Source organism: Heptranchias perlo, chromosome 3 (genome assembly GCF_035084215.1).
Source record: "Heptranchias perlo isolate sHepPer1 chromosome 3, sHepPer1.hap1, whole genome shotgun sequence".
Classification (NCBI taxonomy): Eukaryota; Metazoa; Chordata; class Chondrichthyes; order Hexanchiformes; family Hexanchidae; genus Heptranchias; species Heptranchias perlo.
In genome coordinates this window covers 53,965,546-54,378,872 of record NC_090327.1, presented here as the reverse complement: position 1 = coordinate 54,378,872, position 413,327 = coordinate 53,965,546, and the positions used below count along the sequence as shown (strand labels likewise).

General features: G+C 43.8%; 3 protein-coding genes and 1 long non-coding RNA gene across 6 annotated transcripts; all 4 read right to left on the bottom strand.

The window, feature by feature from the left end:
* Positions 1-16,067: 16,067 nt before the first annotated feature.
* LOC137314074 (N-acetyltransferase ESCO1-like) lies at positions 16,068-70,910 on the bottom strand. Its single transcript, XM_067979741.1, has 10 exons — positions 70,655-70,910; positions 65,573-68,129; positions 36,518-36,626; positions 35,634-35,703; positions 30,279-30,402; positions 29,331-29,462; positions 28,202-28,291; positions 26,830-26,973; positions 26,292-26,476; positions 16,068-19,429 (listed from the first exon to the last, which is right to left on the bottom strand). The coding sequence occupies exons 1-10, from the start codon at positions 70,705-70,707 to the stop codon at positions 19,297-19,299; spliced, it is 3,597 nt and encodes a 1,198-aa protein (XP_067835842.1). The 5' UTR covers positions 70,708-70,910; the 3' UTR covers positions 16,068-19,296.
* Positions 70,911-87,307: 16,397 nt separating this feature from the next.
* Positions 87,308-173,858, bottom strand: abhd3 (abhydrolase domain containing 3, phospholipase). The gene is made up of 9 exons (XM_067975463.1): positions 173,673-173,858; positions 138,970-139,133; positions 135,513-135,695; positions 132,912-132,957; positions 124,359-124,471; positions 110,919-111,092; positions 107,752-107,800; positions 107,471-107,636; positions 87,308-88,610 (listed from the first exon to the last, which is right to left on the bottom strand). Exons 1-9 carry the CDS (start codon positions 173,832-173,834, stop codon positions 88,432-88,434), a joined length of 1,236 nt encoding a protein of 411 aa, XP_067831564.1. The 5' UTR covers positions 173,835-173,858; the 3' UTR covers positions 87,308-88,431.
* A 9,432-nt stretch (positions 173,859-183,290) lies between these two features.
* On the bottom strand, positions 183,291-388,037 carry colec12 (collectin sub-family member 12). Of its 3 annotated transcripts, none has more exons than XM_067979738.1 (10): positions 387,374-388,037; positions 361,066-361,119; positions 230,954-231,076; positions 217,538-217,636; positions 203,399-204,445; positions 201,055-201,510; positions 196,684-196,820; positions 191,800-191,909; positions 188,167-188,309; positions 183,291-186,511 (listed from the first exon to the last, which is right to left on the bottom strand). In XM_067979738.1, the coding sequence occupies exons 1-10, from the start codon at positions 387,402-387,404 to the stop codon at positions 186,495-186,497; spliced, it is 2,217 nt and encodes a 738-aa protein (XP_067835839.1). In that variant the 5' UTR covers positions 387,405-388,037; the 3' UTR covers positions 183,291-186,494. The 3 variants fall into 3 exon arrangements, with proteins under 3 accessions (XP_067835839.1, XP_067835840.1, XP_067835841.1); XM_067979739.1 differs by having other exon boundaries at positions 361,066-361,116; positions 387,374-388,036; XM_067979740.1 differs by lacking the exons at positions 361,066-361,119; positions 387,374-388,037 and adding an exon at positions 245,271-245,332.
* Positions 388,038-390,355: 2,318 nt separating this feature from the next.
* Positions 390,356-392,875, bottom strand: LOC137314063 (uncharacterized). The gene is made up of 2 exons (XR_010961178.1): positions 392,790-392,875; positions 390,356-392,572 (listed from the first exon to the last, which is right to left on the bottom strand). It is a non-coding gene; the product is annotated as an uncharacterized lncRNA (long non-coding RNA).
* Positions 392,876-413,327: the final 20,452 nt, after the last annotated feature.

The window sequence follows — 413,327 nt, the reverse complement described above, 5'->3', positions numbered from 1 at the left end:
CCTGGTTCAACTGGTCCGTGGGTACTGAGTTTTTGTAGGAAGTCTGTAGTGTCGCGACAGAAGCTGGGGGTTCCCTGTATGATGGGTTTCAGGATGCCCTCGACGTGTCCAGAGAGGTTCTCACTCAGGGTTCCGTTGCCTGATACGATAGGATGTCCGGGTGTGTTGGCTTTGTGTATCTTTGGGAGGCAGTAGAAGTCTCCCACGTGGGGAGTACGTGGGATGAGAGTGCGTAGGATGCTTTGAAGGTCTGGATCGAAGGTCTTGATCAATTTGTTGAGCTGGTGGGTGTGTTCTTTGGTCGGATCTGCGGGTAACCGTCTGTAGTGTTCCTGGTTGTCCAGTTGTCGGTATGCTACTTTGCAATAGTCCGTTTTGTTCTGTATGACGAAGGCTCCTCCTTTGTCCGCTGGTTTGATGACGATGTTGCGGTTGGTCTTGAGAGTGTCGATGGCGTTGCGTTGTGCTCGGGTGACATTCTGGACTGTCTTGTGAGTGCGGCTGATGAATCTAGCGTTGACGCATCTCCTGACAGCTTGAGCATACATGTCAAGCTTAGGGCAGCGACCCTCCGGAGGAGTCCAATTTGACTCTTTCTTCTTCGGTTGCTGTACCGCAGATCCCACTGTCTGCTGTTCCGGATCGTTGATTGTCTCATCGGGTTTGCTGCTGAAATCTTGGGATTTGTGGAAGAATTCCCGGAGCCTCATTCTCCTGATGAATTCCTCTGTGTCCGCCGTGAGACCGGTGGGGTCCATTTTGGTGGTGGGGCAGAAATTGAGCCCTTGGCTGAGAACTTCGATTCCGTCTGGTTGAAGGGTGTGGTTGGACAAATTGACGATGGACTTCCCTGTGGTTGCAACCGTGGTACCAGGGGAGGCTTGGTTGATGCTGGTGGTGATGCCGAGTTTCTCAAGCTTCCTGCTCTTGGTTTTCATGTAGGCAGCGTAGTTCCGTTGCCTCGTCTGTTTGGTGGTGTCTCGTAGCTAGTCTGCTGTGTCCTGAGTACAGGTTGAGAGTATGGACTCTATCTTGGTTTCGAGGTTGCGGCGTCTGCTGTAGAGTTGGTGTACAAGATGGTTGCAGAGTGTGCGAGAGGTACGATGGCAGAGTCTCTCAGCGTAGTCTGAGTTGTATGTCGATTTGAGTGGGTTTGTGATCTGTAGTCCTTTCGGGATCTTGTTTGCTTTCTTGCAGCTCTGTAGAAACTTGATGTCTGTGTCAATATGCGCGATCTTCTTGGAGATCCTCTCCACTGTGAGCCGGCAGTTTGTGGTGTCGATAGTAGCCATGATGTAGAGATGCCGGCGATGGACTGGGGTGAACAAATGTACGGAGTCGTACAACACCAGCTTATAGTCCAACAGCTTTATTTGAAATCACAAGCTTTCGGAGCTTAGCTCCTTCGTCAGGAGGAGCTTTGCTCCTTCTCCAAGGCGGCCTTCGCGACACATGACAACGCAAAATCGTCGAGCAGAAAATGATAGCCAAGTTCTGCACCCATGAGGATGGCCTCAACCGGGATCTTGGGTTCATGTCACGCTACATGTAACCCCACCAGCGAAAAAAAGTTATCTGTTTTTAATACAACTGGTCATTCTCTCTCTGCCTTCCGGGTCTCTCTCTCTCTCTGTCTTTGTGATCTGACCGCTTGTGTATTCAGTATTCTTGGATGTAATGTTTCCCTGTCTGAACACCATCCACTCCTTTGATTGCTGTGATTATCTCTCTGCCAAGGTGTGGTAACGGGCAGTTGGAAAGATTATCTGTAATCAGGCATTGTTCTCTGACTATATATGCTGTGCCGTTATGGAACCATTCACTCACCTGACGAAGGAGCAAAACTCCGAAAGCTTGTGATTTCAAATAAAGCTGTTGGACTATAACCTGGTGTTGTACGACTCCTTACATTTGTAACAAGGTAGTTCACTATCATGTTTCAAGCACTGCCACTAGACACGTGAGGGATTGAATTCATGCATTCACAGCAGAAATTAGTTGACAGGAGCCTCCACCCCGGGCAAAGGCAGTAGCTGGGATAATTGGTAGATCTACTGGCTAACCTCTGACTAGGGAAGGAGTTGGAGGTCAAGCCCTCAACTTTCTGCACACACAGTCAATTACAGAAGAGAGAAAAACATGTTCTTGCTCAATTATGATGGCTGCGACGAGAGGCAGACCATGGCCTAAGCCGGCAATTGAGAGAGAAATAATCAGATTTCAGCTGCGGCTGACCAGAAGGATAAAGAAAAGTATTTAGCAACTAATGGAAGGGGTCATTTTATTGTATGCCCAATTATTGGCTAGCCAAAGTAAACTCCTGATTATGAAGCATACGGGAGCACTTGTGAAAGTGACAGACTAACCCAAGAAAATAGCTAGTAATGATGCAAAATTTGTACAGGACATAAAGGTAGACGAGCTATAGTACCAAATTTGGTTAGCTGTGACATCATTGGTTACAGAGGCATAAATATGATCTCCATACAGTGTTCCTAACATACATGTTTACGAAGGGATCCATGCTTAAATGAGACAAAACTCTACATTTGGTTCATCGTTTGATCATTTTTCTCTTTTACATATAAAAAAACTACTCTTCAGTATTACCATTACCACAACCTGAATTCCAGATTGTAGAAGTTATGTATGCCTATTAGTACAGAAGACACCATTAAATTAGCATTTTGTTTTACCTTTGCCATGTTTTGTAGTTTATGCTATTTCTTGAACAGAACTTTTTTATTCGTTCATGGGATGTGGGCGTCGCTGGCGAGGCCGGCATTTATTGCCCATCCCTAATTGCCCTTGAGAAGGTGGTGGTGAGCTGCCTTCTTGAACCGCTGCAGTCCGTGTGGTGAAGGTTCTCCCACAGTGCTGTTAGGAAGGGAGTTCCAGGATTTTGACCCAGCGACGATGAAGGAACGGCGATATATTTCCAAGTCCGGATGGTGTGTGACTTGGAGGGGAACGTGGAGGTGGTGTTGTTCCCATGTGCCTGCTGCTCTTGTCCTTCTAGGTGGTAGAGGTCGCGGGTTTGGGAGGTGCTGTCGAAGAAGCCTTGGCGAGTTGCTGCAGTGCATCCTGTGAATGGTACACACTGCAGCCACAGTGCGCCGGCAGTGAAGGGAGTGAATGTTTAGGGTGGTGGATGGGGTGCCAATCAAGCGGACTGCTTTGTCCTGGATGGTGTCGAGCTTCTTGAGTGTTGTTGGAGCTGCACTCATCCAGGCAAGTGGAGAGGATTCCATCACACTCCTGACTTGTGCCTTGTGGATGGTGGAAAGGCTTTGGGAAGTCAGGAGGTGAGTCACTTGCCGCAGAATACCCAGCCTCTGACCTGCTCTTGTCGCCACAGTATTTATATGGCTGGTCCAGTTAAGTTTCTGGTCAATGGTGACCCCCAGAATGTTGATGGTGGGGGATTCGGCAATGGTAATGCCATTGACTGTCAAGGGAGGTGGTTGGACTCTCTCTTGTTGGAGATGGTCATTGCCTGGCACTAGAACTGCACTATGGGGTCTGTAGTTTAAGTGAAATCAATGCGATTTCTCCAATATAATGTTCATTTAAAGAAAATGTAGTCAAATTGATTGTCAGTACCAAATTGATTATTTATAAGTAGCAAATATTGTAATAACCAGCTGCAAAAGAAAGGTGACAAGAATTGCTCTTTATTAGTTGTATTACTTAGTGGCCTAATTCTGGAAAAATACAACAAACTATGCTTTTACCTAACTGTGAATAAAATTGGAACAGGAATTGAAAAGAAAAGTATTCTTTTCCAACAATGTTTACGTTAACTTTTGTTTGTTTGAATGAAGGCTGTCAATGTCTGGGAATGGGAGATCTTCCTGGAACCAATGTCAGGTTCAGCATCAGCATTCCTAGGTTAAATAGAGCACCGCAAATTTAGCCTCAATTAGTGTCAAATTAGAGGATGTTTATGCTGTGGGCTATTAGCTCCTGGGGAACTAGGTTAAGAGAGCCCAAACTCAGGTCGAATCATAGAATCATAGAAAATAGGAGCAAGAGTAGGCCATTCGGCCCCTCGGGCCTGCTCCGCCATTCAAAATTATCATGGCTGATCGTCTAACTCAGTACCCTGTTCCCGCTTTTTCCCTATATCCCTTTAACTATTAGCATTAAGAAATATATCTATCTCCTTCTTGAATATATTTAATGACTTGGCCTCCACTGCCACTGCCAACAGGTTCACCACCCTCTGAGTGAAGAAATTTCTCCTCATCTCGATTCTAAATGGCATACCCCGTATCCTGAGACTGTGACCCATTGTTATGGATGCCCCATCCATCGGGAACATCCTCCCTGCATCTAGTCTGTCTAGTCCTGTTAGAATTTTATATGTTTCGATAAGATCACCTCTCATTCTTCTAAACTCTAGTGAATATACGCCTAGTCGACCCAATCTCTCCTCATACGTCAGTCCTGCCATCCCAGGAATCAGTCTGGTAAACCTTTGTTGCACTCCGTCCATGGCAAGGACATCCTTCCTCAGATAAGGAGACCAAAACTGGACACAATACTCCAGATGTGGTCTCACCAAAGCCCTGTATAACTGCAGTAAGACATCCCTGCTCCTGTACTCAAATCCTCTTGCAATGAATGCCAACATACCATTCGCTTTCCTAACTGCTTGCTGCACCTGAATGCTCACTTTCAGTAACTGGTGTACAAGGACACCCAGGTCTCGTTGCACCTCCCCTTTTCCCAATCTATCACCATTCAGATAATAATCCGTCTTTCTGTTTTTACAACCAAAGTGGATAACCTCATATTTATCCACGTTATACTGCATCTGCCATGTTCTTGCCCACTCATCGAACTTGTCTAAATCACATTGGAGCCTCTTTGCATCCTCCACACAGCTCACATTCCACCCCAGTTTTGTGTCGTCTGCAAACTTGGAAATGTTACATTCAGTTCCCTCATCCAAATCATTGATATATATTGAGAATAGCTGGGGCCCAAGCACTGATCCCTGCGGTACCCCACTAGTCACTGCCTGCCACCCGGAAAAAGACCCGTTTATTCCTACTCTCTGTTTCCTGTCTGTCAACCAATTCTCAATCCATGCCAGTATATTCCCCCCAATCCCATGTGCTTTAATTTTGCACACTAACCTCTTGTGTGGGACCTTATCAAAAGCCTTCTGAAAATACAAGTACACCACATCCACTGGTTCTCCCCTATCTATTCTACTAGTTACCTCCTCAAAAAACTCCAGTAGATTTGTTAAGCATGATTTCCCTTTCATAAACCCATGCTGACTTTGTCCAATCCTGTTAATGCCTTCCAAGTGTTCTGTTATCACACCCTTTATAATAGACTTGAGCATTTTCCCCACTACTGATGTTAGGCTAACTGGTCTGTAATTCCCTGTTTTTTCTCTCCCTCCTTTTTTAAATAGTGGAGTTACATTTGCCACCTTCCAATCTGTAGGAACTGTTCCAGAGTCTATAGAATTTTGGAAGATGACCACCAATGCATCCACTATTTCCGATGTGGAGATGCCGGTGATGGACTGGGGTTGACAATTGTAAACAATTTTACAACACCAAGTTATAGTCCAGCAATTTTATTTTAAATTCACAAGCTTTCGGAGATTTTCTCCTTCCTCATTTGCCTGAGGAAGGAGAAAATCTCCGAAAGCTTGTGAATTTAAAATAAAATTGCTGGACTATAACTTGGTGTTGTAAAATTGTTTACAATTGTCCACTATTTCCAGCAGCCGTACAGCCAGCAGAGACGTTTCATTTTCATCCCATCAGTCTAAAGCCAGGTTCTATGGGTATGGGTTAAATATAGAAATAAAGAAGCTTGAGAAATGACATCTGAGACAAATTGCTTCATTTCTGTCAAAGATCTGGTTTGTAATTGGTTCCTTTAATTGTCACAGTACATAAAGGGTTTAAAGACCACCTTCTCTCACAGAAACATACCCTAGTATGTTGTGATGGAAATGTTAGATTTTAATAATTTTGTCTCAGACAGGTGTTTGAGGAAGGGCACCATGCCGTTTGAATGTGTTTGGTATTTGGGAATAAGCAAATTATATTCAAGAAAAGGTGCCAGTCATTTTCTGTCAAGCTGTCAGCGAGATAGTTAGGCCATATTGCTTCCATGGATGGTGAGAAAATAGCCACAATCAGCACAGCAGTTGTATCTAATTATTATTTTCTATTTAAGGAGTTAGTTATTAATTTGATCATAATAAAAGTTGTTGTATCATCACTACTACTTATTGGTTTAACTGTTTAATATATTAAACAGTTAAAGCCCAAGTCACAATCTAGTACATTATTCTACCACCTACCAAAACCAAGGAACATCACATAAAGGCACATAATAGAACCAGTAGGCCAAGATAAAGTGCAGAGTGGGCAAGGGAAAGCGCTCTCTGAGATAGCTCACAGGCTCACCCGAGTGGTCTAAGATGCGGAACCCAAAAAAGACAAACTGCAGCTAAAAAAAACTGCAAAACATAAACTGTATAGGACTAGCTGTTACTCAGATCCTCTTGATTGGGATAAGTATATCTTAAACCTTTAAAAATATCTGAATTAAGAAAATAAATCTATATAACACCTGAAACAGGAATTAGGCCTCTTATTTACATGTGCAAAGGGTCTAACGCCTGTTTGAGGCCGAATAACGTGTCACTGCCAGCCACCACTCACCCGATCGCCATCACCATCTCTCACTGCCCCCACTTCCTTCCCAACCCAGTCACTCCTCTTCCATCATTTACCTCAGAGCCGCTGCTGGTGTCACAGCGGCCGAATCTTGAATGTTGCTTCATCGGCGAGCTGCCTGCTACTGTCTGCAGCTCACCAGCTCGATGGAAATGAGCCCGAAGGCTCAATATCGGGTGCACTTCAGCCATCAATATTCAGGCGCCGAGATTGATCCCTGCGTGCCCTCTGCGCAACGATAAATGAGGGCGCCCGAATTTCTATTCCACAGATTCAAGTTAATTTGCTTAATACAGAACCATTTTTTTTAGAAACTTTCATACTGGGAAAATTAATTTTGCAGGTAGCATTATGGGGCATCGTTTTAGCACCCGCTATCAGGTGCATTCCTGGCGGGGGGCTCCGAAAATCGGAGAATCCCGGAGCGGGACCAGAGCCCGGCTCCAACCCGCCTACTTCCGGGTTCCCCACTGACGCGCTGGCGTGCGCGCGCAGCCCCCGCTGGTGGGAATCCCGCAGGCAATTAAAGCCAGCAGGATGCCACTTGGAAGTATTTATTTTGCTTGTTCAGGTCATTAACTGACCTGATTAAGGGATTATGTGAGGAGAGGTGGGATTTTATAGAAAACTGGGACTGTTTCCCATACTGGGGGAAACACTCTCAGTTCAAATGGACGTGTTGCAGCCATCAGCCTGTGGCAGCTGCAAAGGTCCATTTGACGGGGGGGGGGGGGGGGGGGGGGGTGGAAAGAGACCCTCACTCATTGCAGGAGGCCACTCTGTCACTTGGGACAAAGTTTGGCCTCCACCACCCTCCTCCTGACAATCAAAGTCACCAACTTGCACACTTACCCCGGTGTCCAGGCAAATGTACCTACCTTGCGGACCCCCTCAGATGTACATCATCTGGATGGGGGCCGCCGTAGCTGCAGTCATGACCTCCTCGGAGGGCGAACAGCATCACCAGCCTCGCCGTCCACCTCTGACACGTGGAGCTCCACAACAGAGTGCTGTGACGCATCCACCTGTACAGCAGGAGGGAGGGCTACCGCAGAGAGAGATGCGTCGCAGAGGGCACTACCCTCGCCACAGGGTCCACAGACCGAGGCTCAGCTTCCTGGACCTCTCTGAGCAGCAGTGCACACGGAGGCTCAGAGTCACTCGACATGTAGTCGTGGACATCTGCAGCCTCCTTCATGCCGAGCTGCTCCCGGCTGGCCCGAGCACCATCTTCTTACCTGTCGCTGTCAAAGTCACCACTGCCCTCAGCATCCTTCCAGGGTGCCACCGGGGACATCGCCGACGTCTCTCAGCCATCTGCACAAAAGAGCCCTGCAAATACACCTGCACCCACTCTGCAGTGACACAATGGGTGGCATCAGTTGTGGGTCTTCTTCGTGATCCTCAGGAAAGGGCATTATTGCACAAACCAGACAAGATTCGCAAAGACATGGCAGTAGTGGTGCCAATATAATATGTAATGTGAGTTGGTCAGAAATTCAATATCAGTAACAACCACGACAAACCCTCAAACACCCTTGTGCATCCCCTTCATGCTCACGACACGTTTGCCTTACGCTGCCTACTGCACATATGTGATGCATGCCCTGTGGCTGCAGCACAGGTAGTGGCAGGTTGAGTGAGGCTGACCGTGAAAGAGATGCACGAGAGGGTGAGTATGAGATAGAGCCATGAGACTGTATGAGGATTGGGTTGAGTGGTCGTGGCGGGATGAGTACTGGCGAGGTGAGTAAGTGCAGGTAAGATGAGGATGAGGTTTGAGTGGGTATGAGGGGTGATGTGACAGAGTAATGTTGGCAGTGCAGAGTAATGTGGGGTGGGGGCGGTGATGTGGCAGATGGAGTGTAGGGGAATGAGTAAGTGTACTCACTTTGGCTGACCTACTGAGGTCATTGGAGCGCCTCCTGCACTGTATGCAGGTGCGTGATATGTTGGTGGTGCAGGTGACCTCCTCTGCCACCTCGAGCCAGGCCTTCCTGATGGCAGAGGCAGGCCGCTTCCTCCCGCCCGCCGGGGGGGGAAGATCTGTGTCCTCCCCCTCCTCCTCACCCCATCTATTGATACCTGGAGTGAGGCATCATTAAACTGGGAGCAGCCTTCCCCCTGGGCTGCTCCATGCTGTATTTTTTTCTATTTGTTGCAGCATCTGTCAGTGGAGGACTGCCCCTTTGAATAGAGCTCCTCCAGCTGACAGATCTTACTGCGCGTGCGCAGCCCGCCCGACGCGCAGATCAGCAATGGGGAACCCGGAAGACAAGGTAAGTGGATCCAATTGGGCTGCGATCGCGCGGGTGGCTGACTAATCTCACCAATAGCCCCCCCCCCCCCGCCGCGAACCCGCAACCCTGGTAACATCGAGCCCATGGTCTGTGTTTATTCTTAATTCTTCCACCTGTTGTGCTTAATTTCTGTACTTTGGCTCAAAGACAAAACCATTTAGTCCATAGGTGCACTCTCAACTGACACTGCACAGGGCAGACGGTGGGGGAGCCTTTTCTCAGTACAAATTATATTTCATCAAAATCTCAACTGGGAAGAGAGGGTGCATGAAGAATGTACCATCAAGCAGATTCAAGATTTAGGCTGTAACAATCACATTATTAACCCAAAATCACTGTTACTCATACTATTGCAGCAGTAAGTAATTTGGTATTCTGCAAAATTCCACAATAAATTTCTCACATTTTAACCCTATGTAGCATAATTTGCTCTCAGTGCTGCAATCTTGCCTAAAAAGCCCTCGGATGCAGCAAAAAAAATGCCAGTTGCTGAGAAATGATATAGCTCTCAATTTACAGTTATATTAGCAATGAGTCAGAGGTTAGAAGAATATTTTTCATGCAATGTTTAGGATATTAAATGTATTACAACTGACTACTGAAGTTGTCAATCACATTTATGCAGGAAATAGTCACAAAGAAATATTGAACAGTATGGGAAGAGAGCAGGGAAATAGGATTCAATAGGTCCAGTGAGAGCACTAGTATAGGCACGATGGGTTGAATGGCCTTAGAGTCATAGAGTTATACGGCACAGATAGAGGCCCTTCGGCCCATCGTGTCCGCGCCGGCCATCAAGCCCTGTCTACTCTAATCCCATATTCCAGCATTTGGTCCGTAGCCTTGTATGCTATGGCATTTCAAGTGCTCATCCAAATGCTTCTTGAATGTTGTGAGGGTTCCTGCCTCCACAACCCTTTCAGGCAGTGAGTTCCAGACTCCAACCACCCTCTGGGTGAAAAAGTTCTTTCTCAAATCCCCTCTAAACCTCCCGCCTTTTAACTTGAATCTATGTCCCCTTGTTATAGAACCCTCAACGAAGGGAAAAAGCTCCTTAGTATCCATCCTATCTGTGCCCCTCATAATTTTGTACACCTCAATCATGTCCCCCCTCAGCCTCCTCTGCTCCAAGGAAAACAAACCCAATCTTCCCAGTCTCTCTTCATAGCTGAAGCGCTCCAGCCCTAGTAACATCCTGGTGAATCTCCTCTGCACCCTCTCCAAAGCGATCACATCCTTCCTGTAGTGTGGCGACCAGAACTGCACACAGTACTCCAGCTGATTTTGGCCTTCTTCTTTACCAAGCTTCTGATTCAATTTAGCCTGCTTTTAACTAATATATTTTTATTATTTTGTTTCTTCCTAATTTTGTCTTTTCATTCTTTTGCTCCTGAAGGCCTTGAAAGATATAGCTTCTAGTACCTTAGCCAAGTGGTCATTCTTCTTGCATAAACTCTGTGCTGGAAGTCAATTTATCAGTTAAATGGATCAGAGTGCACATCAATCCTGTCTTCATCTGGTGTCCACAGATGCAAAGTTTCCAGCAAGGATTACTGCAAAAAGATCAGAAGCAGGAACGCTAGTTGATTTTTTTTCCCTACCACCCAGTCCAGCAGTACTGAAGTACCTTCATTGCTACTCCTGTTAAGAGCAGCCCCACCATACCACAGTGGGTAACAAAGCATCATATATTCATAAGACTATAATACGTACAGCATAGGAGTAGGCCATTCGGGCCAGTGTGCCTGTGCCAGCTCTTCGAAAGAGCTAATTAGTCCCATTCCCCTGCTCTTTCCCCGTAGCCCTGTAATTTTTTTCCCTGCAAGTATTTATCCAATTCCCTTTTGAAAGTTACTATTGAATCTGATTCCGTCACCTTTTCAGGCACTGCATTCCAGATCATTAGAACCTGCTGCTATATCTGTACAAAAAAAACTACCAAGAGTTTATTTTCCTTAAAACATAATCCTCATTGATATTCACCCGTAACTGTGAATCTAAAAACTCAATTAAAATCTTCTATTTCACTATGAATCTATCACAAACTCAGATATTCAAGATAGGATGTTGAAGCTGAATTCTTTCACCATTACAAATAGGATCACTGAATAGAAAATTGCATCATCCAATTACTTCTTTTCTCTGGAATTTGGCATTTCTTCGTATAAAATATGCTGTCTAATACAAAAATTCGTACAAATTAAAAATTGATTTACTTTCTAGATGAGCTGAAATTTCCTCCAATTAAGACAGTCTACTTCCACCTCCATAACATCACCTATTTCCTGCCCTGCCTCATCTATGTTTTGGCTACCTCCAGACTTGACTATTCCGATGCTCTCCTGGCTGGCCTCCCATCTTCAACCTTCCTAAACTTGAGCTCACCAAAAACTCTGCTGCCCATGTCCTGACTCACACCAAGTCCCGTTCACCCATCATCCCGTGCTCGATGGGTGAACGGGACTTTGCTCCTGGTCCCCCAATGCCACAAATTTAAGACTCTTATCCTCCTGCTCCAATCCCTCCATGGCTTTGCCCCCTCCCTATCTCTGTAAACTTCTCCCGCCGTACAACCCTCCGAGAACTCTGCGTTCCTCGAATTCTGACCTCCTGTGCATCCCTCATTTACTTTGCTCCACCTTTGGCGGCCGTGTCTTCAGCCATCTAGGCCCTAAGCTTTGAAATTGCCTCCCTAAACCTCTCTACCTCTCCTTCCTCTTTTAAGACGCTCCTTGAAACCTAGCTCTTTGTCCAAGCTTTTAGACACCTGTCCTAATATCTCCTTCTTTGGCTCGATGTCAATTTTTGTCTGATTACGTTCCTGTGAAGCACCTTGGGAGGTTTTACTAGATTAAAGACACTATATAAATGCAAGTTGTTGTTACTATGGACAATCCCATCTTTGTGACTGTGGGAAACACTCTTAGTTGACAAAGAAGCAGCTGCATCTAACACTAAAGCCTTTTTGATAAAAGGGTTTCCTGCTGATCCTGAGAAAGTTACTCTGAACAGTTAGTTCACTCAAGTGATGAGGAATCACCAGTGAGCCCTGCTGGAACTGCCTGTGAGTAGGTCAGTGTTAGCTGTGGTTAATCTATTGCTAACATCATTCCCTGCCCAGAGCATCTGGGCAAGCTAATGGGCTGGCACCACCACCTGTAGAAATATACATCAAAAGACACTTTCAGGAGATGATGGATAAAGGCCTTTGGGAAGTGTGGGGGGGCGGTCTTATTGACCTACAACCAGCTTTGGTTGTAGGTCAATAAGATTAAGCCAGAGTCCTTCGACTTCAGACCAAACCACCACTCCAATCAATTGCTGTTCCTTGCGTAACAACCTATACTGGTTATCTCCAAACGCATCTTATTAACTTCTTAATGGATGAACTTGACCCAATAGATTTAATAAGCTGCCATTCTTCATTTTAGAGGGACCTTGGGTATACCTCCTTTCTTGTGGTTGTCGTCTTCTGGATTCTGGGAAGGCTTTTGCCTTAGTCAGATGACTCTCCATAACTCTATGTGGAATATCATTGAGAATTCTTCTGTGGGAATACGAAAATATTTGATCGTGTCGGAATACGAACGAACTCTAGTTTGTTAGCATTGCACAGCCAAAGAAAACTTTTTACTCGTACCATTTTAATAAAATTAGAGGGGGCAGGGTAAATAATGGGAAATCCAAGGATGAAAATCAGTGCATCAAGTCAAGTCCAGAATTGAGTTCAAATCTATCGAGTTTCCTCAGTATTGGAAGACAATTTTCTTATGCCTGCTTTACAACTACGCATTCAGCCAAATAAGGGATTCATGAGACATTGCCCCTTTAAGAAATTTATTTCCCATAGTGATAATGGGGGACTTCAATTATCCTAATATAGACTGGGATAGTAATAGTGTAAAGGACAGAGAGGGAGAAGAACTTTTGAGGTGTGTTCAGGAGAGAGCTTTCTTGATCAGTATGTTTCCGGCCCAAAGAAGTAGGCATTGCTGGATCTGGTTCTGGGGAATGAGGCGGGTCAAGTGGAGCAAGTGTCAGTGGGGGAACATTTAGGGAACAGTGATCATAGTATCATAAGGTTTAGATTAGCTGTGGAAAAGGACAAGGTGCAATCTATTGTAAAAATACTTAATTGGAGGAGGACCAATTTCAGTGGGTTAAGAACAGATCCGGCCCAGGTAAGTTGGAACCAAAAATTGGCAGGCAAAACTGTAATGGAACAACGGGCGGTCTTTAAAGAGGAGATGGTTCGGGTACAGTCTAGGTACATTCCCACAAGGGAGAAAGGTAGGGCAGCCACAGTCAGAGCTCCCTGGATGATGAAAGAGAAAGAGATAGAGATAGAGATAGAGAGTAAGATGAAGCAGAAAAAAGGTGCATATGACAGATGTCAGGTTGATAACACAGAGGAGAACAGGCTGAATATAGAAAGTTCAGAGGGGAAGTGAAAACAGAAATAAGAGGGGCAGAGAGAGAGTATGAGAATAGAAAGCCAACGAACATAAAAGGGAACCCAAAAGTCTTCTATGGGCATATAAATAGTAAACGGGTAGTAAGAGGAGGGGTGGAGCTGATTAGAGACCAAAACGGAGACCTACTCATGGAGGCTGAGGTACTAAATGAGTACTTTGCATCTGTCTTTACTAAGGAAGAAGATGCTGCCAAAGTCACAGTAAAAGAGGAGATAGTTGAGATACTGGATGGGCTAAAAATTGATAGAGGAGGTACTAGAAAGGCTGGCTGTACTTAAAGTAGATAGGTCACCAGGTCCGGATGGGATGCATCCTAGGTTGCTGAAGGAAGTAAGGGTGGAAATTGCGGAGTACTGGCCATAATGTTCCAATCATCCTTAGATAGAGGAGTGGTGCCAGAGGACTAGAGAATTGCAAATGTTCAAAAAAAAGTGTAAGGATAAACCCAGCAACTACAGGCCAGTCAGTTTTACCTCGGTGGTGGGGAAGCTTTTAGAAACAATAATCCGGTACAAAATTAAGTCACTTGGACAAGTGTGGATTAATTAAGGAAAGCCAGCACGGATTTGCTAAAGGCAAATCATGTTTAACTAACTTGATTGAGTTTTTTGATGAGGTAGCAGAGAGGGTTGATGAGGGCAATGCAGTTGATGTGTATATATAGACTTCCAAAAGGCATTTGATAAAGTGCCACATAATAAGCTTGTCAGCAAGTTGAAGCCCATGGAATAAAAGGGGCAGTGGCAGCATGGATACAAAATTGGCTAAGTGACAGGAAACAGAAAGTCGTGGTGAACAGTTGTTTTTTGGACTGGAGGGAGCTATATAGTGGTGTTCCACAGGGGTCAGTACTAGGGCCATTGCTTTTCTTGATATACATTAATGACTTGGATTTGGGTGCAATTTCAAAATTTGCAGATGACACAAAACTTGGAAGTGTAGTGAACAGTGAGGAACGATAGTGATAGACTTCAAGAGTACATAGACAGGCTGGTGGAATGGGCGGATATGTGGCAGTTAAAATTGAATGCAGAGAAGTTACGAAGTGATACATTTTGGTGGGAAGAATGAGGAGAGGCAATATAAACTAAAAAGGTACATTCTAAAGGGGTGCAGGAATAGATACCTGGGGGTACATGTGCACAGGTCGTTGAAGGTGGCAGGGCAGGTTGAGAAAGCGGTTAAAAAAGCATACGGGATCCTGGGCTTTATAAATAGAGGCACAGAGTACAAAAGTTAGGCGGGTATGATGAACCTTTATAAAACACTGATTCGGCCACAACTGGAGTATCGTGTCCAATTCTAGGCACCGCACTTTAGGAAGGATATGAAGGCCTTGGAGAGGGTGCAGAAAAGATTTACTAGACTGGTTTCAGGGTTGAAGGACTTCAGTTACGTGGATAGATTGGAGAAACTGGGGTTGTTCTCCTTAGAGCAGAGAAGTTTGAGAGGAGATTTGATAGAGGTGTTCAAAATCATAAGCGGTCTTGACAGAGTAGATAGAAATTGTTCCCATTGGCGGAAGTTTCAGAATCAGAGGACACAGATTTTAAAGGTGATTGGCAAAAGAACCAAAGGCGACATGAGGAAAAACTTTTTTTTACGCAGCGAGTGGTTACGATCTGGAATGCACTGCCTGAAAGAGTGGTGGAGGCAGATTCAATCATGGCTTTCAAAAGGGAATTGGATAAGTACTTGAAAGAAAAAAATTTGCAGGGCTACGGGGATAGGGCGAAGTAGTGGGACTAGCTGGATTGTTCTTGCAGAGAGCCGGCATGGATTTGACGGACCGAAAGGCCTCCTTCTGTGCTGTAACCATTCTATGATTCTAGTAGTCACATGACCTTTCCCAGGTCCACCCTGAATAAAAGGCCTCATTGTAAATGTCTTTTCCCAACAGCAGTCCAATTGGGTAACTTCTTCCAAAATTAAACCCCCCGTTAATCAGTTATTTCCACATGATCCATCATGTTAACTGTTTAGCAATTTAATGGTCTTTCACAAAATTCTTGTGATCCAATTGTACTTTGAAAGATAAAAGTCCATTCAAATTAAAAGTTGCCCAAGTCAGATGTCCCAACATGAGAGTATGTATACACACACATAATGCACTGGTTTCACTGAAACACAGACAGGCACGATGGGCTGAACGACCTCCTTCTGTGCTGTATCATCCTATGATTCTATTATTATGATACCTTCCTATTACATAAAATGTGTGCTTAGGATATCCATGGAACAGATTTAAATTACATACTTAGATACAAGAGATTCATTCAAATTACAAATTGGCATTTTAGGTCAGCACAATGTAATCAGAACCCAACATTACTGGTGCACACTAACAATCACCACAGAATGAGTTGCTGATATCAGTTCAGCCAAAATGAAGAGATACCCAGATGAGGCTAGGTGCTTTGGGGATGATTTTTTTTTGGGTGGGGGGGAAACGGGATAAGTAAAAGAAGAATCACCCTCAGGCTGTAGCTGGGTTTCCCAGAAGCAATGGTGCAACAGGTCACACACCCAGAGACAACGTATGATGTTGGGGAGACCCAAGAAAAGGGAAGAAAATCTCTTAACAAAATGCATTTTATTTAGTTCTACTCCAGCGGTTTATTAGCCTACAATAATTTTGTTTGCACAATTTACTAGAAATAATTCATCTAACCAGCACTTACCCCTCCAACAAATCAAATTTATTGTATTAACAATGTCATTTATAATTTAAACTCCAGAGCATTTTCCTAGTTACAAAGTATTAGTATTTAAACAGGAGCAAAATACTCATCGTATAGTGTATCTTCTCATGGGATGCATTAGTAATAGTCTTTTCCTTTCAGAAAAATACACAACAGGCATGTGGCCAAATCACAAGATAAAGTTGACCAAAAGATAACAAACACAGAAGAATGGTATCAGTTAAAACTTACAGGAAGGGGGCTGTATTTTTCCACTCAAACAAATTGTTAAAACAATCTGCAGTAACTTGCAAAATTAGTTCCATAAAAGACAGATATAAAATTAATGTCTTCACTAAAAAAGGTAGGTTTACTTTTTCAAACATTTTACGTCAGATAGTACTGAATGGTTTACAGACATTCAGTTGTGTATGGTTTCTTAAAATCATAGGATTTTCAAGTTACCCGTTAAGCAATCCTTTAAATGCAAATATAGGTCTGCTCAGATGATTAATTCTGAAAACTGTTAAAAAGAAAAAGTTAATTTCAACCCATCTGCATTTGGTCCATTTAACATTTAGTGCATATATAATACTAGGTTGAGAGAGTGATGTGTAGCATCACATTTACAATTTTAGCTTCCTCCCAGTCAAAACAAATCGGAACTGGTATATACACAATAATGTATAGATTCATACTATACATGTCTGAGTTGCAGTGGGTTATTTTATAACCTGTAAGCAATGCTGATAACAGCACATGACCTCAGGCCATATGACATTCACCAGCATTTAATTGTTTAAAAAAAACATTTTCTTATTGTACCATTATGGTATAAACAGAATTACCACCTTAGGAGCAGTAAGATACTAGAAAACAATACATGAAGAGATAATGAGATGTATTCTAATCACCCTTTAGCTTTAGGATTACATCTTCTGGACCTCACTAATTTTCTGTATCCCACTGATCCCAACTTGTCAATTCTATACCTATTTACAAATAATTATATTTCACGAGGTAAATGTTAACCATTCTGAACTTAGGCGACTGAAAAGATCACTGGGTATATGATCGATTCTAGAATTTGTTCTACTGTTGTAAATTGCTGATTAGACTTCATTGTATCTCTTGAGGTTTTGGAATACTGTAATTAGGATAAGTAAGTGCTTTTAATAAATAAAATGTAGCTAATATTAAAATGTTTCCTTCAATCCAAAGTTATATATATTCCTAATATCCACTTCAAACCATTCTGTTAAAAAAATAAACTTAACTATACTTAACAAAACACTTTTTAATTTAAAACACTTACTCATCATAACAGGAAACAAGAACCATCTAAACTTCAAGAAACACAAGAATGATTTACTTCTTATCCCCAAGTGACCCAAATTAAGGTACATAAATGCAAACAGTCCAGGAGTCATTCATTCAATACCTTGGGATTCTACAGCACATGGCTTAAACCAGAGACCTCATAAGAATATGCATTACATTGGCTCGATTAAATCATAGCACAATCTTACTGCGGGCAATATCCCCACTATTTCTACAACAGGTCACTATCCTTGATGAAAAGATTTTAAAATGTATTCCAGAAGAAGTAAGCTCACCATGTTTCAAAGTTCAGGAATACAAAACTGGATTTAAAACTAAAATAACTCCTACCTTTTACTCCTAATGGGAGACGTATTCTGAATTTTACTGATCTTTTCTTTAAAACTTCAAGTGATCCCACTACAAGTACAATAAGCAAGATAACTAGACTAACTTCTGTGATATGTTGACATGCTAGATTTTTTTTATACACTTTCTAAAGCAGAAAAACTTCAAACATTTTGTTTAGGACTGTTGGTTCTGGTAAAACCACTAGTCATTAGCACTACTAAAATTCAGAAAGATAATCAGTCTCAGATTCTCACCTTCAGACCTCATTGCTCTCTTTCTCTCCCTCTAATCACTCCCAACAATACAGATCAAAGGGAAACAAAGATTGGAGCTTTTGAAAGTAGTGGCAAGAAATATGAAAGTCTTCAGTAAATTTTGCTTTAGTATTTACCACTGAGGTTGGTAACAGCCTTTCAATCTGTTTATTTTCTTTGAAATGGAGGTTGCTTACAGATCTTCATGTACTGAATTGATCAGTTCTCCCTTAAAAGTTTTAAAATTAAGCCCATCAAAGCTATTTTATATAAGCTATCCAGAGTTACACCAGTTAAAACCATTGCATTCAATCCCAAAGTCTGACCTAAAGTGAAAAAGGCACAGTTATCAGATTTATACAAACTACTTTAAGTAGATTTAACAAATCTTTTCAAAACCAAGAGTCAAGACATTAATACAAGGTGCCAATTATGATCTTGGACACCAAATATTGCAGTGGTTTAACATCAATACTAAATGAGGTATTATATTTTGACAACTGTATATTCCCAGAGCAAAACCAACAGCAAGATTCTTAATAGTTTGACAAAATATGTAACTGATCACATAACCTCATAAGCAGTTTTGCTTTAGTGCAGCAGTCTGATACCCCTGAAAGAAACTAGGAAGGTTCCAGTAACACCTTTCACAATAAACCAGATATCAGACCTCACTTCATCCTCCAAAAAAACGCATTCAAAGCTGCTTGTTTGCTGTACAATATATACAGACCAAGAAGGCCACCGCAGTTTCAGAAGCCCCAATACTAATTTTCTCTTAATTTTATAGCATCATATTTTATGTACATTGTATAACAAGTTTTCAATGTTTTAACAGTTAATGGTTTTCCTGCCTTACAGAAAACATCCTAAAATCTGTAAGCACGACTGAGCTAAATAAAAAGGCATGCTTTTCTGAAAAGTTAAAACTATTTCAGTTTTAAAATATAAATCAAAACACAAATGCCAAAATGTTACTGCATCCTTTCCAGTTTTCTAAAATATAAACAACCATTTGGTTGCCATCGGTCCTGAGTTCGCAGTAATAAAAAGCGGTAGGTACAGCTCTTACAGTTCAGTTCCTGAAATTATGGGTCACATTTGTGAACAGCTCATACACAATTATAGCAGTTGTCTAAGGCTGTATTAAGACATCTTCACCGGTGGTTGAGAAGTCTTTTGCATCAATCTATGTGAGGTTAGCTGACAAAGTTGTACACCAAGAATCTGGGTGTTCCACAATACTGCGTTGCAAAGAGTTTACCATCTGGAGTAGGATCCGAGAATGCAATCTCATCTTTACTCAAATACGAGCCATATACGAAATTGCTCCTGCAAAATAATAAAATGATTTTTATTTACAATTAAATACAGCATAAGTGTTAGTAAACTAATTTTAAAGGACACAAATTGCTTAACTAAATCTTGGACATTTCTGGGGCCAGTTTCACATAGTCTTTTTATACAGATCTCCTCTTTTCCCCCACCCCCCACCGCCATAAAAATTGTTAAAACTTTCCCTTAGATATTCAGTGATCTGCTTTCTGTAACTTTACAGAAGTTAGCACCTTCAAAAGATACATTTCAGAGACAGACTAACCAACTAATTAAAAAGCAGAATATTTATAACAGCTGGATATTAAAGAACCCTTTTAATCAAGTTTCTTTATGGGAATATAACTTGCATTTATATAGCACACCCTGAGTAGACAAACGCTTCACACTGCTTTATAAGAGAAGTGGACACTGAGCAGGAAGTAAGGAATTTGGGTTTGGTTTGGGGGGGTGGGGGGGTGGAGGTAAGTGAGGAGAGGGAAAGAAACCAAAAGGCACTGTCAAAGTTTTTTTTAAAAGCAAGATGAAAAATGACAAGAAAGTGGTTTTGGAATGAATATTCTAGTGCATTTTATGCTAAGTTCAGAATCATAGAATGGTTACAGCACAAAAGGAGGCCATTCCATCCATCGAGCCTGTGCCGGTTCTTTGTAAGATCAATCCAGTTAGTCCTGTTCCCCCTGCTCTTTCCTAGTAGCCCTGCAAACTTTTTCCCTTCAACTATTTCTTTTTGAAAGCCACAACTGAATCGGCTTCCACCACCCTTTCAGGCAGCGCATTCCAGATCATAACTACTCACTGCGTAGAAACGTTTTTCCTCATGTTGCCTTTGATTCTTTTGCCAATCACCTTAAATCTTTGTCCTCTGGTTCTCAAGCCTTGTAGTTTTCAAAACCCAGTTAGGGTCCCTTACTCCAGTAAAAAAAAAATTACAACCATAGAAGTTTAAAGCACAGAAGGAGGCCTTTCGGCCCATTGCGCCTTACACATGTGATCTTTTACCATTTCTGATTAATAGACAATTCTTTCAGCCAACTGGATTGCTCATTTATAATTTACTAATAGTCACTTAATAATTTGTCACCAATGTAGCTCTACACTATCAGTTTTGAATCATCTGTATAGATGGTCAGTGCAGTTTTTAAAAAGATAGTCAGACAAGCTCCTGTGCTTTGGACAACTACATAAGTGTGCAGGTATTTATCTTACTGGAACCAAAGCTCTTTTCCTTCAAGTAATTGAAACTCTTATTGAACTTTAGCAGCTGACTGTCTACACTCAGAGCCACTCATGCCCAACTTTCATTACTTTCTTAACCTATGCCATTTTGACTATCACACAAACATCTGCCGAACATTGGCATAGAGTGTTCCATTGATTTCAGATGTATGTTCGGCAGTGGTGGATCCAACTTATTTTTATTTACTAATTTTTGATACACATACAGTCTACACTACAAAGACATTTTCTTGGAGACTGCTTAGATTAGATTACCTATTATAGGCATGGTCTTTCTCAATTCTTTGAAAGTTGCTAGCCTCCAAATACAAAGAGGAGATAGACGAAAAGTCACATGTAAACTATCCTTGCCCTTGTGCTGCCATTTTACTCAGGTGATGTTTTATGAAGTTTCCTTCTGAACAATATCCCCACTTGTTGACCAAGCTAAGTAGCAAGGACTTCAAGAGTAAGAATTCGAGCAATGTAACGTGCATGCACATCTATCAAAACGTACCACATTCAAAACAGCACCAGGCCAGAAAGAGAATGCTAAGCAAGAGCTTTTTTTAAGGAGGTTTACTTTTCTTCAAAGAATGAGAATAGCCATATCTACAGAAAAGAACCCAACATTCTTCCATATTTGTTGAACCCCCATATACAAATAGAATTATACCAAAAAGAGAGTTAAAAAAATCTTAAGACACCAAGCGAAAACTGGGAGCAGAGTTAGGGGAGGTGACTGAAGGTAAGGTTAAAGAGGTAGATTTTGAGGAGACTTACGGTGGAAACAAATGTAGGACAGTTTAGCAAAGAAATCCCAGAATGCATGGCTGTCACAGCTGAAGACTCTGTCATCAACAGTGGAATGGGAGGAGGGAAGGAATGCACAGGAGTTAGACTCAATAGCATTGTGTGTGCAAGCTGGGAAGCAGAGTTAGAGAAGTTTGCAAAGGTAGTCAGTGAAGGGGTTTGTAAACAAGGGCAGGGATTTTGAAATCAATGTGCTAGGGGCGGAACCGGTGGAGGTCAGAGAGGATAGGGATTACAGATAAGTGGAACTTAAGATAGAATACTTGCAACTGAACTCCAGATAGGAGAATAGGAATAGGAATAGGAGTAGGCCATTCAGCCCCTCGAGCCTGCTCCACCATTCAAATAGTTATGTGTATCTCAACTCCATCTACCCGCCTTGGTTCAGCAACCCTTAATGCCCATACTTATAAAAATCTATCAATCTCAGTTTAGAAATTTCCAATTGACCTAGCCTCAACAGTTTTTTTTCGGTGGGGGGGTAAGAGTTCCATATTTCCACTACCCTCTGTGTGAAGGAGTGCTTCCTGACATCACCTCTGAATGGCTTAGCTCTAATTTTATGGTTACGCCCCCCGTTCTAGACTACCCCACCAGAGAAAATAGTTTCTCTCTATCTACCCTATCAACAACATTAATCATCTTAAAACATCTCAATCAGATCACCCCATAATCTTCTATACTCAGGGGAATACGAACTTCAGGCAAAAAGATAACTCGCCAAATAGGGATGCACATCTGGATAACTATAATAGGCAATTCAAAGGCCTATTGAACATGTACCACATTCTCAGTCATAAGGGCAGAACTCCCGACAATGTTCCAGGGATGATCATCGGATCTTATGTAGACCCAGCCCTTGTAACACTGAATTCTACAAACACCAGATGCGTGAGGTATTTAGCATGAAATCTGAATGCCAGTAGAAAAAAATTGAAATCAGGATTGTCTACAAGAAGAATTTGTCAGCATCTTTCCTGCTAGGCTATGATTACATTATTCAGTATGGAGTCACAACTGACCCAGATGACTGAGTGAAATTCAACAACAGATTCTGGGTGTCCCACAAAATAGATCCACCGAACCTCAGTTGTAGCACATCAGAATCCCTTGGCTGTGTTTGCTCCTCAACTTGCCACATTAGGTAGCCAGACAATTATTCAAAGGCTGCTCCAACTGCCTTATCCTCTCATAAAAAGTCACTGGTAGACCAATATGTCGATAAGGTACTAGCAGACAATATTAATGAGCCAGCCTTGGGCCCATGCTTAATGTAGTCATAATCCCAAAACCATCCGGGGAGGCTAGATTCTGCATCAACTACAGAAGAGTGAATGAGAGATATGTTAAAGATAAATACCCAACATTTTGAGCTGATTATTCTTTAGACTTTGCCAAAAGCCAAATTATATTAGCACAATGCACTTGGCTTCTGGATACTGGCAAGTGCCTTTGTAGCACGACAGCAGATTCAAGATGGCATGTTACTGTAGACAAGGGTTGCTCAAAGTACTACCAATTTAGTCTGTGCAATATCCAGGCTATGTTCCAGCACCATAGAAATAATGAGCTGGCTGATGTAGTTTAGAGTCACCTACTGTACCTGGATGATGTGGTGTCACACATGGGACAAGACCAGCTGAAGGATTCCCTACTTAATAATCCGTTGTTCAGCTGAGTGAGACTGTCCTCGCTTAGTTCCACTCTTACCTATCCAATCATAGCCAGAGAATGTCCTGCAGTGGCTTCTCTTCCCGTCCATTATCTCTGTAGCCCCCCGAGAATCTATTCTTGGTTCCCCCCTCCCATTTCTCATCTACATGCTGCAACTCGGCAACATCATCCTAAGAAATAACTTCAGGTTCCCAATGTACGTTGACGACACCCAGCTCTCTCAACCCCCTCTATATTGGCAGTGTGCTTGCCCGACATCCAGTTCTGGATAAACTGCAATTTCCTCCAACTAAACATTGGGAAGACCAAAGCCAGTCTTTGGCTCCCATCACAAACTCAGTTCCCTCACCACCAATTCCATCCTGCTCTCCAGCCACACTCTCAGGCTGAACCAGACTGTTCGCAACCTCTGCATTCTATTTGACCCACAGCTGAGCTTCTGACCCCATATCCTGTTCCATCACAGAGACCGCCTACTTCCACCTCCGTAACATCGCCCATCTCCACCCCTGCCTTAGCCCATTGGCTGCTGAAACCCTCATCCATTCTTTTATTACCTCCAGACTCGACTATCCCAATGCTCTCCTGGTTGGCCCCTGCTCTTCCTCCCTCCCTAAACTGGAGTTCATCCAGAACTCTGCCTGTATCCGAACTTGCACCAAGTCCCATTCACCCTCGTGTTCAACTCCCTCCATGACCTCATCTCTCCCTATCAGTTTCCTTTTAAAAGGTATCAATGGACCTCGAATCAACCACCTTCTCTGGGTATCTGTTCCACATGCCCATTATCCTTTGGGTCGGGGGAAGAGGGGTAATTTTTTTGTCTAACCTCCAACTTTACTTGAGACTATTCAATTTTGTGCTGGTGTCTTCTAGTCCTTTGCTTATTGCTCAAGTTAAATGGTTTGCTTTACTTCAACCTTTAACGGCCTCGGTCATTTCTTTCCTCCAGTGAAAATAAGTTTAGTCACTTGAACCTTTTATCATAAACTAGTTTCCAAGATCTGGAACCATATCTCAGCAGGTGTCAGCTGTAGTCGGCAGTAGCCCTCGCGCCTTGGAGTCAGAAGGTTGTGGTTTCAAGTCCCACTCCAGAGACTTGAGCACATAATCTAAGCTGACATTCCAGTGCAATACTGAGGGAGTGCTGCACTGTCGGAAGTGGAGTCTTTTGGATAAGGTCTTAAACCAAGGCCCCGTCCCCCCTCGCAGGTGGATGCAACAGATCCATGGGTAGCAACTTGCAAGATTCAAAATAGCAATTGCCCAAATACAGCTGCCAAAGGAACATCCAAACAGTCCTACAGCATCCTTGTATTTTGAACTGAATGGAACAGATCTATGAGCTAAGCCAAACATTTGTAAGTGGCATTTATTCCAATTGTTGATTAGGTCGCTTGGGGTTCTTCCGATGGATGCCAACTTTGGTCCTGAAGAATTGTGCCTTGGCTATTCTGTGAAGGGATGATGGGCATTTTGGCTTTTCTAATCTTTCTTCAAATGATTGGAAAGTTCCAATGCAGGTTAAATTTGTGCAAAAGACATGCGCCCAACCACTTCTCCTTCATGGATCAGAATTCTGACAAGGAATCTAGGAGTATCCTTTGGCCCATGTGCAAGATCCAGGATCAATTAAGTAGATTTGTGGTAAAAAGGGAAACTGCTGTAGGAAAAGGCAGCTCCAGCCTATGTCTGTCACAACACCATGCAGTGTTCCAGGGTACTGTGAATGATTGACCAGCCAGGTCACTGAGGACTGGGATTTTTCAAACTCTGCAACAAATAACCATGCAAGCCAGTGTACTAACATAGGGTGGTCCGAGCTGGGTAAGCAGCAGGAAACTTACTGTTTCTCTGTGCTGGTAAGCTGCAAATCAGTACTAATTAAATTCCAGCAAAACTACTGTGCATACTTGGTAAACTCTAAGCTTTAGCTCTTCTCAACCTGCAATTAAGCTCTCTAGCCTTGGTAACCAGGGTGTGTCCTGATGGGGACAAAGAGTATGCACTCCATACTGGGCAAACAGGAGGAACTTGACCTGTGTTGATTTCGTAGTAGTTTGGTTTGGAGATTCTTAAGCATGGAGATGGACATCCACATGTCAGATATGCAGCTGACAAAAAATAAAATAATTGAAGCTTTGACACTAATTCCAGATTTCCACGGTAGCATGGCGGGACCATCCTCATTCGTCCCGATTTACATACCTCATAACTATGGTATTACGTGGTCCTTTACTGATTTGTTTCAGACATGTTCTTTGAATACTAGGGCTAATGAAACGACACAAATACCATTACATGGCAGAACTGGACGACCCTCCTTCAAGGGCAAGGGATATGAGCACAAATTGTAGCGGCAATCGCATAGCACGCTTGCCTCTATTTGAAATATTGATCACCTCCTAGTTGAGCTAACCTCTGGATAATTGCAAATGTACTGGTGTCAATTATATAAATTGGGTTAGCTACAAGTGGTCTCCTGAAGAGCCCTGTGTGACTCAATATGAATATGGCTGCTGCAATCAATCAGTCGCGTAGCACTAAGCTCAAGTTCTGTTTCTCACGCAGGTGGGAACACATTGACTGAATGGTGTTTAGTGCTTTAGTGCCACTAAGACTAGTCCGTAAACACTCTGGAATCAAGCAAGATAAAAACTGACTAGCACACCACATGTACAAACTGGACACAAAAACTTACACTGGCCATGAACACTTCTGCAACTTAAAATAAAATTGAGATTTCCTTGAAAATTCAAGATGCATTGGATAGATATCCAAGCAGAGTCTTATTAATATTAATTGTATACAAGGAGCAATGTTAGGCCTCCTATCTATAACCATTACGGTATTACAAAAAATTTACATCTAGGTTTCTAGAAAAGTGTGGTATTATCTATAAATGTGCAACAACACTTTGAAGCCGGAAGAACATATGTTTAATTCGTTTACAGAACGCCAAACTCAATGGAAGATTGTGCAAGTGATTTGGAGGTCTGTGATCAGCTAAAAGAATGAAGAATATAAGTATTGTAAATAATTTCTCTGTTTTAGTTAAGCTGGAGAAACATTGTAGGTTGTATGTATAACTCCAACATATTTAGAAAATATAAAAACATACAAAATATATACACATATAAAATTTGTTCTTTACCTAAGGCAGTCAGTCATTCTTGTAGCAATTGCCTTCCGCCGTATCATACTGAAGACCCATACCCTACTTATTCCACAGATTGCAGGCTCTGGATTGGTCGAACAACACCACGCTCGCTGGCGTTCAAGCATAATTGCATCATTTGATGATTGCTGAGTGGCTTTATCTGCTATAACCCTGAAACCCTGTACAATTAAACAGCAAAAGGATTTCATTTCCATTGCATTAAGCAGAACTAATTCCTACCTGAAGAGGATCAATAACTACATTGCAGGTTTAAGTTACTATGCAAGGTGCTAATTAGACAGTTGGAAAAAGAAGGGAAATAAAAAACATGCATGAGACAAACACAATATCACAATTATATTAACATGGCTTATTCTGTTAGTGCTTCCCACGTGGCTATGCACAACAAGGAACATCACTATTTGTAATACATATTTGTTTTTGCACACAGATAGTACATTCAAGAAACGAACTGAATAATACAAGTTTCTATAAGGTTTTTGAACAAAGCAAGTTAAAAAAAAATACAAACCCGCTGTATGTGTTCTGCAATTAAACAGCCAACTACTTTTCGGTCATTAGAGATGAAAAGAAGCGTTTTTGTCCTGGAAGGACACTTCAGTTCTGCCTGCTGAAACCCAAGGTCATTATCAACCACCTCTCGAATCTCTTCAACCTGTGGTAAATATACTGGTCTTAATACATAAATCGCTTACTGAATTTAGCCTTTAAATGATTCCCATGTACACAGAGTACGGTAGCATAGTGGTTATGTTAGTGGACTAGTAATCCAGAGGCATGGAGTAATATTCCAGAATCATGAGTTCAAATCCTGCCACGGCAGCTGGGGAATTTAAAATTCAATTAATTAAATAAAATCTGGAATAAAAAAAACACTAGTATCAGTAATGGTGGCCATGAAACTACCGGATTGTCGTAAAAACCCATCTGGTTCACTAACATCCTTTAGGGAAGGAAGCCTGCCATCCTTACCCGGTCTGGCCTATATGTGACTCCAGACCCACAGCAATGTGGTTGATTCTTAAGAACGCCCTCTGAAATGGCCTAGCAAGCCACTCAGTTGTTCGAGGCAACGGCTCACCACCACCTTCTCAAGGGCAATTAGGGATGGGTAATAAATGCTGGCCTTGCCAGCGATGCCCACATCCCATGAATGCATGAAAACAAAACTTATAAGCAACCCTAAGCAAGCATCGCTCACACAGAATTTCTTTTGATACTCAAATGTTTACCTACATCTTAAAAGCCACATGGTTTTCAGGATCCGTACAAATAAAGGTAAAACATGAAAGCTAGAAACCAGAAATAAAAACAGAAAATGCTGGGAATATACAGCAACTCAATCAGCATTAACTAAGAAAGACAGGTTGGTCTCAAATAGGATCCTTCATCAAAACATTCAGTTTCAAATGCGGATTCACCTGCTGTGTATCTCAGGCATGTTGATTTTACTCTAGTCAAGGGCCATACGTTCAAAGATATGATTAAATCATCTGAGAGGTCACAAATTAAGAAAAATATACCCGAGACAGCATTTAAATAAGCCTACTACTTTCAATAACTGGAATTCAGGATCTAAATTATTAGAGTCAAGAATGCTCACCGCACATTATTCAAAGTTACTGACTCCAATTTTGGAGTTTACAGGACACTATATTTTAACAAAAGTTTAACATACAATGTTAAGATGGAATAAATAATGTTTAACAAGTCACTTGTAATTAAATTAAAATCATTTAATGGATAATGGCATTTTATGGGATTCCTGAAGACTTGCTGAACTTATAAGAAACAGTACTGCAGAAAGTTTACCTTGTAAAGTTTGCCCAAGTATATAATTGAAGCAGAACGTAGTTAAGTGCAATAAAGAAAAAAAGAGCTACCTTTTTCAGGGCATATTTTGGATCATCGGGAAGAACCATTATTATTTTGCCATCAGGATATTCACTTAAAATTCTCTCCTTCTTCCAGCCCTGGTTGAAAAATTAGAGTTTAAAAGGGTACATTTAAAAATGACCTCTTAGCACACATGTTGAAAGAGCATTTGAACAAAACTTGAAATATCTAGTAGTACAGTCAGCTGATGTGCCAGTCCTATACAACAGTGACAGGACACGCACAAAGACGGAGGTCCTAGCTGGCACTGATTTATTCATTCAAATTGGAGCATTAGGGTCAATATCTTGGACTGGAAAAGATGCCAAACCACAAGGGCAGTCTTATTATATGCTTCAATGAAGGGTCTTCCACCCAGGAGAAAATGATTGTCTCCAATTTATAGCATTTTTGGGGCTTAGTAAAACAGGAATTCCTCTTCTCATAGTAGAAATTACAATTTAAAAAGGGCAAGTCCTTCAGATTCAAAGCAGTCCCTGTCTTCAGTATTGTGTCTTTTAAATACAAAAAGATTCAAGAGCAGACCAAAGGCACAATGCGCTATAAGGCACTGTAAAGTGTCTAGATTTGGGTACATGGCTGAAGTCTGCTCCATTCCTCAATTCCCATTCTTGCCTGCTGGAAGGATGTTGCTTTTTTGGAAGGGGGAAGGGAAGAGGAGAAAAAGAAATTCAGACAAATATTCAGCAGGCTGCTCTGGCATGCATCGTAGCAGCTAGCTCAAGAGCAGCATTGATGCTGGTTTGAGGTCACGAGTCACCCTCTCCGCTCGAATGGATACGAGTCCATGAATAATGAGTGCGAGAAAGTAACTCAGTGGTGGGGAGGGGGAGCAAAAGAGAAACAGTACTAAAGGGGAAAAAAAAAAATCACATCTGCTCTTTTTTTAAAAATATATCACACTAATCAGCTACAAATCTTCACACTCCATCTATCCTGTTACAGCAGCAGTGATTATCACTTCACATCTAGACATGTTTCTGAATGGCAATTTAAAAGGTAACTGCAATCCATTGCATTACTAGAGATTAAGTTTATACTGTTAAGACAATCAGACACTATTAGGTACACAAAGATCTTCACACCACAATATCTTTTAATGCACCATTGTCTTACCACATATTTTACAGCACTAATAAAACGTTTGTGAAACTGAAGGTGCTGAGCTTCATCTTCTGGAATAGATGCTGCATACAGCATTCCGCATGTAGTACACGAAATGGCTCCAATCCTTTTCTGTCCAGCGTCCTGTGAAGATATACATAAACCTCTAGAATTTTATGCAGTTATGCTTACTTTCCTGTTCATTTCAAATTGCTTTTCCTTGTATCCTTGCATCTACATTCCCATTTAATTTCTATGCACTAATTCACTGAAAGGAGCATGTTACAAAATGCTACTTCTGTTCCTATACAGGTCTCACTTTGGATTGACACCTGTCCATTTCTTACAAGATTAATATCCCAACTAATCTTGCTCCAAAATAATCTTATTTTTTCCAATCAGTGGAGAAAGAAAGACTAGATTCAAGTAATTCAGTGCAAAGTAGTCCCTATTTGCATAAAGTTATGGAAAATATCTGATCTTTTGCAGGAAACAATTTACTCTTACTCAGTTACTTTGCTTCCATGCAGATCATCCCTCTACATCTGGAGCCAGTCCAATGACATAGGTTACTAATAAGTCCTGGAGTGGTTCTATTCATTTCATGGCAGTTAGTGTTTTAAGCCAGACTGGTTACTGATTTGGAAACAACCAAAAACACAACTTAAGCACCAACTGAGTACTCAATTATGTCCACTTCCAACTGCAGTCCAATTCGAAGTGCCAAATTACAGATAAGTGATTGGAGCCACTTTAAATGGACCGTCCCTGTAACCTACATCAAAATGGTCCGAGATGCAGGTGGAGACCTGCAATAAGACAGAAAGTGGCTGAAAGATACATTTTACATTAAAGTTGTTGCTAGAGTATCATGTAAACAGTTAACATTAGCATGTTTAAAAACAGATCAGCTCAAAAATAGGGTTTCTTGTAATTGATTTGTATTTAAAAGACACTTACAATGGTCGGTTGTTGAACCCCATCTCCGTCTGCATTGCTCATTGGCTTGGTTTCTTTCTGTGCAGAAAGTTCAGGGGGAACAGCAGTGTTCTTCGCTATGGTTAGCTGATTAGTCAAAGGTACACTTTGAAAGAATAAAAGTTAACATCATTTGTTAAAAAAAACAAATTGCTCAAACTGTACAATCTACATTTATATAGCATCTTTACTGTGGGTGGGAGTGCATGTGTTAGGCATGAACAGCAGTAGTATGGTTAGGGAAGGTGACTAAAACCACTAGGAATGCAGTATTAATATTTAAGTGTGCCTCCATTCCATTCCCCAGCTGTTGGCAAGGTATCTGGTCATGAACAGAATAAGCAGAAATGCCCTATTACAGCCACAATCTTACTACATTTAATAATCATTTCAGTCAAGCTATGGGCGTTCAGATAGCTCTGCCTCCTCTCACTAGAGCATGACGGCAAGGAACAGCTATGAATCCCCTGGAAACAGACTCTAGTAGTTAGGAGGCCCAGAAGAATGAGGTCTGACAGAGACAAGGATGAACAGCTTCAGTAATAAATCAGACACACTGAGGGGTAAGGGATGGAGATCATATGGACAGGAGTAGGCCATTCAGTCCCTTGAGCCTGTTCTGCCATTCAATGAGATCATGAGCAATCTGTATCCTAACTCCATCCACCCGCCTTGGCTCCATATCCCTTAATACCCTTGGCTAGCAAAAATCTATCGATCTCAGATTTAAAATTAATTGAGCGAGTATCTACTGCTTTTTTGTGGGAGAGTGTTCCACACTTCTACCACCCTTTTCAAGAAGTGTTTCCTAACTTCTCTCCTGAATGGCCTGGCTCTGCTTATAAGGTTATGTCTCCTTGTCCTAGACTCCCCCACCAGCAGAAAAAGTTTCTCTCTATTTACCCTATCAATTCCTTCCAAAATCCTAAAAACCTCAATCAAATCACCCCTTAACCTTCTGTATTCCAAGGAATTCAAGCCTAGCTAATGTAATCTCTCCTCATAATCTAACCCTTGCAGCCCTGGTAACAGAAGAGGTCCCCTGTTTTTGTACAACTTTTTGCTTGGCACATCTGATTTCCAAACAAATGTATTAGTGTTCTTCCAGATAAATTAATTGGTACTGTATATCCTAGACTGTATGTACCAATGAGAGGGAGACAACAGTGACAATTTTTACTATATAGATTTTATCATTTCACAATTCTAAAATTTCACATGAAATGAAGTAGTGTAACTATGCAATAACTGACAGGACAAGAGTTAAATGTTGCCGAATCCCAAGCCAAATCAGTTGCTTACAGCGGGTACTAATTATCCCATACTACTAAATTTTATGATTTTTGTTTGGGAATCGGGATCTTGTCTGTTGTAAGCATTTGTTAACTATATTCACTTCACTGTATTCCCTTCGGAGGGAAATTTCACACGGAGATCACTTCAAAATATGTGCATTTGTATAGCATCTTATCTCATTAAAACATCTCAAAGCATTTCACAAAATGGATCACTCTGAAATGCAGGTAATGTTATGTAAAAAAACAAGGCAGCCATTCGAGGCTAGCAACATCCCACAAACAGCAATGAGATGAATAATCAGTTAATGCTGTGTAGTGGTATTCATTCAGGGACACTCAACATTCACCTGAGACTGGCACAGTCTCGACTTCTCACCCAAGAGACGGGATCTCTGGCAAGCAGCACTCCCTTCATAAAGATGTGCAGTACAAAAGGTCAGTAGATTGAGAACTGACATTTACATCCCATCAGTTTCCTCTACCGTTAACATTTATGCTATAATTCTTCACATGGATATACTTTGACACTGGCAACCTGTTTAAAAATTTACAAGTAGGCCTCCAGTATCATTGCTCAGTGAGCCAGAGGCTTTACAAAAACAGGGGTTTTATGCCAAATAGTATTACCAGGAACACTCATCAGCATTGGAGCAACCTGGGATCTGAAGGGTGTCTGGGGTGTGGCAATACTGGGATGAAGTGTCAGCCTGGATTATGCTCTCTGGTCTCTGGAGTGCGGCTTGAACCCACGACCTTCTGACTCAAGAGGCGAGAGTGCTACCACTGAACCAAAGCTGATACCTCAAAATGCTAAGAAGTATATTAACACAATTGAATATTTTTTTTTTATTTGTTCATGGGACGTGGGCGTCGCTGACAAGGCCAGCATTTATTGCCCATCCCTAATTGCCCTTGAGAAGTTGGTGGTGAGCCGCCTTCTTGAACCGCTGCAGTCCATCTGGTGAAGGTTCTCCCACAGTGCTGTTAGGTAGGGAGTTCCAGGATTTTGACCCAGCGACGATGAAGGAACGGAGGTATATTTCCAAGTCGGGATGGTGTGTGACTTGGAGGGGAACGTGCAAGTGGTGCTGTTCCCATGTGCCTGTTTCCCTTGTCCTTCTGGGTTGTAGAAGTCGCGGGTCTGGGAGGTGCTGTCGAAGAAGCCTTGGCGAGTTGCTGCAGTGCATCCTGTGGCTGGTACAGGCTGCAGCCACGGTGCGCTGGTGGTGAAGGAAGTGAATGTTCAGGGTGGTGGATGGGGTGCCAATCAAGCGGGTTGCTTTGTCCTGGATGGTGTCGAGCTTCTTGATTGTTGTTGGAGCTGCACTCATCCAGGCAAGTGGAGAGTATTCCATCACACTCCTGATTTGTGCCTTGTAGATGGTGGAAAAGCTTTTGGGAGTAAGGAGGTGCCTCACTTACCACAGAATGCCCAGCCTCTGACCTGCTCTTAAATACTGTGGCTACAAGTGGCTGGTCCAGTTAAGTTTCTGGTCAATGGTGACCCCCAGGATGTTGATGGTGGGGGATTTAGCGATGATAATGCCATTGAATGTCAAGGGGAGGTGGTTAGACTCTTTCGTGTTGGAGATGGTCATTGCCTGGCACTTGTCTGGTGCGAATGTTACTTGCCACTTATTATCCCAAGCCTGGATGTTGCCCAGGTCTTGCTGCATGCGGGCACGGACTGCTTCATTATCTGAGGGGTTGCGAATGGAACTGAACACTGTGCAATCATCAGCAAACATCCCCATTTCTGACCTTATGATGGAGGGGAGGTTATCGATGAAGCAGCTGAAGATGGTTGGGCCTAGGACACTGCCCTGAGGAACTCCTGCAGCAATGTCCTGGGGCTGAGATGATTGGCCTCCAACAACCACTACTATCTTCCTTTGTGCTAGGTATGACTCCAGCCACTGGAGAGTTTTCCCCCCCTGATTCCCATTGACTTCAATTTTACTAGGGCTCCTTGGTGCCACACTCTGTCAAATGCTGCCTTGATGCCAAGGCAGCATTTGACACCTCACTTCTGGAATTCAGCTCTTTTGTCCACGTTTGGACCAAGGCTGTAATGAGGTCTGGAGCCGAGTGGTCCTGGCTGATCCCAAACTGAGCATCAGTGAGCAGGTTATTGGTGAGTAAGTGCCACTTGATAGCACTGTCAACACCTTCCATCACTTTGCTGATGATTGAGAGTAGACTGATGGGGCGGTAATCGGCTGGATTGGGTTTGGCCTGCTTTTTGTGGACAGGACATACCTGGGCAATTTTCCACATTGTTGGGCAGATGCCAGTGTTGTAGCTATACTGGAACAGTTTGGTTAGAGGCGCGGCTGGTTCTGGAGTACAAGTCTTCAGCACTACAGCCGGGATGTCGTCGGGGCCCATTGCCTTTACTGCACTCAGCCGTTTCTTGATATCACGTGGAGTGAATCAAATTGGCTGAAGACTGGCTTCTGTGATGGTGGGGATATCGGGAAGAGGCCGAGGTGCATCATCCACTCGGCACTTCTGGCTAAAGATGGTTGCATACGCTTCAGCCTTGTCTTTTGCACTTACTTGCTGGACTCTGCCATCATTGAGGATGGGGATATTTACAGAGCCTCCTCCTCCAGTTAGTTGTTTAACTGTCCACCACCGTTCACGACTGGATGTGGCAGGACTGCAGAGCTTTGATCTGATCTGTTGGTTGTGGAATCGCTTAGCTGTCTATAGCATGTTGCTTCCGCTGTTTAGCATGCATGTAGTCCTGTGTTGTAGCTTCACCAGGTTGGCACCTCATTTTTAGGTACACCTGGTGCTACTCCTGGCATGCTCTTCTACACTCTTCATTGAACCAGAGTTGATCCCTTGCCTTGTTGGTAATGGTAGAGTGAGGAATATGCTGGTCCACTTTTGAGCTACTAAATCTGTTCTGAATCTATCCCATTTAGCACGGTGGTAGTGCCAAACACAATGGACGGTGTCCTCAGTGCAAAGACGGAACTTCGCATCCACGAGGACTGTGCGGTGGTCACTCATACCAGTACTATCATGGACAGATGCATCTGCGACAGGTAGATTGGTGAGGACGAGGTCTAGTAGGTTTTTCCCTCGTGTTGGTTCGCTCACCACCTGCCGCAGGCCCAGTCTGTCAGTTATGTCCTTGAGGACTCTGCCAGCTTAGTCAGTAGTGGTGCTACCGAGCCACCCTTGGTGATGGAAATTGAAATCCCCCACCCAGAGTACATTCTGTGCCCTTGGTGCCCTCAGGGCTTCCTCCAAGTGGTGCTCAACATGGAGCAGAACTGATTCATCAGCTGAGGGAGGGCGGTAGGTGGTAATCAGCAGGAGGTTTCCTTGCCCATGTTTGACCTGATGCCATGAGATTTCATGGGGTCCAGAGTCAATGATGAGGACCCCCAGGGCCACTCCCTCCTGACTGTATATCACTGTACAGCCACCTCTGGTGTGTTTGTCCTGCCAGTGGGACAGGACATACCCAGGGATGGTGATAGAAGAGTCTGGGACATTGGCTGAGAGTATGATTCTGTGAGTATGACTATGTCAGGCTGTTGCTTGACTAGTCTGTGGGACAGCTCTCCCAATTTTGGCATAAGTCCCCAGATGTTAGCGAGGAGGACTTTTCAGGGTCGACTGGGCTTGATTTGCCATTGTCGTGTCCGGTGCCTAGTGGTCCGTCCGGTTTTATTCTTATTATGACTTTTCGTAGCGAGATTATACAACTGAGTGGCTTGATAGGCCATTTCAGGGGGCGGTTATGAATCAACCACATTGCTGTGGGTCTGGAGTCACATAGGCCAGACCGGGTAAGGACGGCAGGTTTCCTTCCCTAAAGGACATTAGCAAGCCTCAATTGAATAGTTAGCAGCATGCCCTGTGTGTACAATTATTTAATCCTGCAGTACAAGTTTCAATGCTGAATGGTTAATGCAATACAACAGTCTAATATGCAGTTATCCACATTATTCACTAGTCCAAACTGTTCAGGTAAATGGTGCCCTCATGACTATTCTAAAACTATGACAAGTACAACTACCTTTCATTATTGGTCTTTGAAGAATCTGGATTACTGAAGAGAGTCCGCACGGTTTCCTTCAGCAACGACCCTACAATATTATTCAACAAGACAAAAGAAATACTTGAATTGCTCTAAACAGACATTTTAATGAAATGAAAATTAGCCTTGAAGGCAAAATATAATTAAACAATGGGCAAATTGTTTTGGGCATAAAGTTCAAAAGGCACACTTTCTCAAAATGATCCCTAACTTTCAGTTTTTAAATGGTCTGCTCAAATTAAGAATTATGTCAGGGAAATAGAAAATACAGCGGCTTTGATTAAACTATCAGACTTGAAACATCCACGCAGCCTACATAGGATGTGTTTTGGAGGTAGTTGGTGGGTGCGCAAAGAGGGAAGAGAGAAAAATGTTTTAGCATGAACAGGAAAAATCCTATTGGCAGAATATGGTGGCAGTTAGTTAGGATCAGAGTTTGAATCCAGCCCAGACTGACGGGGGAAAAAATTCTTTGCTGCCTGGAATGGTCCTATGTGAAATGAGTTTAGCAAGTTCCAATCCAGTTTCTGAGGAGTTAGGTCCATAATACAAACAGACTAACTTGACATTAACTGACAAACTCATTCAGATATGGCTGATGTAGCAAATGGAAAGGTGATGCTGGTGCAGTAGGGAGGTCCTTTTCTGAGTTGGAGCTTATTAGGCTTTACTCTGCATCTCATTATGCTTTACTCAATTTAGGGTTGAGTAGATACTGGGTGTCTGAATGAGAAAGCTTTTTTAATTTTCTTATGCCAAAAATCCTTACTTTCACACAAAAATTCAACAATTTTTTTTTAAAACCAAGAACGTAGACTCATACACTACATGTTCCACAATGAGCACAATTTGTTCTATGGTACCTTCTGAATCATTTTCCACTTGCTCCTTAACTGGTTTCAGCGGTGATGCTGTGATGCAGCTTTTTTTCGGACTACATTCAGGACTTGACTCCAAATGTAACCTAAAACTCTAAAGAAAACACAATCTTTCAGGTGGACTGATGGCAAATTATGCAAAATAAAAACAATTATGCAAATCTAAATTTGTCATTTTGGCAATGCTTAACTGCAGTACATCTTTTTGGAAATGTAGGATATACAACATAAAATCAAATATTTATAAAATGACATTTAGGGTAGAAGTCTGATGATGCTGATCAAGGAAACATTTAGTTACTAGCTGCTCTCCAGTGGCAATGGACATGGGTGGTCCAGAGTCCAGAGCACACTTATGATGTTTCGCTGCTATGTTGAAGATGTGTTTAAACTATCCTGTTCCTTTAAGGCTGTTGCTCAACTACTCCCTGTGAAGTGATCTAAATAGGCATATTCTAAGGTGAATTAGAAGCTAGTTGTTGTTAGACGAGTATCTCCAAATGAAAGATTGCCTTGTAAATGCTGGCTCCTTCCCTTAGGGAGGGGCCAGCTCACCAGGTAAGAGGAAACCAACAGGGAATAACTAGCAGTCTATAAGATTGTCGATTTAAAAAAAATCAATATATATGATACTGAACCAGATGCAAGTGTGACACAAATTTTGAATGTTGGCACTTTTAAATGCAGCATTTTGAGATGTGACAGACTCATGCAGTGGCCTAGGATCCTTGAACTGTAGTTAATCCAGCCTGGGCTAGATTTGAAAGTCCCTTCACTCTACTAGCTGCAGTAATTTACGGCAGTCTCAATCCAGTTTTTTGTGGATGTGGACTCAACATAGAGCTGCTCTTACTAATTTTCCAACCTAGGAACATAGGACATAGGAACAGGAGTAGGCCATCCAGCCCCTCGTGCCTGCTCCGCCATTTGATAAGATCATGGCTGATCTGTGATCTAGCACCATATACCTGCCTTTGGCCCATATCCCTTAATACCTGTGGTTGCCAAAAAGCTATCTATCTCACATTTAAATTTAGCAATTGAGCTAGTATCAATTGCCGTTTGCGGAAGAGTGTTCCAAACTTCTACCACCCTTTGTGTGTAGAAATGTTTTCTAATCTCGCTCCTGAAAGGTCTGGCTCTAATTTTTAGACTGTGCCCCCTACTCCTAGAATCCCCAACCAGCGGAAAGTTTCTCTCTATCCACCCTATCCGTTCCCCTTAATATCTTATAAACTTCGATCAGATCACCCCTTAACCTTCGAAACTCCAGAGAATACAACCCCAATTGGTGTAATCTCTCCTCGTAACTTAAGCCTTGAAGTCCGGGTATCATTCTAGTAAACCTACGCTGCACTCCCTCCAAGGCCAATATGTCCTTCCGAAGGTGCGGTGCCCAGAACTGCTCACAGTACTCCAGGTGCGGTCTAACCAGGGTTTTGTATAGCTGCAGCATAACTTCTGCCCCCTTGTACTCTAGTCCTCTAGATATAAAAGGCCAGCATTCCATTAGCCTTATTGATTATTTTCTGCACCTGTTCATGACACTTCAATGATCTATGTACCTGAACCCCTAAGTCCCTTTGGACATCCACTGTTTTTAACTTTTTACCATTTAGAAAGTACCCTGTTCTATCCTTTTTTGATCCAAAGTGGATGACCTCACATTTGTCTACATTGAATTCCAGTTGCCACAATTTTGCCCATTCACCTAACCGATCAATATCGCTTTGTAATTTTATGTTTTCATCTACACTGCTTACAATGCCACCAATCTTTGTGTCATCGGCAAACTGAGATATGAGACTTTCTATGCCTTCATCTAAGTCGTTTATAAATATTGTGAATAATTGAGGCCCCAAGACAGATCCCTGCGGGACTCCACTAGTCACATCCTGCCAATGTGAATACTTACCCATTATCCCTACTCTCTGTCACCTTTCGCTGAGCCAATTTCCTAACCAAGTCTGTACTTTTCCCTCGATTCCACGGGCTTCTAACTTAGCTAACAGTCTCTTATGTGGGACCTTATCAAATGCCTTCTGGAAGTCCATATAAATAACATCCATTGACATTCCCCTGTCCACTACATTAGTCACCTCTTCAAAAAATTCAATCAGGTTTATCAGGCACGACCTACCTTTCACAAATCCATGCTGGCTCTCCCTGATTAACTGAAAATTCTCGAGGTGTTCAGTCACCCTATCCTTAACCTCACTCACATAGGCTACAAATAAGTTATCAAGGAATGCCACTGAAGCAAATAATCTAAAGTTCAATTCACAATTAGTCAAGTTTCTTGAGAGCATATGGTGAGAAAGTCAGGTGCAGTTGATCCATGAAAAAGGAAAAAGGAAAACTTCACAGCGTTGGATTTTTTTTATCCCTAAAAGTTCTTATGTTGCAAAGATCACATATGTGGGAAACAAATCTCAAATGATGCAGTAGGGGGCAGTAGTGGACACACTTCTGAGGCTGCAGTGCAAACTGTTGCACTGTTTTGAATCTTCAGTGATTGATGCCAACTGTAGGAGAATCATCTAAAATTTCTGAAGAATTTGTTACAGCAGCTTGAAACAAAACCAATAGTGAATGTCATTCAGCAAACAAATTGATAGTAAGCAAGTCAACAATGGTTCGAGCAAGACAAAAAGTTTTTTTAAAAAAAGTACTGGTATCAGTACAAAAAAAAGGTACTAAAGTAGAAATGTTGGGAATCTTCAAAAACCTAATTCTGCAAATAGCACTGATGCAGCTTGAACAAGTTTGGGATATTCCACCAGGTCACAAGCTGCCTGCAATAATAAAAAACATTTTGGAAGTTGTCAACAGTAATGCAGGAGAAACAGATGCACTAAATATTCTTGTTGATGTTGCAATTAGCTCAGCCATCTCAACATTACAAGATCTAATCAGGCATCTGGCAAACTAATTCTGTTGGAAGTGACTGCAGAAAGCCTAGAGGAGTATAGAAAGTGCGGGGATGAAATTAAAAAGGAAATTAGGAAAGCAAAGAGAGGGCATGAAAAAAATACTGGCAAGTAAAATCAAAATATGTTTTATAAATACATAAAGAGCAAGAGAATAACTAAGGAAAGAGTAGGGCCTATTAGAAACCAAAAAGGTAACCTACGTGTGGAGGCGGAAGATGTGGGTACGGTTCTTAATGAATACTTTGTGTCTGTCTTCACAAGGTGGGGAGACGCAGAGATTATAGTTAAGGATAAGGAGTGTGAAATATTGGATGAGATAAACAGCGAGTGAGGAAATATTAAGGGGTTTAGCATCTTTGAAAGTAGATAAATCGCCAGGCCCGGATGAAATGTATCCAAGCTGTTAAGAGAATCAAGGGAGGAAATAGTGGAGGCTCTGACCATCATTTTCAAATCCTCCCGGGCTACAGGCATGGTGCTGGAGGATTGGAGGTCTGCTTTCATTGTACCGCTGTTTAAAAAGGGATAGACCGGGTAATTATAGGCCAGTCAGTTTAACGTCGGTGGTGCACAAATTACTGGAATCAATTGAGGGACAGCATAGTCATTTAGAAAGGCACGGGTTAATCAAGGACAGTCAGCATGGATTTCTTACGGGAAGGTCATGTCTAACTAGCTTGATTGAATTTTTTGAGCAGGTAACAAGGAGGGTCGATGGGGGTAACGTGTTTGATGTAGTCTACATGGATCTAAGCAAGGCTTTTGACAAGATTTCACATGGCAGATGGTCAAAAAAGTAAAAACCCATGGGATTCAAGGGAACGTGGCTAGTTGGATCCAAAATTGGCTCAGTGGCAGAAAGTAAAGGGTAATGGTTGATGGGTGTTTTTGCGACTGGAAGGCTGTTTCCAGTGGGGTCCCTTGCTTTTTGAGGTATATATTGATGATTTGGACTTGAATGTGGGGGCCTTGATCAAGAAGTTTTCAGATGATTCAAAAATTGGCTGTGTGCTTGATAGTGAGGAGGAAAGCTTTAGACTGCAGGAAGGTATCAATGGACTGGTCAGAAGGGGCAGAAAAGTGGCAAATGGAATGCAATCCAGAGAAGTGAGAGGTAATGCATTTGGGGAGGGCAAACAAGGCAAGAGAATACACAATAAATGGGAGGATACTGAGAGGTGTAGAGAAACAGAGGGACCTTGGAGTGCATGTCCACAGATCCCTGAAGGTAGCAGGACAGGTATATAAGGTGATTAAGAAGGCATATGGAATACTTTCCTTTATTAGCCGAGGCATAGAATATAAGAGCAAGGAGGTTATGCTAGAACTGTATAAAACACTAGTTAGGCCACAGCTTGGAGTATTGTGTACAGTTCTGGTCACCACATTACACAAAATATGTCATTGCACTAGGAGTGGGTACAGAGGAGATTTACAAGGATGTTGCCAGGACTGGAGAATTTTAGCTATGAGAAAAGATTGGATAGGCTGGGGTTGTTTTCTTTGGACCAAAGGAGGCCGAGGGGAGATTTAATTGAGGTATATAAAATTATGACGGGACTAGATAGAGAGGACCTATTTCCCTTAGTAGAGGGGTCAATGACCAGGGGGCATAGATTTGAAGTAATTGGTAGGAGGATTAGAGGAGAGCCGAGGAAATTTTTTTTCACCCAGAGGGTGGTAGGCGTCTGGAACTCACTGCCTAAAAGGGTGGTGGAGGCAAATACCCTCAACTCATTTAAAAAGTACACGGATGTGCCATAACCTTCAGGGCTACAGACCAAGTGCTGGAAAGTGAGATTAAGCTGGGTAGCTCTTTTTCGGCCGGCACGGACACGAAAACCGAATGGCCTCCTTCTGTGCTGTAACTTTCTATGATTCTATTCTACGTCAGATCCTTAAATTTCTCTCATGTTTGATGATCTGTTTGTTAAATGTATCCATTAGACAGAGTACTAACCAGTCACGTACAGGGATTGAATTTGTTTTCATGTTGCACCCTTGAGCGCAAAGCAACCTGGAAAATTTCCCAGACACAGGCACAATGGGCCAAATGGCTTCCCTCTGTGCTGTGTGATTCTATGACTTCAAACATTCAGCGAGGCACAAAGCTACCAGGAAAATTCCAGTGAGGCGAGAATCAAAGTCTTCAAGGGCATGGGTGAGGCAGAGCAGCAATAGCAGGAGCTGTACAAGTGGCCAAGGCAGATTCTTCAACTTATAGTAGGTTGTGTACCTGATTGCGTTCTTTGCAAAAAAGGCTGATCCTCAGACTGACCCATTTTCATGTAGCTGAACTGCAGTGCTGTTAACTGAGATGGGGTGTAACTCTAGGCCTCACTAGACATATCAGCAACAAGAAAGAAATTTAGACACCATATACACACACTGAATGTGGAAAGAGTTTTGCAGTGCCATAGATCTTCCAGAGACACCAGCGAATCAACAGTGGGGTTATTAATATCTGCTTAAATGCCTTGCGTGTTCTTTAATGTTATTATCATTTAAAGTTATCGTGTGTTATAGAAATGTTAGTTTATGATTGTCTGAGTTCGTCTTTGATAATTCTGCAAGAGATCAACTCATTCAGTGCTGTACCCTGCTGTCCTAAAAAGGGGAGTGGTTTATGTAACTGTTAATTTAAGACAGTTCAAACAAACTAAAAACTGTAGTCATCTAATAATCCCCAGATGGTTCTTTGATGAGGGGTGATAGATTCATTTGGTGTCTTTTAATTAATGATCCTCACAAAGTTTATAGATCACACTATTCCTCTTACACAACATTGTTGCATTTCAGGTACTCACTGTTCCATTCCTCAACTCTAACACTCATCTTGATGAGCACAAAAAGTAAATGGTTGAAGTGGCTGGCTCACTTTATATTGATTAGCTTGGGACGATCACAAGCTTAATTATGTGCTTAGAAAAATTATATAATCAGTTGTGTGTGTGCGCAAACCTTCCTATATTTGAGAGAGAGAGAGAGAGAGAGAGAGAGAGAGAGAGAGAGAGAGAGAGAGAGGCGCACTGGTGAGCCACTAATGCCGCTACATCCTTGTTACTGCCAATGCTGACACAGCCACTTCTACTAAACTTCACATCCAGATTATCAAATAAAAACAAACACATTAAGGTTCTAAATTGAGACTTTTGGTAACTAAAATTATGAAAACACTCTCTACCACCATTGGGGTAGAGAACATAAAAATAATTTTTGAAATGTTGGATACTCTGTACAATCAACTAAGTGAAATACAGCCAAAACCCCAGTTTCCGTAATACTGCAAACTTTATATATTTCTGGACAACATTCTTGTAGCAAAATATACCAAATATTTGAAATCTGTTTACACCTCCCCCTTCTATTCTCCTGTGCAATTTCCATCAGTTACATCATTCATTAACCTGAACATTTCCTTGAAATGCAGAATTATATATACATACTTTCAAAGTTTCAGGTAAATTTATTTCTTGTGCGCAGCAAATGAAATATAGCATCCACAGAACTAGAAAATTAATTCCGAAGCTCAAAGATAACAGCACTGATAGCAAGTCCAAGGGAGAGTTATCACTGTGGGAATGCTCTTTTTAAAAAAAAACAGAAGGTAAGACACACAGACAGGATTAATAAGTGTCAATGAAAGTAGTTCAACAGGAATTCACAAGTCCTCACATAAGTTAATGTGCAGCGTTTTAAAAAAAAAGTCAAAAAGATCTTTGAAAATGTAGAAAACGTACTTTTCTTGAACAAAATACACTTGGAAAATACTACTCTTCGCAAGTAGTCTCTTGGGTGCTGTACACATTTGTTGATTTGGAAAAGTACAATATTGCTCTAGTTAAGCAATTACAGTAACACCTGCTGCTAAACTTATTAACTTAATGATTTATTTCTGGCTTCCCATCATAGAACAAATTAACATAAAGTTGCCATAATTTTAAGAATATACTTCAAAGAGAAGTGTAGCATCCAAATTGTCAGCATCCAGTCACAAACCTTAATGTTCTGGAGAATTCTAAGTATAATACTTATATCTCCTTTGCTCATCTTCAATTTTTTAAAAAATTGTTTATGCAGCATGTGGGTGATGCTGGCAAGGTCACATTTTTTGCCCATCCCTAGCTCTAAAAAGATGGCGGTAGGCCTTCTTGAACCGCTGCCGTTCTTATGGATGGTGCACCCACAATGCTGTTTGGGTCAATATTCTGGATATTGCTCCTTGTGACAATGAAGGAACAGCGATATATGTCCAAGTTAGGATGATGTGTGACTTGCAGGAGAACCTTGAGGTGATGGTGTTCCCACAACATCGCTGCACTTCTCCTTCTCAGTGGTAGAGGTTGCAGGAGAAGGAGAAGCCGTCAAAGTAACTGTGGCCAGTTGTTGCACTGCATCCTTTGGCTCATACATACCACAGCCACAGTGCGCTGGTAATAGAGGTGGTTGACACCGAGTCCAGTGGCAGGTGCCCCAGTCAAGGAACCTGATTTATCCTAGATGTGCAGCTTCTTGGGTGTTGTTGCAGCTGCAACCATCCAGGCAAATGGTGGGTATTCCATCAAACTCCTGACTTGAGCCTCAGAGGTGGAGAGGTTTTCAGGGGTCAGGAGGCGAGCCATTCATCAGAGTACCCAGGCTTGACCTGCTCTCTTAGCCAGTGTTAATATCGGTGGTACAGTTCAGCTTTTAATCAATGGTAGCCCCCAAGATGTTGATGATTGTTTGTGGGGGGGGGGGGGGCTCAGAAACAAAGATGCCATTGAAGGTCAAGGGGAGAGGGCTGGGCTTTCTCTTGTTCAAGATGGTCATTACCTAGCACTTGTGTGGTGTGAATGCTACCTGCTACTTGTCAGCCCAAACCTGGATGTTATACAAATCCTGCTGTCGGCTGGGATGAGCTGCTTCGTTATCATAGAAGTTGTGAATGGAGTTAAACACTGGAGTGGGTCAGCAAACAGCTCCTCTCCTCACTTTATGACAAGTGAGAAGATCATTGATGAGGACTGAGTGACTCCTGAAAGCATACCCTGAGATGTGATCATTAGCCTTCAACAACTACAACCATCTTCCTTTGTATCACCCATAACTCCAACCACTGCCTGGATATCAAAGACAGCTATTCTCAGCTCTTACTTTCAAGTCTGGATCAAGGCTGTGATGAGGTCTGGAGCCGAGTGGTTCAGGCAAAACTTGAGTTGAGTGTCACTGAGCAGGTGTTTTGTGATGGCACTATTGATGATTCCTTCCATCACTTTATTGGTGACTGGGAAGACACTGATGGGGTGGTAATTGGCCGGGTAAGATTTAGCCTGTTTTTTGTGAATAAGCCATATTTGGACAACCTTCCACATTGTCAGGTAGGTACCAGTGTCATAGCTGTACTGGAACAGTTTGGCTATGAGAGCAGCTAGCTTTGGTACACAGGGCTTCAGCACTACAGCAGTGATGCCATCGTGGCCTATAGCTTTTGCTGCATCCACTGCACTTAACTGTTTCTTAATGTCACTTGGAGTGAACCAAAGTGGCTACACACTGATAAGCATGATGGTGGGGATCCTGGGAAAAGACATCGTAGATTATACACTCTGCACATTTGGCTGGGAACAGTTGCAATTACTTCAGCTTTGTCTCTTGCGCTCACATGCTGGGTTCCACCATGGTTGAGGATGAAATGTTCATGAGCCTCTTCCTGTTAGTGGCCTTGATTGCCCATTCTCAACTAGCTGTGATAAGGCTACAGAGCTTTGCTCTGATTTGTTATAGGACAGCTTAGCTCTGTCTATAGCCTCCTGCTTTTGCTGTTTGCCATGCAGTTAGCCCTATCCAGTCACTGAGTTTATACATCATCCTAAGATATACCTAGTGCTCCATCTGGCATGCCATTCTACACCTCAATGTATCAGGTTGGTCCTCTAGTTTGATGGTGATCAAGGAGTGAGGAATGCGCCAGGCCAGGAGGTTAGATTGTGATGGTATACAATTCTGCTGCTGCTGATGGCCCATGGCGCCCTATGACTCGAACACAAATAACTTTGCAGCTACTTCCACTTTAAATTAACGAAGGATTATGGAGAATTTCAATGGAATGCATTTCATCTTTAGGCCAATTTGGAACATCAGCAACACTGCCCCCTTAATTACTCATGCAAAAAGAACATGTGCATGATAGACATGTAGTGCAAAAACAAGGGGAATGAATTGGAATTATAATTATCTATCAAAATCATGAATTTAGTATGTAAATGAATGGGTGGTAGAATTCTTTGTGACCTCCAAGATGGACAAACTGCAGAAGAGTATAAACTTAAAACTTAATATAACTGTTAGCTAAGTTTTAGTTAAGAATGACATCCCAGGAAGAGACAGTGATGTGTGGTTCCTGCAGGATGTGGGAGTCTCAAGTAGCAGACTTATCTGCAGGTAGTGCCTTCAACTGAAATTTCTTCAGCTCAAGATCTCAGAACTTGAGGGAAAGTTAGAGACAATCCAACACATCAGGAAGGGAGGTTTCTAGTGTAAGAGTTTCAGAGGGTAGTAGAAGGATAGGAAACTGGCAGTGGTGGAGGAAGTAGTGGTGATTATCCACACAGCTCAGGGAAAGCGAGGAGGAACAGACTAGAACAGGTCCTCTCCAGGTTTGAAGCACTGGTTTCCTGTGGGGAAGATTAGGACTCTGGCCAGGACCAGCACAACAGCACCAAAAACAAAATGGCTCGAGGGGGAAAATTAGCAATTCAGTTAGGAATGCAGTAGCGATACGAGACTCAATAGAGAGGTAGGCACTATCTTCTGCAGTCCAGACCAGGGCTTTCGGATTCTTTATTGCCTTCTGGGTGCTACAGTGAGGGACATTTCAGAAAGAGGAGGGAGAACAACCAGACATTGTGGATCATGTAGGTGCCAATGATATAGAAAATGCCTAAAGTCCTACAAAAGGAGCTTAGGAAGCAGGCTTAGAAGCAGGATGATTCTTCTAGAAGCACCCATTACCGAGGGTGGTAATCTCCAGAATAGGGAAGATTAGCAAACTCAACATATGGCTAAAGGGGTGTTGTCAGGAAAAGAGGTTCCATTTAATGGGGCATTGGCACCGGTTCTCGGAAAGGTAGGAGCTATTCTGCAAGGATGGGCTACATTTGAACAGGCAGGGAGCTAATGTACTAGAAAATCAGATAAAAAGGGAAGTGAAGAGTAATTTAAACTAGGAAGGGGGTAGGGCCCATATTAGCAAAGAGCAAGTAGAGACGGTAGAAATATACAAATTAAAAAGAATTTAGCAAAAAGGATAGCATGCAGAAGGAATAAATGGAGTAAAGCAGGAAAATCAAATTGGCCAGTTACGCGCAAGGAAAAAACAGATGGCAAAAGGTCATCGACCTGACTTGATTAACTTGGTTTCTCCCTCCACTGATGCTGCCTGACCTGCTGAGCATTTCCAGCATTTTCTGTTTTTATTTCAGATTTCCAGCATTCGCAGTATTTTGCTTTTATAAAAATGGATGCTTGGACAAAAAAAGGGGAAAGGAGTAGCTATAAATATGAGCAAAAAAGATAAAGTGCATGTACTGCTAAATACTAGATGAAGAGAAAATAATCATCAGCAGCCAACACTGATTTCAAAAAGGAAGATCATACTCAACAAGCCTGAGAGTTCTTTGAGGTGACAGATATAGTGAATGGGTGAAACATAGTAGATGTGGTATACAAAGACTTTCAGAAAGGCTTTGACAAAGTATCACAGAGAACACTATTGGAGAAGATTAACAGGTATGGAATTAGTGAAAGGTAGAAAATTGGATTAAACACTGGTTGGAAGGGAGGAAACAGAGTGGGAGATAAGGGCAGATTCTTAGAGTGGCTGGAAGTGGGTACCGTTGTCAGGCAAGGTTCTGTTTTGGGACCGCTTCTGTTCACTGTGTACATCAATGATTTGGATATAGGACAAGAGAGAGTGCTGTCCAAATTTGCAGATGATGCTAAAATAGATGACACTGTACATAACTTTGAGCACTAAAGAAAACTGCAAAAGGATATTGGCAAGATGGTTATAAGAATTAACCCAATAACGGATATAATTTAGTATAATTGTAATCAACAGTAGGAGTAGAATGAAATGTACTATGATTCCACGTATCTATAAATGTAAGCTGTACTGTGTATTAATATAGTATGAACTATGTAACGTGTATTCAATAAGAAAGTGCAGGTGGGCTGAGAAGGGTGCATGATGGTTATTATAGTCAAGTTTGCAATTGAAACTCACAGAATGCTGACAGTATTGAAGTGACAATTAACAGACCTTGGGAAAAATCACAGGCTTGAGGGAGGATGGGAGGTGAAATAAATCAAGGAGTAACTCAGGCTAAGGTCCCTCTATCTCGAGCCCCCGCAAGCTAATGAATAGAAGTCTATTTATACAAACTGTGTCCTGTGAAGGCTGGCAACGTAACTCTAAGATAAGGTACCGTTAAGTCTGTAACAACAAGGCACAGATGGTACCAGGAGTGGCTTGGAATGTAACTTCTAAAGGGTGAGCGACATGAGGAAGGCGCACAAGATTCTGGCGAGGAAGAGGAGAACTCTTCAGTCAACAGAACACAGAGAGAGAGAGAGAGAGAGAGCGCGCCGAGGTCACTTGGAGGGATACTTCCAAGGTTTCAAGGAACAGACTATGACTATTTCTCTTTGTTAAGTATCACTTTCTTTGTACTAAATTGTGATGTGCTTAATAAAACTGTTTTACCTTTACCCATAATACCAGCACCGTGGTGGTCTTGTTGTTGTCACGAACCAGTCCTTGGATTGGATTAAATTATAATCCTGAAAGTAGGGGCTTTAAATCCTACAACTGGCGACCACGAAGGGACTATTTTTGACAACAGCCAAAACCTGTTATTACTGGATATAAGGTAACGGACGCGAGAGTTATCACTTGATCACCGGTAGATCCCTGTGGAGGGTTAGTAATAACTAACCGATAGTGGCTCTCTAAAGTACACCAAGATGCCAAACAGGGATCTTTGGACAGAGTATAGTACCTGGATAGAGAAGAAGTGTAGCAGGACCGATGTAGAGGTCTTATTGTTAGAATGCCTAGGGAAAGGCCCAGAAGTTACGTTGAAGGACGCCGTGGTGTTCACTGAACAGCGAGTTACTGATAAAAAATGGAGGCGGGATTAGGCGATCCGCTTGATCACTTATGCAGCCTCATATTGTGCGGAACGAGATCGAGATATCATCCTACAACAGCAGAAAGAACTTGCCGAGAAGGATAGTCAGATTGACAGTTTAAAATACCAAGTTGCATCGGCAGCTGCAATCATGCAACATCAAAGTGTTAATGCTGTACATGCTGGATCAGCATTACATCATTTAGAGGAAACACGATGCCAGCTAGAAACTGTAAGGAAACATAATACTCGCCTCACTAAAAACTTAGAGGATGCAAGAGGTGCTTTGTGAGAAGCCCTTCAGTGCCCCTACAGAGAGGGGCAGACCACCGAGCATGCCGGGACAGAATCCAACAGGTAGAAAGCAGACTAGGAGTAGAATAAGCTGTGGTAGCGGCCGTAATAGCTGGAGACCCCGGGCAGATACCAATGGGATAGTAGGCACAGTCAGTCCCTGTATCCCCCGCTCCCATTAATGGAACCTCCCCCACCGTATGTAAAACCAGTGTCGGTCACTCAGATCGAGGGGAAAATGGGAAGTGAGGCTGCGAAGGCGGAGTGAACGGCCCACCTCCTGATATGCAGGGGAATCCAGTTAATATAGTGACTCGGTCCCAGGTATATCCAGATCCTGTTCCTGCTCCCCCCGCTGGGAATCAGGGACAGGCGGGTCCACCCGAAGCAGATAATAACGGACCACCTCCCACCGGGGCACCATTACTACCACCAGGGGTACCTCTCTGGGCAGGTACAATCGAACGATCCCAGCCCTTGGACTTTGCAGTGTTAAAAGCCTGTGTTCAACAGTTGGGGCCAGTGACCATGCAGACTTGCCCAATCGAATTAAAACAGAGGGTGATTGGTTTCCGGACCTACCACCCTACGTTGGAAAATGCCGATATGAAACAGATCCTGATAACCGCTCTTTCCAGCGAGGTGCGGGCATCCTTACCGTTTGCCGTCTTCAGGGAAGACCACCCCCTAGAAGATACTATAAGCAGTATACAAGCTGCTTTAGGGGTGAACTCTATGGATTTGCCAGTTAAAATGTCCCAGACTAAACAGCATCCCAGCAAGGTGCCCTGTGCTTTTCGGACCGACTATATGCCATATATACCATGGTACAGGGAACCCCAAATGCGAATGACCAAGATGGGAAAAATGAGGTTGTGTTTAAAAAAAATATTCCTGAGTAACATTCGTCCATTGCTTCGATCAGCTCTGGAACTTACTATTACCCACGGGTCACCGTGGGACATCATACTCCAACAAACCACGTCGGCTTGGGAGTTTGCGAAAACCCAGATGCAAGTACTACCCACCAGTATGCTTTCCCCGGACAGGCCTGTTAACACAGTAGAAGGTCCATGTTATACCCCTTCTGCGCCACCGCTCAGACCTATCGGTGTATGCTATAATTGTGGAGTCACCAGACACTTCGCGAGAGACTGTCCAGGTGATAAGCGTTTCAGTGCTGGGAGAGATAAAACAGGACCCCAAAATCAAATCAAATGACCAAGGGAAGCCCAGGAGCCACCTAATTCTAAGGCATGGTCAGACACTGTAGCTGATAGGATAGAAAAACTGACCAGTATTGTGCAGACAGGATGTTGAATAAGGCTACCCCTCGACATAGCCCCATGGTTAGCCAAGCCCCTCCCTGTTAACCTCGGTTCCCAGTAAGGCTAGTTTTCTCAACCCTTGACATCGCGAATGGTTTTTGGAGTATTCCAGTGGCTAAGGAGGACCAATATAAATTCGCTTTCACTTTTGAGGGACATAGCTATGTGTTCACTTGCCTGCCACAGGCCTTCCATAATTCGCCGTCTATATTTCATCAATATATGGCTCGGATAGTGCAGGGGTTCTCAAAACCAGCGGCTCTTTTACAATACGTGGACGACCTCCTCCTGGCCACGGAGGACATCCCAGATCATTTAACGCTGTTGAATGAACTGTTAACTTTGTTACAGAAGGCTGGGTTAAAAATAAACCCGAGGAAGGCGCAGTTCGTGCCGGAGGAAGTTGCCTTCCTCGGCATCAAGATGTCAGCGATGGGACTCCGACCAGATGAACAGAAGGTTGTCATCATCCAGCAATTACCGTTACCTTAGTCTATAACAGCATTACGATCCTTCTTGGGACTGGTAGGGTATCAACTAAATTTATCCCAAATTTTGCAGCAATGGCGAAACCACTGTATGAACTATTGAAGGGAGACGGCCCGGAGGACCTTCGACAGGTATGGGATCACACACACACACACACACACACACACACACACACGGAGCCTTAAAGCAGGCAACCATGCAGGCCGCCGCCCTTATCTCCCCAGCCGTTTCATTTGGAAGTGGTGTCCACTGCCGCTAGCGTGACAGCTGTTCTGAGTCAGCTACAATTAGTGGATGGTAAACTACACCCCATAGCATACGCATCCTGAGAGGCTGGAAGTTCAGTGTACGGCGTGTTAGCGCCACCTTCTGGGCAGTTAATCATTTTACGTATATCACGGGACTTCAGAAATTGATACTACACTCGCCACACACACCCCTCAATTTACTATTGAAACCAAGCGGCACTTGTGTATCCTCGCAGCGGATTAGAAAATGGACGTTAGAATTACTCCAATGGGATCTGGAAATAACCCCTAAACAAACAACCCTCCTACTATTTATGCTAGCATACGAGGGAAGCCTGCACCAGTGCCCATTACCAGCATTGGATCCAGCAGCAAGTCTAATTGAGTCAAAACATGTCCCCGATGCTCGCAGCGTATATGTGGATGGATCATCCCATCACATAAATGGAAAAACTTACATAGGGTGTGCTATGGTAGACATGACTGCCCCCTAGTGGTCAATGGGGTTTAAGGTCCCTCTCCACTCCTCCCAACAGGCCGAGCTGATCGCAGTAATTCTGGACCTTCATTATACAGTGGATGAAGCAACTAACATTTGGTCAGACAGTAGTTATGTGTGCAATGCCACTATGGCTCTGCCCCTCTATATTAAGAATGAATACTGCTCTTCAGATGGTAAGCCCCTATTACATTCAGACATCCTCCATAAGCTTTGGCAGGTGCTCCAGGAGCAGGACGCCCCATGTCATATCGGGAAGATAGCCGCCCATCAGAGAGATTCCTCCCCTCACACCCAGGGTAATAAAGTTGCTGATCAGCTGGCTAAAGAGTCAGCAATTGATGGCCTCACTATCCCCGATTGGGTGCTGGATAAAACCAACGCGCTCGGGGTAGGGGTGGTCACTAAATCAACCGTGATTGATCTTTCAGAGTTACATTTGGCCCATGACCCATATGCCACGGTAATTGCAAGGCATCAACAGGGACAGCCACTACCTAGGCAGACCGCCTGGGCTGAGTTGACGGTGCTTCAACAGCTACCATCAGCCCCTCCCCTCCTGATGTATCAGAAACCAGATGGTGTTCAGATTGCTTGCCTTCCCCTGGACCTTAAGGAGGACATGTTAGCTCTTTTCCACTCCCATCCCACGGCCGGCCACTATTCAGCTGAAACCACTTTGGCAAAACTGAGTAATGTACGTTGGTGGCCAGGGATGGCAGAATACGTTGAGCGATTCGTTAATCGATGTCTACCTGGTTTGCAACTCAACCCCCCCGGGCCTGCTGTAACCGTGCCTATCTGCGTTTACAGCCTTCCCGAAGGGCCGTGGACACACATACAGATTGATTTCATCGATCCCTTTACCAAATCTCAGGGCAATTACGAGTATGCCCTCGTGGAGGTTGATCCATTCACTAAGTGGATAGAAGCCTTTCCCACCAGGAACAATAAGGCACGTACAGCGGCACAGATCTCATTGAGCAAAGTGTTCTGTAGATAGGGAATACCAGGTCAGGTGGATAGTGACCAGGGCCCACACTTTACAGGGGAAATCTTTACTGCTCTGCAGGAGATGCTAAAGATTAGACATAAATTACACATTGCCCACCATCCACAGTCGTCTGGAATTGTGGAAAGAGGCAATAGGATACTAAAAACACTGTTACGCAAAATGTGTACAGAACGCCCCGCTCAATGGGCTAGCATGATGCCCCTGTGCTTGATGGCCATACGTTCTACCCCTGACAAGACAACAGGGATCAGTCCATACAAGGCAACGACAGGGACACAAATGCGCATACCAGGTCATGTAACCTTGGGTAGCAATACCCCTCTGAAACTATAACCGTGTAGTCAGAAGTGGATACAGACTCTGATTGCCATTAACTGGTTTACCTTGTTGGTATGGTCAATCAATATAGGCAAATCACGACAATAGGTTAAAAAAAATACTTTGACAAAAGGGTCAGACCATCTGAGTACGAGATTGGAAATAAAGTTATGGTACAGAAATTCTCCCTGGAACAGCATTCTTTTGATCTTAAATGGACAGGGCTTCACCGTATTATGGTGAAGCTGAACCCAGCCATCTATCTTTTGAATGTTCCGTATGGGGTAAAGGGGGAACCAAAGCTGAAGTGGTTTCACATTAACCAGATGAAAACTGTTAAGGATTAAAAGATATTATGCTTGGTCAGCTTACAGGTGGAAAATGTGGACTCTTACACTGATACTGATACTCCAAGGTGTACATCAAGTAGAGAATCAAGAATCAGATTGTGCAGCCGTTTTAGGCAATAAATGTACCCAACTTCTGTATTTTGAAACAGAACCACGGGTCATTGGTGGGCATCGACATACTAATACATAAGGAGACAAGTATTTGGAATTTTACATTGGGAATTGAAGACAATAGGGATGAAGATGCGGTGACAGATTTCCAGGTGGGATGTGGTATTACATTTGAACAGGTGAAAGAGTGGGAAGTACAGGAGGGGTATGGGCTATGCATGAGGTGCCCATTACGAGAATGACAAGGTTCCAGCCTATGGAACTTCCTGAAAAAGAATGGCAAAGTATGGGAACAGGTGCAAGAAGCTTTAAAGGGCCCTATAATCGTAGATAGTGAGGAATCCATTCAAATATGTTGGCCCAGATGGTGGAAAAAGCACAGGGGACAATATTCACGTGTAGGGACCCACATCGGACCCAGCCTGAGGGAAGACAGACCAGTGGCACGTATCTTTAAAGCTTGGGGCAAATGAGTACCCTAAACCAGATGGAAGTGGGGTCCAGCAGATAGAATTTGAAGATGCAATCCAGGGATGTTTTCACGACAATGGTCAGTTTCAGAGCGTCAAGTTTGTCCTCTATAAGAAAGACGACTCAGATCAGGGACAGGGCTCAGCAGCAGAGCATTGCTCCCACTTACAACCGAGACCTAGAAACGGCCTTGTGGTAATCCCCACGCCGAAAGTTGTGTATCATCAAATCATACCAGAGATAATCCTTGTTATATTAAACTTGACAGACTTAGTCCTGCCTAGTTGGTGCCCTCACAAAATGGCTCAGCTGGCACAGAGAATGATTCAACAAGTCTTTAGCGAATATTGGGAAAAGGCCACCCTCTCCGTTAGCAGTGAAAAGGTCAGCTTTCCAGTGAAATGCATCTTGGACAATGAATGTCAACCCGGAGTTGAGTCAAGAGCCAGAGCCGGTACAAAAGGGGTTTGGTGAATACTGCCACCTCAGTAATTAATTCGATGGACTCAGCAACTTTACAAATCCAGCTGAGAGATGTGAGGGAAAGACTAAAAAAACATGTTGAGCAGGGAAAATACCACAGAAAGGAGTTGAGGGAGGACCAGGTAATGTTGGTACACCCGAGGGATATCGTACATGCCATAGAATCACATGCCCATAGAATCAACGACCTTACATGGGAAGACCGGAACGCCTCAGATAAAGCTGCTGTTAACTACGTCTGTGTCATGTACAGGAGTTGGTTGATAGAACAAACACGGAAAAACCTAGAAAGTATTGATACAGGGCACCTCCCAACATGGGTAACTAACCGACATTTGCCAGGGCTGTCCCGTTATCAGGACAATACAGAACTATACAAAATTAGGAGTTTGATTAAAGTCTATCCGGTTAAACACGAGTGCCACAAGGTAAGGAATCAAAAATTGTTAGTATTAATAGTGCAAATTCCCAATCTCATGAATCAAACTCGAACCAGACCCAATCCCCTGTTCAGAATAGGCAATATAGGCATAGTAAGGAAAAACACCATTAGCCGATTCCTAACAGCACCGCAATGGTTGGTCCAGTTAAAAGAACTAACGTGGGTGGAGCCAAACCTAGAGGGATGCAGTATGGGTGAGGACGCCCTGGTATGCCCCTATGATCTGTACGATCACTCTAAAGAAACATGTGGTTTTGATTGGAATCAGAAAGGCTTAAACTGCATCATGGAAGTGACAGGGTCATCAGATATAAGAACCCGCACTGCTTACGTATGGGGAGGAAAGTACTGTTTTACTACACTCGAGCATCGTTATTACCACGGGCCACAGAGATGCCCAATCAGCCCAGGAACTTACTGTCTAACACCTACAGAGACACTCAGAGTAGGGGGAAAAACACTCCTGGTAATGGCCATACACAAACAGCAAGTACTGCAAGGGAAGGACAGTTTAGATAGAAGGTTGGAAGATTATGTTGAGAAATTTGGATAGGATATCCCCGAGTTACCTGAGACCTTGACGGCTTTATTACAGCGCATTATCAGCTCCCAACGTTATTATTACACATTGGAACAGGGAAATGAGGAAGTGGCTGAGGAGATCCCAGAGGTAGGGGACACTACACATTGATGGGACATAGGGTCAAACATAGTAATTCCTCCCTGGATCAGAACACTTTCACACCTGTTGGTAGTGGCCCAGCTATTAGTCCTGATTTGGCTAGTTTCCTATACATGTTATTTGAAACACTTAGTGCACCAGATGAGAGATCAGTTATGGGGATAGGAACCCAAGACCTAATAGTAAGGAGCAAAAATGGGAATCTAAAATATATTCACGACGTATGAGGGATCGGCATAAACGCCTCACCCTCAAGGTAGGGAATTGTAAGAATTAACCCAATAACGGATATAATTTAGTAAAATTATAATTAACAGTAGAAGTAGAATGAAATGTACTATGAATCCACGTATCTACAAATGTAAACTGTACTGTGTATTAATATAGTATGAACCATGTAACATGTATTCAATAAGAAAGTGCAGGTGGGCTGAGAAGGGTGCATGATGGTTATTATAGTCAAGTTTGCAATTAAAACTAACAGAATGCTGACAGTATTGAAGTGACAATTAACAGACCTTGGGAAAAAAAATCACAGGCTTGAGGGAGGATGGGAGGTGAAATAAATCAAGGAGTAACTCAGGCTAAGATCCCTCTATCTCGAGCCCCCGCAAGCTAGTGAATAGAAGTCTGTTTATACAAACTGTGTCCTGTGAAGGCTGGCAACGTAACTCTAAGATAAGGTACCGTTAAGTCTGTAACAACAAGGCACAGATGGTACCAGGAGTGGCTTGGAATGTAACTTCTAAAGGGTGAGAGACATGAGGAAGGCGCACAAGATTCTGGCGAGGAAGAGGAGAACTCTTCAGTCAACAGAACTTAATAAAACTGTTTTACCTTTACCCATAATACCAGCACCGTGGTGGTCTTGTCGTCACGAACCAGTCCTTGGATTGGATTAAATTATAATCCTGAAAGTAGGGGCTTTAAATCCTACATGGTGGAATAGGTAGAAAAGTGGCAAATGGAATTCTATATACTATGATAAAGAAAAGTAATAATGATATACTTTGAATGGGGATGGATGGATGACGTGGCAACAAGTGAATAAGGCCACATAAAAGCCAATGGAATATTGGGTTTTATGACAAGAGGTATAGAATATAAATGATGAATCTATACAAAACCGCAGAAAGATCACAGTTAGAATACTGAGTGCAGTTTTGGCTTCACACCATCAGGAGGAATATTGAGGCAAAAAAGAGAGTATCTAGAGTTATTAGAATGTCACCTGGTATGAGGGGTCACAGTCTCAGGATATGGGGTAGGACGTTTAGGACTGAGATGAGGAGAAATGTCTTCACTCGAGGGTGGTGAACCTGTGGAATTCTCTATCACAAAAGGCTGTGGAGGCCAAGTCACTGAATATATTTAAGAAGGAGCTAGATAAATTTCTACACACAAAGGCATCAAGGGGTATGGAGAGAGAGCGGGAATATGGTATTGAGATAGAGGATCAGGCGTGATCATATTGAATGACAGAGCAGGCTTGAAGGGCTGAATGGCCTACTCTTGCTCCTATTTTCTATGTTTCATCCTGGTACTCATGGCTCTGCCAAATCAGTTTAAATCCTCCCCCACAGCACCAGTTAACTTCCTGGCGAGAATGTTGGTCCCAACTCTGAGGTGCAACCTGTTCATCTTGAACAGATCTCTCCACTCCCAGACTTGGTCCCAATGCTCCAGGAATCTGAAGCCTTCGTCCCTGCACCATTTCTCCAGCCATGCGTTAAACTGTCTTATCCTACTATTCCTATACTCACTAGAGCATGGCATTGAGTAATCCAGAGATTACTACCTTTTTGAGGTCCTGCTTTTTAACTTCCTCCCTATCTCCTTTAACTCTGACTGCAGGACATCAACCCTTTCCCTTTCTATGCCATTGGTTCCATGGACCATGACTTCTGGTTGTTCCCCTTCCTCCCCTCAAAATGTTCTGCACCCTCTCAGTGATGTCCTTTACCCTGGCACCAGGGAGGCAACACACCATGCGGGACTCACATTGGTGGTTGCAGAAACGTCTGTCTGACCCCTGACTATTGAATCCCGTATAACCACTGCATTCCTACACAGAATCTCCTCCGTTCTAATGTAAAGAGCCCCAATTTTTCAAATCTTCCTTCGCATTTGTATTTCCTCATACCAGGTGACATTCTAATAACTCTAGATACTCTCTCTTTTGCCTCAATATTCCTCCTGGTGGTGTGAAGCCAAAACTGCACTCAGTATTCTAACTGTGATCTTTCTGCGGTTTTGTATAGATTCATCATTTATATTCTATACCTCTTGTCATAACCTACCTGCATCAAGTCTGTCTAGCCCAGTCAGAATTTTATATCTTTCAATGAGATCCCTTCTCATTCTTCTAAACTCGAGTGAATACAGGCCGAGTTGACCCAATCTCTCCTCATAAGACAGTCCTGCCATCCCAGGAATCAGTCTGGTGAACCTTCGTTGCACTCTCTCTATGGCAAGTATATCCTTTCTTAGGTAAGAGACCAAAATTGTACACAATACTCCAGGTGTGGTCTCACCAAGGCCCTGTATATCTGCAGCAAGACATCCTTGCTCCTGTACTCAAATCCTCTTGCAACAAAGGCCAACATACCATTTGCCTTCCTAACTGCTTGCTGCACCTGCATGTTTGCTTTCAGTGACTGGTGTACAATGACACCCAGGTCCCTTTGTACATCAACATTTCCCAATCGATCACCATTTAAATAATACTCTGCCTTTCAGTTTTTCCTTCTGAAGTGGATAACTTCACATTTATCCACATTATACCGCATCTGCCATGTATTTGCCACTCAACTTGTCTAAATCGCCATGAAGCCTCTTTGCATACTCCTCACAACTCACGATACCACATAGTTTTGTGTCATCAGCAAACTTGGAAATATTACATTTGGTTCCCTCATCCAAATCATTGATACATATTATGAATAGCTGGGGCCCAAGCACTGATCCCCGTGGTACCACACTAGTCACCGCCTGCCACCCCGAAAAAGACCCATTTATTCTTACTCTGTTAACCAATTTTCAATCCATGCCAGTATATTACCCCCAATCCTATTTGCTTTAATTTTGCACACTAACCTCTCGTGGGAATTTATCAAAGGCTTCTGAAAATTCAAATAAACCACGTTCACTGGTTCTCCCTTATCTATTCTACCAGTTACATCCTCAAAAAACTCCAGTAAGTTTGTCAAACACGATTTCCCTTTCATAAATCCGTGTTGACTTTATCGAACCCCATTGATATTTTCTAAGTGTCCTGTTATCACATCCTTTATAATAGACTAGCATATTCCCTACTACAGATGTTAGGCTAACTGGTCTGTAGTTCCCTGTTTTCTCTCTCCCTCCTTTTTTAAATAGTGGGGTTACATTTGCAAACATTAGAGAGAAGAAACAAGGTGCACAGAGGAATGGGAGAGACAAATAGCACTACAGTAAAGAAAAGTTCAGAAATAGGAGGGAACCATACAGGGCAAACGCCAGGCAGTCTAAGATGGTTTTGAAGTGCATGTGCATAAAGGCACGCAGCATAGTAAATAAGGTTGTTGAGCTGCAGGCACATGGGACTATGAAATAGTGGCAATAACAGAAACCTGACTCAAAGTTGAGGATTGGGAACTTAATATTCCTGGCTACAAAGGTATTCAGGAAAAATAGGGAAGAACAAGGACGGGGTGGGGGGGGGGGGGGGGGGGGGAGGTGGCAATATTGATCAAAGAAACTATTATAGGGCTGGAAAGGGAAGATGTAGTTGAGGGGTCAAAGACAGAATTTATTTGCTTAGAATTATGGAACAATAGAGGAGCTGTTACGCGACTGGGTGTACATAAGAAATAGGAGCCCCTCGAGCCTGCTTCGCAACAAGATCGTGGCTTATCTTCTACCTCAACACCATTTTCCTGCACCATCCCCATATCCGTTGATGACTTTAATATCTAGAAAACTATCAATCTCTGTTTTAAATGTACTCAATGACTGAGCCTCCACAGCCCTCTGGGGTAGAGCAGTCCAAAGATTCACCACCCTCTGAGTGAAGAAATTTCTCCTCATCTCTAGTCCTAAATGGCCAACCCTTTATTCTGAGACTGAGTCCTGGTTCTAGTTTCACCAGCCAAGGGAATAATCCTCCCTGCATCTACCTTGTCGAGCCCTGTAAGAATTTTGTATGTTTCAATTAGATCACCTCTCATTCTTCTAAACTCTAGAGAATACAGGCCTAGTCTACTCAATCTTTCCTCATAAGACAGTCCTGCCATCCCAGGAATCAGTCTGGTGAACCTTTGTTGCACTCCCTCTATGGCAAGTATATCCTTTCTTAGGTAAGAGACCAAAATTGTACACAATACTCCAAGTGTGGTCTACAAAGGCCCTATATAATTGCAGTAAGACATCTTTACTCCTGTACTCAAATCCTCTTGTAATAAAGGCCAACATACCATTTGCCTTCCTAATTGCTTGCTGCACCTGCATGTTAAGCTTTCAGTGACTCATGTACAAGAATACCCAGGTCCCTTTGAACATCAACATTTTCCAATCTCTTACCATTTAAAAAATACTCTGCATTTCTGTTTTTCCTACTAAAGTGGATAGCTTCACATTTTCCACATTATATTCCATCTGCCATGTTCTTGCCCACTCACTTAGCCTGTCTATATCCCCTTGAAGCCTCTTTGCATCCTCCTCACAACCAGTTTTGTGTCATCAACAAACTTGGAAATATTACATATGGTTCCCTCATCCAAATCACTGATATATATTGTGAATAGCTGGGGCCCAAGCACCGATCCCTGTGGTACCCCACTAGCCAGCCTGCCAACCAGAAAAAGACCAGTTTATTCTTACTCTTGATTTTCTCTCTGTTAACCAATTCTCAATCCATGCCAGTATATTATCCCCAACTCCATGTGCTCTAACTTTGTTTACCAACCTCCTGTGTGGGCCTTCCGAAAATCCAAATAAACCAGATCCACTGGTTCTCCCTTATCTATTCAACTAGTTACATAGAATCCTCAAAGAACTCCAATAGGTTTGTCAAAAATGATTTCCCTTTCATAAATCTATGTTGACTCTGCCAAATCCTATTTTTATTTTCTAAGTGTCCTGTTATCACATCCTTTATAATAGATTCTAGCATTTTCCCTACTACTGATGTCAGACTAATAGGTCTGTAGTTCCCCATTTTCTCTCTCCCTCCTTTCTTAAATAGTGGGGTTACATTTGCTACCCTCCAATCTGCAGGAACTGTTCCAGAATCTATAGAATTTTGGAAGATGACAACCAATGCATCCACTATCTCTATAGCCACCTCTTTCAAAACCCTGGGATGTAGATTATCAGGTCATTGGGATTTATCAACTTTCAGTCCCATTAATTTCTCTAATACTATTTTTTTTTTACTAATACTAATTTCTTACAGTTCCCCATTCTCGCCAGACCCTTGTTTCTCTAGTATTTCTGGGAGGTTTTTTGAGCCTTCTTCCATGAAGACGGACATAAAGTTTTTGTTTAATTTAATACTATAGGCCACCAAAGAGTGGGAAGGAAATAGAGGGGCAAATTTGTTGGCAAATTACAGACAGATGCAAGAACTATAGTGATAATGGGGGACTTCAATTATCCCAATATAGACTGGGATAGTAAGTGTAAAGGGCAAAGAGGGGAAGGAATTCCTGTAATGTTTACAAGAGAATTTTCTGGAACAGTGTGTTTCCAGCCCAACCAGGAAGGATGCAGTGCCGGATCTGGTTTTGGGGAATGAAGTGGGGCAAAGTGGAGCATGTTTCAGTGGGAGCGCATTTGGGGAACAGTGATCATAATATGTCTCCTTTTCACCATGGACGTCCAGTCCCTCTACACCTCTATCCCCACCAGGACGGCCTGTGGCCCTCCGCTTCATCCTTGAACGGAGGCCCAACCAGTCCCCATCCAGCACCACCCTACTTCGCCTGACTGAACTTGTTCTTACATTGAACAACTTCTCCTTTGACTTCACTCACTTCCTCCAAATAAAAGGTGTCGCTATGTGAACCTGTATGGGTCCCAGCTATGCCTGCCTTTTTGTGGGATACATCGAACATTCCTTGTTCCAGTCCTACTCAGATCCCCTCCCTCATCTCTTTTTCCGGTACATCAATGATTGTATCAGTGCCATTTCCTGCTCTCGCCCCGAGCTGAAAAATTTGATCAACTTTGTTTCCAATTTCCACCCTTCCCTCGCCTTCACATGGTCCATCGCCGACTCTTCCCTTCTTCGAGTTCTCTATCTCCATTTGTGGGGATAGGCTGTCAACCAATATCTATTATAATCCCACCGACTCCCACAGTTACCTTGATTACACTTTCTCCTACGCCGCTTCCTGTAAGGACTATTCCCTTCTCCCAGTTTCTCTGTCATCTGTTCTGATGATACCACTTTCTGCACCAGTGCTTCCGATATGTCTTCCTTTTTCCTCAAACGAGGATTCCCCTCCACTGTAGTTGACAGGGCCCTTGACCGTGTCAGTCTTATTTCCAGCACTTCTGCCCTCACCCCTTCCCTTCCCTTCCAGAACCATGATTGGGTCCCCATTGTCCTCAGCTTCCACCCCACCAGCCTCCACATACAACGTATCATCCTCCACCACCTCCAGCGCAATCCCACCATAAAAACACATCTTCCCCTCCCCTTTCAGCATTCCGGAAGGACCGCTCCCTCCGCAACACCCTAGTCCACTCTTCCATCACTCCCAACATCCGCTCTCCTCCCCATGGCACCTTCCCGTGCAAGCGCAGGAGATGCAACACCTGCCCCTTCATCTCCTCCCTTCCTAGTGTCCAGGGCCCCAAACACTCCTTCCAGGTGAAACAGCAGTTTACTTGTACTTTCAATTTAGTATACTGTATTCACTGCTCACAATGCGGTCTTCCTCTACATTGGGCAGACCAAACGCAGACTAGGTGATCGCTTTGCTGAACACCTCCGCTCAGTCTGCAAGCGTGACCCTGACCTGCCGGTCGCTTGGTATTTTAATTCCCCTTCCCACTCTGACCTCTCTACCCTTGGCCTCTTACACTTTTCCAATGAAACTCAACGGAAGCTTGAGGAACAGCACCTCATCTTTCATTTAGGCACTTTACAACCTTCCAGACTCAACACTGATTTCAATAACTCCAGATCAGATCATAACCACTGCTCCCATTTTTTCAGTCAGCTAGTGCTGGTAATGGTTCTGCTGCTGCCATTTACAGCTACTTCTGATCAATCTTTTGTTTCTTAACCTATCCCATTTCCACCTTCCTTGCCTTGCAACATCATCCCTTTTGTCATTTAATCACTCGTGCCCTGTACCCGATCACAGACCTTCCCTTTTGTTCTTTCCTCCCTCCCCTGGCTCTGTACTTGTTCAATAACTTTAACATCTTCCAGTTCTGACGAAGGGTCTTCGACCTGAAACGTTAACTGTTTCTTTCTCCACAGATGCTGCCCGACTTGCTGAGCTCCTCCAGCATTTTCTGTTTTTATTTCAGATTTCCAGCATCCACGGTATTTTTCTTTTGATAATACCATCAGTTTTAGAATAGTTATAGAAAAGGACAAGTAACAATTAAGGGTAAAAATACTTACCTGGAGGAGGGCTAATTTCAGTAAGTTAAAAAGGGATCTGGCCCAAGTGGATTGGAATCAAAAATTGGTAAGCAGAACAGTAATTGAACAGTGGGAGGCCTTCGAAGAGTAGATAATTCAGGTACAGACTAGACACATTATCACGAGGGGAAAAGGAAGGGCATCCAAAGCTGGAGCTCCCTGGATGACTAAAATTATAGAGATTAAAATTAAGCAGAAAAAGCAGGCTTATGATAAATGTCAGGTTAATATTTCAGTAGGGAATCAAGCTGCATACAGAAAGTACAGAGGCAATCTAAAAGAGGAAATAAGAGGGGCAAAAAAGGTTTATGAGAATAGATTAGCAGGTAACATGTAAAAGGAACCCAAAAGTCTTTTATAAATATATAAATAGTAAAAGAGTAGTCAAAGGGTGGGGCTGATTAGGGACCAAAAAGGAGATCATCTTGTGAAGGCATAGGGCATGGCTGAGGTACTAAATCAGTACTTTGCATCCGCCTTCACTAGAGAAGAGGATGCTGCCAATGTAGCAGTAAAAGGAGGAGGTAATAGCAATACTGGATAGAATAAAAATAGATAAAGAGGAGGCACTTAAAAGGTTGGCAGTACTCAAAGTAGAAGAGTTAGCCAGTCCGGATGGGATGCATCTTAGGTTACCGAGGGATAGGTGGAAATTGAGGAGGCTCTGGCCACAATCTTCCAAGCCTCCTTAGATATAGAGGCTGTGCCAGAGGACTAGGAGATTACAAATGTACACCCCTGTACAAAAAAGGGGATCAGGATAAACCCGGCAATTACAGGCCAGTCAGCCCAACGTCGGCGGTGGGGAAACTTTTAGAGACAATAATCCAGGCCAAAATTAATTGGCACTTGGAAAATTACAGGCTAATAAATGAAAGTCAGCACAGATTTGTCAAAGGAAAGTCTCGTTTGACTGATTTGATTGAGTTCTTTGATAAAGTAACAAAGAGGGTTGTTGCGGGTAGTGTGTTTGACGTTGTGTATATGGATTTTCAAAAGGCGTTTGACAAAGTACCACATAATAGACCTGTAAGCAAAATTAAAGCCCATGGGATTAAAGGGACAGTGGCAGCAGGGATACAAAATTAGCTAAGGGGCAAAAAGCAGAGAGCAGTGGTGAACAGTTGTTTTTCAGACTGAGGGAAGTATACAGTGGTGTCCCCCAGAGGTTGGAATTAGGACCACTGCTCTTTTTGATATATATTAATGACATGGACGTGGGCATACAGAGCATAATTTCAAAGTTTACAGATGACATGAAACTCAAATGTAGTAGACAGTGAGGAGGATAGTAATGGACTTCAGGAGGACAGACAGACTGGCAAAATGGGCAGACACATGGCAGATGAAATTTAATGCAAAGAAGTGTAAAATGATTCATTTTGGTAGGAAGAATGAGAAGAGGGAATATAAACTAAAGGGTACAATTTTAAAAGAGTGCAGGAACAGGGAGACCAGGAGGAGCATGTACACAAATCTTTGACGGTGGCAGGACAAGTTGAGACAGTGGTTATAAAAGCATTTGGGATCCTTGGCTTTATTAATAGAGGCACAGAGTACAAAAGTAAGGGAGTTATGCTGAATCTTTATAAAACACTGGTTTGGCCTCATTTGGAGTATTGTGTTCAATTCTGGCCACCACACTTTAGGAAGGATGTCAAGGTCTTAGAGAGGGTGCAGAAGAGATTTACTAGAATGGTACCAGGGATGAGGGACTTCAGTTAAGTGGAGAGACTGGAGAAAGTGGGTTTGTTCTCCTTAGAGCAGAGAAGGTTAAGAGGAGATAAGATAGGAGGTGTTCAAAATCATGAACACTTTTGACAGAGTAAATAAAGAGAAACTGTTTCCAGTGGCAGATGGGTTGGTAACCAGAGGACACAGATTTAAGGTGATTGGCAAAAAAACCAGAGGCAATGAAGACATCTTTTTTTAAAAAACCCAGCGAGTTGTTGTGATCTGGAATGCACTGCCTGAAAGAGTGGTGGAAGCAGATTCAATAGTAACTTTCGAAAGGGAATTGGATAAATACTTGAAGGGAAAAATGTTTACAGGGCTATGGGGAAAGGGCAGGGGAGTGGGACTAATTGGATACCTCTTTCAAAGAACCGGCACAGGCATGATGGGCCGAATGGCCTCCTTCTATGCTGTATCATTCTATGATTAAGATGTTTGAAATGATGACGGGATGGGACAAGGTAGATAGAAACAGACTTTTAGCTAGTGATTCAGGGGTCTACAATGAGGGGACATCAATACAAGGTTAAATAAAAGAAATTTAGGACAGAGAGCAGAAGAAACATTTTTTCTTTAAGAGGGTTGCGAGTCTATGGAATAGACTTTTAGTGTAAGTAATTGAAGCAGAGATCATGTCAACATTTAAGAATAGGTTAGATAGGTGGCTGAAGAAGAGGATAAGGACTACTGCTCCTGTGAAAGATAAATATCTCAGATGTTGGGCTGAGCCATCCGTTTCAGTGTTGTAATTTCTAAGTATTAGTAAGCTCTGACATACCACATTAACAATTAATGAAAAAGTACATATTTCATTGAAATACAAAATACCTCATCTGCTTCAGATTCAGTCTCCATTTTTGGCATCTCTGCCTCATCCTCTTTTCTGTCAAATAATTTTACTAGTTTTTTAATTTCTTCAGGTGTACTACTTTCAGATGTCTTTTGACCACTATTGGTATTTTTTCCAACTTCTATTTGATAAAGAGCTTCAGATTTATGTTGCTCACATGTGGTCCCATTTTCTTCTTTGGTTTGTACAGGCACCCCATTTGGCAGTTTCTCTTTCTCCATCTTGTCAATTGTTCGAACTACTACTTGTGAAACTGCTTGCCTAACCTGTAAATTTCTAAACTTATTATAGGTAGAATTGATGGTAGTTAGTTTTTTTTGATCAGTTTTAATTTGCCTAATTCTAGTCCAACTGTTTCCTCCTTTTTGTAAAGTATATCTTGTGCTTACAGATTTATGATGCTCAATTAATTTACGTTTGACACATTTTTGTCCTAAAAAGTGGAATCTGTTTAGACTGGAATAAATCGGCTTTGTCCGCTTTGTTTTCTCAACATCTTCAGGCGTTATTGGTTCTGGTTCTTTTTGGATATTTTCATCTTCTATCTTTGCAGGCTCTTTTTTCACTGAAAGATCAAGAGTGTCAGAAGCTATCTCTTCTGCAATTTCTTCACACAACTCAAGAATACTTTGACGCTTACACTTAGCATTGTCAGTTTGCAGACATGGGATTTCCATTGCTGTTTTAGGACTAAATATTGCATTTTTATTAGCTTTCCGAATAGTTTCTTGAGATAGTTTTGAAGCTTGTAATTGTTCTTTCACAAAATTATTTAACTTTTTCTTATTTTGTGGAGCATTATTCAGGGTTTTATTTTGTTTTGTTTCAGTAGGTGCTTTTACTCCACTTTTTCCTTTAATAGCTTTGATACTGCAATTTGTTGCTTTTGCCAGTTTCTGAACTTGACCTTCCAATTTTTTCCCATTGCTTTGTAATGTTGCACATGTAGCATTTCTTTTGACTTTTGTTTCAGAATGGTCTTGAGGAACTGGCTTACTGGATTTAGTTTTCTCTTGGGGAGTTTCTGCAGCCTCTGAGATTTTATCAGTAGGAGTATTTTCTGCTTTCTCCAGTTCAGTTTTTCTTTCATGTGCAATACCTGCCTTTGTTTCTGCAGCATTTGAGTCTTTTTCTTTGGGAGTTGTAACTGTCGCTGCTGGAGTTTTTCTCTTAGGTTTACCATCCACTTTTGTTCCTGCAACTTTTGAAGCCTTCTCTTTTGGAGTTTTTTTAACTTTCTCCAGCTTGGTTCTTCCAACCTTACTATCTACTTTCATTATTTTTTTCAAAGGCAAGCTATTCTCAGGACTTTTAGGACATAAATCGCTAACTGTCCTTTTTATCAGTTTCCTTTGAGTGGGAACTGCACCAGATTTGATGTCTGTGGAAAGGAAGGATCCTGTCGAAAACAGAGGGTTCAGATTCAGTCTTTGAGATGATCTGGTTTGTCTTTCGTTCAGTATTTGTTTAGTGACAGATCTCAACTTGGAATTTACTACCCGTTGAACATTCTCTTTTGAACTGCTTTGACCAGATCTGGTTTGAGGTCTTACAGCATCAGCCTCAAGCTTATCCTCACCTGTAAGATGTTGCAGTGATGACTTTGACTTCACTGTCTTTTTTTGTTGAGGATCCTTTGCAGATTTTGTGTTAGACTGTGTCTTTGAAGAAACATTTTTTAACACAGTTTTAATACCTTTATGTGAGGTTAACTGTTTAGTACGACTACTCTTGCATGTCACAGGTTTAACTGTTTTTTTGACATGCTGCTTCTTAGAGGTCCTAGCAGTTACTGACAAAGGCTTTACATCTTTCTTTGTAGGTTGCATCTTGGATATGTTCATGGTAGACTTCGGTTGGATTTTCACGGTTTTCTTACTCTGATTTGATTTGTTTGTTATAGCTCTTAAAGAATTTACCACAGTCTGAAGAGATTTTTTTTTAGATGATGAACTTGTCTTTTGTGGAACTTTTGATGACATTTTTAAAGGAAGTTTTTTAGAGGTCTCTTTGGAAATACGTAGATCTTTTTGGGTCAGTCGTGACCGAGAAGTTCTATTACTCTGTGGTAACTTCTGTGAAACCTTCATTGGGATTTGTTTACCTACAGTTTTAACACTGTTCTGTTTTTTTGTGGCTTTCCTTTCAGGTAGCACTTTGCCAGATCTCCTCTTTGATACTGGAGAAACTACAATTTTCTTTTGATGGGAAGATTTCAGTAATGACCTTTTTTTGAGTAAAGGTTTAATTGATTTCTTCTTCTTCTTCTTCAAAGGAGCCATTCTTTCATTTTTTTTACTGATCATCTTTGCTCCTTTCCCCTTTAGCTTTGCAGTTGTCTTTGCTGATAATCTGTTCGCTTTGACAGTTGTTCTAAGCAATTTTGAAGCTTCTTTTTTAATGGATACCCGACGTGGTTGAGCAGCTGAGTGGTTTGCAAACCTTCTAACTTGAGGGGATGTTGCCTTTTCCTCAAAACATTGCTTTTTGGTTGAAGGTCCACCTCTTGATGAGCCATTTTTTTGCCGGGATGACCTATCAAATAAATAGCGATTTTACTCTATAGCAGTGGTATTTTCAATGATTAATTCATGCCAGTGAAAAATAAAATTGAAGAACACATTTAATTATCATTTGAGAAGTGAAATAGTACTCAATGGTTACTTAAGAATCCAGAGATAATCATCCCCCATAGTATAATCACACTGTTACAGAACATTTATTTTGGAGTTGTGGGGAGGAGTGAAAAAAAGTGGGAGGAAGAGGAAGGAAAGGCAGAAACTTATTTTTATCTCCTCCCTTTCAATTTTCTTCCATCAGAGAAGATGAGTTGGTTACTTGCACCTCTACTTCTCTGAAATTGCAACAGTTTATCATGGAAGCACACTTGTCCACAATAGTGTAATTACGAACAACTTAGCATGTGGAGGATTCGCTGCACAAACATGAGACATCTAGAAGTGGACCACCTTAAAGAACACAAATAACGATCCTTTAATTGTCCTACAAAACAAGTCAGGAGTGAAAGGATTTATTAATTTAAAAAGTTAGAAATCTTCAGTTAGATCACAACAATAAAAATAGCAATACATTTAAAAGAAAACATTAGATGTATACCACACTCAATGATAAAAGACCTTGGTTGTATAATGCACAAATTATACTGCAATTTGGCATTGCTGTTGCACATTTTGGACTATGCCAATGGCAATCAGTCTAATATCACAAAATTCAGAAGTTTGGCCCCAAATCCAAAGACGTGATCTCACACTAGCAATATACAGTATATTATTTTTAAATCTTTATAAATTAATCTCCCCTCCCAAGTTGGCATCCTGCATTATCATTCAAATTTTAATGATTGAAAAGAGCTATTACATCAACTTTTCCACCCCAAATTTCTCCCCTCCTTTCCTGAAGGTTGTAATTCATGGGGCATGATCACACTAGCACTACCAGCCATTTATCTCAACCAAATAGCCATTCTTTGCACACAAGCAGGCTACAAGCATCAGCCAACTATTTTGATGTGTGGGGCATTGCTTGAGCCCCTGTGCTGTTGTTACTTGGTATCCACACATGCATACTTTCCACTACTGAATATTACTCACAAATGGAACCGTGGGCCAATTATTTCCTCCCTAACCCAGGGTTACCAAGGTCAATTGTAGTACACCACTGGCAGAAATCAGCTAACTCAGCACATAAGACAACACTGGCAACACCCTTGTGGTCTGAGTGACTCAGAACCACACTGCCCCTACCGAGCCATGGGAGAGGTGAAATTCCATTAGCCATTTCAAATCATAAGAAAAAGGAGTAAGACTTCAAAATAAAAAATAAGCAGAATGACAAAGTATAAAGTAAAAATATTAAACATTTTTAATTTCCTATCTAGAGTTCCTGTTTTAGTTAGTTAGTGTTTAGTATCCATGGTTTGTTTTGTTCTGTGAAGTACAGTGCAAGGCAATCTTGAAAGGAACATCTCAGCATCTGCCTTACTTCATATCCAAGAACCTGGAAAACAGATTATTTCACTTTCCAAATCCACAATAACTGCCCTGCTGATCGCTTTCTCTCAGCAGTTTGGCATGAAAGAAAGCAGGGTAATCGTGGAAAGGGAGCCCACACTCTCCCACTTCAGAGCTGAATATATTACATCATTGTTGTGCCCTCCTAGTAGGCAGTCACACTTTGGAAAACTCTATTTGAACTGAACGTTATTACAGGTGAATTGCACTCGAGACAATTTCAGATACTGACGGGTTGTTAAAGTGAAAACGGTAATTAATACCACACGACAGATCCCTAAGTGATTTGAGGCTCCTGCATCAAGTTACTGTGAATACACAAGCAACATCCAGCTCTGGATGGAGAACTAGAGACTAGTCTGTCCAGGTGCGCGCACACACAGATACACACATTTTTCTGTAATTAAAGGGGTTAATTTTTCTACAAAATTTCGATACAAGATCACGATTGGGATCCGATTTTAAGTCAGTTGAATTTTTAGTACGAGTCGCCTTCTTAACGTGCAGTCCAAATACCACGAACAGTTTTCCTAAAGTAACGCTCTGCTCAGAAAGTTGTCTATTAAATGTGTGTTGGACATTTTAACAAGACTATTGGATAGAGGTTAGCGATACAAATGGCATCTACTTCTTTCCTCTGTCTCGAATATATTGAGCAATCGAAAGATAAAATCTCTTCTGGGTGACAAATAAGGTTTTTGATCACATCTGTCATTAATTTTAAAAAGGATAAATCAGGAATGCAGTTAACAGAAAAGTGATGTTGTGGGTTAAATAAACAGTGGGGACGGAAGCGGAAATTGAGTACAACATGGTGGTGACCGTTCCCAGCCTCTCATCGGAGAAAAAAAAAATACCCGCCGCCAATTCACGTCAACACCAGTTGCTGCAAGAAGAGGCCCTTTCACCCACCGAGTTAGGAGCGGGCGAATTTCGAGTGCCACAGCAAACTGCCACCCAGGCTCTCGCTTTGTTCCCGGGCCGCCCCCAAAAGATACTCGTGTTGGGCTCTGTCGGTCGGTCACTCACCCTCGCTCCGCGCTCGCCGGGCCCACAGCCGCTTTCCGTTTCTGCGCTGCCATTTCCCGATGATGATGAAAAGCAAAACTGTGCCCACGGTGTCGGTCTATTTTGATGTGTTTCTGTTTAAGTATCAGCCTGTCACAACCTTGCCTGCGGGGGCTGACACGTGACCCCCGACTTTCAGCTCCGGGCCGCACTGATTTTCTACGGGAGACATATCACCGACCACAACCTGCTCACCGGCACCAGTTCCCTGCTGCGCATGCGCATGCGCGAACCCCCCCCCCCCCCGCGGCCCGTCGGTTTTTGCGAACCTGCGCGTGGGCAGCTTTCAAGCACGTGATGGAAGAGGCACGCGGGAGAGATGGACCCTGAGAAGCGACACGTGCCAGGGGGAGCTGGTAACACGGGGCAGGGAAAGGAAGCGTGCGAAAAGCTGAACGGCAAGATGCCCGAATAAGAGGAGTTCAAGAAAAGATTGAAATAAAAACAGAAAATGCTGGAAAGACTCAGCAGATCAAACAGCATCCGTAGAGAAAGAAACAAGAGTCGATACGCCTTTGATTGAAAAAAAATATTGGCCCGGAATTTCCTGCAACGGCCATTTTGGCGACGACCGCTGTAAGTTAGACGGTTGGGCGCCTTGATCTTCCAGTGGCAAATTGACACAGCATATACTGGAAAACTGAGTGAGGATACTGGCAAATCAGAAATGGTGCAGTGAATAAATAATAAAGGTCACAAATCACATACTACCTACAGAATATTTTGCATAATTGGACTATATACCAGCATAACTCAAAAATATCAAGATTAGGGAATTAAAAAAGGAAAAATAACATTCATTTTGATAGCTCTTAATTTTGTTTGAGGTGTTTACAGGACCGACTGTAAAGAAAGAACTTGTATTTATATAGCGCCTCAGGACATCCCAGCGTGCTTTACAGCCAATGAAGTACTTTTTTTTTGGAAGTATGATTACTGTTGTAATGTGGGGAATGTAATGTAACTCCTTTATCTCGCACAAGTATTTTGTAGCCACCGCAATGCAGAGCCAAGCTGCCATTCTATCTGATGTGGAGATGCCGGTGATGGACTGGGGTTGACAAATGTAAGGAATCTTACAACACCAGGTTATAGTCCAACTGTTTTATTTGAAAATCACAAGCTTTCTGAGGCTTTCTCCTTGGTCAGGTGAGTGTGCCACCCATGAGGACGGCCTCAACATCTTGGGTTCATGTCACACTACACGTAACCCCACCAGCGAACAAATGTTTTCTGTTTTTAATATAACGGGTCATTGACTGTCTTCCTTCTCTCTCTTTATTTTTGGGGGTTTGTATATTCGGTGGCCTTTTAGGTGACACCTTTCTGTCTGCTCACTGTGATTGCCTTGGCAACGGGCAGTAATCACCAGGCATTGTTCTGTGATTTTCAAATGCGATGGATTCGAAAATTTCATTTCCACACCATTCACCTGAGGAAGGAGGAAGCCTCCGAAAGTTTGTGGAATTTAAAATAAATTTGTTGGACTATAACTTGGTGTTGTAAAATTGTTTACAAATATTAATGCACACAGAGACATCGCCCCAGCAATGTCATAGCAATGCAGAGCCAAGCAGCCGTTCTCCCTGATTTAGAAGAATATTTCACAGAAAATCCTACAGCAGTCCTCTAACCAAAAAGGGGATTGAGTTGAATGCTTTGCTTAATCCTCTGTTTAAAAAAACGTGACAACAGCAGAAAGCCGCTTCTATTTCCCAATGAGATCAGTCTTGACGACCGATGTGTGTGTGTGCCTTTCTTTATCAGCTTGCCTTTCAGCCACCAGAAAACTATTACGAATCAAGGAAATTCACCATCGTTGCAGTTTTGAATGGAAGCGGAGCTATAATTAACTTTTACCTGTTTTAACGAGGGTCTCAGCAAATGGCCCAGAAAATTTTGGCCTGCCATTATAACTAGCATAACTCACTAATGCCATAATTTCCTGGAACTTGTGTGCTAGAATAATTGCGAACACTGTAGATGCACCATTACTGTGGTGCAAGATTTCAGAAAATTCCAGGCTGCTATGGACAAATTTCCCAATTACACTCACTATTCCATTGCCTTGTTCAGAGCACTGAAGTTGAGAGATGTATCTCAAATATAGAGTGGGAAGCCACAGCAGTCAATCATTCTAGGAGTGGTAAATAACCCAGCCTCTGTAGTGTTTTCTTATTGTCTTTGACTATTCAATAGCAGAAAGCAAGATAAAACACTTTGAGTTTCACACTTATGTGGACTGTTGAAAAAAAGGAAAATAGAGATAAAGAAAATAAAAAGGTGATGAAAGAGAGCATGAGAGGAGAGAAGAAAATATATTTAATACCTTATTACTTCCTCCAATTTTCTCTCCTAAAGACTTTGATTTCTTGCTGTCATATAATCTATTGGTCCCCTCCTGTCAAATGAACTGGCCATTCCACCTACAGGTGCAATGCCTCTGGAATATCGCCATCACTGCATTTTTAATATATAAATACAGAGAAATAATATTTCTCATGCATTGAGAGGATGAACACTGCTTAAAAATGCAGCTTCCTGAGACTAATAAATGGGAGCATACATTGACTATGATTCATCTGATCTTCTTCTATAACAAATTAAAAATGGAGGTGTACAATATTCTCTTAAGTATTTTCTATTCAATTATTACAAACTACGTTATATCATTGATACAAAAATGACTAGGAGATAGAAAACAGAGATTAGTGATGAATGGTTGTTTTTCAGATTGGAGGGAAATATACAGCAGCGTCCCCCAGGGGTTGGTATTAGGACCACTGCTCCTTTTGATGTATATTAATGACCTGGACTTGGGTAAACAGGGCATAATTTCAAAATTTGCAGATGACACGAAACTCGGAAATGTAGTAAACAGTGGGGAGGATAGTAATAGACTTCAGGAGGACAGACTGGTGAAATGGACAGACACATGGCAGATGAAATTTAACGCAGAGAAGTGTGAAGTGATGCATTTTGGTAGGAAGAATGAGGAGAGGCAATTTAAACTAAAAGGTACAATTTTAAAGGGGGTGCAGGAACACAGAGACCTGGACCTCACCCGCAACCTCTCTGCTTCCCCATAAATATTGGGGCCATAGAGTACAAAAGCAAGGAAGATATGCTAAACCTTTATGAATCACTGATTAGGCCCCAATTGGAGTATTGTGTCCAATTCTGGGCACCACACTTTAGGAAGGATGTCAATGCCCATAGAGGGTGCAGAAGAGATTTACGAGAATAGTACTAGGGATGAGGGACTTCAGTTACATGGAGAGATTTAGAGTGCTCTCCTTAGAGCAGAGATTTAATAGAGGTGTTCAAAATCATGAAGAGTTTTGATAGAGTAAATAAGGAGAAACTGTTTCCAGTGGTTGAATGGTCGGTAACCAGAGGACACAGATTTAAGGTACTTGGCAAAAAAAACAGACTAAATGAGGAGATTTTTTTTTAAGCAGCAAGTTGTTATGATCTGGTATGCATTGCCTGAAAGGGTGGTGGAAGCAGATTCAATTGCAACTTTCAAAAGGGAATTGGATAATTACTTGAAGAAAAAAATTGCAAGGCTATGGGGAAAGACCAGGGGAGTGGGACTAATTGGATAGCTCTTTCAAAGAGTATGATCGACTAAATGGTCTCCAGTGCTGTATCATTCTATGATTAGGAAGTAAGGTTCTGTAGACAGAAAATGCATGCAGACAAGTCAATCTTTCATCACGCTGCACACGATAAGTTGGAAAAAACTTCCTGCATTTGGTGAAGGGAACAAAAACACAGAGGGCTAAAAATTTGGCCGCCTAACACCCGCTATTTCGGCGCTACATGGCCTCCCGAAGTGCCAAGATGGCGTCTTGGCTGCGCATGCATGTTTCCAACATGAGATGCACCGGTCACGATCGTGGTATAGGCATTAGTGCATGCGCAAATACCGAACACCAGGAGCATGTACAGTAAGGAGAAAATGGATACCAATGTGCAATGCTGATTTAAAGTGATAGACACCATTTTGGGACTTAACGCTCAACTCAATGCACAGTCCTAACCACGACCATCTGAACCAGTCTTAGAGTGCCTGGAGGAACCCTACCAACGCTATTTAAAGGGACCATGCGGGATTTACAGGTTAGTTACTGGATTATTGCTTCTGGCTGTTGATACATTTGTAACTGTTTTTGGAGGTCTCCTATACTTGAATACTAGGCCGCAGGGACATAGCCTAACATTTAGAATCTTAGAAAGGTTACAGCATGGAAAGAGGCCATTCGGTTCATGGGGTCCGCGCCGGCTCTATGTAAGAGCAATCTAGCTAGTCCCACTATCCCTGTAGCCCTGCAAATTTTTTCCTCTCACGTACTTATCCAGTTCCCTTTTGAAGGCTATGATTGAATCTGCCTCCACCACCCCCTCTGGCAGTGCATTCCAGATCCTAACACCTTGCTGTGTTAAAAAAAGTTTCTCCTCATGTCACCTTTGGTTCTTTTGCCAGTCACCTTAAATCTATGCTTTCTTGTTCTTGATCCTTCGGCCAATGGGAACAGTTTCTCTCTATCTTCTCCGTCTAGACCCTTCATGATTTTGAATACCTCTATCAAATCTCCTCTCAACCTTCTCTGTTCCAAGGAGAACAACCCCAGCTTCTCCAGCCTATCCACGTAACTAATGCCCCTCATCACTGGAATCATTCCAGTAAATCTCTTCTGCACCCTCTCTAAGGCTTTCACATTCCTAAAGTGCGGTGCCCAGAACTGGACTCAATATTCCAGCTGTGACCGAACCATTGTTTTATAAAGGTTCATCATGACTTCCTTACTTTTGTACTCTATGCCTCTATTTATAAATACGAGACACACGACAACGCAAAATCGTCGAGCAGAAATTGATAGCCAAGTTCCGCACCCATGAGGACGGCCTCAACTGGGATCTTGGGTTCATGTCACACTACACGTAACCTCACCAGCGAACAAATGTTATCTGTTTTTAATATAACGGGTCATTGACTGTCTTCCTTCTCTCTTTTTTTTTGGGGGGTTTGTATATTCGGTGGCCTTTTAGGTGACACCTCTCTGTCTGCTCACTGTGATTGCCTTGGCAACGGGCAGTAATCACCAGGCATTGTTCTGTGATTTTCAAATGCGAAGGATTCGAAAATTTCATTTCCACACCATTCACCTGAGGAAGGAGGAAGCCTCCGAAAGCTTGTGGAATTTAAAATAAATTTGTTGGACTATAACTTGGTGTTGTAAAATTGTTTACAATTCTATTTATAAAGCCCAGGATCCTGTAGGTTTTTTAACCGCTTTCTCAACCTGCCCTGCCACCTTCAATGATTTGTATACATATATCCCCAGATCTCTCTGTTCCTTTACCCCTTTTAGAATTGTGCCCTTTAGTTTATATTGCCTCTCCTCATTCTTCCTACTGAAATGCATCACCTCGCATTTTTCTGCGTTAAATTTAATCTGCCACATGTCCGCCCATGCCACCGGCCTGTCTATACCCTCTTGAAGTCTATCACTATCCTCTTCACTGTTCACTACACTTTCCAAGTTTTGTGTCATTATAAATTTGGAAATTGTGCTCTGTACAATTGTGCCCTGCCCAAGTCCAAGTCATTAATATATATCAAGGAAAGCAGTGGTCCCAGCACTGACCCCTGGGGAACACCACTGTAAACGTCCCTCCAGTCCAAAAAACAACCATTCACCACTACTCTCTGTTTCCTGTTACTTAGCCAATTCTGTATCCATATTGCTATTGCCTCCTTTATTCAATAGGCTGCAATCTTGATGACTTTATCAAATGCTTTTTGAAAGTCCATATACACCACATCAACTGCATTGCCCTCATCTACCCTCTCTGTTACAACATCAAAAAATTCAATCAAGTTAGTAGAGCCAGGACATGCAGGAGTGAATTTAGGAAACACTGCTACACGCAAAGGGTGGTAGAAGTTTGGAACGCTCTTCTGCAAACGGCAGTTGATGCTAGCTCAATTGTGAATTCTAAATCTGAGATTGATAGATTTCTGTGAACCAACGGTATTGAGGGATATGGGGCTAAGGCCATATATGGAGTTAGGTCACAGGTCCACCATGATCTCATTGAATGGCAGAACAGGCTTGAGGGGCTAAATGCCACTGCCACTTGCTGCCTTCTGTTATGCGCCACCTTCTCCTGCAAGCAAGCGGGACATGTGTCTGGGTGATGTGCCTGTAAGTTGAATAGCTGCTGGTGTATGTGGCCTGTGAGTTGTGGGTGGGCGGCTTGCAACAGTGGTAATGTGAGAGGAAGCATCTGATTGGAAGAGTTGAGTACTGATGGAAACAGTTTTTGGTATGTGGGTGATGGGGGGTGTAGTGCGTGGAGCAGTGGATGCGGTTAGTAGTGCAGTTTTAAGGGGACTCCAATTGACAGTTGATCCCACTCACCTTGACCACTCGTGTCAAAGCATTGAACTTCTTCCAGCACTGCATCCATGTTCACGGTGCTATGCGCCTGGCATTGACTTTGTCCCCTACTGTGTCCCACTGCCATTGGGCATATGTCTGGAGGGCCTCTTGCCCCCACCCAACCCCCCTCCCCCAGCGGATATAGTTTGTCCCTCCTTCTGTCCACCTCTTGCACCAAGGCTTCTAGTGCATCAACAGAGAACCTTGGTGCACGCACTCTCATAGGCCTGGTACAAACTCAGATCGGCAGATTGGTGAGGTCTGGCATGCAGATTAGAGGATGTAGGATTTGGTAGTGCACAACCTTTATTCAATGTTTTAACATAACTGATCAGTTTGTAAACATAGGGACGAGACTTGCATCTGTGTTTTACGTGTACGATGTCTGATCTCCGTTCAGATTCCGTGCAGATAGCAGACTGTTATTTTTAGCGAATAACAGGTACCGGCTACCTTTAAGAGATTTTAAGAGCTAGCCTGCCTTTAAGAGATTGGGGCTCCCCCAGCTGGTGGAAAGTGCAAACTACATAGAATCCTCCTGTCAACGCTGATTTCCAACACTGATTGAAGGTAAGTCCATAGGCCGGACAAAAGTCTCGTCCTGCCTGCGCAGGAAGCACCGGGCGCGGGTTAATAGCGGATCGGGCTACCCATGCCCGGTTTTTGGGGTTATCCAATTTAACCCCCAGAATTCCTTGGAATAGACAGCATTCCTTGACTTAGGCTTTGGCAGAAAGTAACAGCAGACAAAGGACTTTGCCTCTTTTTGGTCCTGGGTAGCTGTTGGCTATAGTTGAGCTTATATTATTGAACCTCTGGGATTTCAGTTTATAGAACATATCCCCTTTTGACCTAATAATGGTCAGTGTCTTATGAAATTGACATTGTTTTTACACCAGCTGGCCAGCCAGTTATTTACATCCTCTGTTTTCTTGGTAATAGTTTCAGTTTATAGAACACATCCTTAGCAGTTATATTTTGGGAGGAGAGATTAATTTTAGTGGACACCCAGATTTAATCATTGCACTGAGTAATCTGTATAGAATCATACCATTTATTCTGTTTTGCTGTGTTATATACACTTGGCTCTTAAAGTAACTTGAAGTGGGGAATTTTAACCTCTCTTCGACGGGTGGGAGAGGGTCGGGGGGGTATAAGGGATACTTGTGGAATTATTTCAAAAAAGATATAGCCTTTATTTACTACCTGCTCCATCAATTTCCATGCCATCTACCATAGGGGCAGATATATCTCTGGGAATTGACCAAGTTAACCAAAGATAATCCAGGAACATTCCCAGGGTGCCTAAGGAGACTAATGAGTAGATTTGTGAGGTATAGCTAATCACAATGATGGAGTCACTGGGCAGTGTGGAAGTATCAGTAGATTTGAAACAGGTTAAGGTGATGTCCATATTCAAAAGGATGACAAATCAAACACTGGCAACTACAGACCCCTTAGTCTTCTTTTCTGTGTAAAATAATGAAATCGATTATCAGGTGTAAGCTTGAGGATTATCTTTACAGTAAAAACCTAGAAAACAGCAGTCAACATAGATTCAGAAGAGGAAGATCATGGATGGCCAACCTTCTTGACTTCTTTGAGGAAGTGAAAACCTAAATGAACTGTGGAAAGCCCTAAGATGTGTTGTAGCTAGACTTCTGAAAGACATTGGGCTCAATTTTACGGGGAAATTTTGGGTACATTGGGGGCAGGGGGCCTGCAAAAATCAGGGAAATTCTGTTTGGGCTCGGAAGTTGGCTCCAACCTGCCGACTTCCGAGTTCCCCACGGATGCACCTGTGTGCGCGCAGATGAAACCAGGTGTGAAGGGCCGGATCAGGGAAAAAGAAACAAAATAAAGTACATCAAAAACCATTGCACGATGTTAAAACACAAAATCAACTACCTTTCCATTCTGCTCCGATGTCCAATGTCTCCCTTTCCGATCTCCCCCTCTTCATCCCCCCCGATCTCCCCCTCTTCACCCCTCCGATGTCCCCCTGATCACCCCTCTTCACCCCCCCTTATGTCCCCCCTTCACCCCGATCTTCCCCTCTACCCCCTCGATCTTCCACTCTCCCCCTCCCTCCGATCCAGCGCCGGATGATGTCTCGCTCTCTCTCTTTTTCTCCCCCACCTCGCACTGCAGCTCCTGACGGCAGCTAACCTGTCAATCAGGTTGGCTGCCGGGTGCGAAACCCGGAGAACACCTTAATTAACATCAGTCACGATGCAATCGCGTCGGAACCGGTAAGTTTTGTTTATGCGGGTTTTCCACGCACACCTTCACTTCCACCCCCGGTGCCAACCCGTCACCATTTCAAAATTGAGCCCATAGAATCATGAATCATAGAAAGGTTACAGCACGGAAGTAGGCCATTTGGCCCATCGAGTCCGTGCCGGCTCTTTGCAAGAACAATCCAGCTAGTCCCACTCCCCTGCCCTACCCATGTAGCCCTGCAATTTTTTTCCTTTCAAGTACTTATCCAGTTCCCTTTTGAAAGCCACGATTGAATCTGCCTCCACCACCCCCCTGGCAGTGCATTCCAGATCCTAACCATTCGCTGTGTAAAAAAGTATTTCTTCATGTCACCTTTAGTTCTTTTGCCAATCATCTTAAATCTATGTCCTCTGGTTTTTGACCCTTCTGCCAATGGGAACAGTTTCTCTCTATCTATTCTGTCTAGACCCTTCATGATTTTGAACACCTCTATCAAATCTCCTCTCAACCTTCTCTGTTCCAAGGAGAGCAGCCCCGGCTTCTCCAGTCTATCCACGAAACTAAAGCCCCTCATCCCTGGAACCATTCTAGTAAATCTTTTCTGCGCCCTCGCTAAGGCCTTCACACCTTTCCTAAAGTGCGGTGCCCAGAACTGGACACAATACATTTGACAGGGTTCCACAGAAAAGGCTATTAGTTAAGCTCAGAGTAACGGACAAGAAATTGTCTGAAGGGTAGAAAAAAATGGGTATTTATTAGAGGAATTATATTGGATTAGGGGGTAGTAGTGTGTGGGATACTCCTGGGCTCAGTATAGGAACCACTATTGGTTTTAATTTAAATCAGTGACTTGGATTCAGAAATACAATGCAAGTTGGTCAAATTTGCAGATGGTATAAACTAGGAGGGACAAAATTAGTTGGACAAAATATTAGTGGGCAGAACTGTGCCAGATAAATTTATTGCGGACAGAAAGAAAAATGTGTGACACACAAACTCCATGAGAGAAGTTGAAATAGCTAAGGATGAAGTTGAAAGAGATCTAGGAGTCTTAGTGAACTACACAGTCAACAAGCACTGGAGGCAGTGCAGAGAAGAATTATGAGGCTGATTCCCTAGTGTCAAAGGTCTGAGGAGCTGAGGCCTGAGGAAACATGAGAGAAACATGGGTTTTTTAGCCTTGAAAGGAGGGTCAGAGAAGTGATCTAATTGAGGTATATATATGAACTAAATGGTATGGAAAAGATAAATTTGGAATATTACTTTAAACTAAATTGCGAGAGTAAGACAAGGAGACATAGGTTCAAACTGCTAAATGGCAAATTTAGGACTGATATCAGGAAGTTCTTCTTCACACATAGAGTGATCAATACACAGAATGAATAGAGAGCAGTGGAGGTAAAAATCCTGGAATCATTTGGGAAACAATTGAATGCTGCAATAGTGACTATAGGGATTTTCTGGATGGATGAACTAAGATGGGCCGAATGGTTTTCCTGATCTGTAATTATCTTGTGATTTTGAGAACAGGAGGGGCCCATCAAAAGACCTTGCAAAAATAAAGCCATAAAGATATTTTGTGATGCTTGGCGGTTGTTGCTGTTACCACCTTACCACCAAGATCAGGTTAATGACCCTCCCCCCCCCCAACAAATTAGAATATCATTCTCTGTTTATTCACATGATAATTTACTGCTGACAACAAGTTAAATCATCCAATCGAATGTAACATGATTGAGGAATGAACATTGGCCAGGATACTAGGAGACCTGGGGCAGAACTTGCTCCCGAAATAACGGTGAAGCTCAACAGCGCTCTACGTTTTTAATGGCGAATTAAAGGAGCAAGTTCCCACGTTTGCACATGCACACTAAAACACAGAAATCGTGACCTTGTTCCTATTGGTCCGCTGGCGATTTGACAGCTTCGAATTAAAGGGACATTGCACGCTGCAATCATTGAATTAAACATTTTTGTTAAAGCGTTGGATGAAGCAAAGGATGAAATGGAACTGCGGACCAGAGCAGCTCTGAAAAAGAGTGAGTCGGTGCTGCTGAAGAGAGAGGTCAAGAGTGTGCATGCGGCAGCGTGTGCACGCTCATGCGAAGCTCAACGTAAGCTCGAGGAACAGCACCTCATCCTTCGTTTAGGCACTTTAAAACCTTCTGGACTCAACATTGATTTCAATAACTTCAGTTCATAACCACTGCGCCCATTTTTTCGGTCAGCTAGTGCTTGTAATGGTTCTGCTGCTGCCATTTGCAGCTCCTCTAGACCCATCTTTTGTTTCTTAACCTGTCCCGTTGCCTTGCACCATCATTCCTTTTGTCATTTAATCACTTGTGCCCTCTACCCTAGCTCAGACCTTCCCTTTTGTTCTTTCCTCCCCTCCCCTCCCCTCCCTCCCTCCCTCTTTCCCTGATTCTGTACTTGCTCAAAAACTTTAACTCTTTTAACATCTTCCAGTTCTGACGAAAGGTCTTTGACCTGAAACGTTAACTCTGTTTCTTTCTCCTCAGATGCTGCCTGACTTGCTGAGCTTCTCCAGCATTTTCTGTTTTTACTGCAATCATTGAAATCAGTGAAAAATCTCAAACTTGCTTATCTGCCCAGCTGGAAAGTAACTAATTATGCCACCAAACAGGTACGCTTAAAAATACCGGGTCTAAACTAAGTTTTAAAAGCACTAGTTAGTCTTAATGACTGCCAAACTACTAAAAATTAGATTTTAAAAATGTAGAGTCTTACATTATTCCTTATTTTAATAGTTTTGGGTCATTAAAAAAAATTACAAATTTAAAAATTAAAACTTTTTTTTACTTTTCCCTTGTCTCTTTAATTTAATTCAATTATTTCTTTGGCTTTTTATAAGAAAAACTTAAAATTTTTATTTACAATGACTTCCAGAATACTAACTTTAAATGAATGAACTTTGCTTGCCTGCTTGTGGGTGTTACTTCTCTTCCTGACAGATTTTGTGGGTGTGTCTTCTATTCTCACAGACTGTTCCATGCACATCAACAGAGGCTGAGTTGATAGCGCACAATTTTTTAAAAGTTCAAAATCAAGCAATTCGACGCTACAGAGCCTGCAGTAAATACATTTGTTAATTTAAGTCACAGGAGCTGCGGCGAGTGTTGCCTCGCTGCTCTGCACATGTTCTGGCCCATAGTTCTTTGTCAAAAAGTACCATGGGATCTTTTACATCCACCTGAACAGGCAGACAACAACTCTGACAAAGCAGCATTTCCCCAGTATAGCACTGAAGTGTCAGCCTTAATCATATGCTCAAGTTCTAGAATGGGCCAGAACTTCTGACTCCGTGGGGTTAATGCTTCAGTAAAATAGTAGATAGAGAAATTTGACATAAGCATGTTAAATGTTCACACAATAACATCACTGACCACATTTACTAAATATGTTTGTTACATCTAATGGCAGAACATCAAAACTACACAAATCTTATTTGGACACCCTGGATCTTTCTGTGCTACTATATCTGTTTGGACACTTCGGATATATGGGTAGATCTAACATTGGAGCAACTGCATCACCTGTTGGCTATTCTGAGAGCAACATGAGCATGGTAACCAGATGTGATTGGAGCATGAAAGAATTTCAAAATATAGGGAAAAGGTCAGTAAGTGGGGTTTAGATCTGCTAAAAAAGGACAGACTTGTTGAGCTTAATGGTTCTTCCTCATTCCTTAAAATTCTTATGCTCTTTTGGCAAGGCAGAAGTTGCTAACTTGGAATGGTCTGTTTTCCTATTTGTAGAAGAAGGAATCATGTTATTTGGAGCTGACAATGGAAAATCCTGAAAGGCCCAAGAGACTTGCAAACACCAAACAGAACGGCCCAGTGTTTATGGCAGGTGCATCGCCTAAAAACAAAAATCCCGATGCTAGCACCATGGGGACTATATAATAGTTTTCATTGCATTCTTAGCAGCATACTACAAACAAAGTAGTCATGAAAAATGGTTAAGGAAGGAGAGATAGGAGCATGGATATTTATTAACTAATAATGTGGAAAAGTGTATTTGTGTACTAATGTATGCCAAATATCTGTTTACATAAAGAGGTAATTTTCCAATTTTGCACTCCTGGTTGTGAGCCTCGCTTACTGATAGTGCTGCGCATGATTTTTCAACCATTATTTTAAATGTCTGCATAGCACACACTGGATTTTCAATATGTGCTCTGGGTGGGTAGGGCAAAACGTCAAAAAATAACCCCTTTAGTTCAATGATGTTAAAAGTATTGCAGAATGAGGTCAAATGTATGCTGTTCTGAATAGGAGGACTGATTTATGCAATAACTTGTCAGCCGACAAAGGTAAGCTGGGTGTGCTTCACCTTCTCTGTGACTTGCATCATTTCCCAGCTGAGAAAGCAGGCAGAAAAAATGCTTTAATATCTCTGCAAGTGCCAGTCTTGAACCGATCACTAGAAGGTGTACAACCATTAGTGTCTCACCCAGTGATCCCTCACCCCGTGTTTATTGACTAAGTTCAGGAATTTGTCATGTATAGAGTTGGCACCTGTCCATTTTTAAACCGCAGTCCAATTTCTGATCCTTCTTTGTGGAGAAGCAATTGCTCACTGTTCAACAGCTCCCTGAGGTGGCATGGCTGAAATATGGAATTCAGCACATAGAGGATTGTGGGTGCAAACCTGCAACCTACCATTCTGTAGCATAACATGTTGGGGTTCTAGCGCACTGTGCCAACTTGTTGCAATTATTCTGATTATACTGGAGTGATACCAATTTATAATAATAGAGGAAGATGAGCCGGCGAGTGATTACTGGGGTTATATGTTTCACATTTAAGGCACTGGTAAAATCTGTCAGAATAGAGGAAACTGGAACATTATTGCTAACAAATTAAAACCAGAAGAGGCCAAATACTGAACTTTGGACATGAGACAAATGCAAATAGCAGAGCTACACGAAGCCAAACACAAGGACTATGACCTATGAGTGATTACTATTAGATTGGTTTGCTGCAAATGTTCCTGTGCTCCCAACGGGGATCAGTGCTTGTAAGGATCACCAGTTGGTGAATCTGAGCTATAATCTTGTAGTCCGCTCTTCAACCTGCCTTCCCTGTATGTGTGACTGCTCCACTGGCGCAGGATCATGGAATCACCCCCAGTCTGATATCAGAGGACTCATCTTCTGTTCTTGAAATAAAATCAATTATTTGAGCAAAAAGTACATTTGAGCACATTGCCAGCAAAATGATGTCCCAGACAAATTTTTATTTTGTGAAGTATATGTTTGTATGTGGGGGAGGGGAAAGCAGAGGTCTTATAGCTACACAAAATGGCTGTTGAAGACCATAATGTATTATCCTGTTTATGGTCATCTAATAAGACACAAATGTATGTAAGGCTGGCACACAGTTTCAAAACACCCCAGAGGCCCAATGCACTGTACCTTCATGACAGGGCAGATATAAGTTTGTGATTTCTCCACTCAGTTTCTCCTCTCAGCCCTGTCATTGGAAGTACTTCCCTGTAGGGAGTGAGGGAGAGTTTCTTCCCCTTACTCTCTCCCCTCCACCATCCAGACACAGACTTTTTTTTCCACCATCCAGACACAGACACTCAGGCACACTTCCTAGTGCTTGCTGATAGAGCAACATAGCCAAAGCCTGGGAGTAGTTGACCTATATATCTGTCTTCTTAGTCAGGGATACTGCATAGCATGGTAAGAACAATGTTGAGAAGATCTGAATAATAGGAACATATTTTATATCTTTCCCGATTCACTCCAATTTAGGCTCTTCCACTGCTTATTTTTCTGTTGGTTATTCCATTATGGTAGTCACAAGATACTTTATTCTCCTATAATTGGCTGTAAAATAACTTTGATATCACAATGCTTCAAATGAAATGAATATTTTGTCTTGCTACTTTGTATTTCAGAATTATTTTCTGTTGATTGGGTGATTTGAGTCCTTCGACACTTGGTGTTGTAATTTTGAGATAGTCCATCCTGAATGACAGGATCATATGCTGTTTTCGGATGATTGTTTTCTGAATGAATGAGCTGCAGATTTACTTTCCCCATTTGGGGTTTCTGAGTTGGAGTGTGCCCAGTTGTTCTAGTTTCCCTTTAGTTCCTGAGCTGTCCCTCCCTTCCCATTGTACACTCTTTCAATGGAAGTGTTGCAATGATTAAGCTAAACTCGGTAATGTCACCGTTAAAATTGCAGACAAAGGAATTGCAAACAAATGCACCAAGCATTCATACCCTATTATTAGCATGTCTAATTTCAAGGCCTTGTATTTTTGTGGGAATACCAGAAGTTGTGCTGCTGTTTTGGAGATGCTGATAGTGGCAAAAAAATGGGAACTGCCTCAAAGTTTGATTGGCATTTGTCGCAAAGTGATGAAGTCTGCCACAACTGGCTAACATACAAAGGAGAACCACAAACATCAACACACAATCCCTTAATTAATCGTGAAAATTAATTAAAAGTTTTTTTGCCCATGGCTAAATAAATGATTAAACAGAAGCACATTCTATAAGATAATGGGCAATCTGGACTCCCCTACTTTAAAAATAAATGAACTTTTAAGCACACACAACTAGTTTTCCAGGTAGTTTTAGCCAACATGGAAGCAGCTCTGCATCACTTGGTAATATAGGTTGCCAATAACCTCTCCAAAGGAACTAATAGCAGCTTCTGTGAATGGAAACATTTCACTTCAAGCACAATTCTATTGTAAGGATGAAATGAGCAAATTAATTAATTAATGTTAGAAAGTAGGTATTGGTAAAGTGTGAAGCCAGAAATATGTCTTGGCATCTATATTGAAACCAAAACTTCAATTGCAAGTACTGCCATTGGAGACAAATCTTTTTGCTACGTTTGATGACATCGAGGCCTGCAAACCACTCATTAAAAGGGGTCAAAATCCAGTACCTTATATTCAAACCTGATAATTGCAGCATGGGGAAACCTCCCAACACCAATTCAATCCACAAACATTTACAATATTCATAGTGTTGGCAGTTCTGACACGTTTATATTGGACAGCACTCTAGTGGTTTATTACAGATTAATGCTTAAAGATATATTACTGTTCCAATACATTGCTAGTTCTCTCTATATATAATTTCACCATTTTTCCCGTGTGAGCTGTTGACAATCACATTGTCCTTCAGCATGACAGGTGCAGTGGTATGGCCCACGAATTTCTCTGTGACTGCTATCAATTCCTCTATGCGATCAGACAAACTGAGGTACAATTTGGCTGGAAATTCTTGGTTCCTCCATCATTTTGTCGAGAAGTTTGAAATGCCCAATTGAACAGTTGGACCCCTGACTTTCTGGCCAGAAGATATTAGATATGAGTATTGGATATGAGAAGGGCTTGCAGTGGTGCTGCCACTGGTTGATGGCTTACTTCTCATTTGGCAGTAATAGATCCAATAAATTTTCAGACACTGGCATTAGGGAGTTTTTGCCACGAGAATCAGTTGACAAACTCAGTGCCATCGCCACCCCATTGCTCAGTTTCCTCCACTTTTACTGCCAGCAGAGATAAGTCATATGGAAAGTTGTTTCTGAGAGACTCTTTGCTGGGCTGATATTGCTGTGATCTTGACTTGGATTCTTTTCCACATTGGGCAGGATTCAAGCTGCACATCATGTAATAATTTTTTCAAACAAACATTGTCAATAATAAAAAAAACTATTTACAAAATGGCTCACATTTCAATTTGCACACCTTGGCTGAAATTTGAACAGTTCTATTGTAGTCATTGGACCAACCCATTATCCAAAATATGAAATAGTATATGGTATCATAACATAACTTTAAAATTCATATTATTTGTACTAAATGAACAAACAATGCATGGATTAGAAAATTTTATTTTTTTCATAAATATATAGTAAATATCTTAAAATTTATTATAGTTGTTTAAGAGTTTTCTCAGAAAAAAAGTTTATTACATTTGTGACCCATATTGTCACATACAATCGTGAGAGGTTGGATTTGTGATAAACCAGTTCTAATATAAACATTGCACTCTACGGGCTGGAAGACCCCAGTAAGTCCTGGACCCTCTGACAGGACAACTAAGTATGTAGAGTAATTCATGGCCAACTCAGTAGCACCGACTGTGTAAATACTATAGCCCAGGGTCAAATATATTGCATACGCTGTGAGATCTCGCAACTACCGTTCAATTCAGAGTTAGCTGCTGTTCATTTAAGTATGATATTGATTTCTATTGGTTTCCAAGCATTTAAGGAATAGGCCCTTGGCACAGTCCAGGTGGATTAATGGTTTGAAAAGAAATTCATTGAGCCCAAACTTAAAAGAAAATGCGTTAGCATTACCTGTACTTTGTTGCATTCCTTTTCAGGCAAGAATTTTTGTCCTAGCAGAATCTGTGCTTCTTCTTAAACATTGCATTTATGATAGTTATTCATATGTTATATCATTACATTTGCTTTAGATAACCAAACTGTGGATAATTGCAATGACTGAGTCAGTATCAATACCAGAGGCAAAGTGCTACAGAAGAAGTTATTTGGGCAAGTATTAAATTGTGTGCAAACGCATTCTCTTCTGAACAACACAATTAAAGCATGAATTGCGAATGTGTTGAGAAAAAGATTATATTAAAACTACTGACCCATATATTAAATAATAGCCCTGAGGATTTCAATCTACCCTTGATATAGAGGATCAGTGCAAAAATAACCATTATGATAAAAGATGAACCAGTAGTTAGACAGTGATAATATAAAATTAAAACCTGAATATTTCAAATTAACAAAATAACCAACTCACATGAAAGAAAGAGACCCAAGTATAAATTAAGATTTAGTCTGAGTATAATAGTCTAGGCTCTTTGTCATTTACCCTTTTGTTAAATTCTGGACAAATTCAAGTAACAGACAGTCTGGCATTTTAAATACATGATGATACAAGTAAATATGCATTTTACAATGTGCTCAAATACCAGTGTTGGGATTTTCAATAGTTTGGCCAGTAAATTTAAGATATGAAATAGTGGGAATGGATGGATCTGAAGAGTTATGTGTCTTTCAGCTCATCCCTATGCTCAAAGACAGCTTGTATAAATTGTTTGAAGACTCTGTCCATGTAAGTGGTCCATCGAGGAAATATCCCTTCCAAGAAGCCGATGTGACCACCATGTGCAGTTAGTAGCAGTGCAACATTTGGGTTCTGTTTGGCAGACTGCATAGGTATGGCTGAAAAAAATACAAATGTCAGTAATGCATGAAGTTACTGCCAGCCATTCAACAAATGAGAAAATTGTTAACAGTGAAGCCCAGTGAAGAGCAACACTCATGGGATCAGCTTTAATTTAAGAACAACAAATTTCCACATATAAGACCATTTTCACTCGCTGCAATCCTCAGCCCTGGCATCCCCTCGATCTTTGAACGCAAGGAAACCCTGGCCTCGCCCTGATTACAGAACACAAAGAAACCGCAGACTCCCACCGCAACGCTTGAGAATCCCCTCCACCCACTGACTGCTGGGGACTGTTCCCATGGGTCACCAGCTGCGGCCAAATTCATGCTCTCGTCCGCTGGTCAGGTAGTGAATCTGGCTGGGTGGCGGGCAGGAGTCCAGGAAGTTTTATTTAAATGAGGCCCTGCCATTAAGATCGGCAGTGTCTCCATGTCCCCGACCTGCACGGTTCATCGCCTGTTGCCTGACTACCTTCCCCACTGCCTTCCACCCACCCCCATAAAAATCTAGGTCAAAATTTTTTTACAACATTATAGGGGAAATTGTCCTGGGTCTGCGCTCAGATACACTGGATTGCCTGGTGCAGCAAATATTGGAAAATCAAGTGGGTCGGAGCAAATCAGTCAGGCTTCTTTACAGGTGTGTGCTCTGACCCGCCTGATTTTCTGATATTTGCTGGGCCTGGGCACCGACCCAGGAAAATCTACCCTGTTTTCCCAGAAGGACGAGACTTGCTAAGTAAAATATTTAAAAATTCAGAAAAGGTGCAGTAATCCGAATTCTCGGAATTAAGTTCTCCTTCATGGTTATTCATTTAAAGTCCATTTTCGTGTCCTATACATTGGTCTCATGCCACTTCAGCTCCTTTTGACCAGATAAATGAGCATAATTGTGAAACAATAATAATTTGTTAAGTCGTGTTGTCTTGCAAATGTAATTTGAGGAGAACTTAATTTAAGGAATCAAAAGCAAATGCTGCAGATGCTGGAAATCTGAAATAAAAACAGAAAATGCTGGAAATACTCAGCAAGTCAGGCAGCATCTGTGGAGAAAGAACCAGAGTTAACGATTCAGGTCGATGATCTTTCATCAGAACTGTAAGAAGTGAAGATTAAACAGTTTTTAAGCAAGTACAGAGCCAGGTAAAGGGGGAAGTGTGGGGGGGGGGAGCAAGGAAAGAATGAAAGGGAGGGTCTATGATAGGGTGGAGGGCAGGAGTGATTAAATGACAAAAGGGATGATGGTGCAAGGCAAGGAGTGTGGTAATGGGACAAGAAAAGAAACAAAAGGTGGGTCTGGAGGAGGTGTAAATAGAATAGAATCATAGAAGTTTACAACATGGAAACAGGCCCTTCGGCCCAACATGTCCATGTCACCCAGTTTTTACCACTAAGCTAGTCCCAATTGCAACATCAGAACCATTACCAGCACCTGCTGTCCGAAAAAATGGGAGCAGTGATTATGACCTGAAGTTATCGAAATCAATGTTGAGTCCAGAAGCTTGTAAAGTGCCTAATCGAAAGATGAGGTACTGTTCCTCAAGCTTCCGTTCATCTTCATTGGAACATTGTAAGAGGCCAAGGACAGAGAGGTCAGAGTGGGAGTGGGACAGGGAATTAAAATGGCAAGTGACTGACAGGTGAGGGTTAAGCTTGTGGACTGAGCGGAGGGGTTCAGCAAAGTGATCACCCAATCTGTGTTTGGTCTCCCCAGTGTAGAGGAGACCGCATTGTGAGCAGCGAATACAGCATACTAAATTGAAAGAAGTACAAGTTAATCGCTGTTTCACCTGGAAGCATGTTTGGGGCCCTGGACAGTGGGAAGGGAGGAGGTGAAAGGACAGGTGTTGCATATCCTGCGTTCGCACGGGAAGGCGCCTTAGGGAGGAGAATGGGTGTTGGGGGTGATGGAAGAGTGGACCAGGGTGTCGCGGAGGGAGCGGTCCCTTCGGAATGCTGAAAGGGGAGGGGAAGATGTGTCTGGTGGTGACATCGGCTGGAGGTGGTGGAAATGGCGGAGGATGATACGTTGGTGAGGACAAGGGGGACCCCATCATGATTCTGGAGGAGAGGGGAAGGGGTGGAGGCAGAATTGCGGGAAATGGGACGGACATGGTCGAGGGTCCTGTCAACTATAGTGGAATGCCCACCTTGAAGAAGTTCTGCTCTTCTCTCCGACGGGATTTCCTTTTGTCTCTTTTACCTCGTTCACCTTCATTGCTTTCTGTTTCCCTTCTCATGTTTGATCAGGTATCTACTGAAACTCGCTTTCACAGCCACATCTCTTTCCTCAGCAACTGTCTCCAGCTCCGATTTATTCCACGTGGATTCCAACTTAAATTCTACCCTTCATGTTTCAGATCCACCCATGATTACAGATATCGCCACGATATTCAGTGTTCCTTGAACCACTGCTCTCGCTGCTTCCTGAAATCCACGCTCGATGCCATGCCCCGCCACATGCACACTCTCGACCTCTCTCTTCAGCAGCACTGACTCAATGTACTTCAGAGTTGTCCTGGTCGCAGTTCCATTTCATCCTTCGCCTCATCCAGTGCTTTAACAAAAAACTTTTTTTCTTCCTTTCAGGTGTCAAGGAACACAAGCTTCAACAACTCTTAGATACCAACGCCCCTCCTGATCCTTCTTTCCCTTCATTTTCCTCTGACACCATCCTTCCCTCCAATCTCACCCTTTGTCATGTTTTCACAATCCCCTCTGACCTTCCCCTCTCTGACCCCGAACGATCAGTCCACAGCAAAGGCCTCAGCTTCATTCCCTTATGCCCCCACCGCAATGAATTTCGAGCTCAACACGATGCTGAGCTCTCCTTCCGTCGTCTTCACCTCCACACCCACTTCTTTGGCCAGGAGTTTTCCCCCCGCACAGCGGAACCTTTCTCCCGCCTTCAGAATTCTCGTTCCACCTGGACCCCTCCCTCTGGCCTCTTACCTTCTCTTGATCTTATCATTGTTACACCAGCAGTTCCCATCGGCCGTCTCAATTTCTCTACTCCCCTCACTCACTCTAACCTACCTCCCTCTGAACCCGCAGCACTCCGTTCTCTCAGGTCCAACCCTGACATTGTCATTAAATCTGCTGACAAGGGCAGCGGTGTTGTTGTGTAGCAAACAGACCTCCACCTTGCGGAGGCTGAACGCCAACTCTCCGATACCTCCTCCTACCTCCCCTGGACCACAACCCCACAGCCAAACATTAAGCCATAGTTTCTCAGACAGTCACTAACCTCATCTCCTCTGGAGATCTTCCCCCCACGACCTACAACCTCATAGTCCCCCGACCCTGCACAGCCCGCTACTACCTCCTTCCCAAGATCCACAAACAGGACTGCCCTGGTAGACCCATCGTTTCAGCCTACTCTTGCCCTTTCCCTCTATTTTTTCGCCTCTTGTCCAGTCTCTTTCAACCTACATCCACGACTCTTCCGACGCCCTCCGCCACTTTAACAGTTTCCAGTTCCCCGGCCCTAACTTTCTCCTTTTCATCATGGATATCCAGTCCCTTTACACCTTCATTACCCACCGGGACGGCAACGGGCCCTCCGCTTCTTCCTTGAACGGAGATCCAAACAGTCCCCGTGCACCACCACCCTCCTCTGCCTGGCTGAACTTGTTTTTACGTTGAGCAACTTCTCCTTTGACTCCACTCATTTTCTCCAAATAAAAGCTGTCGCTATGGGAACCCGTATTGGTCCTCGTTATGCCTGCCTTTTTGTGGGATACGTGGAACACTCTTTGTTCCAGTCCTACTCAGGTCCCCTCCCTCACCTCTTTTTCCAGTACATTGATGACTGTAATGGTGCTGTTTCCTGCTCTCGCCCTGAACTGGAAAATTTCATCAACCTTACTTCCAATTTCCACCCTTTCCTTGTCTTCACATGGTCCATCTCCGACTCTTCCCTTCCCTTCCTTGACTTCTCTATCTCTATTTCTGGGGATAGGCTGTCAACCAATATCTACTATAAGCTCACCGACTCCCACAGCTACCTCGATTACGCTTCCTCCCACTCTGCTTCCTGGAAGGACTCTATTCCCTTCTCCCAGTTTCTCCGTCTCCATCGCATCTGACGATGCCACCTTCCAATATGTCTTCCTTTTTCCTTAACTGAGGATTCCCCTCCACTGGGTAGTTGACAGAATCTTTTGTTTCTTTACTTGTCCCATTACCACCCTCCTTGCCTAGCACCATCATCCCTTTTGTCATTTAATCACTCCTGTCCTCCATCCTATCAGAGACCTTCCCTTTTGTTCTTTCCTCCCCTTCCCTTCCTCCCCTCCACTCCCTGACTCTGTACTTGCTTTAAAAACTGTTAAATCTTCAACTTCTTCCAGTTCTGAAGAAAGGTCATCGACCTGAAATGTTAACTCTGTTTCTTTCTCCACAGATGCTGCCTGACTTGCTGAGTATTTCCAGCATTTTCTTAATTTAAGGAATGAAGGTTTCTAAATATCTGGCTACTTTTTTCCTCTCCATTCATGCTCCATATAGCATGGCGTGCTCTGACAGAATTACCCATTTTATTATGAGGGAGAATTTGGTCTTTGGAGTCACTGCAGAGGTCAAAACCGCTGTGTCAAACTACAAGTATGGTTGCAGTTATGTGGCCAAATAGTAATGTTTAGTCAAAGCATACAAATTACATATTTGGCTGCTTTGCAGATAGCTTTTAGTACAACATCCTTACATTTATCCAGCACTATCCTTTACCGTTGCTAAGATGTTTATCTCTATTTCTGCCTCCACAGTAAGAACAATAGCTACGTTTAGTTAATGACTTTGCTAGTCTTTCCTTTGAAACAAGATTACTCAATGCCTCCATTGCACAGCATTCAAAAAGTTGACTGGATGTCCTGAAATGTAGTTCTGACTACCTAGTAGCAGAGAATTCTGCACACATCTACAAACTAGAATCTGCATTCCACCTCAGATTTGGGTGGATAAGAATAGGATGATTATTGGGAAACCAAGGTGAAGGCTCATAATCCCGTGGTGCAGGACATCACCGCCAAGACTGAACAGAGTAACAGAGAATGGGAGACAAATAGAAAGACAGAGGGAGGGATACAGAAAGAAGTAGAGAGTGGGAGTCAAGCCAAAAGCCAAGAAGAAAAAGGCTCTTTTTAAAACTTTTGTCCATGAATAGTATAAAAGGTCATCAACTAACATTAAATATAGAATCACAGAATCTTACAACGCAGAAAAGGTGGCCATTAGGTCCATTGCATTTGTGCCGACAGTCTGGAAGAGCTACCCACACAGAACTATTCCTTAGCCCTCTTTCTATACCCTTTTAAATTTTTCTTTAAATATTTATCCAATTTCCTTTTAAAAAGGATCAGGTGGAATATAATGGTTTCTGTGTTGATAACATGGAAGTTATGGAATGATTGGGGTTGAATAATAAAGCTGGAATGTTAGACAGATAGCCTGGAAGTTTTGCCTAATTTATCAGGGGTCAGGTAGAAATTTTACTGAGATTTATTTTCTTAGAAATTTAGCCTCTCAGGAGATTAGGTAAATTGGTTAGAGTTTTTTTTTATTTGTTCATGGGATGTGGGCGTCGCTGGCAAGGCCAGCATTTATTGCCCATCCCTAATTGCCCTTGGGAAGGTGGTAGTGAGCCGCCTTCATGAACCGCTGCAGTCCGTGTGGTGAAGGTTCTCCCACAGTGCTGTTAGGTAGGGAGTTCCAGGATTTTGACCCAGCGACGATGAAGGAACGGCAATATATTTCCAAGTCGGAATGGTGTGTGACTTGGGAGGGGAACGTGCAGGTGGCGTTGTTCCCATGTGCCTGCTGCCCTTGTCCTTCTAGGTGGTAGAGGTCGTGGGTTTGGGAGGTGCTGTCGAAGAAGCCTTGGCGAGTTGCTGCAATGCATCCTGTGGGTGGTACACACTGCCGGTGGTGAAGGGAGTGAATGTTTAGGGTGGTGGATGGGGTGCCAATCAAGCGGGTTGCTTTGTCCTGGATAGAGTCTATGATAGCCCAAACTGTGAGTGATCTGCGGAAGAAATGAGCTTGATAGACTGAATAACCTTGTTCCGTTTTGATGTTGTTACAATATAGCTATAAATTTGTTACTATTAAATTCTGCTACAGTAGTAAGAATTAAAAGAAAGTTAAATATGAAAACTGTTTTTCCTGATGATAACATTGATATTTAGGCAATTTTACCACACTAATCCATTTATTCCAAACTGCTTTTATAGCGAATGAGGTAAATTTTGTCTTCAGTGTTCCCAACGCAGCGCTTCACCATCAGAAGCATATATCAGAATTTGGGGGCACACCCCTCCATGATTTTCCATGCTGAATTTCTGCTATGTGCTCCTGGAATGCGCCGACCTGTGCCAGGATTGCTATAGACAAGAATTTGCCCATTTGCACAATAGTCTCATTAATACTCCAGTGCAGACCCTGATTGATCAAACATTCAAAAATCTAGATAGTCATGTGGTTAGCTGTAGCCAATGAGATTGCTAGAAAGTGACACAAATATAAGTCACATGACCACTACTGCCAATAAGACTGCTTGAAAGCATCACCAAGAATTGGAAGGTTACATGATCACTATTGGCCAACGAGATTGCTGAAAAGTATCAATCGATTGAAATGGTCACGTGATTATTATTTGCTGTAATACCGTCCCCATGCAGATTTATAACACAACTAACACCAACATGAAAGGTAACTTTAAACAAAACTAAAGCCTATTTAAGAGCACTAAGGTGAAAACAGGTTGTTAGTTTGCTAAGGCACTTAAAGAGTTAATACTAAATATATTGTATAGTATAATTAGCTGAAGTGTTTTAATGAGATTAATGTGGACCGGAAGTGAGCACTATGTGCCATGATAACATATTATGTAAAGATAAATTTTCCAACTGGCAGTATTGGTACGGCCAGCAGGATTTGGACGTGTGGGCACTGGCAAATTGGGGCAATTGCTGTCACTGCTCCCCACTCGAAGAATCCCTGTTTCAATATTCCGGTCAGATTGTATGCCAATGTAGTTTACTCCCACTGCTTTTGAACTGGAGCTTAATTTAGCATGCAACACACATGCAAAAGAGGGTCTTTTGGTGCCCTGTTAAATAACCTAATCTTTGGGCAAAAACATTGCCTAATGTTACTTCTACCCATTCAAACCAGGTGGTAAAGCTCAGCTGCATACAGCCACAGGCTGTTTGAGTTAGGTAAGTTTAGATTGTACCATTGAGTGTCAGCCTTTGTTCAGTGATCTCACTCTTGCCTCTGAGTCAGAAGGTTGTGAGTTCATGCCCCACTTCAGAGGGGTGAGCTCATAATCTAGGCTAATGCTTCAGTACCAAGGGAGTGGTGCATTGATGGAGGTGCCATCTTTTGGATGAAATGTTAAACTATGATCTCACCTGCCCTCGCAGAAGGATATATAAGATTCCATGGCACTATTTGAAGAAGGGCAGGTGGTTTCTCCGAATGACCTGGCTAACATTTGTCACTCAGCCAACAACATCCAAAACAGCTTATCTGGTCATTTATATCATTGCTATTTTTCGGACCTTCCTGTGCACAAATTGGCTGCAGCTTTTCCCTACATTACACTTCAAAAGTACTTCATTAGTTGTGAAGCGGTTTGGGGCATTCCGAGGTTGTTAAAGGCGTTATTTGTTTTTCCTTTGCATAATTATTTAGGTTATTATGAACAGACTACTAAGTTTTTTGCAGGATATGTTTGTTACTAATCAAGCAGATGATTGTTTCTGAGATCAACAAGAGCGGGAGGAGGTATTGGCGGTTTTAGCAGGCCTAAAAATGGATAAATCCCCAGGCCCGGACGAAATGTATCCCAGGCTACTGTGTGAGGCAAAGGAGGAGATTGCGGGGGCTCTAACACATGTATTCAGAACCTCTCTGGCCACAGGGGATGTGCCAGAGGACTGGAGAACCGCTAATGTAGTACCATTATTCAAGAAGGGGAGTAGGGAAAAACCGGGGAACTACAGGCCAGTGAGCCTAACATCAGTGGTAGGAAAATTATTGGAAAAAATTCTGAAGGACAAAATTAGTCTCCACTTGGAGAAGCAAGGATTAATCAGGGATAGTCAACATGGCTTTGTCAAGGGAAGATCATGTCTGACTAATTTGATTGAATTTGTTGAGGGGGTGACTAGGCGTGTGGATGAGGGTAACGCAGTGGATGTGGTATACATGGATTTCAGTAAGGCCTTCGATAAAGTCCCCCACAGGGGACTGGTCAAGAAGGTACGAGCCCATGGAATCCAGGATGCCTTGGCACTTTGGATACAAAACTGGCTTAGTGGCAGAAGGCAGAGGGTGATGGTCGAAGGTTGTTTTTGTGACTGGAAGCCTGTGGCCAGTGGGGTACCACAGGGATCGGTGCTGGGTCCCTTGCTGTTTGTGGTCTACATTAATGACTTGGATATGAATGTAAAAGGTATGATCAGTAAGTTCGCTGATGATACAAAAATTGGTAGGGTGGTAAATAGCGAGGAGGATAGCCTCAGTCTGCAGGACGATAGAGATGGGTTGGTCAGATGGGCGGAACAGTGGCAAATGGAATTTAACCCGGAAAAGTGCGAGGTGATGCACTTTGGAGGGACTAACAAGGCAAGGGAATACACAATGAATGGGAGGACCCTAGGCAAGACAGAGGGTCAGAGGGATCTTGGTGTGCAAGTTCACAGATCCCTGAAGGCGGCGGAACAGGTAGATAAGGTGGTAAAGAAGGCATAAGGGATACTTGCCTTTATTAGCCAAGGCATAGAGTATAAGAGCAAGGAGGTTATGATGGAGCTGTATAAAACACTGGTTAGGCCACAGCTGGAGTACTGTGTGCAGTTCTGGTCGCCACACTACAGGAAGGATGTGATCGTTTTGGAGAGGGTGCAGAGGAGATTCACCAGGATGTTACCAGGGCTGGAGCGCTTCAGCTATGAAGAGAGACTGGGAAGATTGGGTTTGTTTTCCTTGGAGCAGAGGAGGCTGAGGGGGGACATGATTGAGGTGTACAAAATTATGAGGGGCACAGATAGGACGGATACTAAGGAGCTTTTTCCCTTCGTTGAGGGTTCTATAACAAGGGGACATAGATTCAAGGTAAAAGGCGGGAGGTTTAGAGGGGATTTGAGAAAGAACTTTTTCACCCAGAGGGTGGTTGGAGTCTGGAACTCACTGCCTGAAAGGGTTGTGGAGGCAGGAACCCTCACAACATTCAAGAAGCATTTGGATGAGCACTTGAAATGCCATAGCATACAAGGCTACGGACCAAATGCTGGAATATGGGATTAGAGTAGACAGGGCTTGATGGCCGGCGCGGACACGATGGGCCGAAGGGCCTCTATCCGTGCTGTATAACTCTATGACTCTATGACTCTAAACAAGCTGCAAATAAAGTTTCACCAGGAGTTCAGCAGAACAGGAAAAGGCAATCTGTTAAGTGCCTCTTACTATTTCAAAGTACATTACATCTCAGGGTGCACCATAGCATCGAGATTGGAATTTACATAGTTCTGTGCCATTCTGTACAATTTTAAAGGGGGTGCAGGAACTCAGAGACCTGGAGGTTCACATACACAAATCTTTGAAGTGGCAGGACAAGTTGATAAGGCTGTTGAAAAAGCATATGGGATTCTGAAGCAAGGAAGTTATGCTAAACCTTTATAAAGCACTGGTTAGGCCTCAGCTGGAGTATTGTGTTCAATTCTGGGCACCACACTTTAGCAAGGATTTCAAGGCCTTGGAGAAGGTGCAGAGGAGATTTACTAGAATTATACCAAGGATGAAGGACTTCAGTTATGTGGAGAGACTAGAGACAGAACAGAGAAAGTTAAAGGGTGATTTAATAGAAATGTTCAAAATTATGTAGCTTTTGATAAAGTGAATAAGGAGAGACTGTTTCCACTGGTAGGAGGGTCGGTAACCAGAGGGCACAGATTTAAGATAATTGGCAAAAGAATCAGAGGGGACATGAGGAGAATTTTTTTACGCGGCGAATCGTTATGATCTGGAATGCACTGCCTGAAAGGATGGTGGAAGCAGATTCAATAGTAACTTTCAAAAGGGAATTGGATAAATACTTGAAAAGTAAAAATTTGGAGGTCTATGGGGAAAGAGCAGTGGAGTGGGACTAATTGGATAGCTCTTTCAAAGAGCTGACAGAGGCACAATGGGTCAAATGGCCTCCTTCTTTCTATATGATTCTATGATTTGGCAAGTCACTGTTAACTTTAATGCTGTGGGTGCTTTGAAAGTCCCCTACTCACTGTATTTCATAATTTAATTGATAAAGAATGAAAGCGATCGTTGGCTGGCACCTTAATCTGCACCAGCAGAAAGAACTGTCTGGACAAAGTGGTAAGAAATGAACTCCAATTTATTTCCCTCAATGCATATGTGTTCAGTGTGATTTACCTCCTTCTTCCCCTCGGTAGCATTGCATGTATTCCGTGTTCTATTTCCTAATCTTGGACTCCTAGGTGCTTCCCCTGTAAGTGAGGTGCTTGGTTGCTGGGTGTCTGCGGGAGCCTCTGGATTGAAATGACTCTCTGCTTCCCACGGTGGGCTATGGGATGACCCTGCAACTGGCTCCGCCATGTTTGCTGCTGCAGTGGCTGCCTGATGCTGTCTGCTTCCTACCACCTCTTCTGTCACTTGACCTGGGTGGGCCGAGATAGTGTCTTCTTGAGAGGAACAGCCACACCTGTGTATACTTCAGACATTCCCTGATGCTAGGTACACCTTCAATATGTCAACTGATCTGTGTGGGAGAAGACCTCTTGCTGAGGATGGTAGTTATGACATTGAAGCCTGCATAATAGTTCTATGCATGCTGAAACCATATAAGATAGCTTCTTGGAAATTGGAACCTAAGCAGCAATTAGAGCATTCATGAGAGATACTGTGGCTGTCCTGAGAATCTGTTTCTGGGGACTGTAGTGCAGATAGTCCTGCAATTGCCAAATGATCATGGTAGCTGAGGTGTACAGAAAGCTTCCTGCATGACTGCACAGATATGCCTGGTGGACTCCTCCATGCTCACCGTTAGATCTTGCAGAGTGTTTGGCACATCCTTTAACGATGGTAGAAATGTTGTTGCTAAGGTATTTTTTTAAATTGCAGTTGCCATGATGTCAAAATCCCAGGGCTTTGCAACCGAGGAAGAACATGAGCTGACCTTCAGCAAGCTCAGCAAGCAGAATCCTCTTCTTCCACTGTCTTTGCTACCTGCTACTGCCCACTTTTACTCTGTGTACCATCTGGTGTGCCCATCTCAAACTGACTACCTAAATCCTGTGGGATGGATGTACCTGTGCTGTTGTTTGCAAAAGGTGGAGTGATATAGGGGTACTGTGAGGTGCTGGCTGCTTGGAAGCCACTAGGAGCTGCGACTGCTGTTTGTGAGATGCCTATAAAAAGAGAATAGGAACATATGTTAGGATTCTGGCTGCATGAAACCTTCAAACTTTTCTTGCATGAGAATATATTGTATGACGTGGTATTGTGCTTGAGTATATATTTGGATCAGTCAGTGTGTGAGTGAGTAAGAGAGAAAAAAGGAATACAAGAAGGATGGTTGATAGAACAAAAATGGAAATTTTGGAAACGTTCAGTAGATCAGTCAGGTTCATGGAGCTTCAGGCTTTAACCTCCTCCACTCCCTGCCAATGATTCTTGGGACACCTTCTTAGGGCGCCTGAAGGAACTCAGAACTTAACGTTATGGGGCCCTGCACCCATGTGTCTGCTCCCTTCTTGCCTGCAAGCTAAGAAAAGGAGTTGAGAGATTAAAAGAGTCAGGAGCATGTACAGTGACACTTAAGTGGCCATTCTGCAGACCATCATAACTGTGATTACATGTACATACATTCATGCAATTACATTTTATTAGAAAGATTCTTTAGATGAAGAATATTGGTGTGGCAAGAGTTAGATATAGGTATAGGTTGCAGCTGCACAATGGGTGTGTATGGTAAGCGTTCAAAAGGCTGTTTGGGAGGAAAGAGTTTGTGACATGCATACATTGTCCTTCTGTTTGGTATATGGTAATAATGAGTTGTTTTACCTTGGCTGATTTGGTGAGGTCTCTAAACTTATTATGAATTTGCAGCCAGATCTTTTGGATGTTGGAAAAATCATTAACCTGGAGCACCACTTATTCCCATGCACCATACAGCTCTCCTATGGTGAGGGTGCCCTTAGAGAGTCAAACTGGGCAACCCTCCTCTGCCATACTTCTAATAGTACTTCTGCTGCTGCATCTTCAAATCTTGAGATATGTCCATGCCTCTGCTGCATTCTAACAATATTTTAATATGTCTTGGATATGCTGATCACAAAAACGCGGTTCCCTTCAAACTACTGCTGCAGATCTTTAAATTCCTGCATCAGCACTGGATATCCTGCTCCCAAAACAGTAAGCTCCAGATCATTGGCATATTATACTCTAGGAGCTTATTATGCATGGAAGATTAGGCGGGCTCAGGCATGTACGACCCCAGTGGGAGCAAAGCCCTCAGTGCAAGGTTTCTGCTGTCACCAGCTGACCAATAGAAAATGGCCTCTTGTTTCCTTCTATTTTTCTATCATATTGTACAATGTTGGTTTATGTCCAAGTTTAAAATACTTCAATTATAAGGGAACATCCTTTGATCTTTTGAACATTAATATCTGAGAGCAGCTATTTGAAAAGCACATGAAATATATTAGCTCATTCGATCATTCAACAACTGAACCGAAAAAAAATCAATGCAAAGCACTTTTCAAGGACAACTGACCTTCAGAGAACCACAATCCAATTTAACATTGTTATGAAGCCAAGGCAAACAACTTAATTTTTGCTTTACATCAGCAATAATTATAAGGTTATCACATCCGCACTCTATCACATCTAGAGCTCTGTATTTTTAATTTTTATTGTTGGAAAAATTTCCAGGTAATTAATTCAGTCTTTTCAAAAGCGGATAAAAATCAGACGGAAAAATATAAAGGAAAAAAATTGCTGGAAATCACTAAAAAAAAACTATGTTGGGCAGTTGAAAAAAAAGTGTACTGCATTAGTACGTTCTACATGATAGCATGAGTACATAAAAAGCAAATGTAATTCACGCAGAGTTCTTAATTGATTTTCTCTTTTTATTACTGAAACCATACTAAACTATTAGACAAATGTTTATATTGTCATTCTTTTCTACTCTTCTGATTTTTAAATTCAGATTTATACTCTAAAGCTCTCTCAGACTGCAACTCTTTTTACATGTTTATAAAGTGTAAAAGACAAAAGAATTGGAAATTGGAGAAAAAAAATTATAGGGTAGAATTCCGTCACAGTAGCAGTTTAGAGCTGTCCTGGGAATCCTGCCAGATGTGCCCCTGATGGGCCCAGCAGAGACCTAGTCTGCTGAGAATAGGCATAGGTCCCATTCTGGGCCAATGAAAACCCTAACTGTGCCAGGTTCAATCAGGGATTGATTACCGATACAGGGGGGCCCTGCTGTTCCCTCAGAATATAACTGCATTTTTTTAAACCTCTTTCTTCAGCTCAATCTGGGCCTCTGGCTCCCCCCCTCTCGAAGCAGCAGCGTGCTGCTCTGCGTTTGCACTTTCTTGGCTGTGCGGGCACCTGTGTTGTGCCACTATAGACATGGGCATCGGCCTCTACTATTTAATTGGCCTTGTTCCCGGGTTTTGGGTTGGGGTCACCATGGGAGCATCCCCACCGCATATCTGGGGGTGTAACAGCACCACAGGGTTTCTGGACTTACATTTTTGTTTAAGTTGAAAAAAGTGCAATTGCAAGTTGTATGAATTGACATTCATCGTTATTCTCTCCAGAGATCATTGTATATGTAACCGTGATGCAGTTTTCACAATGTCTCAGACTCAATCATTGATTGGCTTGCAAACAAGACTTGTCTGAGAATGTGGGGCCAAAATTGCTTGGTCCTTCTCCATATCTACAGCAGGAGGGCACAGAATTTGCCCAGGTCCCAAATACACTGCGTCCTGGCCTAAATTGGAAGCTCTAGCTGGGCCTTGAAAGGACCAGAGCCCCCAAGGCCAGTGATGCCTAGGGGGCAGAGCTAGGGACTCCCAAGCCAGGAGTTTCCTTGGCCCTAGCCTGTCAAAGATCTTGCATTAGATTGGAGGTCGGGACACCCCTAAGATGAGGTGTACTGTTCTCCAGATGGACACAATAGAAAATGGCCCTTGGGTGGGGGGGGGTGGGGCAAGTCCAGACCAGGAAAGCAGCCTCATTCCTGGGTTTGTTCTCAGCAGATGTAGGTCCCCGCTGAGCCTATATGGGGCACATCTGGCCGGATTCTCGGAACAGCCTCAAACTGCTACTGTGACAGAATATACCCTATAATTTTTTTTTCTGAGTTAAGAATAAATAAATTCAATCAACCCTCTTATGCATGGGGTCAGGGGAGATCTATATGTTGTATCCAGTGGGGCCTGGACACCCCCTCCCCCAATGGCAACCAGATGCAGAGTTTTTGGCAGCATGGGGCAGGCAGGCAATAGGGATACATACTAAATGGCGTAGGTGCTCGCCAGCCCATGTAAAATTAGGTGCACGCCCACTGATCCCAGAAGGTCAGCGCTGGAGGCCACTACTGGGTACAATCCCAGTGTAATTGGTGAGATTACAGCCCGCAGATCTTTGGAGCCTGTGTGTTCAATGGTAACAGAATCTGGTGCACACAGAGAGCTTAGGTTTGGCAACACATTGAATTCAAACTTCAAGAATTGACAGACCCTGAGGCTGGTGTTGAATTCACCATACAATTTTCTCTCTTCCTCAGAAGGTGCAAAGCATCGTTGGTCATTGACAAAGACCTTGTAGGAGGATCAGAGGAGTAGCCTGACATTTTCAGAGGCAGTCATCGACAGGAAAAACTTCTGCATTCATGTTTCAGGTAATGGTGGCCTCCAATTTTTTATATTAGGTGTTGCAGAAATCTACAAATGGCTTTGACCTTCTTTAAGCAAAATATCAATGGAGAGCCGGGCTTTGACACAATATGGTAAAAATTCTGGAATGAGCATACCAGAGCAAGAATGGTGCACAGTGGGACATCCACCGTGTATTGGGTGCAGCTATTCCTGCTATAATTTTCAAATTGATCCGTAATTATGTATACGAGATGAGCTCTCATCCCTGCCTCTGGTAGCTCAGAAGTTCATAAGGTTTTAAATGCATTGAATTTCTTTGCTATGGGCTCATTCTAGGCTACTTTGAAGGATATTTGTAATATTTCTCACAGATGATTCAGACAGGTGACTGATGCTTTATCTGCTCGAGCAAGACAGTTCATCATCTTCCCTATAGGTGTTCAGCATTAGAGTGAAGGGGGTCATGGTTTTTTTTTAGAATGGTAGGTTTCCCTGAAGTCCAAGCTGCCATAGATGGAACTCACACATGTTATCACATGTACTCCCTTACCAATTCTGTCGCTTACATGAACAGGAAAGATTACGACTCCCTGAATGTGCAGTTAGTTTGTGACCACCAATACACATGCATGTCAATGCTCGTTTTCCCAGGAGCTGCCCCGATTTTGTAATATTAAAACAGTCTACCACTAAGTGCTACCACTTTTCTAAGACAATAGGCAAGTGTCCAGCCTCAATCTTGGATGATAAAGGCTACCCCCTGCAGCCTCGGCTAATGACACCAGTGCTGTTCACTAGGACACCAGTAGAGCTACAATAAAATAGGACCCATTCTGTCACCACGATTATAATAGAGCACACAATTGGAATGTTGAAGGCAAGTTTCAGGGACTTCAATAAATTTGGTGGGGCTTTGCAGTAGGGTCCAGCAGGTGCGGCAAGGAAAGTAGTGGTCTGCTGCATGCTGCATAAGTTTGCTTCGAAAGAGGGCGTGTCATGGAAGAGAAAGAAGAGGAAGGTGACAGAAGGCATCAGGGATGAAAGTGACCAACAGAAACAGGAAGAGGCTATCAAGAAAAACCCGCTGCCAACAGCCAGAGATGTTCACCACCATCTGATTCTGGACACCGTCTCCTGAGAACCAGCTCTCCCTACTGCGTTAATACTCCTGTCAACATTGCCACCATGCCTATACCTCAGAATCCTCCATGCCTACAATCTTCTGCGTTCCTATCAAAACACAGCTCTCACAGGTTACATATCATCCCAGCCAAACTGTTTCCAAAAATAGCAAGTGAAAACATGAACTTATCCTAATCAGAAACATTTATTTCCTGCCCTCATTAGTGATGTCAATTTTCGGAGCTTATCAACATTGTGCTTCCCCTGGTGCTGCTGTGTGATCTTCTACCTATGCCTAATCTGGTGCTCCTCCTAGGTGTTACCTGAGAGGGCAAAGTGTGTGAGGTGGTTGGCTGCCAACTAACTGTACGGACCTGTTGGAACTGTGGTGGCCTTCCACTCCTGGTGCCTCTGCCCTGAGAAGGACCAGAGTCAGGGCTTCAGGGATAAATTTCCTGTGGTCTCACTCTGCCTGCAGAAGCACGGTGGAGCAGGACTTCTGTCTGCCTGTTGTTTTGCCCCTGACCCCAGCCCACTTCCTGGGGTCAGAACATTTAAATATTTTGCAGGGGCTGACACCATTTTGGCCCCATGGGATGCTGCCTCAGGTGGTGGGGGTGGGGGAATGGGAAATTGATGTAGTGCCTTGCTGCAGGAGAATAGGCCAAAATTTAAATGCCCATTTCTCAATTCTGCTATTTTTTGTGGGAAACTAGTGCCTTCTAATGCACTGGTGTCTGGACAAGTTTAGATAGAAACACCTTGGTTTGCAGATGCAGTGCAGCGGATATCTGCGGGTTCTTACCAGCCTATGTCTATGGCGCTTTACCAATCTGGTATCCCTCTTGGCTTCCTACACATACTCATCATCCTCTTCAAAAGAGAGATAAAAGAGTGAAACCTAGTGGAGAGGATGTCGTTGAGGGCGAGGCAATAACTGCCAGACTCCAGAGATGGGTTTAGCAAAGAGGATGTCCCCAGCAACATTCCTGTAGTCAGGAAAGTCTAAGTTCAGCAATTTGTAACAGCAAGAACTTCCACGGCAAACAGATAAACAAAGATAGAGCGCTCCAAAATGGCCACAAGCAGCACTTCTAGTTTACTATCCCCTCCAGCAAGTTGCAACTGCACTGCTATATTGGCATTTATTTTTGAGGGTGGGGGTCAGAAATTAAGTGTTGTCCATTGCACATTCATTGTGCATCAGTGATGTTAACCAAAATAAATCTTATTTGGCAAACTAATACTGTAGCTACTGGCCTCAGCCTGGTAATTGCAGTATGGATTCAAGCTAAGCAGGACTTTGTTCACAGTATCTGGTTGGAATTCTCCTGCCCAGAAAAGAGCTCTGTCCATGTGCGATTACTCCATGTGGTGTCAAACCCAAGTGCCGTGAGACTACTTTCTCGACAGCATTTCTCTCTCTCGAGTCAGGTCAAGCTCCGACCCTGGACTTTTACAGCATCTTAAATATTGCTGCAAAATGGAAATCCCTAAATAATTTAAAACCTGTGTCCTGCTGACAATAAGCATTACTATTTACCAATCTTGTTTTAAACTTTATCTAGCACAATTATACATTGCTTGCAATATAAATATATGATGCCAATACCTTTATTGAGTTTATTTATTTTTGTTCCAACTTTTTCCCCTTCCTTTCCTGAAGGTGGTGACTCACGCTGGAGTACTGTCCCATAGTTGCCAGCAGCTTTCCAGTATCTCACTCAAGTAACTATACCTTATATGTGAGCTGAAGTAGTGACTGTTGGCAGGATACTTGACTGTTGGGGCATCACAGCCAAGTCTGATCCTGCCCTAGTCCAATGTCCACGCAAGCTCACTTTCAATAGAAGTCAGTGAATAGTGAACAGGAGCAGCAACTTAGGTTGTTGTTTTTAATCTCCTCCTTAGCCCAGGGCAACTTGGCAAATTATAATATGTTCATCACAATCCAGCAGAAATCAGCTAACTCAGCAGAGATCAGTGATCAAATCTGGGATCTTCCCAGTCTATAGCTCAGTGTCGCACCTGACAGTGCATTTGCCCAATGAGCAGATCAGATTTCATGGAAGATAAAATATATAATCCCATTTATTGTACAGGATCAGTCATAATATTTGGAAATTTGAAGTGAATCAAGAGTTCTAACAATGTCATAGCTACACTATCTCTTGCTCAGGATGATTTACTTCATGAACATTTCTATTGACACTGTCAATTCTGTTGTATGGTTGACTTGCCTGGAACACACTTTGATTGAGACCCCTTTCTCTCCCCTGTCACTTGCCGCTTTCCTCTCTCTTCTCCAGAAACAACTAGGTTACGAATGTCTCAATTACAGCCTGTGGGCCACATGCGGCCACAAAGCCCAGGCAACTCCATTTTACTTGCTGGCTTGTCCTGTTAGGATATTTTGGACCTGGAAGTTTGGAGAGTGCTTGTTTTAGCACTGTTGCCTCATTGGTGGACAAGTTCTAAATCAGAACACCAAGATCTGTTTGTATCAGCAACTTGAGACAAATGCAAGTTAATGGAAGCATCAATTTTAATTTTATAGGGCAAATTTTGCGAGGTGTAAGGTGTCACATAAAAGGATTTTCTGGTTATTAATTTTGATCTCACGTCCAGCTCTTACATGTGGCCCCCAAGGCACCATGGTATGCAGCTAAACGGCCCACAAAGACAAAAAGTTTGGACATTCTTGACCAAGGGTCAAAATAAGTGGAGAGTGGAATTTGAACATTGACAGCTATATCAGCCTAATACTGTAGAATTATAGCTTGATCAGTCACAACGTATAAAATGTAAACTTACCATAACCAGGTGAGAAGACATCATCTAAAGCATTTAAGCACAAGACAGGAACTTCAATGGACTTTAGTTTGTGGTAAGGACTGGCATCTCTGTAGTAATCAGCATTTGAGTTGTAACCAAACATCACTGATGTAAACCGTTCATCAAATTCTCGGATAGTTTTTGCCTATATGGAAATAAATAAAGCAAGCATCAAATTAAAACAAATTGCATTTACAGTGTACAGACTTATGATGCATTATTTTCCAAAATGTACAGATAGTGATGAAGGAATTATTTACCTTCATGATGTAATCAATGTCAAATAATTTGTCCAAGACTTGCCTGTGCCTATAATACAAAAAGAAACTATAGAATTTTCTGAAACACAAAATGCCAAAGTATACTTTAAAAAAACTAAAGTAAAAACTTATTAGTTAAAAATTGCGTATGAGGCATCGGGGGAAGAAAGCAGTATAATTGACTTTAACTTCTCTGGGCTAAGGCGGAGAAAAGTGACCAGCCAGGGTTCCTGCTCCTGAGCACTATCCAGTGATCTCTGCTAGAATGCATGCGGTTGGATGTCAGGTGAGGACAGGATTCGGCTGTGAAGCTCCTTCAGCCAAGTAGCTCATTGGCAGTCACCATCTAGGCTCACATATGCAGAATGGCTACTTGGGCAAAGTGCCAGAGGGTGGTCAGCACCCATAAAACCATATCCCAGCGTATGTCATCACTTGTAAGGGGAGAAGGGGTAAACAAGAAAAGGAAAAGTTAAAAATTGTCCAGGACTTAATTGCACACAAATCATTTTTTAATCTTTAAGTCATTTAAGTATAATTAATTTATGCGACCATTTGTTGGAAGTAAATAGGCGATTAACAGCCTCTATGCGGATTAAAAATCTGACGATGTGGACCCCACACTGACCTACATGTACAGAAAGGCAAAAGCAAATTAAACACAAGGACTGAATTTTCACTTCGAGCTGGGAAGGGAGCGGGGGGGGGGGGTGGGTGGGAGGGAGGGGGGATGATTGTTGGGTGTGGAACCTGGAAGGTAAGTTGGCAGATCGCGACCTTAATGAGGCCAATAAATTTTACTTCCGGGCTTCGTGCCCAGCAGCCAGCCTGATTGACAAACTAGCTGACTGTTGGGCAGGCGCAGCCGGGGATCGGAGGGAGGGAGGGAGGGTTCATGGACCAGGGAGGAGATCGGGGTGGGGGGGGCGTTGGGGGGGGAGGGGCCAGGAAGGAGATCGGGGGGCCAGGGAGGAGATCAGGGGGCCAGGGAGGAGAGTGGATGGGCCGGGACTTGGAGATCGATGGTCACTGGAGGTCGGGTGATGAGTCGGAGATAGGTGGGAGTCCACCACGGGGGTCACCATCGGATGGGGAGCGGCCGATTGCGGGGTTCCTGTCGGCCCGGTGAGCTTGTTGAGCCTGGATGAAGCACTCCTGCTCCTCCAGGCCCACAGGCAGTGCAATAAAGGCACTCACCTCATGGATCCGGCCCTTCTCACCTGCTTTCACTTGACGTTAATTGCAAGTGATGGGAAACTCGAACACGTATGGTTAAATTCATTTTAATTTTCTATTACACAAAGTATTAAGTACCTCAAGTATTTCAATAAGGTACATTGCCGTTTCAAGTATCGGCCCATTGGCTTTAAGTGGGGGCTGGACTTTCTGGTGTCTGCTGTCCACACGCATACAAACCTGCCTGGATTAAACTCAGAAGTGGGCGAGTTGGGGCCAGGATGCAATCCCGCTTCAAAAAGCTGTTATTTTAACCTCCCACCCGTTCTTGGGGATGAAAATTTACCCCACGTCCTCTCTTTACACATATCCTCCCAAAAAAGTGGGACTCTCTGCAGGTTCCTATATGCTGATACCAAGGGGAGGTTTGCTTATTTTAATTAGGGGCTTTCAATTGAAAGTCAGCTGCACCTTTAGGTGAGATACTCTCAGTGAACATTCCATCCAAAGCACAGAAGATATGGGCACCATTTGCATTAACGTCTGGATATTATTTCATTATTGTAAGTATATTAGAAATGAAAGTTATCAGAAATTATGTGAAAGGCTCTAAAGTTAACTCAATCATTCTGACTAGTTTAACAGTTTCAAACTGTTTAAATGATGAAAATTCTTTAAACGTGTCCAATTATATATTTGCTTTAAAATGGCTTAAAATATAAGATGCAGCCAAAAATCTGCCATCATCACTAATCCCTCCCTGTGGATTAAGGACTTCTCAGGAGCAATTAATGTAGTGGTGGTTTGACAAGCACTGAAATAACGTGCTTAAATTACACCGAGAACTATTGAACTTTATAGTGTAAATCAAAGTAATGTGTTGCATGTCCTCTGTATCAAAGGAGGTCACAGTGAAATGGCAACTAAACTCATTTGAAAGATAATCAGAGCAAATCTGTGTCTAAAATTCAGCCTCATATCACTAAAAGATGAGGCAGAAATTACTGATGGCAATGTTATTGTACAAAAGCCTAACATGATTGTGACATGTTCTGCTCTCCGGTATTTTAACAGAGACATTAACAGGTTAATGCCTTCATTAAAATAGGGGAGAGCAGGATTTGGTACAGATGCATTAAGCTTTCATATTGCCAACAGTAATTTCTACCCTTTGGCCTCTAAGATGTTAATGAGCTATTGGCCCATAGGAAGGATGCCATATCATCATCGTATCATCATATCATAGACTCTTGTTTTCATTGGTGAATTAAAACATAAAAATTTCTGTTCTATTTTTAGACTGAAAAAAAGTGCCTCTTGAACAGAACCCCAGTGTAATTCAGCCAAAATGATCACCCATAACATTGGACAGCTGAACTTGTATCTAATTCTAACAATCCTTTTAAAAAAAAATTCGTTCATGGGATGTGGGCATCGCTGGCAAGGCCAGCATTTATTGCCCATCCATAATTGCCCTTGAGAAGGTGGTGGTGAGCCGCCTTCTTGAACCACTGCAGTCCATGTGGTGACGGTTCTCCCACAGTGCTGTTAGGAAGGGAGTTCCAGGATTTTGATCCAGCAACGATGAAGGAACGGCAATATATTTCCAAGTCGGGATGGTGTGTGACTTGGAGGGGAACGTGCAGGTGGTGTTGTTCCCATGTACCTGCTGCCCTTGTCCTTCTAGGTGGTGGAGGTCGCGGGTTTGGGAAGTGCTGTCGAAGAAGCCTTGGTGAGTTGCTGCATTGCATCCTGTAGTTGGTACACACTGCAGCCATGGTGCGCCAGTAGTGAAGGGAATGAAAGTTTAGGGTGGTGGGTGGGGTACCAATCAAGTGGGCTGCTTTGTCCTCTATGGCATTATTCTAATTTTAACATTTGACTGCATAATGATAGCAAAAAAAACAAACCCACTCCAATACTGATTATAGGAAATGCCATTGTTACCAGTCACAGTGATACCATGCCCTCCCTGCTGCTCAGATACCAACCTGCAGATGGAAGCTTGTAGACAATTGGTTAAGTAGTAATTAAACAATATCCAGTTAAGTGGTTTTTCAAGGGAAGCCGTGCACTCAAATACATCCCAGCCAATGGAGAAGACTACCGCTGCCTTCAGTGGGGTCTCCTGGCCAGTCTTACCCAGGTAATTCAACAGGAGCATTCTGTATCAGGCACGAAATGAAGATGTGCTTATTAAGTTGGCTTAACAATTCACTATTGTGTTACCTAAGCTTTAAGTAATACACTGGATTCCTATTTGAATTAGGTTAAAACAGAAAAACTAATTGTTAGTTGACCCTGGTTGCAAATGTACTGATGTGCTCTGCCGTGGACTGGTAGGAGTCAGATTCTTCACACGATGAGTTCTCAAATTCACCTGAAAGTCTTTCAGGAGGCACTTTCCCTGATTGAGGGAAAATCAAAGGATGAGGCAACACCAGCTGACTTCGTGCACACTTTTGTCACAAAAAGCCTCAGCTATTTACAGTCTATATTAATGACTTAGATGACGGGACCGAGTCTAATGTATCCAAGTTTGCTGAAGATACAAAGCTAGGTGGGAAAGTAAACTGTGAGGAGGACACAAAGGGCTCAATTTTAAAACGGAGCCAGGAAGTGAACGGGGCGGTGGGGGGTCAATTTGAGGTTGGGAAACCCATTAGTACGGGTTTCCCGGACATCCTTACGATTTTGACATAAGGACGTCTTTTATTTTTTTTTGTCGGTTTCCTGTCCGACTGACTGGCTGATTGACAGGCTGGTCTCAGTCAGACGGGAGATCAGCCAGGGAGAGGACGTCTTCAGGTAAGTCTGCAGGTACGTCTTTGTTTGTGTGGATGGGGGGGGAGGCACGGCTGGGCAAGGGGCGTGGGTGGGCATGGGGGCCCGCGATCGTTGAGGGGGAGGATCAGGGTCGGGATTGGGGGTCTGCGATTGGGGGGGGTTGGGGGTCGGTGTAGATAGGCTTGTTGGGCCTGGGGGAAGCACTCCTGCTCCTCTGGGCCCACAAGCTGTGCCTTTCTAGGCACTTACCTGTTAATCTCAGGCCTTCTCGCCTCCTTTCACGAGGCGTAAAACAGAAGGCCCGGGAATCCCAGCCCCCCTGGGGTTGAAATGGGGAATTAGTGAAGAATGGAGACCTGAAGCCTCCTTGAAAGGTTTTAAGGCCCGACCCGCCTCCTGGGAGCGGGTTGGCCACCCACCCTTCGTCCCGTCCCTGTGAAAACCGGAAATGGGCGGGTTGGAGGCGGGTCTGAAATGGTAGCAATTCTCAATGCCCCCCTGCCCCCCAACCCACCCGTTTTTTACTTTTAAAATCAAGCACAAAGTGTCTGCAAAGTGATATGGACAAGTTAAGTGAGTGGGCAAAAAGGTGGCAGATGGAGTATAATGTGGGGAAATGTTACGTAATTCACTTTGGAAGGAAGAATAGAAAAACAGAATATTTTTAAATGGTAAGAAACTATTAAATGTTGGTGTTCAGAGGGATTTGGGTGTCCTTGTACACGAAACACAGAAAGTTAGCATGCAGGTACAGCAAGCAATTAGGAAGGCAAATGGTATGTTGGCCTTTATTGCAAGAGGGTTGGAGTGCAAGAATAAGGAAGCCTTGCTGCAATTGCACAGGGCTTTGGTGAGATCACACCTGGTGTAAAGTTTTGGTCACCTAACCTGAGGAAAGATATACTTGCCTTAGAGGTGGTTCAGCAAAGGTTCACTAGATTGATTCCTGGGATGAGAGGGTTGTCCTATGAGGAGAGATTGAGTAGAATGGGCCTATACTCTCTGGAGTTTAGAAGGATGAGGTGATCTCATTGAAACATATAAGATTCTGAGAGGGCTTGACAGGATCAATGTTGAGAGGCTGTTTCTCCTGGCTGAAGAGTCTAGAATTGGGGGCACAGTCTCAAGGTAAGGGATCGGCCATTTAGGATTGAGATGAGGAGAAATTTCTTCACTTGGAGGGTTGTGAATCTTTGGAATGCTCTACACCAGAGAGCTCTGGATGCTCAGTCGTTGAGTATATTCAAAATTGAAAGCGATAGATTTTTACACTCTAACGGAATCAATGATATGGGGATTGGGCGGGAAAGCAGAGTTGAGGTCGAAGATTAGCTGTGATTTTATTGAATGGCAGAGCAGGTTCAAGGGGCTGTATGGTCTACTCCTGCTCCTATTTCTTATGTTCTTTATTTTCTTACATCCTAGTAGCCCATTCAGAGTGGTGTTAATAGAAGCCTGGGAACAGATTGTGTATCTGTGTTTCTCCCACCTCCCAACAAGGGGCTGGTGTATGTATGAGGGAGTAGGGACATGCGGACCTACAGATACTTCCAGGAGACAATAACACACTAAAAAATGTTGCTTATAATTAGATGCACATGCAACATCACTTGCTATATCAGAAATGACTGAGCCAGGAACAGACTCATTTATATCAGAGTTGCATATATTTGCAGATGGATTTTATGGTAGGCTACATTTAAACTGGAAAGTAAATGGGATGGTGCCAATTTTATTTCTTCATTACACTTTAAAGCCACCCATTCTCTGGCATAAATCAGGTGGCCAAAAATGGAAAATGGATGGGAGTTCCATTCTGGTGAAATTCTGTCCAATTTGTGCTGGGTCTGAGGTTCTGGGGTGGTACCGTGGTATCGGAAGCTCCCCATCAACCAGATGGGAGTTTTAATTTAATATTCATCCAAGAGGGACATCCTGCATGCAATTTCCCCAACAGTCCCCATTTCCAAAGGATACCCATGTTAAATAGTTGCACCACCACCACCACAACAACAACAACAACAACTCGCATTTATATAGCGCCTTTAACGTAGTAAAACATCCTATGGTACTTCACAAACAAAATTTGACACTGAGCCACATAAGGAGATATTAGGACAGGTGGCCAAAAGCTTGGTCAAAGAGGTAGGTTTTAAGCAGCGTCGTAAAGAAAAAGAGAGAGAGAGAGAGATAGATAGAGTGGTGGAGAGGTTTAGGAAGGGAATTCCAGAGCTTAGGGCCTATTTCAGTGTTGCTAGGGAATCAACTGTGGTGGTAGCTGATTTATATGTCAAAAATAAGTAAATGAAAAATTGCAGATTCAAGTAATTTTTGACAGCTTTGGATTTTCTGCTTTTTTTCCTCTCTGCGGTCACAAAGGTTTCTCATGAGCCTTTGTTCCAATTTATCTATTTTTTTTGCCCATTACTGACAACAATTGAAATGCCCTTATGTGAGTAATTTGGAAGAAGAGGAGGTTCTACAAACGGATGCCAGGACAGGGCAGAGTGCACGCGAGATGCGCTGTGCACACCCACTGGTGCAGGCAGAGAGGGACTGGGTGATCGCCAGATGGACAAGGAGGACCAGACATGTAGTGCAGGAGTCCCCTGAGTGCATCTCACTCTCTAACCAGTATTCAGTTCTGAATACTAGTGGGGGAGAGGGTTCCTCTGGGGAGTGCAGCCAGAGCCAAGTCCACTGCAACATGAATGGGGGGGGGGGTAGAGGAGAAAGGTCAGGAGAGCAATAATGATAGGAGATTCCATAGTTAGGGGAGCAGAGCAGACAGGCTTTTCTGCGGTCGCAGACGGGGTATGTTGCCTCCCTAGTGCCGGGGTCAAGGATGTCACTGAGTGGCAGCAGAACATTCTGGGGGGGTGGTGGGGGAGGGTGAACAGCCAGAGGTCGTGGTCCATATCAGTACCAACGACATAGGTAGAAAGAGGGATGAAGTCCTGCTGGCAGTGTTTAAGGAGTTGGAAAGAGATTAACAAGCAGGACCTCAAGGGTAGTAATCTTGGGATTACTCCCAGTGCCATGCGCTAGTGAGTATAGAAATAGGAGGATAGAGCAGATGAATGCGTGGCTGGAGAGATGGTACAGGAAGGAGGGCTTTAGATTCCTGGGGCATTGAGACTGGTTCTGAGGGAGGTGGGACCTGTACAAGCTGGACGGGTTGTACCTCAACAGGGCTGGGACCAATATCCTTGCAGGGAGGTTTGCTAGTGCTGCTGGGGAGGATTTAAACTAACTTGACAGGGGGACGAGAACTGAGAGGAGATTCAGAAGGGATAGTAATAAAGCTGGAAGTGAAAGGTAGAAAGTAGAAAGTGAAATTGGAAGGCAGCGGAAAATAAGGTCAAAATAGGAAAAAAATGTTAAAAAGGCAAAATTAAAGGCACTTTATCTGAATGCATGCAGCCTTCACAACAAGGTTGATGAATTGACAGCACAAATGGAAATAAATGGATATGATCTAATTGCCATTACAGGGACATGGCTGCAGGGTGACCAAGGCTGGGAACTGAATATTCAACATTTTGGAAGGACCGGCAAAAAGGAGGTGAGGTAGCACTGTTAATAAAGGATGAGTTCAGTACAATAGTGAGAAAAGATCTTAGCTCAGAAGATTAAGATGTAGAATCAGTTTGGGTGGAGCTAAGAAACAGCAATGGGCAGAAAACATTGGTGGGAGTTGTTCATAGGCCACCAAACAGTAGTGGTAATGTAGGGCACGGTATAAAGCAGGAAATTAGAAGTGCATGTAACAAGGATAATACAGTAATCGTGGGGGACTTTAATCTACATATAGATTGGGCAAACCAAATTAGCACAAATACTGTGGAGGACGAATTCCTGGAATGTATACGAGATGGTTTTCTAGATCAGTATGTTGAGGAACCAACTAGGGAATAGACTATTTTAGATCTAGTATTGTGCAATGAGAAAGGGTTAATTAATAATCTTGTTGTAAAGGAGCCCTTAGGGAAGATTGACCATAATATGATAGAACTCTTCATTAGGTTTGAAAGTGATGTAGTTCAATCTGAAACTAGGGTCTTAAAATCTAAACAAAGGAAAATACGAAAGGTATGAGGCGCAAGTTGGCTGTGGTTGATTGGAGAACTACATTAAAAGGTATGATGGTAGACAGGCAATGGCTAGCATTTAAAGAATTAATACATAATTTGCAACAAATATATATTCCTTTAAGGCACAAAAACCCAACAGAAAAAGTGGTCCAAACGCAGCTAACAAGAGAAATTAAAAACAGTATTAAATCAAAGAAAGAGGCATATAAAGTTGCTCGAAAAAGAAGTAAGCCTGAGGATTGGGAGCATTTTAGAAGTCAGCAAAGGAGGACCAAGAAATTGATAAAGAAAGGGAAAATAGAATACGAGAGTAAACCGGCGAGAAACATAAAAATGGACTGTAAAAGCTTCTATATGTAAAAAGGCAAAGACTGGCGAAGGCAAATGTGGGTCCTTTACAGACAGAGAGGGGAGAATTTATAAAGGGGAATAAGGAAATGGCAGAGAAATTAAACAATTACTTTGTGTCTGTCTTCATGGAAGAAGTCACAAAAAAACCTCCCAGAAATACTAGAGAAACAAGGGTCTGGCGAGAATGGGGAACTGTAAGAAAATAGTACTAGAGAAATTAATGGGACTGAATCCTGCAGATTGGAGGGTAGCAAATGTAACCCCACTATTTAAGAAAGGAGGGAGAGATAAAACGGGGAACTGCAGACCTGTTAACCTGACATCAGTAGTAGGGAAAATGCTAGAATCTATTATAAAGGATGTGATTACAGGACACTTAGATTTGGCAGAGTCAATATGGATTTATGAAAGGGAAATCATGTTTGAAAAAACCTATTGGCGTTCTTTGAGGATGTAACTAGTAGAATAGATAAGGGGAAACCAGTGGATGCGGTTTATTTAGATTTTCAGAAGGCTTTCGATAAGGTCCCACATAGGAGGTTGGTGAACAAAGTTAGAGCACGTGGAATTGGGGGTAATATACTGGCATGGATTGAGAATTGGTTAACAGACAGGAATCAGAGAGTAAGAATAAATGGGTCTTTTTCAGGTTGGCAGACTGTGACAAGTACGGTACTGCAGGGATCAGTGCTTGGGCCCCAGCTATTCCCAGTTTATATCAATGATTTGGATGAGGGAACCATATGTAATATTTCCAAGTTTGCTGATAACACAAAACTAGGTGGGAATGTGAGTTGTGAGGAGGATGCAAAGAGGCTTCAAGGGGATATAGACAGGCTAAGTGAGTGGGCAAGAACATGGCAGATGGAATATAATGTGGAAAATGTGAAGTTATCTACTTTGGTAGGAAAAACAGAAATGCAGGGTATTTTTTAAATGGTAAGAGATTGGGAAATGTTGATGTTCAAAGGGACCTGGGTGTCCTTGTACATGGGTCACTGAAAGCTAACATGCAGATGCAGCAAGCAATTAGGAAGGCAAATAGTATGTTGGCCTTTATTACAAGAGGATTTGAGTACAGGAGTAAAGATGTCTTACTGCAATTATATAGGGCCTTGGTGAGATCCACACCTGGAGTATTGTTGTAAAATTTGGTCTCCTTACCTAAGAAAGGATATACGTGCTACAGAGGGAGTGCAACGAAGGTTCACCAGACTGATTCCTGGGATGGTGGGATTGTCGTATGAGGAGAGATTGGGTAGACTAGGCCTGTATTCTCTAGAGTTTAGAAGAATGAGAGGTGATCTCATTGAAGCATACAAAATTCTTGCAGAGCTCGACAGGGTAGATGCAAGGAGGATGTTTATCCTGTCTGGGGAGTCTAGAACCAGGGCTTAGAGTCTCGGAATAAGGCCATTTAGGACTGAGATGAGGAGAAATTTCTTCACTCAGAGGGTGGTGAATCTTTGGAATTCTCTACCCCAGAGGGCTGTGGAGGCTCAGTCACTGAGTACATTCAAAACAGAGATCGATAGATTTCTAGATATTACAGACATCAAGGTATATGGGGATGGTGCAGGAAAATGGCGTTGAGATACAAGATATGTTAGAAGGATCATCATATGAAGCCATATGGGTTGATCTAAAGAACAAAAAAGGGGCAGTCACACTGCTGGGAGTGTACGATAGACCCCAAACAGTCAGAGGGAGATAGAAGAGCAAATACAATAGGGCAGTAATAGTAGGGGATTTTAACTACCCTAATATTGACTGGGATACAATCAGTGAAAAAGGTATAGAGGGCACAGAATTCTTAAATTGCATTCAGGAGAACTTTTTTAGCCAGTACGTAGCAAGCCCACCAAGAGGGCGGGAAGTTCTGGATTTAGTTTTAGGGAATGAAGCTGGGCAGGTGGAAGGAGTATCAGTGGGAGAGCATTTAGGTGGTAGTGATCATAATTCAGCTAGATTTAGCATAGTTATAGAAAAGGACAAAGATAGAACAGGAATAAAAGTCCTAAATTGGGGAAAGGTCAATTTTACTAAGCTGAGAAGTGATTTAGCAAAAGTGGACTGGAAACAGCTACTTGAAGGTAAATTAGTGTCAGAGCAGTGGGGGGTATTCATAGGGGAGATTCAAGGGCTTCAGAGTACTGCAGAAAGCCTAGAGGAGTATAGAAAGTGCAGGGGTGAAATTAAAAAAGAAATTAGGAAAGCAAAGAGAGGGCATTAAAAAAATACTGGCAAGTAAAACCCCAAAATGTTTTAGAAATACACAAAGAGCAAGAGGATAACTAAGGAAAGAGTAAGGCCTATTAGTGACCAAAAAGGTAACCTATGTGTGGAGGTGGAAGATGTGAGTATGGTTCTTAATGAATACTTTGCATCTGCCTTCACAAAAGAGGGGGACAATGCAGAGATTGTAGTTAAGGAGGAGGATAGTGAAATATTGGATGGGATAAACATAGTGAGAGAGGAATTATTAAGGGGTTGAGCATCTTTGAAAGTAGATAAATCGCCAGGCCTGGATGAAATGTATCCCAGGCTGTTAAGAGAAGCAAGGGAGGAGGCTCTGACCATCAATTTTCAATCCTCATGGGATACAGGCATGGTGCCGGAGGATTGGAGGACTGCTAATCTTGTACCGTTTTGTTTAAAAAGGGAGAAAGAGATAAACTGAGTAATTATAAGCCAGTCAGTCTAACCTTGGTGGTGAGCAAATTATTGGAATCAATTCTGAGGGACAGGATAAATCATTATTTAGAAAGGCATGGAGTAATCAAGGACAGTCAGCATGGATTTGTTAAGGGAAGGTCGTGTCTGACTAGCTTGATTGAATTTTTTGAGGAGGTAACAAGGAGAGTCGATGAGGGTAACACGTTTGATGTAGTTACATGGATTTTAGCTAGGCTTTTGACAAGGTCCCACATGGCAGACTGGTCAAAAAAGTAAAATCCCATGGGATCCAAAGGAAAGTGGCTAGTTGCATCCAAGATTGGCTCAGTGGCAGGAAGCAAAGGGTAATGGTTGACAGATGTTTTTGCGACTGGAAGGTTGTTTCCAGTGGGGTTCCGCAAGGCTTAGTACGAGGTCCCTTGCTTTTTGTGGTATACATTAATGATTTGGACTTGAATGTGGGGGTTTGATCAAGGTGTTTGCACATGATACAAAAATTGGCCATGTGGTTCATAGTGAGGAGGAAAACTTTAAACTGCAGGAAGATATCAATGGACTGGTCAGGTGGGCAGAAAAGTGGCAAATGGAATTCAATCCAGAGAAGTGTGAGGTAATGCATTTGGGGAGGGCAAACAAGGCATGAGAGTACACAATAAATGGGAGGATACAGAGGGTTTAGAGGAACAAAGAGACCTTGGAGTGTATGTCCATAGATCCCTGAAGGTAGCAGGACAGGTAGATAAGGTGGTTAAAAAGGCATATGGGATACTTTCCTTTATTAGCCGAGGCACAGAATATAAGAGCAGGGAGGTTATGCTAAAACAGTATAAAACATTGGTTAGGCCACAGCTTGAGTACTGTGTACAGTTCTGGTCACCACATTATAGGAAAGATGTGATTGCAGTAGAGAGTGTACAGAGGAGATTTACGAGGATGTTGCCAGGGCTGGAGAATTTTAGCTATGAGAAAAGATTGGATAGGCTGGGGTTGTTTTCTTTGGAACAAAGGAGGCTGAGGGGAGATTTAATTGAGATATATAAAATTATGACGGGACTAGATAGAGTGGATAGGGAGGACCTATTTCCCTTAGGAGAGGGATCAGTGACCAGGGGGCATAGATTTAAAGTAATTGGTAGAAGGATTAGAGGGGAGCTGAGGAGAATTTTTTTCACCCAGAGGGCGGTGGGGGTTTGGAACTCACTGCCTGAAAGGGTGGTAGAGGCAGAAACCCTCAACTCATTTAAAAAGTACTTGGATGTGCACTTGAAGTGCCGTAACCTATAGGGCAATGGACCAAGAGCTGGAAAGTGGGATTGAGCTGGATAGCTCTTTTTCAGCCGGCACGGAGACAATAGGCCGAATAGCCTCTTTCTGTGCCATAACTTTCTATGATCCCGGCGAGGCGCATGATGTACACGCCTAAAGAGGCCAGTGGCAGGATTATGGGAAATTGTTCCGCCGGCCTCATTTGTCATGGCCCCGGAGGCAACTCGCTGGTCCCGGGAGGCACTAAGATCCTAAGGAGAGTCCGGGGGAGGGCAGGGGAAGCTATCGTGGGGGGAGGGGGGGCAGGAGGTGAGCTGTGGCTGGCAGCAGCCCGCAAATTTAACGTAGAGCCGGTACTTACCTTACCACAGAAAGGTAAGTAAAAAAATGAAACCTTACCTTTCCGATAGCATCATCCAGCGTCCCTTTAAGGAGCGCCTGAGAATACTGACCACAGCATGCACGGTGCATGGGGGTGGTGGTGGGGGTTGTCTCAAACACACGTTCCACATCTGCAAAGGGCCTAATGCCTACTTCAGGCACGCGCCCTGGTCGCCTATGCAGGAGCTTTTACCAATATGGCACGAAGTGCACTTCTGGCACGGAACGAGCATGTGCATGCTACCTGTCATATTGGACCCTTAGGCGCTCGTTTTACATCTGTAAAACGAGCACGGCACGATCCAATTTCTAATATCAAAAACAAGCTGAAATGCCAAGGCAACAATTGAATCACAGCAGGTCTGGATAATTTTACGACGATGACAGGGATTCATTTATCGCTGACAGATGACATCAACGGTCTCTGATATCTTCAGTCAGCTCCTACCCATTGATCAGTTCCTGCTCTAGCCTATAATAACTTCACATAAGCATTCTTCCCTTTCTGGAGAACAGTGTGAAATTTAAGATTTCAAATATTAAAAACATGTTTGTATGTTAAATGTGGGTGAACTCCTCGGGAGTAGTGAAATTCCTAATAGAAAGGAAAAGAGTTTGTTCAGAAACAAGGACACCACATAGAGCAGATTTTACAAAGATGGGAAGTGGAAAGAGAAATTGGCACACACAACTATAGATCAAGAATGCAATGTTTTTAAAATGAGATTGTAATAGTGCAAATAAATATATACCATTCCACTAAAAAATTAAGACTACTTCATGTGTCAGGGTGAATAAAGAGGTTAGAAAAATTGAAGAATGGTGTCTATAGGTATAATAAAAATAATTTAAAAAAAGAGGGATACAAGAAAAAAAAGAAAAGAGGGTAAAACGATAAAGCAACAAAAAGGGAGTTAAGAGAGAATCTTTAAAAATATTACAAAGAACAATAAAGTATTCTACAAATTATATATCAGTAAAAAGAGAATTGTTAAATGTAAGATCACTGCACTGAGGGAGTGCTGCATTGACAGAGTTGCTATCCTTTGGATGAGAAGTTAAACTAAGATCCTGCCTACTTATTCAGGGATGTTGATGATCCCATGGCATTATTTGAAGAACAGCAGTAGATCTCCCATTGTTCTAACCAATACATTGAACACCACCCAAAATAGATTGGTCATTCATCTCTTTGCTTTTTGTGCGACCTAGCTGTGCGCAAAATGGCTGCTGTGTTTCGCTTACATAGCAACAGTGACTGCTCTTCAAAGTAATTCATCACACTTTACGATGCCTCAAGTGACATGATAATGTGCCATATAAATGCAAGTTGTTTCTTTTTTTTAAAAATGGTTTTCCTTCTCCACCTTTGCTATTGCATAAGAACATAAGAAATAGGAGGAGTAGGCCATACGGCCTCTCAAGCCTGCAATTCAATAAGATCATGGCTGATCTTCTACCTCAACTCCACTTTCCCTCCCTAGCCCCATATCACTTGATTCCCTTAGTGTCCGAATATCCATCAATTTCAGTTTTGAATATACTCAACGACTGAGCATCCGCAGCCCTCTGGGGTAGAGAATTCCAAAGATTCACAACCCTCTGAGTGAAGAAATTTTTCTCATCTCGGTCCTAAATGGCCGACCTCTTATCATGAGACTGTGACCTCTTGTTCTAGACTCTCCAGCCAAAGGAAACAGCCTTTCAGCATTTACGCTATCAAGCCCTCTAAGAATTGTATACATTTCAATGAGATCACCTCTCATTCTTCTAAGCTCCGGAGAATATGGGCACATTCTACTCAATCTCTCCTCATAGGACAACCCTCTCAAGCCAGGAATCAATCTAGTGAACCTTCATTGCACCCCATCTAAGGCAAGTATATCCTTCTTTAAGTAAGGGGTCTAAAACTGTACACAGTACTCCAGGTGTGGTCTCACCAGAACTGTATATAATTGAAGCAACACCTTCTTACTCTTAGCCTTTATTGCAAGGGTGTTGAAGTATAACATACCATTTGCCTTCCTAATTGCTTGCTGTACCTGCATATTAACTTTCTGTAATTCATATACAAGGACACCCAAATCCCTCTGACTACCAACATTTCATAGTCTCTCACCTTTTAAAAAATATACTGCTTTTCTATTCTTCCTACCAAAGTGGATAATTTCACATTTCCCGATATTATACTCCATCTGCCATCTTCTCGCCCATTCACTTAACCTGTTTATATCCCTTTGCAGCCTCTTTGCGTCCTCCTCACAGCTTACTTTCCCACCTCGCTCGGATACATTACACTCAGTCTCCTCAATCAAGTCATTGATATAGATTGTAAACAGCTGAGGCCCAAGCACTGATTCTTGTGGCACCCCACTAGTTACAACCTGCCAACCCGAAAATTACCCGTTTATTCCTTCTCTCTGTTTTCTGTCCGTTAACCAATCCTCAATCCATGTAATATATTACCCCCAATTCCATGAGCCCTAATCTTGTGTAACAACCTCTTGTGTGGCACATTATTGAATGCCTTTTGAAAATCCAAATATACTACATCCACTGGTTCCATCTTATCTATCTTGCTAGTTACAACCTCAAAAAACTCTAATAGATTTGTCAAATGTGATTTCCCTTTCATAAAACTGTGTTGACTCTGCCTAATCATATTATGATTTTCTAAGTGCCCTGTTACTACATCCTTAATCATGGATTCTAGCATTTTCCCTACTACTGATCTCAGGCTAACTGGCCTATAGTTCCCTGTTTTCTCTTTCCCTCCTTTCTTGAATAGCAGAGTTACATTTTCTATCTTCCAATCTATGGGGACTGTTCTAAAATCTAGGGAATTCTGGAAGATCAAAACCAATGAATCCACTATCTCTGCAGCCATTGCTTTTAAAACCCAAGGATGTAGGCCATCAGGGCCAGGGGATTTGTTGGCTTTTAGTCCCATTAATTTCTTCAGTATTTTTTCTTTACTAATCTTAATTGCTTTAAGTTCCTCACTCTCATTAAACCCTTGGTTCCCCACTATTTGTGGTATGTTTTTTGTGTCATCTACTGTGAAGACAGATACAAAATATTTGTTTAACGTCTCTGTCATTTCCTTATTCCCCATTATAATTTCTCCTGTCTCAGCATCTAAGGGACCCACGTTTGCTTTTGCTAATCTCTTCCTTTTTACACACTTGTAGAAGCTCTTACAATCTCTTTTTATATCTCTTGCTCGTTTACTCTCATATTCAATTTTCTCCCTCTATCAATTTCTTGGTCATCCTTTGCTGATTTCTAAAACCCTCCCAATCCTCAGGCTTACTACTCTTTTTGGCAACACTGTAAGCCTCTTCTTTTAATCTAATACTATCCTTAACTTCTCTGGTTAGCCACAATTGGATAATTTTTCCCATGGAGTTTTTATTCCTCGAGAATTATTTCTTTAAATGTTCACCGTTGCTTATCTACCATTAAATCTTTTAATCTAATTTCCCAATCTACCTTAGCCAACTCGCCCCTCATACCTACGTAATTAGCTTTGTCAAAATTTAAGACCCTAGTTTTGGACTTAACTACATCACTCTCAAACTCAATCTGAAATTCTATCACATTATGATCACTCTACCCCAGAGGATCCTTAACTATAAGATTACTAATTTACCCCGTCTCATTATAGATCACACTAGATCTAAAATAGCCTGTTCTCTAGTTGGTTCCTTGACATATTGTTTCCTGCTCCAATATGCATTGCCTTTTTATCTACATTAAAATCCATCTGCAATTCCTAGATCATCTGCTTTAATATTATAAACTTTGATTTTCACTACAAATTATGATGTACTTGTCAATTGTGTTGATTTCTTATATTGATGATGGGGGACTCACCCGCCCATAGAGACTCCTGCTGCTATCATTGGAGCTTCTGCAAGTATTTCCTGGACATGTGCAATGACAGTTTCCAAATCTTCTGTGTTGGCTGCACAGTATGTTCTGGGAGTCTAGAGGCAGTCATACAAAGTGACATTGTAAGTAATGTTAACGACTTCATTGCAGAAAGAAAAGTTCATTGTTACCAGGTGCAAAACCTCAAGTTTAGCAAGTTCAGAATTCTCGGTACAATCCTAAGCTGGGAAGACTGACAGGCATTAAAAAAAGTCCTCTAGTGAGAAAGATTACAATTTTCAAATTAATTTTTGGGATTGTCCTTCCAAATCAGGATCACATTCCATGTTACATTTGCTACTTACTGGAAATGCATTTCAGTGACTGAAATAAAGTTTTACATTTTGTAGTTTTGGCATTACAGTGGCATATTGGGAATGATGCTAAGTGTTGCAATCTAGAGTTTTCAGGTTTGAGTTCTAAGCCCAATGGCCTGGAAATTCAATGTTGCTGTGCCTATTTTTCGGGCACTAAACGAGTGGCTAAGCCTGCAACATGGCGGGCAGGAAGCGCACCATCATTATGAGCCAGAAGTGCATTGCCTGCAACAATGGTGTAGGCAAAAAAAATAGGCGTCCAGGGCCTGTGCTTGAATCAGGTGTTCGGCCTCCTCTGCAATATTGGTTTGTCCTGAGGTAGCCAGCGCCAGCTACATTCATGAAAATCAGATCTACATGGCAGTCCTTAAAGGGACCACTGCAGGCCACAACTAAAAAGGTATAAGAACATAAGAAATAGAAGCAGGAGTAGTCCATACGGCCCCTCGAGCCTGCACCGCCATTCAGTCAGATCATGGCTGATCTTCGACCTCAACTTCATTTTCCTGCCCAATCCCCATATCCCTTGATTTCCATTAGAATCCCTTGATTCTCCAAAAATCTATCTATCTCAGCGTTGAATATATTCAATGACCCAGCATCGACAGCACTCTCAGGTAGTGAATTCCAAAGATTCACAACCCTCTGAGTGAAGAAATTCCTTCTCATCTCAGTCTTAAATGGCCAACCCCTTATCCTGCAACTATACCCTCTACTTCTAGACTCTCCAGCCAGGAGAAACAACCTCTCAGCATCGACCCTATCAAGCCCGCTCAGAATCTTACATGTTTCAATGAGATCAGCTCTCATTGTTCTAAACTCCAGAGAATATAGGTCCATTCTACTCAACCTGTCCTCATAGGACAACCCTCTCATCCCAGGAATTAATCCAGTGAACCTTTGTTGCACCGCCTCTATGGCAAGTATATCCTTCCTTAGATAAGGAGACCAAAACTGTACGCAGTATTCCAGCTGAGGTCTCACCAAAGCCCTGTACGATTGGAGTAAGACTTCCTTACTCTTGGGCCTCGATATCACCAGGGAGGCAGGGTGGCAGCAGAGGGGGGGGCGGGGGCGACTGGACGGGTGGGTAACCCGCCCAGTAAAATCCGTCTGTTACCCACGCGATCGTGGGTAAATTGAAGCTACTTAACGTGGCTTCCGGGTTTCCCGTCGTCAACCTGCGCAGTGGGCGGACTGCGCACCCGCATCACAGGCTGTCAGCTGGACGAGCCCTATTTAAAGGGGTAGTCCTCCAATGCTGCTCCTGCAGCAAACAACCAAAATTATACAATGGAGCAGCCCAGGGAAAGGCTGCTCCCAGATTTACTGATGCCTCACACCAGGTCCTACTGGATGGGGTGAGGAGGAGGAGGGATATTTTCTACCCGGCAGATGGGAGGAAGTGGCCTGCCTCTGCCACCAAGAAGGCCTGGCTTGAGGTGGCAGAGCAGGTCACCAGCAGCAGCAACGTCTCCCACACATGGATCCAGTGCAGGAAGCGCTTCAGTGAACTAACTAGGTCAGCCAAAGTGAGTACACTTACTCAGTCTCCTACAATCCGTCTTCCACATCACCGCACCCACCCCACAACTCCTTCTGCACTGCAAACACTACTCTATCAGATCACTCCTCACACCCACTCAAAGCTCATCTTCAACTTACCTGCACTTACTCACCTCCCCAGTACTCATCCCACCACTACCACTCAACCCAATCCTCATACAATGTCATGGCTCTGTCTCATACTCACCCTCTGATGCATCTCTTTCACGGTCAGCCTCACCCAATCCAATGCATTCAGCGGTTGGCCACGTCACCATCCCTCACTCTTGCCTCTCTACTTTCTCCCCTTATAAGAGAAGGGAGCCCAGAATGCACGGGAGAGGGCGAAGACCGGAGGGGGGCCGCAACATCTGGTCGTCCTCACAGACGTGGAAGCAGGAGGCTCTGGAACTAAGTCACCCCCTCGAGTGCCTGTCCGTCGGGAACGCCGAGACTGGCACCCGACAAATGGTTGGTGACAGAACTTTAACATTCAGCACTCACAATAGCAAATGATGATAACATGCCTTGCAATCATCAGCACCTTAATATCTGTCATCATGCTTAATATTGCCTTCTGTTCTCTTACAGGGCCTTCAGCGACCGCCACAATGGCAGAGGGCGATTCCTGAGAGGCCGGCGGGGCACCGTCATATCTGAGCAAGCCATCCACCAGTGCTGATACACATACCTCGGTGGGTTCCCGTCCTCACTTAGTTGGGGTCGCACATGGTGAGTTACCACACACGTGAGCACGAGCAGACACTGGTGGCAGGGGCAGCTGTGGAGAGTCTGCGTCGGTGGGAGCACTCTTCTCCAGGCTCTGCTCAGCTGGACACAGATGCTGAACCATGAAAAGGAGAATGATTGAGGGGCATCAGCACATTTGTGAGGTGCTGTAACAAATGCCACACACACTCTCCATAATCGCGCAGAGGATGGAGGAGTCCAACTCCTGCATGAATGGAATGGTGGCACAGGTACAGGAGGGAATCTCTGAGATAGTGTCGTGGGTAAGTGCGGGAATGTCTGCGATGGAGGGTAGGCTAGCCTCCATCGAGCTTCAAGCTCGGCTCACCAATGAGTCAATTGAGGCCCTGACAACGGCCCTTCAAACTCAGGGTGAGCAACATTCTGCCGCCTCAAACAGGCAGGCAGATACTCTGGCATTGGCCTTACAAGGCTTTTTTTTTATTCGTTCACGGGATGTGGGCGTCGCTGGCGAGGCCAGCATTTATTGCCCATCCCTAATTGCCCTCGAGAAGGTGGTGGTGAGCCGCCTTCTTGAACCGCTGCAGTCCGTGTGGTGACGGTTCTCCCACAGTGCTGTTAGGAAGGGAGTTCCAGGATTTTGACCCAGCGACAATGAAGGAACGGCAATATATTTCCAAGTCGGGATGGTGTGTGACTTGGAGGGAAACGCGCAGGTGGTGTTGTTCCCATGCGCCTGCTGCTCTTGTCCTTCTAGGTGGTAGAGGTCGCGGGTTTGGGAGGTGCTGTCGAAGAAGCCTTGGCGAGTTGCTGCAGTGCATCCTGTGGATGGTGCACACTGCAGCCACAGTGCGCCGGTGGTGAAGGGAGTGAATGTTTAGGGTGGTGGATGGGGTGCCAATCAAGCGGGCTGTTTTATCTTGGATGGTGTCGAGCTTCTTGAGTGTTGTTGGAGCTGCACTCATCCAGGCAAGTGGAGAGTATTCCATCACACTCCTGACTTGTGCCTTGTAGATGGTGGAAAGGCTTTGGGGTGTCAGGAGGTGACTCTCGCTTCACACATGTACTCCAAACTGTCGTCCAGCAGGGTGGTAGGGGTGATGTGGGCCTGGCCCAGGAGAGGGAAGATAGCAAAAGGGGACATGGAAGTGGGGACGCCACTCAAAGCGCCCCCACATCTCACCTATTGCCCCCCTCTTAACCAGTACCCTCAATGCTGCCTCCTCTCCAGGTGGCCAAGTCTGCCCCTGCACAGGTGCAGGTGGAGCAGTCTTTGGAGGGGCCCTCACGGGCACCGAATCCCAGAGGGCGTAGGCCCAAAGCATCTAATCGGTCAAGGCATTAACAAGAGCAACCTGCCACTAACTCTGCTGCAGCCACAGGGGAGGCACCACGTAGGAGTATTCGTAAGCGTCAGGCGAAGGTTTTGTGAGCACAAAGGGGATGCACGAGGGTGTTTGGCAGTTTGTCATGTTTTTATTTATATTTGATTTTTGTCAATGGCACATTAAATATTATTATTGTCACCACTACTGCCACGTCTTGTCCATTCTTGACTGGCTTGTGTAATAAGTCCCTTTCATGAGGTTTACCATGAATACCCACACTTGATGCCACCCATTGGGTCACTCTACAGTGGGTGTATGTGTAGTTGCACGACTATTTTGTGCAGGTGCCTGTGGCGCAGCACTGTGTTGTGGAGCTCCACGTGGTGGAGGTGGACGGCGTGCCTGGCGAGACTGGTGAGGTTTCTTGTCCTCGGATGAAGTGATGAATGCAGCCATGGCGCCCTCCATCCTGACAGTGTGAGTTTGAGGGGGTCCGCAAAGTAGGTAAATGTGTTTGCACAGCAGAGTTTAGGGTATAAATTAAGAATTTTGAGTGGAAAGACAAAGGAGTTGTAGCCAAAACTTTGTCTGAAGTGACAGAGTGCCCTGCTGCAATAAATGAGGTTTTCTTCCCATCTGTCAAATAATCCTTTGCATTTCCCACTGGCTGCTGGCTGAAACATGTCTGCTCCAGCAGGGAGTGCTTCCCACAGCACAGGAAACATGCTGAGGATCCTTCAAAATTGCACCCCTTTCCACTCAATGAGGTCTGTTAAGTACCTCAACTATCTGACTAACTATTCACTTAACCTGTCTATATCCCTTTGCAGACTCTGTGTCCTCCTCACAGCTTACTTTCCCACCCAGCTTTGTAACGTCAGCAAACTTGGATACATATTCGGTCCCTTCATCCAAGTTATTAATATAGATTGTAAATAGCTGAGGCCCAAGCACCGATCGTTGCGGTACCCCACTAGTTACAGACTGCCAACCTGAAAATGACCCGTTTATCCCTGTTCTCTGTTTTCTGTCCGTTAACCAATCCTCTATCCATGCTAATATATTACCCCAACCCCATGAGACCTTTGCTTGCGTAACAACCTTTTATGTGGCACCTTATCGAATGCCTTTTGAAAATCCAAATATAATACATTGCCTGGTTCCCCTTTATCTACCCTGCTAGTTACCGCCTCAAAAAACTTTAAAAATTTGTCAAACATGATTTCCCTTTCATAAAACCATGTTGACTCTGCCTAATCATATTATGATGTTCTAAGTGCCCTGTTACCACTTCCTTAATAATGGATTCCAGCATTTTCTTGACGACTGATGTCAGGCTAACTGGCCTGTAGTTCCCTGTTTTCTCTCTTCACCCCTTTCTTGAATAGCAGTGTTACATTTGCTATCTTCCAATCCGCTGGGACCGTAAGTTTGTTAAAAATATTTAACTGAATGTGGAGCCAGGAGGAACACCCCAGGACACAGATGCCAAGTCCTGGGGATGATGTTACTGGCATTGACCCTCTCAGCCACCTCTGTCTAGCCCTATTGGATAGTGGTTCTGGGGTTGCTCCCGTAGGTGCTGGGGAGCAGGATCTCCTTCCTTGCCCTGGCCTTCTCCACGAGGCCCTTCAAGGAGGTATCTGAAAACCTGGGGCAGTCTTGCAATTCATTTCAGAGATTCCCCTCCTTGTAGCAGTATAATAGTGAAATGTGAAAGCAGGGACTGAAAGCTCACTTTAAGATGTGTATTGTCACTTTAAATAGGCCTCAGGAAGCCCACTAGAAATTGTGCAGAGAAAATGGGCGGGTCGCCCATCAATCATACCAAAATGAGGCCCAGGAAGTAAAATCGCCCAGACCTCATGCTGGCACTGCCCTCTGCCCAACCGACTCCCTCCCAGAGTTAAAATCAGGGCTTTTGTGTCTCAAAATTATGCTTTGTAGACACTGAATAAACTATTAGTTTTCAGGGGAAAAAATGATTTTAATATACAAAAATCATACTGCCCCAAGACAAAAGTACTTTATTAGGTTTAAGTTGCGTAAGGTATTCAGTGCAATAGAAAATCACTGCAGAATTTTATGATGATTGACACTGGCAGGGGGTAAAGCTTATAATTTAATTAAAAGCATTCCAATAGCAATGAATTCCAAAGGCATTCATAATAGAAATAACAACTGTGCATTGTGTTGTCCTGAAGGGACTTGTTTTGTTGAACAGTACCGTTTCTAAATCGAATCAACTTGCATTTTAAGAAAAAAATCAATTTTTTTCTCCTCATCTTCCAAGGATGTTGACTAAGGCTATATTCCCCAATTGTCCACTTTTCATGTGTAAGTCCCCTGTGGCCCGGGTCTGTGCTGAGGTGAATCCAGGTGAGTTCACACTTGGTGGTGCATTTACCAACTCAGCGATTGGGGAGCACTCCACTTGCATTTTAAAAACTGTTGATCTATTTTAGCCCTTTTTATAATCAAAGTTAAGGATCATTAAACTTTTAAACACTAATAATTTATTTTCAAGGTTCCAATTAGTTGTTACAAACCATACACATAGGGCCAGATTTTGCTGTGAGTGGTGAATGAATGGCACGGCCGTTCGTTAGACTTGCACTTGCCCATAGACTTTCTATGGGGTTTTGCACGCCAAGTTGCTGACAGCCAAACAGCCAAAAAGGTGCAGCACCCTCTACAGGGCATCTGGGACCTGAGTGAACAGGGCAAGCAACTGTGTATCTCCTTAACCAATCAGATTGAAGAATCGTTAATAACAGCGCAGAGTCAGAACCAGGAAATGTAAATTAGAATAGTGAATTGAATGTCAAATCAGGTACAGAAAGCGAGATAAAGAGAGGGAAAGAAAGATTGGATTAAGAGAGAGATAAAAGAGACAGAAAGACAAGTAAAAAAATGTAAATTTAAAAAAAATCTCCAACAGTAACTAAAAGCTGAAAGAATGAGACTTTACATTTGTAAAAGTTAATTTTCAGTGCCAGAGAGATTGTTTGGCAGCAATTAAAACGTACCACACTGTTAAAAGGGTACTTAGACTGGAATGGACAAGCCCTAAACTTTTTGTGGCGAGTTTAGTCCATATCTACAAAGTCAGTACAGGAACTTCACATTATTCAATACATTTGAACGGGGAGCCAGAGGGCGAGATGCTGTTTTCACGCAGCTTCCGGAGTGGCAGCGCATCTCGGACAGCAACTTCCGGATTTGCGCGTTTAACTGTGCACGTTTGCTCGCAGAAAGGTGCTGTCCGATTTGCGCATAAATAATGGCTGTTAGCCTGACTGTTATTTTCACTGCAAAATATGGCCGTATTTTCTACAGTACGTACACTAAGCAAAACCAAGTGTATTGCTTTTTGATCTAAAAACCTTAGTTCATCCCTATTTCAATCATGGTTGGATTTCATAATCTTGTGAAATGCACTCAATTGCTCTCTTGTAACAGGGAGCTGCAAAGAAAAACTCAGTAGCCATAGTGATTAGGTAGTTAGGGACAGTAAAAGAATAATGAAGCCCTGAGAATAAAGTTCTGAAAAGGTTATATGCACATATATATTTTAAGAAAAAATGTTTGGGAGGATTTTTAAGTCAGTAACACATTTTCAAGGTTTGGCCAAGTATAAATAACTCACACATCAATCCTGCAATTTATGTCACCATTTGAACCTTTCAAATGTGATACAACCCTGAAGCACATTATGTATTCCCAGATCATGTATTATTTTCCAGATATTTTTTCCTTTTTGACCCTGGTTTTTTTTCCCTCTCTCAGGAGATTACATGGCTGCTGAGGGGTATGAAGTGTCTAGTCATGATGCTCCAGGTATCATGAATGTGGGGTAGGCATGATGGACCAGTTGGTCTTTTCCTGTCTGTCATTTTATTATTATAGAATCATAGAATGATACAGCACAGAAGCAGGCCACTCGGCCCATCGTGCCTCTGCCTTGCCCTTTCCCCATAGCCCTGCAAATACTTCCCCTTCAAGTATTTATCCAATTCCCTTTTGAAAGTTATTATTGAATCTGCTTCTACCACTCTTTTGGGCAGTGCATTCCAGATCATAACAACTCGCTGCATAAAAAAAATTCCCCTCATCTCGCCTCTGGCTCTTTTGGCAATTACCTTAAATCTGTGTCCTATTATGTTTGTACTCGTTGGCATAAAATGTACTGTTACTGTAGAATTCTTTATATTTGCAATATAAAAATTATTGTTGCACTTTTTGAAGGCCAACCTCAGTGTTGTGTGTGTGGGGGATGGGGGGAAAGCATAAAAAACATTTATTTTTCCACAATAGGGATATTTTTCTGCCTTTTCATTGTCATCAACAAGTCTTACCTGCTGGGAGCACATTTCGGAAATTTGGGCACAAGTGGTGAATGATTTTCTAACCAAAGTAATTGGAAGATCTTGCACTGTTTGTGCTTAAATTTCTAATGTGCACTTCTGCCAAGCGAGGCTCCTCGCTAGTACCATTAAGCAGGAAAATTACCCTTAATTTGAGTACCCCCCAATAAACTCCAGTTGCAAAGATATAAACAGTCCCACACTATTTATGGATAAAAAAAATCTTACCAATAGTCTCTCTCCAGAAACTCCTCTGTTGTTGAAAACAACACACCTAAAAGAAATCCAAAAACATTTTTAAGAATGTACCATTAATATTTGATTTCAACTTCTAAAAATACTAGAACATCTCTCAGGACATTACTTATGATGAGTCAGCAGTTACATTAGTGCATGGAAGGGCTGCAGGGCTGTGAAAGTGGGAAAGGGCATAGATGTCCCATGAAAGTATTGGGAAAGTGGTTTCTAAGAGATCTCCCCAGATATAGTGACATAAGTGTTTTTTTGATGGGCTCCTGAAGACTAAATAAATAGTTTGTACTTGCAGATGTTATTGGTTGGAGCTCAGCTAATAGACTGAAACACCATTTTTGCTTCCAAAGATACCTCAGAAAAAAGTTCAAAAGCTAATGGGCGGAACTTTCAACTTCAGCGGGAGCTTAACTGGAAAGGAAAATTGGGTGAAGTGTAAAACGGACGGCCGATCCACTACCACCCGTTCTACACCTCCACCAAAGTTGAAAGTTCTGCCCAATGCTTTAACTTGTTTCTGATGTTACATCCAAAAAAAAATTTCAAATGATTGTAATTGCTTCCAATAAAGGCTTTCGTCTGCAGCAATTTTCTATCGATTGCAGGAGCAGTAGGGCTCTCAGACAGCTCTGTGAATGGCCAGTCTTGCTGTCGATCCTAAAAAATCTTGGTCTGGGAACCTGACATTTCTCGCCGTTTTAAAGCAGAAGCCATCTCCGCCAGTTTTTCACCATAAGGCAAATATATATTTTTTTACAACTTACCTTTCGTTGCCAGCTGTGGCGACTGCTAAAGAACCCTGACTGGGGTGGGCCCACACCTCCCCTGCTCATTGCTGACTAATTTTGGAAAAGGGTCCTTTCAACAGGCGTTAGGCCCCTAATTTACATGTTTAAGGAACCTAGCCTGTTTTATGTGTCCGCCTGGACACGCTACCGGCACAGGTAACTTGATAACAATCAGAAGCAGCAACCTTGCCTGATAGTAGCCTCCCTAACTTATAGGTGCTGAGGCCAACTGTAGCACCCCCTTATCACTGGTTCTAGCTGAGACCATGAAACTCAAGAGTTTGGGAATGGAATCTGGGACCTTCCAAATTTTGTGGTTCAGCTGCTCATCGGATAAAGCCACCGATCCTTCAGGACAGCTGTTTTGATGGTGGTTTTGCCTTAAGGTGGTAATGAGACAGGAGAGTGAGTATTTGGATAGGTAGCATGTGCTCCTCCTGGTGTTGCTGTTTGTTGATTTTATTTATCTGTTTTATGCCCTTGAGCAAAAACATCAGTGAGGTGTTTGTCCTGCAAGAGTAACACCATCTGATTAAAAATATCTTCATGCCAGGTGTAGAAATAGAAGAAAATGTCAGGTCAGGTGTAAGATAGGACACACATCTCCTCAGTCAGCCTCAAGTTATATTTGTAATAATCTCAGTGCCAGGTATGATATCTATAAATTTTAACTTTTAAATGTATTTGTGTTTTTATGAGGTCAAGGTGGGTATATGGGGGAACAAAATTAGTGTATTGCAGTCACTTATATTCACTTCAGGCATTTGCTAAAGGGTTTATTAAATTGCATCATGTCATGTGCATTCCACTGAGTGAATAACATGCAGGAACGGAATTTTACTGAACAAATGGATTAAACTAGCTGCTCAAATAATATGGCTAATAATACCCAGAGTTCATTTTGTTCAAGTCTAAATCCGTGAAATTGCATAACATATAATCCATGATGCTGAGTAAATTGAAGTCAATGGAAATAATAATCAGGAGGGATATAAACAGGCTGCCGATTTGCTATCACCCGTTTTACACTGTTGCACAAAGTTAAAATTACCCGCAACGTGTCTGGGTTAAGTTGCAATTATCCTGGAAAGAGTGTGATGTTTATAACTGTGCAAACGTGAGTTATACTTTACTGATAAGAAATGAAATGTCTATCACATTCCAGTGAGGATGGCGTGTATGTGGTGCAACATTGCCTTCTACTGGTATAGTAGCATAAGGATCACATGACAATAATCTCAGAACAAGTCATCTGACGTTTCTTAAGAGCAGTCTTTGAGGTGTATAAATATAAACTGTTTTCAGTGGCTATTTGATATTCAATGCTGAGATCTAACCTGGATTGGAGTTGTCTTAGTCCCCCGATGGATATCCTACTTGTAAATATACAGATGTATAGACTTGCTTGCACTTTCTGTTGATATTAATAAAACCAACAAGTTGACTCATCTCTGATGTCTGAACCTACATAATTTGGATTAATTTACTTGATTGATCTAACAAATATCACACTGGTGCAGTAGGGGGTAATCTTCCTAGGTTGGTGCCATGACATACTACTGGGAGAGAGTAAAGTGAGCTGTACTCTGCATTTAACCATGCTGTACCTGACTTTGGAGTGCCCATTTCCCAGTGCTAACATCTTTTGCCTTGAGGGAGATTGGCAGAGGCCTGGGAGATGGTTGCTTGCTCCCCCCACCCCGCCCCGCTGCCTGGAAAATGATGCGTGGAAAGTGGACGAAAAATAAAGAAGATAATCTATAAAAATAACTCTTACTGTGCACATTACCTGTATCCTAGTATTTCACTCTGTTTAACCATGTGCAGTATGTAGGATTCCTTGCTTGTTCCTGTTAGTCCAGGTAAGACAAGGATAGTAGGTCTTGTAGCAGAAACAGGATATAGTGCATTGTCATCATTATCATTCCAGTCCAAGGAAATATGCCCACCATCTGCAGTCGTAATGAGCTCACTGTAATGCAGAGACAATAAACAAAATGAAAATGTACCAATTCTGTACACACACACAGTTCTATACAACGGCAATCTCATTTTGTTTTTTTGTTTATGATATAATTAATTTATACAATCATTATTTGCTGGAATTCTGAGATACTATACAAACATAATCCATTATTATTATTATTATTATTGTTTCGGGCAAATGATGGAATTGAATGCAACAAATAATCTGCCAACAAATTCAAAAACAAAATACTGCAGACGCTGGAAATCTGAAATAAAAGCAGAAAATGCTGAAAATGCTCAGCAGGTCAGGCAGCACCTGTGGAGAGAGAAATAAAGTTAACATTTCAGGTTGATGACCTTTTGTCAGAACTGGAAGAAGTAAAGATTTAACAGTTTTTAAGTAAGTACAGAGCCAGGGAATGGCGGGGGGGGGGGGGGGTGGTGGTGGGGAAGAGGAGGAGGGGAGGAAAGAACATGAGGGATGGTCTGTGATAGGGTGGCGGGCAGGAGTGATTAAATGCCAAAAGGGATGATGATGGTGCGGGGCAAAGGAGGGTGGTAATGGGACAAGTAAAGAAGCAAAAGATGGGTCTAGAGGAGCTGTAAATGGCAACATCAAAACCATTACCAGCACCTGCTGTCCGAAAAAAATGGAAGCAATGGTTATGATCTGAAGTTATTGAAATCAGTGTTGAGTCCGGAAGATTATAAAGTGCCTAATGGAAAGATGAGGTGCTGTTCCTCAACCTTCTGTTGAGCTTCATTGGAACAGTGTAAGAGGCCGAAGACAGAGAGTTCAGAGTGGGAGTGAGACGGAGAATTAAAATGGCAAGTGACCGAAAGGGCAGGATCACGCTTGCGGACTGAATGGATGTGTTCAGCAAAGTGATCACCCAATCTGCATTTGGTCTCCCCAATGTAGAGGAAACCGCATTGTGAGCAGCGAGTACAGTACACTAAGTTGAAAGAAGTACAAGTAAATCGCTCGCGGAGGGAGGGGTCCCTTTGGAATGCTGAATGGGGAGGGGAGGGAAGATGTGCTTGGTGGTGGCATCATGCTGGAAGTGGCGGAAATGGTAGAGGATGATGCGTTGAATGTGGAGGCTGGTGGGGTGGAAGGTGAGGATAAGGGACACCCTATTGTAGTCCTGGGAGAGAGGGGAACGGGTGAGGGCGGAAGTGTGGAAAATGGGACGGACATAGTCGACGGCCCTCTCAACTACAGTGGAGGGGAAATCTCAGATGAAGAAAAAGGAAGACATAGGAAGCACTGGTGTGGAAGGTGGCATCGTCAGAACAGTTGCGACAGAAACGGAGAAATTGGCAGAATGGAATAGAATTTTCATAGGAAGTGGGGGGGGAAGTATAATCAAGGTAGCTGTGGGAGTCGGTGGGCTTATAATAGATATTAGTTGACAGAGAAGTCGAGGAAAGGAAGAGTTGGAGATGGACCATGTGAAGGCGAGGGAGGGGTGGAAATTGGAAGCAAAGTTAAAGAAATTTTCCAGTTCGGGGCGAGAGCAGGAAGTGGCACCGATTCAGTCATCAATGTACCGGAAAAAGAGGTGAGGGAGGGGATCTGAGTAGGACTGGAACAAAGAATGTTCCACATATCCCACAAAAAGGCAGGCAAATCTAGGACCCATATGGATTCCCAAAGTGACAACTTTTATTTGGAGGAAGTGAGTGGAGTCAAAGGAGAAGTTGTTCAATGTAAGAACAAGTTCAGCCAGGTGGAGGAGAGTGGTGGTGGATGGGGACTGGTTGGGCCTCCATTCAAGAAAGAAGCGGTGGGCCCGCAGGCCATCCTGGTGGAGGATGGAGGTGTAGAGGGACTGGACGTACATGGTGAAAAGGAGACAGTTAGGGCAGGGAATCTGGAAACTGTTTCCAGTTACACCTCCAGCGCGATGCCACCACCAAACACATCTTCCCCTCCCCTTCCAGCATTCTGAAGGGTCCGCTCCCTCCATGACACCCAGGTCCACTCTTCCATCACCCCCAACACCCTCTTCCCCTCCCACGGCACCTTCCCGTGCGAGCGCAGGAGATGCAACACCTGCTCCTTTCACGCTGTCCAGTGCCCCAAACAATCCTTCTAGGTGAAACTCTGATTTACTTGTACTTCTTTCAATTTGGTGTACTGTATTCGCTGCTCATGATGAGGTCCCCTCTACATTGGGGAGACCAAGCGCAGATTGGGTGATCGCTTTGCTGAACACCTCCATTCAGTCTGTAAGTGTGACCCTGAGCTTCCGGTCGCTTGCCATTTTAATTCTCCGTCTCACTCCCACACTGATCTCTCTGCCCTTGGCCTCTTACACTGTTCCAACAGAAGCTCGAGGAACAGCACCTCATCTTTTGATTAGGCACTTTACAACCATCTGGACTCAACATTGATTTCAATAACTTCAGATCATAACCACTGCTCCCATTTTTTCGGACTGCAAGTGTTGGTAATGGTTCTGCTGTTGCCATTTACAGCTCCTCTAGATCCATTTTTTGTTTGTTTACTTGCCCCATTACCACCCTCCTTGCCTTGCACCATCATCCCTTTTGTCATTTAATCACTCCTGCCGTCCACCCTATCATAGACCTTCCCTTTTGTTTTTCCCTCGCCTCCCCTTCCTCCCCCACTTTGGCTCTGTGCTTGCTTAATAACTGTTAACTCTTTAACTCCTCCTAGTTCTGACGAAAGGTCATTGACCTGAAACGTTAACTCTGTTTCTCTCTCCGCAAATGTTGCCTGACCTGCCGAGTATTTCCAGCATTTTCGGTTTTTACTGCCAACAAATTCAATGTTTATGGACTAGGATTACACTTGGATCAGGATTTCCTGAAACTACTGGTTGAAGACAAAATAGCTAATTTTACAACTCGGTTCTACCCACCACCCATTTAATAATTTGTTTAACAATTCAATCCAAAAGAAAATTTAAAAAGCACTGTAGTTATAGAATATGAGTCAATTATCATCTAAAATATAAACCGTGGCACTGTGTTTCATGTGCTGAGTATGAAAAAGCAGAAAAGTTTTGTGGTTGAATCAGAGTTCTGTGTTTAAATATTTTGGTTGGAATGGAAATTTAAACTGTCAGTGACTTGAATGTCGAGTTTGGTACATTGAAATCTGACACTAGGATCAGAATTATATGTAACTGAAAGAAAGGAATGATTTAAAATATTTTCCTATTTGAAAGAATACGGCTAATTTCTGAATAAGCATCAATACAGGACAAGGCTAATGGTACAATAAACAGAAAAACAGTGAAGCGTACTTTCTGTATTCCACCCAAGGTTTGGATGTGATGAATGGCCTGAGCAGTGTCTGGACTCTTGCTTCCCAGCACCAAAAGGTCGGATAATAAGTCTCTGTTACCACAGGACAATACCTCTGTAGAAACTGAGATAGTGTTGCTGCCCCTGTGATAAGCTGCGGCTTCTGCAATAAATCAAGCTCACAGTTACAGTGTGACAGCAAATTCATGACATTTACTGGAGCTAAAAGAAAAAAAAACTGGTGACTACTCAAAATCTACAATAAAAACAGAAAATGAAAGAAAAAGATAGATTACAGTCCCAGGTTCTTCGGAACTGAGTTTCCAGAATTTTCTGCTTTTATTTTATAATATTTGCCCGGTGTTACTGTATATAATAGGAGCGCTGTACATCACTTTATGGCTGCTGAGTCTTAAATTTAAAACCCAACCTGTTTTACTGATTTTCCATTACTGAATTATTAAGGGCCGATTTTGCAATCCTGGCTAAAAAAAAACTGCTGGACTGCATTGTGTGGGCTGCTGCGTGGTGGAACAGTGAAGAGCTGGGCTCACCTGATACTTCAGCTGATGGGTCGGGCAAACGAGAACATTTAAATTAAAAGTGAAACAGTTAAAACATAACTAAGATTGGGGCGATGAGGTGTGTTTGCTGTGGGATGTTGACCAATGAGAAAAGCAGGTATAATGGATGGGTGAAATGATGCAAAAATTGTCTGTTGGTCAAAAAGATTAAGGGAAGGGTTATGGCTTTAGAGAGAAAGGCACAGAGACTTACAAGGGCAGATAGAGGTGAGAGGATTATCGAGAGTGAGTGGAAAGTATGAGATGCAGTGAATCATCATCGGTCAGTGAAATGGCTGGGCTTGCATTAGAATCTAGAGTAAATCATCAGGAATTTGAGCTCGACATTGGTACAATTATGGGCAAGGTTATCATAAAATGGAAACAAGTGCTGAAGGAAACCACGGAAATGGGGATACTGGAAGGTTGGTAAAAGTATGAATTTTAATTTTAAGCACTCTTACACTTTACAATTTGTAGATTATTAATATTAAACAAAAAGGAAAAGCAAACTGTCACTTGGATTTTCAACAGACCAACTAGACCATCACTCACTGAAAAGCTCATTCTCCCATATCCAACCCCTTCAGTTCACAGTAGCACTCTTTTCCATCTCCCACCTCAATTCAACCTAACACGCTACTTCTCTTCCAAGCCAGTTCAAGCTGGTTCTCTTCTCCATTTCCTCCATTCAAGCTGGCACTACCCATCCCCTACCAAGTTCTGGCTATAACGACAACTTGAATTTATATAGCGCCTTTAACATAAAAAAACATCCTATGGTGCTTCACAACAGAGATAGACAGGGAATGGACATTGAGCCATGGAGGGAGACATTAGAAGGGCTGATTAGCTGCCTGGTCGAAAAGATGGATTATGTCTAGGTGAAGAGAGAAGAGGAGAGGTGAAGAGGTTTAGCGAGGGAGTTCCAGAAAATAGGGCTGAGGCAGCTGTAGGCTGTGTGGGTGGTGGGTGAAGCGAGGGGGATGCAAACCAGATCTTTTGCACTTGCTTGATGCATCAGTGAACAGCTATCTGACTGATACAGTACATGTGGCCTGTGGCGGCTAGAAAGAATCTGGAGGCATAAACATTTAATACAGTGATCGCCTTCAGAGACATGTGAAGAACTTTCCATGTGATAGAAGTTGTCTGAAGGTCAGCCTTGAGGAGGTGTAACTCTATGACAGCCTCACTTGTGAAGCAGAGGTGCCAAGGACAGGTTTCCTTTGAAATGCATAGGTAGGTCTATCTTAGTCCCTTCCAGGTAAGGAAGGTGCACACATAATACTTCAGGTATAATGACAGCTTTCTTGCCCTCAGATGACTTCATCTTCCTCATCCAAATTGTACAATGGATTGGAATCCCTAAAAAAATCCCCATGCTGAGAACTTTGCTGCAAATAAAGTTGCAGCTGCAAGCAGGACTGTTGCAGGACAAGACATGGAAAATAAGTCTTAAAATGCAAAAAATCTGGCATGTACATCAAAAGTAATTATTGCACAAAGTAAAATGCAAATGTATACTAATTAGTAAGTTAAAAAAATAATGAAACTTTGCAACCAACAGTGAAAGCTCCAGAATCAGCTTTAAGCATCCTAATTTTACAGTTCAGATCATACTCCCATTTCATATGGGCAAGCTGTGATATGGGAGAGGACCCAGTGAGAAAACAATAAAATCCATCATTTTATTAACATAATTTCCAATGTCACCCAGACAGCGATGCACCAGTGGAGGCCTGTAAAATTACTTCACTTGTAATGAGTTTTGATACACAATATAATTGCAAGATCCAGTTTTACAACAAATACAATACTAAAATTTGAAAATTGGTTCAAAAATGGTTATAAAAATAGTCATCATTTTAGCTATTCAATTCTACCATGAGCTAATCTCTTATTTCTCTATGATGTGACTGGATCAGTAAAGATCACATTTTCTCAACATTGAGACAATGGGAGAAATTTAATCTCTGCTGTGTGGGAACAGAGGGGCGAGCAGCTAAATTGGAGCAGCTCCACTTCTTGCTTCGTTCCTGATTGGAATGAAACTATGGTCAAAGAGACTGCGTTTGAAATCGCTTTTTGCTATTGGGCAATTAAAAAGAAATCATCTTGCTCTCAGTATCAGATTATCTACTGCTACTGGGAGAAATAAATTTTAAAACAAGAAGTAAATGAGTAAGTGTCCCCTCTTATTTTCACATGTCATAGGCTTGTATTCACGGCCATTTGTGAGTTGTCAGCCTTTTTGCGCTGGCTGGTTTTTGAGCTGTTGGTTAGCTTTCATTCATAAATGCTCATCAAGATCCTTTGACGTCAATAGTACACAATGCCATTTTAACTGGGGCCTGAGCAGGGAAGTAATGGAAAATCAGTAAAACAGGTTGGGTTTTAACGCCACTGGTTTTGGGGGCTAATGAGGCGCCCACCGGACTCGGGTGGGAGCCTCATTCATAAATGCTCATCAAGATCCTTTGACGTCAATAGTACACAATGCCATTTTAACTGGGGCCTGAGCAGGGAAGCCACCACAGTTTCCCCGCCTAGCTTGAAGTAGGTTGGAAGCAAGTGGGAAGGATGAAGAGGCCCTCCAGATAAGTGAAAAATTTCAATGTGGGGCCAGGAGGAGCAGGACTACTGCTCCTGTTCCGGGCCCCACAAGGTTAGATGCAGCCTCCCCTGCCCTGGACTCTCCCCCACCCCCTTTCCCTCCTCTACCCCCTTTCCCTCCTCTGAGACCCTCCCGAAACCTCCGCCCGCCACTTACCTGCAAGCTAACGGGCGGCCAAGGGCTGCCCAATCTTCTCCTGTGGCAGCCTTTCTGCACCCTGTGTCCACCTGTTCCAGGTGAGAAGTGGACCGCGGCACTAAAATGAGGGCCGAGAGTTAAAATACCCCAGGCCTGAAACTTAGGTCAGCGAGTGTGTTTTGAATTGACCCTGCTCCCCCGACTCCCAAAAACCTGCTCGGGGTTAAAATCGACCCCAATTTTTCTCATTTAGTGCACCTGCATCCTGTTTACCACTGCATGACTTAAAGAACAATGCTGGTGTTCAAAGGGATTCAATTCTGAAAATTTATCTTCAATTTATGGTCACGTTGATGCCACTGGTTGAATCCCAGATCTCTTCCTTGTATATTATCATGCAAGCCTTTTACTTTACCCACTTCACATGCAAAAGGGACAGCAATGTAGTTTCGGAATTATGAATGGTACCACTGGATTTTAACAAAGCATTTTTTAAATTGGAAACCTCGGTGAAGGGCTAAGGTTCAAGGTGTAGGGCACCACCAACAGTTGAAAATATTAGGACAGAAGATTAGACACAGTGACTAGTTTTAAAAGCCTGTAGTTGTGGGAGAAAGACTGAGGGAGCTCAGGAGTTCCTTAATTTTAAGTTCTGAGAAAGAATGAGTTAATGTAGGACATGGTGTGCTGAGTCTTAATTTCAGAATAATGAGGATGGAGGGAGGAAGAAGAAAATGTGGAACAAGTATATTTGGAGCTTAGGAGGAACAAGAGAAGAAAGTTCTAAATCATATACACCAATCTAGAAAACAAATGAAAGCTAACCAACAGCTCAAAAACCAGCCAGCGCAAAAAGGCTGACAACTCACAAATGGCCATGAATACAAGCCTATGACATGTGAAAATAAGAGGGGACACTTACTCATTTACTTCTTATTTTAAAATTTATTTCTCCCAGTAGCAGTAGATAATCTGTTACTGAGAGCAAGATGATTTCTTTTTAATTGCCCAATAGCAAAAAGAGATTTCAAACGCAGTCTCTTTGACCATAGTTTCATTCCAATCAGGTGCTGCAAATTTAGAATTATGTCCACTGCACTCCTTCCAAATGTCACATCATTGTTGCCACCATCATTCCCTCTCCCCGTTCTCCCACCAGCTCCACCTCCTCCCCATCTGGTGGTGCACGTCTAGAGGGCAAAAAACAGGAGCATGCTCTCCAGGAAAATTTTGATTTTTTTTTTAACATTACAAATCGTATGTTCTGGTTAATTAAGTCCACTGCATTCCTTCCTGGTGCAACCACTGCTTCTATAGTGTGCAGCTGCTTTCAATGACTTATTACAGCAGCAACAACCTGAGGGAGGAGCCCCAGAGCAGCACCGAAGATGAAAGAACCTGTTCTGTGCTGATTTTTATCTGTGACCGTGAATAATGCTGAGTCAAATGTGGATGGTTGGCATGTGTGATGATTATAGCAATACCAATAAAATAGAGAGAGACGTGAATGCAGTGGAAAAAGAGAAAGTTTAGAGGCAATGGGGTATAAATTGGGCAGCCTAGCGCCTGTTTTGTAGGCGCTATGTGGCCTTCCAAGCACCCAAAATGGCGTCCGGAATGCGTGTGCACATTTCTACATGCGCCTGATGCCATCTTGATAAAGACGTTCACGCACATGCAGATAACGAATGCCAGCAGCCTGTAAAGTAAGGAGAATATGCGTTAGATCAGTGTGCAACGCTGATTTAAAGAGACAGATACGATTTTGGAACTCAACCCTCCAGCCAATGTACTGTCTTAACCATGATGTGGAGATGCCGGTGATGGACTGGGGTTGACAATTGTAAACAATTTTACAACACCAAGTTATAGTCCAGCAATTTTATTTTAAATTCACAAGCTTTCGGAGACTTCCTCCTTCCTCAGGTAAATGTTCAGGATCTCCTTGAAGCCTGTATAAATGCGTAGGCTTCAAGGAGATCCTGAACATTTACCTGAGGAAGGAGGAAGTCTCCGAAAGCTTGTGAATTTAAAATAAAATTACTGGACTATAACTTGGTGTTGTAAAATTGTTTACAACTGTCTTAACCACGCATTGCTGAACAGGTCGTAGACGGCCTGGAGGACCCCCCCACTACCGCTATTTAAGGGGATCATGAAAGTGTTGCTGGATTATTGCTCCTGGCTGCTGGTACTATTGGACGTGATTGTTGAAGCTTCCTATACTTGGAGAAAGTTGCACTGGTATATAGAGAGTTGTCCGGCATGTCCTGCACTACTGTTGGTGGCATTTAAAACAGTGCGCTGAACAAGATTTCTGGCAACCATGGGTTGCTGCTGAGCATTGAACATGACTGGGAGCATGCAGAGAGGCCACATAGAGCAGGTCAAGCTGTGAGGAGAGGGAGGAGGAGGAGGCGCAGGGCACTGAGCAGGAGGTCATATCCAATGAGTGCCTTCAGGGACCAATTCTCTTACTTCAACGCGAGTGAAAATCAGTGCATCCGACGGCTGCGGTTCACGAAAGAGATCATGACGGAGATCTGTCAACTGCTGCAGCTACAACTGGAGCCTCAGAGCAGGGCAAGGACAGCATTACCTGTGGCTGTGAAGGTAACTATGTTCCTGAACTTTTACGGCTCTGGATCCTTTCAGGCTGCTGCTGGCGATATGTGAAACATCTCATAGTTTGCAGTGCAGTGCTGCATAAGGGAGGTCATTAAGGCACTGTACAAGCTGCGCAACAGATTCATAACGTTCTCGCTTAACAGACAGAAGCAGAATGTGTTAGCACGAGGATTTGCTCGCATTGCAGGCTTCCACATGGTGTAGGGTGCCATTAACTGCACGCATATTGCCATGCATACTCCACATCTCAACTCGGCCACCTTCATGAACAGAAAGGGATTCCACTCCCTCAATGTGCAGCTGGTGTGCAACCACACGCAGCGCATCATGTGGGTCAATGCCCGCTACCCTGGCAGCAGTCATGACACCTTCATTATGCAGCAGTCGAACTTCCTACCTATCTTTCAACTGGCTCGGCAAATCAAAGGCTGGCTACTGGGCGACAAGGGCTATCCCCTCATAAGGTGGCTCATGATTCTGGTCAGGAACGCACACACACATGCAGAGCAGGCCTACAATGAGAGCCATGTGGCCACACAAAATGTCATCGAGCACACTGTAAGTGTCCTCAAGTAACGCTTCTGCTGCCTGGACTGTTCTGGAGGAGCCCTGAAGTACTCCGCTGAGTGAGTGTCAAGATTTGTCGTTGCATACTGCACAACCTCGCCCTTATGAGAGGACAGCCCTTCCACCGCCTATCCGGCAAGACCCTGAGCCAGAGGAAGAGGAAGTGGAGGAAGAGGTGGAGGAGGAGGAGGAGGAGATGGAGGAGGAAGTGGAGGAAGAAACAAGGAGGCAGCAAGGTGCACAGGCCCTGTCTGCCAGGGCTCTGTGTGCTCACCTTATTAATGAACAATATCAGTAACCTCAATAACATCTCCCAAGTCACCAATAGTCCTACACTCCTCACCTTTCCTCTCCCACATGACCATCAAATCGTCCTCCTTATGATTACATGTTGCTTCCTCCCGCAGCTCATCGCATAAAAAAACCCACCACCAACTGCGACTTCAAATACAAATTTATAAACTTACACATGAAATTATGTATACAACATTACACTATTCAATCTTATGCATTCCCCCAGTGCCTGTCATTCGTGTGCCTTTTCCTTTCCTAATGCTCCTATGAGGTGCATTTCCAGTGGCTAGAGCATGAGTGGTGGGAGGCTGCTGACCTTCAATTGAGGAGTGTGCAGATGGCCGTGGAGGATGACCTCGAGCAGCTCTGGGCCGGGAGGGCCCGGCTTCAGACTGCACCATCTTAGCATGGGCTGCAGCAATCTGGCCTGGCTGGCTGACAGGCAACAGCAAGGGCACTGGCGGAGTGGCAGGGATGGTAGCAGGAATGCTGTCATCCTGAGAGAGGACAGCAGGTTCGACTGCGATGGTGCCACTGCCATTTGCACGGGGCGGCGCCTCAGCAGTCCTGGTGATCCGCTGGAGAATAGATTGCTGGACTGCTGTGACTCCTTGGAAGCCCCTTTTCACAGTGGTACTCAGAGCCATGATAGCAGCTGTCTGAGCTTTCAAAGCAGCAGTCTGAGCTCCATATGAAGCATGCAGTCCTTTGATGGCATCTGTTTGTGCTGCAATGGAAGCTGAGACATCGGTCATCAGATGCTGCAGAAGGGATGGGCTCCAAGCTCTGCGCAAAGCCCTGTGCCAAGTTGGAGCTGGACTTCTCTATGCCCCTTGTCATTGTGCGCAGGCTTTCTGGCAGGCTTTCCAGTGCCCCAAGCATTTAGTTGTGTACACCCATCAGCCTTCTACTGTAGTCTGGCCCATCGAAATTCTCATCTGACTCCTCGGCAGCATAACTAATGTGCAACCTCGTCCTCTGGCGAGCTGGCATCTGTGGTATCCGTTCTGCCCGCCCCGGTTCCTGCGCACTGTGCTCGTTGTCTCACCATGTGCAGATCCCTCCTCTAACCTAGCCTCTAAAGGACGTGCAGTGTCAGTATCTGATGGATACGAATGTCAGATCGAGTGGCATTGTGGTTTCACTATCTCTGTCTTCCTCCTCCTCCTCCTCCTCGGACCATGCCGGCTCCAGTTTTTGGGTATCTGCAATGACAAAGGGAAACGGGTTGAGTTGTGGAGCAGGGAAAGGAGCGACTAAGATGTGCATTCTGATACCATCTGCAGCACGTGAATCAGAAAAGATTGTGGGATGATGGAGGTGTGGGAAACGAGAAGGAGGATTAGATATGCAGAGATCCTCATCGTTGATACGTCCAGTACTGCCAGTGGCCACTGCCGCAGCAACGGCCCACCCAATCATTTCCAGCACTGTCTCCTCCATGGGGGTGAGGATGTGTAGATGTGCCTGTCCCCCGTCCATTCTTTGCTGCTGCCAGCTGTTATGCACCACCTTCTCCTGCAAGACAGAGGGAAGTGGGTCAGCAAGATGTTTGGGTGATGTGCCTGTCATGGTCGAATAGCTGTCAGTGTGAGTGACATGTGAGTTGTGGGCGTGTGGATTGCAAGAGTGGTACGATGTGAGGGTGAGATGCAGCATCTGAAGTACAGCTTTGCGTACAGATGGGAAGCGTTTGTTGGTGGGTGGGTGACAGGCGGTTTCATGCGTGGAGCAGTGGTGCAGTCGGCAGGATGTGCCACTTGACACTTGCATTCACTCGTCTTGACCACTCGTGTCAAATCATTGAACTTTTTCCTGCACTGCATCCACGTGCATGGTGCAATGCTCCTAGCTTTCACCTCTAGAGCCACTTCCTCCTACTGCCTCTGCAGCTGGTGTCTGGAGGGTCCCTGCCACCCTGCGGGTACAGGATGGCCCTCCGTGCATCTACCTTCTCCACCAAGGCCTCCGGTGCGTCATCGGAGAACCTCGGTGCACGCTCTCTTGCAGGTCCAGCCATTTCTCATGTCTTCCTCCACCGATTGCATTGATGGTGCACCTCCCCTTTAAAATGTGCAGGCTGCCTTTAAGTAGAGCTGGCCATGGTCCGTATCGGACCCTCTGCTGGTGTGTGCAGCCACTCAACAGCGCAGGTAGCGCTGGCTGCATGCAGGAATTAGGTAAACGACCAAGCAGCATGAATCTCACATGCTGCCTGCATCGCAGTGACTGGGCACAGGATAATCGCGCATCCCGACCCCTGTGCCCAGATTCGGGGTTATCGAATTTAACCCCCTATAGGTGGGAGAAGCTCGAAAGACCTTGGATTAACTTAATACAACATGTTGCTGACTGTGCTATTTTCCAGTGAGCAACTATTGATTATCACTTGGTAAACTTACAGTGAGGAAAAGCTCAGTGATTCTGATATGTGTATATCATCACATGTCTACTGCACATGTTGCATTGGCTGCCAGCATCCGGCATGGCAAAAAGGGACTTAAAATGGAATAAAACTACCCATGGGGCTTTATACATAATATATATTTGTAATGGATATATATCCTGGAGTGATTTCAGGACTGTGTACTCTCATTTTGTGATTCAGATGACATTTATTGACCATTTTGCTTGCTGTCTCACAATTTATGACTCAGTTACTGCTTTATAATCATTCCCCTGTGTAATCCAAAAGCTACAGGGAAAATATTTCAATGTGCTCTAGCTATGATAGATTCACTTTTGCAGTTACGTAATCCAACCTAGGCTACAGCACTTATGTGCTGGGTAGAAGTATATCAAGATTTCGATTTATGTAGAAGAATAAAGTGGTGGGGAGGAAATATGAAGAATAATTGAATGGGTACGAGTAGATAATTTGTCAATGTTGATTTCAAATCAAATTAGTTTATCTCTCTCTCTTTCACATGTATATGACTCCCATTCGATATCCCAGTGATATACATTGCTCTGTATATTGAAACAATAACAGAAACACTCAGCAGATTAGTCATCACCTGTGGAGAGAGAAGACAAGTTAACATTTCAAGTGTGAACCATTTGTCAGTTCTAACAAAGGCCAACACCTAAAATGTTAACTTGCCTGCTCTGCTAAGTGTTTCCATCATTTTCTGTTTTATTTCCTATGCAAAATGAGTTTGGACAATCTCAATCCAGTTCTTAAACAGCACGACTGTCCCTAATTTGGCACTAATTGGCAATCTAACTCAGAGAAGGCACAGGATGACCGGTGTGGGAACAATGTCACACTAATGCAATAACAGGTGCTCCAGTGAACTTTAATCTGTATAATGCTTGATGCTGATACTAGGTGGGGAGAGTTCCATTCCCCAGAGCATTAAAAAAAACATCTAGGTTTTGGCATTTGAACCCCAAATAACATAAGAACATAATATAAGAAATAGGAGCAGGAGTAGGCCATCTGGCCACTCGAGCCTGCTCCGCCATTCAACAAGATCATGGCTGATCTTCTACCTCAACGCCATTTTCCTGCACGATCCCCATATTCCTTGATCCCTTTAATATCTAGAAATCTATCGATTTCTGTTTTGAATGTACTCAATGACTGAGCCTCCACAGCCCTCCGGGGTAGAAAATTCCAAAGATTCACCACCCTCTGAGTGAAGAAATTTCTCCTCAACTCAGTCCTAAATGGCCTAACCGTTATTCTGAGACTGTGACCCCTAGTTCTAGACTCCCCAGCCAGGGGATACATCCTCCCTGTATCTACCCTGTTGAGCCCTGTAAGAATTTTGTATGTTTCAATGAGATCACCTCTCATTCTTCTAAACTCTAGAGAATACAGGCCTAGTCTGCTCAATCTCTCCTCATACGACAATCCCGCCATCCCAGGGATCAGTCTGGTGAACCTTCGTTGCACTCCCTCTGTAGCAAGTACATCCTTTCTTACGTAAGGATGGATATATTCAAAGCACCTCTACCTTTAACTTAATTAATTACCTATCAAATCAAAAACAAACAACTTCGAAGCCTTGAGAAAGATCGGAAAGCAGCGCGCATGGTGGGTAAAGGAAAATTATCCCCTATAATATATACACGAGAAAGAAAGAACTTGCAGTGATATAGCGCCTTTCACGACCTCTGTACGTCCCAATGTGCTTCACAGCCAATTAAGTACTTTTGAGATATAGTCACTGTTGCAACGCAGGGAAATATATACAAGCTATAACTTTGCCTAACACATAGGTAAATATTATGTTGTCTAAAGTACAATTTTGCTGTCACATGATTTGATTACTGGTGCTGGTTGCTTATCACTGTTACCTATGACATTCTACTGATACTGAACAAGAGCAGAAAATTCTATAAACTATAGTAAGTTGTGCTAAAGAGGCAATGGGGTCAATATTAACCCCCACCCCCACAACGGGCAGGAAGGATTAAAAATGTTAAATTGTGAAATGCGACCTCAACCTGCTGCGCACGTGCCTGTCGCCATTTTTACGGTGGAGCGTTGCGTGTTGTAATTGTGCCCCGGTCCCGAGAGGTGGGACACCTCATTATAATATTTAAATCAGGATTCCACAGTGCAGTTGGGAGCCTGATTTAAATTTAACGCTGGCTGGCCGGCTTTCCCAGGGCTCTGGAAACCCGGCACCTAAATGGAGATGGGAGCAGCCAAATCAAGCAGGGAAGAGCTTTTCCAGCATTGCTTATGAGTCAGGAGGAGCAGACCTTCTACCTATTGCGGCCTCCCCTTGCTGCTGCGATCAGCCAACCCTCCCCTCCAAACCACGATCCCGAGCTTGCTGCCTCACGATTTACCCCCCTTCTTCTGCCCCGTGATTTTTCCCTCCCCTCCGATTGCCAGTCTGACTCCCCCCCACTTCAAACTGCGATCCTGCCATCCTTCCAGATTGCCAGTGCGATCCCCCTTTCAACCTGTGATCTTTCCTGTTTGCCAGCTTGTTTCCAGCTTGTTAATCTGGCCAGCTGCCGGGCGGGAAATGGAATTAAAAAAATGATGAGGTCCTGTCGTTAAATTTGGCAGGACCACCGCATTCCCGGGGTTTCCGGGATTCCTCCCTGCAAACACGCTCCTCCTCTCCCACCCCACCTCGCCATAAATATCGGAGCCAATGTCTTCAATAGACTTGTTTTTTCACTTTTGTATTTGAGTTTTTTCACTCACAAATGTATGACACATTGACAGAAACCATACTGCAAGGTATTACTGGGTTATTTGTTCACAGCATTATGATGAAAATGAGGCACACTTTTCTGTATGTCTCCACAAACAATAAAAGGTTTACCATTTTTGTTTTTGTGAAGACAAATTTGAAAAAGATAATGCAGTTTGGATTGTGTTCCAAGGTAGTAACATATCTCAGGTTTGAGATGATTTTGATAATCACTTGCCTCATATCTCACTGCAGATTGCCTGTTATATGTGTACCACATATGATACTTGTCCGCTGCCCATCACTCAGTCACATGATAAAAACTATGTCATATGCCCACAGTTCGTTATAACCTCATAATCAATCACCACAACTACCATCCTATTATGGTATCATAACCACCAGCCTTCCAGACAAAGTTACATTTCAATTAATGCAAATAAAATCTAAAGCAATAACTTCAATTTATTAAGAGTGCAGTAGGCATCAAACAGCTCATATGCTGAGATTGCATTTCATTGAACCTGGGACTTTTAGTTCCCCATGGCTCGGTAAAGGTGATGCTTTTACACACTGAGCCACCTTACAGGTTCTTGTTCGAATTAATATAAAACCAAACTGTGAATTGACTAATTATGAAAAATACACATTTAATTATTAAACAACACAGAAAACATTAATTAAGAATATGTCGAAAACATAAAATAATATTCATACCAGATCACATCCTAATTAAAATAATCTAGGTGAATGCATTCTAAGACCAGATGATGCAAATTCACAATTGTATTTAGTTTTTTTAACAATCTTTATAGATAGTTGTTATATATTAAATACCTATTCTTTAATTGTAGAAGAACATAAATTACTATCAAGAAATAAATAACATCATAAAGTACCTAAGTATTACATAAAAACTATTAAATAACAGGTGAAAAACCTTCTTACCCTCGATATTATACGCAAATAAATACAGAGGTAGGCAGCACTGCATCCTAAAACAAGAAACAAACTTGTCCTGGTATCAAATAGATTGATATCTAAATATACTGCTAGTTCTCTGATCAATTCATTCATGTTACATACTACATTAGTGATTACTGTAAGAATGTTCTAATTTTTTTTAAATTAAGGGCCAGCTGCCAGCACCTTGCAGCAGAGACTCAGGAGGCTGTAACATGAGATGCCGGCGACCTTCAGTCCAACTCAAATGCTGGCACAATCATCTTTTTCTTCACCCTATTCATGACATCATTGCAGGAAGCTGGAATGGACTCTGTGGGTCAGAGGTCAAGAATTGTTGTGTAATGAAGACTCACTTGATGTGCCTATGTAGCCTGGATAGTGACTGACAGGGTGTGAAGTTTAAAGTTCAGGGTTGAACAAAATGATGAGGTTACACACCACCAGGTTCAGCCTGCGGGGGCAACCAGGAAAGTTAATGGAGTTGGAACCAGAGGCATGTAGGTGCTATCAAGAGCCAAATTAAATTGCTTCAATCTTGTCTTTGTTGAGCTGTAGATCACTGGATCTTCTTGCTGGGAGGGAAGGAAAAGCAAGTGGACGAGATATAGTGAGACCTAGAAATCTTATGGATTGTTCTAGCACAGACACAGTGGGAGAGGCTTGGGGTTTTCAGGCATGAAAGAAGGAATCTGAGATGTGATCTTATTCAATGTATATAAGATAGTTAAGGGTATGAAAAAGCTAAATCCAGAAAATTAATTAAACTAAATTAATTGAGAGAATAGGACAAGGAGATACCAGTTCAAATTAGAAAAAGGCAAATTTAGGACAGATATCAGGAAGTTCTTCACAGACAGAGTGACCAACACATGAAATGGACTCCTAGATAGAATCGTGGAGGTGAAAACCTTGGAATTATTTAAGAAACAATTGGATGTTGCAATGGTGAACTTAAGGCCTTTCAGGATCGGTGAACTAAGATGAATGGAACAGCGGTTTCATCCGTAATTATCTTGTAATCTTGTGACTACTTTGGGACAGGTAGGAGCAGTGTCCTGAAAAATGGAGATGAATGGAATGGAATGGTCAATAGTATTGAAGACAGCAGGGGCCAAGATGAGGACAAGATGGGTCTGCAAAAGCCAAGTAATACTGAATAGAGGAGAGAGGGGATGAAGTAGGGGTGTCAGTGGATAATGCTTTGGAGATAGAAGAAAATGATTGAAATCACACAGAATAACATTGATGACTTTGAAAAGTATTGTGTGCAGATTGGAAAATGGAATAGAAAGTGGCAAGAGATATGATCACATAATTAGGGACATCAACATATTCTTAATATTCCTTTACCTTTGAACATAATAAAAAAGTGGAAAGTGGTGTATTTAATTAGCCAACAAATGTCAGTTTGTCTGATCCAGTGAGGTAACCCACGTAATCTTATAAAAACTTATTTCTAGGGTTAAACTGCCAGAGCCATTCTGCTTCAAAAATATCAACAGAAATACAAAAAGAATTCTTTGTAGCTTTTAAATTTCTTTATGGGGTACTGATGGTGAAACCCCTCAGTTTAACCACAAAATAATCATTATTGGCTTCCCGATGGCTCAGTGATTTTATCCAGTCAGCAGGTGAGCCACATGGATGAGAAATGTCCCAGGTTCAATCTCCAACTGTGCTAACTCAGATAAGGACACAGCGATTAACTTCAGCACTGCTGGATTAGGGTGGGCAAAAATCACCTGACTTTCAGTTTTTGATCACTATCAAGTGACCCCTGCTGGAAGGGCTTGGGTGCCAGGACCTCTGGGGAAGATTGGATCAAGTTCAGCTGTAATGCTCCTCTGGATCCAATGTCCAACTGATGCTCACTGTCAAAACTCACACATGAATAAGAGCCACTGGGCAAGATACTGGAAGGATGCCAAACTCTAGCAAGGAATCAATTCCTTCAGGTGAAGAAAGCTATGAGAAAAAAACAGTGCATTATAAGAAGACAGTTAGTAATGCCACTGGCAGGGGAGGAAAAGTGAGAGACTGTCAATGTAAGGCTGGAGGGAACTGTAGAAACATGAAGAGACTAATAATCTTCTCACAACCTCGAATACTCATTGTGAGGAGAAGCACAAAATCAATAAATCATTGACAATACAATGGGAGAAAATAAGAAAAAGATCAGAGATAGTAATTAGAAAGATAGACCAGAGAGGAAAAGGAATACACTTTGTGAGCAAAAGTGCGAACTGCAGGGGAGCAACTGCTCCCCAGTGATAACTTTGACAATGTAACATATCCCCAATCTGAGATATGTCATCAAATTGCAGACCACTCACCTGATGATACACCTCTGACTCATTGGCACCGATATTTACAGCGAGGTGGGGAGGAAGCGGGGAAGAGCGGCTGCGGGAGGGAAACCTGGAAATCCTGGTGATGCGGAGGTCCTGTACCATTGGGGACGGTCTCCGGCAACCGGGAAAGATCGGGATTTGGTGGGGGGAGTCGGACTGGCAATTGGGAGGCGGGACTAGGAGGGATCGCGGGGCAGAAGAGGGGTTTTCGGACCAGCAATCGAGAGGAGGGAGGGAGAGATCGCAGGGCAGAAGTCTGGGGTTCCTGGGTTTGGGGGGTTGGGGGGATGTTGGCTGATTGTGGCAGAAGATTTACTTGAGGGGCCGGGGGAGCATTTCTCACAAGCAGTGCTATAAAAGACTCTTACCTATTTGATCCGGCTACTCCCATCTCCATTTGAGGGAGCCTGATTTAAATATTATAATGAAGAGTCCCACCTCTTAAGAGTGGGACACAGACACAGCATGCAACATGCTGCCGTAAAAATAGGGTCGCGTTACGCAATTTAAAATTTTTAACCTCCCCGCTGACCCTCTCCCACCCATTGTGGGGAGGGGGGGGTTAAAATTCCCCCTATTGTGACCACCTGGCGTGACATGTAGTCTGGGTCTTCTGGTGTGTGCAGCATTTTTTGTGAAGTGGGACTTCAGGAGAGAATGCTGATGGGCTTCTTGCTTCATACGTGACTTTGTGTACAGCCACTTGGGGAAGGGCTGTGAGGCAAATTTGGTTGTCTTGTGACAGCTGTAACTGCTCATGCCACGTTATACTGGTTGAGGGGTCACATGTTGGAAGGAATCAGGAGTAAGGTGCAGGGCTGCTCACTCTTTGTGCAGCTTAGCTCCTTCATTGGGGGAGTGGGGGCCAAAGATCCAAAACAGTAGTTCCTCATAAGAATGAGACATCTCCTAATAGATGGGAGTTATTAGCTTAGAAACTACCGTTTACAATATTAATGTGCAAATGCTTATCGTGTCTGTGTGACTTTCCTTTCTCTGCTATTTTATGGGAGACATTAATCGTTTGGACTAAATGGGTTAATATTTCCAGTAACATAGCAGACCAAGTAACATCCTATGTATAATAAATGTTTGTGTGCTAATATCGCAAAAAATAATTTCTCGGCTATGATTTTATAAAAAGGGAGATGAGGACAGTAGCTTGTACATAAGTTACTTTATTCTTATCTGCTACCTTAAAGCAATATTGAAAGTCGTGTCAACTACTGAGAGATATATTATCCACTTTTACTTTAGTCTTTGATCCTAGGAGTGCAGCTCTAAGGAGACCTGGAAGCTCTCTCTGTATGTATAGATATCCCTGAGTTATTTTGTGATCTGCCACCCTGATTGGTCATTGTAAGTCGTTTACAGGCCAGTTCTTAAGATTTTTTGATTCCACAAGTGCAAACAGGGGGATATCAAGACTAGCGATGTTCCTGGATTGTATTTGAAGTATCCGTTTTGATTATCGTGCTGCAAGCTGAGCATAGTGGGGTTTTTGCTGCAGTTTATTGCCTGCTATATTACTTAAAATTACTTATTGCATTGTAAGCATTGCATTGCATATAAGGTGGGTCTGGGAATCAATATAGAGCCATGTATCTGTGCACTTGCATCATGACACAGCATAGGATCATGATGCAAGTACACAGGTGCATGGAACCAGCTCTGCTCATTTAACAGGTAAGTGGATTAGGTGTTTAATATGACAGCAGCTCATGAGGTCGATGAAAATGTCTCACTGCTGCTGGTAGTGCAAAGTGACATTTTATATTAGAGTACTGTTGATGGTGGGAGTACTTTACATCTGTGGTTGATAGCATTCCCTCGGTGTAAAGCCCCCTATATTTAGGCGTCATTTCCGTGATAGTCCTGCATCTCAAAGCACAGCAGTTTTGGCTGTGACTCAGCCTAACCTTGATAGAAAATCCTCCATGCATGCAGAAAAACAAGTTAAATATGTAGCTGAACAGAGGATTTGGACAACGGAAAGAAAAACAGCAGTGTGCCCCAGGAGGAAGTCTTACAGTTGAAGCTTCTGTAAAGTGTTGTTTATACACTTTACTATTCTTTTAATTATTTTCTTTCTTAAACTGATTGAATTATGCCATATTAATTTCTGATTGCTATTGTCCCACTGCTATTGAATTATTTACTGAAACAAATTGTTTCAAATTGAGATAAGCAAGATAATCATATCATAGTACAGCACAGGAGGGGGCCCATCGTGCCTATGCCGGCTCTTTGGTACAGCTATCCAATTAGTCCCATTCCCCAGCTTTCTCCATAGCCCTGTAAATGTTTTCCCTTCAAGTATTTATCTAATTCGGTTTTAAAGTTTCTATTGAATCTGCTTCCACCAGTGCATTCCAGATCATTACAACTCGCTGCATAAAAAAATGTTTCCTCATGCTGCCTCTGGCTCTTTTGCCGATCACCTTAAATCTGTGTCCTCTGGTTACCGACCCTTCTGCCACTGGAAACAGTTTCTCCTTATTTACTCTATCAAAACTGTTCACGATCTTGAACACCTCTATCAAATCTCCCCTTAAACTTCTGCGTTCTAAGGAGAACAACCCCAGTTTCTCCAGTCTCTCCACATAACTGAAGTCCCTCATCCTTGGTACCATTCTAGTAAATCTCAACTGTAACTTTTCTAAGGTCTTGATATCCTTCCTAAAGTGTGGTGTCCAGAATTGAACACAATACTCCAGCTGAGGCTTAACCAGTGTTTTATAAAGGTTTAGCAGAACTTGCTTGCTTTTGTACTCTATGCCTCTATAAAGCCAAGGATCCCGTATGTCTTTTTAACAGCCTTCTCAACTTGTCCAGCCACCTTCAAAGACTTGTGTACGTACACCCACAGGTCTCTCTGTTCCTGCACCCCCTTTAAAATTGTACGATTTAGTTAGCCTCTCCTCATTCTTCCTACCAAAATGCATCACTTCACACTTCTCTGCATTAAATTTCATCTGCTATGGTGTCTGCCCATTTCATCAGTTTGGCTATGTCCTCATGAAGTTCGTTACTATCCACCACATTGTTTACTACATTTTCGAGTTTCATGTCATCTGCAAACTTTGACATTTTAAAAATTCATTCATGGGATGTGGGCGTCGCTGGCAAGGCCAGCATTTATTGCCCGTCCCTAATTGCCCTTGAGAAGGTGGTGGTGAGCTGCCTTCTTGAACCGCTGCAGTCCGTGTGGTGAAGGTTCTCCCACAGTGCTGTTAGGTAGGGAGTTCCAGGACTTTGACCCAGCGATGATGAAGGAACGGCGATATATTCCTAAGTCAGGATGGTGTGTATACCCTCTATACCCAAGACCAGGTCATTAATATATATCAAAAAGAGCAGTGGTCCTGATACTGACCACTGTATACTTCCCTCCAGTCTGAAAAACAACCGTTCCTCACTACTGTCCCCTAGCCAATTTTGTATCCACGCTGCCCCTGTCCCTTTAATCCCATGGGCTTCAATTTTGCTAACAAGTCTATTATGTGGTAGTTTATCAAATGCCTTTTGAAAGTCCATATACACAACATCAACTGCACTACCCTCATCGACCCTGTAAGAAAAGCTTTAATCCAACCTCCTTTATTATTATAAACTTTGTTTTAAGTCAAATGTATGTAGTCTAGAGCTTTGCTGTGAACAAAGGATTGTCTGCTTTTGATCACAACAGGCTTTCTGTAGCCTTGTTAAAAAGGAAGGCCCTTCGACTAATGGCACCTGAGGCAATGTCCTCAAGACTTGTTTTCTCGGCAGTAAAACAAGTCAAACAGGACATTATCGCCTTGGTGTGGAGATAAGGGTTGTGCTAGACCTTCTCAAAGCAATCATACACTGGTGCCTTCTTTGTTTATCAGTGTGAAAGAGGGTCATCCTTCCTGGATCGGGGTGCACAGCAAGGCTTTGGCGAGTGACTGAATTGTATCAGGTCGTATTTGTCTATCAAGTCTTGTATTCTTGTATGTTAACCTCTTAATAATTTGTTGTTACTTCTTAATAAAGCCATTATACTTTGGAACAAAACCACTTTGCATCTTAATTGGGATTATTAAGTAAAAGGCATTCTTACTTACATATTGGCTTTTACTTACAAACCCTCTCCATTACTTCATCAAAGAATTCAATCAAGTTAGTCAAACATGATTTTCCTTTAACAAATCCATGCTGAATTTCATTTATTAGCCCATACTTTTCCAAGTGCCAATTAATTTTGTCCTGGATTATTGTCTAAAAGTTTCCCCACCAATGACGATAGGCTGACTGGCCTGCAATTGTTGAGTTTATCCCTTTCCCCTTTTTAGAACAGGGGTGTAACATTTGCAATCATCCAGTCTTCCGGCACCGTCCCCATTTCTAAGACAGATTGGAAGATTGTGGCCAGAGCCTCTGCAATTTCCACCCTTACTTCCCTCAGTAATCTCCGATGCATCCCATCTGGACTTCTCTACTTTGAGCACTGCCAATCTTTTAAGTATCTCCTCTTTATCTATTTCTATCCTATCCAATATCGCTACTACCTCCTCCTTTACTGCTACAATGGCAGCATCCTTTTCTCTAGTGAAGACAAATGCAAAGTATTCATTTATTACCTCAGCCATGCCCTCTGCCTCCACGAGAAGATCTCCTTTTTTGTCCTTAATCGGTCCCACCCTTTCTTTTGCTAGCCTTTTACTATTCATATGTTTATAAAGACTTTTGGGTTCCCTTTTAAGTTAGCCACTAATCTATTCTCATACTCTCTCTTTTTGTCCTTCTTATTCTCCTCTGTACTTTCTGTATTTATCCTTTTGTTTCATTTTAATCTCTGTATCTTGTCATCCAGGGAGCTCTTGCTTTGGATGCCCTTCCTTTCCCCCTCGTAGGGATGCGTCTACTCTGTACCTGAACCAGCTCCTCCTTGAAGGGCTCCTGTTGTTGAATTACTGTTTGGCTACCAGTTTTTGATTCCAATCCACCTGGGGAAGATCCCGTTTTAACTCACTGAAATTTGCCCTCCACCAATTAAGCATTTTCACATGTGATTGTTCCTTGTCCTTTTCCATAACTATTCTAAACCTAATGATATTATGATCACTGTTCCCCAAATGCTCCCCCACTGATACATGCTCTACTTGCCCCACTTCATTCTCCAAAACTAGATCCAGCACTGTTTTCTTCCCGGTTGGGCTGGAAACACACTGTTCCAGAAAGTTCTCTTGAACATATTTCAGGAATTCCTCCCCCTCTTTGCCCTTTACACTGTTACTGTCTATTAAGTTCAAAAAGTGACGTCACAAGACAAGGAGGAGTTCCGAGTTTGAGCGTCACAGTTTGACTACTGTCTATATTGGGATAATTGAAGTCCCCCATAATCACTACTCTATAGCTCTGGCAACTATCTGTAATTTGCCTGCAAATTTGCTCCTCTATCTCCTTCCCATTATTTGGTGGCCCAGTAGCGTAATAGCTCTGCTATTGTTCCTTAATTCTAACCAAATAAATTCTGTCTTTGACCCCTCAACTACATAATTCCTTTCCAGTGCTATAATAATTTCTTTGATCAATACTGCCACCCCACCCCTCCCCTTTCTTTCCTTCCCTATCTTTCCTGAATACCTTGTAGCCAGGAATAGTAAGTCCCCAATCCTCCCCTTCTTTGAGCCAGGTCTCTGTTATTGTCACCATATCATTGTCCCATGTGGCGACTTGGGCCTGCAGCTCACCAACCTTATTTACCATGCCACATACGTTTACGCACATGCACTCTAAGCTCATGTTAGATTGCCTCACATTTCCCCCCTGTCTGATCCCTCCTATTTCTGAACCATTCTTTACTTGAGTGCTGCTTGTCCCTCCCAGTCCTCTATGCACCTTGTTTCTCCTCTCTAATGTTTCATCCTGGTGCCCATCCCCCTGCCAAATTAGTTTAAACCCTCCCCACAGCACTAGTTAACCTCCCCGCGAGGACATTGGTCCCAGTTCTGTTGAAGTGCAACCCGTCCATCTTGAACAGATCCCTCCTGCCCCAGAACTGGTCCCAATGCCCCAGGAATCTGAAGCCCTCCCTCCTGCAGCATTGCTCCAGCCACACATTAACCTGTCTTATCCTACTATTCCTATACTCACTAGCGCATTGCACTGGGAGTAATCCAGAGATTACTACCTTCGAGGTCCTGCTTTTTAACTTCCTCCCTAGCTCCTGAAACTCTGACAGCAGGACCTCGACTCTTTTCCTCCCTATGTCATTGGTTCCCACATGGACCACGACTTCTGGCTGTTCCTCTTACCCCCTCAAAATGTTTTGCACCCTCTCAGTGATGTCCTTTAGCCTGGCAACAGGGAGGCAACATACAATGCGGGACTCACGTCTGCAGTTGCAGAAATGCTTGTCTATCCCCCTGATTATCAAATCCCCTATAACAACTGCATTTCTTTGCCCCCCTGTGCAGCCAAGTCTCCCACGGTGCTGTGGATTTGCTCCTGACTGCTCTCCCCCGAGGTGTCAACACCCTCACTGGTATTCCGGTTTGTTAGTGCCACACTCCCAGGGGACTCCTGCACTGCCTGCCTGTTCCTCCTAGTCTGTCTGGTGGTCACCCACTCCCTCTCAGCTGAACTCTCTATAGCTGCAGGGTGACCACCTCCTGAAACATGCTATCCTTGAAACTCTCAACTTCCTGTGTGCACGGTAGTGACGCCAGCCACCCCTCAAGCTCAAAATCTCCAAGCTCGCGCTTGAGCTCGAGCAGATGGCGGCACTTCCTGCACGTGTGGTTTTCCAGGACACATGAAAGTGTTCTGAAGTTCCCACATGGCACAGGACAGGATGTGCGTGCGATGGGCCCCAGCCGTCCTGCCGTATTAGCTAACAGTTATTTAAACTGTTTGTTTAGCTATAAGGCACTTTACTGTTTTTCTGACACTAAAACATTAACCACTAAAAAACACTAACCAGCCATTGAAGACATTAACCACTAAGAACGCTAACCAATGAACTAAATACTTACTGACTTACCCTCGGCGCTCCTCCTTGTCTTGTGACGTCACTTTTTGACTTTTTCTTGATTTTTGATTCCTCGTGTGGCTCCCTTTATGCTCCACTCAGTCTTAGTCTACAGTTCTTTGGTTTAAATCACTTAGCACCTCCTTCCCCCCCTGCACCTAATTCCCACACTCACCAAATTCCCAGTTGAAGGTCCTCACTCTGTTAGCGCTGCACTCCATTAGAGGTTCACTCTCTGCCTTCGCCAACCTCTGTGCTCAAACTCTGTAATAATATTATTTAAAAAAAGAATTGCGTGGAAGAAGTACAGTAAGAAAGGTAATGTTGTACTGCTCCTAGAAATAAAAGCACAGTACACAGAACATGACAGGACAGAACCAAAGACAGAGGGCTCGATTTTACCGGCAGGTTTCCTGTGCGTTTCCAGCGGGGGGGGGGGCCCCGAAAATCCCGATATCCAGGCACGTGACCGGATCGCGCCACGATCCCGCCCACTTCCGGGTTCCCCGATGACGTGCGGGGGTGCGTGCACAGCCCCCGCTGGTGGGAATCCCGCAGGCAATTAAAGCCAGCGGGATGCCACTTGAGTGTATTTATTTCGCTTGTTCAGGTCATTAACTGACCTGATTAAGGGACTGTGTGCGATTTTGGAGAAACATGGGACTGTTTCACACACTGGGGGAAACAGTCCTAGTTGAACTGGACGTGTTGCAGCCGTCAGCCTGTGGCAGCTGCAAAGGTCCATTTGACAGGTGGGGGGGGGGGGGGAGACCCTCACCCATTGCAGGAGGCCGCTCTGTCACTTGGGGCAAAGTGTGGCCTCCACTACCCCCCTCCTGACGGTCAAAGTCACCAACCTGCACACTCACCCCGGGGTCCGGAGACATGTGCCTACCTTGCGGACCCCCTCAGATGTACATATTGCGGATGGGGGCCGCCGTAGCTGCAGGCATGACCTCCTCGGAGGGCGCACAACATCGCCAGCCTCACCATCCACGCCGTCCACCTCTGACACGTGGAGCTCCACAACAGAGTGCTGTGACACATCCACCTGTACAGCAGGAGGGAGGGCTACTGCAGAGAGAGATGCGTCGCAGAGGGCACTACCCTTGCCACAGGGTCCACAGACCGAGGCGCAGCTCCCCGGACCTCTCTGAGCAGCAGTGCACACGGAGGCGCAGATTCACTCGACATGTAGCCGTGGACATCTGCAGCCTCTTTCATGCCGAGCTGCTCCTGGCTGGCCCCAGCACCATCTGCTTACCTGTCGCTGCCAAAGTCACCAATGCCCTCCACAACTTCTCCTCCGCATCCTTCCAGGGTGCAGCCGGGTACACCGCCGATGTCTCTCAGTCGTCTGTGCAGAGGAGCCTTGCAAATACACCTGCACCCACTCTGCAGTAACACAATGGGTGGCATCAGTGGTGGGTCCTCATAGTGATACCCAGGAGCGGGCATTATTGCACAAAACAGACAGGATTCGCGGAGACATGGCAGTGGTGGTGTCAATATAATGTGTGATGTGAGTTGTTCTGAAATTCAATATAGGTAACACCCATGACAAACCCTCAAACACCCTTGTGCATCCCCTTCATGCTCACGACACGTTTGCCTTACACTGCCTACTGCACATGTGTGATGCATGCCCTGTGGCTGCAGCACAGGTGGTGGCAGGTTGAGTGAGGCTGGCCGTGAGGGAGATGCACGAGAGGGTGCGTATGGGATAGAGCCATGAGATTATATGAGGATTGGGTTGCGTGTTAGTGGCGGGGTGAGTACTGGCGAGGTGAGTAGGTGCAGGTAAGATGAGGATGGGGTTTGAGTGGGTATGAGGGGTGATGTGACAGAGTAGTGTTGGCAGTGCCGAAGGAGATGTGGGGTGGGGGCAGTGTTGTGGCAGACGGAGTGTAGGGGAAAGACTACGTGTTCTCACTGTGGCTGACCTACTGCGGTCATTGCAGCGCCTCCTGCACTGTATGCAGGTGGGCGATATGTTGGTGGTGCAGGTGACCTCCTCTGCCACCTCGAGCCAGGCCTTCTTGGTGGCAGAGGCAGGCCGCTTCCTCCCGCCCGCCGGGTGGAAGAGCTCTGTCCTCCCCCTCCTCCTCACCCCATCTGATGATACCTGGGGTGAGGCATCATTAAACTGGGAGCAGCCTTCCCCCTGGGCTGCTCCATGCTGTAATTTGTTCTATTGGTTGCAGCATCTGTCAGTGGAGGACTGCCCCTTTAACTAGAGAGCCTCCAGCTGACAGATCGTACTGTGCATGCGCAGCCCGCCCGACGCGCAGACCAGCAGCGCGGAGCCCGGAAGAGCAGGTAAATGGATCCAATTAGTGTGTTGCCTGCTACGATCGCGCGGACAACCCACTAATTTCACCGAGCGTGTTGACCACGCTCCCGAAACCCAACCCGTCGGAAACCCGCAGGCCTGGTAAAATCGAGCCCCAAACCTCAAACTATGAATTAATATTTGCCCTCTTCTCTATTTAAAAAATTTCATTTTTATAGCCTGTCAGCTTAATCCCTGTCTTGATTTTCTTCTTCCCATTTTAGTCTTTGTTTTTGTCTAATAGCAGGAACTTCAATTTTTTTGAAGTAATCTGCAGTAAATGGCTTTTATGTTGATTAAATTCCAAGAATGAGTACTTCTATTTCTCTTATATTGCATAACCAACATATGCCTTAGCACTTTATTAATGCATCTTGCTGTCTGGTTTACTGAAGTATTTTAATTTAATAATCACTTGAACAGTTCAATGAATTATATTAAAGATAAAAAGGACTTCTGGAAATTTGAAATACAAATAGAAAATGCTGGAAATGCACAGTGAATGAGCCAGTGAAGACAGAACGATAAATTTTCCTATTGAGAGCCCCCAGTGCAGAGCCTCGCCCACCAGGAGTAAAAAATCGTGTGCTTTTAACTCATACTTTTCTGTCCATTAAAATGGACAGCAAACTGTGGGATGTCCGTGCAAGGTTTCCTGATGTCCACTCCTGGTGATGCTCCAGGCTGGGAGTCAGCAATCAGAAAATTTGCCCTACAGTTCTGATGGAGAATTGCAACATAAAAGTTAACGTTGTTTTCTTTCAGATAGTGACTAACCCATTTCCTGTTTTTATTTCAAAATTCAATTAGTTATGTAACTGCTTCACTGTATGTTACTAGAAATAGTACAGAACATGACCAGCTACTTGGTAATTGGTACATTTGACTACTTAACAAGACAGGGAAAACTATTTAAGATAATAAAAGGGTAGAAATTGCTTTTGGTGATAATAGTGGATAAATGCTTAATGCTTTCATATGATATTTCTCTGTCTTTTATTTTAAAAGAAGTCCTAACCCACTTAAAATAAACATTTTAGTGTTTGTTAAAATGACAGTTAGAGGAAAGTCATACAAGCACATCAAGTGTTTATCCTAATTATAATGCTTAATTAGATTTATTCATGATATCCAGGCTTAAATGTATATTTGTATTTTGTATAATTTTATGGAAGTATAGATTATGGTCAGATTTCTATTTAACTGCAAAAGAGTGGTGTTTCCATTTCCCACACCAGCCATCTATGTGGTCAGTCTGGGCAAACGTGATAATTTGTGCTGAATTATGGGCTGTCTGTGCTATGAACTCACAGCAACTGGGAACTGGATTGATACTTCTCAAATTCATGTCACATAACTGGCAGAGAGAGGAGTCTTTCATTTTATCACTCTGGATCGGATTGGAGTTCAATAACCAATGGCAAATAGACTGACAGCTAACTTTCTGTATCAGCCAATTCTCCCACCCCATTTTGAAGGTTTTTGTTCTTCCTTTGCATGTGCTGCACATGTAAAGTATCATTCCTGGACAAGTGTGGATTTAATTTTTTTCCCATTTTGATGAATTCACAGAGACCAGCTAATATTAGTTTGAACTGTAAAGTGAGGAAGTAAGGTGTGGGACTTTGAATTTTTTTCTGAGGAAGCACCTTCTCTCTGGTCACCACCCCTAAATGGTATGGTTAAGTTAAGAAACTCAGTGATTGGAGGGGAGGCTCACAAAGAGAATCCAGACCATATCACTCCATGGGTTACCTGGCTGGTGCATCAATGTGGTCACAACACTTTGAATTAAATTCTTCTGATTACAAATGATTCAGATGTAATCGTAACCTAATTTCTAATACGTGATATTCCACCACACATTTCAGATGATAATCTTTTAAGTAGCAGGAAGTCATACACATACACATAACTGTTCATACAGAATTAAGAGGAATTACAGATTGTAATAGCTGGTGTAGCAATTCCCTTTCTGAATGTATTTGTAGAGATGTAGAGCTAGATTCTATTCCTTGGCTGATTTACCGCTTGAAGTGCACCAGAAATGCACTTCTGCCCACCGGTGTGACCAAAATTGAATAGTCAGGGCCAGCTCCCAGCGAAAATTGTACTTTCTATTAGGAGCCTGCCTCTGGGAGGGGTTGGGAGGGAGGGGGTGTGGGTGGAGGGAGGGAAATCTGGTACTGCTACACCATTAAATTGGCTGCAGCAGTTGAAAGTGCCAAGGCAGTCATTTTGGGTTTGAAACAATTTGGCTCACTGCAATGTCTGAGGCTTATTGTTCTAAGGGGCACCGAGCTCCCAAGTTTACCGACTATTCAGCTGAGGACTTAGTGTTTGAAATCCAGCAAAGGAGGAGGGGAGGAGGCCCATAAAAAGGGCATGATCCAGGCCCAGTTGAAGCAGGTGGTGTTGGCAGTGAGTGCCACTTCCAAAACCCACTTTGCCTGGCTACTCAATGCCGGAAGAAGGTCACTGACCTGAGCCTTTCCAGTGTAGCCAAGGTAGGAGGAGGCAGTCATAAGAAAGCAATGTAATAAGCATGTTTTCTATTTCGAGCCACCATGCCTTCACTGAGTTGATCACCATCTAAAACTTACCAACAATATGGAAAAGATACAGCAATACCCTCCACTGCAGTGGGTGCAATTATGGGAGATGCTGCAGTCTGTTCCCATAGGGGGTGAAGGAAAATTGCAACTGGGTTTTGGACTGGTTGGAAATCAGCATTAGGCCTCTCCACCCATTTTTCCTCTACCTTCTGCTCAAAATCTGTCACAAAACGGGTGGTCAATGGGGGGAAAGTCTGGCTGATGTTACTGTCAATAAAGGTAAAACATTGTCGGGTGGTATCTGGGTCATAGGGTAAGGAAAATCTGATTAAATCCCATCCAGTTGCAAGTGCACTCAGTTTGCATCCTGACACATTTCACAGGTTCCAATGGTGGTAGAGGTGTTTGCCTCAAATGTGCAGGAACTTCATTTTAATTTGTATATTTTGGGCATCGCCAGGCATTGCGCATGTCAAAACAGTGGAAAATGGTGAGCAGGGTGCCTGATGTTAAGAACGCTTATTTTAAATGGGTATCCAGGGTTGCTAGATGATGGAAAACAACCAGGAGTTTATGGGAAGGACACAGAAACTTCTTCAGGGATCTCCACTGGACACTGTTTCTGCAGGGCACAATTATGCAACACCCAGCAAGCCACTGCTATTCTCGACACCCTGCCGGATTTGTACTACGAAGCTCATCCAGCTCGATGGAGGCAATGGAATTGATGCCTTAAAATGCCAATAGTTTCTCTTAAGCCATGGTAGAAAGGAATAGCCTTTGTCCTTCAAGAGCCAGCCAGACCCTTTACCATCTCCTTCTCCCTCTCCCTGAAAAAAGGGTGGGAGGCTGGACTTCCTGAGGAGAAAGCAACTTCCAGCAAATTTAGCATTCACTTGCAGGATCTTACATTGTGGTCACAAACCACCTAACCATTTTGGGAGTGGAATTGCTCGCGACTTAAAAAGTTCAGGGGATGCAGAGGAGGCATCCATATTGCAACATGAGTGCATCAATAGCTCATTACACTTTGGGAAAGCCTGCCACAAGGTAAAACATTAAAATCCTCTGATATTGTTCCTGTGGTAACTTTCCTAAACCGATAAATTAGGATGCCCTGCAGAAGAAGATACAGCACCTCGGGTAGAGAGCAAGTCAGTGGGATTAGGTTTGATTGCTCTAGCAAAGAACCAGGACAGACACAATGGGCCAAATGGCTTTCTTCTGTCTTGTAAACTTCTATGGTTTTATGAAAAGAGCATTAATAACATGACAAATACAGCAAGAGGCTTCAAATAGAATGGTGTTAAAGAAGTCAACCGTTGCTGCCCAAAACGACCCTGGGGTAGATTTTAGTTTTCGGTCGGCCAACCAGGGGGACACGTTGGCTACCAGCCCATTCCTGTCGTCAGGAGGTGTGAGCCATTTCGAGGACCGAGCATCATTTTTATGATACTGGCAAGTTGCATGCCCTGAACGGACATCTCGCTGTGATGACTTTCACTTGGACTGACTGCAGTCCATATGCAAAAGGAGATTTGGTTGCTGTGGCCCTTTTTGTCGCGACGCAGCAATACTGGGCACTCGATTTTATATGGGCATCCTCCATGTCCTGCAAGAACTGCAGAAACCTGCATGCCGACCTAACACTTTCCAAATTGATGTGTAAATGAAGTGACTGCTTGTTTCAGGTGGGTTGTTCTCATTGCAGATCCTACACATCAGAAAATCCTGCCTAAAATTTGGATTTACATTCTGCCAGATGACATGAAAAAAATTCAAAAACAATAATTGAGTGTATTTTGCTTTGTGTGTCAAGGTAAAGAAAAATGTGAACAATTATTCAAATCTTTTTTAATTAAAGGGTATTTTTTTTGCAAATAAACTGACATTATAAAACTCTCCAGTTTAGTAAAAGTCCTTTTATTTAACTTTATATGCAGAACAAAATACACGTGTAGGTGTTCAATGCCCTTTGTACCTCGCTAAGCCACTTTAAAATGAACTCTTTGCTGAATACCCTTTAGTATCTGATCTGATTTCATATCTTTGACATCATATTGTGGTGCATGTCATGTCAAGCTGCTTGTTTACTCATGTACCTTAGAGACGCACTGTTATTTTGCTAGTATTCCTTGCACGTTATTTGCCAAGTTTGTAAATCACATAAAGTAATTGTAGATTTTCTACCTATTGACAATGGATGGGTGAAATCTAGCCCATCTGTGTCATCTCATTAACAATTGCAAAAAAAAAATCACTTTTCTAAAAGCTTACTTTGAAAAAAATTGAGGGGTGTATTTTTCTCTGTTTGTGAATAAATAATTACTTGTGCTTTTATCATTGTTTTTAATGGATCCAATTCAAAGTACTGCGTGCATGTAATTTTGCTGCTAACAACTTTGTCCAATAAGATTTATTAGCATAAACGAAAAGAAAAGCAACCAACTAAGAAGTATCTTTTCACAGTTCACAAGCCCGTAACGAATCAATGAATAGGAATAATTGATGAACATTTCTGTGATCCTTCTCTGGAGCACCTAAATCTTGTGTGTGATGGTTTAACGAAAATTTAGAAAATGCCAATTTACCCACAAGGCTCAGCTTTGTTGAAAAAAGAAGTCCTACATCTAAAAGAGTTCATGTTCCTGTAGTTTGAAATGATATTTCTCTGGTAGCAGGATATACTCCATTTTTCAATCATGCAACACTCAATGGGCCCAATGATGCACATGTTCTAGCTGTTTAATAATTTTAAATCTACAGCAGTGTCACAAGTTTGCTATCAAGTGATTAATGGCATTGGGATCTGTGTGTTGATATAGTAGAGGTGATGTCCATGAATAGATGCAACAGTACCAACATCAACAATTTACGTTTATGTAGTGCCTTTAATGTAGAAAATATCCCAAGATATTTCACAGAGGAAAAACGGACACAAAACAGCAATGGAAGATTTAAGAAAGATAATCAAATGCATGTTCGAAAAGATAGGTTTTAAGAAGCCCTTTGAAAGCAAAGAAAAAAGTGCAAGACAGAGAGATTTAGGGTAGGGGTTCCAGAGGGTGAGATAGCTGGAGGCTCTGCCACTGATGGTGATTGAATGGATGGTAGGATGCACAGGAGGCCAGAATTGGAGGACTGAAGGGTACGGACTGGGACAGGGCTGGAGGAGGTGGTGGAGGTAAGGTGGGGTGAAGCCAGAGAGGGATTTGTGAATGAAGATAAGGATTTGGAACTCGATATTTTGATGGCTAAGGAGTCAAATGACATTGGTGATGGCAAGAATGATGGATGAGTGGTTTTTGTACTTGAAATTTACATGGGGGGGAAGGGGGGTTCTCCTGATCTACAGCTGTTTATCAGGCTTCTCCAGGGTTTCCACCAAAGTTATGGCCGGAAAGCGGAAGAGAACCCCATGGAAATTCTCCCCCTTGATGTGGGACAGGATGCGGGTAGCATAGTCTTGGATATGTAGGAGTTTGTGTAGGATGGAAATTGGGAGGCCAGTGAGAAGGATATTGAAAAAATTGCTCTAGAGGTAATGTTACATAAGGACTTCAGCTGCATAGGGGTAAGCTAAAAATAGAGGTACACAATGTTACGAATGTGGAATTAAGCATTTATGGCTGGGCTATGGGGTTTGAAATTCAGCTAGAACACGATCCTGGGGATACAAACCATCTGGTTCAGCCTGAGCAAGCAGCAAGGAAAGGGGATGGAGTCGGGGGCAATGATATGAGAGCAGTTTTTTGTTGGGAGCCAAATAAGATAAGTTCAACCTTTCTGATATTCAGTTGAAGTTCTGGCTCAGCCACAACTTATTGTTAGACAAGTAATCTGACCACACAGGGATGATCATGGAGTTGAGAGTGGCAGTGGCTAGGTAGAGCTGAGTGTCGTCAGCACACATATATAAAGTTATCCTGTGCTTAAGGATAATTTTGCTGAAATGCAACATCTAAAAGAGGAAAACAAAATATACAAGGATGAAATCTTGGGGTACTTCAGAGGTGTCCGTGTACAGATGGGAGGAGGAGCTATTGTTGGAAATGTGCTGGCGACTTTGGAACTGATACAGAAGTGGAGTCATGTAAAAGCAGTCCAATCCTCTCCCTCACTGCTTCCTCAGGCTGAACCAGACAGTTTACAACCTCAGCGTTTTGTTTGACCCTGAGCTAGGTGAACTACAGAGGAGAGGTGCTGGAAGAGGATCTAGTAGCCGACTGTATTGGAGAGGTCAAGGAGGGATAATGTGCCATGGTTGTAGTCATAAAGGATGTCATTATTGACTGACCAAGGTGGTCTTAGTGCTGTGGGAAGAGTGGAAGGTCAACTGGAATGATTTGAACAGGGAAATGTGAGCGAGGTCAGCACAGAGGTGAGCGGTGATAATATTTTCAAGGATCTTAGGAAAGGGAGATTAGATATGTACTGATAGTTGGAGAAGACACTGCAATTGAGGGAGGACTTCTTGTGGAGAGGGGCGATGATGGCAATTTTGAAGGGAGGGGAATAGTGTCTGAGCAGAGAGAGAGCTATTTACAACGTCCGCGAGAAAAGGAGTAAGAAAGGCTAGTTGAATAGTTAGGATCTGAGTGGGGAGAGAATTGAGGGAACAGGTGGTGGGTTTCGTAGGGGATGAACCTGGTAAGGGCCGGTGGCAGAAGTTATAGAGTGATATGGAGTAAGGTCATTCAGCCAGTTCAAATGTCCTGGGCTCCTGAGAGTTGTGCCATCGATGATAACTCATGGCCAATTCCCGGAGCTCAGGAAATTTGAATCAGCTGAAGAGACTAATCTTATGTGGATAATGCTGCTGACAGCAGAAACCTGCTCCCCTGTTCTCCTCAACACTGCCTTGCCTTCTGAACAAGTGCAGCTAAGTGTGATTAGAGAACATTTTAACAGGTTTGAATTTGCCAGAAGACTCGATCTGTGGTTTCTGCTGGGGACCCAAAAACTCAAAGACCATGTTGCAAATTCAATTTTTACTATACTCAGCATATTCTATTATGTTGTCAGTGCTAGCCTGCCCTTTGGCTTTGTACTCATTTATAACTGTGAAACATTAAAAGAACTAGCGATCTGCGACATTTCGCAGCTATGACGAACTCAGTCCATTTGGTATTTTGGTGAACACTGTTCCCCTAGTAATATTATATTATTATGATTATAGTAGTAATGTATTATTATGATTATAATAATAATTTTATTATAAAGAAAATAATATGGTTTAACGTATTTAAGAACTTCTCCATGAATGGGAGAAAATCCTTAAAATCTTAAAAAGACATGGAAATTCAAAGTGTCAGATATAAAACAAAATGTTGTATTTCTCACATCAACAATCCCAATATATGGATAATGATAATAAATAAAGAACTTGAAAATCCACGCTCCTGCAAGCCCAGCAATTACACTTGAATCCCATCCATCAGGAGTCTCCACAGTTGACTCTGGTGGATCCATTGGGGTTAGGGGGATGTTTCCTATCTTGCGTTCTAATGGAGGGCGCCCGTACCCCAATGGGCTCATCTTGGGCCTGCCCCAGATGCCATGATATGCGGTGTACTGTGCCCGGTCCGAGGTTGTCAGTAGCCCCCAGAAAGTGGAAATAAATATCCCCATGGCTCCTTTGTAAAGGGGGTCGTTTTACAAATTAAAAAAAAAATTCCACAGCTTATAGGGTGAAATGAAGTAAATAGAATGGAAGCAAGCTCGTGTGGAGCACAAACACTGGCTGAAAAGCTTATTTCTGTGCTGTAAATTCTATGTAATTCTGTGTATTTATACTTCCTGGGGTTCAGGCCACGATCTCAGGTGGGGCCTTCTAGACATTTCTAATAATAAGTTTAAAAAACGATATAATTTAATATAGATGCAAAATGTATACTGTACCCATTCAATTATCCCCATCTTTTTACATTTAAAAAAGGAAAAAAACAAAATTTGTGATAATAATTGAAAGACGTTTTCATTCAGATAAATATTTCTCTATTCTGGTAGAATATCTAAATTCGATTTTTGTTCAAAGTTATAATTACGTGCCCAAATGCAATTGTCCTCTTAGAAATAAAGTTGACTGAATGAAAGCAGAAGGGACTGCACCGCACAAGACATTGGCTCTGTACCAATGGAGCACTTACAAATGGCAATACCTTCTTGCACGATTGTCCTATTGCACAGAAAGCTCTGGATAGCTTCCCCAATCTTGCACAAGAATCAATCCTATGGCATCAGAGGCTCATTCATTTTTTGAAAATGATGTTTCATCCTTTTGCATTAAAAAAATAATTTTATAATTCTGTGCTTCCACAAGCAAAGCTCCCTCCTGGGAGCACAAAGCTGGAAAATTACCCTTTAAGTCTCCAGTATACTAACAGATGCTGACCTTTAATCACAGGACATTGAAACTGTGACACCAGACAGTTACCCCATTGAGCCTGAAACTAAAAGGGTGTCATTGTGTTCCGTACAGTGGATTTGAGATCAAGATTTATTGATTGATTTTCTTTTATTGTTGGTTACACATTGCACTTATTTATATTCTATTGAAACACTTAATTTAAATGAGAATCACAGTTATTAATATATTGCTCTCCTGGTCTGCATGCAAGTACTCAAATTTCTCATGACCCTTCTGTGACAGTCATTAATAAGGAACAGTTTATGCGAAACAACATCTCATGTGAGCAAGACTTGGAGTAGCAGTAAAAACAGAAAGGACCTACTCACATTTACTTTTTCATTAAAAAAACATGCAGAGGGAAGATACGGCCCAAAGAGATTCACTCAAAACTCATACCAACACAGTAACTGCCACAGTTCCAACTTTCCTGCTGACCAGGATAAAGTTGTGTGCTCAGAGCAGGAAATTCCTGTGAAACTAAGTCAGTTAGAAATTTCTCCAAACGACAAAGGTGCCTGTTTAATTGCATATGAAGCGGTCGTGGCTTCGGAAAATGCTTAATTAAAGTAAGGCTAATAATAATTAAAGGGAAGGGTAAAAAGAAAAAAGAAAGAGACATTAATACTGAAAGAATGAGATGGCGAGAGTACAACAGATGACATGAGGCTAGGCAGGCTGGCCCTGGACTTATGACATATTAGGTTGAGAAAATAGAAGAATGAAATGGAGAGAGTAATAAACAGGGAGAAATAGCGCATGAGAAGGTAATACTGACCTTAGTACAGATTACATTATGCAGATACATCTGCAAGTGTCAACTATGATCCATTCAGTGCAGTGGTTGAAACTTGTGATTGGAGGTTTTCAAATAAAACTAAAATAGTTGCAACAACTCCAATATCTGCAGCAGAGATTTAATCACTTAATCTTATCCCATACAGGAATCGATTTAGCTGCAAACCACTTCCTGGTAAAGTGACGGACACAGCTTAAAATGTGGATAATGAAAAAACAAGCAACATCAAATGATTTACAGTAACATCTATTGCCTTTTGGGACATGGCATCAGACAGATTTTATAAAAAACTGTTAGATAAAATGCAATAAACCTCTTCCTTACCTTTGCAACTGAGCTCAGGTAATAACAGATGTAGGCAGCACCGAATCCTAAAACAAGGGACAAACCTACCCCTGAACCTGACAGATTGATTTTGACCTGATTTTCTAAATACACTGTCAGATCTCTGGTCAGTGTGTTCACATTCCATATCAGATCAATCATTGCTGTACTACCGGTATAAAATAAGGACAGGCTACCAGCACCTTGCACCAGAAGCTGAGAGGCTGTAATACCAGATTCTTGCGTCCTTCAGCCCAACCCTCATACACTAGCACAATCCTCTTCAGCTTCTATTTATAGGCTTAAGGCTTTACTCAGGCCTTTAAATGCCACCTGCTGGAGAGATATTATCACACTAACTACAACTTTTCTTCCTTACTTTTCCAAACTATACTAAAATTAAAGGGCTTATTTTGTTGCCAGATTCAGTGACAACATTTGTTTTACTATTAAAGAGTGGTTGAATTGTTGCTCACTGAAATAGTAGATAATTTTGTACAGAGAAATTTCTATAGTGCATCGTACAAAGTACAGTAGAGAAGATGCACTGTTTCTGGAACAAGGCGTACACTACACAGATCAGTAGACCGTGCACCTTACCCTATATAGCCAGCTGTTCAGAAAAGTATTAAAGTACCTTGAGGTGATTTGTCCTTCAATTTTCCTCATCCTCACTTTGGAAGTAATGTTATGGTTGAGACTGAGAACTCATCATGAGGGCAACACAGCTCCAAGTGATTCCTACCATCACATTGCACTGTCCAATGCATTGTGTGAGCATAATTAGCCTCAGTATTATTCAGCCGTACTCTACTTATTAAACATTTTATGTAGGTGCGTATTTCCTGTGTATAAAACGTTACTTTCTGTTGCCATGTATTTGCCAAATTTTTATGTCAACTTTTTCCATTATAAATTTCTATGTCTGTATTTATTAAGGAAAAGCTGGATTGTCACAATTTATAATTGCACAATCTGACCACTTGGTGACTCTGTGACCAAATTTCTGCACTGTTTCTTCCAGCTCAAATGCCATTTTGGTTTCCATGCAGGTAAATTTTAAACTTGAGTTTCTTTCAATGTATATTTTTAATTTGTGTTTTATATTATTTTGGATTTTCATTTATATATTTTTAAATATCTTTTTGCACAACTGGAATATCAGGGCACAAATCAGAGCAAATTATGGCGTAAGTCACAGATTGCTGTTCCAGGAAATTCTAGGCCAATATCTATGTCATTCAAAGTCATGTGTCTAACAAGCATCAATAATGTGTAGGAAATATATGTCACGCTTGAAAACTTTACACTTAAAAGTGTCACACATGAAAAGTGTATGTCATACTTGCAGCTTATTGGTTCAAGTAACTGTTAAATTAACTGTTAAGTTAAGTTAACCATGTTCTGTTAAGTTAATCATGTTCTGTTAAGTTAGCCATGCTGTGGGTGCAGAGAACGTGTGGGTGGGGGGAGAGCGTGTTGGGAAGATAGCGGGGGGAGAGCACGGCGGGGAAGATCGCGTGGGAAAGATCGGGTGGGGGAGATCACGGGGGGGAGATTGTGGGAAGGGCATCGAATTGCAGATAGGCCTGGAGATCAGGGGTCGGCCTGGAGATCGGGGGGCATCGGATCACGGGTTGGGCTGCAGATCGGGGGGGGGGGCATTGGATTGCGGCGGGTGCATAAGATCATGGGGGGTGGGGTCAGCGGATTGCTGGAGGCGGGGTGGGCGGCAGATCATGGGGAGGGAGACCGATCATAGCAGACTAGCTTGGGGAGCTGGGGGGGAAGCGCTCCTGCTCCACCTGACCCACAAGCAGTGCTATAAAAAGCACATAGATGTTGGATCTGGCAGTTCTCGCCCCCCTTCAGCTGCCGGTTTTCTCAAGCCCTGGGAAACCCGCCCTGCAGCCGTTAAATCTGAAAGGCTGCTAAAATCTGAGGCATGCAGCCTCATTAACATATTTAAATTACTGACCCGCCTCTTGAGAGCTGGTTACTTGCCTGATCCCCAGCCCGCCCCCGTTGAACCGGAACTAGGTTTTTAAGAATTTAACACCCCAGCCCTTGCCCCTCACCTGCCTATCCTGGTGTGGTGGGGGGGGGGTGTTGGTTAAAATTCCCCCCTACTCTGTCAGGGTCCTGGACCTTCAATTTTGCTCCTTTTGTGGAGCCTGCATTGTTCAGCTGTGCCTTAATATTTTGTGGGACTATGTGCATGCATAACTTCATTGCCCTTTAGTCTCCTGCTCTAAGTGGTTTTCTCAGAAGGACAAAAAGCCTAATGCCCTCCTGGTGTGACCTAAGCTGCTGTCTATAGCCCTACTGTGGTTGCAGGAGATCTGGTGCTTGGTGGAATGATGTGGTGGGGAGGGGACCTGGAAAGACACCACGGGGGTATTCTTGAATTTGGAAGCACATGGGGGGATTTGTAGCACTGAGGAAGACTGTAATTTGGCAGAACCTGGGGGGGTCAGGAGTTTAGCAGCACTGGGAATTGTCTGGAGTTTGGTAGCATTAGGGGCCCTGAGATTTGGCAGCACTGGGGAATAAAGGGTTTGCTAGCATTCATTGTGGTAGCATGGCCGAGTGGTCTAAGGTGCTGGATTTAGTCTTTTTGGGGACGTGGGTTCAAATCCCATTGCTGCCAGAATTTCTGGTAATGTTTATTTTCTTCATTCAGAGGGTGGTGAACCTGTGGAATTCTGTACTGCAGAAGGCAGTGGAGGCCAAGTCATTAGATGTATTCAAGAAGGAGATAGATATATTAATGCTAAAGGGATCAAGAGATATGGGGAGAAAGCGGGAACAGGGTACTGAGTTAGATGATCAGCCATGATCATTTTGAATGGCGGAGCAGGCCCGAAGGGCCGAATGGCCTACCCTTGCTCTTATTTTCTATGTTTCTATGTTTAATGGGGAGTAGGGTTTTGGCAGTATTTAAGGCTTCTTTTTCTGCTTTTTTATCTCCCCCTGAAATAATGATAATTCGTGTTTGGGGAGATAGCTGTACAAGGTTGCACCATCTAATGGATAGGGTGGACATAAATTGGCCTGATGGTCTTTTCTCACCTTTCTTTTGATATTTCCCTATGAAGCACTGAAAGTGGCCACTTTCTAATCTCCTGGTATAGCCATGTCGGTTTTTGTTGTTCTGGTGCATTTACAACTGCTTCAAATGAACTCTCCATACTCCCAGATTACTCCAAAATAACCTGCCCCCCACCTTCCCCAGAAGTACTCCCTAACTGAAGCCCCCATTCTGCATTGCTAAACCCCAGATATCCCCCATTGCTACCATGCCCCAGATCCCCTCCCAGTTCGGCCAAACCCCAGATTTCTCCCCAGAATGCTGCCAAACTCTAGATTTTATTCCATGCATTGCTAAATCATGGATTCCTCCCTCCCCTATTCCTGCCAAAACCCAGATTTGTACCTCTTGTATGCTGCCAAATTCAAGACTGTAAAACACTATGGATTTCACCCCCCGTCTTATCAAACCTAGGGCACCCTGCTATCCTCCCAAACACCCAGCATGAGTTACTTGATCTCAGCTGGGATGGTGCTCAGGATGCCATGACTAATCTCAGCACCTTAGCATTAAATTGGCCAGAGTTCCCACTCCTGATTCTGTCCAGCAATCCTTGCTGGAAATGTGTATGAGTGGATGTGAGACAATGTTGGGCTATGCTGTGATGACATCCGCAATCAAATAGTCTGCAAATACTCACTGTCGATGCTCACAGCACTTGTGGAACTGTACTCCAGCATGGAGTCAATGCCTTCAGGAAAGGAAGAGGGGAGAAAGTGGTAGGAAAGGGGGAGAAAACATAAACCTCCTTTAATAATTGGAAAACAACCTTTTCATTGCCCCATTGAAATACATGGAGGAAGTCAGTGAGACATGTGGTCTGAAGGAGTGGGTGGAGTTGGAGGATGAGTGGAGGTAGTCTTTGAGACAGTGCTGGGACTACAGATGCTAGAAGTGAGTAGGGAAAATATATACATTTTTAAAAACAGACTTTTGGTCTCCAGTTTATATTTTAGAAATGATCTGGACAGTCAACCCAAAAGACATGCTGTTCAAACTTGGATAGGCAATGCTAAACTACTAGGGAAATTACTTAAAGTTTTCTTCAAATGATATGCCAAAATATTAAAATGTATAATTATAAATCAACATTTGAATCATACATACCTATGGGTTCTCTTGCGGGACCAAGGAGTGCATCAACGCCCTATTGATAGACTGCCAGCTTTCCACATGATGTAAAATACACAGAGAGCAGGACAAAATACAACATGACTTAATTAAGCAAACAAATCAAATTTATTTTCTATTGATGGGAAAGACACAAGGGGCTCGATTTTGGCGTCGGGTTTCCGGCGGGTTTCCAGCGGGGGGGCCCCAAAAATCCCGATATCCGGTCACGTGACCGGATCGCGACGAAATCCCGGCCACTTCCGGGTACCGCGCTGACGTGCGGGGCTGCGCGCGCAAGCCCCGCTGGTGGGAATCCCGCAGGCAATTAAAGCCAGCGGGGTTCCACTTGAGTGTACTTACCTTGCTTGTTGAGGTCAGTTAATGAGCTGAATCAGCTGTCAAAAGAGGAAGTGTGGGATTTTAGGTTCAAGGCAGTGAGTTTCACACACTGGGTGAAACAGTCTCTCTCCAACCAGGCGTGTTGCAGCCAGTAGCCTGTGGCAGGTGCCAAGGTGCACTCCACGGGGGAGAGCCCTCACCCACGCAGGAGGCCACCACGTCACATAGGGCAACCCCTGCCCCCCACCACCCCCCGCCAAGCCAGAGGACAGACCGACACGAAACCGCAGCCCCAGTCCGAGGAACCACCCACCTACCCTGCACAACCCCTCAGACCAACACCTGCCAGATGGGTGGTGTGTGGACACCCTCGGAGGACGAACAAAATGACCAGCCCCAGCAGCCTCGCAGAGACGTGGAGCCCCCCAACACGGTGTTGTTGCACGCCCACCTGCACAGCAGGAGGGAGGGCTACCGCAGAGAGAGACGCATCGCAGAGGGCACTACCCTTGCCACAGGGTCCACAGACCGAGGCGCAGCTCCCCGGACCTCTCCGAGCAGCAGTGCACAGGGAGGCGCAGATTCGCTCGACATTTAGTTGTGGAGATCTGCAGCCTCTTTCATTCCGAGCTGCTCCTGGCTGGCCCCAGCACCAACTGCTTACCTGTCGCTGTCAAAGTCACCACTGCCCTCCACACCTTCTCCTCCGCATCCTTCCAGGGTGCAGCCGGCTACACCGCCGATGTCTCTCAGTCGTCTGCGCGGACGAGCCCTGCAAATACACCTGCACCTACTCTGCAGTAACACGATGGGTGGCATCAGTGGTGGGTCCTCATAGTGATACCCAGGAGCGGGCATTATTGGACACAGCGGACAGGATTCGCGGAGACGTGGCAGTGGTGGTGTCAATATAATGTGTGCTGTTTGTTGCTCTGAAATTCAATATAGGTAACACCCATGACAAACCCTCAGACACCCTTGTGCACCCCCTTCATGCTCATGACACGTTTGCCTTACGCTGCCTACTGCACATATGTGATGCATGCCCTGTGGCTGCAGCACAGGTGGTGGCAGGTTGAGTGAGGCTGGCCGTGAGGGAGATGCACGAGAGGGTGAGTATGGGATGGAGCAATGAGATTGTATGAGGATTGGGTTGCGTGTTAGTGGCAGGATGAGTACTGGCGAGGTGAGTAGGTGGAGGTAAGATGAGGATGGGGTTTGAGTGGGTATGAAGGGTGATGTGACAGAGTAGTGTTGGCGGTGCCGAAGGAGATGTGGGGTGGGGGCAGTGATGTGGCAGACGGAGTGTAGGGGAAAGACTTCGTGTTCTCACTGTGGCTGACCTACTGTGGTCATTGCAGCGCCTCCTGCACTGTATGCAGGTGGGCCATATGTTGGTGGCGCAGGTGACCCCCTCTGCCACCACGAGCCAGGCCTTCTTGGTGGCAGAGGCAGGCCGCTTCCTCCCGACCGCCGGGTGGAAGATCTGTGTCCTCCCCCTCCTCCTCACCCCATCTGATGATACCTGGGGTGAGGCATCATTAAACTGGGAGCAGCCTTCCCCCTGGGCTGCTCCATGCTGCAATTTGTTCCATTGGTTGCAGCATCTGTCAGTGGAGGACTGCCCCTTTAACTAGAGAGCCTCCAGCTGACAGATCGTACTGCGCATGCGCAGCCCGACCGACGCGCAGGCCAGCGCCGCGGACCCCGGAGGATCAGGTAATTGATTCCTATTAGTGTGTTGCCTGCTACGATCGCGCGGGCAACCCACTAATTTCTCCGAGCGTGTTGACCACGCTCCCGGAGGACCACCCGCTGGGAACCCGCAGGCCTGCTAAAATCAGGCCCAAGGTCTTTTGCTGGACTATTACAACATGAGCCAGGATTAACAGATTTAGGACCAATGTATTCACCCCCACAGGAGTGTGTAACAGGCCAAAAAGCATAACTTGCTCTCACCAAAATGTACACCTCCTCAGCAAACAACATCTCCCAGCAGTTTTTATGCAATATTTTCCTCCAATGGTCAATTTTAATGAAAAAGTAGATACAAGTAAACAAGAGAGCAAGACTGGTGGTTATTACTGCTAATCTGATTCTTGATGACAGCCTCAGATGGGAGAAAGGAAATGATTTTTAAAAACACATTGCTTGTTAGGAGCTTGTTAAACATTTGTTACAAGTTTCGGGTCTGCCTTAGATATTCTGACAGGTACAGTGGTGCTGGTCACTCCTGTAAGTTGTCTGCATGTCTTATGTCCAAGAGTGTGCTCCTACTGCCCAAAATCTAACTACATGATTGTGCAACTTGGGGGTGTAACAATAGGATCCCTTTGTAATTTGAAATGGAAATCATGTCCTTCGCACATGCCCTCATGAGGGCTTCCCCCAATCCTTTCGAAGGTGGACTGACAAATACCTGGTGAGACAAAGTGGACACAAATCTTTAAGCTGTTTTATTTAACAGACAGCAAGTGGATGTCTAGAGTAACAGATGTAACAAAACCTCACTTACTCCAACTAACTTTTGTTGCCTCCTGTGAATAAGAAAAATATTGAGGCTGAAATTGCTTGGAGCAGCGAGCCAACAGTGCTCGACGCTCCATAGATTTATACTAACCCACTAACGTATCGTGGTCTTTTCCTCGGGCACTTCCTCGAATAGGAATTGGAGAAGAGCCCAACGTCAATTCATGCAAAGCAAGGACCCCGGAGAAGCGAGAGGATCACACTCTCCCCTCCACCAATCAGATCGCAGCATTTTTGCCAAGTTGTGTTCACTGCCTCTGCAGGCTTGGTCGTTGAGGAAGTGAAAGGTACAACATTAAAATCAATGTAAAAACAGTTATAGACAGCAAAAAAGGAGAGGGTAAGAAATAATTGAATTAAATAAAAGACACAGAAAGGAAAAGTTAAAAAAAAAAATTATGACCAAAAGCTATTAAAATAAGGAGTAATGAGGTTCCACATTTTTAAAAGTTAATTTTTAGTTGTTTGGCAGTAAAAACCCATCTGGTTCACTAATGTCCTTTAGGGAAGGAAACCTGCCGTCCTTACCCGGTCTGGCCTATATGTGACTCCAGACCCACAGCAATGTGGTGCATTCTTAATTGCCCTCTGAAATGGCCTAGCAAGCCACTCAGTTGTAAAATCTCGCTAAAAAAAGTCATAATAAGAAGAAAACCAGACGGACCACCTGGCATCGGACCACTAGGCACCGGACACGACAAAGGCAAACCAAGCCCAGTCGACCTTGCAAAGTCCTTCTCACTAACATCTGGGGACTTGTGCCAAAATTGGGAGAGCTTTCCCACAGACTAGTCAAGCAAAGCCTGACATAGCCATAATCACAGAATCATACCTTTCAGCCAACGTCCCAGACTCTTCCATCACCATCCCTGGGTATGGCCTGTCCCACCGGCAGGACAGACCGACCAGAGGTGGCGGTACAATGATATACATTCTGGAGGGAGTTGCCCTGGGAGTCCTCAACATTGACTCTGGACCCCATGAAATTTCATGGCATCAGGTCAAACATGGGCAAGGAAACCTCCTGCTGATTACCACCTACCGTCCTCCCTCAGCTGATGAATCAGTCCTCCTCCATGTTGAACACCACTTGGATGAAGCACTGAGGGTAGCAAGGGCACAGAATGTACTCTGGGTGGGGGACTTCAATGTCTATCACCAAGAGTGGCTTGGTAGCACCACTGCTGGTCGAGCTGGCCAAGTCCTGAAGGACATAGCTGCCAGACTGGGCCTGCGGCAGGTGGTGAGCGAACCAACATGAGAGAAAAACTTACTTGACCTCGTCCTCACCAATCTACCAGTCGCAAATGTATCTGCCAATGACAGTATTGGTAGGAGTGACCACCGCACAGTCCTCGTGGAGACGAAGTCCCGTCTTCGCACTGAGGATACCATCCAACGTGTTGTGTGGCACTATCACCGTGCTAAATGGGATAGATTCAGAACAGACCTAGCAGCTCAAAACTGGGCATCCATGAGGTGCTGTGGGCCATCAGCAGCAGCAGAATTGTAACCTCATGGCCTGGCATATTCCTCACTCTACCATTACCACCAAGCCAGGGGATCAACCCAGGTTCAATGAGGAGTGTAGAAGAGCATGCCAGGAGCAGCACCAGGCGTACCTAAAAATGAGGTGCCAACCTGGTGAAGCTACAATTCAGGACTACATCATACTAAACAACGGAAGCAACATGGTATAGACAGAGCTAAGCGATTCCACAACCAACGGATCAGATCAAAGCTCTGCAGTCATGTCACATCCAGTCATGAATGGTGGTGGACAATTAAACAACTAATCGGAGGAGGAAGCTCTGTAAACATCCCCATCTTCGGCCAGAAATGCCGAGTGGATGATCCAAGGGCAGTCACTCTCACCTCACCTCTGGAATTCAGCTCTTTTGTCCATGTTTGGACCAAGGCTGTAATGAGGTCTGGAGCCATGTGGTCCTGGCGGAACCCAAACTGAGCATCGGTGAGCAGGTTATTGGTGAATAAGTGCCGCTTGATAGTACTGTCGATGACACCCTCCATCACTTTGCTGATGATTGATAGTAGATTGATGGGGCAGTAATTGGCCAGATTGGATTTGTCCTGCTTTTTGTGGACAGGACATACATGGACAATTTTCCACATTGTCGGGTAGATGCCAGTGTTGTAGCTCTACTGGAACAGCTTGGCTAGAGGCGCAGCTAGTTCTGGAGCACAAGTCTTCAGTACTACAGCCGGGATGTTGTCAGGGCCCATAGCCTTTGCTGTATCCAGTGCACTCAGCCGTTCCTTGATATTTTCTATCATACAGAAAATACCATAATATCAGTAGTTATAGAGATCTATTCTTTTTTAAAGTACCCTGCATATCAATTTATAAAATTAGGTAGTATTGATGTTTCGATAGGGTGAGGTAAAGTAAGGTGGGAGGAATCTTGTGTGGAGCATAAACATCAGTATAGACCTGTTGGGCCGAATGGCCTGTTTCTCTGCTGTAAAATTCTATATAATTCTATATATAAGTCCAGTAAGACTTGGATCAATCAATGCACATCCTGTTTAAATAAAATTTGTTTTATTTCACAATTCCATGTTGGTTAGTTTTGGTTTTAGTCAATAGTACAGATGGATTTGACAATAATGTAATACATGCCCATTTATTGAGCCCACTGAAAACTACACATAACAATAAAAATTGACTATGGTGCATAGCAATGTTTGAAACCCCCGAAGGACTGTTTCAAAAATGGTCACATGAAAGAGCACTTGAGGACAATGAATTCCACCTTTTTACCTAATTTTTTAAAATTTGGCTTACTTCAACACAAAGTAGTAATATTCCATTACTTAAGCAATAATGCAGCAAAGCCTTCTTTATCTTTAATTTTATATTTGTTTTTCCTTTTTCATGTACTTTCCTTGGTTAAGTGAATGGGCTGGAGGTCTTCTCCTAGGTCTGAGCCAGTGCTGCTCTGTTGCCGGTTGCTAGGGCTGTGTGATTGTGGACAAGGATGACCAAATCAATGATTTCTCCTCCCCTCCCTGAGAGAAAGTGCCTATGCTCTGCTTGGCAGCTTTCTATTATGGCAAGGTTGAGATCAGAAAATTGTGGGTGCAAATTGTTGTTTTCCACCATTTTGTGGTGTGACGTGTTTTGAATTCCAGTGCACTCAATGGCCCGGTGTCATTCCTACAGCAGAACTACTTTTACATCAATTTTCAATCAACTGGATCTTAATTACAATAAAATCTGCTTTGGGATTTTTATTCTGCAGTCAAATCTCGATCGGCACAAAATAAATCTTTCAAATGAATGTTGGATCAGGATTGCAATTAAAACTTCTATGAAAAGGGTGTGAATGGGAAAAACTTACTGGAATTCAATGTTAAGTAAATTTATCCAGGCTCCATTGTGTAAGGACAATTAAAAGAAAAGGTTGGTACAGAGCCTATTTTCAGTTACTATGCTGAAAAAGCTTTCGGAAATATGAGTTAGCGTCTTAGAATCATAGAATGGTTAAAGCACAGAAGGAGGCCATTCGGCCCATCAAGCCTGTGCCAGCTCTTTGTAAGAGCTATCCAGTTAGTCCCATTCCCCCGCTCTTTCCCTGTACCCTGGAAATTTTTTCCCTTCAAGTATTTATCCAATTCCTTTTTGAAAGCCACGATTGAATCTGCTTCCACCACCCTTTCAGGCAGCGCATTCCAGATCCTAACTACTCGCTGTGTAAAAAAGTTTTTCGTCATGTCGCCTTTGGTTCTTTTGCCAATCACCTTAATTTTGTGTCCTCTGGTTCTTGACCCTTCCGCCAATGGGAACAGTTTCCCTTTATTTGCTTTATCTAAACCCTTCATGGTTTTGAACACTTCTATCAAATCTCCTCTCAACCTTCTCTGTTCCAAGGAGAACAACCCCAGGTTCTCCAGTCTATCCACGTAACTGAATTCCTTCATCCCTGGAACCATTCTAGTAAATCTTTTCTGCACCCTCTCTAAGGCCTTCACGTCTTTCCTAAGGTGCGGTGCCCAGAATTGGACACAATACTCCAGTTGTGGCCGAACCAGTGTTTTATAAAGGTTCAACATAACTTCCTCACTTTTGTACACTGTGCCTCTATTTATAAAGCCCAGGATCCCGTATGCTTTTTTAACCACTTTCTCAACCTGTCCTGCCACCTTCAAAGATTTGTGCACATATACCCCCAGGTCTCTCTGTTCCTGCACTCCCTTTAGAATTGTACCATTTAGTTTATATTGCCTCTCTTCGTTCTTCCTGCCAAAATGTATCACATCGCACTTCTCTGTGTTAAATTTAATCTGCCATGTGTCCGCCCATTCCACCAGCCTGTCTATGTCCTCTTGAAGTTTTTTACTATCCTCCTTGTTGTTTACTATATTTCCAAGTTTTGTGTCATCTGCAATTTTTGAAATTGTGCCCTGTACACCCAATTCTAGGTCAATATATATCAAAAAAAGCAGTGGTCCTAGTACCGACCCCTGGGGAACACCTTCCTCCAGTCCGAAAAGCAACCGTTCACCACTACTCTCTGTTTCCTGTCACTTAGCCAAGGAGTCTGTACTTATATTTTTACATTGCTGGGTCAATAGGCAGTTGATGGCTGAACACAGTGTTTTGCAAATAATGACTGATTAAATGTGCTGAAGTCTTAATTTACAGCCACGATGGATCCAGAAGTAGGCTCTATAAAACTGATTTTAACAACGATTTTACTGTGAACAATTGTTGGTAAAATGGAATTGTTCATAACCATAACATTTTGCACTTCATTAAAGGAAAACAGTTTCAAATAGGTGGCATTTCTGATCTTAAGATTGGCTCTTAAGGGAGTTCCATTATCCTTTTAAATTCTTTTGGTTGTGGGGGACAGTAGCAGAAATCTTTGATTTCAATTATGTTGTTTGATGATAAAGTAAGTGGTCCCCATTTGAGATACCTTCTGAGATGTGCTTGAAACTTGCTGCTAATGTCAAAATGTCACTTTTTGCAAAATGTTTTCCTTCCCATTTGGAATTGCAACATTTGTATTTGCAAGTATCATCTTAACAAGCTCTGCTTTTAGGTGAAATGATTTTGGTGACACAAGGCACTGTCAGAAGGCACACTGTGCCCACCTGCTTAATTCTTATTCATTGTAATAAAGTATAAAATAGATTATCTTTATAGCAGCTGAAAGATAACAAAATAACATCCAATTCCAACCCCATGCCTACATCTTATATTTGGTATTTTATTTGCTGATATAACTTCTTACAGTAGAATAATGATTCCTTGATTGCACTGTAAACCAGACGCAGAAGGTTCAGTAGAAAAATTCCTGAAAGCTGGAAAGTTTTGTAAGCCCATTACTATGCTGAATGGTAAATATTTTTAAACACAAGTGTTAACATACAGATTTTCATATATTGACAGGTATCTATGGAAAAAGAAAATGGGTTCATATGGATTCTGTAATTTTTTTTTGCTTATTTCAATTTTAATAATCAATAATGGTTATCAAATAATAGATATTCTTTGTAGAATAAAGTTTTGGGCTAACTTAAAATTAAAAGTTAAGGAGGGTCAAAGATTTAAGTCCCGATGCCCAGCATGAGGAAACGAAGTTTGGAAAGTTAGGTTAATAGCTGTCTTCTAACTCAGATTCAGAAGCTTCCTTTGGTAATCGGGGACCTGAAACTGAAGTCCATCTCTGATACTGGTCCGGAAATGTCACTGGACGTGCTCTTTAGGACAATCAGGACAATCACCCTGAAAGTTGATCTGCAACGTGAAAAGACCAATGGTATGAATACATCTAGCTGCAGGAGAAGAATTGATGAGCCACAATGGCAGCATTATAGTTAGAATTTTAACCCAACATTTCTGTCTTGTGCTCACAGCAAAAAGGCAAACTGAGTTTATTCTGATACAAAACCTGCATTTTAATACACGCTGTGCAGGGATTAGTGTGCTTAGGTTTAATAACTAATTTCTGATTGTAATATATAGTTCACTGGAGATTATCTAAAATGCCCGTCATGTTCTCCTTTCTCTCCCAAAAGGCATGTTGTTAGGCCAATGCGTATAGATACAAATTATTAGTCAAATCTCTTTACAGGTTAATTAAGGAACATAAGTTAAATGATACAGCAAGGTAGTGAATCAGTATAAAGTTGAAAACAATTAAATTAGAATCAGTCCATAATAGGAAATTATAATAGGAAATCCATGTACAGAAATTACTAAAAGCTAGTGGACAGGTACAAAGAATAAATAAAAAGACTAATGGAATGTTAGTCTTTATCGCAAGGGAGCTGGAATACAAAGGGGTGGAAGTTATGCTACTGTTGTATAAAGCTCTGGTTAGACTGCATCTGGAGTACTGCGTTCAGTTCTGGGCACCACACCTTAGAAAGAATACACTGGCTTTGGAGGGGATGCAGTGCAGATTCGCCAGAATGATACCTGGGCTAATAGGATTAGATTGTGAGGACAGGTTGCATAGACTAGGCTTGTATTTCCTAGATCATAGAAGATTAAGGGGTGATCTAATTGGTTGAGATGTAAGATGATTAAAGGATTTGATAGGGTAGATAGAGAGAAACTATTTCCTTTGGTGAGGGAATCCAGAACAAGGGGCATAACCTTAAAATTAGAGCTAGGCCGTTCAAGGGTGATGTCAGGAAACACTGCTTCACACGAAGGGTAGTGGAAATCTGGAACTCTCTTCCCCCAAAAAGATGCTGAGGCTAGGTCTATTGAAAATTTCAAAACTGAGATTGATAGATTTTTGTTAGGTAAGGGTTACGGAACCAAGGCGGGTAAATGGAATTGGTCTTGGAATTCGAGGCTCTTCTTTCTTAATCACTGATGGATTTCTGTGATTGATACCATATTGGATTTGCTCTGTTTGGCAGATCTCCAACACAGATAAATTTGACACCAACTGGTTTCGGATAGCTAATTTTCATGCGGATGGCAGTATGTAAATTAGTGGACTGCACTGTCACTTAAGATGTACAGCTAAACTTATCAACATTATGACTATGCAATTCAATATAATAGCTGATTAACTATTTCAAGTGGGAAGTTTGATCAAAATACTTAAATACTGTTTGCAACTCTGAATTCTGCTGTTATTAGTGTTGAGCACTGCACTGAGCCTGCCTTTCCCCCACATGCTTAAAATGAAGTAGTAAAATACTCAGGACCAAGACAACTGACAGGCCACTAAAGTTCTCATTTCAGCACAGCATGAATCCCAAACCTGCATCGTATCACTCTGCGCCATCCAATGAAATGCTGCCTGTTAGTAATGACAAGGGAAATAAGCTGCATAACATTGTGACTTGGAAGCACTGAGATCATTTGTTTATGAAACATATTGCACAACAGAACCAGACCTTTTAATGCAGAAATTCAAATGTAACATTCACCTTTGTCAACACTTTTCTCACAAATCAAGCCATTGTGGTCTGTGCAGAAGAAGTCATTCCACAGTCCATTATTAGCGAGGCCTGCACAATCTTCCGTTGATTCTTGATGCTGCCAGTTATCAGGCTGCCCAGGCCTCCAGTTTCTTGAATAAAACAGCAACACAAATGAATACACAAGCCAATCAGAAAGTTAATAGTTTCAATGTATATGTAAGCTGGAATTATTACAATGCCTTATATAGAATACTATCTGTCTAGGTGAGATGTTGATTTAACAAAAATGAATTTGAAATGTTTGGAGCAACTGAGTTAAATTGTTCTTAACACCCCTTTTAAATTAAGTGTGGAAAACCAAATGTCAATTACCAGTGCTCTGTTCAAGATTTACATAAAACATCCACAGGAGTTTTTAAGAGTTGTGGGTGCCAAGTGATAATTGGAATGCATCCAGTTACCACTTGCAAGCTGGAGACAATGGGCTGGATTTTGCTGTGAGTGGTGAACGAATTGCACCAACCATTTGATAGACTTACACTTGCCCAAAGACTTTCTCTGAGCTTTTGCATGGCAAGTTACTGTCAATGGGACAGCCATTCAGCATGGCGCCCTCTACAGGGCATCTGGGACCTGTATGAACAGGGCAATTAACTGTGTATCTCCTTAACCAATCAGATTGAAGAATCGTTAATAACAGCGCAGAGTCAGAACCAGGAAGTGTAAATTAGAATAATAAATTTAATGTCAAATCAGGTGCAGAAAGTGAAATAAAGAGAGGGAGAGAAAGATTGAATTAAGAGACAGAGATAAGAGATAGAAAGAAAAAGTAAAACAAAAACTGTTAAAATTTTTTTAAAATGTCCAACGATAATTAAAATCTGAAGGAATGAGGCTCCACACTTGTAAAAATTGATTTTCAGTGCCAGAGAGGTTGTTTGGCAGTAATTAAGAGTTACCATGCCGTTAAAATGGTATTTAAACTTGAAATGGCTAGACTTAACTTTTTTTATTGAGTTTAGCCTGTATCTGCGACGTCAGTACAGGAACTCCATGCCATTCAATACATTTCAACGGGGAGCCAGCTGGCGAGATGCCGTTTTTGCGCAGCTTTTGGAGGAGCATCGCGTCTAGTACAGCAACCTCCGTATGTCCAAGTTTAACTGCGCACGTGCGGTTGCTTTCTGATTTGCACATAAATAATGGTGAGCGCTGTTAGCCTTACTGTTATTTTTACAGCAAAATCTGGCCCTTTGTATTGGTTAGGTCACTGCCATTGTGAAAATTCCTCCTAAAATTATTTTAAATATGGTATATAGCTCCTTTTAAAAATAAGATACAAATGTTTGCAATACACAGTAAAACCTGTCCAGGTCACCTGAATGTGCGAAAATTCCCAATGCCATTTACAATCCAATTATTGTAAATATGAATTAAAAGTCTGAATATAGGGATCACTTATAACAAGCATTTATGTTCAGTCCCACAGCTTGACGTTACAGACAGGCCGTTACTACAGTAGTAGCTATCTCATTCGAAACACCTTTACAAGTTTTCTTTTTGATTTGTTTTCATCAAGATATGGGACGAGACTGCTAGGGAGCAAAACTTTTGTTTTGCTCCCAATTTTTGCCGCATCTCTCTTAAAGTCATTAACTCATGCAGGTAAATGGTTGCATGGAACCAGCAACCCTTCTGTACCTTAACTGTTCATGTCTCAGTCTAGACAGCTAATGGCCTATTTTCCTCTGCTTTGCACCCAGGGTTTCCTTATTTCCCAGGGGCAAAACAGAGGAAAACAGGCTAGAGACCTATGATGCTAGGTTTCCACCTCATTTTCATGTAAATCAGATGTTAATGAGGTGGGAGTGATGTCAACATGCCTCATTTTCCTGGGTTTCAGCTGACGGCCAGAATGCAGAAAGTTGGCCTTAATGCTTCTGACCAGCCCCCCACAGAATGTGAGATCTGACAATGGGCAGGCAGTAAATTCCCGGATGCTTCAAAAAGGTTAAGTTCATTTTTAATCCAGGGCTATCAGGATGATTATCGGGTTTTTGGACAGCAGTCAGTTGGCTGTTACAACTGCTGAAGTCCTCTCGGGAAAATATGAGTAAGTTAAGATCTCATCGGACTGAGCGTACATTGGATGCACTCAGACGGCGGGAGGGGGGGGGGAGGAGGAGAGGTAATTGGCCAGTTAGTGTCAACAGGTTACTCAACCATGAAGGGACATTACATCCTAGCTCAATCCTGTCCTCATTTGATATATGCTATTTCATTATTGCAGCAGGAGCCACTGGGTGGTAGTAAGTAACAGGAGTTTTGGCCCAGGGACATAGGCCAATTGTAATGCATCATCATTGCTCTGGCTAAGACAAACTAAACATTGCAGATGAGGGGTTGAAACTGGAACTTTCTTGACTGTATACTACACCATGTAGGACATTTACCCATTGAACCAAGAAATGAAGGTTTTCCAGCTATTGTTCCATCTGCCTGAGGTGAGATTTTTATCTAGTTTCCATAGGTGAAAGAATGGTATTATAATAATCTATCATGGCATTTAGTCCCTCAAAACCTTCTCATATCTGGCTTTACTTTACTTTACTGCTGTTCTATCCGATTGTGCCTATATTTTCTCTATTATGTTGGGTACCTTGTATCAGATGCCCAGCTTTATCTGAGAAGTCAGGTAATGACCTGCTGTCTGGCAATGTCAATATATAATTGGCAGTAAAGCTTACATGTGGTCCATTATTGATTTTCCCTCTTTTAGTTGAAAGCACCTCATTTCTGCTTGTTCAGACGCTTGCGGACTAGATTAGGAGCTCACTGCATGGGAAATCTCTGGTTCACATCTGAGGCATACTTCTTCATGGCAAACTTGCTGAACTGACTGGTTGGAACACAAGCCTTTGAAAGCCTCATTTATTCTCTGCTAATTTTCTTCCCCCCACCCCCCACCCCCCACCCCCTTCGCTTCAGTAGACATTATTCCTTGCTGGGTACAGTTCCACTGGTGCCACTTGCCCTATGGTATCTCATCTAAATGGCCATTATATGTGTGGGTGCACTGACAGTGAACACTGATAACCTATTCCAGCATGGGGGGCATCATGGCTGAGCCTAATCCTGTCCTCAGTTGATAACCACAAACATTCATTTCCAGCAGGGGTGACTGGATAGGGATCAGCAGAAGATCGTCCTAATCAGGCACTGAAGCCAATTGTATCATTCCTACCATGAGCCAGAAATTCAGCACAAATCAGAGATCAAACCTTCCTGGTGTTATAGGGTAGATTTTGAAAGACCTGTGCTGCTAGTGGGACCTTGCTGCAGCCAGCACTTACTAGAAAATTGTGCTACCCACGATTTTCTGATATGCATTGGCTGCACGCGAGACCCAGTCAGTGGCTTGGGCCTTATAAAATTTACTCTTAAGGCTCAGCTACTCACTGGATAAACATACCGAGTCATTGTCACTTGAGCAGAATTGTGGTATATTGAATGAATATCATAAGCCAGAACATATTTAACTTTAAGTAGAGCAACGTTGTTAGTTAAATTTGCATGAATAGATGATAATCCTACTTAGCCCTTAGCATTATTGCATTTTATAGTAGAATGTACACATACGTGTATTCTGCAGTGGTTCCATCCACCCATTTCCATATATTTTGCTCCTCAGTATCTGACAGACCAATCCATAAGTAATCTTTTCCATTCATTTGCTTTCTCACCCATTGCTATAATATCAATACACAAATTATTAGCACTGTGAATAAATATATATTATGTAGAACATCAAAAAAAATACTTAGCATTTTCAACATTTTGCACAATAGTGTATAATAAAACACCACATCTTAAGACTGTCAGAAATACTTTATTACAGTAAAGTTGTTCTTCTGATAGTCAATATTTGCTCTTAAAGTGATTTTACCTCAGAGGAGTGCAAATAAGAGCTATGTGGTGTCATCAGTTGCACTTGTTAACATACACAAGCTGACCTATAACAAGCCAAAGGCATCCCAATCTGCTGTTGGATTAAGTACCTCCTGTCACAGCAAGCCAATCCCGGGCTAGCATCATGGTCAGAATGATTGGACCAATTAGGCTGATGGGCTAAGTGATGGTACATAATTGGTAAAGGAAATGTGAAACATGTACACGATGAATGGAATCCATTAGCAAAGGCAGAAAAGGAAAAGGATTTAGGTTGGAATAGTTACCATTCACTGAAAGCATCCAGTCAATATGAAGATGGAGCAACAAAGGTAGCCATGTCTTAGCAAAATCATTGGATTATAACTGAAAAGAACTTATTCTAACCTTAAATTAATTATTGGTAAGGCCACTGATTTGTGATTTTCACGAAAAAATGGGCAAAATCACAGAATGTGATCTCTAAAACTATGGTAAATCTCATAATCTTGTGTAATAAAAACCAAATTTGAGTTATCTAGTTACCATAAACCAATGGGCCAGAACTGTGGAATGTGATCCCCAAAACACTGATAAAAATTATGGAACCTTATGTAACAAAAATGGCATTTGACTCATTCAGTTGCCATAAAACAATGGCTTTGATCCTGGTTGAGGCCATTTTTAGGATATCAGGATGAATTTTGTGAGACTCTGCTTCCATTGCAGAATCTTGCTTGATGGGAAGAAGTACCTGAAAATCTGGCGCGGAAGTCAACATGTCCAATTTGCAGCACTGCTGATTTTCTCGTTACTTTATTGTGGACGGTTTTAGACATCCGAGTCTAGACTTTTCTCTAGCTAGGACCGCCGGTGTTACATTGGTGGGGCGGGCTTTGCACTGTCCTGACTAACCCGCCGCTGAAATTCCCTGGATCAGCCTAGTTAAAAATCTTTGGGTGAGCTTCCGACTGTGCTTGGGAACTTACAACTGGTAGGGAACAGATAGAAGGTACTGCAGATGCTCTTTCCCTTTAGCAGTTTAAAGAGATAGGCAGCCTTATGAAAAAAAAATTCTGGCATAATGAGTGGCAAAATCTACCAACATGAGATTTACCACTTAACTGTGCTGCAATCCATCAGTCATCCTGCCTTCCATTTTTAAAAATCTATTTGGGGTTGTTCTACCTTAGCAACACTGGGGGGCTAAATTGGGCCGTGCAGTGCCCATTGTTTTGGCGCTACATGGCCTTTCCAACATCCAAGATGGCGTCTTGGATGCGCACGCACGTTTCCTGCGTGACGTGCGCCAGACGCCATCTTGGTATAGGAGTTAGCGCAGGTGCAGACAACGAACGCTGGAATCATGTAAAGTAGGCAGAAAATGACTTCAATCAGTGTGCAACGCTGATTTAAAGTGATCAACACCATTTTGGGACTTAACGCTTCAATCAATGCACTGTCTTAACCACGACCATCTGAACATGTCTTAGAGTGCCTAAAGGACCCCCCACCAGTGCTATTTAAAGGGACCATGCAGAATTTACAGGTTAGTGGCTGGATTATTGCTTCTGGCTGCCGAGATATTTGTAACAGTTTTTGGAGGTCTCCTAGACTTTAATACTAGGACGCGGGGACATAGTCTAACATTTAGAGCCAGGACGTGCAGGAGTGAAGTTAGGAAATGCTTCTACACGCAAAGGGTGGGAGACGTTTGGAATGCTCTTCTGTCGATGGCAGTTGATGCTAGCTCACCTGTGAATGTTAAATCTGAGAGTGATAGATTTCTGTGAACCGAGGGTATTAAGGGATATGGGGCTAAGACGGGTATATGGAGTTAGGTCACAGGTCCACCATGATCTCACTGAACGGCAGAACAGGCTCAAGGGGCTAAATGCCACTGCCACTTACTGCCTCTTAATATGCGCCACCTTCTCCTGCGGGACATGTGTCTGGGTGATGTGCCTGTCATGGTTGAATAACTGCCAGTGTGTGTAGCCTGTGAGTTGTGGGTAGGCGGCTTGAAACAGTGGTAATGTGTAAGGGTGAGAGGAAGCATCTGATTGGAAGAGTTGAGTACTGATGGAAAGAGTTTATTGGTATGTGGGGGATGGGGGTGTAGTGCGTGGTGCAGTTGGTAGGAGACGCCACTTGACAGTTGACCTCACTCACCTTGACCACTCATGTCAAAGCATTGAACTTCTTCCTGCACTGCATCCATGTTCATGATACTGTGCGCCTGGCATTGACTTCATCCCCCGCTGCCTCTCACTGTCTATTCAGTATATGTCTAGAGGGCCCCTTGCCCCCCACCCCCCCCCCCCACCGCGGATATAGGATGTCCCCCCTCCTGTCCACCCCTTGCACCCAAAGTCTCTTGTGCATCAGCAGAGAACCTTGGTGCATGCATTCTCGCAGGCCTGGTACCAACTCAGATCGGCAGATTGGTGCGGTCTGGTGTGCAGATTGGAGGATGTGGGATTTTGTAGTGCGCAACCTTTATTCAATGTTTTAACATAACTCATCAGAGTGTAAACATAGGGATGGGACCTGCATCTGTGTTTTATGTGTTTGATGTCTGATCTCCGTTCGGACTCCGTGCAGACAGTAGATTGTTATTTTCAGCAAATAACAGGTTCCAGCTACCTTTAGGAGATTTCTAAGAAACATCCTCCCTTTAAGAGATTGAGCTTCCTCTGGTGGTGGAAAGTGCAAATTACAATGATTCCACGTGCAAGGCCTGGAAAGGAACGCTGTTGCAGGTAAGTGCTCCGGTGGGTCCAAACTTGCATCCTGCCTGCGCAGGAGCCATTGGGCATGGCGTAATAGCATATCATGCTACCCGCGTCCAAAAACGGCCCCTATCGAATTTTTCCCCCTGGATGCCTATTAAATGAGGTGTTCTTTACATTCAACATTGCTAATTTGGTAATGATGGAAAATACAATGTATTATCGCTTAAAATGAATACACCTGTCCAAATTTGCATAGGGACTGCTGGAGCTATCGTTATTTCTGGTGGCAATGCAATGCATGGAAAAATATGCAGGGATCTGACGTGATGGGTCCTCACCCAATTTATTAACGTGGCCCGTCCCCTTATCACTGAAGTTGCAGTGAAGAAAAGGAAAATTCTGTCTCCTATTTTCAAAGGAATATTGAGACATTGGAGAGAGTTCAGAGAAAAGCAAAATGATGTTTGTGGGATTTACAGCCCTTGTTATGAAGAGAGATTCAGAACTGAACTTGTGTCATTGGAGAGAATTCTAAGAAATCCAATTTTTTTTAAAAAGTGCTTAGAAGAACGGATAATGGCAAGCAGGTTATTTAACTTGGACTCTGACCACATAATTAGAGAAGATAATATAAGAAAAGTTAGGGATGAAAAAATGTCACTCAGTCCTTCAATGCCCCAACTTCTAGAACCCTAATTCTCTCACTATAACATTGGAGTGTTTCTTGTATAACCCCGATGCTTTTTCTCTACTTATCTTCATGGCAGACCATTGCAAACATTTAGCACTGTTCAAAGGAGTCTTTCATAATATGTTTTAAATTTACTCTTCATTATTCATGTTCCCTGATCCTCTTTTCCTGGCATATTTTGAATTAATAATTTGGGTTTACTTTATCTGTGCTTCACATTTAAATACTTCGATGAAATCCTCTTTAATCACCTTCTTTCTAAAAAACAAAGATTAAGCTTCTTTAATCCTTCGCCAAAGTCATAGGTCGCAGTTTTGCTGCTCTTCTTTATCTCTTCTGACACAAGTACATTTTTGTGGTGTGATGACCAAAACTGAACACAGTATTCTAAGTGTGGTTTGACCAGTCATTGTGAAGCCTTAGCATAACTTCTGTAAAGTTGTATTCTATTGTTTTATTCATCCAAGAATTAGGCTTTGCCACGTTGTCTGGACAATGAAAATGACATGGCTACTATTACTGCCTGGTCCCTTTTTAAGTCTCCCTGTTCTAATTCCATTCCAAAAATTAAATCTTCAAGAGTATGCATACTGACTCTTCCTGACTTGCATATTTTGGTGCCAAAAGCAGCCTGGATCCCTAAAGAATGCTAATTTTTTTCTTTACAATATTTTGATTGACCCTTTCTACAGGCAGAAAACATGGTTGGGGTCTAAGAGGGAGGGGCCTGGGCAAACCTGCCCCCTCCCCTCAATTTCTGGCTGCGTGAGGCAGGCAGATGCTGGAGATGTGCCTGCCTGCCTCATGCAAATTAGGTGCCCTGCCACTGACCTGCAAATTCTGGTGCGGTCAGTACGATCCCAGTCTAACCACCAGGATCGCGTCCCGCGGTTTCAGGTTCAATTAAAATATCTTATCGATACTGTGTTCATTAAGACCTGATTAGGAATGCTTTCTTCTTATGCTTCATAATAAAATTGAACAGCTTTCAGAGAACAAAAGATCTGTTTAGCTCCATTTGAACCCAATTTATAAAAGTTAAAGAAAAATGTTGTAAACTAAGTGTGCCTTAACATCTAGTCCTTTCCTTTTGATATTTCTGAAGCAAATAAGAGTTTTTCAAATTTGAGTAAAATAATATTGAGGTATTATGTTTTGATTTTTTAGTACCTGTTCTTCGTGGTTATTAATTATAATCATGTTGGATGACATGTTTTTGCATAGATTGTTTCCTTCTTCAAAGTCAACATGATCAATGGAGAAATAGTAACATTTATCCTTAAAATTCTTCCATTTAGGTGGACAACCTTTAAGAAAACACAGATTAGGAAATTACTGAAGGCATATTTAAGTAGTACAAGAAAACATAACAGATTTTTAAAAGAATTTTTATTTTCATTTGGTGCTCATCAAGGTGAGCAAAGTTTAGTCTGGGGAATGGAACATTTTCCATTTAAGGCACCCAGTATCAGCACCAATTCTTCCCAGGTCAGATATTGCACAGCCAACTGAAGAGTAAAACTCCTTCTACTCTGCCCAGCAATATTTACCACAGGGGTTCTCCCGCTCATGGGCGGAGGAGCTGCTGAAAACACAGAGGAGCACCCCTACTGCATTGATGTAACATTTCTTCCATTTTCCATATCAAGCAGCCTGAGTGAAATTGCCAATTATAGCCGAATTAGGGACAGTTTGTGTTGTAGGCTAATGCCCACTGGGAAGTGTAGTGGGACTACCCAAACCCATTTCACAGCCAGCTGACTCAGGAGACTTTCACCTCATCAGTCCGAGCTAGATTTCAACATAGGTCCCACAGGTGAAAGGCTAGTCTCCAATTCACTGCGCCACTGTGGATAACTTCACCTAATCACTGTGGCAACATTCACTGTGCTACTGGCTTATTAAACCATTTGAAAAGACAGTCTTCTTTCTGGGCTATTCTGGTGAAGTCAGATAAGAGCACATTTTTGAAAATATATTATCTTGAATTTTCTTACAAATTCATATTTTACGGCAATGAGAACGACATGTTTTAATATTCATGTTACACATTAATGTAACCCTTTGAAAATCAGTGAAGTGAGAAAACAGCAGTTCTAGCTATCAACCTGCAGCTCTATGTAATAAATATTTATTACAACAAGGGGAAGACCACAGCCATTGTCTTTGGCCCCCGTCACAAACTCTGTACCCTTGCAACTGATTCCATCCCCCTTCCCGACCACTGTCTCAGGTTGAAGCAGACTGTTTTTATCCTCAAAGATCTATTTAACTCTAAGCTGAGCTTCCGATCCCATCACCCCTGTGCTTGCTGAACTACATTGGCTCCCAGCCCCCACGCCTCAAATTTTAAATTCTTATCCTCATGTTTAAATCCCTTCATGGTCTCACCCCTCTCTATCTCTGTAATCTCCTCCAGCTCTCTGAGAAGTCTGCGTCCTTCCAACTCTGGCCTCTTGTGCATCCCCCACTCCCTTCGCCACACCAGTGGTGGCCGTACCTTCAACCATTTAGGCTGTAAGCTCTGGAATTCTCTGCCTAAACCTTTTCACCTCTCGACCTCCCTTTTGTCTTTTAAGAGCCTCTTTAGAACTCACCTCTTTGACCTAATTTTTAGTCACCCCTCCTAATATCTCCTTCTTTGGCTAGGCATTGATTTTTGTCTGATTGAACAATAACTTGCCTTTATATAGCGCCTTTAATATAGAAAAATATTCCAAGGTGCTTCACAGAAGCATAATCAGACAAAAATGAACGCTGAGAAGGGAGTTGGGGTGGTAGTTTGCAAGGACAAATACAAACCTACGATTTAATAAGTAGAACACAGGAGAGTACAGCACGAGAAAATACTATGCAATCCATCTGGCTATTCCTGCTGCATAGTTCATACCTTGTATTTGTTATAAGTAACTGCTAATTATTACATAACTTGGAATGTATTGTGTACCACCAGCCAGTTGCAATTTTTGATACCTGTATTCAGATGCTATATTGGTATCAACTTCTAGGACTTTCTAGATTGCGCAGCAACTTGATTTCTATGCTGGCACAGTTTCAATTTAACCTCTGGAGCCTAATAGTATTAAGAATACAGAGTGTGAGGTAATGTGTGTCAAAGTGTGAGGGCATTTGTGAAAGAAAGTGTGATGGAGAGTGTATAGAAGAATGTATGTGTTTGGCCTGGGTTGAAGTTGAAGTGCAACACTAGTAGTGTAAGTGATTTGGTGCAACCATGTTTGACTGCAGAGAAGCAAGATGATGCTGCTGAAGCTCCACACCTCCAACTAGTGGAACCACTGTTCAATGGGATATGGTGTGTGTCCTTGTTGTGATCAAGAGATTGTTGGAATTGCACTTACACATTAGATGCCAGTTGTGCTGCTCACCTTGCAGCTTGTGTGGAGCTCCTGATAACTGCTATCCATCTAGCATGGGTTAAAACCTCACTTGACAGCTGTCTGATGTCCAACTAATGACTATCCTCTTGGGGGAAGGACTCCGGGTTGTAAGCGAAGTCTCTTTGGAGTTGAGTTGAATCCAAGATGGCACACCCAGCAATGAAAGTCTGGTACCAAGTCCAGTCTCGGTGGCAGACTAAGTAACCTAGTACCTGAGTCAGGCTGGTCCCCAGTTCTCCAGGTCACTGTTGATGATTGAGCAAACCAGCTTGATAAATAATGGAATTTGGAAGGGCAGATTTATCACTGGGGGCTAAAATTCTTCTCACTTGGCTTCAGGTAACCCTCCAAGTCAATACCCCAATGGGTAGCTTGACCCTAGCTGGACCTAAAGCAAGAATCTTACCAGTGGGCTATGCTAGCAACCTGTGGGATTTTAGCTATTTAAACTCCAGTCATAGTGCTGCACACACTTACATACAGTCTACAGTATTCACTAGAGGTTAGAAGAATGAGATGGGATCTCATTGAAATGTATAAAATTCTGACAGGGCTAGACAGAATGGATGCAGGGAGGGGGTCTAGAACGAGGGGTCACAGTCTCAGGATACGGGGTAGGACATTTAGGACTGAGATGAGGATAAATTTCTTCACTCAGAGGGTGGTGAACCAATGGAATTCTCTACCACAGAAGGATGTGGAGGCCAAGTCACTGAATATATTTAAGAAAGGGATAGGTTTCTAGACACAAAAGGCATCAAGGAGTATGGGGAGAGAGCGGGAATATGGTATTCAGACAGAGGATCAGCCATGATCATATTGAATGGCGGAGCAGGCTCGAAGGGCTGAATGGCCTATTCCCGCAACTATTTTCTATGTTTTTCTGTTTCTAGCACAGAAACAGGCCATTTGGCCCAACTGGTCCATGCTGGTATTTATGCTCCACACGAGCATTTAGGTGTCCTTAGGCCTTGTGCTCTGCCAACCTTCACCTAAACTTTTAGGCTTAGTGCGGTGTGTCCATACAAGGAGGGACTTTGCACTCCATATTGGGAAAACCAAAAGTCTACCTGTGCAGATTTCTTAGGAGCTTGGTTTGGAGGCCCTCAAATAAGGTGATGTGTTTCTGCAAATGCCAGACATCCAGCTGACCAAAAAGAAACGCCTGAAAATGGGTAAGTAATCGGAGTTTGTGGGATCTACTTCCAATCTAAATTAACAGCGTTAGTTCTTTGGTGTAATTTATTAATGCTGTGTTGAATCCATACCTAGAAATGCAAAACGGCGGTAAAACTGCTAATAGCAGCCAAAGGTGCAATTTTCCCACTTGAGAGCAGTGATAAAATCAAGTGGGCAGGGAATGGGACTAATTGGATTTTTGTTAGGCAAGGGTATTAAGGGTTACGGAACCAAGGCGGGTAGATGGAGTTAAGATACAGTTCAGCCATGATCTAATTGAATGGCGGAACAGGCTCAAGGGGCTGTATCGCCTATTCTTATGTTCCTATGGACAACTCTTTCAGAGAGTCAGTGCAGATACGCTGGGCTGAACAGCTTCTTTCCCTGCAGAAAAATGTTGTGATTATAAGTAGACGGGAGCATAAAGTGGTGAAATATCACTTTTTACTCGAGTAGACCTATTCAACTAAAATTAACAAAAATAGGAACTTCGCTCCATATATGAGCAAAGAGCCCTTGTTATGTTCATATTAAATAAACTCGTCTTATAAGCAATGAATTCTTTACTTCTTTAATATAATTAAATTCATGTGGAATAGTAATTTGATACTGACTGTACACACACAAAAAAATATTTAACACAAAGTCTGAAAAATAAACATGAAAAGTCACTTTTTTTATCATATATATATATATATAGCAAATTGTTTCTTGTCATGTTTCTAGAACCAGGCAGTTAGAGAGATAGAGTAGTAGATCTTAACTTTCACTCTGTGAGGAAAACTGGTGGTAGCGGATTGGCCGCCCGTTATACACCCTGCTCGAATGAAGTCAATGGAAAAGAAAATCAGACACGATGTATAACGGGTAGCTGATCCGCTAATGCCAGTTTTTTGCCCAGCGGTGGAAGTTAAAATCTACCCCAGAGAGTTTTGTATTCTAGCACATAATTAAAGGTTTTTACCATTTGGTTTTGGGGAAACTGTTGAAGCTTGGTTTATTAGTCCTATGGGACCTGGGGGGCCTGGTAGACCAGCAGGACCTCGTGGTCCTGTTGGGCCTGGTGGTCCTGGTGGGCCTCTACTTCCTGGTGCTCCTAGTTGACCTTGTTCCCCTGGTTGTCCTGAAGGACCTACTTTGCCTGGTGGTCCATCTAGACCTGGTAGTGCTGCACTTCCTTTTGCTCCTGGTGCACCAGGTCTTCCATTTGAACCCTTTTGTCCTTTTAAGCCAGTGGAGCCTCTATATCCTTGACTGCCCCTTTCTCCTTTAGGTCCTGGAAGGCCTCGAGAACCTTTTGGTCCCATCAATCCAGGTGGTCCACTTTGTCCGAGATCACCCTTCAGTCCTTTTGTTCCCTTACTGCCAGCTGGTCCTTGTGCTCCTTTGTCACCTTTGGGACCTCTTGGACCAGGAGGACCTACATTTTGATTTAAAAAAATAAAACATTTTAGCACAAGTTGTGTTGACAGAAATTAACCCATTGAACACATTTCCATAATTTCTGAGATAATGCAATGATAGACACACTTCCTTTAACTGGGCATGGAGGCCTGAGGCCTTTGACGGAACTGGTAGGCTCAGTGTAGCACAATGCAACCAGTCAGGTGGCACAAAATGTACTGGGAGCCTGTGCACAAATTGTTTGCTAAGTCATTAAGGCTGTGAAAATTATCCAAGGTAGGACATCCCCACAGTGCAGTTGGAGGCCCCAGTAACAAAATAAAACATTTCCTCTCACTGGCCCTTCTCCAGCTGCACTCAGGGAATCCAGTCCTAGGGATTGCCTGCTAGGCCCAACCAAGAAGGTAAGTAACTTACCTGAATGTGGAAATGACAGGAGCAGGAGTGCTCCTCCCAACCCCACATTAAAGGCGCCGATTCCCCCTGCTTCCCTCCCCCAATCGCCCCCCCCAACCCCATTGCCGCCATTCTCCCTCTCCCTCCCCCCAACCCATCGCCATCGCTTCCGGCCCCGATCCCTGACTTCCCTCCTCTTCTCCCTGATCCCGGACCTGACCCCCAAACCCGACCCCAGACCCAACCCTCAGACCTGCGTACCTGAGGGCCGCTGTGATGCTAGCAGTGGCCCAATCTTGTAATCTTCTTCGCTCCATTAAAATGAAGCCTGAGGCCCAACATTGGGGAGCCTTGGGCCTCATCATTCAGGCGCAGGGGATATACCCTGTGCCCCCCATATCCCCCAAATTATGCCATGCCCAAATTTCAGGGCCTTTATTTGTCAGAATAATGATAAGAATATTAAGAAAGCTTTGAATGGGAAATGGCTATTTGTCCCATCAAGCCCTCTCCTTCCACAGGTCTTATAAGACTACCTCAATCAAAGACTCCCTCCCACTCAGGATTGCTACATTCTTTTCTCAATGCCTATATGAATGAAATAAATGTATTGATGGGCCAAATCTTGCTGGAATGGGACATCTCGCTACGTATGCCGTTAGATACACTTTTTCCTGCACCCTTCAGCTTGAAATGTTTTTACGCTGTAACTTGCTGGAAGTGCGAGCTGATAACATTAGGCTGCAACGAGGGCAATGGTGCATCTGGGACCTTAGTGAATGGCAGAACCAACAGTATCTCTCCTTAACCCAATGAGGTTTAAGGATTGAGAATAAACAGGAACGACGGAGAAGGAGGGTGGATTAGAGTCAAATCAGGTACAGAAAGAGAAATAAAGTGAGGGAAAAAGATCGGATTAAGAGAGAGAGAAAAAAGAGACAGAAAAGAAAAGTAAGAAAAAAATGTAAAAAATTTAAGGGCTAAGGGCGAGATGCCGTTTGTGCAAAGCAAACTGTGGAGCGCTGTAAATCGACCAGCAGGTTCTGGAGATTCACAACTCACGGTGTATCTCTTAATCCCCTGAATTTGCTGGCAGATTTACGCATTAAGAACGGCGGCGTCATTAACACGCCATTATTTTTTCAGCAAGATTTGGCCCGAGATCTCTGTAAACTCAATCCTCTTGAAAGTTACTGATCCAGTTCCTTTTTAATTGACCGAGAATTAATTACTTTTTTCTAGTAACCCGCAGAGAGTGTGAGGTATCTGAAAATAAATTCTTCCAATGTTTTTATCAGTTTGTGCTCTAGCATTCTGTAGTCCTGTAAAATACTGTAAAGAAGGATACTAAAACATAAACTAAAATATCTGTGTGAATAAGTCAAAGGTTTGAAATCCAATAGTTCCCTTACATTTCAAAAATTAACATCCTTAACTGAATTGAATTGACCAAGCTTAAAATAAATTAATTTCACCATAGTTTTGAACAATTCACAGAAAATGCTTACCTTGAAGAATGGTGAAGTTCTGAATCAGCTGAGCATGCTTTGTGTCTACAAGTTTCATTTCTTCCATCATCATGGATAGGTTGCCAACCTCAATATCCAACCTGGCCTTCATTACATCCTGCTGCGCTTTGAGCAGAGAGCTGTCCACACGGATGTTGTCCATGTTGCTGGACAGGATGGCAAGCTGATCTGTATGTTGATTTATTGTATTGGTACAAGTGGTTTTTATACCATTTAAGTTGCTTGTCAGTGATCGAAGACGTTGCATAGTCCAACTGACATTGGCAATGATACTGCTGATGTCTCTCTCATTGATATCCATACGCACTTCAAGTTGTTCAAAACTGGCAGATGTTTTGTTTTCGTGAGCTTTTTGATACTGCTGTAGATCCCTGAGACTCTCTTCATGAATGTTAGCCATGAAACTAATGTTCACCATCTGGCTACTGAGAGAGTTCAGCTGATTATTCATATCTTCCAAAGTGTCACTATTACCAGTCACCATGACTGAGTTGTTCACTGCTTGTAACTGCAGGTATTGCAATTTCTCTTTTAGCCAGTCAGTGTCCATTTGTGCTTGAAGCACAGTTTGTTGGAGAGCCTGCCAATCGTTCCTTAACTTCTGGATGGCCTGACTATTATCATCAACAGATTTGTGCAGTGCACTGAATAAATTCCTTTGCTGAATCTGTGTCTTATTTAACTGACTGAGATTCATAACTGTATTGCTCTGAGACTTGCTTTGTCTTTGTATGTCATTTTGCAGCTTACCAGTGTTTTGCTCTAGGTTGGTAATGTATCCACTGTATGTCAATAAAGTCTGGTTTATGTCTCTGATAGACCTTGAGTTGCCATCCAACAAGATTTTCAGGGAGTTATGGTTGGTTGTCATTGATTGTTCAGTCTCTTGTACCTTGTCCAGTGCAGCTTTGGTTTTGGAGGCTTCGTCTGCCATGTCACCAAGCTGGTTCTGAAGCAACCGGATATCAGTTTTGAATTTGGACAGCTCTGTAGTGGTACCTTGATCTTTCACACCAGACTGGTCATCTACAAGATAGGGTAAATGTATGGGCAATAGCAGAATGGGTAATCACAATAGTATTAAAGAAGAAACAGTTCTGCAGATATGGTTGATGCAACTTCACCATCCTTACGTGTCCTACTGCTCTGTTTAATGGACACTAAACTTGTATAATAAACATTAGTGGGAATAGGGAATGGCTCCCACACGAAGCACAGGAGACATGTGCAGCAAATTCACTATCTGGTTTGAAATTTGTACAGACCAATCAGAAGCCACCTTATTTTTCAAGACATCCTAAAAATAAGGCAATGACAAATAAAGGGCTAGAAATTGGGCCGTGTAGCACCCATTGTTTCAGTGCTACGCGGCCTCTCGAAATGCCAAGATAATTTCTTGGTTGTGCACGCACGTTTCCAGTATGACGTGCGGCAGACGCCATCTTGGTGTAGGTACACGCAAATACCAAACGCTGGCAACATGAAAGTATGGAGAAAATGCATTCAGTGTGCAACGCTTGATTTAAAGTGATAGACACCATTTTGGAACTTAACGCCCAACTCAATGCACAGTCTTAACCACACACGCCTGAACATGTCTTAGGCAGCCTGGAGGACCCTCACCAGCGCCATTTAAAGGGACCATGCAGGTGTTGCAGGTTAGTTGCCAGATTATTGCTTCTGGCTGCTGGTGGAATAGGAAGTGTTTTTTGAAGCTCCCTATACTTACTGAGAGTTCCTAGACTATATTTGAGAGTGGTTTGGCAGGTACTACCTTACGGTTCGGAAAGTTACAACTGCGGTTGAATAACATTCCTGGCAACCATGGGTGGTCTGCTAGGGCTCCCGCTGGGCATTGAACACGACTGGGAACATGCAGAGAGGCCACTCATAGCAGGTCAAGCTGCGAAGAGAGGGAGGAGGAGGAGGCGCAGGGCACTGAGCAGGAGGCCCTACCCAATGAGGGCCTTCAGGGATCAATTCTTGTACTTCAACATGACCGACGAGCATTGCATCCGAAGGCTGAGGTTCACCAAGGAGACCGTGACAGAGATCTGTCAACTGCTACAGCCACAACTGCAGCCTCAGAGCAGGGCAAGGACAGCATTGCCTGTGGCTGTGAAGGTCACTGTGGCGCTGAACTTCTACGGCTCAGGATCATTTTAGGCCTTTGCTGGCGACATGTGCAACATCTTGCAGTATGCAGTGCACTGCTGTATAAGGGAGGTCAGAGACGCACTGTACGAGATGAGGAACATGTTCATTACGTTTCCTCTTGAAAGAGACGAGCAGAATGAGCGAGCATGGGGCGTCGCTCGCATTTTTGGCTCCCCCATGCAGGGTGTCATTGACTGCACGCACATTGCCCTGCGTGCCCCGCATATCAACTCGGCCGTCTTTGTCAACCGAAAGGGCTTCCACTCCCTGATCGTGCAGCTGGTGAGCGACCACACGCATCAAATCATGGCGGTCGTGCCCGCTACTCTGGGAGCAGTCACGACACCTTCGTTATGTGGCAGTCCAACAAACCAGCTATCTTTCACCCAGCTCGGTAGGTCAAAGGCTGGATACTGGGCGACAAGGGCTATCCCTCACACCGTGGCTCATGACTCTGGTCAGGAACCCATGCACACATACAGAGCAGACCTACAATGAGAGCCATGCTGCCACACCATTGTCCTCCTGAAACAACGCTTCCGCTGCCTGGACCATTCTAGAGGAGCCCTGCTGTACTCCACTGAGCAGGTGGGAAGATTCATGGTGGTATGCTGCATGCTGCACAAACTCCCATCATGAGGGACCAGCCCTTGCCACTGGTGATCGGAGAAGACCCTGAGCCAGAAGTGGAGGAGGAGGAGGTAGAGGATGAGGAGAAGGAGGGGGAGGAGCCGGAGGAGGAAGACACAAGGTTGCAACAGCGAACAAAAGCCGTGTCTGCAAGGGCTCTGTGTGCTCGCTTGCTCTGTGCCCGCTATCAATAATGTGAACAACATCCCCCAACTCATCAACAGTCCTACACTCCCCATCTGTCTGCTCCCACATGACCATCGCACAAATCAAAACCACCACCAAATGCAAATTCAAAGTCACATTTATCAATTAACAAATTAAATTATGCAAACAGAACTATTCACCCTTGTGCATTCCCTTAGTGCCTGTTGTTCGTGTGCCTTTAGCTTTCCTAGTGCTTCTACGAGCTGCATCCCCAGTGGCTGGAGCATGGGTGGTGGAAGGCTGTTGGCCTTCAATGGAGGAGTGTGCAGATGGCCTTGGAGGATGACCTCGAGCAGCTCTGGGCGGGAGGGCCCGGCTTCAGACTGCACTATCTCGGCATGGGCTGCAGCAGTCTGGCCTGGCTGGCTGACAGGCAACAGCAAGGTAACTGGCGGAGTGGCAGGGATGGAAGCAGGAATGCTGTCGTCCTGAGAGAGGACAGCAGGTTCGACTGCCATAGCACCACTGCCACTCGCACGGGGCGACGCCTCAGCACTCCTGGTGATCAGCTGGAGAACGGATTGCTGGAGTGCTGTGATGCCCTGGGAGTCCCATTCCACTGTGGTATCCAGAGCCATGACAGCAGCAGTCTGAGCTTCCATTGCAGCAGTCTGAGCTTCAACCATAGCTTACAGACACTTCATCACATCAGTCTGTGCTGCAATGGCAGCTGTTTGTGCTGCAATGGAAGCTGTGACATCAGTCATCAGACGCTGCATCATGGTGGGTTCCACAGGTGTGCTGATGGAGGTGACCACCTGTTCCATTTGGGAAAGGATGAGCTCCAAAGCCCTGTGCCAAGTTCGAGCTGGACTCCTCCATGCCCCTTCTCATTGTGCGCAGGCTTTCTGGCAGGCTTTCTAGTGCACCAAGCATTTGGTGGTGTACGTCCATCAGCCTTCTTCTGTAGCCTGGCCCATTGAAGTCCTCATCTGACTCCTCTGCAGCAGAACTGGTGAGTGACCTCGCCCTCCGGCGAGCTGGCACCTGTGGTATCCGTTCCCTCCGTCCAGGCTCCTGCGCACTTGTGCTCGGTGTCTCACCATGTGGATCCCTCCTCTAACCTAGCCTCTAAAGGACGTGCAATGTCAGTCTCTGAGGTGGTGGATGCAAGTGTCAGATCGAGTGACGGTGTGGCTTCAGTGTCCTCCTCCTCCTCATCTTCCATGGCGATGCCGCCATGTGTTTTTGGGTATCTGCAATGACAAAGGGAGGCGGGTTGAGTTGTGTAGCGGGCAGAGAAGCATGTAAGACATGCATGCCGACAGCATCTGCAGCACGTGAGTCAGAAAAGATTATGGGAGGAGGGCAATGTGGGACATGAGAAGGAGCATTAGATATGCAGAGACCCCCTTCATCGGGACCTCCAGCATGGTCACAGGTGCACCAACGGCCCGCCCAATGATCTGAAGCACAGTCTCCTCCAAGGGGGTGAGGACACGTAGGTCTCTCCTGCTGCCGGCTGTTATGCGCCATCTTCTCCTTCAAGACAGAGGACAGTGTGTCAGTGAGTCTCCTGCAAGGTGTATGGGTGAAGTGCCTGTCATGGTTGAATAGCTGCCAGTGTGTGTGACCTGTGAGTGGTGGTTGTGTGGCCTGCAAGTGTGATACTGTGTGTGGGTGAGAGGCAGCATGCCGAGTGCAGCATTGCGTATGGATGGGCAGTGTTTGTTGGTGGGTGGGTCTCGGGGGGGGTGTGATGCGTGGAGCAGTGGTGCAGTTGGTAGGATGTGCCATTTGACACTTCTGTTCACTCACCTTGACCACTCGTGTCAAAGCGCTGAACTTCTTTTGGCACTACACCCATGTGCATGGTGCCAAGCTCCTGATGTTCACTTCCTAGCCCATAGCCTCCCAATGCCTGCGGAGCTGGAGTCTGGAGGCTCTCCTCCACCCTGCGGGTACATGTTGGTCATCCTTTTGTCCACCCCTTCCACCGGGGCCTCCAGTGCATCGTCAGAGAAGCGTGGGGCCCGCTCTCGCACTGGTCCCGCCATCCTTCTGGCCATCTCTCCCTCGTCCCAGTGGACTGTGCATGCGCCATTTAAAATGTGCACCTGCACCTTTAAGAGGTGCAGGCTGCCGATGACATGCGCTGGCCACACCTCATTTCGGGCGTCCTGATTCTCCATGCAGTCTTTCAGCAGCGCGGGTAGCACTGGCTGCTCGGATATATCATGCTAATTAGCAGGCAGCACGAAGTTCACGTACTGCCTGCACAAGGACCAACGGGCACGGATTAGTAGCGGATTGCGCTACCTACGCCCGATAATTGGCCTTATCCAATTTAACCCCTAAAGTCTCTTCTGTCTGCTGGCTAGAAAGATCTGATGTGAAATTAGTTTAGGCAGTCTCAATCCAATTGCAAGTGGGCAAAGATATAAATAACAAAATTGTCCCTAATTTGGCACTAATTGACAACCTCTCTTAGACAGGCCAGAGGATGGTTGGTGTAGGAAATGGAAAATTGTCACACCGATTCAGTGGGGATATTCTGGGGCTGAGGCATGTTATTGGGGCAGAGTAAATGGAGCTGTATTCTGTATCTGGTTGTGCTCTACCTGACCTGGAAGTGATTGATACTAACAACAATGTTCCATTCCCAGCACTCATCTTGATGAGCACAAAAATTTAAGAGGGAAAAAAATACATAAGTAATGTCTGCCAATGTCTGTAAATGACCAACTACACCTCAATTATCAATGATGCTTAAAACGCATAGAAATGTTTTTATCCTCACCATTGCTTACTTTGCAGTCTCCCAACAGTAGGTGGCATCATTGTGCATGTAATTGGTCTCCCCATCTGGATCCTTGCAAGCACACCAAAAACCCAGTGAATGCCCTGCCTCTGGCTTCTTTCAAGGTCTGCTTTCCCCCCTCTTCTCATCCTCCCAGGCAGACCCTGGCACCTCACCACAGAATCCTACTTCAACTCGACATGGTCCCAGTCCCAGCTACTGCCCTGACCCATACCTTTCTCAGCCTCCACCTCATCCCCACTCCTTTTCCCAGCAGCTGCCCCATCTTGGACCCCAATGCTGCCTCTGACCCACATCTTTCTTTGTGGCTCCAGATCCGAACTATACTATTCTTTGCCAGCTTGTCACAAGGCCGCTCTCTCTGTCCTGCTCCTCTTAACACCTGCAGCCCTGACTCAGACCCCGGCGCTGATTCTGACCCCAACCTGCATCTTTATTGTGGCCTGCCACTCAGCCTACGCTCCCTTCCCATTTCTCTTTCTGAGTCACTGCCACAACCCAGATCCCAACACCGATCAGGACCTTTCTTCGTGAACTTGTTGCTGGCCCTGACCCACATCTTTCCTTAGGTCGCCACCCCCCATCCTGCTGCTCTTTGCCGCCACTGCTCTGCCCTGGACCCCAGTGCCAGCCCCATCCACATCTTTCTTTGTGGCCTCCACCTATGGTGGATGTATTCCTAGAAGTGCTATCACATGACCTCCTGCCTCCAATTGCCCCGCCCCCACACTCCCGCCACTGGTCGTCCAACACGTCCATACTTGTGGCGCACCGCCATCCCACGCCAATCAGAAAGCAAGTAGATTCTTCATTATCTGATTGGATGATATTTGACTGACAGTCAAACAGCCTTTTATTTTCCCATCACACATATTTTATTACTAATAACCAAAGTGTTCAAAGACTTTATTTTTAAAAACACAATTTTTTATTGCACTATGATTTTTCTCCTGGGTTGCTCGCAACAGTGTCTTTAATTCCTGGTGACTCCAGGGCAATCCTGGAGGGTTCTCAGCCCCACCTCCACCTCTGCTCCAGTACTCTTTGCCAATTCCAGCACTAAGCTGTGAACCACAATTTTTTTTTAAAAAGTTCTTATAGTGTTATCATCTACTCGTAACATGTAAATGCTTTAGAAAAGAATTGCTGGTTAATGGGGGTAGTGTGGAGGGGATGGAGAAATCTCGCAATTTCTGTCACCCCCACTCAGCCTCAGCCCACCTGCTCCTGGTCCTGCTTACTGCTGGATCTGACTCCCTCGTCCTGCATTGTGCTGGCTTTAGTTCTCCTCCCCCCTCCCCCTCCCCATTCCAGATCATAACCATTCGCTGCGTAAAAAAGCTTTTCCTCATGTCACCTTTGGTTCTTTTGCCAATCACCTTAAATCTGTCTCCTCTGGTTCTCGACCCTTCCGCCAATGGGAACAGTTTCTCTCTATCTACTCTGTCTAGACCCTTCATGATTTTGAACACTTCTATCAAAACTCCTCTCAACCTTCTCTGCTCTAAGGAGAACAACCCCAGCTTCTCCAGTCTATCCACATAGACCCTTATCTCTGGAACCATTCGAGTAAATCTTTTCTGCATCCTCTCGAAGGCCTTCACATCCTTCCTAAAGTGCAGTACCCAGAATTGGACATAATTGTGTTGTGGCTGCACCAGTGTTTTATAAAGGTTCATCATAACCTCCTTGCTTTTGTACTCTATGCCTCTAACCCGTATGCTTTTTTAACCGATTTCTCAACCTGCTCTGCCACCTTCAACGACCTGGGCACATATCACCCAGGTCTTTCTGCTCCTGCACCCTTTTAGAATTGTAACCTTCAGTTTATATTTCCTCTCCTTGTTCTTCCTACCAAAATGTATCACTTCGCACTTTTCTGCTTTAAATTTCATCTGCCACGTGTCTGCCCATTCCACCAGCCTGTCTATGTCCTCTTGAAGTCTATCACTATCCTCCTCACTGTTCACTACATTTCCAAGCTTTGTGTCCATCTGCAAATTTTGAAATTGTGCCCTATACACCCAAGTCTAAGTCATTAATATATCAAGAAAAGCAGTGGTCCTAGTACCAACCCCTGGGGAACACCATTGTATACCTTCCTCCAGTCCAAAAAACAACCATTCACCACTACTCTCTGTTTCCTGTCACTTAGCCAATTTCAGATCCATGCTGCCACAGCCCCTTTCATTACACGGGCTTCAACTTTGCTGACAAGCCTATTATGTGTCACTTTATCAAATGCCTTTTGGAAGACCATATATACCGCATCAACCGCATTGCCCTCATCAACCCCCTCTGTTACCGCATCAAAAAACTCAATCAAGTTAGTTAAACATGATTTGCCTTTAACAAATCCGTGCTGGCTTTCCTTAATTAATCCACACTTGTCCAAGTGACTGTTAAATTTGTCCTGGATTATCGTTTCTAAAAGCTTCCCAACTACTGAGGTTACACTGACTATCCTGTAGTTGCTGGGTTTATCCTTACACCTTTTTTGAAATAAGGGCATAGCATTTCCCATTCTCCATTCCTCTAGCAGCACTCCTGTATCTAAGGATGTTTGGAAGATTATGGCCAGTACCTCTGCAATTTCTACCCTTAGTAACCTAGGATGCATCCCACCCGGACCTGGTGACTTATCTACTTTAAGAACAGCCAGCCTTTCTAGTACCATCTCTTTGTCAATTTTTAGCCCATCCAGTATCTCAACTACCTCCTCTTTGACTGTGACTTCTTCTTCCTTGGTAAAGACAGATGCAAAGTAATCATTTAGTATTCAGCCATGCCCTCGGTCTCCATGAGCCAATTTTGGTCCCTAATTGGCCCCATCCCACCTCTTACTACCCATTTACTATTTATATGCCTATAGAAGACTTTTGGATTCCCTTTTATTTTAGCTGCCAGTCTATTCTCATTTTCTCTCTTTGCCCCTCTTACTTCCTTTTTCACTTCCCCTCTGAACTTTCTATATTCAGCCTGGTTCTCACTTGTATTATCAACCTGACATCTGTGATACACCCCATTTTTCTGCTTCATCTTACTCTCTATCTCTTTAATAATCTAGGGAGCTCTGGCTTTAGTTGCCCTACCTTTCCTCCTCGTGGGAATGTACCAAGACTGTACCTGAACCATCTCCTCTTTAAAGGCCGCCCATTGTTCAATTACAGTTTTGCCTGCCAATCTTTGATTCCAATTTACCCGGGCTAGATCCGTTCTCAACCCACTTAAATTGGCCTTCCTCCAATTAAGTATTTTTACTCTAGATTGCTCCTTATCGTTTTCCATCGCTAATCTAAACCTTATGATACCATGATTACTGTTCCCTAAATATTCCCCTACTAACACTTGCTCCATTTGATCCACCACATTCCACTGAACCAGATCCAGCAAAGTCTCCTTCCTCGTTGGGCTGGAAACATACTGATCAGGGAAGTTCTCTTGAACACATTTCAGAAATTCTTCCCCCTCTCTTCCCATAATTTTAATACAGGGCTTTCACTGGTGCCATGGGCTTTGGGATAGCCCTGCTTCCACAAAATAGAATCATAGACTCATAGAAAGGTCACAGCACGGAAGGAGGCCAATTGGTCCATTGAGTCCAGGCCAGCTCTATGCAAGAGCAATTCAGGTAGCCCCACTCCCTCGCCCTATCCCTGTAGCCCTGCAATTTTTTTCCTTTCAAGTACTTATCCAGTTCCCTTTTGAAGGCCATGATTGAATCTGCTTCCACCACCCCCTCGGGCAGTGCATTCCAGATCCTAACCACTCGCTGTGTAAAAAAGTTTTTCCTCATTTCACCTTTGGTTCTTTTGCCAATCACTTTAAATCTATGTCCTCTGGTCCTTGACTCTTCCAACAATGGGAACACTTTCTCTCTATCTACTCCGTCTAGACTCTTCATGATTTTGAATACCTCTATCAAATCTACTCGCAACCGTCTCTGTTCCAAGGAGAACAACCCCAGCTTCTCCAGTCTATCCACATAAGTAAAGTCCCTCATCCCTGGAATCATTCTAGTAAATATCTTCTGCACCCTCTCTAAGGCCTTCACATCTTTCCTAAAGTGCGGTACCCGGAACTGGACACAATACTCCAGTTGTGGCCGAACCAGTGTTTTATAAAGGTTCATCATGACGTCCTTACTTTTGTACTCTATGCCTCTATTTATAAAGCCCAGGATCCCATATGCTTTTTTAACCATTTTCTCAACCTGCCTTGCCACCTCCAACAATTTGTGAACATATACCCACAGATCTCTCTGTTCCTGTACCCCTTTTAGAGTTGTGCCCTCTAGTTTATATTGCCTCTCCTCCTTCTTCCTACCGAAATGTAGCACTTCACATTTTTGTGCATTAAATTTCATCTGCCACGTGTCCGCCCATGCCACCAGCCTGTCTACATCCTCCTGAATTCTATCACTATCCTCTATCTTGTGCTTTTTATCAGTCTCCAGAGAGAAAGCAAAAGAATACTAGAATTGTGCCACTTAAACCTGAAGCTAGGTGGGTTGTGAAAATCGAAACAATTCTGGATATCCATTATTTTGTTGTAGAACAGATCTTTAACCATAGAAATTACTAAGAACATAAGAACATAAGAAATTGGAGCAGGAGTAGGCCAATCGGCCCCTCGAGCCTGCTCCGCCATTCAATAAGATCATGGCTGATCTGATCCCAACCACAAATCTAAAGAACACAAGAAGTCGGAGCAGGACCCGGCCACATAGCCCCTGGGCCCTCTCCGCCACCCACAGGGCATTGACCGATCCGAACTCAGCTTCATGTCCAATTTCCTGCCCGCTCCCCATAACCCCTAATTCCCTTTACTTCGTATGTGATATTAACATACGAACGCTTAATATCTTTGTATGACAATTCTTTGTTTACAATTTTAACAGGTGCATAAATCCATTTCATAGAATTACATCGAATTACATAAAAAGTACTGCACAGAAGCAGGCCATTCAGCCCCACAGGTCCATGCCGGTATTTATGCTCCACACAAGCCTCCTCCTCCTCTACTTTATCTAACCCCATCAGCATATCCTTCTATTCCTTTCTCCCTCATGTGTTTATCTAGTTTCCCCTTAAATGCATCTATACGAGTCGCCTCAGCTACTCCTTGTGGTAGTGAGTTCCATAGTCTAACCACTCTCTGGCAAAGAAGTTTCTCTTGAATTCCCTATTGGATTTATTGGTGACTATCTTATATTTATGACCCCTAATTCTGGTCTTCCCTGCAAATGGAAACATCTTCTTTACGTCTACCCTATCAAACCTTTTCATAATCTTAAATACCTTTATCAAGTCACCCCTCAGTCTTCTCTTTTCTAGAAAAAAGAGCACCAGCCTGCTCAATCTTTCCTGACAGGTATAACCTCCCAGTTCTGGTACCATCCTCTCCAATGCTTCTATATCCTTTTTATAATATGGAGACCAGAACTGTTCACAGTACTCCAAGTGTAGTCTAACCAAGGTTCAATACAAGTTTAACATAACTTCTCTGCTTTTCAATTCTATCCCTCTAGAAATGAATCCCAGTGCTTCGTTTGCTTTTTTCATGGCCTTATTAACCTGTGTCACTACTTTTAGCGATTTGTGTATCTGTACCCCCAGATCCCTCTGCTCCTCTACTCCATTTAGACTCTTATTATCCAAGCAATATGTGGTCCCTTTATTCTTCCTACCAAAATGTACCCCCTCACACTTACCTATATTGAAATTAATTTGCCAATTACATGCCCATTCTGCAAGTTTATTAATGATATCCTGTATTTTATCACAGTCCTCCTCGGTATTAACTACACCCCAATTTGGTGTCATCCCCAAATTTTGAAATTGTACTTCTGATTCCTGAGTCCAAATCATTTTATGTAAATGGTGAACAACAGTGGTCCCAGCACCGATCCTTGCAGAACACCACTTTCCACCTTTTGCCAGTCTGAGTAACTACCTTTAACCCCTGCTCTCTGTTTTCTGCTTCGTAGCCAGCTTGCTATCCATTCTGCTACTTGTCCCCTGACTCCGCATGCTCTGATCTTAGTCATGAGTCTACAATACGGTACCTTATCGAAGGCCTTTTGAAAATCCAAATATCTACTACATTACCCTTCTGTTACTTCTTCAAGGAGTTCAATAAGGTTGGTCAAGCATGACTTTCCCTTTTGAAATCTGTGCTTTTTTTTATACGTTCATGGGATGTGGGCGTCGCTGGCGAGGCCAGCATTTATTGCCCATCCCTAATTGCCGTTGAGAAGGTGGGGCTGAGCTGCCTTCTTGAGCCGCTGCAATCCATGTGGTGAAGGTTCTCCCACAGTGCTGACTATTCTTGATTATATTTTCAGTTTCTAGATGTTTTTCTACTAATCCTTTGAGTAAGGATTCCATTATCTTTCCTACCACTGACATTAAGCTAATTGGTCTATAGTTCCCTGGACTTGTTCTATCTCCCTTTTAAGTACAGGAATCACATTAGTTGTCCACTAGTCCTCTGGCACTATTCCCTTTTCTAATGGATTTTTACATATATGTAATAGTGCCTCTGCTATCTCTTCCCTAACTTCTTTTAATATGCGCGGATGCAATCCATCTGGGCCAGAAGTTTTATCCTCTCTAAGTTTGATTAGTTTATCAATTATCTCCCGCTTTCTATCTTAAATGTCTTTATATCTTTTTTGATCTCTTCTTCTAATGTCATGCCCACCATGTTAGTCTCCCTGATAAAAACTGAGGCAAATTATTTAGTATTTCTGCCATTTCGCTGCCATTACCAGTGAGTTTATCATATGTATCCCTTAGTGGCCCTGTCCCTATCCTGATTTTTCTTTCGTTATTTATGTGTCTGTAGAATACTTTACTATTTCTTTTTATATATCTTGCTAATTTAATTTTGTACTTTCTCTTTGCCTTCCTAATTGTTTTTTAAACTTCTTTCCTAATCTTTTTGTATTCAATTTATCATCCTCTCCTTTGTTGTCTACATACTTAGTGTATGCCTTTTTCTTTTGTTTCAATTTTGCTCTTATTTCTTTTATTCATCCATGGTGTGTCATTACTGGCCAGTTTCTTCTTGCTTTTTAGTGGGATATATTTCTCCTGAACTGTTTTGATCACCGTTTTAAATGTTTCCCACTGCCGTTCTTTTTCTTTGTTATCAGTAAATTTTTCCAGTTTATTTTTCCTAGTTCCATTCTTATCCCCTGAAAATCAGCTTTTTCCAATTTATTACTTTGGTCTTTGTCTTACTTATGTCCTTCTCAATCTTTGTCTTAAATCTTATTATATTGTGGTCGCTATTGCCTAGATGTTCCCGTAAGCTTACTTTTCTTATCTGTTCTGGTTCATTTCCCATTAATAGATCCAGCAGTGTTTCCTCTCATGTTGGGCTTTTTACATACTGGGTAAAAAAGGAGTCCTGCACACACTGTAAAAACTCTATTGCCTGTACCGCTTTACCTACTTTGTCTTGCCAGTTTATTTGGGGATAGTTAAAATCTCCCATGATTATTATTCTATGTCCTTTATCCATTTCACATATTTTCTTACATATTTCTTCCTCCACCTCCTTTCCACTATTACATGGTCTGTACTATACCCCTATTAGCGTGATTGATCCCACCTTATCTTTTATTTCAATCCATATGGATTCTGTTTCTATCCATCTGTTAGTTATTTCCCTTTTTTCTACTGCCATTATATTATCTCTAATTAGAACAGCTACTTCACCCCCTGCTTCCTTCCCTATCCTTTCTGATTATGTGATATCCTACAATATTTAGTTGCCAGTCCTGTTCTTTATGTAGCCATGTTTCATTTATTCCTACATCTGGTTCCTCACCACAGATTATTGCCTCCAGTGCCCCTGTTTTATTTTGGATGCAGTGTACATTGCTGTACAGGCAGTTTAACTAGTCTTTAATAGTTGTCCCTTTTACCTTATTTTTAACAGTCCTTTTATACTTATGTTTTATAACTGTATTTGTTCTTTGACTGTTTATGTTATCTTTATTCCTTACTTTGGTTTGACCTTTATACTCATCTCCTGTTTCTTTTATCTTTAAGGTATTGTTATTGCTACCAGATCCCTCCCCACATCTTGCTAGTTTAAAACCTTATGCATCGCCCTATTTATCCTTTCCACTAGGACTCTTTTAAATACCTTAACACATCTGTTCAGATAAGTAGGTAAAGGAAAGTCAGTGTACTTTTTTTTTGTACTCAGTCAGTATTTGCATGTTAATATTGCAAACAGTAATTTCTCGGCATCAGTTAATTTTGATGCTGGAATATCATTTGCTACAATTGATTCATGAATGTTCAATTTATTTTTCTTTCTGGCACAAAAAATGTTGTAGAGTTTACCTAATTTCTTCAGGTCAATCTCGACTGCAGTTAGTTTTTCTGTGTAACTTTTTTGTGATGTTTCCATTCCTTCGGACACCATGTCCATTCTCTGGACAACTGGAAGAACAAAGAAAGACAGAGTAAGTAAGTGTATCACACCAGGACAAGTACATTATTGACCTTTATCAAATATTTTTGTGTCTTGCTTTTTCCGTCCTTCACTCAGCTGCTTGTCTTATGAATCTCCAACAGGCGGAATGAGTGAACGGCTCATACGTTTCTCTGTGACGTCCAAAACCACTGTCTTTCTGTCACTCAATTGACAGGAGGCACATTTCCTGCAACACCTGAGAGATATGGTCCAGTAGCTGTAACTCATTCTTTTCCTTGTGCCTGAAAACTATGGAACTAGTTATCTCCTTCAGTCTTTCCTTCCCTAATAATCTACAGGTTTCTAAAATCTAAACTTGGTGTTACCAAGCCAAATTCAGCCTTGGGCTCTTTTGAATAAAAGTGATGAGTTGTGGGCACCAAACAGGTGCTCTGATGCAACTCGCCGATCGCGGTCTGACGAATTTCAGCTGGCTCTGATGCCAAGCCGGCCAGCTGGTAGGTTCTGGAAGAGAAGGCAAAGCCGAGTGGGGCGAGCCCAGGCCCGTAGTATTTTTGTGGAGCCAGGAAGTTTTATTTTTATCAGACCTGTGGAATAGCATTCTGGAGGTGGTATTGAGGAATGACTCCTTGCGATCTTTCAGGAAGATGTTTAACGCATTTTTGGAAAACTTTGGTATCGTGACAGAAGGAAGGTAAGATTTTGGATAGTACCCAATAGTTTGGGGCTGCCTGGGACTTGTCATTGCCTTTGAGGGGTGGACAGGAATTTTTGACACAGGTTTCCTGCATTCACTATGGATCCCTGTTTTCTTTTGCCTCTCCCAGGAGGAGGTCGGGAGGGGGTGGGTGGGGGGAGGGCTGAGTTTGGCAATGAGTTCTGGAAGGAGTGAGGCAAGCATTTATGGGCCTGATGGCCTTTTCTTGACCAGAGTACATTCAGTATGTTCATTAAAAATGTTGTTGTATACTCAATATGGAAATAATTCTAAGAGAGATGAAGTAATTGTCTAAAAAATGCACAAAGCAATGACTTAGATGAATGAATGAGTAGTATTGCAGAAATAGTTTGCTGTGGGATATTATTATTGCTTTGGTTTCTCACTCAGTTGAATCTCTATTTTACAATGATTTCATTTGGTTCCCCCCCCTCCAAATAAAAATTTAAAATTTGACAATATAGTTCTGCTTTTAGTTCCAGTAAACATCTACAAGTGCAGACTGTGGATGCAATTCTATTAAAATTATTTTTGAGTTACATTGCGCAGGCTATCATTTAACTGAAGTATATTTTCTTCTGACAAGCTGACACAAGTGTTTCTTGCACGCCACAGGTTATTACATTACTATATTACTCAACCACCTGTGCTCCTGACCCAGCTATTCTGCCTGATTTATTTATTTTGTTCCTCTGAAACATGTTAGCGAGGCATGGGTATCATAACGACAGCAATGGGTCTATTCCAGCGAATCATTTCTTTTTCTCCAGAAGTCCGGCTGTCGCAAGAATAATTTTTCCTACTGTGTGGCAGAACTCTAGAGAAGCCAATAATCCAACAAAAAAAACATGAAGGCGAGCTGACAGTAATCCAGAACTAACAGTCTGTGTAATGGAAGGTTGCTATTTCTGTAACAGCTCACACATTTGGCATTCCTCCTAAGCAAAATGGAAACAGATGTTTAATGTCCTTACCCAGGTGTCCTCATCTGGTGGCAAAGGGAGCATTTTAAAAATGTCATGTGATTTTCTGTTCTGCAGTTGCAGCAAACACTAGAACCTTCCATTCATTGGTACAGAAGGGGAGGTCAAAACAAAAAATGCTAATACTCTGACATGAGTTTTCAGTACCTGCCAAAAGTGCAATGATTGAAACTGTTGGAGAGTTAGTTTGATTTGAAAGGGAGCTTCTGCCAGACCTCCAGTCTGTGGTCTGATGCTCCACTGGGAACAGAGAAGAATTCTGGGAGCAACAGCATCTTACTCATTACGACTAGTTTCATTCTGAATTTAAGATAAATAGGGCTGATTTCCTCCCCCTTGCCCCATGTGAATGATAAATATTTTGCAAGAAGGAAATGAGTCAACAGTAGGCAGAGACTTGCTCTGTGGTCATAATTAGCTCCCTGTGCAGATTGCTAGTTGTACCAGCTGTTGCCACGTGGCCTATGTCTGGCCTCCTTCAGTCATGACCCCTGGATTTCCCAATTGTAGAACTTCAAGTATTTCTGGAGCTGTGCCTTTCTGTTCTCATTAGGCACATGGTCAGACATACCAACTCCAGCATAAGAGATACTCTTGGTTGTCACTTATTTTGTAAATATTTCCATTTTTCAGATAGTACACATAGCAATAACAGTTCGTAACATTAACCGTATCAAGTTAAATTCACAGTCCATGCTACATTTCCAAAGAAACAATAATCCAAGCAAATGAAGGGGCTTCTTCAACACAGCAAAACTATTTGTTCAGTCCTACACGGAGTGGCACAATTGTTTATACCACTCCTTCACTCCCCAACAAGTGCAGCCGTGGACTTTTAGAGTCACATTGATTACAATCAGCATGTATAATATCAGCTTTCTCATGAGAAAATGCTCAGAAACATCGAGAAAGGCGGCGTGAGTACACAGCATATTGGTGTTTTAAAGCACAATGTTACTGATTGGTGGGATACAGATTTAAATTCACTCATGGTACATTTTCCTTTTAGAGTGTCCACTGGGCACTTGTGAGGCACAGTGCACTTAAGGTGCACTGCACCTGAGGGGTAAGCAACTGTCCATGATTTCCCACCCCCACAACCAGGCCATTTGCAAGGCCCAGGGGACCACCAGACACAGGCCTAACCCTGGCTGAGCTGTGCATCGAAGGAAATGAGAGTAACTGTAAGCCTCACAGGCCTGCAGTTGCACTCAGAGCTACTGAGATCAGAGCATGGAGTGCTTCTGATCATCCTGGGGAGGTAAAATCAAGGTCCTAGTACTTGCCTGCAACATTTTTAATTTGCCACTCCCCCTCACCTCCCTCCCCACCCAGGGCCCGGACTCTCCAGTCCACGGTGTTCTGGGGATAGGCCCATGTGCCAGGTTCTTCAGGCGTCTCTTTGCTGGCATGCCCAACAGGTTGGAATCACCGGAAAATGAGCTGGATGACAAGAACATTCTCTCCCGCCTGTGTCCACTACAGGCACAAACCAAGTTATGTCCACCAGGGAAGTCCCAGGAACTCCAGGGCAATACAATGGGGGCAGAGATCAGGTGTAATGGGTCTCCGCTCAATTTTTCTCTTGCCTGCAATGGGAAATGGCAAGTCCTTAGGTGCAGGGAAAAGGAAAACCGACTCTGCAGTTCCACCACACCAGAGGGTTACCAGTCTCCTCCGTGCAGCTGTAGGGAAACACTGAGCAAAGGCTATATCCTTTCTCAGGGTTGAAGGGGGAGGGTAGTCATCATGCCAATTGCATGCATTTCCTATTGTCTAGCTGAGGAACGATATTGGGATGGGGAGGGGGGCTGGGAGTGCTTGCTTAGCTACATTCTTGTCTGCAATCAGTACACAGCTCAGAGAGACCAGAACAGTGTGTTAGGGTGGAATAACTTGGATAAATAGAATACATGTAATAGAATCATAGAAATTTACAGCACAGAAGGAGGCCATTCGGCCCATCATGTCTGTGCCAGCCGAAAAAGAGCTATCCAGTTTAATCCCATTTTCCAGCTATTGGTCCATAGCCTTCTAGGTTATGACACTTCAAATGCATATCCAAGTACTTCTTAAATGCAATGAGGGTTTCTTCCTCTACCACCCTTTCAGGCAGTGAGTTCCAGACACCTACCAACCTCTGGGTGAAGGATTAGACTCCCCTCTAATCCTTCTCCCAATTAATTTAAATCTATGCACCCTGGTTATTGACCTCTCTGATAAGGGAAATTGGTCCTTCCTATCCACTCTATCTAGGCCCCTTATAATTTTGTACACCTCAATTAAATCTCCCCTTAGCCTCCTCTGTTCGAAAGAAAACAACCACAGCCTATTCAATCTTTCCTCATAGCTAAAATTCTCCAATCCTGGCAACATCCTCATAAATCTCCTCTGTACCTTCTCTAGTGCGATCACATCTTTCCTGTAATGCGGTGACCAGAACTGTACACAGTACTCTAGCTTTGGCCTAACTACTGTTTTATACAGTTCCAGCATAACCTCCCTGCTCTTATATTCTATGCCTTGACTAATAAAGGAAAGTATCCCGTATATCTTCTTAACTACCTTATCTACCTGTCCTGCTACCTTCAGGGATCTGTGGACATGCACTCCAAGCTCCTTCTGTTCCTCTACACTTCTCAGTATCCAACCATTTATTGTTTACTCCCTTGCCTTGTTTGCACTCCCCAAATGCATTACCTCACACTTCTCTGGATTGAATTCCATTTGCCACTTTTCTGCCCACCTGACCAGTCCATTGATATCTTCCTGCAGTCTACAGCTTTCTTCCTCACTATCAACCACACAGCCAATTTTTATATCATCTGCAAACTTCTTAATCATGCCCCCTACATTTAAGTCTAAATCATTCATATATATCATGAAAAGCAAGGGAGCTAATACTGAGCCTTGCGGAACCCCACTGGAATCAGCCTTCCAGTCACAAAAACACTTGTCAACCATTACCCTTTGTTTCCTGCCATTGAGCCAATTTTGGATCCAATTTGTCACGTTCCCTTGGATCCCATGGTCTTTTACTTTTCTGACCAGTCTGCCATGTGGGACCTTGTTAAAAACCTTGCTAAAATCCATGTAGACCACGTCAAATGCTCTTCTCTCATCGACCCTCCTTGTTGCCGCCTCAAAAAATTCAATCCATTTAGTCAGACACGATCTTCCCTTATCAAATCCATGCTGACTGTCCTTGATTAAATGACGATTAATACTGAATTTTTTCCAATAATGTGCCCACCACCGAGGTTAGACTGACTGGGTTGTAATTACTCAGTCTATCCCTTTCTCCCTTTTTAAACAATGGTACAACGTTAGCAGTCCTCCAGTACCATGCCTGTAGCCAGAGAGGTTTGGAAAATGATGGTCGGAGCCTCTGCTATTTCCTCCCTTGCTTCTCTTAACAGCCTGGGATACATTTCATCCGGGCCTGGTGATTTATCTACTTTCAAAGATGCTAAACCCCTAAATATTTCCTCTCTCACTATATTTATCCCAGCCAATATTTCACACTCCTCCTCCTTAACTACAATGTCTGCATCGTCCCTCTCTTTTGTGAAGACAGACGCAAAGTATTTCACTAAGAACCATACCTACGCCTTCTGCCTCCACACATAGGTTACCTTTTTGGTCTCTAATAGACCCGACTCTTTCCTTAGTTATCCTCTTAGTCCTCACTAAAAAATGTTATGGAGTTCCCAATGTATATGAGCAATATTTTCACATAAGCTATGTTGTGAGAAACCTTAGAATATAGAAAACAACCCACATAATCAATGAGCAACCAAGGTGACAAGCCAAATCCCATTATGCAGAATATCATCAATTTCAAAAAGAGGAAAAGCAAAGTTGAATTAAATTCAGGAGTAATGATTACGTGATACCAGTAAACTGGATTTAACTGTTAATGGGTAAACCCATAGACAAACAGTGAGAAGTATTCAAAGAAATATTTGGTACGATGCGAAACCAGTACATGCCCCAAAAAGGCAAAGGCTCCACTTGTGTAGTTAAGCAACCATGGTCAACAAATGAGGTAAGACACACTATCAAGCTAAAAGAAAAGGCTTACACAAATACAAGAAAAAATGAAAATCCAGCAGACTGGGAATCATAGAATCATAGAATGGTAACAGCACAGAAGGAGGCCATTCGGCCCATCAACCTCGTGCCGTGCTGGAAAGCTATAAAAATAAACAAAGGGATACAAAGAAAACAATAAGAAGTACAAAAAGGGAATATAAAAAAAACTTGCAAGGTATATCAAAGCTAACAGCAAAAGTTTTAATAAAAATATTAAGAGAAAGAGAGTGGTAAAGGGGAATGTGGGCTCATTAAAAACAAATGCAGGCAAGACTATAATGGGCAAAAAGGAAATGGCAGACTTGTTAAATGGATACTTTGTATCCATTTACACAGTGGGCAAAAAAAATTGCAGATGGAGTTCAATGTGGGAAAGTGTGAATTTATCCATCTTGGATCTGGGAAAGGCAATCAGAATATTTTCTTAATGGTGAGAGACTAGGAGCTGTGGGGGAGCAAAGGTTTTAGGTGTCCATGTACACAAATCACTAAAAGCTAGTGCACAGGTACAAAAAGTAATCAAAAAGGCTAATGGAATATTGGCCCTTATCTCAAAAGTGAGGAAGTGATGCTTGAGTTGTACAGAGCTTTGGTCAGATCCCATCTGGAGTACTGTGTTCAGTTTTCCGCACTGAACCATAGGAAAGATATAATGGCCTTGGAAGAGGTACTGCGCAGATTCACCAGAATGATACCAGGGTGGAAAAGTTTCAATTATGAGAAGAGGTTGAATAAATTTGGCTTGTATTTCCTTGAGTTTAGAAGGTTAAGGGTTTTTTTTTTATTCGTTCATGGGATGTGGGCGTCGCTGGCAAGGCCAGCACTTATTGCCCATCCCAAATTGCCCTTGAGAAGGTGGTGGTGAGCCGCCTTCTTGAATCGCTGCAGTCCATGAGGTGAAGGTTCTCCCACAGTGCTGTTAAGAAGGGAGTTCCAGGATTTTGACCCAGCGATGACGAAGGAACGGAGATATATTTCCAAGTCGGGATGGTGTGTGACTTGGAGGGGAACGTGCAGGTGGTGTTGTTCCCATGTGCCTGCTGCTCTTGTCCTTCTAGGTGGTTGAGGTCGCGGGTTTGGGAGGTGCTGTCGAAGAAGCCTTGGCAAGATGCTGCAGTGCATCCTGTGGATGGTACGCACTGCAGCCACAGTGCGCCGGTGGTGAAGGGAGTGAATGTTTAGGGTGGTGGATGGGGTGCCAATCAAGTGGGCTGCTTTGTCCTGGATGGTGTCCTTGAGTGTTGTTGGAGCTGCACTCAACGAGGCAAGTGGAGATTATTCCATCACACTCCTGACTTGTGCCTTGTAGATGGTGGAAAGGCTTTGGGGAGTCAGGAGGTGAGTCACTCGCTGCAGAATACCCAGCCTCTGACCTGCTCTTGTAGCCACAGTATTTATATGGCTGGTCCAGTTAAGTTTCTGGTCAATGGTGACCCCCAGGATGTTGATGGTGGGGGATTCGGCAATGGTAATGCCGTTGAATGTCAAGGGGAGGTGGTTAGACTCTCTCTTGTTGGAGATGGTCATTGCCTGGCACTTATCTGGCGCGAATGTTACTTGCCATTTATCAGCACAAGTCTGGATGTTGTCCAGGTCTTCCTGCATGCAGGCTCGGACTGCTTCATTATTTGAGGGGTTGTGAATGGAGCTGAACACTGTGCAATCATCAGCGAACATCCCCATTTCTGACCTTATGATGGAGGGAAGGTCATTGATGAAGAAGCTGAAGATGGTTGGGCCTAGGACACTGCCCTGAGGAACTCCTGCAACAATGTCCTGGGCTGAGATGATTGGCCTCCAACAACCACTACCATCTTCCTTTGTGCTAGGTATGACTCTAGCCACTGGAGAGTTTTCCCCCTGATTCCCATTGACTTCAATTTTACTAGGGCTCCTTAGTGCCACACTCGGTCAAATGCTGCCTTGATGTCAAGGGCAGTCACTCTCACCTCACCTCTGGAATTCAGCTCTTTTGTCCATGTTTGGACCAAGGCTGTAATGAGGTCTGGAGCCGAGTGGTCCTGGCGGAACTCAAACTGAGCATCGGTGAGCAAGTTATTGGTGAGTAAGTGCCACTTGATAGCACTGTCGATGACACCTTCCATCACTTTGCTGATGATTGAGAGTAGACTGATGGGGCGGTAATTGGCCAGATTGGATTTGTCCTGCTTTTTGTGGACAGGACATACCTGGGCAATTTTCCACATTGTCGGGTAGATGCCAGTGTTGTAGCTGTACTGGAACAGCTTGGCTAGAGGCGCAGCTAGTTCTGGAGCGCAAGACTTCAGCACTACAGCCAGGATGTTGTCGGAGCCCATAGCCTTTGCTGTATCCAGTGCACTCAGCCATTTGTTGATATCACGTGGAGTGAATCGAATTGGCTGAAGACTGGCTTCTGTGATGGTGGGGATATTGGGAGGAGGCCGAGATGGATCATCCACTCGGCACTTCTGGCTGAAGATGGTTGCGGGGGGGAGGAGCTAAATACGATTAAAATCACTAAGGAATTGGTACTCAGTAAATTAATGGGACTCAAGGCGGATAAATCCCCTGGACCTGATGGCTTACATCCTAGGGTCTTGACGGAAGTGGCAGTAGGGATTGTGGATGCTTTGGTAATAATTTTCCAAAATTCTCTGGACTCGGCAAAGATCCCGGCAGATTGGAAAACTGCCAATGTAACACCCTTATTTAAAAAGGGTAGTAGGCAGAAGGCTGGAAATTATAGACCAGTTAGCTTAACATCTGTGGTGCGTAAAATTTTGGAGTCTATTATTAAGGAGACAGTAGCGGAACATTTGGATAAACATAATTTAATAGGACAAAGTCAGCATGGCTTTACGAAGGGGAAGTCATGTCTGACAAATTTGCTTGAGTTCTTTGAGGATATAACGTACAGGGTGGATAAAGGGGAACCAGTGGACGTAGTGTATTTGGACTTCCAGAAGGCATTCGACAAGGTGCCACATAAAAGATTATTGCTCAAGATAAAGAATCACTGGATTGGGGGTAATATTCTGGCATGGGTGGAGGATTGGTTATCTAACAGGAAGCAGAGAGTTGGGATAAATGGTACATTCTCGGACTGGCAACCTGTAGCCAGTGGTGTTCCGCAGGGGTCGGTGCTGAGTCCCCAACTCTTTACAATCTATATTAACGATTTGGAGGAGGGGACCGAGTGTAACATATCAAAGTTTGCAGATGATACAAAGATGGGAGGGAAAGTAGAGAGTGAGGAGGACATAAAAAACCTACAAGGGGATATAGACAGGCTGGGTGTGTGGGCGGAGATTTGGCAGATGCAATACAATATTGGAAAATGTGAGGTTATGCACTATGGCAGGAAAAATCGGAGAGCAAGTTATTATCTTAATGGCGAGCAACTGGAAAGTACTGCAGTACAAAGGGATCTGGGGGTCCTCGTGCAAGAAAATCAAAAAGTTAGTTTGCAGGTGCAGCAGGTGATCAAGAAGGCCAACGGAATGTTGGCGTTTATTGCTAGGGGGATAGAATATAAAAACAGGGAGGTATTGCTGCAGTTATATAGGGTATTGGTGAGACCGCACCTGGAATACTGCATACAGTTTTGGTGTTCATACTTAAGAAAAGACATACTTGCTCTCGAGGCAGTACAAAGAAGGTTCACTCGGTTAATCCCGGGGATGAGGGGGTGGACATATGAGGAGAGGTTGAGTAGATTGGGACTCTACTCATTGGAGTTCAGAAAAATGAGAGGCGATCTTATTGAAACATATAAGATTGTGAAGGGGCTTGATCGGGTGGATGCGGTAAGGATGTTCCCAAGGATGGGTGAAACTAGAACTAGGGGGCATAATCTTAGAATAAGGGGCTGCTCTTTCAAAACTGAGATGAGGAGAAACTTCTTCACTCAGAGGGTGGTGGGTCTGTGGAATTTGCTGCCCCAGGAAGCTGTGGAAGCTACATCATTAAATTAATTTAAAACAGAAATAGACAGTTTCCTAGAAGTAAAGGGAATTAGGGGTTACGGGGAGCGGGCAGGAAATTGGACATGAATTTAGATTTGAGGTTAGGATCAGATCAGCCATGATCTTATTGAATGGCGGAGCAGGCTCGAGGGGCCGATTGGCCTACTCCTGCTCCTAGTTCTTATTTTCTTATGTTCTTATGTTCAAACGTGCTGGACTCTGCCATCATTGAGGATGGGGATGTTTACAGAGCCTCCTCCTCCTGGTAGTTGTTTAATTGTCCACCACCATTCACGACTGGATGTGGCAGGACTGCAGAGCTTTGATCTGATCCGTTGGTTGTGGAATCTGTCTATAACATGTTGCTTCCGCTGTTTAGCATGCATGTAGTCCTGAGTTGTAGCTTCACCAGGTTGGCACCTCATTTTTAGGTACGCCTGGTGCTGCTCCTCGCATGCTCTTCTACACTCCTCATTGAACCAGGGTTGATCCCCAGGCTTGTTGGTTATGGTTGTGTGAGGAATATGCTGGGCCATGAGGTTACAGATTGTGCTGGAATACAATTCTGCTGCGGCTGATGGCCCACAGCGCCTCATGGATGCCCAGTTTTGAGCTGCTAGATCTGTTCTGAATCTATCCCATTTAGCACGGTGGTAGTGCCACACAACACGTTGGAAGGTATCCTCAGTGCGAAGACGGGACTTCGTCTCCACGAGAATTATGCGGTGGTCATTCCTACCATTACTGTCATGGACAGATGCATTTGCGACAGGTAGATTGGTGAGGACGAGGTCAAGTAAGTTTTTCCCTCGTGTTGGTTTGCTCACCACCTGCCACAGGCCCAATCTTGCAGCTATGGCCTTCAGAACTTGGCCAGTTCGGTCAGTAGTGGTGCTACCGAGCCACTCTCGGTGATGGACATTGAAGTCCCCACCCAGAGTACATTTTGTGCCCTTGCTACCCTCAGTGCTTCCTCCAAGTGGTGTTCAACATGGAGGAGGACTGATTCATCAGCTGGGGGAAGACGGTAGGTGGTAATCAGCAGGAGGTTTCCTTGCCCATGTTTGACCTGATGCCATGAGATTTCACGGGGTCCAGAGTCAATGTTGAGGACTCTAAGGGCCACTCCCTCCTGACTGTATATCACTGTACCGCCACCTCTGGTGGGCCTGTCCTGCCGGTGGGCCAGGACTTACCCAGGGATGGTGATGGAAGAGTTTGGGACGTTGGCTGAAAGGTGTGATTCTGTGAGTATGGCTATGTCAGGCTGTTGCTTGACTAGTCTGTGGGACAGCTCTCCCAATTTTGGCACAAGTCCCCAGATGTTAGTGTGGTCTAAGCAAGGTTCATTACAAGTTTAACATAACTTTTCTGCTTTTCAATTCTATCCCTCTAGAAATGAACCCCAAGGCTTGGTTTGCTTTTTTTAATGGCTTTATTAACCTGCATCGTTACTTTTAGTGATGTGTGTATCTGTACCGCGCGATCCCTTTGCTCCTCTACCCCATTTAGACTCAATATCCAAGCAGTATGTGGCCTGCTGATATTTCCAACCAAAATGTAACACCTCACACTTGTCTATATTGAAATTCATTTGCCAATTACACGCCAAATACTGCAATATTTCAGTCATCTGCAAAAATTATTCAGAAAGGACAGCCTTCCAGTGGTCCCCAGATAGCAGGCAGGAGGTTTTATCCAGCCCGTGATATGGGGCATGATCTTAACATTGAAAAACGGGTGGGTTGGGGCTGGGGGGACATTCAAAATCGTAACCATTTCAGACCCGCCCCCAGCCCACCTCCAACCCCCCATTTCCGGTTTTCACCGGGGCGGGCGACTAACCCGCTTCCAGGAGGCGGGTTGGTGACTAAAACCTTTCAAGGAGGCTGCAGGCCTCCATTTTTGCAGAATTGGCAATTTCAACTCCCGGAAGCCAGGATTCCCGGGTCTTCTCCTTCACATCATGTGAAGGGTGACGAGAAGGCTTGAAACTGCAAGTAAGTGCCTTTCTGGCACAGCTTGTAGGCCCGGAGGAGCAGGAGTGCTTCCCTCAGGCCTATCAAGCCTACCTGCAATGACCCCCCCGCAACGATCGATAACCTTGCCCCCCCCAATCCCCACCCCCACAATCATCGCGGATCCCTGCGATGACCTCCGACACCCCAACGATCGCGTACCCCCGACCCCGACCCTCCCTTGACTGACCCCCGATCCCTCCCTTCATGACTGACTCACCCCCGTGACCCCCATGTCCATCGGTGCCCCCATGCCCACCAATGCTCCCATGCCCACCAGTGCCCCAGTGCCCTGTGCCCATCCATGCCCATCAGTGCCACATGCCCATCCATGCCCACATGCCTATCCATGCCCCTGTGCCCATCCATGCCACCCCCCCCCCCCCCCCCATCTGTACAATCGAAGACTTACCTGAAGACTTACCTGAACACGTCCTCTCCCTGGCTGCTCTCCTGTCCTACTGAGACCAGCCTGTCAATCAGGCCGGTCAGTCGGACAACAAATCAACAAAAAAAAAAACGTCCTCATGTCAAAATCATAAGGACGTCCGGGTTTCCCGTCCCCTTCCCGGCTCGGGGTCAAAATTATGCCCTTGGTCTTTTATTATCCATTAGAATTGCTCCACTCGCACTCGATACGTGGTACGAGACAAGACATCCTTACAGGTGGAGCGCTTGTATGTTCTGAATGAACAGTTCTGCTCTGGATACAGTCATGTCCTGTTCCAGTTAGTCCTACTGAATGCAAATCTTTTGACCCACTTGTTCTTTGAGATTGAAGGAGTTGGTGCTGTACACAGTGTAGCGCAGAAAATGCGAACCAGCCACAATAAAGTTTAAGCTTTAACGTTTGCTACACTTCCTGAACACTGATGTTTTATAGAATGTGACTAATTTAATCACATGGCTACTTGCTGCATGTTTGGAATCTCATTACATTCATAAATTTGTTGTTGAAAGCTTTATTACTTATGTAGTCCTTAACTGAATTTTTGAAACACTGTTCTTGTAATTAATTATGCCTTCAAATCTCAGCATGCTGTCGTGTTTTGTACCTCAGCCTTGATACCTTCCACTCACCAAAAAAAAATGGTTGCTTGTTCAAAGCAGCAATTTTGGCTTTGTGGTTGAGAAACTCTTTTGTGTTTTCACTTTTTCTTTTCAATTAGTGTGGTGCCCCCTCCGTTCTGATTTTTCATTATCGGGACAGTTGTGAATTGTGAATTATAAGTTACATGTAAACCAGAAGACATCAGGAAATACATGCAAGTTAAGTTGCTGGCATTGTGAGCAATTTATTTTTCATAAAACAAGTGCTGTCTCTTTCCCACTGTACTCTGTTTATATACTTCTTGTTTCTTCTTTCTGGAAACATGTTTTTCTAAGAGGGTAATGCCAAAATAAATCTCTGATCCTTTAAGATGGAATCAGTATCAGAGGTTAGCTTTTTTTGTTATGTTTGGCTGTGACACCAAGGTCTTGTGATTTCAGAACCAGGATGTTCCAGTAGTAAACTACTGTCGGAATAATCCATGAAAGAATGGTGTCAACATTCTGTTACCTTTGTATCCCAGGATGGCTACAGTAATGGTCAGCATGGCGCACAGGACATAGAGCAGCAGAATAGCAAACTTCAGTGCCCAGTTGTTTCTACATCGATTGCACTGAGGCCCTTCCTGAATTCCTGCAACAAAAATATAAGGTTTGAGATTTTTGATAGATATCATATTCATTTACATCTTTTGTGATGCTTTGTATCATATAGCAAATGTTTTGGTAAATTTAAAAACAAAAACATCAAGGGAATATTTGTTCATTACCCTTCACACATCTGAATTACAGAATGCAACAGCAGTGTTCAGAGATTAGTCCAAAATCCTTTTCACTGTTTTATTCTGTTCCTCCTACCCCACGACTTTCTTCCCCTTCTCTCTTGATCACAAGGCTCTCAGGCACAGTTCCACAGGCATCTGCAGCCTCCAGCTCGTTATCCAAGTTACCAATTTTCATTTTGGACTTCAGATAATGTGTCACCAGACTGCAACTGTGGAGAGCACCAGAGCCCAACCTGAAGCAGCTTTCATCCAATGGTCCCGAATTTCCTCGGAGCGGTTGCCACTCCACCACTGTAACTTCACTGGAAGCGTGGCGGAAACCCTGTTTCAGGTCAATGTCTACACATCAACATGTTCTAACTGAGATCACTGGATGATGATGCAAACCCTAGCCAATTTTCCCCTCCCTAGCCCAGGAACATTAAGCTGAACCGTAGCATCCTATTGCTCTCTGCTGAGGTAAACCAGCTCAACAAAAATTTGCAGTAGTAGTGCACTTTTAAGTTTGGAGTATGTCATGCTAATAGCACAGAGCAGAGAGACATGGGACCTAAATTTCTTCGCTGAATGGTGGTAGGAATTGGAGCAGGACCCAGTTATGGCGGGTCCTTGCCCTCTTTGTTCCATCAGTCAGAATTTGTACAACCCAATGTATTATGAATCCACACGGATGAGGGAAATATGTCATATAATCTATTTGTTGCCATTTGCGCCCTGTGCCTGGTGTTCAGCATTGTTAAGGACAATGGTAGGGTATTTAAAATTCTGGTTTCCGTAGGGAAACTGGCCTTTGTAAAAATGAAGCACCTTTTTTATCTTTTAAAAATTCAGCCACATGGCTTACTGCAAAGTGCCGCAGTAAGTTTCCACCCTCCTACCTGAGGTACGTGCCTCAGTAGTGCCATAAATTGTGTGAGCATCCGCAAAAATATATAGATACCCTGTTCCCAGAAACTGAGCCAGAGTTGTAGGTACAACTAACGGACTGGCAGAAGTCCCACACTGAGGCCTTTTACTGTGCATCTAACCTGCGCTGTACCTGAGTGGGAGTGCTTGATGCTGACAGTGGGTTATAGATGGGCAAAGTTATTCCATTCCCCAGCACTAGCAGTCCTCACCACAACGAGCACAAACACTTGATGAGGGTAGTGCGGTTGATGTTGTGTACATGGACCTTCAAAAGGCATTTGATAAACTACCACATAATAGACTTATTAGCAAAATTAAAGCCCATGGGATTAAAGGGACAATGGCAGCGTGGGTTCAAAATTGGCTAGGAAGCAGAAAGCAGAGATTAGTGATTGTTTTTTAGACTGGAGGGAAGTATACAGTGGTGTTCCCCAGGGGTCAGTATTAGGAACACTGCTCTTTTTGATATATATTAATGGCCTGGACTTGGGTATATAGGGTATAATTTCAAAGTTTGCAGATACACGAGACTTGGAAATGTAGTAACAATGTGGAGGATAGTAACAGACTTCAAGAGGATATAGACAGACTGATGAAATGGGCAGATGAAATTTAACGCAGAGAAGTTTGAAGTGATGCATTTTGGTAGGAAGAATGAGGAGAGGCAATATAAACTAAACGGTACAATTTTAAAGGGGGTGCAGGAATAGAGAGACCTGGGAGTGTACATATGCAAGTCTTTGAAGGTGGCTAGACAAGTTGAGAAGCCTGTTAAAAAGGCATACGGGATCCTTGGCTTTATAAATAGAGTTACAGAGTACAAAGTATGCTAAACCTTATAAAACACTAGTTAGGCCTCAGCTGGACTATTGTGTTCAATTCTGGGCACCACACTTTAAGAAGGATGTCAAGGCCTTAGAGAGGATGCAGAAAAGATTTACTAGAATGGTACCAGGGATGAGGGACTTCAGTTATGTGGAGAGACTGGAGAAGCTGGGGATGTTCTCCTCAGAACAGAGAAGGTTATGAGGAGATTTGATAGAGGTGTTTAAGATCACGAATGGTTTTGATAGAGTAAATAAGGAGAAACTGTTTCCAGTGGCAGAAGGGTCGGTAACCGGAGGACACAGATTTAAGGTGACCGGCAAAAAAGCCAAAGGCGACATGAGGAAACATTTTTTTACACAGTGAGTTGTAATGATCTGGAATGCACTGCCTGAAAGGGTAGTGGAAGCAGATTCAAAGGGAATTAGATAAATACTTGAAGGGAAAACATTTACAGGGCTATGGGGAAAGAGCAGGGGAATGGGACTAATTGGTTAGCTCTTTCAAAGAGCCAGCACAGGCACAATGGGCTGAATGGCCTCCTCCTGTGCTGTACCTACTATGATACTGTGAAATATAATATAAGCTAGTGGATCTCTCGTGGTGTTGCATACGGGGAGTCAAGACCAAGAACACTTTTCAGGTTAAGCAGGGTTAGTGGGCAGGATGATAACTGGACTAAGGTGGAGAGGGGAGAGGAGCTAGGTGGGATTGGGAGGGATAGAGTGATTGGAGAATGGGAGGGCAGCAAGGGAGTAAGGAGGTTTTCAATTTTTATCACTTTTGTCAAATTTCTTTTGGTAAGCTCCCATGTTAATTCGTTAGAAGTTAAATTGACAATCTTCAGGGTGGGCCTGTTACGTAATGTTATGCTGACAATGCCACTTCTGGTGCAATGCCGTCGGAATTTTGCGACCCGCCCCATTTTTAATATATAATCGATTAATAAAGTATAAAATTTCTGGTATCTATCTACATAGGGAATAGCAATAGGGGGGCTAATAGCAAATTGGGGTGGGGAGGTAGAATGGAGTGTCTGGAATGGAGCTGCTGAAAATGACTGCTATGGAGTTGCTGAATGTGGCTGCTATGGAGCCAGTAAAAGGAGCCAAGATCGCTATAAGAAGTCATGGTTGCTAAAATGGCAATGAACGTGACCCCGAAGAGAACGCAGGTCACAGTCGCAGTCACTATAGAGGGCATAAAGTGGCTGTGGACATATTGGAGCACAGTGCAGTAGGCGCAATCTCATCATCACAGCCCATTTTCACCACAGCAAACTCAAATGAGGTCTTTAATCTCCAGGCACATACTCTAAATTGAGCTTCAGGCTCCCAATGTCGGAGAACTATTTCCAGGGACGTTGCTCTGTTAGACCTGTGAAATTTGAGACAATCAGCTGGTGTGATGCCTGAAGAATTACCCAATATATCTGATCTTTGGCAATTTAAGGCTCAATTTTAACTCCACATGCCTTACAAGAGAGGGACATCCAGAGGCTTATAATCGCAGCAGCGTGCAACTCACCACATCTGTGCCAACCTTGGGCCATGTACTATTTTAGCAGGTATGTTTTGGCCAGCCAGCAAGCCGAGGGCCTCATTGAGATTCAAAAGTTGGGGTTGGATGATGTCAATCAGACCCCGATGCTATTTTAACTTTGTAACGTGGTTGGCGCCTGTAGCCGGCCTCACCAGGAAAACTTGGCGTCAGGGAGCAGCAGGCACAAAAGAGGTTTACATAAGAATATACGAAATAGGAGCAGGAGTAGGCCAATCGGCCTCTCGAGCCTGCTCCGCCATTCAATAAGATCATGGCTGATCTGATCCTAACCTCAAATTTAAATTCATGTCCAATTTCCTGCCCGCTCCGCGTAACCCCTAATTCCCTTTACTTCTAGGAAACTGTCTATTTCTGTTTTAAATTTATTTAATGATGTAGCTTCCACAGCTTCCTGGGGCAGCAAATTCCACAGACCTACTACCCTCTGAGTGAAGAAGTTTCTCCTCATCTCAGTTTTGAAAGAGCAGCGCTTATTCTAAGATTATGCCCCCTAGTTCTAGTTTCACCCATCCTTGGGAACATCCTTACCGCATCCACCCGATCAAGCCCCTTCACAATCTTATATGTTTCAATAAGATCGTCTCTCATTCTTCTGAACTCCAATGAGTAGAGTCCCCTTTATCCACCCTGTACGTTATGTCCTCAAAGAACTCAAGCAAATTTGTCAGACATGACTTCCCCTTCATAAAGCCATTCTGACTTTGTCCTATTAAATTATGTTTATCCAAATGTTCCGCTACTGTCTCCTTAATAATAGACTCCAAAATTTTACCCACCACAGATGTTAGGCTAACTGGTCTATAATTTCCAGCCTTCTGCCTACTACCCTTTTTAAATAACGGTGTTACATTGGCAGTTTTCCAATCTGCCGGGACCTTTGCCGAGTCCAGAGAATTTTGGAAAATTATTACCAAAGCATCCACAATCCCTACTGCCACTTCCCTCAAGACCCTCGGATGTAAGCCATCAGGTCCAGGGGATTTATCCGCCTTGAGTCCCATTAATTTACTGAGTACCAATTCCTTAGTGATTTTAAACATATTTAGCTCCTCCCCCCCAGAGCCCCCTGTTTGTCCAGTATTGGGATATTCTTAATGTCCTCTACCGTAAAGACTGAAACAAAATATTTGTTCAGCATTTTTGCCATCTCCTTGTTTCCCACCATTAATTTCCCAGTCTCATCCTCTAAGGGACCTACGTTTGCCTTAGCCACCCTTTTTCTTTTTATATAACTGTAGAAACTCTTGCTATCTGTTTTTATATTTTTTGCTAATTTATTTTCATAATCTATCTTCCCTTTCTTAATCAATCCTTTAGTTACTTTTTGCTGTCTTTTGAAGACTTCCCAATCTTCTATCCTCCCACTAAGTTTGGCTACCTTATATGTCCTTGTTTTTAGTCGGATTCTATCCTTAATTTCTTTACTTAGCCACGGATGGCTGTCATTTCTTTTACACCCTTTTTTCCTCAGTGGAATATATATTTTTTGAAAGTTGTAAAATAACTCCTTAAATGAACACCACTGCTCATGTACCGTCTTACCCTTTAATCTATTTTCCCAGTCCATTTTAATCAATTCCGCTCTCATACCATCATAGTCTCCTTTATTCAAGCTTGGTACGCTTGTTTGAGAACCAACCTTCTCACCCTCTAATTGGATATGGAACGTAACCATGTTATGGTCACTCATTCCAAGGGGATCCTTAACTAGGACATTATTAATTAATCCTGGCTCATTACACAGGACCAGGTCCAAGGTTGCCTGCCCCCTTGTAGGATCAGTTACATACTGCTCAAGAGAAAGTAAGTGTAACATTTTTTTTGTTTTGTTTCCTTGTGGGCAAGGAGGAATTGGAGTGCTTCTCTGGGCCCCACGATGAAACCTAGGGCATCCCCTACTCTAGGTTTCCCCTTCCTTCATGATCCCCTCCAGAATGCCCGCCCCCCCCACCTTCTTGACATACCTTTTATGGGTTAATGTAATACCCATTTTCTAAAAAGTACAGCGATCTAACCTGGGTATTTACAGCCCAGGGAGTTTAACATCTATGCTAAGGAAAATTTTAGAATCTTGAAATAAAGATGAAATTACTAAATATCTAGATTTTTTTTTATTCGTTCACGGGATGTGGGCATCGCTGGTGAGTCCGGCATTTATTGCCCATCCCTAATTGCCCTCGAGAAGGTGGTGGTGAGCCGCCTTCTTGAACCGCTGCAGTCCGTGTGGTGACGGTTCTCCCACAGTGCTGTTAGGAAGGGAGTTCCAGGATTTTGACCAGGATTATGATGAGAACATAATTAGAAGCAGCTAACACCAATTTCAGAAAGGAAGATTGTGCTTGACAAATTGTGCTTGAGTTCTTTGAGGAGGTGACAGATATGGTCGATGGGAGAAATGCAGTGGTTGTGGTGCATATAGACTTTCAAAAAGGCTTTGACAAGTTATCACAACAGGAATCTATTGGAGAGGATTAAGGCATATGGAATTAGGGGAATTAGGGCAAATTGGATTTAAAGGCTGATTAGAAGGGAGCAAATTAAGATCAGGAGTTAAGGGCAGAATGATTGAAATTGAATAGTGGTGATAGTTCTGTTCTGGACAGCCTCTGTTCACAGTGTACATCAATGATTTGGATATAGGGATACAGGGAGTGGTGTCCAAATTTGCAGATAATACTAAAACAGGAGGCATAGTAAATAACTCTGAAGATCAAAGAAAGCTGCAAGGGGATATTGAGAACACAGGAAGTTGAGTAGGCCATTCAGCCCCTCAAGCCTGTTCCTCCATTCAATTAGATCATAGCTGATCTGTACCTCAACTCCAATTACCTGCCTTTCCTCCATATGTCTTGATATCGTAACCCAACAAAAATCAGAGGATCAGAGACTGACCAAGATCAGATAAGGACCTGTTGCCCCCGCCCCAGGGCCCGCGAAGATTTTGGTTGGCTTACACTGGCTGGGCTTTGAAGGACTGTCAGGAAACATCAGGAGATGTCAGGCTTGGAACCTGCAAATATATCAGATGGCTTGGAGCAGCAGGGGATTAGAGCATGGTCAGAATCATTAAGGAAGCATTCGGCCCCGCAGAAGTGTTAGTTGGCAGCAGTGCTTGATTTTATATTTTTGTTTTGGTAGTGAAATATGAGCTCATTCAGAGGGTACAGTAACTCATTTGATGTACAACTTAATCATTTTCAGTAAACTTTTGTTCTCTTTATGTATAAAGCTCAATAATAGTGTTTTTAAAGCGTCCAATCGTATTAAATTATCTTTGCAATATCAAGGTAATGGCAAAGGTCTGTGAGCCCCAAAGTTACAACTTTCTAATGTTTGAGCTATTTAACATTAAGGTAAATCACTATTGTCAGTAACCATTATAACTTGATCAAGCAGTTTATGTAGCTGGCCACTGTCTTCTCCAGTGATGTAAGGAGTCGCACAACACCAGGTTATAGTCCAACAGCTTTATTTGAAATCACAAGCTTTCGGAGCTTTGCTCCTTTGTCAGGTGAGTCACCTGACGAAGGAGCAAAGCTCCGCAGCTTGTGATTTCAAATAAAGCTGTTGGACTATAACCTGGTGTTGTGCGACTCCTTACATTTGTCCACCCCAGTCCACCCCAGTCCATCACCGGCATCTCCACATCACATCTTCTCCAGTGATGATGGATGATTGACCACAAGGTTAACCATCTGTACTAAAAAAGCAAGTGGATCTTTTGGGTGTCCCAGGAAGTGGGTGTTTGATCAGTTTGGCATAGTGGTGCAGATCCAGCATAAATGTCTATTTAGCAATAGCCATTTGCACTTTACAGCATGGCTACAAGTCTTACATATGATACAAAGAATTCAACAGGTTGCATATGCAGCACCTTTTTGCCATTTAAATAGTTGGAGAAAGTACACAATACTGAGGTTCTGGCAGTAGATCGACATGCTGATTAAGGGTAGTTGCAGTATGTGGCAAGAATGGATGAGGATCTACTCTCAAAACAGGCTTTTTTAATGACATACTAAAGGAGGGAACTGTAAAGTGATGGTCAGTACAAATGGTTCAATGGGACATTCAAGCTGTATCAGTGGAGCTCTGGCAACACATTACCACTGCCTATTTGGGTTCCATGCCACCTTTGCAAAAGAATGGCACACTTTAAAAGCCAGCAGCTATAGGAAGGCTGGCCTGAAAGCTCAACCTGCCAGTGATGACTATTAATGTTGCAAACACAGGGCATTTTGCTGTGCACTCATTGTTCTTGCTTACAATCTTCATGCACACATTCAGTGGGAAAATGCAAACATGAATATGACCCAAGATTTCTCTCACCATTTTCATCAACATCAATATGACAGCCAGCATCATCTTTAACCGAGGCAGCCTTCCCTCTTGCCCATATTTCCACATGATTTACATTTCCATCTTACATACAGCACACATGCAGCACTTCTGATTGAACACAGATGTTGTTCAGAGTGCCAAAGGGCAGATAAAATCAATTTGGCAATCAGGTAAGCAAGTGCAGAAAGGTATGTTTTTGAAGATTAACTTTTTTTTTGGACAAGGCAGCAGGGTATCTATTACTGTCAAGCCTTGATCTGGCATTTAGTTCTGATTGGAACAACCCAGGACAGTAACACAGTGAATGATAACGTAAGGCTTCCACTCCTTCACTGCTTGCCAGTCTTGGTGTGGAGATGCCGGTGATAGACTGGGGTGGACAAATGTAAGGAATCTTACAACACCAGGTTATAGTCCAACAAATTTATTTTAAAATCACAAGCTTTCGGAGATTATCCCCTTCGTCAGATGAATGAGTGAAAAGGTTCTCAAATCGCATATCTTATACTAGGCTGTGACAGCATCACACCAATCAAAAGGTGTCGTTGTTATTCAAACAGGCCAGTCACGGAGAACAGCACGTCCCAGTACACTGGATATACATTGTGTCAATTACACAGACAGGCAGAAAGAAACCCAAAATGGCAGAGAGAGAGAATATTAAAAAACATAATTTTTTTCCCTTTTTGCTGGTGGGGTTACGTGTAGCGTGACATGAACCCAAGATCCCGGTTGAGGCCGTCCTCATGGGTGCGGAACTTGGCTATCAACTTCTGCTCGACGATTTTGCTTTGTCGTGTTTCTCGAAGGCCGCCTTGGAGAACGCTTACCCGAAGATCGGTGGCTGAATGTCCTTGACTGCTAAAGTGTTCCCCGACTGGGAGGGAACCCTCCTGTCTGGCGATTGTTGCGCGGTGTCCGTTCATCCGTTGTCGCAGTGTCTGCATGGTCTCGCCAATGTACCATGCTCCGGGGCATCCTTTCCTGCAACGTATGAGGTAGACAACGTTGGCCGAGTCACAGGAGTATGAACCATGTACCTGGTGGGTGGTGTCCTCTCGTGTGATGGTGGTATCCGTGTCGATGATCTGGCATGTCTTGCAGAGGTTGCCGTGGCAGGGTTGTGTGGTGTCGTGGACGCTGTTCTCCTGAAAACTGGGTAACTTGCTGCGAACGATGGTCCGTTTGAGGTTGGGTGGCTGTTTAAAGGCGAGTAGTGGAGGTGTGGGGATGGCCTTAGCGAGGTGTTCGTTGTCATCGATGACATGTTGAAGGCTGCGGAGAACATGGTGTAGTTTCTCCGCTCCAGGGAAGTGCTGGACGACGAAGGGTACTCTGTTGGTTGTGTCCCGTGTTTGTCTTCTGAGAAGTTCTATGCGATTCTTCGCTGTGGCCCGTCGGAACTGTCGATCGACAAGTCGAGCGTCATATCCCGTTCTTACGAGGGCGTCTTTCAGCGTCTGTAGGTGTCCATCGCGTTCCTCCTCGTCTGAACAGATCCTGTGTATTCGTAGGGCCTGTCCATAGGGGATGGCCTCTTTGACGTGGTTGGGGTGGAAGCTGGAAAAGTGGAGCATCGTGAGGTTGTCCGTGGGCTTGCGGTAGAGTGAGGTGCTGAGGTGCCCGTCTTTGATGGAGATTTGTGTGTCCAAGAAAGAAACCGATTCTGAGGAGTAGTCCATGGTGAGTTTGATGGTGGGATGGAACTTGTTGATGTTATCGTGTAGTCTCTTCAGTGATTCTTCGCCGTGGGTCCATAGGAAGAAAATGTCGTCGATGTATCTGGTGTATAGCGTTGGTTGGAGGTCCTGTGCAGTGAAGAAGTCGTGCTCGAACTTGTGCATGAAAATGTTGGCGTATTGGGGTGCGAATTTGGTCCCCATGGCTGTTCCGTGTGTTTGGGTAAAGAACTGGTTATCGAAGGTGAAGACATTGTGATCCAGGATGAAGCGGATGAGTTGTAGGATGGCGTCTGGAGATTGGCTGTTGTTGGTGTTGAGTACTGAGGCTGTTGCAGCGATGCCGTCATCGTGGGGGATACTGGTGTAGAGTGCCGAGACGTCCATCGTGGTGAGAAGTGTTCCTGGTTCAACTGGTCCGTGGGTGCTGAGTTTTTGTAGGAAGTCTGTAGTGTCGCGACAGAAGCTGGGGGTTCCCTGTACGATGGGTTTCAGGATGCCCTCGACGTATCCAGAGAGGTTCTCACACGGGACGCAACCAACAGAATACCCTTCGTCGTCCAGTACTTCCCTGGAGCAGAGAAACTACACCATGTTCTCCGCAGCCTTCAACATGTCATCGATGACAACGAACACCTCGCTAAGGCCATCCCCACGCCTCCACTACTCGCCTTTAAACAGCCACCCAACCTCAAACAGACCATCGTTCGCAGCAAGTTACCCAGTTTTCAGGAGAACAGCGTCCACGACACCACACAACCCTGCCACGGCAACCTCTGCAAGACATGCCAGATCATCGACACGGATACCACCATCACACGAGAGGACACCACCCACCAGGTACATGGTTCATACTCCTGTGACTCGGCCAACGTTGTCTACCTCATACGTTGCAGGAAAGGATGCCCCGGAGCATGGTACATTGGCGAGACCATGCAGACACTGCAACAACGGATGAACGGACACCACGCAACAATCGCCAGACAGGAGGGTTCCCTCCCAGTCGGGGAACACTTTAGCAGTCAAGGACATTCAGCCACCGATCTTCGGGTAAGCGTTCTCCAAGGCGGCCTTCGAGACACACGACAACGCAAAATCGTCGAGCAGAAGTTGATAGCCAAGTTCCGCACCCATGAGGACGGCCTCAACCGGGATCTTGGGTTCATGTCACGCTACACGTAACCCCACCAGCAAAAAGGGAAAAAAATTATGTTTTTTAATATTCTCTCTCTCTCTCTCTCTCTGCCATTTTGGGTTTCTTTCTGCCTGTCTGTGTAATTGACACAATGTATATCCAGTGTACTGGGACGTGCTGTTCTCCGTGACTGGCCTGTTTGAATAACAACGACACCTTTTGATTGGTGTGATGCTGTCACAGCCTAGTATAAGATATGCGATTTGAGAACCTTTTCACTCATTCATCTGACGAAGGGGATAATCTCCGAAAGCTTGTGATTTTAAAATAAATTTGTTGGACTATAACCTGATGTTGTAAGATTCCTTACATTTGCCAGTCTTGGCTTATTGGTAGCATTTTTGGCTCTGAGTCAGAAGGTCATGAGTTCATAGGCCCGTTACAGAGACTTGAGCATATAATTTAGGCTGACACTTCAGTGCAATAATGAGGGAGTACTGCACTGTTGGAGATGCTGTCTTTTGGATGAAACGTCCCCATCTGCCCTCTCATAGAATCATAGAATCGGTACAGCACAGATGGAGGCCAGTCAGCCCATCTGGCATGTCTTTGTAACAGCAATCTATTTAGTCCCATTCCCCCACTCTTTCCCCGTAGCCCTGCAAATTTTTTCCCTTCAAATATTTATCCAATTCCTTTTGAAAGCCACAATTGAATCTGCTGCCACCACCCTTTCAGGCAATGCATTCCAGATCATAACAACTTGCTGCGTCATCTTTGGTTCTTTTGCCAATCACCTCAAATCTGTGTCCTCTGGTTCTCGACCCTTACGCCAATGCGAACAGTTTCTCTTTATTTACTTTAACTAAACCCGTGATGATTTTGAACACTTCTATCAAATCTCTTCTCAACCTTCTCTGCTCTAAGGAGAACAACCCCAGCTTCTCCAGTCTATCCACTTAACTAAAGTCCTTCATTCCTGAAACCACTCTAGTAAATCTTTTCTACACTCTCGCTAAGGCCTTCACATCCTTCCTAAAGTGAGGTGCCCAGAATTGGACACAATACTCCAGTTGTGGCTGAACCAGTGTTTTATAAAGGTTCAACATAACTTCCTTGCTTTTGTACTCTATCCCTATATTTGTAAAGCCCAGGATCCCGTATGCTTTTTTAACTGCTATCTCAACCTGTCCTGCCACCTTCAAAGATTTGTGCATATATACCCCCAAGTCTCTCTGTTCTTGCATCCACTTTAGAATTGTACCATATAGTTTATATTGCCTCTCTTCGTTCTTCCTGCTAAAATGTATCACTTCGCACTTCTCTGCATTAAATTTCATCTGCCATGTGTCCGCCCATTCCACCAGCCTGTTTATGTCCTCCTGAAACCTATTGTGTGGCACTTTATCAAATGCCTTTTGAAAGTCCATATACACAACATCAACTACATTGCCCTCATCAATCCTCTCTGTTACCTCATCAAAAAACTCAATCAAGTTAGTTAAACACGATTTGCCGTTAACAAATCCGTGCTGGCTTTCCTTTATTAATCCACATTTGTCTAAATGACTATTAATTTTGTCCTGGATTATCGTTTCTAAAAGCTTCCCCACCATCGAGGTTAAACTGACTGGCCTGTAGTTGCCGGGTTTATCCTTACACCCTTTTTAGAACAAGGGTGTAACATTTGTAATTCTCCAGTCCTCTGGCACCACCCCCGTATCTAAGGATGATTGGAAGATTATGGCCAGTAACTCCGCAATTTCTACCCGTACTTCCCTCAGCAACCTAGGATGCATCCCATCCGGACCGGGTAACTTGTCGACTTTAAGAATAGCTTTTTAGTACCTCCTCTTTATCAATTTTTAACCCATCCAGTATCTCAACTACCTCCTCTTTTACAATGACTTTGGCAGCATCCTCTTCCTTGGTAAAGACAGATGCAAAGTATTCATTTAGTACCTCAGCCATGCCCTATGCCTCCATGATTAGATCTCCTTTTTGGTCGCTAATCGGCTCCACCCCTCCTCTTACTACCCGTTTACTATTTATATGCCTATAGAAGACTTTTGATTCCCTTTTATGTTAGCCGCCAGTCCAACCTCATACTCTCTCTTTGCCCCTCTTATTTCCTTTTTCACTTCTCCTCTGAACTTTCTGTATTCAGCCTGGTTCTCATTTGTATTATCAACCTGACATCTGGCATATGCCCCCTTTTTCTGCTTCATCTTACTCTTTATCTCTTTCGTCATCCAGAGGGCTCTTGCTTTGGTTGCCCTACCTTTCCCTCTCGTGGGAATGTATCGAGACTGTACCCGAATCATCTCCTCTTTAAAGGCGGCCCCATTGTTCGATTATAGTTTTGCCTGCCAATCTTTGATTCCAGTTTACCCGGGCCAGATCTGCTCCCAACCCGCTGAAATTGGCCCTCCTCCAATTAAGTATTTTTACTCTAGGTGGCTGCTTGTCCTTTTCCATAACTAATCTAAACCTTATGATGCTATGATCACTGTTCCCTAAATGTTCTCCCACTGACACTTGTTCCACTTGACCCATCTCATTCCCCAGAACCAGATCCAGCAATGCCTCGTCCCTCGTTGGGCTGGAAACGTACTGATCAAGAAAGTTCTCCTGAACACACTTTAGAAATTCCTCCCTCTCTCTGCCCTTTACACTATTACTATCCCAGTCTATATTAGGATAATTGAAGTTCCCCATTACCACCACTCTATAGTTCTTGCACCTCTCTGTAATTTCTCTGCAAATTTGCTCCTCTGTATCCTTCCGACTAGTTGGTGGCCTATAGAATACACCCAGTAGTGTAATGGCATCTTTATTATTTATTAACCAAATAGATGTTGTCCTTGACCCCTCCAGGACATCCTCTCTCTCCAGCACTGCAATATTGAACTTAATCAATACTTCCACCCCCCTCCTTATTTCCTTCCCTATCTTTCCTGAACACCTTGTATCCAGGAATATTTAGTACCCAATCCTGCCCTTTTTTGGGCCAGGTCTCCATTATCGCCACGACACCATATTCCCATGTGGCTATTTGCACCTGAAGCTCACTATCCTTATTTACTACACTTCGTGCGTTTACACACATGCACTCTAAACCCACCTTAGACCTTCTCGTATTCTCTCTTAGTCTGATCCCACATAATACTGTACTATTTTTTACTCTAGTGCTATCTGTCCCTCCCAATCCTTTGTGCACCTTGTTTCTCCTTTCCAATGCTACATTCTGGTGCCATCCCCCAGCCAAATTAGTTTAAATCCCCTCCCGTCACAGCACTAGTGAACCTCTCCGCAAGTACATTGATCCCAGCTCTATTGAAGTGCGACCCGTCCATCTTGAACACGTCCCTCCTGCCCCAGAACTGGTCCCAATGCCCCAAGAATCTGAAGACCTCCCTCTTGCACCATGTCTCTAGCCACGCATTAACCTCCAGAAGGCATTTGATAAGGTCCCACATAAGAGACTGTTAGCTAAGATAGAAGCCCATGGAATCGAGGGAAAAGTACGGACTTGGTTAGGAAGTTGGCTGAGCGAAAGGCGACAGAGAGTAGGGATAATAGGTAGGTACTCACATTGGCAGGATGTGATTAGTGGAGTCCCGCAGGGATCAGTCTTGGGGCCTCAATTATTCACAATATTTATTAACGACTTAGGTGAAGGCATTGAAGGTCTCATATCTAAGTTTGCCGATGACACAAAGATTGGTGGTATTGTAAGCAGTGTAGATGAAAACATAAAATTACAAAGCGATATTGATAGATTAGGTGAATGGGCAAATTGTGGCAAAAAGAATTTAATCTAGACAAATGTGAGGTCATCCACTTTGGATCAAAAAAGGGTAGATCAGGGTACTTTCTAAATGGTAAAAAGATAAAAACAGTGGATGTCCAAAGGAACTTAGGGGTTCAGGTACATGGATCATTGAAGTGTCATGAACAGGTGCAGAAAATAATCAATAAGGCTAATGGAATGCTGGCCTTTATATCTAGAGGACTTGAATACAAGGGGGCAGAAGTTATGCTGCAGCTATACAAAACCCTGGTTAGACCGCATCTGGAGTACTGTGAGCAGTTCTGGGCACCGCACCTTCGGAAGGACATACTGGCCTTGGAGGGAGTGCAGTGTAGGTTTACTAGAATGATACCCGGACTTCAAGGGTTAAGTTACGAGGCGAGATTACGCAAATTGGGGTTGTATTCTCTGGAGTTTCGAAGGTTAAGGGGTGATCTGATCGAAGTTTATAAGATAATAAGGGGAACGGATAGGGTGGATAGAGAGAAACTATTTCTGCTGGTTGGGGATTCTAGGAGTAGGGGGCACAGTCTAAAAATGAGAGCCAGACATTTCAGGAGCGAGATTAGAAAATATTTCTACACACAAAGGGTGGTAGAAGTTTGGAACTCTTTTCTGCAAATGGCAATTGATACTAACTCAATTGCTAAATTTAAATCTGAGATAGATAGCTTTTTGGCAATCAAAGGTATAAAGGGATATGGACCAAAGGCGGGTATATGGAGTTAGATCACAGATCAGCCATGATCTTATCAAATGGCGGAGCAGGCACGAGGGGCTGAATGGCCTACTCCTGTTCCTATGTTCCTAACCTGCCTTATCTGCCTATTTCTGTACTCACTGGCGTGTGGCACTGGGAGTAATCCAGTGATTACTACCTTTGAGGTCCTGCTTTTTAACTTCCTCCCTCGCTCCTGAAACTCTAGCCACAGGACCTCATTCCTTTCCTTTCCTATGTCATTGGTACCCACATAGACCATGACTTCTGGTTGTTCCCCTTCCCCCCGCAGAATGTTCTGCACCCTCTCTGTGATGTCCTTTACCCTGGCACCGGAGAGGCAACACACCATGCGGGACTCACGTCAACGGTCACAGAAATGCCCGTCTGTTCCCCTGACTATTGAATCCACTACGACTATTGCATTTCTACACTTCATTGCGCCCCCTGATGCAGACCTTTGCCCCATGGTACCATGCTCAGGATGGCACTCCTTCGAGGTGTCGTCGCTTTCACTGGTATTTCAGTTTGAGAGTGCCACATACCCAGAAGATTACTGCACTTATTGCCTCTTCCTACCCTTTCAGATGGCCACCCACTTGCTATCCTGAACTCTCTGTGGCTGCGGGGTGACCACCTCCTGGAACGATCCAGGAAACCTTCAGCCTCCCTTATGCTCTGCAGTGACTCCAGCCATCCCTCAAGCTCAGAAACCCTCAGCTTGTGTTCGAGCAACTGGAGGCATTTCTTGCACATGTGGCCCTCCAGGACACCTGAAGCGTCCTGAAGTTCCCACATGGATAACAATCAGTGAAACCCCCTAAGTGAGAATCGTACCCCTAGACCAATGAGCTACTGAGAACAGAACTCTCAGGTAGATGTAAAACATCCCATGAGACTATCCGAAGAAGAGCAGGGGAGTTCTCTTGGTTAATATTTGCCCCTCATCCACCATCACTAAAATTGATTGTCTGGTCACTCATCTCATTGCTGTTTGTGGGACCTTGCTGTGCATCAATTGTCTGCCGTGATTCCCTAAATTACAACAGTGACTACACTTCAAAAGTACTTCATCGGCTGTGAAGGACTTTGGGATTGCCTGAGATCATGAATTGACAAATCAAGTTCTTTCTTTCTTGCAAATTCCAGTTTCTTCACTTAATGACAGCAAAATGATAGCAAAACATTTAGGCCTAGAAATTGGTTGATGTCACCCACCATATAGGTAAAGGCAGAAAAAGTGGCATCCAGGGCCCACGCCTGAAACAGGCTTTAGGCCCTTGCGTATGCAAATAAGCGGTCTAATGCCTGTTTCAGGAGCCCTTTGAAAAATTGGTCTGCCCTGACCGCAGCCACCATTTATCCCTCCCTTTCACTCTAAAATAATGCTGTAAGATTTGCAATTTTCCAAACCAAAGGCACAATTTCTGAATCTAAAGAGCTTTAGGAAATTATGACTAATGCATCTGCAATTTCTTCACCTATTTCTTTTAATATCCTGGGGTGGAAACCATTAGGTCCTGGATATTAGTCTACCTTAAGTCCCACAAGAATCGTAGAAAGGTTAAGGCACGCAAGGTGGCCATTTGGCTCATCGAGTCCGTGCCGGCTCTATGCAAGAGCAATCCAGCTAGTCCCACTTCCCTGCCCCATCCCCGTAGCCCTGTAAATATTTTTCTTTCAAGTACTTATCCAGTTCCCTTTTGAAAGCCATGATTGAATCTGCCTCCACCACTGCCCCCCACCCCCACCACCGGCAGTGCATTCCAGATCCTAACCACTCGCTGTGTAAAAAAGTTTTTCCTCATGTCACCTTTGGTTCTTTTGCCAATCACCTTAAATCTATGTCTTCTGGTGCTTGACCCTTCCACCAATGGGAACAGTTTCTCTTTATTTACTCTGTGTAGACCCTTCGTGATTTTGAATACCTCTATCAAATCTCCTCTCAGCCTACTCTGTTTCAAGGAGAAGAACCCCAGCTTCTCCAGTCTATTCATGTAACTAAAATTCCTCAGCCCTGGAATCATTCTAGTAAATCTTTTCTGCACCCTCTCTAAGGCCTTCACGTATTTCCTAAAGTGCGGTGCTCAGAACTGGACACAATACTCCAGTTGTGGCCGAACCAGTGTTTTATAAAGATTCACCACGACTTCCTTGTTTTTGTACTCTATGCCTCTATTTATAAAACCCAGGATCCCGTATGCTTTTTTAACTTCTTTCTCAACCTGCCCTGCCATCTTCAACGATTTGTGTACATATACCCCCAGATCTCTCTGTTCCTGTACTCCTTTTAGAATTGTGCCCTTTAGATTATATTGCCTCTCCTCATTCCCCTAACAAAATGTATCACCTTGCATTTTTCTGCGTTAAATTTCATCTGCCACGTGTCTGCCCATGCCACCAGCCTGTCTATATCCTCTTGAAGTCTATCACTATCCTTCTCACTGTTCACTACACTTCCAAGTTTTGTGTTATCTGCAAATTTGGAAATTGTGCCCTGTACAGTCAGGTCCACGTCATTAATATCAAGAAAAACAGTGATCCTAGTACCGACCCCTGGGGAGCACCATTGTACACCTCCTTCCTGTCCAAAAAACAACCGTTCACTGCGACTCTGTTTCCTGTTACTTAGCCAATTCTGTATCCTTGCTGCTACTGCCCATTTTATTCCATGGGCTTCAATCTTGATGACAAGCCTATTATGCGGCACTTTATCAAACGCCTTTTGAAAGTCCAGAAACACTGCATCAACCACATTGCCCTCATCAACCCTCTCTGTTACCTCATCAAAAAACTCTATCAAGTTAGCTGAACACGATTTGCCTTTAACAAATCCATGCTGGCTTTCCCTAATCAATCCACACTTGTCCAAGTGACTGCTAATTCTGTCCCATATTATCGTTTCTAAAAGTTTCCCCACCACCGAGGTTAAACTGATAGGCCTGTAGTTGCTGGGTTTATCCTTACACCCTTTTTTGAACAAGGATGTAACGTTCGCAATTCTCCAGTCCTCTGGCACCACCCCTGTATTTAAGGATGTTTGGAAGATCATGGCCAGTACCTCCGCAATTTCTAACCTTACTTCCCTCAGCAATCTAGAATATATCCCATCCAGACCGAGTGACTTAATTACTTCATGTACAGCTAGTCTTTCCAGTACCTCCTCTTTATCAATTTTTAGCCCATTGTATCTCAACTACATCTTCCTTTACTGAGACTCTGGCAGCATCTTCTTCCTTGGTAAAGACAGATGCAAAGTATTCATTTAGTACCTCGGCCATGCCCTTGCCTCCATGAGCAGATCTCCTTTTTGGTCCCTAATTGGCCCCACCCCTCCTCTTACTACCTGTTTACTGTTTACATGCCTACAGAAGACTTTTGGATTCCTTTTTATGTTGGCCGCCTGCCTATTCTCATACTCTCTTTTTGCCCCTCTTATTTACTTTTTCACTTCCCCTCTGAACTTTCTGTATTCAGCCTGGTCCTCATTTGTGTTATCAACCTGAAATCTGTCGTACGCCCCTTTTTTCTGCTTCATCTTACTCTCTATCTCTTTTGTCATCCACTACTATTTTCTCCATTACTATATACTTATATTAAATCCACTAAGTTCCTCCACTTGACTTATTTTTAGGTTCCCTTTTACCACTGGTATTTTGTCCTCTTCCTCCACTGTGAAAACAGATAGAAAGTACTCTTTTAACAAGTCTGCCATTTTCTTATAATCCGTCATAATCTCGCCTGCATCTGTCTTTAACGGACACACATTCCCCTTTTCCTCTTAATATATTTATTAAAAACTTTTGCTGTTAGCTTTGATATCCCTTGCAAGTTTTATCACATTCCCTTTTTGTACCTCATTACTTTCTTTATATCCCTTTGTTTCTTTTTAAAGCTATCCCAGTCTGCTGGATTTCCACTTTTTCTTGCATTTGTGTAGGCCTTTCCTTTTAGCTTGATACTGTGTCTTACCTTATTTATTGACCATGCTTGCTTATCTACACAAATGGAGCCTTTGCCTTTTAAGGGACTGTGCTGATTTTGTAGCATTTTTTTTATTCGTTCATGGGATGTGGGCATTGCTGGCAAGGCCAGCATTTATTGCCCATCCCTAATTGACCTTGAGAAGGTGGTGGTGAGCCGCCTTCTTGAACCGCTGCAGTCCGTGTGGTGAAGGTTCTCCCATAGTGCTGTTAGGTAGGGAGTTCCAGGATTTTGACCCAGCGACGATGAAGGAATGGTGATATATTTCCAAGTCGGGATGGTGTGTGACTTGGAGGGGAACGTGCACGTGGTGTTGTTCCCATGTGCCTGCTGCCCTTGTCCTTCAAGGTGGTAGAGGTTGCGGGTTTGGGAGGTGCTGTCGAAGAAGCCTTGGCGAGTTGTTGCAGTGCATCTTGTAGATGGTAGACACTGGAGCCAAGGTGCGCGGGTGGTGAAGGGAGTGAATGTTTAGGGTGGTGGATGGGGTGCCAATCAAGCGGGCTGCTTTGTCCTGGATGGTGTCGAGCTTCTTGAGTGTTGTTGGAGCAGCACTCATCCAGGCAAGTGGAGAGTATTCCATCACACTCCTGACTTGTGCCTTGTAGATGGTGGAAAGGCTTTGGGGAGTAAGGAGATGAGTCACTCGCCGCAGAATACCCAGTCTCTGACCTGCTCTTGTAGCCACAGTATTTATGTGGCTGGTCCTGTTAAGTTTCTGGTCAATGATGACTCCCAGGATGTTGATGGGGGATTCGGCGATGGTAATGCCGTTGAATGTCAAGGGGAGATGGTTAGACACTCTCTTGTTGGAGATGGTCATTGCCTGGCACTTGTCTGGCACGAATGTTACTTGCCACTTATCAGCCCAAGCCTGGATGTTGTTCAGGTCTTGCTGCATGCGGACACGGAATGCTTCATTGTCTGAGGGGTTGAGAATGGAACTGAACACTGTGCAATCATCAGCAAACATCCCCATTTCTGACCTTATGATGGAGGGAAGGTCATTGATGAAGAAGCTGAAGATGGTTGGGCCTAGGACACCGCCCTGAGGAACTCCTGCAACAATGTCCTGGGGCTGAGATGATTGGCCTCCAACAACCACTTCCACCTTCCTTCGTGCTAGGTATGACTCCAGCCACTGGAGAGTTTTCCCCCTGACTTCAATTTTACTAGGGCACCTTGGTGCCACGCTCGGTCAAAACTAGTATCAGTAATGGTGGCCGGATTGTTGTAAAAACCCGTCTGGTTCATTAATGTCCTTTAGGGAAGGAAACCTGCCGTCCTTACCCGGTCTGGCCTATATGTGACTGCAGACCCACAGCAATGTGGTTGATTCTTAATCGCCCTCTGAAATGGCCTAGCAAGTCACTCAGTTGTAAGATCTTGCTACAGAAAGTCACAGTAAAAATAAAACCGGATGGACCACCCAGCATCGGACCACTAGGCACCGGACACAACAAAGGCAAACTAAGTCCAGTCGACCATGCAAAGCCCTCCTCACTAACATCTGGTGTCTTGTGCCAAATTTGGGAGAGCTGTCCCACGGGCTAGTCAAGCAACGGTCTGACATAGCCATACTCACAGAATCATACCTTTCAGCCAACATCTCAGACTCTTCCATCACCATCCCTCGGTATGTCCTGTCCCACTGGCAGGACAGACCCACCAGAGGTGGCGGTACAGTGGTATACAGTCAGGAGGGCTTGGCCCTAGGAGTCCTCAACATTGACTCTGGACCCCATCAAATTTCATTGTATCAGGTCAAACATGGGCAAGGAAACCTTCTGCTGATTACCACCTTCCGCCCTCCCTCAGCTGATGAATCAGTCCTCTTCCATGTTGAGCACTACTTGGAGGAAGCACTGAGGGTAGCAAGGGCACAGAATGTACTCTGGGTGGGGGACTTCAATGTCCATCACGAAGAGTGGCTTGGTAGCACCATTACTGACCGAGCTGGCCGAGTCCTGAAGGACATAGCTGCCAGATTGGGCCTGCGGCAGTTGGTGAGCAAAACAACAGGAGGGAAAAACCTACATGACCTCGTCCTCACAAATCTACATGTCGCAGATGCATCTGTCCATGACAGTATTGGTAGGAGTGACCACCGCACATTCCTTGTGGAGACTGAGTACACCGTCCAACGTGTTGCGCAGCACTACCACCGTGCTAAATGGGATAGATTCAGAACAGATCTAGCAGCTCAAAACTGGGCATCCATGAGGTGCTGTGGGCCATCAGCAGCAGCAGAATTGTATTCCAGCACAATCTGTAACCTCATGGCCCTGTAACCTTCCTCACTCTACCATTACCAACAAGCCAGGGGATCAACCCTGGGGTTCAATGAGGAGTGTAGAAGAGCATGCCAGAAGCAGCACCAGACTTACCTAAAAATGAGGTGCCAACCTGGTGAAGCTACAACACAGGACTACATGCTTGCTAAACAGCGGAAGCAACATGCTACAGGCAGAGCTAAGCAATTCCACAACTAACGGATCAGATCAAAGCTCTGCAGTCCTGCCAAATCCAGTCGTGAATGGTGGTGGACAATTAAACAACTAACTGGAGGAGGAGGCTCCGTGAACATCCTCATCCTCAAAGATGGCAGAGTCCAGCACGTGAGAACAAAAGACAAGGCTGAAGCGTTTGCAACCATCTTCAGCCAGAAATGCTCCATCTCGGCCTCCTCTCGATATCCCCACCATCACAGAAGCCAGTCTTCAGCCAATTCGATTCACTCCATGTGATATCAAGAAACGGCTGAGTGCATTGGATACAGCAAAGGCTATGGGCCCTGACAACATCCCAGCTGTAGTGCTGAAGACTTGTGCTTCAGAACTAGCCGCGTCTCTAACCAAGCTGTTCCAGTACAGCTACAACACTGGCATCGACCTGACAATGTGGAAAATTTCCCAGGTATGTCCTGTCCACAAAAAGCAGGACAAATCCAATCTGGCCAATTACCGCCCCATCAGTCTACTCTCAATCATCAGCAAAGTGATGGAAGGTGTCGTCGACAGTGAAGTGACACCTACTCACCAATAACCTGCTCACCGATGCTCAGTTTGGGTTCCGCCAGGACCACTTGGCTCCAGACCTCATTACAGCCTTGGTCCAAACATGGACAAAAGAGCTGAATTCCAGAGGTGAGATGAGAGTGACTGCCCTTGACATCAAGGCAGCATTTGACCGAGTGTGGCACCAAGGAGCCCTAGTAAAATTGAAGTCAATTGGAATCGTACCAAATACTTCTTTGAATACTTTTTACTGTTGGTCTGTAGGTTTACCCATTAACAGTCCAGCCCAGTTTGCTATGATCAATTAATTTCTCATCCCTTCAAAGTTTGCTTTAATTAAATTTAAAATCTTGGTTTGTGACTTTCCCTTCTCCCTCTCAAACTTAATATCAACTTCAATCATATTATGGTTACTATTTGCAAGATGCTCCCCTACCGTCAGATTGTTAACTAATTAACATAAGAACATAAGAACATAAGAAATAGGAGCAGGAGTAGGCCAATCGGCCCCTCGAGCCTGCTCCGCCATTCAATAAGATCATGGCTGATCTGATCCTAACCTCAAATCTAAATTCATGTCCAATTTCCTGCCCGCTCCCCCTAAATCCCTTTACTTCTAGGAAACTGTCTATTTCTGTTTTAAATTTATTTAATGATGTAGCTAATTCTGGTTTGTTACTCATCACTTAATCTAGTATGGCCTGTTGCCTTTTCGATTCTTTATCATTTTGTTCCACAAAAATGGAAATATAAAAATAGGACAGAATGTATGGCTTTAAAATAGGGACTGGATTAAATCTGCACACCCTTTAACCTCGTTGTGCCTGCAAGCCATACACATTTGACTCCCTGTGTGCAATGCCATGGGAGGTAGACTAGTTTCTATATATATTCTATGTTCAGATTGAATACAGGCCTGTATTTTGCAAATGTCTATGGATAATAGCCTCATTCTGGGGTATATTTTAATGACATTGCTACTCTATGCACTTCAAAAAACATATTGCATTGTAAGATAACCACCATATTGGTGTAAACATCAGTTGAGGATAAAATTTGATAAAGAAACCATATGGTTAAGCTTCACTTGTCTACCTGCATTCATTGAAACTTGCAGTATTCTATACCTGTAAAGAAGCATCTTTGCTATTTGAAATTGGTTACCATAGGAACTTTCGATTTGGTTTGGCTTCAGATTAAACTTAAAGAACCAAAGTCGACATCTGGTGAAACCTTAAAATATCTTTGGTTTGCCCACCCCTGAAGTGTATTTTTAATTGCTTTTTTAAGAACATTAGAACTAGGTGTCATCAGACCAATCACATCAAATACGTTTTAATGTGATTTTAGTCAGGTTTCATGATTTGGGACTTTCAAATAATGAAAATGGGAAGTAACAAGAAGTGACGTGGGCTGGCAATCACTGTCAATGTAAATTCAGAGTAGAGCCTAGTTTGATTGTTTCTGATGGTATTAGGAATTCAGCACCCAATAAAGATGGCAATTAGTTAGGGAAATAAAAGGAATAGAGCACTTCTGTATAAAGAATGTACACCTGCCATGTATCCCACATTGTTAAGTTTTAAAATTAGACCGATATATATCCCACTATGAAGGATTTCTCTGTAGAGCCCAGGAATTGCATTTTATCCCAGAACTTTCTTTTTGTCATTTTTTCCACTTTTCTCTGAAAGCTGCTGACTCAAGGTGGGTAGAGATCCATAGGCACTGCTCTAGCTCTCTCAAGTAGCTTTTTGTCATATGTGAGCCTAAATAGTGAGTAATAAAAACAGAAAATGCTGGAAATTCCTGGGATGAGAAGGTTGTCCTATGAAGAGAGGTTGAGTAGAATCGGCCTATACTCTATGGAGTTTAGGAGAATGAGAGGTGATCTCATTGAAATGTATAAGATAATAAGGTGGCTTGACACGGTAGATGCTGAGAGATTGTTTCCCTTGGCTAGAGAGTCTAGAACTAGTGGGCATAGTCACAAGATAAGGGGTCGGCCATTCAAGACTGAGATGATGAGGAATTTCTTCACGCAGAGGGTTGTGAATCTTTGGAAATCTCTACCCCTGAGGGCTGTGGATGCTGAGTCATTGAATATATTCAAGGCTGAGATGGATAGATTTTTGGACTCTAGGGGAATCAAGGGATATGGGGATCGGGCGGGAAAGTGGAGTTGAGGTCGAAGATCAGCCATGATCTGATTGAATGGCGGAGCAGGCTCAAGGGGCCATATGGCCTACTCCTGCTCCTATTTCTTATGTTATTATGTTCTTAAATACTCAGCAAGTCAGGCAGCATCTGTAGAGAAAGGAACAGAGTTAACGTTTCAGGTTGATGACCTTTCGTCAGAACAGTCAGGCAGCATCTGTGGAGAAAGAAACAGAGTTAACGTTTCAGGTGAATGACCCTTCGTCAGAACTGTTCTGACGAAAGGTCATCGACCTGAAATGTTAACTCTGTTCCTTTCTCTACAGATGCTGCCTGACTTGCTGAGTATTTCTAGCATTTTCTGTTTTTATTTCAGATTTCCAGGATCAGTATTCCACATCTGTGAGGAATCATGGCTGAGCCTACCCCATCTTCATCTAACGTCCGTATGCTTATCTTCCATCAGAAGTTGCTGAATAGAAATCAGGAGCAGAAGACAGCTAAATTTTCCCCTCCATTGGTTACGGGCACTGATACTATGATACCCCAACCCCACTCTGGCTGAGATTAGACTTGGAATCTTCCTGGTCCGCATGGCTAGTGCCTAAGTTTGTGGGTGTACTTACACACTAAGGCATGACGGTAGCTGCTTATCCCAGCAATTTCAGTGCAAGTGTAGTCCAAAACCATAATTTGGGGGACTTCATTGGAGTGTAATCTGTACACAAATTATAAAATCTTGCCAGGTATTATTTGTTAATACTTTGTGAACTGAATTGCAACTGTACTGTAAAATTCTGCAGTATATCTTCACTCAAGTAAACACAGGTTCAAACTATAGTAATTCTACTAGATCTGCAGACAAGTTCCCTAGCTTTAGTCATCATTAATATCTTAATAAGCTTATTCTACTGAATCTGTATTTAAAAGTGATAAATACTCAAACTGCTTATCTTAGTACCTCAGATTTCCTCTCGTTGGTCTAACACTTGCTTTATTTCCTTCCGCAACACTTTGTGAATTTGCAACTTCTTCAGTCTCCAATTGATCTGATTACAATAAAAATAGCTTCTCAGAGATTGGGTGGCAGAGTGACTTAGAACACTGTGCTTTCACCTCTAGGACCTGGGGTTCAAAAGCCTGGTCAGATAAAAGATGACTCCTCGGACTATGGAATCATTTGTAAGAAGATGCTTCAAGAGCGTTTTGACCTTGGAGTTTGGGGGTTATTGGAATGTATTAACAGTTTTATATGATCACCACCAGTCAAGTCATAAAATTAATCTAGGCAGTTTCTGACCGTAGCGTGATAGGCATGAGTTTACAGCGCAAAGTCTCATTCAGACTAGAAGAATGGACACGGGTGTAAGATACATACGAACATACAAATTAAGAGCAGGAGTAGGCCATTCGGCCCCTCAAGCCTGCTCTGCCATTCGATAAGATCATGGCTGATCTGATTGTGACCTCAACCCTACTTTCCCTTCTACCTATTATAACCTTTGACTCTCTTGTTAATCAGGAATCTATTTAACTCAGCCTTAAAATATTCAATGACCCTGCCTCCACCGCTCTCTGGGGAAGGGAGTTCCACAGACTCACAACCCTCTGAGAGGAAAAATTTCTCCTCATCTCCCTCTTAAATGGGAGACCCCTTATTTTTAAACTGTGTCCCCAAGTTCTAGTCTCTCCCACAAGGGGAAACATCCTCTCAGCATCTACCCCTTCAAGTCCCCTCATTATACTCCATCTGCCAAATTTTTGCCCACTCACTTAACCTATCTATATCCCTTTGCAGACTCCTTGGGGGAAAAATTTGATATGGGTCCGTTCTGGGCGATACCACCCCGCGCCCGTGAACTTCGTGCTGCCTGCTACTTACCATGAAATCTCCGTTCAGCAAGCGCAGCCCTCGCTGCTGAGAGGCTGCACAGAGAATGAGGAAGTTGGAAATGGGACGTGCAAAGCGCACGTCATCAGCAGCCTGCTTTACTTAAAGGTGCAGGCACATTTCCAATGGCGGGTACACAGCTAACTAGGAGAAGGGAAAATGGCATCGCGAGTAGCTGCACCGGCAAGAGAGAGGCTCCGTGATTCTCGGACCATGCTCTTGAGGCCCTGGTGGAAGGCGTGGACCAAAGGAGGGCAGGCATGTACCCGCAGGGTGGCCGGAGACTGTCTAGACTACAGCCGTGCAGGCATTGGCAGGCTGTGGCGCAGGAGGTGAACGCTAGGTGCAGTGGGTGCAGTGCTGGAAGAAGTTTAATAATTTGACACGCGTGGTTAAGGTGAGTGAATACAAGTATCAAGTGGCACATCCTACCAACTGCATCTGTGCTTCATGCACGAAACCTCCCGTCACCTAAAGACCCACCAACAAACACGGCCCCTCCATACGCAATGCTGCACCTCACCCACACATAGCACCACACTTGCAGGCCACAACCATCACTCACAAGTCACACAAACTAGCAGCTATCCAACCATGATAGGCACATCACCCACACACCTTGCAGGACACTCGTTGACACACTGTTCTTTGTTTTGCAGGAGAAGGTGGCGTATAATTCAGTAGGAGGGACCCGAGGCTGGACGGGTACAACGTGCCGTGCTGGAGTTCCCGGTGAAGGGGGTCTCTACATATCTAATGCTCCTTCTCCTTTTCCACATTTCCCTCCTCCCATAATCTTTTCTGACTCATGTGCTGCACATGCTGTTAGCACAGACCTCTTACTTGCTCCTCTCCCCACTCCACAACTCAACCTGTTTCCCTTTGTCACTGCAGATACCCAAGAACACGTGACGGCACATGAGGAGAAGGAGGTCACTGAAGCCACTCAATCTGACACTTGCTTTCACACTTGCCGGGGTGGAGGGAATGGATACCACAGGTGCCAGCTCGCCGGAGGGCGTGGTTGCTCACTAGTTCTGCTGCAAAGGAGTCAGATGAGGACTTCGATGGACCAGGCTACAGAAGACAGCTGATGGGCGTACACCAACAAAAGCTTGGGCACTGGAAAGCCTGCCAGAAAGCCTGTGCACAATGAGAAGGGGCATGGAGGGGTCCAGCTCCAACTTGGCGCAGGGCTTTGCGCAGAGCTTGGAGCCCATCTTTTCCAACATGGAACGTGTGGTCACCTCCATCAGCACACCTGTGGAAGCCACCATGATGCAGCGTCTGATGACTGATGTCACAGCATCCATTGCAGCACAAACATCTGCCATCCAAGGTCTGACTGCTGCACTTGCAGCTCAGACTGCTGCCTTGGAAGCTCAGACTGCTGCTATCGTGGCTCTGGGGACCACTGTGGAACGGGTCTTCCAGGGCATCACAGCACTCCAGCAATCCATTCTCCAGCTGATCACCAGGATTGTTGAGGCGCCGCCCCAGGAGAGTGGCAGTGGCCCCATGGCAGTCGGACCAGCATTGCTGCTCCCACCCCTGCCACTCCACCAGTGCCCCTGTTGTTGCCTATTGGCCAGCCAGACCAGACTGCTGCAGCCCATGCTGAGATGGTGCAATCTGAAGCCGGGCCCTTCCGGCCCAGAGCTGCTCGAGGTCATCCTCCAAGGCCATCTGGACGTTCCTCCATTGAAGGCCAGCAGCCTTTCACCACCCATGCTCCAGCCACTGGGGAAGCATCTCATAGGAGCACTAGGATAGGTAAAGGCACACGAACAACAGGCACTAAGGGAATGCACAAGGGTGAATAGTTCTGTTATTTTTGCATCATTTCATTTATTCATCCATAAATGAGAGTTTGATTTTGCATTTGGTGGTGGTTTTTATTTATGCAATGAGCTGAGAGGGACACCAATGTGTAATCAGATGGCGGGCGATTTGATTGTGGGAGGGGAAAGGTAGGGAGTGTCGGACTGTTGGTGAGTTGGGGGATGCAGTTCAATTATTGATAGCGGGCACGGATCAGGTGAGCACGCAGAGCCCTTGCAGACAAGGCGTGTGGTTCCTGCTGCACCCTTGCATCTTCCTCCACTTCCTCTTCCGGCTCCATCCCCTCCTCCTTCTCCTCCTCCTCAGCCTCTTCCTCCTCTGCCCCTTCCTCCTCAGCCTCCTCCTCCTCCACCTCTGGCTCAGGATCTTCTGCAATCATTGGTGTTCCCTCATGATGGCGAGGTTGTGCAGCATGCAGCAGACCATCACAAATCTGCCCACCCGCTCAGGGGAGTACTGCAGGGCTCCTCCAGACTGGTCTAGGCAGCGGAAGCGTTGTTTGGGGAGGCCTATGGTGTGCTCCACGATGTTGCTTGTGGCAGCATGGCTCTCATTATAGGCCTGCTGTGCATGTGCGTGGTTTCCTGACTGGTGTGATGAGCCATGTCGTGCGGGGATAGCACTTGTCGCCCAGTAGCCAGCCTTTGACTTGCCGAGTCGGATGAAAGATAGCTGGCACGTTGGACTTTCGCATGATGAAGGCGTCATGACTGCTCTCAGAGTAGCGGGCATCGACCTCCAAGATGCGATGCATGTGGTCGCACACCAGCTGCACGTTGAGGGAGTGGAAACCCTTTTGGTTGACGAAGACAGCCGAGTTGATGTGCAGGACATGCAGGGCAATATGTGTGCAGTCAATGGCACCCTGCACCATGGGAAAGTCAGCAATGCGGGCGAACCCCCGTGCTCACTCATTCTGATTGTCTCTGTTGAGAGGGAAGGTGATGAACCTGTTCCTTATGTGGTACAGTGCGTCTGTGACCTCCCTTATGCAGCAGTGCACTGCATACTGTGAGATGTTGCACATGTTGCCAGCAGAGGCCTGAAATGTTCCTGATCCATAGAAATTCAGTGCCATGGTGACTTTCACAGCCACAGGTAATGCTGTTCTTGCCCTGCTCTGAGGCTGCAGTTGTGGCTGCACCAGTTGACAGGTCTCGGTGATGGCTTCCTTGGTGAACCTCAGGCGTCGGATGCAATTCTCCTCGGTCATGTTGAGGTAAAAGAATTGATCCTGGAAGGCCCTCAGTGGGTAGGGCCTCCTGCTCAGTGCCCTGCGCCTCCTCGTCCTCCGTCTCCTTGCAACTTGACCTGCTGCGCGTGGCTTCTCTGCTTGCTCCCAGTCATGCTCAATGCTCAACGAGAGCCCTAGCAGACCGCCCATGGTTAGCAGGAATGTTGTTCCACCAGGATTGTAACTTTCCGACCCGTAAGGCAGTACCTGCCAAAGCACTCTCAAAAGTAGTGTTGGAACTCTCAATAAGAATAGAGAGCTTCAAAAAACACTTCCTACTCCTCCAGCAGCCAGAAACAATAATCCAGCAACTAACCTGCGACACTTTCATGGCCCTTTAAATAGCGCTGGTGGGGGGTCCTTCAGGCACTGTAAGAAACGTTTAGATGGTCGGGGATAAGACTGTGCGTTGAGTTGAGCGTTAAGGTCGAAAATGGTGTTTTTCACTTGAAATCAGCGTTGCACACTAATTGCAGCCATTTTCTCCCTACTTTACATGCTTCCAGCATGCGCTAACTCCTATACCAAAATGGCGTCTGGCGTACATCACGCAGGAAACATGTGTGCGCATCCAAGACGCCATCTTGGATGTCGGAGAGGCTGTGTAGTGCCGAAACAACGGGCTCTACCCGGCCTAATTTAGCGCCCCCTATGTCCTCTTCACAACTTACTTTCCTACCTACCTTTGTGTCATCAGCAAATTTAGCGACCATACATTCGGTCCCTTCATTCAAGTCATTTATATAGATTGTAAATAGTTGAGGCCCAAGCACTGATCCCTGTGACACTCGACTCGATACATCTTGCCAACCTGAAAATGACTATGCCTACTCTCTGTTTCATGTTAGCTAACCAATCCTTTATCCATGCTAATATGTTACCCCCTACACCATGAGCTCTTATTTTGTGTAGTAGCCTTTGATGTGGCACCTTGTCAAATGCCTTCTGGAAATCCAAGTATACCACATCCACAGGATCCCCTTCATCCACGTTGCTTGTTACTTCCTCAAAAAAATCTAATAAATTAGTCAAACACGATTTCCCTTTCACAAAGCTGTGTTGACTCTGCCTGAGTGCATTGAAATTTTCTAAGTGCCCTGCTTTAACCTCCTTAATAATAGATTCTAGCATTTTCCCTATGACAGATGTTAAGCTAACTGGCCTGTAGTTTCCTGCTTTCTGTCTCCCTCCTTTCTTGAATAGAGGAGTTACATTTGCCACTTTCCAACCTGATGGGACCCTGCCAGATCTAGGGAATTTTGGAAACTTAATATCATTGCATCCATTATCTCTGCAGCCACATCTTTTAAGACTCCAGGATGAAGTTCGTCAGGACCTGGGGACTTGTCAGCTTTTAGTTCTAGTAATTTTTTCAGAACCCTTTCCCTGGTGATTGTAGATGTTTTAAGTTCCTCCTCCCTTTCATATCTTGATTCACAATTATTTCTGGCATGTTATTTGCATCCTCTACAGTCAAGACGGATGCAAAATATCTGTTCAATTCATCCGCCATTTCCTTATTCTCCATTATTAATTCCCCAGACTCACTCTTTAGAGGACCAATGCTCACTTTACTTACTCATTTCCTTTTTAAATACCTGTAGAAACTCTTACTATCTTTTTATATTTCTAGCTAGCTTTCTCTCATACTCTAATTTTTCCCTCATTATTCTTTTAGTCATTCTTTGCTGTTTTTTTATATTCTGTCCAATCTTCTGACCTGCCACTAATCTTTGCAGAATTGTATGTTTTTTCTTTTAATTTGATACTATCTTTAACTTTCTTAGTTAGCCACGAATGGTACGTCCTTCCCCTAGAGTCTTTCTTTCTCACTGGAATGTATCTTTGCTGAGTGTTATGAAATATCTCATTAAATGTCTGCCACTGCATCTCTACTGACCTATCCCTTAACCTAATCTCCCAGTTCACTTTAGCCAGCTCTGTCTTCATGCCCTCATAATTGCCCTTATTTAAGTTTAAAACACTAGTCTTCTCATGCCCTCATAATTGCCCTTATTTAAGTTTAAAATGTGACACTTCTCTCCCTCAAACTGAATGTGAAATTCAATCATATTGTGATCACTGCTACCTAGAGGCTCCTTTACAATGAGGTCATTAATTAATCCTGTCTCATTACACATTACCAGATCTAGAATAGCCTGCTCTCTGGTTGGCTCTAGAATGTGCTGCTCTAAGAAACTGTCCCGAAAGCACTCTGTGAACCCATCTTCCAGGCTACCTTTGCCAATCAGATTCTTCCAATCTATATGTAGATTAAAATCACCCATGATTATTGCTGTTCATTTCTCAAAGGCCCCCATTATTTCTTCCTGTATACCCTGTCTTACAGTGTGGTTACTGTCAGGAGGCCTATAAACTATTCCCACAAGTGACTTCTTGCCTTTACTATTTCTTATCTCTACCCAAACTGATTCTACATCTTGGTCTTTAGAACTAAGGTCATTTCTCTCTATTATACTTATGTCATCCTTAATTAACAGAGCCACCCCTCCACCTTTTCCTGGCTTCCTTTCCTTCCGAAATATTCAGGTTCCAGCCTTTGTCATCTTGCAGCCATGTCTCTCTAACGGCTATCAGATTGTACATATTTATTTCTATTTGAGCTGTCAATTCATCCATTTTGTTACGAATGCTACATGCATTCAGATACAAAGCCTTTAGTGCTGTCTTTTTACTGTTTTTGCAACCTCTAGCCTTATCTGCTGGCACACTCTTAAGTTTGCATGCTCTGTTCCTTCCTGCCACTCTCTGTTTATCATTTCCCTTATTGCTACCTTGCTCGCCTGCCTTGTCTTCTTTCTTTAATTTATCACATTTTCCCTTACTTGATCCCTTGTCCCCACTATTTAGTTTAAAGTTCTCTCTGCCGCCCTGGTTATATGATTCGCCAGAACACTGGCCCTAGCAGTTCAGATGAAGGCCATCCTAACGGTACAGCTCCCACTTTCCCCTGTACTGGTGCCAGTGCCCCGTGAATCGAAAGCCATTTCTCCCACACCAATCTTTGAGCCACAAATTTAACTCTCTAATCTTATTTACCCTATGCCAATTTGCTTGTAGCTCAGGTAATAATCCAGAGATGGAAATATCAGCCTTTTGCAAAAGTGGGTGCTCTTTTGAGGTTGGGGTTTACCCTCCATGAATCTGTGCTGCACCAACAGGATATTTCGATGCTGACACTGAATATGAAAATGTTGAATTCCAAAATAGTGACCTCACCAACATAATGAGTACAAAATTCACTGTGGTTGCGAGGGGTCAGTTATTTAGTGCATGATTTTCTTCAACATCTGAATGAAAGGAAAACAGATGTTACAGTTTAAATAGTGAGCATGTTCTGTTTTGTTCAGACATAATGGGCCCGATGTTAGCAGGGCTGCGGGTTCTCGGTGGGGGGGCTATCGGGCGCGTGGGTAACGCGCCCGGTGAAATTAGTGGGTTTCTCGCGCGATCGTAGCAGAGAAACCACTAATTGGATCCACTTACCTGTTCCTCCGGGTTCCCCACTGCTGATCTGCGCGTCGGGCGGGCTGCGCATGCGCAGTAAGATCTGTCAGCTGGATGCGTTCTATTTAAAGGGGCAGTCCTCCACTGACAGATGCTGCAACAAATAGCAAAAATGATAGCATGGAGCAGCCCAGGGGGAAGGCTGCTCCCAGTTTAATGATGCCTCACTCCAGGTATCAATACATGGGGTGAGGAGGAGGGGGAGGACACAGATCTTCCACCCGGCGGGCGGGAGGAAGCGGCCCGCCTCTGCCACCAGGAAGGCCTGGCTTGAGGTGGCAGAGGCGGTCACTTGCACCACCAAGATATCGCCCATCTGCATACAGTGCAGGAGGCGCTCTAATGACCTTAATAGGTCAGCCAGAGTGAGTACACGTAGTCTTTCCCCTTCACTCCGTCTGCCACAGCACTGCCCCACCCCACATCTCCTTCTGCACAGCCAACACTACCCTGTCACATCACCCCTCACACCCACACAAACCACATCCTCATCTTACCTGCACCTACTCACCTCGCCAGTACTCACCCCGCCACTACCACGCAACCCAATCCTCATACAACCTCATGGCTCTATCTCATACCCACCCTCTCGTGCATCTCTTTCACGGCCAGCCTCACTCAACCTGCCACTACCTGTGCTGCAGCCACAGGGCATGCATCACATATGTGCAGTAGGCAGCGTAAGGCAAATGTGTCGTGAGCATGAAGGGGATGCATAAGGGTGTTTGAGGGTTCATCATGGGTGTTACTTATATTGAATTTCAGAACAACACACATTACACATTATATTGGCACCACTACTGCCATGTCTTCGCGAATCCTGTCTGGTTTGTGCAATAATGCCTGCTCCTGAGGATCACTATGAGGACCCACAACTGATGCCACCCATTGTGTCACTGCAGAGTGGATGTAGGTGTATTTGCAGGGCTCTTCTGCGCAGACGACTGAGAGACATCGGCAATGTCCCCGGTTGCACCCTGGAAGGATGCATCACATATGTGCAGTAGGCAGCGTAAGGCAAATGTGTCGTGAGCATGAAGGGGATGCATAAGGGTGTTTGAGGGTTCATCATGGGTGTTACTTATATTGAATTTCAGAACAACACACATTACACATTATATTGGCACCACTACTGCCATGTCTGTGGACCCTGTGGCGAGGGTAGTGCCCTCTGCGACGCATCTCTCTCTGCGGTAGCCCTCCCTCCTGCTGTACAGGTGGATGTGTCACAGCACTCTGTTGTGGAGCTCCACGTGTCAGAGGTGGACGGCGTGGATGGCGAGGCTGGTGAGGCTGTTCGCCCTCCGAGGGGGTCATGACTGCAGCTACGGCGGCCCCCATCCGCAAGATGTACATCTGAGGGGGTCCGCAAGGTAGGTACATGTCTCCGGACCCCGGGGTAAGCGTGCAGGTTGGTGACTTTGACTGTCAGGAGGAGGGTGGTGGAGGCCAAACTTTGTCCCAAGTGACGGAGTGGCCTCCTGCAATGGGTGAGGGCCTCCCCCCCCACCTGTCAAATGGACCTTTGCAGCTGCCACAGGCTGACAGCTGCAACACGTCCATTCGACCTGGGAGTGTTTCCCCCAGTGTGGGAAACAGTCCCATTTTGTTCTAAAATCCCACATGGTCCCTTAATCAGGTCAGTTAATGACCTAAAATCCCTAACTAAATACTGTCAAGTGGCATCCCGCTGGCTTTAATTGCCTGCGGGATTCTCACCAGCGGGGGCTGCGCGCGCACGCCGGCGCGTCAGCGGGGAACCCGGAAGTGCGCGGGTTCGGGGCGGGCTCCGGTACCGCACCGGGATTCTCCGATTTTCGGAGCCCCCCCAGCGGGAAACGCACCCGATAGCGGGTGCTAAAATAGAGCCCAATAAACTTGGCCTGTGGAAATTATGCATTTTATGATGGAGTGTTTGTGATTTAATTCTACCGTGCATTTGTCTACAGACTCTCAATTCTAAAAGTGACCAACACATATACTGTTCTCTCAGTACCAGTCCCACTGTGGATATTTAATGAAAGTTAAAACAGCCTTAAGCCATTTTTTGCACATGTATGTGATCTGGGTGTGAAGGGAGTTAGAAAATACTTAATCAAGGAAGAGATGCAACTGCTTTACAATAAAATAAGATTTACACCAAAACAGTACTGACTCACAGACTGAAAAGAGTAACAGAAGACTCCATAAGAGAAACATGGACAAAATTAGAAACTACAAGTACTTCTATGGAGTTACATTTAAAAAAAACTTAGCAAGCATCTGGACAACAGCTGCTATTTCTGATGGAGGAACCATAAGCAACATTACTAAAATGTTTTAGTAATTACTACTGCTGTGTTGAAATTGGAATTTGAAATTTCACCCATATGTTTATTTGTCTGAATGTTAGTCACTTCCATTTTGCTCTTTGGAACAGAAGTTTTTTTTTATACACCAAAAAGCCAAACATACAGATTTACAAAACTTCAGCCATTACTTCACAGGAGTGACCACATACATAGTAATCTAAAAACAGTACAAGAAACCTTGCCCGTTTCCATTTTCCTTGTAGGCCTGTGTACTGATGTCACACATATGAACATCTGGGGGAAAGATTTTGGCTGTTCACTACTTGTAGCAAAACAGTGAATGCGAGCATAAAAAACATATCAACAATTTTGCAAGAAACAACAAAGAGTCAAAATCTATTCCCCCCCAATGACAATGAAAAAACTACTTGGATGAAAAATAAATGCGTTGTAGCAGTGTAAAGGAAACACTTTGGCGCAAGTCATTGTTTTCCAACCTTTTGGGGGTAATTTTCTGAGTACGCTCTGGTGGCAGAGAGCCTTGCCTACCAGCAATGAGGGATCAGAGAATCTTTATAATTACATTACTAAATTGCTTTATGGTTTCTGTTTTGGGAAGTAATGCAAGATGATATATACATTAATCTGATTGTACTTCCACCAAAAAAATGTATTCTTTGCCTGAGATTTTTTTCTTCCCATTTTAAGAATTTCCTTCCTCTTTGGCCCACCCTACACACCCATGGCAAGCATCATCCCCTGGGTTGAGAAGCTAAGCAGCTGACCTTAGGTATCTGGCAATGATACTCTGCTGTGGGCCATACTGAGGTGCATAAAACCAGCCTGGCATGACCTCCAGTTTTCCTTCCCTCACTAAGAGATTTCCTGCGTGCTTGGGGCAATTTTCAACTTTCGCCCAAAATGGGCGCGAAGTTCTCAATGTGTCCACTGCACCCGCTTGATAGATTCCTGCTTCTCCTTTAATCTTCAGATAAACTGGGCAAATCAAATTGGCAAAAGGAGTTTGGAAGATGAATTCATGGAATGCATTCGAGACAGTTCCCTAGAACAATACGTCGTGGAACCAACCAGAGAACAGGCTATTTTAGTTCTTGTTTTGTGTAATGAGACAGGTTTAATTAGTAATCTCATAGTAAAGGATCCTCTGCAGAAGAGTGATCATAATATGATAGAATTATACATTGAGTTTGAGAGTGACATACTTAAATCCGAAACTAGAGTCTCAAACTTAAACAAAGCCAATTACATAGGTATGAGGGGCGAGTTGGCTAAGGTAGATTGGGAGATTACATTAAGAGATATGATGGCAGATAAGCAATGGCGAACATTTAAAGAAATATTTCATAATTCTCCACAAATATACATTCCATTGAGAAATAAAAACTCCATGGGAAAAGTGATCAATCTGTGGGTAACTAAAGAAGTTAAGGATAGTATTAGATTAAAAGAAGAGGCTTATAATATTGCTAAGAAGAGTAGTAAGCCTGAGGATTGGGGGAGTTTTAGAAACCAGCAAAGGATGACCAAAAAATTGATAAAGAGGGAGAAAATAGAATATGAGAGTAAACTAGCAAGAAATATAAAAACGGATTGTAAGAGCTTCTACAAGTGTGTAAAAAGAGAGTAGCAAAAGTAAACGTTGGTCCCTTAGAGGCTGAGACAGGAGAAATTATAATGGGGAATAAGGAAATGGCACAGATGTTAAACAAATATTTTGTATCTGTCTTCATAGTAGAAGACACAAAAAACATACCAGAAATAATGGGGAACCAAAGGGCTAATGAGAGTGAGGAACTTAAAGTCATTAATATTAGTAAAGAAAAAGTATTGCAGAAATTAATGGGACTAAAAGCTGACAAATCCCTGGACCTGATGGCCTATATCGTAGGGTTCCAAAAGAGGTGGCTACAGAGATAGTGGATGCATTGATTGTGATCTTCCAAAATTCCCTAGATTCTAGATCGGTCCCAGTAGATTGGAAGATAGCAAATGTAACACTGCTATTCAAGAAAGGAGGGAGAGAGAAAACAGGGAACTACAGGCCAGTTAGCCTGACATCAGGCTTCTGGAAAATGCTGGAATCCATTATTAAGGAAGTGGTAACAGTGCACTTCGAAAATCATAATATAATTAGGCTGGAGGCACTAGAACTAGGGGTCAGAGTCTCAAAATAAAGGGTTGGCTATTTAGGACTGAGATGAGGAAAAATTTCTTCACTCAGAGGGTTGCGAATCTTTGGAATTATCTACCCCAGAGGGCTGTGGATGCTCAGTCATTGAGTATATTCAAGACTGAGATCGATAGATTTTTGGACACTAATGGAATCAAGGGATATGGGGATAGGGCAGGATAGTGGAGTTGAGGTAGAAGATCAGCCATGATCTTATTGGATGGCAAACCAGGCTTGAGGGGCCTTACGGCCCACTCCAGCTCCTATTTCTTATGTTCTTATGAAACCAGGAAAGGTACTGGAAATCTCGACTGGATCCCCAGTAACCCCTTCTCATCCATACTCCATTTCACTATACGCCTTCCTTCCACCAACAGAGAAAAAGGAGAAGCCCTTCAAACAGGAGTGCCAATACAAGCTTGAGAAATGGTCTTTTCCACATGAGATTTTAAATCGGTACAAAATTAAGTCAAGTAGGAAACATCAGAGATTAAAAATTCAGATGAAAGATGATGGATAGATGATTAAAAACAGGGGGAAAAGGTGAAAAGGGAAGATTCTGTCTCCCACTGTTACAATCTACTGGATTTTTCTTTAGTTTATTCACAAAACTGAAGCAGCGATCACCTTCAGTAGTCCTGGTCATTTAATATAAGCATTTCAATCATTGTGTTTTCTAAGCATAGTGCTACTGTTAGATGAACAAGAAGAAGTCAAAAGCGTTTGCAGAATTATTATGCAGTTACAGGTCTATGTTCTATTTTATGTCTGTGAGATTTGAGATCTAAATCGATTGTTTTCTTTTCAATTCGGCAAAATTTCTTTAAATTTTGTTGGAATCTGCCTGAGTATGGAGCTGCTGCGATGAAGCTGGCTCCACCCCACTTTTACAGTCAGCGCTGCAACAAAGTTTTAAAATCACGTTGCCTTACACAGTGTTACCTCCACATTTGGGACGACTTTGACACTGTAGGTCTACAGCCGTCCAACAGGGGAAGTTAGTCAGTAGCAAAGTACAGTGTCCAAGATAACAGACAGTTGAGACATCAGATCAAGATTGTGTAGGGTGTGCTACTCCAGGTCTCCAAAGAAAATGGAGACGGAAGAAATATTTCTTTGTGCTTTCTCCACAGATGAAGCGAAACGGACAATGTGATATTAATTACATTTATGATTGGGGAGTATAATATGACAGGGATTTAGAAACTGTAAAATGTGCCATAAGTGAATAATGTCCAATTTATGGTACTGTGGTAAATGCCCACAAGAGACACATAGATAAAATGGGAATGAGAGGTAAAGAGTGAAAAATAACATAACAGGGGTAGAAACTAAACCAGAGGAAGGCATCTTCAGGAGAAGACAATTACAGTTGGATGCTGTGGGATTCAGAACAGGAATGTCAATTTGGAATCGGGTAGATGTTGAGAATAAAAAGAAGCTTGCATGTTATTATGAATATGCGCAGGCCAAACTGGTCAATGCACCAATCCTAAACGCAATCAATGAGCTAGCACAGGAAGAACATAGGAACATAGGAACAGGAGTAGGCCATTCAGCCCCTCGTGCCTGCTCCGCCATTTGATAAGATCATGGCTGATCTGTGATCTAACTCCATATACCTGCCTTTCGCCCATATTCCTTAATACCTTTGGTTGCCAGAAAGCTATCTATCTCAGATTTAAATTTAGCAATTGAGCTAGTATCAATTGCCGTTTGCGGAAGAGAGTTCCAAACTTCTACAACCCTTTGTGTGTAGAAATATTTTCTAATCTTGCTCCTGAAAGGTCTGGCTCTAATTTTTAGACTGTGCCCCCTACTCCTAAAATCCCCAACCAGCGGAAATAGTTTCTCTCTATCCACCCAATCCGTTCCCCTTAATATCTTATAAACTTCGATCAGATCACCCCTTAATCTTCGAAACTCCAGAGAATACAGCCCCAATTTCTGTAATCTCTCCTCGTAACTTAACCCTTGTAGTCCGGATATCATTCCAGTAAACCTACGCTGCACTCCCTCCAAGGCCAGTATGTCCTTCCGAAGGTGCGGTGCCCAGAACTGCTCACAGTACTCCAGGTGCGGTCTAACCAAGGTTTTGTATAGCTGCAGCATAACTTCTGCCCCCTTGTACTCTAGTCCTCTAGATATAAAGGCCAACATTCCATTTGCCTTATTGATTATTTTCTGCACCTGTTCATGACACTTCCATGATCTATGTACCTGAACCCCCTAAGTCCCTTTGGACATCCATTGTTTTTAACTTTTTACCATTTAGAAAGTACCCTGTTCTATCCTTTTTTGATCCAAAGTGGATGACCTCACATTTGTCCACATTGAATTCCATTTGCCACAGTTTCGCCCATTCACCTAATCTATCAATATCACTTTGTAATTTTATGTTTTCATCTACACTGCTTACAATGCCACCAATCTTTGTGTCATCAGCAAACTTAGATATGAGACTTTCTATGCCTTCATCTAAGTCGTTAATAAATATTGTGAATAATTGAGGCCCCAAGACTGATCCCTGCAGGAGTCCACTAGTCACATCCTGCCAATGTGAGTACCTTCCCATTATCCCTACTCTCTGTCGCCTTTCGCTCAGCCAACTTCCTAACCGAGTCCGTACTTTTCCCTCGATTCCATGAGCTTCTATCTTAGCTAACAGTCTCTTATGTGGGACCTTATCAAATGCCTTCTGGAAGTCCATATAAATAACATTCATTGTCATTCCCCTGTCCACCACTTTAGTCACCTCTTCAAAAAATTCAATCAGGTTTGTCAGGCACGACCTACCTTTCACAAATCCATGCTGGCTCTCTCTGATTAACTGAAAATTTTCGAGGTGTTCAGTCACCCTATCCTTAATTATAGACTCCAGCATTTTCCCCACAACAGATGTTAGGCTAACTGGTCTATAATTCCCCGGTTTCCCCCTCTCTCCTTTCTTAAAAAGCGGAGTGATATGTGCAATTTTCCAATCTAGAGGGACAGTTCCTGAATCTAGAGAACTTTGAAAGATTATAGTTGGGGCATCCGCAATGTGCTCACCTACTTCCTTTAAAACCCTGGGATGGAAACTATCTGGTCCTGGGGATTTGTCACTCTTTAGTGCTATTATTTTCTTCATCACTGTTGCTTTACTTATGTTAATTTTATCCAGTCCCTGTCCCCGATTCAATATAAGTTTTCTTGGGATTTCCGGCATGCTATCCTCTTTTTTGACTGTAAATACTGACGCAAAGTAATTGTTCAACATGTCCGCCATTTCCCCAATGTCAATGACAATAACCCCACTTTCAGTTTTTAAGGGGCCAACACTGCTCCTGACCACCCTCTTTTTCCTAATATAAGAATAAAAGTTCTTCGTATTGGTTTTGATATCCCTTGCGAGTTTCTTTTCATACTCTCTTTTTGTAGCTCTTACTATCTGTGTTGTGACCCTTTGTTGATCTTTGTATCTTTCCCATTCGCCAGGATCTGTGCCATTTTTTGCCTTTTTGTATGCCCTTTCCTTATGTCTTTTACTGTCCCTTACCTCTTTAGTTGTCCATGGCTGTTTTTTTTGGCAAGTAAAGTTCTTGCCCCTCAGGGGTATAAACCAATTCTGTATCACGTTAAATGTTTCTTTAAACATTTCCCACTGATCATCAGTCGTTTTACCCATTAACAGATTTGCCCAGTTTACTGTGGACAGTCTCTGTCTCATCCCATTGAAGTCGGCCTTACCCAAGTCTAGAATCTTAGCAGCTGATTCACTTTTTTCCCTTTCAAACACTACATTGAACTCGATCATGTTATGATCACTATTGGATAGATGTTCACGCACAATTAAGCCGTTAACTAAATCTGGTTCATTACTCATTACTAAATCTAGTATGCTTGCCCCCTTGTTGCCTCTAGGACATACTGCTGTAGAAAACTATCCCGGACACACTCAAGAAATTCACTACCTTTCTGACAGTTGCTAGTCTGCTTTTCCCAATCTATGTGAAGGTTAAAGTCCCTCATTAAGACCACTATGCCTTTCTTACACGCTTGTCTAATCTCTGCATTTATACAATCTTGCACTTCAGAGCTGCTGCCAGGGCTCCTATATACAACTCCCACTATAGTCTTAGATCCTTTCCTATTTCTCAATTCAACCCATAAGGTCTCTGTTGGCTGCTTAACTCTCGTTATATCCTCCTTTATCATTGAAGTGATTTCATCTCTAATCACTAAGGCTACTCCTCCCCCTCTTCCATTTTCCCTTTCTCTCCGGTAGACCTTATAACCTGGTATATTTAGTTCCCAATCCTGACCATCCTGCAGCCAAGTCTCAGTAATAGCTGCCATGTCATACCCTCCAATTTGAATTTGAAACTGTAGTTCATTTAATTTATTCCTTATACTCCATGCATTTGTATATGGAACTCTTAGTTGGGCCACACACCCTAGCCTGACCTTCAGCTTTGATGCTGGGTTAATCGCCTTATGCCTTCTAGTTTTTACTTTATCTGTCGTGCCTAAAGTACATTCTCTTTCCGCTGCTCTACGCTTTTCCCTTTCACTTGTTCTTGAACAACTGTTTGTACTATTTGTATTGTAAATTTCCCCTGGGTCTTCCCCTCTCTTGCTGCTCTCAACTTTATTCCCTTCTGACTCCCCGCTCAGGTTCCCATCCCCCTGCCACTCTAGTTTAAACCTTCCCCAACAGCACTAGCAAACACCCCCGCGCGACATTGGTCCCGGTCCTGCTCGGGTGTAACCCGTCCCGCTTGTACAGGTCCCACCTTCCCCAGAACCGGTCCCAATGTCCCAGGAATCTAAATCCCTCCCTCCTACATGATCCCTGCAGCCACGCATTCATCCTGTCTATTCTCCTGTTCCTATACTCACTCGCACATGGCACTGGTAGCAATCCTGAGATCACTACCTTTGAAGTCCTGCTTTTTAATTTATCTCCTAACTCCTTAAATTCACCTTGCAGGACCTCATCCCTTCTTTTACCTAAGCCATTGGTACCAATATGGACCACGACTACTGGCTGTTCACCCTCCCCCTCCAGAATGCCCTGCAGCCGCTCCGTGACATCCTTGACCCTAGCACCCTTGACCCTAGCACACTTCCTGCACACATGGTCGCCAGGGACACTGGTAGTGTCCATGTCTTCCCACATAGCGCAGGAGGAGCATATCACGGGTGCGACCTGTGCTGCCATGACTTGCCTTAGACTCTCAGACTCTCCTCCCGCTCTAGGTCTCTCCTTTTATACTGTGCTCACCTCTCGGACTCTTCTGCCTCACCTGTGACGTCGCACAGTAGTTTTCTCTTGTTGCAGGTCTGCTGCTGCTTTTATTCCCCAATCTCAGTCTTCTACGCTCAGGTCCCCTTACAATTGAATCCCATATCACTATAGCCCTGCCACTTTTCTTTCTCCCCTCCTGTGCGGCAGAGCCACCCGTGGTGCCCCGAACTTGGCCCTTGCTGCTTTCCCCTGATAAGCCATCTCCCCCAACAGTATCCAAAGCAGAATATCTGTTTGAGAGGGAGATAGCCCCAGGGGACTCCTGCTCTACCTGCCTAGTCCTTTTACTCTGCCTGGCGGTCACCCATTTCCTTTCTGCCTGCGTAATCTTTACCTGCGGTGTGACCACCTCACTGAACGTGCTATCGCGGATGCTCCACAGAGAATCCACCCGCAGCTCCAGCTCCGAAATATGGTTAGCCAGTAGCTGCAGCTGGACACACTTCCTGCACACATGGTCGCCAGGGACACTGGTAGTGTCCATGTCTTCCCACATAGCGCAGGAGGAGCATATCACGGGTGCGACCTGTGCTGCCATGACTTGCCTTAGACTCTCAGACTCTCCTCCCGCTCTAGGTCTCTCCTTTTATACTGTGCTCACCTCTCGGACTCTTCTGCCTCACCTGTGACGTCGCACAGTAGTTTTCTCTTGTTGCAGGTCTGCTGCTGCTTTTATTCCCCAATCTCAGTCTTCTACGCTCAGGTCCCCTGCCGCTCGGGGGAAAAAGTTAGGAAAAGCAAGGCAAAGCAGCACCTCTTTCCCCCACTTCACCGAACTCCCACACTTACCATCTATAACATGCACAACATTACCAAGTTTTTCACTCAGATGCAGGATAAAATAAATGAGATGATATACAAGGGAAATGAGCGAGTAAAGGGAATAGGATGGGCAACCATTTGTACAGCATACGGAGCATATGTGCTTACGTTTATTTATCAAACACTGAGATTTTTGATGCGAGGTGAAGTCTCGGATATGTTAAGGGACTATGACCTTGTCCGTTGGTATTCTAAGGGAAATGGTGAAACAAATGTGAGGGTTGAAGTTCCACCAGTATCAACAATCCGCAATCTGGGGTATGCTCCTATTCACCCAATGGGCCAAGTTAGGGATAAGAGTAAACGTCGATTTTTACCGTTTCTTTACCTATCGTGGATGTTATAGCCCAACTATTTACCGAACTGGCAGAACCACATTCTGTGCGGTATTTAGAGGGAGAAGTGTATAAGCAAAGGGTAAACTCGCCTATGTTAACAGGAAAACTATCTAATTTGGATTATTGTGTCAAGCAGGGGAACCAATACCTAGGCCAATATGGGTGTTTCCCTGCATGCATGCCTGAGTGCAGACGATGTAGATGTGATCTTAACTTTAAAATGGGAGGCGCAGGAAAAGATGCAAATTCCGTGCCCACATTTATGAAGGACAAGCGAACGAACTTGTGGTGACACAAACACAAGAAGCTTGTTATAATTTGCAGTTAGAGATCCTGCTCTGTTAAATTTTTCCTTCTGTACCTTTTGTCTTCTGATTTATGTAATTGAATGTATGTAGATTTTTATCATGGTAAGAGAAATGGTACACAGTTTTACTAAGATTTAGTTGAACTTGCATACAGACAATGGGAACATGATAAAACAATGCACAAACAATTTGAGGGATTACTTAAAGGTATGAATAGGCAGACGGGGGATGTTATATCAGAACAAGGAGATTCCCTGAGTTTAATAAAAGGATTGACAGCGAGACCGGTTAGGGATATTGGCAATCAATTCAGAATAACAAAGACTAAGGAACAACTGATCTTAAAGGTAATTATGTATGAAAGGTTTTTACAATGTTCAAATTCAAAGGGGGGTTAAATGCTATGGAAAAAAATAGGATCCCAAATTGTATATTGGACAAACAAATGAAAATCTGGAAATCAGATGGGAATATGGATTGGTGTAAAGTGCGAAGCCTTGGATTAGTTTATTATGCCAAGAAGCTTTGCAAGCAGAGCGACATTATTTCACAACTGGTTCCTGTGGTGGTGGCAATACCATTGGTATCTGCTGATGTAAAACTGATGAAAGTATTTAAAGTGGAATCGATGGGGAAAACCACAAGTTGACTGTGCACTTTGTAAAATGACATATCTGCACAATCAGGATTGCCATTGCAGGGCTACGGGGAAAGAGCGGGAGAATGGAATTAACTGGATTGCTCTTGCAAAGAGCCAGCATGGGCTCGATGGGCTGAATGGCCTCCTTCTTTGCTGTAACCATTCTGTGATTCTATGGGGTTGTTGGAGGATGATATACATAAAGAATTTGTAAATTATCCAAAGATCAAGGATATCAGTAAAGGGGAAGAGAAGGGTTCTGGATTGCACCAAACACTTCATGCTATTCCAGGACAAGTGGATCCTGGTTGTGCAGATGTGACATTTTACAGTGTGCACTCCAACTTATGGTTTCACCCTGGATAAAGAATCCCCTATTGTACTACTGAATTCGTAAAAGACCAACATTGTTTATTCGGAGCGTTACAACGAATAAGAAGCACTACACACAAGGCGACACAATATGTTCGGTTTGGCGGTTAGCATTTTGCTTTACACCAACCAGAATGACTAAATTGGGGCTAAGACATTGGTGCCTGTTACGGCCCTCAATGTTACAAAAATGCAAGTAAACACTACCCTTCAGACATAAAGCTTACGAGTGGTTGTAAATTTTGGCCGCAAAAGCAATGGGCTAGAAAGTGGGCCATCCATCGCCCGCTGTTTTGGCACTTCGCAGCCTCCCGAACATCCAAGATTGCGAGTTGGATGCGCACGCACGTTTCTAGCGTGACATGCGCCGGATGCCATCTTGGTAAAGGGTTTAGCGCATCCACAAATAATGAATGCCAGCAGCAAGTAAAATAAGGAGAAAATGCGTTCGATCAGTGTGTAACGCTGATTTAAAGTGTTGGACAACATTTTGGGACTTAACGCTCCAATCAATGCACTGGCTTAACCACGACCATCTGAACATGTCTTAGAGTGCCTAAGGGACCCCTCACCAGTGCTATTTTAAGGGACCATGCAGGATTTACAGGTTAGTGGCTGGATTATTGCTTCTGGCTGCTGATGCATTTGTACCTGTTTTTGGAGGTCTCCAATACTTGAATACTAGGATGAAGGGAGATAACCTAACATTTAGAGCAGGACGTGCAGGAGTGAAGTTAGGAATCGCTTCTACACGCAAAGGGTGGGAGAAGTTTGGAATGCTTTTCTGCAGACGTCAGTTGATGCTAGCTCAATTGTGAATTCTAAATCTGAGATTGATAGATTTCTGTGAACCAACGGTATTAAGGGATATGGGGCTACGGCGGGTATATGGAGTTAGGTCACAGGTCCACCATGATCTTGTTGAATGGTGGAACAGGCTCGAGGGGCTAAATGCCAGTGCCACTTGCTGCCTCCTGTTATGCGCCACCTTCTCCTGCAAGAAAGTGGGACGTGTGTCTGGGTGACGTGCCTGCCATGGTTGAATAGCTGCCAGTGTGTGTGGCTTGTGAGTTGTGAGTGTGTGGCTTGCAACAGTGTTAACGTGTAAGGATGAGAGGAAGCAGCTGTATGGAAGAGTTGAATACTGATTGAAAGAGATTGTTGGTAGGTGGGTGATAGGGGTGTAGTGCGTGGAGCAGTGGATGCGGCTAGTGATGCAGTTGGTAGGTGATGCCATTTGACAGTTGACCTCACTCACCTTGACCACTCATGCCAAAGCATTGAACTTCTTCCTGCACTGCACCCATGTTCATAGTACTGTACACCTGGCATTGACTGTGCTTCCTACTGCCTCCCACTGTCTTTTGGGTATATATCTGGAGGACCTCTTGCCCCCCGTCCCCTCCTGCGGCTATAGGATGCCCCTCTTTCTGTCCACTTCTTGCACCAAGGCCTCTAGTGCATCAGCAAAGAACCTTGGTGCATGCACTCTCACAGGCCTGGTACAAACTCAGATCGGCAGATTGGTGAGATTGGCTTGCAGATTGGAGGATGTGGGATTTAGTGGTGCGCAACCTTTATTCATTGTTTTAACGTAACTCAACAGTTTGTAAACATAATGATGGAACCTGCATCTGTGTTTTACATGTGCGATGTCCGTGCAGACAGCAGACTTATTTTTAGCAAATAACAGGTACTGACTACCTTTAAGAGATTTTGACAGGCTATCAGAGAGACAGGTGAGTACTGAGGCTGGACGAATGTCTCGTCCTGCCTGCGCAGGAAGCACCGGGCGTGGGTTATTCGCGGATCGTGGTATCTGCACCCAGTTAGTGGCCTTGTCTAATTGAACCCCCATTATGTGTAGTTAAATGTGCAATCAGGAACGTTAGTTGGAGACAGGGCCACATATTGAAGGACAGAAGAGATATTGAAACCCTTCGGGTTTTCACACTCTCGAAGTGGGGAATATGTAAGAATATTAGGAATAGGGACAAATTGACATCTTTTTCTTAATACTTTTAACCATCATCTCTGCAGGCTGTAATGATTGTTTTGCTGAGTGTGCTCTTTATTCTGCTGAATTGTAAAATGTTAACCTTTGACTGATGAGTGAACATTGTTACACTTGTTGAGAGGCAAGACAGCTGTCTGATTAAAAGAGGAAGAATGACCAAAAAAAGCAGAACGATAATTCAAAGATAGCGATAAGAATGGGGCAATGGCATGAGTAAGGTTAAACGAGCTGACCACCTTGAATTCTGTGAAAACAATCTTGCAAAGGGTCTTGTGACTAGATGAGTAATGTTAAAACAAGCTGACCATCTTGAATTCTTTGAAAAATAACCAGTAAATCTATAAGGATCACTAAAAGTAGCTACGCTGGCTAATAAAGCCATTAAAAAGGCAAACCAAGCACTGGGGTTCATTTTCAGGGGGATAGAATTGAAAAGCAGAGAAGATATATTAAATATGTATAGAACCTTGGTTAGACCACACGTGGAGTACTGTGAACAGTTCTGGTCTCCATATTATAAAAAGGATATAGAGGCATTGGAGAAGGTGCAAAAAAGATTCACAAGGATTATACCAGAACTGAGAGGATGTACTTATCAGGAAAGACTAAACACGCTGGGGCTCTTTTCTCTAGAAAAGAGAAGGATGAGGGGTGACCTGATAGAGGTCTTTAAGATAATGAAAAGCTTTGATAGGGTAAACGTAGAGAAAATGTTTCCACTTGCGGGGGAGTCCAAAACTAGAGGTCATCAATATAAGATAGTCACTAATAAATCCAATAGAAAATTCAGGAGCGACTTCTTTACCCAAAGAGTGGTAAGAATGTGGAATACGCTACCACAAGGAGTGGTTGAGGCAAATAGTATAGGTGCATTTAAGGGGAAGCTAGATAAGCACACGAAAGGGAAAGGAATAGAAGGGTATGCTGATAAGGTAGATGAACTAGGGAGGGAGGAGACTTGTGTTGAACATAAACGCCGGCATAGACCAGTTAGGCCAAATGGCCTGTTTGTGTGCTGTAGAATCAATGTAACTCAATGAATAACAACTCCTTATATGGAGTGAGGATCCGGCGAGGGGGCCATAAAAACCCAACGTCTCCTGAGCTCAATGCAGAGGATCCAGAGAAGTACACCCAGCTGTCAGAAGTAAACCTAGCTGTCAGAAGCCTACCAAGATGACAGAAGACTCGCAAGTTATCAGAGAACTCAGATTGACCACACCGCTAACTTACTTACAACCTCTGCCCAGAGATCAAACGGGGCAATATTGTTTTAATTTCTGTATCATTACTGTCTTTTAATATTGGGTACTTCTACATGTTTGATTTGACTGTTAATAAATGAGACATTTTTTGCGTCACGTCCGTATCTGTTACAGTGGGTGAGAATCAATCAGGAACGAGGTGATATGTCTTCCCAGACTAGTTAAACCCGTTCCCTCTAGGTGGGGGCAGGGTTTAAAACCCCCCTAATATTAACTGCGTTACATTTTTAAATGCAGTTCAGAAATACAATTGCTACTATCAAAAGGTTTAATGTGGGTAGATATTCGAATTTTGCATTGGGAGCCAGTTGGGATACCTGCTTATCAAATTTTAATAACTTGGCAGGGGTTTCTGAAGCTCAAGATCCAGATTTTCTACCTGTTGTTGCCTGTTTTGGGGCAACAGGAGCAGGAACTGTGGTGGGGAGCTCCTCTGGTGGCTTCTCAGCCTCTACTGTACTTCCAGGATTTTCCACTGGAAGTGACAGTGGATATTGAAAAGGCCCACCCATATTTGGGTGGGCATATTCAGAGCAGAGCAATCAATTGCACTGGGCACGATGTGCTGTTTTAAAAGAAAGATTAAAAAATATAATTTTGTTATTGCAACCCCGGTGGCCGCTGTGCTATACGGTAGCAAGAAATGCAATAATTCTACCCCTTGCACGGGGCAGACAACCCAACACCACCATAAGTACCACCTGCACCATTCAAATGAGCCTCTCCTTGGAAAATACGCTGGAGTCAGGGTGCCAGCAGATGGGTGGGAGCAAAATCCAAGCCCAAGTCTCATGATCATTAACTTGGCCATTTATCACATAGAAGAACAAACTGTTAACTAGATTTCTAAGGCTTAAAATGTCATTGCCTATCTGACCCTTTGATAACATGGGCTTGTTTATATCTGTAGTTTTCAATCCACACTTAAGGGTCATTTAAAATTTTGCAAAAGGCATGTTTTTTGACTATCAAATCTATTATTTTCTCACCAGTCTTCCCATGCCACACAATGCCTGCACATGAGATTAAAGGCAGACCTGAGAACAATTCTCCCTCAGGTATCTGGTTTCTACTCAGCTCCTGGCCACAGCCATGTAACTAAGGCTCGCAATTCAATTGGGGAAGTGAACCTATGTCCCACAACCATGATATTGCTTCAGTGCAATTCAAAGATGACAGAGAACATATAAAGTTGCTGGATTAAAAGTTTACATCAGAAATAGTTCTGGACTGTTGGGATTCAATTGAAGGATCATCAAATAATAACTATTATTTTAATGCTTGTGGTAGAAATTCTTGATGCCCTTGCCTCTTTTATTCAGATTTTAGGAAGGACTGATTTAATATTGTTATGGCTTAACAATGCACTACATTCTAATAATCTTTTATAATGACAGTTTTAATCACTATTTCATCTTGGCACTATTGCAAACCACACATTCCTTATGGAAACAACCACTCATTCTGCAATATCCAATATGATCTCCACAATTATGCTATATCTATACTTCAAGCAATGCTGTCTTTACATGGAAATGACCACAGAAAGTTTATGCTATTTAAAGGACTATAGATCAGGATTAGATTCTACAATAGCCTTATCCTCAAACCCCCAAAACATTAAGAGTACCATATTAGTTCCATGTTAGTATTTTTGGCCTTTAAAATAATTTTGGTTTAAATTCTCTTTTTTCCCCTTGAAGTGTCTCTATTCCTTGGATGGTTAGCTGTCTTGGTGGGTAAGAAGCCAACATTTCCAATACATATCTCAGCCACTGCTTTTGTTGACACCAGACATGCTTAGGAATATAAGGTTTCAATGCAGCCATGTTTTTACTCTTCTGCTACTGGCTACATTGACACAGCACTCCTGAGGGCCACTGTTGGCCCATGATCGGACCCCTCCTGTTGTCCTTCTCCCTCCTGGGACTTACCTGAGGGCCTCTAGCAGCGAAGCAGGCAGCCCAAAACTGGAATACCGACAATGGGTGAGCTGCCTCTGGAGATGCAACAGGTGCCCGCAGATTGTCCAAACTATTGAAATGATGTCCGAGGCCTCATTTTGGGCGAGTGTCGGGCCTCCCGGTTGCAGCACTTGCTCCATGCGTGCCACGAGTTATGTGTCCGAAAATGTGCCATAACCAATTTTTACCCCACTGTAGAGAGGGAGTTTAAAAATGGGAATGGCTATATTTAAACTTATCAGCCTGTATTTCAGCTCTGGTTATAACAGCATAAATTGCAATTGAAACATTGTAATTATTTTGCCACTAGTTACTATATTTGAGATAGATTTCCCTCAAATAACTAGTTTGTGTTTTATTACAGGAAGAACTTAAAATGAATCATCTGCTACAAGACTGCCTGTTTAACACATAGAAGTATAAGGCTGGGATTTTCAGAGACAAAACAAACGTGCACCCCAAATGACGATCCGGATTCTTTCCCCTCAGTCTGGTTCAGTAATAACTGAAGTCGAATACATTTTAAAGTCCAACACATCTTTAATAGCAGGGTTCTTAGTCTGCAGCATTGATTTGGACTCCTGATAGAGTCCCTCTATGCTGGCAGAGCAAGAACAAGAAACATACAGAAATCCACACGTTTTTATACAAATCAATAGGGTTGGAACATACTTAACGAGGGTCAACACCAATCATAAGCCGGGCACAGGTTGCCATGCGAGGTTACATTATTTCCGACCAATCATAAATCGTCCATGTGCTGATCATGCTGCTGTTAGACATCAAAGGGGATAACTTCCTCACTTTCCAACTTAGAATGTTCTTCCCTGTCCCTTCTGTTCCTTATCTCCCAACCTGGAATGTCTTTCAACTTTGGCTAAGCTCGTTCCCTATATTGATCTGCCATAAACATGGAGACATTCAGACCAGTCCTTGACTCACATCAAAGACCTATCATTGATAAGACAATGCAGGCCTGCTGACTAAGCAAACATATGGCCCAGCAGGAGGGCCAGGCCACTTGTATCAATCTCAGTTACTAACTAATTAACCCTTTCTAACCATTTTGCATTCTGCTTCTTTGCCACGTAGGCATTTTAATATTTTACCGAAAACTGACCATGTAGGGATTCTCACAAGCACTTTAGATGTAAAGAAACAGTTAGGACTCACGCAACTTTCTCATCTCTGTACGTGTTTATCAATAGACTTTGGTTGTATTTATTTTTAAAGCCATACATGTCACTGCCCTGTCCACGGTTCACATGACTTGAGTCATTTTTTTAAAAGTCTAGCCTTCCACCAAACAAGTGGTCAATTTCCAAACTCTTCTTTGAACAGAAAGGTTGATAAATGACCACTCGCAAGAACCACAAGGTGACTTCCACTTTAAGGTTGATTTAGGTATAAGATTAAAGTATTTATCTAGCAGCTGCTATAATTGTTATAATTAATTATCAGATTTATTGACGGCATGTTTCATATTTTCTCTTTCTCTTTTTTCCCTTTCTACACACAGAACTGTGAGCGGGTGAAGAGTAGCTGGCAAGCAGGGAGCAGTAGAAACAGCATTGGCTGAGAAGAGAGGCTGCAAAGAGAAGCCAGAAAGCCTGGGGCAATTGGAATATAAGTGGGATAAGGTGGGGAAAAGGGACAGAAGCCGGTACTAGGCAGGGTGGAGAACCCAAGAAGCAAAGAAAAGTAGGCAGCAGGCCTTGGGGACAGAGCAGGACAGCCAGGCTAGTGAGCAATGGGAATCTGATGAACGGGCCTCTGTCCAGAAAGAATTGGGTAGAAGGCTGTAGCTATGTTCAAAAAAGTAAGACTTGCACTTATATAACACCTATCATGACCTCAGGATGCCCTAAAGTGCTTTACAGCCAATGAAGTACTTCTTGAAGTGTAGTCACTGTTGCAATGTAGGAAATGCAGCAGCCAGTCTGTGCACAGCAAGGTCCCACAAATGTGATAATGATCAAATAATCTGTGTTAGTAATTTTGGTTGAGGGATACATATTGGCCAGGACACCAGGGAGAACTCCCCTGCTCTTCTTTGAATAGTGCCACAGGATTTTAACATCTACCTGAGAGGGCAGACTTTAACGTCTTATCAGAAATACACCATCTCCGGCAGTGCAGCACTCCCTCAGTACTGCACTCAAGTGTCAGCCTAGAATATGTGTTCGAGTTTCTAGAGTGGGACTTGAACCCACAACCTTCAGGGAGCAGGCCTTCAATTGGAAACAAACTAGAAGGAGTGGCCAAAAAACAAAATTTAAATAAATGCAATTCAAAGAAAGTTAGAAACAAATTTTAAATTAAATTGAATGAGGGTTTAATTAAAATAAATTGAAACAGAGTTAACTTGATCGAGGAACGGACAATCGCGATGCCTGACAAAATCATGATACAGGAAGCGCAACAATGGAAATGTGCACTATCGCAAGACTATTAATATATTATATAAAAATATTTCAGCATTTGTCAAAGTTGTTTGGATAACAAAAAATGGCTGGCAAAACTCGTTGACTGGTAGAATAAATGCAGGAAATGGAGTCTGTGGCCAAGTGGAGCAGTACATGGTTTGACGGTTGAAGTGGAAGTATGACAATCTAAGCCTGACAGTGCATGTTTCCTGCAGGTGTCCTTGCAACAGATTGTACAGTTCTGTCACTGCCTCCCTGGTGATTCAGAGCATCTACAGATAAGCTCCTCTGACAATTCCAGGTAGATGTGCCTCTGGCTGTAAATGCAGATGTGATGATTCTGTCAAGTGTGCAGAGCCTGCCTCTGGTGCAGCCTGACCTGGCTCCTATCCCTTTGTTGCTCCTATCCCTTTGTTGCCCCTCCTATACTTCCTCTAAAATAAAAGGTCATTCCCAAAGGACAATAATGTAGTTGTTCTAAAAATGTTCAAAACATTTGCCTGAGGAAGGAGAAAATCTCCGAAAGCTTGTGAATTTAAAATAAAATTGCTGGACTATAACTTGGTGTTGTAAAATTGTTTACAATTCTAAAAATAATGCATACCAAAATATTTGGCACAAAACCTCCTGAACAATTAAGAGCTGACGACGAAAGAAATGGGGGAGAAAAGCTATATAGCTGGCCTAAAAAAAAGCAAAAAGTCTTCTTTAAGTGCAATTCCACGCACAACACAGCTGCTAAGCAAAACTGGATACCCATTTTATATGGTTGGATTTGTGGCTCATTGAAGTTAATGAGAATAAAAATCAGGAGAGATGTAAAATGGGCTGCAGACTCGCTATCACCCGTTTTTCACTATTGCACAGAGTCAAGATCCTCCCCAACAAGTGTAAAAGAGTAGAGAGACATACACACATGTTTAAAAGATCCTGGAAACAGAAAGACTTTTCTAGAACCGCTACACGTGCTGGAAACAGAGTGACATCCAGAGAGTGAAAGAGATTGGATTGGGACAGAGAAAGGCTGAGAATAAAGTGAAGGGTAAATTTACCAATCCCATGCTCTCAGCAGGGAGCTGTGCTCAAAGGGAGAGCAGGTCAGAGGTAGGGTTACAACACTGTTGTACCGATTCGCTGATCTGTACTCTCTTCAAGTGTGGCTCTCCTAGTGAGCATGGGTTCGGTACCGTACAGAAAGATATGCTACGAATGCAGGAACAAAAAGCCCGATTTTAATCTGGAGTGGGATTCAGGCAAGGGGAGTGCCAAACCCTCCCCCTGACCTCGGCAGGATGAAGCCCAGCGAGTTTAACCCCTGGGCCTCATTAGCATGCAGCTGGTCAGCTATGTGCTTGAAACGGGCAGGACATGGCAGTTCCCCGGTGGGTAGGATCGGAGTTTCAGGTGGCAGGAAGCCGCTGGCCATTACCAAAGAGAGGCTCACTGGTAAGAAGGTAAATTGCAGGGAGGGGGTCTCGGGTGGGGAGTTTCCTGCTCCTACTGGCCCCATAAGAAAAGTAAAAGAAATGTATCTGTTTGGGCCTCATCTGGTCCCAGATCATCTTCTCACTGTTTTCAGCTGGCGGGAAAGCCACAACAGCACCTGCTTAGGCCAGAGTTAAAATTGGAGTCGGGGCCCAATGATGTCATCGGACCCAGATATGCATATTTAAAGAATGTCTTCACTGGCTTCAGGCAGTGTCCTTACCGCCTGCTCAAAAGAGTAGGTTAAAATTGAAGACGGTGGATCCATGTGGGTTATTGACAGGTAAGTCACCGACCCAATTTTAACTGGCAGCTCGCTTGGATTTCCCTGGGCAGGTAAAGACTAAAATCACCCATTTAGAGTTTTAAAGGCACAAGCACAGAGAAAAATACAATAGGAAACATAGCAAGACTAGTTTATTGTGATTTAAAGTCCTTCACATTAGAGGGTTTCCTCCCAAAATACTTGTATGAAGTAAGAGTTTGTGAACATTGACACATGACCTGACAGTTAAGAATGACATTTGGAATTCCAAAATGTGGTTTATTATGCTGGATCCATGCAGTAATGCTCCCTGTGTATGTGATGGAAATATAAAAGGAATGTCCATAAGAAGTAACAGCTGTCTTTAATGACTCAGCCAAGGCATATGCTATCATATTTAATTACGTTATTCAGGAAGTGCACTATGTCAGGACCACATAGAGGAATTTGCAGGAAGGCATTTTAACAAGTGCTGCCTTCTGGTAATTTTGTCAGAGTTAATTCTTTTCTCCTTTCTGTAGAGGGTTCCTCTATGGCCTCCATTTTAGCACCCGCTATCGGGTGCGTTCCTGGCGGGGGGGCTCCGAAAATCGGGGATTCCCGGAGCGGGTCGGGAGCCCGGCTCCAACCCGCCCACTTCCGGGTTCCCCACAGACGCGCCGACGTGCGTGCGCAGCCCCCGCATGTGGGACTCACGCAGGCAATTAAAGCCGGCGGGGTGCCACATAAGACTATTTACATTGCTATTTCGGGTCATTAACAGACCTGATTAAGGGAATATGTGAGGAGGGGTGGGATTTTAGAAACAACTAGGACTGTTTCCCGTACTGGGGGAAACACTCCCAGTTGAAATGGACGTGTTGCAGCTATCAGCCTGTGGCAGCTGCAAAGGTCCATTTGACAGGTTCGGGGGGGGAGACCCTCACTCATTGCAGGAGGCCACTCTGTCACTTGGGACAAAGTTTGGCCTCCTGACAATCAAATGCACCAACTTGCACACTTACCCCGGGGTCCAGAGACATGTACCTACTTTGCGGACCCCCTCAGATGTACATCTTCCGGATGGGGGCCGCCGTAGCTGCAGTCATGACCTCCTCGGATGCTGAACAGCATCACCAGCCTCGCCGTCCACCTCTGACACGTGGTCCTCCACAACACAGTGCTGTGACACATCCACCTGCACAGCAGGAGGGAGGGCAACCGCAGAGAGAGATGCGTCGCAGGGGGCACTACCCTCGCCACAGGGTCCACAGACCGAGGCTCAGCTTCCTGGACCTCTCTGAGCAGCAGTGCACACGGAGGTTCAGAGTCACTCGTCATGTAGTCGTGGACATCTGCAGCCTCCTTCATGCCGAGCTGCTCCCGGCTGGCCCGAGCACCATCTTCTTACCTGTCGCTGTCAACGTCACCACTGCCCTCAACAACTTCTCCTCCGCATCCTTCCAGGGTGCCACCGGGTCATCGCCGATGTCTCTCAGTCGTCTGCACAAAAGAGCCCTGCAAATACACCTACACCCACTCTGCAGTGACACAATGGGTGGCATCAGGTGTGGGTCTTCATTGTGATCCTCAGGAAAGGGCATTATTGCACAAACCAGACAAGATTCGCAAAGACGTGGCAATAGTGGTGCCAATATAATCTGTGATGTGAGTTGGTCAGAAATTAAATATAAGTAAAAACCATGACAAACCCTCAAACACCCTTGTGCATCCCCTTCATGCTCACGACACGTTTGCCTTATGCTTCCTACTGCACATATGTGATGCATGCCCTGTGGCTGCAGCACAGGTAGTGGCAGGTTGAGTGAGGCTGACCGTGAAAGAGATGCATGAGAGGGTGAGTATGAGATAGAGCCATGAGATTGTATGAGGATTGGGTTGAGTGGTAGTGGCAGGATGAGTACTGGCGAGGTGAGTAAGTGCAGGTAAGATGAGGATGAGGTTTGAGTGGGTGTGAGGGGTGATGTGACAGAGTAGTGTTGGCAGTGCAGAAGGAGATGTGGGGTAGGGGCGGTGATGTGGCAGACGGAGTGTAGGGGAATGAGTAAGTGTACTCACTTTGGCTGACCTACTTAGGTCATTGCAGCGCCTCCTGCACTGTATGCAGGTGGGCGATATGTTGGTGGTGCAGGTGACCTCCTCTGCCACCTCGAGCCAGGCCTTCCTGGTGGTAGAGGCAGGCCGCTTCCTCCCACCCGCCGGGGGGCAAGATCTCTGTCCTTCCCCTCCTCCTCACCCCATCTAATGATACCTGGAGTGAGGCATCATTAAACCGGGAGCAGCCTTCCCCCTGGGCTGCTCCATGCTGTATTTTTTCCTATTTGTTGCAGCATCTGTCAGTGGAGGACTGCCCCTTTAAATAGAGCTCCTCCAGCTGACAGACCTTACTGCGCATGCGCAGCCCGCCCGACGCGCAGATCAGCAGCGGGGAACCCGGAAGACCAGGTAAGTGGATCCAATTAGGCTGCAATCGCGCGCGGGGCAGACTGATTTCGCCGGGCGCGTTACCCACGCGCCCAATAGCCTCCCCGCCGCGAACCCGCAGCCCTGGCAACATCGAGCCCTATGTGTTCAAAGTTTTATGACAGTACTTTGATAATAATAATTTGTGGACCCAAATCAAGATGTATATAAATATAGCTGTTACAAAAACTACAATTGGATCTGTACTGGCATTAATGTTCACAGTGCAGTTCCATTATGATATTACTACATCCCTGAAATTCTCTTGTCACCCATTTTTATTCAGTATTAGCCATTTGTGATCCTGATAATGGATGTACACCATTGCTCACTGGATAAAAAATGTATTGGACCAATCTGAATTATTATTGTTTAATATGGGCCCTGAATTGATATTCTATTCTCATAAGAGATTCAATGGTACTATTCGAAGGGGAGCAGGGGAGTTCTCCTCGTCCCTTGGCCAACATTTATCCCTGAACCAACACCACTAAAATGGATTATCTAGTCATTTATCTCATTTATGTTTGTAGGACCTTGCAGTGTGCAAATTGGCTGCTACATTTCCCTACATTACAACAGTGTCTACACTTCAAAAGTACTTCAATGGTTGTGAAGTGCTTTGGGACCATCTGAGGATGTGAAAGGCGCTACACAAATGCAATTTTTTTCTTTCTTTTTTTAGTTACCAACTGTGTGGATTTGAGGGGGTCAATCTTGACTGCCTACCACCCTGTTCACCCTGAAATTTTGTGTCATGGGCAGATTAAATTTTTTAAAAGTCTGTCACTCATTAGCCTCCCAAGGCTCACCCGACACAATTTTTGAGCCGGCCTTGAAATGGGCGGGCAGCCCTCTGGGCCTAACATGGGTGGGAGCCTTATATCAATATTTAAATTGGGTCCCAGCCTTGTAGGACCCCAATGCTATTTTTGCGTACCAATGGCCGCTCACAAAACAGACCAGGGTAAGTCTTTTTAAAGATTTTTGTGGATCAAGAAGAAGCTGCCGTCCGCCTCCCCCTCCCCCAAATTGCTTTCTCCCCCTTTAACTTTTTCATTCTGGCTTGGCTCCATGGGAAGCCGTCAGATTTTCCACCACCTGACTGGTGAGCTGCCTAAGAGAGCTACTTCAGCGCTAGCAGCTTGCTGGCATTATGAAAATGAGATCTGACCATGAAAATTGGTCTGGCCTCACATCGATTCCATCAGATAGGCAGTGGCCTTGTACCGTACACCTCCCGCTTGATGGAATCAATTACCTGACAGTTGCCCCCAAGGACTCATTAACAGTCCCTAAATTTGTAGTAGTGGTGTGCAGATTTTAGGAATAAGAACATAAGAAATAGGAACAGGAATAGGCCATACAGCCCCTCATGCTTGCTCCGCCATTCAATAAGATCGTGGCTGATCTTCGACCTCAACTCCACTTTCCTGCCCTACCCACATATCCCTTGATTCCCTTAGTGTCCAAAAATCTATCGACCTCAGTCTTGAATATACTCAATGGCTGAACATCCACAGCCCTCTGGGGTAGAGAATTCCAAAGATTCACAAACCTCTGAGTGAAGAAATTTTTCTCATCTCGGTCCTAAATGGCTGACCCCTTATCGTGGGAGTATCACCCGTAGTTCTAGACTCACCAGCCAGGGGAAACGGCCTCTCAGCATCTACCCTGACAAGCCCTCTAAGAATTTTATACATTTCAATTAGATCACCTCTCATTCTTCTGAACTCCAGAGAATAAAGGCCCATTCTACACAATCTCTCCTCATAGGACAACTATCTCATCCCAGGAATCAATCTAGTGAACCTTTGTTGCACCCCCTCTAAGGCAAGTATATCCTTCCTTGGGTAAGGAGGCCAAAACTGTACACAGTACTCCAGGTGTGGTCTCACCAGAGCCCTATATAATTGCAGCAAGACCTCCTTACTCTTATACTCCAACCTCTTTGCAATAAAGGCTAACATACTATTTGCCTTCCTAATTGCTTGCTGTACCTGCACGTTAATTTTTTGTGATTTGTGTACAAGGACACCCAAATCCCTTTGACTATTAACATTTCTTATTCCCTCCCCTTATGAAAAATATTCTGCTTTTCTATTCTTCCTATCAAAGTGGATAATTTCACATTTCTCCACATTAAACTCCATCTGCCACCTTCTTGCTCACTCACTTGACCTGTCTATATCCCTTTGCAGCCTCTTTGTGTCCTCCTCACAGCTTACTTTCCCATCTAGCTTGGTATCGTCAGCAAACTTGGATACATTACACTTGGTCCCCTCGTTTAAGTCATTGATATATAGTGTAAACAGCTGAGGTCCAAGCACTGATTCTTGCGGCACCTCACTAGTTACATCCTGCCAACCTGAAAATGATCCATTTATTCCTACTCTCTATTTTCTGTCCGTTAACCAATCCTCCATCCATGCTAATATATTATTCCCAATCCCATGAGCCCTAATCTTGTGTATCAACCTCTTGTGTGGCCACTAATCGAATGCCTTTTGAAAATCCAAATTTTCACATGCACATCCTAATTGCTTTTAAACTTGTCTTTTTTTTAAGAAGTTAAGAGTTTGAAAACTGTTGGGAAAGTGCTAACTTATATCTGAATAGCAATTTTTTTTTGTCCTGCCTATAGTATATACCAGAAATGTCAGCTTCCGAAGAGTCAGGCCTTTCCGAATTGTTCCAACTGATCATGGATAATGTTCCCGAATCCTCATTCAGGAATTTTGTTACGATTTTTGTTAAATAAGTGTTGGTAATTAAGCAGTTTCTTAGGAATTGAAGCCTTTTCTCACTTTGTACACAGGAATTGAATCCACACTCTGAGAACAGCAGAATGGCGTTAAACATACCTTATGAAAATGTCTTTGTTTTTACTGAGCACATGGGACATCTGCAAATAGTTAAGGATGAAGGGTAGTTGTATTATAAACTATGCAGATATTAGCACTTACACTGCCAGAGCAATAGTGCCACTAGCAAAGTGTGGGAGTGCCTACTGAGAACTGGATTACTTTCAAACAATTAATCAATTCCTATAATTCATCGTCCATTAACTTTCATATCTGCAGTGATGTGGAGATGCCGGTGATGGACTGGGGTTGACAAATGTAAAGAATCTTACAACACCAGGTTATAGTCCAACAATTTTATTTGAAAATCACAAGCTTTCGGAGGCTTTCTCCTTTGTCAGGTGAATGTGACGAAGGAGGAAGCCTCCGAAAGCTTGTGATTTTCAAATAAAATTGTTGGACTATAACCTGGTGTTGTAAGATTCTTTACATTCATATCTGCAGCACTTCCTGTATTTGACAGGAAACATTTGTACATGTCACACATGACAGGAAACACAGCAAAACTTCGGAATCAAGAACCTGAATGTTCCTGTTGTTTACTGACTGATTACAAAGTGCTTGCCTCGTGTTTCTAGAAGTTCAAATGGCTACAAGAGTTCCGTGTGCCACTGAAATGATGCCACAGCCTGATTAAGTGTTTGGTGCATACTCAGTGGATTGTATCTCCTTACTATTTAGCAAAATGGAATGGCTATTTCATTACTTCCTACTCTTCTTAGTGTATTTCTACTTGTACATAGATTAAGGATTCATAGGAAAATACAGAATTACAGAGATAACTGCACAGTATCTGAGAAAAGCCTGAGTGAGACATGTGAGCACTGTCACTGAGAAACTGACAATCCTCAAAAATACATAGAAAGGAGGTGCTAAACAGGTTGGCATTACTCAAAGTTAAAAAGTCACCAGATCCAGATGGGATGCATCCTAGGTTGGTGTCCCTGGAGATAGGAGAAGCTTTGACCACAATCTTTCAATCTTCCTTGGATATGGGTGTGGTGCCAGAGGACTAGAGGATTGCAAATGTTCCACCCCTATTCAAGAAAGGGCTAGGGATAAACCGGTAACTACAGGCCAGTCAGTCTAACGTCAGTGGTGGGAAAACTACTGGAGATCTTTGTCAAGGACAAAATTAATTCTCACTTGGAGAAGCATGGGTTAATAAGGGACACCAGCACAGATTTGTTAAAACCCAATCGTGTCTGACAAACCTGATTGAGTTCTTTGATGAAGTATGAGAGGGTTGATGAAGGTAGTGCAGTAGATAGGAACATACGAATTAAGAGCAGAAGCCATTCAGCCCTTTCAGCCTGCTGTGCCATTTGATAAGATCATGCCTGATCTGATTGTAACCTCAACCCTACTTTCCCAACTACCTACTATAACCTTTGACTCCCTTGTTAATCAGAAATCTATCTAACTCAGTCTTAAAAATATTCAAAGACCCTGCCTCCACCGCTCTCTGGGGATGGGAGTTCCACAGACTCATGACCCTCCGACAGAAAAAAATTCTCCTCATCTCCGTCTCAAATGGGAGCCCCCTTATGTTTAATCTGTGGCCCCTTCAAAGATTTGTGAATAAGCTGTATATATGGACTTTCAAAGGCATTTGATGAAGTACTATATAACGGACTTATTCAGAAAATAGAAGCACATGTGGTTAAAGAGATGGTGGTAACTTGGTTACGTAAATGGCTAAGGGATAGGACGCAGAGAGTAGTGGGGAACAGATGTTTTACTGACTGGAGAGAAGAATGCAGTGGAGCCCCCAAGGGGTCGGTATTAGGACCATTATTTTTCTTGTTATATATAAATGACATGGACTTGGTTATATGGAGTATAATTTCAAAGTTTGTGGATGATACAAAACTTGGCAATGTAGTAAATAGTGAGGAGGATAGTAACAGACTTCAGGAGGACATAGACAGACTGGTGAAATGGGCAGACACATGGTAGATGCAATTTAATGTGGATAAGTGTGAAGTGATGCACTTTGGGAGAAACAACATGGAGAGACAGTATAATCTAAATGGTACTATTTTGAGGGGGATGCAACAGCAGAGGGACCTGGGGATGCATATTCACAAATCTTTGAAGATGGCAGAGCAAGTTGGTAAGGTGGTTAAGAAAGCATATGGGATACTTGGCATTGTAAACAGAGCATTGAATACAAAAACAAAGAAGTCACCTTTACAAATCACTGGTTAGGCCTCAGCTGGAGTATTGTTTACAATTCTGGGCACCACACTTTAGGAAGGATGTCAAGGCCTTGGAGAGGGTACAGAGGAGGTTTACCAGGATGATAGAAGAGATGAGGGACTTCAGTTATGTGGAGAGAATGGTGGGGGGGGAGGTCTCAGTCAGAAACAATAGGAGAAATGATAGTTTAAAGATGTAAAAAAGGGATAAGAGCAAAGTTCAGGTCACAAACAGTGATATAGATACTCCAGGTGAAGTGAATACAAAAATAACTAAAGTAGTTACAGCAGGAGTGACAAATAAGAAACGTGTTAAGTTAAATGGTGTGAGAAAGACAGCATCAGGGCAAAAGGACAGGTTAGGGTCTCTTGCCCAAATAAGAGTTTTATATACTAATGCACAGAGTATAAGAAATAAAGTGAGTGAATTAGAGGCTCAAATGCAGCTTAGAGGGTATGACATGGTGGCCATTACTGAGACATGGCTGCAAGCTGGTCATGATTGGGAGTTAAATATTCCAGGTTATAAGGTCTTTAGAAAGGATAGGGAAACTGGAAGAGGAAGAGGGGTAACCTTATTGATTAAAGACATTAGTAAGGGAGGATATAGGTAATGGAAAGCAATCAGCGGAGACTCCATGATTAGAGTTGAGGCATAAGAAAGGACTTAAAACTAATGGGAGTTGTCTACAGGCCTCCTGATAACAACACTGAAGTGGCAGAATGTATTAATTCAGCGATTAGAGAGGCTTGCAGCAAAAGCAGAGTTGTATTAATGGGAGAATTTGATTTTCATATCAATTAGGAACAGCAGAGTAGCTCAAGTCAGAAAGGTAGTGAATTTCTTGAGTACATTCAAGACAGTTTTCTGGAGCAGTATGTTCTAGAACCAAAAAGAGGGCAGGCCATACTAGACTTAGTAATGAGTAATGCGTCAGATTTAGTTAATAATCTAACAGTAAGGGAACATTTATCTAACAGTGGTCATAATATGATCGAATTCAATGTTAGGTTTGAAACTTAACGCAGCTACTAAGATTTTAGATTTTGGTAAGGCTAATGGGATGAGACAGAGACTGATGACAGCAAACTGGTCAAAACTGTTATCAGGTAAAACTACAGACAAACAGTGGGAGGTGTTCAAAAAATAATTTACAGGACCAATATATACCCTTAAGGGGCAAGAGCTCTACTTACCAAATAAAACACCCATGGTCGACAAATGAGTTGAGAGATAACATAAAACTAAATGAAAGAGCATACAAAAATGCAAAGAATAGTGTAGATCCAGGCAACTGGAAGAGATATAAAGAACAGTCATCAGAGACAAAAAAAGGATAGTAAGAGCTGCAAAAAGAGAATATGGAAAGAAACTTGCAAGGGATATCAAGATTAACACAAAATGTTTTTACAATTATATCAGAAGAGAAAGGGTAGTCAAGGGTAATGTTGGCCCTTTAAAAACAGATGCGGGTAATATTGCAAAGGAAAATAAGGAAATAGCAGACTTGTTGAATAATTACTTTGTGTCAGTCTTCACAGTAGAGGAAGAGGAAATATACCTGACATTCCAGGGAAACTAATAATGAATCAAGGACTGGAACTCACTAAAGTCAACATAAGCAAGAAAAGAGTATTAGAAAAAATAAAGGCACCAAAGGCCGACAAATCCCTAGGAACTGATGATTTCCACCCCAGGGTTTTAAAGGAAGTAGTTGAGGAAATTGTTGATGCTTTAGCCATAATCTTCCAAAGCTCTCTTGATTTAGGAATTGTCCCTTTAGTTTGGAAAATTGCAAATGTAACCCCATTATTTAAGAAAGGTGAGAGAGAGAAATCAGGAAATTATAGACCTGTTAGTCTAACATCTGTTGTGGAAAAATTATTGGAATCTATAATTAAGGACAGTGTGACAGAGCATTAAAGAAATTTGAGCTGATTAAAGCGAGCCAACGTGGATTTGTAAAGCGTAGGTCACATCTAACAAACCTAATTGAATTTTTTGAGGAAGCAACTAAAGTAGTAGACAGGGGAATGTCTATGGATATAGTTTATATGGACTTCCAGAAGGCATTTAATAAGGTTCCACATAAGAAACTGTTAGCTAAAATTAAAGCTCATGGAATTGAAGGCAAATTATTGACCTGGCTAGAAGATTGGTTAGGCAGTAGAAGACAATGAGTAGGGATAATGGGTACGTAGTCGAATTGGGCGGAAGTGACTAGTCGTGTCCCACAAGGATCTGGGCTGGGGCCTCAACTATTCACTATATTTATTAATGACTTAGGTAACACAATAGAGAGCCATAGATCCAAGTTTGCCGATGACACAAAGATTGGTGGCATAGTAAATAGTGTAGACGGGAGCATAAAATTATAAGGAGATAGATTAAATGAGTGGGCAAAACTGTGGCAGATGGATTTCAATGCAGCTAAGTGTGAGGTCATCCATTTTGGACCAAAAAAGCATGGATCCGAGTAGTTTTTAAATGGTGAAAAGCTAGGAACAGTGGAGGTTCAAAGAGATTTAGGGGTAACAATGTACACAGATCACTAAAAGTAGTCAGGTACAAACAATAATCAACAAGGCTAATGGAATGTTAGCCTTTATAACTAGAGGGCTAGAATATAAAGGGGAGGAAGTTTTGCTACAGCTATACAAAGCCCTAGTTAGACCACGTCTGGAGTACAGTGTACAGTTCTGGGCACCGCACCTTAGAAAGGATATATTGGCCTTGGAAGGAGTGCAGCGCTGATTCACCAGAACGTTACCAGGGCTCCAAGGGTTAGAGTATGAGGAGAGATTACATAAACTAGGCTTGTATTCCTTGGAATATAATAGGTTAATGGGTGATTTGATAGAGGTTTTTAGCATTTTGAAAGGAATTCATATGGTAGATAGAGAGAAACTTTTTCCTCTGGTGGGGGAGTCCAGGACAAGGCAACATAACCTTAAAATCAGAGCCAGGCCATTCAGGAGCAAAGTTAGGAAACACTTCTTCTCGCAAAGGGCAGTTAATGGTAGGGCGTTGGGGAGAGTTATAGAACAAAGAGATCTCGGAGTACAGGTTCATAGCTCCTTGAAAGTGGAGTCACAGGTGGATAGGGTGGTGAAGAAGGCATTCGGCATGCTTGGTTTCATTGGTCAGAACATTGAATGCAGGAGTTGGGATGTCTTGTTGAAGTTGTACAGGGCATTGGTGAGGCCACACTTGGAGTACTGTGTACAGTTCTGGTCACCCTATTATAGAAAGGATATTATTAAACTAGAAAGAGTGCAGAAAAGATTTACTAGGATGCTACCGGGACTTGATGGTTTGACTTATAGGGAGAGGTTAGACAGACTGGGACTTTTTTCCCTGGAGAGTAGGAGGTTTAGGGGTGATCTTATAGAAGTCTATAAAATAATGAGGGGCATAGATAAGGTAGATAGTCAAAATCTTTTCCCAAAGGTAGGGGAGTCTATAACAAGGGGGCATAGATTTAAGGTGAGAGGGGAGAGATACAAAAGGGTCCAGAGGGGCAATTTTTTCACTCAAAGGGTGGTGAGTGTCTGGAACGAGCTGCCAGAGGCAGTAGTAGAGGCGGGTACAATTTTGTCTTTTAATAAGCATTTGGACAGTTACATGGGTAAGATGAGTATAGAGGGATATGGGCCAAATGCAGGCAATTGGGACTAGCTTGGTGGTATAAACTGGGCGACATGGACATGTTGGGCCGAAGGGCCTGTTTCCATGTTGTAACTTCTATGATTCTAGATACTAGCTCAATTAATAATTTCAAATATGAGATCGATAGGTTTTTGCTAGCCAAGGGTATTAAAGGATATGGAGCCACGGCGGGTGGATGGAGTTAGGATACAGATCAGCCATAGTCTCATTGAATGGTGGAACAGGCTCGAAGGGCTGAATAGCCTACTCCTGTTCCTATGTTCCTAAGTTGGGATTGTTCTCCTTAGAGCAAAGAAGGTTAAATGGAGACCTAATAGAGGGGGTATTCAAAATAATGAGGGATTTTAATAGAGCAAATAGGAAGAAACAGTTTCCTTTGGCAAGTGGGTTGGTAGCCGAAGGTCATAGATCTAAAATAATTGGTAAACAAACTAGAGCGGAAATGAGGAGAAATTTTTTCACACAGAGGGTTGTCAAGATCTGGAACACTCTACCTAAAAGGGTGGTGGAAGCAGATGACGTAGGAACTTTCTAAAGGCAATTGGATGTGTGCTTGAAGAGGAATAATTTGCAGGGTTATGGGGAAAAAGCTGGGGTGTGGGATTAAATTGGACAGCTCTTTCAAAGAGCCGGCACAGGCACGATGGGCCGAATGGCCTCCTTCTGTGCTTTAAGATTCAATGATTCTAACATATGTCCAAAATCTAAAAGCCACAGCATTGGCTGTGTATCAGTGGCTTTAATATTTTTCTGTGCTATAATAAAAGTACTATTGAAGACTAGTCTAGAACAATCTTAGAAGATGTTCAACAGGAGTAATTTCTAATGCTTTTGACATTGGCTTTGACCTAGGAGTGAAACCAACCTATTGACCATTTTCAACAGATAAAGGGATTTTCTTTGACTTGGTAATCACCAGCAGTGTTGCCAGAGCTGGTATCCTAAGTTTAAACTAGGCGCACGGACTAAAATCATAAAACCTGATAGTGCAGAGTATGTTTCTCAGATACTTGCCTTTTTATATTTTATTCTGGGCTCGATTTTAACTACTGGGCAGGAAACTGGCAAAGCAAGTGACATACCCGAAAAGCAGCGGCAGCAGGCAGGCTTGGCCCTTTTTAGCGGCTGGGCCTCATGAGCATGCTGCTTGCCAACGTCCCAACCAAAACATCTGGGAAATCGTCAGGAAGCAGCTGCCCAAACGTTAAAATTGGGCAGCAAGAGGTTGTCGCCAGGGACCCAGGGGTATGGTTGTTGACATAAGATAAGTGCCCCGGAAGGGGAATCCTGGTTGGGGGAAGGTGGAGGAAACTCGGGACAGGGGAAGCCCAAGGTTTCCTTGTGGGCCGGGAGGAGCAGTCCTGCTCCTCTTGGCCCACAAGAAAACTAAAAACAATTTAAAAATGAACCCTATAGGTTCTCATTGCTGTTCCTGTCAGGTTTGGTCTGGCGGGAAAGCCACCTCTACTCCCCTGCTCAGGCCTGAGGTTAAAATGGCAGATCGGGCCCCGATGATGTTGGGTGTCCTTGCAGTCGATATGGAGCCAAGAGCTTGCCAACCTTAAGTCCAGTTGCTACAGTAAATAGTTGGTCTTACAGACTCAACGCATGCCCAGCACTGCTCCTTTCAATGATCCTTTTATTCAAACTCTAATTTTAAACTGTACCAAGAGCACAGCAGAGCTGAGTGAGTGCTGACTGTAAGTCCAGTTATTACAATAACTAGCTTGAAACCTCCAATGCAAAGCAGAAAATAGAAGCAGAACACTGGCACTTTAAAACGCGCTGCTGATTAAAATTAAAATGCCAGTGAGGGGAGAGGCTGACTAGGAATGGCCCATACGTGGAAGAAAATATCCCTGCAATTACTTGCAAGTTTGACTTGCTAACCACTAGTAGTGCTGTCCCTGTGTTGTAAGGTTGCATCAGACGACCTTGCTGCAGATGAAATATCTCTGCTTGTTGAGGCAGCTTTCCTGGGTCATTGGCAAGTAGATGTGACAAAGTCTGCAGAATGGTCTGGGACCTGCTGACCTCCCTGGCGAGTATCGTGTACACCTCTACTGGGAAGCTGGGGTGCTTTACAAATCAAATTACCTTGATGAGGGAGGAAAAATGGCCAAAGGAAGAATATTTTAATTAAAAATTCAGAAATATGGAAATATGTCCAACAAAAATAGATACTGTCAACATTACAAAAAAAAAATCCCTCCAAAGGCTATTTAAGAGCTTTTCTGTCCACTGAGTTATCTTTGCTCCTCTTCCAAATGGGCACAACAAGAAAAAAGAACAAAGAAGGAACAAAAACCAAGAATTGTGCTTGGTGTTCAATCACATATTTTTGCATTAAGTCTGGGGCTGTAATGAGGCTCATGTAGAAAATGGCCACAAGCACGTCAGATCACTCATAATAGAAGGGCGGGGAACTGCATCTCAAAAAGAAATTGGTGCAAACCTCCTCCTGGAATTCCCCATTCCCCTCTGCACCAGTTGTGCTCCTACTCTCTGGGCACACAAAACCATGGAATTGGCTCTATGGTCTGACCTCTAGTAGTTAGAAATTAATCATAACATTATGATGCTATTAGTGGTTTCCCATAACTCTATTTTTATGGATTAAAGGAATTTTTTTTTAGCTGTATTTTATTGTATTCATAAAAGTATGACCAAGTACTCGGACTAAGGTTCTCTGAATTGATTTGTTCAAAATTAAAATTAAAATGTCCCATTAAAGGATGGATACAGTGGGGATTGGTGGTTATAATACATAATTAGGCGTAAAAAATATTTTCTTCTAAATCTTCTAATATATAAGGGGGGTTAAATTGGATAATCCCTGAAAACGGGCATGGGGAGTGTGGTACACGATTAATCCGCAAACGGTCATTGCAATGCAGGCAGGACATTACATTTGTACTGCCTGCTGCCTTAAATGATTGCTGTGTGCAGCCAGCATTACCTGCACTGGCTGCACACATCATCGGGGGGCCCCGATATCGCGAGTGGCTCGCGCTTCTTAAAGGCAGCCTGCACCACTTAAAGGGGAGGTGCTTTGTGACTGCAAGAAGTAGCGGGAGTCATTTGTGAAGTGATTCAGTGCTCTAATACTTTGAAGAATGGCTGCGCCTGCAAGACAGCGCGCACCATGGTTCTCTGATGATGTACTGGAGGCCTTGATGCAAGAGGTGGAGAGAAGGAGGGGCATCCTGTATCCACAGAAGGGCAGGAGGCCCTCCAGACATATGCTCAAGAGGTAGTGGAAGGAAGTAGTGGAGGAGGTAAATGCCAGGAGCATAAGTCCAAGAACATGGATGCAATGCAGGAAGAAGCTCAATGATTTAACATGAGTTGTCAAGGTGAGTGAGTTCAAATTTCAAGTGGCGTATTGTACCAACTGCACCACTTGTGTCATCCACTGCTCAATGCATTACACCCCCATCACCCACCTACCAACAATCTCTTTCAAACATTCAAATCATATGCTTTATCTCACCATCACACACTTTGCACTGTTCCAAGCATCATTCCCAAAACTCACAGTTCACACACACTGGCAGCTATTCAACCATGACAGCCACATCACCCAAACACTCACTGACACACTTTCCTCGTTCTTGCAGGAGAAGGTGGCGCATAACAGGAGGCAGCAACAAATAACTGGAGGAGGACAAGTGTGCCTACACGTTTTAACCCCCATGGAGGAGACAGTGGTGGCCATCATGGGAAGGGGCATCATTAAGGCCATGGTCAGAGATGGCGCTGGAGGGATTGATGATGAAGGTCTCTGCATTCCTAATCCTCCTTCTCTCTTCCCACTTCTCCCTCATCCCACAATCTTTTCTGACTCACGTGATGCAGATGGTGTAAGCACGCACTTCTTACTTTCTCCTCTCCCCTCACCACAACCCAACCCTTGTCCCTTTGTCATTTCAGATACCCAAGAGCTGGAACCTTCCCAGTCAGAGGAGGCAGAGGAAGAAGACAGTGTTGATGAAGAAACACCATCATTCGATCTTACACTCACAGATACCAGCTCAGAAACTGACACTGTGCATACTTTAGAGGCTAGGATTGAGGAGGGATCTGCATTTATTGAGACACCGGGCAAAATGCGCAAGAGCAGGAGGGCGAGGTCAGACACCAGTTCTGCTGCAGAGGATTCTGATGAGGTCTTTGATGGGCCAGGCTACAGAAGAAGGCTGATGGGCATACACAACCAAATGCTTGGTGCACTGGAAAGCTGCCAGAAACCCTGCGCATGGTTAAGGAGCATGGAGGAGTCCAGCTCCAACTTGGCACAGGGCTCTGCACAGAGCTTGGAGCCCATCCTTTCCCACATGGAACGGGTGGTCACCTCCATCAGCACACCTGTGGAACCCACCATGATGCAGCGTCTGATGACCGATGTCTCAGCTTCCATTGCTGCACAAATATCTTCCATTGCAGTATAAACAGCTTCCATCAAAGGTCTAACTGCTGTCTTGGAAGCTCAGACTGCTATCTTGGAAGCTCAGACTGCTGCAATCGTGGCTCTGGGTACCACTGTGGAACGGGGCTTCCAGGGCATCACAGCAGTCCAGCATCTGTTCTCCAACAGATCGCCAGGATTGCTGAGTTGCCGCTCCGGGAGAGTGGCAGTGGTTTCATGGAAGACAAATCCACTCTGCCACTCTGCCTGTCAACCAGCCAGCCCAGGCTGCAGCAGCCCAGGCTGAAATGGTGCAGTCTGAAGCCGGGTCCGCCCGGCCCAGAACTGCTCGGGGTCATCCTCCAAGGCCATCTGCAGTCTCCTCAATTGAAGGTCAGCAGCCTTCCATCACCCATGCTCCAGCCACTGGAGAAACACCTCGTAGGAGCATTAAGATAAGGTAAAGGCACACGAAAGACAGGCACTAAGGGAATGCACAAAGGTGAATAGTCTCATTTTGTTTGCATAATTCCATGTGTTACTTTATAAATGTGCATTTAAATTTGAATTTGGTTGTGGTTTTTATTGCTGCAATGAACTGAGGGAGGATCCAATGTGTAATCATCGGGAGGATGATTTGATGGTCACGTGGGAGAGGAAAGGTAAAGAGTGTGGGACTGTTGGTGAACAGGGAGGTATAGTTGAGGTTACTGGTGTCGCTCATTAATCATCTGATCACACAGAGCCCTGACAGACAAGGCCTGTCGATGTTGTAGCCTCTCTTCCATTTCCTGCACTTTCTGTTGCACTTCCTTCTCCTTCTCCTCCACTTCCTCCACCGCCTCTTCCTCCTCCTCCTCCTACTCTTTCTCATGATCCTCAGGTTCTCACCCGATAGGCAGTGGCAAAGGCTGTTTCCTTATAATGACCAGGTTGTGCTTCCTGCAACATACAACTACAAATTTTGATACCCGCTCAGGTGAGTACTGCAGGGCTCCTCCAGAGTGGTCCAAGCACTGGAAACATTGCTTGAGGATGCCTATGGTCTGCTCTTTGATGTTCTTTGTGGCAGAATGGCTCTCGTTGTAGGCCTGCTGTGCAAGTGCTGTGCAAGTGTGCATGGATTCCTGACTGGAGTCATGGGCCTAGTTATGAGGGGATAACCCTTATCACCTGATAGCCAGCCTTTGATTTGCCGTACTGGTTGAAATACAGGTGGAACAGAGGACTGCTGCAGAATGAACGAATAATGACTGCTGGTAGGATAGCGGGCATTCACCTACATGATGCGCTACCTGTGGTTGCACACCAGCTGCACATTGAGGGAGTGGAATCCGTTTCTGTTCATGAGTTTGTCCGAGTTCAGAAGAGGAGCAAACAAGGCAACATGCGGGCAGTCAATGACATCCTGCACGATGGGGAAACCAGCAATGCGAGCAAAACCTTGTGCTCGCTCCTCCTGCTTGTCTCTGACAAGAGGGAATGAGATGAATGTGTTTCTCATTATATAGAGAGCCTCAGTGACTTCCCTTATACTGCAGTGCACTGCAAACTGTAGATGTTGCTTATATCTCCAGTAGCAGCCTGAAAGGAGCCAGAGGCATAAAAATTAAGAGCTATGGTCACCTTGACAGGCCACAGGAAATGCTGTCCTTGCCTTGCTTTGAGGCTGCAGTTGCAGCTGCAGCAGTTGACAAATTTCAGTCACGACCTCTTTAGTGAACCAAAGACGTCTAATGCACTGGTCTTTGCTGAAGTTGAGGTAAGAGAATTGCTCTCTGAAGACCCTCCATGGATATGCCCTCCTGCTGACTGCCCTGCTCCTCCTCCTCCTCCTCCTCCTCCCTCTTCTAGCAGCTTGTCCTGCTCTACGTGGCCTCTCTTCATTCTCCCAGTCATGTTCAATTCCCAGAGAAAGCAATACCAGGCCACCCATGTCTGGAAGCAACTTTTATCAGCACAATATTTTAAATGCCACTAGAAGTACTCCAAGACAAGCCACCCCACTCACTGTAGAGTATTCAAACTTTAGACAAGTATAGGAAAACTCCAAAAACACGCACAATTGCATCAGCAGCCAGAAGAAATAATCCAGCAACAAACCTGTAAGTACTTCATGATCCCTTTAAATAGCGCTGGTGGTGGTGGGGGGGCGGGCGGGGGTCCTTCATGCTGTTTAACGCGTGTTCAGCTGTGTGAGGTTAAGACAGGGCGTTGGCTGGAATGTGGAGTTCCAAAATGGCAGCAGTGGCTTCAAATCAGCGTTGTACACCAATTTGCGTCATAATGTCCCTACTCTGCATGCCACTGGTGGTCATTAGGTGCACACGCAAACACCTTTACCAAGATGGTGTCCTGTGCACTTCCTGTCGGAAATGTGCACGCGCATCTCGGATCCCACTTTCAGAACTTAGCTGTCTGCAAAACAGGCGCAAAACGGCCCAATTTCACCCCCAGGGAATCTATAACTTAATCATCTTGAGGCTGATTCTGAATAGCCAATAAATGGAAAATCATGGGTTGTTTGTCCATAGCTTCCTGAAGTATGCAAGTGCCGCTCCCCATTGAGCGCACTGGATTGTGAAAACATCCCTTTTGTTCGTTATTAAGGAAACATTTGGTGTGCTTCACAAGACATGTCTGCTAACCAGGAGGAATCAGATTACACAACACTGAGACTGTACTAGTCAAAATCGCAAATGACATCCCGTGTGACTGTGACTCTCTGTCCTACCTCTTCCTCTTGAACGTCTCCACAGCCTTCAACACCATTCCCTATTCCATCCTCCTCCAATATCTCTTGTATGCAGGTCACCTCTGTGGCACCACTCTCTCTTAGTTCTGCACGTACCTGTTGTAATGCAGTCATTACGTCTAATGGCTTCCCTTCATCTGCCCACATGGTCATCTCTGGTGTACCCTAGGGGGTCCATCCTTAATCTGCTCTTCATCACCATTTACATTTTCCTCGTCAAGATTTACATTCCACCCCTTGGTGATATCATCTTGAAGCATAGGGTAGTTTCCACATGAATGCTAATGACACCCAGCTCTACCTCTCCAACTCCTTCATTAATTCAAAGGCTGTTGCTACGCTGTCCAGTTGCTTGTCTGACAGCGAGTTGAATTCAAAATTCTTGTCCTTGCTTTCAAATTCCTCTGTGGCCTCATGAATTTTGCCCAATTCCTGTTGTAGGCTGGCAATGTGCTGCTTCATTACTAGAGTTCTGCATGGAGCTGAACACTGTAGAATCATCAGCACAACTCGTGACTGTATGAGGAAGGAATATAATTGATGAAGCAGCTAAAGGTAGTTGGGCCGAGGACACTACCAGAAGGAGAAACTTCTGCTGCGACGTCCTGGGGCTGTGATGATTGGCTTTCAACAACTAGGACCATCTTCTTCTGTGTCAGGTATGCTTAGCTCTGTTTATAGCCTGCTGCTTTTGGTATTTAGCATGCAGGTTCCTCTCGTACTGTAGCTTCACTAGCATGGTGCATCATTTTAAGGTATGTCTGGTGCTGCTTCTGGCATTCCTTTCTACACTCAGCATTGAACCAGGATTGGTCTCCCAGCTTGATGGTGATGGAGGAGTGAGAGCTGTGTCAAGCCAAGAGGTTACAGATTGTGGAGGCATACAATTCAGCTGTTGCTAGTGGCTCGTAGGATGGGACTGGAGTCATGTGTAGGCCAGACAGGTAGGGTTGGCAGGTTTCTTTCCCTGAAGGAAATTAATGAGCCAGTTGGATTTTTATGATAATACAACAACTTTGATGATAATTTTCCCTAGTACTAGTCCATAAATTACCAGAGTTATGAAATTCAATTTTACAACTTGCTATGATGGGAATTGGACCTCTAAGTTGTTAGTCCATAACCACTACACTCTTGTACCCTACAGCAGCAGTTGGCATAGCTCTACATCTTTCTGATGATGATTCAGACCATGAGAAGACAGTTTCCCACAGTCATTGACAGGTAGGTATGCCAGTTCCTAGAGAAGTGGTTGGTGGCATCCTGGCAGCTGCAGCTAATCATGCAATGCTGGCTCATGATCACTCTGGCATGCCTTCAATCCTGCAGCAATACTGAAAGCAAGACATAATGTGATAGGGTTACTTTTGAGGAACCATCCAATTTTACAGGTAATCAGTCACTTAGACCTCCCTCAGGGGTCTGCTGTTGTAGCTTCCTTTAGGAAAATGAGTCTGCACTGGCATTATCTATTCCAAAGCGGGGTAATTTCACCTCTGCTTACAGATGTGGATGTGCAGGTACAGGTGGGTAGGCACAGAGCACCTCTCAGGAAGACTGATTTGCCTGGCATCTTTCTGTAGGTCCTTTTCTTCTTCTAAACATGTCAAATAGGGGGATTCCCATTGGGAAACTTACTGGTGACAGTATTGGCACTGGGGAAAAATTAAATAACTTAGAACAGGTGACAAAATGACTCACAAGAAATTAACTTCCAACAGGAAAGACACAATAAAAGATCTAAAATACCACAGAAATGCCTTAAAACCTTTGCATTTCTGTACCCCTAAAATGAATTGCAACTAATTGATTCAACATGGCTACACAGCAACAGTCACTGCACTGTAAAAGTAATTCATTGTGTGAAGCACTTGGAGATATTATGATGATATGATAAAGCTATATAAATACAAGCATTTCTTGTTTTAATATTCTTCTTATTCTATGGTTCCATTAGTTGCTGTTTAAGGTTTACTTAAGAATGCTCTCATTGAGATTTAAAATAACTACAGAATATACTGTACACTGCAGACATGGTGCAGGACAGTAAGTCACTGAAAGGAGTATCAGTGGGACAGCATTTTGCTGGTAGTGATCATAATTCAGTCAGATTTAGCATAGTTACGGAAAAGGACAAAGATAGAACAGGAGTAAAAGTTCTCAATTGGGGAAAGGCCAATTTTACTAAGCTGAGAAGTGATTTAGCAAAAGTGGACTGGAAACAGCTACTTGAAGATAAATTAGTGTCAGAGCAGTGGAAGGTATCCAAGGGAGAGATAGTGAGGGTTCATTACTCACTATGTGTTCCCACAAAGGAAAAGAGTGGGAATGCCAAATCAAGAGCCCCCTGGATGACAAGGAGCATACAGAGTATGATACAACAAGAAAGGGAAGCTTATGTCAGATACCGAGAGTTCAATACTGCAGAAAGACTAAAGGAGTATAAAAAGTGCAGGGGTGAAATTAAATAGAAAATTAGGAAAGCAAAGAGAGGCCATGAAAAAATAGTGGCAAGTAAAATCAAGGAAAACCCAAAGATGATTTATAAATATATAAAGAGCAAGAGAATAACTAAGGAAAGAGTAGGGCCTATTAGAAACCAAAAAGGTAACGTAACCTATGTGTGGAGGCAGAAGATGTGGTTACTGTTCTTAATGAATACTCTGCATCTATCTTCACAGAAGAGGGGGACGATGCAGAGATTATAGTTAAGGAGGAGGAGTGTGAAATATTGGATGGGATAAACATAGTGAGAGAGGAAGTATTAAAGTGTTTAGCATTTTGAAAATAGATAAATCGCCAGGCCCAGATGAAATGTATTCCAGGCTGTTAAGAGAAGCAAGAGAGGAAATAGCGGAGGTTCTGACCATCATTTTCCAATCCTCCCTGGCTACAGGCGTGGTGCCGGAAGATTGGAGGACTGCTGACGTTGTACTGTTGTTTAAAAAGGGAGAAAGGGATAGACCGAGTAATTATAGGCCAGTCAGTCTAATCTCGGTGGTGTGCAAATTATTGGAATCAATTCTGAGGGACAGCATAAATCGTCATTTAGAAAGGCACTGGTTAATCAAGGACAGTCAGCATGGATTTGTTAAGGGAAGATCGTATCTGACTAACTTGATTGAATTTTTTGAGGAGGTAACAAGGAGGGTAGATGAGGGTAATACATTTGATGCAGTTTACATGAATTTTAGCAAGGCTTCTGACAAGGTCCCACATGGCAGACTGGTCAAAAAATTAAACGCCCATGGGATCCAAGGTAAAGTGGCAAGCTGGATCCAAAATTGGCTCAGTGGCAGGAAGCAAAAGGTAATGGTCGATGGGTGTTTTTGTGACTGGAAGGCTGTTGCCAATGGGGCTCCGCAGGGCTCAGTACCAGGTCCCTTGCTTTTTGTGCTATATATTAATGATTTGGACTTGAATGTAGTGGGCATGATCAAGAAGTTTGCAGATGATACAAAAATTGGCTGCATGGTTGAAAGTAAGGAAGAAAGTTGTAGGCTGCAGGAAGATATCAATGGACTGGTCAGGTGGGCAGAAAAGTGGCAAATGGAATACAATCTGGAGAAGTGTGAGGTGATGCATTTGGGGAGGGCAAACAAGGCAAGGGAATACACAATAAATGGGAGGATACTGAGAGGTGTAGAGAAACAGAGGGACCTTGAAGCAGGACAGGCATATAGGGTGGTTAAGAAGGCATATGGGATACTTTCCATAATTAGCCAAGGAATAGACTATAAGAGCAGGGAAGTTATGCTAGAACTGTATAAAACATTGGTTAGGCCACAGCTTGAGTACTGCGTACAGTTCTGGTCACCATGTTACAGGAAAGAAGTGATTGCACTAGAGAGGGTGCAGAGGAGATATACGAGGATGTTGGCAGGGCTGGAGAATTTTAGCTATGAGAAAAGATTGGACAAGTGGGGGTTGTTTTCTTTGGAACAAAGGAGGCTGAGGGGAGATTTAATTGAGGTGTATAAAATTATGAGGGGCAGAGATAGAATGGAGACGGAGGACCTATTTCCCTTAGCAGAGGGGTCAATGACTAGGGGGCATAGATTTAAAGTAATTGGTAGAAGGATTAGAGGGGAGCTGAGGAGAAATGTTTTCACCCAGAGGGTGGTAAAGGCAGAAACCCTCAACCTATTTAAAAATTACTTGGATGTGCACTTGAAGTGCCATATCCTACAGGGCTATGGACCAAGTGCTGGAAAGTGGAATTAAGCTGGATAGCTTTTTTCGACCAGCATGGACACGATGGGCCGAATGGCCTCCTTCTGTGCCGTAACTTTTTATGACTCGATGACTACACTGAGTGACCACTTTCAGGACAGGGAGCTTATCGTTAATGATTACATATTAAACAGTAGTTCCAACAGCGTTAGGAATGTTATTGGCTGGGGTTCAGTTACTTATAGGTGGTCCCAAGTGGTCACATGATAGAAAATTTGTGTCTTGGGACCAGATAGTTATAATCGTAGGTTCTGTTTGTGGATCTCTGGGGACCTTATGAAACAAATGTCTAACGTATTTTCTTAACTGTTCTAACATACGGCAGTGGTATGAGGACTGTGGTCCAAATATAAAAAGGTCCATAAGCATTAAAAATTGAAGATTATGACCTAAATTTTCCAAGTATGCGCTGGCAGCAGGGAGCCTTGCCCACTTCCAGCGCATATCGTAAAATCACCGCCACATACAGAAAAGATTACCCCGCCCCTCGTCCCAAAGGCATATAAAAACTTGGTAACCTGCTGCATCTGGTGGATGAGGACAAAGTCAAAAGGATAAGATTTCCAAGCCAAGATCTTCTGCTGGCTGTCATCCGAATTTGTGATGCTAATCGGGCAGACTGCAGCACAAAATAGGTGGAGATCCATAACATGGATAACATGTCCTTCCAGTGCAGCTGACGGGCACGTGCAAATAAGGCATTTCAACGGCCAGTTACTCCCGTAAGAAGGTCCCCCACACCTTATATTCCAGAAGTGACTCACAGTGACTAATATCCACTAATAAAATAGCATAACCCAGTTGTATCTTTCAAACATGCCCCCACGTGCCTTGCCAATCTTTTTGGAGGTGGACTGAGAAAACACCTGGTGAGATAAGGCCAGATGTGAATTGTTAAGCTGCTTTATTCCACAGCAAATGAACATACAGAACAACAGTTGTGAACAGACTCACTTAATTCAATTAATACAATGGACTTCAGCAGTTCAAGAAGAAGGCCCACCAGTACTTTCACAAGGGCCAGCGATGCCCACATCCCAAGAATGAATATATTTTTTAAAAAGCTTGTTTTTGCATTAAATACAAAATGAATGAACACATTACGCTTCTCCACATCAGTTGGTCGTCATATTTGACTTAAAATAACTCCTGACTAATCTCTGAGCCTGGCGATAGTTTGCTCTCACAGGTTTCTGTTTTAAGCTGATCTGTTTCTCTCCCTCTATATTTTACTTCCCTGTGTTCATATGCCAGAAAATTACGGATGAGTGCCCGAGACTAGGGCCCTCAGAACACAATAGAAGTGAGGTATTTATTGATTGCCAATACAGAGTACTAACTTGCTTGTTGTTTACAGTCTTTAGGGAAATAACTTCAAAACCCAGCTTGTTATCATTTTAACCACCTTATGTCTCAGTACCATATTTTTAACTTTGCTTTAAAATACAACTTTTAAATATAACTTTTATTCCCCAAATCCCTTCTATGGAAAAATGGTCAAAAATCCCAAAATATGACAATTTCCAAGAACATTGTCTGCATTCACAACTTAAATGCACCCATAATTTTGATGAAAACCTATATTGTGAGTGTACCAAGTGCTTCTTACCGCTGTACAAGTTGATTGTATTAGCATTGACTGTCACCTCCTTCGTTGCCCCTTTGCTGCACTTCTTGGGAGCCAAATAAGAGCTTCCTCCTCTGCTTGACTTCCTCCAGCTGCACTTGCACTAGACAATCTAAGGGCTCATTGCCCTCCTGCCAGACATTCTTTTTAAACAAAACTTTCTGCTCTGCTGGAAATTGCTCTTTATGGATACCTAGTCCGTTTAGCTGCAAGCCTTTAAATCCTGAAAAATCACACCAATTCCTACCCGCAACAGCCGAGCTCTGGTTAAGAACATTCCTGACATCTGGAGCTTGGCCCAAATATTTTAATTAGATTGAACCAGTTCACATTGGGCTGGCATGGATTGTGCTTCATCCTACTTCTGCCAATGATTTCACCCAAGAAGATAATGTAGGATCCAGATTGGACATAACACTTTCCAATTGGATTTGCCACATGCTTCATCGAGTTACATTGAGTTACAGCACAGAAACAAGCAATTTGGCCCAACTGGTCTATGCCAGCGTTTATGCTCCACACGAGCCTCCTCCCTCCCTACTTCATCTAACCCTAACAGGATACCCTTCTATTCCTTTCTCCCTTGTGTGCTGATCAACCTCCCCTTTAAATGCATCTGTGCTATTTGCCTCAACTACTCCTTGTGGTAGCGTGTTCCACATTCTTACCACTCTTTGGGTAAAGATGTTTGTCCTGAATTCCCTATTGGATTTATTAGTGACTATCTTATATTTATGACCTCTAGTTTTGGACTCCCCCACAAGTGGAAACATTTTCTCTACGTTTACCCTATCAAACCCTTTCATTATCTTAAAGACTTCTATCTGGTCACCCCTCAGTCTTCTCTTTTCTAAAGAAAAGAGCCCCAGCCTGTTCAGCCTTTCCTGATAAGTATATCCTCTCAGTTCTGGTATCATCCTTGTGAATCTTTTTTGCACCTTCTCCAATGCCTCCAAATCCTTTTCATAATATGGATTCCAGAATTGTGCAAAGTACTCCAAGTGTGGTCCAACCAATGTTCTATACAAGTTTAACATAACTTCTCTGCTTTTCAATTCTATCCCTCTAGAAATGAACCCCAGTGCTTGGTTTGCCTTTTTTATGGCCTTATTAAACTGCATTGCTACTTTTAGTGATTTGTGTATCTGTACCCCGAGATCCCTTTGCTCCTCCACCCCATTTGGACTCTTATTATCCAAGCAGTATGTGGCCTCCTTACTCATCCTACCAAAATGCACCACTTCACACTTATCTATATTGAAATTCATTTGCCAATTACACACCCATTCTTCAAGTTTATTAATGCCTTATTGCATTTTGACGCATTCTTCTTTTGTATTAACTATACCCCCCCAATTTGGTGTCATCCACAAATTTTAAAATTGTACTTCCGATTCCTGAGTCCAAATTGTTAATGTAAATTGTGAACAACAGTGGTCCTAGCACCGATACCTGTGGAACACCACTTCCCACCTTTTGCCAGTCTGAGTAACTACCTTTAACCCCTACTTTCTGTTTACTGTTTTGCAGCCAGCTTGCTATCCATTCTGCTACTTGTCCTCTGACTCCACATGCTCTGACCTTAGTCATGAGTCTACAATGCAGTACCTTATCGAAGGCCTTTTGAAAATCCATTTTGTGTGAAAAATAAAGTAATGTGCTGAGATTTACTGATACCCAGGTCTGAGCCCCTCCTAATACTAGCAGATTTGCTATATACAGTCAGCAGACTGGTTTTGATAGTTTTACTGCTGATATAATATGATTAAATTACTTGCATTTATACTTATTTCCAAATATACATTAGAGAATTATTTCCTTCAGTCCATATAGTGAATGAGTGGTCAAAGTAAGCACTGCAGTGACACTGTGGTCAGTCTGCATCTTACAGTTTATTTCTGTAGTTTCATAATGGATCAATTAATTGCATTGCGGAGAATGTCATTCACTTTAACAGTCACTCAGTAAACTCCGGCCAACAAATAACATTGTTGAAATTTGGCCAATAGTTTGCATTGTGCAGTCATGCTGGTACTAATTGTGCCACTAGTTAAATTTCCTCCACCTCTTTGTACAATGCTGGGAGCTTTGTTATGGAATAACTTAAGGTTCCCAGTAATTGTACTGTCCATCTATTAAAAATGCTTTCACAAAAAGGCTGTAATTGCTTATAATTTTAAGTCTAGTTCTTAATTAAAAACCTTCTAATATAAATGAGAAAGATCAAAATGCCCTGCATTCTGAAATATCTTCTGGTGGTTTAGTAACTGTACAGTAAGTTGCTTTCATTTGGAGGCATTACATACAAGAGCATCACTTTGTCTGGCCCACAAACAGTATAATATTGGGAGTAGTATCCTTTCTGTTGACTCACCAGCAGAAGTAATTGTGTCCTTTCACATGAAGTACCAATTTGTTTAGAGAATATATGGCAATGTTTCACGGGAACATATGGCAGTGTTTCAGATATAGTGGGAAATAGTGGGGGGAAATGAGCCCTACAAATGGTTTAAGCTTCTCCAACATCTACCAGGAAGAGAGCAAGAATGAGCTTACATTGATACAGCACCTTATCACATCCTTGGGATGTCCCAAAGCACTTCACAGCTAATAAATTAGAAACCAAATGGAAATGAAAACAGTAGCAGAGAAATAAACTGGTCACACCTTTTTCGGAATGTATTGTGGGGATTTATTTTCAGGAGGGACATAATAAAACCGATTTTCCTCTGCTTTGTGCCAGGAGATTGCTCATTGACGCGAGGTCTTTGGCCTCTTTGCATTGCCTGGGGTTTTCCAAAGTTTACCCCAAGAAAGGGGGAATGCTTGTGCATGGAGCAGGAGCATGAAGCCATTAGGACCCCTAGCAACAGTGTGCTATTATGTCACTCCCACCTCAATTGCATAGGTGGACAGCCGCAAAATGAAGGCATTGTGGTGTTGTCAGGGGTATTGCCCATTATTATTTTGTTCCTGTAGTTGGACACTATGACCACTTGCATATTAATGGAATAAAGGTGTATATTACCATTTATGCCGTTTCTCCGAGGTTTCCACTGATCTTCTGCTGAAGTTACAGTGGATGATTGAGGAACCCTGCAGAAATTCTATGCCAAAGACTTTTCTATTTGTATTTTAAGTGGGATTATTGCTAGGTGTCCTAATGGCTACATTTGTGCCATCAATGAGGCTGTACAGTGCTGGATTGTCTGTCACCTAGTAAAAGCAGTGCACTCTCTTGTGCTCTTACCCCCTTTCATAGAATCATAGAATCATAGAAAGGTTACAGCACGGAAGGAGGCCATTTGGCCCATTGAGTCCGTGCCGGCTCTATGCAAGAACAATCCAGCTAGTCCCACTCCCCCACCCTATCCCTGTAGCCCTGCAATTTTTTTCCTTTCAAGTACTTATCCAGTTCCCTTTTGAAGACCATAATTGAATCTGCCTCCGCCATTTTTTTTTGCTTTGGTTTCCAGCAGCGGAAAGAAGAATTTAATTGAAATTCAACAGTTGGTAAAAAGGCACCACTCCAGTTAACACCAATGCTGTTAGTCCTGCAGGATCTTGTAAACTATGATTTTACAATGAAGAAAGCTATCAGAGCTACATATGGAAAGTGACAAAACAAGGCTTCTGTCATTTGCTTTATGCATCAGTGAATTGTTGATTGACTAATGCAGCATGTGTCACCAGTGGTGGCTTTGAAGGAGCTTGTTGTATAAAAAATTAATGCTGTGGCAACGTTTGCAGCAGCAGCTGTCCTTTGGTACATCTTTTCTGGAGGTCAAATATGAACAGACGGCAAAGGCAGGTCATCTCAGACATCTCCAAGTGGCCTAGGTCAGAAGACATGGCTTGTGGGACAAGGTGGAGTAGGTGTCATATGTCTGAAGTGCAAGTCCACCTGTCTTTGTTCCCTTTATCTGAACTCCTCTTCCTCCTCCAAATCCATCACTGCAATTACAAGGCCTAATGTAAAGCACTGTGCTTACCGCTGCTGTCAACAAGTGTCTGTGGGAAAAGGTACCTCCAAATGGAATCTTGCAATGCAAAACTGCAGCAGAAACGCTTGAAGAAATAGGCCCATAGAATGTTTGCACATTGGATTAATAATACAGCAAATCATAACATACTATATTACACTTAAATAAAACTGCTAAATTTTGTCACACATGCAAAAAAATAACAGCTGACTGTAAATTCTGTAATACCCAGGCTTTATTATATTGCAGCAATTATCTATCAGCATCTAATTATAATTAAGAATATAAAACACCAAACCAGTGAATATTTCAATTGCAGTATTTTCTCAGTAAGAATGATCCAAGATTTATCTGCTACATGTACCATTTCCTCAAAATAATTGAACTTGCCTGCTATCAGATACTTATTTCAATTCCTTAACTTTTAGCCCTAGCTGTGCTGTAACTAATGACAGAGGTCCCACCCTACTGAGAATCCTCTGCCATCGTGGCTGAGAAGAAATTCAAGGCCTCCACATACATGCATGTGGAATGTGCATACCTAGCGGCTGTGCTTTCCTCCTCTGCTGATGGTGCCTGTTAACTACAAATGAGGCAGATTTATCAGCAGGAAGGCCAAACTACTGGAAGAATAGAGCTGTTTTTGAAAACAGTACTTACCATAAATATGTAAAAGACCAAATCAGATCAAACTGATACTCTTTCCATTTCCTTTTTCTGGTCACTGCGTTACCAGGCAATTTGAAATATTGAAATGAATCCTAAAACTTTTCATGAGACAAAAGTGAGACCAGTATTAACCCTTTAAACTAACAAAATACCATCTGGTATCTCAAGAATAGTGCAAAATATGTTTAACATTTACACTATTTGAAAATGGCTCATAGCCCATTTGTAATTTCTACCTCATTAGAGTCAAGGATCTCTAAGTTCTTATTTTGAAATGTATCATGACATTGTTGGTATAATCAAGTTAATATAGTGCCTCAAAACAATGTCAATGGCTTGGGTTTGAAGCAGGAAGATTTTTTAAAAATTCTATGACTATAATTTTAACTTGTTCATGTGCCTTACCTCGCCATAATGCAGCACAAAACACTTAATACTGCTGATATTGGAGGGATTAACATATGCTATGAAACTGGTATGGCACTAAGCACTATTTATTTTGGCACTATTTAGGAGTGGTATCCTGGAAGTAAAACCTCACATTCTCACTGTTTATTAATACTTTTGAGGTTGGGGGTTGAGGGCAAAGGGGATAGCCATGCAGCTTTAACTTTCTAATTCAATATCAGCAGGCTAGCAGTGGTCTGATTACCTATCTGTTATATTGAAATCTTTAGAACATCTGTTTGCCATCAGTGTTTACATCACAGCATGCATCTGAATCATTAGGTAACTCAAAACACGTGTATTTCTGCTGAAAAATTCACTGCGCTGCAATTTACTACCCTTGACAATTTGAAGCAAACAAAATACTTACAGGAACAGACTATTGGAAGCCTTAAGAGCAAAGTTTCACATCTTCACAGTCAGGGCTTTCAGTTATGCTATTAAGTTACTGATCTGGTAAGGGGAATTTTATCAAACTCTAATTGCTTAACAATTATTTTTTTAAGAAGTAAAATCACTATTGGCAGGATGGATAAATGAAACTCCCACTTGTATAAAAATATTTATATGAGATTATAAAAGGATATCAAATCAACTATATTCTCCCATTGTAAAATACTTAACTGAACTGGGCAAAAGAGCAGCAAAATATAGGCAATTCAAGACAATGGAAATGAAGTGAGTCATTTCCAAAATACACGCTGACACTGGGCACCTCACTTGCCGGCAGTGCGTTCTCATAAAATTGCTGTCTAAATTAGTGACACGAACCACAGCATGTGTACGCCAGATTTAGCGATGTGTACCTCCTGTAATAAAGTGGTGTTCCTGTCAGGTACTTACTAAGTCTATATGAAACAGAAGTAGCTATTTAATTCAAGTTCTCTTTCTTGAATGTATACAGAGTGGAGCCTGTAATAATTATGTGCCCTCGTGCAATTATGTCCAGCATGGTGTAAAGGACTGATCTGCCCCATGGCTAATGGCCTGGACTGTACTGATTGATAACTTGCTGTTCCTATATTTTGGTAAATTGCTTTTATTTTAGTCCAGTTGTGTCCGATTTAAACTCTATTTAAACTTGGCAATAAAATGAGAGATCAGGGCTTATCCTGGATTGAAGATGTGGGACATCTGTGTAAGCAGACTCCTGTGTAAAACTATGTTAAAGAAATGTGGTATCAATTACCGCGAGAAATAAAGAACTGGTGTGCATTCCTACAATCTGAAAGAATTTCAGGCAATTCATTGCCTTTGTCACCAGTCAATGTTTGCTGGTAAAAGTTAAGGCCATGTGGTTCTTTAACCTTGAGTTAAAACAAGACACAGGGCTGGATTTTCTCTTTTTTTACTGCCCAATTTTGGGCAGTTTTGGTGGTCGGGGTCAGAAAGTGGGGTTAATATATTAAGCTACATTCCTGCCCTTGCAAAATCTTCGCGGGCTGGCAGCCAGCCAGCTGCCTTTTTATGCGCGTTTTGGGCAGGCAGCTGGCTGGTGAGATGTTAATGAGTCCCAGACATTAAAATCGACTGGACCTCCCAGGTAGGAAGTTTGGCAGCTCCCTCCGGCTTTCCGCTCAGGAGTTAAAATTCACACTATAGTGACCAGAGGAAATCTCCACCCATTGATCCTTATATTACAATTCATTGGGGTAAATTTTAACCCCCAAGAATGGGTAGGTTGGGGGTGGGTGGGTGGTAAAAATACTCTGTTTTTGGAGTGGGACCGCATCCCAGCTCCAACGTGCCTACTTCCGGGTTTGACCCAGATACATTTGGATGTGCACACGCTTCTGACACCCAGAAGTCCCGCTGGCACTTAAAGACGGCAGGCTGATATTTAAAGGGCCAATTTAGGTATTTAAAGTACTTAATTCTATTAACTTTTCATGTATTAAGTTACACAAACAATTTTAACTTCTCCTGAACGTGTCTCCCGTGATCTCTGAAATATGCCATGGGAACGGAGGCGAGTTGCAGCCGGCTCTCATTTGGACCTTTAAACCAGTGATTGACACGTGAAGAAAAGATGAGTTTTTGCAGCAGGGCAATCAGACAAACCTTTGGCTGGGAGTTCTTTGTGTTTAGACTGAGATTTCTTGGTTCACACTCAGAATACTTACGTTCAGACATATTTACCTACATTTTGGACCCCCTCAAACTGACAACATCAGGATTGGGGGGGGGGGGGGGGGGTTGGGGCGCAATGGATCTATTCCACGGTACATCTGAGGAGGAGGCACATTACCATCCACGGCAGGCATGGCGTGCAGTTCCGGGAGTTGCAGGTCCACAAATCAGAGATGTGCCAATAGGACCTGCAGAGGAGCAGAGAGGGGACCATTGGAGAGGCCGACATCGCAGGAGGCACTACTCACGTAAGAGGATGTACAGACAGAGGCTGAGCTTCCTGGACCTCTCTGAGGATCAATGTCTACGCAGGCTCAGAATGAGTCGCCAGGTGGTTGCAGACATCTATACACTCCCTCATGCAGAGCTGCTCCCGGCTGGGCCTGGTGGCCACGCACTGCCTGTCACACTCAAAGTAACCACTGCCCTCAATTTCTTCACTTCTGCATCCTTCCAGGGTGCCACCAATGACATCTCCAGGGTCTCTCAGTCGATTGCACGTAAGTATATACAACAGGTCACGGATGGCTTGTTTTCCAGGGCATCCGACTACTTCAGCTTCCCCTGCGACGACATCAGCCAGACTGAGAGGGCATTGGGTTTCAACTCTCTCGCTGGCTTCCCACAGGTGCAGGGCACAATTGATTGCACACACGTAGCAATCCGAGGACCTGCACATGAGCCGGGACTGTTCATCAACTGAAAGGGATATCACTCCATCAATGCGCAGCTGGTTTGCGACCACCGGAAGAGATTTCTGCAGGTGGTGCCAAATTCCTTGGCAGCTGCCATGACTCCTTCATTTTGCACGAGCCAACATCCCGGCCCTCTTCCATGACAGATTTAAGGGCTGGTTCCTTGGATAAAAGGGATATCCCCTGCAGATGTGGTTCATGACACCTGTGAGAAACCCCACCAACAAGGCACAGCAGCGGTACGATAGTCACATCATCACCAAGTCTGTCATTGAACAAGCCATAGGAATGCTGAAGGGGCGCTTCAGGTGCCTGGATCGATCTGGGGGATCCTTCAGTACTCACCAGCGAGGGTGTGTAGAATAATATTCGTGTGTGGCGTCCTGCACAACATCGCTCAACAGAAAGGGATACAGGTGGAGGAGCTCGAATGCGCTCAAGAAGCATCTTCATCCAGCGGAAACATTGAAGATGATGACAAGGAGGAGGTGGAGGTGGAGAAGGAGGAGGAAGACGGGCAACCCATCACCAGAGCAGCAGCACACATGGCTGCTCATGATGCCGAGGATTCACTCATATCTAGCAGATTCTCATAAGGAGATCTGTAAACTGAAGATAGTGAACTACTCAGATGGCCTGGAACAAACACCACCACCACCACCAGCCTCCCCTCCACCAACACCACTTGCACAAAACAGTCCTTAAACCACACATACACCCATTGCAAATGCACCCAATGGGTGGCATCAAGTCTTGGCGTTCATGATGAAGCACAGAAAAGGACGCTTTCACAAAAGGGACTCAAGAATGGACAAGACGTGGCAGTGGTGGTGACAATTATAACATTTAATGTGTATGTAAGAAAAAACAAATATAAATGAAAATCATGACATTCCGTCAGACACCCTTATGCATACCCTTGGTGATTACAAAACCTTAACCTTCCTCTTCTTAGCTCTTCTTCGTAGTGCATTTCCTGTGGCTTCAGCAGAGGTAGTGCCAGGTTGCTCATGCCCCTGCCCCGACTGCTGAGATGCTCTTGGCCTACCACCTCTGGGATTTGGAGCCCATGAGGGCCCCGCCAAAGACTGCTCCAACTGCACCTGTGTAGGGGCAGACTCGGCCATCGGGAGAGGAGGCAGCATTGTGGGTACTGGTTGTGGGGGGAGGGGGCAACAGGTGAGACGTGAGAGCGCTTTGAGTGGAGTTCCCACTCCTATGTCCCCTTTCGCCATCATCCCTCTCCAGGGCTACGGCCACATCACTCCTACCACTCTGCTGGACAACAGCTTGGAGCACATCTCTGACGCGTTCTAAGGCCACGGCTAAAGTATCTGTCTGCCAGATTACAGCAGCAAACCTGCTGGCATCCAGAGTCCGCACAGCCGTTGTCATGGCCTGAATGGACTCATTTATGAGCTGTGCTTGAAGCTCAATGGAGGCTGACATTCTCTCCATCGCAGCCATTCCCATACTTACCTGTGGCACTATTCTATTAATGCTGGAGGTGGACTCCTCCAGCCTCTCCGCTATCATGGAGAGGCACATCTTCCAGTGCCTCGCATAGGTGCAGCTGTACCTCTATCATTCTGATTCTCAACAATGGCCCCCGCGGTTCAGCATCTGCGTCCAGCTGAGCAGAGCTTGGAGAGGAGTGCGCCCCCCCCCAACGCGGACTCTTCACAGTTGCCCCTGCCACCAGTATCTGCTCGTGCTCACTTGTGAGTGGTGAATCACCAGGTGACAACCCAATTATCTGCCTAACAGGACTCACCGAAGTGTGAGTATCTGCACTGGTACATGGCTGGATACGATGTGACGGTGCGCCCTCAGAGGCATGGAGCTCCTCTGAGGAATCGCCCTCTTCCATGGCGCGTACCTCCTCATCAATCCGTGAAGGCCCTGGAAGAGAACATAAAACAATATTAAGAATCTTCGCAGAAGTTAGTTTGTAATGAGCATAGTGAAGTGTGCAACAGGTCAATCATTGATAACATCAATTCATGAAGTGTGTGAAGGATGTTAAAGTTCTGTCACCAGCCGTTTGTGGGTTGCCAGTCACGCCATCTTCGACGGCCAGGCATTCAACCGTGCGACTGAGCTCCAAGGCCTCTTCCTCCGCCTCTGTCAGGGGCACTATTTATAGTGGCCCCCTCCAGTCCTACTCCTCTCCCATGCATTCTCTTCTCCTACAAGGGGAGAAAGAACAGACGTGTGAGTGAGTGAGGATGACGGGGTCACCCGATGGATGCACTGCTTTTGGTGAGGCTGCCAATGAAAGAGATGCATCAGAGGGTGAGTATTAGACAGATTCATCACGTTGCATCAGGATTGGGGTGAGTGGGAGAGGTGGGTTCACAAATGGGGAGGTGAGGAATTGCACAGAAAGTGAAGGTACGTTGATGGTGAGATTTAAGTGGGTGTGAGGAGTGATATGATGGAGTAGGCTTGGCAAGACAGAGTGAAGTGGGGGTAATGTACACCACAGGACATAGGTGAATCAGTGACTGTACTCACTTTTCCTGATCTGGTTAGGTCATTAAAGCGCTTCCTCCACTGCACCCATGATCTTGCCACGGTGCTCCTGCTGCTCAGCTCCTCTACCACCTTGAATTAGGCCTTCTTGGTGGCAGAGGCAGGGCGTTCCTCCTATCAACTGGGTAGAGTACATCCCTCCTGCTCCTCACACCGGCCAGTAGCAACTCAAGAGAAGAACTGTTAAAGCAGGGTGCTGGCTTAGTCCTTTGGTGTTCCACATCTGCAAATTCTTCCTCTCTCCCTCAAAATCCATGGTTGCAATAGCCCTTTAAATACACCAGTTCACAGCATGTCATTCGAGTGGGCAGTACGCCCACTGCGCAACTTGGAGACGTGAAACCTGGAAGTTACATTAAGGACCTTCAGTTGAGTCACAATCGCTCGAGCCAACACACCCAAATTTTTTCTGGGTTTCGCAAGTGACTATTCACCCCCCACTAAGTTCCTGCCGCCAAGTTAAAATTATGCCCATTGTCTTCATGTGTGTCAATGGAGAAAGATAATCTATAGGGAGGAAACGACATTGCAAATTCTCTACATCATCTAGATAAGAGAGGGTAGTTCCTTTGCTTTTCTGCCCATCTATCTGCTGCCATCCCTATGTCCTATAGCCACTGCCAGTAACACTCCCTAATCTTGAGGAGTAGAACAGCTCTATATTGTGTCAGCGTGGCTCAGTTGATGATACACTCCTCTCTGTGTCAGAAGATTGAGGGTTCAAGTCCGCAATAGAGAAGGCTAACAATCAATGCAGTACAGAGGGAATGCTGCATTGTTAGAGGTGCCATTTTTGGATGTGATGTTGAATTGAAGTCATGTCTACTTATTCAAGTGGATATAAAAGAGTCCATAGCACTATTCGAAGAGCAGGGAATTTTCCCTTTGTTCATGCCAAAATTCCTCCCTCAACTACCTCCACCGAACTGATTATCTGGTCATTTGTTTCATTTGCTATTTGTGGGACCTTCCTGTGTGAAAATTGCCTGCCATTTTTGCCTACACAGTAAAAGTCACCACAATTCAAAATCTAATTCACGTGCTGTGAAGCATTTTGGGATGTCCTGAGGATATGATAAGGCACAGTATAAATGCAAGTTCTTTCTTTTCAGACTTACTGTATGGATGTATGTGTGATGGAAACTGAGATTTTAGAATTTATTTGATGTGATTTTCTATAGTCAGGGTAATGCTAAACTAAAAAAAGGATTAGTCTTTGTATAAGAATTCCTTTGTGGCTGTATGGCAATTACATGTTGTGTGACTCATAGCCAGAGAACTCACTTTGTTCTAATTGTCCTACATGCATCCCTTCTGGGGAGATGAGACACATGTAAAATGTAATTTTATCTTTTAACGGGTGTTTAGAACTCTAATATCGGGAAGGTGCAAACATCACCAGGGTGATACTCCCTGCTGTGATGTGCATTTGCTCAGAACCATCTTCCAAGTGTCTGTTATTGCAAAGTCCCTTATAAACCTACAGACTTTCTCAGGGTCTTCAGTTCCCTGCTTTTCTGTGCTTCTACATGTAAAGAAGAAAGAAAGACTTGCATTTATATAGCACAGGCAGAAGCTGGTGCCAGGGACGATGGAGAACACAAGAAGCGGGCCTCTGTCCAGAAAGAATTTGGTACAGGATTGCATTCCAAAAAGAAAGACTTGCATTTATATAGCGCCTTTCATGACCTCAAGATGTCCCAAAGTGCTTTAAAGCCAATGAAGTACTTTTGAAGTGTAGTCACTGTTGCACTCTAAGACACGTTCAGATGGTCGGGGTTAAGACTCAGCGTTGAGTTGAGTGTTAAGTCCCAAAATGGTGTCTATCACTTTAAATCAGCGTTGCACACTGATTGAAGCCATTTTCTCCCTACTTTACATGATTCCAGCGTTTGTTATCTGTGCCTGCGTTAACTCCTATACCAAGATAGCATCTGGCGCACATCACGCAGGAAACGTGCGTGCGCATCCAAGACACCATCTTGGATGTCGGAGAGGCCGTGTAGCGCTGAAACAATGGGCGCTACACGGTCCAATTTAGCACCCATACTGTTATAGTTCGAGCTCTTTCCCAACACTTGCTCTTGTGCTCATGAACTGAAACTTGCGTCTTTATTTGCACTGTGTATATGTAAGTGTGCTCAGGTTTAACAACTAACCCCTAAATGAGATATATTACTCGCCAGAGAATACGTGGGATAATGAAGTAATGAGAAGGAGCAACCTGTATGGAGTTATCGAGCAGGTAATGTTGAGAAGATCTACTTAGTGCTATTGTATTGTATCGTTGAAGGTAGTCTCTAAAAGAGATGGAATGGATGTCAACTGTGAAAAGATTATGTGGACGTCCAAAGCTGAGATAGTGGGGTTATGCACAAGCAGATCTAAATGGAAGAATGATAGTGAGCAGTCGAGTTACCTCTTTTTGTCTAATCCAAAGGTGGATAGGCTACAGTTGGCATCCTATCACAAATTCACTTTAATATTTTGCATAATTGAGCACTTTAAATTCAAGTTTAATAAAACGCAAAAGATAGCAATAAACATGCCAGGGTGAATTTCCGTGGGGGTTCTCCCACTCATCCATCGTTATTTCGACAGAAGAACCGTAGAACGACATTTGCACCATTTTCCTGGATTTCCGCGGTTCTTCCGTTGAAGTTACGGTGGATGAGCAGGAAAATTTATGTGGAAATTCACCTCCACTATTTGGCTTCTTGCTGTGTGCCCTTTTTATGCGTGCCTCCCAAAATACTTAAACTGCCAAAGTTCACACCTTATTATGCACTGCATGTTCACCTGTTGCATTTGATTAATTAATTCATTAAATTGCATTCATAGATCAACATTCATTGTGCTTTTATTTTGCCTGCTAAAATGCATAGGGATTAATTTGCTGAACTCTTCCAGCAACTTTTTCATTCGTGCATTTCAACATAATAAGATCACATGTAAACTGTTAAAATAATCAACAAATGCTCTATTACTGCTATTCAATGAAGTTACAATGAAGTTAATCAATTACAAAAGCAGACCCTGCCATACATAACAAGGAAGGCTTTACTGGCTGGTGCAAATTGTAGACCCTGTAAAATTGAGTGCTATTACCACATTATTATTCTGGTGAGATTTCCACTAGTGCTTAACCATTTAGAACTGACTTATACCAGTACATGAAAACCAGCCTCAGACTATCGAGATCTAACAAAGGGAGCTAGAGGTTGAATGAAAAACTAAAATCACAGTGTCAGCTCATGAGATGTACAAACGACTGGTAATGAAGTACTGCTAAAATTCTCACTTGAATAAAAATAGTACTTGTATAGCATTTCTCAATGAGACAAAAGCTACCAAGCTCCAGATCATGTATAATTAACATTTTGATCTGAAATTGACTGAATTTATCTCATAGTAAAGTAAGAAACAAACATTAATTTGTTTCTCTTCTCTCTGAATCTCATTGTACATTTTATTAAAATTTAAAATATGACAATTTGAATCAAAATATTTTGATCACATTTATTGTCAAAAGATGGGATGACAAGCTAACAATCCCCTCCTAGTACCCTACAAAAGGCAACAATCCAACCCTGTAGGGAGGCAGGACTCTTGATATCCCCCGATCCAGCCAAACTTCAGTCATTAAATTACCGTAACCCCCAAACACTGCGTACTTCTCAATGTGTGCAAAATCATTGTAATGACTCTAAATGTGTTAATGTGTTTGCCTGTAAGTACCATGTGATAAAACTGCAGAAGGACTTCACAAAATATATCTATTCTCTTTTCTTAAAGATTTCTTTTTAAATAGCTATACTTAAAAAGGTTAAATCCCTACACAATACGGTTGTTTAAATTATGGAAGCAATTTAACACAATACTTGCTCCCCTCTCCTCATCTCCTGGCACAACCTCAATAGTTCCCTGATGGCAGTCTTGAGTTTTGGCTCTGAGACCCATAGTTAGGCTTGAATTTGGAAATCTCTGGCCTGCCTCTGATTGTCAATGAATCCTGAAGGCTTCTTTCCTTATATTACCTTTTAGCATGCCTTTTTCATGCAGACTTTTGGATAGTACATTCATGAATTCCATTACACATAAATAGTGACTAGCTGCCTAACAAGCCAGCTAATTTACTTTCTTTTATTGCATTTTACTTCTAATTTTTCACATTTTTTTCTTTGCCGTTCACTCACCATCACATTCTTTTCTAGTTGAGAGCATGGAACAATCTGGGCTACTAACCTCTATACTGTCATCACGGGAGGCATGTTTCAGTGGGTGCTGATTTTGCTGCTAGTTAAATAACTATGCCAGTGCATGACATCCAGTAAATTAAGTCCAGATAGTACTGCCGGTCACCATCGGGTCAGCACAGGAAATTCCAGTAGAGGCAAAAATAGGCTGCATCCTCCAGGTCACATAGTCTACAGGTCTCCAGAGACGCCTCCCATCACTCGCCAGTACCATCTGTTTCTGCTGCTTTCAGTTTCTTTCCTCTAACAATCTGAAGCATTTCTTGTCAATAAATCTTGAAGACATTTTTCCTTTATCCAGCTGAGTACTTGTCTGCATGCCTTCTTTCATGTAAATAATAACATTTATTTTAAGCTTAAACATGCCACTGAAGAATTTTAGGATAAGAACTTTTATGTAATAGTGTTTTCCTTAGATTTTCTCCTTTCATTTCCTTTTTTTGCTTCATGATCCTTTCTGGTCAACACTGTAAATAATTATACACTAGGAGGGTGAGACAATCTGGCCCATGAACCTTTTCACAACCAGTCATCAATCATGCTCTACTTTGTTCCAGCAGGAGACACGATTTAATAGTAGGTAAGTTAAATGACATCAGATTTTTCCCTCCACTGTGATCACTTCACAACTTGGCTGAGAACTCTTGGAACTCATTCAACTGAAGTGAGAAAATTAGTGCCCTGATTACTCAGCATGTTTATCTAGTGAGTAGCTGAGCCTTATGTGTGAGGGTCCCCATGGTCAATTACCATGCCAACATGTACCATTAAGCCTCACACATGAATAATGGCCACTTGAGTAAGGTACTGGGGGGTTCCTGTGGAACCATTACCCATTGGAGTAGATGCCTTTACAAGATGAGGGGAGGAAGAAAATTGACTCTGAACCTGAGCCAATTGCTATTTGAGCCACTAGGCCTGTAACTGTCATAAACAGAGTTTGGGAACAACCTAGAAGCTCAATGAGACAGGCAAACAGCTATTAAACACGCCACTATCCATACCAACATTTTCATGGCATCTGAGGGTTTGGACCTAAGAACAGAACCAGTAAAATATGCTTCTTCCTATATTCTACATGGATATTTCATCCAAGATTTGAAACAACATTGCAGTCCAGTGTTCTGTGTGCCATGAGTGCATTTGGGGAATTAGGGCATTGAGTTGATGTATATTAATTAAAATGAATGGATGGAAAATCCATGTGCTGGGTGCACATGTGTAAAATCTATCTTATAATATATACTGATTTTTTATATTTTGCGACAAAGACTGATGAATCTTAAATCAAAATAAACAATGGACGAATCATATGATCTCTTTGAACCATTGCACACAACAGTTGGGCAAAAATGCTGGTGATCTGTGGTGTTGCTTTAACCTTTTGGCGTGCTGTGCTTTCAAAAAACTGTTACATAAGAACATAAGAACATAAGAAATAGGAGCAGGAGTAGGCCAATCGGCCTCTCGAGCCTGCTCCGCCATTCAATAAGATCATGGCTGATCTGGTCCTAACCTCAAATCTAAAATCATGTCCAATTTCCTGCCCACTCCCCGTAACCCCTAATTCCCTTTACTTCTAGGAAACTGTCTATTTCTGTTTTAAATTTATTTAATGATGTAGCTTCCACAGCTTCCTGGGGCAGCAAATTCCACAGACCTACCACCCTCTGAGTGAAGAAGTTTCGCCTCATCTCAGTTTTGAAAGAGCAGCCCCTTATTCTAAGATTATGCCCCCTTGTTCTAGTTTCACCCATCCTTGGGAACATCCTTACCGCATCCACCCGATCAAGCCCCTTCACAATCTTATATGTTTCAATAAGATCGCCTCTCATTCTTCTGAACTCCAATGAGTAGAGTCCCAATCTACTCAACCTCTCCTCATATGTCCGCCCCCTCATCCCCGGGATTAACCGAGTGAACCTTCTTTGTACTGCCTCGAGAGCAAGTATGTCTTTTCATAAGTATGGAGACCAAAACTGTATGCAGTATTCCAGGTGCGGTCTCACTAATACCTTATATAACTGCAGCAATACCTCCCTGTTTTTATATTCTATCCCCCTAGCAATAAAAGCCAACATTCCGTTGGCCTTCTTGATCACCTGCTGCACCTGCATACTAACCTTTTGATTTTCTTGCACTAGGACCCCCAGATCCCTTTGTACTGCAGTACTTTCCAGTTTCTCGCCATTGAGATAATAACTTGCTCTCCGATTTTTCCTGCCAAAGTGCATAACCTCACATTTTCTAACATTGTATTGCATCTGCCAAATCTCCGCCCACTCACCCAGCCTGTCTATATCCCCTTGTCGGTTTTTTATGTCCTCCTCACTCTCTACTTTCCCTCCCATCTTTGTATCATCTGCAAACTTTGATATGTTACACTCGGTCCCCTCCTCCAAATCGTTAATACAGATTGTAAAGAGTTGGGGACCCAGCACCGACCCCTGCGGAACACCACTGGCTACTGGTTGCCAGTCCGAGAATGTACCACTTATCCCAACTCTCTGCTTCCTGTTAGATAACCAATCCTCCACCCATGCCAGAATATTACCCCCAATCCAGTGATTCTTTATCTTGAGCAATAATCTTTTATGTGGCACCTTGTCGAATGCCTTCTGGAAGTCTAAATACACTACATCCACTGGTTCCCCTTTATCCACCCTGTACGTTATATCCTCAAAGAACTCAAGCAAATTTGTCAGACATGACTTCCCCTTCGTAAAGCCATGCTGACTTTGTCCTATTAAATTATGTTTATCCAAATGTTCCGCTACTGTCTCCTTAATAATAGACTCCAAAATTTTACCCACCACAGATGTTAGGCTAACTGGTCTATAATTTCCAGCCTTCTGCCTACTACCCTTTTTAAATAACGGTGTTACATTGGCAGTTTTCCAATCTGCCGGGACCTTTGCCGAGTCCAGAGAATTTTGGAAAATTATTACCAAAGCATCCACAATCCCTACTGCCACTTCCCTCAAGACCCTGGGATGTAAGCCATCAGGTCCAGGGGATTTATCCGCCTTGAGTCCCATTAATTTACTGAGTACCAATTCCTTAGTGATTTTAATCGTATTTAGCTCCTCCTCCTCTAGAGCCCCCCGTTTGTCCACTGTTGGGATATTCTTAGTGTCCTCATAGAGTCATAGAGTTATACAGCACGGATAGAGGCCCTTCGGCCCATCGTGTCCGCGCCGGCCATCAAGCCATGTCTACTCTAATCCCATATTCCAGCATTTGGTCCGTAGCCTTGTATGCTATGGCATTTCAAGTGCTCATCCAAATGCTTCTTGAATGTTGTGAGGGTTCCTGCCTCCACATCCCTTTCAGGCAGTGAGTTCCAGACTCCAACCACCCTCTGGGTGAAAAAGTTCTTTCTCAAATCCCCTCTAAACCTCCCGCCTTTTACCTTGAATCTATGTCCCCTCAAAGAAGGGAAAAAGCTCCTTAGAATCCATGTACACCTCAATCATGTCCCCCCTCAGCCTCCTCTGCTCCTAGGAAAACAAATCCAATCTTCCCAGTCTCTCTTCATAGCTGAAGCGCTCCAGCCCTGGTAACATCCTGGTGAATCTCCTCTGCACCCTCTCCAAAGCGATCACATCTACCGTAAAGACTGAAACAAAATATTTGTTCAGCATTTTTGCCATCTCCATGTTTCCCACCATTAATTTCCCGGTCTCATCCTCTAAGGGACCTACGTTTGCCTTAGCCACCCTTTTTCTTTTTATATAACTGTAGAAACTCTTGCTATCTGTTTTTATATTTTTTGCTAATAATTTTCATAATCTATCTTCCCTTTCTTAATCAATCCTTTCGTTACTTTTTGCTGTCTTTTGAAGACTTCCCAATCTTCTATCCTCCCACTAAGTTTGGCTACCTTATATGTCCTTGTTTTTAGTTGGATACTATCCTTAATTTCTTTACTTAGCCACGGATGGCTGTCATTTCTTTTACACCCTTTTTTCCTCAGTGGAATATATATTTTTTGAAAGTTGTAGAATAACTCCTTAAATGAACACCACTGTTCATGTACCGTCTTACCCTTTAAACTATTTTCCCAGTCCACTTTAATGAATTCCGCTCTCATACCATCATAGTCTCCTTTATTCAAGCTCAGTACGCTTGTTTGAGAACCAACCTTCTCACCCTCGAATTGGATATGGAACGTAACCATGTTATGGTCACTCATTCCAAGGGGATCCTTAAGTAGGACATTATTAATTAATCCTGGCTCATTACACAGGACCAGGTCCAAGGTTGCTTGCCCCCTTGTAGGATCAGTTACATACTGCTCAAAAAATCCATCCCTAAAACACTCAATAAACTCTTCCTCAAGGCTGCCCTACCCAATTTGATTTGTCCAGTTAATATGATAGTTAAAATCCCCCATAATTATAGCTGTTCCCTTATTACATGCCCCGACTATTTCCTGATTAATACTTCTTCCAGCAGAGTTGCAACTATTAGGAGGCCTATGTACTCCGCCCACGAGTGTTTTTTTCCCCTTATTATTCCTTATCTCTACCCAAACTGTTTCATTATCCTGATCCTTTGTCCCAATATCTTTTCTCTGTATTACAGTGATTCCTTCCCTTATTAACATAGCCACCCCACCTCCCCTTCCTTCCTGCCTGTCCTTCCTGATTGTTAAATACCCTGGCATATTTAATTCCCAGTCGTTGTCACCCTGCAGCCATGTTTCTGTAATGGCCACAAGATCATACCCATACGTCGTTATTTGTGCCGTTAACTCATCCATTTTGTTACGAATGCTACGTGCATTCAGATAAAGAACTTTCAAATATGTTTTGTGACACTTAGTTCCTGCTTTTTCCTTTTTTAACACTTTACCTTTTTCTCCATACCTTCTGTCCCTTCCTGACACGCTTTCCTCTGTCTCCCTGCTCAGGTTCCCAACCCCCTGCCACAGCTTTGATGCTGGGTTAATTGCCTTGCACCTTCTAGTTTTTATTTTATCTCTCGTGCCTAAAGTACACTTTCTTTCCGCTGCTCTACGCTTTTCCCTTTCACTTGTTCTTGAACAACTGTTTGTACTATTTGTATTGTAGATTTCCCCTGGGTCTTCCCCTCTCTTGCTGCTCTCAACTTTATTCCCTTCTGACTCCCCGCTCAGGTTCCCATCCCCCTGCCACTCTAGTTTAAACCTTCCCCAACAGCACTAGCAAACACCCCCGCGAGGACATTGGTCCCGGTCCTGCTCGGGTGTAACCCGTCATGCTTGTACAGGTCCCACCTTCCCCAGAACCGGTCCCAATGCCCCAGGAATCTAAATCCCTCCCTCCTACACCATCCCTGCAGCCACGCATTCATCCTGTCTATTCTCCTGTTCCTATACTCACTAGCACGTGGCACCGGTCGTAATCCTGAGATCACTACCTTTGAAGTCCTGCTTTTTAATTTATCTCCTAACTCCTTAAATTCACCTTGCAGGACCTCATCCCTTTTTTTACCTATGTCGTTGGTACCAATATGGACCACGACTACTGGCTGTTCACCCTCCCCCTCCAGAATGCCCTGCAGCCGCTCCGTGACCCAGGGAGAGAATGCTTTATCGTCAGGTGGCGCTGAGTTTATGGAAAGGTACATCTTCATGAATGTTTTTAGTTCCTCTAAATGAAAGGGAATAATTTACAATATTGTTTTACAGAAGCAGCAACTGTAAAATGCTGACTTATACATGTATTTGCATCCTCTAGTCAGATGAATATCAAAAGTCTAAGGTCTTGATTGCTGTACCATGAGAAGTGCCACTTTTCCTCATTTGAATTTGCTGCCCAAAATACTTTTACCCAAACAATTAACTGTAAAATCTAGACTATCACTCACATACATGTATAAGTCAGCATTTTACAGTTGCTGCTTCTGTAAAACAATATTGTAAATTATTCCCTTTCATTTAGAGGAACTAAAAACATTCATGAAGATGTACCTTCCCATAAACTCAGCGCCACCTGAAGATAAAGCATTCTCTCCCTGGGTCATTGCTAATGATATGATTCATCCTCCTCAATTTCACTGCAATCTAAACTTGCACAGCTATGAAAACTATGCAAGATACCAATGTATGTTTATGAGCAGATATTCTGTGAAGATAATGAACAAAGACCTAAGCCACGCAAAACAAGATAAAAATATAAAACACTAAAAAATTTATAAAAATATCATTTAAAAGAACTTGATCAATCTATTAAAGAAAAAAGATAGCTGACAGGCAAGTACTTAGCTCTTTATATGTTCCAAGTCTGTTTTTCTGCTTCCTGTTTTTTGATCTCCCTGCTAAGAGGGCATCTGCCAATGCTTTCTGAAGTCAGTGACCACAATGTGTGTGAAAATGGCCTCTGTTCATTTCCAACCCACAATGGCAGAACTGAGATGGAAAACATCATGTGTGGCAGTCATCTTCATGATGACCTGTGGTCTAGCACTTGAGGGCATTGCACACTGCAGCCTCAAAAGATGGGTATTTTTTAATCATCTATTATATTTTTTTAAATCGGTAGTTAAAAGGGGTGTACAGTGTACAGCCCACAATCTATTTCATTAATGAGGGAGTGAAGTGAAAGTGCTTTGATGATGTAAGTGAAAGAGATCTTAACATGTCTGTTCCCTGGCAATATTGTGAGTCTGGTTGATTTGCTACCACTGTCTTAACCGTATTTTCATAATTCTTCAGTTGTATGCATGTCCATACAGACAGACAGCACATCGTCAACAGACATTTAGAACCCAAATATGTAATCTCAGGGTCACAGGATCTGGGACTTTGTGATATAGGGGGTGATGTTCAGGTGCCCCATTTACGAGGTGTCCAGCAGTTGAATATGGTAGAGAAACAGTGGCCACCTCTTCGATACCCCAAGGCCTGCCCCGATGCAATTTTCAGCTGGACCTGTAAATGGGTACCCACGATTCCCGACCAAAAAATGCAGGAAGCTGCTTGCATAGACAATTCAGGGTTGTAGGACTCCGTTTTCAATTTTCAAATAAAATGGGTAAGCTCCGCCCATTTGTACTAGGAGGTGAGCAGCTTAACCAGTGATCCTTAAAGGAACCCCTGGAGGCTGCTCCAACAAATGGCCTGGAACATATTTTGGGGAAATTTTTGTGGGGCTAGGAGGAGCAGGAATGCTAGGTAGGCCCTCCATCCCCACCTCCCCCCACCCCACCCCCGTGCACTGCCTCCCCATCCTGGTGCGCCTCCCCCTCTTTACTGCTAACCTCCAGTTTGGCTCACTCATGGAGCCATCGGATTTATGAGCCCCCCGTCCCAGCTTACAGTTGGTGAGCACTGGGCAGCTCACCAACTGTATTCTAATGAGGCCCAAACCTGAAAATGGTTCGGATCTCCCAATGAAGGATTTGGGCAGGCGCAGTGGACGCACCACAAACTGTGCAACCGCTTAGGGAGTACGTTTGAAATCGTCCCCATAACCTTAAACCAGATGAGTGAACTCAGAAATGCTTTTGTTTTAATTTTAAACATTACAATGTTTCTGGAAAAAAAAGTTTCGTTTGTGGATATATTCCTGTGCCATCCATAAAAACTAAAACATTGAATCACTCTTAATTTTGCATTTGCTTTAAGTTTGCTAAGTGATTTTTCAGCTAACCCACAATTACATACAGGGAGGAGACTTGGAAACCTTATTATTACTCCTAGCTATGAAAGCAGCATTTTGTGCTGAAGGATTATATACTGCATCATCTTTTTGTTGGCGCAGTTTTGCTAGCAATGAATCCTGTGAATAACTTGCATATGCTGTGATGGATTGCAAGCATCGGGTTCAAATTGTTGCAGCCTTTAATTTTCAATTATTAGTGTATTTCCTGATTTATCATTTTACATATCAGGACTATTTTGCAGCTTCAGCTTTTAAATGACATTTACTGTTTCTTGTGATGTTGTTTTTCATATGATGCTATAGAACCATAGAAAAGATACAGCACAGAAGGGGGCCATTCGGCCCATTGTGTCTGCGCCGGCTCGAAGAACAACCAGGTGCCCATTCTAATCCCACCTTCCAGCACCCGGTCCGTAGCCCTGCAGCTCACAGCACTTTAGGTGCAGGTCCAGGTACTTTTTAAAAGAGTTGAGGGTCCCTGCCTCTACCACCAATTTGGGCAGTGAATTCCATACACCCACCACCCTCTGGGTAAAAAAGATTTTCCTCATGTCCCCTCTAATCCTTCCGCCAATCAGCTTAAATCTATGTCCTCTAGTTCTTGAACTCTCCGCTAGGGGAAACAGGTACTTCCTGTCTACTCTAGCTGGGCCCTCATAATTTTGTACACCTCAATCAAGTCTCCCCTCAGCCTGCTCCAAGGAAAACAACCCCAGCCTATCCAATCTCTCCTCGTAGCTGCAATTTTCAAGCCCTGGCAACATTCTTGTAATTCTTCTCTGCACTCTCTCCACAGCAATTACGTCCTTCCTGTAATGTGGTGACCAGAACTGCGCACAATACTCCAGCTGTGGCCTTACCAGCATTTTATACAGTTCCATCATTACATCCCTGCTTTTGTATTCTATACCTCGGCTAACAACAGAGAGCATTCCGTATGCCTTCTTCACAACCTTATCTACCTGTACTGCCACCTTCAGGAACCTGTGCACATGCACTCCAAGGTCTCTCACTTCCTCTATCCCTCTCAATATATTCCCGTTTACTGCGTATTCCCTTTTACTGTTTGCCCTCCCTAAGTGTATTACCTCACACTTCTCTGGGTTGAACTCCATTTGCCACTTTTCCGCCCACTCCACCAACCCATTGATATCTTCTTGGAGTCTACAGCTATCCTCTTCACTATCAGCTACACGGCCAATTTTTGTGTCGTCTGCCAATTTGCCAATCATGCCCCCTACATTCAAGTCCAAATCATTAATATATACCACAAACAGCAAGGGACCCAACACTGAGCCCTGTGGCACACCACTGGAAATGGATTTCCATTCGCAAAGACATCCATTGACTTTTATCCCTTTGTTTCCTCTTACTGAGCCAATTTTGGATCCAATTCGCCACATTTCCCTGCATCCCATGGGCTTTTACCTTTCTAACCAGACTGCCATGTGGGACCTTGTCAAATGCCTTACGAAAATCCATGTAGACAACATCTACTGCACTACCCTCATCAATCCTCCTCGTCACTTCCTCAAAGAATTCAATCAGATTTGTAAGGCATGACCTTCCCTGAACAAATCCATGCTGACTATCCCTGATTAAACCATGCCTATATCAGTAAACTTAAGGAAACAAGATTTTCATTAAAACTCTTGATAAGAAAAGTCTGGAATATACAAAACAGACACTGCCAAATTTATTACCGGTACAACTATCATATATATTTCCATTCTTGTATAACATCCATTTCTCATTCCCTTCCCCTCTTCATTGTCATCCATTACCCCCTTTAATGCCACCCACTTCCCTCCCTTCGATGTCACCCATTGTCACCTTCTTATTGCCATCAAATTCTCCCCCTGCTCCTACTCAAGGTTAGCTGCTAATGGATAGGACTGGGGCTCCTCTCTCCTTAATGCTGCTCCTGCCACTAACAGCAGCGATCTGAACCACTGTACTGTCAGTGGGAACTCCTGTACTCAGAAGAATAGCCGCCTCTAGTATACAGCAGCCAGGATCACTGCGATTAGTGCATTGAGGGGAGACGGGACCTGGACTGGACCATTAGCAACCAGCCTCAAGTAGGAGTGGAGGAGTCAGTGGAGGGAGGAGGGATTTGGGTGGGAGCAGCAGTATTAAGGGAAGAGGGCCTGGTTTGCACTGATTTTAGTCAACTAATGCTGTGGGGATTAGGGAAAAAAATAGTAGGGCTTCCCCTCTGGAGATTAAATAAGTGAGATACAGACCATGATAGAGTCAATTGTACATAACCTGTGGAAGAAGTGAACGATAAGTCAAAAGATTTTTCTTGTTCTGTACTTCGAAAAGAATTGTAGAATTTTACAGCAGGGAAGGAGGAAATTCCTTCCATCGGCCTGCACCGGCTCTCTGAAAAAGCTATCCAATTAGTCCCATTCCCATGCTCTTACTCCATTTTGAATTTTTATTTTTTGAATATTTATCTACATCTCTTTTAAAAGCTACTGTAGATTCTGTTTCTGCCACTGTTTCAGGTAGGATATTCTGGTCTGGAAATTCAATGGCGTCGTGCTCTTTTTCAAACGCAAAACAGGCACCTAAGCATCCAACATGGCGGGTGGGGTGCTTGCGGTCATTACGTGCCAGAATATGCACAGCCTGCCATATTGTTAAAGGAAGAAAACGAGGCATCTATGACCCATGCCTGAAAGAGGCGTCAGGCTTTTCACATGCAAATAGGGAGCCCAAAGTCTGTTTGAAGCCCTTTGCAAAATTGGGTTGCCCTGAACACAGTCGGCGCTGGGCCAGCTGTGTACAGGAAAACATGATCTATATGTAGCCTAACAGGCGGTCATTAAAGGGACCACTGGAGGTCGCCACCAAAAACGTTTTTTTTAATTACTTACCTGAATGTGGAGCCGGAAGGAGTAGGAGTGCTCGTTCCAGCGGCACTGCAATGCCAAAGACCATTGCGGGCCCCCACTCGGCCCCCTCCCAATTGCCTCCTCCACTCTCCCGATCTCCCACTTCCCTCCCGATTGCCTCACCCTCACAATCGCTTCCACTCTCCCAGGACCTACTTGAAGGCCGGTGCCAGCGATTCAGTGGCCTGAAATTGAAATCCTCTTCACCGGCAAGCTTCTTGGGGACACACGTAAGGCGTCAGCTCGCTAGTCTCATGTGAGACCCGGGCCTACCCATTCCGGTGCAGGGATCATTTCATGCTAGCCTATTTCTAGGCCTCCATGCCTTAACAACCCTAAGTCTGTCTCTCTTCACTCGTTTCACTATGATATTCGTAGTTTTTCCATCCCAAATTATCAAAACCCCTCATTATTTTGAACAATCTATTCGATCTTATAGTTTCTTATGTTCCTATTTTTGTGCTTTTCTATCTGTCCTGTCTTGCACATTCTGTCCAGCTGAGAACTGACATAAAATGATCACAAGCATAACTCCCATATTTGAGAGTCCAGTGTTTATTGAACCCAAAATCTACAATTTGCTATACATATTAATAACTATCCAAAGAACTTCCAATTAATTGATGAAACAACTACTAAAAATACAAATGGTAGCCATGGATAGAATGAAAACATTAGCTTTCAGTTATTTGCACAATTGCAAGAATCAGAAACACGGAAATAATTTGAATTTAATGTAACTACTGAGAGTTTTTCATATGGTGACCAGTAAGAGGTCATGCATAACTACAAAGGAGATCAGCAAATCTTATTGAAACTTAGGCCCCAATTTTAACTTGGGGATAGTGGAGGTACGAGCCATTTTAACTCCTGGGCCTCATTTAAATAAACCAGGTCTGACTATCGCCCGAACCCGATGTTAATGACGTCAAGCCGGTGATCAGAAGTCAGGAAAGCAATGAAAATTGTCCCCGGCAAAGTAGATGATAGAGGGGGGCGATTCCCAGGAAACTCCTCCTGGCCCCCAAGGAAACCTTTAAAAAACAGAATATTTTTTTCTTTTTAGCCCTCTTCTGGGCCTGCTGATCCCCGGCGCCAGGGTTCCCTGGCAAAGCCAGCATCAGGCAAATCCTTGCTGCTGCTGGTTAAAATGTAGTCGTGGTCTGAATGATGTCATCAGACCCCGAATTTTGAGAGTCAATGAGGCCCTTGCCAGGCTGGGGTGAGGGCCCCACATGCTGCCGAAAATGTGGCTGATAAAATGGCATGGATCGTGTATAGCGTGGTTCTGGTGAGTGCCACGCTGAGGATATTTTAACAACCCTTTCCTGTCGAACACAGAGGATTAAAATCGGGGCATTAGAATGTTTTCAATTTATCAAAACATATAAGTTGTTGCAAGTGTTAACAAAGAAACTTGGCTATAACATATGGAACATGTTAGACGTATTATAACTGTCCCGGGTTTAATATATCATGACTTCCTCAGAAATGCATACAAAAGCTTTGCTTGAGTTACAAAATTGACATGTTGAAAACGTAAACCACATGTTTGGTCAAAATACAAATTTTTGTGTTGCTGATAAATGGACTTTTGTAAAGTCCCAATTAGCTTTTATTAATTCTAATTAGTACTTTCTTGAACAGAATATGTGATCATTAAAGACCTTTGTGTTCTTGAACTTAGTTTTCTGAAGAGTAATTTGAAATATATTGCTTTTATCTATAGGAAATAATGCATTGACTTTACCTTCCCATGGGTAAATTACATTTTATGAACATGTTCACTATCTAATGTTCTTTTTAAGTTCTTGCGTGTTATTGTAAGGTAACAGTCGAAACTGATTACTAACAGATGCTTTTCTCATGATAAAAATAAAACAAAATTGCTGAATAAGTTATTAAACGGGGAAAAAAATGTTTTCTTTGTTTTGCAAATTAAGAAAATCTTCTGCATATGATTTGTCAAACACAGGTATCACTGGTTGTTTTTTTAAAAGTTACTTGTAAGCATGGAGAACGTTATGAGATGGTGAGTAAGTTACTGATTGGTCATTAGTCACATGAACAATTACAAGCTGCTGAATAACTTTGTTGTCATGTCTACTAAGGATGCAACAATTTGAAAGTATATTAGCACATTAATCCACTAATCTAACTACAGCCTGTATACAAGATACATTTCACCCACATTAGTCAGTTTTACCATTATCTTCTCAGCTTTAAGATGGTTATAAAACGTTGGCTCTCAACATTTTCGACTGCATTTTATGCTATGCTATGTCAAAGAGCACTTATTAAAGAAATGCATCTCGCTGTAACATCTAAAATGTTTGTAACAGGGCCATTAGAAAGAGTTTGGAATCCAATTATAAAATTATTCCTTTCAAATTCTACCTTGCAATCTTCAATTGTAAACTTAAATACTCATGTTTTACTTTACATCCAGTATAAAGATAGTTTATGGGGAAAAGACTTATTTGCATTTTGCATCTCAGTAATTAGTATTAGTATATGGCCAGCCACGTAATATGTCAAGAGTAATCATTGCTTCTTTTACAGTGCACATAACATTAAGGTACTGACTGGCATGGTAAATTAGAACATGATCATCGGGGCTCCGATATTACCAGGGCTTGATGGCAGCGGGGGCGGGCGGGTAACCCGCCCAGTAAAATCCGTCCGTTCGCCATGCAATCGAGGTAAATTGAAGCCACTTAACGTGGCTTCCGGGTTTCCCGTCGTCAACCTGCGCAGCGGGCGGACTGCGCACCCGCATCACAGGCTGTCAGCTGGACGAGCCCTATTTAAAGGACAGTCCTCCAATGCTGCTCCTGCCGCGAACAACCAAAAGTACAGAATGGAGCAGATCAGGGGAAAGGCTGCTCCCAGATTTACCAATGATGCCACACTCCAGGTCCTACTGGATGGGGTGAGGAGGAGGAGGGATATTTTCTACCCAGTGGACGGGAGGAAGTGGCCTGCCTCTGCCACCAAGAAGGCCTGGCTCGAGATGGCAGAGGAGGTCACCAGCAGCAGCAACGTCTCCCGCACATGGATTCAGTGCAGGAAGCGCTTCAATTAACTAACTAGGTCAGCCAAAGTGAGTACACTTACTCATTCTCCTACACTCCGTCTTCCACATCACCGCCCCCACCCCACAACTCCTTCTGCACTGCCAACACTACTCTATCACATCACTCCTCACACCCACTCAAACCTCATCCTCAACTTACCTGCACTTACTCACCTCCCCAGTACTCATCCCACCACTACCACTCAACCTAATCCTGATCCAATGTGATGTCTCTGTCTCATACTCACCCGCTGATGCATCTCTTTCACGGTCAGTCTCACCCAAACCAATGCATTCAGCAGTTGGCCACGTCACTATCCCTCACTCACGCCTATCTACTTTCTCCCCTTATAGAAAAGAGCCCGGAATGCACGGGAGAGGGCGAAGACCGGAGGGGGGCTGCAACATCTGGTCATCCTCACGGACACGGAGCAGGAGGCTCTTGAACTAAGCCGCACCTTCGAGTGCCTGTCCGTCGGGGACACGAAACTGCCACCCGACAAACGGCTGGTGACAGAACTTTAACATTCAGCACACACAATAGAAAATGATGTTAACATGCCTTGCCACCTTCAGCACCTCAACATCTGTCATCATATTGCCTTCTGTTCTCTTACAGGTCCTTCAGTGACCACCGTGACAGTGGAGGGCGCTTCCTCAGAGGACCTGCCGGCCTCTGACGGGGCACCGTCACATCTGAACGAGCCATCCACCATCACAGATACACAAACCTCGGTGGGTCCCCATCCTCACTTAGTTGGGGTCGCACACGGTGAGTCACCACACACATGTGAGAATGAGCAGACACTGGTGGCAGGGGCAGCTGTGGAGAGTCCACGTCAGTGGGAGCACTCTTCTCCAGGCTCTGCTCAGTTGGACACCAATGCTGAACCCTGGGGGCCATCCTTTAAAAGGAGAATGATCGAGGGGCAGCAGCACATTTGCGAGGTGCTGGAATAGGTGCCACACACACTCTCCACAATCACGCAGAGGATGGAGGAGTCCAACTCCTGCATGAGTGGAATGGTGGCACTGGTACAGGAGGGAATCTCTGAGATACTGTCACAGGGACATGAAGACATCTCTGAGATAGTGTCGTGGGTAAGTGCGGGAATGTCTGCTATGGAGGGAAGGCTAGCCTCCACGGAGCTTCATGCACGATTCACCAATGAGTCCACTGAGGCCCTGACAACAGCCCTTCGGACTCAGGATGAGCAATTTTCTGCCGCCTTACAAGGCTTCACACATGTCCTCCAAACTGTCATCCAGTAGGGTGGTAGGAGTGATGTGGGCCTGGCCCAGGAGAGGGATGATGGCGAAAGGGGACATGGAAGTGGGACACCGCTCATAGCACCCCCACGTCTCACCCGTTGCCCCCCCCCTCAACCAGTACCCACAATGCTGCCTCCTCTCCAGGTGGCCATGTCTGCCCCCGCACAGGTGGAGCAGTCTTTGGAGGGGCCCTCACGGGCACCGAAACCCAATGGGCATAGGCCCAAAGTACCTAAATTGGTCAGGCCATGAACAAGAGCAACCTGCCACTAACTCTGCTGCAGCCACAGGGGGTATCCCTTGTCCCCGAGGAGCCAGCCCTTGCAGGTGTTCGGTGCGTGGAAGAGGATGTTGGACTCCCGGAGGATGAAGGAATCATGGCAGCTGCCAGGGTATCTGGCGCACACGTGAAGGAATCTCTTGCAGTGGTCACAGATGAGCTGAGTGTTGATGGAGTGATAGCCCTTCCTGTTGATGAACAGTCCTGGCTCATGTGGAGGTGCTCGTATTGCTATATGGGTGCAATCGATTACACCTGCACCCGTGGGAAGCCAGCCACAACATGGAATCCCGCTGCCCTCTCCGTCTGGCTGATGTCATCCATGGGGAAGTTGACATAGTGCGAAGCCCTGCGAAACAAGCCGTCGATGACCTAACTTATGCACTTGTGTGCAGACGACTGAGAGACCGCGGCGATGTCCCTGGTGGCACCCTGGAACGATCCGGAGGCGAAGAAATTGAGGGCAGTGGTGACTTTGACAGCGACAGGTAAGGAGATGCTGCTCGGGCCGGCCGGGAGTAGCTCGGCATGAAGGAGGCTGCAGATGTCCGCGTCTACCTGCCGACTCACTCTGAGCCTCCATATGTACTGCTCCTCAGAGAGGTCCAAGAAGCTGAGCCTCGATCTGTAGACCCTGTTGCGAGGGTAGTGCCTCCTGCGATGCCGCTCTCTCTATTGTTGCCCTCCCTGCTATTATGCAAGTGCCTGTGGTGCAGCACTGTGTTGTGGAGCTCTACGTGGTGGAGGTGGACGGCATGTCTGGCGAGGCTGGTGATGTTGCTTATCCTCGGATGAAGTGATGAATGCAACCCTGGCGTCCCCCATCCTGACTGTGTGAGTTTGAGGGGGTCCGCAAAGTAGGTAAATGTGTTTGCACAGCAGAGTTAGGGTATAAATTAAGAATTTTGAGCGGAAAGACAAAGGTGTTGCAGCCAAAACTTTGTCTGAAGTGACAGAGTGCCCTGATGCAATAAATAAGGTATTCCCCCCACCTGTCAAATAATCCTTTGTGTCTCCCACTGGCTGCTGGCTGAAACACACCTGCTCCAGCAGGGAGTGTTTCCCACAGCACAGGAAACACGCTGAGGATCCTTCAAAATTGCACCCCTGCCAAAATTTCCACTCAATGAGGTCTGTCAAGTACCTCAAGTATCTAAATAACTATGTAAAGTAGCATCCCGCCGGCTTTAATTGCCGGTGGGAGTCCCACATTCGGGAGGTGCGCGCGCACCCGAATGCATCACTTGGGAACCCGGAAGTCAGCGGGTTGGAGCCGGGCTCCGAACCCGCTCCGGGATTCAGCTATTTTAGAAGCCCCCTGCCCACAACGCACCCACTCAGCCATCCGAAAATCGGCCCTTTGATCTATAGAACCTAGGTCTGGATTTAACAAAAAGGATTTAAAAGCCCCACTCTCTATTGAGTGTTAAGAGCTTAAACTATGGTTTTGGTAAGATTCAATCCAGTTCACAGTGGCTAGAAGTTAACAGCAAACAGCTACCTATAATTTGTTATTAATACAGCATTCTGGTTTAAAGTGTTCACATGGATACATGGGGATGGGTGCCTCTTCAGAGATTCGGGTTGTTGGATGAGGTAAACTTTATACCACATCTCAGGGGCTTTTGTTCTCATTGCCAAGGAGAAAATCTATTCCCCAGGGTTACCAATCCCCATCTTGGCTAAACTCAAACACAACCCCCATAACATTATTTCCTTCCAAAGGGTTTAAAAAGCTTATGTTACATTTTACATTATTTAAATTGGAAGAGATTGTGGAGACAGGTCAGAAACAATGCAAGAATTATGCTGTTATGAGGCACATGTTGAGTTAATTCACAATATGAATTATGTGACTGGCTACAATAAGTAGTCCCACAGACTAGTCAAGCATCAGCCTGACATAGTTGTACTCACAGTGTCATATCTTTCAACCAACATTTCAGACTCTTCTTTCATCATCCCTGGGTATATCCTGTCCCACCGGCAGGAGAGATCCACCAGAGGTGGGGGCACAGTGGTATACAGTTGAGTGGGGGTGCCCCTGAAGTTATCAATGTTGACTCTAGCCCCCTTCAAGTCTCATGGTTTTATGTCAAACGAGGCCAGGGAAATCTCCTGCTTATTAAAAATCAGTACTCCTCCATGTTGAATACCACTTGGAGGAAGCATTGGGAAGTAAGGGCACAGAATGTGCTCTGGATGGGGGACTTTAATGGCCACCACCAACAGTGGCTTGATGGCACTACCAATGACCAAGCTGGCCAAATCCTGAACGATACAATTGCCAGATTTGGCCTGTGTCAGGTGGTGAGGGAACCACATAAAAAATAAGCTGCTTGAATTTGTCATCACCAACTTACCTGTCGCATTCACATTTGTCCACAATAACATTGGTGGAAGTGACCACCGCACGGTTCTTGTGAAAACAAAGTTTCTTCTTCACAGTGCAGTGTCGCACCACCACCATGCTAAGTAGAACAGACTAAGGATAGATCTAGTAGCCCAAAACTGGGTATCCATAAGGCACTGTGGGCCATCAGCAGCAACAGAATTGTATACCACCATAATCTCAAGGCCTAGCACATCCCTCACTCCTTCATCTCCATCAAATCAAGAGATCAACTCTGGTTCAGTGCATAAGCGCTAGTTACATTATTGCTATTGTTACAATTTTTTTTGTTTTATACTAGACATTCTCTTGGGTTCAATGCACCCAATGCCCCCTATGACCCAGTATCTAGATAAATAATAGCGTGACCCAGGGATTATAACCTTGTTGTATAAACCAACTACTTTAATCTTGCCTCTGCTGCCATGTCCAGAATTCCCTCAATTCTAGAACGGTCCCCATGGATCGGAAAGTAGCAAATGTAACCCTGCTATTCAAGAAAGGAGGGGGGGAGAAACCGGGAAACTATAGACCAGTTAGCCTGACATCATTAGTAGGGAAAATGCTAGAATCTATTATTAAGGATGTAGTAAGAGAGCACTTAGAAAATCATAATATGATTATGCAGAGTCAATGTGGTTTTATGAGAGGGAAATTCTATTTGACAAATCTATTAAGAGTTTTTTAAGGGTGTAACTAGCAGGGTAAATAAGGGGGAACCAGTGGATGTAGTATCTTTGGATTTTCAAAAGGCATTCGATAAGGTGCCGCGCAAGAGGTTGTTACACAAGATTAGGGCTCCTGGGATTGGGATAATATATTAGCATGAATTGAGGATTAGTTAAAGGACAGAAAACAGAGAGTAGAAATAAACGGGTCATTTTCTGGTTGGCAGGTTGTAACTAGTGGGTACCACAAGGATCAGTGCTTGGGCCTCAGCTGTTTATAATATATATCAGTGAACTAGATAAGGGGACCAAGTGCAAAGTTTGCTGACGATCCAAAGCTAGGTGGGAAAGTAAGCTGTGAGGAGGATGCAAAAAGGCTGTAAAGGGATATAGACAGGTTAAGTGAGTGGGCAAGAAGGTGGCAGATGAAGTATAATGTGGGGAAATATGAAATTATATATAATATATATATATATATATGTATATATATAAAAAAGAATACTCCTTTAACATCTTCCAGTTCTGACGAAAGGACTTCGACCTGAAACGTTAACTTTGTTTCTTTCCCCACAGATGCTGCCTGACTTGCTGAGCTTCTCCAGCATTTTCTGCTTTTATTTCAGATTTCCAGCATCCGCACTATTTTGCATTTATATTACATTATATGAAATTATCTACTTTTGTAGGAAGAATAGAAAAGCAGAATATTTTTTAAAAGGTGAGAGATTAAGAAATGTTGGTAGTCAGAGGGATTTGGGTGTTCTTGTACACAAATCACAGAAAGTTAACATGCAGGTACAGCAAGCAATTAGGAAGGCAAATGGTATGTTGGCCTTTATTGCAAGGGGGTTGGAGTATAAGAGTAAGGAGGTCTTGCTGCAAATATATAGGGCTCTGGTGTGACCACACCTGGAGTACTGTGCACAGTTTTGGTCTCCTTACCCAAGGAAGGATATACTTGCCTTAGAGGGGGTGCAACGAAGGTTCACTAGATTGATTCCTGGGATGAGAGGGTTGTCTTATGAGGAGAGATTGAGTAGAATGGACCACATTCTCTGGAGTTCAGAAGAATGAGAGGTGATCTCATTGAAGCGTATAAAATTCTTAGAGGGCTTGACAGGGTAGATGCTGAGAGGCTGTTTCCCCTGGCTGGAGAGTCTAGAACTTGGGGTCATAGTCTCAAGCTAAGGGGTCGGCCATTTAGGACTGAGATGAGGAGAAATTTCTTCACTCAGTGGTTTGTGAATCTTTGGAATTCTTTACCCCAGAGGGCTGTGGATGTTCAGTCGTTGAGTATATTCAAGACTGAGATCGACAGATTTTGGACACTAAACGAATCAAGGGATATGGGGATAGGACGGGAAAGTGGAGTTGAGGTAGAAGTTCAGCCATGATCTTATTGGATGGCGGAGCAGGCTCGAGGGTCCGTATGGCCTACTCCTGCCCCTATTTCTTATATTCTTATGTCCATTCTCCAGTCTTTACAAAAGGCAGACTGCAAAGCACTGTAGTGAGATAAGGCATGATTGTAAACCAAAAAACTGGTTTATCTTCGATGTGTACATGAATGAACACAATACAATTTTCACAGAGATCTATTCATTTTCTGTTGCTCCTCATTCAATGAAAATAATAAAACATAATCTAGTTACTCTCTGAGTGTAAACCCATTTTAAGCTGGGTAATCCCAAGATAACTTGTAATATATTTTGGTTACAAGTAGCAAGGTTTCACTCTACCCTCCTAATGTCTCTGAAAGAGAGAAAGAGAGAGAGAGAGAGACAGACAGAGAGATAGAGAGAAAGAACAACAAGGGTAATTTGACCTTTTCCTTAACTCTCTGTGTTCAAGGAATTGGCCTGCCAAGCTGTCAAAGTTGTCACTTTGATATGGGAGTTTGAGGTACCTGAACGTCTGTTAAGCTAAGTCCGCAGCTGGGTGCATTTAATGAACCGTGCTTGCTGAGGATCCGCTTACAATTGATTGACCCCTTGGGTTTTCCCCATTGTCCGAAAGCCACAGAAACGTGCATAAATAAATGATTTTATGGCTGGGACATCTGCCTTTGAGTAGCTAATTAACACTTTATATTACTATGGCCACTACCCTAGTTTAATATCTGCAGGTTAAGGTTAATATTAAATCAAAAATGCCATATTTAATATTATAAAATATTGGCGCGGAAATTACGCTGAGCGACGAATGAACGTCGCCCGCCGCTCATAGGTAACTAACTCACCCACAAACTTTATTGCGGGCTTCTGGGCGCCAACTTGCTTTAATTGAGAGTGAGTAAAGGATCTTTCTCTCCTAGCAACGTGATATCACTCCATGTGATATCAAGAAACGGCTGAGTGCACTGGATACAGCAAAGGCTATGGGCCCCGACAACATCCCGGCTGTAGTGCTGAAGACTTTTGCTCCAGAACTAGCTGCACCTCTAGCCAAGCTGTTCCAGTACAGCTACAACACTGGCATCTACCCGACAATGTGGAAAATTGCCCAGGTATGTCCTGTCCACAAAAAGCAGGACAAATCCAATCTGGCCAATTACCGCCCCATCAGTCTACTCTCGATCATCAGCAAAGTGATGGAAGGTGTCGTCGACAGTGCTATCAAGCGGCACTTACTCACCAATAACCTGCTCACCGATGCTCAGTTTGGGTTCCGCCAGGACCACTCGGCTCCAGACCTCATTACAGCCTTGGTCCAAACATGGACAAAAGAGCTGAATTCCAGAGGTGAGGTGAGAGTGACTGCCCTTGACATCAAGGCAGCATTTGACCGAGTGTGGCACCAAGGAGCCCGAGTAAAATTGAAGTCAATGGGAATTAGGGGGATATCTCTCCAGTGGCTGGAGTCATACCTAGCACAAAGGAAGACGGTAATGGTTGTTTGAGGCCAATTATTTCAGCCCCAGGACATTGCTGCAGGAGTTCCTCAGGGCAGTGTCCTAGGCGCAACCATCTTCAGCTGCTTCATCAATGACCTTCCCTCCATCATAAGGTCAGAAATGGGGATGTTCGCTGATGATTGCACAGTGTTCAGTTCCATTCGCAACCCCTCAGATAATGAAGCAGTCCGAGCCCGCATGTAGCAAGACCTGGACAACATCCAGGCTTGCGCTCATAAGTGGCAAGTAACATTCGCGCCAGACAAGTGCCAGGCAATGACCATCTCCAACAAGAGAGAGTCTAACCACCTCCCCTTGACATTCAAAGGCATTACCATCGCCGAATCCCCTACCATCAACATCCTGGGGGTCACCGTTGACCAGAAACTTAACTGGACCAACCATATAAATACGGTGGCTACAAGAGCAGGTCAGAGGCTGGGTATTCTGTGGCACGTGACTCACCTCCTGACTCCCCAAAGCCTTTCCACCATCTACAAGGCACATGTCAGGAGTGTGATGGAATACTCTCCACTTGCCTGGATGAGTGCAGCTCCAACAACACTCAAGAAGCTCGACACCATCCAAGATAAAGCAGCCCGCTTGATTGGCACCCCTTCCACCACCCTAAACATTCACTCCCTTCACCACCGGCGCACAGTGGCTGCAGTGTGTACCATCCACAGGATGCACTGCAGCAACTCGCCAAGGCTTCTTCGACTGCACCTCCCAAACCCGCGACCTCTACCACCTAGAAGGACAAGGGAACAGGCACATAGGAACAACATCACCTGCACGTTCCCCTCCAAGTCACACACCATCCCGACTTGGAAATATATCACCGTTCCTTCATCGTCACTGGGTCAAAATCCTGGAACTCCCTTCCTAACAGCACTGTGGGAGAACCTTCACCACACGGACTGCAGCGGTTCAAGAAGGCGGCTCACCACCACCTTCTCAAGGGCAATTAGGGATGGGCAATAAATGCTGGCCTCACCAGCGACGCCCACATCCCATGAACAAATTAAAAAAAAACAATCAGCTGGAAGGATCATTGAAAAGCCACAGTCAGAACCTGGAAGTGAAAGCCTCCTATCCAAGCCACGCAGACTAAGAGTCAGAAAGTGTCAGGCAGACTAGTAAATGCTCTTTAAAATTAGTTAGAGAAAGCAAAATAAAGAGAGGGTAAGATTAAAAGACAGGAGTAAAAGAGGCAGAAAGAATAAGTAAAAAACAACAATTTTAATTTTAAAAAATTTTTAATTTAAAAAAAAAATCCCCAACAATTAATATCGGGAGGAATGAAACTCGACATTTTTATAAGTTAATTTTCAGTGCCAGAGAGGTTGTTTAGCAGTCATTAATACTTACCATGGCGTTTAAAGTTAGTTTAGACCTAAAAAATCCAGCGTGCCTTTTTTATGGCGAGATTAGTTTGTTTCCAGCTGGGCAGCGCAGCAAGTTCGCGCTCGTCCATTCATTCAGCCGGTGAGATCTCTTCAACATGAAGCTTTCAACTGAGCAGAGCAAATGATAAATCAATTTCCGGATTTCCGCGTTTGACTGCGCATGTGTGCTCTCCGGAACTTGCTCTTCCATTTGCCCTGAATTAACCGTGAGCCCTGTTAGCCTTGTCATTATTTCATGAGCAATTTCCAGGCCCTTATGCATTAGTAAAATTGCCCCAGGTAATACCAGTAAATCCCAAAATGCTATAACTATATTAATCATCAATGCATAAGTACTTCAAAGTTCACGTAATTAAAAATAATACCAAAAAGGATTTGTTGCTTAAGTACTAAAACTATCTCACTGTCCTTGCTTGGTTACATGCTTACCTATTTAACCATTGACAGAGCATCTCCAGCAATGGCTTCTCTTCCCGCCTCACACCATTACCTCTGGAGTCTCTGAAGGATCTATCCTTGGCCCCCTTTTATTTCTCATATACATGCTGCCCCTTGACAACATCATCCAAATACATGGGGTCAGCTTCCACGTGTACCCCGACACCACCCAATTCTACCTCGCCACCATCTCTCTCAATCCCTGACATCCAGTCTTAAACATTGGGAAGACCAAAGCCATCGTCTTTGGTCCCTGCCATAAACTCTATATCCTTGCCACCATTTTCCTCCCCAGCCACAGCCTTAGGTTGAACCAGACTGTTTGCAATCTCGGCATCTTATTCAACCCTGAGTTGAGCTTCCAACCCCATATTGTCTCCATCACAAACACTGTCTACTTCCACCTCCATAACACCGCCTACTTCGACCCCTGCCTTAGCTCATCTGCTAATGAAATCCTCATCCATGTCTTTGTCATCTCCAGGCTGAACTATTCCAATGCATTCTTGGCCAGCTACCTATCCTCAACCTTCTGTAAACTTCAGCTTATCCAAAAAGAGTTCTGGGGAACTGTAAGGCTGGAAATAGGGAGTGGTAAGGCCATGAAGGTATTTAAACATAAGGACAAGAATTTTAAATTGGAGATGTTGGGAGACCAGGAGCCAGTGTAGGTCAGCAAGGACAGGAGTGATGGATGACCACGACCTGGTGCATGAATATGAGCAGCAGAGTTTTGGGCGAGCTGAAGTTTACAGGACATGGAGGATGGGAATCCGACTAGAAGAGTATTGGAATAGTCGGGCGCTAAATTGGGCCATGTAGCACCCGTTGTTTTGGTGCTACATGGCCTCTCTGACATCCAAAATGGCGTCTTGGATGCGCACACATGTTTCCAGCATGACGTGCGCTGGACGCCATCTTGGTATAGGAGTTAGCGCATGCGCAAATACCGGACGCTGGAAGCATGTAAAGTAGGGAGAAAATGTGTGCAATCAGTGTGTAACGCTGATTTAAAGTGGTAGACACATTTTCGACCTTAACGCTCAACTCAACGCACAGTCTTAACCCCAACCATCTGAACGTGTCTTATAGTGCCTGAAGGACCCCCCCCCCCCCCCCCAACCAGCGTTATTTAAAGGGGCCATGCAGGTGTTGCAGGTTACTTGCTGCATTATTGCTTCTGGCTGCTGGAGGAGTAGGAAGGGTTTTTTGAAGCTCCCTATTCTTACTGAGAGTTCCTCGAGTACATTTGAGAGTGCTTTGGCAGGTACTGCCTTATGGGTTGGAAAGTTACAATCGTGGATAAACAGCATTCCTGCCAACCATGGGCGGTCTGCTAGGGCTCCCGCTAGGTATTGAGCACGACTAGGAGCATGCAAAGCGGCCATGCATAGCAGGTCAAGCTGTGAGGAGACGGAGGACGAGGAGGCGCAAGGCACTGAGAAGAAGGCCCTACCCAATGAGGGCCTTCCTCATGATATATAGGACTTATTTTACCTCGTTTTCTGTGTACTGTTTAGTTGATATGGTAAATTATTGGTACATTTTACAGGCAAGGACAGCATTGCCTGTGGCTGTGAAAGTCACCATGGCGCTGAATTTCTACGGCTCAGGAGCATTTCAGGCCTCTGCTGGCAACATGTGCAACATCTCACAGTATGCAGTGCACTGCTGCATAAGGGAGGTCACAGATGCACTGTACTAGATGAGGAACAGGTTCATCACCTTCCCTCTCCACAGAGACAAGCAGAACAAGCGAGCAAGGGGATTCGCTCGCATTACTGGCTTCCCCATGTTGCAGGGTGCCATTGACTGTCCGCATATTGCCCTGCGTGCCCCACATATCAACTCAGCCGTCTTCGTCAACCGAAAGGGCTTCCACTCCCTCAACATGCAGCTGGTGTGTGACCACACACATCGAATCATAGAGGTCGATGCCCACTACCCTGGGAGCAGTCACGACGCCTTCATTATGCGGCAGTTCAACGTGCCAGCTAACTTTCACCCGACTCGGCAAGTCAAAGGCTGGCTATTGGGCGACAAGTGCTATCCCCTCATGCCGTGGCTCGTGACACCGGTCAGCTACCCGTGCACATGTGCATAGCAGGCCTATACTGAAATGCTTGCTGCCACACGCAACATCGTGGAGCACACCATAGGCCTCCTCAAACAATGCTTTCGCTTCCTGGAGCGGTCTGGAGGAGCCCTGCAGTACTCCCCTGATAGGCAGATTCGTGGTGGTATGCTGCATGCTGCACAACCTCGCCATCATGAGGGACCAGCCTTTGCCACCAATGACTGCAGAAGATCCTGAGCCAGAGGTGGAGGAGGAGGAGGCTGAGGAGGAAGAGGCTGTTGAGGAAGAGGCTGAGCAGGAGGAGGAGGAGGCGGTGGAGCTGGAAGAGGAAGTGGAGGAAGACGCAAGGGTGCAACAGGTACCACACGCCTTGTCTGCAAGGGCTGTACGTGCTCGCCTGATCCGTGCCCTCTATCAATAATGTGAACTACATCCCCCAACTCACCAACAGTCCTACAATCCCTATATTTCCGCTCCCAAAAGTCAATCAAATCGCCCTCCATCTGATTACACATTGGTGTCCCTCTCAGCTCATTGCATAAATAAAAACCATCACCAAATGCAAAATCGAAGTCTTATTTATCAATGAATATTCCCTTAGTGCCTTTTGTTCGTGTGCCTTTACCTATCCTAGAGCTCCTATGAGATGCCTCCCCAGTGGCTGGAGCATGGGTGGTGGAAGGCTGCTGGCCTTCAATGGAGGAGCGTGCAGATGGCCTTGGAAGACAACCTCGAGCAGCTCTGGGCCGGGAGGGCCTGGCTTCAGACTACACCATCGTAGCATGGGCATGCAACAGTCTGGCCTGGCAGGCCGAGAGGCAACAACAGGGGCACTGGCGGAATGGCAGGGGTGGGAGTAGGAAGGCTGTCGTCCTGAGAGAGGACAGCAGGTCCGACTGCCACTGCCACTCTCCCGGGGCTGCGCCTCAACAATCCTGGTGGTCAGTTGGAGAGCAGATTGTTGGAGTGCTGTGACGCCCTGGAAGCCCCGTTCCACGGTGGTCCCCAGAGCCACGATAGCAGCAGTCTGAGCTCCAAATGCAGCAGTCCGATCTTGGATGGTAGATGTTTGTGCTGCAATGGAAGCTGTGACATTAGTCGTCAGACGCTGCATCATGGTGGGTTCCACAGGTGTGCTGATGGAGGTGACCACCCGTTCCATGTTGGAAAAGATGGGCTCCAAGCTCTGCACAAAGTCCTGCACCAAGTTGGAGCTGGACTCCTCCATGCCCCGTCTCATTGTGCGCAGGCTTTTTGGCAGGCTTTCCAGTGCCCCAAGCATTTGGTGGTGTACACCCATCAGCCGTCTTCTGTAGCCCGGCCCATCGAAGTCCTCATCTCACTACTCTGCAGCAGAACTAGTGAGTGACCTCGCCCTCCGGTGAGCTGGCACCTGTGGTATCCGTTCTCCCCACCCCGGTTCCTGCGCATTTGTGCTCGGTGTCTCACCACGTACAGATCCCTCCTCTAATCTAGCCTCTAAAGGACGCGCAGTGTCAGTCTCTGGGCTGATGGAATCAAGTGTCAGATTGAGTGACGGTGTGGCTTCAGTGTCCTCCTCCTCCTCAGACGGTGCCGCCACATGTTCTTGGGTGTCTGCAATGACAAAGGGAAATAGGTTGAGTTGTGGAATGGAGAGAGGAGCAAGTAAGATGTGTGTGCTGACAGCATCTGCAGCACATAAGTCAGAAAAGATTATGGGAGGAGGGAGATGTGGAGAAGGAGAAGGAGCATTAGATATGCAGAGACCCCCTTCATCCGGACCTCCAGCGCGGCGTGTTCCTGCTGCCAGCTGTTATGCGCCACCTTCTCCTGCAAGACAGAGAGTATCCTGCAAGGTGTGTGGGTGATGTGCCTGTTGTGGTTGAATAGCTGCCAGTTTGTGTGACCTGTGAGTGGTGGTTGTGTGGCCTGCAAGTGTGCGGGTGAGATGCAGCATGCTAAGTACAGCATTGCGTATGAATGGGCAGTGTTTGTTGGTGGGTGGGTGACAGGTGTGTGATGCGTGGAGCAGTGGTGCAGTTGCCATTTGACACTTGCATTCACTCACCTTGACCACTCGTCTCAAATCAATGAACTTCTTTCTGCACTGCACCTACGTGTGTGGTGCAATGTTCCTGGCGTTGACTTCCTGTGCCACATCCTGCCAATGCCTGCGAAGCTGCAGTCTGGAGGGTCTCCTGCCATCTTGCGGGTACATGATGGCCCTCCTTTCGTCCACGCCTTCCACCAGGGTCTCCAAAGCATCAGTGGAGAAGCGTGGAGCCCCCTCTCGTGCCGGTCCTATTATCCTCGTGGCCATCTTTCCCTCCTCCAAGCAAGCTATGTACCTGCCATTTGAAATGTGCACCTGCACCTTTAAGAGATACAGGCCGCTGATGACGTGCGCTGTGCACGCCCCATTTCCAACTTCCTCATGATAGCTCCATGCAGCCAGCGCTACCCTCGCTGCTGAGAGGCTGCACGGAGCTATCATGGTAGGTAGCAGGCAGCACAAAGTTCACGTGCAGCCTGCGTAGGGGCCACCGGGCGCGGGGTACTAGCGCATCACGCTACCCCCACCCGAAAACGGCTCTTAACGAATTTTTCCTCTGTCATGCCTGGAGGTGACAAATGCATGGATGAGAGTTGCAGCAGCAAATTAGCTAATGCAGAGAATCAGGAGCAGCGGCGAGCTTTATAAAAAATGTAGGGTCGTGAGGAAGGAGCACTCCTGCTCCTCCGGGCTCCACATTCAGGTAAGTAAATGTGAAAAACTTACCTTATAGGTCGCAGGCTGCATCAGGGCAAGCCAATCTTGAAGTGGGGGTTTCAAACAGGCGTTGGACACCTTATTTGTAAATGCAAAAGGCCTAACGTCTGCTTCAGGCGAGGGCACAGGATGCCTTTTTTAAAAATCTTTCCCAATAGGGTGGGCAGCGCAATTCTGGCTGGAAATGTGCGTGTGCTTCCTGCCTGCCATATTGGGGGCATGGTAGGCCAATTAGTGCCCAAAAAATGGACACTATGCGACTGAATTTATAGGCCCATACATTTTTTTTCAGATTTCAGGGATAATCTAGTAGAATTTTAAAAATACTTTCTATCACTGAAGCAATTTCATTTCAATCTAATTTTCTTACTCAAACTTCCTCTGATTAAGCCTAACATAAGCATAATATTTTTATGTGTAATTGGGCCTGACATGGGTTCTAAAGGTCACTGGCCTCAGCTTGTGTGTATGTTGATGTAAACAATTGGAGTAAAATCAGGTTCCATGAGCGATCTAGACCAATTTGTAAAGATAAATGTAAGTGGCCATAAGAAAGAAAGATCTCTGGAGAATATTCTGGTATTTTAATTATAGCATTATACTCTATAGAGAACCGTCAACCTATTCCAAATGACGTAAGGATAGACCAAAGATAAATGCATTCTGGAAAGGCACATAGGTTTCTTGCATCATGGAGGTATATAGTCTCTTCAAATGAATGCACATGCCTCAACCGCTAAAAATTTGAACGTAGAACAAAATGTGTGGCATCTAAATAAAGTTTTCATGTTCTTGTGGGAGCTAAATTCCAAGTGATTACAGAAAACAGCAAGCATGGGCTTTTTTCTCTTTATAATTTATAAATAAACTGATAAGAAGAAATGTGGAGCACTCCACAAATATGAATGTATTTGTTTCTATTACAGCTGCATTGTAGAACAAGCAAGATTAATACCGGTTACGGGACAAAAAGAGGACTTAATTCAAGCAAAACCAGTGGCCGTGTAACTGCATCCTTAATGACCTGAAACAGATGCCCAAGGAGAAGGTGACCGACAATGAAGGGTTGAAAGGAAGGCAAAAGGAGGAAAGTGCAATTTCCTTATTAAAATTACAGAAAGAAAAGTTCATACTATTAAATATCAATAAATTGTTGCCCACTGAGTTGTAGAAATGACCTAGAATGTCCCTTTGGTTATGAGAATTACAACATATTCCTGGCCACTTGTAGGACCCTTGTCATAACAGTTTATTGCTATTACACTCAATACCAAATCAGTTGAGTTCAAATCCCCAGAAGTCACGCTAAAGCTGTACAATTATTTGGTTAAATGCATCTGGACTGCTGCATATAGTTCTGGCCACCATAACATAATGATCTAGACTTCCCACTGTTCTTACTTGGAGGAAGTGCAGCAGACATGCCACCTCCACAACCCCAGATCAGCCAAACAATGAAGAAAAAATTAATGCCTTGACAGAATGAGCAAGGCACATATGCAACCCATCCCATCAAAGGACTCACTGGCACCACCTTATCTGTTATCCTTTAGGCACAAGCAGTGGGCTGGATTCCCCTCCACGATCTCACCTGATTTTTGGGCAGGATAGCAGCAAAGAATGAGGAAAAATTCCAGCATTAAGGCCTACTTACTACTTCACTGCGCTTCTTCCACTGCCCCTGCCAAGAGCACTGCTGACCGCTCCTTCCCCACTCGCTGCATGCAAATGGCAGCAGGGACAGTGACCTCAGTTTCTACCAATGCTGCCAATTATTGGGGCTTTTCTGCTCCTTTAAATGCCTCACTACCTCTTCTGGTGCTGCAGTGATGGTCACATTGCAGCACCACTAGGATTTTGCAGCCGGTCTCTGGTGGGCTCCCTCTTGACAGCTGGAATCCCGCCAGGAGCCCGCCATGCATCAGAAATAACCTCCAACCCACAGAAATAGCTTGGTGGGGGTGGGGTGCGGCAGGCGCATATTCAGAGGGGTGGCTGAAATCCCACCCGGCTGGAACTCCTCCCCGAAGAAGAGAATCCAGCCCAAAGTTTCTGTGTATCAGTTTGGACATTGTGAAGTATCAATGCTCACTCCCACAGCTGTCTGTCCATTGATACTTTGGGAACTACCTTGAGAAAAGCATCATTAGCCAATTCATAGTTCTAATACAGACCACTTGGACTGCCTTTCAGCCAAATAATGGTCTTTCAGAGAAAGTGCCCAGCATCAGTGGGCCGGCAGGCAGGTCTTCTCAAGATCTAGTATTCTCTCAGGAATGCAAGTCCATCAAATCTTTCTATCAGTTCCTCCAGATGCCTGAATATGTTGGTATGCAGTGAAAGGACCAGACTGCCCAGACAATTGTACTGGAGGTGCAACTTATAGTTAGTTAGTTCTTTTCAGGAAGTGACTTTCAGAGTGAACAGCCAAATCAGTCCCATAGTGACAATCAGCAGCCAGATAACCCCTGCACTTTGGGCATTTAGATGGTACCTAGCAGAAGCTCACCATTAGCTACAAGTACTAGAGCAGGTGGAGGCACTAAAGGGAAGCACTATGGGAATGACTGAGACATTTCCTTGGTACTTATTTTCTCCTACATAATTTGGGAAATTGGAATCTCAAGCATTGCTCTTCAAAGTTGGATATAAGATTTGTGAGCTCTATATACTTGTTGGCTGGATAACTCCTCACCCTTTTATTTACTTCCTATGCCGACAGACACTTCTCTGGTCCTTTTGCTCCTCCTCCTCGTTATCAAGGGAGGCCAAGGACAGAGGAATGACCAGAGGTAACGTCATCTTCACTGGCAAGCAAGGGGAATTCCACTTTCAGAGATTCTCAGAACCCTTTAAGCCCTTCTCGCCCTTGATTCACAGCTTCAGTCCTGAGGAATAGATACCCTTAAGGTCACAGCCTGAAACTGACTACAGAAATAAATGATCCCCTAATATAGACCGTGATTCTGAGCCAGTTTCTGCCCATGCTCACCATGTTTGTGTTCATTTTCAGGTGGGCGAAGGTGGAAGATCCAGGCCAATGAGACCAACCAGGCTCTAGACGTAGTGCAGAGGAGAGCAACAAGGCTGATAGTCAGTGTTAGAAGGATGTGCTAGGGCTTAACAGCTTCAAAAGATGTCTGGGAAGGGTCCTTATAGAGTGACATTTAGATACTTAACAGCATAAAGATGCTTAACAGCATAAAGATAAACGCAGAACTGTATTTTTGGACACACCAAGGTGGCAGGGTAACAGAACACAGGTTTAGGATTCTGAAAATGAAATTTAAGATAGATGCTAGGAATTTTTTTCATGCAGAGTGTGATCACCAGTTGGGAGGGTTGTTGAGGCCAGGACACTGGACCTCATTTAAGAAACAGCTAGATGCTGTAATGGGAAATGGGTAAAGTTGATATTCTGGAAGTATCAGATCAAATGGGCCACAGGGCCTCTTTCATCCAAACCCTGTTTGTGAAATTCCTGTTCCCTATTCTAGGAAAGAACCTATGCATTCCACATCGGTAACCAAAAGTAGATGATTCATCTTCACATGGCACATGATTGTTTTAAGAAGGAGAACAATAAAGCTTTAGCATTTAAGTTAGGTTGTAAGGACATGGTACTCTACCAGGAAATTGCACTCACTGGCCATCTAACTGGATCAGTCAATCTTGATTGTCTACTAAAATCAATGCAGTGATGCAGCACATTGGAGCCGCAACCTGCGGCACCACAATGCCAGGGTGCAAAGTCACACCTGCAAATCCCCATTTTGGTTTCTTAATCTCTGCCATGTTTCTACAAGGTTGAAATGAGTGCAGAAGAAACAAACTTGTAATACGAACATACGAGATTGACGGGCAGGAAAAGACCAGCCGGTCTATCAAGCCTATCCCACACTCATGATGGCTGGAGCATCATGGCTAAACACTTCCTCCCTCCTTCCCTCCTCCTCCCCTACTCCAGCATTATAATAGTTTTAATGCTTTTAAATGAAAGTTCTATTTTCCGTACTCCTATATACAATATGAAAATTAACACTAAGCATAGGAAACCCAACAAATAGTCTTTGGCATGCTGAGAATTGGGAGCAGTATCAGTCACTGAAACCCATGGGATATAAAGTTACAGCTAAGCAATAATAACAAAAGCAGGAAACAGATCAGCACACTTTGGAGTCCACATGATCCCCGGGGACTTTCAGATTGCCAACTGCAGATGTCGATGGTTTTGAACTAAACCTATGAATATAGGGGCCTCACTCCAGTTTTCTTCACTACGGTGAATTTTTATGACCACGCAGAATGTTTTTTTGTATTATTATTCCTACCAGAACCAACCTCTCACCACAACCTAACTATAAGTTTCGCATTTTGGAATCAAACTACAAATTAGTTACCAGTTGAAAGCAAACTTCATTTTCAGTGAAGAAAAACAAGCATGCCTTCATTTTTTTTCAAAGAAACAATTTAAAGATAGTTTTCTGATTTTGTGCTTCTAGTGGGAAGTCTGGCTTAGTGGGGAGCACAACTCAGAAATTCAGACCTGCTGCGCATGATTTTCCATCTATGGTCAGAAAATCATGTGCAACACAAGCCCACATTCCCAGTGGGTGAGGCAAAATGTTGGAAGCACAAAATTTGGAAATGACCCCTTTAGTGTTAGGTATAGTCAGAGAACAAGTCTCGTAAAGTCTGAATCTACATTATATAATCACCTTAGATCTCAGCTTCCTTTACAGGCAATGCCAGTGACATCTCAATGATCTAAAGTGAACATTCATGTCACTTGTTACAATCCTAAATTTTCCAGAAACAATCTGGATTCTGTTTTCATTCTGATGTTTTCCCTGGATTGCATTTTCAGCAGATAAGCTTACAGCCAAGGATCTCTTAAAAAATCAGCTGAAATTTGAAAATCATGTCAATAGTTGCATGTATCACTATTTTTCACCAGTGACCATAATGAATATTAAAAGAAATATCAATGTATTGAAACACACAACAGGATTAGTTTACAAATTTTATCAATCTCCATTATCTACTTCCAGCTCATAATAATTTCTAAGATGTTTTATACCTTTGGCTCGCGGAAAGTTAATGTTCTTATTTTTTGAGTTTATTAATGCTAACTTCCTTCCATGTGAAATCCATGTGTTTTCCACAATCTTTCACCCACATTGGCATTAGTAGTAATGCCAGAAATCTAGCCAATTGCAATTTAGCTCTGATATTGCCGGTTTCACATTTCTCAACAGGCTTGTGCAACACCTGACAATGTTAAGCCAGCTGCAGAGATCGCTATCTGGACGACTATGCTTCAGCTGCACACAAGAAAAAGTCTTCACAGACTGGTCTCTGTCCAAAACTGTAGATATTTCTTCAGAATTCCTCCCGCTCCGCCACAGTAACTTCACCAGAAGTGCGACAGAAACCCCCATTTACGTGTAAACAGGGATTCGGCGAAACTTCCGGTGACGTTTCAGTGGTGGAGCAGGGGTATCTCTGAGGAAACTCGCAGCCATGGTCTCGACAGATGAAAGTTGACTGAGTGGGTACTAACACCACCAAGACCGATGTCAACAGAGGGTTGCTGACAGCATGAAGGTTGTGTCCATAACTGGCCTGGATTATGAATGAGGGCAGTAAAATGAACAATTTGTGCAAAAGTACTAAAGTAAGACAAAAGTAATACATAAATGAAAGGTCAAATAATGCCATCAATGGCAAGCTGTTTGTCAAGTAAGTGTCCTGCTGCCATCAAAATGTGATGCAAATATGGTGTGACAGTTATCATAGAGTTATACAGCACGGATAGAGGCCCTTCGGCCCATCGTGTCCGCGCCGGCCATCAGCCCTGTCTACTCTAATCCCATATTCCAGCATTTGGTCCGTAGCCTTGTATGCTATGGCATTTCAAGTGCTCATCCAAATGCTTCTTGAATGTTGTGAGGGTTCCTGCCTCCACAACCCTTTCAGGCAGTGAGTTCCAGACTCCAACCACCCTCTGGGTGAAAAAGTTCTTTCTCAAATCCCCTCTAAACCTCCCGCCTTTTACCTTGAATCTATGTCCCCTTGTTATAGTACCCTCAACGAAGGGAAAAAGCTCCTTAGTATCCATCCTATCTGTGCCCCTCATAATTTTGTACACCTCAATCATGTCCCCCCTCAGCCTCCTCTGCTCCAAGGAAAACAAACCCAATCTTCCCAGTCTCTCTTCATAGCTGAAGCGCTCCAGCCCTGGTAACATCCTGGTGAATCTCCTCTGCACCCTCTCCAAAGCGATCACATCCTTCCTGTAGTGTGGCGACCAGAACTGCACACAGTACTCCAGCTGTGGCCTAACCAGTGTTTTATACAGCTCCATCATAACCTCCTTGCTCTTATATTCTATGCCTCGGCTAATAAAGGCAAGTATCCCATATGCCTTCTTTACCACCTTATCTACCTGTTCCGCCGCCTTCAGGGATCTGTGAACTTGCACACCAAGATCCCTCTGACCCTCTGTCTTGCCTAGGGTCCTCCCATTCATTGTGTATTCCCTTGCCTTGTTAGTCCCTCCAAAGTGCATCACCTCGCACTTTTCCGGGTTAAATTCCATTTGCCACTGTTCCGCCCATCTGACCAACCCATCTATATCGTCCTGCAGACTGAGGCTATCCTCCTCGCTATTTACCACCCTACCAATTTTTGTATCATCAGCGAACTTACTGATCATACCTTTTACATTCATATCCAAGTCATTAATGTAGACCACAAACAGCAAGGGACCCAGCACCGATCCCTGTGGTACCCCACTGGCCACAGGCTTCCAGTCACAAAAACAACCTTCGACCATCACCCTCTGCCTTCTGCCACTAAGCCAGTTTTGTATCCAAAGTGCCAAGGCACCCTGGATTCCATGGGCTCGTACCTTCTTGACCAGTCTCCTGTGCGGGACTTTATCGAAGGCCTTACTGAAATCCATGTATACCACATCCACTGCGTTGCCCTCATCCACACGCCTAGTCACCCCCTCAAAAAATTCAATCAAATTAGTCAGACATGATCTTCCCTTGACAAAGCCATGTTGACTATCCCTGATTAATCCTTGCTTCTCCAAGTGGAGACTAATTTTGTCCTTCAGAATTTTTTCCAATAATTTTCCTACCACTGATGTTAGGCTCACTGGCCTGTAGTTCCCCGGTTTTTCCCTACTCCCCTTCTTGAATAATGGTATTACATTAGCAGTTCTCCAGTCCTCTGGCACATCCCCTGTGGCCAGAGAGGTTCTGAATATATGTGTCAGAGCCCCCGCAATCTCCTCCTTTGCCTCACACAGTAGCCTGGGATACATTTCGTCCGGGCCTGGGGATTTATCCATTTTTAGGCCTGCTAAAACCGCCAATACCTCCTCCCGTTGAAATCAATGTCCAAATTGCTTACAAATTGTATAGACCTCCACATCCGAGGAAAATATGAACCGTTCATTATTGTAAATTCATATTCATGAAAAAAAGCAAGAAGAGTACAGTTCTGAGAGAAGACCTTGTTGTCCTGGGATGTCCATCTAGTTAAGTTCATCGGCTGCAAGATCCTCGGTGATCCATCTATTAATGGCTACATTGTGCATCTGTCACTATTTTGACCACCTTTTCAGAGGCACGAGGCAATTGAAAAAGCGTGAGGCATTGTCTGAGCATACCAAAGGCCTCCTTGATCAGCACTTCTTCCCTGAAACATTTACATTCTACCATTCATTGTTGCATGCTTGGACAATCTTCCAAAAATGTACAACTAATACCACCTAAGAAAACCGCAACTAAAAACTACTGTGAACTCGTGACATGTGAATTCACCTGGTAAGTGAATAAAATGTAGAAAACAGACTCCCAGCATATATCATGAATTGAGTACACATTCCCGATTTTCTATCCATTCATTTTAAGTTAACTAAAATTGCATAAAGGTCTGTGCCAGGAATGTTAAAAATGAAAATTACCCCATGGTTTTGTTTGCGAATCGTAACCTGTCACATAATATACAATAGGTATATAAGGTTTCCAATGGTAAGGAATTTTAGGTAAGCTCACACTCCTGGAATGGCCAGAAACAGGTTGCTCCTAAATCTCCACTATGACACTACGTCAAAATTAGTATCAACCTCAGCATTAACTTATTCAGTGTGGTTGTTATATTATTACCTTAGATTTTATTGGAACTAATGAAAAATAAGAAGTTTGCTGCTGTAGACACAATAGCACATTGCACCAATCTTATTATTACACTGTCCCTTGTGTATAAACATGGGTGAAGATACTTTGCCAGAAAATCAATGCCTCTTTAACAGAACATGTTTCTATAGAGATAATTAAGTAGTAAAAGTAGAATCTTAGCTTAGAGAAGAACAATCTACTTATGTGAATACCGAAATGTGTTTAGACAGTAAGGTTCCTCCTTTTAATGCATTGCTGTTAATTACAAATACAAACCTTTTATAAATTTGATTTGAAGAGGATTCAGAGAATCCGTTCCCAGAACCAGTTTACAAGGTGTTGTCCTGTGATGTTCCTTAAATTACAGTTAGCTCTATCCCCTCTTCTCCAGATACACCTGATTTAATGTTCAGGAAAATGCACTAGATGTATTCCAGTAAAGAGATCTTTATTACAAGATCCTCACTTGGAAATCAGTTCTGTTAATGCCAAATTAAATGTTTTTTCTGTAAATAATGTGGGGTCTTTCTTAATTTAACAAATATGTCTGTAAGTTATTTGTTTTGCTAACCTTATTGGTAATCAGTACTCACCAAACCTCTTGTAACCCATTGAATGCACCTCCTCTTCTTCACTGTAGTCGTCTGCTAGAACAAATAGTTCAATGAATACAACAAAATGAAGCATGGTATTAACAAATACAGAGAGCAGAGAGCAAAGACTGGACTCCTGCACTCCACTGAAACTATTAAAGAGAATAATCAACTGCTTCAAGTTCTGTCCATTCTTTTTTAGGCACAGTTCATAGAATCACAGAAAGTTACGGCACAGAAGGAGGCCATTTGGCCCATCGTGTCTGTGCCGGCCGAAAAAGAGCTATCCAGCTTAATCCCACTTTCCAGCACTTGGTACAAAACCCTGTAGGTTACGGCACTTCAAGTGCACATCCAAGTACTTTTTAAATGAGTTGAGGGTTTCTGCCTCTACCACCCTTTCAGGCAGTGAGTTCCAGACCCCCACCATCCTCAGCTCCCCTCTAATCCTTCTACCAATTACTTTAAATCTATGCCCCCAGTCACTGACCCCTCTGCTAAGGGAAATAGGTCTTCCCTATCCACTCTATCTAGTCCCGTCATAATTTTATATGCCTCAATTAAATCTCCCCTCAGCTGCCTTTGTTCCAAAGAAAGCAACCCCAGCCTATCCAAACTTTTCTCTTAGCTAAATTTCACCAGCCCTGGCCACATCCTCATAAATTTCCTCTGTACCCTCTCAAGTGCAATCACATCTTTCCTGTAATGTGGTGACCAGGACTGTATGCAATACTCAAGCTGTGGCCTAACCAATGTTTTATACAGTCCAAGCATAACCTCCGTGCTCTTATATTCTATGTCTCAGTTAATAATGGAAAGCATCCCGTTTGCCTTTTTAACCACCTTATCTACCTTTCCTGCGACCTTCAGGGATCTGTGGACATGCATTCCAAGGTCCCTTTGTTCCTCTACACCTCTCAGTATCCTCCTATTTATTGTGTACTCCCTTCCCTTGTTTGCCCTTCCTAAATGCATCACCTCACACTTCTCTGGATTGAATTCCATTTGCCACTTTTCTGCCCACCTGACCAGTCCATTGCTATCTTCCTGCAGTCTACAGCTTTCCTCCTATCAACCACATGACTATTTTTTGTATATTCTGCAAACTTCTTGATCAAGCCCCCATATTCAAGTCCAAATCAGTGATATATTCCACAAAAAGCAAGGAACCTAGTACTAAGCCTTGTGGGACCCCATTGGAAACAGACTTCCAGTCGCAAAAACACCCGTCAACCATTATCCTTTGCTTCCTGCCACTGAGCCAATTTTGGATCCAATTAGCCACTTTCCCTAGGATCCCATGGGCTTTTACTCTTTTGACCAGTTTGCCATGTGGGACCTTGTCAAAAGCCTTGCTAAAATCCATGTACACTACATCAAATGTGTTACCATCATCGACCCTCCTTGTTACCTTCTCAAAAAATTCAATCAAGTTAGTCAGACCCGGCCTTCCCATAGGAAATCCATGGTGATTGTTCTTGATTAACCAATGCCTTTCTAAATGACGATTTATGCTGTCCCTCAGAATCGATTCCGATAATTTGCCCAACACCGAGGTTAGACTGACTGGCCTATAATTACTCGGTCTATCTCTTTCTCCCTTTTTAAACAATGGTACAACATTAGCAGTCCTCCAATCCTCCGGCACCACACCTGTAGCTAAGGAGGATTGGAAAATGATGGTCAGATCCTCTGCTATTTCTTCCCTTGCTTCTCTTAACAGCCTGGGATACATTTCATCCGGCCCTGGTGATTTATCTACGTTCAAAGATGCCAAGCCCCTTCATACTTCCTCTCTCACAATTTTTATCCCATCCAATATTTCTGTAACTACAATCTCTGCATCGTCCCCCTCTTTTGTGAAGACAGATGCAAAGTATCCATTAAGTACCATGCCCTCATATTCCGCCTCCACATATAGGTTATCTTTTTGGTCTCTAATAGGCCCTACTCTTTCCTTAGTTATCCTTTTGCTCTTTATGTATTTATAAAACATTTTTGGGTTTTCTTTAATTTTACTTGCCAGTATTTTTTCCTGCCCTTTCTTTGCTTTCCTAATTTCCTTTTTAATTTCACCCTTGCACTTTCTATACTCCTCTAGGCTTTCTGCAGTATTGAGCTCTTGGTGTCTGACATAAGCTTCCCTTTTTTGCCTTATCTTACCCTGCATGCTCCTCGTCATCCAGGGGCTCTAGATTTGACAATCCAACCCTTTTTCTTTGTGGGAACATATTTACACTGAACCCCTTGAATCTCACCCTTGAATGTCTCCCACTGCTCTGACACTAACCAATATCTCTCTTTCATGTCAAATGAATGGACTTTGACTTTACTGTTGCAATATATTTTACATATATAAGCTCCATTCTTCTCGTTATTCCCCCATTGTTACGGCTTAATTTGAAGTAGTGTTCCAGATTTGCCTTTTCTATACAGTTTATGATGTTATAAATGCTCCTATGAGATCACTTCTCATTCGTTTCTTTTCAAGGTTGAAAAGCCCAAGTTTCTTCAGTCTTTCCTCGTAACTCAGTCCTTGATGCTAAGGATCAGCCTCATGGTTACTCTCTGAAGCAGCTCTAGGCCTTAACTGTCTGCCTTGTGTCTTAGTGACCAGAACTTCACACAGAATGGATTTTAAGCCTCCTCTTTCAACAACAACTTACATTTATATAGCACCTTTAACAAAGGAAAAAATCCCAAGACGCTTCACAGAATGTAATCAAACAAAAATCAACACCGAGCCAAAGGAAGGAAACATTAGGAGGAATGACTAAAAACAAGTGTGAGAGAGGAGTCTGGTTCTGTTATCCAGCATGCTTTGGGAAATAGGCTAACTGAGGGCAGCAGAGGCTCATTGGTGTGTTTATAACTTGAAGCTGCAAGAACAGCTTTTGAAAAACTGCAATTCCCAAGGAAAGGTGTAACTTATCAGCTTCAAACTTCAAGGTCTGCTAAAAGATAGCCTTGTATGTGTTGTGAATATCTATTGTCTGGAGGATGAGAGCATACCTCCAGACCTAGTACATTTCCAAGAAAAGAATAGGATGAAGTGGGGGGGGGGCGGGATTTGTACAAGACATTCGCACAAACCCAATGTAAGAACAGCCAAAGACCCCAGTTTATTAGAATTCTCAAGACGATCCGTGATATCGGTGCTGATAGGGCGAAGACTATTCAACTTCTCCTGGCACGGAATCACCCCCAGCGGCTGGGATATAAAGGAGAGCGGAGGGCAGAGAGAAAGCGCGGGAATCTCCCCCAGCACCAGGATATAAGGGAGAGCGGAGAGTGGAGAGAAAGTGTGGGAATCCCCCCCAGTGCTGGGATATAAAGGAGAGCGGAGGGCAGAGAGAAACGGGGGAATCTCCCCCAGCGGACAAGATATAAAAGAGAGCAGAGAGCGGAGAAAAAGCACAGGAATTTTCCCCCCCCCCCCAGTGGCAGGGATGTAAAGGAGAGCAGAGAAACAAAGCCGGAATCCCCATTCCCCCAGTGACGGAGATGTAAAGGAGAGTGGAGAGACAGCACAAGGATCCCCCCCACAGTAGCGGGGATGTAAAGGAGAGCAGAGAGACAGCGTGGGGATCTCCCCCCAGTGGCGGGGATGCAAAGGAGAGTGGAGAGACAGCACGAGGATCCCCCTCCCCACCCCCACAGTGGCAGGGATGTAAAGGAGAGCAGAGAGACAGCGCGGGGATCCCCCCCCTCTCCAGTGGCGGGGATGTAAAGGAGAGCGGAGACACAGCGCGGGGATCCCCTCCCAGTGGTGGGGATGCAAAGGAGAGCGGAGAGACAGGACGGGGATCCCCCCCCAGTGGCGGGGATGTAAAGGAGAGCGGAGAGACAGGACGGGGATCCCCCCCCAGTGGCGGGGATGCAAAGGAGAGCGGAGAGACAGGACGGGGATCCCCCCCCTCTCCAGTGGCGGGGATGCAAAGGAGAGCGGAGAGACAGGACGGGGATCCCCCTCCTCTCCAGTGGCGGGGATGTAAAGGAGAGCGGAGAGACAGCGCGGGGATCCCCCTCCTCTCCAGTGGCGGGGATGTAAAGGAGAGCGGAGACACAGCGCGGGGATCCCCCTCCTCTCCAGTGGCGGGGATGTAAAGGAGAGCGGAGACACAGCGCGGGGATCCCCCCCCTCTCCAGTGGCGGGGATGTAAAGGAGAGCGGAGACACAGCGCGGGGATCCCCCCCCAGTGGCGGGGATGCAAAGGAGAGCGGAGAGACAGGACGGGGATCCCCCCCCTCTCCAGTGACGGGGATGTAAAGGAGAGCGGAGAGACAGGACGGGGATCCCCCCCCTCTCCAGTGGCGGGGATGTAAAGGAGAGCGGAGACACAGCGCGGGGATCCCCCCCCAGTGGCGGGGATGCAAAGGAGAGCGGAGAGACAGGACGGGGATCCCCCCCCCTCTCCAGTGACGGGGATGTAAAGGAGAGCGGAGAGACAGGACGGGGATCCCCCCCCTCTCCAGTGACGGGGATGTAAAGGAGAGCGGAGAGACAGGACGGGGATCCCCCCCCTCTCCAGTGACGGGGATGTAAAGGAGAGCGGAGACACAGCGCGGGGATCCCCCCCCAGTGGCGGGGATGCAAAGGAGAGCGGAGAGACAGGACGGGGATCCCCCCCCCTCTCCAGTGACGGGGATGTAAAGGAGAGCGGAGAGACAGGACGGGGATCCCCCTCCTCTCCAGTGACGGGGATGTAAAGGAGAGCGGAGACACAGCGCGGGGATCCCCCCCCTCTCCAGTGACGGGGATGTAAAGGAGAGCGGAGACACAGCGCGGGGATCCCCCCCCAGTGGCGGGGATGCAAAGGAGAGCGGAGAGACAGGACGGGGATCCCCCCCCTCTCCAGTGACGGGGATGTAAAGGAGAGCGGAGACACAGCGCGGGGATCCCCCCCCAGTGACGGGGATGTAAAGGAGAGCGGAGAGACAGGACGGGGATCCCCCCCCCTCTCCAGTGACGGGGATGTAAAGGAGAGCGGAGAGACAGGACGGGGATCCCCCCCCTCTCCAGTGACGGGGATGTAAAGGAGAGCGGAGACACAGCGCGGGGATCCCCCCCCAGTGACGGGGATGTAAAGGAGAGCGGAGACACAGCGCGGGGATCCCCCCCCTCTCCAGTGGCGGGGATGTAAAGGAGAGCGGAGACACAGCGCGGGGATCCCCCCCCCCTCTCCAGTGGCGGGGATGTAAAGGAGAGCGGAGAGACAAAAAAATAATCAAGGAGTGAGGTCAAAGGACAACAGGTAGATGATTGGTTGGTATTTCCTTTTTTTTGCTCTCTAAGTTAGGGCAGTGGGTTAAACAAAGAGCAGGGAGACTATAACTATTATTTTATTAAATTAATAACTTAAACTAGATAAACTAATTAGTTAATAAAACTAAAAATATCGAGGAATAAAAACTTGAACTAATTAAATATATAAAACAAGGTTAGATAGGGATGGCAGGGCAGGTGGTGTGTCGTAACTGCAACATTTGGGAGTTGGTGGAGACCAGTGTGATCCCGAGCAACCACATCTGGGGTAAGTGTCTGCAACTCGAGGAACTTCGGCTCAGACTTGTTGAGCTGGAGTCCGAGCTGCAGACATTGTGATGCATCAGGGAGGGGGAGAGTTTCTGGACATTTTGATCCAGGAGGCAGTCACATCCCTTAGATAGGTAGTAGTTTAGATTTGGTCTGTGGTCAGGGACAGGAGGATGTGACTGGCTGTTATGGGGACCCAGGATGCAGTGATGTGTAATGAGACAGCGTTAATTAGTAATCTCATAGTAAGGGATCCTCTGCAGAAGAGTGATCATAATATGATAGAATTATACATTGAGTTTGAGAATGATGTACTTTAGGCTGAAACTAGAGTCTTAAACTTAAAGCCAATTACATAGGTTTGAGGGGCGAGTTGGCTAAGGCAGATTGGGAAATTACATTAAAAGATATAACGTCAGATAGGCAATCGTGAACATTTAAAGAGATATTTCATAATTCTCAATGAATATACATTCCATTGAGAAATAAAAAACTCCATGGGAAAAGTGATCCATCCGTGGCTAACTATAGAAGTTAAGGATAGTATTAGTTTAAAAGAAAAGGATTATAATGTTGCCAAGAAGAGCAGTTAGCCTGAGGATTGAAAGAGTTTTAGAAACCAGCAAAGGATAACCAAAAAATTGATAAAGAGGGAGAAAATAGAATATGAAAGTAAACTAGCAAGAAATATAAAAATTGTAAGAGCTTCTACAAGTATGTAAAAAGGAAGATAGTAGTGAAAGTAAACGTGGGTCCCTTAGAGGCTGAGACAAGAGAAATTATAATGGAGAATAAGGAAATGGTGGAGACGTTAAACAAATATTTTGTATCTGTCTTCACAATTGAAGACACTAAAAACATACCAGAAATAGTGGGGAACCAAGGGTCTAATGAGGAACATATAGTTAGTGCCAAAACAACAGGAGCTACACGGCCTCTCTGACATCCAAGATGATTTAAAGTGATAGACACCATTTTGGGACTTAACGCTCAACTCAATGCACAGCCTTAACCCCGACCATCTGAACGTGTCTTAGAGTGCCTGGAGGACCCCCCACCAATGCTATTTAAAGGGACTGTGCAGGATTTACAGGTTACTGGCTAGATTATTGCTTCTGGCTGCCAAGACATTTGTAATTGTTTTTGGAGGTCTCCTCAACTTCAATACTAGGACGCGGGGACATAGCCTAATATTTAGATCCAGGATGTGCAGGAGTGAAGTTAGGAAATGCTTCTACATGCAAAGGGTGGGAGACGTTTGGTTCCTCTTCTGCAGAGGCAGTTGATGATAGCTCACCTGTGAATGTTAAATCTGAGATTGTTGGATTTCTGTGAACCAAGGGTATTAAGGGATATGGGGCTAAGGCGGGTATGTGGAGTTAGGTCACAGGTCCACCATGATCTCATTGAATGGTGGAACAGGCTCGAGGGGCTAAATGCCACTGCCACTTGTTGCCTCCTGATATGCGCCACCTTCTCCTGCAAGAAAGAAGGACGTGTGTCTTGGTGATGTGCCTGTCATGGTTGAATAGCTGTCAGTGTGTGTGGCCTGTGAGTTGTGCGTGGGTGGCTCGAAACAGTGATAATGTGTAAGGGTGAGAGGAAGCACTGGTTGGAAGAGTTGAGTATTGATGGAAAGAGTTTGTTGGTATGTGGGGGATGGGGGTGTAGTGTGTGGTGCAGTTGGTAGGATACGCCACTTGACAGTTGACCTCACTCACCTTGACCACTCATGTCAAAACATTGAACTCCTTCGTGCACTGCATTCATGTTCATGATGCGGTGCGCCTGGCACTGACTTCGTCCCCCGCTGCGTTTTGGATATATGTCTGGAGGGCCTCTTGGCCCACCACCCACCCCCCCACCCCCAACCCCGCAGATATAGGATGTCCCTCCTTTTGTCCACCTCTTGCACCAAGGTCCCTAGTGCATCAGCAGAGAACCTTAGTGCATGCACTCTCGCAGGCCTGGTACCAACTCAGATTGGCAGATTGGTGAGGTTTGGAGAGCAGATTGGAGGATGTGGGATTTAGTAGTGCACAACCTTTTTTCAATGTTTTAACATAACTCATCAGTGTGTAAACATAGGGATGGGACCTGCATCTGTGTGCGATGCCTGATCTCCGTTTAGCTAATAAGAGGTACCAGCTACCTTTAAGAGATTTCTAAGAAACATAGAATCATAGAATCATAGAAAATAGGAGCAAGAGTAGGCCATTCGGCCCTTCGGGCCCGCTCCACCATTCAAAATGATCATGGCTGATCGTCTAACTCAGTACCCTGTTCCCGCTTTTTCCCCATATCCCTTGATCCCTTTAGCATTAAGAAATATATCTAGCTCCTTCTTGAAACATCCTCCCTTTAAGAGATTGAGCTACCCCTGCTGGTGGAAAGTGCAAATTGCATTGATTCCACATGCAAGGCCCGGAATGGAACGCTGATTGCAGGTTAGTACTCGGGCTGGCCGAAACTCGGGTCCTGCCTGCGCAGGAGTAAGGGTTGGGGTAATAGCGCATCATGCTACTCGTGCCCAAAAACAGCCCTTATCCAATTTTTCCCCCATAGTAATTAAGATTAATAAAGAAAAAGTACAGGAGAAATTAATGGGACTAAAAGCCAACAAATCCCCTGGACCTAATGGCCTACATCCTATGGTGACAAAAGAGGTGGCTGCAGAGATAGTGGATGCATTGGTCTAATAAAACTCCCTAGATTCTAGATTGGTCCCAATGGATTGGAAGGTAGTAAATGTAACACCACTATTCAAGAAAAGAGGGAGAGAGAAAACAGGGAACTGCAGGCCAATTAGCCTGACATCAGCCATCAGGAAAATGCTGGAATCCATTATTAAGGTGTGCGGATATTACACAGTGTGCTGAGAGTTCGGTACGTGTGGGAGTTGAAGGGTTGATCTCTTTAAATCTAGTGCATATTGCTTCAACTGTTTAAGGTCAATTTAAAAGTTTAAATTTCTAAGTTTCTGTCAGGTGTGGGAGTTGAAGGGTTAATCTCTTTAAATCTAGTGCATATTGCTTCAACTGTTTAAGGTCAATTTAAAAGTTTAAATTTCTAAGTTTCTGTCAGGTGTGGGAGTTGAAGGGTTAATCTCTTTAAATCTAGTGCATATTGCTTCAACTGTTTAAGGTCAATTTAAAAGTTTAAATTTCTAAGTTTCTGTCAGGCTTCAGCAGAGAGCTGCTGTAGCAAGTTAATTGGTCAGCTAGATTCAATTGGTCCCTGAAGGTGGGGCAGGCCTGACTCATCTGAGTCTCAACTGTAGAAATACAGGGGCCTGTCAGTGCGGACTGCACGGTGTGCGGATATTACACAGTGTGCTGAGAGTTCGGTACGTGTGGGAGTTGAAGGGTTGATCTCTTTAAATCTAGTGCATATTGCTTCAACTGTTTAAGGTCAATTTAAAAGTTTAAATTTCTAAGTTTCTGTCAGGTGTGGGAGTTGAAGGGTTAATCTCTTTAAATCTAGTGCATATTGCTTCAACTGTTTAAGGTCAATTTAAAAGTTTAAATTTCTAAGTTTCTGTCAGGTGTGGGAGTTGAAGGGTTAATCTCTTTAAATCTAGTGCATATTGCTTCAACTGTTTAAGGTCAATTTAAAAGTTTAAATTTCTAAGTTTCTGTCAGGCTTCAGCAGAGAGCTGCTGTAGCAAGTTAATTGGTCAGCTAGATTCAATTGGTCCCTGAAGGTGGGGCAGGCCTGACTCATCTGAGTCTCAACTGTAGAAATACAGGGGCCTGTCAGTGCGGACTGCACGGTGTGCGGATATTACACAGTGTGCTGAGAGTTCGGTACGTGTGGGAGTTGAAGGGTTGATCTCTTTAAATCTAGTGCATATTGCTTCAACTGTTTAAGGTCAATTTAAAAGTTTAAATTTCTAAGTTTCTGTCAGGTGTGGGAGTTGAAGGGTTAATCTCTTTAAATCTAGTGCATATTGCTTCAACTGTTTAAGGTCAATTTAAAAGTTTAAATTTCTAAGTTTCTGTCAGGTGTGGGAGTTGAAGGGTTAATCTCTTTAAATCTAGTGCATATTGCTTCAACTGTTTAAGGTCAATTTAAAAGTTTAAATTTCTAAGTTTCTGTCAGGCTTCAGCAGAGAGCTGCTGTAGCAAGTTAATTGGTCAGCTAGATTCAATTGGTCCCTGAAGGTGGGGCAGGCCTGACTCATCTGAGTCTCAACTGTAGAAATACAGGGGCCTGTCAGTGCGGACTGCACGGTGTGCGGATATTACACAGTGTGCTGAGAGTTCGGTACGTGTGGGAGTTAGGAGGTGCTGCTTTGCCTTGCTTTTCTTGCAGAGCGGTAGTGGACCTGAGAGCGGTGAGCGGCGGGAGAGAGCGAGACCAGAGCGGGGATATAAACAGCGCGGAGAGAGCGAGACCGGAGCTTACTCTGAGAGCGAGACTCTGAGACCAGCGGCAGTTCGGGGTGACGTCACCAGTCAGAAAGTGACGCGGCACAGGGGAGGCAGCTGATTGGTGAGTAGGTTCAGGTGAGTATTTCTACCATTTTACTGTAAGTAAAGTAATAAGAAAGGGAAGATCTGCAGGTTTTATAGCAGATAGTGTTTTTTTTAGTGAACCTAGGTCCCTAGTATAGTTAACATTTTCTAATTTCAACGTAATTTAAAAGGGGTAACTCAGCTAAGGCAAGTCATGGCAGCAGACCTCGCACCCGTGATATGCTCCTCCTGCAAGATGTGGGAAGTCATGGACACTACCAGTGTCCCTGCCGACCATGTGTGCGGGAAGTGTGTCCACCTGCAGCTACTGACCGATCGTATCTCGGAGCTGGAGCTGCGGGTGGACTCACTGTGGAGCATCCGCGATGCAGAGAAACTCGTGGATAGCACGTTTAGCGAGTTGGTCACACCGCAGGTAAAGGGTATACAGGCAGGAAGTGAATGGGTGACCACCAGGAAGAGTAAGAGATGCAGGCAGGTAGTGCAGGGGTCCCCTGTGTCCATCCCCCTCTCAAACAGATATGCCACTTTGGATGCTGTTGGGGGGGATGACTTATCAGGGGAAGGCAGCAGCAGCCAACTTCCTGGCACCACGGGTAGCTCTGCTGCACAGGCTGGGAGGAAAAAGAGTGGCAGAGCTATAGTGATAGGGGACTCAATTGTAAGGGGAATAGACAGGCGTTTCTGCGGCCGCAACCGAGACTCCAGGATGGTGTGTTGCCTCCCTGGTGCAAGGATCAAGGATGTCTCGGAGCGGCTACAGAACATTTTGGAGGGGGAGGGCGAACAGCCAGCTGTCGTGGTGCACATAGGCACCAACGATATAGGTAAAAAAGGGGATGAGGTCCTAAAAGCAGAATATAGGGAGTTAGGAGGTAAATTAAAAAATAGGACCTCAAAGGTAGTAATCTCAGGATTGCTGCCAGTGCCACGTGCTAGTCAGAGTAGAAATAGGAGGATATTTCAAATGAATACGTGGCTAGAGGAATGGTGCAAGGGGGAGGGATTCAAATTCCTGGGACACTGGAAACGGTTCTGGGGGAGGTGGGACCAGTACAAACCGGACGGTCTGCACCTGGGCAGGGCCGGGACCGCTGTCCTAGGAGGAGTGTTTGCTAGTGCTGTTGGGGAGGGTTTAAACTAAAGTGGCAGGGGGTTGGGAACCTGAGCAGGGAGAGAGAGGAAAGCGTAACAGGAAGGGACAGAAGGTATGGAGTAATAGGTAAAGTGTTAAAAAAGGAAAAAGCAGGAACTAAGCGTCACAAAACAGATTTGAAAGTTCTTTATCTGAATGCACGTAGCATTCGTAATAAAATGGACGAGTTAACGGCACAAATAACTACGTATGGGTATGATCTTGTGGCCATTACAGAAACATGGCTGCAGGGTGACAACGACTGGGAATTAAATATGCCAGGGTATTTAACAATCAGGAAGGACAGGCAGGAAGGAAGGGGAGGTGGGGTGGCTATGTTAATAAAGGAAGGAATCACTGTAATACAGAGAAATGATATTGGGACAAAGCATCAAGATAATGAAACAGTTTGGGTGGAGATAAGGAATAATAAGGGAAAAAAAACATTAGTGGGCGTAGTATATAGGCCTCCTAATAGTTGCAACTCTGCTGGAAGAAGTATTAATCAGGAGATAGTCGGGGCATGTAATAAGGGAACAGCCATAATTATGGGGGATTTTAATTATCATATTAACTGGACAAATCAAATTGGGCAGAGCAGCCTTGAGGACGAGTTCATTGAGTGCATCAGGGATGGATTTCTTGAGCAGTATGTAACTGATCCTACAAGGGGGCAGGCAACCTTGGACCTGGTCCTGTGTAATGAGTCAGGATTAATTAATAATGTCCTAGTTAAGGATCCCCTTGGAACGAGCGACCACAACATGGTTGAATTCCATATCCAATTAGAGGGTGAGAAGGTTGATTCTCAAACAAGCGTACTGAGCTTGAATAAAGGAGACTATGATGGTATGAGAGCGGAATTGATTAAAGTGGACTGGGAAAATAGATTAAAGGGTAAGACGGTACATGAGCAGTGGTGTTCATTTAGGGAGTTATTTTACAACTTTCAAAATAAATATATTCCACTGAGGAAAAAAGGGTGTAAAAGAAATGACAGCCACCCGTGGCTAAGTAAAGAAATCAAGGATAGTATCCGACTAAAAACAAGGACATATAAGGTAGCCAAACTTAGTGGGAGGATAGAAGATTGGGAATTCTTCAAAAGACAGCAAAAAGTAACTAAAGGATTGATTAAGAAAGGGAAGTTAGATTATGAAAAGAAATTAGCAAAAAATATAAAAACAGATAGCAAGAGTTTCTATAGTTATATAAAAAGAAAAAGGGTGGCTAAGGCAAACATAGGTCCCTTAGAGGATGAGACCGGGAAATTAATGGTGGGAAACATGGAGATGGCAAAAATGCTGAACAAATATTTTGTTTCAGTCTTTACAGTAGAGGACACTAAGAATATCCCAACACTGGACAAACAGGGGACTCTCGGGGGGGAGGAGCTAAATACGATTAAAATCACTCAGGAGATGGTACTCAGTAAAATAATGGGACTCAAGGCGGATAAATCCCCTGGACCTGATGGCTTCCATCCTAGGGTCTTGAGGGAAGTGGCAGTAGGGATTGTGGATGCTTTGGTGATAGTTTTCCAAAATTCCCTGGACTCAGGAGAGGTCCCGGCAGATTGGAAAACTGCTAATGTAACACCGTTATTTAAAAAGGGTAGTAGGCAGAAGGCTGGAAATTATAGGCCAGTTAGCTTAACATCTGTGGTGGGTAAAATTTTGGAGTCTATTATTAAGGAGACAGTAACGGAACATTTAGATAAGCATAATTTAATAGGACAAAGTCAGCATGGCTTCATGAAGGGGAAGTCATGTCTGACAAATTTGCTTGAGTTCTTCGAGGATATAACGTATAGGGTGGATAAAGGGGAACCAGTGGACGTAGTGTATTTAGACTTCCAGAAGGCATTCGACAAGGTGCCACATGAAAGATTATTACTTAAGATAAAAAATCACGGGATTGGGGGTAATATTCTGGCATGGGTGGAGGATTGGTTATCAAACAGGAAGCAGAGAGTTGGGATAAATGGTTCATTTTCGGACTGGCAACCAGTAACCAGTGGTGTTCCACAGGGGTCGGTGCTGGGTCCCCAACTCTTTACAATCTATATTAACGATTTGGAGGAGGGGACCGAGTGCAACATATCAAAATTTGCAGATGATACAAAGATGGGAGGGAAAGTAGAGAGTGAGGAGGACATAAAAAACCTGCAAGGGGATATAGACAGGCTGGGTGAGTGGGCGGAGATTTGGCAGATGCAATATAATATTGGAAAATGTGAGGTTATGCACTTTGGCAGGAAAAATCAGAGAGCAAGTTATTTTCTTAATGGCGAGAGACTGGAAAGTACTGCAGTACAAAGGGATCTGGGGGTCCTAGTGCAAGAAAATCAAAAAGTTGGTATGCAGGTGCAGCAGGTGATCAAGAAAGCCAACGGAATGTTGGCTTTTATTGCTAGGGGGATAGAATATAAAAACAGGGAGGTATTGCTGCAGTTATATAAGGTATTGGTGAGACCGCACCTGGAATACTGCATACAGTTTTGGTCTCCATACTTAAGAAAAGACATACTTGCTCTCGAGGCAGTACAAAGAAGGTTCACTCGGTTAATCCCGGGGATGAGGGGGCGCACATATGAGGAGAGGTTGAGTAGATTGGGACTCTACTCATTGGAGTTCAGAAGAATGAGAGGCGATCTTATTGAAACATATAAGATTGTGAGGGGTCTTGATCGGGTGGATGCAGTAAGGATGTTCCCAAAGATGGGTGAAACTAGAACTAGGGGGCATAATCTTAGAATAAGGGGCTGCTCTTTCAAAACTGAGATGAGGAGAAACTTCTTCACTCAGAGGGTGGTAGGTCTGTGGAATATGCTGCCCCAGGAAGCTGTGGAAGCTACATCATTAGATAAATTTAAAACAGAAATAGACAGTTTCCTCGAAGTAAAGGGAATTAGGGGTTATGGGGAGCGGGCAGGAAATTGGACATGAAGCTGAGTTCGGATCGGTCAATGCCCTGTGGGTGGCGGAGAGGGCCCAGGGGCTATGTGGCCGGGTCCTGCTCCGACTTCTTGTGTTCTTTAGATTTGTGGTTGGGATCAGATCAGCCATGATCTTATTAAATGGCGGAGCAGGCTCGAGGGGCCGATTGGCCTACTCCTGCTCCAATTTCTTATGTTCTTATGTTCTTATGGTAACAGGGCACTTAGAAAATCATAATATGATTTAGGCAGAGTCAAAATAGCTTTATGAAAGGGAAATCATGTTTGACAAATCTATTAGAGTTTTTTGAGGATGTAACTATCAGGGTAAATAAAGGGGAACCAGTGGGTGTAATATATTTGGATTTTCAAAAGGCATTTGATAAGGTGCCACACAAAAGGTTGTTACACAAGATAAGGGCTCATTGGGTTGGGGGTAATATATTAGCATAGATAGAGGATTGGTTAACGGACAGAAAACAGAGAATAGGAATAAACAAGTCATTTTCAGGTTGGCAGGTTGTAACTAGTGGGGTGCCGCAAGGATCACTGCTGGGGCTTCAGCTATTTACAATCTATATTAATGACTTAGATGAAGGGACCGAGTGTAATGTATCCAAGTATGCTGTGGATACAAAGCTAGGTGGAAATGTAAGCTGTGAGGAGGACATAAAGAGTCTCCAAAGGCATATAGACATGTTAAGTGAGTGGGCAAGAAGGTGGCAAATGGAGTATAATGTGAGGTTATTCACTTTAGTAGGAAGAATAGAAAAACAGAATTTTTTTATATGGTGAGAAACTATTAAATGTGGTGTTCAGAGGGATTTGGGTATCCTTGTTCACAAAACACAGAAAGTTAACATGCAGGTACAGCAAGCAATTAGGAAGGCAAATGGTATGTTGGCCATTATTGCAAAGGGGTTTGAGTACAAGAGTAAGGAAGTCTTGCTGCAATTGTACAGGGCTTTGATGAGACTACACCTGGAGTTTACAGTTTTGGGCTCCTTACCCAAGGAAGGATATAATGCCTTAGAGGCAGTACAACGAAGGTTCACTAGATTGATTCCTGGGATGAGAGGGTTGTCCTATGAGGAGAGATTAAGTAGAATAGGCCTATACTCTCTGGAGTTTAGAAGAATGAGAGGTGATCTCATTGAAACATAAAAGATTCTGAGAGGGCTTGACAGGACAGATACTGAGACACTGTTTCCCCTGGCTGGAGAGTCTAGAACTAGGGAGCATAGTCTCAGGATAAGGGGTCGGCCATTTAGCACTGAGATGAGGAGAAATTTCTTCACTCAGAGGGTTGTGAATCTTTGGAATTCTATACCCCAGAGGGCTGTGGATGCTCAGTGATTGAGTAGATTCAAGGCTGAGATTGTTAGATTTTTGGACTCTAATAGAATCAAGAGATATGGAGATTGGGCAGGAAAGTGGAGTTAAGATCAGCCATGATCTTATTGAATGGCGGAGCAGGCTCGAGGGGCCATATGGCCTACTCCTCCTCCTATTTCTTATGTTCTTATGGCACTGCTGTAGTAAGTTTATGTTTAGGCAAACCCATGTATGTCTTATATCATTGCTTATAATTGGTGGCATATTTATGTTTAAATAGGTGAATAAAACTATCTCTTTCAAGTTCAGTGGCCGGACTATTTTATCAATACCGAGTGGACAAGTAAGATTAAAGGCACTCACAGCATGATCAAAGAGATGGGTTTTAAGGAGGGTCTTTAAGAATGAGAGGGAGGTGAAGAGACAGAGAGGTGTAAGGAGGGAATTCTGGCGGTTAATGGCTAGACTGTTGAAGGCACATCCGCCAATGGTGGGGCGAGGGGATTTCAGGATGCACAAAAGGCCAGAGTTGGAGGAACACATAGTTCTCGGAGGACTGTATGGCTGGAGAAGATTGCACAGATAGGGAGGGGTGATGCCATGAGGAGGATGAGAATTTTAAATTTGAAGTGTTGGGGGACTGGGAGCCAATGTAGGTTAGCGGGCACAGGGGTGATGGATGAGTGGGATGGTGGGCGATAGGATATGGACAGCAAAGTTTTGGATGTCCTGAAGTTTAAGAAGGGTGCAGGATGGGAGGCCAGCCAAAAGGGCATTGGAATAGTTGATCCTGGAGGTGGTAAAGATATGGATGAGGATTTCGGCAGCAGATGGGCTGAGGCAGGGGCGGAGACAGGTGATGTGATGGAGGTGGAAGTAGGAGGTCTTTGTGATGGTGAGGATATGGGGTTGTAAACCCAGCTCTGGGTCAAATGGGACACTGAGTTTGCAAGCAATCTGGTTCAGCCTGAGACAGTGCCCGGGGAGGGGGTGGATTGAGTGACAAGTGTCCAGAGTTTGTGGCAAGGTCCAAAAATGATCGCTTCAGTCTTCCCAATGTTTAACTGGAGGAAATTGCAGCTGATCCAGGACTGGATGTCAGACAAGCAGTAGAGCTGGGTCTCATCAGCGTAAATGTGGAACATGACGTCATGTCTTCGGATGATGCCGCCAAGGGGTAGCTTATAGATGAGGAAGAGTAGAGGCCAAGGATAGATCCTTGGGGGACTACAGAGGTAACCGGGTGGAGATGACTGGCTATGGTTGGAAAGGCAAGAGTGGAACCAAACTAGACTAGTCCCACTGAATTGGACAACAGAGGGGAAGCATTGGAGGAGGATGGTATGGTCAACCATGTTAAAGGCTGCAGAGGTGTCAAGAACAATGAGGATTGTGTACCATGATGAATACTTCGCATCCGTCTTCATTAGAGAAAAGGATATTTTTTTATTTGTTCATGAGATATGGGTGTCGCTGGTAAGGCCGGCATTTATTGCCCATCCCTAATTGCCCTTGAGAAGGTGGTGGTGAGCCGCCTTCTTGAACCACTGCAGTCTGTGTGGTGAAGGTTCTCCCACAGTGCTGTTAGGTAGGGAGTTCCAGGATTTTAACCCAGCGACGATGAAGGAGCTGCGATATATTTCCAAGTCGGCATGGTGTGTGACTTGGAGGGGAATGTGCAGGTGGTGTTGTTCCCGTGTGCCTGATGTCCTTGTCCTTCTAGGTGGTAGAGGTCGCGCATTTGGGAGGTGCTGTCGAAGAAGGATGCTGCCATAGTAGCAGTAAAGGAGGAGGTAGTAGTGATATTGGATAGGATTAAAAATAGATAAACAGGAGGTACTTAAAAGGTTAGCAATACTCAAAGTAAAAAAGTCAGCCGGTCCAGGTGGGATACATCCTAGGTTACTGAAGGAAGTAAGGGTGGAAATTGGGACGGCTCTGGCTACAATCTTCTGATCCTCCTTAGATTTGGGAATGATGCTGGAAGACTTGAATACTTTGCGTCTGTCTTCACAAAAGAGGGGGACGATGCAGAGATTGTAGTTAAGGAGGAGGAGTGTGAAATATTGGATGGGATAAACATAGTGAAAGAGGGAGTATTAAGGGGTTTAGCATCTTTGAAAGTAGATAAATTGCCAGGCCCGGATGAAATGTATCCCAGGCTGTTAAGAGAAGCAAGGGAGGAAATAGCAGAGGCTCTGACCATCATTTTCCGATCCTCCCTGGCTACAGACGTGGTGCCGGAGGATTGGAGGACTGCTAACGTTGTACCATTGTTTAAAAAGTTAGAAAAGGATAGGACCTAGTAATTACAGGCCAGTCAGTCTAACCTCCGTGGTGGGCAAACTATTGGATTCAATTCTGAGAAACAGTATAAACTGTCATTGAGAAAGGCATGGATTAATCAAGGACAGTCAGCATGGATTTGTTAAGGGAATGTTGTATCTGACTAACTTGATTGAATTATTTGAGGAGGTAACAAGGAGGGTCGATGAGGGTAACATGTTTGATGTAGTGTACATGGATTTTAGCAAGGTATTTGACAAGGTCCCACGTGGCAAACTGGTCACAAAAGTAAAATCCCATGGGATCCTAGGAAAAGTGGCTAGTTGGATCCAAAATTGGCTCAGTGACAGGAAACAAAGGGTAATGGTTGACGGGTGTTTTTGTGACTGGAAGGCTGTTTCCAGTACTAGGTCCCTTGCTTTTTGTGGTATATATTAATGGTTTGGACTTGAATGTGGGGGCTTGATCAAGAAGTTTGCAGATGATACAAAAATTAGTCATGTGGTTGATAGTGAGGAGGAAAGCTGTAGACTGCAGGAATATAGCAATAGATTGGTCAGGTGGGCAGAAAAGTGGCAAATGGAATTCAATCCAGAGAAGTGTGAGGTGACACATTTGGGGGGGCAAACAAGGCTAGGGAGTACACAATAAATGGGAGGATACTGAGAGGTGTAGAGGTACAAAGGGTCCTTGGAGTGCATGTCCACAGATCCCTGAAGGTAGCAGGACAGGTAGATAAGGTGGTTAAAAAGGCACATAGGATACTTTCCTTTATTAGCCGAGGCATAGAATATGAGAGTAGGGAGGTCATGCTAGAACTGTATAAAACACTGGTTAGGTCACAGCTTGAGTAGTGCGAACAGTTCTGGTCACCACATTACAGGAAAGATGTGATTGCACTAGAAAGGATAGAGGAGATTTATGAGGATGTTGCCAGGGCTGGAGAATTTTAGTTATGAGAAAAGATTGGGTAGGCTGGGGTTGTTTTCTTTGGAACAAAGGAGGCTGAGGAGAGATTTAATTGAGATATATAAAATTATGATGAGACTAGATCGAGTGGACAGGGAGGACCGATTTCCCTTAGCAGAGGGGTCAGTGTCCAGGGGGCATAGATTTAAAGTAATTGATAGAAGGATTAGAGGGGAGCTGAGGAGAAATGTTTTCACCCAGAAGGTGGTGGGGGTCTGGAACTCACTGCCTGAAAGGGTGGCAGAGGCAGAAACCCTCAACTCATTTAAAAAGTACTTGGATGTGCACTTGAAGTGCCGTAACCTACAGGGTTACAGACCAAGTGCTGGAAAGTGGGGTTAAACTGGCTAGCTCTTTTTCGACAGGCACGAACACGATGGGCCAAATGGCCTCCTTCTGTGCCGTAACTATCTATGATTTTAAGACTGGAGGATTGCAAATGTCATACTCCTGTTCAAAAAAAAGAGAGCGATAAACCCGGCAATTACAGACCAGTCAGCCTAACGTCGGTGGTGGGGAAATTTTTGGAGATAATAATCCGGGACTAAATTAATTGGCACTTGGAAAAGTATGGGCTAATAAATGAAAGTCAGCACGGATTTGTTAAAGGAAAATCGTCTTTGCCTAACTTGATTGTGTTCTTTGATAAAGTAACAGAGAAAGTTGATGAGGATAATGCAGTTGATGTTGTACGCACTTTCAAAAGGCATTTGATAAAGTACCACATAATAGACTTGTTAGCAAAATTAAAGCCCATGGGAGTAAAGGGGCAGTGGTAGCGTGGATACAAAATTGGCTATGGGACAGAAAGCAGCGAGTAATGGTGAACGGTCATTTTTCAGACTGGAGGGAAGTATATAGTGGTGTTGCCCAGCGGTCATTATTAGGACCACTGCTCTTTTTGATATATATTAATGAGCTGGACTTGGTTATAGAGGGAATAATTTAAAAGTATGCAGATGGCACAAAACTCAGAAATGTAGGAATATATTGGAAGAATGTATAGAAATGTAGGAATATATAATGTGGAGGATAGTAAGAGTCTTCAGGAGAACATCGACAGACTGGTGAAATGGGCAGACGAAATTTAACGAAGAGAAGTGTGAAGTGATGCATTTTGGTAGGAAGAATTAGGAGAGGCAATATAAACTAAATGGTACAATTGTAAAGGGGACGCAGGAACAGAGAGACCTGGGAGTGCACATACACAAATCTTTGATGGTTGCAGGACAAGTTGAGAAGGCTGTTAAAAAGCATATGGGATCCTGGGCTTTATTAATAGAGGCATAGGGCTCGATATTACCAGGGCTGCGGGTTCGCGGCGGTGGGGCTATCGGGCGTGTGGGTAACACGCCCTGTGAAATTAGTCAGCCACCCGCGCGATCGCAGCCCAATTGGATCCACTTACCTTGTCTTCCGGGTTCCCCACTGCTGATTTGCGAGTCGGGCGGGCTGCGCATGCGCAGTAAGATCTGTCAGCTGGAGGAGCTCTATTTAAAGGGGCAGTCCTCCACTGACAGATGCTGCAACAAATAGAAAAAATTACAGCATGGAGCAGCCCAGGGGGAAGACTGCTCCCAGTTTAATGATGCCTCACTCCAAGTATCAATACATGGGGTGAGGAGGAGGGGGGAGGACAGAGATCTTCCCCCCGGCGGGCGGGAGGAAGCGGCCTGCCTCTGCCACCAGGAAGGCCTGGCTCGAGGTGGCAGAGGAGGTCACCTGCACCACCAACATATCGCCCACCTGCATACAATGCAGGAGGCGCTCCAATGACCTCAGTAGGTCAGCCAAAGTGAGTACACTTACTCATTCCCCTACACTCTGTCTGCCACATCACCGCCCCCACCCCACACCTCCTTCTGCACTGCCAACACTACTCTGTCACATCACCCCTCATACCCACTCAAATCTCATCCTCATCTTACCTGCACTTACTCACCTCGCCAGTACTCATCCCACCACTACCACTCAACCCAATCCTCATACAATCTCATGGCTCTATCTCATACTCACCCTCTCGTGCATCTCTTTCGCGGTCACCCTCACTCAACCTGCCATTACCTGTGCTGCAGCCACAGGGCATGCATCACATATGTGCAGTAGGCAGCGTAAGGCAAACGTGTCGTGAGCATGAAAGGGATGCACAAGGGTGTTTGAGGGTTTGTCATGGTTGTTACTTATATTGAATTTCTGACCAACTCACATTACATATTATATTGTCACCACTACTGCCATGTCTTTGCGAATCTTGTCTGGTTTGTGCAATAATGCCCTTTCCTGAGGATCACTATGAAGACCCACAACTGATGCCACCCATTGTGTCACTGCAGAGTGGGTGTAGGTGTATTTGCAGGGCTCTTTTGTGCAGACGGCTGAGAGACATCGGCGATGTCCCCAGTTGCACCCTGGAAGGATGCGGAGGAGAAATTGTTGAGGGCAGTGGTGACTTTGACAGCGACAGGTAAGAAGATGGTGCTCGGGCCAGCCAAGAGCAGCTTGGCATGAAGGAGGCTGCAGATGTCCACGCCTACATGTCGAGTGACTCTGAGCCTCCGTGTGCACTGCTGCTCAGAGAGGTCCAGGAAGCTGAGCCTCGGTCTGTGGACCCTGTGGCGAGGGTAGTGCCCTCTGCGACGCATCTCTCTCTGCGGTAGCCCTCCCTCCTGCTGTGGAGGTGGATGTGTCACAGCACTCTGTTGTGGAGCTCCACATGTCAGAGGTGGACGGCGTGGATGGCGAGGCTGCTGATGCTGTTTGCCCTCCGAGGAGGTCATAACTGCAGCTACGGCGGCCCCCATCTGGAAAATGTACATCTGAGGGGGTCCGCAAGGTAGGTACATGTCTCTGGACCCCGGGGTAAGTGTGCAAGTTGGTGACTTTGATTGTCAGGAGGAGGGTGGTGGAGGCCAAACTTTGTCCCAAGTGACAGAGTGGCCTCCTGCAATGAGTGAGGGTCTCCCTGCCACCCCCCCCCCACCTATCAAATGGACCTTTGCAGCTGCCACAGGCTGATGGCTACAACAGGTCCATTTGAACTGGGAGTGTTTCCCCCAGTATGGGAAACAGTCCCAGTTTGCTATAAAATCCCACCCCTCCTCACATTTAATGACCTGAACAAGCAAAATAAATACCTTCAAGTGGAACCCTGCTGGCTTTAATTGCCTGCGGGATTCCCACCAGCGGGGGCTACGCGCGCACGCCGGCGCGTCAGTGGGGAACCCGGAAGTGGGCGGGTTGGAGCCGGGCTCCTGACCCGCTCCGGGATTCTCTGATTTTCGGAGCCCCCCACCAGGAACGCACCCGATAGCGGGTGCTAAAATGATGCCCATAGAGTACAAAAGCAAGGAAGTTATGCTGAATCTTTATAAAACACTGGCTAGGCCTCAGCTGGAGTATTGCGTTCAATTCTGGGCACCTCACTTTAGGAAGGATGTCAAAGCCTTAGGGAAGGTGCAGAAGAGATTTATTGGAATGGTACCAGGGATGAGGGACTTCCGTTATGTGGAGAGATTGGAGAACCTGAGGTTGTCCTCCTTAGAACAGAGAAGGTTGAGGGCAGATTTGATATAAGTTTTAAAAATTATGAACAGTTTTGATAGAGTAAATAAGGAGAAACTGTTTCCAGTGGCAGAAGGGTCGGTAACCGGAGGACACAGATTTAAGGCGATCGGCAAAAGAGCCAGAGGCGACATGAAGAAACATTTTTTTGATGCAATGTGTTGTAATGATCTGGAATGCACAGCCTGAAAGGGTGGTGGAAGCAGATTCAATAATAACTTTCAAAAGGGAATTGGATAAATACTTGAAGGGTAAAAATTTACAGGATTATGGGGAAAGAGTAGGGGAATGGGAAAATTGGATAGCTCTTTCAAAGAGCTGGCATAGGCATGATGGTCCAAATGACCTCCTCCTGTGCTGTACCTGCTATGATACTATGATCAGTCACAGAGGATGTCATCTGTGACTTTGATTAGGACTATTTCAGGGCTGTGGAGAGATTCAAGCATGGAGTTGTAGGAAAGATGAGCATGGATTTCAGTGGTAACAATACATTCAAGGACTTTGAAGAGGAAAAGGAGGTTGAAGATGGGGTGGTAGTTTCAAATTCAATTCATTTCAATCCCAGGAACCTCTGTCACCCATCTTTTTCCTCCAGATTCAGTCTGCAAGTATGTGTAGTTCCCAGCTCGGCTTTCAGACTAGGTATGTTGGCATTCCCTAGTTCCCAGCTCGATCCCCTTCCTGCCAAGTCGGTCAAACCCCCCCCCACCTCGTTAGGCAAACTTAGCTCCACCTCTGGTTTGTGTGTGATCAAAGTAATTTCAGGCTCACAATATGATTCTTGCCCTGTTCATTATAAGTTATCTTCATCCATTATCATAATTATTCTGCACATTCATTAATATGTTACTCTTCAAAATTGAGTTTCAATAAAAATTAAAATGATCTGACTGACAAAAGCTATATGGTTTTATCTGAAAAGTCTTAAATGAAGCCTTGCTTTCCAAGGAGGGCTCATACAGCCAAGGTTGATGATTATCGATATCATTAATCAGGCATTAGATTTGAACACTCGGGTGTGGAGTTAATTTATGATTCACAAACCATTCATAATTATATCCATTAAATTTCCTTTGTCCCAATCATAATGGAAAAGTATAATCCAATTTATATTGTTCCAATTGAATAGTCCTTCTGAAGCCATCATAGAAATAGATAGGCCAGAAAGACTCTGGTGAACTGCCATGTAAGATTAGTATTTAGGGAGCTTGTGCCAAGTCCATTTGACATTGAAGATTAGCACAGCAGATATCACTATCTGTTATTTTGTATCTTACAAGGAGAGATAGATCAGCCTGTAACTCATGTCATTTCTATTGTTCACATATCCATTTGCTGTTTGATGAATCTGTTTGGTAGGAGGGGAATTGCATGTCAGCAGCCCTATTTTGAAAGTATTTTATGTAAATCTTGATAATCACCAGGACTTTTGAATTAAAGTATTTTGTAGACATTCACAAGGATGCATGTGGGTAACGTGATTCTCAGTTAATCTATGGAGTTTAGATTTCCCGTTGGAACTAAGGTGGTAAATTTCCATAGGGATTCTCCGGATTAGCCTCTATAACTTTGGTTTTTGCACAGTTTCTGTGGGGTTTCAAAGGATTGTGTGTCAAAGTTACAGTGGGAGATTTGGAGAACACCCACAGAAATTCGTCCATAAGCGTTTTGTTATGGGAATTCTTTCATGTTACAGTTAGATCTTTGAAGTCAGCTTTATGCGGTGGAGAGTTCTTTGCTAGCTCCTTGCTGGAGCAATCCAAAACTAATCCCACTACAATGCTACCTTCTCAGAGCCCTGTATCTTCCTCTGCTTCTAATGTTTATCTGCTCTTCCCTTAAAAAATGCAATGGTATCTGCATCAAACACTCTGGGGTAGATTTTGGTCTGTGCCCTTTTTCTTCCAGAGCCTTCAGCATCTTCCTATCGAGTGTGTTTTCCCATTCCTTGTTTTTCCTCCCAAAATGCATTACTTCCCACTTCTCTGCATTAAATTGCAACTGCCCCTTGCCTGCCCATTCACTAACCTGTTGATGTCTTCCCAAAGTCTTTTATAGTCCTCCTCGTTGTTTGACAAACCCCCTACTTTTATGTTGTCAGTAAATTGTCATATTGTGCTCTATTTGCTTATGTCTATATCATCTATTTATAAAAAAATCAAGAACAAAAATGGACCTAACACTGACCCTGTGGTATACCAATTCCATCCTTTCTCCAATCCAAGTAATACTTATTAACCCTAACTCTTTGTTTACTGCCTGGCAGCCAACTTTCTGCCCATTACAGTTGCATTTCCTTTTATAACCACATACCCAAATTTTTGTATCACACCACCTGTGAGGCACTTTATTGAACACATTGAGAATCCAGTCACACTACACCTACTTAATATTCCCTTTATCTATACAGTCACTCTTTAAAAAGAATTCTATTAAGTTTGTCAAACATAACTTGCCTATAACAAACCCTTGATTAGCCCATGCGTCCCTAAATGCTCACCAGTTTGATTTTAATTGATGGATTAAGAGTTTGTCCACAACTAGGTTAGAAGGGTGCACCAACTGGCAGACCTGGTTCTGGTCCTTGATGACAACCTCCTTCCATTACTTCAAACCAGAGATAAGTTTGCCAAGAAGGCAACAATCAGCACATTTTATGGAGGTACAATTATGAATACCAGAGAAATAGAATTATGTTATATTTATGTCACTACTGGAAATTCCAGCTCTTTATCCATGTGATGAAGAAATTTTGAAACACTTTTCTTTGGGAAGAAAGATCAGGCAAAGGGGACTGGAGTTAGTCGTGAACTTCTGGATTTTTTAAAAATTTCTAGCATTTCAAGCTAGTTTCTTGATATATTGCTTTATCGCACTTGACTATAAAAGCAGTTCAAATTGGCTAAGTGTCAAGAGGGGATTGCTTCCTCGCTTGCAACCCCCCCCCCCCCCCTCCCCCCTCCCCAATTTACAAACAGCTCACTTATGATCCACCACGCTGGCAATGTGGGTTCCTCTGTTTCTCAGTCAGATCCAGAACTCGTTTTGCTAAAGTGGCATCGCTGTAATTTACTGACGCTGTTGAGTTTGTTTACGGTGACAACACTGTCAACCGTGCCAGCAACAATCTTCTAACGTCGTTTTGTGGAGAACCATATGCTTGCATTGCAACACCGAGTCTAAATACTGCTGGGTTTGTAAATGAAGACAATACAGATCTTTGATAGAAATCTTCTAAAAACAAAATATTACTTCTGATGAATAAATAAGTTCAATTAAGAACCGCAAACACAGGGTTATTGCGCAGGTTAGCAAGCAAGGGAAACAAAATAGGAGTGGGGCATGCATGGGCGAGACCGTTAACGAAGAAACCGGGACCATCTTTTCATAGGAACTCTTGAACTATAAAGTTTTCCTTTGTAAAGTCTGGATACTGCATTTACTGGAGAGATTTGGAAGCCACGCTAAGCTGCCAAATAACTTTAACTCCGTTCTAGTACCGCTGGCACATAATTACTACCAGATGTTTTTTTAAAAAAGCCAATTAAAAGACATTGCAAAAGCCGAGGTCAAAATTCCTGCTTTCAGAATGTAGAGTAAACAACACGACTGGGGGTGGGGTGCGGAGATGTCAGATTTCGAAAGGCGAACCATTATTATTCATTAAGACAAAGTTTCGGAACATTTATGAATAAAATTTACACATTCTCCTCCCACATAAAAACAGCAGGAGGGAACATCGAAACCCGACACATCGCGAAGTGGGGAAAGTTCACCACAATATTAAATAGAAATAATTAATATTTTTTTTAAAAAGACTTCATGCCAGATGTGTCATATAAACAACTGGTCAATTTTGACAAAATGAACGAGGTAACGAGTGTAATTTAATACTTAACGTTTTCTAAATTTTGCTGATTTTGCATTAAAATAATCACAAAGCACACAACAAATTTCAACGCACTCATCAAAACATAACAATCCATTAGATTTCTCACATTAAATTTGAAAACGAACGGAATGAGTTTCCTAAGTAATGTAAAATTTCGCTCTAACTTTGAACCTACCTTTCATTTTGGCGGCGAAGAAGAGGCTCATTAAAAACAGAAAAAAATCTGATCGTTCCAAAAAAAAATAAAACTATTGTTTTTTAATTTTTCTTTGTCTCTTTCATGGTAGAACTTTGTACAAGTATCAATTTCCTACAATTGCGAAACAAGCATTTCAGCGCTGAGATATAACACTTTCTTGGGGTTTTCTTAAGTTTAAAAACATAAAATAAATCAATAAAAATATGTAACGCTAAAGTTCAAATATCTGCTGGTTCCAGTAAGTATTGAAAGAGTCAGCAAACGACAATTGAGTGTCTCGCCAATCGATGCTGTCTCGCTCTCTTGGATTACAAACTGCAGTAAGCAAAGTGTCTGGACGTTTGAAGGTTTTAAGTAGAAGTTTTTATCCACTGGCTGCAATCAGACCACAAAAATGTAAAACGTAAAAGGAAGTCCCTAGCCTCTCTTCTAGCACGTGTTTTCATCATCTGCCTGCTCTCCCTGCACTTGTTTACAGTGGGGATGAACGCAGATTCCGCTAGGGCCCCAGGTAATGCTTTGGGCGAATACCAACGGATGGTATGTCCCGATCATATTACACATTACTTGACTCATAAGAAAAAACTGGCGCAATGAAATCTGGTTTGCATTTGGCTTCAAAGTGCTAAAAGTCATAACTTTTGCAGGCTGTACTCTCGAGTTGTTCTTTACGAAAACACTCCTGTTGTGTTTTTGACAGGTATTGAAATCGTCCTGGGTGCTGTCAAAACAAAACATAAATTTTAAAAAAAAGGGCGGATATATTGAAATTTGCTGCCATTTTGTTATATTATAATAAATATTGTTTCATAGTGTCACAAGATGAAGCGGGCCCAGGACCCAGTGATCAATTAGACACACAGACTCGAGTTTAATGTTTAAAACAAGGTGAGGTGTATTCACCCACAGCAAAGAACAAAGCAGGAATTACTTTCCAGCATATACCTTCTCACTCAGCTTCTTTCTCTCCAACCTCTTTGAATTGAACTATTTCCCTGCCTTTTTGCCTTCCAGATTGGGAATCCTTCCTGATTAAAGGCAATTAAGGTTAACAGTTTCTTAAAGCTATACTGTCTTGCCTTGGTCATTGTGACATTTTATACCGTTTCTTAAAGCTGTACCCCTATCACGGATACAGAGCTCTCAAAAGCCTATGCCTCACATCGGCCCTGTCTCACTGTTACATATCCCCCCCACCAGCAAAGAGCCAGGGCTCAAGTGATTTCTGTTGTAAGGCATGATATTCAGATGAGGACATTCGCATTCCCATGTACCGACCTAGGTTTATGCTCAACTGTAAAGGCATATCGTTGGAGGAACAAAAACCAACATGTAGCCTGGGCATTCTTTTCCTTATTCGCCCGCATGATCCGTTACCAGCTAGAAGGTTCTCCCTAATAAATAGTATTTTAGTATCTCCATTTGATCGCTAAACACTCCTTCTCAGCTATAGCATAGTTCTGGTCTCAAGAAAGCAACTTTCTACTCAGGTAGATTACGGGATGCTCAGTCCCTTCGATAACCTGGGATAATACTGCCCCTAGCCCAACGTCCGACACATCTATCTGGAGGATGAACGCCCGGGAGAAATCCGGTACGATTAGTACAGAGTCTGAGTATAAGGCATCTCGGAGGTCCCCAAATGCTGTTTCCCCTCCAGGGGTCCATAGTCGGCTCCAGAAATTTGATTAGATACGTCAAAAGGGTGGTGGCGAAGTCTGGGATAAGTCCGATAATATCGACAAGGTCCAGAAAAGTTCTTGTTTTTTTTGTCAAGGGTCTGGGCCATTTTCTAATTTCCAACTTGACAAAGTAGAGGCTATTAACTAGTCTGCCCCCGACTATATACCCCAAGTAACGTATTTCTGACAAACCCAAATGGCATTTCCCTGGGTTAGCCGGCAAATTTGCCTTTCTTAAGCTATCCAGTACCGCTTCTAATTTTTTTGATGAGGGTCTCAGTCGCCGCTGTAGATTACAGTATCATCTGGGATGCCATGGCGTACTGAGCATGAGGCCTCAAAATCCGATCCATTAGTCGCTGAAAGGTGACAGGAGCCCTGTGCAGCCCAAATGGCATCACTCGGTACTGGTATAGACCTTCAGGCCTGACAAAGACAGCTTTTTTTCTTTGGCAGAATCCATTAACGATATCTGTTTTTCTAATATCATTACAGAATATCTACGACCCATCAGGTTTTGGTACCATGACTATAGGTTTTGACCACTGTTAGACTCTATTACCCCCAGACCTTGAGACCTCCTGTCCCTTCGCCTCAGGGATCCGGTACAGTTTCAACGAAACCATTATCCCCAGGAGTGTTACGATATCATGTTTAATAACATGAGATTTCACCAGGTCGAGAGGTAAAAACATCCCTATTTCTTTCGATTAATTTTAGCAGTTATCATCACTGCTGTGCTGTTAATTCTTCAGCCAGGCGAACTTCCCCGGTTTCTCAGGTCTTAGTTTCCAAAAGAGGCCCTGGCTCGGACATAATGGTCGCCTGATCTCTGTGGCTTTAGCACAATAATATGGTAGATCTGCTCCTTCCTTCTTCTTCCAGGCTGACTAACTTTGTAATTTACAGGACCTACTTATCCACAATCTCGTATTGGCCCTGCTTTTGAGCCACTAGTTTGCGCCTGAACATGGGAACCAGAAGCAAATCTTGGTCGCCCTCATGGAAACGCCTCATTCTGGCCTGCTTATTGTAGACCCATTGCTTTTCTTGGGCCTTTTCCAGGTACTCCTATCTCCGCCCTCTCCCTCATTTTCAGAATGTGTTCTACCACATTCCGACAAGGGCTATTCTGTTCCTCCCAAATAGTTTCTGAAGCCCATGGAGTTGTCTCCCGTTGAGAAGATTGAAAGGTGAAAACCCCTTGGAAACCTGTGGAACTTCTCAAATTGCAAACATTAAATATGGTAACAAGGCATCCCAGTTCTTGCCATCATTGTTTACTTTTAGTATATTTATTAAAGCTTTTTCAAAACATTCCACCAACCCATCAGTCTGGGGATGATATATACAGGTTCATAGAGCCTTAATCTTTAATAAAGCACATAGGTCGCCCATTAGTTTGGATTGAAATGGAGTCTGCTGATCAGTCAGAATCTCTTTTGGAATTCCTACCCTGGAAAATACCCTTACCAATTAATTGGCAATACTTTTTGATGCCATGTTCCATAAGAGAATAGCATCTGGGTACCTAGTTGCATAATCAACTATTACTAGAATATACTGGTATCATTTGGCAGACCTTTCCAAAGGCCACAAGCTCCATAGCAATTCTTTTGAAGGATACATTGATTATGGGTAGGGGGACCAACAGAGCATGGAGATGAGGTTTAGGTCCTGCCAATTGACGTTCTGGAGAGGAATTACAATACAATTGAACTCTTATAAATCCCTGACCAAAAAAAAAAAACAGAAGATTTTCTCCTGGGTTTTTCTACCAAACAAGTGTTTATGGGCCATTGAAAGGGTGTTGGAACCAATAGTTGTTCTACCTCTATCCTGTGCTCACTGTACAACAAATCATTCTCAATTATATAGTAAGGTGCAGCCCTTTTTAATTTACTTTCTACCGAGTGTCCATTAACCAATACCACTTTGGATTTCACGTTCTGAAAAGCCAAGTCATTAGCCTGTTCCTGTTTGAAATCTGTCATACTCATGTGAAACTCCTCTAGGGAGTCTTCCCTTCTCCTAAGAATGTCCTCTTGGGAATCTTCTCCCTCTGTGTCTGACAGAGGTGCTCTACTAATGGATGGGGTCTTGAGTTGATCTCCTACTAAAATAGTAGGGGCCTGTTATCTAGCTCCTCAAGCCTTATCCCGCCTCCACTCTCCTTTAGATTTTCATTTCTTCCCAATCCTCAAATATGTTGGGGTCCTCAAAGGAAAAATTGAGTGAACTCCTCATTAGTGTCTGTGTCCGACAGGGGCATGTCCTGCACCTTGTTTTTAACGTAGGCTTCAAATGCCAAACAATCCCTTCCCAGGATCACTGATTGAGGGGCCTGGGACTACCCCTGCAGTAATCGCCTGACTTTTGCAGTCATACTCTAAATTCACCATAGTAGTGGGATAATACCGCACATCCCCTTGAACACAACATACCCCTATTTTGGACTCATGAAGTAACTGGGAAAGTCGCACCAGATTGGCAGCTACCAACGTCAATGCTACCAGAATCAGTCAGCGCAATGAACCCTTTATAGTTTATCTTTATGGCCTTTAAAAAACAATGGGTGGTCTCCACGTGGCTCACAGTTTGCACTAGGTCAATCAAATAATCCTCCCCAGGGACTGGGTTCTGGTTTCCCAGACTACAGTCGATAGATTCCCCAATGTTAGGACAGTGATTTGCATTGTGCCCTAACCCTTCACAACGATAACACCGTAACATTTTTAATTTTGTTATCAAAGAGGTTACCATGTCCCTTCATAGCTTTTTGCTGCACCTCCACGCACCCCCTCCCCCCATACAGTTTTACAGGGATTCCCACAATTCTTCAGGCTAGGAAGGCACCACAGGGTCCTGGACAGGATGTCTCCTCAATCACGAGCCAGTTCTTCCGCCGCCAGATGCTACTCTACTACAGCCACCAACTCCTGGCCGTCCGCCAGTTCGCCTTGTCCGATTCATCTCCTGGCGTTAAGAGGTAGAGAGGGGATGAACCAGTCCATGACAATCAGCTCCATGATCTTCGCCAGGTTATTTGTCTCAGGCTGTAGCTATCGCCAAGCCAGATGTATCTTCTCGTACTTTTGTGATCTTGGAGGTTTCCCCATCTCATAGGCCCAGGTTTGAATCCATTGAGCTCTCACCATGGGGGTTATTCCAATACAAGTCAGGATTTCCTCCTTCGGCATCTGGTAATCAACTGCATCCATCAGTTCCAAGTCAAAGTATGCCTTTTGGGCATCTCCTACCAAAAGAGGAGCCACAATCCCTGCCATTTGTTCTTTTGGCCACTTTTCTCACTCTGCACATCGTTCGAAGGCCAGAAGGTACACCTCCACATTGTCATCTTTTGTAATACCAAGTTGGGCCAGATAGGCTGTGGGTCTGTCACCATGGATCCTCCCATCACCAGTCTCTCCATCAAATTCTGGATCTCGGCCTCAGTTCTTTCTGCTTTCGCCATCATGATCCGATTAGTTTCCTGTTGAAATTCCAGAATCTTGTTAGTCTGCTCCTGTTGTGCCAATGGGGCCTGCATGAATGCTCTCATCATTTCCTCCACGATGGTGGCCTTTCTCAGAGTGCCAAAATCCCACTCCTGGCACCACATGTAACAAGCTGAAGCAGGCCCAGGACCCAGTGGTCAATTTGACACTCAGACTAGAGCTTAATGTTTAAAACAAGTGAGGTTTACTCACCCACAGAAGTTGATCCTTTAAGTGCGGTGAGGAACAAAACAGTAACAGGAATTGTTTTCCAGCATACACCCTCTCATTCAGCTCCTTCTTCTCCAAGCTCTTTTTGAATTGAACTATTTCCCTGCCTTTTAGCCTTCCAGGGGGAGTCCTTCCTCATTAAAGGCAATTAAAATCAATGATTTCTTAAAGCTATACTGCCTTGTCTTGGTCATTGTGACATTTTATATAGTTTCTTAAAGCTGTACCCCTATCGCGGATACAGAGCTCTCAAAAGCCAATGGCTCACATATTGTCCCTCTCTCACTCTGTTACAATAGCTATTTATTATACACAGTTATTTTCTGCTGTAGGTAGATCACATTGTGGACCATGTGCGGGCCATTGTTCTCAATTTAGATTGGAGTTATATTGTACTCTGAAGCGGAGAAAGCAAAGAGTAGAGTTAATACAGTTTTTTTAATTGTAAAGAGTTTTGATACCATGAATAGAGAAAGACTATTTTTTCTGGTTGGGGAATCAGTAACAATGAGCCATCAACTTAAAATTGTCACTAAGAAAGTGAGGAGATAGGTGGAAGAAATTTCTTTTTTTTTATTCGTTCATGGGATGTGTGCGTCGCTGGCGAGGCCAGCATTTATTGTCCATCCCTAATTGCCTTTGAGAAGGTGGTGGTGAGCCGCCTTCTTGAACCGCTGCAGTCCGTGTGGTGAAGGTTCTCCCAGATTGCTGTTAGGAAGGGAGTATCAGGATTTTGACCTAGCGACGATGAAGCATGTATATTAAAGCAAGGAATGCTTTTTTCACTGGGAACAGTTGAAGCAGAAACCATTGCATCTTAAGGGAAAGGTAGATAAATATTTGAAGCAGAAGAAGATACATGGAGAGTCTAAGGCAGTGGGATTAGTTTGGGATTGCTTTAGCAAAGAACTGGCACAGAAATGATGGGGCAAGTGGCCTCCTTCAGTGCTGCAACATTCTAGGTTCTATTAACCATTTCCAACACTTAAGTAAGTAAGGTTTGAACACTTGTCTTCTAGTCATCTGATAGCCCATTTACTTTTGACATGTGAAATTGAAATCACATCTTGTCTGATTCTTGTATTCAGATTTCTTAATGGCCTCACTCCTCCCTATTTCTGTAACCTCCTTAACCCTAACCACCGCCCCCCCCCACAAACTCTTGGTTCCTCTGACTCTGGCCTCTTGTGTCTCCCCCCACCCCCATCCCTTTACCCTATTGGCTGCTATGCCTTCAACTAACGGGCCCCATGCTCTGAAATCCTTTTCTAAAAATCCTCTGCCTCTCCAGCCCCCTCTCCTCCTTTAGGACCCTCCTTAAAACCCACCTCTTTGACTGGAGTTTTGGTCACCCCTCCTAATTTCTCCTTTGGTTCAGCATCCATTTTCTTGATTACGCTTCGGGACATTTTTCTACATTAAAAGCATTATATAAATTCAAGTTGTTCTTCTAAAATACCTGTAAGAATATAGATTATTATATTCTAATATAGAACAAAGACAGAACAGCTAATGTAGACAGAATTGATTTAAACTGTGTGCTCGCAAATTCTATCTTTTGATCACAATGACACTGATAGCATTGGAAAGGGTGAATTTCAGGACCAAAGAATTGTACTGTAAGGATAGGTACATAGAGATTATTAAATAAATAAGCTAGTTGGCATTAATTATATAATATGGAGTTAAAAGGGTTGTTAGGCTGAAACACAGGCTTTTGAAAAACAAGCTTTTCATCACAGCAGGGCGGAGTGTAAAAGAAGGAATTGCTGCAGTATAAATAAGGCAATAGGTTCCCTTTACTATAGAGATTGCAAGAAGCCATGAAATCAAAGACTTGTACAAAAAAGGCTATGGTTCAGGAAGAGCAAGGGAACAAAGCGACAGTACAATGTAACAGGATAGGGCCCCCATCATTGTCCAGCAATCTGTTCAATAGTCTAAGGGTCATAAAATACTCAATACAGGAACTAGACAAAGAAAGAAAATGGTATAAAAAGAGATGCAACGTTTCACTCAGGAGGAACTTTTTGATTACATTCAAGACCAGGTAGCGTGAACAGGCTTAGATATCAACGCTCACGATTTCTAACTAGAAATTCTCTACACGTTGTTTTAGATGTAAGGCTAAATGTGTACTATTCTGTATGAGGTTTTAAGATGAATGTTTTGAAACAATAATAAATGATGATAATTGTCAGACATATTACTGTCTCTGGCTTTACGAATCTGTTAAAAGGATAATGATGAAATTATCCCAACAATGCTTATCAGTGCTTTAAATATAGTAAAAACAAAACCCCTTGATGGTTCAGGCGTTGAAATAATCAATTTTGTCTACTAGCCCAGTATGTGGACTTGCATTTATTAGCATTTTAAAGGAGGAATCAGTCACTAAACATACTTTGACCTAATCAGTTTCTGAGTACAAGCAGTAGAACTAATAATGTCCACATTAATTGCCCATTCCTAGTTGCCCTGTGAAGGTGTGGTGGGCCTTCTTCTTGTTAGCAATTATTTGTGCAATTGAGTGGATTGCTAGGCCACTTCAGAGGGTGCTAAAGGGCAGATTTTCCTGCCCGCCCCAGGCTGCCCACTTTAGGTGCACTGCTCCTGTCTAGGCCAGGAGTGCTGGGATTGCCTGTTCTGGGCCATTTACATAACCCTTGGCACCCCCGGCACAGTCTCGCCTCCGGCAGGAACTAGTGCCAGCAGAAGGGACAGAAAGATGATGCACAGCTGTCGGCTTTTCAATCCAGCAGTTGGGTGTCAGGCCTTGGAGATCGAGACCTTCTGGCAGCCAGAATGTCCCAATTAGACCTGAAGATCCTGGCAGGGGGAAGAGGAGTTTTTTTTAAAGTAACACAGATGGCCCACCTTGAAGTCTAAGGCCTGCTCCCAGGATGCCCCGTAGACTCTAACGTCAGCAGAGGTTTGGGGCAGTCCACAGCACCGTGTTTCCTGGGCATCACTGCGCTGAGGTTCCCAGCAAGCATTGGTTCCGGAAAATGAGGTGGGAGGCCGGTTGGAAAGCCCTGGGTATCCCAGAGTCTTCTGACCTTTGCGCCCAGGGAATTGGCCATTCCCCAGGGGAAAGGGGCAAAAAAAAATCAGCTCTTAAGGGTTGAGCATATAGTGTGGCACTAGAGTCATGTGTAGGCTAGATGAGGTAGGGGTGGCAGGTTCCCTTCCCTGAAGGACATTAGTGAACAGATTGGTTCTTACAACAATGGTCATTTGTTTCTTGTACTAGCCCCAATTAATTTATTGAATTCAGTTTGACAACTTGCAAACATGTGATTTAAGATCACAATTTCTGAGTTGTTAGTCAAGTACCATAACCATTACACTACTGTACCCTTTATTACTGTGGAAAAAGTACAATAGAGAAATTTACTTTCTTTGTCAAGGCACAAAAACACTGCCTTCATCACAGTTAGTTATACTTACTTCCAAAATGCAATTACCATTGTAGTCATGCTGTGTTCATTTGTCCTGTGCAGACGAACATAGAAACATAGAAAATAGGAGTAGGAGTAGGCCATTTGGCCCTTTGAGCCTGCTCCACCATTTAATATGATCATGGCTGATCCTCTATTTCAATGCCATATTCCAGCTCTCTCCCCATACCGTTTGATGCCTTTTGTGTCTAGAAATCTATCTAGCTCCTTCTTAAATATATTCAGTGATTGGCCTCCACAGCCTTCTGTGGTAGAAAATTCCACAGGTTCACCACCCTCTGAGTGAAGAAATTTCTCCTCATCTCAGTCCTAAATGTCCTACCCCGTATCCTGAGACTGTGACCTCTTGTTCTGGACCCCCCCAGCCAGGGGAAACATCCTCCCTGCATCAGGTCTGTCTAGCCCTGTCAGAATTTAATATGTTTCAATGAGATCCCCTCTCATTCTTCTAAACTCGAGTGAATACAGGCCGAGTCGACCCAATCTCTCCTCATACGACAGTCCTGCCATCCCAGGAATCAGTCTGGTGAACCTTCGCTGCACTCCCTCTATGGCAAGTACATCCTTTCTTAGGTAAGGAGACTAAAAACGCACACAATACTCCAGGTGTGGTCTCACCAAGGCCCTGTATAACTGCAGCAGGACATCCTTGCTCCTGTACTCATCCTCTTGCAATGAAGGCCAACATACCATTTGCCTTCCTAACTGCTTGCTGCACCTGCATGTTTGCTGTCAGTGACTGGTGTACAAGGTCACCCAGGTCCCTTTGTACATCAACATTTCCCAATCTATCATCATTTAAATAATACTCTGCCTTTCTGTTTCTCCTTCTGAATGGATAACTTCACATTTATCCACACTATACTGAATCTGCCATGTATTTGCCCACTCACTCAACTTGTCTAAATCGTCTTGAAGCCACTTGGCATCCTCCTCACAACTCACCATCCCACCTAGTTTTGTGTCGTCAGCAAACTTGAAAATATTACATTTGGTTCCCTTATCCAAATCATTGATATATATTGTGAATAGCTGGGGCCCAAGCACTGATCCCTGCGGTACCCCACTAGTCACTGCCTGCCACCCCGAAAAAGACCCATTTATTCCTCCTCTCTGTTTCCTGTCTGTTAACCAATTTTCAATCCAAGCCAGATTATTACTACCAATCCCATGTGCTTTAATTTTGCATACTAACCTCTTATGTGGGACTTTATCAAAGGCCTTCTGAAAATCCAAATACACCACATCCACTGGTTCTCCCTTATCTATTCTACGAGTTACATCCTCAAAAAACTCCAGTAGGTTTGTCAAACATGATTTCCCTTTCATAAATCTATGTTGACTTTGTTTAATCCTGTTGATATTTTCTAAGTGTCCTGTTATCACATCCTTTATAATAGACTCTAGCATTTTCCCTACTACTGATGTTAGGCTAACCGGTCTGTAGTTCCCTTTTTTCTCTCTCCCTCCTTTTTTAAATAGTGGGGTTAGATTTGCCACCCTCCAATCTGCAGGAACTGTTCCATAATCTATAGAATTTTAGAAGATGACAACTAATGTATCCACTATTTCCATGGCTACCTCTTTTGGTACTCTGGGATGCAGATTATCAGGCCCTGGGGATTTAAAGGCTTTCAGTCCCTTAATTTCTCCAGCACTATCTTTTTACTAATACTAATTTCCTTTAATTCCTCCTTCTCACTAGTCCCTTGGTTCACTAGAATTTCTGGGAAGTTATTTGTTAATTTCTTTTGTTAGCCATGGTTGGGCCACTTTTCCTTTTGTGTTTTTGCGCCAGAAAAGAATGTATAATTGTTGCAATTTATGCATTCATTCCTTAAATGTTAGCTATTGCCTATCCACCGTCATGCCTTTTAATGAAGTTTCCCAATCTGTCATAGCCAATTCACTCCTCATACCTTCATAGTTTCCTTTGTTTCGATTTAGGACCATAGTTTTGGATTGGACTACTTCACTTTCCATCTTAATGAAGAATTCTATCATGTTATGATCACTCGTCCCTAAAAGACCCCACACAACAAGATTATTAATTAACACCTTCTCATTTTGAGTCCGAGAGCGGGAGGAGAGTCCGAGAGGTGAGCGCAGCGTAAAAGGAGAGTCCGAGAGTGGGAGGAGAGTCCGAGAGGTGACCGCAGTGTTAAAGGAGAGTCTGAGAGCGGGAGGAGAGTCTGAGAGGTGAGCACGGTGTAAAAGGAGAGTCCGAGAGCGAGAGGAAAGTCCGAGAGTGGGAGGAGAGTCCGAGAGGTGAGCGCAGTGTAAAAGGAGAGTCTGAGAGTGGGAGGAGAGTCTGAGAGGTGAGCACAGTGTTAAAAGAGAGTCCGAGAGCGAGAGGAGAGTCCGAGAGGTGAGCGCAGTGTAAAAGGAGAGTCCGAGAGTGGGAGGAGAGTCCGAGAGGTGACCGCAGTGTAAAAGGAGAGTCTGATAGCGGGAGGAGAGTCCGAGAGGTGACCGCAGTGTAAAAGGAGAGTCCGAGAGCGAGAGGAAAGTCCGAGAGTGGGAGGAGAGTCCGAGAGGTGAGCGCAGTGTAAAAGGAGAGTCTGAGAGCGGGAGGAGAGTCCGAGAGGTGAGCGCAGTGTAAAAGGAGAGTCCGAGAGCGAGAGGAGAGTCCGAGAGCGGGAAGAGAGTCTGAGAGGTGAACGCTGTGTAAGTCTAAGGCAAGCCATGGCAGCAGAGCTCGCACCCGTGATATGCTCCTCCTGCACTATGTGGGAAGTCATGGACACTACAGGTGTCCCTGGCGACCATGTGTGCAGGAAATGTGTCCAGCTGCAGCTACTGGCTAACCGCATTTCAGAGCTGAAGCTGCGGGTGGATTCACTGTGGAGCATCCACGATACTGAGATTATCGTGGATAGCACATTCAGTGAGGAGGTCACACTGCAGGTAAGGATTACGCAGGCAGAAAGGAAATGGGTGACCGCCAGGCAGAGTAAAAGGACTAGGCAGGTAGAGCAGGAGTCCCCTGGGGCCATCTCCCTCTCAAACCGATATACCGCTTTGGATACTGTTGGGGGAGATGGCTTATCAGGCGAAAGCAGCAAAAGCCAAGTTCATGGCTCCACGGGTGGCTCTACTGCACAGGAGGGGAGGAATAAGAGTAGCAGGGCTATTTTGATAGGAGATTCAATTGTAAGGGGAACAGATAGGCGTTTCTGTGGCCGCAAACGTTACTCCAGGATGGTATGTTGCCTCCCTGGTGCTAGGGTCAAGGATGTCATGGAGTGGCTGAAGGGCATTCTGGAGGGGGAGGGTGAACAGCCAGTAGTCGTGGTCCATATCGGTACCAACGACATAGGTAAAAAAGGTTTGAGGTCCTGCAAGGTGAATTTAAGGAGTTAGGAGATAAATTAAAAAGCAGGACCTCAAAGGTACTGATCTCAGGATTACTACCAGTGCCATGTGCTAGTGAGTATAGGAACAGGAGAATAGACCAGATGAATTCACTGCAAGAGGATTTGAGTACAGGAACAGGGATGTCTTACTGCAGTTGTACAGGGCCTTGGTGAGAGGGACATGGGGAAAAAGCGGGAACAGGGTATTGAGTTAGACGATCAGCCATGATCATTTTGAATGGTGGAGCAGGCCCGAAGGGCCGAATGGCCTACTCTTGCTCCTATTTTCTATGATTCTATGAATGCGTGGTTGCAGGAATGGTGTAGCAGGGAGGGATTTAGATTCCTGGGACATTGGGACCGGTTCTGGGGAAGGTGGGATCTGTACAAGCGGGACGGGTTACACCCGAGCAGGACCAGGACCGATTACTCGCAGGGGTGTTTGCTTGTGCTGTTGGGGAAGGTTTAAACTAGAATGGCAGGGGGTTGGGAACCTGAGCAGGGAGACAGAGGAGGGGGAAACAAGGATAGAAACAAAAGACAGAAAGGGAAGAAGCAATAGTGGAAGGCAGGGAAAACAAGGGCGAAAAACAAATAGGGCCATAGTGCAAAATAAAACTAAGATGACCAGCAATCTTAAAAAGACAAGTCTAAAGGCATTGTGTCTTCATGCGCGGAGCATTCGCAATAAGGTAGCGCAGAAAGATATTAACGGTTATGATATAGTTGCGATTACAGAGACATGGCTGCAGGGTGACCAAGGATGGGAACTGAACATCCAGGGGTATTCAATATTTAGGAAGGACAGGCAAAAAGGGAAAGGAGTTGGGGTAGCGTTGTTAGTAACAGAGGAAATCAATGCAATAGTGAGGAAGGATATTGGCTTGGAATATCACGATGTGAAATCTGTATGGGTGGAGCTAAGAAACACCAAGGGGCAGAAAACATTGGTGGGGGTTGTCTATAGGCCACCAAACAGTAGTGGAGAGCATTAAACAGGAAATTAGAGATGCATGCAAGAAGGGTACAACTATAATCATGGGTGACTTTAATCTACATATAGATTGGTCAAACCAAATTAGCAATAATACTGTGGGGGAGGAATTCCTGGAGTGTTTACGTGATGGTTTTCTAGACCAATACGTTGAGGAAACAACTGGAGAACAGGCGATCCTAGACTGAGTGTTGTGCAATGAGAAAGGATTAATTAACAATCCTGTTGTGCGGGGTCCCTTAGGGAAGAGCGACCATAACATGATAGAATTCCTCATTAAGATGGAGAGTGAAGTAGTTGAATCCGTAACTAGGGTCCTGAATCTAAATAAAGGAAATTACGAAAGTATGAGGTGCGAGTTGGCTATGATAGATTGGGGAACTTTACTAAAAGGGATGACGGTGGATAGGCAATGGCTAATATTTAAAGAACGTGTGCAGGAATTACAATAATTATTCATTCCTGTCTGGCGCAAAAATAAAACAGGAAAGGTGGCTCAACCGTGGCTTACAAAAGAAATTAGTGATAGTATTAGATCCAAAGAGGAGACATATAAAATTGCCAGAAAAAGCGGCAAGCCTGAGGATTGGGAGCAGTGCAGAATTCAACAAAGGAGGACAAAGAGATTGATTAAGAGGGGAAAAATAGAGTATGAGAGTAAACTAGCAGGGAACATAAAAACTGACTGTAATAGCTTCTATAAATATGTCAAGAGAAAAAGATTAGTGAAGACAAATGTAGGTCCCTTACAGTCAGAAATGGGGGAAATTATAATGGGGAACAAAGAAATGGCAGAACAATTAAACACATACTTTGGTTCTGTCTTCACAAAGGAGGACACAAATAACCTGCCAGAAATGTTAGGGAACCAAGGGTCCAGTGAGAGGGAGGAACTGAAGGAAACCAGTATTAGTAAAAAAAATAGTGCTAGGGAAATTAATGGGGCTAAAGGCTGACAAATCCCCAGGGCCTGATAATCTATACCCAGAGTACTAAAGGAAGTGGTCCTGGAAATAATGGATGCATTGGTGATCATCTTCCACAATTCTATAGACTCTGGAACAGTTCCTACAGATTGGAGGGTGGCAAATGTAACTCCACTATTTAAAAAAGGAGGGAGAGAAAAAACAGGGAATTACAGACCAGTTAGCCTAACATCAGTAGTGGGGAAAATGCTAGTCATGAAAGGGAAATCATGCTTAACAAATCTACTCGAGTTTTTTGAGGATGTAACTAGTAGAATAGATAGGGGAGAACCAGTGGATGTGGTGTATTTGGATTTTCAGAAGGCTTTTGATAAGGTCCCACACAAGAGGTTAGTGTGCAAAATTAAAGCACATGGGATTGGGGGGAATATATTGGCATGGATTGAGAATTGGTTGACAGATAGGAAACAGAGAGTAGGAATAAATGGGTCTTTTTCAGGGTGGCAGGCAGTGACTCGTGGGGTACCACAGGGATCAGTGCTTGGGCCCCAGCTATTCACAATATATATCAATGATTTGGATGAGGGAACTAAATGTAACATTTCCAAGTTTGCAGACGACACAAAGCTGGGGTGGAATGTGAGCTGTGAGGAGGATGCAAAGAGGCTCCAATGTGACTTAGACAAATTGGGTGAGTGGGCAGGAACACGGCAGATGCAGTATAACGTAGATAAATGTGAGGTTATCCACTTTGGTTGTAGAAACAAAAAGGCAGATTATTATCTGAATGGTGATAGATTGGGAAAAGGAAAGGTGCAACGAGACCTGGGTGTCCTTGTACACCAGTCGCTGAAAGCAAGCATTCAGGTGCAGCAAGCAGTTAGGAAGGCGAATGGTATGTTGGCCTTCATTGCAAGAGGATTTGAGTACAGGAACAGGGATGTCTTACTGCAGTTATACAGGGCCTTGGTGAGACCACATCTGGAGTATTGTGTGCAGTTTTGGTCTCCTTATCTGAGGAAGGATGTCCTTGCCATGGAGGGAGTGCAACGAAGGTTTACCAGACTGATTCCTGGGATGGCAGGACTGATGTATGAGGAGAGATTGGGTCGACTAGGCCTATATTCACTAGAGTTTAGAAGAATGAGAGGTGATCTCATCGAAACATATAAAATTCTAACAGGACTAGACAGTCTAGATGCAGGGAGGATGTTCCCGATGGCTGGGGAGTCCAGAACCAGGGGTCACAGTCTCAGGATACGGGGTATGTCATTTAGAACTGAGATGAAGAGAAATTTCTTCACTCAGAGGGCGGTAAACCTGTTGAATTCTCTACCACAGAAGGCAATGGAGGCCAAGTCATTAGATGTATTCAAGAAGGAGATAGATATATTTCTTAATGCTAAAGGGATCAAGGGATATGGGGAAAAAGCAGGAACAGGGTACTGAGTTAGACGATCAGCCATGATCACTTTGAATGACGGAGCAGGCCCGAAGGGCCGAATGGCCTACTCTTGCTCCTATTTCCTATGTTTCTATGTTTCTATTGCCCAATCTAGGATAGCTTGTTCCCTGGTTGGTTCCTCAACGTACTGGTCTAAAAAACTATCTCGTACACATTCCAGGAATTCATCCTCCACAGTATTATTGCTAATTTGGTTTGGCCAGTCTATATGTAGATTAAAGCCATCCCACCTCCTTTTCCTTTTTGCCTGTCCTTCCTAAATATCGAAAACCCGTGGATATTTAGCTCCCAGCCTTGGTCACCCTGCAGCCATGTCTCTGTAATTGCAATGATATCATGTCGTTTACATCTATTTGCGGTGTTAATTTGTCTACCTTATTACGAATGCTTCATGCATTCAGATACAGTGCCTTTAGATTTGTCTTTTTAACATTTTTAGACATCTTAACATTTTTTTGTACTATGGCCCCATTTGTCTTATTACCATTTTTTCTTACCCGGACCCTATTTGTTAGTGCACTCTTTTGTTTGTACGCTCTGTCCCTTCCTGACACAGTCTGGTTATCCTTACTCCAATCATTTTCCTGCACTGCTTCTTTGTCTTTTCTCTTTAGCATTCTAGATTTCTCTCCACCGGGACCCTCCCCCCCACCCTTATTTAGTTTAAAGCCCTATCTACCTCCCTTGTTATTCGATTCGCTGGAACTCTGGTCCCAGCATGGTTCAGGTGTAGTCCGTCCCAACGGAAAAGCTCCCTCTTTCTCCAGTACTGGTGCCAGTGCCCCATGAATCAAAACCCACTTCTTCCACACCAATCTTTGAGCCACGCATTCATCTCTCTGTTCTCATTTACCCTATGCCAATTTGCTCGTGGCTCACGTAATATTCCAGAGATTATTACCTTTGTGGTTCTGCTTTTTAATTTAGTCCCTAGCTGCTTAAACCCACTCAGCATAATCTTTTTCTTAGTCCTACCTATGTCGTTGGTACCTACGTGGACCATGACAACTGGATCCTCCCTCTCCCACTCCAAGTTCTTCTCCAGCCCGGAGGAGATGTCCTTAACCCTGGCACCAGGAAGGCAACATTGCCTTCGGGACTCATGCTCCTGGCTGCAGAGAACAGTGTCTATCCCCCTAACTATACTGTCGCCTACTACAACCACCTTCCTTTTTACTCCCCCCACTTGAATGGCTTCCTTTACCACGGTGCCATGGTCAGTTTGCTCGTCCTCCCCGCAGTCCCCGCACTTGTCCACAAGGGTTGCAAGAACCTCAAATCTATTGGACAAGCGCAGGGACTGAGGATCCTGCACTATTACCTCCTGGACCCCATACCTGCCTCACTCGTAGTCACACCCTTCTGTCCCTGACCACGTGCCAATTCTAAAGTATTTAATCTAAGAAGTGTGGCTGCCTCCTGGAGCAAAAGGTCCAGGTAGCTTTCTCCCTCCCTGATGTCTCGCAATGTCCGCAGCTCGGACTCCAGCTCCTCAACTCGGAGCTGAAGTTCTGGAACCTGTTGTTTCTACAGCCATTTGGTGCCAGGGATATCCTACCTTGCCAATCTGGTTTTAGAATGTAGAATCTGAATCAATAACTTGCAATTATATAGCGCCTTTAACATAGTAAATCGTCCCAATACGCTTCACAGGGATGTTATCAGATAAAATTTGACACCGAGCCACATAAAGAGGTATTTTGACAGGTAAGCAAAAGCTAGATCAAAGAGTTAGGTTTCAAGGAGCGATTGAAAGGAGGAGAGAGAGATACAGAGGTGGAGAGGTTTAGGCAGGGAATTACAGAGCTTAGAGCCTAGGCAGCTGAAGGCACGGCCGCCAATGGTGGAGCAAAGAAAATTGGGGATATGTAAGAGGCCAGAATTGGAGGAGCGCAGAGATCTTGGAGGGTTGTAGGGCTAGAGGAAGTTACAGAGATAGGGAGGGGCGAGGCCATGGAGGGATTTGAACACAAGGATGAGAATTTTAAAATCGAGGCGTTGCCAGACTAGGAGCAAATGTAGGTCAGCAAGCACACGGGTGATGGGTAAACTGGACTTGGTGCGAGTTAGGATAAACGCAGCAGAGTTTTGGATGAGCTCAAGCTTATGAAGGGTTGGAGCTCTCCTGGGCATGGTGAGTTCCCAGCAGCTTTGTGGCAGGTAAATAACTGGGTGCGATTTTAACTGCCCAGTGACTCAGTTTCTGCCAAGTGGGTAGGGTTAAAAGCATTTCCCTAGTTTTGAATTTTTGTCCTGTAGTCTGTTACAGGCACATAGATTTGAAAGAAAATTTAAGAGTCTGTTTTCAGGTTACACAAGTAGTCAGCTCTCCATAGAATTTTATAGCACAGGAGGCCTTTCTGCCCATTGCAGCTGTGCCAGATTTCTGAAAGAGTTATCTGCTTAGTCCCATACCCTTTTAAATTTTTCCTTTTAAAATATTTATCCATTTTGCTGGTCTTCGAGTGGGGCTTGAAACTCCACAATCTTCTGACTCAGAGGTAGGAGTGCTAACCACAAAGCCAAGCTGACATTTACTGAAATATACTGATCTAGAAAGCAGTCCTGGACACAATGTAAAAACCCCTCCCCTTCTTTGCCACAATCACTTTTACCCTACTTTATCTTTGGATATTTAAAGTCACCTATTATTAAGGCCCAGTTGTTCATGCATTTTTCTCTAATTTGTCTACACATCTCTTTCTCTATCTCCTTTCCACTGTTTGGTGGTCTATAATATAATCCCAATAGTCTATCAGGTCGGAATGGTGAGTTCCCAGCAGCTTTGTGGCAGGTAAATAACTGGGTGCGATTTTAACTGCCCAGTGACTCAGTTTCTGCCAAGTGGGTAGGGTTAAAAGCATTTCCCTAGTTTTGAATTTTTGTCCTGCAGTCTGTTACAGGCACATAGATTTGAAAGAAAATTTAAGAGCCTGTTTTCGGGTTACACAAGTAGTCAGCTGTCAATCATTCTGAAACTCTCCCTTCAAGATTAACTCTGTTTATAAAAGAAAATAAAAGATGGTTGTTATGGGTCAATTAAACTTCAGCGGCAGGCAGGTGTTTAGATGGATTGTACACTAAATAGATGGTGCAATCCTGAAACAAGATTTAAGAATTCTGAAATTCAGGGGTGGGGTGAATTTCTATGGGGTTCTCCCGATTGGCTGCTGTAATCGGTGGAAGATCCATGGAAACTCCAGAGAAACAGCGTTTATGGCGGTCGATCAGGAGAACCCCCACGGAAATTCAATTCCAAGGAGAACAATGCATAGGAACTGTGCTAAAATTTATGATGTAAATGCAACCAAGACATAAAGGCAAAAAGGATGGCATCAGAGTTTTAGGGAAGTGGCTGCTCAATATAGAGGTTTCTAGATTGAGGACTGTGCCTGAAGAAGGTAATGATTCTTTGTGATGTTGAAACATTGAATTTAACTACAGTAACCAATTTTGAAATGGACAAAATTGGTTTTGCCTTGACTAAACTGACAGTTTGTGATTAAAGATTATTAGCTTTCTGGATAGTTCAGCAATTTTATACAGTGAGTAGCTAGTACAGCCAAGAAAGAGTGTTCCATGTGATTATGGTTTGCTGCATAACTTTGCTCCATAACAGGAACAAAAAATAGAGCCACCATTAGACAAGGACCTTCAGCAGGATGAGGGAGATGACACTAACGACATAGAAGATGATGAGGAAACAGGAGAGCTCCAACAAATGCCCCCAGTCTGCGCTTTTCAGCAGCAGTTCATTGAAGAGTGCTTAATCTGAACAATCCCTGCTCCCCTGCATTAATAGTCATGTCCAACATCTGTCCCAGTCCTTCCACCCTCAAATAAACTGCATCCATCCAAAGACCAACATGGACGTTCATGCCAACCAACATTGCAGGTTTACCAGTTACTACAGGACCACTGCACAAAAAGATTTCATAAAGGTTGACACACACTATCACCCAGATGTGAGCCCATAGTGCCTGTTTTAAGTGCTGTCTTACCCACACTAGTGCTGCTATGAGGTGTTACCACAGTGGCTTCAGCGTGGGAGCTGGAAGGCTGCTGTGGCTCAGCCAGAGTCTCTTGACCTGCTTGTGGTCAGCGACCTCTTGAAGCTGGCGCCTGGCTGAAAATTGCACCAGCTCCGTGACTGCAGTCTGGTCCAGTTGGTGTCCTGGCATGAGAGCAGGCACTGGCTGAGGGAGTGGTGAGGATGCAGATATGCCATCATCCTTGAGAGAGGAAAACATGTTCCATTCCCAATACGCAATTGCTCTTGTTGTCAGACTGTGGCTCCACACTCCCAGTGATGTGCAGCAGAACAGACTGTAGATCTACGATGCCACTGAAGCCCCTATTCATTCGGCCTCTCAGCTTGTCCAAGCCAGGAGAGATGGTGGAGTCCAGGGCCTGCAAGGCCCAGTATGAGCATTCCTAAGAGATGCCACTACTGGTGCCACAGACTCCTTCAGGCAGGGCTCATCTGCAGCATCATGGTTGACTGTAGAGTGTTGATGTAAGAACCCCACCCAAGTTGGTAGTGAACTCCTCCACAATCTCCGACGTGTTGTGCTAGCTTCCTGGCAGGTAGTCCAATACACTCAGCAATTGCTGTCGCGCAGAATGCATCTTTCTTTTAAAGGTTGGGCCCTGAAAATCTGCATCTCTGTCCTTTTTAGCGAACTTTACTTCTGCTGAGCCATTTCCTGCTCACTTGTGCTCTGATGTGAATTTATTAGAGACAGCGCATATAAGTTCAGCTTCTAGGATTTTATTCATAACTTGTAAGTGGTACTTTGACTTCATCAGAGTGATTGCTGAGAATGCTGACTCACATAGACCAGCCCCTGCTCTCCACCCAGAATGCCCTTTACCATGACGTGCTCTGTTGGTGCTGCTTGTTATTTGTTGGGCTTGCTTTCTTCTGCTGGCCTGGATAGATTATTCCGATTGGTTGAGCTGACCATGGTGACAGCTCCCCTCTCCATACAATGTAGCTGGTGTTTTTTGCTGAAGTCTGCCGTTTTCACCCGTGTTATTTTAGCAGATAACCAATGAGCGGTAACCAAGAAAGTAAAGTGCACACAATGATCAAAAAACACTCGCACACTCTGCTTTTCGTCTTACCATTTTACAACAAATGTACAAAAAGGTTAAAGTACAAATGCATACACCGTACAAAACTGAGTATTGAAATCACATGCCCAACAATGGTATCTCTTACTCATTTTTTATTTACTAATCAAAAACGCAATCATCCACATCTGGATTCCCAATTAGTCACATGTGATTAGTGGCTAACATATTGAACAACACTGGTGTTAAGAAGTTTCTCCTGATCTCTGTTCTAAATCTCTCACATTTAATCTTGTATCTATTACCCTTTGTTCTTAAGACCCCACTACTAGAAATAGCCTGCTTCTATCTTCTCGGTCCCATCCTTTCATAATTTAAACACTTCTATCATACTGGCCTGTAATCTGAATTGTTCTAATGAGAAAAGTCTATTCAGTGTATAATAACCTGTTTTTTTTAACCAAAATGTATCACCTAACACTTATAGATATTGAATTCCATCTGCCACTTTTTTGCTCAGTCCACCATCTCATCAATATCGCATTGCAGTATCCTTTGGTCTTCTAAAGAATTAAGTGTACCTCCTATTTTGGTATCATCTGCAAATTTTGACCCCACCCCCTCTAGGCCTATAACCAAATCATTCATATACATAGTGAACAGAAGTGGCCTCAGAACTGAACCTTGAGGGCCACCATTCTGAAAAACTGCCCATAACTCCAAAACTCTGTTTTCTCCCTTCCAACCAATTTTTAATCCAGTTTGCTATCCTCCCCCTAATTCCATAACCCTTAATCTCCTCTAGTAATGCCCCATGTGGTACCTTGTCAAAGGATTTCCTAAAGCCCACTGCATTTCCTCCATCTACCACATCTGTTACCATCGCAAAGAATTCTGAGGTTTGTCAAGCACGATTATCCCTTTTGAAATCTGTGCTGGATACTTCTAACTATTTTCTCTATCTAGATATGTGGTAATTTTTTCCTTAATTAAAGACTCTAAAATTTTCCCTGCCAGCGATGTTAAGCTAACTGGCCTTTAATTACCCAAATTAGCTCTGTCTTCCTTTTAAAAAATGGGTACTACATTGGCCATTCTCCAGTATACATCCACACTCAATAGAACCCTGAAATATACTTTCTAGTGTTAAGTCTGAAGAAGCACTCTTATTACTGTGGTAATAATTAACTGCTTTTATTTCCAGACCCTCTAGAACATTCCCTTCAAAAAATAACAAAAGAATACAAGAGAAGTGTAATTGCTACAATGCTCTTACTTCTATCTGGAGCCATCTAGTGTTCAGTAAATAATATGCAAGTACCAGACATATCATTTCCCCCCTTCAAAATAACAAGGTGAAAATAATTATCTGCAAGAATGAGTCTGGTTAACAACTAAAAATCATGAAGGAATTCAGCAATTACGTCTTACAATAACGTAGTAGGCAGGAAAGATGGGTTATGCCAATACTAGCACCAAAATGAAAACCACTACACTCATCAATATCTACAAGTCCAAACAATTTGGAGGTTTCCTTGACTTTTGTGGATGTCTTTGGGTACGATTGACAATGGGTAAGCTAGCACTAATAATAAGAGCAGTAGATGGTAACTTCTCAGGTTCGGTTTCAGCACTGTCAGGGTGCACAACTTTCTTCGTAGATCGTCCTGGAGAGTTCACACCAGAATCAGGAGCACAAACAATGTCCGAGGAGGTAGTTGGTTCGTTAAACGTGGGAATAGGCTAAACATCTGAAGCTTTCTGAGAAGCTGTAACAACAACTCCTTTAGGTTGAATAGGCATTGAGGGTCGGTCACATGCAATGTCATCATTTGGTACATCAAAGGTAGGTCACTCCGCTTTTTAAGAAAGGAGAGAGAGGGGAACCAGGGAATTATAGACCAGTTAGCCTAACATTTGTTGTGGGGAAAATGCTGGAGTCTATAATTAAGGATAGGGTGACTGAACACCTCGAAAATTTTCAGTTAATCAGAGAGAGCCAGCACGGATTTGTGAAAGGTAGGTCGTGCCTGACAAACCTGATTGAATTTTTTGAAGAGGTGACTAAAGTATTGGACAGGGGAATATCAATGGATGTTATTTATATGGACTTCCAGAAGGCATTTGATAAAGTCCCACATAAGAGACTGTTAGCTAAGATAGAAGCCCATTGAATCGAGGAAAAAGTACGGACTTGGTTAGGAAGTTGGCTGAGCGAAAGGTGACAGAGAGTAGGGATAATAGGTAGGTACTCACATTGGCAGGATGTGTCTAGTGGAGTCCCGCAGGGATCTGTCTTGGGGCCTCAATTATTCACAATATTTTTTTTTATTCGTTCATGGGATGTGGGCATCGCTGGCAAAGCTGGTATTTATTGCCCATCCCTAATTGCCCTTGAGAAGGTGGTGGTGAGCTGCCTTCTTGAACCGCTGCAGTCCGTGTGGTGAAGGTTCTCCCACAGTGCTGTTAGGAAGGGAGTTTCAGGATTTTGACCCAGCGACGATGAAGCAACAGCGATATATTTCCAAGTCGGGATGGTGTGTGACTTGGAGGGGAACGTGCAGGTGGTGTTGTTCCCATGTGCCTGTTGCTCTTGTCCTTCTAGGTGGTAGAGGTCGCGGGTTTGGGAGGTGCTGTCGAAGAAGCCTTGGCGAGTTGCTGCAGTGCATCCTGTGGATGGTACACACTGCAGCCACTGTGCGCTGGTGGTGAAGGGAGTGAATGTTTAGGATGGTGGATGGGGTGCCAATCAAGCGGGCTGCTTTGTCCTGGATGGTGTCGAGCTTCTTGAGTGTTGTTGGAGCTGCACTCATCCAAGCAAGTGGAGAGTATTCCATCACACTCCTGACTTGTGCCTTGTAGATGGTGGAAAGGCTTTGGGGAGTCAGGAGGTGAGTCACTCGCCGCAGAATACCCAGCCTCTGACCTGCTCTTGTAGCCACAGTATTTATATGGCTGGTCCAGTTAAGTTTCTGGTCAATGGTGACCCCCAGGATTTGATGGTGGGGGATTCGGCGATGGTAATGCCATCGAATGTCAAGGGGAGGTGGTTAGACTCATTCTTGTTGGAGATGGTCATTGCCTGGCACTTGTCTGGCGCGAATGTTACTTGCCACTTATGAGCCCAAGCCTGGATGTTGTCCAGGTCTTGCTGCATGCGGGCTCGGACTGCTTCATTATTTGAAGGGTTGCGAATGGAACTGAACACTGTGCAATCATCAGCGAACATCCCCATTTCTGACCTTATGATGGAGGGAAGGTCATTGGTGAAGCAGCTGAAGATGGTTGGGCCCAGGACACTGCCCTGAGGGACTCCTGCAGCAATGCCCTGGGGCTGAGATGATTAACGACTTAGATGAAGGCATAAAAAGTCTCATATCTAAGTTTGCCGATGACACAAAGATTGGTGGCATTGTAAGCAGTGTAGATGAAAACATAAAATTACAAAGGGATATTGATAGATTAGGTGAATGGGTAAAACTGTGGCAAATGGAATTCAATGCAGACAAATGTGAGGTCATCCACTTTGGATCAAAAAAGGATAGAACAGGGTACTTTCTAAATGGTAAAAAGTTAAAAACAGTGGATGTCCAAAGGGACTTAGGGGTTCAGGTACATAGATCATTGAAGTGTCATGAACAGGTGCAGAAAATAATCAAGAAGGCTAATGGAATGCTGGTCTTTATATTTAGAAGACTAGAGTACAAGGGGGCAGAGTTATGCTGCAGCTATACAAAACCCTGGTTAGACTGCACCCGGAGTACTGTGAGCAGTTCTGGGCACCGCACCTTCGGAAGGACATATTGGCCTTGGAGGGAGTGCAGCGTAGGTTTACTAGGATGATACCTGGACTTCAAGGGTTAAGTTACGAGGAGAGATTACACAAATTGGGGTTGTATTCTCTCGAGTTTCGAAGGTTAAGGGGTGATCTGATTGAAGTTTATAAGATATTAAGGGGATCAGATAGGGTGGATAGAGAGAAACTATTTCCGCTGGTTTGGGATTCTAGGACTAGGGGACACAGTCTAAAAATTAGAGCCAGACCTTTCAAGAGTGAAATTAGAAAACACTTCTACACACAAAGGGTGGTAGAGGTTTGGAACTCTCTTCCGCAAACGGCAATTGATGCTAGCTCAATTGCTAATTTTAAATCTGCGATCGATAGCTTTTTGGCAACCAAAGGTATTAAGGGATATGGGCCAAAGGCAGGTATATGGAGTTAGATCACAGATCAGCCATGATCTTATCAAAAGGCGGAGCGGGCTCGAGGGGCTGAATGTTCCTATGTTCCTATGGTCGATGCAGTCCTTGTAATTGACCCTTATGACACTTCCACAGCAAACCATCCACCGAAACTAAGAACATAACAGCTGCAATCTTCTGATCAATAACACCAACACTCCACTTCTTCACATTCCCACAGAAATCAAGACATAATAATCTTTCTCCCATGCGATATTGCTCCAAAGTTGGTGATCCAGCATTACGAAGTTTCCTTCTCGACATACATGATTCCAGGTCAGGTTTAAAAATATCAAAGCAAGTACATAACTTCCTTCCAGTGAATAACTCAGCAGGTGTCATAATGGTAACAGTATGAGGCATCGTATGATAACTCAAAAGAAATACAGCTAATTTCTGATGCATGGTGGAGGATCTTGTAACACTTTCTTTCAAGAAGTTTTGAATGGACGTACAACCCTCTCAATTTCTCCATTTAACTGCGGGTGTCCGGGACGTAATATGACATAGTATTCTTGATCAAAAATTGAAAAAAATCGTATGACTGAAAGGTGGTCTATTGTGTCACAGACCAGCTGTATAGGAAGTCCATATCAGGCAAACAGATACCATAACACGTCAATCATCACTGTTGCATCTGTTGATCACATTGGAACAACATAAGTAAAAATTTCCACATAAAAATTAAGTCTTTCTGCATACTCACTCCAGCTCGACCCCATTCGATGCTCTACAATTTTTCCAACTAATGCCGACATGACAAAAAAAATTCAGTGATAAGGTAGATCACTACATAAGTAACAAGGATGTACAACATTCAATCTTTTTAACAATGCATTGTCCTTTATCCTTATCAACGCCATTATTTCCAAAGTAATTGCTTTTAATTCCAGACCCTCTAGAACATTCCCTAAAAGAATAACAAAGGAATACAAGAAAATTGTAATTGCTACAATGTGTTTACTCCCATCAGGGGAGTTAACAATACGCAAGTACCATA

What these genes read in the sequence shown, in the direction of transcription:
- LOC137314074 (XM_067979741.1), bottom strand. Translation starts at nt 70,707, where the DNA reads ATGGCAGCGCAGAAACGGAAAGCGGCTGTGGGCCCGGCGAGCGCGGAG. An exon ending in CTGAATCTGAAGCAGATGAG is followed by an intron (nt 36,627 to 65,572) that starts GTATTTTGTATT and finishes TGTTTTCTTTAG; the next exon opens with AGTTTTAGGTTACATTTGGA. An exon ending in TTGCAGAACACATACAGCGG is followed by an intron (nt 26,477 to 26,829) that starts GTTTGTATTTTT and finishes TTAATTGTACAG; the next exon opens with GGTTTCAGGGTTATAGCAGA.
- abhd3 (XM_067975463.1), bottom strand. Translation starts at nt 173,834, where the DNA reads ATGATTGATCTGATATGGAATGTGAACACACTGACCAGAGATCTGACA. An exon ending in ACCTGAGCTCAGTTGCAAAG is followed by an intron (nt 139,134 to 173,672) that starts GTAAGGAAGAGG and finishes GATTTATTGCAG; the next exon opens with AAGCCGCAGCTTATCACAGG. An exon ending in TGTCTTCTCACCTGGTTATG is followed by an intron (nt 88,611 to 107,470) that starts GTAAGTTTACAT and finishes TATTTTTTTCAG; the next exon opens with CCATACCTATGCAGTCTGCC.
- colec12 (XM_067979738.1), bottom strand. Translation starts at nt 387,404, where the DNA reads ATGAGCCTCTTCTTCGCCGCCAAAATGAAAG. An exon ending in AGTTTCCCCAAAACCAAATG is followed by an intron (nt 196,821 to 201,054) that starts GTAAAAACCTTT and finishes GTTTTCTTAAAG; the next exon opens with GTTGTCCACCTAAATGGAAG. An exon ending in TTAATAACCACGAAGAACAG is followed by an intron (nt 191,910 to 196,683) that starts GTACTAAAAAAT and finishes TTGATATTATAG; the next exon opens with CAATGGGTGAGAAAGCAAAT.